Below are 555,103 nucleotides of genomic sequence, written 5' to 3'. Positions count from 1 at the left end.
CGGTTTTATGTGTTTTTTGAATAGAAGGGTTTTTATTTCTTTTTTGAAGGTTTTGTAGTTTGTGGTTGAGGTCAATAGGTTGTAGAGTTGGGGGTCAAGTGTTAGGAGGTTGTCGAACAGTTTTTTTTCTTTTGACGATTTTGGTTGGAGAGTGTGTGAATGGTGCGTGAGTTCTCATATGTCTAGTTGAGGTGGATTTAATTATTTAGCTGAAGAAATTAGTAACCCCCCCCCCCATTCCACACACATTAATTCTCTTCCATTTTTGTTCCCATTCTAAAAAACACTGATAAGTTCCCAGAAAAAAAAAATACATTAAAATAAGAAGTGAAAACAAAGGCCCCTACAGATAACATAACATAAGAATAGCCTAACTGGGTCAGACCAATGGTCCATCATGCCCAGAAGCCCATTCTCATGGTAACCAATCCAGGTCACTAGTACCTGGTCAAAACCCAAAGAGTAGCAACATTCCATGCTACCGATCCAGGGCAAGCAGACACTTCCCCATGTCTTAATAACAGACTATGGACTTTTCCTCCAGGAATTTGTCCTAACCTTTCTTAAAATCAGCAACGCTATCTGCTTTTACCATAACTTCTGGCCACTTCATTTTTAAGCTTAGATCTTTCCTTCCAAACAGAGACCTTGTTAGATGTAAAATACAGAAAGAACAAGGTAACTTCACAAGGACTTAGCTGTGCAGGAAATGTGAATCTCCTCATACACCCACCATATAGTGCAAAAATGTGCAAAGGTCTGTTTTTTTCTTTCGATCACTACATAGCCTAATGCCACACAAGCAGCGCTGTTACAAACATATTCTGAAGGTCAATGCTAAGGTTAACAAAGTTTCCTTTCTTGGACTACAAGGAGATACTGACAAACCACTGGAAGAGATCCCAAAACAACTACCCAGGCACAACACCCAAAGACCCACTCAGTGTGTGAACCAGCTGAGTGGAGTGGACTAACTGGGGGGTGGAAATGGGCCCGGAGTTTGCTCAGCAGAATTTCCCAGACCACCTCTTCCTCTCAACACATTGACACTCTGCCACCACCACCACTACCATTAGGAACACCTCACCGGATAGACCAACAATGCTTATAAAGTTTATAAAACACATTATTATATTTTCTTATAAAGCACATATTTTAACTGAACTCTGACATCCTCAGCCTTGCCATTCACAAAAATAGGAAGAAAAGTTCCCATTTCCCCCGGCCTATACAATATTTTTCTTCTGCAGACCTTTCAAAAGTATGACCAAATCCACATTTCACTTGCATTATAAAGTACTGAGGATGCCATCTCTCCCCAATCCCAGGTCCTAAAGTCTAAAGACAGTAGCGCAAACTAGTGCTGCCCGATTCAAGAAAAAAAAAAAATGAATTTCGATTTGATTCAGCCTATTGAATTGGTTTTTCGATTCAACTTTCCTGCCCAATTGGGTGTTTTTTTTTTCTTTTTTCAAACATCCTGGTGGGTTTATTTTATAGCTTTTTCACCCCCCTTTGGCTTCTCCTAACCACACTGGCGCTGTGGTGTAAATAAAATAAAGAAACAAAAAGGACTGTTCCTCTCTCTGTTAAATCCTAGCTCACATTTGCGGTCTAACACCAGCTCTGTCAGGATACACATTTCAAATCTGACATATTGTAATCACAAAACAGAAAATAAAATTAGTTTTTCTACCTTTTGTTGTCTGGTTATTTTTCAAAGTTTTATTTTATTATTCTTTCCAGCTTATGATTTATCTTTAATCTTATCTATTGTTTTGCCTTTTGTCTTTGTTTTGTTCTATTTCTATCATTTAAATTTCTCCAGAATTTTTTTATTTTATTTTTATTTTTCCTCTAACTCTACTTTTCACTTCTCTATTACCCTCCAGGTACTTTAGTTAGATTGTGAGCCTTCGGGACAGTAAGGGAATTTTTCAAGTACCTTTCTTATTTCTAATCTTAATGTATATTTTCTGTAAACCACTTAGAACCTAACGGATGTAGCGGTATATAAGAAATAAATTACATTACATTACATTACATCTTGTTGGTCCAAGGCTCTGGTTGTCTTCTGATAACTTGCTTGCCAGGGTCTCCTTCTTTCTGCATGCTAACCATCCATCTGCCATCTCTGTCCTCCCCGTTTCCCTTCCCTCCCCTCCTCAGGAGGTCTGGCATCTTTCCTTTTTTCGTCTCCCTCCACAGATCCATCTTTTCTTAACTACCCTTTCATCCAGCATCTCTCCCTCCTTCCCCACCACCCCAGGGTCCACCATCTCTCCCTTTCTTTTCCCAACTACCCTCCTATCCAGTATCTCTATCCCCCTCTCCACACCATCCCTTGTGTCTAACTTCTCTCCCTTTCTGTTCCTTCCCTCCCTAAAAACCATGGTCCATCATCTCTCTCCCTCTTCTCTACTTTCAGACCCATTATTTCTTCTCATCCAAAGTCCGGCATATGCGCGTCTCTTTGAACCCCCCATTCCCTCCATGTATTCCTACACCAGGGCCCCCCTCCCTGAAGGCCTGTCCCCCCCTTAAAGGTCTGCATCCCACCCCTGAAGGCCTGCACCCCCCTCTGAAGGCCTGCACCCACCCCCTTGAAGGCCTGAACCCCCATTGAAGGCCTGCCCCCCCTTGAAGGCCTGCCTGCCTGCCTGTCCCCCCCCTTGAAGGCCTGTCCCTTCCTTGAATGCCTGCCTGCCTGTCCCCCACCCTTGAAGGCCTGTCCCTTGAAAGCCTGCCTGCCTGTCCCCCCCTTGAAGGCCTGTCCCCCCTTTGAAGGCCTGCCTGCCTGTCCCCCCTTTGAAGGCCTGTCCCCCCTTGAAGGCCTGCCTGTCCCCCCCCCTTGAAGGCCTGCCTGCCCGCCCCACCCTGAAGGCCTGATGCCCCAACCCACTCCGAAGAACTGCTCGTCCCCCTGGCCTCCCCGCACCACCTACGAAGCAGCCTGCAGCAGGATTGCGATGCCAGCGATCCCTGCGCTGCTTCGTAGCTGCTTCCTCCGCCGCAGTCCCGCCCCTCCTCTGACATCAGAGGAGGGGCAGGACCGCGGCGGAGGAAGCAGCGCAGGGATCGCTGGCATCGCGATCCCGCTGCGGGCTGCTTCGTAGGTGGTGTGGGGAGGCCAGGGGGGCGAGCGGTCCTTCGGGGGGGGACTGAATGCCAAGGCCGGGAGCACCCCCTCAGGGCTTGCACCCGGGGCGGACCTCTCCCCCACCCCCCTCTTGGTACGCTACTGGGATTAGTGGTTGTGCCCATTCATAATCTGATTCTTCCCTATCTCCTTAAAGAATGACATGGGGACGGGAACAATGATGAATTTGTCCAGGGTGTCATTCTCTACTCCGAACTTTCTGGTTTGGAGGGGAGTGGGGGGAGACTGCAGGGATGGAAATAAAAACCGGTTCTTTCAGTTTCTCGGAGCTACACCCTTTGCTAATCATCACACTGGTGTTGTATCCTAGGATTTTCTATATAGACAGCCCTGGGTTAAGAATTGTTCCTGTTGCATTGCATCCCTTTCCATTCATCCCACTGTTCCCTCTCCGTCTCCACATCCAACATTACTCCCTCTCATCTCTCTCTTCTACCTAAGGTGACCATACGTCCCGTTTTCAACGGTACCGTCCCGTTGTCCCGACCCACGGCTTTGGGACGCTGAAATGTCCCGTTTTCAGGGACAGTCCCGAAGCTGTGCGCAGGGACAACAGACCAGCGATCGCTTCCCCTCCCTTTCTTACATTGCCTATACACAGATGCCAGGAGCCTAAGGCCCAAAATGGGAGAGCTGGAAGTCATAGCCAGCAAGAAGGACCTAGACATAATTGGAGTCACAGAAACGTGGTGGACTGATGACAATAAATGGGATGTGGCCATACCAGGGTACAAACTCTACAGGAGGGACAGGACACACAAAAAGGGTGGAGAAATAGCGCTATACATAAAAGACTCCATACCCTCAACCAGGATGGAAACAGCAGCAAGGGAGGAAGGCTTGGAATCACTATGGGTTAAGTTCCCGGGAGGAACTGGAGCAGACATAAAATTGGGACTGTACCATCGCCCACCTGGACAATCGGAAGAAATCGATCAGGAACTGGAGGCTGAACTGAAGAAGGTATGCAAGAGCGGAAGTGTGGTGGTGATGGGGGACTTCAACTACCCTGGGATAGACTGGAGTATCGGGCACTCAAACTGCACGAGGGAGACCAAATTCCTGGAGGCCACAAGGGACTGTTTCCTGGAACAGCTGGTCACGGAAACAACATGGGGAGATGCCACTCTTGACCTAATCTTCAACGGACTAGGGGGACCCGCAAAAGAGGTGGCGGTACTAACCCCACTAGGAAACAGCGATCACAACACGATCCTGTGCAGGCTAGAAATTGGATCATCAAAAGTGAAAAGAACCACAACGACAGCACTCAACTTCAAAAAAGGGAATTATGATGCCATGAGGAAAATGGTGGGAAAGAAACTTAACGGCAACACAAGGAAGATGGAGTCTGTAGAAAAAGCCTGGACCTTACTCAAGGGCACGGTGCACGAAGCACAAAACCTGTGCGTCCCCAAGTTCAGGAAAGGGTGCAAGAAAAATAGAACAAAAAACCCAGTGTGGATAACAAATGTAGTGAAAAAGGCGATAAGTGACAAGAAAGCATCGTTCAAAAAATGGAAAAAAGGACCAAACAAAGGATAACCAAAAGGAGCACAAAGAACACCAGAAGGAGTATCACCGAGTGGTTAGGAAAGCAAAAAAAGAATATGAAGAGAGACTGGTGGGGGAAGCAACAAACTTCAAATCATTCTTCAAGTACGTTAAGGGAAAGCAACCAGCAAGGGAGGAAGTGGGACCCTTGGATGATGGAGACAGAAAGGGAGTGGTAAAAGAGGAAAAAGAGATAGCTGACAAGTTAAATGAGTTCTTCATGTCAGTATTCACGAGGGAAGACACAATCAAAATTCCGGAACCCGAAGAGATTGTAAATGGAGATCAGGATGATAAACTGGTCCAACTAGAAGTGAGCCTAGTGGATGTCATCAGGCAGATAGACAGGCTAAAGAGCGACAAATCGCCAGGTCCGGACGGCATTCACCCAAGGGTACTCAAGGAACTAAGGAACGAAATAGCAGAGCCACTTCAACAAATATGCAACCTATCTTTAAAAACTGGAGAGGTCCCGGAGGACTAGAAAATAGAAAATATCACGCACATCTTCAAGAAGGGTTCAAGGGGTGACCCAGGAAACTAAAGGCCGGTGAGCTTGACCTCAGTCCCGGGTAAGATGATGGAAGCGCTGATTAAGGACAGCATCTTTGAACACATCGAAAATAATGGGCAGCTAAAGTCAAGTCAGCATGGCTTCTGCAAGGGTAGGTCATGCCTCACAAACTTATTGTACTTCTTTGAGGAGGTAAACAGCAAGGTGGATAAAGGGGAATCCATAGACATCATTTACCTTGACTTCCAAAAAGCCTTCGACAAGGTTACCACACGAAAGACTGCTTAAGAAGCTATGGAACCACGGGGTGCAAGGGGAGGTCCACTGATGGATCAAAAACTGACTGGCAGACAGGAAACAGAGGGTTGGAGTAAAGGGTCATTACTCGGACTGGCAATGGGTCACGAGCGGAGTTCCGCAGGGGGTCGGTGCTGGGACCGCTCCTGTTCAATATATTTATTAACGACCTGGAGGCGGGAGCAAAATGTGAGGTCATTAAATTTGCAGATGACACCAAACTATACAGCAGGGTTAAAACCACGGAAGACTGCGAAGATCTCCAAAAGGATCTGACAACACTGGAAGAGTGGGCCAAAAAGTGGCAAATGAGCTTCAACATAGGGAAATGCAAGGTCATGCATGTAGGGAAAAAGAACCCGATGTTCACTTACCAAATGGGGGGGTCACTGCTAGGGGTAAGTAACCTAGAAAGAGACCTGGGAGTGATGGTAGACACAACATTGAAGGCGTCGGCGCAGTGCGCCACAGCCTCAAGGAAAGCAAACAAAATGTTGGGTATCATTAAGAAGGGTATCACGACCAGGACGAAGGAAGTCATCCTGCCACTGTATCGTGCAATGGTGCACCCGCATCTGGAGTACTGTGTCCAGTACTGGTCGCCGTACCTCAAGAAGGACATGGCGGTACTCGAGGGAGTCCAGAGAAGAGCAACTAAGCTAATAAAAGGTATGGAAAACGTCTCATATACTGACAGACTGAAAAAGCTGGGGCTGTTCTCCCTGGAAAAGCGGAGACTTAGAGGAGACATGATAGAAACCTTCAAAATCCTGAAGGGCATAGAAAAAGTAGACAGGGACAGATTTTTCAAATTATGGGGAGCCACAAGTACAAAGGGGCACTCGGAAAAATTGAAAGGGGACAGGTTTAGAACAAATGCTAGGAAGTTCTTTTTCACCCAGAGGGTGGTGGATACATGGAACGCGCTTCCGGAGGCTGTGATAGGCAGGAACACGTTACAGGACTTCAAAGAAGGTTTGGATAGGTTCCTAGAGGACAAAGGGATTGAAGGGTACAGATAGGAAAAGGGGTAGGTTATAGGGATAGGAGTAAGAGGCAAGCTATAGAAATAGTCAGGTACCACTGCTCAGGCAATAGGCCTGATGGGCCGCCGCGGGAGCGGACCGCTGGGCGAGATGGACCTCTGGTCTGCCTCAGCGGAGGCAACTTCTTATGTTCTTATGTGCTAAAGCCTGCCTCCCTCCTTCCCTCCCTACAGCGCCGATCAAACCCCGGTCCACCGCAGCTGCTGCTTCTTGCGGCCCAGAAGTCTTCTTCCTGATGTCAATTCTGATGTCAGAAGAAGCTCCTCCCATGTCAAAGGGAAGGCTTCTGACTCAGCCGCAGGATATGCATAGGAGCCACTGCCAGGAATAACAGTGATGCTGGACACTTTATGAAGGAGGCAGGGAAAGATAGAGAACCTGGACTGTTAAGGGATGAGAGGCCCTTCGCGACGGGCTCAAACTGGAGTTTTACTGACCTTTGTCGGATTTTTTTCTGGATTTGCCTGCAGGGCATCCCAAGAAAGCGCTTTGGGTGTAGTCCACGATTCGCAGACTGCTGGACATTGCAGCTATCGAACCTGTGCCAAAAGACAACTTAGGCTCGGGGAGATACTCGATATACTTCATCGTTCAAAAGAAAGGCTCTGAGGATTGCAGGCCGATTCTGGATCTGAAAGCGGTCAATGTGGCACTGAAAGTTCCACACTTCAAAATGGAAACTGTGAGATCGGCTATTGCAGCAGTGGCGCCAAGGGAGTTTTTAGCCTTCCTGGATCTCACAGAGGCTTATAGTCATATCCTCATCTTTCTGGGTCACAGGAAGTTTCTGTGGGTCCATTTTCTGGATCAACACTTCCAGTTTGTGGCTCTTCCGTTCGGCCTGGCAATGGCGCCCAGGACCTTCATGAAGATCATGGTGGTGATTGCTGACCACCTCCGCTCTTGGGGTATCCTGGTCGATCCATTCCTGGTTGACTGGCTGATCAGGGCTCCCTCCCTGGTGGAGGGGAATCGGGCAGTACAGCAGGTGGTCTATTTGCTACAATGCCTGGGCTGGGTGATCAACCTGAGAAAGAGCCACCTCAAACCAATGCAGGACTTGGAGTATCTGGGGATTCGGTTTCACATGGCCAGGAACCAGGTGTTCTTCCGGAGTCATGGAGAATGACGATCCAGCAGACCATTCAAGTAATGTTAACAGTTCCGGCTCCAACGGCCTGGCAATATCTGCAGGTCCTGGGACTCATAGTCGCGATGATCGATATGGTTCCGTGGGCCAGGGCCTGGCTGCGTCCCCTCCAGGAGTCTCTGCTGTCCCGGTGAAGCCCGCCACTGCCTTAGATGGCGGTGACGCACAGCAGCATGTAGTGGTGATTGAATCCTATGTCCCTGTCTAGAGGTCTGCCAATGAGGGTCTCGGACTGGGTGACTCTTTACACGGACACGAGTCTCTCTGGTTGGGGAGCAGTCTGTATGTCTACTCCGGTCCAGGGCTGGTGGTCTCCCTCCAAGAGCAGGTAGTTGATCAATTGCCTGGAACTGAGGGTGATTCACCTTGCCTTGCTGCGTTTCCAGAGGTGTCTCCATCGTTGAGCTGTCTAAGTGTTCTTGGACAATGCAACGGCAATGGCCTATGTCAACAGGCAGGGAGGCACCAGGAGTCCTCTTCTGGAACTGGCAGCTCGGCTGCTCTTTTCCTGGGCAGAAAAGCACCTAGTAGCTCTGTCCGCGGCACACGTGGCAGGCATAGAAAACGTTCAAGTGAATTTTCTCAGTCAACAGACCCTGGATCCCGGAGAATGGTCTCTCTCCCAGTGAACGTTCGAGCGCATAGTGCATCAGTGGGGTCGTCCAATGTTCGACCTAATGGCAACCGCCAAGAACAGAAAGGCAGACAGATTTTCCATCCATCGGCGGGAGGTCGGCAGCAAGTGGCTGGATGCTTTGGTGCAACCTTGGCCTCGGGGAAGTTTCCTCTATGTGTTCCCAACCTAACCCATGATAGGTCACGTTCTGTGCCACGTTGCAGAACACAGGGGCTTAGTGATCTTGGTGGCACCAGTTTGGCCACAGAGACCCTGGTATGCCAATCTAGTTCAGCTCAAACATGGTCAGGGACTTCCCTGCCACTCTCGTCTTCTCACTCAGGGTCTTATTTCTCTGCAGGATTCGGACCGCTTTGGCCTTACGGCATGGCTTTGGTGCGCACGGTCTTGACAGCCAGGGGCTATTCAACAGCGGTCATTGCTATGTTACTATGCAGAGGCCTGGAGGTGTTTCCAGGCTTGGTGTTCAAGATCACAGGTGGATCCCTCGGGTTCCTTGGTGGAACAGATTTTGGATTTCCTGCAGGCTGGCCTCAAGAAGGGGCCACTGTGTCTTCCCTCAGGGGGCAGATTGCAGGTCTTACTTGCTTGGGCCTTGTTTTGCTCAGGCTCATCCGGATGTTGTCTGTTTTTTGAGGGTTGCAGTTCGGCTTGAGGCCTCCTTTGCGGCTTCCATGCCAGATGTGGAATCTGAATCTGGTTCTCCAATTGCTGGCTCATCCGCCCTATGAACCTCTTCAGCAGGCCTCATTGCAAGCTCTCACCATCAAGACCGTCTTCCTGGTAGTGGTCACATCTGCCCGTAGGGTCTCAGAACTGTAGGCACTCTCATGCTGGGATCCTTTTCTGTGAATCACAGATTCTGCGGTCATCTTGCAGACAGTACCTTCCTTTCTTCCGAAGTTGGTCTCTGTTTTCCATGTAAATCAGGAAGTTTGTCTTCCGGTGTTTGTTCCATTGGGTCAAAGTCCAAGGACAGAGTATTGCGGTGTCTGGACGTCCGTCGTCTTCTTCTGCGTTATATAGAGATCATCAGCAATTTTTGTCTCTCAGACCATCTGTTCATGCTTTTGGGTTCTGCCCGTCAGGGTAGGCCCGCCTCTACGACTACCATTTCCAGATGGATTTGTGCTGCCATTTCTGTTGCCTTTGTGGCAGTGGAGAAGAAGCCCCCCCTTGGGGTGAGGGTTCACTCCACTAGAGGAATGTCTTCTTCTTGGGCTAAATCCACTGCAATTTCGCCTGAAGAGATTTTCAGGGCGGCTATCTGGTCCTCCCTGCACACGTTTACCAAGTTTTACTGGATTGATGTGGTGGCCAAGCAGGATGCTGCTTTTGGGGCTTTGGTTCTGGCAGCAGGCTCATCGGTCCCCCCTGATGTTTTGGGACTGCTCTGTTACATCCCAGCAGTCCAGAATAAAGAGGGATTGTACAAGAACGAAAGATTAGGTTCTTACCTCTGCCAATCTTCTTTCTTAAATCTTCTCTTTATTCTGGACACCTGCCCTATTCTGTTGCAGTTACAATTAGTAGTTGGTTTCAGTTCGGATATTTTTTACATTTGTCATTTTTATGGGAAAGAAGTTTTTTAGTTGTGCAGTTGGATTGTTCCTGATGATTGGGCAAAGAGCGATACTAATTAGCCAAGAAGAGCACCTGCAAATCAGTTCTCTATCTCCATCTGCTGGTAGATGTACACTATCCCACTAGTCTCTGGATTCATTTGCTGCGTCTAAAGCACTGTTCTTCAACCGCCGGTGCCGGTCCGCAAAAAAAAAATCGCCAGTCCGTGAAGGATTCGGGTCCTCGCCGCAACGAAAGGTGCCGGCGTCAGCTGACTTGCAATTTCCTGTTGCCATCACTGTGCCGGGACTCCTGCCTTTTGCCGGGACTCCTGCCGCGTATGCTTCCTGCCTTTGTCTCTGCACCTCCAGACCTGCAGCGGCAGCTGTGTGCTTTTAGCCGCAGTTTCATGAGACAGCCTTGGGGCCTTTGCTAGGCTGGCCCGCTTCGATGATGCCATGTGGGCCGGCCTACCAAAGGCCCCGAGGCTGCCTCATGAAACCGCGGCTAAACTACTGCTTAGGGGCAGCTCTGTGCCGTAGTTAAAAGCACACAGCTGCCACTAGCCTAAAGACTCTTGGGCCCGCTGAAGGACGGCAAAGAGCAGCTGTCCTGGAGGTCTCCCTTCCTCTCACCTTTGCAGGTCCCTTTTTTCCACTTTTTTTTTTTTCTTCTAATGGTGACGGGCCCCGGCATCGACGTCAAGTAAGTTCCACTGTTCCTTGCAAGCGGTTCTGCTCGGCCAAAGCTTCCCCTCTGACATCAGCCACCCTCAGGGGAAAGAAAGTGACCTGCAAAGGTGAGAGGAAGGGGGGAAGGTAGAAGGGGGCAGATGATGGAAGTGAGGGGAGGAGAGAGAGAAGGGGGCAGATGATGGAAGTGAGGAGAGGAGAGAGAGAAGGGGACAGATGATGGAAGTGAGAAGAAGGGAGAGAGAGCAGAAGGCAGATGGATGTCAGTTGAGAGGGGACAGCAGGTACTGAATGGAAGTGGGGAAAGAACACATACTGGATGGAAGGAGGAGATAAATAAAGGGGGAAGAAAATAGAGTTAGTAAGATAATGGAGGGGTGAGGGAAAGGGGTGACAAGCTGTGGGTAGACACAGTGAAAAGAGGGAAACAGGACTAAATAATAAGAAAGAATTTAATTTAGATGGAGGCAGAAAATAGAGAAGGAAGACCAGAGAAGAAAAGGAAAGGGAAGAGAGAGGAGAGAACGATATCAGATCTGAGTGCGGAAATGAGAAGAGAGAGATGCTAAAAACCACAGTGGGGAGGGAAGGAGAGAGATGCCAGACCATGAGGGGAACAGAAGGAAGATGATGGATGCCAGACCAAATTGGAAGGAGGGGGGGGGGGCAGGAGGATAGATGGCAGGGAAAGACAGACAGTGGATGGAAGAGGTAGATGCTGGACTGAAGAGACAGAGGGCAGATGCTGGATGGAAGAGAGTGAAAAGACAATGAAAGCAGAAACCAGAGACGACAAAAGGTAGAAAGAAATAATTTTATTTCTATCTTGTAATTAGAATATATCAGATTTGAAATATGTATCTTGCTAGAGCTGATGTTAGACATAACTGGGGAGTGCAAAGCCCAGGTAGTGCTTCTTTAGCTTCCAGCTGGCTTAGGGCTCTCTCTGACCAGGGGGCAGTTGCCCTAGTTGCACTCCCCTAAAACCATTCCTGCCATGTGTGACTGGTATTCTGTTACATATTTGTGTAGCATTCTGTAATAATTTGGCTTATTCAGTTTTCTTGATAGTAGAGGGGATATATGTGAAGGGGAGGGGAGAAGGGTTTTGTTGATCTTTGCCCTGTATTATTTATAAAATGACAATTGTATAGAATATTGTTTCTTTTTATACTTTAATAAAATATATTCAACTAGCTTTATAGCCCATTACATTAACGGGTGCTAGAATATATGTGTGTTTGTTTTTATTTCTTTCTCTCTCTGTCTCCTTAGCCGCTTTTTCCTGTCCATTCTCCCTTATTTTTACCTCCCCTGTGTCCACCACCATCCCTTCATTGCTCCCCTTATCCAGCAGCAGCCCTTCTCCCTTTGTTTTACCTCCCCCTATCCATCATCACCTCTTCCTGCTCCCTCTGTCCAGCAGTAGGCCTCCCTTCATTTCCCCCCCTTTCCATCAGCACCTCTTCCTGCTCCCCATGTCCAGCAGTAGGCCTCCCTTCATTTCCCCCCCCGTGTCCATCAGTACCTCTTCCTGCTCCCCCTGTCCAACAATAGGCCTCCATTCCTTTTTCCCCCCCGTCCATCATCACCTCTTCCTGCTCCCTTTGTCCAGCAGTAGGCCTCCCTTCATTTCCCCCCTGTCCATCAGCACCTCTTCCTGCTCCCCATGTCCAGCAGTAGGCCTCCATTTCCCCCCCCCCCATGTCCATCAGCACCTCTTCCTGCTCCCCCTGTCCAACAATAGGCCTCCATTCCTTTCCCCCCCGTCCATTAGCACCTCTTCCTGCTCCCCCTGTCCAGCAGTAGGCCTCCCTTCATTTCCTCCTCCTGTCCATCAGCACCTCTTCCTGCTCCCCCTGTCAAGCAATAAGCCTCCCTTCCTTTTGTCCCCCCCTGTCCATCATCACCTCTTCCTGCTCCCTCTGTCCAGCAATAGGCCTCCCTTCATTTCCCCCACCCCTGTCCATCAGCACCCCTTCCTGCTCCCCTTGTCCACGGGAGTTAGTACAGGGCCGGTGTCTGTCATTCTCCCCAGAGTCCTTGCGCCCCCCCTTCCCTTCCCACGGACCTGACTACCTACCCGGCGATTCAAGCAGCATGTGCAACAATCTTCACACGCTGCTTCGGGTCCTTCTACTGCCCTGATTTACTCTGGCATGTCCCTGATGACATGCCAGAGTAAATCTGTTGCACACGCTGCTTGAATCGCCAAGGTAGTCGGGTCCGCGGGAAGGGGGGTGAGCGGAAAAGGACACGGACTCCTGTAGTCTGTCGCGGAGGGTAGCCAGGCTCTATTTCAGCTGCAGGGAAGGCTCACTGCCCCAGCTCCTTACCCGTCCGCAGCCCGGGCCAGGCCTCCCACGCTTTCTCAGTGGCCCGGCTCGCTCGGTTGTTTTTTTTTACTCCGCTTCCTGCATTTGCTGCTCTCAGTGACGTAATAAGCGCGCATGCGCACTTGTCTTGCCACATCCGGACAGAAAAGGGATCAGGGAACATGCGAGGCAAGTGCGCATGCGCGGCTAGCATTTTATTATTTAAGATATAAAATCATAACTATTTGAGGCTTGTGCGGATGGGATCAGATGGTTTGTGGAACCGAGCTCTCGGGGACAGGGCGGTGATGGTTTTTAAAAAAATTTCAGTCTTAGTAGTTTGCCGGTCCACAAAATAATTATTTTATTTCTGCCGGTCCATAGGTGTAAAAAGGTTGAAGAACACTGGTCTAAGGAAATAAAGGAAATAAAATTAACAAGTAAGAACATAATTTTTCATTCCCGCGCAGGAGAGATGAGGCCGCATTTGCCTCAGTCGCTCGTGGCCATCTTGCCTCAACAGGAGCTGCCAACATGGGTCGCAAGATCTCACAAGATCTCAGTTGTTCGGCTCTGGTCAGTATACTGGTTCAGAATTGGACGCTAATACCTGGACGCTAAACAATAAACACGTCCAATTTATATGCGTGCTGGGAAAAGTTGGGACAGATTCTCAGGTGACCTTGTGAACCGGCATCGGGTGGGAATGCTCTTGCACCTGCCAGTTTTGGACATGCTCCAGATTTGGATATGAGTCTCCTTAGGATCATGCCCCATGGCTGACATGCCATCTTGGCAATTACTCTCTGTAGTGGAGTTAGATGTTCCGTCCCCACCCTCCCCGTCTTTTTCCAGTGGAAAAAGGGCTCATTTGTACTTTGGCATTGTTGCTGTCAGTATTGAATTGGGAGAGTTTCTTAGTGCTACATTGGTTGTCCCTGCGATGGTCCAGATAGGCTGTATCACGTAGGGTCTGCATGTGTTCAAAGGGGCTGTGGGCCTGTCATATGTCAGCCCAGGCTAGTGCATAAACTGCGCTCCTCCACGTAACCTCTTTTGGTGTTGCCTCTCTTCCGTTGGCTAGTGATGGGCGACCTTTATGTTTTTTTGGCCTGTGTGGACCTGTGGCTTGCATCAAAGACCTCTCTCTCTCTTGCTTTATACATGAGCTAACAGTAGTGTCTGTCTCCAGTGGCTTTTCTTATGCGGTCTTGATGGGGTTATGCCAGCTTTCTTTCAGCTGTATTGATTCCAAACTGTACAGGCATCAGCGGGCTGTAGGCTAACCTATCAGTTAGTACACTGGCCAAGGCACCATTGGGCCCAGGTTCAGTTTCCATTAGGCCTGGTGTCACTTATTTATTTAGGTTCCTTGGTGTGTGGTCCTATTTTTTTTGTTTTGAATTCCTCCAGGTAATATAATGGCTAAGCCTTTTGGATATAAGGATAATATACTTCAATGGCTTGCTGGCAGGCAGCATCTTTTAACGCTACAGGTGCTAAGGTTCTTTTCTTGTCTCTACTGGTTGTAGGCAGGGAGATCACCTTCTGGCAGTGCTGAGCATGTAACATTATGCTGGCACAGTAATTAGTAGCGTCTTGGTTGGCCGGCTGTGTTTAAGCTGACTCTATTTCCACTACTAGTTGCAACTTCCTTATTGGGTTAATATCTAATCTAATCTTTGGTTTATATACCGGGTCATCTCCCAGTGGAGCTCGACTCAGTTCACATATAATTAAGACTAGAGTACAAGAAGAAAACATAAGAGAAGGAAGAACTAATTAAAAACTAAAGTACATAAGAAAAATAACTATAATATTATCATTTCATTGAGGCTGTAGTTAAACCATTTAAAAATTGTGAGAACAACAAAGTTTTCAGGAATTTACTAAATAATTACAGCTGGCCTAAAAGCCTAATGGAGTCAAGAAGTTCATTCCAGATCTCTACAAAGTTGAAAACAAAAGATCGACTGAGCTTCCCAGCAGATTTAATTCCCTTAAAGGAAGGGAAGGCGAACTTATATCTTTGTGTGTTTCTCAAATGGCAAAGTCTAAGGATATTCCACCTTAAGGGGACAAAAGGATCAAATATTCAATAGAGAAGTTTGAAGATTATGCATGCGCATTTAAACTGGATCCTAAAGCGAACTGGGAGCCAATGAAGCTTTATCAACAAAGGGGAAACATGATCATACTTTCGTTTCCCAAAAATGAACTTAGCTGCAGTATTTTGTATTAACTGAAGTCGTTTTAGACTGCTCTGCTTAATGCCCAGATAAACTGAGTTACAATAATCTAGCTGAGAAAGCACAGTGGAGATGTAGTCTATGTTGATGTGTTGGCTTGGGTTGAGAAGAATCTGTGTTTTTCTTTTCAGCACGTTGTCTTTGGGACCTTGGTGGGTCTCTTAACTCTCAATTGCCCCAAACCCACATGCTATCAGGATATCGAATATGTGCCACTTTGATTCTATTCTCTGCATGGTGGGCTATCATATACTGTCTTTAGTTCCTGGCGCCTTGGTGACTAGTCTCCCTTTTGTGCTACTAGTCGTGATTTGGTATGTGCTTTTTGCATGTGGGTATCTGCTTAATGATTTCCTTATGTTCCGCAGGAGTGGCACTGTGTGATGACTCCATGTTTCTTTGCTTCAGCATAGCAGCCCTCTCTCTCTGGCTACATGGTACCCATATACTTATATGCTATAAGAGGGTGCTGTTCTTTTTTCCTGCACAGTGGTGGCTTTCTTATGCCTCAGGGTCATGGCACCTTTAAGGAGCTCTCCAACTCACATCACATTAATATCTAAACCAACAATAAATTTCAAAATTATCAAGTAAAAATAGGTTTCTACGTGAACGTTCAGACCCATAACCAAACTCTAGTGAACTGGCTAAACTAGTTATTGGGTGTAATTACTTTAGATTTGAAGAAAAATATTTTATTCAAACTAAAGGGGTAGCGATGGGGTGACTGTGGCACCCTCTATCGCGTGCCTATATATGACTGAATAAGAAGAGCAGTGTGTATACAAATCGATATGGTTTAAGAAAGTTGGCTTATGGAGAAGGTTCATCGATGATATTTTGTTCGTTTGGGATGGTGGGAAGGAGGAATTAGACATGTTTCTAATAGAACTCAATCAGATGGATCCCAATATTAAGCTATCTTTTAATATTGATAGTTACAGTGTTTCTTTTTTGGATATATAAATAATGAAACAACCTAGTGGGTCCCCAGAGAAATTCTATACTTCCTTGTATAAAAAGCTATCAGATTGGAACACAATCTTGCATTAGAGCAGCTTCCACCCTAAACCCTTACGAGATAGTATCCCAATAGGTCAATTTCTTAGGCTGAAGAAGGTCTACTCTGATGATGACGACTTCCAAGAGCAGGCCATGCACATGTTCATGGAGCGTGGGTATCCATCCCGAACAGTTAAATGCACCTGGAAGAAAGCCCGTTGTTGTCAACGGGAACGGCTGTTCCAGCCACAACACAGTAGAGATGAAGATCGTGTAGTTTGTGTGTTACCTTTTTCCAACCAGAGTCCAAACATTGGTCAGTGCTTCAAGTTCATGATGGCTTGCAGAAGTTGCCACAGTTTGCGTTCAGGTGGGGCCGTAATTTGGCTGAGTTTCTAAGACACAGAGATAATCGGAAAGATCTTGGTTTGTTAGCTCATTGTAAATGTGACCATTGTGCTTATTGCCATCATGTTCTCAGCACTGACCATTTAGTTATCCCCAGATCTAGGGGGAAAAAGTTTTTTCTATGGACTGGCACTGATTGTTCATCGCAGACCGTGGTATATTGTATTATATGCCCTTGTGGCAAATTTTATATTGGCCACACGAAACGGGCTATTAAGGTGTGAATGGCTGAGCATTTTAGCAACATCAGATGTCAGCGCCTCACAGCTCCTTTAGTTGGCCACTGGTTGGAATTGGGTCACACAATTGATGATCTTAAATATACGTAAAAGCACATAAAGTTACAGGCAATGTTTCTCAATACTTTCTCCAGCAGGAGCACTGGTTTATATTCAATTGGCAAACCTTGAGTCCTGTTGGGCTGAATAATGAAATTGATTGGTTTCAGATTTAGGATGCCGGTCTTCCCTATTCGTGCCTCTCAGCGTCATACGTTATGACCTTGTAGTACGCAGGAGGAGTTATTTAACTGCTTGGCCTATGCGCAATTGGGAGCGTCGTCACGAGCTGTCTGTCTGTCTGGTTTGGGAATTGTTCTTCCCGGTAAGCCTAAATAAGAGTATGTTTGAGTTTACATTGTAATTAGAATTGAGATTGTAGTGTGTTATATTTGGGTTTCTACAACGCTTTGGTCCATTGGATAAGTAGTTATGAGTGTTTTGCTTTTCTCACAGCATCCCCTCCTGAAGAATCCGGGGGCGGAGATATGGAGACAGCATTTGTTACCTTGTAATTTAAGTATGCACCCGGAGCAGTTAGAGAGTACAAGCAATGCCACTCTGCATAAGTATGCTGTGTTATTAGCTAGAGTAGTGTTTTTCAATCTTTTTTATACCCGTGGACCGACAGAAATAAAAGATTTTATTTTGTGGACCGGCAAACTACTAAGACTAAAATTAAAAAACCCCGTTTCCGCCCCATCTCCGCGAGCTCGGTCACCTCAGTAACTATAGAAAAATAGACAAATATAGTGCAAAATATAGACAGCAGATATAAATTCTCAAAACTGACACGTTTTGATCACTGAATTGAAAATAAAATCATTTTTCCTACCTTTGCTGTCTGGTGATTTCAGAAATCTCCGGTTGCGTTTCCTTCTGTCTGTGTATCCTTTTTTTCATTTCTTTCTTTCTTCACTCAGACCCAAGAATTGTTCCTTTCTATTCCCTCCCTCTTTCCTTCCTATGTCCTTAGTGCCCCCGGTACCTCCTTCCCATGTTTTTAGTGCCCCCAGTGCCTCCTTCCCATGTATTTAGTGCCCCCAGTGCCTCCTTCCCAAATCCTTAGTGCCCCTTCCCATGTCTTTAGTGCCCCCAGTGCCTCCTTCCCATGTCCTTAATGCCCCTTCCTGTCTTTAGTGCCCCCAGTGCCTCTTTCCCATGTCCTTAGTGCCTCCTTCCCATGTCTTTAGTGCCCCCAGTGCCTCCATCCCATGTCCTTAGTGCTCCTTCCTGTCTTTAGTGGCCCCAGTGCATCCTTCCCATGTCTTTAGTGCCCCCAGTGCCTCCTTCCTATGTCCCTCTCACTGCCTTCCACACTTTGTTCCACCCCCACCCCCGAAGCCAACCTGCCTCCCTGTCTACCTCTCTCCCTCCCTCCCTGGCCAAAGCCAGCCTGCTTGCCTGCCTACCTCCTTCCCTCCCTGCCGCGCGAAAAAAAAAAAAGCCCCCCTCCTTCCTTTCCACCCTGCTGTTGCTACTGCTACTGCTAAAGCCGACACAAAGTTTTCTTTCCGACGTCAATTTTGACGTCGGACAGAACGTTCTGGGCCAGCCAGGCAGCGATTGGCTGGCCCAGAACGTCCTCTCCAATGCCAGAATTGACATCAAAAAGAAGACTTCCTGTCGGCTTTAGCAGCAGCAGCAGGGCGGTAAGATAGCAGCGGATCAAGGGAAAGGAAGGAGGGAGGCTGTTTTTTTTACATGGCATGTAGGGACAGGAAATGATCGCCTGTTCCGTTGCAAAGGCAACGCGGGTTGATCACGATCGACCAGTAGATCATAAAGGCATCCCGGGCTCCGCGATAGACTCACGTTGCCTTTGCGTTCTGTTCTCTCTGCTTCCCCGACACCAGGCCAGGCGCGTACAAGTGCCGGGCCCACAGCCTTCCCCCCAACGTCAATTCTGATGTCAGAGAGGAAGTGCAAGGCCAACCAATCGCTGCCTGGCTGGCCCGGAACTTCCTCTCTGACATCAGAATTGATGTTGGGGAAAGGCTTGTGGGCCCGGCGCTTGTACGAGCCTGGCCTGGCATCGGGGAAGCAGAGAGAAATTTGCGGCAGTGGCTTGGGGGGGCAGGGAGAGAAAGACAGACAGAAAAAAATAAAGGGGGCAGGGAGAGAGGAAGAAAAAGTTGGACTCATGGAGGGACAGAGAAAGATGTTGGGGAATGGAATGAGATCTGGAGGAGAGGAAACATGCAGGAGGCAGAAAGAAAGGCAGAAAGAAAGAAATATTGGATTTACAGTCAGAAGAAGTGGCCGCTAGTGCTGCTGTGCACTGCTCCACTGGGATAGGCAGTCCCGCAGCCAACTGCCCCAGTCAGCTGAGAGGGTCCTTGCTGGCCTCTTGAAATCTTTGGATGGCCGCGGAGGAGACTTGCCACTAGTGCTGCTGTGCACTGCTCCACCAGGACAGGTAGTCTCGCAGCCAACTGCCCCAGCCAGCTTCGAGGGTCTACGGCCAGCCGCAGTACGCGGCCCGAGGTCACAAGCTGAAGGGGCATGGCTAAAGGGGCATGACCTGCCCCTTTTGAGCCCCTTCAGAGCAAGAGGAGCAACAAGCAGCTATATTGAATCCTACGATGGGCAAGAGGAAGGCCAAAGTAATTCCATCTACTTCGACGGGTCCGATGGATCATCATCTTGTGACTCCTGTTTTGCCACAAGTGGAAGAGCAGGTAACTTTAGATATTCAAGCTGCTTCAATATCCTCTGGGAAACCTTCACCATGGGAAACCATTACTTTCTATTGGGACAATAGACTCTCCCCTTCAGTCTGAGGGAGCTGCCTCGCCCCTACAATCATCTATAGTATCTGGACTGGAGGTTCTAAGTCAATCTTTGGGGGGAACTAAAGGGTTGATCCCTGTACAGATGTATACGGGAATGGATCCTGATGTCCAACCTAAAGATAAAGTGATCACTCTAAACGATGTATGGATAGTTGTCAATAGAATAGAGTCATCCTTACAAAAAAACATGTCAAATCTATATCAATTTTCATCAGATGTTACTGTTAAAATTAATGAGTATGGAGTTAAAACTGAAGAAACAGCAAAAAAATTGGAAAAATTAGATCAAGTGGTTAATACTTTACAAGTTAATGCTGCTTCTAATATCAAAGATGGTATGATAATACATGCTAAATTAGAGAAATTGGAGAACTCTATTAGGGCTAAAAAACTTCATTTTTAAAATTTTCCTATTACACATTATCTTTCACCCATAGAACTCTTGAAAATGTATTTGAGGGAAATATTACATTATACTAATGTGGATACTTTTGAAGTTGATAACCTCTATTACATTCCAAGAGCTTCTAAGGAAATAGTAGAAGAAGGTGGTATAGGCCAATTAGTTTCACCTGACAGTTTGAATGTATCACAGTTTCTCTAATCTTCTAAGGATATAATTAGTAAACACACTACTCTGTTGGTGGCCTTCAAGACGGAACTTGAAAAAATAGGCTATTTTGAAATTATATTTTTTAAAAAAACAAGATCTGTTCTGTGGTCAACGAGTGACAATTTTTCCGGATGTATTAAGACATACTCAGTTTAAAAGAAAGCAATTGCTTCAGCTAAAGCCCAAAGCTTTGGCTGTGGGAGTTACTTTCTTTCTAAAATTCCCGTGCAAATGCCTTATATCGTATGGAAGTGATAAATATGTGTTTTTCGATCCAATCCAGCTAGAAGATTTTATTAAAAGTTTTAAAGTTCTTGATTCTAGAACTTGGACACACAAGGAAATGGTCGGTTAAGAGCTGTGCTCCAGGCTAAACAAGCTACTATTTCAAATTTAAAACTCCAACAATTCAATTTTATTTGGAAAAAAGATTGATAAGAAGAAAATGTCATCAAACAAACAAAATAAAAACGATGCAGGAACCGGAGGATCAGGAACCAGCAGTAACAAAAGATCAAAGCCAGAACCAGGGACACCATCAAGAGTACCACTGCCTGCAGAAGATCAAGATATGATGGCAGAAATAAAACAGATAAAGGATATAGTACTGGAGATCAAAAAACAACTACAAAAAGCAATAGATGATGTTGCTATATTAACAAAAAGAGTTGATCTAATTGACAAAAAAATGACACACTTAGAGGAAAGAGCAGAGGAAGTACATACTGAGGTTATACAAAACAAACAAGCCTGGAAGGAAATGGAAATATTAAAGAAAGATCTGGAAGACTGTGTGAATAGAGAAAAAAGAAATAATTTAAGAATTATTGGGATGCCGGAAGGAGTGGAAAAAAATGATCCTATCAATTTCTTAGAACAATTCCTCCCAAAGATACTGCCTATAAAATCCAAGGTGCCTCTTGAAATAGAGAGGGCACACAGAATACCGGGACAGAAAACAACCACACAAAAAGGTCCAAGAACTTTTATTTTTAAACTACTAAGATATCAACATGTAGTTGAAATATGCCAGCTAGCTAAAGCAAATAAAAACCTAAGATGTCAAGATGCACGGATACATATTGTGCCAGACTTTGCTAGAGAAACTGCTCAAAAAAGAAAACAACTCCTTGATTTAAGACCTCAACTACGAGCACTAGGAGCAAGATATGGATTACTCTACCCAGCGGTGATGAAGGTAACATTAGGAAATAAAACACAAAATTTTAATGATTCTAAAAAACTAGCAGAATACCTTGAAACATTTGAACAACCAATGACATCTTAAAAAGAAACTTTGGGAATATTTTAAAGTATTTAATATAACAAGAAGACATTAATAACTTTTCACTTTGATTTATTATATACCAAATAATCTAAACATTAAAAAACTGTAAAAACAGTTTAGAATGCTAGAAATTTTTAAAAAAAAGCAAATAACAGGAAAATGGAACAACTTGAAAAGAATGCAAACATGTCAGTAACAGAATGTTGTGGAGGGGAAAAAAAAAAAAAAAAAAGAACATTGATCTACCTGGAAAATTCAATATATATGCAGCTGAAGGGACGAGATGGAGGAGATTTTTGAAAGATATCCTCTTGCAGCATGGATTATATGCTCACGGAGAGAAAAATGGAGAAAGGTGGAACACTAGAGATACTATGTTTGCTGAGTTGCTGAGTAGAAGAAGGGATCTGCGTGTCAACAGGAAGTACAAACAGTAGTGCAACCTGCGTGAAAACTTGTGGTCGATTGGGAAGTGTCTCATTAAAAAAAAAAAAATAAAATCCTGAATAGAAGGCTACCAACACATGAGTAAATTACAAACTGAATCTGCCCTGCTCCTATGAATATCCCGGAAGACCCAGACGCTAAGATGTGGAACATAATGACTACAATTATATTAGTAAAAGAAGCAGAAAGTTAATTCCCACCCAGTTGGAGGAGAACAGCTGAGCCCTTCCTTTATGTTTGCTATATGTGCAAACAAGCTTGTAACCATTCCCAGCTGATACACTGAGCTAACTGTTATGCATTCTTGGCATGCTCCCTGACAAAGATAGTGAAGAACATTAAGTTTATTATAGAAGTACTTTAAAAAAAAAAAAATTGTCTTCAAATGTTGTATTTCTTCTATATCTTTTTCTCATCTATTTTATTCTCATCCTTCTCATACTTTACACATATAATTTTGAAAGAAAGATATTGCATTTTATTGGATATTTATTTACCAATGACTTTCACTATATACTTAAACTGAATTTATTTATTTACTTAAAAATGGGTTAATAGATACTTTGACTAACCTGACAATTAATATATTGCAATTTTAGGAATCCAGATTAATAATAATTATTTAATAAACACTTTCTAGGCTTTTAAGTTTTTAGTAACGCCTTTATGTTCTTAGGAACTAAGCTTTTAGTCAGGCTTGATTGAATTATATGAAACTCTGTTAAAATCCTGTAGATTAGAATCATTTATTTGCTCTATTCTGTTTTAGAGTAATTTTTTGTAAAATAAAGAAAGGTAAGAATTATAAGGGGAAAAAAAAATAGATATATATATATATATTTCTGAAAATGAATAAAAGAGAAAATAAATATAACAAATATTAGTATAAGGATATATTATACTATGTTATTAGCATGGAGTAATAAGTATAAAACTATAATTTATTTTTTAGCTTGTAATGGAGTAATGTTAAACCTGATCTATGTTGTGTTTCCAAGTGATCGTATACAAATGGGGTGGGAAGGGAGGGAATGGGAGGGTATTAAATTTTAAGGGTAGGGGTAAAATAGATAATTCCTCAAACTATCTTATTTATGGGAAAATGAAGTTCATAAAAAACATTGCAGATGGGATTGTTATAATACATATTACATTAGAATTAAATGGATCTTAAAATAATCTCTTTAAATGTTAATGGTCTAAATCACCCGATTAAAAGAAAAAAGGCATTATTATTTTTGAAAAGGCAAAACGCTGATATATGCTGCATACAAGAGACCCATTTATCAAATAATGAATCCATAAAGCTAAAAGGTGATTGGGTCAAGCAATGTTACTTTTCTGCAGCAATAGGAAAAAAAGCTGGAGTTGCAATATTAATAAATAAAAAATGTTCCGCTTCATTTAAGTTTAAGGCAGCTGATCCTTTAGGAAGATGGATATATATAGAAATGGACATGGGAAATACCACCATGACGCTTTTCAATATATATGCCCCTAATTCAAATCAAAATGAATTTTTTAAAACTCTGCAACAGTTGATTCTTCCACTGGCTACTTCAAATTTAATAGTGGCAGGAGATTTCAATACTGTGATGGATCCATTGATAGATAAAAGCCCGAGAAGATTTATAAAATCATTAGGTCTTGACAATTTGGTGCAATCTTGTGATTTAAAGGATATTTGGCGTATACTTCATTTTGATGGTCGGGAATTTTCGTTTTGTTCACAAGTCCATAATTCTTTTTCTAGAATAGATTATATTTTTGTTTCTAATCAATTAGTACATCAAGTCACACAGGCTGTCATTGATCCAATTGTATTATCTGATCATGGTGGAGTGTGGATTGAAATTAAAATAATAGATCAAAATATAAACAGACCTATATGGAAATTGAATAATACATTGCTTGCAGATAATGACTTTTGTACAAATCTTATAAAAAAAATAGAAGAATATTTTCAAATTAATGATACAGAAGAAATTTCCATAGAGACTTTATGGGATGCGTTTAAAGCATATACTAGAGGACAAATTATTTCTTATTCAGCAATGAAAATAAAAAAGAAAAACAACAATTTATAGAATTAGAAAAATTAATAAAGTCTCTAGAATCAAAATTAATTGAAAAATGGGATTATTTGACACAACAAGAATTGTTAAAAGCTAAAGGTAAATATAATGAAATTTCTTCAAAAATCATTAGAAAAGATTTATTTGTACAACAAGCTCTGTATTATGGAAATTCGAATAAGGCGGGAAGATTGCTTGCAAATTATCTCAAAGCAAAAAGAAAAAAAACAAAAATAATTGCAATTCAAAATGAAAATAAAGAAATGTTATCTCAAACTAATCCCATAATAAAACAATTTTTAAAATTCTATAAAGATTTGTATTCTTCCGAGCCCTATTCAGAAAAGGAAAAAGATGGTATAGAATTTTTAAAGTTAATAAATGGACCAAAGATTCCTGAACATATAAAACGAAGTTTAGAAGAACCAATATCCTTAAAAGAGTTAGGTACAGCATTGAAGTCCCTCAGAGTTGGATCCGTTCCAGGTGGAGATGGTTATACAGTAGAGTTTTATAAATCATTCCAAAACATCATAATGCCCTATTTATTAAAATTATATCAGAAACAACTAAATAAAGGTTGTATTACAGGTACTATGGCTGAATCAATAACTATAGTTTTACCTAAGCCAAATAAAGATCCTACTTTGGTATCAAACTATAGACCTATTTCTTTAATAAATGTGGATGGAAAAATTTTAACTAAGGCAATAGCATTAAGATTGGCTAAAGCTCTCCCTTTCATTATTGATATGCATCAAACAGGTTTTGTTGCTCAAAGACATTCGTCTCATAATACTAGATTGGCACATCACATGTTATATTTGACAAAATCCATCAATGACCCAGCATTCTCTATTTCATTAGATGCGGAAAAAGCTTTTGATAGAGTGGAATGGTCCTTCATGTTTCAGACAATGGAATGGTTTGGTATAGGATCCGGTTTTATACAAATAATAAAGGCATTGTATAACTCCCCTGTTGCTAGATTATATATGGTAATAATGATTTTTCAGAAAAATTTATTCTACAAAGAGGGGTTAGACAAGGATGCCCACTATCTCCTTTGCTTTTTGATATCGTTTTAGAACCCTTGTTATTAGCTATAGAACAGATAAAGGAGATACAGGGTATTCCACATTCAGATAGAGAATATAAATTATCAGCATATGCGGATGATATATTACTTTATTTGAGAAATCCGGAAACAACCATTCCAAAGCTACTCGAACTGATTGAAAGATTTGGAAAATTTTCAGGATATAAAATAAACTGGAATAAATCAGAAGTACTTCCACTCAACGTACATTGTACAAAAAGTTTATTTGACTCATTTTCTTTTATTTGGAAAGAGGAAGGATTAAAATACTTAGGAATTTGGATTACAAAAACTATAGAAGAAACTATGATAACCAATGAAAAAAATTTATTACAAAAAGTGTCAGAAATGTGTGAGCAATGGAATCCTTTGTGCATATCTTGGTGGGGGAGAGTGCAAACTGTAAAAATGATGATTTTACCAATAGTTTGTTATCAAATGGGTATGATACCAATTTTTTTCCAGGGGTCTTTTTACAAAAAATTGGATAAAATATTAACAAAATTTATTTGGCTTGGAAAAAACCCCAGAATTGCTCTAGTATCTTTACAAAGACCAATTGAGGAGGGAGGGGTAAATTTTCCAAATTTTTATAGGTACCATCAAGCCTATATTATGCGTCATGGTATGTATTGGATCCTCCCAGAACCCATTGAACATATACCAGATTGGTTCTGGTTAGAATGGAGATTAATGTTTCCTTTACGTCTGAGTCATGTGATAAGTATTCAAATGCCAAGGTTATATAAAGATCATAAAATATTAATGGATACTTGGAAAACTATAAGATATATAAGTAATCTAACTCCTATTCCAATAACTAAATCAACGACTCAAACAATATGGCTTAACTCAAAGATCAAAGTTGGCGGTTTTAAAATTATCTGGAAACATTGGATGATGGCTGGAATTCGTATTTTAGAAGATGTAATAAATAAAGGTAAACTGCTTGAGTTTTCACAATTGCAAAATAAATTTGGTTTAAATAAATCACAATATTTCAGATGGTTGCAATTGAAGCAGGCCATTCAGACAGGGTTCTCTGAATGGAAAAATCTTAATAATTATCATAGTATGGAATTCTTATGTTTTCAGATAGATTCCATGGGACACCAGGCCGCAATATGGTATAAATTAATATCTGGATTTATACATAAAAAAAAAAAAAATGGTCTTAGAGATATTTGGAGCATTGAGATTAAGCATCAAATTAATGCATCTCAATGGCCACGACTTTGGTCTTGGAGGATAAGATGTACAATGTCAGCATCTATGAGACAAACTTGGTTTTTTATTTTACATAGAGCTCTATGGACCCCTACACGTTTACATAGAATTGATAGCTCTAAGTCTAATAGATGCTGGCATTGTCATCTAGAAGCAGGGACATTAGATCATCTTTTATTCTATTGTCCATTCATATTAACATTTTGGAAATCAATTTGGCCCCAAATAAATAGGATGTTAGAAAATCCAGTAGCCTTGACATATGATACAATTCTATTTGGTACTACAATGAGAGCCCATAGTCAAATCTCATCAAATAACAACAAACTTTTATTTATAATGACTGGAATAGCAATACAGCAAATTACACGTAATTGGAAAAATTGGGACAGATTGAACTATAATTTCTGGTGGAACTCAGTTTGCCATATATATAAGATGGAACATGCATTTGCAACACAAAAAGGATATATGAATAAGTTCAAGAAGATTTGGGGACCATTAACAGAATATTGCAATATTTGAATTTCATTTTCCCATGATAAGAAAATAGTATAAAGAAGGAGGGGGGGAGGGGTTAAGGGGAGGGAATTATTCTCTTTATCATATATTATAAATAAAATATTATAATAGATGATATTCTTACATGAAAATAACGTAATAAAGGGAGAGGGAAAAGGTTCATATTTAAATAATAATTGATAAAATCATTACAATATATATATTGTATAACTTTATAAGAAAAATAATTACAATTATATGATATATAAAACCATAAGAAAAATAAGACAAGAAATGTTATATATAAAATATATTATAAAAATATCAAGTGTATTGTTAAGATAATTGTATGAAAATTTATGACACTTGTTGTTAAATGGAAAAAAAATTCAATAAAAAAAACTTAAAAAAAAAAAAGTTTTAAAGTTCTGTATTAAAAGTTTAATTTCTGTTATCGCTATTTTTATTTGGGAGGATGATGAATGATATATAAAGTAAGCCAATTCAACCTGTCCTTGATGGTAGAATATATAAGAGTTGATTTCTTAGTTTAAATTCTGGCGACCACTGTAATGTGGACTAGATCAAGTTGATTTATTACCTTATATATGTTTCAATGTATTTTATATACAGAGTTTTTGTGGATATTCATGAATATTTGTTATTATTGTAATGAATAATCATAATAAAGAATTAAAAATACAGTCAGAAGAAGGAAGTGCAACCAGAGACTTATGAAATCACCAAACAGCAAAGGTAGGAAAAATGATTTTATTTTAAATTTAGCAAAATGTGTCTGAATTTATATCTGCTGTCTATATTTTGCACTAGGGCCCCCTTTTACTAAACTGCAATAGTGGTTTTTAGCGTAGGGAGCCTAAGAGCATCAGGAGCAGCGTGGGGCATTCAGGGGAGGGGGTATATTTGTCTATTTTTGTATACCGTATTATCTCATGTATAATCACACTTATTTTCCATCCAAAGAAATGTCAAACTCTGGGTGCGTATTATACATAGGTGTTGAATTAATGTTTGTAATTTATTCATCATACAATTGAAAGAGTTCATCGATGTCTACATCATTATCTGATGTTGCAATGTGATCAGCATAATCATTGTTACCAGCATCATCGTCATCGTCTCCATCATTATTGCCATCAGCTTCGTCTGCATTAGGGGACTCGGCATTCTGAGGTTGAGCATCTCTCCATACCAAATCATTCTTTTTTTTTTTTTTTCAAAGTGTTTTTATTGAAAATGGCAAAAGGTCCAGACAAGCAATCACAAACTGTACAGGAACATACACATTGTCAAAATATCGCCAAAAGGAAGAGGAACAGCAATAACAAGCATGCCCCAGCCTCTCCCGATCAATAATTGTCAACAAGCGCAAAACAAGGCGCATCGAGAGGCCAGGACTTGAAACACGCAAACCCCTTCCCAGAGCCCACAACGGGAAGAAGCCGGGCTAGACCCTCAGCCATAATTTTGTGTGAATAATCCCCACAGACAACAACACCCATACCGTTCATCAATCACACCAGTCCTCACATCAGACACTCACAAGACACCCAATCACCACACAAACTGCTCTACCAGACACACCTACCCCCCCAACCCCAAACCCAACCCCCCCCCCGCCCCGAAGAGAGTGCAAACACTAAAGAAATCATGGTGAAGACAGCAGCAGGTATGAAAAAACCCCATACAAGTATGATGGCCAGAGAGAACCCTCAGATAGAAGAGATCATGGGGAAAGAAGCTCCAGCAAGTGCTCCCACAAAGCGACATAGTGCCTCAGCTCTAACTTACGAGATTTACTGTAGGAGCGGATCTCAAATTGCGCCATCTCTCTCAGCTTGGCCCACCATTGTGCCTGGGGAGGTGTGTCCTCAGATACCCAGTAAGTCATGATCATCTTCTTCCCCACTAAAATGGCATTGTAAAGGAATCGTCTTTGCGGGAGTGAGAGACCCTGTTCCCGCAGTGACCCCTGTAACCCCAGAAGAATGGTACCATAGTCCCACTCAATAGAGCTGTGTGTAACTACGTCAAGAAGGCCCAGCAGCCCCGTCCATATAGTGAGTTTAGCACATTCAAGGAAAGAATGAAGGTACGTGCCAGGCTGTGATTTACATTTGCTGCATGAGTCGCTGGCCCAAAGTCCTATCTGAGCCCCCCTCTGTTTAGTAATATAGACTGTGCAAAATTTTATACTGTAGTTCCTGGTAATCCGCCGATTTGGCGAAGAGATAAAGAGACTGGAAGCATTCCATAAATTGGGGCTCGGAAATACTCAAACCCAGGTCCCCCTCCCATCTCACCCGTAGGACACTCATCCCAGGAACCCGAGCAGAGAGACGGAGAACACTATACCAGTGGGACAGCCGATTGGACGCCGGTGGTGTCGCTTCAAAAATCCGATCTAAAGGCCCCGCGTCCCAGTGCCGCGCATGAGCTTGCCGAGTGACCTCCCAATAGTGGCGGAGCTGAAGGAAGGAAAACAAGTACCAAGGGGGGAAGTCCCATTTTGTCTGGAGCTGTTGGAACGAGGGGAAAGTACCTCCCGAGACAGCCAAAACATCAGAAATGGTACGACATCCACTGCGTGCCCAAGCCCGGAATATCGTCCGTCCCCAACCTGGGAGAAAGCCCGTATTACCCTCAAGGGATAAAAAGGGCGAAACCGCAACCGGCAAATCCTGCCTACGCCGCCACCACTGCCAGGCCCTCCTAAAAGGAGTCAACAGAACTGAGCGACCCCCTGAGCGAGCCACATGATCCGGTTGAGTGTGAAGCAGGTTGAAGAACCGAAAAGGCCGGCTCCAGGACTCAACCCAGCCCTGCGGGAAGTAGCGCGCCACGCCTGTGTGGCCCTCGTGGATCCATCGCAGAAGGGCCGCCACATTGTACAAGCGTAAATCAGGGACATTCAACCCTCCCCTACCTCTAGCCAACATCAGCTTTGACAGAGCAACACGAGGGGCCTTAGAACGCCAGAGAAACCGAGAAATCAGAGAATGAAAGCGAAGGACATCAATGCGGCGAAGCCAGATCGGCACTGTCTGGAGCGGATAAAGCAGTTTGGGGAGCATGACCATCTTCACCAATGCCACTCGACCCAGCAATCCCAGAGGGAGATCCTGCCACTGGAGACACAATTTCCCAATGGCGTCAAGATGACGAAGAACATTCATGGAGTAGAACGTGGCCGGATTGATGCTGAGGTAAATACCCAGATAACGGACCGGGTGAAGCGACGGCGGAATGGGCAGTAAGGCATGCCACGGTTCCACGGGACCGCCAGCCAGCAGCAAGAGTTCGGATTTACTACAATTAACCAACAAGCCCGATAAGGCCCCAAATTCCCGAACAATAGACAAAGCCGCCTCCAGATGTATGGGAGCCCGATCCAGATAAAGTAAAATGTCATCTGCAAACATACTAATTTTGCACTCCTGTCCCCCCACCTGGATCCCTCGAACCTCCGGTGCCTGACGAATTTTAATAGCTAGGGGTTCAATGGCTAACAAAAACAACAAAGGGGATAACGGACACCCCTGCCGTGTTCCCCGCTGTAATGCAAACGCCTCCGTCAAGCTCCCATTGATAAGTATACGGGCCTGGGGGTAGGTATATAAAGCTTTAATCCAACCCACAAAACTCCCCGTAAAGCCGAAATCCTCTAATATCTGAAATAAGTACTCCCAGGAGACACTATCAAACGCTTTCTCCATATCTAATCCTGCCACTGCCGATTGCCCTCCCCTACCCCTGTGCTCGTGAATGGCCCCCAACACTTTCAACAGATTCATAGAGGCATACCGACCCGGTACAAAGCCCACTTGATCCGGGTGAATCAGATGCGGTAAAAAACAATTAAGGCGCCGCGCCAGTGTCATAGCTAACACCTTGATATCCTGGTCCAAAAGAGAGATCGGACGGAAAGAGCTCACCAGATCAGGGTCCTTCCCCGGTTTGGGCAACAATACTATATGAGCCATGTTGTCAGAAAAGGGGTCGTCCCCTCTCGCCACCGCATTACACATCCTACTGAGCGGGGGTGCCACTAGATCCCTCAAAATCCGATAAAATTCCGGACCCAGGCCGTCCGGCCCCGGCGCCTTAGCCAAAGTGAGCGAGCCGATCGTGGTAGAGATCTCCTCCGCTGTGATAGGCCCATTGAGAGACTCTGCTTGGCTCGCCGTCAACCGAGGCAACTTCATATCGGCGAAGAACCGTGACATAGCGTCGGCATCCAGAAGCCGGCGACCATAAAGGGCCTGATAGTATTGAACAAATTGGGAGGCAATGTGACTCTCCCCCTCGTGACGAACCCCCCTAGAGTCTTTAATAGAAGTGATAACCTGTCTCTTTTTGTGCGGGCGGATCAAGTTGGACAGGAGCTTCCCCGTTTTACTTCCCCACCTATAAAGCTGGTATCGTTGATAGTACAAGGAGGTCTCCGTTCGCTTATTGAGGAGTTCCTCAAGCTGACCCCGAACCATCCGCATCTCCTCCCGATCCGAATCCGATAATGTGGAGATGTGAGATCGGCGGAGGGCGTGCAAACGAGTAGATAGTCGCAAGAGCTCCCCCTCCGTCTGTTTACGTTTGCCAGCGATATAAGCGATAATGTGCCCACGGAGCACTGCTTTTGAAGCATACCAGAAGGTAACGGGGCCCACATCATGCGTGTCGTTTGTGAGTTGGTAATCTAACCAACGCGCCCTTAAGAAGGTGCGGAACTCCGGGTCCTGGTACAAAGAAGAAGGCAACCGCCAAGAGGAAGTCCTTCCCGCCGGCGCCACGCATAAACGGAGTCCCACCGGTGCATGGTCTGATAGAGTGCTCTCGTAAATTTCAGAGTGAGTGGCCCTAGAAAAAAGGCGTTTATCAAGGAGGAGGTAATCCAGCCTGGCATACACCTTGTGGGCATGTGAGTAAAAAGTGAAATCAATGTCATAAGGGTGTAATGTGCGCCAAACATCAACCAGCTCCAGGTGCTGGGTGAGAAAGCCTACCCCACGCGTGTCGTGATCCCGGGTCCGTGCCCGAGGCGGCTTACAATCCACCCCAGGGTTTGCAGTGATATTGAGATCCCCGCCCACAACTAAATTGTAATCAGAGTGCTGTGAGATATGGGCCAATACTGTGGAAAAAAACTTATGACAGTAGACATTGGGTGCATACAGGTTGCACAGCAGTAACTTAAGACCCCAAAGCTCACCCAGCACCAAAACGAAGCGACCCTCCGGGTCCTGAATTTGCTTATGAAGATGAAAAGGAAGGTGTTTGTGAAGGAGAATGGCCACCCCCCTCTGACGGCCCGTAAAGGCCGAGGAAAACACATCCCCCACCCATCCCCTGCGTAATTTGGTATGTTCCAGCCGAGAGAGATGCGTCTCCTGTAGGAAGGCTATGTCCGCGCCCAACTTGCGGAGGCTGGACAGCACTCGCAATCGCTTAATAGGAGACTTGATACCATCCACATTGAATGTGAGTATCTTAAGGTCAGCCAGGATCAATTCTAGGTGGACTGGAGCCGAGCAGAAAAAAGATAGAAAAAACCGCTCCTGGGCCTCCCAGCTGGACCCAGCAGCCAGACAACAGATACCAAAGAAGTCTGCACCCCCCCGAGACCCCCCCCCAATCCATCCGAACCACAGTCCTAGCACAATCACACCAACATACAAAACCCCATACACACACCCCCAACATCCTTCCCCAACCCCCCACACCCCCCTCCCGCCCTCCCCCCCCCCTCCCCAATCGTGTACCCCATACACTGTCCCTAACAAACCCACTACCTACCCATAGCAGAACCCTCCCCCTCCCGCAACCTATCCACCCCATAGGAACCATCATAGCAAACATAAAAGAAACAGGTAAGATTGAGTAAGTCCAAATCAAGCCGAAATAGGCTCAAGAGCAGTGCCGTGCCCCAGCAACTAGGGGCCTGTGTCCAGGGGCTGTCCAAAGCAGCGTGAAGGAGAGCAGCCAACAATAGGTCCAAGGACCAGGTGTAGGTCCGGCCGATGCACCATCAGAGACCTGCAGAACACGAACAACAGTCAGAGCGGCAAGCGCCTGTGGCCGGCCAGCATCAGGATCATCCATAGCCCAGCTGAGGCCCGGCGGTCAAGAATCAAGGAAGAGGGTGAGCAGCCAGATTGCCCACATAGGTGCGGGCCTCCTCCACAGTGGTCAGGGTCTCAGAGGCGCCATTCCTCCAGACCCGCAGCTTGGCAGGGAAAACCAGGGCAAACTGGATCCCCCTCTTGTGGAGCTCTGTGCAGAAAGGCGACATCAATTTTCGTTGGGCCGCAACACGCACCGAGTAGTCATTAAAGACCAGTACCTTCACCCCCTCGTACTCCAGGGCTCCAGCCTTGCGATAGGCCCTAAGCAGAGCTTCCTTGCCTCTCCAATTGCAGAAACGTGCAATAGCTGTACGTGCTCGCTTGCCATCCCCCGCTTTAGGGCCAATACGGTGGGCTCTTTCACAGTCAAACTGCAGGCCGGATCCCGACAGACCCATCTTCTCCGGCAGCCACATAGTAAAAATCCGGTACAGGTCAGCATCTCCAACAGATTCTGGTAAACCAACCAGCCGCAGATTGTTTCGGCGGCTGCGATTCTCCAATTCCTCAAGCTGCTCCTGCATTTCAGTGTTGGATTTGCGGAGCGCCGACATCTGAGCCTCCAAGGACGCACACGTGTCTTCCTGACCTGATACACGCTGCTCCACATCAGTGAGGCGCCGCTGCTGCGAGTCAAATTTTTCATGCACCTCATCAACTGCCGATTGCAGTTTATTAAGGCGATCCGCCAGGGCAGCCGAAACCGACCTAGTTATTTCCTGTATCCAGTCTCCCGCAGGGATGGTAAAAGACGCGGGCTCCGCCGCCATTTTAACAGCGGGAGACTGAGGCCGATCCCGAGAGGTCTTCGCCGAGCGGATTGGCATGCCCGATAACAACTTGCCCCCGAACTGCTGTAGTAACAGCGCGAGACTCCCAGCACTGCTCCCGAGTGGTTCGCGGTGCGGAACAGGTGGAAAAACGCCGAAAATTAGCAGATTTCAGCGGGATCAGGACGGAGCTCTCTGCTCCAACAACCGGTCAGGTAGGCTGCATCACGTGACCCCCCATACCAAATCATTCTGACTTCCATCCATTGCATTTGATATGCAACATTTCAGAAACCCATTTACGATAAGTTTAGTATCTAGATTGCGCCACACTTCCGCAATCCATTCTGTTACTTCCAAGATTGTCGGTGATTGCATATGCCCATCCGCTGTAAATGAATGGGTACCATCAACAAGCCATGTATTCCATTTGCGCTTCAAGGCATCTTTCGTTGGCTTGTTAACCGAGACATCAAGTGGTTGCAGAATTTTTGTCATGCCTCCAGGGATGATACATAGGTCCGTCTTGTCTTTTTCCAACCCTTTATTACAGGCATTCGATGCACTCAAAATGCATCCAATACCAGGAGCGAACGCTTGCTTATAAAGTCCACCAGAACATTTTACCCAGATGGTTTTAAGCCAATCCATCATGAGAGTTTCATCCATCCAACCCTCTGGATGGACTCGTACAACAATTCCTCTAGGAAATTGAACTCCTTTTGGAAGCGTCTTCCTTTTAAATATCTCATATGGTGGGAGCTTGGTAACATCGGCCATGCAACATAGCATAACCGTAAACCGAGATTTCTCGTGCCCTGTTTTTGCCAATGAAATTGTTTTGGCTCCCTTTATGTTTAATGTCCACTTGTTTAGATTGTCAAAGGTAAGAAGGGTCTGATCGGCGTTTCCAATGAGGAACAGGTCATAGCCATGCTGTTTTCTCATTTTAATAACAAATTTCTGAAATTCGAGAAGTTTGTCATCTAAATCTTCAGGTAACTTCTGGGCAATGGTTGTCCGACATCTAACGGATAAATTGTGGCACTTCATGAATCTCTTTCCCCATCCATAAGATGCCTTGAAAGTGCCAATATTCATATTTGGCATGGTTTTCCATACTCAAGGCCTTTAGACGTAGCTCTGTTATATCAACAGTGCTACCCTGTAGTCGACGTTCCCTTACCCACTTAATTAACAGCAACTCAAGTTCAGGGTAGGCCGCACTTTCCCCACAATCTGCTTGTTTTGAGCGGGGCATTCCTTGAAGCTTGGTTTTATCTTTGCGCCATAGTCGAATGTTCGACTCAGCTACTCCAAATTCATGACCAGCTTCTCTATTACTGTTCTCTTCAGCGTAACAAACAATTCTCAGTTTTTCTGCTGCCGTATATGAGCAATGTGGTTTACCGGTACTCATTCTAAAGACTTAATCCTAAAGTGTACCGTAATTAAAATTTTGTGGTAAACACTGGTATAGAACACTTTGAAACTTTTAGGAAATGTAGTGGTAGCAGTGCACTATTCAAGGAAAGCACATCCAGCTTTCCCCAATTCTAGTTGTCCCACTTCTAGCAAATTGTTGTTGTATTTCCTTTTTTACTGCTACCGTACTTCTTTTATTATACCATATACAGCATATGACTTGACCAGAAAATATCTACAGTAATACTTACAGGTAGTTCAATGTGTTCCAATTTAAATTCCCTATCCACTTGCCAAAGATTTAACATACCAGTATATAGCTTATGCTGTGCCACATTTACAGGGAGATAGACAATTATGCCAGCGCATTATACATAGGTATACAGGTTTTTGTATTATGTTATTTTTAAAAAGTCAGGGTGCGCATTATACACGACGTAATATGGTAGTTGTTACTGAGGTGACATTGCATATTTTAAAGTCATCTGCCTTGACCTCTTTGAAAAAACCCCCAAATATAAATGATAATTAACATTTTTTCTGCGAACAGTATGTTTTGTGTTTTTTAAAATGTTATTGTTTGTAGATCATTTTGACTTGGTCATTTTAAAAGTAGCTCACAAGCCAAAAAAGTGTGGGCACCCCTGCTGTACAGTATATCTAGATTTCATTCACATTTTTCTTTTGTAGCCACCAGATGGAGCTCAAACATAATGTTTAGAAGATAAGCGGACAATGCCAAAAAAGCTCACTGAAGATACCCTTCTCCACTGAATGAAAGGTAACCACATCTACATTTGTAGTGCAAATTCATTTCTAAAACAATTACATACATGTGTATTAATTATGGTTCTTTGGATTTGATTGTTTTATTATTAGAATTGTCATTGAGATGTTTGCTATGATATTTTATGGAAAAAAAATGTAACTTTTGCTCTTAATCTTTCCTTTTCTATTTTTAATGGAGTTCTTTTCTTGATGAATTTGAACTATGTATTGTAAACCACTTGGATCTTTTTAGGCTGTTATGCGGTATATAAAGTTCTTAATAAACATAAACATACGAGGGGAGTTCAATTATCTACTTCAGTAGGAAAGAAAAGAGTTTTCAAAAAACTTTTGTTTTATTTTTCAATATAGTCTCCTGATAGTTCCATACACTTCATCCACTTTTCCTGCAATTCTTTGAAAAGAATTCTTCTGTTTGACCTTCAAACCAGGTTGTCACAGCTTCCTTGATGTCTTCATCACTGGAAAACTGCTGTCCATAGAGAGATATTTTAAAACTCAGAATAGGAAATAATCCGAGGGAGCCAGGTTAGGATTGTAGGGTGGATGTTTCTTCTGCTGAAACCCACATTCTCGGATGGCAGCTTGTGATTGTCGTGAAATGTGACTGCTGTGAGTTTTCCTTGTCCTATCTCCTTGATTGATTCCTACAAAGTGATCATTGTGTTGGCGTTACTCTCTGGTTATGGTTATCTTGTGTGGCATGAATTCCAGAAGCAAAAGTCCTTCAACATCCCAGAAGACAGTTGCCATGCCTTTGCCTGCAGATTTTTCTGTCTTGATCATTTTGTGGGTGCTTCCAGTGCATTGTCTCCGTTTTGTACTCAGGATCTCTGTGATAGACCCAAGTCTCATCTATAGTCATCAAATGATGAAAAAAATTCACTTGGTCTTCACGGAGCATCTCCAAGTTCTCCTGAGATTACTGGAGCCTCGTGGCTTCTGACATAGTATCAGCATTCTTGGAACCCATCTTGCACTAACCTTGGAGATGCACAACTTTTCATGAATTATTTTCCAAACTCTACCTGACGAGATGTCCATTTCTTCAGCTAAAAAATGAAAAAAGTAGGGAAATTGTTTGAAAAGAAATAACATGTAAGAATATGGAGATCAAAAATCCTGAATCTAAACCAACGAAATGGTCTCAAAATTAAATGTCCATTAACCTGGAGGTTAAATTTAGCTTTAAATTCTCGTACATTCAGAACTGTGTAATTCAGCTTAGGACTGAAGTCCCAACAGCTGAATCCACCACCCAGTCACTATGTTTGGGATATTTTATAAATGATTAATATCGTTTAAGAATATTTCAATGTAAGAATAAATAAACATTTGCAAAAGATTTCCCAAAAGTACTTGTGACTTAACTTGTAAGGTCTCACGAGTCCCGACGTGGACCACGTTTCGTGGAGCTTTTTCAAGGAACCCACAAAGGAGTTAAGGTGTGCTTAACTGTCACACATTAAGGGTGGTACATTAAGGGCTCCTTTTACTAAACTGCGATAGCGGTTGCACGTGCTAGGCGCTAACGCCAGCATCGAGCTGGCATTAGTTTAGTCATGTAGCGCAGTTTTAGCGCGCGCTAATTTTCTGTGTGCACTAAAAACACTAGCACAGCTTAGTAAAAGAGGGGGAAAAATGCACCGTGCCATTCTGCCAACAAAATAGGAAAAAAATGCTTAGAAGATCATATAAAATAGCGAGAACCACTAATGCAGCTTAGTAAAAGGAGCCCTTAATGTACAACCCTAATGTGTAACAGTTAAGCACACCTTAACTCCTTTGTGGGTTCCTTGAAAAAGCTCCACGAAATGTGGTCCACGTCGGGACCTGTGAGACCTTACAAGTTAAGTCACAAGTACTTTTGGGAAATCTTTTGCAAATGTTTATTTATTCTTACATTGAAATATTCTGAAACAATATTAATCATTTATAAAATATCCCAAACACAGTGACTGAGTGGTGGATTTGGCTGTTGGGACTTCGGACCTAGGCTGAATTACACAATTCTGAGTGTATGAGAATTTAAAGATAAATTTAACTTTCAGGTTAATGAACATTTAGTTGGTTTACATTTCTTCAGTTATTCAGGAAATCTTAATTTGTCTTTGTAACAAAATTGAATCCTTGACTTTCTTGCACATTTCTGTGGAAGTTGCTTCCACAGGCCATCCAGTATGAGGGTCATCTTCAATGAACTCTACTCCACTTAAACTGCTTGCTCCTAAATTTTACTTTGTAGGATGATGGAGCAGACTCACCATAAACTGCACTCATGTGTTCATGGATCTCCTTTAGCTTTTTCCCTCCTTTTGTGAGACATTTACCATTGAATGGTGCTCCAAATCTATCAGTTTCTTATGTGATTTGCACGAGGACTTGCCTGACAACCTGTCTCTTGGAATGTTAGACTTGCACTGAGCCACAACTATGCTTGCTACTTTCCTTCATACTCAGGTAGATAAATTATTGAACACCCCTTGTATTATTATAAAACAGTGTCTCTCAAACTGTGTGCCCTGAAGAGATTCTGGGTGTGCCATGAGAGATTCCAGAATTTTACTTTCATAAGTATGCACTAGAATAGATGTCATGTATGTAGCATACACAAGCGTCTGTCAATGTTATGAGCATCTCTGTGCATAAGGATACAACCACCCAGACAAGCATCATTCTTTGACATGATTGGTCCTTGAAAACTAAAGGCAAGTAATTTTATTTGTATGGATCTCAACGATGGCGAAGGCGAATCCAGAAAAAGGGGAAGTCATGAGACAAAGGATGTCGAACACTCAGCGATGAGTTATTCCAAAGTGTACTTTAGAACAGCACTGTATCAAACAAGTGGACTCAACACTGGCAGTGTTTCGGCAATCTTGCCTTTGTCAAGAGTCTAGTATTGCATCAAAGAACATATAAAAATACACATAAATACGCATACAGAAAACAATAAGAAGCATAAGTTAAAACACCAAGGTCTGCATAGATGAGAACATGATATAATTGTTTTAGCATTTTTAGGATTTCATCATTGTTTATATGAAGTTAACCATTAATAAAAGACATTGTGACCACTAGTTGGATTTGACATCTCCAGTGCCTCTTTTTGTTGTTTTCTCTAAGTTAGTGATATTGCCAGAATGAGACTGTGGAGATAATGTGTTTGTAATACGGTTGATGTGGACACTTGTTTTTACATTGATTGAAGAAATAAAGGAAAAGTCAAGAACATTGTGTTTCGTCCAGTTTGTTTTTTGTTGGACGAACTATCCAATTCGCTAGCTCTGTTCTGGTTATTGCATAATTTAACAATTGCCTTTAATATCTGATTCACCCTCATATATTTTTGAATATATTCCATAGGATAATGAATAAAATCTGAACCCCTTTCTCAATTCATGTATTGAGCTGAAGGGAACTTTCAATTGCCTATCTAATACAAAATAAAGTGGGAGAGTAAAATCCCTATCGAGAATTAAGGGAAAGTTGATGTATATTCCTAATTGGCTGGTTAATTCTTTAAAAGATACATGAGAACCTCATATAGATGCATAAACATTGACAAGCCCCAACTGGTCACTACCTATGTTCCCTCTAAGCTGGGCACATGAGCAATCATTCATACATTCGAGGAGTGTCGCTTGCAGATTTTACATGGTTGCTCACAAAAAATACTTGCAAATCTGCAAAATTGTTGGTTTTTAGAACTTGTTATGCAAACTAAAAATTTTTTTTAGAACTTATTGTTCACATGAGAAAAAATTTGCATGCAATCAGCCAATACTTAGAGGGAGCACTGGTCACTACCATAAACTGTGCAGTCCAGTAGCTCTCTCCTTTCCCTCCTCCCCACAGTCTGGTTTCTCCTCTTGCCAACCCGGAAGCTTTATCTCTGCGCGACACTGGACCGTGCAAAAGGGGAAAGGCATGCCAGATCGTGGGGAAGAGGGAAAGGAGAGAAACACTGGATCATAGGAAGTGGGAGAGAGGAAAAAATGCCCACCGGGGGGTGGGGGTGGGGTGGGGGAGGAGGAATATGTTGATCTGAGTCTACCCTTACCCCCATTCCAAATTGGAGGGCTGCCTAAGCCCTTGTAATCCCTCCCTCCCATTGTCTACCATCTCTATCTCTTTCCCATCCCCAATTTCATAATTAGTTATTTTCTACTCCATCCCCCACCTCAGGTCCTCATTTTTCCATCCTTTTCCATTCCTACCCCTGGGTTAATTTACAAAAGCTCCAAGGAGTTCCATGGTCCGGGCATCTCTTCCCCTTTTTGTCCATCTCCCTCGCTTTCCCTAACCTTCCCGGTCTTCTTTCAAAATCCAAAACTCCCTTTATCCCAGGAAAGCAGGCAGCATATTCTCTACATGTGGGTGACGTCATCTACGGAGCCCCGATCGGACACTCTCTCAAGCAAATTTGCTTGAAAATCTTCAAGCTTGTGAGTGTACCGCGCATGCGCGTGTGCCTTCCTGCCCGAGTCAGGGCGCGCGTCTCCTCAGTGTGGCCTCAGTTCTTCATTTTCCGCAGAGCCAGAAGCCCTGTTCCTCTGCTCTATGCGATCGGAGTGCCTCTTGCAACGCAGCTTGCTTCATTTTTTGTTTTCAAATTCGGGTGAGTCGCTGTGCGGTGCGTTTCCCAAAAAAAAAAACAACAAACCTTTTACTCATGTTTGTCGTTACCCAGGGCCCCGGGTCCGACTAGGCCGGCGAGCCTCATGCGGCAGCGGTCTGGCCCTATGTCCTGGCCTATTACTGGATTTAAAAAGTGCACTCAGTACATTCGGGTTATTTCAATTACTGACCCCCATTGTTGGTGCATTGAGTGCCTGGGAGCCGATCACTAGACTGAATCCTGCCCGTGCTGTGCTACCCTTCAGCCGCAGGCGCTTCGTAGGAGACGGGCGAGGATCCTCGAACTGTTTGGAGCCATGGATCCTTCGGCCAGGGCAACCTCAGCCCCGGTGGGGGCCTTGGCCTCAAAGGCCTCGACCTCGAAGTCGCCCTCTTCCACCAAGGCCTCAGTGGCTGGCCCGATGAAACCTGTGGCCTCGGGTAAGTCCCCTCTTCCTCCCTCAGGTTCACTAGCAAAGAAGCCTCCCCTGGGATCTCAGGGAGGTGCTGTGGACCATGCCCTGTCAAAACCTCCTGCTAAGCGTGCCTCCACACAACGGGAATACTCTTCATCGAAGTCATGCTCTTTGGAGCGCACTGCTGCACCTGTATGACCTGATCCAATGGTCTCGGTGCTGATGTTCGAGGACATGCTGAAGGCCATCTTGAAGACACAGATCTCCTCGGTCCTGAGCCAGCTTGCCCCTGCCTCGACCCTGCTCTCGGCAGGCCAGCTTGAGCATCTGCTCAATGCCCCTCGGGGTCGATCTTGACGGTCTCACAGGCTCTCTTCTAGTGGGTCTTCCCCTGCTGCTTCGAGGCTTGGGTCTCCGGCCCATGCGCCTCGTTCAAAGCACCTGACAAAGGTCGCTTCCTCTTCAAGGCATTCACTGTCTGAGGGACTCGTCTCGCCAGGGTAGGTCCCCTACCCGCAGACCTCAAAGCACTTCGAGGCTTCGGTGCGGTCGAGGCACACCTCTCATTCTCGAAGGCGGCCCTCTATATCGGTTTCTCCAGGGCGAGGCGGATCGAGGTCACGGACCCCTCCCTCAAAGCCATTGGGGAAATTTGTCTCTTCTCCCCTTCCTCGTACCCCGGGATCTTCCCCCGGTAGAATGCAGCGTGGGCGCTCTTCTACCTCCCCGGGGCTTTGGAGAAGGACGTCCTCGTCCTTTTCTCAAGTCTTGGATATGCCTGCTCTCTATTCTAGGGAAGTGTCCCCATCCTTTTCGGCAGCTCGACGTTCTGGGTCTTCCTCCCCTCACGAAGTTCTTTCTTCTACTCGGACCTCCTCCTTTCTGAGGTTTGTCTCGGACATGGGTAAGGCTCTTCAGCTGGACCTCCAGTCTGAATCCTGGTACACCCAGGAATACCTGTTTGAGTTGGAGCTCCCTTATCATCCTGGGGAGTCTTTGCGTTTTCCTCTGAATCAGGTTCTGAAACAGACATTCTTCCGGAATCTGGAGACCCCTTATGCCATTTCTACCATCCCTTCCAAGTCGGAATCTCGATACCGCACAATTCCGTGTAAGGTCTTTGAAAAGGCGCAGCTTTCCCATCAGTCCCTGGTTGTGGAATCCTCGCTAAAAAAGTCTAACTCCTCCAGAGTCTACGCTGCCGTCCCCCCCGGGCAGAGAGGGCCAGATGATGGACAAATTCGGTCGCCTGCTCTACCAGAGCTCCATGATGGTGAACCGTGTCCTTAATTATAATTTTACTTTCACCTCATATGTCAAGCACTGCCTGAAGGTCCTGCAATCTTTTCTTTCTGACTTGCCCGCTCACCGTCAACTGGTGTTCCGGAAACTTCTAGAGACGCTCTCCCAAATCCGTCTCTATATGCTCCAGACCGCGTACAACGCCTTTGAGCTGTCATCCTGGGTCATGGCCTTTGCGGTGGCAATGCGTCGCTTGGCCTAGCTGCACATCGTGGACAAATTAGACCCTAATTTGCAGGATCGCCTGGCAAATCTTCCTTGTGTGGGGAATGAGCTCTTTGACGACTCGATCGAGGCGGCTATGAAACGCCTTTCGGAACACGAACAATCCTTTGCCTCCCTGGTGTGCCCTAAGGCTAAAGCCCCCCCTGCTAAGCAGTATAAGCTTCCTCCGTGGCGCTATCTGAAGAAGTCCACCCAGGCTCTCTCCCGTCTGCCTCCTCGGCAGCCTCAGCAGCAGCAGCATCCCTCTAAACCTCAGACGCCTGCGATGGCGAAGCCAGCACCATCTTTTTGACAATTCCAGTTGGAACACGCCAGTGCCCTTCATCCATCAGCCTTCCCCTGCCCATCGGGGGTCGGCTCCATCATTTTTATCATCAGTGGGAGTTGCTAACAACCGACTCCTGGGTTCTCACCATTATTCGGGAGGGGTACTCTCTTCACTTTTGGCAGGTGCCTCCGGTTCAGCCCCTAAGGGAATTTCCTTCCGACGGGTCGCAATGTCCCCTCCTACTTCAGGAGGCCCAGGCTGTCCTCCTCCTCCTGGCTGTCGAAGAGGTCCCGGCGTGCCAGCGGAACTTGGGGATTTACTCCCGTTTTTTTTCTGGTTCCCAGAAAACTGGGGACTTGCATCCCATTCTCGATCTGAGGGCTCTCAACAAATGCCTGGTCAAGGAAAAGTTTTGCATGCTCTCTCTTCCGAGGGGACGAGGGGGACTGGTTATGCTCCCTGGATCTGAAAGAGGCCTACACACACATCCCGATTCATCCGGCCTCTCGCCTGTTCTTGAGATTCCGGGTGGGGAATCTCCATCTACAGTATCGTGTTCTCCACTTCAGCCTCGCGTCTTCCCCGAGGGTGTTCACAAAGTGTCTGGTGGTGGTTGCCGCGTGGTGGATGCGGGGTTTTCAGGTTTTCCCTTATCTGAACGACTGGCTCATCAAAGCGTCGTCTCAGTCGGAGGTTATCTCAGCGACTCAACAGACTATTCTGTTCCTTCAACGTCTGGGTTTTGAGATCAACTTCCCAAAATCCCAGTTATGTCCATCCCAATCTCTCCAGTACATCGGAGCGGTGTTGGATACACTTCATCTCCGCTCATTTCTGCCTTGGCCTCGTCAGGAGACCCTCGCCCGCCTTTGCCAGAAGGTGTCTCTTCTTTCGACCATTTCGGCCAAGAGCATGATGATCCTGCTAGGGCACATGGCCTCCACCGTTCATGCGACACCTTTTGCCAGACTTCACCTTCATGTGCCGCATGGACCCTGGCCTCACAGTGGTGTCAGGACTGCGATACGGTCTCTTGCCGGATTGCAATGACTCCCTCCTTGAAATGATCTCTCCGCTGGTGGATGCGCTTTTCCAATCTTTCCAGAGGTTTTATGTTTCATGCTCCCCCTGCACAGAAGGTCCTGATGACAGACTCGTCGACCAACGCTTGGGGGTTCACCTCGATGGCCTCCGGACGCAAGGGCCTTGGTCCAGCAAGGAGCGGTGCTGTCACATCAATATGTTGGAGCTGCTAGCCATTTTCAACGCTCTCAAGGCCTTTCTTCATCTGCTTCGCAATCAGGTGATCCTCATACGGACAGACAATCAGGTGGCCATGTATTATGTCAACAAGCAGGAAGGTACGGGTTCCCTGTCTCTTTGTTGAGAGGCTCTGAGGATTTGGGATTTGGCAATCCGTCACAACATCTCTCTCTACATTCAGGGACAGCAGAACTGCTTTGCAGACAATCTGAGTCGCCTTCTACAACCTCACGAATGGTCCCTCAGTTCGGTGATTGCATCAGGTGTTTGCTCGGTGGGGGACCCCACAAGTAGATCTGTTTGCATCCCCCCTAAACCACAAGTTGCCTCAATTCTGCTCCAGGATTTATTCTCCTTACCGGCTCAAGGCGGATGCATTCCTCCTGGACTGGACAGATCTGTTTCTCTATGCATTCCCTCCATTTCCTCTGATTCTGAAGACTCTAGTCACACTCAAGTCTGTTCACGCCACCATGATTCTAATAGCTCCTCGGTGGCCCAGACAACCCTGGTTCTCCCTGCTCCTTCGACTCAGTGCCAGGGAGCCTCTTCTTCTCCTGGTTTTTCCTTCTCTGCTTTCTCAGAGTTGAGGCTCTCTTCTTCATCCCAACCTGCAGTCTCTGCATTTGACAGATTGGTATCTCAGCACCTAACTGCCTCGTTCCAGTTCTCTCAGTCTGTTCAGGATGTTCTCGAGGCTTCCAGGAAGCGGTCTACTCACCAGTGTTATTCTCAGAAGTGGACCAGATTTTCCTCTTGGTGTTCGACGGTGTCTAGAGCCGCATTCTGCCTCCTTGTCTTCCGTGCTGGACTATCTGTTGCACTTGTCTCGGTCTGGTCTCAAATTGACTTCTATTCGAGTCCACCTCAGTGCCATTGCTGCTTTTCACCAGCCACTTGAGGGGAAACTGCTCTCTGTTCATCCGGTGGTTTCCCGGTTTATGAAGGGTCTTTTCAATGTTCATCCTCCACTCAAACCCCCTCTGGTAGTTTGGGATCTTAATGTTCTCCTTGCTCAATTGATGAAGTCGCCCTTTGAGCCGATCGGGCTCATTTGAAATATCTCACTTGGAAAGTGGTATTTCTTATTGCTCTCATGTCTGCTTGCGGGGTCAGTGAGCTGCAGGCTTTGGTTGCAGATCCCCCTTTCACTGTTTTCAGCATGATAAGGTGGTTCTCCGTACCCATCTTAAATTCTTGCCGAAGGTGGTTTTGGATTTTCACCTCAACCAATCCATTGCTCTTCCTGTGTTTTTTCCTAAGCCCCATTCTCATCCTGGAGAAGTGGTGCTCCATACTCTTGACTGTAAGAGGGCGTTGGCTTTCTATTTGCAATGCACTCAGGCTCATCGGACTGCTCCCCAACTCTTCATTTCTTTCGAACCAAATCGGTTGGGGCGTCCCTTGTCTAAGCGCACCTTATCCAACTGGTTGGCTGCGTGTATCTCTTTTTGGTCTCCCTCTGCAGGGTGGGGTCACGGGGCACAAAATAAGAGCGATGGCGGCATCTGTTGCTTTCCTCAGGTCCACTCCTATTGAGGAGATCTGCAAGGCCGCCACTTGGTCCTCGGTTAATACCTTCACTTCTCACTACTGTCTGGATACCTTTTCCAGATGAGACGGCCAGTTTGGCCAGTCTGTTTTGCGTAATCTGTTCTCCTAAATTACTAACTCTCCCTCCATCCCTTTTTGGTTAGCTTGGAGGTCACCCACATGTAAAGAATATGCTGCCTGCTTGTCCTGGGATAAAGCACAGTTACTTACCGTAACGGGTGTTATCCAGGGACACCCACCCACTTCCCCGGGTTGGCTTCTTTGCTAGCTATCTGAACTGAAGCCACGCTGAGGAGACACGCACCCTGACTCGGGCGGGAAGGCACACATGCATGCACGGTACACTCGCAAGCTTGAAGATCTTCAAGCAAGTTTGCTTGCGAGAGTGTCCGATCGGAGCTCCATAGATGACGTCACCCACATGTAGAGAATATATGCCTGCTGTCCCTGGATAACACCCGTTACGGTAACTAACTGTGCTTTTCAGAGAGGCTCTGGCATAGCAGCCATTCTCACATAACTGCCGGTGGCTGTCTCGAATATTTCTCTCTGCTGCAATTCACCCAGGTGGAAACAGGGAGTTGCATCCGAGGGGGATAGATCGTGGCAGAGGGAAAGCTTTGGGGAAGTTTCCTGCAGCTTGTGAGAATGGCTGCTGCGCTGGGGCCCTTCTGAAAAGGAAGATTTGGATTTTGAAAGGAAACCGGGAAGATGAGGGAAAACGAGGGAGATGGACAGAAGGGGATGTGATGTCTGGACTGCGGGGCTTTCTGGAGCTGTGGGGCCCAGGACAGCTGCCCTGCAGGGCCGCCATCAGGGCAGTACTACCAGTCCTGCATTCAGGGGCCCGGAGCTGACAGGGGGCCCGGGCTCCCCCAGGGTCCTAGGCAGTGTTCTAAGGCAGGGGCGCCAGTAGCTCGCCAAGGCAAAGTGAGTCGATCACCCAGGACTCACTTTGTCTTGGCGATCTAATCTATCGAGCTGATCAGTCTTCCTCTCCCCGACGTCAATTCTGCAGTCAGAGAGGAAGTTCGGGCCAGCCAATCGCTGCCTGGCTGGGCGGAACTTCCTCTCCGACGGCAGAATTGACGTCGGGGAGAGGAAGACTGATCGGCCCGAAGCAGGGAGAGCATGCATCGGTGTCGGCGTCGGCTTTGGGGCCTGTTATCCATTGGTGGGTCCTGTTTCCCAATGGCAGCGGCAGTGGCAGTGGCTTGGGGAACGGCAGGGAGAAAGAAAGAAAGGGGGCAGGCAGGGAGACAGAAGGAAAGAAGAGAAACAGAAAAAAAGAAAGGGGGCATGAAGAGAGGAAGAAAAAGTTGGGGGAGGGAATGAGGTGTGGAGAAGAGAAAGCATACAGGCTGATAGAAGGGAAGAAAGATTGGATGCACAGTCAGAAGAAGAAAATGCAACCAGAAATCACCAGACAAGGTAGGAAAAATTATTTTATTTTAAATTTAGCAAAGTGGAGGCAGTATTACCACAGTTTTCAAAGGAATTTGCCCAAATAACTTAATAGTTAACTGGGTAAATTCCCAGAGATGAAAACTTCCCTTCACTTACTATGCACAGTTCTGAATTTATATCTGCTGTCTATATTTTACAATATGGTCCCCTTTTACTAAACCGCAATAGTGGTTTTTAGCACAGGGAGCCTATGAGCATCAAAAGCAGCGCTGGGCATTCAGCGCAGCTCCCTGCGCTAAAAACTGCTATTGTGGTTTAATAAAAAGGATGGAGGGTATATTTGTCTATTTTTGTATGGTTGTTACTGAGGTGACAATGCATAGAGTCATCTGCCTTGACCTCTTTGAAAAAAACCCAGAATAGGAATGATAATTAACATTTTCTCAGCGTATAGTGTGCTTTGTGTTTTTTAATTTTATTGTTGGTAGATCATTTTGACTTGGTCATTTTAAAGTAGCTCACAAGCTCAAAAAGTTTGGGCACCTCTGAGCTAGAGCGTTGAAACTGTGTATTTCTATTTTATCCCCCCTTTTACAAAACTGTGGAGCGTGTTTTAGCGCCAGCCGTGGTGGTAGCAGCTCTGATGCTCAGAATTCTATGAGCGTCAGGGCTGTTACCACCGTGGCTAAAATCTACACTACAGTTTTGTAAAAGAGTGAGGGGTTAGTTTGTGATGACATATTCCATACTAGGCGAAGGTGTTTTCTGTGTTCTGTGTGTTCGAAAGATATGGTTTTCTGTTAGGATTGACGGTGTAGGATTGATCTGTGCTGGTCTGGCTTGTTTAGTTTTAAAATGGGTGTATTGATGTACTGCTCACTGCAATATGTAAGATGCTGCCTTTTCCTAGGTACTCATGTGTGATGTGTGGTTTGTTACTAAAAATCATGTTTTTCTTACAGATAGGTGGGGTGCCAAAAAAATGATGGGCCCCGGGTGTTACATATGCTACGTACGCCACTGTATGTAAAGATACCAGAAAGCTGGCGAAGCAAAAACTTTAAGTAAATTGTTATTCTTCTAAGTTTTGAGTATTTAACCCTCCCACAATCTCACGGGCACTCGTTTCAAGTTTATTGAGATTTTGATTTAAAAGCAATATCAAATATTTTCAATGCGTATAACAAAAATAAATTTGGGGAAATAAATAAAACCATTTGAACAATAAACATACAAACATATCCATAGATAATTAAAATTACATAAGGAGTACAAGGATAAAGTACATTTGTTTAAAAATGCGTTCTCCGCGCCTGCTCATAAATTTGTTGACTGGAAGGATCCAGCAATGTGGCCAGATGCCATTCAGGACAAAGACAGAGAAAGAATTGTGCAATTTGGATTAATGATGGAAGATGATTTAAAGCAAATGGCACAGTCTATGAGTACAGATCTTGACGGACGTTCTTTTTATGAATATCTCCTCTATGCCAAATCACCCAATGGACGTGAGAAGATTTTACGGGACTGGCTTAGGTGGAGCATTAGCAGAAAAGTATGTGTGTATTCGGCCCATGGAAGAAGAGGGGGGGTGTTGGGGGGGGGAAGAGGTGCATGGGGGGCCCAAAAGGATTTCTCAGTAAGAGGCCCAGAAATTTCTGATGGCGGCCCTGCTGCCCTGTATGCCCTCCCCTAACACTGGCCCTATTTCCCTTTGTACCCAAGTATCCTCCTGACTTTGAGCATCGCTTTTTCTATCTGTTTTGCCTTCTTGAGATCATCAGACACAATCGCCCCCAAGTTCCACTCTTCTGTCATACACGGAAGTATTTCACTCCCTATACGCTGGTCTCAGAATGGCTGCACTTTTCAAGGCTGTATTGTTTGTTCCCCTGATAAGCCAAAACATTGGTGAAACAAGGTCGCTTGTTGGGAAGATTGGAGAAGACGTGACAGTGTTGGAGCTCAAGTCGTCTTTTGTCAGCTAAGTCCTTGAACGTGCCTCCAGGTGACTTTGCCCTTTTCTAAACCTGTTCTATGAGGGAGTTTTTTTGCCAGTGAAAGTATCAAAAGCAGTTTTGATTTGTACCTTTTGGTTCTATACTGCTACATTAGTCTGAGGCTTTTTCTCCATCTTTTTGGGTGTATGCTGGGTTTGAAGAGGGGGGTACCTCGGTGCCACAATCACACAACATTTTGAATCATTATATGAACATATTATATGTTGTGCATCCTTGTATAATTTGTTAACTCCCTATACTATAGAACCAAAAGAAGGAGGGTCCAACCTCGTCTGCAGTAAAAAACCAGGCAGGAACAAACAAACCAAAACTGCAGATATGTACAACGATGTAGGCGAATTTTATTGTGACAAGCAAACTATATATTAAAACCTTTTTACCAAACGGGGGACCCAACACGGTCCGTGTTTCGGACAACCTTCATCAGGGGTCCATGGTAGATAAAGGAAAAAACATGTCACAACAAATATTGAAAAAAATAATATAAAACCAAACAGATGATGTGTCACGCCGAGAGTCTCTGCAAATAGTAAAAATTGCATATTTTTCCATGGAACAAACTCCATTTATCACAACCCTTTGTCTCCTTCCACTTAACCAGTTTTTAATCCAATCTGTCATTTTAGGTCCTATACCTAGGGCATTCAGTTTGTTTATCAGCCACCTATGCGGATCTGTGTCAAAGGCTTTGCTAAAATCCAAGTACACCATATCTAGTGCCTTTCCTACATCTGTTTAGTCTCCCAGCCAAATAAATCAATCATATTTGTCCGACAAGATCTGCCTGTCATAAAACCATGCTGCCTCGGGTCCTGCAGTCCATTCGACTCTAGAAATCTCACTTTCCTCAGCACCATGAAGATATGGGAACAATTTCTAGGGCTACTCCTTGTGACCATGGGAAAGTCACTTAATTCTGCATTGCTGCAGATATAAAATAAGTACCTGTATATATGTAAACTGCTTTGAATGTGTAATCACAAAGGTGGTATACGAATTCCATTCCTTTTCCCTTTAATAAGTGTTTCTGTCTTGACCTTTCAATCTCAATTCTGAGGATTGTCAAGCAGCTTAAACTCATTGGATCTGTAGTCTCTAATAAGCAGGGGGGACTCTATGATTTCTTAAACAACTTTCTTTAATACAAAACTTAAAACAAAGAAATAAATAAACTTACAGTTCAGTTGTTCTCAAGGATTTCTTCTTCCATAGAATCTACACTCAACTGGCACCTCCTATGAAACTGGGAATGTATTTTCACACACTCTGTGAAGTGGTAATACAATGTTCCAACTTCTCTCACTAAAATTAGCTATCTCCACACAAAAGAGCAGCAACCAGAAGAAAAGGATACTCAGCACTTTAAGTGTACAGAAGTGCACTCTGGGAGCTTCTCTTAAAGAAATACTCTTATTGCTTACATATATCTGCATTCATGAATGTGAAAGCAGAACAGTTTTCATTAGTTTACTCACTAATGAGGTCAGACTAACAGGCTTGTAATTTCCAATCTCCTTACTTTCACTCTTGTGCACATCTGCCCTTTTCCAGTCCTCCAGGACCATGTTAGACTCTAAAGCAGGGGTGGGCAACTTCGGTCCTCGAGGGCCGGAATCCAGTCAGGTTTTCCCCAATGAATATACATGAGATCTATTTGCATGCACTGCTTTCAATGCATATTCATTGTGGAAATCATGAAAACATGACTGGATTCCGGCCCTCAAGAACTGGAGTTGCTCACCCCTGCTCTAAAGAAGCATTGAAAAGCTGAGACAACAGAGCCACCACAACCTCTGAGTTCCTTGAGTATCCTTGGATGTATCCCATCAGGCCCCATTGCTTTGTCTATTTTTAATTTAGCTAGCTCCTCTCAAACACAGTCTACTGTGAATCTATCTTGGTCTACAACACATCCATTCTTATGTGCATTTGTTTTCTGCTGACCTACATCAGCTTTTTCATCTATGAGTACTTCTGTGTACTATCACTGAATATCGACCTGTGCCCAGATAACTTCCAGGTATGGACTTAAGGCTTCTCTGGTCCCACTTCCCTCCTAGAAACAGAAACATAATGGCAGATAAATGCCAAATGACCCATCTAGTCTGCCCATTCGCAACATCCACTATTTCCTTCTCTCCTTAAGAGATCCCTTGTGCCTGTCCCATGCTTTCTTGAATTCAGACACAGTCTTTGTCTCCACCACCTCTATCGGGAGACTATTCCACACATCTACCATCCTTTCTGGAAAAAAGTATTTCCTGAGCCTCTTAACTTCATCCTATGCCCTCTCACCCTGGAGTTTCCTTTCAATTGAAAAGACTCACCTTCCCCAATTTGATTCTCCCTCCCCTCTGAAGAAAACTAGATCCCCCAATAAGACCAATTGTTGGGGGATCCCCCAACAAGAGTGAGGCTGTTGCTAGAGGTCACTGTGACTATTTTGAGGCCAGAGCTACAATAGATAGTATTGAGTGGGTATCACTTCTACCCATTGAACTCCAAAACCAATCAGAAAAGGTAGGTCCATGGGGTGGGGGGCCTCCAGTGACTGGAAGGGCATGGGGGAGGGCCTTGTTGGAGGATGTAGTTTTTTTTGGATACAAGGGGAAGGGAAAATCAGATTTAAGGGCAGGTAGAGTAGAGGGTATTGTAACTGGGGATATCTGCTTCCCTTTATGCAGGTCCCAGATGAATTGTGTCCGAAACCCACATAAGATCTGGCAGCCAGCACATGCCCGCATGGCCCCAGATATTCAAAGCTGGTGCCCAAGACATAATCCGACATTGAATATTGGGGCTTAATTCTGCCAATGGAGGTCAGCATTTAAAAAAAAAAGTTTACTGCTGCCATCTGAATATTACCCAGAATATTTATATTCAGCAGAGCTATCCAGATTGTCTGTATATTCAGCACCACTCGCAATGATGAGAACTGCTGCTATCTAGAGAGTGGAGATATTCAGCCAGCCAGATAGTTATTCAAATAACTTTAGAACAGCAACCTTATAAGCCTTATTTTCCTTTGGAAAATCATCTAATAAAATTAGTACTTTGATACTGATATTATTTGTACCCAAACTGAAATGTATTCTTACTGTGGGAAATTTTACAGTCCCAATGTTGTAACAAAAACAATTATTGTGTGAACCTAATTTTACATAGTTTTCCTTGACTTAACTCAAAAGGAAATGCTTGTAGACCTAAACACTGACCCAGCCATTAACACTGAACAGCTGTCTCAAAGCATCAACCCTGACAAAGTGATATAAAACATACACACTTAAGAAGATGTTTGTGAGCATGAGAGAATAAGGAACTTTCTGTGACTTAGATGCAATATAACTAGGCACTGAGAGAGACAACATGAAGTTTTGAAGAATGCACATCACAAAGGGAGCAATGGTGGAGCACTTTATTCGTCTGATGTTACACTGTGATTCACACACTGTAAAGAAGGGTATTTATCTAACTTAGAAATTACACATGCCTTATATAAGTGGATCCACAACTTGCTCTTTAGGTCAAAATCAGGGCATGAGAATGGAAATGAAAAACAAGCCTGAGATAAAATGTATGGGGTCAATATACAGACTGTTTTAACTGGGCAGGAGAAGTTCTAGTCCAGTTAAATCACTGAGCGGACCACCCCGTAATTTCAAAAGCATTTAACTGCTTCCGCACTTGCTGCATAGTGCTGGCATAGAATGGCGGTGGAGTCAGGGAGGAGCCGGGAGTTATGTGAGCACTGATGATATTCAGGACAGTGCCCACATAGATAACTGGGATCATAGTTCAATCCCTTGTCCTAGGACTAGTGGACTATTGCAACATCCTCTATCTTCCATGCCCCTCCATCTTGCTAAACCAATTGCAGACCATTCAAAACACAGCCCTCAGATTGATCTACTCCCTCGGAAAATTTGACCATATCACCAATGCCTACCTAGCCTCTCACTGGCTACCAATAAGTGCCCGAATCCAATTCAAATTTTATTGTCTACTATACAAAGCAATAAACGGATCTGCACCCACCTACCTTAACAACCGCCTTAATTTCAACTGCTCATCCAGAACAAGAAGAACCAAGAACCTATTCGCCTATCCCCCACTCAAGGGAACTCAGCGAAAGAAGATGTATGACGGCCTCCTAGCAACGCATGCAGCGAAACTGGACCCCTTTATCTCCAATTTGCTGTCAACAACTATCGACTTTAAATCATTCCGAAAGGAAATCAAAACCCTACTTTTCAAAAAAAATATACAACCTCCCAACCGAACCTAACAAGCAACCAAGCCTAAACCCTTCTCCTAAATTGTAATTTCCGGCATCTATTATGTAAGCATCATCTAATTATAACTTCCTAGAAAACCCCAGCTATCCCCCTCTATTCTACGCCTGATCTGTATACTTCCCCTGAATTGTAACTTCCTGGATATGTCCAGCTGTCTTACACTGTAATCTGCTTAGAACTGCAAGGTAAAGGCGGAATATAAGTCACTAATGTAATGTAATGTAATGTAACCTTTCTAGGAGTGAAAATTTGGAATGACCTCGCAGAAACGATCAGAACAGAGCCTAACCACACTGTATTTCGAAAAAACAAACAAACCATGAAAACCCTTCTCTTTGATGCCTGAACCTTCTTGTTTCTCTTAGCCCCCCTCCAGCTAATAATAATAATAATAACAACTTTATTTTTTCTATACCGCCACAATCTTACGACTTCTAGGTGGTTTACACTGAAGAGAGCTGAACAATCAGCGAATTACAGAATACAAATAGTGAAAATGTCACTTAACAGTCAGCGAATTACAGAACACAATTAGTAAAAATACACATATTTCTCAAAGTTATCAGAATGGTGTTAATAGTTTTAAAATAGTATATGATTAGGAGATAAATCTACTGAATAGTGCTGTCTTTATTTCTGAAATGCACTGTAGGTCAACCTGGCTCTATTGATGTAATTGCTTAGCCAGGTATGATGTTTACTAGCTTGAAACTTAAAAGTTCTGTCCAGAAAGGACCTGTATTTGCAATCTCTTTTTCTTTCCTCTCTTTCACTTCGCCTACTATATGGTCTGCCTTTCCTCCTCCTCGCTGTAAGTCGCCTTGAGCCTGCATAGGTATGCGCAACACACAAATAGAAGATTAGATTACACTGCACAAAAGTCGGTCCTGACTTTGAATGGTTAGGTATGTGAGTATGGCACTGAATATCGGCTGATGAAGACCTAGAGACATTCAAATATGTCACGGGCCGTATCGAGGTGGAAGAAAATATCTTTTTTCTTAAAGGACCCACGGCAACAAGAGGGCATCCGTTGAAAATCAGGGGTTGGAAACTTCATGGCGACACCAGGAAGTATTTCTTCACCAAAAGGGTGGTTGATCATTGGAATGATCTTCCACTTCAGGTAATCGAGGCCAGCAGCGTGCCAGATTTTAAGAAAAAATGGGATAAGCATGCGGGATCTCTTCATGGAAGAAATTAGGGGGGTGAGTCATTAGAGTGGGCAGACTTGATGGGCGGTGGCCCTTTTCTGCTGTCATTTTCTATGTTTCTATGTTCTAGATATTCAGCACCAATGCCTGCAGTGGCCACCGCCAACTAAATAGACTAAACTAGATATTCAATGGTGGGCTGTTATATCCAACTTCACCCCACCCCCTATTCTGTTCCAGGCTGCACCTTTACAATTAGTTTGTAGTCCAGGTTAATCACTTTAAAGGCCACAACCTCCAGCCTTAGTAGGGGATACCAATTACCGAGTCAAATGCAATCAAATAATGATCCAGCCAGAAAAAAAGGAATGGTACGGATATTCTGTAAAACATATGGAGCAGATAAGTTTGATAATACCAAGGGCTCCTTTTACTAAGCTGCGGTAGTGTTTTTAGCGCGTGCTGAAGATTAGCATGCGCATATCCCCGTACTACACAGAAAAACTTAACATCAGCTCTATGGAGGCATTAGCATCTAGCGTGTGCGCCAAAACCATTAGCACAGCTTAGTAAAAGAAGCCCCCAAGTGTAAGACATGTCCATTGACATGAGTAGGAGTCAAAATCCTTTGAGAAAAATCCAAATTGGAAAGAATTAAAATGTTATGTATGTGGTGATGAAAAAATTATCACAATGTACATTAAAAATCACTCAAAATAATAATATTGGGATAAAATATGATCAGATCTACAATAGTTAGTTAAATATTATCCCAAATACTAACAGGTAATCCAGGTGGACAATAAAAATAAATCCAAAATAAACAGGGTTTTTCTGTAGTAACACTTCTTTATATTGGAGAGAAATTACTGGCAATTGTATAATAGAAATATTATCTTTCACAAACAAGGCAAACTTCCTCCCTTCTTAGCAGCACAAGAGAATGAAGTATAGGAGAAAACTAAAGGAGATGAATTAATTAAACAGGCCTGTTTATCGGGCCTTAGTGATGTCTCAGTAAGGCACATAACATTAATTGTATATTGTCCAGTAAGATCACAAATTAGTGAAGTTTAAAATTTTAGAGATCTACAATTAAGAAGGGCTAAATTAAGAGTGTTATTCTCAGATCTGTCCTGTCCTGTGGATGACATAGGAATAGAATATAAATTAACTATATTGATTCTTCCAAGAGTTTTGGGTTTTTTTTCCAATTTCAAATCTGTTTTATTATTTAAGGAAACATGCCGGAAATGGAGTAGGCAGATTTACATCCTCTGTCCCAAGATGTCTGTAAGTCCTCCATAGTGCCTGTATGACCAGAAGAAAACAGTTACAGGAAAGCACAGGAATGAAAAGAAGACTCAAACTCAAATTCAAAGTACTGAGTATCGAAATAGTAGATTCTGACATAGCCGTCTTTACCGCCATTGCTGTAACTCTTGCCATCTGGGTGGAATGCCACACTATTGATTGGGCCAAAATGACCTTTAACTCTCCCAAACTCTTCTTCGAATCCCAAATGAAAGAACCTGATGCCAAACTTGCCAATCCTGGTGGAGGCTGTGTTTACATCCATTACTTCCTGTCTACCTCCCAAAACCATGTGGCCAAAAATTGAAGAGAGTGCTGCAGAGTTCACAGGTCCAGTCTGGAACATCCTCTAATGATCTAGTGTCGTGGAATCAAAAAGCTTTGCTGTGTTGTCCTTGGATGCAGTGATGAACATGGTCATATCTCATGATAGCTGGATGTCGTTGATCTGTTTGAAATGTTCTTTCGCTGTCGCAACCACCTCACCTGACTTAGCACTGAATTGGTTCAGCTCACCATTCTCATGTCCTACAATGATAAACTCGCCCAGTGGGCCCTGATTTTTGACTCACTACGTGGGCTCTTCATATAGGGCTAATTATCATCGAACTGGCTGGGATCCCGCAGGTCAAAGAAGCTGACAAAGCACTGTTATCTCATCTGCTTGTCTGTGGAGAACATAACAATGTTTTCCCCAAAAGTCAAAGCTACAAGTTCGAACCACACAATTGGTCTTTAAGAGTGCCAGCTGGTTTCCTGTCTCACAGTCCCAAAGTCTACAGGAGTTGTCAGCAGAACCAGAAAGAACATGGCGGGTATCCCAGTCAGCGTCCACACACCACACAGCTCCTGTGTGTCCACTGTTGGTGCCTAGTCTTTCCCATTCACTGAATACCAAACATTAACAATTGGATCTTTGGCCACAGTGAACATCATATCCCCTTCCCAGTTATACTTGATCTGAATTATGGACCTCTCATGGCCTTGCAGTAAGATGGTTTTCATGGCTACTTGGTCCTGGAAATGGCAAGAGCTCTTCCAAAAGTTTTAAAGGTGGGTGAGAATCTACAGTATAACCCTAAATTGCTGAAGTCCTATGGTTACTGTAATCCATGGTCAAGCCAAAAAATCACCCAAAGAAGCATTTAAAAAGTTTAATTTTAAAAAGTGTACCTTTCAGATTTGCACAGATATTTGTCTTTTGAGCTTGTCCCGGAGCACACCTCAAGCAGCAAAGCCAAAGATCTTGACCTGCTCCTTGGACACTCTCCTTTGGCATGCTGCCATGGTGAGGATACCACTAAAGCACTTGATTTTAAATTCTGTGAGCCCAGCGTGCTTATATTAAGGTGGTCATGTGACCATTCAGAATCAGGCGTTTTCTTCTATACCCAAAGATACAGGGAGATCTAATACAGCATCTCTCTGAAAAACATAAGATAGTAAACACATTCATCAACTGGGATCTGCCAAGTACTTATGTCTTGGATTGACCAATCGGATAGAGAATGCTGGGCTTGCGAGAACTAACGGCAGCCATTCAGGGAGCAGCATGGGGCCAGGCTCCTACCTTGTGCGCCACTGGCTGCGAGATCTGTCCAGCGAGGGAGGGGCTCAGCATGGGGCAGGAGCGTGGAAAGCTCGCTCCTGACGATACACTGCTGGACCACCAGGATTTAAAAAGGCGAAAAAAGGTACCGTATATACTGTAAGTTTCCCTGGCAGACAGCTGGACGCTCACCTAAATTAGTTGGGAGGAGTGCCCGGCTAAAAGACGCTAGGGAGAACACTGCACATCACAGTCTGTGATGCAGTATTCACTCCATAAGATGCACGGACATTTCCACCCACTTTTTGGAGGAAAAAGTGTGTCTTATGGAGCGAAAAATACAGTATATTACAAGGAAAAAGATAGGAACATGAAAGCAAAGCTAGAGGTGGCTGGACCTGTATTTTCAGCTACCGTTAATGATAGTATGTATGGCTCAAAAATCATATTTCTTTTGCACTAATATTTCATGAAAAAATCAACTTCAATCTTTAAGTGTTAATTGTATTCTAGTAGTATCAGAATTAACTACACGCTGCAAAACTAATTAATTATATGAACAACCAGATTATTCATTTTATTTCAAAAAGGGCACTTGAAATTTAAATGACAATCACATAATACCATTAAGAAATGTGAATCCATACACATCTGCTACAGCATGATTGAATGTCAGGAAAAAGTATAGAGATGGAAAAAGTCACGGTCATAGCTCTTTCTAATGCAGATTATTTTCTTTTGGTAATAAAGGATTGTGTCATATATTCTCTCTAATTATTGTTTTGTCTCTCCTTCTGCATTTTATTTTAGTATATAATTATTTCAAATGAGTAGATCATTTGAATGGAAAAAGACGCCATACTTGAAATGTAGAAAATTTGATGATAGATAAAAGAATAAAATCCGCGAGAATCATTTTTGCTGGATTGGCATTCATTTGTCTTTTTAAATTATTATTGTTTTGTTTCTTTTCTATTTATAATGCATGAAAGTAGAGGTAGATCTAAATACGTTTGACAACAATTTGGAACCAATCATTTTGATCATGACATTTTTTCTGCATCAGGTCTAATAGAATATATAACTATACAGGTATTTTTAAACTGTATTTGACTTAGACAAACATCTTGAGGTCTGGAAATTCATATAGGCCAATATTCAAAGGGCCTTATAGGTTTAGTGCAGTGGTCTCAAACTCACGGCCCGGGGGCCACATTCTACCCGCCAGGTACTATTTTGAGGCCCTAGGTATGTTTATCATAATTACAAAAGTAAAATAAAAGTTTCTTGACCATATGTCTCTTCAGCAATAAATTACAATATTATTATTAAGACTTAGCCGAAAGGAAAGATTTATAAACTATAAAGAGTTTTACCTCAAGCAAAATTGTCATTTCTTTAATAAGATATTAACTATTTTTTATGAGGCCCTCCAAGTACCTACAAATCCAAAATGTGGCCGTGCAAAGGGTTTGTGTTTGAGACCACTGCTTTAGTGGGTGTTGTTAGAAGTGTAAGCTCCTTATCTGTGGATTTTAAATGCCACTAGACTGATAGTGCTGCCAAAATTCTCTCCACTCACTGGATTATGTATGCATTATCAATAAGTTAAAATTGTACATGAATATGTGGTGATAAATTTTCAAAAACTCCCATTTCTGTGCATAAAATGCTGTTTCCAGGTACCTAGCTATGTTGAGCAAAAAACCCAAGGCTATTTACTGGTAGATGCCACCAAATCTAAAGCCTAGCAAGTCATCCTTAGCCTTCCCTCCTCTACCACAATCTGGTATCTTTCCTCTACTCCTTTCCTCCCATGTCAGTGACCATGTATCTCACTTTCTCTCAACACTCCTCCCCTCCCCCACCTCCCTTCAAACATCTTACTGCTAGAGGCGGGGCAGGATTAATTCTCTGAGGGCCCCTAGGCACTGGGCCCCCTAGCCCCGCCTCTGCCACACCCCATTTATTTACCTGTTTTCTTATTTACTTTCTTTTTTTCTTTTATTATAAAATTCAAAACAAACAACAAAGATTACCATACCAGTGCCAGTGTACAGTTTTAGTTCTATGCAAGCCCCAAACATCTCTGAAAAAATCCTCCCTTCCTTCCCTTCCCACCTACTTGCCCAGGACTTTAACTCAGAACCCTTTCCATAAAAGTGTTCAAATGCATTGTACAGCAGTAATACTATCTGAAACATAAGTCTATATTAATAACTGACATGCACAGGCGGAAACAGGAAGCTGCGTCAGAGGGGAAGCTTTGGCAAGCAGCACCGCTTGCAAAATTACAGTTGCTGTTGCCTTTCTTATCTTACTTTCCATCGATTGGGGGGTTCTATAGCAGATTGGTCCGTTGATAGGGGGGAGGCCGCGTTGCCCATCAATGTTGGGGGGGTGGGGTCCATCCCCGTTTGAAAAAAAAAAATTTCTGTTGATACTTTCCTTCATCGGACCCCCCCTGACCATTTTGGGCCCTAGGCACGTGCCTACTGGGCCTATCCTTTAATCCGGCCCTGGCTAGAGGTTGCTAGCAGTAGCTGTGATTTACCACCACTGCCTGCTGCTTACCTCAAAGCCTTCCCTCTGACACAACTTCTTCTTTCCACATGAGTGGGATGCATCAGAGGGAAGACTCTGGGTCAAGACACAAGCAGCAGATGTGAAGCCCCACTGCTGCCAGTGACCTTTAGTAGACAAACTTGAAGGTAGACAAGTGTGTGTGTGGAGGGATGGGGGATAAGAAAGGGAGATTCTGGATTGCAAGAAGAAGGAAGGAGAGGAAGAATGTTGAATAATGGAAAGGACAGATAAGAACATAAGAATTGCCGCTGCTGGGTCAGACCAGTGGTCCATCGTGCCCAGCAGTCCACTCATGCGGCGGCCCTTAGGTCAAAGACCAGTGCCCTATTAGAGTCTAGCCTTACTTGGCATATGTTCTGTTCCAGTAGGAACTTATCCAACCTGTCTTGAATCCCTGAAGGTTGTTTTCCCCTATAACAGCCTCCAGAAGAGCATTCCAGGTTTCTACCACTCTCTGGGTGAAGAAAAACTTCCTTACGTTTGTACGGAATCTTTTCCCTTCTAACTTCAGCGAGTGGCCTCTTGTTCTCTTCACCTTGGAGAGGGTGAACAGTCTCTCTTTCTCTACTAAATCAATTCCCTTCAGTATCTTGAATGTTTCGATCATGTCCCCTCTCAGTCTACGCTTCTCAAGGGAGAAGAGGCTCAGTTTCTCTAGCCTCTCGTTGTACGGCAACTCCCCCAGTCCTTTAACCATTTTTGTCACTCTTCTCTGGACTCTTTCCAGTAGTACTATGCCCTTTTTCATGTACGGCGACCAGTGTTAGAAGCAGTATTCCAGGTGAGGGCATACCATGGTCCAGTATAAAGGCATGATAGCATTTTCAGATCTGTTTGTGATTCCCTTCTGAATCATTCCTAGCATTCTGTCAGCCCTTTTTGCTGCCACCGCCACACATTACATGGACTGTTTCATTGACTTATCTACAAGTACTCCCAAATCTCTTTCCTGGGGGCTCTCTCTGAATATAGCTCCGGACATCCTGTATTCGTGCATACGATTTTTGTTACCAACATGCATCACCTTGCATGTATCCACGTTGAACCTCATTTGCCATTTCGTGGCCCATTCCTCGACCATATTTATGTCTCTTTGTAGGTCTTCGCAATCCTTCTGTGTCTTCACTATTCTGAATAACTGTATTGTCCGCGATACAGTTCTAGGTTCTAGGTCGTTTATAAATATGTTGAAGAGCACAGGCCCGAGTACCGAACCCTGCAGCACTCCACTAGTAACACTTTTCTAGTCCATTCACCCCACTTTCTGCTTCCTATCCGCCAACCAGTTTTTAATCCACATGAGTATATCACCTTTGATTCCGTGGCTCACAATTTTCTGAAGAGGGGGAGGAGTGTTGGACCCAGGGTAGAAGGGAGGAATGTAGAGATGCTGAACAACTAGAGAGAAGAAAGAGAGAGAGATGCTGGACCATATGGGAGAGGGGGGAGAAAGGAGAAATATTACACTGAGGGGGAGGAGGAGGAATTGGTACCCTTTATGTCAGAAGTTGCCAATCTATTTCCCAAGTGTTGAAAAGTCTTGGGGGTGGCCAAACAGGTTGAAAAGGTGACGGCGAAAGCTAGAAGGATGCTAGGTTGCATGGGGAGAGGTCATGGCGAAAGCTAGAAGGATGCTAGGTTGCATAGGGAGAGGTATGGCTAGTAGGAAAAAGGAGGTATTGATGCCCCTTTATAAGACTTTGGTGAGAAATCATTTACAATATTGTGTACAATTCTGGAGGCTGCACCTTCAAAAAGATATAAAAAGGATGGAGTCGGTCCACAGACCGGCTACTAAAATGGTATGTGGTCTTCATCATAAGGTGTATGGGGACAGACTTAAAGATCTCAATCTGTATACTATGGAAGAAAAGCGGGAGAGGGGAGATATGATAGAGATGTTTAAATACCTACGTAATGTAAATGCGCATGAGTCAAGTCTCTTTCGTTTGAAAGGAAACTCTGCAATGAGAGGGCATAGGATGAAGTTAAGAGGTGATAGGCTCTGGAGTAATCTAAGGAAATATTTTGTTCCATGCATCTACCACTCTTTCTGTAAAAGTCTTCCAGAAGAGGTGGTGGAGACAGAGACTGTGGCTGAATTCAAAAGGGCCTGGGATAGGCATGTGGGATCTCTCAAAGAGATAATGGTTACTGCGGATGGGCAGACTAGATGGGCCATTTGGCCTTTATCTGCCATCATGTTTCTACGTTTCTATGTGACACAGAGATTGAGAATGGCAGAAAGGATCTGGGGCTAACACATGGCTGGGAATGGCAAAAGAAGATGATGTTTGGCAGTTGGTGGGATGGCAGAAGGGGGATGATGTTGGCAGATGGTGGTTTGATGGTGAGGGTTAATACTAGTTTTTACTGTTTCCTGCACTTTTGTTATTTTGAATATATGACGCTGTTGAAAGACATTTCTAGATAATTCCTAGTGGCTGTTTTACATTGGATATTGTTACAATTGCACTTATCATACCCATTTACACATCTTAATAGAATATTGTTTGACACATGTGTTGGGTCTTTGTAGAGTTGGTAAATTGTTATTAAAATCATGTTTTAATCCCTAGTCTCTGGAATTTCTTTGGCTTGCCCTTACCTTTTTTTGGATCCTTTTTATATGGGGGTTTGTTTTTCCTTATATAGTTTTATTTCATTTCTTAGTAAAAGCATTATCAGGTGTTTTACTTCAAAAACAGTACCTTAATACAAGGAAACTATCATTGGACCTACCGTTTTTTTCACTCCATAATATACACCTGGCCACATGACGCACCCTAGATTTAGAGGAGGAAAATGAGAAAAAAAGCATTCTGAACCAAATTCTCCCTGCCAGGTTCCCAACCGCACATTCCTTGCCAGGCTCTGCACCCTGTCCCCCCCCTCCCTGCCAGGCTCAGTACCCTGTCCCCCCTCTGGTGGTCCAGTGGTAGGCTGGGACAGGGCACAAGGTGGGCAGAGACAGGGCATAGATGTCAAGGCAGATGACTTTTTAAAATCTGCAAGTCACCTCAGTAACAACTATAGAAAAATAGACAAATATAGTGCAAAATATAGACAGCAGATATAAATTCTCAAAACTGACACATTTTGATCACTAAATTGAAAATAAAATCATTTTTCCTACCTTTGCTATCTGGTGATTTCTTTCTTTCTTTCCTTCATTCCTCAGGCCTAATAATTGTCCCTTCCTCCCTCCCTCCTATGTCCCCTTCAATGCCTTTCAGCCTTTGTCCTCCCCCTCCCCCCCCCCCCCCGGTTGTCTGGTGATTTCTTTCTTTCCTTCCTCAGGCCTAACAATTGTCCCTTCCTCCCTCCTTCACTCACTCTCTCCTATGTTCCCCTCACTGCCTTCCAGCCTTTGTCCTCTCCCCCCTTCCTCAGGCCCAACAATTGTCCCTTCCTCCCTCCCTCCTATGTTCTCCTCACTGCCTTCCAGCCTTTGTCCTCTTCCCTCCCTCCTGTGTTCCCCTCACTGCCTTCTAGCCTTTGTCCTCTTTCCCTCTCTCCCCAAGCAACCTGCTGGGCATAGAGGAACTGGGATTCAACAGAGGTGGACCTCTAGTGCTCTATCCGAACTGCATCTAGCTCGCTTTTGAGCCTCCTGTCCAGTGTCTGGTCTATTTTCCCACCTGGCACTAGCACCTACACCTGCGAACCTCTTAATTTTAACTTTCCATTCTAGGGTATGTACACTAACTTGACTATAATGCTATGTTTACTGTTTATAAGCCTATGGCTGACAGCCATCAGGGGCTTTTTAAACTTGTAGCCTGATCTTGATCTCAAGAACACAATTCCTGTTATTATATCTGATTCTAAAAAACTGCAACCAAATTCATTGAACAACATCTCACAGAGATGTTTGCTGATAGTTTTTAGCTCTTTCTAATAGACTATAAATCAAGTAAAAATAAGTTACTTTGCAAATCAACATTAAGCAATAAAACATACAGTAGTTTGCACAGCACAAATATGTGAGTTTGACACAGGAGTTATGTCATTAAGTCTAACTAGTTTTATATGAAGACTTCTCAGTGGCCACAGACAAATGAGTCATAATTTGGAAGATTTTGTCATTTTTGACTATTTGAGTACATTTGAGAAATATAACTTCCATTTATCAAGGAAGTGTAAAGTTAGCAGGATCACAAACATCTTCTTTTTTTTATTTTTTTTTTGTAAATAATTTTTATTGATAAAGCAGCTAACAGCAATACAGGAATCAGAGGCTACAGCACTGTAGCGATCCATAAGCAAGAGACATCTTAATCATACATATTTTTTCCAAATTCCAATCTGGCTAATGGTGGACAGTATTTTTGAATTAGCAAAAAGCCTCTAAAGAATGTTAGAGGAGGTCAAAAATCCAATTAGCCACCAACTAAGACCTGCTCATCAATTTCAATATTGCTGTAAGCACCACTGTGATTACCAAATTTGTATAAACCAAATTCAGGTGAATTATCATTTTCTGAGGAACCTCCTTGTTCAATGACTTACTAGGTGTTCACCCGGGTGTATCCCGCAGAGAATGTGCATCGCAAAGTGCACTGCAGGTACTACCCAGAAACATCATATACATTCACCGTCATTTTTAAAAAAATATTTTAAATTGTAGAAATTCTTATCAAAAAGTGCTATAAAGAAATTTTTTTAATCATTCAATGTGTGTGTCACTTCATTCTCCCGTGAAAGGAGAAAAAAAAAATAAATTTTCAAAAAAGTTGCAACCACAATTTTAAAGGTGCTTGAACTTATCTTGAAGCTGAACACAGCTGACTGTATCTTATGAAAAGAAGGGTGCCTTGACTTATTTTTTATACATACTGACCACCGATGTAGCCCTTCTTAGTCCAGTGAAGATAAGAAATACATAGTCTAATTAGCTGATTAGTGTACCTAGCTGTTAACCTAATTTCCCACAAAATAACAGCAAGAGCAACCATTTTATTTCACTCACTGATTAGGTTTTATACACTTTCACTATAAAATGGAGACTATATTATGCAAACTAGTAGCTATAGCAACCATGTTTACAGAACATGAACACATAATCCAAAGCTTAGGGCATTTTCAGGAACTAAGACGTGACGAGAAAGACTGGTGCTGAGACTTCTTGTTTATACTTTGCTGAAAGTTTTAGTCTGGCTGGTTTCATCTCTGAATTTGAGTTATTTTATTTTATTGTACAATTAAGTTAACACTCTCAGTCCTGTACAGTGGTAAAAGCTGAGTTATCACATGTAGAATTACATTAAATAACCACCAAACGTACCACACCAGGAAAAGAACCTCTACGTATAACAACCAGAAATACAAATAACAGGGATATGACAATGGCCTTTCAAAAAAGTTTGACCAGATACCAGAGACAGGGAATAAGCACCTTGTTTACTGGGAAGCTAATGTTGAATTAAATTAGAGTATAATAATGATTTTCCATTATCTGAACCAAGTGCTATTAAGCAGGTTATAATTGGGAATAGAAAACAAAGACTTGTCTATGTGCGAATGCAAGAAGTTTAATTCTGGAGAGGTCTGACTTGGTAGCTCAGGTGCCAAGTGCTGTTCCCTAATTTTCTCCCTTATCCAGATAGGGTTGAGAATGCTACAGAAGGAGCCTTCGTAGACCTGGTAGGGACTGAGGCATGATCATGGTCGATCAGAAATTTAGCTGGTATCATATGACTTGCTACTGTAATAAATGAGGGGATAATAAGCTTATAGGATTGATATTTCTCAAGAATCTCAGAAGCATAGGAAGGACTTCTTGTTATTTTGTATTTTAGGCGTTACTTTTATTTTGCATCTTCCTGCTAAATGTTGTGTTATGGTAAAATCTATTCATTTTTTTAAGCTAAAACAACTTGCTGAATTTGTAGCAGCAAGAGAAGATGTAGATGTTACAATTTAATCTAAGGAGCCTGTTGTAACTTTACACGTTCCGGCAATTGGAAATTCACTGTATCTTTAAATAGTTGCTTGGGTTTTCTTTTTTGAACTTGGTCCTTATATTGTGGTCTGAATAATTTGGATATATTTCTTCTTTTTGAAACTGGGCCTCTTCTCCCTTGAAAAGAGGAGACTGCGAGGGGACATGATCGAAACATTCAAAATACTGAAGGGAATAGACTTAGTAGAGAAACACAGACTGTTCACCTTCTCCAAGGTAGGGAGAACGAGAGGACACTCTCTAAAGTTGAAATGGGATAGATTCCATACAAATGTAAGGAAATTCTTCACCCAGAGAGTGGTGGAAAACTGGAACGCTCTTCCGGAGTCTGTTATAGGGGAAAACATCCTCCAGGGTTTCAAGACAAAGTTGGACAAGTTCATGCTAAACTGGTGAGAGTGTACTCCGCGTAAGCGGACTGCTGGACAGGATGGACCATTGGTCTGACCTAGCAGTGGCAGTTCTTATGTTCTCTATTTTCCTTATTATTTTAGATCTGTTCAAGTAAATTTGCTTGATGTTATTAAAAAATCTGCATAAATAAGCAACCCCCCCAAAAAAAACAACAAACTTTTGGATTTATCCTATAGCTGTGTTAAACTCATTGGCACAGTTTGAGAAACTTAAAAAGAGGGGGGAGGGGCAAAGAGGAAGAAGTGTCAATGGAAAAACTGATTTACTGACCTTGCATCATAGATTCAGTGTACTAGCCTCCTAGCGATACATATCTGTTGGGTTTTTAAAATATTTTTTTTGCTTAATTTATTAATTTATGGGAGCGGCTTAAGGGATCTCGCCAATTAGAGTCTTAAGCCACACCCAGGTGCCTAAGCCTTAAACGCCTTGTCCAATCAGGGCACTAGGCCCCTCCCCGATGCATCCTACAATGCACCAGGAAGGGACAGGCCCACTATTCAGTGGAGATAGGCCTGCCGGTCGGAGGGAGGAAGCATCCCTCTGACCAGTCAACTTAAAAAAGGTATTGTGGGGTCCAGGTGTGCTTGGGGTGGGGAGTCGAGGAGCATGCCCTTTGGTTGGGGGGTACTGGGCATCCCTCCTGCTGATGATCTTAGGGGGGTTGGGGGTTCCGACAGGAGGGGCTGGGTATCCCTCCTGCCAATAATCTTAGGGGAGTTTGGGGGTTCTGGCAGGAGGGACTGGGCATTCCTCCTGCAGGTGGATGTCTCGGTGAGGTAGCGGCAGGAGGAATTGGGCACTTCTCCTGCTGCGGACATTTGGGGGTGAGGGGTGGCTTTAGGGGTTCTGGCAAGAGAGACTGGGCATCTCTACTGCTGGGGGATGTCCTGAGGGACTGGGTATCCTTCCTGTTGGTAGTCTTCACGTGGGAGAGGGGGGTTCCCTGCCATGGCCATTAAACTGATTGCGGCAGGGAGATTCCCTTGCTGCGATCAGCTCAGTGGCAACTCGATTCTCTAACTTATGACAGATGCTGGTTAGAGAATCGTGGTTTTAAACGATTCTATATAGGACGCCCGTGTGTGAATCTCAAAAGCTATTTAGGTGGCTTCTGAGACCGGGTGTCCTATACAGAATCTGGCCCTTAGATCTGGTTTTACATCGTCTAAGTCACATCGTATAAATTCCGTCCAGGCAGCCTTGTGAAACTTTCAATTATCTCTGCAGTATGACTAAGTGTAGGTCAGTCCACATCCCGCCCACCTCCCATCCTCTCCAGTCCTTCAAAAACACTCCTTTCAGCTCTGGGCCCACAGTGGGATTCAGAGGCCTAAAAAGTCTCTGGATACGTCTAAAACCCGTTTCGATTATCAGCACTTGGATGACCTGTCTTTTTGATCGTCCAAGTGCCGACTTGGCTGGGTTTGTAGACATATTTTTGTTTTGATTATGAGCCCCATGGTGTTTTAACAAATATTTAAACACGCTCAAACTCCCTTGTTGCCCTATGTAGCTCGAGAGTTTATTCCATTCTGCTGGACCTTCACATGAAAAGGCCGCAGCCCTCATGGTTTGCATCCTCACGTCTTTTCTAGATGGTATAACTAAATCTCCGTTGCCAGCAGAACTTAACTTTGGGAGTGAAACCTGATAGGAAATTGCTGCTGACATGTATCGTGATGACAATTTATGTATTGCTAAATGAGTTAACAGCAGCAATTTATACCTCACTCTGTACTTCACTTTGAGCCAGTACATTCCTCAAGTATTACAGATTTGGAAATGTTGCTCTTGATTCTGCACCAAGTTGAGGCAGTAGTGTCATTATGAAGATTCTAGCCATTGTAATTCATATCTCCTAAAAAAACAAACAAACCTGATGATACAAATGGAAGTCTGGGAAAGTAACACCCCCAAAGTCCTTTGCTATCTTCATCCTGTTCCTATCTACTTTCAAAATTTTATTCCATAAAAAATGACTTAGTACCCTCCTACATTTGGATATAAATCTTTAGGATAGAGAAAAGGAGCTATTATCAGTATATAATTTATCTGGGGATTTTGATCAAATCTAACCTGAAAGCTGCTCAGATGTCCGTTGTATTTCAGCTTCAGAAAGTATGCTTAACATTTTCTTCGTGTTTTGTTTCCTCATTACATAAGAACATAAGAATAGCCCAGTAGCCCGTACTCACGGTGGCCAATCCAGGTCACTAGTACCTGGCTAAAACCCAAGGAGTAGCAACATTCCATGCTACCAATACAGGGCAAGCAGTGGCTTCCCCCATGTCTTTCTTAATAACAGACTATGGACTTTTCCTCCAGGAACTTTTCCAAACCTTTCTTAAAACCAGCTACGCTGGCAATGCGTTCCAGAGCTTAACTATTCTCTGAGTGAAAAAAAATTTCCTCCTATTGGTTTTAAAAGTATTTCCCTGTAACTTCATCGGGTGTCCCCTAGTCTTTGTAATTTTTGACGGAGTGAAAAATCGATTCACTTGTACCCATTCTACTCTACTCAGGATTTTGTAGACTTCAATCATAACTTCCTTCAGCCTTCTCTTTTCCAAGCTGAACAGCCCTAACCGTTTTAGTCTTTCCTTGTACGAGAGGAGTTCCATCCCCTTTACCATCTTGGTCACTCTTCTTTGAACCTTTTCTAGCGCCACTATATCTTTCTTGAGATAAGGAGACCAGAATTGAACGCAATACTCCAGATGAGGTCGCTACCTCAAATTGCTTAGAGTGGGTTATAAATGGTTAAAATAAAATAGACTCACTGTCAAGCTACATTCCAGCTAATTTTTTTTTTTTTTAAAATAATTTTCTATATCTGCTTGCCTTCAGCATTGATTCAGTGACATTAAATCTGCTTTATTCCAGTTTATTCTATAACCCAAGAGGTTAGAATATTTACTATACCTGGATGGGGTGACATGACAATTCTGTGGGCTTTAATAAAAATACCAATATGTCATCAATGTTTGCCACCAACTTGCATTTAGATTCATTGATTTCAATCCCAATAATAAGAATTGCCACTGCTGGGTCAGACCAGTGGTCCATTGTGCCCAGCAGTCCGCTCACGTGGCGGCTCCTAGGTCAAAGACCAGTACTCTAAATGAGTCCAGCCTCACCTGCGTACGTTCCGGTTCAGCAGGAACTTGTCTAACTTTGTCTTGAATCTCTGGAGGGTGTTTTCCCCTACAATAGAGCGTTCCAGTTTTCCACCACTCTCTGGGTAAAGAAGAACTTCCTTACGTTTGTACAGAATCTAATCCCTTTTAACTTTAGAGAGTGCCCTCTTGTTCTCCCTACCTTGGAGAGGGTGAACAACCTGACTTTATCTACTAAGTCTATTCCCTTCATTATTTTGAATGTTTCGATCATGTCCCCTCTCAGTCTCCTCTTTTTAAGGAAGAAGAGACCCAATTTCTCTAATTTCTCACTGTATGGCAACTCCTCCAGCCCCTTAACCATTTTAGTTGCTCTTCTCTGGACCCTTTCGAGTAGTACTATATCCTTCTTCATGTACGACGACCAGTGCTGGCGCACCATAATTTCTGCTTTTTGTCTGATAACTATCAATAGAGGGTCAAATATTATATGGAATTATAAAGGAGAAAGCAGGCAGCCTTATTTTATGCCCCTAGATAAATAGTACTGATATGTTAGGCAACTGGGGAGGGGAGAATTCTAAAGTTAGGTGCTACTTCAATGCCCAAATTTTAGAATGGAACTGTGTTTCAACATATGCAAAGTGCCAAAATGGGGCTTAAATGGTATATCAGCGTGAAAATACATTTACACGCCCAGTTATAGGGTTGAGCCTAAGTCTATCTGTGTGTAACTGCAAAGGGGGTAGTCCCATGGCATGGCCATGGATGGGTAGAGGTGTTATGGAAAACTGTGCACCTAACTTGCCAGGATTTACACCTGGCTTCATTCAGTGTAATCGTCACTAGAGCTGCCAGATTTGGAGGCTCAGAGCGTGGAGGGATGGGCATATAGCGCCGAGGATAACCGTACTCTGACAGGTTTATAACGGGAAGTGAAGCAAGAAGTAAATGCGGTGAGTGAGGTCAGGTCTTTCCCTCACCAGATCATCCATGGATTGGGGATGATTGTAGAGGCAGCGTTTGCAGTCCCTGGAAAAAGGAGTACTAGTTATGGTGCAGTAATAACACTTTGGGACGCTGTTACAGGATTCCAGAAGGAGACAAAAATCTTATGCATGCCAAGGCCTTTCACAGTAACAACTAGGTTAGGTACTGCTATGTGGATACTTGGTAGCAATGACTGATGCTGAATCTACATATGCAGATTTTCTTGCTTCAGGAAGATCAGGCAGAAGAAATGCTATCCATGATATTCTTGCATCCTCTGATAGTGGGACTACAAGTGATTTAGCTTTAAAACAGGCAGAAATGAATATAAACAAGGATGAAAGTGAAGGAGACACACAAACACATCCAGCAGAGAAAACTATGGATACCCAGAAAGAGCCAGCAAAACAAGAAAGCTAACTCTACACTTTGACTTACATAAACAGCTGCTTATGGTTTCGGGCTGAAAGGCAATAGTGAAATTAATATGGCACAATTGGTAAAAATCAAAAAAAGAAAATGGCAGTTTTATCTTGTTGGAACCAATTAATTGAGGTGCAAAAAATAAGGACATGAATTATGACAAGAGAGGCTTTTGCACTGCCATTAGGTGAGAGGGAAGTCACGGGTCTCTTCCCTAGTAGAGCATTGCTGGCAAACTAGGGTACCGTATTTTCACGCATATAACGCGCGCGTTATACACGATTTTACAAACCGTGCATAACCTTGCGCGTTATACGCGTGAGCGCGTTTTACAACTTTTTTTTTCAATCCGATCGGCATCCCCCCTGCGAACCGGCATCCTCCCTCCCCGCTCGCGTCACCCCCCCCGCGATCCTACATCCCCCCAGCACCAAACATCTCTTACCCGATTGGGCACCGGCACCAGCACCAATGCACAGGACATGCCAGTGCCAGTGCCCGAAGATCCTCCCTCGTTGGTTTGGGCTGGGCTGGGCTGGGCTGGGCGGTGCAGGAGAGATCCTCCTTCTTCCTGCGCCGGGCTGGACTAGGCTTTGAGCATTTGCGCATGCTCAAAGCCTTCTGGTCTCGCTCTCTATCTCGGAGAGAGCGAGACCAGAAGGCTTTGAGCATGCGCAAATGCTCAAAGCCTAGTCCAGCCCGGCGCAGGAAGAAGGAGGATCTCTCCTGCACCGCACCGCCCAGCCCAAACCAACGAGGGAGGATCTTCGGGCACTGGCACTGGCACGTCCTGTGCATTGGTGCTGGTGCCGGTGCCCAATCGGGTAAGAGATGTTTGGTGCTGGGGGGATGTAGGATCGCGGGGGGGGGGGTGAAGCGAGCGGGGGGGGAGGATGCCAGTTTGGAGTAGGCGGGAGGAGGTTTTAGCATGCGCGGTATACACGTGTGCGCGCTATATTAATTTTTTTACATAAATTTGTGTTTCCCGCGCGCTATACCCGTGTGCGCGTTTTACACGGGTGCGCGTTATCTACGTGAAAATATGGTAATGCTGTAGACCTGGGAGTGGAAGAGGCTGGATCCACACCACCATTTGCAGCACAACCCAGTTTACGTGTGGTAGAATTGCAAGGAAAGCCAAGAGGATTGGCAACCATTTCCAAAGCCTGAACAAAGAACTGTGAGTTTTTGTTACTTTACTGTTTTGATTCTCTGCACATTCTGTTAAGAAGCTGGGAGTGCTTTTGTGGGGAGAAGTTTGCCAACAACTGGGAGGGTTTTTGAAAGCTGGTTTTTGTGCTTTTGTAAGGCAAACTTGAGGCACTCCCCTAGACCCAGCAGTGCTTTATGTTAAGCTGGAGGCTTTCTTTTTTTGCAGAGACTGTTTGTGTGTTTGGTGCATCATAGCAGGGAACTGAACTTTATTGGAACCTGCTAGGAACAGGCTTTTGGAAACCTTTATGGAAAAGGAGCCCTGTGGAGAGTAGAACCACAGAGAAAATTCTGTTTGCATTGGGAGAGGAAATCCTGAACTTACCCAGAGTTTTCATTGGGGAGTTTTGTTTTGCAAACTGTATTGAATTTGGATTCGGCCATTTTGTTTTCTGTTTGAGCATTCTGACATTAAATTTACCTGTGAGAACTACATCCTGGAACTTTGTGGATGGGGTTTTCTTTTCTTTGATTATAATTTACAGTATCTGCAGGGTGACTCCATACTGGGCCACGCGCTGGTGCAGTTTTTAGCTGTAACCACTAGGGGCACTGAGGAGTAGCCATTGCTAGGCTCTAGTGCCGGTTACAGTGTTTTGAAGATAAGTTTCCCTATGGATTGCTATTGAGTTCATAAATGAAATACTAGTTAAAAAATATATTAACTTTTCATACGGAGTTTTTGTAGACCAAGGATGTTTTTTCCAATGTAGTTGTATGGTACAGCTAACATAGAGTTTTTCCAGGTGACAACAATCCCTGGAAAGAACTGAGGTCTTTTCTCCATTAAATAATAGGAAACTGTCTCAGATTAAGAACATAAGAGTATAAGAAATGCCTGCACCGGATCAGACCTGGGGTCCATCTAGTCCGGTGATCCACACACGCAGAGGCTCAGCTAGGCTTACCCCGGCAAATACCTTAGTCACTCGTATCCCTCAATGTATCCTGCAAGAAGATGTGCGTCCAATTTTTCCTTAAATCCTAGAATGGTGGTTTCCTCCACCACCTCTTCTGGGAGAGAGTTCCAGGCGTTCACCATTCGCTGTGTGAAGCAGAACTTTCTGACATTTGTCCTGGCCATGTCCCCTCTCAGCTTCAGTCCATGACCTCTTGTCCGAGTCACATTTGACAATGTGAATAACATTGTTACTTACTCACCATCCTTTCCCCCTGCTGGTAAGTGAGCTTGCTCCATTTTATCGATTCCTTTTAGTATTTTAAAAGTTTCTATCAGATCCCCTATCAGTCTTCTCTTCTCAAGGGTGAATAATCCCAGTTTTCTGAGGCGATCATTATAGCTCAAGTTCTCCATACTTTTTACTAGCTTCGTCGCTCGCCTCTGCACCCTCTCCAGCAGTGTTATATCCTTCTTCAGGTATGGAGACCAGTGTTGGACACAGTATTCCAAGTGTGGTCTGACCAATGCTTTATAAAGCAGCATTATGACCTCCTTCGATCTACTTGTGATTCCCTTCTTTATCATGCCTAGCATCCTGTTTGCTTTCTTTGCCGCCGCTGCGCATTGAGCCGACGGCTTCAGGTTCCTGTCTATCAGCACCCTCAGGTCCTTTTCTTGTTCGCTCTTCCCAGTGTTATACCTAACAGTTTATACTCATGCTCCTTGTTTTTCCTGCCCAGGTGCATTACTTTGCATTTTTCTACATTAAAACTCATCTGCCAATTCTCTGCCCATCTCTCAAGTTGGTTCAAATCTCTCTGGAGTTCTTCGCTGTCTTTTTGTGACCTGATTGCCCGGCATAGCTTTGCGTCATCTGCAAACTTGTTGATAACACTGGTCGTTTCTTATGGTACAGTGGGGTTTTTTTGAATATATCTTGTGTGGTGAAGTGAATTTTATATATTCAGCTTGTATTTATTATTATTTTTTTTCATTCAGTGTAAATCATGGAATTTGGTAACCAATGCTGATTTATAAAGAGCATTCAGCCTGGAACACCGTTTATAGGATAGTGCTGATTTTCATCACCCATATTTGGGTGCCATTTACTAAATCTAGCCGTTTTTGATTAATATAACCTTCTTTTACAAAGCCGCACTACTTGTACAATCAACATTTAATATGGATATAAGACAGTAGTTCAAAAATGATATAGTATCTTGCCCTGGTTCTTTCAAAAAAGATTATTGAAGTTGTTCCTTCTTTCAATCTGCTCATCAGGGAACTGTATGTAAATAGACTGAGCATTATTGGACTCAACCTTTTTGACCTTGTGGAATTCAACTAGAAATCCATCGGGTCCTGAAGCCTTACATATGAGTGGGAAGAGCATTGATCGCTAAACCGATTTTGTCTTTGGTGAAAAGTGCTTCCAAGTGTTCCTTCTCATTTGCTGAAAGAAAACATTATTAAAACAATGCAAAAAAGATAAAAACATATACAAAAAGGTGAGCTACCAAAAAGAATTGTCAACAGCCTGGGTCTATCACTACAAATTTATTCCTGCAAACCTATCTAATTCATATAGCTTGCACATCAAACTTAATTCGGACATATGTCGTCTTCAAGGTTCATAACCTAGTTGGGTTTTCAGGATTTCCCCAAAGAATAAGCATGAATTGAATACCGTTTCTGCCACCGGTAACTCCCCCACATCTTCCTCAGTGAAGACCAAAGAAAAGAATTCATTTAATCTCTCTGCTATGGCCTTGTCTTCCCTTTTATACCCTCGGTCGTCTAGCAGTTCAACTGATTCTCTTTCCAGTTTCTTGCTTTTAATATACCTAAAAAAGTTTTTACTGTGCGCTTTTGCTTCCAGTACGATCTTCTTTTCTAGATCTCTCTTCGTCTTTCTTATTAGCACCTTGCATTTGACTTCATATTCCTTGTGCTGTTTACAATTATTTCCCCAATGAATATGCATATTCTTTGGGGTATGTTTAGCAGGTGGAGAGGCATGGCCAACTACTTTTTGCCTGTATAACATAAAATATAAAGCCTGGTGATCTGCCCAAACTATTGGATTCCAAGTTGATTTCTGAAATTGAGAAGGCTAAAGAACTATCACATTTATATGGAAACAGGTCCAATTGATGACCTTTTAAATGAATTGGAGCAGAGGTCATCCATCTAAAATCTAATGATTGTATAAAGTCATATAACTGCTTGACTTTAGGAGTGGACAGGGTATGTTCCAGTACAGATTCATCTAGACCAGGGGTAGGCAATTCCGGTCCTGAAGAGCCACAGGCAGGTCAGGTTTTCAGGATATCAACAATGAATATGTATGAGTTGGATTTGCATGCACTGCCTCCCATGAGATGCAAATCTACCTCATGCATATTATTGTGGATATCCTGAAAACCTGATCTGAGGGTTCTCGAGGACCGTAATTGCCTCCCCATGATCTAGAAATTCACTGATCTTAACCCAGTATAGCATACTGTGGTCCTGATTCTATAAACGGCGCCACTCTGTGTGGTTGTCAGTCAACCGCTAGGCATCCTTGTGATAAATGCTGTTATATTAGGCCAAGGTTTCCCTGGCCTAATTTAGCTATACAATGCAAGGTTTTTACGCTGTTTGTACTCGTCACGTAGCTTTTCAAACGAGACCTTTATGTTTCCAAACGTTATCCAAAGTTATTTTGTACTTCACAACAAGCCCAGAGCATTTCTTTTAGATGTTGAAAGTGCTGCAGCGTCATCTACTGGATTGACACCTTCACCCCTGAAGCATGCTTTCATTTTGAAGCCAAAACATGCACTAGGTCGGATTCAGGAGCAAAAAAAATAGACTCTGTATTTACACTTGTTATATGTTTGTTTGTTTGTTTTTTTAAGTTCAATATCTTTATTGGTATATAGTCAAAACAGAAGTAACAACAACAGAAAAAATAACAGCAGTAGAGGTACAAGCATTATGCAGTGTCCAGCAGAAATAACACTTGTTATATGTTTTAATGTATGATTGCATTAAATAAATTTCATTGGCTCTAAAGCTGATGTGTTTAGTCCCTTCCCCACTTGGTTCCTTGTTTTGGTCCTTATTAGGAGTCACCATACAAGAAAAGGATCTAAGTGTCATTGTGGATAATATGTTGAAATCCTCTATTTAGTGTGCAGCAGGCCCCAAGTATGCAAATAAAATGCTAGGTATCATTAGGAAAGGAATGAAGAATAAAACAGAAATATGATTAAACCTCTTTATCATTCCATGGGCAGCCACACCTTCAATACTGCATGTTGTTTTTGTCACTGTCCAGTCATTGTTCAGCCAGTAGCAGTCATCAGTTTTTTAAAGTGAGACTACAGCTGGGGATCAGAGAAAACCAAAGGCAGATAAAGACCATATGGCCCAGCTATTCTGCCTAACTATGCCATCTACTATCTCCTCCTCTTCCTTAGAGATCCAACATAATTGTCCCAAGCTTTCTTATAGAGACAAATGCCAAAGCTGCCAACATGCAAGCTTGATCCAAACAAAGAAATAATTTATACCAATAGTTTTCAACTCTGTTCTCAATAATCACCTTTAATACAGGGATGGTCAGCTATGGTTCTCAAGGGCCACAACCCAATTGAATTTTTAAGATTTCCACAATGAATATGTATGAGGTTTATTTGCATACAATGGAAGCAGTACATGCACATCAATCTCATGCATATTCATTGTGGGAATCTCGAAAGCCCGACTGGGTTTGTTGCTCTCAAAGAACTGTGGTTACCCATTTATAGTGCATGTAGATATATCTTATGTATATTTGTATCTTCTGTATATGTCTCTAGTCTAGTTATGAATATTTCCCTCTGCCACCATTGTTATTGACCTGAGTATATGACAAAAGCACTCTATCCAATTACCTCCAATATGATGTGAGCATGTCTCTATTGGCCAAGTATAAGCTGATCTTAATCTAATCGATGGCCTCTCCAAGTCATTGTAAATATTCATCTATATCTTGTGCCAATCCAAACCTAAAGGCCCCAGCCTAGAGTGAATGCACCTTTGTAACCCCACTCCTCCTCCCCAATATTTGGTGACTATACCCAGTTGCTTTGCTCCAACTTACTGTGAATGCCCGCCACCCACTTACCTCCCTTCAGTATATTGGGAATGTACCCTTTTCCTGTATCTCTAAAACACTTCGATTGCATTGCTGTAACCCTACAGTATTTAGGACGTACCCTTATTCTTGTACCTCCAAACACTGTGAATGTACTGCTGTAAACCGTTCTGGGCTCCTTGGTAGGATGGGATATAAAACTGAATAAATAAATAAGATTTGTTGTGATTGTGACAATGAAAAATCAGGTCAATTCATTGGTTCGAAAGGGTTTTTATACTCTATGGAAATTAAGAACTATCAGAGCATATTTTGATATTAACTCCTTTCGTTTGTTGGTTCAATCACTTGTCCTTAGTCAGCTGGACTATTGTAATATTATTCATTTTGTAGGTACTCAGAAAAACCTTCATAGACTACGCATAATTCAGAATGCAGCAGTTAGATTGATTTTCAATTTAAAGAAGTATGACCATGTTACTGATTTTTACCGTCAACTGCATTGGCTTCCAGTTGAGGCACGGGTTAAATTTAAGCTGAGCTGTATTTGTTTTAAGGCACTAACAGGCTCAATTCCTGAGTATCCTATGGAATCTTTTATTATCACAAATTCTAAACATCCTAGGAAAACTCATTCATTGTTTTCTTTCGCTTCTGGGAAAGAAATTTCAGGAACGACAATTATCTTTTCAGGCAGCCTCATGGATTAGGGATTTAACTTATATATTTACACTCCTGATTTCATATCAACAATTTTGACGTGCCTTAAAAATGTGTCTTTTCAGGGAACACTTTGGAAGTTAGAAATCGGATGTCTATTCATTTGTACTACTAGTCTTTGTGAACCGCATAGAACTTAATGGCATTTGCAGTATACAAGTGAGTTTTATATTATGTTATGTTAAGGACTAGACTGAGACCACTGTATATACTGTTATACTTCCCCCCACTCAAAGGTACACAACGCAAGAAAATGTTTGACAACCTTCTGGCAACACAAGCAGCAAAAATCAACCATTCCATCTCCAATCTTATGACAATATCAGACAACTTCAAAACATTCAGAAAAGAAATCAAAACCCTGCTTTTCAAAAAATTCATCCAAATATCTTAACCCCTCCTCTTTTACCTCCAGAAGATTCACCTACCTTCAGATAACCTTCCCCCAAATTACCCACCTTAACACCTTCCAATTAAACAAATACCATAAATAGATTGTAACCTACCCTCTCTAACTGCATTCCATATGTATTTTTCATACAGTTCTTCACTGTCAGTTTAATTTCCATCCTATAAGTTCACATAGAATTTTTCTTTTTTCAACCATCTTTATTTTCTCTTCTTTATTAATTTCCAGGTACTTTAGTTAGATTGTGAGCCTTCGGGACAGTAAGGGAATTTTTAAGTACCTTCTTACTTCTCATTTATAATCTTAATGTATATTTTCTTCAAACCGCTTAGAACCTAACGGATGTAGCAGTATATAAGAAATAAATTACATTACATTACATTACATTACTATAGCCTAGTAAGAAAACAGAACATAAAAAGGGAACTACATTACTGATATTTCCACCTGTGTTGTATGTTTCTCTAGGGGAGGTGCAAAGTCAGGGGAAATAGAGCATATTACCAGGGGCTACTGAAAAGTTCTCAGTCCAACCAAGAAGAGAATGATGTGGAGCCATGAAACTTACAAGTGATGTTACTGTGAATGAAAATATTTAACACTTAATGTAATTTTTAAAAATGAATAAAGAATTAAAAAAAAAAAAAAGAAACTTACAAGTTATTCCACACTTTTCTTGACACTTTTCATTTCAAGAAATAAAATGAAAAAGGTCAAGAAAACTTGCAGGTTTCATGGTTTCACCTCATTCTCTTCTTGGCTGGGCTGAGAACTTTTCTGTGGCCCCTCATAACGACAGTACTCAGTAAATATTAAATAAGACTAAGATTTCGGCTCACATCTAGATTCTCCCCTTGTGCTTCTCATGATAAAAAGTATCGGAAAGAAACATTTTTCTTAAGAGTGTTGAAATCCGATAGGAGGCAGCAGCTGATTTTACAGCCTAAAAATAGGTCACTCCCAAGCAGCTGCCCACTCTTATTAGAGAACAAGCTTGCAGTCGGGATGAACTCTGATCAGTAAATATCACAAGAGTTCAGCTTTCAGTTTTTAAAGGTAAGATACTGGGCTTTTCTTACTCTGTCCTAATACTTTAGAACTGGAAAGGGAATCTGCAGGAAGATTGGAGATTCTTTCCTTGATCTTACAAGCAGGGCAGGATCTGCTTTAGGAGCTGCTTTTGTTCCCCTCCTGGAGTTTTCTTCAGTGAAAGGTTACACAACTTAAAAGAAAACTATTCACAATCATTCTCGTCTGTTTCTCCCGATTCTTAAAACTTTACTTTTTGGCATGCTCATTCTGTAAGCATTATAAAAATGTAAGCCATAAATTAAAAGAGTATTTGATAAAGAGTAAAAAATTTCACTAACAACACTATGATCTTCTTTTTGTAACAGATTGTACAGATTCTATTAAGAGAAGTGGGATGCTAGAGGAAGTGAAAAGTTGCATTAAAAGAGATCATCTAAAATTTATCTTTATTATTTGTCTTTTTTTTGTTCTTCTTGCTAATTTACACAACACTCCTGATGTTAAATTCAGGAACCAAAACATTCAGGGCTCTTTTCACTAAGCTGCGCTAGAGGTCTTAGCGCACACTACAATGCCGCGCACGCTAGACGCTAATGCCTCCATAGAGCTGGCGTTAGTTTTTCTGCGTAGTGCGGGGGTTAGCGCACGCTAATCTTCAGCACGCGCTAAAAACGCTACCGCAGCGTAATAAAAGGAGCCCCCATTGTTTGTATTATATTTAATACTCTTAGGGCTCCTTTTATCAAGGTGCAGTAGGCGGTTAATGCACGGAATACCGCGCGTTCAACCACCTGCCGCGCTAGTCACTAACGCCTCCATTGACGAGGCGTTAGGATTTTAGGCTGCCGCGGGGGTTAGCACGTGATGAAATGTCCGACGCGCTAACCTCCGTAACGCACCTTGATAAAAGGAGCCCTTACTTTCAGCAGGTCAGTCTGCTGAATTATGGACTCTGATCACTAAAATCCTGCATTGGTGTGTCCTACTATTTGCAGAGAATAAAATAATATACTCTAAAACAAATACATATCTGTGAACTTAATGAAACAATAATATTAGTTTGATTATACTTGCATCAAAAATATCTAGCCCAACCATGTGTGAACAATCAGTTTCCAGTAGTCATATTGGCCTGGAGAAAATTTGATTCCTTTTACTTTATATGGATACCTAACAATTTTATACATTTAAATTTGAAATCACATAGAGACTTTCCTTCAATTACATCCTAGTTCTTATACTGATCTAATAAAATGCTTCACGGCTTGTACAGAAGAGTTCACCTATCAAACTTTTCTCTCGTTAATAATTTAACTCATATTGGTTGCATTTTATCAATTAGAAAGACAATTGCAATAAGGATTCAAGACAAAGTTAGACAAGTTTCTGCTGAACAAGAACGTGTGCTGGTAGGGCTAGTCTCAGTTAGGGTGCTGATCTTAGACCAGAGGACCGCCGCGTGAGCGGACTGCTGGGCATGATGGACCACTGATCTAACTCAGCAGTGGCAATTCTTATGTTCTTATTAACGTGTGGTGGACACCTGGAATGCGCTTCCAGAGGACGTAATAGGGCAGAATACGGTACTGGGGTTTAAGAAAGGATTGGACAATTTCCTGCTGGAAAAGGGGATAGAAGGGTATGGATAGAGGATTACTGCACAGGTCCTGGACCTGTTGGGCCGCTGCGTGAGTGGACTGCTGGGCACGATGGACCTCAGGTCTGACCCAGCGGAGGCATTGCTTATGTTCTTAATTATGCCCTCCCAATTTCTTTTAATAGATGGGTGAAACACAAAGGTTTAAATAAAAATAAATGAATAAATAGATGCTTTCATAAGGGAAAAATGGAAACCTGGGGGAGAGGAAGGGGGTGTGCTGCCTTTTCTTTCAAATCTTTAAAGTAACCAAACTTTCTACATCACAGCTGGAGGGCTCTGAATGTTATGGACTTTCTCTTGGACTACGGTGGCCCAGTGAATGTGACAAATTCTTTTGCTAGTCTCTTTTGTTTCTCCAATTTTTTTTAATAGATTTTATTAATATTATGATATAAATTAACAAACTTACCAATTAACTGTACAAATCATGGCAATATATACCGTACATATGATTATGTGATAACATATATGAAGTAATACATACACACATTATCAGTAGGAGAAATATTTGTGGACATGAAGGAGCACACTCAACGAGCATCACGTTGACCCAATATATTCTGAATTACTGTATGTAAATGGTCCAAAATGCAGTAATTTTGGCCAGGGCTCCAGATTTTAAGAAATGCGCCAGTGGAATGATGTTTTCCTGCGATTACACCTTCAAATTTGGTAGTGATGCATACAGTGTTCCACCAGACCGTGAATTCTACATTGGATAAATTCTTCCAGGAATGCAGTATGTTCTTGATAGCCAAAAATAATAATATATTGAGGAGGCGAGAATTTGGTTCTGAGAGAGGTTGCACAAGGCCCTGTTGACCAAGGACAGTAATGGTTCGTGGATCTTCAATATGGATAAGATGGTATGCCAAGCCTTATCCCAGTAAACTGTGATGTGAATGCATTGAAATATCATGTGGGGTAGTGTTCCCATTGATAACCCACAGGACCAACATAAATTAGAGACTTTGTGTGAGAATTTTCTATGCTTATATGGAGTCCAGTGAGCCTGATGTAGGAAGAAGTATATTGAATGAAGAACTGAAGCTGATTTAATTGACTTAAAAGCTCTGGACAACACATCTTGCCAAAGCTCATCACCTGCAGTAATGTCTAAGTCAGAATACCAGGCACTCATCAATTGTGATATGGACACAGGCTGCCCTTGATGCAACAAACCATTTGGAGGCTACTTCTTTGAGAGGAGCAATGACAGTACATTGATGAAGGAGATCAGGTATGGGTTTTAGTTTTTTCATGTCTAGAAGCACTGTATTAACACATTGCTTTAACTCGAGCCATCTGTCTAGTTGGTTAACTGGTAGGCTAAATTTATTACATATTTCTTCAAAAGTCATCCAGCAATTATGCGTAAGAAGATCTTGTAAGGTGTGGATCTCACAATTTTGTCATATCTGGCAATTTAGGTAGAGCTTTGGATTTTGAAAGTATCATTATTCCACAAGGAGATCATTGAGGTGTCATTCCATTTGATTTTCATAACACTGTCAAATTATTGTAATAATGACAATGTTATTCAGTTGTTTTTGTAGTTTTGGAGGGGAAGAGATTGACAGAGAAAGTGCAAGCGTGTTGGCATCAAGTAAACTTTTTTCAGCGCTAGCCACGAGGGGGAGTTAGTTATGGTTTTATTGAGAATCCATATGGAGCCCTGCTGCATTATAAATGCTTGATGATATCTAAAGAAATCGGGGAAATTGATGCCTCCATTTGACTTTCCATTTTTAAGCTTATGCATTGCAATCCATGGTTGCTTGTTCCATAAAAATTTGCTCAGGAGTTGTTCTAATCTATACTGATGTATATTTTCTTATGTAAAAGGTAAGGTAGCATGCTTAACACATAGCAAATTTTGGGCTTGATCATCATTTTTATTGTAGCAAGACGGCCCCACCAGGTGATTTTTAAGTGGTGACCACCTATGTGTTAAGTCCTTTAGCATATCTAATAGATATTCAGAATTTAATCATTCGATATCTCTCAATGATGGGCCTATAAGAATGCCTAAATATTTCAGATTACTTTCATTCCAGGCAGTGTTGTACCTAGCATATATGACACCCGGGGCCCATCATTTTTTGATACCCCCCCATCTGTATGAAAACATGATTTTTAGTAACAATCCACACATCACACATGAGTACCTAGGAAAAGGCAGCATCTTACATACTGCAATGAGCAGTATAACATCAATACACCCATTGTAAAACTAAACAAGCCAGACTAGTACAGATCAATCCTGTAGTAAATCCTAACAAAAAAACATGTCTTTCGAACACATAGAACACAGAAAACACCTTCGCCTAGTATGGAATATGTAATCACAAACTAACCCCTCCCTCTTTTACAAAATTGTAGTGTGGATTTTAGCTACGGAGGTAACAGCTCTGACACTCATAGAATTCTGAGCATCAGAGCTGCTACCATCACGGTTGGTGCTAAAAAACGCTTCACAGTTTTGTAAAAGGGGGGATAAAATAGAAATACATAGACAAAGGTTAAATTGAACTAGCAAGAAGCTGGACTCTGCATACAATGCTCCACAGAAACAGTGACACATGTCTCCTAAAGCAGATCTGCCACTTCTCCATTTTTTTCTCTCTGTCACCACCCCATCCCTTATGCTTTGGCATCTCTCTCTTCTCCTTTCTTTCCTTCGCACCCCACAGTCTGGTATCTTCCCTTCCCTGATTCTCTGGCATCTCTCTCTTTTCCTTTTCTTCCATCTTTCCCTCCCCCTCCATGCTCTGTAAACTCCCCCTTCCTTTTCCATTAGTCTGGCATACCTTCCTCCTTCCCTCCAAGCCCTGGCATCTCCTTTCATTCCCTCCCTCATCTTCCTTCTCCCTCCAGCTGGGTACAGCAACACTCTCCCATGCAGCTCTGGACTTCCCCACACCTGCTCCCCCAAAATTGCCATGCTTCGGTTCCTCTTCTTCCTTCCTCTCTCCCCCCGCGGGACCCTGCGGCACCATCAACTCTTACTTCCTCTTACGCCGGCCCTGCAGCTCCGGACTTCCCCACACCTGCTCCCCACCCCCGGATCGCTATTATTTTAAATGTTATGTCAGCCACGGCGCTGTATCCATCAGAGGAGACTTCTAACCTCGGCCTGCCCCGGAATTCTTACTTCAGCAGCCGCCCGTCTAGGCGGGAACAGGAAGTCACTGTTGTAGTAAGAGTTCCGGGGCAAGCCGAGGTTAGAAGTCTCCTCTGATGGATATAGCTCCGCGGCTGCATAAAATTTAAAATAATAGCAATCCGGGGTGAGGTGGGGTGTGGGAACAGGTGTGGGGAAGTCCGGAGCTGCAGGGCCGGCGTTAGATGCAGTGAGAACAGGACAGCTAAGCGTCCGACGTCGCCTTCAAAACTGGGCGGACCGCCCCCCTCCCCGCTGATTCCAGACAACTCCAAGGGATTCAATGATTTGTTTGTCTTCCAAGCAGTTAAGAGGCATTAGTTCAGACTTAGTAGTATTCAATTTATATCCTGACACGAGTGCATATTGCTTAATAACTTTGATGACTTGTGGAATGGAATTCGGAATTTCGTAGAACATGATGTCATCAGCATAGGCAAGAGCTTAATTTCAATGTCTCTATATGTAAAACCATGAATGTCTGGTTGAGCCCTAATGGCCACCAGTAATGGTTCTAATGCTAAATTAAAAAGCAGTGGAGACAGAAGGTATCCTTGTCGAGTGCCTCTGGATGGTTTAAATCTTTCTGAAAGGTGGCCATTAATGAATATTCTTGTATTTGGATCAGAATATAATACAGTTATCCTGTTAATGAACTGAGCTGTTACGTTAAATTTGCGTAGAGTGGCAAAATGAAGGGCCATTCTACTCTGTCGAACGCTTTCTCAGCATCCAGACTTATTAGTGCAAGTTTATGAGAAACAGACCGACAATTTTCAATTATGTTCAGTAAAGTATGGGAGTTGTTAAATGAATGCCTCTTGTTAATAAAACTAGTTTGATCTGTTGATATCAGCTGTGGGATGACTCGTAGCATTGTCGCAAGTATCTTGGCATAAATTTTGGCGTCCACATTGATCATTGAGAACGGTCTATAGTTCGTAACATGCAGTAGATCTTTCCCCGGTTTAGAAATGACTATAAGCGTTGCTTCTGTGAAAGAACCGGAGGCAGAACTTTGCAATATCAACAGTTCAAAAAACTGCTGATATATATGAGGCTAAGATGTTTTGAAAAGACAAATAAAATTCAACCATAAATCCATCTGGACCAAACGATTTGTTCTTGGCCAATAGGTGAAGAAAGCTGCTCTTGGTCCTTGTTGGATAAGGTCGGAAGCTCAAAGGTATGGAAGCTCATCTAAAAAGATATGCGAAATTGTTTTATCAAACAACTTTGAAGTATATAGTTTTCCATAATATTTTTGGAATTCATTTAAAATCTCATGGGTAGAGGAGACGGTGTTACCAGAGTCAATGATTAAACTATCAATTGGCTTCTTTTCGCTTTTCTTTTGCAAGAATGTCACAAGAAGATGGCCAGGTTTGTTGTTTTTGGAATAATAATTAGCTTCTGTGATGAAAATAGAGTGGGCCGCATCTTTCCGTAACTTAGAATTAAGCTGGAAGCGAAGTTTTTGAAGATCCAAGAGAATATTAAAGTTGTTGGTATCTCGTTGATGCTCAAGCTCTTTATTTCTGCAACTTTTATTTTTTTAAGTTTGGAGTTGATTGAAATGATCTTACCCCGAATGTATACCTTAAAGGCATCCCAAGTTGTTACCCAATTAGTATCCTCAGGTTTATTAAACTGAAAAAATTCTTTAATAGCATTGGGGATGTGATCCTAAAATCTGTCTCAAGAAGGAGACTGGAATTAAATCTCCACTGACTAGAAGGCAGGATTCGTGTGATGTTATCTAGAGATAGGGATATGGCGGCATGATCTGAAATTTCTTCAATTGAGGTGTCCTTTAAAAATTGATGAAGATTGTTACTGATAAGAAACATATCTATTCGCGAATACAAACAGTGAGGTGGCGAGTAATAAGTGAATTCTTTTTGATGGAAAACAAATATTCCTCCTCCTTTAGTAATACGTAGCGCAATTTTTAGCACCCACAGCGGCGGTAACTGCTCCGACACTCATAGAATTCCTATGAGTGTCAGAGCAGTTACCACACTACGCGTTAGTAAAGGAGGGGGATAGTCTTATGAGATTTTAATTCAGATTCAGGTCGGTTTCTTGCTGTTTCTTGCTAATGCTATGAATGCAGCAATGTGAATCTCCACCCACTTTGCTACCCACCAGAGGTGGTGTAATTATAGCAGTTTTTAAAATTGAATGCACCTCCACAGACCATGCCACTTTTATTTACCTATTTGCTGTATTATTTTAGGACCAGGTTGGTATTTTGATTTTGACCTTGCTGTTCCTTGTTAGTGCCATGAAGGCCTACCCCCTATACCAACCTCCAGAGATGATGTCCTTACAGCAATTCTTTATGTTTAATTCACCTCTGTAGTGCATGCCATAGGGGTGTGCCAAAGGAGCACAAATATGAAGCAGGACCTTCTTCATGTTCACACCCTATTATTGACTATGCTTTCCATATTACACTATCGTGGTTGTTGGTTGGCTTTGTTCTTGTGGATATTATATATGAGTAGAAGACTAGACTAGTGAGTGGAGCACCAGGCTGACAGCCAGGAAAGCCCAATTCAAATCTACTGATGCCCCCCTTCATCTTGGGCAAGTCATTTTATCCTCTATTGCTTTAGGTCATTGTCTCTCAAACATTTTTTGCTTCGGCACACTAAACGGAGCAAGTGTTTTTCATGGCACATTATAATGGCAAAACCAAGAAAAAATTAAATTTGAGTTATTTATTTAAAATTCTTTAAGCAATGCATGGGTAATTGTAACAACGGTGAAACTGAAATAGATAGAATAGAATTGCTAACGAATATGATGGATGTGCTTGGTTTTGAGTGCAAATGAACTCAAAATGTCTTTGTCCTGTCCACATATTGTCCTATTTTATTTTTTAACTTAAATTTTAGTATTGTAAACCGACCAGATACTTGTCGATGGCCAGTGTATCAAACTTTAAATAAACTTGGAAACTCGGTAGTTGACAAGAAAGCACGCATTTCATAATCTACCATCTGCAGTCATTCTCATTTTTTTGATTTAATGTCTGTCAGAGCTGGAAATCCAAGTTCGCAGAGATAAGAAGATCCAAATGGTAACAAAGCCTTGATTGCTTTGTTAAGAACATAAGAATTGCCACTGCTGGGTCAGACCAGTGGTCCATCGTGCCCAGCAGTCTGCTCACGCGGCAGCCCCCAGGTCAAAGACCAGTGCTCTAAATGAATCCAGCCTCACCTGCATACATTCCAGTTTAGCAGGAACTTGTCCAACTTTGTCTTGAATCCCTGGAGGGTGTTTTCCCCTATAACAGACTCCGGAAGAGCATTCCAGTTTTCCACCACTCTCTGGGTGAAGAAGAACTTCCTTCTCGTTCTCTCTACCTTGGAGGGGGTGAACAGCTTGTCTTTATCTACTAAGTCTATTCCCTTCATTATCTTGAATGTTTCGATCATATCCTCTCTGTCTCCTCTTTTCAAGGGAGAAGAGGCCCAGTTTCTCCAATCTCTTACTGTATGGCAACTCCTCCAGCCCTTTAATCATTTTAGTTGCTCTTCTCTGGACCCTTTCGAGTAGTACTGTGTCCTTCTTCATGTATGGCGAGCAGTGCTGGATGCAGTACTTCAGGTGAGGGTGCACCAGGGCCCGGTACAGCAGTATGATAACCTTCTCCGATCTGTTTGTGATCCCCCTTCTTTATCATTCCTTGCATTCTGTTCGCCCTTTTTGCTGCCGCACATTGCTCAGGTTAGGATAACTACTGCATAAAAAATAAAAATAAAATTACTTGCTGTTAGTTTTCAAGGACCAATCACGTCAAAGAACGATGCTTGCCTGGGCTGTTGTATTCTTATGCACACAGACGTGTACGTAAGAGTCTGTCAATGTTATGAACATCTATGTGCTTAAGGATGTAACTGCCCAGTTGGGAATTTTTAGAAATAAAGTAAAATTCTGGAATCTCTCATGGCACACCCAGAATCTCTTCAGGGCACACCATTGTGCCGTGGCCCACAATTTGAGAGACACTATTTTAGGTAAGAGAGCCCTCCGAAGACAGGGAAATACCTAGTTTACCTGAATGGAACGCCCCCTTTTGCTATGGCAGAAGAATGTGTGCACTAAATCCAAATAAATAAAAATCCAAATTTTCCTTACCTGTCCTCATTTTCTTCTGACCAGTGGCGTACCTAGGGGGGGGCGGGGGGGGCGGGCCGCCCCGGGTACCAGCCCTGAGGGGGTGTTCCCGGCCTTGCCGCTCAGTCCCCCCCCACGCCCGAAGGACCGCTCGCCCCACTGACCTTCCAGCACACCTATGAAGCAGCCCGCAGCAGGATCGCGACGTCAGCAATCCCTCAGCTGCTTGGGCGCTGCTTCCTGCGCCGCGGTCCCGTCCCTCCTCTGACGTCAGAGGAGGGGGCGGGACCGCGGCGCAGGAAGCAGCGCCCAAGCAGCTGAGGGATTGCTGACGTCGCGATCCTGCTGCGGGCTGCTTCATAGGTGTGCTGGAAGGTCAGTGGGGCGAGCGGTCCTTCGGGCGTGGGGGGGGCAGTAGCTTAAGGTAGCCCGGCGCAGGAAGCAGCTCCTAAGCAGCGCAAAGATAGCTGACGTCGCGATCCTGCTGCGGCTGCTTCATAGGTAGTGCGGGGAGGCCAGGGGGGCGAATGGTCCTTCGGGGTGGGTCGGGGCATCAGGCCTTCAGGGTGGGGCGGGCGGGCGGGCAGGCAGACTTTCAAGGGGGAGGGGGGTGACAGGCAGGCAGGCAGGCCTTCAAGGGGGGGTGCAGGTCTTCGGGGGGGGTGCAGACCTTCAAGGGGGTGCAGGCCTTCAAGGGGGGGACAGGCAGGCAGGCCTTCAAGGGGGGGACAGGCCTACAAGGGGGGGGGACAGGCCTACAAGGGGGGGGGACAGGCCTACAAGGGGGTGCAGGCCTACAAGGGGGGGGGACAGGCCTTCAAGGGGGGACAGGCCTTCAGGGGGGGTGCATGCCTTCAGGGGGGGGTGCCGACCTTCAAGGGGGTGCAGGCCTTCAAGGGGGGGACAGGCAGGCAGGCCTTCAAGTGGGGGGACAGGCCTTCGGAGGGGTGCAGGCCTTCGGGGGGGGGGTGCAGACCTTCAAGGGGGTGCAGGCCTTCAAGGGGGGGACAGGCAGGCAGGCCTTCAAGGGGGGGACAGGCCTACAAGGGGGTGGGACAGGCCTTCAAGGGGGTGCAGGCCTTTGGGGGGGTGCCAACCTTCAAGGGGGGGTGCAGGCCTTCAAGGGGGGGACAGGCCTTCAAGGGGGGACAAGCAGGCAGGCCTTCAAGGGGGGGACAGGCCTACAAGGGGGTGGGACAGGCCTTCAAGGGGGTGCAGGCCTTTGGGGGGGTGCCAACCTTCAAGGGGGGGACAGGCCTTCAAGGGGGGACAAGCAGGCAGGCCTTCAAGGGGGGGTCAGGCCTTCAAGGGGGGGACAGGCCTACAAGGGGGTGGGACAGGCAGACCTTTAAGGGGGGACAGGCCTACAAGGGGGTGGGACAGGCAGACCTTTAAGGGGGGATAGGCCTTCAAGGGGGGACAAGCAGGCAGGCCTTCAAGGGGGGGTCAGGCCTTCAAGGGGGGGGGACAGGCCTTCGGGGGTGCAGGCCTTCGGGGTGGGTGCAGGCATTCGGGGTGGGTGCAGGCCTTCGGGATGGGTGCAGGCCTTCAGGGGGGGACAGACCTTCGGGTGGGGGGTACAATCCTTCGGGGAGGGTGCAGGCCTTCAGGGGTGGGGTTTAGGCGTTCAGAGGGGGACAGACCTTCGGGTGGGAGGTAAAGTCCTTCGGGGGGTGCAGGTCTTCAGGGGTGGGGTGTAGCCCTTCTGAGGGGGGACAGACCTTCGGGGGAGGGGGGTCCTGGTGTAAAAGTACACAGAGGGAGAGAGGGAAGGGGGGGTTCAAAGATACGTGCATATGCCAGACTTTGGGGGTTAGAAATAATGGGTCTAAAAACAGAGGAGTGGGAGAGAGATGGTGCATAATGGGATTTAGGGAGGGAAGGAACAGAAAGGGAGAGAACTTGGAAACAGGGGATGGTGTGGAGGGGGGATAGAGATACTGGATAGGAGGATAGTTGGGAACAGAAAGGGAGAGATGGTGGATCCTGGGGTGGTGGGGAGTTGAGAAAAGGTGAATCTGTGGATGGAGACAAAAAAAAGGAAAGATGCCAGATCTCCGGGAGAGGGAAGGGAAACGGAAGGGGAGAACAGAGATGGCAGACGGATGGTTAGCACGGAGAAAGGAGACCCTGGCAAGCAAGACAACAAGAGCCTGGGACCAACAAGATTTGAATATTGATCAGAGAACAAAAGGTAGAAAAAATAATTTTATTTTCTGTTTTGTGATTACAATATGTTAGATTTGAAAAGTGTACATTAGACAGCTTGAAATGGGAACTTTTCTATTTTTGTGAATGGCAAGGCTGAGTTCAGTTAAAATATATGCTTTATAAGAAAATATAATAATGTGTTTTATAAAGTTTATAAGCATTGCTGGCATACTCGGTGAGGTGTTCCTAGTGTTGGTGGTGGTGGTAGCATGTCAGTGTGTTGAGAGGAAGAGGTAGTCTGGGAAATTCTGCTGAGCAAACTCTGGGCCCATTTCCACCCCCAGTTAGTCCACTCCACTCAACTGGTTCACACACTGAGTGGGTCTTTGGGTGTTATTTCTGGGTAGTTGTTTTAGAATCTCTTCCAGTGGTTTGTCAGTATCTCCTTCTGGTCCAAGGAAGGAAACTTTGTCAACCTTAGCATTGACCTTCAGAATATGTTTGTAACAGCGCTGCTTGTGTGGCATTAGGCTATGTAGTGATCGAAAGAAAAAAACAGACCTTTGCACATTTTTGCACTATATGGTGGGTGTATGAGGAGATTCATTTCCTGCACAGTTAAGTCCATGTGAAGTTACCTTGTGCTGTATTTGACATCTAGCAAGGTCTCTGTTTGGAAGGAAAGATCTAAGCTTAAAAATGAAGTGGCCAGAAGTTATGTTAAAAGTAGATAGCGTAGCTGGTTTTAAGAAAGGTTTGGACAAATTCCTGGAGGAAAAGTCCATTGTCTGTTATTAAGACATGGGGGAAGCGTCTGCTTGCCCTGGATTGGTGCACTCAGCAGCAACAAATACTAGTTTTGGCTGGCTCTTTCCCCGCATTTCTCCTCTCTTCCCCACGATTTAATATCCAGTTCAGGCAGTAAGTAAATGCATCGGCAGGGGGGGTCTGGTAAGTCTTGGGGGCTGGGGATGGAAGGTGAGAATCAGTTCTGTAGGCTATCAGAAATTTGCTTAATTATCTACTCACACAGAAAAGCAGTAAAGTCAATAGGTTCTCTGAGTGGGAACAACCTGTTTGATCTTGCACTCTTGTGATTGACCAATTGTTTATCACTGTTTAATTTATCACATTGATTAATTTGAGCACACCTGAGGTGTCCTATGATGGTGTGCACTGCAGGCAGAGGAGCCTTATTGTGTAAATCCTCTCGCTTACCTCTCACGCTGAGGACACCCTGCTTCAGTATAATCATTTATATGATTTATCTTATAAACATTATTACGTGGTCTTTTCCTCAAGTGCTGAGACATCAGGTTGTTCCCACTTGGAGAACCTATTGACTTTTACTGCTTTTCTGTGTGGCTTTAACATTTTTGCTATTCAGTATACCTAAACTATTATTCAGTAGAAAAAATATGGTTTGTTCAATCAAATCCTGTGTGGACATTGGACTTCTATGAGTGAATGTTCTGCTTGATTGAACAAACTAAATTTTTTCTACTGAATAATAGTCTAGGTACAATGAAAGTAAATAGCAAAAATGTTTGAGTAGATAATTAAGGAAATCTTTTTCATATTGCTTGCTTATGGACTGGGAAAAAAGACTGTTCAAGCAAATGTCTCCAGAACTGCTTTAATGGAAAAATGTGATTTTTTTTTTTTAAGTACTTTGTGAAATTTATTGTTGTTGTGAAATTTATTGTTATACTTTGTTTAAACTTAAAAAGCGGTGTCATTAACAGTGAATCTAATCGAAAAATCGATTCAACAGGGTGAATCGAATCGAATGAAATATTTTTCTCTGAATCGGGCAGCACTATTGGCTACCATGAGAATGGGCTACTGGGCATGATGGACCATTGGTGTGACCCAGTTAGGCTATTCTTATGTTATGTTCTCATCTGTAGGGGCCTTTGTTTTCACTTATTTTAATGTATTTTTTTCCTGGGAACTTATCAGTGTTTTTTTATAATGGGAACAAAAATGGAAGAGAATTAATGTGTGTGGAATGGGGGGGTAACTAATTTCTTCAGCTAAATAATTCAATCCACTTCAAACAGACATAGGAGAACTCACGCACCATTCACACACCCTCCAACCAAAAACGTCAAAAGAAAAAAACTGTTCGACAACCTCCTAGCCATTCGAGCTGCAACACTTGACCCCCAACTCTATAACCTATTGACCTCGACCACAAACTACAAAACCTTAAAAAAAGAAATAAAAACCCTTCTATTCAAAAAACACATAAAACCAAACTAACATAATCAGAACTGTCCCAAGCATCACCTGCAACTACTCCATATGTACTTCTGATGTCATGACAATTCCGACATAATTTATGTTATGTTATGTTTGGAATAATGGTTACATAAATGAGGTTCAATAAAAGAAAATTTTCACTGCCTGTTTCTATTCTGACCATTTATTCCATTTCATGGTTATTGCAAAAAAAAAAAAAAAAATTTTTTCCATGAGGGGGGGGGGGGGGTGTGTCAAAAAATGATGGGCCCCGGGTGCCACATACCCTAGGTACGCCACTGCTTCTGACTTATAAGAATTACCCCCAGTAAGAAATTTGAAAACCACACGATTCTGCTCATGATGCTTTTTCATCTATTACTGCCTGCAAGCTTCAGATCAGTATGTAAAGAGTGGATATTTTAAAAGACCTAACACCACTTAAAGACTTGATGCTTGAATATCAATTAGAAACTCTATGCCTTATTGAAGCCTGGCTTACTGATGCTGATATTTCATACATACGTAGTTCAAGCCCTCCCTCCTGGGTTTAAACATTGTTTCATCAGTCATTCAGGAAAGCGAGGGGAAGATTTGGCTCTTACATTCACAAATGCTTTAGATTTGCAGTGCAAGGACACAAGAACACATTCTACTCTAGAAAGCTTGTCCTTTAATCTGAATTCCCCATCATCTCTTGAATTACTCTTTCTTTGTCAATGGATCCTTTACCATGCAGTATAGGAAACCTACAAGATGCTGTAGTGCAGAGGTGTCCAACCTGCGGCCTGAGGGGCGCATGCGGCCCAGTGAAGTATTTTGTTTGGCCCCGGTCGAGGGCGATGCAGTGTTTTCCTTTGCTGCCCCTGGGCCGGCCCGGCTCCCTCCTATGTCTTACTGCAGCGTTTGCACGTTTATGCAGCCCCAGAAACATTTTTTTCCAGCCAATGCGGCCCAGTGAAGCCAAAAGGTTGGACACCCCTGCTGTAGTGCATTATGTCCTAGAATCAGCACATCCAATATTATTGGGCAACCTTAATGTTCACTTATAAAATGTTATGGCATCATTCATATCAGATTTTCTTAATTGTAGCCAAGATCTCTCTCTTTTTCAACATGTGACCATTTCTACTCATACTGATATCTTTTCCTCTGTTCATTCCTCTAGTTAGTTTCTGTTTAGTGGCTTTACCTTGGACAGACCATTATCTCATAGAATTTACTAGACCCCAATAGACATGTTAAGAACTATAGGGATCTTCATAATTTAACCTGCATTTGAACAATCTCTGGGCCTCTCTCTATAATCTTTCAAATCCTTACCACTAGAAGAACAAATACAGAGCTGGAACTCATCTTTGTTGATAATTTATTGTTCTCCAGCTCCATGTAAAATATCTCCCCCAGAAGGAGGGAGGCATAGTATGACAATAAATTAGTTTTACCGAAATGCCAGCTCCGTCATTGGGCACATTAATGGTTAAAGACCCCAAATCTTCATTATTGGACTATGTTCAAGGCTCATATCCTTTCCTATAGATAGGTAATTATAGAATCCACACTCAGGGAAACTATGGGGCTCATTTTCAAAAAAGAAAGATGCCCAAAAAAATGGCATAAATCAGCACTTGGACGTTTTAATTGCTAAAACGTCTAAGTGCTGATTTTCAAAAACAACTTCCTAGACGTCCTGCTAGGTTTTTTTGTCTGCCGTGTGTTCAGAGTTCAAGGGGGCACATGCTTGAGAATTTGTGCCTGTGCAGATGATTTTCAGATCTTGACTGCACTTGAGCTTCAGAATTCTCTAGAAATTATTAACATCAATTCTAAACTGACTATAACTGTAGATTGACTTCAACTGTGTATTGAAACCGAACCCTGAAAAACCAAAAGGCATGATATTTAATAGGAAGAAGTCCTGTGCTCCGATTTTTCCTATACTTATTGCAGGTTCAGCAGTCTCTTTGGTTTCCTCATTGAAGAGATTTCCATAAGGACATTATACATTGCACATTTATAAGCAACGACACTCATTTTCAAAAGAGAAAAAAATGTCTCAAAAGCAGCACAAAGTGGCAGATGGATGTTGTTCTCACAAGATTGCCTGTCACAATTTTCAAAACTCAGAATTGAGACGTTTTACTCTGTAGTTCATCTAAATTGCAAAGGGGAATGTTGGAAGGCATATTTTAGGCAAGACTTGAGTGGGATTAAAATCTGGATTTTTTCAGAGATAATGGAACAGTAGGGCATGCAATTTTGAAGATGTCATAATTTTAAAAAGCACTGCTGAAAAAATGGTACAATTTCATGTGGATGATCAACAACTTCCTATAAATTTTGTGAAATAGGTTAGCTACCTATTTGGAATTTCTAGGAAATTATACAACAATACCCAAATTACTGAAATATGTTTAAGTGCTCTGATAATAGTTTTATGTGTTTGCATTGCATATTGATGCCTTTTGGAAGAAATTCTATAAGAGGTGCCTAACATTAGACACATAACTTAATTAGTAAATTGGCTTCAATTGTGAGTTTCAACAAGCTCATTATTGAGAAAAATGAATTGGGAGGTAGGCACAATGCTACAACAGGCACCTATTGCATGGCGCCTACTTAGGTGCCCTGTTCTCCCCTACTTGTTGACGTAGTACATGGCTACTTGATTGTTCAGATAAGTACTACTTGATTAAGAAAGCGATCCTGAAATTTATGAAGGGCGTTGTGGATTGCTCACAACTTGAGGAGATTGATGTGGAGAGATTTCTCTTGAAGACTCCAATTGCCTCGAGCATGGAGGCCATCGAGATGAGCTCCCTACCTGAATATGGAAGCATCTGTTGCCAATATTTTTTTGATGAGGCGGAGTGTGGAAGAGAAGGCTTCTTAAGAGATTGGTTGGTTGTAACCACCATTGAAGGGATTGACGGAGTGATGTGGTCGCTTTCAGCTTCTGGGATAATGGCTGTGATGCTTGGGTCGATAGTTCCCATTGAGGTGCCCTGAGATGTAGGCCGGCAAAAGGAGTTATATGAACCATTGATGCCATGTAACCCAGATGTGCCGTGATATTGCGGAGAGCTGACACCTGGTGTCAGATTTGAATCAGTGTCTAGCCTCTGTTGTGGTACAAGGCAGGATGAAAAAGAGAGATATGGCAGTGGAAGAGAAAGTACAAAGATGGATGGTGAGCACAGAGAAAATGGGTAGGAGACCCTGGCGAGCTAGTTAACAGAAAACAAACAGAAACCAGAGCCTGGGACCAATATGAATAATAAAATGACCAGACAACAAAAGGTAAATAGTTTTATTTTCTAATTTGTGATTACAATATGCCAGATTTGAAATGTGTATCCTGCCAGAGCTGGCGTCAGGGAGAGTGAACTATGACCTAACTGAGAGAGGAAAAGTCTTTTATGTTTATTTTGTTTACACCATCGCTGGCATGGGGTTGGAGAGGGTAAAGGGAGGTGGGGTGGGTGAAGAAGCTACAAAATAAACCTGCCAGAACGTTTGAAAAACAAACAAACAAAAAACCTGGGAAATTGTGTCGGTAAAGCGAATCGAATCAAAAAATTGATTCAGTAAGCTAAATCAAAACATTTTTCTCTGAATTGTGCAGCACTAGTGAAAACCCTACATGGAGAGAGGGGACAGGATGCTGCTGAACCTAAGCAGATAGGGTTACCATGTGGCTCCAGAAAAAGAAGGATGGATTGATACATCCATGTTTTTCTTCCATTTACTTTCACTGATAGCAATGTAAGTACTATCTGTCCTTTTTGGGGGGAGCCATATGATAACCCTATAAGCAGGTCCTATGATGAATTTTGTCATTAGTGTTGATGCTCTGCTTGGGGACCTTATTACAGAACAGCAGATTGAGCGGTAAGATGTACCACTTTTCTACATGAATTGCCTTTTTAAATAGCTTTCCTCCTTCCTTTAACTTCCCTGCAATTACTTTATGTACCCATGTATACAATTTGAGCTGTGCCTGTCTCTCTCCCCTAGCTCTCTATTGTACTAAACATTTCTTCAGCTTGCCTTGTTAGGGCTTTCCAACTGAGCCTGTGATGATAGAGAAACTACTTCCTTGTGTAGTCCTCCTAGGTATTGCTTGGTTAAATTCCTTTGTGAGATCTCACTGTAGTTCTTACGACATAGCAAGTCCTTTTACAGAATTCAGAGTACTGTAATGTGCTGAGCCAGAAAAGCCAGGATTCAAATTCCGTTTCTCACATTGGTAATCCTTGTGACTTTAGTCAAGTCATTGCATTCTCTGTTACTCCAGACACAATCTAAGCCATTTGAGAAGAAAAATGCCCACTGATTAGAAATGTAACTTGCTTTGAGCGTGGGTTTATAAAATCCAAATCCATATCCATTTCTGAATCCAAATAGTACACTTTTGCCACTTGATCAAAATCTACCTCATATTTCTTCTCATTTATAAATTTAGACTAGGGCTGTAGCCATGGGCAGGCTTTGCCTGTGCACCCAGCGTACCTGCTGGTTGGCTCTCTCTGTCACATCCCTTTCCTGGCATTTACTCCTTTTATCCCCTCCCCCCGAATCAACATTTCTTTTTGTCCCCCCCAACGTGTGTGCCTTAAATTTGTTGTAAAGATTGCCAATTGGCTTCGCTGTCCTGTCACTGCCCCCAGTGCTTTCTCTTCATTGTGGCCTACTCTCTGACAACTTCCTGTTTCCACTGGAGCAGGCCGCAGTGGAGAGATGGCACCGGGACCAGCAGCAGGACAGTGCAGTGAATTGCTGACACTGCCCAGCAACCTTTACAACAAATTTAAGATAGACGCACCAGGGTGGAGGGGAAATAAGAGGATATGCCAGTCCAGGGGAATAAAAGGAGTAGATGCTGGGAAAGGGACACTGCAGAGAGAACCAATCAGCAGGTATGCTAGCCTGCAGCAAGATGTCACTTCCACCAGATTTCTACCTAGAAATAAGGCCCCTCCCGAGATGTTATATTCGGGGACAAGTAGAAGGAAGAGAGGCGGTGATTTTGGACTTGGGGAGGGAGAAGGGAGCAATGTTGGCTTCAAAAAAGGAAAAGGGGGAGAGATGTGAGACGGGGAAATGGTGTAAGGGAAGGAAAGATGTCAGATTTGTGAGGGAGAGATATACTTGGGGAGGGCAGAGGGGATAAAAGGAGTACAAGGGAGAGGTGGCAGAGGGGGCTAAAAGAGGGACAGGGAAAGAAGGACTTAGAGGAGGACAGTGGGAGAAGAGGAGGGAGAGATGGACATGAGGGAGGGCAGAGGGAAGTGTCCTGCCTCCCCTCCCAGTTGGTACCTGTCCATCAGTGATATTGCGAGGGTCAGAGGCACCCTTCCCCCGCCCTCATCTCCGCCCTGTGCTCCTTCCACAATTCTGCCTGTCATGGACCCCCCGCTCCTTCCATGATCCCACTTGCCACTCTCACTCCCTTCCCTTATCCTGTACCTCTAGTTGAAGTTGTTGCTCGTGGCGGTCAACAACATGCTCCTCACGACCCCATTGGCTCTCCCTCTGACTTTACTTCCTATGCGTGGCACCGGGAAGTGATGTCAGCGGGAGAGTCGATGGGGTCGCGAAGAGCACGTTGACTGCGGCGAACAACAGCTTGTGTGGAGGGGAGGAATGGGAAGAGGTGTGTGTGTGTGGGGGGGGCGCCTCCACTAACATAGTGCCTAGGGTGGACTGCCTCCCTCGCCTCCCCCTCCTTTACTACGCCACCGCTGTCCATCTCCCTGTCCACCTATGGTATGGCAATTCATCTGCACAGGCGTTAGAGGACGGGAAAGAGAGAGATGCCTGCCCACTTTGGGCTCAGACCCACCCAAAATTGGCTGACTGGCTATGCTACTGATTCATACGTCATGCTGGTGCCACTTTCTTGTTTGGCAGACATCAAGGGAGAACTCAATAACTGGCATCCTAAAAAGTCCACAGTAGGAACCTATTTTATAAAGTAATTTAGGAACTGTTATAGAACGCATGCAAAACCAGGCATTGCTGTTCGAAACATCTAGGTGCCGACACTTAAGCCAGCATAAAGCGGGGATGCATCTTTACAGTATTATGTAAATTATGCACATAAGTGGGAGCCATTCCTGTGTTCTTCCCATGCTCCACTGCTGTATACAACCCTGTTGCAAATATGCAGTATGGGGTCCTTTTATTAAGGCACGCTAACTGATTTAGCGCATGCTAAATGCTAAGGTGCCTATAGAATATAATGGATGCCTTAGCATTTAGCGCGCCTATATAAGTTAAGTGGGTATTTGTAGAATAGCATTTAGGCAGAATTTATGCATTTACACCCATGTATGCTCATATATACACACATGCCAGTATTCTCAATATCACATTTCAAAATGAAGGAAGAACATATCTGTTAAAAAAGGCAATATAGCATTTTGGGATTTTCCCCAACACAGTGGCTGGATGGTCACAAAATGCTGGTTGCGTCAGATTAAGGAGCGTTGGATTCTTGCCCAGAAATAGCTAAAAAGAAGAAGAAGAAAAAACAACAACAACAAATTTTTAGATTAAATCAGGTTGGGCAGACTAGATGGACCATTCGGGTCTATATCTGCCATCATCTACTATGAATATTAAGATTGTATATGACAGTGTAGCTTGGCCACCTCCATATAAGTGAGATAAATGTTTTACATATTAGAGAATAATTATCTATCCTTTTTTTCTGTTTTTTTAGAAACACATTTTGAATTAAGAGAACCATATAAAACTGTAAAGATTTGGGAGGTTTTTGAGCTAATGATCGAGAAAGAGTAGCTGACATTGTGGCCATACTGGTTCTAATGCTTTTCCTACTCCATATTTAAGGATGTTAAAAAAATTGTAAAAGATTAAAAAAAAAAAAAAAATTTGAATATCGAGATGGCTACCTTTCAACATCATTTTTGTATATGATTCACACTTACAAGGGTTCCATAGTATCAGCTATTCACTCTCAATGTATGACATTACACACGTAATATAATACATTTAGATCTGTATTTTACACTTCTTAGGATCCCTGAGGAAAGCTATTACAGCCGAAACATAGACTGTGTTGGGTCTGCTTTATTGCTACTTCATGTGGATGAGCTTGTATCCTTTAAATTTCCAACAAATTGTTTTGACATTATTTCTCCATGTGGTTGAGTGTGCATTTTATAAGAACTCAACTTCATATTGCATCAAGACCATTGATTCCACAGTCTTTTTGTTCTCTTAAAACATTAGTGTGCAAGCATGCACACATTGACACCTTCCTCAGAACAGCTCTATATTTTACATAGAGTAGACCAGACACACCAACCAATGTAAAAAGCAGATTATTTTAGTGAAGAATAGGCACTTAAGATCTGCCTGATGAGGCCATAGTTTGCCTAAAATTAGGCTGCAACAGGGGCTAACAACTGTCAAACAACATATACGTCTTAGAAACATCATGAAAAAATTCAATTATAACAATTGAAAACAAATAAAATTAAATAATGTGAATAAAAATATAATAAATATTGTTTTGTGTCAGTGTTTTGGGTAAGTGATGTTTATTATTGACACAAAACATAGTAACATAGTAGATGACGGCAGATAAAGACCTAAATGGTCCATCTAGTCTGCCCAACCTGATTCAATCTAAAAATTGTTGGTTATTTTTCTTCTTATTATTTATTTCTGGGCAAGAATCCAAAGCTTTGCTCGGTACTGTTCTTGGGTTCCAACTACTGAAGTCTCCGTCAAAGCTCACTCCAGTCCATCTACTCCAGTGGTCTCAAACTCAGGGCCCAGGGGCCACATGTGGCCCGTCAGGTACTATTTTGAGGCCCTCGGTATGTTTATCATAATCACAAAAGTAAAATAAAACAGTTTCTTGATCATATGTCTCTTTAGCTCTAAATTACAATATTATTATTAAGACTTAGCCAAAAGGAAAGATTTATAAACTATAAAGAGTTTTACCTCCTGCAAAATTGTTATTTCTTTAATAAGACATTAACTATTTTTTTCTGAGGCCCTCCAAGTACCTACAAATCCAAAATGTGACCCTGCAAAGGGTTTGAGTTTGAGACCACTGATCTACACCCTCCCAGCCATTGAGCCCTCCCCAGCCCATCCTCCACCAAATGGCCATATATAGACACAGACCGTTCAAGTCTGTGCAGTACTGGCCTTAGTTCTTCAATATTTACTATTATTTTCTGATTCTAGATCCTCTGTATTCATCCCACGCTTTTTTGAACTCCGTCACCGTTTTCATCTCCACCACCTCTCTCAGGAGCGTATTCCAGGCATCCATCATCCTCTCTGTAAAGAAGAATTTCCTTACATTGCTCTTGAGTCTACCACCCCTCAACCTTAACTTATGTCCTCTGGTTTTACCATTTTCCTTTCTCTGGAACGTCTGAATCATATCTCCCCCTGTCCCTCCTTTCCTCTAAGGTATACGTATTCAGGGCTTCCAGTTTCTCCTCATATATCTTTTGGCACAAACCTCCTATCATTTTCGTCACCCTCTGGACCGCTTCAAGCCTTTTTGTGTCCTTCGCCAGATACGGTCTCTAAAACTGAACACAATACTCCAAGTGGGGTCTCACCAACGACCTGTTCTTCTACTGGTTATGCCTCTCTTTATACAGCTCAGCATCCTTCTGGCAGCAGCCACCACCTTGTCGCACTGTTTTTCGCCTTTAGATCTTCGGACACTATCACCCCAAGGCCCCTCTCCCTATCTGTGCATATCAGCCTCTCACCTCCCAGCATATACGGCTCCTTCCGATTTAATATATTTTTTATTCACATTATTTAATTTTACTTGCACATCTCCATTCTGATTAAAATTTAGGACCCATGTTAGAAACACCTTTGGTTTCTTGAAAAGAAACATCTTGCCGATTCTTCATTAGAGATGTACAAATTACTTAAATCAGGCAGACTTATTGCTAAATTTAATCTAAAATATCAAGTATGGGATATTATTAAAAAATTTTAAATGGTTTATTGTAAACTTCATTTTTTTCCTGGCTGATGAAAGCTATTTCTCAAAAACTACTTCTCAATGTCTTTTTCCCCACCCATTTCAGCAACCATATCTTAGATCAGGGGTATCAAATGTTGGTCCTCGGGGGTCGCAATCCAGTCAGGTTTTCAGGATTTCCCCAATGAATATGCATGAGATCTATTAGCATACAATGAAAGCAGTGCATGCAAATAGATCTCATGCATATTCATTGGGGAAATCCTGAAAACCAGACTGGATTGCGGTCCTCGATGACCGACATTTAACACCCCTGTCTTATATAGAGAGGGATTTGTACTAAATGGTAAAAGCTCGTACTTTAGATTATTCTAAAAGTTTCTAATTTTGTTTTATTTCTAGGTCATTGGATTAGAATTGACTGAAGAGCATGAACCTCTCATTTTGTGGTAATGACAGAATTTCTTCTTATAATGTTGATAATGGAATTCTGGAAAATATCTGCTTCTTGGATGCTCTTAACTTGGTTCCTCATGTCTTCTTGTTATTTATCACCTTTCCAATACTTTTCATTGGTGAGTAATTTTTTTGTTTGTTGAATCACTCTTAATTTTTATGTTAAGAATTTACTTCAAACACTTGAATCCATGACAAAACTTTTACTGCCCGATATTCAAAACGATTTAGCCAGCCACTATCCAGTTAAATCACTTGGTCGAGGCTAGACGCTAATTTTCAGTGGCACTTAACTGGCAAATTGCCGCTGAATATCGTGGTTAGCGTCAAACATAAAACCAGCTATCTTAAGAGCGTTCTGGGGGCAGAGTCAGTACTGATATTCATCACTTAAGCAGCCAGGGTTAGAACAGAAATAGGACTGCATAAATGTCTGTCCTATCTTTATTTGATAATTTCAAGGCTAGTTAAGTGATGAATTTCGACAAGTGTTAGCTGAAAAACAATCAGATGTTCAATGCTCAAGCCCACATAGGTCCTGGCTTTGAATATCTGGGAATAACACTGTTAACACTGAGCAAAATACTCACTGCTGGCAGCTTAATATTGACCCCTTAGTTGATCGCGTCATAGGGAACTTGCTACCAAGTTGGAGAGCGGCCTGCGAGGTTTGCTACAGCCGGCCGGCGAACCTCTCAGCAGGCTGCTTTGAAGAGGAGCAGCAGCGGCGGCAGCGGTTGGTGAGTGAGGGCGGGAGGGAGGAGTTGCCGGCGTGTTCCCTGCCTCCGTGCTCGAAAATGGAATTTGGCACGGACCCAGACACCACGGTCACAGGGAATACGCCATCCATGCGCGCTTAGGGTTTTATTATAGAGCAGGGGTGTCAAAGTCCCTCCTCGAGGGCCGGAATCCAGTCGGGTTTTCTGGATTTCCCCAATGAATATGCATTGAAAGCAGTGCATGCAAATAGATCTCATGCAGATTCATTGGGGAAATCCTGAAAACCCGACTGGATTCTGGCCCTCGAGGACCGACTTTGACACCTGTGTTATAGAGGATGTTCAACCAAGAAGAGAATAACGTGGATGTGGTTCAATCAATGATCTGAAACAATGTCAAAACAGAATTCTGTTTCTGCAAATTGGCACTAATGAAAAGATAACACTTTTCAGCTGGATGGTTGGGCAGAGAACTTTTCAGCACCCCCCTTGTATACTACAATTGAACAGAGAGGGAAAACATGTAGAGCGTGGCTCACGGAATTGTTTCCAACCACTCTGCGAGTGTTTATATATGTGTATACATTTGTGTTTGTAAGAAGTGTTCACAGGGTGATGTAATGGAAAATTTTTGATCACAGCAACTCAGTCCTTAGTTTCACTATGTACCACTTCCAACTAAGTCGGAATAACTATAAATCTCTCTCAGTAGCTCAGACAAACCACAAAAAGCATATAAATACATTTGAGAAGATAAATATCACTTATTAAAAATAAGACTTGTAAATATATGAAAGGTATTAACATAGGACCAATTATTTTCCAGAGAAAGGAAATTAGTAAAACTAGAGGACATAATTTGAGGTTGAGGGGTGGTAGATTTAGGAGTAATGCTAGGAAATTCTTTTTCATGAAGAGGGTGATGGATGCCTGGAATGCCCGCCTAAGGGAGGTGGTGGAGAGGAAAATGGTGGCAGAATTCAAAAAAGTGTGGGATGAACACAGAGGATCTCTAACTAGAATATGAATGGTCAAACTTTCACGGTTTGAATCCCTTCAAAGGATGGCTACCTGGACCATGGGATAATTTTCCAAGGGCTGCTGAGCATGGATGGTGTCCATCTATCAAAGAAGGGAAGATGTGTCTTCGGCAGCAGGCTGGCTAATCTACTGGAGAGGGTTTTAAAAAAAATATATTTTTTATTTAGAAAATGGTATACAACAAAAAGACACAACACTCGAAAAACAAGTATAACCATAAACCAGAACTCAAGATAATAGTCTACCGCTTGGTTTCTTCGCGGAGACTAAATGAAGCATACTGGAAAACAGCGCAACAGCCACCACCCCCCCACTCCAATCCCTTCCCCCCTCCCCTCCAAGCACTCCAGTGTCAAAAATTCAAAAAAGCACTTCGGGCTCCAGGGGGCAAATTTTCCCAGACTGCCGGAGAGGGCTTTAAACTAGAAGTGATGGGGCAGGGTGATCAAAGCCCCCAGGTGAGTTTAAACCCTAAGGTAAATAAATCACTGAATACCTCTACAAGGATGGGATAAGGGGGCAATGTTTGGAAAGTATGGGAAACAAGATTCTGGATCTAGAAGCTGTGATGGAAGAAGATGAGTTGGCTATTGTGGTGATCATGGAGAACCATGACTGGGATGTAGTTATAATTTGTTCAGGAAAGACAGGATAGGAAGAAAAGGAGAGGGAGTAATGTTATATGTCAAAGATCATATTAAAGCCACACAATTGCAGGATCTGCAGGGCAAGGAAGAGGCACTGTGGAATGAGAGAATGGAATTTGGAAAGAGAGACTGATGAATATATTTACATTAGTGTGATATACAGGTCTTCTTCACAAACGGAAGAAGTGGACAGAGATTTAATAGTAGACATTCAGAATATATCTAAAAAAGGGGAAGTTTTACTAATGGGTGATTTTAACATGTTGAATGGGGTATCTCTATTGTGGCATATTCTAGAAGTAGGGAGATCTTGGATTCTCTACAAGGAGAACTGTTCCAGCAGTTGATAATGGGACCCATGTCCATAGTGGCGTTAAGCATCATAATTCACCTACATAGGCACGATTCCAGGGCCTTTTATTTAGGCACTGATAAGCACTTTATTTTTACTATTTTTTTGCCTTTTCAAATAGTATTTCTCAATTAACAAGCGCCGGTAGGGCGCCTAAATTTCAGCGCCATATATAGAATATACCTTATTTTCAATTGCACAAGTTAATATAAATTACATAGAAAAGGGTTGATGATGTAAAGTCTGGAGCAAAAATGAACAGTCAATAAGATTTGGCAATAGCTCTTGATTTGACAGTCCCTTATTAACATTCAAATTAATTTCCTAGTGGAATTTTTACAATTATTTTTCTTGCATTTAATGGGTTTGTTCTTTATTTGAAGCATTTTATAAAGGTAACACAGGTGCCTAATAGGGGCATTTTGAAACCACAAAAACCACCAAAATTGGCACTTGGCCTTTTTTCTCTGGAAAATGATCAAGTGGCGTTAATTCAAACAAAGAACTTAGATGTTTTGCAAGATGTTCGCCCTCTAAAACATCAAACTCAGAAAGGGGCATTCTAGAGGCGTGTTTTGGGTGGGCTGTGGGCCGATTTAGTGTTGGATGTTTTGCAGCGATAATTGAACGATTTGCAGGATGCCCTAAATGGAACTTAGATGTTCCGAGCTAGACCTGTTATAGAAGTGTCTATCAAAAAAGATACCCAAACTGACAGATGACCACTGGAGGGATTAAGTAATCACCCCCCCCACACACACACTATCCCAGTGGTCACTAACCCCCACCCACCCACCCAAAATATGAATAAAACAGTACATACCTGTTTCTAGAACAGCAGCATTATGGTGGAAAGGATGAAGCCACAGAAACATCCAAGTTGAAAATGTCCAAATCTAGACCATTTGGACATGGGAGAGGCCAGCATTGTAATTAACTGGCCAAGTAGACATCCCAATAGAACAGTGGGGCACCTTAGAGGGTACTGCTGTGAAATTTCACATAAAAGGTGCCAGATATACATCTTACCAAACTCCCTTATAATTTATGGTAATCCCTCCAAAACTCCCCCCAAACCTATTATGCCCACCTGTCTCTCACCCCAATAGCCCTTATGACTGCAGGTGGCACTTATATGTCAATATAGTAGGATTTTGGTTGGTTTTGGTGGACTTACACTTTTTAATCTAATCTTCATTTTATATACCGAATCTACTCCCTAAGGAGCTCGACTCGGTTTACAGTTCGTTAAAAAACTGAAACATAACTGTAAAAACTGTGGGATAAAAACAGAAATTGGTTAGATTAGATGGATGGAAAAAGTTAGAAAAAAGTATGTTGAATTGCTTAAAATAGTATATGACAGCTAAAATCAAATTAACTATTGTGAAAAACAACCAGGTTTTTAAACTTTTTTGAAATTGAAATAATTGATCTACCAGTCTTAGAGAATCTGGAATCCATTCCAAATTCTCACCAATTTAAAAGTAAAAGATTTACTAAGCTTCCCAGTGCATTTAATACCTTTCAGAGAAGGAAATGCTAATTTGTGAATTGTTGTAATTCTTGAATAGCAGGATCTAAAGGAATTCCCATTAAGGGGAATCAAAGAATCAAATATTCCATAAAGGAGTTTGAAAACCACTCATGCACGCTTGAACTATATCCTATGATGGACTGGAAGCCATGTTTCTCAGCAATGGGGAAACATGGTTTTACTTTCTCTTTCCAAAAATAAGTTTGGCCGCTGTATTCTGTATTAACTGGAGACGATCTAAACTGCCCTGTTTAATACCCAAATAAATAGAATTACAGTAGTCCATCTGGGCCAACACAGTGGATTATACCATACCAGTAATAAATAATGTTCTTGATAAAATAGTACCCTGACTTTCCTGAGCATGTGCAAACTAAAGAAATATTTCTTTGCTAAGGAATGTATCTGGTCATTAAAAGTGATCCAGAATAATACCCAAAACTCTAGAAGTGAGGTCAAGTTGTAATATAATATTTGATTTCAATGCAATATTAGTAGGAAGATTAACTAATCTAGGTCCGATCCAAAGCAGCTTAGTTTTTGAAGCATTCAGTTTCATTTGAATGGAATTCACCCAACTCTGGAGCTTATAGATACAGCTATCTATGCCTGTAACAGGTCACTGAAATCATGTTTGACTTCCAATGAAATAAAAAAGTCATCCGCATAGGTAAAAATAGATTCTGCAGGCGAAAGACAGACATTTTTTAAAGACGTCATATAGATATTAAAAAAAATAGGTAACAAAGGAGAACCTTGCGGCACCCCACATTTGGATAACCATGAAGATGAGACCTGGCCCTTTAAGCATACCTCATAAGAACGTCATGAAAGAAATTTACTAAACCAATCTAGAACCACATGGGTTAGTCCTATGTCAGCCAACATATGAATCAAAATATCATGATGAACCACATCAAATGAGGTTGAAAAGTCAAATTGTAATAATACTTTCCATCATAAATATAGTGGTTAGTGTGTCTTATTGGCCTGGGACCTCCTTTCTATTGCTCATTAGCCCATTCAAATGGACAGAAAATGAAGCACTGGAAATGTCAAATCCAACCTGTAGCGCCAAACGCTTTATTGACAGTTTCTACCAAAGTTAATGATTAGTTCATTAAATAATAAAACATACCAAGTCCCAAGGATCCAAGTTTCAGTGACTTCGTCGCCTTTCTCAGGGGACAATCGTGTACTTGTAATATGCTACGAATGGTGCATAAGTGCGTGTCTGCGTCTCTGCTTGTCGCTTCTTTTCCGAAGCAGAGACGCTGACACGCATTCACCTCTGATGAAGTAAAGGAAATGGACCTCACCAGGCTTTGGGAGCAGCCAAAAAACCTCTTCTCTGCAGGAATGCAGAAGCTAGTTGAATGATTCAAAAAAAATGTGTCATTTTGCATGGGGACTATAAGGAAAAGTGATATGTTCAATTGCTTACAATTCATTCTATTAAAGCCATTAAATATATTTTGCTTTTACTTTTCGATTTTCCATAGTATATTTCAGTTGATGGACACTAACACATACGCTTGATTGTAGAAATGTGCGATGATTACAGTGTAAGAGAAAATTTACTCATGATAAACTATGAAAGGATATAAGTCTCAATTAATATGAGTACATTTTACAATAATTTATTCCTAATGGAGTGTGGGTTTATTAGAGTTCATTAGAATAATGGCACAGGGGCAAGAGAAAGGGCAAATACCCAGCTTATGTCTTCTAGTTGGGGGTGGTGCTCTGACCTTGGGCCTTTGTGCATTGTGCTGGGATGGAACGTAGAAGCTGGATGAGGCCTGGGAGATCCTGCAGCTTCTTTGGGGCCTAACTAGGGTTACTCAGACATGTCCTTTTTTGGAGGATTGGTGACCAGATGGATTAAAAAAACATCCCAAACAGCTGTTTGTACAGGTTTTTGAAGAGCGCCGAGCTCAGAGCTGCATCTGGAATGCCTCTGAGCATGCGCAGATGTGATGCGATGATGTAACATGCATGTGCGCATGTGTACAACATCATTAGGTCACATCCGTGCATACTCGGAGGCCCTCCAGACTCGGCCCTGAGCTTGAGGAAAGAGAAGAAAAGAGGTTTGAATGGGGCGGGGCTGGGGTGAACAGGATGTGGCTAAGGTGGAATGGGGCGAGGTTGGAGCAAAACTGGAGGTGGCTCCACAAAATCGGGTAACCTTGAAATGAAAAGATTACCCATAGGTTGTAGGAAGTCAAACTCTGATGCTATTGGTAATAAAACCCATGTGTAAACCAATGTGTACTTAAGGGCATATCTGTCTCAATAGCAGATTATGGACTTTTCATTCAGGAACTTGTCCAAACCTTTTTTTAAACCAATTACGTTAACTGCTCTTATCATATCCTCTGACAATGCATTCCAGAGCTTAACTATTCTCTGAGTGAAAAAATATTTCCTCTTATTGGTTTTAAAAGTATTTCCCTGTAACTTCATTGAAAGTCCCCTAGTCTTAATTTTTGATGGAGTAAAAAAATCGATCCACTTGTACCCCATTCTTACTTAGGATTTTGTAGAGTTCAATCATATCTCCCCTCACTCAGCTGTCTCTTTCCAATCTGAAAAGCCCTAACCTCTTTAGTCTTTCCTCATACGAAACAAGTTCCATCCTGTATATCACCTTGGTTGCTCTTTGGACCTTTTTTGGTTCCACAATATCTTTTTTGAGATAAGCTAGATACCTGTTTATAATATTACCGTATTTTCGCGGATATAACGCGCGCGTTATACGTGATTTTACGTACCGCGCATACCCCTCGCGCGTTATATGCCTGAGCGCGGTATAGAAAAGTTTTTAAACATAGTTCCCACCCCGCCCGACGCCCGATTCACCCCCCCAGCAGGACCGCTCGCACCCCCACCCCGAACGACCGCTCGCACGCGCTCCCACCCGCACCCGCATCCACGATCGGAGCAAGAGGGAGCCCAAGCCCTCTTGCCCGGCCGACTCCCCGACGTCCGATACATCCCCCCCCCCGGCAGGACCACTCGCACCCCCGCCCCGAAGGACCGCCGACTTCCCGACAATATCGGGCCAGGAGGGAGCCCAAACCCTCCTGGCCACGGCGACCCCCTACCCCCACCCCGCACTACATTACGGGCAGGAGGGATCCCAGGCCCTCCTGCCCTCGACGCAAACCCCCTCCCCCCAACGACCGCCCCCCCCCAAGAACCTCCGCCCGTCCCCCAGCCGACCCGCGACCCCCCTGGCCGACCCCCACGACACCCCCACCCGCCTTCCCCGTACCTTTGTGTAGTTGGGCCAGAAGGGAGCCCAAACCCTCCTGGCCACGACGACCCCCTAACCCCACCCCGCACTACATTACGGGCAGGAGGGATCCCAGGCCCTCCTGCCCTCGACGCAAACCCCCCTCCCTCCAACGACCGCCCGCCCCCAAGAACCTCCGACCGCCCCCCCAGCCGACCCGCGACCCCCCTGGCCGACCCCCACGACCCCCCCACCCCCCTTCCCCGTACCTTTGGAAGTTGGCCGGACAGACGGGAGCCAAACCCGCCTGTCCGGCAGGCAGCCAACGAAGAAATGAGGCCGGATTGGCCCATCCGTCCTAAAGCTCCGCCTACTGGTGGGGCCTAAGGCGCGTGGGCCAATCAGAATAGGCCCTGGAGCCTTAGGTCCCACCTGGGGGCGCGGCCTGAGACACATGGTCGGGTTTGGCCCATGTGCCTCAGGCCGCGCCCCCAGGTGGGACCTAAGGCTCCAGGGCCTATTCTGATTGGCCCACGCGCCTTAGGCCCCACCAGTAGGCGGAGCTTTAGGACGGATGGGCCAATCCGGCCTCATTTCTTCGTTGGCTGCCTGCCGGACAGGCGGGTTTGGCTCCCGTCTGTCCGGCCAACTTCCAAAGGTACGGGGAAGGGGGGTGGGGGGGGTCGTGGGGGTCGGCCAGGGGGGTCGCGGGTCGGCTGGGGGACGGGCGGAGGTTCTTGGGGGGGGGCGGTCGTTGGGGGGAGGGGGTTTGCGTCGAGGGCAGGAGGGCCTGGGATCCCTCCTGCCCGTAATGTAGTGCGGGGTGGGGTTAGGGGGTCGCCGTGGCCAGGAGGGTTTGGGCTCCCTCCTGGCCCGATATTGTTGGGGAGTCGGCGGTCCTTCGGGGTGAGGGTGCGAGTGGTCCTGCCGGGGGGGGGGGATGTATCGGACGTCGGGGGGGGGGGGCATCAGGCTTTCAGAATGGGGACAGACCTTCAAGGGGGACAGGACTTCAAGGGGGGACAGTGCACGGAAAGTCAGGGGGGGTGAACGGAGAGTCGGGACAGCGCACGGAAAGTCAGGGCAGTGCACGGAAGTCAGGGGGGTGAACGGAGAGTCGGGACAGCGCACGGAAAGTCAGGGCGGGCGAAAGGAGCGTCGGGCATCATGCGCGTTATATGCCTGAGCGCGGTATAGAAAAGTTTTGGTACATATCATCGTGATTTCTGCGCGCTATACCCCTGTGCGCGTTTTACACAGGTGCGCGTTATATCCGCGAAAATACGGTACTCCTGGTGGAATTCTGTGCAAAGTAGAATTTTTGCAGAATTCCCCATAGATGCAGAGTTTATTATCTTTTGTGCGCAGAATCACTGATCAGAATCACTGGCCAGGCCCCTTCTCTGCTCTGTTGCCCATTAAAAAGAAATTACACAATGGAGGTAGAGCCTTCTAACATGTGGAGTCTAAGAAGTAGACTCTGCAGCATAAACCTGTACAGTTCTGGTTCTTTCCGAGTTGTATGTGGCCAGCAAAGTAAATCAAAGTGGCAGATAGGGAGAGAGGACCTATGCGCAGCACTGAGGTCTTTTTTAAATTTTTGCTGAGGGGAGGGGGATTAAAAAAAAAAAAGAAAAAAGCATTATGGCCTCCTTCTACAAGGTGTTTAGTCCCTGCTCCTGTGCCTGTTTCCCTACCCCTGTGACCAGTACCGTTGTCTCCCACCTTTCTGCAAGTCCGGCAATTTCTCTTACCTCCCCCCACCTGGGTCCTGTAAATGTGTGATCCTTGTCAGTGATTACAATAGGTTCTCAGACATCTCTCGCCTCCATGGAAAGCAATGTCCTGTTGACACGCACGCAGGATGGATAGCTGGCTGATGGCGGTCTGCATTAATTGCCAGCAAATACTGTGCATTTACAGGACTGGGCGAGAGGTAGGAGAAACTGCTGGACCCACAGGAGGGGTATTTCAATAGCTGCCGTGCGATAAACGTTGGCTTTTCAGATTAGCAAAGGTTGGGGGGGAGTAGAAAAGAGATAGTGAAGTGCAGGCTTAGGGGAGTGTTAGTGGAGACTGAGAGATGATGGCTGGGGAGTTAAGGGAGGGAGAGATGCTTGCTCAGGGGGACAGAGTTGAGAGAAATGCTGGCTCTGGGAGGATAGGGGCAAGAGTGTGAGATGCTGGCTTGGGTGGGTGGGGGAGGGGAGAGAGAAAAGAGATAATGGCTTGGAAGGGGATAGATGAGAGAAATTCTGGATTGTATTGAAACTCTAGATAATAATTAGAGAAAATATTGTTTAAATTTTACAAAATAAACTTACAGAATCTTGCAGAATTTGCAAATTTTGTGTCAGAATTTTGCATTTTTTTGTGCAGAATGCTGCCAGGTGTAATCATATGTAAGCTGCTTTGATTGTAACCACAGAAAGGCAGTATAGCAAGTCCTCTCCCCACAAGGTATTTCTTGTTGCTTTACAGTATGTGCAGTAGTTTTAATTTAGTTTAGTGTCCTCTGTCAGGCTTCAACAAGGGATGTTTCTGTGTCTTTGCAGGTTGGGGAAGCCAGAGTTCTAAAGTTCAGATTCATCACAACACATGGCTGCATTTCCCAGGACATAATCTAAGATGGATTCTAACATTTGCTCTCTTGTTTGTCCACGTCTGTGAAATAGCAGAAGGGGCTGTTTCAAATGGGTAAGTCATTGAGGCCCAGATTCTATAAACAGCGCCTATGTTAGGCATTGCTAGGTCCCCTATTGTAGATGCCTAGCGATACATAACTAAAATCTGCATGCAACTTAAATTATGTCAATTAGCTTAAATGGCATAGTTATTGACCCCACCATTGAAGTTAATTCATAAATTTTAAAAAAATAAAATGAACAATTAAGAGTTCCATGTGGAACTCAGAGCAGCGCCTAGCGATGCCTATGTGGAGGTGCCCTCTGATGTCTATTTGAAAAGTATATTCAGACTTGAAGAACACTGTATCATCTTTATAGCAGACTTCGGTACATTATAAATTTACTTTTCTCACAGGGATATTCAAATTGCCATAAGAGTAACATAATTCTATAGTGGCCTCATTCTTCATTGATCCTCTTCACTTGTAGATTCATGTTCATAGAAACGTGATGGCAGATAAAGGCTAAATGGCCCATCTAGTCTGCCCATGCACAGTAACCATTATCTCTTCCTCTCTCTTAGAGATCCCACTTGCCTATCCCACGCCTTCTTAAATTCAGACACAGTCACTGTCTCTACTACTTCTTACAGGAGACTGTTTCTTCTGGGCCACAAACCTTAGAAGTACAAGTGGTACTGTCCTTAGCTTCCAACTACAAGAGTTAACATATAAATATAGAATATAGAAACATGATGGCAGATAAAGGCCAAATGACCCATCCAGTCTGCCCATGCTCAGTAACCATTATCTCTTCCTCTCTCTAAGAGATTCCACGTGCCTATCCCAGCCTGTGTTCCCGCTAAGCTGCGCTGGGGTGCGTTGGCGCACAAAATATTACCTCGCAGCGCACATGTTTCTCGTCACAGCGCACACAGTGTAGAGCACAGTTCTTCAACCGCCGGTCCGCAAACAAAATCTTGCCGGTCCGCGAAGGATTCGGTCCCCGCCGCAACGAAAGGCCGGCGTCAGCTGACTTGCAACTTCCTGTTGCAGTCGCTGTGCCGGGACTCCTGCCTTCGCCGGGACTCCTGCCTTCCACCGCGTTTGCCTCCTGCCTTGTCTCCGCACCTCCAGACCAGCAGCGGCAGCTGTGTATGCTTTTAACTTCGGCACAGAGCTGCCCCTAATCAATAGTTTAGCGCGGTTTCATAAGGCAGCCTCGGGGCCTTTGCTAGGCCGGCCCACATCGCATCATCGAAGCGGGCCGGCTATCAAAGGCCCCGAGGCTGCCTCATGAAACCGCGCTAAACTATTGATTAGGGGCAGCTCTGTGCCGAAGTTAAAAGCATACAGAGCTGCCGCTGCTGGTCTGAACTCTTGGGCCGCTGAAGGAGGGCAAAAAGCAGCTGTCCTGGAGGTTTCCCTTCCTCTCGCCTTTACAGGTTCCTTTTTTCCACCTTTTTTTTTTTCCTTCAAACGGCAACGGGCCCCAGCATCGACATCAATCAAGTAAGTTCCACTGTTAATCAAGCGGTTCTGCTCGGCCAAAGCTTCCCCTGTGACATGAGCCACCCTCAGGGGAAAGAAAGTGACCCACAAAGGTGAGGGGAAGGGGGGCAGATGATGGAAGTTGGGGGGGGGAGAGAGAGAGAGAGAGAGAAGGGGCAGATGATGGAATAGAGGAGATGAGAGAGAGAGAGAAGGGGACAGATGATGGAAGTGAGAAGAAGGGAGAGAGAGCAGAAGGCAGATGGATGTCAGTTGAGAAGGGAGAGCAGATGCTGAATGGAAGTGGGGAAAGAACACATACTGGATGGAAGGAGGAGATAAATAAAGGGGGAAGAAAATAGTAAGATAATGGAGGGGTGAGGGAAAGGGGTGACAAGCTGTGTGTAGACACAGTGAAAAGAGGGAAACGGGACTAAATAGTAAGAAAGAATTTAATTTAGATGGAGGCAGAAAATAGAGAAGGAAGACCAGAGAAGAAAAGGGAAGAGAGAGCAGAGAATGATCAGATCTGAGTGGAGGAAATGAGAAGAGAGATATGCTAAAAACCACAGGGGGGAGGGAAGGATAGAGATGCCAGACCATGAGGGGAACAGAAGGAAGATGATGGATGCTAGACCAAATTGGGGGGTGGGGGGGGGCAGGAGGAGAGATGGCAGGGAAAGACAGACAGTGAATGGAAGGGGCAGATGCTGGACTGAAGAGACAGAGAAGGTTATCATGCTGCTGTACCGGGCCATGGTACGCCCTCACCTGGAGTACTGCGTCCAGCACTGGTACTTTAAGAAGGACATGGTACTACTCGAAAGGATCCAGAGAAGAGCAACTAAAATGGTTAAGGGGCTGGAGGAGTTGCCGTACAGCGAAAGATTAGAGAAACTGGGCCTCTTCTCCCTTGAGCAGAGGAGATTGAGAGGGGACATGATAGAAACATTCAAGGTACTGAAGGGAATAGACTTAGTAGCTAAGGCAGGGAGAACGAGAGGGCACTCTCTAAAGTTGAAAGGGGATAGATTCCATACAAACGTAAGGAAGTTCTGTGGTAGAAAGCAACATATTTATTTGGCTCATAACTTGCTGGCGCCCGATATTTTTAGCTCACAGTGAAAAAAGTTTGCTCACAACACCCGCCCGCTTAGAGGGAACACTGATCCCAGGCTCTTGAATTCAGACACAGTCTCTGTCTCCAGGTAGAGAGAACGAGAGGGCACTCTCTAAAGTTGAAAGGGGATAGATTCTGTACAAATATAAGGAAGTTCTTCTTCACCCAGAGAGTGGTAGAAAACTGGAACACTCTTCCGGAGGCTGTTTTAGAGGAAAACACCCTCCAGGGATTCAAGACAAAGTTGGACAAGTTCCTGCTAAACTAGAACGTAAGCAAGTGAGGCTGGACTCATTTAGAGCACTGGTCTTTGACCTGGGGGCCGCTGCGTGAGCGGACTGCTGGGCACGATGGACCACTGGTCTGACCCAGCAGCGGCAAGTCTTATGCTCTTACCACCTCTTCCGAGAGACTGTTTCACGCATCTACCACTCTTTCTGTAAAAAAGTATTTCGTTAGATTACTCCTTAGCCTATCACCTCTTAACTTTTTCCTTTGCCCTCTCATTCCAGAGCTTCCTTTCAAATGAAAGAGGCTCGACTCATGCGCATTCACATCACGTAGGTATTTAAACATCGCTCAAGAAAAAATAATTAATAACAATATTCAACAAATCCAAGTAGCAAAAACAATGTTATTAGCCAAGTGGTTGAGCTGCCCACTGAAACACATTTAATTAATAGTGGAGAAAAAGCCTCAAGTGCATTCAAAATCAGACAGCAACCCAATTGGATTTCTAGTCTTTCAAATTCTATATTACAGGCAAAAATCTCCACGCTAGAAAAATGCAACTTTCAAAATAGGCTATACACCCACCACTGTGTATAGGAAAAAGAAACAATGCAAAACTTATCTTCACATGCTGGAATAATTTTACACAGACCATTGTGATCCTCATAAATCGCTGTTATTCATCTCACTGTTGCACCTCCTTCTAATCCACAACGTTGCTAGTGAAGAAAGACATTTCTTCCAACAAGGCTCTTGTTTCGCCAACAAGTGGCTGCGTCAGGGAAAATGTCAGCAATCTCATTCTACTCCAACTCCTTGCACTGTTGGCTCCAAACTGATTTAAGCTCCCAGATAGTCATGACGCCACTTACGGGAAATCCACTTAGATAGTTTATGAGATAGTTTATGTTTATTTAAGATTTGATATTCCACCCTGCATTTTACTGACCTAAGCGGTTTACAATGTATCAAACTAAAATGAAATTAGGTACTTGAGAAAAACTACCCTATCTGTCCCGAAGGCTCACAATCTAGCTAGTTCAGTCCCTTTGGCCAGATTGTATCCAAAAAGAAAATAAAACGTTCACTCCGGTAGAGACTTATTTTGATCACCTCTCTGCTGTGTCAAAGGAATGTGATACAATCTGGCCAAAGGGACTGAAACCCCAAATTGAATGGTGCGCGTTTTATTGAACTATGTGGATTTCCCAGAAGTGACGTCATGACTATCTGTGAGCTTAAATCTGGGCGTCAGTTTGGAGCCACTGTTTCCAGATCTACTTTCTCTCCTCTCACTCTGTTGTATGTTTTTCTGGCAAACCCTCTCATAGTTTCCTTCCACAAGCAGTCAGTACCTCTGGAGTCTCCCTCAGTACTAGGGCTCTGGTAGGAGAATTAGGATCTTACTCCTTACTTCCCTTTTATACTGTTTTCAAGTTTTATTCGACTTTGATGAATCGCTTATTTAGGGGCTCCAACTCTTCCCACAATGATCTACTATCCTCAAGCACACACTCGATGACTCACCAAAGAATCCTGTGCCTCCTGTTCTTTTTTTGGGGGGAGGGGAGGTCACACTGTATAACTATCATCATTTCACAAGGCAATAAGTGCAAACCTTTCTTCTTTCTTCAGATTATCCTTATATTTGAAGATTTTGCTGCTTTTTTTTCCCCTGAGATAAAAGACAAAGATCTTGAAAACTGCCAACAACAGGATCCCAAAATCCTGATAGGGGTCCAAGTTGATGTATTGGAATATGTGGATTATTCTCTGTTTTAACTGAGTATTTAGAAAAAAAAAAATAAAGAGTTCAATTGTAATTGCCATATAAAATGGAAAAGGCAAACACACATCTTAAAGAGATTATCAGGTTGATTTTCAAAAGACAAACACATCCAAAAAATGGCATAAAGTGGCACTCAGATGTTTTATTGCTAAAACATCTCTAAATCCATTTTCGAAACCTATGTTCTAGATGCCATTTGTCAGTAGTTCGTCTACATTTCAAGGGGACGGAGGCATATTTTAGATGATACTAGGATTGTCTTATGATGACTTGGATGTTTTGCAGCAATAATCAAATATTTTACAAAATGTCCAGGGCATAATTTGGATGTTTATGGCTAGACTTGTTTTAACAGTGCCAATAAGGTGCCCAAACTGACCAGGTGACCACTGGAGGGATGAAGGCATAACCTCCCCACACTTCCCAAGTGATCATTGACCACCTCCCACCCTGAAAAGTTGTGAATGAAATACACTTCCCCCTCCCCATTTGCGGTTCCTGCACTCGCGGTTTCATATAATCACAATTTTTTCTGGGAAGGGGGAAAATAAAAAAAACAGTCTTCATGTAAAAAAAAAATCCATCTTTTTTTCCTCCCTGCCGCCTTCCCGGCCTTACCTGGTGGTCTAGAGGGCTTTCGGGGCAGGAGCGATCTTCCTACGCTCCTGCCCCGTGCAGATCGCCATGAGGAAATGGCTGCTGGGAGTTCCCGTAGTCTCTCGAGACTATGTCGGGAACTCCCTACAGCCATTTCCTGATGGCGGTCTGCACGGGGCAGGAGCGAAAGAAGATTGCTCCTGCCCCGAAAGCCCTCTAGACCACCAGGTAATGCTGGGAAGGCGGCAGGGAGGTGGGGGTGGGTCAGAGCCGGATAATTGCGGTTTTTCGGCATTTGCGGTCCGGCTCTGCCCGTATCCCCCGCGAATGACGAGGGAGAAGTGTAGTATATACCTGTATCTTTGACAGCAGATGTTATGGCCAGTCTTAGTAGAATATCAAGCAGGAGTCTGAAGTAGCCTGGTGATCAGTGCAGTTGACTGCAGAGAAGGGGACCCAGGCCAATATCTCACCCTAAGTACATTTGTGGTGGAAAGTGTGAGCCCACCAAAACTCTATTGTACTGTAGGTGACACCTGTAGGCATAAGGGCTATTGGGGTGGTATACAGTTGGGTTCGGTAGGTTGTGGGTGAGCTTTGGAGGACTTACCATACAATATAAGAGAGTTATGGTGAGATGTGTACCTGGAACCCTTTATATGAAGTTCACTGCAGTGCCCCCTAAGGTGCCCCTCTGCTCTGCTGGCATGTCTATGCATCCAGTCTACTAAAAATGCTGGCCCCTCCTAAATCCCAATGACTTGTTTTGTGAGTTTTTCATTTGGATGTTTTGTTTTTGAAAATGGTAAAAAAAAAGATAGAAGCACTGCAGATGAACACATCTAGAAAGGTCATTTTCAACAACAAAAACCAAAGACTTTTGCGGTCTCGAAAACGGCTACTTTCTCTACCTGATTGTTGGATGCACTTCACAAAATGTCCAAACTTGGACTTAGATGTCATATTGAAAATGGCCCAAACCAAAAGTTAATACCGTATAAGCTCTTTTCTATAACTTTGTGATAAGCATCTTTTTGTTTTATAAAATTATCCTCCATATGTATTTCTACATTATATACCAACGAGCAAAACAAGATTTTCAAGATCTCTTAATATTATTATTTCACTTGACTTACAATACAGTTCACTGCTGTAACCAATAGCCTATAATTTTTCCTTATTTCTGGGGTAGGGAGACACTTAAAATGGAAAATAGCTAAAAGTATCTCGCTTCCCTTCTTGTTTTGCTGCCATTGACACTTTAAAAACTGACCTTTCCTTACACATATCCTTTGATTTTCTCTGCAGATACATGAATACTTGTCATCTACATCTTTTCATGCCTGCTACAATGGGCTTTGTGGCTGTTATAACTTCAATAGTCTACTATCATAACATAGAAACATCTAATTTTCCAAAATTATTATTAGGTAAGTATATTTTATTTGGTTTTCCTGCTTGTATATAGAAAATGAATTACACTACTGATCTTATCCTGTAATTGTTTTGTTATAATGTATGGCATTATTCAATTGCTCAATGTCATTCACTGTGTATGTTCTTATTGTAAACTACAATAACTTGATTATGGTGAAGTGGGAAAACAAAATAATTCAAATACAAAAAACACCACTTTAAAAGGCTAAGAGTCTCTATCTGACAAAAGAAAAAGCCTCAGGTCTCATGGCTGAGCTGTTTATTTATGTTCTATGTTGGCTGCATTAAGGACACTCATTAAGACAATAGTTCTTTCGGACACAATTTCAGTTAAAGTTAAGAATCTAAGTCGCATGAATACAACTAATGTGGCAATAAGTCATTACTGACAAAAGTATTTTATGCCGATGATATGGGTGGGTAGAGGTGATAGAGCATAAGTAAGCAGCTCAATCAAGAGACCTAAGGCTTTCTCTTTCGTTGGATGGAGACTCATGGAGGGGCATAATAAAAAAAAAAAAAATGTCTAAGTCCCCTTTTGGCCTAAGGCCCTAAATGTTGAAAGTAGAAGCAGGGAAAATGTACATTATAAAAAAAAACGTCCAAAAGGAGGTTTTTTTAAAATAATGGCCTGCCTCTACGTTCAGCTGTTTAAATGCCCAACATATAATCAACTAAAAAAAGGCTAAGTCCCAAACGCCCAACACAAGAGCTTTTAGGCGAAGGAGGAGCCAGTCCTTTGCCTAAAAGCTGGATTCTGTAACCGGTGTCTGTCAAAAACACCAGTTACTGAATCCACCCCCCCCTGACAACTATCCAGATAGGAGGGAGCCCAAGCCCTCCAGCCCCAGCGACCCCCCCCTTACAATGATCTGGGCAGGAGGGAGCCCAACCCCTCCTGCCCAGGCGACCCCCCCCTCAACAAGATCGGGCAGGAGGGAGCCCAAGCCCTCCTGCCCCAGTGACCCCCCCCCCAAAACGATCTGGACAGGAGGGAGTCCAAGCCCTCCAGCCCTAGCGATCCCCCCCGACAATGATCCAGGCAGGAGGGAGCCCAACCCCTCCTGCCCAGGGGACCCCCCTCTCGATAAGATCGGGCAGGAGGGAGCTCAACCCCTCCTGCCCAGGCAACTGTCTACCCCCCACCTCCACTAAGATCTGGGCAGGAGAGATCCCAGGCCCTCCTGCTACAATGCAGCCCCCCCCCACGACCACCCCCGAAACCCTGATCGGCCCACCAAACACCTTCCCCCACCTGCCGACCTGCGAGACCCCTCCTCCCATTAACTACTCGTGGTAGGCTATGAGCCTTCCAAAATTCACCCTATATCCCACTCTACATACATATAGGTGACACCTACAGACATAAGGCTATTGGTGTAGTGTACTTTTAGGTCCAGTAGGTTTTGGAATGCTCATCATACACTATAAGGGGATTATAGTGAGATGTGTACCTGGACCTCTTTATATGAAGTTTACTGCAGTGCCACCTCGGGTACCCTATTGCTCTGCTGCAACATCTCTGTGGCCAGTCTACTAAAAATGCTGGCCCCTCCTATATCCCAATGGCTTGCTCTGGACAGATATTTTCTGACAATGGTTCCAAAAGATAGATGCACTGAGGACAAGCACAACTGAGAAATGGCCATTTTAGAAACAAAAAAATAGATGGTTTTCTGTTTTGAAAATGGTCCTGTTCACTACTGGATTTTTGTGTGTGTTGCGCAAAATATCCTAACTTGGTTTTGGATGTCATATCAAAAATGCCCCTCCACGTATTTGAGTTTATCTGAGGCTTATATTCATTCTTTACATATTGTTCAGAACTTCATAGCGCATATCCTGCTATTTCTTTTACAGTTTGAACATATTTAGTCTCCTAGAATGTTGCATTGGTTACATTTAGAGTTAAATATAAGATTTTGCTGTAGATATGGTCAGGCATTGTATCACTCTCTTCACATTTCTTAAAACTGGTGCTTCAAATATTTGCTTGCTTATAGTTTCTGACTTGTGATCTTTTTTGTTTGAAAAGACCAGGTGAGATCCTTTTTATTTTTGCACCACAGGAGTGGAATTAGCTACTCATCACCTTACAGCTATTGAGATACATCAGCATTTTAAAAAAAGCTTTAAAATGTCATCTGTTTAGGGCAGGGGTGTCCAACCTCGGCCCTCGCCAGGTCAGGTTTTCAGGATTTCCCAAATTAATATGCATGAAATCTGTTTGCATGCAATGGAAGCAATGCATGCACATAGATCTCATGCAAATTCATGGGGGAAATCCTGAAAATCCAACTGAATTGCAGCCCTTGAAAACTGATGTTGGACAACCCTGGTTTAGGACATCTTATGGAACAGCACTTGGATAAAGACCTTTGGATGGTTCTACTTGGACTATGTGTTGTTGGGTGTTCTTGGCTGTATATATATGTATTCTTAGCTTGTATATTGTTTATTTGGGGGGTTTGTTTTTATTATATATGTTTTATTTTACCGCACCTTGGGTAAAGGCGCAGGATATACTGTAAATAATAAACCTAAACCAAAACCAGACCTAATAAGTAATGGAGTCCACGCAGAAATGGTTCTAACCTTCATTTACTGCTTATCTTCCTTAATTACATTCAAGTAAATAATAGAGACTATATTAGGGCGTAATATGTGATGATTCCTATAATCCATTTACCTAGGGTTGCCTGACATCCAGATTTACCTAGACATGACCTCTTTTTAGACATGACGTCTTTTTAGACAACACAGTGACATCATCGTTTCACATCTGCGCAGGTGCCCTCCCGATGTGGCTCTGAGCATGAGGAGGTTGGGGGCTAGGGTGGAACAGGGCATGACTTGGTCAGGGCTGGGTGGAATTGGGCGGGCCTGGGGGCAGGGCCATGAGTCCAGATTTTACGATCGTAAAATCTGGAAACTCTACATTTACCAAGCTTGGCTATGTGTTACTATATATGTTTTTATGCTTCACAAAACATTAGATTGCTGAATATAGAGAGGGCAATAGAGATGGAGAGATAAAGATCCTCAAAGATAATCTTGGTTAGCTACTGATAAGACTTCTCTATTATACGTTGAACAATATTATACGTTGAACAATTTCCAAATTTGTCATCATATCATATAACATGGGCATGGACATTCACTGTTGTAGTCTTACTGGTAGTTGCAATGTTATACATGTAGCTTGAATGATAAAATAATTACAATGTAATATACTTTTTTACAGCACTTTTTCTTTACTGGATACTGGCTTTTATTTCAAAAACCATCAAGCTAGTAAAATACTGTGAGTATGAAGTAGGAGTGTCTCAGCTACGTTTTTGCATTACTGCAACCATGGTCATCCTCTACGGGCTGTTGATGGCAGTGGAGATCAATGTTATTCGAGTTCGGGTATAGTAAATATTATCTCTTTGTTATTTTTTTGTAAAGATTCTGTTTACAGTGAAGAATACTTGTATTGTCATTGCATGTATGTCTAATGCCACTTCTCCAGTTGGATTGTTGTAGGTTTGTAACTTTCATCAAAAATGTTCAATACAGTAAAACCTTGGATTGCAAGTAACTTGGTTTGCAAGTGTTTTACAAGACAAATAAAACATTTTATTAAATTTTAACTTGATATACAAGCAATGTCTTGCAATACAAGTACATACAGTATACACACATCACAACTGAGCCGATGGTTCTCTCTCCGACACTGCAAGAATGCAGTGACTGTTCTAAACAAGCAAAGTCTTGCAATACGAGTACATACAGTATACACGCATCATATCAAACATGGATATTTTTATTACATAGAGTGTTATGGACCCCGACGCGCTTGCAAAAATAGATAATACTAGATCTAATAGATGCTGGCATTGTAAAATAGAAGTAGGGACATTAGATCATTTAATTTTTTTTTGTCCTTGCATAAAAGCCTTTTGGAATTTAATTTGGCCCCAAATTAACATATTACTAGAAAATCATATTGGTCTCTCATATGATACCATATTATTTGGTACTGCAATGAGAACACAAAGTCCAATATCAGCAAACAATAACAAATTGCTTTTAATATTGACAGGAGTTGCCATGCAGCAAATCACACAAAATTGGAAGGATTATACCAAGCTAAATTATACATTCTGGTGGAACTCGGTGTGTCACATTTACAAAATGGAGAAAATATTGGCATTACAACAAGGAAATATAAAAAATTTTAAGAAAATATGGGATCCATTGACAAAATATTCTAAAGATCAGATATCTTAACACATTGATAATAATAATATAGGGTTAGGGAGGGAAATATAGAAATTAATATGAGGAAAAATGAAAAAACAAATAACAGGGGAAAGGGATTCAATATATATGATATGATATTGTACATACAACTATAATTATTATAAACTAAATATTATGCTATTCATTTATTGTAAGAATGAAAATTTTATAAATAAAAAAAAAAAAAAAAAAAACAACTGAGCTGATGGCAGGAGCGTAGTGACTGTTCTAAATGAGCGAGGTCTTGCAATACAAGCACATATAATATTGAGTTTCCATTATTTCTTATGAAGAAATTCGCTTTGATATACGTGTGCTCTGGATTACGAGCATGCTTCTGGAACTAATTATGCTCGCAAACCAAGGTTTTACTGTAATTTTATTTTGCCTATAACAGTGTTTGGCATTATTCCATGTGTCTCTGAATTCAGTTTAACAGTCTAGAGATGAAATACTTAAGAGAAAAAGACAGTAACATGGGTGAAAGAGCCCATTAAACAGGTAGACGTAGCCCTACGCAAGTGTACACCATTATTTGCTGCATTTGTATTGTCTGTTTGGCAGTGTAACATTCAAACATCATCCAAACAATTGTCTTTTCTACAATGGAGAGATAAGACACACCAATATTGGAGCAAACTGATTGAATCCATCATTCTATCTTTCACAGTGGACAGTCTGGTCTCTGGCAAGTATCCAACGGAGGCCAAAGAGCAGATCCATTTCTTATTGCATATTCTCAAAGATAAGTTTTAGCTTCATCAAGATTTATCCAATTTAGCAATTCCCTTCCTTGAGTGGAGAAATGGCTTAGTGGTTAGAGCAATTGCCTCAGTACCCTGAGGTTGTGAATTTGATTCTCACTACAGCACCTCGTGACACTTGGCAAGTCATTTAACACTTCATTGTCCCAGGTACAAAATAAGTACCTGTCTAAAAATACGTAAACTGCTTTGAATGTGTAAAACAACACAGAAAAAGCAGTTTATCAAGTCCCATTCCTATGAGCTTTGGTGCATTTACCACAGGAGAATCACTACTGTGACTTTGTAAAAGAGACCTTAAGAATTTTTTTAGTCTTTATTTATTCATTTTATGACAACAGCAAAATTTAACAGTCAAACTGGAACAGCAACGTAAGCATAAGGATTAGATAAATAAAGCAATGTCAGAGAATTATTACACAAATATACAAAGTTGTATTACTATTTAAAAAGGCTTACCAAATACCTTCAGTCACTATCCGCACTGGACAGAATGCCAGGAAATCAAAATAGTATACATATTAAGTTTTATTACCTATATACAATATTTCTAGCCATTTTATTACATATATACAATATTTCTAGCCATAATCATTGATTAAGTACAGAGTTTGAATTAATACGTTACCGGTTATTACATCATTATTCTGTCACTTTCCATACGATCAGGAGGCTTACTCACAAAATATCATCACACAGCTTGTCAGTAGTGGAAATGTCCTCTCTGCTTTTCTTTCTAGGGGAAACAGTATTTATCCCCCTATCCTTGTGGATTGAGTTAAGTGAATGCCGGGAGGATGTTTACCAATCAATATACTCCTAGCCTGCCTCGTGAACTAATTTCCCATCCCAATGTCGGGAGGATGTTTACTAATTAGTATGTGTTTGCCTCATGAGCTAATTTCCCATCCCTTTCCTTGTGGATTGAGTTAACTGAATGCTTGTGGAATGTTATGTGTTAGCCTGCCTGAGGACCTGCTCAATAGGTGCTGAAAAGTCCTTGCTCGTTCTCATAATACTTGTGTTTTCCCTGTAACAGCTATCATGGATCCTAGGCAGTGTCATTCAATATTAATAATTCTTTCATAACATCCGTTTCACATACGTGTCACATTCGGTCCTTATTGAGTGATACTGCCATAGGATACCATCGTGGTCCGAGTTGGTTTACAGCATAGTCCATAAACCACATAACAATTCCACAAGGACAGAACAAGTACTACTATGGTTAGTAATCTAGTGATGCTTTCGTTCAAATTCCTTATGGACTGATTTATCATAGTATTATAGCTTTTAACTTTCCCAACTTTAAATCCCAATTTGGAACGGAAAAGTTGTTCTCCCAGAATACATTTGTTCTAAATCCTATATCAGGTGTTCAAACATAAGTTTGATTCTGCCAAAGAAGTGTTGACATATTGTGTAAGCATCCTGCAAAGGGTACTATCATTTTTGGTATTATTGGCTCATTAGTCACCACACATATTACGCGTGGTGCTATTTCAATAATATAGTCCATTCACACACATCATATATTATTGATTGTAATTTACAAATTCGCCCTTGCAATGTGGAGTCACAAAATGTTAAAAATTAAATTTAGGTGCCCAGAAAAATTGCTTCTGAGGTTCCCCTAGTATGAGGGGTAACACTACATATTTACACATGAGTATCATTACATTGTATTAAACACGGTCCTCTATATCTGCTCATTTCTAGTGTGTTCATTGCTTTTAATCTGTCTCTTGTTGTCACATTTGCAATGATACATCTGGAGTTAGCGCTGCAAGTGAAGTTATCTTGCTTCCGATTCATTGAAGAATGCTTCCATCTCCATGACGTAACGACCCCTTCTTTAATTGTAATACGTCGCCCGGGGGCAGCGCCTCTTACCCCATACCATATTCCAAGGATTCCAAGGCACACGCATATCTGTAAGTTTCAGAAAACATTATTACTCTCTCAAATAACATTTTTCCTGAGGCATTTTTCCACTCCCGGTTTCATTACAAGGAGTGCCTTATCTTTCCCGATTGCAATCACCTCCGCTGGTTCCGGAGGTCCTTTAGGATTGCTAATCCAGATTTTGGCTATGGACAGTTTCCCAATCGTCAAATTGGGGGTTACATTATCCCTCCACTGCCCATATTTGTCATCTGTAGTTAGTTTTTTAAGGGCCTCTTTCAAAAGTCCATTCATCCATTCAATTAATCCCGCTGCCTGGGGATAATAGGGCATGTGATATACCCATTCAATATTATTTTCCTTAGCATATTCTTTTATCTGCCCTCCCGTAAAATGTATTTGTAAGGGCATACCATAATACTGAATAATCATGTCTAAAGTCCTTAGAGTGCTCCATTGTGACGCAGAAGCACAAGGGAATGCTAATAATAATCTACAGCAGTACACATATATTTACATTTACGACTTTCGGGTAACGGTCCTATGAAACCCATTTGCCAAATCTGGGCTGGCAAATCGCCCCCTGCCCATGTGCCCCATTACCTTATGTGGTACTTCCCGTTCTTGATATGTTGACACACCGGACATTTTCCGATCACATGTTTGATCACATCTATCGTCAAAGGAATCTCTCATTCCTGAGCCCACCTGTAAGTAGCTTTTTCTCCAAGATGTCCACTTTTCTGATGTGTCCAAATGGCTGTACCTTCCAACCATTCTTCCACCTTAGGAATTTCATTAGTAGTTGTTACAGAAATGGTAGCTGCGGCATCTGCTTGGGAATTAAACAATCGTTCCATTGAATCAACAGGCATATGTGCATCTACATGAAATACTGACACTATTGTCTCCTGTACAATTTTTTCTATGTCTTGCCACAATTCTTTACCCCACAGCTAACCAATTATGGGACTTCCACCCCATTAACCATGTAGCAAGACCATTAGCGACCGACCAGGAGTCAGTAAAAAGATATTCCACTCCCCATTTCACTGGGGATTCATGAGCATATACTGGCTTTATGATTTCCAGCTCTTCGTTAGGAATATTAGCTATTTTTTCGTGCAAAGCAGCTACCCCATGCTCACCTATTTTAGCTCTTTGAGAAATGTACCATTTCCATTTAATAATACTTTGTTCCTGAGCATATCCTACTCTATTTGACTTGGGATCAGACATTATCCATTGCATAATTGGAATTTGTGGTCGCAATAGTACTGTATGACCTAAGGTAATCTGTTCGGTCTCAGCCAACGCCCAATAACATGCTAAAAGTTGTTTTTCGAAGGGAATATATACATGTAATTCCACTTCCCCCTCTCTCATGGGCCACAAATCTACAGTGGTCTGTATGGCTTGTTTAGCATTTTCAAAAGCAACCTGCTGTTCTTCTCCCCACATAAACTCATATTTTTTACTAGTTATATTCTTTGGAGTGGGAAAATCTAATATTTTTCGTTTTGCTTTCTCTGTGATTTCCCTAATATCCTCTATTCCACTGAATTCCTAAAAATTTTACCGACGTTGCCGGTCCTTGTATTTTTGTTGGATTTATTTAATTAATAAATCCAACTGCCCTTTCTTAGTTTGTATGTCAATATGTCAAACTCATGTAATTTACTATCTTGCTCTATCTGTACCTCAAGCTGAATTTAGAGTCTGACTTCTTTCCCTTATCCTGCATCTCCAAAATTGAGTCCACAGGTTTTTATTTTGTTTCGGTACGTTCCCCAAACAAACCGGAAACCTTATTTCAGACAATTTGTCTGTGTATCAATCGAACTGCTGAAAAGTCCGCGGCTAGCCTGCTAACAGTGCTGAAGAAAAAAAATTCAGGCTACATCAGGCAAACAGTTCCTTAATTACCTCCATTGTTCTTAACAGCATAGATCTACCCTGCAGAAACTCTTTCAAACTTAAATCAACATACTTAAACTTTCTTTGTTTCCTGAACAGCAAAACAACTTTCAATTAACTTCAAGTACCTTATATTGGCTGATCGGAACTCTAAATAACATAAGGCTGGTAAAGTTTTATCCATAAACCCTTTGGTTCCTTGCTTACATTATTAATTTCATTACAAATTCCTACATTTAAATCCATAATTTGATAATATTTAAGCATATTTTAAATATCGATCCCTGTTTTTGCAACATTCGTAGAATTGCAGACAGATCCCATGCTGTCTCTCTCCTTTTTCTCCCCTTCCCCCTCCCCTCTGCCTAGTGAACAAAGGAGAAACTTAGTATCGAAGGAGGAAAAAGGTGGGGGTGAAAATCCCTCCCTTTGCAGTTCGCTCTTTCAAACAAAGGAACTTTTACTCCAACATCTTATATTTTGTGGCAGTTTTCTAAAGCTTGTACAAGATCATCACCCGATTCATCGGGGCATTTTTCTAAAGCTAGTACAAGATCATCACCCGATTTATCGGGGCATTTTTCTAAAGCTTGTACAAGATCATCACCCGATTCATCGGGGCATTTTTCTAAAGCTTGTACAAGATCATCACCCGATTCATCGGGGCATTTTTCTAAAGCTTGTACAAGATCATCACCCGATTCATCGGGGCATTTTTCTAAAGCTTGTACAAGATCATCACCCGATTCATCGGGGCATTTTTCTAAAGCTTGTACAAGATTAATTGGTTCTGCACTTCCCAGAACCCAGAGCAACTGCATCACCCGATCCATCGGGGCATTTTTATTTCTCTAAACTACATCACCCGATCCATCGGGGCAACTTTTTTTTTTTTTTTTTTCTAAACTTGTACAAGAACAATTGGTTCTGCACTTCCCAGAACCCAGAGCAACCACATCACCTGATTTATCGGGGCAACTACCTCACCCAATTTATCGGGGCATTTTTCTAAACTTGTACAAGATCAATTGGTTCTGCACTTCCCAGAACCTTTTCCCATGACTCTGCTAATCCATGATTATTGGCTAGTTCTTGTGCTATTAAATTATACGATGCCTCGGTCCAGCTGGGCACCTCTATAGGTTCTTTTGAGGATTTCTCTCTCTTCCTGAACATTCCTGTATCACAAGAGCGCTCAGGTTTTCTTTAGAGAAATCCTGCCGACTACGCCAATTAATGTATTACTATTTAAAAAGGCTTACCAAATACCTTCAGTCACTATCCGCACTGGACAGAATGCCAGGAAATCAAAATAGTATACATATTAAGTTTTATTACCTATATACAATATTTCTAGCCATTTTATTACATATATACAATATTTCTAGCCATAATCATTGATTAAGTACAGAGTTTGAATTAATACGTTACCGGTTATTACATCATTATTCTGTCACTTTCCATACGATCAGGAGGCTTACTCACAAAATATCATCACACAGCTTGTCAGTAGTGGAAATGTCCTCTCTGCTTTTCTTTCTAGGGGAAACAGTATTTATCCCCCTATCCTTGTGGATTGAGTTAAGTGAATGCCGGGAGGATGTTTACCAATCAATATACTCCTAGCCTGCCTCGTGAACTAATTTCCCATCCCAATGTCGGGAGGATGTTTACTAATTAGTATGTGTTTGCCTCATGAGCTAATTTCCCATCCCTTTCCTTGTGGATTGAGTTAACTGAATGCTTGTGGAATGTTATGTGTTAGCCTGCCTGAGGACCTGCTCAATAGGTGCTGAAAAGTCCTTGCTCGTTCTCATAATACTTGTGTTTTCCCTGTAACAGCTATCATGGATCCTAGGCAGTGTCATTCAATATTAATAATTCTTTCATAACATCCGTTTCACATACGTGTCACAAAAGTAAAGAGAAATTTTCGGGTGTGTATATTCCAAATTTAGAATATGTAGTAGTTTACCTTTGATTGAACAAGTAAGTTTTTAAAGATTTCCATTTGGAATTAAATTTATGAGATGCTAGCTTTTTTAGCAAGATAAGCCTCAAAGCTGTAAGTTGAACAGACTAAGGGAGAATTCATCAATGAGCACTATGTAAGCTCTAACATGGTTAGTGCATGCTAAATCGCTAAGGGCCAGATTCTGTAAACAGCGCCATTATCAGCGACCAACCCCAAAATGGCTGCCTATCACGTGTCAATCGCGCAACTGCGCTATTTACAGAATTGCAGCTTTCGTCAAAGGTAGTTGCTGGAAATGTAGACCAAGGTTTTAAAAGCCTACATTTCTAGCACCTACATTTGATGAGAATCGCGTCTACGGAGGCACCTTAGAACGTGTGTTGTGAAATATGTTAACAGAACAACCACACTGGAAAGGGAAGATACCTCATTGACCTCACTCCCTCCCCCCCTTTCTAGTTCGGTTGTTCAGTTAGCATACTTCACAACACACGGGGATCTGAGGCACCTTCTCCTTTTGAATAATCAACAATATATTTGAGACACAGTTGTGGGAGAAGAGCTTTTATTGCCATTCCAAAAGAATAAACACATAAAATAAACATAAAAGAGAGGCATTTTTTAATGTGATTAAGTGACTTGACCAGGGTCACAAGAAGCAGTGTGGGTTTGAACCCACAACCTTAGGGTGCTGAGGCTGTAGCTTTAATCATTGCACCATACTCTCCCCACACTACTAATAAACAATTATCAGGAGTTAAGACAGAGGATAAGTATGCAGATTACATTATAAGCACTGTGTAATTTAACTCTAATTTGATATCAAATGTAGAATACATAACAAGACAGAGTTCTGAAAACATTTTGCATGTGAACATTCATATATGAGATGTTTAAAAGAGCCAGTTTCTGAATTACAAGTCCAATAGCTCTTAGAGGATGATGGGTTATCATAATGAGATCTTAGTGGAGTCCAATGTGTTCTATGGGCTAGAAAAAATATAGTTTGTGTAATAGATGCAAATCTGGAAGTTCTCATTTTAGAAGTCCAAATGAGTTCCAGTCAGCATCTGAAAAAGAATGACCTGTATCTTCTTCCTAAACACATTTTAGACCTGATAATTGATTAGGAATATAATTTTTTAAAAGTTTATAAAATTTAGATGCGACACCATAGCAATGTTGGATAAAGTCTAAAGGACGAAAGAGGAATATTGGATTTGTTTAGAGCAGATTTGAGTTGTAATCACTGATAAAACTGAAAATCCTTTCATTGAAATTTGGTTTATAATTTGTTAAAAGTAAACACGAAAGTAGAGCTGCAAAAGATCCCAATCTTAATAATCACATCTATGATGTTAGAATTATCAATAAACTGACTATCTTGGCAGTAGGTTTATATGCAAAAAGATTTATGACCATTGATTAAATGGATGTCCCATTCAATTGACCAACCTTGGCTGTTTGAAATGATTTGAAGGGTGTCTGAGGCCTTTTTCCCTCTTTTTGTATATAAACCTACAGCCAAGATATTCAATTTATTGATATTTCTAACATAGATGTGATTATAAAGATTGGGATCTTTTGCTGCTCTACCTTTGGTGTTTATCTTCTGATTACAGTTTGTAGAGGTTTTTGTCTGTTATTTTTTTTGCATTCATTAAAAGTAAGCCATCTACATTGCTTGTTATATAAGGCACCAATGTCCCAAACATCTTGAATCTGTCAGGTATTCCAAGAAGCTTGTGGTTTTTTAAAAATCAATTAGGATATTGTTGTTATACCATAATGTCAATATAAAGTAGAGGCCCATGGATGTTCTATTTGTTTATCTAATGCTTTAAGAAGTTTATAAGTAGTAAATGTGATGGGATTATGTGAAAACATTTTTAAAGAGCACACACCAGTGAGAGCAAAAGGTGCAGTAAGGTCTGTTTCAAGCTGTACTCATCTTGGTAGAGGAGAATTTTCAGAGATATTAAACCACTCTGAACTTTGTCTTAATATAAATGACATATGATATAAAAGAAGGTCGAGAAAATTAACACCTCCACATTCTTTGGAAGCTTTTAGTTTGATTGAGGTTCTAGAGGTTTTATTAACCCATAAAAACTTAGGGGAAATTCTACAAATGGCGCCTTAAATTAGGCGCTGGTTATTGCCCTTCTAGTACCTAAGGGCCTCTTTTACAAAGCCGCGCTAGCGGCCATGAAGCCCATAGAGATTTAAAGGGCTTCTGGGCTGTTGCCGCGCAGCTTTGTAAAAGAAGCAGTAAGTTAATAGGGAAACACCATTTGAAATGGCAAATAACTCTAAATTTAAAGCGCCTACCGGCGCCTAAAGAAAAGGTACTGGAATCGTGCCTCTGCAGGCACCTACCAGTGCCTAACACCACTATGGGCATGGCTAACGCTGGAAGTGGCGTTAGGCACCATAAAGCATCTATGTAGGTATGATTCAAGTTTCAAGTTTGACCTTTATTTGATGAATCGCTTATAACAATATCTAAGCGATGTACAGTGTTAAAAACCATCAGAATGTGGTAATACATTTAATTTACAAAAGTCACTCAAAAGACAAACAGAATTGAACGAACAGGAGGGGGTGGGAGGGAGGGGGAAAAGTTACAATGTTATTCTTTGTTAGAAATTGACATCAAAGGGAAAGCACATTGGGTAATAATGGGTTAAGATAAGCTAGGAAGAGTATGAGAACCTAAATGACAATGATAGGCCCTGGAAATATAGGCCTGGAAAACCCTGTCATACATTTCTGATGCCTATCTTTCCTGGTGGCACGATTCTCTATATAGCACTGTCATGCGATTGACACACATTCAGTAGCTGCTTTTTAGGTGCTTTTTGGCGCCATATAGAGAATCCAGGCCTTAGTTAAAATTTTCTCCAAAGATTTATAAAAAGAAGGAAAAAAATAATGAAACAATCATCATTTTTAAGGAGTCTAGCCTCCCCCGCCAAGAAAGATGTAAGGGAGACCAGGAAGCTATTACTTCCTTAACTTTGCGGGAAATTCCATTTTAATCTTCAAAGAAATAGACAATTCTGTATCAAAATAGACTCCTAAATATTCAATATTAAAGGTGACCCATTTAAAAGGGTAGTTGGGACTTGAGACATGCTGTGCGAGTGCTGGTTATTTTTGCATACTCAGAGCTTTTCAGATAATTTTTGGTGCATATACAAAAAGGAGGCATAGCCCCTGACGAAACCGAGTGTGAAACGGTTGGGCAGCCGTCGGGCACAAAAGATAAGTGCCTTCCTTTTTTAGCACCTTAAGCACTAAATGCACTTTATATTTATTAAATGTCATTAAATTAAAAAGATTTAAGCACATGTCACTTTACCAAGACCAATGATGAATTACCACCCCAGTAAGGGCATAAAAAATTATTAAGTAGTGCCTCGGGTATTTGAGGTCTGATTAATCAATTTGACTTGATATCAATTTGTTCTTTGGCTCATACAACTATTGTTTGTTTGAACAAATTGTTGTTTTCTTCTACTAAAGTTGGTAGATCATATGATGCTTGTTGCGAATATTTCCCTAGGTTTTATAGGTGAGTTATTTGATCATTTGTCATTACACATGTATTTATGGTGAATGATCAGCACTTGTCACTGTTGGTTTGAACATGGTGGATAATTAATAATCACGGCTCTCTGTCTGGTCATTGTGGACTCACTCAAATCTTTTGTTTCATCATTTAATATGATTTTAATAGCAATGCTTTTTATATACAGTGATGCTTTTGCATGAAATGGAATTGTGACAACAATGTCTTAATGATATACATTGGTTATTTTGGATATGATGTATATGAAATTTGTACCTATTTCTTGATTTTTTGGCTTGTCTTATAAATTAATGTTTTGCATGTGTACTTTTATAGACCCTGGATGCAGGCGGAGATGCCGAAACATGGCCCGTATCAGGTCTTAATTAAAGCACCTCTATTACCTAGTATTTGAAGGCCCTTTGTGCAGATTTCTTAAGGCCATGAAGAAGTTTTACTACAGGGTTTTGAATTAATTGTAGTCTGTGTATTTGATAAGCAGGTAGGCCTATGAGAACAAATTTGCATATCTGAGTTTTGAAAATACCAGAGAATGAAAAATAATGCCTAGGGCCCCTTTTATAAAGCTGCAGTAGTGATGCTGCCGTGGTAAATGTACTGAAGCCCGTTCAATTCCTATGGGCTTTGGTGCATTTACTGCAGTAGTATTACTACTGTGGCTTTATAAAAGGGAACCAAAGGAAGCTAGCCTCTAAGAGGAACAAATTGAATGATTTTAAGTGTGAGGAAGGATGAAGATACTATATTTGAGATATGGGGGTATGAGGATAGAGTTTGGTCCCAAGTGACACCCAGAAATTTTGTTGATGGGGAATATAGAAAAGGGCTATTTTTAATTGTGACATTTGGAACATTTGTACTGAGGGGCTGGGAGTTAAATATTATAGTGACGATTTCACTCGGATTGAGCTTTAGACCATTGTTGGCTAGCCATTCTGCAACTGAGTCCAATTTATCAGAGATTAGGGGGTAACTGGAAGAGCAGCAGGAATGAATTTGGACAAGGAACTAAATGTTGTTGGCCTAGATAAGGGGTTACAGCAACCAAGGATATATTGGAGAATATTGGCCCCAAAATCATATCCTGAGAACTTCTAGAGAGCAGTAGCCAAAGGGAGAGGAAGAGTGGCTTTACATAGTTTGCTATTCCAACTCTTCCTCTCCCTTTGGGTACTGCTGTCTGTGCAGTGCTAGTTACTGTCAAAAAGTAACTAGTTACTATTACTAGTCACATGGGATATAAAGTAACTAGTTACTGATTTTAGTTACTCTTCACTAAGGGCTCCTTTTACTAAGCTGCGCTAGCGGCTTTAACACACGCTTAGCGCACACTGAAATGCCACATGCGCTAGATGCTAATGCCACCATTGAACTGGTGTTAGTTCTTGGCATGTAGTGTGGGGGGCAGCGTGCGCTAATCCGCAGTGCGTGCTAAAAATGCTACCGCAGCTTAGTAAAAGGAGCCCTATATGTAAATAGTTACTAAAAAAAATTAACTAGGTAGTTAATAGTTACTTTGTTTATTAATTATAACTATATGAACATTACAACAATTAGTACATTACAACAATGAGTAATTATAACTATATAAACATTACAACAATGAGTACTTTATTTTCAAATGGGTTTCTTATTGGCTCTGAGCATTAAGAGCTTTTCAAAATGCTCGTCAGCTAAACTGTTCCTGCATGGTGTAAGAATCTGTCCACCGATGCTGAAGAGTCTCTCCACTGTTGTGCTTGATGGAAGGCTCATAGTCTTCAGAAAAAACATTCCTTCACAGTTGGACAGCGCTGGAGACTAGATAAGTCACGTGCAGCATCATTCAAGAAGAGGTCTAGTTCCGACTGCACAGAGTTGTCACCTTTATTTGAGTCATAGAAGCAGAAGAAGCTGGTGTCTTCACTGGAAGATGCTGCCACATTAGTTGTGTTTGCAGCGTCAGCCTGAGCCTGCGTTACTTGCATCAGCAAGTATTTGGTATGAGCTCTGGCAGCATCTGACTGTATCCAGTGCAGCTTGAATTGTGGATCTGAAACACTTGCTACTATCAAATCATCCTTAGCTTCAAGTGGACCAAAGCGCTTAATGATTCCATTCATTAGAGCATCAACAAGTAAAATGGCAAATTTGAGCGATGGAGGTAAAATGTGCACGCAGGGAAGAAATTGTTGGCAGAAGAACTCCCATGAAACACTGATCTTCAGCCTGCAGTGTGTCCAGTACCATAGCAATCGGTTTCATCACCTTAATATAGTCTGCCATGAAAGCAGTTTCATTTGAGTGGAAAGCTGTTAGGGAAAGCGTCTCACAGATATCATTGAGCACAGTTTCAGAATACACTTTGCCAACAGCATTCATCCCCTCAAGGGTTGCCTGGAGAGTCCCAGTTTCCCAGGACTCTGACAAGGTGCTTTTTCAGTCCACAGGTCTTTGTCACTGCCTTCTTTTTATCTCAGGGTGAGAATATCTTATGTCCATTGTTGTCCATCTTGGAGGCTTCCTTTTGGAAGGAGGGTTCTCTCCCCAGTGTTTAAGGCCTCTTAGCCATTTAGTAGTTAAAATTTAATGCTAAGAAATGCAAGGTCATGCATTTGAGCTACAAAAGCCCGAGGGAATGGTACAGATTAGGAAATGAAGACCTTATGTGCACGACAGAAGAGCGGGACTTGGGTGTGATTGTATGTAAGAACATAAGAATTGCCGCCGCTGGGTCAGACCAGTGGTCCATCATGACCAGTGGTCCATCATGCCCAGCAGTCCACTCGCGCGGCAGCCCTCTGGTCAAAGGCCAGCGCCCCAACTGAGACTAGCCCTACCAGCGCACATTCTTGTTCAGCAGGAACTTGTCTAACTTTGTCTTGAATCCCTGGAGGGTGTTTTCCCCTATGACAGATTCCGGAAGAGCGTTCCAGTTTTCTACCACTCTCTGGGTGAAGAAAAACTTCCTTACGTTTGTACAGAATCTATCCCCTTTCAACTTTAGAGAGTGTCCGAAGTCTATCCCCTTCAGTTCCTTGAATGTCGTGATCATGTCCCCTCTCAATTTCATCTGTTCAAGGGAGAAGAGGCCAGTTTCTCTAATCTCTCTCTGAACAGCAACTCCTCCAGTCCCTTAACCTTTTTAGTCACTCTTCTCTGGACCCTTTTGAGTAGTATCGTGTATTTCTTCATGTATGGCGACCAGTGCTGGACGCAGTACTCCAGGTGAGGGTGCACCATGGCCCTGTACAGTGGCATGATAACCTTTTCCGATCTGTTTGTGATCCCCTTCTTTATCATTCCTAGCATTCTGTTCGCCCGTTTCGCCGCCGCTGCACATTGCGGCAATTCTTATGTTCTTATGTAAGTTAAGAGGTGATAGGCTCCGAAGTAATCTAAGGAAATACTTTTTTACAGAAAGGGTGGTAGATGCTTGAAATAGACTCCTGATAGAGGTGGTGGAGACAGACTGTATCTGAATTCAAGAAAGTGTGGAACAGGCACATGGACTCTTAGGGACAGGAGGAGATAGTGGATGCTTCAGAGGGGTAGCCTGGATGGGCCATTTGACCTTTATCTGCAGTTATGTTTCTATGGATATTTAATGCCAGTGCCAGGACATTGTCCAGCATTGAATTTCTGGGACTAATTTAGCTGGTGATTAGCTGTTTAAAAAAAAGCTGCTGAAAAACGCTGGTTGAATATTGAACGGATAGGTGCATATTTTCCCGGATATACTGGTATTCTGTTAAAAAGGGGGAAGCAGTTACATTTCTTAATAGAATAGGGTCTAAGGCAGGTAACTCCGGTCCTCGAGGGCCGGAATCCAATTGGGTTTTCAGGATTTCCCCAATGAATATGCATTGAAAGCAGTGCCTGCAAATAGATCTCATGTATATTCATTGGGGAAATCCTGAAAACCCGATTGGATTCTGGACCTCGAGGACCGGAGTTGCCCATGTCTGGTCTAAGGCCCTGATTCTATAAAGTCTGCCTAAAGTTAAGACACCAATTATCAGCACCGATTCTATAAAACTTAGACGCCCATTATAGAATCACGCTCAGCATTGTCTAAGCATGCCTAGGTGATGTTCAGCATCCTAGTATTTAGGTATCCCCAATTTATGCCAGGATTTTCGGTGCCTAAAGTTGGGCACCAATATTGGAGCCTAAGGGAACCTGTTCACAAAGTGATGCCTAACTCAAAATACACCCATGATCCACCTTCTAACCATATCCACTTTTAGTGTAGGCACCTTGGGCTAGGCACTATTTTTTTTTTTATAGAATTGAGAGTTTTCAGTTAGGCGCCTTTCAATTAAGTCTGATTATGCGATGTTGAGTGCCAGTGTTAGCACTGATTAAGCCTATTGCTCAACTGAAGTACGTAGGTGCCGATATCTTTGCCTAGCTTTAAATAGACTTTATAGAATAGGGCATAAATTGGCATCCTTATACAACTGTTTTGTTGAGGGTGCAATTCTATAAGTGGACTCCTTCCTTTATGCATTCTGATGCTGCATGGTGAAAGTCTATTCTATGAGGCATCTGGACTCCTATACAGTGGAACCTTGGTTTACGAGCGAAATTCGTTCCAGAAGCATACTCATAAACCAAACTACTCGTATATCAAAGCGAGTTTCTCCATAGGAATTAGGGGGGGGCTTGATACATTCCCCCCCCTGAGACCAGCGGCGCTGCTCTATCCCCCAATAACCGGCATCGCTCCCCCCCCGCTCAAAAGGCCCCCCTGTGCGAACCGGCACTCCCCTGCCGGTGCCAGACGAGGGGTAAGTTTGAAGTTGTTTGGGCGGGGGGGGGGGGTGCCGGTTCGCGCGGGGGGTGGGCGGTGCCGTTTCGCGTGGACGGGCCTTTGTGAGGGGGAGAGCGATGCCGGTTATCAGGGGGGAGGTGCTCGCAAATCGAGTCAACACTCGGTTTGCGAGACAAGATTTGCGAGAATGTTTTGCTCGTCTTGCAAAACACTCGCAAACCGGGTTACTCGCAAACCGAGGTTTGACTGTATTCTGTTATATTACTATTGTTCTGTTATAGAATACTAGCCAAGCCTGCATCAGTGCAACTAAAAATCTAGGTACCCGCAGTTTAATCAGCTAAAGTCCTGGAAGCACCTAAATTCAGCAAGAGAGAGAGAGATAACGACCATGTTTTGACATTTGCCAGGGCTCAGGGGCTATTTATAAACTGCAAAATATATATACCTAAAACACAAATTGAGTAGGAATCAACTACACACAAGGCCACACAGATTGTTGAACACAGAGTATAACTACTGGGAGCTTGATTCAACAGACCAACATATCTTGGCTCTCAAAAATACGAATTAAGTTTAGAGTTTTATATTTATTTTGAGTTTATAAATAGCTTCTGACACTGCTCTAGCAAAGGGCAAACCCTGGCCATGTCGAGCCTTTTAAGGACTGTTTTAACTATTTATTTAGAACATAAGAATTGCCGCTGCTGGGCCAGACCAGTGGTCCATCGTGCCCAGCAGTCCGCTCACATGGTGGCCCTTAGGTCAAAGACCAGTGCCCTAAGACTAGCCTTACCTGTGTACGTTCTGGTTCAGCAGGAACTTGTCTAACTGTCTTGAGTCCCTGGAGGGTGTTTCCCCCTATAACAGCCTTCGGAAAGAGCGTTCCAGTTTTCAACCACTCTCTTACGTTTGTACGGAGTCTATCCCCTTTTAACTTGAGAGAGTGCCCTCTCGTTCTCCCTACCTTGGAGAGGGGTACACCCGCTAGTGGTAAATAAACTTTATAGAAGCTTTACGGTACTCCTTTTTGTTAGCTATTCTGGATCTTGCAGATTCTTTGCCTGTTTATTTCTTGGTTCATAAGTGGAAGGCATACCTATTTTCCGCCACTTGAATGTCCTCTTGCATTTACACACCATGGGGTAAATTCTATATATGTTGCCTAAAATATTGGCACCGAAAGGTCAGTGCTTAGTGTAATTCTATAAACTGCCTCCGGAGTTAGGTATAGTTTATACAGTAGAATCACGCGTAGCGTCTGTCCGCATGAATAACATTTAGGCGCTGGGATTTATGGCAATGAAAACCAAACCTAAATTCCTGCACCTTAGCTGTGCGCCGATCAGGCATATTCTATAACAACGTGCCTAACTTTGAGGAATGCCCAGGCTCCTCCATTGGCCACACCCCCTTTTGAGAACAGCGCACAAGAATATGTGCATATCACTTTATAGAATACACTTAGAAAGTTGTGCACTTAAATTCTAATTATTCAATCATTTATTAATCTAATTTTCTATACAGGCAGTTTATGCAGGCGGGTTAAGAACAAATTACCTTTTTAAAGCTGTTCTTAAGAAGGATTTGTATGTAACTCAAAACTTGTAGATTTTAAGAATCTTACTACTGACAAAAGGGCCAACTGTCCCAGTGTTCCCTCTAATGTGGGCTCACAATCTGTCTAATGTACCTGGAATAATGGGGGGATTAAGTGACTTGCCCAGGGTCACAAGGTGCAGCGTGGGTTTGAACCCACAACCTTAGGGTGCTGAGGCTGTAGTTTTAAGCACTGTGCCACACACTGCACCACAATTATTGACCAATTAGTGACAATAATTGCTTGTTAATTGGCAATTATTGCTGCTGATTGGTGTGTGAAAATAGTTACGTTGCCTGAGGAAATCTGCAATGGACTCAGATTTGTGTGCACAACTTTGGCCACAGTATAGGGGGCATATCTCTTACGCATGTCCTTACAGAGTAGTACTTAACTGCATTGCTACCACTTACACCAGGGGTGTCAAAGTCCCTCCTCGAGGGCCGCAATCCAGTCGGGTTTTCAGGATTTCCCCAATGAATATGCATGAGATCTATTAGCATACAGTGAAAGCAGTGCATGCAAATAGATCTCATGCATATTCATTGGGGAAATCCTGAAAACAAGACGGGATTGCGGCCCTCGAGGAGGGACTTTGATACCCCTGACTTACACAAATAAGTATACATTTTCCCACAAAAGTGCTCTATCATGTACATTTAAATATACAAGTGGAACATAAATGCAGACATGCAGTGATAGAATTGCTCTTTTAGTACCCAACTGTGAATATTTTGGGTTTATTACCATTAGGATGTATTACTATTTTTCAATTTACTTAATTTTAAGTTTTAATATTTAGTTTGTTTTGTTGTCTTATGGGCCTTTCATCGGATCATTAGTTCCTGTTTTAAGCTCTAATAAATATTTACAAAAGACTGACTTTCGCATTTATTGCTATTTGTGTTATTATTATTACTTTTTAGAGATACGTGTTTTTGATGAACCCTCAGAAAGTAAAGCCTCCTGAAGATCTGCAAGATCTAGGTGTGAGGTTTCTCCAGCCCTTTGTTAACTTACTCTCCAAGGCAACGTACTGGTGGATGAACACACTTATAATCTCTGCACACAAGAGACCAATTGATTTGAAAACAATTGGAAAATTACCAATAGCTATGAGAGCTCTAACCAACTATATGTCCTTGAAAGATGCATATGAAGAACAAAAGGTAAAGAATGGAATTTGAAAACCTCAAGAATAACAGTATTTTATTTGTAGCTTATTTTCTTAGTTTTTCAGAGCAATAATCATAGACATTTATATGAGTAAAACGGTGTTTTATTGTACCATTATAACTCCTGCCCTTTAAATGGGTAGAGATTGGGCTTCTACTGCACCTTAATTTCCTATAGGAGTGACTAACCTATATCACTCCTGTTATATATGAAAAACGCGGCTTGTGATCAATCTCGCAAGCACCATTATTCACACTGCCCAGGTAGGATTAAGCCTCTCAGTTGTAATATAATGCTTCTGGGCAACTTCTTAAAGGGGCTGTCCAAAGTAAAATTAAGCTATGATATTCCTCCAATCACAAATCCCCTTTCCTCAAAGACCCACTAATTTCAGATCCGCCCCCCCTATCTCATTCCCCTAATGACCCCCCTTTCTACAAAACCTCCTACCCTCCTGAAGTTGCCCCCAATTTAAGATTTGCTTCTTGAAGGCGCCCCATCAGCATAATCCCTGTCATAATCCCTGGGGGGGGGGGGGGTCTAATGAGGTCCGAGCAGGGGCAATCTCCAGTCACTCCAGCGCTTTGCTTGCTGGTGCCAGTTGAAAATAGCACCAGTGACTCCCTAGAGCAGGGGTGTCAAACTCAGGCCCGTGGGCCAAATCTGGCCCGCAGTGTAAATTATATTTGGCCTGTGAGAAAATACCAAATGTCTACTAGAGCTGGCCCACCAGGTATGTCAATGTAGGACAGCTATACTATCTTCACGATATGTGTCAGTTGTTTTTAGACCTTTCACTTTTATTTATTTATTATTGTAAATCGGGTTTCAATTCATGTGACCATCGATTTCTTTTAGCGTTTTTTTCATGCCACTTTTTGCTTATGATTACGGTTGTGACTACAGCACTTGTCAAGTGACCCCCCTCCCCCCCCGTTTTAAATTACTGGCGTTTTTCGAGCCAGTTTTACTTTGTTTGCCCAGCTCAGAGCGCAACAGATTGTCTCTAATAGGTAAGAGCCACCATGGCTTTATTTCATTCTTCCTTTTTATTTTTAGCGTGCACATAGATATTTTATCCTAAATTCCCATAAAATATTAGCTGATGGTTTTTATGTTTTCTATAATCTATTAAACAAAAAATAAAACAGAGAGCTACAACCAATAAACAACGGGATTCAGAAGTAAATCTCAAAGATAAGAAAAAGAAATCCCTGAAGGGTATATACCACAGAAAAATACTATAATATCAGAGCAATGTACTCAAATTACAAAGTTAGAAATATTGTACATATTTATTAATTTAAAATTTGCAAAATGACCACAAAATTTTCATAGAATAGCATACACAAAACACCATGTAAACACTACCAACAAACCAAACAAACCAGACAAGATATAACAACATATAACATATAACAAGCACTATCAAACCAGGCTTGCTTGCTTTATTGCTCGTGGACATTGTTCCAGGAAGACTTCGAACTTTCAAGCTAAGTGATTTATGAACTTTTGAACACAGCTATATTTATATATCATTGTATGATCTTTTGTGTGGCCTTTTCCAGCCTGGTTTGATAGTGCTTGTTATATGTTATATGTTGTTATATCTTGTCTGGTTTGTTTGGTTTGTTGGTAGTGTTTGCATGGTGTTCTGTGTATGCTATTCTATGAAAATTTTGTGATATTTTTGCAAATTTTAAATTAATAAATATGTACAATATTTCTAACTTTGTAATTTGAGTACATTGCTCTGATATTATAGTATTTTTCTGTGGCATATACCCTTCAGGGATTTCTTTTTCTTATATTCTATAATCTATTGCCACACTGCGATGTTTGTTAGTGCAGGACAGATATACTTTTTCCACACTCTGCAGCAGAGACTTTTTATTTATGCATTTTTTAAAACTTTCCACATGCAATTTTTGTTATTATTGATTTTTCACTATTTATATTATTTATTTTTTGTTGGGTTTTAGTTTATTATGTTTCCGTGATGCTTCTTTGGCCACGTTTATGTTTACACTCTTAGTTTCTTTTGCTGAATCTTGTCCTTAAGCATGGTTAAGCACTTGTTTGTGGCCCACGACTTTGTCCATGTTTTTCATTTTGGCCCACTGTGTATTTGAGTTTGACACCCCTGCCCTAGAGATAGTCCTTTTGTATATGGACAACAGACCGTTTTATAGAAGCTGACCCCTAATAGTAATATCATAAAATTGCTGCTAGGGTTACTCGCAAAAGGCAGGAATGACTGGGGATTACTTCTGTCTAGACCTCACTAGACCCCAGGGATTATGACAACTAGATCCTACAGATGGAGGTGGAGCTTGCAAGTGTGTGTGGGGGTGGGGGAGGCATCATTGCAACCCAATACTCTCAGCCTGGATAAATAATGCCAGATTTTTGCTGGCTTTAGTTTTTCAAGGAGAAATGCAGCTTGTTGGATTCACTACAGGCTGCATTATTCTATTTCCACAGTAATAAAGAATCCAGTATTCGAAAGGGTTTAATCAGGTAGGAGAGATTCTGCCCAGTTAAACTTTGCTGAGCTGGCCATCCACCAATATTCAGTGGCAATTGGGCAGGTAATGCTACTGAATATTACCTGTGCCTGCCTTGACATTGTCCAGTTAGAGCTAGAGTAGCATTGGGGGTGGAGCTTGTAGCCAACTGGGCAGCTGAGATTTTCAGCAAAAAGGCTGTCCTAAGTTTACCCAGGTTCTTAACCAGTTAGCAGGCTGAATTTCTGCTTAAATATTTGGTCAGTCCTGTTCCCAAACCTCCTCCCTCCCACCCCGTACCCCTCAGAGCAGTGCCCTATTCCTGATCTCTACAATAAGATCTTACTCTCCTACATGACTCCACCTCATGAGCAGCCTCCATTCTGGATTCCTCTCATGCCCTGTAGGCCTTCTCCTCAGGCTTACTATAGCATCTCTGATAGACCTGTGCTCTTAAGACATTTTACTGTAAGTATAATCTTGATGAATAATTTTTTTCTCTTTTTCAGTATGATTATGCTTTTATAACATCTCATGGAATGGAGTTCCTAGTGTTGCACTTGTCTCCTGGAAATCTGTATGCCACTTAGATCCTTTATTTAGAGGGAGTGGGCAACCAATGAAAACAAATAATAGAATTGAATGGGTAGGAGCAATCCCTACTTGCTCTTGGGATCTCATACCAACCTCTGGTGGCTGCTGCAACCTCTGGCAGCTGCAACCTTTGGCGGCAGTCTTGCAGTTACCACAAAACGATCCCATCTTTCCTATCACCCTGTACAGCAGCTTTCCACCCCTCATATTTATCTCCCTATGCAACAGCTTTCCATTCCTCCCTCCCACCCCTTGTGCAATAGCTTTCTATCCCTCCTTCTCCTTCTCCTTCCCTCCCATCCCTCGATGCAGCAGCCTTCCATCTCTTCCTCCCATTCTCCTATGCAGCAGCCTTCCATCCCATCTCTCCCCCTGTACATCACTTCCCAATCGATCTCTCCCCCCCTCCCCATAAGACCTCAACTTTCGGGTATCCTAAAGCAGCAGCAGCGGCTGTCGGGCAGAGGCAGCGTAGTGAACAGGCTTCTCTTAGCCTGGTTAAAGATTTGGGGTGTGCACTTTTAAATTTGACCCACCGGGAGTTCCTTCTAAATTTTCCTGTATTATTGCAACTATGGTTATGGTGGTGCGTTTAGCATTGGCTGCTGCCTAGCGTCAGGAAATGATACCATCCAAATTACAAGTGGTTAATAAATTGGATTATGTATTTTGTATGTCCAAATACTTTGGTTATGTTCCTGCATCGGTGGAAGCCATGTATTGATTGGAAGGCTCAGAGGGATGGTTGAATTTTTTGTTTGCTTTGTATACCATTATTATTATTTTGTTTCCAGGACCTTGGGGGGAGAGGGTTAGGAGGGTAGTGGGGGGTGGGTGAGCTTCTGGTACTGTTTTAATTATTGCAATATGTTGGCCTTGTTACAAAGAGTCATGTTACAACTGTTTGGTTTGTACTGGAGTTTTTGATATGTTATATATTTTGTATGTTTTCAATAAAATCTTTTGGAAAAAAAAAAGAAAAAATGCATTTAAAAGCAAAAATGTAGGCACCTAAAAAGGCACCTGTTTCGTGCCTACAGAAGTGCTTTACGATGCCTAATATCACTGTGGCATTAGGCATTATGAAGCACTTCCGTAGGCGCAAATTACGTAAAAGGTAGGCGCCAGAAATAAAGGCCTTAAAACCCTGGCCTACATTTTCGGCGCCTACCTTTTCTGAAGCCACAGTTCTATAAATGGCACTGTTGTGTGATTGAAACATGATCAGCGTCTGTTTTTAAGGCCGCCACCATTTATAGAATCCAGGCCTTAAGGTGGTGTACAGCAAGAATAAATCAAGCATGAGCAATAGACAATTATAGCAATAAAATATTCATATAACAATACAAAGTACGGCACAGTATGCTACATTACAATCTCAACAAAATACGCGATAAAACATTTTAAGAAACAGCATAGAGTGTAAGCAAAGATGGAGCATAAAGATAACAAAATGATACTCAAGATGTGATTCAGAATCGATCCACACTGGTAATAACATGCATGAGTGAGATTGCTAAAATGTTAATTATGAAACTTTACTTCAAAAATAGGCTAACAAAGTTTTGTGGCGATTTGGTTAGAATCTTTCCTGATGTCTCTAGAGCCACTCAATTTAGAAGGAAAGAGTTTTTGAGTTTAAAAGTTAGAGTTTTGGCTCTAGAGGCATCTTTTTATTTGAAATTTCCATGTAAATGCTTAGTCAAATTAAAAGAAGTCGAATATGTTTTTTGGAATCCTATCCAACTACAACAATTATTAGTTGCTCGAGAACAGAAATAAGTTTAATTTTTATTTAGTTTCATCACTAAAAAATGTGAGGTGAAATCTATCCCTATTACAGTAAGGAATGATTCAAGGTTCGCACAGGTGATCTGAGAATCAATTTTTTCATCTTTTCCTATACTTTTCTGTTGTAAATGTATCATGTCTCCCTTTTTAGTGGGCTTAAAAAGGAATTATGTATGATTGATTATGTATTTTGTTTAGAGATCCCTTTTTTACCTTTATATTATTGGATAATGTAATATTCAAATTATAATAAAAATTACTGAACTAAAAAAAAAAAAATAACAAAATAAGGGGAGGGGTGGAATTCGTGAAGCAACATTAGGGTTTAATATATTTTAATGCACATTAAGGGAAATAGCAGAAGTTAAACATTAAAATCCCATAGGTATAAAATAGGCGTTTGAATTTAGTGCATGCTAATTCCCTTAATGCGTGTTAAAATTGCATTAAGCTCTAATGCTGTTTGATGAATTTCCCCCTAAGAGGAGTAATTTCAAGAATATACCCTCTCTTTTACGAAACCATACAAAAGGTTTTCAGCGCTGGTCGGCACACTGAATGCGCTGCTGTGATGCTCACAGGAACTCTTATGACCATCGGAGCGGCGCAGATCATTCAGCACACTGGCAGATGCTAAAAACCTCTTGCGCGGTTTTGTAAAAGGGGGGGGGGGCTTAAAAAATTAATTTAAAGATAGGCACACTCAGGGCTCCTTTTACAAAGCCGCGTTAGCGGTTTAACGTGCGTGGATAGATTGTATCCACACTCTATGTGCCCCTTTTACAATACAATTAGGTTTTAAGCAGAATAGAAATGTTTAAATAAAATAAATACCATAGTTGTGAATCCTGGTGTGGCAAATGCGATGCAGCTCGTAGGAACTGAATAGGCTGTGTTGCATTTTCTGCAAGAGAATTGCTACTGTGGCTTTTTAAAAGGGCCCCTATGTTATGCTGAGTTTTGTGAGCGGATGTCTATGAACATAAAGAACAGTTTCTTAGAATATGCTTAGCTGCTAACTTTGCATTGTTAATCTCATATATCTCAAAATTAACTGGTAATGAGGTTACGGTAGTTATTTTATGATTATCTTTTGCAGAAAAAAGTGGCTGACAAGCCAAACCATAATCCTTCCATATGGCTTGCGATATACAGAGCTTTTGGGCGTCCTATTTTGCTCAGCAGCACATTTCGATACTTGGCTGATCTGTTAGGCTTTGCTGGGCCACTCTGTATTTCTGGCATAGTTCAGCGTGTTGATGAGAGAAAAGAAAATATAAATCAGTCTGTAAGTATTCCTGATACTGTATAAATATTTGTGACATTTAACCTCACATTTTCTTTCTTTCTTTTAAACAACAGGAAATCTATTGCTGTTCATTATTAGAGATTCCAACTTGTCTACTGTATTGTGGTTATCAATCAAGCTTTTGTCATTAAGGATACAACCAAGTAGGGTTCAATTTAAAAATCTAGGGGGTCAATATGAAGTTTGGTTTGAGCAGGCAGGAGAGGATCCTGTCCACTTAAACCATGCTGAGAGGGCTGGCCACCAATATTCAGTAGTACTTAACTGGGCAATGCCGCTACATATCAGCTATGAGAGTCCGACAATGTCTACTTAATGCAAGGGAGGTCCTGGGACAGAACATGGGTGGAGCCAGGGCAGGATTAACCAATAGGCCAAGTAGGCACGTGCCTAGGGCCCGAAATGGTCAGGGGGGCCCGATGAAGGAGGGCATCAACATTGTTTTTTCTAAACGGTGATGGGCCCCCTCCAGCATCGATTGGCAACGCAGCCCTCCCCCATCGACGTAAAGTAAGACAAGCAAGCAACGCGAGTAAGAAAGGCAACGGGAACTGTAATTGTGCAAGCGGTGCTGTTTGGCCAAAGCTTCCCTCTGACGCAGCTTCCTGTTTCCGCCTGGGCGCATGGTGGGGTGGGACGGGGCGGGGAAGGGGGCCCAGTGTACTTGTGTGCCTAGGGGCCCTCGACAAATTAATCCTGCACTGGATGCAGCCGGCACTTACTCAGATAGGGCCAGTTAGTGGAGTGAATATCGGCACCATCTTTAACCACTAGGTACCAGCCTGACTCAGATATTCAATGTTACCGCTGTCAGTGACTTCAAAATGTATAATAACTGCGGGCTGAATAGTTGCAGCCTTGTGTGAGTCACATTCAGAAGCTTTCAAAATTTATGGTGGAATGAATTGGCCTACACAGGACACCCCTGAAGAAGCCAAGTTGCCAATGAAACGGGTTCTATTGGGCATTGAATAAACTAGCCCTCTCCTTTAATAACGCATAGCATGGGTTTTAGCGCCGGCAACGGCAGTAACTGCTCTGACGCTCATAGCTAAAGACTTCCTCCTCCTCACGCAGCCAGAGCTCTTCCAAATGGCAGCTGATAGCTCCTGCCTCAAGATGATGCTGTCGGCGCTAAAACCCACGCTGCGTGTTAGTAAAGGAGGGGGTAAGTTCAGGCTTTAAGTTGAAATTAGAGCAATTAGAAAACCAATGTATGGGAGGTTTTTAGGGTAGATGAAAGAACACTGGAACCTGAAATCACACACAAGTTAAATTTAGTGCCTGTGCACGTTTCTGAGATCTTTTTCCTCCTTTAAAATAAGGGTGTTTGGTGGTTATTAGGTTCATTTGTTATTTATAGGGGTCTATTTTTGATTGGTATCACTATAGTTGATTTCTATACATCATATTGTTTTTAGTTACTGATATTCACATCATTATCCGGATAATGCTGTTGGCTATCATGTCTGACTGCCTCGGCACTATCTAAGTGCTTGGGCGGAGCTAAGACAAAGTTGGATGTTATCTGGGTACCACCGATATTCAGCACAGGTACCTGGATCTGGGGCGTGGCTAGATGAGCCAGAGTCCAGTGTGGGTGGCAAAAAATTTGCCCCTGACCCTACTTTGCTCTCCATCCCTTCCCTCCACCCACAAACCCAAATATGAAATATCTGATCTGGACGGGGTCCTGAAAATCCATCAGCTAAAGATTTCCTCCTCCTCAGGAAGCAAGTACTCTTCCAAACGGCAATTGGCAGCATTTGTCTCGAGCTGACACCAGTGCCGGCAGGCTGTGCATGTGTAAAAATTGAGCATGTGTAGAACGGCTGGTGTCGGCATTAGCTTGAGGCAGGAGATGTCAGCTGCCATTTGGAAGAACTCTGGCTGCGTGAGGAGGAGGAGGAGGTCTAGCTGGTGGGGTTTACGGATCCCCACCATCCATAGCAAGAGTGCTAAAATTTGGGGTGGGCTTGAGTCCAAACTGAGTGGGTCCCAGCCCACTCAGGCCCACCCGTTGCAACGCTACTGACCTGGATAGATAATCTGGGCAATTTAGTACTCCAAAATAGCTGTCCTACCTTGTCTGGATAACTATCCGAGTCCTGACACTGAATATCAACAGTACTCGGATAACTTCTGATGCCCTCTGAATGATATGATAAAGATGTTTAAATACCTACGTAATGTAAATGTGCCTGATTCAAGTCTCTTTCATTTGAAAGGAAGCTCTGGAATGAGAGGGCCTAGGATGAAGCTAAGAGGTGATAAGCTCAGGAGTAATCAAAGGAAATACTTTTATTACAGATAGTGTGGTATATGTGTGGAACAGAGGTGGTGGAGACAGCAACTGTTTCTGAATTCAAGAAGGCATGGGATAGGCACACGGGATGTCTGAGAGAGAAAGAGATAATGGTTACTGTGAATAAGCGGAGTGGATGGGCCATTTAGCCTTTATCTGCCATCATGTTTCTATGTTTCTGTGAATACGCAGATATTCGGCGCCTGTAGCTCTAAAATCTAATGTTGAATATCTGGGTATATTAAACTTGTGGCAGCTAGCATTTAAAAAAAAAAAAAAATGATGATTGCTATGAGTTAAATATCACTCCTCTAAGCATAAGCTCTGTTTATACAGTGGTTTTTTTTTTTTCCTGAATTCTGGTTCCTTCTGAATGGATTTCTATGTTTTTATTTATTTATTCAAAAGTATTTATATTCCACAACACCACTAAAAAAACCAATGTTTTATCAATGTGATTTAACAGATATACAAATATCCAGGTATAGGTGTCAATATTTCTTTAAGTGGACATTTAAAAATGTATCTGGGTAAGTTAGTGCTGCTGAAAAAAGCCAGTTAAAGATATCTGAATATCATTATATGGATATGTTAGAACTGCTATATCTGAGGCCAACTTTTCTGGATAATTCTGGCCAAGCTCCTGGAAAAAAAGGTTACAAAAAATATTATTTAAGGCTCAAAACAAAAATAATTACTAAATGTATGAAAAAATATGTTTTGTAAGATTTTAGTTATTAGTAGGGAAACATCCAGACCATATGTACCAAAAACCAAAGCTGACAACACATAAACCAAAAATTGAAGCGGAGAAAAAATAAACCTCAATTGAGGTACATCACGTACACTAACTGTTAGAATTACAGAACATAAGAGCTGTTTGAATACCCGAAAGTTAACAGCTCCTATAGTTGCTCATTGTATGGAATTGGGTCATGAGTTTGAAAATTTAAAATGTTGGGTAATTGAGAAATTGCCCTTAACCCAGAGAAGAGGTGATAGTAGAAGAATATTATGGCAGAAGGAACAAAAGTGGATCAATCGTTTGCAAACTTTGGAGCCGTTGGGCTTGAATACTACTTATGAATGGCAACCTTTTTTTTGAATTCCACTTATGAACAGTAGTTTCTTTTTCCTTTTTTGAAAATAATCTCTCTGGAATTGTGAATTCTTTTTGAAGATCGGATTTCATGTCCCTTTTGGAAGTTTCTGAGTAGTGCTTGTGTTTAGCCTATCACGCATCACGTAGTGGATGCGTCATGACGCCCGGTTCGCTTTTTGTTCGAGCTGGGCGCGTCTCACAGTCCCAGTACCTGTTCGAGAGGAGTCGGCTTCACTACCAACAAATTGTAAGAGGCATGGAGACAACAGAAGATGGCTTTTTTCCCCTGAAGTAGCCTGTGTTGGGCGAAACAGAAAGTCTTTTCTGTCGGGAATAAGAGTTGGAAGCCTTTGGTGAAAAGCCTTTTTCAGATGAGTGTATTTTTTCTATATTATTGGTGACTGTGAGCTCCATATTGTTAAGAACTCTTACACTAATGCAATTAAGCTGTAGCCCTTGCTGATTATTTCAGTTAAGTTTGGGATTCTGGCCGGTATCATTACATACTGACGTTTATACACAACAATAATTTTGGAGGAAAAGAAGAAAAAAAGTGACTTATATAAGATTTTGTATGAATGAAAACGAGTGAAGCAATTATTCTCATATATATGTTTACGGAGTTTTTTTATAAACCCGTGATGATGAGTGAGTGGTTGGGTACTTGTGTAGTCCCAACCTTCCTCAATTGAGGTTTATTTTTTCTCCGCTTCAATTTTTGGTTTATGTGTTGTCAGCTTTGGTTTTTGGTACATATGGTCTGGATGTTTCCCTACTAATAACTAAAATCTTACAAAACATATTTTTACAAAAAATATTAGCCAGATAGGCTCGGGGGAGTCAGCACTTATCCCTGGTAATTAAGTAAAAGAAATACATCTACTGCTCAGGATCTGCTGTGCAAATATATATAACAATTGCCATACTGGGACAGACTGAAGGTCCATTAAGCCCAGTATCCTATTTTCAACAGTGGCCAGTCCAGGTCAGAAGTACCTGGCAAGATCCTAAAAGAGTAAACAAATTTTATGTTGCTTATCCTAGAAATAAACAGTGGATTTTCCCAAGTCTATCTTAATAATGGCTTATGAACTTTTGTTTTAGGGAATCATTCAAACATTTTTTAAACCCTGCTAAGCTAATTGCTTTTACCACATTCTTTGGTAACGAATTCCAGAGTTGAATTTCACATTGAATGAAGAAATATTTTCTCAGATTTGTTTAATACTAATATGATGAACACAGTATCATATAACAATGGTAGAAATTTAATACAATGAGGAAAAAGACCTCAAACACCCCAGTGCCCAATTTTTTGAAGACACTTTTTTGTGTTGCTTTTCCCATTCACCTAAATAAACAAAACAAAGTGAGAAGGTCGAGATGTTCCAGTAGGGGTCTTTATTGTCAGTAACATAAAAACATTCAGTGACTCAACGCTGCATGTGTTTCGGTACTCAGGGTACCTTCCTCAAAATGTACCTTTATAACATAATCTTTTGGTTCTTAAATAACAAATTTCAAGGTATCTTTAAAATTCTTTTACATGTGCATATTTATTACATATTTATGGCCTATTCCTTTGAATTCAATATTTGATGGTTTATTCAATGGTGTTGGGCTTTATAGTGGTCTCTATATGTTTTCAATATATATTTCTCATCTATGATTTTGAATGTTCTTAAGTTTTTAGCTAATTCATTTTATATTTAGTTTATGTGTTTGTTTTCAGACTCCTGAAGGTGGTACCCTGAGTACCAAAACGCATGCAGCATTGAGTCGCTGAATGTCTTTATGTTACTGACAATAAAGACCCCTACTGGAACCCCTACTGGACCTTCCCGCTTTGTTTTGTTTATTTGATTGCTTCTATGGGGGATTTCCTGCCGCTTCTAATGGGGCAGTTTTCCCATTCACCAAAATAATATGTTTCTTGTTAACACCTTTTAACAAAATAATTTTCCAGGTTTCCAAGTTTATCTAAATTTTACTATACCTCACTATGTGTAAGACCCTCTAGGCCAGGGATCTCAAAGTCCCTCCTTGAGGGCCGCAATCCAGTCGGGTTTTCAGGATTTCCCCAATGAATATGCATTGAAAGCAGTGCATGCACATAGATCTCATGCATATTCATTGTGGAAATCCTGAAAACCTGACTGGATTGTGGCCCTCAAAGAGGGGCTTTGAGACCCCTGCTGTAGGCAGTTTACAATGCTATTTGGGGAAAAGGACAGGGGATTATGTGAGAAAAAGAAAATAAAAGACATGAGAATGGAAATGGGGTTGGGGGAGGTAAATTACATAAGGATTGCTCTCTGTCTAGTCAATAGCAGTAGTTAAGAGATCTTAGACCAGACATGGGCAACTCCGGTCCTCGAGGGCCGGAATCCAATTGGGTTTTCAGGATTTCCTCAATGAATATGCATTGAAAGAAGTGCATGCAAATAGATCTCATGCATATTCATTGGGGAAATCCTGAAAACCCAATTGGATTACGGCCTTCGAGGACTGAAGTTGTCCATGTCTGTCTTAGACCATAACAATGATTATGGAAAAGCATTTTTGAAAAGAAAAGTTTTCAGTTCTGCTTTGAAGCAATCAAGTGATGAGATTCATCTAAGGGAAATTGGGAGTGAATTCTCTGCAGCAATGGCCCAGGACCAGTTTTGGATGGTCTCCTGGCAGAGGTGACAAGATCCTGTTCCACCCTGTTTGTTCATGTAGTACATGGCCACTTAGAAACAGAAACAGAATATGACGGCAGAAAAGGGCCTACGGCCCAACAAGTCTGCCCACTCAAATAATCCTCCCCTCTAAGTTCCTCTTTGAAGTGAGCCCACGTGTTGATCCCATTTGATCTTAAAATCAGTCACGTTACTGGCCTCAACTACCTGAAGTGGAAGATTATTCCAACGGTCGACCACTCTTTCGGTGAAGAAGTACTTCCTAGTGTCACCATGGAATCTCCCGCCTCTGATTTTCAGCGGATGCCCCCTTGTCGCCGTAGGGCCTGTAAGGAAGAAGATATCTTCTTCCACCTCAATGCGGCCAGTAATGGATTTGAACGTCTCTATCATGTCACCCCTCTCTCTGCGTTCCTCGAGAGAGTAAAGGTGCAACTTACCTAGTCGTTCTTCATAAGGGACATCCTTGAGCCCTGAGACCATCTTGGTGGCCAATCGTTGAACCGATTCCATTCTTAGCACATCCTTCCGATAGTGTGGCCTCCAAAACTGTACACAGTACTCCAGATATGGTCTCACCATGGACCTGTATAGCGGCATCACCACCTCGGGCCTTCGGCTGACAAAGCTTCTCCGGATGCAACCTAGCATTTGTCTAGCTTTAGATGAGGCTTTCTCCACCTGATTGGCTGCCTTCATATCATCACTAATGATTACTCCCAGGTCTCGTTCTGCCACAGTTCTGGTCAAGATCTCACCATTCAGAGTGTAGGTTCTGCATGGGTTTCTGCCACCAAGGTGCATTATCTTACACTTTTTGGCATTGAAATTCAGCTGCCAAAGAGTAGACCAGTGTTCCAGAACAAGTATGTCCTGTGTCATAGCGTCAGGCATGATATCTCCGCTCACTATGTTGCACAATTTAGCATCATCGGCAAATAATGCAATTTTTCCCCGAAGTCCCTGAGGCAGATCTTGTATGAAGATATTAAATAGGATTGGGCCCAGGACCGAGCCCTGCGGTACACGTACCGCATAGTGAGCGGAGATATCATGCCTGACGCTATGACACAGGACATACTTGTTCTGGAACACTGGTCTACTCTTAGTTGTCTATCTGAACCAGTACAACTTTGAGGAGATGATCCTGGAATGTGATCAGGGCATTGTGAATTGCTTGTAGTTCCAGGAGGTTGATGTGAAGATGTATCTCCGCCTAACTCCAAGATCCCTAGGTGTGGAGATTATCTAAGTGAACTCCCCATCTTAACTTGGAAGCATCTGTTATCAAAATCTTTTGATAAGGTGGTACTTTAAAAAGGAAACTTCTGGAGAGATTGACTGGAGACATCCACCACAGAAGTGAGTCTTTGAGTTGTGGTGTCACTGATAAGCTCTAGAATAGAGGACTGGTTGCTTGAGACCACTGGGAGGATAACGCCCACTGAGAATGTTTGAGATGAAGCTGGGCAAATGGGACCACACTGTATACTGTGGAAGCCATGTGATCCAGAATTTGTAACATGTGATGTCCTATCAGAGTTGAAGTAGTGTAGAGAGTCTCTTCTGAGGGAAGAAAACACTTGTCTGGTTTGTATCTAGAAGAACTCCAGTTCTGAGTAGGCTCCTTGCAGGATGTGGGATAATAGACTGCCAAGTCCAGGAGCTCGAGAAGTTGAATGGCTGTTTACTGAGCCTGTTAGGGTATAGAGGTTTTGATCAGCCAGTTGTCCAAATAAGGAAAAACATGGAAGCTGTATGAGCTGCCACTACTACCAAGCACTTGGTACTGATGCCAGCCCAAATGAGAGAACTTTGTACTGGAAGTGGTACTTTCCCAGATGAAAGTGAAGGTATTTTCTGTGAGCAGGGAGAATAGAAATATGTATGTCCAAGTTTCCAAGTTTATTAAAATTTTGATAAAACGCAAATCAAGATTTCTAAGCCCGCTTGGGCCCGCACCACTATCTGAATGGCTGTCATCACTCGCGAGAACTGACGGCATCCATTCAGATAGCGCCACAGAGCCAGGCGGGAGCGCGGAAAGCTTGCTCCTGACTTCCTTGCTCCTGACTTGTGCACCGCTAGTAAGGGAGAGATACACACTGGACCACCAGGTACTGCGGCCATGGGCGGGAGGGTGTTTTAAAAGGTACGTCGGTGGCGTGTTTTAAAAGGGGGCAGTGGGGAAGTGGGTGTTTTAAAAGTACTGGAGGAGGGGGATTCCTACAGGGCTGGGTGGGTGCCCATATTTTGGGCAGTGGTGTGCCTGCTGGGTTGCCTGGTGGCTCCCCCCTTCTCAGATCTCTCTTTCTTTCTTCTCGTTTCTCTTTCTTCTTTTCTCCTTTTTTTTTTGTAGGTACTAGGAGACTTGTGGTTAGGGCATTTCATTCCTTTCTTCTGGAGCCTATAAAAGTCAAAGGCCCTGGGACGCTGGGTTGGATCTTCTTTGAGGGCAATGCCTGAGTCACTGCAAGGGGGGGTGGGGGGAGGGATATGACAGATTTGGGGGGGAGGTTTCTCTGTATTAATGATGATATCTCTATTTACTAGTTGTTGTTTCAGTTTCTGGTAGTTGTATGCTATATTGTTTATCATGCTGTTTGGTTTTCTTTTTCTTTATCATAAAAGTACTGGAGTGTATAGGGGATGATTTAAAAGTACTGGAGGGGTTACGGGGGGATGATTTAAAAAGGTACTGGGGTGTGTGAAAAATTGTTAGTCAGCTGGGACGTATCCTTCCTGTCCCAGCCTACCACTAGACCACCAGAGGGGGGGGGGGCAGGGTACAGAGCCTGGCAGGGAGGGGGGACAGGGTGTAGAGCTTGGTAAGGAGTGTGGGATTGGGTGCAGAGCCTGGTGGAGAATTTGGTTCAGAATGTTTTTTTTCTTGTTTTCTTCCTCTAAATCTAGGATGCGTCTCATGGTCAGGTGCGTCTTATGGAGCAAAAAATACGGTATTTTCTTATTTTCCATTTTTTGTTTTATTTCTATTTGTTAATTTGTAAAGTGGTGATTGTTATTTGTTAGTTTTTTCAAATTTACATCTGCTGTATTTATATTTTGCACAGTATTAGGGGACATGTTTTGTGGTGTTGCATTTTATGCAGAGTCTGGCTTTTTGACAATTCAGTATAACTTTTGTCTACATATTTCTGTTTTTAGTTTGTGATTACTTATTCCATCCTGGGCGAGGGTGTAACAGTGTTCTCTGTGTATGAAAAAGACATGGTTTTCTGTTAGCATTGACTGTGCTGGATCAATCTGTATTAATCTGGCTTGTTTAGTTTTACAATGGGTGTATTGATGTTGCAGTGCTCACTGCAGTGTTTAAGATGCTGCCTTTTCCTAGATGCACCCTTGCTGTGTGCCTTGAGGATTATTACTAATTTTTTTTTTTTGAGAGGAAGGGTGTGTGTTTGTGTGTTAAAAATGATCAGCCTGAGTGTCAAATATATTAGGTATGCCACTGGAGTTTAGTGACTTGTCCAAGATCTCAAGGAACAGCAGTGGGACTATTTTGAATGCAGATTTCCCTGGTTCTCAACCTACTGTTCTAACCTTTAGATCAAGGGTGCCCACACTTTTTGGGCTTGTGAGCTACTTTTAAAATGACCAAGTCAAAATGATCTACCAACAATAAAATTAAAAAAAACCACAAAGCACACTGTATGCAGAGAAAATGTTAATTATCATTTATATTCCGCGGGTTTTCAAAGAGGTCAAGGCAGATGACTTTATGCAATGTTACCTCGGGAACAACTATACAAAAATAGACAAATATACCCCCTCCCTTTTTACTAAATCGTGCGCAGCGGCTGCTAAGAGAGCGAATAGAATGCTAGGTATAATCAAGAAGGGTATTACAACCAGGACGAAAGAAGTTATCCTGCCACTGTATCGGGCAATGGTGCGCCCACACCTGGAATACTGCGTCCAGTTTTGGTCGCCATACCTTAAGAAGGATATGGCATTACTCGAGAGAGTTCAGAGAAGAGCGACACGTCTGATAAAAGGGATGGAAAACCTTTCATACGCTGAGAGATTGGAGAAACTGGGTCTCTTTTCCCTGGAGAAGAGGAGACTTAGAGGGGATATGATAGAGACTTATAAGATCATGAGGGGCATAGAGAGAGTAGAGAGGGACAGATTCTTCAAACTTTCAAAAAATAAAAGAACAAGAGGGCATTTGGAAAAGTTGAAAGGGGACAGATTCAATACAAATGCCAGGAAGTTCTTCTTTACCCAACGTGTGGTGGACATTTGGAATGCGCTTCCAGAGGACGTTATAGGGCAGAATACAGTACTGGGATTTAAGAGAGGATTGGACATTTTCCTGCTGGAAAAGGGAATAGAAGGGTATAAATAGAGGATTACTGCTCAGGTCCTGGACCTGTTGGGTCGCCGCGTGAGCGGACTGCTGGGCAAGATGGACCTCAGGTCTGACCCAGCAGAGGCATTGCTTATGTTCTTATAGCGCAGGGAACTGTGCTGAATGCCCTGCGCTGCTCTCGATGCTCATAGGCTCCTTGCGCTAAAAACCGCTATTGCGGTTTTGTAAAAGGGGGCCATAGTGCAAAATATAGACAGCAGATATAAATTCTAAAAACGGACACATTTTGATCACTACATTGAAAATAAAATCATTTTTCCTACCTTTGTTGTCTGGTGATTTCATGAGTCTCTGGTTGCACTTTATTCTTCTGACTGTGCATCCAATATTTCTTCTCTTCTTTCAGCCTGCTGTATGCTTCCAGACCTCATTCCCTCCGCCAACTTTTTCTTCCTCTCTCCCTGCCCCCTCCCCTTTCTTTCTTTCTGTCTCCCTGCCCCTTTTTCTTTCTGTCTGTCTTTCTCTCTCCATGCCCCCTTTCTTTCTTTCTGTTTCCCTGCCTGCTCCCAAGCCACTGCCGCTGCCATCGGAGAACAGGCCTCCAAACCACCACCGCCGTCGGGGAACAGGCCTCCAAACCTCCGCCGCCCCAAGCTGTCCCTGCTTCCCCACAAAGAAACGTCGGGTCAACTATATTTCCTCTCTTCGACGTCATTTCTGAAGTCAGAGAGGAAGTTCCGGGCCTGCCAATCAGCAATTGGCTGGCCCGGAACATCCTCTCCGACGTCAGAATTGACGTTGGGTGGGGGAAGTTGGTCGGCTCAGCGCTTCTGAGTCAGGAAGCAAGTAGAATGCAAGTAGATCTACCGGTCGATTGCGATCGACCTTTAGGGCACCCCTTCTTTAGATACAGCTAATGCAGATAAGATCTCCTCCAAACATATTTGGAGTAAACTAAAGACCAGCAAATTTGAAGCCTTGTGACCATTTGGCACCTATTAAAACATTGATAAGCAAATTATTTTATGGTTGCCAGTAACCACAGGATTTCTTTTGCATTGCTGCTGAATACTACTGCTAACATAGGGTCCTTTTACTAAGGCGCACTAATCGTTTTAGCGTGCGTTAAAATGGCTAGCACGCCTTAGTAAAAGAGGAGGATAGTCAACAGCAAGACTGACTGGGAGCCAAGTATTAAAGTATATTCAAAGTCACTTAACATATTAATTCATTCCTTGGTAATTTCAAAAATTGATCATCTGTTCAAGGGAATTGCCCAAAATGAAATCAGATGTTTACAGATTATCCAAAATGCTTCAATTAAACTTTTAATGAAAGCTAAGAAATTCGATCACGTGACACCTCTCCTTAAGAAAGCGCTTTAGCTCCCAGTCGCTCACCATATAATATCTAAATTAAGTCTGCTAACTCTCAAATCTTTGCTATACAAAACTCCTGCTTTTTCATTCATAAATTATTGATTCCCTACACCTCAACAAGATTATTGAGGTCAAACGATCAGAATCTACTAATAATTCCCTCACTTAAAATTATTAATACTTGGCGGCAATTCAGTTTTTCTGTCAAAGTCCCCCAAACATGGAATTCCCTCTCTATTTATTTAAGGGAAGAACGCAATTTAGACAGATTTAAGAGCAAATTAAAAAGCTTTCTTTTTAAGGATGCATTTGATAGTTAGAAAGCCTGATTAGGAGCCTCATTTCAATTCCACTTCATAACTTCTCTGAAGTACATTGATCTCTCCCTTCCTATTGTTTTTCCCCATAAGTGTCTTATTTATTATCAACAATTTGTATTTATCTTCCCATCCTTTCCTTTTGTTTTAACATGTTTGTAAGGTTAGTCTTTAATATGTTTTGCAAGGTTGAGTTTTTACCGTTTGTTTTGTTGCCCCCTAAAAATTTATAATTTTATTGATGTGTACATCGCTTAGAATTTTGAATTAGCGATCAATCAAATTTATAATAAACTTGAGACTTGAATTTGATTCATTTATTTCTAGAATCCTGAAAACACTGGCCTGTTTTATATGTTTTATTACTTTGATGTATATTACTTTGATTTTTTTTTTTAGCATATAATTCTCTGAAATGTATTGAGTGTGCATATTATCACCAGAAACACTGTCTGTGGGTCTCTGCTATGTTTCAAAATGCCCCTTCTATCAATTTACTGCTGATATAGGTGTTACCTCCCCATCCTAAGGATTTTAACTTGTTCCATCATGCTTCATTTCACCCCCATTCAATCCCCGCCTTAACCCTTCCCCATTCTACCCCAACCTAGCCTTCCTCAGCCTTACCTCCCTTAGCCCCACCCACCTTAGCCTCCCCAGATAGTTGAGTCAACAACTGCCAATGGCTACCTAGTTCAAAATAGGAGGAGCTGGAGGTGTGCTAGGCATGGGTTAGCATTTTAACAGGACAGCACAGATTTTTGACTCCATCCAGTTAAGGTAATAGTTAACACTAGCTAGAAAAATTGTTGTTCTACACTTAACTGTATGATTTGAAGCAATTAACTTTAATCAGCAATTTGTATTGATCATTTCACCAATGTTTCTCGTGTGCAAATATGAAAACAATGGTTTGTCTTTAATTGAGTGGCCAACTAATTGTGCCACATGCCAGTGTTTCAGTATTATCTGATTGATCTTGAAGAGAGGGTGGTAAATTTCTGAACAAACATAATGGAGTCATTTTGTGTTTTATCTTGTTTGTATTCTAACAATAACTCCCGCTGAGCATATTTAGCTCTCAAATATGCTTGTTTGATTACTTTCTTGGAATGCCCCCGTTGAGCAAATCTCTGTTTCATTTCCAGGGCTTGGATCCAGAATTCCTTCAATAAATGGCAAATTCTCCTCAGTCATAAAAATTGACTGATTGGCAAGCTTTTTTTCAGGCGATATGGATGGAAACTGTGAAATCTCAAGAGATTGTTTCTATTCATCACTTTCCGAAATAAGGTAGTCCCGAGTTCCCATTTTTGCTTCCTGATTTTCAAGTCCAAAAAGGTGTATAGTTGCTGTGAATTGAATGTTTGGGTCCAGTTGATTCAACCATCTCAAAAATTCATTAAAGTTCTCTAATGATGATGACCAAATACAGAATATGTCATCCAAGAATCTTTTCCAGATGGTTATATATTAGAACCAGTTTGCTTTATAAAGATATTGTTCCTCCAAATTAGCCATATATAGAGTTGCTAGAGCCGAAGCAAAACAGGTACTCATGGCAATGCCATGGGTCTGTTGGTAATATTCCCCGTTAAACCAGAAATAACTCTTCTTTAAAACTAGCATTGCCAATTGCATAAAAATGTTCTTACAATTCTTGTACATATTGTTTGTCTATCAAATATCCCCTGCAGTAATTGCAGGGTTTTATCCACTGGATATCATGATATATAGTGCTGTTATATCTAGAGTCACTAATAACCAATGAGATTCTACCTGCTGGACCGATGATAACATTTGAAGCATATGAGTGGTGTCTTTAACATGAGATTTACCTTTTACAACCTCTGGTTGCAGGAAAATATCAATAAATTTGGTGAGTGTTTCCAGTATAGAGTTCTTCATGGACACTATTGGATGGCCAATTTTTGTATATTTTAGGTTAAAAAAAATTAGATTCTCAGAGTGGCAGGAGACAAAAATCTTAAAAAATTAATCTCTTTTATAGTTAACATTTTTTCTTTATAGGCCTGAGACCAGTCTCATGATCTCCTGTTGGAGTTCCATTATCAGTTCAGTTAATAATCGTTTATAAAGTTTCAAGTTTCTTAAAATTTTGATTAAACGCAAATCAAGATTTCTAAGCGTTTTACACGTTATAAAACCAACCATCATCAAGTTGGCGGTGGGCCTCTATCAGATACTCTTGTCTTGTTTGAACAACAGTGGCTCCCCCTTTATCCGCAGGGATGATTATCATTAATGGATTGAATCACCAGGGCCGGATTTAGATGAAAAGAGGCCCTAGGCTATTCCACTTATGAGGCCCTTTCACCTCCCATTTTTAAGTTTGTAAATTACATGAGAGATAATAAAATACATCATTACTGTGATATATATCAATATGTTAAATGAAACATGTTGTTATTGGTACTAACCTTTATAAAAAATGTGACACGGATAATAAATAAAAAAAAGTCGAAAACACTTATTTGGACATTTATTCTCAGCACCATATATAGTACTTGTAACAATAACTAATCAAACATAACACACAACATTGCCCCTTCCTATGTCCATAGTGCCCCCAGTGCATCCTTCCTCACCTCACCCCCCCTCCGATGCCCGCCTGCCTCCCATCCCCCTTCCATTGAACACCCCCCATGCCATCCTGCCTGCCTGCCTTTCATTAAACCCCCCCACCCCCCTCCGATGCCAGCCTACCTGCCTCCCATCCCCCTTCCACTGAAACTCCCCCCCCCCCCCGATGCCAGTCTGGGCCGCCATGTCCTGACGGATCCACGTTTTGCCTCTCTCCCCACGGGGCTTGGCTTTGCCCAGCTGTTTCCAGACTAACGTCTTTCCCTCCCCGATCCTCCTCCCAGGGCAAGAAAAAGAAAGGGAGAAGCCGAGTCGGCGCCCCGTAGCGGCCGGAGTCGGTTCCGATCCCGAAGCGTAGAATTTCTCCTTATTTTCGGTTCAGTGTTTTAGTGTTCATTGTTTTTAGAATAGTGTAATTTTAATTTTGCTAACAATTTGAATGTAGGCCCCTCTTGATCTTGAGGCCCGAGGCTGAAGCCTAGTTAGCCTATAGGAAAATCCAGCCTTGTGAATCACAATTCCTGCACATCTTCCTACGCTGCATGAGATAAATTATAATAATTATATTGTGAAACTGAGATTCCAATTGATTCACATCTTGTAACACCAAATCTTTAAATGTTGTCAGATTTGGATGTAGAGGGCCAGCAAAAAAGTACTTTAGCTGTAATCTATGTATCAAACAAAATATAGCAAGCCTGGTCTCAAATGCATCATATTTCACTGTAGGGATGAAACCCAATCCTAAGCTCAGGACAGACTCTTGAGTAGGGGTTAAGCTCCGTCCTGAAAGATTTACAATTATTGATGGATGTCTGTATTGTGAATGAGTTTGTGGTCACCCTCCAGTATGGCTTGTGCTTGAAATTTCACTCTGTGTGATCCTCATTGTCGATAACGGCCTCATTGTCCTTGGGCTTAAAAACCCTATTGGGCTGTTTGTCCCTTGTTGTTCCATTGCAGGGCACCTTCATCACCACCTGAAGTCATGCCAGTGGATAGTTGGTCATCATCAAAAGGCTGTTTATACGTACCTATGTTATTCATTTTAGACATCCACCAATATACTCGATTGTTCATGTAATCTCTTTCATCTCTCAAACTTTTTTTAAAATCTTTGTTTGTGTCCAAGTTTTTATTATAATCCCCTTCATGTTTCTTAAATTCGGTTTCTTTAATGGTATCTTTCACTTGTTCTATAGTCTAAGTTCTTATTCCAACGGAGTAATTTGCTCTATAATTAGCAGCATGAGATCTATGCTGCACTTATTCAGAATAGCACACCATTTTTCTTTGAAGTGAGTGTCATAAGCAAATAATGTTGGACCCTTTTGGATCCTCATACCTCTGGGGTTCATTGAGCATTGGCATGTAGCTCCACTCATATTAATCTTTTCCCTTCAAACTCCAATTCAATCCTTGTTGGAGAATTTGTAACGTTCTTATCGTTATAAAAGGTGGGTCTGCTGATTAACACTGTTCTCTGTTCCTCTGAGAAACTAAATGTATTTTTATTAGCTTGATTTTGTGCCATCACTCTGACAAGTCACCCTTCAGTATGGCTGCTTCAACAAATTAGTGATATCTCAAAATATAAATTCTTGAGACAAGTTCTGCTGGGGCTTGGTTGAGCTTCTTTTAGGCAATTGATTTGTCAGCAGGGTATAAGAGGACCCTATAGGCTATTCCAAACTATTTGGGACTTTATTGAGCTTCTTCCAGTTCTGATTAGTGGGTTCTATCCCAGATTTATCTTGAATACAGGGCATGAGAGGTTTATGATTGGTATGGATGGATATCAGGATGGCTCACCTTGCTTGTGTCCCTGTGTTCAAGGGGATCAAAAGCTTTCCCCTCTCAGTAGGCTTGTGACCTTTGGTGGTACATGGGCTGCTGTTGCAGGTTGCCTGAAGTTCTTCATGATCCTTAGCTTCTATACCTCCTTAGCCACCATGAGGGGTGATCCGTGTAAAGTTGCAGGTACTACCTCAGCCTCCAACTTTCAGACTGGTGTCTAGATTTGGATGGTTTCTATCCTGAGGGATTGAATCTTGCCATTCTAGGGTGGGTTGTATTGATTGTGAGGATGTCTTCTTCCTCTGGGGGCTTCTTCTGTGCCTTGGACTACAAGGTGTGAATGATACTTACATTCTGTGGCCTGCAGTATTTGGTGCTTGGAAGCAACTGTGAGATCCTTAGGCATCACTCTGGGTCAGTATGGCTCTTAAGTTGAGCCTGGACTGCTAAGGTTGGCTATAGTTGGCATCTTCTAGCCAGCTGGTTGAGGGATAGAAGAGATATCCATTTTGGAACATTTTGGTCTAGGCCTCTTCTTCAGAGTTTCATTTTTCTCAGGGATCTGTAGTTCCCTGTGTAGCAGACCATTATAGGATTTAATGTCTAGCAGATTTCCTTCCTGAAGGAGATCGTCTCAATGGGGTCCATTTTCTGGTTTTAGTGTACTTAATTGCTACGTTAGGTTGGTTTAGAAGGATCCTTATGGTGTTCCAGTGTCAAGTAGGGGAGTTTTTGCTGTTCTAGTATCCTTCTTACAGTTCTGTTGGATCCTGGTGAGCCTCTTTGGTTGACTGGGTGTGCTGTTTACACTTCATTTTTAGGAATGTGGTTGCTATGTTTCTTGGAGATAAGATTGTGCTCCAGAGAGGGATTGCCTGAGTTTCCCATCTCTGGGTGGCTCTAGTTTTGTCACTTGCATGGTGGGCTTTGGAACTTGGTTCAAGCATTAGCCCAATTAGGATCTTATGACTCTTCTTATGTCATACAAGAGACTCCCTAGTGAGAATGCTGAGATGATTGTATACTCCCTACCTCCTATGACTAAAAGCTTTAGTGCATCTTACTTGTCTGGACTGGTCTAACAGGATGCTAAGGAAGATGAAATATGGTCTTATTAATATCCTTGCCTTGAGTCATGCAAGACCAGTCCAAGACTTGCCCTGGAAGACCAAATTGTAAAATGGAAAAAAATTTAAACAAACAAGCAAAAAAACTAGAGGATTCCTGCCTAATAGTTCACACTCTTGGATGGGCCTTTCAGACAGTTCATGATCAGATTCTTCTATGGCTTCAACTGTGTTATCCCTCAGTTCCACGGGCATATGGAGTGAAGCCATCTATTTGGATCAGATTCTTAAGTTCGTGAGGGCTGCAGACCGTGTGCTCTTGCTGTTGGGGAGTTGGCCTTTCTACTTCAGAGAGCAGTCCATAATTGCACTTTTTGGTGTGTTCTGGTTATGATTGACAGGAGTTAATAATGCAAATTTATTCTTTTGTGTTGTGTCCTTTGGCCTTGTCTCTTTGATTGATCTAAAGGCTTCTTTAATTACTGCTCATAGAGCAGATCTATGGGTTAATTTGTGCAGAGGTGTCATTGCATGAGCCACAGTGTACATCTGTGTACCTAATCTATTGCTGTTTAGTTGTTTCAGGTCTCCTTTGACAATGGAATACTGGAAAGTTCCATGATTGCACCATCTCTTATCTTGATGATGATGCCACTGAAATATCAGTTCTCTGCCTTCATCTGCTGGTCAGGAAAGGATACAATTCACTTGCCTGGACTGGTCTAGTAGGAGTCAAGAAATGAAATTAGCAGGTAAGACCTATAGTTAACACCTCTTCAAAAGTATTCTGTTAGCTTTAAGGCCATGGTCTTTCTTATACCTTCCTGCTGAAATATCCATGTATCAGCTACTTTTCTGAATTTTTTTGTAAGCCCTTCATTGGAGGATTTAAAATAATTAGGTCTTCTTATCTTTCCACTGCTGTTGTAAGTTCCACCAGCCTAGTAGGTCCTGGTTGGTTCTCATATTCACAGTGGCTTTAGGGTGATGGAAATGTGATTTTTGCAATTATACTACACTGCCTGGATTTACCAACAGCTTTACATCTCTATTGTATTACTAGTTTAATTAGAAAAACAAAACAGCACATTCACACAGATTCTGTGCTCCTTTTACCCTCTTTCTCCTGTCCATGGTCACACTAATAGAATTGTATTCATTAACAAAAGATAACTTTTTTAACAGCAGATCAATAGGTGACAGCTTTTATGAATACAAATGTGTCACACAACAATAATTGAATAGCATTCACTGGCCAGGAGACCCTTTTGCTCCTTTACTATATGCCAAGCTTGTCCAGCCTTTTTCTAGCAGGAGCCACATTTTATATTTTGTAACATTTGGAGGGCCAAATAATGGCAAAATATAACAATGTGTTGTCTACTCCTAGCCACTCTCTTTCTCTCTGTGTCTCATCTACCTGGAACCTTCATCCAATCTACTTGCTGTCTCTCATGTACCCTCATCCCTTGCTTTACCCAATCTCTTTCTCCTTACCTGGCTTTAGTTGCAGAATAAACAATGGGCTTCCTGCTTCCCCGAAGTGACTCAGCTCTCTGCACGGCTAAGCTGCATGGTGCTGGAAGTTCAGGTTGGTCTCATGGTTTCAAGTCTCACAAGACTTGAAACCGCGGAGACCAATCCAAACTGACAGCATTTCTCTGCTCAAATTTAAAAGAGATCTGAGTCATGGTAGGAAAGCAGGAATCTTGCCATAGGTGCCAGCTATGTGGGTATTAGAGCACCCCCAATATTCTAGCACTGCCCAGACATCAGAGCTGAAATCTTCCCAAAGTAGAGCTACAGGAGAAAACAGGAAGAAAGGCAGTGTCTCTGTAGCTACTGCTCCTTCTCCCTCTGCAGCCCATTGGTCAGATATTCCTTAGCTAGTCAATAAGCTGCGAAGAAAGCAGGACCAGTAGCTTAAGAGACATAATTGGCCAGACATTCCTTAGCCAGTCATTAGGCCACAGGGAAAAGCAGGATGGAAGGTTTATGTCTCCTAAACTACTGATCTCACCTTTCCTTGCAGTCTATTGGCTGGCTAAGGAATCTGACCAATGGGCTAATAGGGAACAAAGAAAAGCTGCAGTGTAGGTCTGACAGGCTTCCTGCCTTAGGTCTACCATAGAGAGGAGGAGAGGTACTGAGGGAGGCTTTGGGAGAGGAATGAGGAAACAAAGAGTAGCACAGGTACTGTGAGCTAGAAGAGATGGGTTCTGAAGGGAATTGGGGCATGAGGGAAGACACATGGACTATGAAAGGGAGAAAGCTGAAAATGCAAGCTGGGGGGCATGGACATGGATGGGCTGAAAAAAAAACCTGAAGAGGACATGGAGAGGAACTGTGTGGGGTTCAAAGAACAGGGGGCTGAGAAAAGAGTTCTAAGAAGAGAGGATCAGGTTTGAAGGATGGAAATGGCAGAAGAGGTGAATTTAGGAAGCAAAAAAAATCAAGAACAAGCAAAGAAAATATAATTTTCAGATTTTTGGAGGCATGATTCAAACTGATCGAGCCCCAAAATCACTGAACTGAAAGAAATCTCAGTGAATCTGGAAGATGTACTAAGCCAAATCGACAAGTTAAAAAGTGATAAATCACCAGGACCGGTTGGTATACATCCCAGGGTACTAAAAGAACTCAAACATGAAATTGCTGACCTGCTGTTAGTGATCTGTAGCCTGTCACTAAAATTGTCTGTAGTATCTGAAGATTGGAGGGTTGCCAAAGTTACACCGATTTTTGAAAAGGGCTCCAGGGGAGATTCAGGAAATTACAGACCGGTAAGCCTCACTTCAGTGCTGGGCAAAATGGTAGAAACAATTGTAAAAAATAAAATTGTAGAACACGTAGACAAATATGATTTAATGAGACTGAGTCAGCATGGGTTCAGCCAAGGGAGATCTTGCCTCACAAATTTGCTTGATTTCTTTGATGGTGTGAATAAATATGTTGATAAAGGTGAGCTGGTTGATATAGTAATGTAATGTAATGTAATTTATTTCTTATATACCGCTACATCCGTTAGGTTCTAAGCGGTTTGTAGAAAATATACATTAAGATTATAAATGAGAAGTAAGAAGGTACTTAAAAAATTCCCTTACTGTCCCGAAGGCTCACAATCTAACTAAAGTCAATTTTCCAACCCCGCCCAAATAAAAAGGGAGGAGGAATAGCTGTTATCTTCCATACCACGATTCCTCTTCAGACCAATACCACCATTTCTTATTCAGACTTTCCAGTGGAATCCCTCCACTTCACTTTAAAATATTCCCCCTCCTTTAATTTTCTTCTTATTTACCTTCCCCCTCCTATAACTAAAACTTCTTTTTCTTCTCTTATTTCCGCTATTTCTGACTTTAATACCACCTATCCCGACTCTATCATTTTAGGCGACTTTAACATACACTTTAATATTCCCAACCACTCTAACACCGCAGAGCTCTTAACTTTAATCTCTGATCTTTCATTATCTCCTCTCATCTCTACCCCCACCCACTCCGCTGGCAACACCATCGACATGGTCTTCTGCCCTGACTCCCTAGGTCACCTCTTTAAAAACTTTCAATTCTATCCTCTTCCTTGGACTGATCACATTCTAATTAACTGGCAAATAGATTACTCAGACTTTTCACCCTGTCCTAAACAAAAAACAAATAAAAACCACCACTCCCCCAGTAATATTAATAAAATACCTCTTTCCTCTATTCAAAATTCCTTCAATCTAAACCTTAATGACTTTTCTTCACTCTCTGTTGATAAACAGTTTTCCCTTTGGGAAGTCTCTACAAAATCTTTAATTGATTTACTAGCACCTCAGCAAGAAATATGCACCCATCCCAAACTAGATTCAAAAAACAAAAAACAACAACCTTGGTTTGATAATAAACTTACCCTACTTCGTCAACAACTTCGCTCTGTCGAACAAAAATGGCGCAAAACACGCCTCAACAATTTTCTAACTCTCTACAAGGAAAAAGCATCTCAATACAAAATTTCCATACAGCAAACAAAAAAAGAATACTATTCTAAACTCATTTCCACTACCCGTAACTCATCATTGCTCTTCAATCTAGTACAATCTCTCTCCAATTACTCTAAAAAGAAAACCACTCCTACAGCTGCACAACCCTCAGCAAAAGAGTTATCACTCTTCTTCGATACCAAAATTAAAAACATCAGATCTAACCTAGGACCTTCCCCTACTCCTCCCCTTCCATACTCTATAGACGATTCCTCCTGTCTCTCCTTCAGTATCTGCTCAAATTTCAAAATGCCCTCTTTAACTAATCTTCTTCCTATTCTTCAATCGCTTAACACTTCTAATAATCCAATAGAGAGCATACCCCCTCTCCTCCTCAAAAAATACTTTTCCTTCTTTGGTCCATTTATCTGGGAAATGATCTCTAAATCCTTTTCTGACCGTATAGTTCCTATTTCTTGGAAAACTGCACTTATAATTCCAAAATTAAAACAGCACAACTTAGACCCTTCTCAGCCAAAAAATTACCGTCCCATTGCCAACTTACCCCTCATCTCTAAACTCACAGAAAAAATCATCCATACCCAATTGACTGAATTCATTGAAAAAACTAATGCTCTTCACCCTTGTCAAACAGGCTTTCGCTCTTCACACTCGACTGAACTGTCTCTGCTAGGCCTCATCTCCACTATTCACTACTATCATGAGCACCAAAAATCGGTTCTTCTTATTTCTCTCGACCTTTCCGCAGCCTTCGATACTATTGATCACTCACTTCTTCTAAATCGACTCAAAGACTGCGGTATTTCAGGTCCAGCTTATCAATGGTTCATCTCTTACTTTACTGAACGTAATTTTTCAGTACAGGTAAAAAATGAAATTTCTCAACCTATCTCACTGACTTACGGAGTTCCTCAAGGATCTATTCTATCCCCACTACTATTTAATATCTTCCTGTCTCCTCTCCTCACACTAGCTCAATCTATTGGTTTCACCATTTTCGCCTATGCAGATGACATTCAACTTCTTCACCCAGTCAACACTTCCAATACTACAGACGTATCAGATATAAATCATAAACTTGACACTATACACGACTGGTTATATACTAACAAATTATCCCTCAATATCGAAAAATCTTCAGCTCTACTTCTACCAATTAAAAACAGTGAATCTTTGCCAGATAAAATTGCTATTAAATCCACTCCTATACAAATGGAAACAAAAATAAAACTATTGGGATTTATAATTGATAAGGATCTCACTTTTCATGACCAAATCAGTTCAGTTGTAAGAATATGTTTTTTTAAACTCCGTCTTATCCGCTCATTAACCTCGATTCTAGGAACAGAAGCAATTACAATTCTAGTACATTCCCTTGTCATCTCTCATTTAGACTATTGTAACTCACTCTACACTGGTCTCCCACAAAAAGAAACCCGCCGTTTACAATTAATTCAAAATACTGCAATAAAACTCATTTATAAAATAGGCAAATATGATCATGTTACTCCACTACTGAAAGATGCACACTGGCTACCAATCGCGCACCGCATAACCTATAAAGTCATCCTGCTTATTTTTAAAATAAATCTCACAAACCAGCCTCTATTCCTTCATAAACTTCTTATCCCCCATAGCTCTCCACGAATTCTGAGGTCCACCGACCAAAAACTATTACGAATCCCTTCTATCAAAGAATACTATAATACCCGAAAAATAAATTTTACAGTTGTTGCCCCTACACTATGGAATGCATTACCTCAACAACTTAGAGAAGAACAACATTTAGATAAATTTAAGATCAATTTGAAGACATTTCTATTTCAGGATGCATTTTCTCTATCATAGTCTTATTTTTTTTTTTATTTTGTTTTTTCTTCTTCCCTCTTCTCCCCATCCACTTTATTCATAAACTCGTCCAATCCAATTCCTATATTCAACCGCTTTAAAAAAGCGACCCTACCCAAACTGTTTTTTCCCATCCCTACTTCTCCCTTTCTTCTCTAAAATATGTAACTTTCCCCCTCCCTTCCCCTCTTATCCACACGTTCATGTTAGTCAAATTATGTTTTAATGTTCACTCACTATATTTTATATTTAAACTTTTATAAATCTTATTGTAAACCGGCCAGATACTTTGTGATGGTCGGTATATTAAAAAGTCAATAAACTTGAAACTTGAAACTTGGAAATTAATAAAGAAGAGAAAATAAAGATGGTTGAAAAAAGAAAAATTCTATGTGAACTTATAGGATGGAAATTAAACTGACAGTGAAGAACTGTATGAAAAATACATATGGAATTCAGTTAGAGAGGGTAGGTTACAATCTATTTATGGTATTTGTTTAATTGGAAGGTGTTAAGGTGGGTAATTTGGGGGAAGGTTATCTGAAGGTAGGTGAATCTTCTGGAGGTAAAAGAGGAGGGGTTAAGATATTTGGATGAATTTTTTGAAAAGCAGGGTTTTGATTTCTTTTCTGAATGTTTTGAAGTTGTCTGATATTGTCATAAGATTGGAGAGTGAATGGTTGATTTTTGCTGCTTGTGTTGCCAGAAGGTTGTCAAACATTTTCTTGCGTTGTGTGCCTTTGAGTGGGGGGAAGGCGAAAGGGTTCGAGGTTCTTCTGTGTCTTGAGGTGGAGATTTGGTTTAAGCGGTTATTTAGATAGGAGGGGGAAGAGCCGTGTAATGCTTTGAATATCAGGCAGTGGAATTTGAATTGGATTCGTGCTTGTATGGGTAGCCAGTGAGAATCTAAGAAGGCATATAGTGTATCTAGATTTTCTGAAAGTTTTTGATAAAGTTCCTCACGAGAGGCTCCTGAGAAAATTAAAGTGTTATAGGATAGGTGGCAAAGTTTAGTTGTGGATTAGGAATTGGTTATCGGATAGAAAACAGAGGGTAAGGTTAAATGGTCATTTTTCTCAATGGAGGAGAGTAAACAGTGGAGTGCCACAGGGGTCTGTACTGGGACCGGTGCTATTTCACTTATTTATTAATGATCTGGAAATTGGAACGACAAGTGAGGTGATTAAATTTGCAGATGACACTAAACTGTTTAAAGTTGTTAAAACGCATTCACATTATGAAAAATTGCAGGCGGACTTTAGGAAATTGGAAGACTGGACATCCCAATGGCAGATGAAATTTAATGTAGACAAATGCAAAGTGATTCATACTGGGAAGAATAACCTGAATCACAGTTACCGGATGCTGGGGTCCACCTTTGGGTTTAGCACCCAAGAAAAGGATCTGGGTATCATCGTAGACAATACAATGAAACCTTCCGCCCAATGTGTGACGGCAGCCAAAAAAGCAAACAGGATGTTAGGAATTATTAAAAATGGGATGGTTAACAAGACTAAGAATGTTATAATGCCCCTGTATCGCTCCATGGTGCGACCTCATCTGGAGTATTGCATTCAATTCTGGTCTCCTTATCTCAAGAAAGATATAGTGGCGCTAGAAAAGGTTCAAAGAAGAGCGACCAAGATGGTAAAGGGGATGGAACTCCTCTCATATGAGGAAAGACTAAAACGGTTAGGGCTCTTCAGCTTGGAAAAGAGACGGCTGAGGGGAGATATGATTGAAGTCTACAAAATCCTGAGTAGAGTAAAATGGGTATAAGTTGTCACATCTGTGCCCCCAAAGAGCGTGATGGGCAGCCAGGTAGTGACACGCTGCTTAACTCTGGTGTGGTCCCCCTGAAACTAGGAGAGCCTCTCAGGATATTACTCCCTAGGCAACAGCCTAGAATTGCTCTTGCAATTGGTATTGTAATGAATAACACTTAGTCAGAATGGCCGTAAGAAAAAATATAAATGTTATTTGGCCAATGGTCTCAAAATCATAGTCCATATCATGGGCTTGGTAATGTAACACAAACTTAAGCTCCTCACCGGTTTTCATGAAAACAAAAACATAACCAAAAGAAAAGATTCCTCCAAACAAACTTTTACTCAGTCCAAAGCTCTGGACTTTAGTAGGTAGATCATACACAGTCTTCTTCATCAGAGTCTAATGTTAGGAATGCATTGTACAAGAAAAATACAATCATTTCGATTAACTGCTCCACTATTTTACAGCAGCCCAAAATTAGCAGCTCTCTGTTCCTGAACTGCAGGATGGGGCTTACTGCAGTGATTAACAAGCCAGCAATACTGGGCTACAAGCACAGGTAGCCAGGAGAAAGAGACAGCACAATTTACACTTCTGTGAAGGTTTCGTTAGCAATGCACACCGACAGCTTTTATGGCATTTATACTGTAGACAGCAGACACTGGTTCTTAAAGATGGACTCAATCAAAACTGGAATGGCGGTTAACAGAAAAAACATACCAGCTTTAACCTCAGGGATTTTCAATATGTGTCTGAGAAGCATGCAGGCTTAGTGCAATCATAGATGCTGCTGTGGCAACAGCTAACAGCTAGTGTTTCCACATGGAGATCTGCTAACAGTGAATCATAAGAACAAACAGGCTGAGTTTCCTGCCCAGTGTTTGACTTAGTTTACCCACTGTTCTGTACAGTGGAGGATACAGTCCCTAATTTTAAGGTACAGAAGAAAAATACAGAAAACTTTACAGTCAAGTTTCAAGTTTCAAGTTTAATAGTTTTTTTTGATTAATCGCTTAATCATATTTCTAAGCGATGAACAGTTTAAAATTACATTTGGTGGGAAACAGTACAATACAAAATTTTATATAATAACATTAGGGATTGAAGTTTAACTTAACATACTCATAACACTAGGTAAAAGGGGATGTGAAATACAAATCAAAATAGGAAAGTAGAAACAAAAAGGGAAAAGTACAAAAGGTAAACAAATAAAAGATAAAATATTATAGGATAAAAATAGTTTGGCCTATGGATTGTTAAGATTAGTTATCAAAGGCATCTTTGAAAAGAAATGTTTTTAAATTACTTTTGAATTTTCCAAGCTCCTGTTCTTCCCTCTCTTGCAGCACCCACAGTCTGCATACCAGAAAAAAAAGGCAACAAAGAAACATCCAGCAAACTCACGTTTGTTTCAAGCCACTTCTATTTTCTCTGGCCAAGCTTCAGCTGCTACAACACCACTCTTTTCAAAGACCATAGCCTCACTCGGCTCTGAGAGAGGAAAATCTGGAGTCAAATTACCCTGTGTCTTGCTCCTCAGTCATCTCCCAATCAATGCTGTGTACCTCAGCTGGCTGGTCCGTGTGCAGCCCAGTCCCACTCTGAGCTTCTACCTGTCTCTCCTTCCCTTGCTCTCTGCTGAGCCTCGCTTTAAGTTGAGTAAAACCACACACCCTTGGCTTCTGTGGGGGGAAGGGCTTTCCTTCTCTGAGGTAAAATTTCTTTCTGGTTTCTGCCTTACAGGAACTGAATAATAGCAGGGCAGAGATTTCCTGCTTTGCTTTGGCACTACCTCAGGTAGGCAAACCTTTCCTGTTCTTGTCTATCCTGATATTCTGTGCCAGTCTCCTCTACACTTCTCATAGGGTAGTCAGCTATTTTACTGACATGGGCTCTGGCCTGGTTTGCCCTTCTGCACCAGGGTTTGTATGATTTCCTGGATTTTCCTGTGATAAACCTTGGGATTGCAGTAGGTTTGTCACAAAGTGGATCGCTTTTTCACTCTGTAAAAAATTACAAAGACTAGGGGACACTCAATGAAGTTACAGGGAAATACTTTTAAAACCAATAAGAGGAAATGTTTTTCACTCGGAAAATAGTTAAGCTCTGGAATGCGTTGCCAGAGGATGTGGTAAGAGTAGATAGCGTAGCTGGTTTTAAGAAAGGTTTGGACAAGTTCCTGGAAGAAAAGTCCATAGTCTGTTATTGAGAAAGACATGGGGGAAGCCAATGCTTGCCCTGTATTGGTCTCTAAGAGAATGGCTGTATTTATTGTATTAGTTTACCGGGATCAGATCTCAAAACGTACTATAGCAATACACAGAAACCGGTATATAATGTATTTCAATAGCTTCAATAGAGTATGAGTATGCCTCAGCCCCACCACTCCACCGCTGTACTAGCTCTTGACTGCGGAGAGATTTATGTGGCACTTCATCATTGGCCGCTCATAACCATTTTAAACCTTTTTAGTATTTATATACTACTTATAACTTAAATGGTTTACATTCAGGTACTCAAGCACATATGTATTTCCAATCAAAAATATTTATTCAATATCTATCAAAAGCCAATTAATTACAAATTCAGCCTTTCCATAAAGTTCCAAATATATTTGGACAAAGAAGTCTTACAGAGTTCCAAATTATGAAACTCTCTGTCCAGAATTCTCAACTTGCTCTGGCTTTTCATCTTCATATATACTGTTAAATGACTGTATGACTTCATTTATCAAACTTCACACAATTGGTCAAAAACTCTTACATTCAATATAAGGCATTCCTTACAGTTTACTCCATATGAGACAATTAAGGGCCTGTTTTACAAAGCCGCACTAGCAGCTACAGGCGGTAACGGCCCAGAAGCCCAGAGAGATTTAAAGGGCTTTGGGGCTGTTGCCATGCGGCAGCTGCTAGCGCGGCTTTATAAAGCAGGCCCTAAGTTTACTTTATAATTTAAATAACAGCAGTTTCTTGCTTAACTCATTAAAATTTAAATGTTTGATTATACAGCAACAACCCAATAAAATATAAAAGGGTCACAATATAGTATACCCCTGAAATTCAAAATTTAAATTAGTCCTGCATTCTCTAGCACAGCATACAGGGCCCCTTGCTAAAAAAGAGTAGTCATGTCTGTATAGCAAAGATAAAAGAAAGGCCTCTGCTAGGTTGTTCGTACACACCCTTTTACATTCTGAGAAGAGCAAAACATATATTATATATAACCCAACCCTGTTTAAATATTGCTCATAATATTTCTAAACACAGAAGCACTCATGCATACTTCACTTAATATGACTTGATGTAATGATTATAAGAAGAAATATTAAATAAGCAAGGTTTTTAACTCTAAAATCTAACTAAATACATCACTATATAAAAAAAAATGTTATGATAGCAAAGGGAAACAACAGAGAGCAAAGACAGAAAGCTTGGGCTCAGCTAACATTCCCAGGGAATAAAGGGATGGGGCAAGAAGTCTTTTGGTTGAAAGGCAAAGTTTTAAGTTTCTCTGCCTCTGTAGATTTTAGTTATATTTTCAATTCAACTTTTATTACCTGTATTCCATTAATAGTCCAGTAAAGACTCATATAGTTGTTATTTTTTCTTTTTCCACCCTCATTGTTCATTCATAATTCTCCTGGCCATCTGTTTGCTACATATAAAAGTGTTTATATTTGTTTTGTTTGCACATACCAACAAATGCCCCCTTCATGCTCTCCAGGCTTTAGAAAGGTTTGCTATTTCCTGCTATTTCAGCCACAGTTCTACATCTTCAGCATGTGGCAAAGAGTCTCATTCTACGTCTTCAGTATGTAGCAAAGAGCCTCTATAGGCAGACGGTGATCATTTGCCTGGAATTTGTGAATGCCAGGGGAATTGTTGAGTTATAAAATGGGATGAAAAAGCAATCCCAGAAAACAGGAATGTGCCCGGAACCAGGGAAAGCACAGCAGGGAAATGTTCCATGCCTGTGGTCAATATGGAGTCACAAATTGAAGATGAGTTAAACCTACCAAAAAAATGAAGTCTCACCTGTAGAGGAAAGTGAGAAGTGGGGAAGCAGTGAAAGGATGGGTGAGCGAAACCTGCATTGAACAACACTTTTTCCTGGTTAGGGAAAAGTGCATTGCAGCTTGCTGGAGAGGGAGGGAAATGGAAGTCTGGATCAAGGGGAAATGAAAAGCATAACAGGCTAAAAAAAGATTTAGGGAGTGAAGCAGGAAGAGAGCTATTAAACTGCTTGCTCCCAAATATTAAACATCAAATTATGCCTGTGAAAAAGGAGAAAAAATTAAACAGTGCAGAGGGAGTAAGGAGGGAGGGAAAGAGGACAAGGAACAGAGTAGACACCGAAGAAGGAGTAGAAAATATGAAAAAGGATCTGCAAAAGTTAGAGGAATGGTCTAATGCCTGGCAACTAAAATTCAATGCAAAGAAATGCAGAGTAATGCATTTTGGGGTTAATAATCAGAAGGAACCATATATGTTGGGAGGTGAGAAGCTGATATGCACGGACAGGGAGCAGGACGTTGGGGTGATAATGCCCGAAGATCTAAAGGCGAAAAAACTGTGTGACAAGGCGGTGGCTGCTGCCAGAAGGATGCTGGGCTATATAAAGAGAAGCATAGCCAGTAGAAGGAAGAAGATGTTGATGCCCCTATACAGGTCATTGGTGAGGCCCCACTTGGAGTATTGTGTTCAGTTTTGGAGACCGTATCTGGCGAAGGACGTAAGAAAACTTGAAATGGTCCAGAGGAAGGTGACAAAAATGATAGGAGGTTTGCGCCAGAAGACGTATGAGGAGAGACTGGAAGCCCTGAATATGTATACTCTAGAGGAAAGGAGGGACAGGGGAGATATGATTCAGACGTTCAAATACTTGAAGGGTATTAACGTAGAACAAAATCTTTTCCAGAGAAAAGAAAATGGTAAAACCAGAGGACATAATTTGAGGTTGAGAGGTGGTAGATTCAAGAACAATATTAGGAAATTCTAGTTTATGGCGAGGGTGGTGGATGCCTGGAATGCGCTCCCGAGAGAGGTGGTGGAGAGGAAAACAGTGACGAAGTTCAAAGAAGCATGGGATGAACACAGAGGATCTATAATCATAAAATAATATTAAATATTGAACTAAGGCCAGTACTGGGCAGACTTGCATGGTCTGTGTTTATATATGGCCATTTGGGGGAGGATGGGCTAGGGAGGGCTTCAATGACTGGGAGAGTGTAGATGGGCTGGAGTAGGTTTTGACGGAGATTTTGGCAGTTGGAACCCAAGCACAGTACTGGGTAGACCTTTGAATTCTTGCCCAGAAATAGCTAAGAAATTTTTTTTAAAAAAATTTAAATTGAATCAGGTTTGGCAGACTGGATAAACCCTTCGGGTCTTTATCTGCTGTCATCTACTATGTTAAGAAAAAGAATCAGGGGAAAATGAAAAAATTGAAAGAAAAAAAGTGTGGTATAAATGATGGGCTGAGGGACTGATTGGAGAAAAGTGCTGTAGATGGCCTGAATGGAGAGAGAGAGAGAGAGAGAGAGAGAGAGAGAGAGAGTATGATGCTGACATGTTGCAAGGGGAGGGGAGAGTGACAGGACCCTAGCATTTGAGTTATCCACATTACCTGTCATGCTTTTGACATTTAGATAAAGGTTGGTTGTTCATTACCAGATGTAACTTTTTTTTCTTTGCTGAGTGAGGGGAAGTTTGCTCTGAGTTTTGAGTTCAGCACCATCAAACATTTTCAAAAAGTTGGCTCCTACGAATCTTACTACAAATACCACATGAAGAAGCAGCAGTAGTGGGAGGTTAGGGGGAAGGATGGAACTGAGGTGGAAAGAGAGAGAAGAGAGCAAGATATTGCATGGAAATGGGGTGGAGGGAGAGGGAAGTGGAGTGGATGGAGAGAGAGAAAGAAGGGGGTAGGATACTAGATGAAATTAAGGTAGACAGAGAGAGAAAAGAGCAGATGCTGATGGAAGTGGGATGGAGAGAGAGAGAAGGGGCAGATGATGATAGAAGTGGGGTGGAGGGAGAGAGAAGGGGGCAGACATTGGATGTTAGTAGGAGGGATAGAAAGAGAGGGGAGCAGATGCTGGTTGGAAGAGGAGGAGGAGAGAGAGGAGAAGTGGAGAGGAGAGAGGGAAGCAGACACAAAGGAGGTGGGGAATAGGTCAGAGAGAGGGAAGCAGACACTGGATTGAAGTGGAAATGAGAGAGAGGGGAAGATACTGGATGCAAGGGGGTACAGAAAGAGGGCACACACTGGATGGGGAAGAGGATAGAGGTAGGTACTGGAAGAGGTGAGGGAAAGAGATAGCAAGCTGTAGGTAGACATAGTGAAAAGAGGGAAATTGAGGACTAGATAGTAGCAAAGAATTTAATCTAACTAGAGGCAGAAAATAAATTGAGAAGGAAGACCAGAGAAGAAAAGGGGGAGGGGTTGAGAGAAGGAGAGGAGAGAGATGCCAGTGCATTGGGGAAGGGGGAAGGAGAAGGGGAGGGAGAAGGGAGAGATGCTAAAAGCCACAGGGGTGGGGGAAGGAGGGAGAGATGGATGGGAAGGAGACAAAGATGCCAGACCATGGGTGGGGGTGGGGAGAAGGGAATGGAAGAAGATGGATGCCAGACCAATGGAGGGGAAGGAGAAATGGAAGGTGGAGGAAGACAGTTTCTGAAAGGGGCATAAAGGGCAGATGCCATATGGAAGGGGCAGAGAGAGCGCAAACAGTAAATGGAAGGAAGAGAGTGACGAGAAGATTAGGGAAGCAGAAAATAGATGACAAAGATAGAAAAAAATTTCTATTTCTTTTATTTCATTTTTTGCTTTAGGATAGAGTATTGTAGCTGTGTTGATAAACATTTATACAAGCAAATAGAACTAAGGTGATTTTCTTTTTATTGGACTAATTTTAATACATTTTTGACTCGAGACCAAAACCCCCTTCCTCAGGTCAGGATAGGATATCATAACAGCAGTATACATTTCTGACCTGAGGAAGGAGGTTTTGGCCTCTGAACGCTAATTGAAAAATGTATTAGTCCAATAAAATGGCTTTATTTTCCATTTTCCATTTTTTGTTTTATTTTTATTTGTTAATTTGTAGGGCTGTTTGATTAACACGTAAAATGTTTAACTGCTTAGTTACTATCTCTCAACAGGGCCTGACGTCTCTTCCTCAGGGGTTTGGTAAGTTGCAGCCCTTTGGGTTAGAGTAGTAACCAGTGCTGGACTGTTCAGTCAGGGAGTTAGAGATGCATGGACGGGGCAGCGGTTGGAAGACCATTTCTCTGGAGGAAATTAGGGGCCATTAGTTTTATTGCTTTAACATTCCTGTAATTTTAGGGTGTGGTGGATATCCTGGATTTGTTACTTTGGTGAGAAACATGGAAGAGCTGAAAGGGGGAGGCATCCACTGAGGATGCAGGGGAAGAGAGTGATAGATGTTGGAAATGGGGATGGAAGAAAGAAAAACAAGGAAGATGGTGGATAGGAATAGAAGGTAGAAGGGAAGAGAGGAGAAATGTACATAGATGACAGGGAATGGAGGAGATGCCGCCAATGGTTGGAGGGAAAAGGAAGAGCTGGAAACTAGATAGATTTGAGAAGGAAGCAGAAAAATAGAAGAAAGTTGGATGTGAAAGACAGATGTTGGGCAGGGAATTAAGAAGAAAGGAGGAGAGAAAAGAAATATGAGGGCCAATTGAAAAGTTTCTGGCCTGACCAAGAAAGATTAGCATCACAATTCTATAACTGTTTGACAGATGGTGTTGACAAACATCTATGGCTAGATTTTTAAGTCAGTCTGACAACTAGTTTTGTTGTGTCAGCATTATAAAGTGAACAACTGACTTACTTTATAAAAAACTAGCTGATGACCCGGCGTTGCACGGGTATTTAATTATAGCAATAACACAGTAAAAGGATTGAAATAAAGATACTTTATAGTGGTGAATGAAATTATTTTTTTACAGCTTTATAAAAAGTACAATAATCAAATTATAATGTGAAATATTTGACAAAATGAATACAATACAACTAACACAAAACTTGATTATAAACAACAATTTTAGTTTCACATCCAGGAGCAAGAACATATAAATTCTTGGGTGAACCCACCCTTGATCAAGCAACATAGAATTGTCCATGGGAAAAACAGGGGGATCTTAAATCCACTCCACAGTATGTAATAGTCTGTCCCTGTGATTTGTTGATTGTGATAGAGAATGCAAGTCTCACTGGAATTTGCAATCTCTTAAACTGAAAAGGAAGATCTGTTGGAATAAGTGGCATCCAAAAGTTTCAGTATTGATTTAAACAACTCAATATGTGGAAACTCAGGTTGAAAAGAAACTCCATGTAGTTTGTTCCCGGTTCAGAATGGAACCTGTGTTCCTAGTTCAAGATATGTGAATACTCATGTAATGTAATAACATTATGAACTGGGGTGCATGAAGGAAACAGTTACAAACACAGTTAGAACATACAAACTCTATATGTATGGTGTCCGTGGTAGAATAGAAACGATGTCCCTAATGGTTATAGTGTCATAGAAAGTGTTTTATAGTTGGAATTACAGTGAGAATGGCAGCTTTTTACATTTTTTCCATTGACATGAATGGGTGAAATCTGATTTTCTGTTTGTAGCTCCACCCACGTGTGCAGGTGGGCAGCGAGACCCCCAGAACATATCACCCCAGGTAGTGAGGGATCTGCATCCCAAGTTTTGTTCAAATCGGTCAAGCCGGTTTTGAATTACAGTGAGAATGGCAGGTTTTTACATTTTTTCCATTGACATGAATGGGTGAAATGTGAATTTCTGTTTGAAGCTCCGCCCACGTGTGCAGGTGGGCTGTGAGACCCCCAGAACATATCACCCCAGGTAGTGAGGGATCTGCATACCAAGTTACGTTTAAATCGGGCAAGTCGTTTTTGAATTACTGTGAGAATGGCAGCTTTTTACATTTTTTCCATTGACATGAATGGGTGAAATCCGATATTATGTTTGTAGCTCCGCCCACATGTGCAGGTGGGCCGCGAGACCCCCAGAACATATCACCCCAGGTAGTGAGGGATCTGCATACCAAGTTTCGTTCAAATCGGTCAAGCCGTTTTTGAAATACTATGAGAATGGCAGCTTTTTACATTGTTTCCATTGACATGAATGGGTGAAATCTGATTTTCTGTTTGTAGCTCCGCCCACGTGTGCAGGTGGGCCGCGAGACCCCCAGAACATATCATCCCAGGTAGTGAGGGATTAGCATACCAAGTTTCGTTCAAATCGGTCAAGCCGTTTTTGCGTGATCGCGGCACATACACACACACATACATACACACATACATACCTCCGATTTTATATATATAGATAGCCAAAATTGAGTATTGCGCTGTGATAATATTCCTTTATTTGAAGGGAAAAACACCTACTAAAATTAAATCTGAGTTAAATGCACTGTGTGGTGATGAGTCTTCTTCATTTTCAATGGTGAAAGCTTAGGCTGCTGAGTTTATACATGGCCAGACAACCATTGTTGATGAACACTCTGGACGTCCAAAAACAGCAACAACCGACAAAATGTTTGATGAAGTTCACCAAATCATGATGGAAGATCGCCGATTGACCCTAAGTGAGATAGCAGAGGCTGCTGGCATTTCATCAGAATGTGTACACATCATTCTACATGAATATTTAGGCACGAGGAAGTTGAGTGCAAGATGGGAGTTACGTTTGTTAATCGTTGACTAAAAATGAGTTCAAATGGACCTTGCAAAAACATGTCTTGAGTGTTTTAAACACAATCAGAACAACTTTTTGCAGCGTTTTGTGACTCTGGATGAGATTTAGATTCATCTTGTACTTGTGAGACAAAACAACAATCCAAACAGTAGACATGAACAGATGAACCAACTGCAAAGAAATCAAAAACGGCTCTTTCGACTGGGAGGGTGATGGCGACCATCTTTTGTGATTTCTACAGGATAATTTCATATAACTCCACTTTTGATTGCTGCTGATTGGCTGCCTATTAAAGATGCTGGGAACAAATATGTGGAGAGTGATGAGGAGAAAGCAAATGTGCTAAACAAATACTTCTGTTCTGTGTTCACAGAAGAAAATCCTGGAGAAGGACCGAGATTGTCTGGCAAAGTTACACGAGAAAATGGAGTAGATTCTGCGCCGTTCACGGAGGAGGGTGTTTATGAGCAACTTGAAAAACTGAAGGTGGACAAAGCGATGGGACCAGACGGGATCCATCCCAGGATACTAAGGGAACTCAGAGAGGTTCTGGCGAGTCCTATTAAAGATTTGTTCAACAAATCTCTGGAGACGGGAGTGATTCCTGGGGATTGGAGGAGAGCGGATGTGGTCCCTATTCATAAAAGTGGTCACAGGGATGAAGCAGGAAACTACAGGCCGGTGAGCCTCACTTCAGTTGTTGGAAAAATAATGGAAGTGTTGCTGAAAGAAAGGATAGTGTATTTCCTTGAATCTAATGGGTTACAGGATCCGAGGCAACATGGCTTTACAAAAGGTAAATCGTGCCAAACGAACCTGATTTAATTTTTTGATTGGGTGACCAGAGAGCTGGATCGAGGACATATGCTAGATGTAATTTACTTGGATTTCAGCAAAGCCTTTGATACAGTTCCTCATAGGAGGCTGTTGAACAAACTTGAAGGGCTGAAGTTAGGACCCAAAGTGGTGAACTGGGTCAGAAACTGGCTGTCGGACAGACGCCAGAGGGTGGTGGTTAATGGAAGTCGCTCGAAGGAAGGAAAGGTGACTAGTGGAGTCCCTCAGGGTTCGGTGCTGGGGCCAATCCTGTTCAATATGTATGTAAGTGACATTGCTGAAGGGTTAGAAGGAAAAGTGTGCCTTTTTGCAGATGATACCAAGATTTGTAACAGAGTAGACACCGAAGAGGGAGTGGAAAATATGAAAAAGGATCTGCAAAAGTTAGAGGAATGGTCTAATGCCTGGCAACTAAAATTCAATGCAAAGAAATGCAGAGTAATGCATTTGGGGATTAATAATAGGAAGGAACCGTATATGCTGGGAGGAGAGAAGCTGATATGCACAGACCTGGAGAGGGACCTTGGGGTGATAGTGTCCGAAGATCTAAAGGTGAAAAAACAGTGTGACAAGGCAGTGGCTTCTGCCAGAAGGATTCTGGGCTGTATAAAGAGAGGCGTAGTCAGTAGAAGGAAGAAGGTGTTGATGCCCCTGTACAGGTCATTGGTGAGGCCCCACTTGGAGTATTGTGTTCAGTTTTGGAGACCGTATCTGGCGAAAGACATAAGAAGACTTGATGCGGTCCAGAGGAGGGCGACGAAAATGATAGGAGGCTTGCGCCAGAAGACGTATGAGGAGAGACTGGAAGCCCTGAATATGTATACCCTAGAGGAAAGGAGAGACAGGGGAGATATGATTCAGACGTTCAAATACTTAAAGGGTATTAACGTAGAACAAAATCTTTTCCAGAGAAAGGAAAATGGTAAAACCAGAGGACATAATTTGAGGTTGAGGGGTGGTAGATTCAGGGGCAATGTTAGGAAATTCTACTTTACGGAGAGGGTGGTGGATGCTTGGAATGCGCTCCCGAGAGAGGTGGTGGAGAGTAAAACTGTGACTGAGTTCAAAGAAGCGTGGGATGAACACAGAAGATTTAGAATCAGAAAATAATATTAAAGATTGAACTAGGCCAGTTACTGGGCAGACTTGTACGGTCTGTGTCTGTGCATGGCCGTTTGGAGGAGGATGGGCAGGGGAGGGTTTCAATGTCTGGGAGGGTGTAGATGGGCTGGAGTAAGTCTTAACAGAGATTTCGGCAGTTGGAACCCAAGCACAGTACCGGGTAAAGCTTTGGATTCTCGCCCAGAAATAGCTAAGAAGAAAAAAAAAAAAATTTAAATTGAATCAGGTTGGGCAGACTGGATGGACCATTCGGGTCTTTATCTGCCGTCATCTACTATGTTACTATGTTACTATGATTACTCACTGACTGACATACAAAATTTTGCTTCATACGTTTAAAATGAGGCAAGAATATTCTCCAGCATTTATTGAAAAATTACTTCTTTCATATAATCGTTCACAAACACCGCTCTAGCCAACAAAATCTCCTCACTGTTCCCTCAAATCGCCATATTATTTATGATACCACTCGCAAATCTATTTTTTTGGGTTATAGCCCCTACATTATAGAATGCTCTGCCTTCCTATCTTCATCTCGAAACTTCACTAGCTAGGTTTAAATCTAGCCTTAAAGCCTTTTTATTCAAAGATGCATAGGAAATATTAGAATAGGAAACTATCCTTAAGGCGTACTTTTTTTTAACCTAAATAAGGATGGGATTATTTTAAGCTAATAAGCATTGATTTATTTTTATTTTTTTATATTCTTTATTAATTTTGGAAGAAATACAAAGTGCAATGTAATATACAAACAAATAATACAATAAAACAGCACTTTTATCTCTCAAAAATGATATAAGTATATTTTCCCCCCTTCTGGCCCTCCCGGGATGTGTGTGCACTTCCTTTTAGAAATTAAAGGCTTATACTAGTGATCATTTTTTACAAATGTCGCCAATGGCCCCCAAGTCTCATTGAATTTAGCATTGGTTTATTTTAAATTTATAACCCTTTCTCTTTTGTAATTTTCCTTTGTTTTCTTTCCTAATGACATGTTGTATTTCTCCCCCATGTTCCTTATTTATCAGATTATTTGTCTTTTCGTTATCTTTGTATGGTACTTCTATTTCTCTGCTGCCTACTTTTCACTATCTCGGTGTTACCTTAGATTCTCAGTTGACTTTTGCTTCACACATTTCTCAAATTTGTAAGTCTGTTTTTTTCATCCTAAGACAATTATGGTCTGTTAGGGCATTTTTTTACTCATGATGCTTTTCACTCGCTTCTGGTCTCTCTATTTACTAAATAGGCTTCTAGTGATCATGTATTACAACTAGTAAGTAGATCATCCTTATTAGAGGATGAACAATCAGATATTCCCTCAAGTTTCATCACTTCAAGGGAACAATGGACGAAACTACAGAAGACTTTAATTCGAATGGAACTTCACAGTATGCCCCGCCCCCAACAGCCACTTTCGGCTCAAGTCTGACTTTGCAGCCCTCTTAAGGGCTCTGAATAAAAGATCCAGCGTCAAAATCCAGCACAGTGAAGGGGAAGGAAGATCGAGGCATCCCCCTTCACTGCACCGGAGGAGCCCGAGATCGGCGGTTTGCCCCGCCCCCAACAGCCACTTTCGGCTCAAGTCTGACTTTGCAGCCCTCTTAAGGGCTCTGAATTCAAGACCCATCCTTGGAATCCAGCACAGTGAAGGGGAAGGAAGATCGAGGCATCCCCCTTCACTGCACCGGAGGAGCCCGAGATCGGCGGTTTGCCCCGCCCCCAACAGCCACTTTCGGCTCAAGTCTGACTTTGCAGCCCTCTTAAGGGCTCTGAATTCAAGACCCATCCTTGGAATCCAGCACAGTGAAGGGGAAGGAAGATCGAGGCATCCCCCTTCACTGCACCGGAGGAGCCCGAGATCGGCGGTTTGCCCCACCCCCAACAGCCACTTTCGACACAGTCCCTCCTTCCTCCACCCCTCAAGCAAGAGAGATTTATCCTGCACTGCTCATTTAGGAGCCTTGCTCTCCTCAGCTCATTCAAGTGCTACTTTTTTTTTTTTTCTTTTCTTTTCTTTTCTCAGCCCACTGCTGGTTGCCGAGGGGGAAGAAGAAAGGGAAGAAAGAAGGAAGGGGAAGGGAAAAAAAAAAAAAAAAGGGGCGTGGCTTGATTGCCGCGGTGATTACACATATGGTGTAACGGCTCCTTACACCCGCACCTAGTTTTAAATTAAACCGTGCTTTTATATCTTATATTTTTATACAATCGGAGAGAACTTGATGCAAAGAACTTTAATTTGTATCTGAAACCAAATATCTCGGAGTTATTGAACTCATCTGCCTAATAAACAAATCAGATCGCCACAACTGGGGTCCCTGTCGACGGTTGTTGGTAAGTGAGCCCTCTTTTAGTGCGCAACAACCCGTCATGCCAGTAAAATCGGCGAAAACGCCGAAACACAAAATTGACTACTCCATGCTCAAAATGGCGGCGTCACCAATTCCCACTCCAACCTCGATACACTGGAGTGAATGGGCACAGGAAATTTCAAAAATGGTCACTAAATCCTTGGAAGATAAACTTCATAAATTACAATCAGCAGTTGACTGTATTAATGACCGCTTTGAAACACAGGCTGGCCGTATTACAGCAGTAGAACAGAGGATATCTGAAAATGAGGACGCAGTACTACATGAACGGGAGAGTGTGATTAGTTTACAGACCCAGGTGACAGCACTGACAGAACGTTTAGATGCTCAGGAGAACCGTCAGCGTCATAATAATATACGAGTAGTGGGGCTACCTGAGCTCCAAGCAGACCAAGACCTCTATCACTTCTTCCAAGTTTGGCTACCAAAGCAACTTGGCCTGGTGACCCCAACGACTGGTTTTTTATGCGAACGGGCACACCGTTTGGGCCAACGTACAAGTGATAACAACCACCCGCGAACAACAATTGCTAGATACATCAACTGGAAAGAAAAGGAGCTTATCATGCAAGCTTTTCGGAAATCTGGCCGGCTTGAATATAAAGGACAAAAATTGCTACTATTCAATGACTACTCTTTACATGTATCCTCCCTTCGTAAGGCGATGGCACCACTATGCTCCATACTTCATCATCGAGGAGTGCGATTTGCACTTATATATCCTGCATCCCTACGCATTTGGCATGATGGGAAATCACACACCTTCACAGACACAATAACTGCTCAACAATTTATAGATTCTATACCTGTGACAGTAGCTGGCGGCGCCCTGGCGATGGATCCAACGGTTTAACTCCTCTTATTTTTGCATCTTCTAAACCTACCTTAGATTGATCAATATAGATATATGACATCCTGCTTGGATAGCTCCAAATTCACTGTCTATTTTGTCTATTCATCTTCTTATAATTCGTAATGAATTGTATATACTATGTCATATATTCTGCTAAATCAAGCACACTAATCTCAAATTTTCTATTATTGAATAGGTGTGGAATTTACTAGTTGTTCCATATGTGTTATTATTCCGTGGTCACAGGATCACATTTAAATTGTTTTAAAATATGTAGAATAGTGTGGTTCATTCTTTTTCTGACCATATACTATGCTGATATTATTGATTTCTTTTCTTTTACTTTCACACTTTTCTTTATCTCTCTTCTTCTAAGACAGGAGTGTCTGCCCGAGCTTACAATTATATCAGATATTTTTCTGGACAGAGGAGATATAATCTATGATTCAACAATATATATCATATATTATGGCTGATTTACATGTTTTTTCCTTTAATGTGAATGGTCTTAACCATCCCATTAAAAGGAAAAAGATAGCTAATTATGTATCCAATAAACATCCTGATATAATTTATTTGCAGGAAACCCACCTCCTACCCGCTGCTGCCTCGAAATTTCAACTAAAGGGATTTTCAACTCACTTATATTCCCCTGCAACTCATCAAAAGAAAAATGGTGTGTCAATATTTCTCAATGATAAACTATTTCCCGTTATTCACAATTTTAAAATAGACACTGAAGGAAGATGGTGTCTAGTACATGCTGCGATACACTCAACTAATTTTATTTTTCTTAATATATACGGCCCGGTCAAAGACCACCCAGACTTTTTCAAAGAGCTTCAGCTGGCGATAGTTGAATTTGATACTTGTTCTCTGATATTGGGAGGGGACTTTAATCAAATTCAAGATCTATATATTGACAGATCTTCTTCTTGTAAACCCTCCAAATCCAAGTCTTTCACAGCTCTTCATGCTTTAAAGGACGCCTTTTCTCTTGTGGATCCTTGGCGCTTGCTTTACCCGAAAGGTAGAGAATACACACATTTTTCACCTCCACATAATACATACTCGAGAATTGATTATTTTCTCTTATCCCCTTCTCTTATTCAAGATCTCACCAATACCATTATACATCCAATCTCTCTCACGGATCATGCTGCCATCTCTTTATATATATCCATCTCAGCCCCACATAAGGAATCCCCCTCATGGCGGCTAAACAATGCCTTACTGCTAGACGAGGAAATTATTGAAAAAATCAATTCTTTCACTGCGGAGTTTTTTGAAAATAATTCTAAAGATCCTGAAATTTGCCCTTCCATTGTCTGGGAAGCATACAAAGTAACCCTTAGAGGCGAATTGATTAAAATTGCCTCTTGGAAAAAGAAACAGTCCATGAGAAAGGAAAAAGATTTAGAAAACTCCATCAAAACCTTAGAATTACAACATATGTCTAATCACATACATGACCCAAATACTTTCCAACGTATTCAAAATCTTAAATATGAATATAATACTTTAGTTTCATATATAGCTAGGCGTGATATTTTTATCTCTAACTCTGGTCATTACATGGGAGATAATATAATGGGTCGTCCTTTGGCCAGATACCTTAAAAATAAATCTAAAAGACTACATATAACGGCTATTCAGAATCCATCAGGTCAATTAGTCAAAACCAGATCTCTAATTTCCTCTCAATTTGAAAAATTCTATACTTCTTTATACCAATCTGAATCTACCACTCCTGAAGCAGATATAGACTCATTTCTTACCTCCTTAACTCATCCGACCATTCCAGAATCTGTTAAATTGGAACTTGATTCTCCAATAACTATATTAGAAATCGAAACTGCCATATCTTCCTTACCTGCTGGGAAAGCCCCTGGCCCAGACGGCTTCACGAACGAATTCTTTAAGCAATTTCGCACCCTACTAGCTCCTCATCTCCTTAAATATTATGACTTCCTCCACTCCACTCCGGACAAGCAATTCAATTTCACTGAGGCCACCATTGTAGTAATCCCTAAACCTGACAGAGATGACACTTTAGTTAAAAACTTTCGCCCCATCTCTCTCCTCAATTTAGACTACAAGATAATGGCAAAATTACTTGCATTAAGACTTACCAAAATAATCCCACTGCTTATACATAAAGATCAAACAGGGTTCATTAAACAAAGATATATAGGAGACAACCTGCGCCTATTTCACTATATTAACGCTCATGCTAAAACAATGTCAGACCCTGTAATAGGCCTAGCTATTGATGCTGAAAAAGCCTTTGACCGAGTGGAGTGGCCTTTCCTTTTCCGTGTCCTGAAGTGGTATAATTTTGGCCCATTTTTTACAAACTGGATAAAAACGCTATATCATCAACCCACAGCTCGTATTAGGATTAACAACTCTTTATCCAATAAATTTCCCCTCCATAGAGGTACTCGACAAGGCTGTCCTCTCTCACCATTGCTATTTAATTTAGTGTTAGAGCCACTCCTTTCAGCTATACGACAAAGTCCCTCAATTAAAGGTATTCCCTCCTCTGATCGAGATTTCAAATTAGCAGCTTATGCTGATGATGTTTTACTTTTTCTGAGAGACCCTTTACTCTCCCTTCCCAATCTTATTCATATTATCACTCAATACTCCCTCCTTTCAGGATACTCTGTTAATTGGGAGAAATCAGAGATCTTCCCTTTAAATGATAATATACTTCCATCAGATTTGGCTCATTTTCCTTTCTCATGGTCACATGAAGCTGTGAAATACTTGGGGATTTTAATACATAAAGATTCGGTTCATGCTCAAGATCTTAATATATCTAAAGTCAAAAATCTAGTTCTAAACACTACATCTCGATGGACTCCACTCTTTCTATCCTGGTGGGGTAGAATTGCATCCATCAAAATGACTCTGGCCCCTCAAATTAATTATATCCTTTCTATGCTCCCTCTGTTATGCCGGAAATCATTATTTCATTGGCTAAATATGAAAATATCTGAATTCATTTGGAACAAGAAAAAACCTCGAATTGCTCTCGCCAAATTGAAAGCCTCTAAGATCAACGGTGGTCTCAACTTTCCTGATTTCTATCACTATTATATTGCTTCATTAGCCAAATATGGAGCTTACTGGCTCACTAACTCCTCCACTCAAAATCTTCCCACTCAAGATCTTCCTGCCTGGTTTGAAATGGAATGTTTTTTATGTACGCCTTTACACATCTCATGCTTACTAACGGTGTCAATACCAAGGCACTTAAAGAGATACTCTTTATTGGGTGCAACGCAGCATGCTCTTTATCTTATAGATACATTGACTGAAATCTCAGTTAAGGTTAGTCCACTCATGTCCCTTTGGAACAATCCCAAAATTCAAAATCACGACAAATCTCTATCATGGAAAAGGTGGCAGCGGGCAGGTATATGGTTTGTCCATCAATTGTCTACCCTCAACTCGTTAATTCCATTCGATATACTGTGCTCTACATACTCGCTGCCTCCTTCTACTTATTCACAATGGCGTTCTCTCACTGGAGTGTTGCCATCTTTACATATACGATTTGACTATATGACTTCCAAAAATACTATTTACAACTGGTCTTCTCTGTCTCTATTAAAAGGCAAGGCGATATCATCCTTCTACAATATTTTAAGAGATCACTCCTTCACTTTTTCACCTCACTCTATGAAGCACTGGGACGCTATACTTACCACTCCGCTTTCTGACATTGATTGGGAGCTTTTCTGGTCATCAACAAATCGCCCGCTCTTATCTTCTAGAGTATCACAATCAATGTACTTCCTTATGTGGCAGGCAATATGGACCCCACTTCGCATGTGGAAAGCTAACTTAAAGCAAGACTCTGTTTGCTGGAACTGTTTGAAAGAGGAAGGAACTCTTGATCATATGTTATTTCATTGTACTCTAGTCCGCTCTTTTTGGACCTACGTCTGGAACACCATACAATCTATTACTAACTGCTCAGAAGAAATCTCTATAGACATTGTAATCCTTCGCTCTCAACACCCATGTTTCACACAATCAAATTGTCCACCCAAACTCATTGATACCATGTTGGTGACTGCCCTCATGCACATTCTAAAAAATTGGAAATCACCCTCGCTATTAGATTATACCTTTTGGTGGAACTCTCTGAGTATGTATCATAGATTTGAATCCTACGCATATGAAAAGAGAGTTACATTCAGAACCTGCATGAACTTGAAATACAACAAATCTCCATGGTCATTCTTAGATTCCTATGTACGCTCATCTTCTTAGACACTCCTGTTATCCTTTTCTTCTCCTCTCTTCTCTCTTTCATTTTTCTTTCCTTTTTCTTTACTGCTCTCTCTCATCTTTATCTTATATATCCCTTACATACATTTTTATTAATTGGAGCCTTTGCTCCTATACAGTTAAACATAGATTTATATATTTTATATACAGAAAGCTTTATTTTGTTTCTATGTACTTTAAATGATTCTTGTATCCTTTAAAATACTTAATAAAAATTATTGAACTTAAAAAAAAAAAAAGGAACTTCACAGTATGTCCCTAATTTATATTTATATTTTTTGGATGGGTGTGAATTTTCAACAGGTAGCTCAAAGCTTTTTGCCAATTTTTCTTGGTACTCTTTATTTACTACCAGGTTGGATTACTTCAGGGGAGAGTGTGGCGCAGTGGTTAAAGCTACAGCCTCAGCACCCTGGGGTTGTGGGTTCAAACCCATGCTGTTCCTTATGACCCTGGGCAAGTCACTTAATCCCTCTATTGCTCCAGGTACATTAGATAGAGTGTGGCGCAGTGGTTAAAGCTACAGCCTCAGCACCCTGGGGTTTTGGGTTCAAACCCACGCTGTTCCTTATGACTCTGGGCAAGTCACTTAATCCCTCTATTGCTCCAGGTACATTAGATAGAGTGTGGCACAGTGGTTAAAGCTACAGCCTCAGCACCCTGGGGTTGTGGGTTCAAACCCACGCTGTTCCTTATGACCCTGGGCAAGTCACTTAATCCCTCTATTGCTCCAGGTACATTAGATAGAGTGTGGCGCAGTGGTTAAAGCTACAGCCTCAGCACCCTGGGGTTGTGGGTTCAAACCTATGCTGCACCTTGTGACCCTGGGCAAGTCACTTAATCACCCCATTGCCCCAGGTACATTAGATAGTTTGTGAGCCCGCTGGGACAGAGAGGGAAAACTGCTTGAGTACCTGAATAAATTCATGTAAACTGTTCTGAGCTCCCCTGGGATAACGGTATAGAAAATTGAATAAATAAATCTATCTTGAGGCTTCCCACCAGATACTCAGAAGACTATAATTATTACAAAACACTGCAATGCATCTTTTATATAATTTAGAAAAATCAGATCATGTTAGTTATGCACTAAACCAACACCATTGGTTACCGGTTACTTTCTATATCACCTTCAAGTTGCTATTACTAACCTTTAAAACCTACCGGCTAGGTTATCCAGCTTAGCTGTCATCTTTCATAACTCCCATACTCTCCAACTAGGGTTCTCAGATCACTTAATTATCACCGTTTCATTTCATCTAGTCCTCATGTTGCCCAATTAGAAAATACACCCACAATGAATTCTCTAGCTGTGACTATTAGAGGGGAATTCTTTCTTACACATTTCAAAAGTGCAGTAAACTGCAGTGCAGAAAAATACCTGGCTCTTTGGATAACTCACTTTGCACCAGCTAAATCCCCTTCAATAATGCAGGGTCAGACTAACACAAAGGTTCAGAATTCTAACACCCAGCAAACAAACTTAAAGCACACAAAAGGCATAAGTGCAAATCAATCTACCAGCAACAAACAAGAGTATCAGAGACCATCTGCAGTGAACTTTAAGGAGTGCAATATAGTTATGCATTTATAGCCACAGTTGTCGTCATAGGTCTCTCAGAGTTTCTTTTTTTTTTTTTTAAGCATTATTTTGTGTTTGCATTAAAACTGTTCAATCTTTTTCAAACTGTTATCTTCTTTTCTTTAATTTCAATAAATTCCAAAAGTTAATAGTGAACAACACTTAACTTGCAATAAGAACATAAGAAGTTGCCACCATTGGGTTAGACCAGAGGTCCATCGCGCCCAGTGGTCTGCTCCCGCAGCGGCCCATCAGGTCTGTGACCTGTGAAGTGGTTCCTGACCATTTCTGTAACTTACCTCTACATCTATCTGTAACCCTCAATCCCCTCATCCTTTAGGAACCTATCTAAACCTTCCTTGAAACCCTGTAGTGTGCTTTGGCCTATCACAACCTCCAGAAGCGCGTTCCATGTGTCCACCACCCTCTGAGTAAAAAAGAACTTCCTCGCATTTGTTCTAAACCTGTCTCCTCTCAATTTCTCTGAGTGACCCCTTGTACTTGTGGTTCCCCACAGTTTGAAGAATCTGTCCCTGTCCACCTTCTCTATGCCCCTCAGGATTTTGAAGGTTTCTATCATGTCTCCTCTAAGTCTTCGCATTTCCAGGGAGAACAGCCCCAGCATTTTCAACCTGTCAGCGTATGAAAAGTTTTCCATACCATTTACCAGTTTAGTTGCTCTCCTCTGGACCCCCTCAAGTACTGCCATGTCCTTCTTGAGGTATGGCGACCAGTACTGGACACAGTACTCCAGATGTGGGCGCACCATTGCACGATATAGCTGCATGATGACTTCCTTCGTCCTGGTCGTGATACCCTTTTTAATGATACCCAACATTCTGTTTGCTTTCTTTGAGGCTGTCGCATATCGTGTTGATGCTTTCAATGTTGTGTCCACCATCACCCCCAGGTCTCTTTCAAGGTTGCTCACCCCTAGCAGTGATCCTCCCATTTTGTAGCTGAACATCGGGTTCTTTTTCCCTACATGCATGACCTTGCATTTCTCTATGTTAAAACTCATCTGCCACTTTTTTGCCCACTCTTCCAGTCTCGTTAGGTCTCTTTGCAGGTCTTCGCAGTCTTCCGTGTTTCAAACCCTGCTGCAGAGTTTGGTGTCATCAGCAAATTTAATAACCTCACATTTCGTCCCCATCTCCAGGTCATTGATAAATATATTGAACAGGAGCGGTCCCAGCACCGACCCCTGTGGAACTCCGCTCGTGACCCATTGCCAGTCTGAGTAATGGCCCTTTACTCCAACCCTCTGTTTCCTGCCTGCCAGCCAATGTTTGATCCATTGGTGGACATCCCCCTGCACCCCGTGGCTCCACAGCTTCCTAAGCAGTCTTTCGTGAGGTACCTTGTCGAAGGCCTTTTGGAAGTTAAGGTAAATGATGTCTATGGATTCCCCTTTATCCACCTGGCTGTTCATTCCCTCAAAGAAATACAGTAAGTTCGTGAGGCATGACCTTCCCTTGCAGAAGCCGTGTGCTGAAAAGATGAATGCGGATATGCTGGGGCATACTAAGAGATTCAAGTCTTTTATGGATTCATTATAGTTGTCTTTTCCTTTATTTCTGTTGGTATAATACACACACACCCAGGGGGAGGGAGGGTGTGAGGGGGGTATTTCTTTTGTATGGTTCTATTCCCTTATGAAAATGTTGATTGGGTGGGGATTTTTTAAATGTTGTATGGATTCTGATTGATTATAAGTGCATATATGATTACTATTATTTGTATAGATATTGTATTACATTTTTGTTAGCTTTAGAAACTCAATAAAGATTTAAAAAAAACAAAAAAACACCAAACTTGCAATGCGCTGTTCCTCTGGACCCACTGCTCTTCGGATAGGTATTTTCTGGCTGATTGTGTAGGGTGATCGGAGTTGAGCAGCATTACCTGTTTATGTTTCTGTTAATATATTTTTGCATAAATTGAAAGGTTTTAATCTTTCCTTATATGTTTCACCTAATCTTTACCAATAAATTATGTGCTATCATTTCAAAGTATGTACTTTTTACATGGCCACATGTATGTAAAAAGAGTATAAAATTACTACCATTATATGTAATTCTTCATTTACTGTCAGATCTTCTAACTCTCCCATTTAATGTTTTAAACTTCTGGCACTGACATACTGTACAACAATTTAAAGAATGTTTCTATTTGCATTTACAGCCTTATGTAGCAGTTGATGAGGGTAATTTGAAATCATTTATTTCTGTCTGTTCTATATTTAAACACTCCTGGGCTACATCAATTTTTACCATAATATCTCTATCAAGATATTTCAACTTCTGCATTTGAAAAGTATCTAATGAAGATACTGTATATACTCGAATATAAGTTGATCCGAATATAAGTTTAGACCCCCCATTTTTCTCCCCAAAAAAGAAGAAAAAAAATAAAAATTGGTTGACTCGAATATAAGACGGGGGGCTTAATATTCAAGTGCCATGCCCTGCCAGGATCTGCACCCAGTGTCTCCTCCCTCACACCCTCCCCTGCCAGGCTCTGAACCCAGCCCCCCTCACTCCCTGCCAGGCTGTGCACCCTGTCCCACTTTCCTGCCCTATATTCTCTTCTCCCTCTGGTGGTCTAGTAGTAGGCTGGGACAGGAGAGATCCTTCCTGTCTCCTGTCCCGGCTGATTCTAACAATTTTTTAACCCCTTCCCCCGTGTACCTTTTTTCACATCCCTGGTGGTCCAGCGGTGTATGGGCAGGAATGAGCTTTCTGCGCTCCTGTCCCAGGCTGAGCCCCTCCCTCAGATCTCGTAGCCAGCAGCAAGAAGCACAACTGTCACACAGGAGTGAGCTTTTCAAACTCTCACCTGGGTCTGCGCCGCTCGCTGAATGGCTTCTGCCAGTTCTCGCAGGACTCCCTGAATGGTTATTGCCAGTTTTCAGGAGCGGCTCAGTCCGGGGCAGGAGCATGGAAAGCTCACTCCTGCCCATACATTGCTGGGCCACCAGGGATGCGAAAAAAGGTACGCAGTGGGGGGGGGGGGGGAGGAGGTTAAAAAAATAGTTAGAATCAGCTGTGATGGGAGATGGGAGGGATCCCTTCTGTCCCGGCATACCAGGTCATACAGCAGGCCAGCAGAGGCCTGCAGCAAGTCAGGGAGGGGGTCAGGTGGTCACTAGGTGATTACCAGAATATAGGACAAGACCCCCAATTTTGGGCCATTTTTTTGGCCCCAAAATCTCATCCTATATTTGAGTATATACCAGACATAGGCAACTCTAGTCCTCGAGGGCCGGAATCCAAATATGTTTTCAGGATTTCTCCACTGAATATGCATTGAAAGCAGTGCATGCAAATAGATCTCATGCATATTCATTGGGGGAAAACCTGAAAACCCGATTGGATTCCGGCTCTCGAGGACCGGAGTTGCCCATGTCTGCTATATAGGGTATTTTACTCCAAACCATACACCCCTGAGTAACTGTCAGCTTTTCCCCTGGTTGTAGCTTACAAGCTGGTCTGTCTCTTTTAGTGTGAGCAGCCTGGTTCCTCCATGGGTAAAGATGAAGCCATCTCTTTAAAATAGGTGTTCTCAGGACCTAACCAACCTATATCCCTTCTCTCTGCACCATCATCTCATCCATGCATTTAGACTCTTGAGGTATGACTTCCTCTTGCGGCCTGCATGTGAAATAAAGAGCATTTCTAAGAATTATGTCAGAAATTCTGTGGTACAGCTTTCTTCCTAAAAGACTAAATTTGTCTTCCAGAACCTCCCTCCCACACATTCCTAAGCCATTGATACCCTCGTATAACAAAACAACTAGCTTCTTCCCAGGACTGTCTGAAATCTTAAGGTGATATGTGACGTCTGCCACCTTTGCACAAGGCAGGAAAGCAACCTCATGACCTCTATAAATGTCAAATGACTTAATCTTCAACTAAAATGGCCGTCCTAATTGTTCCCTCCTGGGCAGAAGCCCCTAGAGACATATACTCAGTGTGAGAAAATATTGCATCCCCTGAATGGCAGGTCCTGATTACAGAATCACTTCTTTCCACCCTGATAAAGCAGTGTTTACCAGTTCTAATTTTCATTTGGATATTCAAAGTATGATTTTTCCATATTTTGACTATTGTAATTCTTTGCTAATATGTGTTCCAATGAAATATTTGAGATCTTTACAGTCTGCTCAGAACTCTGTGGCATGATTAAAATCTTCTAGATTTGAAAACTTCACTTCACTCAGTTTTGAAAAGAGACGGCTGAGGGGAGATATGATTGAAGTCTACAAAATCCTGAGTAGAGTAGAACAGTAGAACAGGTACAAGTGGATCGATTTTTCACTCCGTCAAAAATTACAAAGACTAGGGGACACTCGATGAAGTTAAAGGGAAATACTTTTAAATTAATTGGAAGAAATTTTTTTTCACTCAGAGGTTAAGCTCTGGAACGCTTTGCCAGAGGATGTGGTAAGAGCGGATAGCGTTGCTAGTTTTAAGAAAGGTTTGGACAAGTTCCTGGAGGAAAAGTCCATAGTCTGTTATTGAGAAAGACACAGGGGAAGCTACTGCTTGTCCTGTATCGGTAGCATAGAATATTGCTACACCTTGGGTTTTGGCAAGGTACTAGTGACCTGGATTGGCCTTCATGAGAATGGGCTACTGAGCTTGATGGACCATTGGTCTGACCCAGTAAGGCTATTCTTATGTTCTTAATGAATTGTACTGGTTGCCAATTGAGAATCATATTTGTTATAAATTGTTGTTAATTGGTTTTAAAACATTGGCTGGCAGGAAATCTCCAGTTTTGTTAGACTCCCTTTGTATTTATTGACCAACACGAACTTGCGTTCCTTGAACAGTAATGCCTTGGTGGTCCTATCTGTTTGTGAAATTCACTGCGAGGAATATAGGAAATCTATATTCTATGTGCATGGAATACAGTTATGGAACAAATTAAATAAGCAAATGCGAGGGCTTGGTGATGTTGGCTGTTTCAAGATTTTGTTGAAAATATTTTTGTTTAGGGAGGTATATCAATGCTGGTTTTCTAGATTTTTTCAAAGCGTTGTGAAGTTTGTTAAGTAATTGCTGTTTAATGTATTTGTTTTAAATTATGCATGTTTGTTGAAATCCACCTAGAAATGTTGATAAGTGGGAATCTAAATTGTTTTAAATAAATAATTAGGGTTAAATGGTCAATATTCTCAATGAAGGGTAAATAGTGGGGATATTCTTTTACTGCCTCATTTCTCTTTAAAAGTTTACAGTTTTTTCATGTTTGTATTGTGAAATTCTAGCTGTGTGGGTGTTTAGATACAGTAAATAGTGGGGTTCCCCAGGGGTCTGTGCCAGGACTGCTGCTTTTTAACATATTTATCAATGATCTAGAGAAGGGAATAAAGTTTGCTGACACAACATTGATTAAAGTTGCTAAATCGCAAGAGGATTGTGAAAAACTGCAAGAGGACCTTGTGAGACTGGGAGACTGGGCATCAAAATGGCAGATGACGTGTAATGTGAGCAAGTGCAAAGTGATGCATGTGGGAAAGGGGAACCCAAACTATAGCTATACGATGCGGGGTTCCACATTAGGAGTCACTGCCCAGGAAAAGGATCTAGGTGTCATGACTGAAGATACGTTGAAACCATCAGCTTAGTGTGCAATGACGGTTAAGAAAGCAAATAGAATGTTAGGAATTATCAGGAAAGGAATGGAAAACAAAGATGAGAATGCTATAATGCCCTTGTATCACTCCATGGTGTAGCCACACCTTGAATACTGTGTGCAATTCTGGTTGCCGCATCTCTAAAAAGATATAGCAGAATTACAAAAGGTTCAGAGAAGGGTGATGAAAGGGATGGAACGACTTCCCTTGAGGAAAGTCTAAAGCGGCTAGGGCCCTTCAGCCTGCAGAAGAGATAGATGGCTCAGGAATTGTAGCGTACTGAAGAATGGAACCTTTTCTAGGAGCTGGGCTTCTTTTTGTGGAGTGCCACAAGACCCTTCTATTTCTCCTGCGCTTTTTAATATCTTTAGGAGTACTTCAGCTGAAGTTTGAATGTTATCCTGTGCTGATGACATTTTTTTAAATTAATTCCATTAAGTTTAAACAAGGAGGACATTTCAGCTAAGATCACAGATTGCATGAGTAGAATTGGAGATTGGGCTTCTACTAATAAGTTGAAATTGTATGCAAGTAATATGAAGGTTCTTTGGTTTCACAATTCACTATCTTCTGTTCCTTCATTTCTTACTCTACAATCAGGTACTACTGTGCAAGTAGATAAAACATCAAAAGTTTTGAGTATTCTTTTAGACTCTTCTCTTACATTTGAAGATCAAATTTCTAATTTATGAAGGAAGATTTTATATATTATGAGGAAATTTAGGCTTGTGAAGTGCTTTTTTGAACATCATTTTGCACCGTTGGTTCAGATGTTGGTGTTACCGCAATTTGATTACTGTAATTCTTTATATTTGAACGTAACATCAAAACTGATTAAAAAAAATTTGCAGTTACTCCAGAATAATGTGGTTAGATTAATTTGTGGTCTAAAAAGATATGAAAGTGTTGTTTTAGCATATAAAAATCTTCATTGGTTATCAGTTGAGAGGCAAATTAAGTTTAAATCAGCTTGCATAGTTCATCGTATGTTACAGATTGACTCTTCGGATAATCTGATTTTGCTTTTTTCTCATTTGCATTATTCTTCCATCATATGGTATTATATGGTACTTTATTACTACATTTTCCACAGATTAGAGGAGTACTGTATTAACGACAGCTCAATTCCTCTTTTGTGTATGCTACCATTACAATTTAGAATAATCTACCAGTTTACATTAGGCCAGATATCAATTACCTAAGGTTTTGTAAAAATTTGAAAACTTTTTTTATGACTTTATGTAATGTTCATGTTATGATGATATTTTAATTAATGATTGTTTTTGTATTTTCCCATAGATTTTACAACCTCTATGAATGTAAATCGCCTTGAACCTTTTTGATATAGCGAGATTAATAAATTGTGGATTAGATTAGATGTGATAGAGGTAGAGTGGAATGGGTAGATGTGAATCACTTGTTTACTCTTCCCAAAACTAATAGGACTAGGGGGCAATGAAGCTACTAAATAGTATATTTTAAACAAACTGGAGAAAATATTTCTTTACTCAATTTGTAATTAAACTCTGGAATTCTTTGCCGGAAAATGTTGCTGTTATCTTATTGATTGTATTTGCCCATCTGGGCCGTTGTGCCATTTTCAATAAAAATAATAATCTGTCACTTAGTTTTTCTTGTTGGGCTTTCTTGGAAGCCTTTTGTTGTCTACTTTCTATTTTATATCTATGAAATCAATAAAAATATTTTGAACAGAAAAAAAAGAAGGAAAATGTGGTGAAAGCAGTTAGTTTAACAGGATTTTAAAAAGGTTTGAATAATTTCCTAAAACAGAAGTCCATAAGCCATTATTAAGATGGACTTGAGGAAATCCATTGCTTATTTCTAGGATAAGCAGCATAAAATCTATTTTACTATTCGGGATCTTGCCAGGTACTTGTGATCTGGGTTAGCCAATGTTGGAAACAGGAAACTGGGCTTGGTGGGCCTTTGGTCTATCCCAGTATAGCGACTCTTATGTTCTTATGACTTTACAAATGCATAACCTGCAGAATACTATAAATTATGACCCGGATTTTCTAAATGGCACTGTTGTTGGCAGCTGCCTTAAAAGTGGCTGCTAATCACGTGTCAGTAACGCAATGGTTAGAGAATCATGCTTCTGGCAAAGGTAGGTGCCAGAAATGGAGGCCAGGGTTTTCAAGGCTTACATTTCCAGTGCCTACATAGGTACTTTACAGCGCCTAACTCCACTTCCAGTGTAGCCACACCTACAGTGGCATTAAAGCGCCTCCAAAAGTGAGATTCCGGTGCCATTTTTTCTAGGTGTCGATAGACACCTTGAAATTTCTTTCAAGCTCTCTTTTAAACAGCATTTACCGGCGCCTGAGTTAAAGCGCCATTTAGAGAATATGGGCCTATGTGTGCATCTTGGATATTTAGGCATGAGTACTTATACCGGTGACGCATCAAAACCGCACGAGACAATCGCGTGCAGACAAAGCTGAGCCGACAATTACGTGCAGGACATCAGCGCGCCGGATTTAAACTCAATTTCAAAGCGCTCTGAGGGTATGTGTGTGGGGGTAACCCCCCCCCCCACTTAACTTAGTAGTGTTGGCGCTGCCATTGGGGAGGAGGGTGGGGGGACCCCCCCACATTACAGAGGAAACTGAACTTTTTCTCCCCCAATGGCAGCGCCAACACTACTAAGTTAAGTGCGGTGGTTCCCCCTTCCATATCCCACCTCGGAGTGCTTTCAAATTGAGTTTAAATCTGGTGCGCTGATGTCCTGCGTGCGCTTGTCGGCCCGGCTTTCTCTGCGCTCGATTGGCTTGCGCGGTTTTAACTATGAACCCTTATACCAGCTCTGTGGCTAGCCTAAGGGCTCCTTATACTAAGCTGTGTGAGGGCATTAACGCACAGAATAGCGCGTACTACATTGCCGCGTGCGTTAGACGCTAATGCCAGCATTGAGCTGGCATTAGTTCTAGCCATGTAGTGTGGGTTTAGTGCACGCTAAAATGCTGCGTGCACTAAAAACGCTAATGCAGCTTAGTAAAAGGAGCCCTAAGTATTTGTGCCTAACTGTATATGTGAGGCAAAATTCTATAAATTAATGTAGGAACCTACAATGGCGCAATAAGGGTAGGAGGCGCCCGAGGCAGTGGTGCCCCCTGCTCTCTGTGCCCCCACTCCTTCCTGCTCCCATGTCACACTTGCGCTCTGCCTACCTCTGTACCTCATAATCTTTGCCAGCGCGAGTGGCTTCTGTAGCATGCTCCTCGCACCAGGGTTGGATGTCCCTCTGACGTCACTTCCTAGCCCCATGACCCAGAAGTGATTCAGAGGTGAACCTGGTGCGAGCAACAGGCAGAAGTTGCTTGCGCTAGCGAAGCTAATATGGAGGTAGAGGATAGGGGGGGAAGGATGGTGTGAGGGTAGTGTGGCAAGGCGGCAGGGCGGGGCGGAGAGGTGCCAGCGCCTCCACCGACTTGGCATCTGGGTTGGTCCTCACACCCCGCACCCCCCTTACTGCGCTTCCAGGACAGTAAAATATTAGACTTGATTGCAAGTATGATTATGTTATTTTAAAGCGACACTGGACAGCACTATCACACAAGCACTTTATATGGATTAATTTAATGCGGTATATGACACATGATAGTTAAACACTGGACAGGAGGGCAACAAGAAAAATAAGATAAGTACAGTTCTAAACATGTTTTTGATAGCATTTTAAAACAACAACAGTGGAACCTTGGTTTACGAGCATAATTCATTCCAGAAGCATGCTCGTAAATCAATTTACTCGTATATCAAAGCGAGTTTCCCCATAGAATGTATGGGAAACTCGCTTGATTCATTCCACCTCCTCCCCCCTTCCCATGGCCACTGGCGCCGCTCTACCTTACCCTGGAGGCCGCCGGCACTGCTCCACCTTAACCCCCCCCCTCGAGGCCACCGGTGCTGCTCCACACACACACCCTGCCCCGCTCGCATGGCCCCCCCCGCCGCGATCTGGCATGCCCCACTTGCTCACCCACTAGCACCAATGCACAGGACATGCCGGTACCGGTGTCCGAAGATCTTCCCTCTTCCTTGTGCTGGGCCTTGAGCATCTGCGCATGCTCAAGGCCTTCTTGTTCTCACTCTCTCCGCAGATGCTCAAGGCCCAGCACAAGGAAGAGGGAAGATCTTCGGGCACCGGCACGTCTTGTGCGTTGGTGTTGGTGCTGGTGCCAGATAGGGATAAGAGAATGTGTTTGGGTGGGTGGGCGAGTGTGGGATGCCGGATCGCGGGGGCGGGGGGGGGGGGGAGGCACTCGTAAATCGAGTCAAGCTCGGTTTCCGAGGTGCAGATTTTGCGAATGTTTTGCTCATCTTGCAAAACACTCGCAAACCGCGGCACTTGTAAACCGAGGTTTGTCTGTATATAGGCAATTGGAACATTAGCGATTTTTTTGAGTAACATTCAAGCCATTGCACACTGTACTTTATGGAAGGCAGGGAACAATAAAGTGCAATGATGGTTCCAAAACTATCGTGGTCTGAAATGCATTAGCAATGACCTGGTGGTGGCACTGAGCACTTTATGATTATTTATTTACATTTATTTATATTTGTAAAGCAGTTATTTGGTCATGAATTGAATATTCAATATAAGAAAATTGTAATTTTGAATGACAGTGGCACTGTTGTTAGTTGAATGAAATTAGAGTGCCTATAAGTATAAATAGTGGTTCCCATAGGTGATTTGTTTAGAGTTACCTATTTTCCTTTACAGAATAAATGCCAATTCTTGACACGAAAGTATAGGTGCACTGTTATAGAATTAACCCATGATTATAGATTAACACATGATTTAAATACATCAACTTTTAACATCTTCATGTAGTGTAATAAGTAATGCCAAACAGTCAAGACACATATTGATTTTCTAGATTCCCTTTTTCTGTTTAGGATTTTTGGCTGGATTTGGTTGAGCTTTGAGTTCCTGGCCCTTAGACTCAAATGCACCTGCTGCAGCTGCCTAGTTCATCCCCTGTGTTCCCTCTATGTTCAACATTTGTTGTAATTGCAAGCTCTAGCACTGAAACATGTGTGCCATGCCTCTCTTTATATTAGTTTTCTTCTTTGATTGCACTTTTCCGCCCCTATTGTTTTCTCCATATATGGTACTTTAAAACACTGAATTGTAGTTCTGTTCTCTCTTACCTTGTGTATTAGTTGGTCTGTAAGTCAATCTGTCTAACCCATTATTTTACATTTTAAATTGTATGTCTAAATATATGTTTATATTTTTATCAATTTTGTACCTCGCTTAGTAAAACTAAATAAGCGATTCATCAAACTAAAATAAAACTTGAAACTTGATCCCATGCTAACCAAAGGCAGTGCTTCCTTATAGCATAACCTTATAGCATGCCTCCTTTCATTTTTTTTTTCACTTCTTTCATTCACAGCATTCTCTTTGATCCCAAATCTGTAGAAGGTATCCTCTACCCAGAGCCATTAGGCAGACTAAGATGGCAGATCCTGAGGCCTGGCAAAGAGCAGCTGCAGTTGATGGAAAAACAGAAGTCCTGACAGTCACAAAATTGAAATGACCATCCACGCATACATTAATGTGTGTTTGTAACCGATCTCCCCCATATATTATTTAAGAAAATTAAATTATATGTGAACTAGCTTGGAAGTGCTCAGAGCCCGCAAGTAAAGACCCCGCAAACGGGGACACGCTCCAAAATGCGGACCCCCTTGGTCTATCACTGCACCTCCTCCTACACTAATAAAACTGTTTAATTTATCTTATTATCTTATTTTATTGTGATTAATTTCATTTATATGAAGTGCTTGGTGCTCAAAATTCATTTCATTCTTGAAATTTCAATCATTAAATGCTAAAAAGTCCATAGCCTGGTGAAGTCAATGAAGCTGACTTTGATAGTTCTATCGGGTTCTGACACATTTCGCCCTCGCGGGCTGCCTCAGAGAACCCACTACTTTGTATGACGACCAAGAGGACATCAGCTTGCCTACAATAAATACATAATATAAAAAGTTTCAGAATTTTGATACTACTTGCTTTTAGTAGTTTAAAAACTTCCATGACACTGCCATTCTTCAAAACTGCATTTCCTGTTCCACTACTTCACTCTCTCCACAGCTTATTAAATCCCTGAATCTAATGTAGAAACACTCACCACACGACCTCACGATTGGTTTTAAAACTAAAAGAAACTCTGTGGAATGACGATGTTCCTTAAATGGACTTTATTTGAAAAATGTCAAAGTTCCAAAGGTACAATAAATCATCCACATAAAATAAAATCATCCACATAAAAGTAAAATAATCCAACATGGTCCGTGTTTCAACAGAGTCTTCTTCAGGGGGTCCTATAAATAATGAGGGGTACGTTAAAATATATGTAAATTAGGAAAGGTAGTGACTATAAAGTCAAAAACTGTGAATGATATCGAGCATGCAGAAGATGTAGAAAATGTGAAATGAAGAGTACTGTGATATGAATGAAACTAATAATAATGAATTGGTGAAAGACTGTTATGAATATCACAAATATTTTACTTTTATGTGGATGATTTTATTTTATGTGGATGATTTATTGTACCTTTGGAACCTTGACATTTTTCAAATAAAGTCCATTTAAGGAACATCGTCATTCCACAGAGTTTCTTTTGGTTTCTTCTGGATTTTCTTCTCTGTGGATACTTTGGGGTCAATCCTCTTTGGTTTTCAGTGGTTTAAAAATTTCCATGACGCTGCCGGAGGATACCTCCCATTCTTCAAAACTGCATTTCCTGTTCCACTATGTTACTTTCTCCACAGCCTATTAAATCCCTGAATCTAATGTAGAAATGCTCACCACTCGACCTCACAATTGAGGCCAAGGGGAGGGGTAACAGTTTGCCAGTATTAAATTCAAAATTGTTCCTTTTTCCAAAGGTAAGCCTATATATTGCCACTATGGTGAAACTTGGGGCATTCCAGCACCACATATTTTAATTCATCCACTGTGTGCTGCTTTTCCTGCCAGTGAGCTGTTAATGGAGCTGCTGGATCCTCCCGCCGAATTTTGCTGAGATGTTCCACTATCCATTTTGGGGTATGTCCCCATTTGCAGGGGTTCTCTATCTGTGGGTTCTGAGCCCTTCCAAGCTAGTTCACATATAATTTAATTTATTTAAATAATATATTGGGGAGATCGGTTACATATACAAGTGAACCAAGTTACCATTGGATCAGATTTAATTCCCTGAGTTAGAGTTTGGGATTCCTACATTAATGTGTGGGCAGACTGACCTATTCTCAAATCATCTATTTATCAGTGACACAAGGAGGCAGAGTTGAAAAATATAACCTGGACTATCCCATTTGCTGTATTGATGATTGTGATTAGATATTTGGGGGGAGAAAGTACTTTGTGACTATTGATACATTCTGAAACCAATGTACTGTCAAATGTAGTATGGATCTTTGTAGTGGATGACACACAGAACTTTGGTAAGATCAGATTTTAAAAAAATATTTTGTACTTAATTTTTATAGTAGGGGTGGGTAGAGAAAAATGATGGTGCCAAAAATAGTTTGAGTTGGCCAAGAGCGCTGTTCTGGTTCTCTACAGTGCTGAGGAAGAGGCAGGAGCCTCTGAACTGTGGTGTCCCTGTAATGTGCAGCAGTTTGCTCTGCTATCATAATAGGCCATTATACTATAATTTTAAACTATTAGCTGCTGTTTCTTGGGTTTTTTTTTTAAAATAAATCTTTATTCATTTTCAAAATTACAATAAGTGTTATATATGTTCAATCACATTAACAATAAATACATCTCTTAAAAACTATCATTGGTATCTTACATAAACTCTTATCCCTCCCCCCTCCCCATCCCTCTCTACCATATATTCCATTATCTTGTATAATATGTAATATTAAAATATCCCCCTCCTTCACAATTAAACTAATAAATTAAGGGAAACAATGCCAACTAATCCGTACAATATTTTGTAAATGGTTCTTGGTTTTGTTACTGCTAAGCCCACGTTCCTGCTTGTTCTCTGCCAGCCCTTCAGATTGATTTTTATTCATTATTATTTTTTTTGCTTTTCTCTTCCTTGGTGGTGGTCTTTGTTAAAGAGACATATTATATATCTTGCTGTGGATAGATTATTTTCATTTATTTATTTTGTTACATGAAGTTGGTACAGTGTGTTTAGTATATATACAGAAAGGTTGTACTAGAAAGAGGAAAAGGAGGGAGAAAAAATGTGAGCAATGAGAAAAGAGAGTATTATATATGCAAAGTTGTAACCCATTCTGAGCTCTTCTGGGAGGACAGGATATAAATCCAAATAAATAAATAGATGATGCCTTCTGCAAAACTCATGGGTGAAGGGAAGAAACCCACTTGTCAAACCTACTGTACCCTTCTATTAGAAAAAAGGTGCTAAGTTTATAGAATAAGGACCTGATGCTGTATAGGACGCCGATATCGGCGGCCACCTTAGAAGCAGCCGCCAATCGCATGTCAATCACACACTATCATCCTATGCAGAATTGTTCCTACACTCCTGGAGAGATGCCTGAAATGTAGGCCAGCATTTTGCAGGCCTACATGTCAGGCATTTGTCTCCCATCTAGGAAGATGTTTACTGACACTTAAGCCTGCTCAGCACCCTGCCTTGGACATGCTTAATTTTGCTATGCATCTCCATAGATACGCTCTGGAAGTCTACAAAGTGGGCATCCTGCCTTGAGGAGTTTTTTTTTAAAGTGCATCCTGATCGGCTGCTCGATGGTGATAGGACTTTTTCCTCCGCCTGTCATCAGGACGTGCATTTTCGAGAATCAGGCTCTAAGGACATAAGTCATATATGCATGTAACTTGTTGATGCTTGTTGATGGCTTGTTAGTGCTTGTTGATGGCAGTTATTGGTTCTTAATGCCAATTTATTGCTAATTAGCTAATTTAGTTATATGTACAATTGACCTATTCATGCCGAATTGCAAACCCAATTTTTAGCACCCTTTATAGCAGTGTTCTTTAACCACTGGTCCATGGACCAGTGCCGGTCCACAGAAATTTCCTGCCGGTCCACAGGGCCAGCACGTGCATCAGGCCCCAAAACAGGGTTCTTCAACCGCCGGTCAATGGTGCGATCGATGCGGCGTTATCTTCGAGCCAGCTCCCTCTTCCTAACTGATTCAGTGTACAAAGCCACGGGCAGTGGCTCCTACGGGCATCCTGCGCCTGAACCGGAAGCCTTCTCTCTGACGTTGCAATATCAGAGGGAAAGCTTCCAGATGAGGCACGGGACGTGCAAGGTACAATTAGTACTATTATGGGGGCAAGGTCTGGGGTGGAGATTGGGTAGAGATGGGCGGGTCTGGCTCATGACTTAGCCCACTGTTCTTCAACCGCCGGTCCATGGACCGATGCCGGTCCACAGAATAATTCTTTTATTTCTGCCAGTCCATAGGTGTAAAAAGGTTGAAAAACACTGCTTTATAGAATTTATGGGTTTATGTGTGAAAGAAATCCAGCATGTTTGCAACCTATCCTTGAAAACTGGTGAGGTACCAGAGGACTGGAAATTGGCGAATGTCACACCTATCTTCAAGAAGGGATCGAGGGGTGACCCCGGGAACTACAGGCCGGTGAGCCTGACTTCAATTATAGGGAAGATGGTGGAAGCTATGATCAAGGACGGCATTTGCGAGCACATCGAGAAGAATGACCTATTGAGAACAAGCCAGCACGGATTCTGTAAGGGAAGGTCGTGCCTAACGAACCTTCTGTACTTCTTTGAGGGAATAAGCAGTTGGGTGGACAATGGGGAACCCATAGACATCATTTACCTCGATTTTCAAAAGGCTTTCGACAAGGTGCCACATGAAAGGCTGCTTAAGAAGCTGTGGAACCACGGGGTGGGAGGGGATGTGCACAGATGGATCAAGCACTGGTTGTCGGGCAGACTGCAGAGGGTCGGAGTAAAGGGTCAATATTCTGACTGGCGGGGAGTCACAAGCGGTGTACCACAGGGGTCGGTGCTGGGGCCGTTACTCTTTAACATATTTATCAATGACCTGGAAAAGGAGGCAAAGTGCGAGGTTATAAAATTTGCAGACGATACCAAACTGTGCGGCAGAGTTACGACCAGGGAGGAGTGTGAGGACCTACAAAGAGACCTGGACAAGCTTGAAGACTGGGCAAACAAATGGCAAATGCGCTTTAACGTGGACAAATGCAAGGTCATGCATATAGGGAAAAAGAACCCGTTGTTCAACTACAAATTGGGGGGGGGTATTGTTGGGAGACAGCAGACTTGAGAGAGACTTGGGTGTGCTGGTGGATGCATCACTGAAGCCATCTGCTCAGTGCGCAGCAGCCTCGAAAAAAGCCAACAGGATGCTTGGCATCATAAAGAAGGGCATAACAACCAGAACACGGGAAGTCATCATGCCATTGTATCGAGCGATGGTGCGTCCACATCTGGAATACTGCGTTCAGTATTGGTCGCCGCACCTCAAGAAGGACATGGCGGTACTTGAGAGAGTCCAAAGGAGAGCAACGAAAATGGTAAAAGGGCTGGAACACTGCCCATACGCCGAGAGGTTGGATAGGCTGGGGCTCTTCTCTCTGGAAAAGAGGAGGCTCAGGGGAGATATGATAGAGACCTTCAAGATCATGAGGGGCATAGAGAGGGTGGATAGGGACAGATTCTTCAGACTGAAGGGGACAACAGGTACGAGGGGGCATTCGGAGAAACTGAAGGGAGATAGGTTCAAAACAAACGCAAGGAAGTTTTTTTTCACCCAAAGGGTCGTGGACACTTGGAATGCGCTACCGGAGGAAGTGATCAGGCAGAGTACGGTACAGGGATTCAAACAGGGATTGGACGGATTCCTGAAGGATAAAGGGATCATGGGATACTGAGGGAGGAACTGGGATGTAACACAAGTATAGAAAGCTAACCAGGTAATGAGTATAGAAACCAAACCAGGTCGTGCATGTGCAAGACCGGAGGGTTAGGACTTCGATAGGAAGACAGGACTTAAATGAGAAACCAAGGTGGCAAGGGAGCCCCCTCTGGTGATACAGACAGGTCGTGACCTGTTTGGGCCGCCGCGGGAGCGGACTGCTGGGCGGGATGGACCTGTGGTCTGACCCAGCAGAGGCACTGCTTATGTTCTTATGTTCTTATAAAATGTTAGTACCCCCAGATGTATATACTGAGGGAACAAAATTAAATATTTAAGATTATGATATCTAATTAAGTATTTTAAAGGTTCATTCTGGAAAGAGTCCTATTATCGTGATTGTCTAGTTTAATTGTCAAAATCTCAGAGGGATGTGGTCTAGGTGCCTGAAATAATTGGAGAAAGGGTGAAAAGCTGAAGATTTTCTTAGAATCTATCTCGGCATAACAAAGACCTGCCATCAAAGACTCCAACTGATACAAAATACCGCTGCGAAATTAATTTTTGGAAAAAGTAAATTTGACCATGTGTCTCCTTTGCTTTTAAACCTTCATTGGTTTCCATTCTATCTCAGGATTCACTTTAAATGTGTATGTATTACTTTTATTTTTTTTATTTTTTTAACCTTTTTCATTTCAACATCAAGAATTACAATCTTGAAAAGAGATCAGAATAACCAACTAAAAGATACAAGAAAATTTTTACATTTATACTAGAAAATTCAATCAACTATTCAGTCCACAAATTTAGAATCAAGAAAGAAAATAAATTCAATTAATTATACAATACTGATATAGAGTAACGGCAATGGGTAACCCCCTCACAGCCGGTAGACAGGTCATTCACCCATAAACTAGGAGACCAACTCTTCTTTTGGCCCTATAAAGTCTAATAGCTGTTTGGGCTCAAAGAAAAGAAAATTTTTATTTTGATAGGAAATAAAGGTATGTATTACTTTTAAAATTTAATATGGTATCTTTATCCCTCTTGCCCCTTTATTATGGAGTGCTTACAGATTCTCCTATGCAAGAGGCACCCAACAATTCAAACTCTCCCTTCCTTCAGTGAAAGGAATCAAAGGAGTCAAGAATTTCAGTCAATCCTTGGTTTTCAAATTTTCTCAACTATGGAACAAACTTCCTCTTATTTTAAGGGGTCCTGGTCCTTTTCAACATTTTCGTAAATCTTTAAAAATTATTTTATTTGCCAAACATTTTGGAAACTTTTTAAAGTATTTTTTTTAGTTACTGTTAACCGAGTCAAGCTCCTTTCTGGCTGAAGACCTGATATATAAAGCTCAGTTTTAGTTTAGTTTAATTTAGTTTAGAATATCTAATCATTCCTGCCTCTGCTTTTTTGTTACTTCTGCATTACCAGATCACTTTTCCATTACCTATGCTACTCTTCGTTTTTATTACTCCTAGGCACCTACCTGTAGTGAAATCAAAAGACACTGTAAAGAAATGCCACTTGTCTGATTATTTGTTTATCAAATAAACACTAGTTAAGTAGTGCGTATTAAGAGTTCCATGCGATTTAACTACAGGATTGTCAATCCCATGTGATCTCTAAAAATTGCCCACCAAACCTTTCTTAGGGAATTAATTACCATAATATTCAGATTATAAATTGTGTTTTTTTTACATGCACGAGAACGAGTGTGACTTATGCAAGGTGCAACTTATATATTGACCAATCTCAAAATCTGAACGTAAGAACAAAATGGCAGATAACGTTAAATGTGAACAAGTGCAAAGAGATGCATGTGGAAAAGAGGAACCCGAACTATAGCTACATGATGCAAGGTTCTATATTAGGAGTCACTGCCCAGGAAAAGGATCATAGTTGAGGAAATGTTGAAACCCTCAGCTCAGTGTGTGGCAGGAGCTAAGATAGCAAATAGAATGTTAGGAATTATTAAGAAAGGAATGGAAAACAAAGAGGAGAATGTTATAATGCCCTTGTATCAATCCACGGTGTGGCCGTACCTTGAATACTGGTCACTGCATCTGAAAAAAGATATAGAAATTTGAAAAGGTACCGAAAAGGGCGACAAAAATGATAAAAGGGATGGGACGACTTCCCTATGAGGAAAGGCTAAAGTGGCTAGGGCTCAGCCTGGAGAAGAGAAAGCTTAGGGACGATATGATAGAGGTCTATAAAATACTTAGTAGAGTATAACAGGTAGATGTGAATCTCTGTTTACACTTTCCAAAAATACTAAGGGCTCCTTTTATGAAGGTGCGCTAAGCGTTTTAGCTCACGCACCAGATTAGCACATGCTAGCCGAAAATCTACCGCCTGCTCAAAAGGAGGCGGTAGCGGTTAGTTCACGGGGCAATTTAGCGTATGCTATTCCGCGTGTTAAGCCCCTAACGCGCTTTCGTAAAAGGAGCCCTAGGACTAGGGGGCATACAATAAAGCTATGAAGTAGTTGATTTAAAACAAACCAAAGAAAATATTTCTTCACTTAACATGTAATTAAACTTTGGAATTTGTTGCCAGAGAATGAGGTTAAAGTAGTTTGTTGACCAAAGTTTAAGAAAAGGTTTGGATAATATTCTAATACAAAAGCCCATAAGTGGTTATTAAGATGGACTTGGGGAAAACCACTGCTTATTCCTAGGATGAGCAGCATAAATTTTTGTTTTATTCCTTGGCAACCCAGGTACTTGTGACCTGGGTTGGCCACTGTTGGGAACAGGATGCTGTTGTTGATGGTCTATCGCAGTATGGCAACTCTGATGTAATGTTCTTACGAATTAAGAGTTGACATACTAAGACAGACCGATTGTTCATCAAGCCTAGTATTCTGTTTCTAGTAGTGTCCAACCCAGGTCCCAAGTACCTGGCAAGATCCCAAGGAATAAGCAGTAGATTTTCCCAAGTCCATTTTAATAATGACTTATGGGCTTTTCTTTTAGGAAATTATCCAAACCTTTTTAAAATCTTGCTAAGCTAACTGTTTTCACCAAAATAACAATTATCCCAGGACAAGCAGGCAGCATATTCGCACACATGGGTGACGTCACCGACAGAGCCCCGGCACGGACACTTGAAAAGTGAATCACAACTTTAAGTTTTAGAAAGTTTGCGATCAGCCTGTACTGCGCATGCGCGAGTGCCTTCCCACCCGACGTACATGCGTGGTCCCTCAGTTTCTTAGTTTCCGTGGAGCTAAGAAGATGTATTTCAACGGCTTTTGAAAATTTTTTGTTGCCTTCCTGCTCTCGCTTCAGTGATTTTTCAGTCATTTTCATGTTCTTTTTATTTTATTTCTGTTAAGTTTACCTTCGGTAAAAAAAATATATATTTTTTTCCCTCTCTCGCGGGTTTGGCCCGGTGGGGCCTGTTGTACCACTTTGACCTCTGTCTTCGATTTGGCTGAGGCGGTCTTTCCGTCGATGTCATGCTCACAGACGGGATTTAAGAAGTGCGGTTGCTGTGCTCAGCCCATATCTGTGACTGACCCACATTGCTGGTGTCTCCAGTGTTTGGGATCAGAGCATCGGCCGGAAACCTGTACCTGGTGTTCTCTTCAGAAGAGGACTTTGAAAAACCACCTTCATCAACAGAAGTTATTGTTCAATGTCGCTATGGAGGGTGAGTTGTCATCAATACCGACACCAGCGGCACCAACCAAGATGACACCGTGTATATTGACACCGGTAGAAACATCTCCGGTGTTGCAACTTCCTGTGGTTAAGCCAACTAAGAAACCTTCCCCTACCTCATCTGGGACTCAGGTCAAAGTGGCATTGTGTCGAGTAATGCCGACCTCAAAAAAGTCCCGTAAGCACCCGGTCTTGATTTCAGTGAGTGCCTCGACATCGGCTTCCTCATCACCGGACCGGAGTGCTGCACTAGGGGTACCAGCAAAAAAACCAGTGGTACTGATGCTCTCCCTTAAGCAGAAAATTGATGATTTGCTTAGGGAGGAATTGGGTGAGCATTTTCAAATGCTGGTACTGACCCAATTTATGGCCACGTCGACACCGACTGTCCAAGCTAGGTCGACACCGGCTCTCCAGGTGATGGTTCAATCTGAGCAGATAGTGGCACTGACTGCACTTTAAGTTGATGCTCCACCAGTGTGGGGACCTTTGACACAGGAGTCGATTTCAGTCCATGGCACCAGGTGTCCTTGACACAAACATCTAGAGAGGCGATGCCAGTGAAGTCCTGGAAGGCCTGTCATAAGATGAAACATATTGAGCGTTTGGCACCGAGTCTTCGACATCGTCCTTATTCCATTCAGGACTCAGACTTATTGGGAGACTCGGAGCAGAAACCACTCTCATCTGATGATGAGGACTCTCTGATAGTTCAGATTCTCCTCAGCGTTCTTCTCAACCTACTGCTTTTTCAGAGAGGTCTTCTTTTGCAAGGTTTCTCCAGAAAATATCTGAGGATCTTTCCATTCCACTGGAGGCAGACTCTGAGTATGGTAAACAGTTCTTTCAGGCTCTAGATTACATCCAACCACCAAAAGAACTGCTGAAGCTTCCTCTTCATGACATTTTGCATGAGACTTTCTACAAAAATCTGGAAACTCCACTTTCTATTCTTGTGGCTCCTAGAAAGCTTGACTCATTATACAGGTTCCTATTCCTGGCTTTGATAAACCTCATCTTCTTCATGAGTCTCTTATGGTGGATGGTAAAGCAATGGATAAATTCGGTAAATGCCTTTACTAAAATGTAATGTTGGCGAACCGAGCTGGAAACTATAATTTCCATTTTTCATTCTACCTGAAACACTTAGTTAAGCAGTTTTCAACTTTTCAAAAATATATTCCCTCATACAAAACTCCAGCTTTTCAAAATCTTATTGCTACAGTTTTACAATTGAGGAAGTATATGGTTCATTCTACCTATGACACGTTCAAACTTACTTCATGAGCAGCAGTCATGTCAGTGGCTATGAGATGCCTTGCCTGGCTTCGTGTCTCCGAACTTGATGTCAACCAAGATCGTTTACCTAATGCTCTGTGTCTTGGGGATGAACTTTTTGGACCATCCATGGATACTACTACTCAAAAATTGTCTGCCCGTGAGATCAGGTGGGATACATTGGTCAAACCAAAGAAAAAGCCTCAACCACCTCGTGCTTTCAGGCCTACTTCTTCTTACCAACACAGGTTTTCTGCTAAGACTGCTTTCTGCTCCTCCTCAATCTAGGAAGCAAAATCAGCAACCATGTCAACAACCTAAACAACAGGCTGCTCAACAAAAGCCTACACAGCCTTTTTGACATGTTCCTCAAGAGCATAGCCACAGTTCTCATTCTCAAATCTCTGCCTCAGCCGATCGGAGGACGGCTTCAATATTACATCAACCAGTGGGAGCTCATCACTACGGATCTATGGGCTATAGATATCATTCGTCAGGGGTATGCTCTCCACTTTCATACCCTGCCTCCGGACCCTGCACAGTCTTCTCTTCTCATTCTGGAGGTTCAATCCATCCTTCTTCTAAATACCATTGAAGAAGTTCCTCTATCTCAGCAGAAACAGGGAGTCTACTCCTGATATTTTTTAATTACGAAGAAGTCAAAGAAAAATTTTAGGTGCTCTCCCTTGCCCTTCTCTATCCACTTCTGGATTAGAATGATTGGCTATGCTCTCTGGATCTCAAAGAAGCCTACACGCATAAACCAATTCATCAGGCTTACTGCAAATACCTTCGTTTTCAAGTGAACGGATGTCATTATCAGTACAAGATTCTTCCTTTCAGCCTGGCATTATCTCCCAGAGTCTTCACTTAGTGCCTGATTATTTTGGCCACATATCTCCAATCCCACGGTCTTCAAGTCTTTCCTTACCTGGTCGACTGGCTGATCAAAGCTGTTTCAACGCAGTAGGTGGTTTTAACGACATTTCAGACCATTTCCTTCCTACAAGCTTTGGGATTCGAAATCAATTTCCCTAAGTCTCACCTAATTCCGACTCAACGTCTGCAATTTATTGGGGCTATCCTCGATACTACTTTCATGAGAGCGTTTCTTTCTCCAGATCGCCTAGACACTCTTCTCATTCTCTGTCAACAGATGTTGAAGGTTTGCAGCATCTCGGCGAGACTCATGATGGTTCTCCTAGGTCACATAGCTTCCACAGTTCATGTAACTCCAGTAGCAAGGCTGCATCTTTGCATTCCTCAGTGGACCCTTGCTTCTTAGTGGTCTCAAGCAACAGATAATCTATTGCAGCATATATCTGTCACATCATCTTTTCTGCAGTCGCTTCAATGGTGGATGACCTCTTCCAATATTTCCAGAGGTCTACTTTTTCACTTACCCCCTCATCAAAAGTTGATAACGACGGATGCATCTCCTTATGCCTGGGGGGCGCACCTGGATGGCCTTCAAACTCAAGGTCATTGGTCTGCCAGGGAGTGCAAATTTCACATAAATTTGCTCGAGCTTCGAGCGATATATTATGCTCTCAAAGCTTTTCAATATCTCTTGAGTCCTCAAGTCCTCCTCCTTTGCACATACAATCAAGTAGCAATGTACTAAATAAACAAACAAGGATGCACAGGCTCTCTCCTGTTATGGAAGGAAGTCCAGAAAATATGGCTTTGGGCGACAGCTCGCAATCTTTTCTTAAAGGCTGTCTACATTCAGGGCGAGAAGAATTCCCTAGCAGACAACCTCAGCAGAATTCTTCAACCTCAGGAATGGACTCTCAACTCTGTAGCTCTTCATCCAATCTTTGCTCAATGGGGCACACCACAAGTGGACTTATTTGCAGCTCCCTACAATCACAAACTGCCTCATTTCTTTTCCAAACTCTCCTCTCCTCACCGTCTGGAAGCAGATGCCTTTCTTCTGGATTGGATGAACATGTTTCTCTATGCATTTCCGCCCATTCCTCTCATACTAAAGACTCTGTTCAAGCTCAAACGAGAGTCAGTCACCATGATTCTCATTGCTCCTCGGTGCCCCAGGCAGCATTGGTTCTCCTTTCTGCTTCAACTGAGCTCCAGGGAGCCAATACCTCAGAACATTTTTCCTACTCTGTTTACTCAAAATCAAGGATCATTTCTACATCCCAACCTGCAGTCATTACACCTGACAGCTTGGTTTGTCTCGGGCTGAATCCATCTGAATTATATCTTTCTCAGCCTGTACGTAATATTATTGATACCTCCAGGAAGCCAGCCACTCAACAATGTTATCAACAAAAGTGAACTCGATTTTCTTCCTGGTGTCTCCATCATCACGATCCAACTTCCTTGTCAGTGGATTTAGTGTTGGGATTTTCTTCTTCATCTGTCTGACTTGTCTCAAGTCTACATCTATCAGAGTCCATCTCAGTGCTATTACAGCTTTTCACATGCCAGTCTAGGGAAAACCTCTTACTGCTCATCCTTTGGTTTCTAGATTCATGAAAGGACTTTTCAATGTGAAACCACCTCTCAAACCTCTTCCTGTAGTCTGGGACCTTAATGTAGTTCTTTCCAGGTTGATGAAGCCATCATTTGAGCCAATGGCATCAGCTCATTTCAATTTTTTTACCTGGAAAGTTGTTTTTCTTATCGCTCTAACTTCTGCCAGAAAGGTCAGTGAGTTACAAGCCTTGGTGGTAGATCCACCCTTCACAGTTTTTCACCATGATAAAGTGGTTCTACGCACCCATCCAAAGTTTCTACCGAAAGTTGTCAAGGAGTTTCATCTCAATCAGCCGATTGTTCTTCCAGTTTTTTCCCCTAAGCCTTATTCTCATGCAGGAGAAACGTCTCTTCACACTTTGGACTGTAAGTGTGCTTTGACCTATTACATTGACAGAACAAAGCCACACCGCACATCCCCTCAACTCTTCATCTCATTTGATCCTAACAAGTTGGGGCACCTTGTTTCCAAGAGAATGTTTTCCAACTGGGTAGCTAGCTGCCTGTATATCATTCTGTTATGCTCAGACTGGACTGTGCCTGGAAAGTTGTGTCACAGCTCACAAAGTCCGAGTTATGGCAGCTTCTGTAGCTTTCCTTAGTTCTACTTCTATTGAGGAAATCTGTAAAGCTGCCATCTGGTCCTCAGTTCATACATTCACCTCGCATTATTGCCTGAAGTCTTTCTCCAGACGGGATGTGGCAGTCAGTATTACAAAATGTATTTTCTTAGAGGCCAACTCTTCCACCATCCCATTCTAGTAAGCTTGCAGATCACCCATAAGTAAGAATATGCTGCCTGCTTGTCCTGGGATAAAGCACAGTTACTTACCATAACAGGTGTTATCCAGGTACAGCAGGCAGATATTCTCACAACCCACCCACCTCCCCTAGTTGGCTTCTTAGCTGGCTTATCTTAACTGAGGGACCGCGCGCCTACGTCGGGCGGGAAGGCACTCGCGGGCTAATCATGAACTTTCTAAAACTTAAAGTTGCAATTCACTTTTCAAGTGTCCGTGCCAGGGCTCCATCAGTGACATCACCCATGTGTGAGAATATCTGCCTGCTGTCCCTGGATAACACCTATTACGGTAAGTAACTGTGCTATATCAGCAAGAGATCCTTGTCATATTAACATGTCTGATGTAAATCATAAACCTGATGTTCATAATAGAATCGCCAAGACATTTTAATGACATTAACCTAACATACAGACCCTGAGTTGGGTATAAAATTAAAGATAAAAGGGATGAGATTTGATATATTGCTTTTTTTGTATGGTTACAGAATCAAAGCGGTTTACATATTTTAGATAGGTACTTAAACAGGGCAATGAAGTGTTAAGTGAATTGCCCAGAGTCATAAGAAGCTGCAGTAGGAAACGAACCTTCTAGGGGCAGGATTGTTGTGTCAAAGTGTGATGTGTCCTGGGGGTTGGTGATCAATGATTGTGGTGTCTGCTGAAGGAGGGTTATTATGTCTCTTTGTGTGCCACCACAGCAGGGCTCTTATGGGTTTATTATTTATGACTGAGTAGCACCACTTTACATGCCATGCCTGAGAGCATGAGAGCTTTTCTGTGTGGTAAATACAGGGTAGATGCTGTCCATGCCCCCTTCATTTACTGCACAGCCTTTGCACTCACTGCTTGCTTATTTTTCCTGTTAACATGGGGTAAGTACAAAATGGTAACCATGCTTTATTAAAAGATCTCCTACTATAAATATCTTTTATGTCACTGTAGAAATTTTGTTCATCATTGAAATTTTATGCCAGTGTAAAATGATCTATTATCAATAACAAACACTTTTTTTTAATTTTCTCTCTTTTAGAATACCACATCTTCTGAAAACTGGATATTTAATATCTACTTCCTGTCATCAAAGGAATTTGTGGAAAATGCTTTTGTTTTAGCAGTCCTCCTCTTCCTTGCCCTTATCCTGCAAAGAACATTTTTACAGGCATCATACTATGTTACTATAGAAACTGGGATCAATCTGCGTGGTGCTTTACTGGTGAATAATCCTAATTTCATTTATATCAAAGTTTTGCAATGTATTTAAATACTATTTTTATGTTATTTTCTCTTATTTGTATGGCAGTTCTAGTTATATCTCATATAGAATTCAGGATTAATCAGGCATCAATTTCAGGTGTATAATCAAAAGTACTTGATAAATTGCCGGCATATTATTTCTTCAGGTAAGCTATTATATATTAAACTTTTAAGGTGACTCCAGAGCAGGGGTTGGCAACCTTTTTACAGCAAAGAGCCAATTTATCCAAAATGTTTGACCCAAGATTTACAAGGAGCCACAAGCTTCTCTCCCCTCCAACTTCTCATAGGTCTCTGCACCTCTGATCTTTCTCTCCCTTGTCCCCAACCCTTAGCCAAGGTTCTCTCCACTCTCCAGGCTCCGACCCTTTAATCTCCCTCTCAATCCCACAATTCCTCCCCCGGACCTACCAAGGTACCTGGTGGTCCAGCGGGAGTCTTTGTGGCAGGAGCACAGCTTTCTCGCTCCTGCCTCTTCACAGCTACCTTGCAAAATGGCTGCTGTGACCTCTCACAGCAGTTCACAGTACTAATGTCACACCCAAGTCTCGCTCCTCTTTTGTTTACAAAAGTTCTTCCCCCCTCCCCCTAACTGTACCGCTCCCTTGGGTTTTTGCAGCCCAAATGCATGACCTTGCATTTCTTAGCTTTAAATCTTAGCTTCCAAATTTCAGACCATTCTTCAAGCTTGACTAGGACCTTCTTCATGTGTGCTCTATTGCAGATTTTGGTATCACTTTGGTATACTTTTGGTATCATGGGAATAACGCAGCCGGATCGCTAGTCGGCATCGTTTATGGTCGGAACTATGACGGTATCTGATCGTCTTCGAACCTCTGGCTTTCGTTCTTAATTAATGAAAACATTCTTGTCAAATGCTTTCGCTTTGGTTTACCCAAGAATTTCACCTCTAGTGGCACAATACGAATGCCCCCTGCCGTCCCTCTTAATCATGGCCCCAGTTCCGAAAACCAACAAAATAGAACTGGAGTCCTATTCCATTATTCCTAGCTGAAGTATTCAGGTGACCGGCCTGCTTTGAACACTCTAATTTTTTCAAAGTAAACGCTTCAGACCCCCGGGACACTCAGTCAAGAGCATCGAGGAGGTGCCGAGAGGCAGGGGCTGGGACAGGTGGTAGCTCGCTTGGTGTCACTTCAACTTGCTTTTATTGTATGGTGAGTCCTCCAAAACCTACTGTACCTACATTGAGATGACACCTACAAGTATAAGGGCTATTGTAGAGTACGGGGTGGGGGGGGTACAGTAAGTTTTGGATGGGTTTTGGAGGGTTCACCATACAATAGAAACAAGCTGAAGTGACATCTGTACCTGGGACTTTTAATATGACATTCTCTGCAGTAATCCTTCTGCTGTGCTGAGGAATGCTCAGCTGCCTGTGAACAGTTTGCTAAGAATGCTAACTGCCTAAATGTAAAAAAAAAAACATGCTTTTATGCGTTTTTAATGTGGACATCTCTATATTTGAGAATGGCCAAAAAAGATAGATGTACTAAGGACCACAACATCTACATAGGTCATATTAAAAAAAAAGGATAGACATCTTGCCGTTTTGAGAATGGCCATTTTCTCTTACTGGATTTCTGGATGTCTTTCCAAAAACGTTCAAACTCAGACATTCTATTGAAAATGCCACTCCACGTTTACCCATGTGCTACTGTAAATTTCTCCCTTCTGCCAGACTGCTTGGTATGAGTCCTAAACTTATCTGGATAATTTATATAGGTCCTCTTTTACTAAGCTGCAGTAGATGTTTCTATCATGGCTTAGGGCGCTAAATGTTCCATTGCTGCTCTGACACTCATAGGAATTCTACGAGCATCAGACCAGCGTTGGAGCATTTAGCACTCCAGGCCGCGGTAGATACCTCTACCAAGGCTTAGTAAAAGTGAAGATAATTATGTGTAGGTTAGCTGTTTATAGAGTTCTTTTATTAAAGAAAAAGTCTTAGCATGCCCTTACGAGGGTCTTTTCCTCACCCTAAGGCAATTTTTACCATAGCTGTAAATTTTTACCATAGCTGTACAATGCCTTTTTTCCAAATCTTTTCACTAATGACTTTTAGTGCATGCCTTACTGCCACCTATTTTGTAGGCAGTATGGGCTAACCAGTTAGCGCACAGTAATGCACCTGAGCTAACTGGTTAGAACAAAACTTTCACTCTCTGCCCCTGACACAACCCCTCAAAAATAATTCTCCCAAAATACATACTACATGGTTAATGTGCGGCAATGCAAAAAGTAACACAATGATGTTTTAGCGCAACCTGCATTAGGCCATTTTTTGCTTGCATTAGGTGTATGTTAGTGCCTAACACAGCTTAATAAAAGGACCTCTATGTACCCATGTGCTATTTTTTGCCTAAGCATTGTGTTATATAATTACCCTTAAGGTGACTTGGTAAGTTCTGACTATTGTGCTGTTTGTTTAACTTTAAGCCCTACCCCAAATACCACTAATCTCTCCCACAGATAACAACATAAATATTTGGAATATTGGCCCCATATTTTCAAAAGGAAATGTGATATTAGTGATCATTTTTCTGTTGCTTGCTTTACTAATCTGTCATTTGTATATTTTAATATATAAACATTTAGGGAATTTGTATTTAGAAATGTTATTTTGTTTTCCTTCAGGCAATGCTATATAATAAGATTCTACGGCTTTCTACATCTAACATGTCGATGGGAGAGATGACCTTGGGCCAGATTAACAATCTTGTTGCCATTGAAACCAATCAACTAATGTGGTTCTTGTTTCTATGCCCCAATCTGTGGGCTATGCCTGTTCAGGTGGAGTATTGAAGCAAAAGTTTAAAAAAAATTTAAGTTTAAATTTAATAACTGAAAATAATAAAGTGGCATGTAAAATATACAATTACAGTTAAGTCATAATTCAAAATGGATGACATAGAAAGAAATAGACTAATTCAGCTAAGATATATATAAGTAACAAGATATCCAAGCCTAGGAAAGGTTTTGGGCCAGTTAGGGGTGGATTACAGTACATATGCTCACAATATTCTGTTTTACTTTCTGTTAGGAAAACACAAACAAGAGATTGAGCAAAAATTGAACTATTGCATGAAAAAGGTAGACATGTGGATGTCCATCACACGGTTTGAAATTGAATGTTAATAAAACTGAAGTTATGTTTGTGGGTCAAGACCTGGAAGAAATTCAGGTGTATTGCTTGAATGTGTTGGGGACACAGGTAGAAGTAAAACAGGAATTGACAATTTTGAGAATCTGCTTAGATTCAACACTCACAGTGGATAAGCAGATCCAGCAAACTATCCAAGGGGGGTACGTGCAATTACATACCTTATATAGACTAAAACCGATGTTAACACCTTTAGACTTTAGGACGGTGGTACAGGGTCTAATTTTGACTAAATTGTACTACTGTAACTCACTTTATCTTGGTTTGACACAAGTAAAGAACAAGGCTTTGCAGATGGTAATGAATTTGGCTGCCAAATTGATCACGGCATGCCCATAATGGCGCATATTTTGCCTGTTCTGAACTAACTTCGTTGGTTACCAATAAAACAGAGGGTACGGTATAAAGTTTTGTCCATGGTCCACCAAGTCTTATATAGATCGGTACCAGCATGCTTTGGCGCTTTGTGGGAGATCTATAGACTTGGAAGGACATTGAGATCTGAAGGAGGTATGAGATTAACAGCAATTAAGGAAACAGGAGTGCACATTGGCTACCAATTACACACAGAATAACTTATAAAATCATATTGCTAACTTTTAAAATTCAACAATCACACACGCCATTATTTTTGGATCGACTCTTGATATCGTACTCTCCATTTAGAGTACTGAGATTGATACAACAAAATCTACTAACTATTCCCTCTCTAAAAATAATAGGGACCAGGAGATCTACAATTTTTTCAGTCATAGCTCCTCAGTTGTGGAACAATTTACCACTGCACCTACGTAATGAATTATCCTTGGAAAAATTTAAGCGTTCATTAAAAATCTTTCTATATAAAGATGCATTCAATATATAGACAGCTTAACTTCCCAAACATAAAATCCCCAGATCTTAATGAATTTGAAGGATGATATCACATAAAATTCATTAAGATCTGGGGATTTTATGTTTGGGAAGTTAAGCTGTCTATATATTGAATGCATCTTTATATAGAAAGATTTTTAATGAACGCTTAAATTTTTCCAAGGATGATTCATTACGTAGGTGCAGTAGTAAATTGTTCCACAACTGAGGAGCTATGACTGAAAAAACTGTAGATCTCCTGGTTCCTATTATTTTTAGAGAGGGAATAGTTAGTAGATTTTGTTGTATCGATCTCAGTACTCTAAATGGAGAGTACGATATCAAGAGTCGATCCAAAAAAATGTTCCTTTTTTTTTTTAAAATTAAAGATTGTAATCCACCCCATTTATCCTTTATGTATCAGTTTGTGCTAGAATAGATTTAATCTGTATATAATGTCATATTTTGTCTATCCTTTTTTATTGTATATATTGGAAAACTGTAATACGCATTGAAATACATGATTTTGCGTAGATAACAAATCTTATTAAACTTGAAACTTGATATGTGATTTCAAAAACAAAAATGTTTTGTATTGCTGGTGTACATTTTGGGGTCCTTTTATCAAGCTGCGGTAGGGGTTTAACGCACGTAATACCGTGTGTTAAACCACCTGCCGCGCTAGCCGCTAACGCCTGCATTGAGCAGGCGTTAGTTTTTTAGCCGGCCGCGGGGGTTAGCATGTGATGAAATGTCCGACGCACTAACCCAACTAGCGCGGCTTGATAAAAGGACCCCTTTGTGGAATAATTTATCACAACACCCGAGAGTATGCATGGACTGTACTAACTTCAAGAAGTTACTAAAGACACAACTGTTTGTCGATGCCTATATGTAATGTGGATGAAAATTTCCCATCCTGCTCTAGGTATATAGTCACCATATATGGATGAGAAGATAGCGGTTGTGGATTTTATGTCTATATGTTTTATGACAAATCTTTTATGAATGTTTGATTTTGGAAACCACTTAGATATTAGGCAGTATAGAAATGTCTTAAATAAATAAATAACTCCTTTTACTAAGCTGCTTTAGGGCATTGATGCGCGGAATAGCACGCGCTACAATGCCACATGCGTTAGATACTAATGCCAGCATTGAGCTGGCGTTATTTCTAGCCACTTAGCGTGGGATTAGCGCGCGCTAATCTGCTGTGTGCACTAAAAACGCTAGCGTATCTTTGTAAAAGGAGCCCTAAATGGCTGAAACAAAACAAGTTTTAAGTGCTTTTTTAAAAATGGTTGGAGTTACTATAGATTATATTTGAATTGACAGGATTAACCTTATTATATTTTTTATATTATAGTAGCTGTGTAGTTTGTCAGCCTACCATGCTCTTATGTAGGCACGCCATTTGTTTCTATAATGTATTTCAAACAGTGTTTTATAGTACTGAGTTTTATTACATTACATTACATTAGTGATTTCTATTCCGCTTACGGTTCAAAGCAGATTACATTGGAAGAGAGCTGGACATTTCCAGGAGGATGCATTACATTTGAAAATTTCTGATACAGGTTACAAATTGAGGATTCAGATTACATTACATTTGAATTATATCAGTTTCCGGTTACTTATTTGGGACGTTGAAGATATGGTACCAGGTAGTGGGCTATACTAGGGAAAATTATAGAGGGGATAGGAGGAGGGGAGATTAAGTAGGTTGAATATACTTTTTGAATAGAAGTGCTTTGATTTCTTTATGGAACGTTTTGAGGTCAGATGTTGTGGTTAGCAATTTGGAGATGGAGGGTTTTATGTATGTATTTAAATCAATAATCAAAATATCTCAACAAAGAAAGTCCAATAACTAAAACACATACCAGGTGATTTTCAGTCAATGATGGGTAGCAGTTTCTGGTGAGCGGCATTGAATATCTAGGTTTTCACTGGCCAGCTAGCATATGCCTGGTTAAGCTGATATTCAGTACCAACTGGGCATCGGCTAGCTCATAAAGATAAAATAGCTATCTATGTGGTGTCCTTGACAAGTCAGCACTGAATATTGGGGCATAACTTTGACCCACCCTTAAATACCCCTGGAATATCCCTGAGATAGCCAGCTTATGGTTATGTGTTAACCTCAGATATTCAGTGGAGATAACTGGTTATCTTCCGATGACTATTTGGGGATAGCTGGCTATCTGATATTTGGATATCCACCAGTTAGCTGGTGAGGTGATAACATTAGCTGAGCTTAACACCTGTAATAGGAGTAGGTTAGAGATGGAGAGGGATGGGAAAGTTTTGAAAATGAGGCTGGTATTCGAATAAAGAAGGCAGTGAATAAGAAACAGAGTTCAAGGGAATAATGTAAGGGAGATCATGATTGGCTGGGGAAAGAAACAGTGGGAGGGGAGAGCTATGGTGAGGGATTGTTTAGTGATTTGCGCTGGAGTGTGGGGATTATTGTGTGGCGAAACAGGGAGTTTAGGGTCAGGTTGTTTTCTATGAAAATGTATCCCATTCTCCTCTCCTCTCTGTGTGTGTCTGTATTTGCTTTGAGAGTCTGTCTGTTCTATTGGGTGTTGTTGTTGGGGTTGGGATTAAAGGATATTTGGGAGAGGGAATTCGGAGCTGATGGAGCAGGGGTGGAAAATAGAGGTATTGGCCCCCAGTTGTGCCTGGGAAGAATTGCAGTTAATAAAGAATGAAATGTAGCACTCACAGATGAAAGCACTACCAAGGGTGGCCCTGGCCTGATGATACCATAGGTCATGCTTGTATGATGATGATAAAGGTTACAAAATTAAAGGGAGCTTGTTTTGTCACCGGATAGCTTCCTGGGGGAGTGTGATGCCACTTTGGGGTTTGTTGCTGTCTTAATTTGGATTGTTTGAGTATGATATGAAGCTTGTGAATAAAGCTGCACCATTTATAGAATACCACTTAATGGTGGGTTCTGCACTCATATTAGGCACTAAGATTGACACCGACTGAAACAGGTGTAAAGCCACCTGTATAAATTAGTCATGGATCTCCCAAATTTTATAATACCGCACACATCTTTAATAAACACCCCTAACCTACTCAAAGCTACACCCCTTTTCAGATGTATGCTTACAAATTTACATGCATATGTAACAACCAATTTGTTGAAAGTACAACACAACATGTACAAAAAAAAATATATATATATAGCAAGTCTAATAGAGAGTTTTTAAAATCCTTTTTGTCCTGGACCCCATATAAATTCACCTGTAGTGTGCACTTCTTTTTGCCTCGGTTTTAAGCAGAGTAATACATCATTGACATAATAGGACCCTACCTTTTATAAAGTAAACTTCTACAGGAGGTACCTTTTGTATTAGAGGTGATAATGGAACATATCTAGACCCCTTTCTTTAATATTCTGGCTCTGTCAGGCCTGTGGGGAAGGATTCCCAGTCATTATTCAGAAACAATAGAGTTGACAGATCTAGGAATTCATTTGAAATGGATTCCAGAGGGAACTTCAGTCTCTTTGGGAACAAGAAACAAAAATGGATGAAAAGCCCAAGAAGTGCAAGAAAAGGAATGAAGTGCCATCATTTCTGTTACAGCTTGAAATGGAGCAGGAATTCTTAAAGAACTAGAGAAAACTACAGAAACTGTCTTAATGCATAAAATTGGTATTTGAAATAAACTAGGAGTTAGGTTGTCACTACAAGTATTGCAGTGCCAAATTAAAAATCGCAACCTATTGTAATTAGTAATGTGCTTGTAGTATTAATATTCTTTAAAATGTATACAAGTCCACTTTAATTTTCCCCAGTAAAGAAGCATATTTTAATTTTTCTGTTTTGTTTCCCCCCAGATCATAATGGGAGTAATTCTGCTTTACAAATTACTGGATATAAGTGCTTTGGTTGGTGCTGCTGTCATAGTCCTGCTTGCTCCAGTTCAATATTTCATAGCTACAAAACTGGCTGAAGCTCAGAAAAGCACCCTTGTGAGTAACATTTCTTTTTCTTTTTTTTTTTTTTTTTGCTTTGACTTAACAATTAACAGTGGGGATAATTTTGAGTGGTCATGAGTTTGCAAGTTTGTGGGGAATAAAATTCACTCCCTCCCCCCAATTATTTTCATAGGTTAGTAACCAATTTTCACATAATTTAGCTAGGAAATGGAAATAAACTCTTGGTTCATTTACAGCAAAAGCTAAATTTCATTTGAAAATTTTCAGATGTTGCTCCCCCCTACCCTAAAGTAAAGGCCCATCATCCCATCCCTCATCCTTTGACAACACTCCAGGACTCCAGACTCACCATAAGGGTTCTAGGAGGCAGAAGCAATTAATACTCAATCCTGCCCCAGTGGCTGTCTTTATCAAAATGGCACCACTGGTCGTTTTGCAGTACTACTACTGTGGGCCAAATTTTTAAACAAGGAACATTCCTGCCCTGGTAATCTGACTGTTAGTGATACTACCCTAGACTACCACTAGAGGTCAAAGCTCCTCCTTCCACCTTTAAAGTATTAAAGACACTTCATGAAAAAAAATCCCCCAATCAAATCCACCACCCAATAAAACTAACATTACAGTTGATAGTAACATTCAATGGAATTTTGTGTGAGATTCTATACAAGTTGGACAGACTCAAAGGGCTCCTTTTACAAAGGTGAGCTCTGCCTTTGACTTGGTGGACCATGGGAAACTATTACAATGCTTAGATGCAACTGGTATCAAGAAAGAGGTCCTAGACTGGTTTCGGGGTTTCCTTATGTCATGCACCTATCAAGTATGTTTCATTTATGATCTCTCTGATACCTGGAGCAATCCATCCGGCGTACCGCAAGGGTCACCACTTTCCCCACTGCTTTTCAATGTTTACATGTCTTCATTAGGAGTGCAATTGACTCAGCTGGGGATAAAATTATTCAGTTACGCAGATGACTTCATGATCATCATCCCATTCGCTAACTCTCTTTCAGAAGCTACTCCCAAGGCAAAAGAAGTACTAAATCTGATGGAGCAGTGGATGACTGAATTTTTTGTAGTGTCCCCACACCCACTTGACACCAAAACATCACTTTGCATCAATAAATTTAGTTACCCTATTCAATCTACTATGAAGATATTGGGTGTAACATTGGATCAGAGCCTAACCATGAAAGACCAGGTTGACTCCTTAATCAGAAAAAGTTTTTTCACTCTATGGACGCTTCGGTCCATTAGAGCAGTGATTCCCAACCCTGTCCTGGAGGAACACCAGGCCAATCGGGTTTTCAGGCTAGCCCTAATGAATATGCATGAGAGAGATTTGCATATGATGGAAGTGATAGGCATGCAAATTTGCTTCATGCATATTCATTAGGGCTAGCCTGAAAACCCAATTGGCTTGGTGTTCCTCCAGGACAGGGTTGGGAACCACTGCATTAGAGCATATTTTGACATGTCAGCTTTTAGAATTCTGGTACAATCCCTCGTACTAAGTCAACTTGACTACTGTAATATCGCCTATTTGGCAGTTGCCCAAAAGAATATGCGACAATTACAACTTGTGCAAAATGCAGTGATTAAACTGATTTTGGGACTGAAGAAGTCCGATCATATAACACCTTACTACCGACTACTGCATTGGCTGCCGATGGAGGCGCGTGTGAAGTTTAAGTTCGGTTGTTTTTGCTTTAAGGCACTATTCGGTCTAGCCCCTAAATATATAACTGACCTTTTCTCTTGTTTCCCTTCCAGTTAGAGGATGTAAACTTAAAAGACATTAACACCTTTTCTCACATCAGGCAGCATTATGGGGTAAAGATCTAGATCAATTGCTCACGCCTACTATGTATGGGGAATTTAGGAAACGCCTAAAAACATATCTGTTCCTGAAGTATTTAGGTAGCTGACTTGTACAATTCTTACTTCAAAATAAGTGTTAATGAATACCTGTTAATCATTAGCTTTTAACTCTGTTTATTCCACTCAAGTTGTACCATCTTTTAATCATTGTAAACCGCATAGAACTTCACGGTCCTGCGGTATATAAACTGTTGTTATTATTATTCCCCTCTGAACTCTCTTCCTTCATCCAAGCACTCTTTACTCCCTCTATTCTTTCCTCATCACAACTTCCATCTGCTTTTCCATCTTTCTCACCCCCTGTTTTTGCCTCTTGAAGATCTCCCTGTGCTTCTCACTTCTTCCTGCTAGACATACTTTACCTCCTTTTTATGTAATATCCCTCCTGGGGATATTCCCTTCCTCTAGATACATGTTCCCTCTTCCTACCCACTCACTCTGGGCACACCATGGGTCTTCATTGGTCTGGGGCTAATGCATACATTTGCATATTCTCCAGCATCTCATCTGGCCCTCTACCCTCTTCTCTGGTGGTCCAAACCCACCTGACTGAGCGAGAGCAGAACTGGCAGTACAGCAGGCCCAGTACTTCTCTAACCTGCTCTTCCTGCCATTGGTGCCTTTTTCCTTCTCAAACAGTTAATGCAGTTAATATGGATGCTTAATTTATAATTTGGTTCAAAGAAATAGGAAAGTGTTTCAAATCCATTTCCTTTTTATCTGGAATGTAATTTAATGCCTGTGCTATATTTTTTTTTTTATCCAAAGGACTACTCTACTGAGAGATTAAAGAAAACCAATGAAATTTTGAAAGGCATCAAATTGCTGAAGTTGTATGCATGGGAGCATATTTTTTGTGCAAATGTGGAGGAAACAAGAATGAAGGAGCTTACAAGCCTCAAAACCTTTGCTCTTTATACATCTCTTTCCAGTAAGGGCATGCAGATTTCTTTGGGTGTCAGTATCAACATACACATATGTTCTATTTACTGTCTGTCATTTATCCATTATTACATTTCTCATTTTTCAGAGATGTAGAAATACAGATGCTCTGTATTGGAAGGGGAGGTAACAGGGGCACGGCAGAGAATACAACTTCTTTACACACACAATATTGGTGGCCTATTTTTCTTTTCATAAATAGTGGCTGACTTACAGAAGGAAAGAGGAAAGGGAATGGGCTTTGACATTCCTCCTTTCTGTGGTTACAATCAAAGTGGTTTACATATTATATGCAGCTACTTATTTTTTTACCTGGGGCAATGGAGGGTTACGTGACTTACCTGGAGTCACAAGGAGCTGCAGTGGGAATTGACTTGGATTTGATTTCTGAATCAGGTCTTCAGTTCCCTAACCAGTTAAGTCTGGGATGCTACAGATATACTCTGTGTTACTTTTGAAAATTGTATTTAGCTAATGTCTAGAAGGAATGAAAAACTCATCACTTCAATACTTTCCTTGCTTTAGTTTTAATTTACTGTAATGAGTGGTGATGTCTATATTCATCCTCCTGCACATGTAGGCCCGGATTCTTTAAACAGCACCATTTAGAGAATTGTGGCTCCGACAAAGGTAGGCGTCAGAAATATAGGCCAGGGTTTTCAAGGCCTACATTTCCGGCACCTACCTTTGATGTGAATCTCGCCTCCAGAAGCGCCTACTGGTGTCTAATGCCACTTCTGGCATTAGCCTTGCCTACAGTGGTACTAGGCACAGGTTGGGACCTCCAGAAGCCTGATTCTGGCACTGATTTTTTTAAGTGACAGTAGGCGCCAGTAAATCGTTTTAAAATGTCATTTAAATGGCATTTCTCACTTAACATAAATGCCAGTAGGGCGCCTAAATTAAGGCGCTGTTTATGGAATATGGGCCATAGAAAGCAATTCTATTACACTGCATCTACTATATATTCAGGTGTTAGAGGGTTTAAATATGGCAAAGAAAAATAGATACCTAGTGTAACTACTAGTGCAGTGTCTCGTAAACTTTGCCAAGCTACGGCACACTAAACGTGGTAGCCGCGGTTCGAGGCATCCAAGAAGTGTGCATACGTCCACGCATGCTCGAAGGCCCTTTAGACGGGGCCCTAAGCTGCCAGTGGGGGATGCTGGAAGGGAAAATGCACGGAGAAAAGTAGAGGCTGTTGCCACGAGAGGCACATTCTGTAGGCAGTCAGCCGGCACCTCTCCTCCTCCCTGGTGTCTCGCGGGACATTTGGAATCTTGGGCAGCACACAGTTTGTGATACACTGTACTAGTGTAACAGATAAAATATGCACCTACAATTTAGGTACAAACACTTATGCCAGCCAAAGAACTGTTGTAAGTGTTCATTCCTAATTTCTTTAAATACACACACAGATTATGCCATTCTATAATTTACACACATAACTGTGTTCCCTATGTATACTAAACAATCACAGTCCAGCTATGTGCGCCAGTCTCACTCATCCACCAAGACAAGATAAGTTTTTGGTTACTATTCTTGCTTTACATTACATTACATTACATTAGAGATTTCTATTCCGCCATTACCTTGCGGTTCAAGGCGGATTACAAAAGAGATAAAAAACGCAGGGTTACAATGGAAGAACATTTGTCCTTTCTAGAGAGGTAAAGAGTAGGTTATGTAGTTTCTGTGGCGGAAAGAGGGAGGGGGGAAGGACGGTAAGTTTGAAGTTAGGGCTGTTTCAGGAATTTCTTGAAGAGTATAGTTTTTATTTCTTTTCTGAACGTCTTATAGTCTGGTGTCATTATCAGTAGATTGGAGATTTGGTTATCTAGTTTAGCTGCTTGAGTGGCCAGGAGGCCATCGTATGGTTTTTTCTGTTTTACTTCTTTGATCGAGGGGTGTGTGAATGGGGTGTGTGTTTTTCTATGTCTGATTGAGGTGGTTTGGATGAGGCGGTTGTTCAGGTAGGTTGGGCTGTTTCCGTTTAAGGCTTTAAATAACATACAGTAGAATTTAAATAGTATTCTTTCTTGGATTGGTAGGCAATGTGAGTTGATGTATGCTTCTGTAATATGGTCATGTTTTCTCAATGAGTAGATGAGTCTCAGAGCTATATTTTGGATTGTTTGTAGTTGTTTAGTCATTGTAGCAGGGCAGGGGAGGGCTGGCTGGCTGGCTATTTTACATTAGTGACTTTTATTCTGCCATTACCTTGCGGTTCAAGGCAGATTACATAAGAGGTTATCTGGACATTTCCAGGAGTGTTACACAGTAGAGCGGGTTACTTTGGGAGAGATCTAGCCATTGTATCGAGGTCATTACAAGCTTGATAATTTGGCTAGAAGGTTGTAGGATCTGGGGAAGATTGAAATGCTTCCTGCGGTGTTAGTTTGTCTTGATGGATTTCTCTTCTGAAAGTTATGTAGTCTGGTGTCGTGATCAGTAGATTGGAGAGTTGGTGGTCTAGTTTCTAATAAACAGGGGAATACTGAATTTTGGGACACTGAAAATTATGTGAATGTTTACATTTTATACATAAAATAAGGCGTGGAATTGTCCTAATCAGACTTATGACCACAACCTATTGTAAAAATGTCCTTTACTCGTCCAATGTTCAAATCACTTTATTCATCCAATAACTCAATGACTCGACATGTACATGTTTCAGCTGAACAGGCCTGCTTCAGGAGTCTTGAGAATCTACAGAGTTGTAACAGATGGTGTTTTGATTAAATGAATAGGCTTTCAAGTCAATACTACGTTGCTGTCGTCTTAATGCAAGGATAACAGTAGCAAAATCCTCCCCTCCTCGTTGCTTTCGCTTACACCGACTCAACCCAGCCATTTTATACACAAATTAAGGGGAGGATTAATGATGAATCTATGAGCTGTTAACATCTTTATTTTTAGCATTCAAAAGTAGGGTCTATTTGAACCTTGGTTTGGTTCTGGTAACTGAGATTCCCCCCCCCTCCCTACACACACACAACATTCACACATTTTATTTATATATTTTTTACATAATTATGTTTTTGCGTTTCATATTGTGTGAATGTCCTATTATTTTTTTACTTGTTTTTTGTTATCATTTTATAGAATAGCATATACTATAAGTGGAATTATGGCATTTATATGCATAGGTGCACCCATATACGTGTATAGGACATGCCAGTATTGTATAAACATGATGGCAGATAAAGGCCAAATGGCCCATCTAGTCTGCCCATCTTTTTAGTAACCATTATCTCTTGCTCTCTCTGAGAGATCCCACGTGCCTATCCCAGGCCCTCTTGAATTTAGACACCGTCTCTGTTTCCACCATCTCTTCCAGGAGACTGTTCCACGCATCTACCACCCTTTCTATAAAAAAGTATTTCCTCAGATTTCTCCGGAGCCTATCACCTGTTAACTTCATCCTATGCCCTCTCATTTCAGAGTTTCCTTTCAAATGAAAGGGACTCGACACATGCACATTTATATCACGTAGGTATTTAAACATCTGTATCACATCTCCCCTCTCCCGCCTTTCCTCCAAAGTATACAAATTGAGGTCTTTAAGTCTGTCCCCATACGCCTTATCACGAAGACCACACACCATTTTAGTAGCCTTTTTGAAGGTGCGTCCTCCAGAATTGTACACAATATTCAAAATGAGGTCTCACCAGAGTCTTATACAGAAGCATCAATACCTCCTTTTTCCTACTGGCAATACCTTTCCCTATGCACCCTAGCATTCTTCTAGCTTTCGACGTCACCTTTTCAACCTGTTTGGCCACCTTAAGATCATCACATACAATCACACCCAAGTACCGCTCTCCCGTCGTGCACATAAGTTTTCCCCCCCCCCCATAAACTATATCGTTCTCTCAGGTTTTTGGAGCCCAAATACATAACCTTGCATTTCTTAGCATTAAATTTTAGCTGCCAAATTTCAGACCATTCTTCAAGCTTCGCACATAAATGTTAGCACCTTCTTTATATTGTATGGGCCCTAGTGAATAATTCTAAAAGTGATCTAAGCAAGTGGAACAGGATTTTACAGTACTGAGTAGGTGCTTATAAAAATGCCCCACTGAATACTAGAATAAAAGTAGGTACATAAGAACATAAGAATTGCTGCTGCTGGGTCAGACCAGTGGTCCATCATGCCCAGCAGTCTGCTCACACAGCGGCCCTTAGGTCAAAGACCAGTGCTCTAAATGAGTCCAGCCTCACCTGCGTACATTCCGCCTCAGCAGGAACTTGTCTAACTTTGTCTTGAATCCCTGGTGGGTGTTTTCCCCTACAACAGACTCCAGAAGATCGTTCCAGTTTTCCACCACTCTCTGGGTGAAGAACTATCCCCCTTCAACCTTAGAGAGTGCCCTCTTGTTCTCCCTACCCTGGAGAGGGTGAACAACCTGTCTTTATCTATTAAGTCTATTCCCTTCATTATCTTGAATGTTTTGATCATGTCCCCTCTGTCTCCTCTTTTCAAGCGAGAAAAGGCCCAGTTTCTCTAATCTCTCATTGTACGGCAACTCCTCAGCCCCTTAACCATTTTAGTCACTCTTCTCTAGTAGGAAAACATAGTGGGTTCATAATTCAGCTGGTGATTCAATGCTGGATCATATCCAGGCTCTGACATTGAATTTCTGGGTAAACAGAGCCAGTGAAAACATATGGTTAAGTGCGATATTTAACACTTAACTGGCTATGGCAAGCCACATAAAGATAGGATTGACTGGCATTTGGTTAAGTAGTGAATATGGGCACTTAACTGACCAAGTGCTGATTCTATCTCTATCTGTCTCCCCCCTCCCCCCCAAGAAAGTCCCCCCTAAATAGCTGATTTTGCATTGTATGCTAACAGGACATTTTCAGTGACACTTTTTGGTTAAGTGCCACTGAATATGACTAGTTAGCTTTGAACAAATGATTTAACCAGGCAGGAACTGGTTTTGGCCAGTTAAATTCCTCTGAATATCGACCCCAGTTATCCCTTAATACATCCAAAACAGAAACCATGCTCTTTCCATGTAGGAAGGGACAGGTACTAGGAACCAACATAATTATGAATACAATTAACCTTAAAACAGTTACTAAGGTGAAGATTCTTGGAGTCATATTAGACCAAAAGCTTAGTTATCATGAGCAAGTTAGTTCACTCGTAAGAACATGTTTCTATAGGCTAAGAATGATCAGATCATTATCTGCTTTCCTTGATGAATCACATTAATACACTCATTAGTAATATCAAAAATCGATTATTGCAATGCCCTATACAAAGGGTCCACTTTAAAAGAAATACGCAGAATACAAATTCTTCAAAACACTGCAATAAAAATAATTATGAAAAAGAAAAAATTTGATCATGTTACACCGCTTCTAAAGGAAAAACACTGGTTACTGTAAACCACAGAATCATCTATAAAATAGCTTTACTCACACATAAAATACTTATAAATAAAGCTCCCACATTTTTAGAAAGATATCAAATACCATACTCCCCCATAAAATTCTTAAGATCTGAAGATAAAGCTCTACTAGTAGTGCCTTCCTTAAAAGTTATATATTCTAGGAGAGATATGATCTTTTCTGCCACTGCTCCTCAAATCTGAAATTCACTTTCAATTAATATAAGAGAAGAAAAATCACTGAGCAAGTTTAAAAGTCTCCTAAAGAACTGGCTATTCAAGGACGCTTTCCAATAGATTTGTTCTAACCTATAATAGTTCTAGGAAGACGATCTAATAGAATTAAGCGGGTGCCTGTTCCCCAACCTTCTGTGTCTTTGGACCTTTCCCTGGTTTTATTTTTACTTTTTTAGAATTGTATTTATGTCAATTGCTGTCAACCGCCTCCCTCCTTACATGTATTACTGTATTACATGTATTACTGTATTAGTAGTGAATGTTCTGTTTGTCAGTTTTTATTATTTTACTTAATTTTTGAACTTATGTAAATCGCATTGGATTTGGATTATGCGAATTAATTAAAGAAATTAAATAAACTTGAAACTTGTTAGTAATAAAGTTTATCATTTGTAAATCAGTCTTCAAAACCTCCTAACCATTTATATCTACATCAAAACTCTTGGAGTAATAACTACCTTTGTGAAGCTAATCACCCGAATAGCGACCACCGAGTTCCTATTATCAAGATGGCCGCAGCGTGTATCTCTTCATTCTAAATACCTCCCGGACAGCTGATGTGATGTCACAGGGGCAGCACTAACAGACCGGCCAGGGGGGAGTGTTCATTGAAAACTTTTAACTCTTTATTGAATATTGTAACACTCCTATTAATGTTTTGGCAGATAATAAGAACCTCATATTAAGGATAACCATTCCAGTTTCAGATTCAGCCCCAAAGGAATTACTGTGTTGAGGCAGTAAATCCACCTCTGTTCTAGGGAGGAAAAACTAAATTTCCTAGAACAAAAGTGGATTTACCGCCTCAACACAGTAATTCCTTTTGGGCTGAATCTGAAACTGGAATGGTTATCCTTAATATGAGGTTCTTATTATCTGCCAAAACATTAATAGGAGTGTCACAATATTCAATAAAGAGTTAAAGGTTTTCAATGAACACTCCCCCCTGGCCGGTCTGTTAATGCTGCCTCTGTGACGTCACAGTCAGCTGTCCGGGAGGTATTTAGAATGAAGAGATACACGCTGCGGCCATCTTAGAAACATAGAAACATAGAAAAAAGCGGCAGAAAAGGGCTACAGCCCACCAAGTCTGCCCATTCCAAGTATCCCCCCCCTGAATTTACTTCCTTAAAGATCCCACAAGAGTATCCCATTTATTCTTAAAATCCGTCACGCTGCTGGCCTTTACCACCTGGAGTGGTAGTCTGTTCCAATGATCCACCACTCTTTCGGTGAAGAAGTACTTCCTGGAGTCGCCGTGAAACTTCCCTCCCCTGATTTTCAGCGGATGTCCTCTGGTGGTCGAGGGACCCATGGGCCAGGAGATATCATCTTCTGGCTCGATGCGTCCCGTGATGTATTTATACGTTTCGATCATATCTCCCCGTTCTCTTCTTTCCTCGAGCGAGTACAGTCGCAACTTCTGTAGTCTTTCTTCATATGGGAGATCCTTGAGCCCCACGACCATCCTGGTGGCCGTTCGCTGAACCGACTCGATCCTTTGTACGTCCTTTCGGAAGTGTGGTCTCCAAAACTGAACACAGTACTCCAAGTGCGGCCTCACCATGGCTCTGTACAACGGCATCATAACTTCAGGTCTCCTGCTGACGAAACCTCTGCGGATACACCCCAATATTTGTCTTGCCTTGGAGGAAGCCTTCTCCACTTGATTGGCAACTTTCATGTCTTCACTAATGATCACTCCTAGATCACGTTCCTCCGTGGTCGTAACCAAGGTCTCGCCATTTAGTACATAAGCTCTACGCGGGTTTCTCTTGCCCAAGTGCATTATCTTGCATTTTTTAGCATTGAAGCCTAGCTGCCAAGTATTTGACCATTGTTCCAGCAGCAGTAGGTCGTGTGACATAGTATCAGGTAATGAGCTTTTGCCTACTATGTTGCAAAGTTTGGCGTCGTCGGCGAATAGTGATATCCTTCCTCTAAGTCCTTGTGTCATATCTCTTATGAATAAGTTGAATAGAATTGGGCCCAGGACCGATCCCTGCGGCACTCCACTGATCACGTCCGACGCTTCAGATGGGGTACCATTCACCACCACCTTCTGACGTCTGCCGTTCAGCCAATCCCCAATCCATGTAGTTAGAATGTCTCCTAATCCTATCGATTTTAGCTTGTTTAGTAATCTTCGATGAGGGACGCTATCAAATGCTTTACTGAAGTCCAAATATACTACGTCTAGTGACTCTCCGGCGTCCAGTTGTCTAGTAACCCAGTCAAAAAAGCTAATCAGGTTAGATTGGCATGATCTACCCCTGGTGAATCCATGTTGGTGTGGATCACGTAGGTTTTCTTCATCTAGGATTGTGTCAATATGCTGTTTGATCAGCGTTTCTATGAGTTTACACACTATAGACGTGAGACTCACTGGTCTGTAGTTTGCTGTCTCTGTCCTGCAACCCTTTTTGTGGAGTGGGATTACATTGGCGGTTTTCCAGTCCAAGGGGACCACTCCTGTGCTTAGGGAAAGATTGAAAAGAACCGATAATGGTTCTGCCAGGACTTCTCTTAACTCCCTGAGCATTCTGGGGTGTAGGTTATCCGGTCCCATTGCTTTGTTTACTTTGAGTCTTGATAGTTCGTTGTAGACGCTACTGGGCGTAAGTTCGAAATCTTGAAACGGGTCTTTCCGGTTATCTCCCGTCTGAAGCTGAGGACCAGCTCCCGGTGCTTCACGAGTGAATACTGAACAGAAGTATTTGTTTAGTATTTCTGCCTTCTCAGAGTCTGATTCTGCAAATTTACCGTCCGATTGCTTCAAGCGTACTATGCCATCTTTGTTTCTTTTCCTGTCACTGATATAGCTGTAGAAAGATTTATCCCCTTTCTTCATTTTTCGTGCTAGCTCTTCCTCCATTCGTAGTTTGGCCTCTCTGACTGCTGTTTTGACAGTTTTGGATCTGTCAAGATAGTCCTCTTTTGCCCCCTCCCTGCCTAAATGTTTATAGGCGATAAATGCGTCTTTTTTCTGTTTAACTAATTCTGAGATTTCCTTACTGAACCATTGGGGTCTTTTGTTTCTTCTACCTTTACTTACTGTCCTTATGTATCGGTCTGTTGCTTCGTGTAGTATGGACTTCAGGGACAACCACATATCCTCCACGTTGTTAGTTAGTCCTTGTTTATGTAGTTCCTGATGGACGAACTCTCCCATTTGATTAAAGTCTGTGCCTCTAAAGTTGAGAATCCTTGTTGCTGTGCTTGTTTTTGGGAATCCTTTTCTGAGGTTGAGCCATATCATATTATGGTCGCTGGAGGCCAGTGTTTCCCCTACCGAGACCTCAGTGACACTATCTCCGTTGGTGAGGACCAGGTCCAGTAACGCCTGGTCCCTGGTGGGTTCCAACACCAATTGCTTGAGGCGTGCACCCTTTATGGAGTTTAATATTTTTTTGCTGCTACCCGTGGTTGCAGAGAGTGTGTTCCAGTCTGCATCTGGCATGTTGAAGTCTCCTAGTATTACTGAGTCCCCGCGCAGCGTAATATTCTCTATGTCCTCAATCAATTCCATGTCTTTGTCCTCCTGTTGCCTGGGAGGTCTATATATCACACCAAGGTATAGGCATTTTTCATTCCCTCTGGCCAGATTCACCCAGAGGGATTCCCCAGTGTATCTAACATCCGTGATTTTGGTGGTTTTGATGTTTTTCTTAGTGTATAATGCTACTCCTCCTCCCAATTTACCCACTCGGTCGCATCGAAGTATGTTGTACCCTGGTATAATCATATCCCATCCATGCGATTCCGTGAACCAGGTTTCAGATATCGCTATCACGTCAAGATCGGCGTTTGCTATTTCAGTCTCTAATTCTAGAATCTTATTGCCCAAGCTGATAATAGGAACTCAGTGGTCGTTATGCGGGTGATTTGCTTCACAAAGGTAGTTATTACTCCAAGAGTTTTGATGTAGATATAAATGTTTAGGAGGTTTTGAAGACTGATTTACAAATGTTAAACTTTATTACTAACTAGGATTTTATTGTTGTAGGGATAGTAGCCTTGAAGAAACCCTCTGGGTGAAACATGTCAGCTTATTAATCCCTCAGAACCTGACCACTTAAGTTATGTATTAATTAAAAATTATTTATAATATTTATGAATTTGAAGGATATAACTACATCTCACTAAAAATACAAAAATTCTTGTAAGAGACCCGGTGATGATTAAATGCATAAAGCCAGATACTATGAAGTACACTGGAGTATCTTGGTGGCATTTCTGAGGGTCCAGGTGACTAACATCATATGAGAGGGGGATTAAGAGGTGGTCGAAGTTGGACCCCTCTCCAAGCAGTATATTCATATAATATTCACACAGGCATTTCTGGGGTTGAAGAGTGGGCAAAGCAGATGCAGGATCAGCTTTTATATATATATCTTATAAGATACACACATAAGGACTGATCCCTCATATCTTACCCCTTTCTTTCCCTCTCTTCCCTCCCTCCTTCTCTTTCTTCACTGGGGAGCTAGACTTACCCCATTATATAATTTTTTAAGACTATTCTTATGTTCTTATATCTCCTGGAATGTTTGTGGAATTCCACCCCCCCACACTACTTCCAACACTCTCCCAGTCACTTTTGTCCATGCTGGCTCTAGCTTTAAAATGGGTGCTGTGAACTCTAGCAGCAGTCGCTTTGAAAATGGAGATAACATGAACAGAAACAACTGGGCTTTAAATTGAATCAGGTTGGGCAGACTGGATGGACCATTCAGGTCTTTATCTGCTGTCATCTACTATGTTACTATGCCTGGTAGACCACTAGACTGTCAGGGAATGCAAAAGTAGGCCTGGGGAGCCTCTATTGGTAGTGTTTAGTGGGCTTCTAGAGTGCCCACTGTGTTTGAGGAGCAACCAAGATGGGGTGCTGTTTGGGGGGGGATGGTGGAAATTGCTCATATTCATATTTTGGTTGGCCCTACAGTAAATATGGGTGGGCATTAAATGACCTCACCACCTCTGCCCCTCCCCCCTCGAGGTGCTCCCACCCAAATTCCACTTTTAATAGAAATGATAAGTACTTATGCTGTCAAGGATCCCCAAGCCCACCAGCTGAAGATCTTCCCAAAGGCACCCAGAAACACCTGTGTTCAGCTTGGCAGTCAGAAGATGCTTCCTAACCTACTTAAACCAGCACCCTTATGCATTGGTGAAAACTGAGAATGCACAAGAGTACTGGTAGGAAGCAGTTTCCAGCTGCTGAGCTGGGCATGGGTGTTTCCGAGTGCTTTTAGGGAGATTTTCAGCTGGTGAGGCTTGGGGAATACCCACCAGCTATCGCAGCAATATGCCACTGTTTGGTGGGCCTGAACCTGTATACACCCAGGTCCACTAGTGGATAAGCCACTGGTCCCGACTAAATTTTGATTGGGATCAGTATAAGTTTCAGCAGCCAGGAGCAGTATGGAAAGATTCAGATATTCAATGCTAGTATCCCGGATGCAGCCCGGCATAGAATATCTGGGTCTAATTTAGCCATCCACAGTAGTGCTGCCCGATTCAGGAAAAAAATTTTGATTCGATTCGATTCAGCCTATTGAATTGGTTTTTCGATTCAATTCGATTTTCCTGCCCAATTGGGTGTTTTTTTTTTTTTTCAAACATCCTGGTGGGTTTATTTTATAGCCTCTTCACTCCCTTTGCCTTCTCCTAACCACACTGGCGCTGTGGTGTAAACAAAATAAACAAACAAAAAAGACATTTCCTCTCTGTTAAATCCTAGCTCACGTTTGCAGTCTAACACCAGCTCTGGCAGGATACACATTTCAAATCTGACATATTGTAATCATAAAACAGAAAATAAAATTAGATTTTGTACCTTTTCTTGCCTGGTCATTATACAAATCTTGTTGGTCGCAGGCTCTGGTTGTCTTCTGATAACTTGCTTGCCAGGGTCTTCTTCTTTCTTTGTGCTAACCATCCATCTGCCATCTCTGTCCTCCCCTTTCATTTCCCTTCCCTCCCCCAGAGGTCTGGCATCTTTCTTTTTTTTTTTTTTTACCTCCATCCACAGATCTACCTTTTCTTAACTACCCTTTCATCCAGCATCTCTCCCTCCTTCCCCACCACCCCAGGGTCCATCATCTCTCACTTTCTTTTCCCAACTACCCTCCTATCCAGCATCTTTTCCCCCCCGCCACACCATCCCTTGTGTCCAACTTCTCTCCCTTTCTGTTCCTTCCCTCCCTAAATCCCATTATCTCCTCTATTTTTAGACCCATTATTTCTTCCCCCCCCAAGTCTGGCATATGCACGACTCTTTGAACCCCCCTTCCCTCCCTCCCTCCGTGTACTTCTACACCAGGGCCCCCCTCCCCTGAAGGCCTGCACCCCACCCCTGAAGGCCTGTCCCCCATCCCTGAAGGCCTACCTGTCCCCCCTGAAGGCCTATGCCACCATCCCTGGCCTGTCCCCCCTTGAAGGTCTGTCCCCCCCTTGAAGGCTTGACCCCCTTGAAGGCTTGTTCCCACCTGAAGGCCTGCCTGTCCCCCCTGAAGGCCTGTGCCACCATCCCTGGCCTGTCCCCCCTTTGAAAGCCTGTGCCCCCCTTAAAAGTCTGCACCCCCCTTGAAGGCCTGTTCCCCCCTTAAAGGCCTGTTCCCCCCTTGAAGGCCTGCCCCCGAAGGACTGCCCCTCCTGAAGGACTGCACAACCCCCTCCTCAGAAGGCCTCCATGTTCCCCCTGGCCTCCCTGCACCGTTTACCTTATAGTTTCAGCCTGCAGCGAAGATCGCGGTTACAGCGTCTTTGCAAAGTGCTTTGAGCTGTTACCTCTGCTGCGGTCCCGTCCCTCCTCTGACGTCAGAGGCAGGATTGCGGCGGAGGAAACAACTCAAAGCATTTTGCAAAGACGCTGTAACCGCGATCTTCGCTGCAGGCTGAAACTATAAGGTAAATGGTGCGGGGAGGCCAGGGGGAACATGGAGGCCTTCCCGGGGGGTGGGGGGATGCGCAGTCCTTTGGGGAGGCCAGGGGGGAAGCCGACAGTAGCACTTCCTGACTGACCCTCCCTCCTCGTCCTCTAAAGCAGATGCGGCAGCGACCGGCCAGCAAGAGCAGCGCTGCCGCTCCTGCTGTAGGGGGGTGGATCAGAATCGGGAAGCCAATTTTTTTTTGTTTTGAATCGATTCAAATCGATTCACCCGAAGTGAATCGGTGAACCGATTTGAATCGTTAATCGGGCAGCACTAATCCACAGTCAGCACATAAATGCTGACTGCTGCCAACTGAATATTGACGGGTACATATATAACACAGATTTGGATATTACCACAATTTCTCTAATTTTGTATTATACGGTAAATGCATTTTCTGACTATTCTTCAATGTACACATTTTACAATATACATTAGGTTCATTTTCTTTGCTTATATAGAAGATTATCTTAGCCAAGTATTAATGTAAGCAAGTTCTTGCTAAGCAGATGGAAGCAGCTCAGGAGTCCTCCACTAGCATTCCTGCCAGTGAGGAATGGTGCTAAAATTTCATACCTGTCCTGCCTGTCTCTTGCAATTGAAAGTAAAATATTTTAGTACCTCCCCTCCCCCCTCACTGACAGGAATCTTGATGGAGGACTGTTGTGCAGCTTCCAGTTGCTTAGTGGGAATATTGAATATAAAAATATTTTGTAGTTGAAATATAATCAGCCCTGTTTCCTTATTTTTCTCTACAGTTTTTATGAATGCGGCTATCCCAATTGCAGCTGTTCTTGCAGTAAGAGAGTTTTCATTATTTTACTATTTTTAATGTTAACGTTTTCAATAAGTAAAATCACAAAATACCTCAGTTATGTTTTTGTATTTTTCCAGCAAAATATATATATAAAAAAATAACCCCTATGGTTATATTGTTGCCTATGTTTGATAAATGAATGCAGTGAGCTACAGAAATTTTGTGCAAATGGTATTACGAGTTCTTCATATGAGGGATCTTCAGAAAGTTTCTGCACTTTTATTTTTTATAAACACTATTTATAACATATCTCAAAAGCAAATTACATCACTTTTCCACATAATCACCCTGTTTTGCAATATATTTTTTCCAGAGTCCTACTATGACATGCCCTCTTACTACTTCTCCCGCCCCAACCATTTCCCACGAAAATATGAAACTGTGGAAACTTTTTGAAGCACCCTTGTAGTTCTGGTAACAACAACAAAAAAAGAATGCTGCATGAAAGAGGAGGAGCTGCTTATTCAGATGAGGGAGATGGCAACCTTTAAAATGAGAACCCATAAATGTTCTGGGGGGAATTCTATATATAGTGCCGAATGTTAGCCACCAAAAAGATCCACACTGAGCCCTTATTCTTTAAAAGGTACCTGATCTTTATAGAGTACTAGCATAGTGTGCAGGCCACACCTAACTTTGTGCAAGTCCAACATCTAAAGTTAGGTTCAGATTGGCGCTTTTCTATAATTTAGTCCCTAACTAATGACACTAGAAAAAGTTCAAAGAAGAGCGACCAAGATGATAAAGGGGATGGAACTCTTCTCATATGAGGAAAGACTAAAGAGGGCTCTTCAGCTTCGAAAAGAGATGGCTGAGAGGAGATGTGATTGAAGTCTACAAAATCCTGAGTGGTGTAGAACGGGTACAAGTGAATCGATTTTTTACTGCATCGAGATTTACATAGACTAGGGGACAGTCACTGAAGTTACAGAGTAATACTTTTAAAACCAACAGGAGGAAATATTTTTTCACTAGGAGAATAGTTAAGCTCTGGAATGCGTTGCCAGAGGATGTGGTAAGAGCGATTAATGTAGCTGGTTTTAAAAAAGGTTTGTACAAGTTCCTGAAGGAAAAGTCCATAGTTTGCTGTTGAAACAGACATGGGAGAAGTGACTGCTTGCCCAGTCAAGAAGAGATTGATGTGGAGCCTTACAATGATGTGGAAACTTACAAGTTATTCCACATTTTTCTTGAAAAGTATAAAGAAAAGTGTGGAATAACTTGTAAGTTTCTTGACTCCACATCATTCTCTTTTTGGTTGGGCTGAAAACTTTTCAGCAGCCCCTCGTAATATTCCTTCAATTGAACAAGGTATATTATTTGCCTATTTCATAAAAAAAATCTGGGTTACCTTCAGGAATTGGAATTCAGACTCAATTGAATGACAATGTGCTACAGGATTTGTTGGCTGCATTGGAGGACTCATTATCTGAGATCGATTATAGATCTATGCTTCTTGTATATTTATGTTTAAAAATGATCTCAATTTGGTTCTCAAACAGTTTTTCATAACTCACAATTACAGTTTTGCGGTCAAAAAATTTAGATTTATCTTGATGTAACAAAATCTTCAAAAGACAGAAAGAAACTATTTTTGGCTTTAAGAGAGAGAGAGACCTTTTTGTGAGGCAAGTAAGCAGAAGTAAGAGGGAAAAAAGGTTGCTTTTATTCTCAAAATTAGCAGCTGAGAAGGTAAGAAATAAGAGGTTAGTTTTCATAAACTACAAAAGATCACAGAAAGAGGAAGTTAGGCAAAAATATCTGAAAAAGTTAAGAGAGGTTGGCCATGTAGTCAGGAAAGTAAAGATGCAAATGGTAAAAAAAATAAGTGACACGGTGAAACGGGGAGACAAGACATTTTTAGATATATTAGTGATAGGAAGAAGTGCAAAAGTGGCATTGTGAGACTCAAAGGTGAAGGGGAGAAATATGTAGAAGCTGATAAAGAAAAGGATGACTTGCTTAACAAATATTTCTATTCTGTATTCATGGCTGAAGCGCTGGGAGCGGGACCACAGAAGGCAAACATGAATAGGGATGGAGGAGTGGTAGACCCTCATCGATTTTCAGAGGGTTGTGTTCATGAGGAGCTAGCTAAACTAAAGGTAGACAAAGCGATGGGGCCGGATGGTGGATATCCAAGGGTGCTGAAGGAACTTAGGGAAGTTCTAGTGGCTCTGCTGACTGAACTTTTCAATGAGTCTCTAGAGTCGGGAGTGATACCAGAGGACTGGAGAAGAGCGGATGTGGTCCTTCTCCACAAAGGTGGAAGTTAGGCAGAAGCAGGAAATTACAGGTCAATAAGTCTGACTTCTGTGGTAAGCAAATTAATGGAAATATTTTTAAAACAGAGAATGGTGAAGTTTCTGGAATCCTGTGGATTTGTAGGACCAGAGGCAACATGAATTCACTAGAGGTAGGTCTTGTCAGACAAATCTGATCAATTTCTTTGACTGGGTGACCAGAGAATTGGATAGAGGATGTGCGCTAGATGTGGTGTATTTAGATTTTAACAAAGCCTTTGACAGTGCCCTCGGGATGAGTCCCAAAGTGTTGGGCTGGGTTAAGAACTGATTGAGTGGAAGGCGATAGAGGGTAGTGATCAATAGAGATCATTCTGAGGAAAGGGATGTTACCAGTGGTGTGCCTGAAGGTTGTGTTCTTGGGCCTGTTTTTTTTAAACATTTTTATAAACGATATTGCTGTAGGGCTGTCAGGTAACATTTGCCTCTTTGTGGATGATACCAAAATCTGCAATAGAGTAGACACCCAGGATGGTGTGAATAACATGAAGAAAAACTTGGCAAAGCTTGAAGAATGGTCTAAAATTTGGCAGCTAAAATTTAATTCTAACAAATACAAGGTGATGCATTTTGTCTGCAAAAACCCGAGGGAATGGTACAGTTTAGGGGGTGAAGAGCTTATGTGCATGACAGAAGAGCGTGACTTGGGTATGATTGTATATGATGATCTTAAGGTGGCCAAACAGGTTGAAAAGGTGAAGCCGAAAGCTAGAAGGATGCTAGGGTGCATAGGGAGAGGTATGGCCAGTAGGAAAAAGGAGGTTATGATGCCCCTGTATAAGACTTTGGTGAGACCTCATTTAGAATATTGTGTACAATTCTGGAAGCCGCACCTTCAAAAAGATATAAAAAGGATGGAGTTGGTCCAGAGGAAGGCTACTAAAATGGTTTGTGGTCTTCGTGATAAGGCGTATGGAGACAGATTTAAATCTGTATACTTTGGAGGAAATGCGGAAGAGGGGAGATTTTTTTTTTTTTTTTAATTTATTCAATTTCTATACCATTCTCCCAGGGGAGCTCAGAACGGTTTACATGCATTTATTAAGGTACTCAAGCATTTGTCTCTGTCTGTCCTCATGGGCTCACAGCCTATCTAATGTACCTGGGGCAATGGGGGGATTAAGTGACTTGCTCAGGGTCACAAGGAGCAGCGTGGGTTTGAACCCACAACCTCAGGGTGCTGAGGCTGTAGCTTTAACCACTGCGCCACACTCTTCCCTTGATAGAAGCATTTAAAAAAGGCCACACAGCTAATTTGAGTGGCCGATAACAGTGGGTGACATCAAGGCCAGCACTTTAATTAAAAAGGGGGTTGGAATAGTGGGGAGGGGAAAGTAGGAGTGAGAGGGGGATAGTTACAAGGGAATGATTGGATGGGAGGAGGTAAGAGGGTGGGATTGGGGGAAATAGGAAAAAGGGGCGGAGTTATAGAGGGGAAAGGAAAATAGAAAATTGGCGGGCAAAAATAAGACAGCACGGATGATAGAGAGAGGGAGGAGAGTAAAGGGATTTGAGTTTCCCTTTCTCCCATTGCTACGGAAAGTATGTAGGTGAGGGGTGGTAAGATGGAGGGTTTAGGGAATTTGGGGGATGATGGTCACAGCTAGTAGGTTTAGGGGCCTAAGGGGCAGAGCCTTTATTAGAGGCAGATTGAATTGGAAGAACTATTAGGGTGAATGGTAAATATGTCCTCGTGGGTGACACCGCCACGAGTTGAGTTGGCTTGACGACACCATAAGTCACCAGGAGTTAAGGGAAAGTTGGGATAAGGGAGCTAGTGTCGATACCGATTAGCTCTTGGAGGTAAATCTTAAATGGTTAAGTGTGAAGTTTGGTTATGTTTATAAAGTTTTGAAAATTAATGTTTGAAAATAATATGAAATAAAGCTGCGGCCAATATTTGCCCAAGTGAACACTGTTATGGTTATTATTAAAATGGGTAATGTATTTTGAATGGCTGATGTATGAGTCCCAGTGTTAATATCTACGTGGCATAAATGCGCAAGAGTTGAGTCATTCATTTGAAAGAGAGGAATGAGAGGGCTTAGGATGAAGTTAAGAGGTGATAGGCTCCGGAGTAATCTAAGGAAATACTTTTTTATAGAAAAGGTGGTAGATGCCCAGCCCAGTAGAGGTGGTGGAGACAGAGACTGTTTCTGATTTCAAGAAAGCCTGGGATAGGCACGTGGGATCTCTTAGAGAGAGGAAGAGATAATGGTTTCTATAGATGGGCAGACGGGATGGGCCATTTGGTCTTTATATGCCATCATGTTTCTATGTTTCCTTCTTATTGGCCTATCCATGTAAATATGTTATAAAATACTTGAGGTTGATATGTTTTCTTTGAACCACAACATCTAAAGATCTTCCTGGACATGAAGAAGATCACTGGAGTCAGTGAAACATCTAAACTGTGACATTTGAATGGTGCGTGATAATTTTAGTCTATAATGCTTTTTCTTGGTAACATATTCTTTAATTCTCCTGTTAATTAATAACCCCCCATCTTTAATTGTGACCCAAAGAGGTGCAAATATTTTTCCTGTTTTTCTTGTTTTTGATAAAATTACTTATTTCCTTGTAATTGTCTTGTCTGTTTAGATTGTAAGCTCTTTTGAGCAGGGACTGTCTTCTTTGTGACTCTGTACAGTGCTGTGTACGTCTCTGGTAGCGCTTTAGAAATAATTAATAGTAGTAGTAATTAATTGATTCATGTTTCTTAACTGAGTTTAAATGATTGTAAATTTTGATTAAACTTATAAAAAATAAATTAACAAAAAAAAAAAAGAATATTCAAGCTCACTGCCTCTGGCGGAATATTTACTCCTTCTCCTCTCCTCCCCCACAACGTTTCTAGGAAACCTTAGAGAACAAACAGCCTGCGTTCAGCTCAACAATTGGTTACTTCTTAATGTGGCACAAATGATCCTACGCTATGGCTAGTTTATGGCTAGCATAAATGCTGGCATCTAAGTGCAACATTTATGTATGTAATTTATATTATTCCATGATTTAAGCTTGTAAATGTTGATCCTGTGAATATCCCTTTAGAACAGGGGTAGGGAACTCCGGTCCTCAAGAGCCGTATTCCAGTTGGGTTTTCAGGATTTCCCCAATGAATATGCATGAGATCTATTTGCATGCACTGCTTTCAATGCATATTTATTGGGGAAATCCTGAAAACCCGACTAGAATACGGCTCTCGAGGACCGGAGTTCCCTATCCCTGCTTTAGAATTATATTCTAAGTTATTTTAGTGTATAATTATAGAATAGTGTTTGGTTGCACTATTGCTATTTACATGCTTAAGTGTACAGTTATAGAATTCTATCCCCCCGCTCCCCCCCCCCCGATATTCAGCACTATTTAACCAGCCAGGAATAACTTCTGGCCGATTAAATAGCATTTGACTAGCTATCTACCGATATTTAGCCTGGCGATACAGGCAGCGAAGCTGGACCCCTCCATCCTCAACCTGCTGACAACTACAAGTGACTTTAAATCATTCCAAAAAGAAATCAAAACTCTGCTTTTCAAAAAAACTATACTACCTCCTTATTCCTCCCCCTCGCCTCTTCCGCCTTCCACACAAACTACCAACTAACCTCCCCCTCTACTTGTATCCCCCCTCTGACCCTATCACGAAACCAACCCGTAACCTCTTCTTCCCTCCTAGTGATCCTAAATGTCCCCCTCCCCTTTTATTCAACACTCTTATTCTGTAATTCCCTTGCATCCACTATATAAGCGTCCCCTGCATCTACTGTGTAATCATCCCCTAAATGGCATCTTCTTGGCATTGTCCAGCTTTCTTATACTGTAAATTGTAATTTCCTGGAAATGTCCAGCTACCTTATACTGTTATTTGTAACTTCCTGGAAATATCCAGCTATCTTACACTGTAATCCGCTTAGAACTGCAAGGTACAGGCGGAATAGAAGTCACTAATGTAATGTAATGTAATGTAATGTTAGTGGCTAGTGGCTATACTGCGAATATTCAAGTGCTGACTGGCTAAGTTTTTAGTGACCAAATGGAGCCATGTAAATAGCAGGCCTATCTTTGGCAGCTATTAACTTAACTGACTAGCACTGAATATTGACTTAGCCAATTAAGTTGGCACGAGCCAAAAAATACCCCGGATATTGAATGCAAGTTACTGAAAATGAACCAGCATTGAAAATCCAGGCTCACTGCCAGCCGTGGGATTTAACTGGGCTGCCTAAAGTGGTCTGAATATTGACCCCTATTATAGAATTATTGACCAAGAAAAACAGATTTTTTAGTATCATTAGATTTGTCATTAACCTTTGATTTAGTAGTTTATGGATTATTACTTCATAGGCTTCATGCCATCAGTCTTTTTGGTATCTAACAGTAGAAAGTATACAGTGTTAGGGAAATAAATACACTCTTACATACTTTTAATTGTGCGATGCCTAAGGGCTGTGTTTTGGCCACTATAATACTATTGCTTGCACTCATTCAAGCACTTCTGAACTTGTACAATCCCACTTTATTCCGGGACTGATGGGTTATTTTCCTGTACCCGCCAGGACTTGTAGGAAGTCTCATATTTCAGAGACGTAAGCTCCACCCCTCTTACCTCAGCACTATCCCCTCAAGAAACAGTTTCTTTTCTACAAACCAGACTGTAGGACCTTGTCTATTCTGCTTGTGTTTATTTTCATTTAAATTCAGTATTTTTGTTTACGGTTTTCGCCTTCGTGCTGCAGAGGTTCCCTGTGGGGACAGCTCTAAATGTGGAAGATCGCAGATCTTTGGAAAAAGTCTGCTTTCAGGGGGTTGGCTACTTGGCAGTGCTCCCTCTGGACAGCCTACACTTTAGATCGTGGCTCCATAGATTTTTCCCTTTGGTAGCTGGCTCATAACAGGTTCGTCCGCTAGTGGGTCAAGTGCAGACTGCACAGCTCTGTGGTGGTGTTCCTGGGATCAGAGCCAAACTGCGTTTCTCTGCCAGGCGTCTGCACGGTGTGTCTGTGGGTGGTGGGATGCATCGGGAAGGGGAAGGCATACCATTGTATAAAGGCGGGCTTGCCAGCCAGAGAGAGTAGACATCCCTCTGGCTGGCCTGGGATGGGGGTGCCAGGGTTGTGGGCTGGGGGGTCATAGATTCGGGGCATCCCTCCTGCCTATCATGGTTAGGGGGTGCTGTTTTGGGGGTTTCGGTAGGAGGGAGTGGGCATCCTTCATTGATCACCTTGACGGACACGGGCTGATGAGGACCAGTCAGCACAGTTTTAGCAAAGGCAGATAGTGTTTGACGAACTTGCTGCACTTCTTTGAGGGAGTAAACAGATGGACAAGGGCGATCTGGTCGACATTGTATATTTAGATTTTCAGAAGGCGTTCGACAAGGTTCCGCATGAACGACTACTTCGGAAAATTGCGAGCCATGGAATCGAGGGTGAAACACTCACATGGATTAAAAACTGGCTGGAGCATAGGAAACAGAGAGTGGGGGTAAATGGACAATACTCGGACTGGAAGAGTGTCACCAATGGGGTGCCGCAGGGCTCGGTGCATGGACCCATGCTCTTTAATATCTTTATAAACGATCTGGACATAGGTACGACGAGCGAGGTGATTAAATTTGCGGATGATACGAAGTTATTCAGAGTAGTGAAGACGCAGGGGGATTGTGAAAATCTGCAATGTGACATAATCAGGCTCGAGGAATGGGCATCAACATGGCAGATGAGGTTCAACGTGGATAAGTGTAAAGTGATGCATGTCAGTAACAAAAATCTCATGCACGAATACAGGATGTCTGGTGCGGTACTTGGAGAGACCTTCCAGGAAAGGGACTTGGGAGTTCTGATCAACAAGTCGATGAATCCATCCATCCAATGTGCGGCGGCGACAAAAAGGGCAAACAGAATGCTAGGAATGATAAAGAAGGGAATCACAAACAGATCAGAGAAGGTTATCATGCCGCTGTACCGGGCCATGGTGCACCCTCACCTGGAATACTGCATCCAGCACTGGTTGCCGTACATGAAGAAGGACATGGTACTACTCGAAAGGGTCCAGAGAAGAGCGACTAAGATGGTTAAGGGGCTGGAGGAGCTGCCGTACAGCGTAAGATTAAAGAAACTGGGCCTCTTCTCCCTCGAACAGAGGAGATTGAGAGGGGACATGATCGAAACATTCAAGGTAATGAAGGGAATAGACTTAGTAGATAAGGACAGGTTGTTCACCCTCTCCAGGGTAGGGAGAACAAGAGAGCACTCTCTAAAGTTGAAAGGGGATAGATTCCGTACAAATGTAAGGAAGTTCTTCTTCACCCAGAGAGTGGTAGAAATCTAGAACGCTCTTCCGTAGGCTGTTATAGGGGAAAACACCCTCCAGGGATTCAAGACAAAGTTAGACAAGTTCCTGCTGAACCAGATCATACGCAGGTAGGGCTGGTCTCGGTTAGGGCACTGGTCTTTGACCTAGGGGCCGCTGCGGGAGCAGACTGCTGGGCATAATGGACCATTGGTCTGACCCAGCAGCAGCAATTCTTATGTTTTTATGTTCCTGACGAGGGACTTTGAGTGGGGGGGTTGAGAATGGCAGCAGGAGGGTTTGGGCATCCCTCCTGCTGCGGACAGTCAATGGGTTGTTTCAGGGGTGGCATCAGGAAAGATTGGCCATCCATCCTGCCTCAGATGGTCTCGGGGGGTGCGTCCTTGCCGCTCAGCTGATCGTGGAGTGAGATTTTCTTGCCGTAATCAGCTCAATAGCCGCGTCCACATTTCAGTTGTCTATCGTGGCCCTAGGGAGACCCCTAGGGCCACTTCAATGCGAAATCACTCCCACACCCAGCCTTGAGCGAGCTTAAGTGTTCCAACGTGTCTCCCTGCACCTGCGACAGATGCCTACAGTGTAGGCAGCCTGCCTCTTTTTTGGGTTTAAAAAAAACAACAAAAAAAACGTGCATCCTGATTGGCTGGTTAGACAGCAGTAGGACGCCTACTGCTGCCTACAATCGGGTTGCCATTTATGGAATCTGTCCCACATTGCCCATTTTACCACAGGAAGCCAGTGCACATACCTCAGTAATCCTTTTTAATGTATAATAAACGCATGCTGGTGCATACCACAGTTTAGTAAAAGGACCCCAAAATGAGCACCTTAAACATAAATACATGATCAAGCAGTTAAAATTTCTTGGCTTATATCCATAAGAGCATATGGCTTAAACATTTTACTAATCTACAGTAGATATCACTGTTCTGTTAATCTAGAGGTTTTCTGAAATTGCAGTATAAATGAAGTATTCAAACTGGTTTAGCTGCAATATAATGTAGTATATTCTGGGCCAGATTCTATAAGAGGCGTCTAAAGTTAGGTGCCTATCTTAATTACCCAAAGCACATTTAATATATTCAATTATAAGCTTTAATAAGCTCATAAATGAAAAAATATATTGACCAATAGGTGCCTACCCGATTCTATAAAAGATCGGCGCCTATTGCATGGTGCATAGCAGCGCCCAACGCCTAAGTGGGCATTTTGGGGGGCAGAGACAGACAAAGCCGCTGTTAGGTGCGATTGTCTTAAAGAACTTAAGGCGGCTGCAATGTACCAGCGCCTAAGTTTTTTGATAGGCACCATCAGGTGTGATTCTCTAAAACGGCGTCTAAGTGTAATTGACATGTGGCTGGTGCCTTTTTTCTAGGCCCCTGATGACTTAGGTGCCCTTTACAAAATCCGGCCCTCTGTGTTCATTTATAAACTACTAGTGACCAATATATGCAGTATTATAAATGCAAATGTTCTATTTGATTTTTGCAGGCTTGTTCTCTTTATGTGCTTGGGCATTATTCAGATGCATATAATATGAGTTCTTACAGAGCTGAATATGAAAATATGCCGAACTGCATCTGAAGTGCCTAATATTTATATTTTTGTTTGTGATAGACCTTTGTGACCCATGCTTATGTGAGCACAACATCATTAACACCAGCCAAGGCCTTTGCATCCTTGTCGTTGTTTCATATCTTGGTTACTCCACTTTTCCTGCTCTCCACCGTGGTTAGATTTGCAGTCAAGGCAATTGTAAGGTATGCAATAGTAATCATTTTCTTAGCAGAATTAACAATTGATGTAAATGCAATAGTCCAAACTCTGACTTTGCTGAATCAATAAAGAATATTATGTGAAAAATCTGTCTTCATTTGTCCTGCAATTAAGAGATAAATAGCCATATCTAAATTAACATCACCACCATAATTTTATTTCCTGATGTCTATAGTAAATTGTTTCTGAATGTTACCTTTTATGTTCTATGATTATTAAGGCTCTTTTGTGCCCCTAAACCTATAGCAGAGTGATATATATATATATATATATATATATATATATATATATATACAGTACTCCCCTGAAATTCGTGGAGGTTCCGTTCCAGGAGCACCCACAAATTTTGAAAAACCGCGAATATTGGATGTGGTCCTAAAATGCCTAAATATGGTACTCCTGATCGCTGCCTCATTCTTTTTTATGTAGCGTACAGTGCTTTCATTAATGCAATAATGGCGCGCTACTGCAGTGTAACTTTTTTGTTCTCGGAGCATATCCAGCAGCTCAACTTTCTTCTGGAGTGTCTTACACTTCTGATGCTTGGGTTCATTGCCATAGGCCTTTGAAGGTTCAGGGAATTTTGGTGGCATCTTAGGGCTTTCACCAGTTCGTGAAACACTCGAGATAGCTACACTCTGACTGGCTACTTTCAAACCTTTTCAATCATCCTGATTGGCCACTGTGCTTCCAAACATTTTATATATGTAAATTTAGCTCTCAAGGAATGATTGAAGCATGGGATCCCTATACAGTATGGTATGGGCTCTCTAAGTTAATACAAATGGCATCAATGGCAATTGCAACCTTCTTTGCCACCATGAAGAAACAAGGCAGCGATTGGGAGTACAGTATCAGTAAGTTTCTGTAACAACAGTAAGAAATAATAGATAAGAAATAAGAATTACTGTACATTATATTGTTCTAAATAAATTATTGTTGAGAAAATACAGGAAAAAACCACGATTAATTGGGGGAAATTTGCAGAGGAAAAAACCATGAATGACTTGGGGCTTGAACTCTGAAACGCAATTAAGCGGGGGTTTACTGTATATATATTTGTATGCCTATTAATAGTGCCTTTTAAAACTTTTCAAGAATACTAGAGTACAAGGTTCTTTTGATGCCTTTTATGGTAAATTTTCCTCACTTCTCTGTTCCTCATCAGATCTCATGATGATTTCTTCCTTCTTTTTGAAAAAGTTTTTTTAAAAAAATTCTCATTGTGGTATAAGTAGGTGCTCTTACATCAATTGGATAATATGGAACTGGCAAACTTTAGACCAATCTCTGTTCTACCTTTTTTAGGAAAGATCATAGAAAAGGCTGTTCTAGATCAACTAGAGGAATTTGTTGAGAAAGAAAATATTTTTTATTGTCACCAATTTGGATTCCGTACAAGACATATGGTCTATTTTACAAAGCCGCGCAGCAACAGCCCCAAAGCCCTTTAAATCTCCATGGGTTTCGGGGCTGTTGCTGCGCAGGCAGCCGCTTGCGCGGCTTTGTAAAAGAGGCCCATAATGTCGAGACACTACTTGTGACTACTGTAGACCAATTTAAAAGATGGATGGATGAAAACAATACTGTTTGTTTTGTTTCATTGGATGTGCCATCTGCCTTTGACACAGTGGACAGCCATATCTTGTTGCAGATTCTGAAGGATATGGGGGTAGGGGAATTGTACTACAATGGCTTTCTTCGTACTTTCAAGACTGTATGTTTAAGGTACAAAGAAACGGTAAACTATCTAATAGTATGCCAATGAATAGAGGTGTACCCCAAGGCTCGGCCCTTAACGTATTGCTCTTTAATCTGTATATGTCATCATTAGGTGAGAGACTCCAGAATATAGGAGTAGCATATCGAATTTATGCTGACGATATCCAGTTTTTCTTTCCAATGCAAGACTGGAAAAGTGAGTTGAGTGAAAGAGTGTCTGGATGTATGAAAAGTGTAAACAAGTGGATGATGAAACATAAATTGGCTTTGAATCTTGCAAAATCAGAACTTATGTTGGTTGAGAGAAAAGATGATCCACAAATGGCCCAAAGAGATTAAGGTTCTGTCAAGATCCTACCGATACAACAAAAATTGAAAATCTTAAGAATCTGGTTGGAATCTACCCTCAGCATGAAAGATCAAATTTTACCTGTAGTTAAGGCTACTTTTTTCCGTTTGCGATTATTAAGACGTTTAAAATCAATGATGTCGATATATGACTTCCATATAGTGATAGGGATTACATCAGTATAGTGTAAAGCCCTGCAAATGATACAAAATGCTGCTGCAAGGCTAATTTGTAGTGTTAGAAAGTTTGAGCACATAATACCTTGGTTGAGGAAACTCCACTGGCTACCTGTGCATTCACGGATTATTTTTAAAGTACTTGTGTGCAAAGTTATCTATCATGGGATCAAAGTTATCTATCATGGGATTCCATGGTATCTGTCGCAAGTTATGGCAATCTACCGGCCACTTAGAACGTTGAGGTAAGGATTTCTCAAAGATACACTTTGAGAATACGAGAGCTTCTGCTTTCTCCATCAAAGGAGTAACTCTGAGGAACAAGTTAACTGGACCACAAAGAGCTCTCACTGATATTCAGAAGTTTAAGAAAATGCTTAAGACTACACTCTTTATAAAAGCATTGTAATGAATGATGATTCTTGTTTTCTCTGGGTCTGGATTGCTATACAGCATGATACTGTGGATAAATTGTTCTTTTTGAAGGATTTGAAATGTATATCGACTGGATCAATTCTGTTTTTTGTATGTTTTTACTTATTTTATTAATGTTGCTATTTGTAAACCGCCTAGTAAAAGGCAGTTGAGAAATTTGTTAAATAAATTTAACTCCACTTGGGGCAGTTATAAGCTTTTTGTTAGACAAGGCAATACAAGAAACATAGAGAAACATAGAGTATGACGGCAGAAAAGGGCCGTCGGCCCAACACATCTGCCCACTCAAAAGAACCCTCCCCTTAAAAGAACCCTCCCCTTAAATAAAAAACTCCCTCTAAGCAATTCCCCGAAGTGAACCCATATGTTTATCCCATTGTTTCTTGAAGTTGAGCACGTTGCTGTCTTCAACTACCTGACGTGGATGGCCATTCCAATGGTCAACCACGCTTTTGGTTAAGAAGTACTTCCTGATGTCACCATGAAATCTCCCACCCTTGAGCTTGAGCGGATGCCCTCTTGTTGTCGTAGGACCCGTAAGAAAAAGGATATCTTCCTCCACCTCGGTACGGCCTGTAAGAAATTTGAACGTCTCTATCATGTCTCCCCTCTCTCTGCGCTGTTCAAGAGAATATAACTGCATCCTGCTTAGTTGTTCTTCATATGGGAGATCCTTGAGTCCTGAGACCATCTTAGTGGCCATTCACTGAACCAATTTCATTCTCTTCACATCCTTTTGATAATTTGGCCTCCAAAACTGAACACAGTACTCCAGATGATGTCTCACCATGGACCTGTACAACGGCATTATGACTTCAGGCTTTCGGCTGACAAAACTTCTTCGGATGCAACCCAGCATTTGTCTAGCCTTGGCCGAAGCTTTCTCCACTTGAGTGGCAGTCTTCATATCTTCGCTAATGATTACACCCAGGTCTCGTTCTATTATCTGTGTCTTTCATAGGAGCCAACTTTTTTAAATTATTGGGTGTGAGGGGGGGGGGGTGCTAAACACAATGAAAATTACTTCTCCCTGGACACGGTCGATACATTTGTTCAATACTGGGGGTGCTCAAGCACCCACAGCACTCACAGAGCTGGCTCTTGTGGTGCCTTTATAGAATAGCCAACCCAGAACCAGCCCCAATTGCACACAGATGCCCACCCAAAAATGTTAATTTGCTCCCAGAAAAGTGCAAATATGTGCCTGTGATCTATATATGTGCCCACATATTTTATCAAACAACAGATGATAGAAGTCCAGGCTATGAGCCAAAATATTTATTAGCAACAGCAGCAGCAAAAGGCATAAAAACTATGACTGACTTGACTAAGTTTTACCCTGCAGGCTGCATCAGGGGACCTATAGTACCACAAAGCAGAATACATATACGAAAATATATAAATTCCACATTCAAAGGTAAAATAGATTATAAAATCATATAAGTAAATATAGCGTACCAACAAATAAATAAATATATAATTTAAATAAATAATATTCAAGGATTCATATATTAAAAAAGGGGGTCCTTTTATTAAGGTGCACTAACTGATTTAGCATGCGCTAAATCAGTTAGTGTACCTTAATAACAGGACCCTAATATAAATAAAATATAGATAAACAATTATATCCTCCCTTTTACAAAGCCGTACTAGCGGCTGCTGCTGTGGTAATCGCTGTGACATCCATAGAGAATTAATGGACATCAGAATGTTTGCTGCGTGGCTTTGTAAAAGAAGCCCAATATGTATAAAACAAATACAGACTAGCTTATGTGCGTGTTTGCCATATCTTTGAGAAGTGGTGCTCCGCACGGGGTGTTAAACCTCTCTGCACTGCTTTGCCTGACATCTTGGAGTTTCTGTAGGATGTCCTGGAGTGTGGCCTCTCCTGGTCCTCTCTTAAGATGCAGATTGCCACACTGTATTTCTTTTGCGGTCTCTTGCATGGTCGGCAATTGGCCTCTTCTCTAGATGTGATGCGAAATTGCTTTGACTGCCTGTTAGGCCGTCAGTTCCTGCCTGAGACCTCAATCTGATTCTCTCTGTTCTCGTTTGTTTGAGCCTCTCAGTTCCTGTACATTGAAGGACTTTACTTTTAAGGTGGTCTTCCTGGTAGCCATTATTTCTGCAAGACATTTGTGTGAACTGCAGGCTTTCTCTTGTAGGCTGCCTTTTCTGGAGTTCTTTCAGGAGTGAATCGTGCTGCAGCCAGTTCCCTCCTTTCTGCCGAAGGTGGTTTTATCTTTTCAATTCCTCCTGGTCTTGGATAATTGGGAGGGCTCTTTGGAGCAGAGACATTTGCACAAATTGAATGTCTGTAGGGTCCTTCATTCTTATGTTCAGCGGATCCAGAAGTTCTGGAAAGTAGATCGTCTTTTTGTCATCTTAGTGGGTCCTTTTAAAGGGGGATGGTTCTTCCAAAGCTACCTTTTCCGGAATTTCTCAAAGCTCATTCCATTCGGGGTCAGGCAGCTTCTTGGACTGAGTCTTCTCTTGTACCTCTGGTGGATATCTGTAAAGCTGCAGTTTGGTCTTCTCTCCATTTTTTTGTGCGGCACTACTGTGTGGATGTTCAGGCACGTTGAGACGTGATGTTCAGTGCGCACATTCTAATGGTGGCCTTTTAGGGTCCCCACCCATGATGGGTACTGCTTTGGTACGTCCCATCCTTTTCTGTGCCAGTCTGGAGGGACGATAAAGAACTGCTAATTTTCTTTCTTTTAGTCCCTCCAGACTGCCACAGAACCCCACCCTGCCGTGTTATTTTGTGTTTTTCGTGAAGAGTACAGTTTCGTTTGCTGGTGTTGATTGTTGATTGTTGGGGGACCTACAAAAACAGCAGCATTTGGTTTGGCTGGTTTAGGTGTCGAACTGTGGGACGTTTGGGGAAGGTTCTTGTTCTAATTAGTATCCAACAGTGTTTTCCTGGTCAGCTTAGGGCTAGGCTTATGGTTTATCTCCATGTGAGTGTGGAGTCATATGTTCTGAATCAGCCTTGTTGATTTCTGCTTGGCTATTCGTAAAAACTGATTGTAAGTGGGACTGCACAATCCACTTGTACTGATGCCAAAAGTCAGTGTCTCAGTCTCCACCTGCTGGCAGAGGAGTTTAAACCATCCATTTCTGTGCCGGACTGGAGGGACTAAAGAAAATTAGCAGATAAGGACCTAATTTCTGCTTTTTATTGCTTTCCTAAAGTTGAGGAGTCCTTCAAGGGATCTAATCTGCGGGGCAGTTGATTCCAGTGGCTTGGTACGAAGTGGGAATAAGAATGTCGTTTGGCAGTTTGCAGTTGAAGGGCAAGGCCAGGGGGTGTTTTGTGTATTCATAGATGTGCATACGGGTCCTTATAAAATAGGATTACCAGTGGTAATATGGCACCTAAATATTGGTGCCCTGTTATAGAATTTCCTCATATATGGATTATTCTTTTTATAATGTGAATTAACTCCTTGTTACATTTTTTTTTTTTTTTTCTTAAAGTGTCCAGAAGCTGAATGAATTCTTCATAAGTGATGAGATTGGTGATGACACCTGGAGAAACGGGGATGCTGCTCAGTCTTTTGAATCTTGCAGAAAACATACAGGAGTGGTATGTTCTACTTTTTAAAATATTTTATGTTAAAAATGTGTAAAATGAAATCTAAAAGTTACCATGTTTTAAACCTTGCGCTTCCCAAAATAATGGATGTAGGGCAGAAAGTGAAGGCGAGAAAAACAGCAAATGGATAAGAAGGTCTTAGAAACAGTTAGGAGCACAGACAGAAGGAAATGGAGCCTGAGCCTGGGAAAAGATGATTAGAAAAATAAAATCACTAGACAGCAAAGTTAGGAAAGAATGATTTTATTTTCAGATCAGTGATTGAAATATGTCAGTTTTGAGCATTTACATCTTCTGTCTCTATTTTGCACTGTTCAGGAAGAAATATATTTCTCTCTCTTTCACTGGTGGTGTACTGTATTCAGAGTCTGGCATCATGGTTTTCAATTGTGTATATTAGGACTTTTAGTTTGTGGTCTTGTATTTGTATTGTGTGACCAAGGTCAGGTGTTCTGGTAGGAATGAATGTTGAGAAGTGTTATTGGCATTATGGCCCCAAGTAGGAAGGTATTTGTCAACTATCTTTAAGCCCTTTTGGACTCCAAACGTCCTTTGCTTCAAAATTAGCGAAGATCGCTGCTCTATAGAATCCAATCCTGTCTTGGCTCTGATAGACCACAATTATGACATCAATCTTTGGTCACAGAGTTTGCCTTGAGGAAGTCATTCAGTACCAGGACATATGTCAGTAATCCCCCTGGAAGAAAAGGTAGCACTCTGGATAAATTTGGATGTAAAATGTTCCAAGGAACCATGCTGGTAAACAGAATTTTAAACTGAAATTTTTACATGACATTTTATCTGAAATCTCTCGTCCAAAAGATATCTTTTTATGATCAATATATTCCATCAGAACAACTTCACATGTATCATTATTCAATGATTTCCTCGAAACAAAGAAATACATGGCTCATTCTACATTTCCAATCTATAATTGGCTAACACTCTAAATCCCTCAGGGAGGATGTTTGAACTAGGAAAAAATGCACAAAAATTACAAAAATTATTTAAATAATGGACATCAGTATGAGCCCTTAGCATACAAATGAGGGATTATGGGCTCGGGCAGTAACACATAGGTGACCAGCACCAGATATAAGTCTAAATGAGAACTGCCCCATACATCATTTAGTCCTTTTTGATGTTATCAGTCTAATCAAAATCCCATTTAAATCATAATCAAACATTCACACCATGGAGAAAGGGTAAGAAAAATACAAAATCAATAAACTCCCAAGAACCATCACAATATCTAATAAATGATTAAGTGCAAAGTGCAAAAGTGCTCACAAAAAATTCATGCTAGAATTGTTGTACTCCATTGCTTCTTGTTGAAATTTGATAATATCACTTGACAGCAACAAAAAAGTATGTAAAAATATTTTAAAAAGTCGTGAAATAGTCAAAAGATTAATGCTAAGGCCCTCAAATTGAAAAAAAATTTCATACAGAGTTCATAAAAAAGTGAATAAATAAGCACAGCCACAGTTCATGAATTGAATTGAGAATTAAGGAAAAAAATCCATAAGAATAGATCCCTTGTCTCCTTTGAACGCATCTGAAAGCCCTTGCTGGACATCTCCCTGCTACCTCACTAATTGAGTTAGTCTTTCGACTATTTGGGTTGTTTCATTCTATGATATGCTATGTTTTCTTTTCTGTACCCATATTATTGCATTTATTGACATGTTACTCCATTTGTTACTGTACAAATATTTTTGTTTTACCTGCACTTCCACGCTCTTTTTCTCTTGGATATTGTACTATGATGTTGTACTTTGTTTTTGTACTTTCTATTAGAACAATAAAACTTATTGAACTTAAAAAAAAGAAATAGTAGTCTAACTTTAGGCACCTATCTTTTTTAGGTACCAATTATAGAATCTGTCCCAGTATGTGCAGAATGCAGAGCATTGGGTTTTTATTTTGTTTTTTTTACATTGACAGTGACTGTTATATTGTTTATTTGTACTTGGGGATGGAGGGGAGGTTAATTGGTATGTTTTATGAAGGGAATTGGTGGGGAGGGTGGGTAAGGTGTCAAGAATTGTCTGCTCCCATTTGTGGAAAATCTATGGATTTGGAGGAAATGGTAAGTAGGAATTTTTTGTTTTAGGTAGTGGGGGATTTGGGGTGAGGTTGAGATTGGGTATTTTAGGGGATGGGGCATTGTGATTTGGGGATAGTAGATTGGTATTTTTCTCTTTGGATGGTCACTTTGATATGAATGTTTTTTTTATAGCTGATAATGGGAGAGGTTGGTAGCTGGGACAACCCTCCTTAAGTTTACGTTGGGTCTTACAGTTTTCCTTCATAAGTGGGGTAACATAGGGTTCCTTTTACGAAGGCGTGTTAGGGCCTTAACGTGCAGAATAGCGTGCGCTAAAATGCCGCATGCGCTAGCCGCTACCGCCTCCTCTTGAGCAGGCAGTAATTTTTTGGCTAGCATGCGCTAAACCAATGCGTGCGCTAAAAACGCTAGCGCACCTTCATAAAAGGAGCCCATTGCATCAGCATTAGTGTGCTGAAAACCACAACTATGTGTGAAGTGTATAATATCTGAATATTATAATGACTATTTATCATTGAATTATGCAACTTTCAGAAGCATGAAGTTTCAACAGAAACTTAGCAATTGATCCTGCTTGGATCAGCTTCACATTCTTCATTAAGTCTCAGCACTATAGTCATTTCTTAATCAATTTCCATAAAGTGGAAAACGTCACAGCACTTAGTTTAAAAAGATGTGTTGAGAAACATGAGACATCAACTCGCCAACATGAAATCATGTTTCACATCTTGCTGAATCATGGGAGTCTCCTACAACAGAGCAAAATTTGTTGTCATCTTATTTAAAGAAGTCAAGTGAAATTTCAAAACTCTTAACCCCCTCAAAAAAATGCTGTTTACAAAAGCCACATACCAACTTTTCCTGAGCTACACTTTATGCTCCTCAGCTTGTAAAAGATGGCCGCAGTGTTCTTTTGAAAGAGAAACTTAATACCACTTACATTGAGGCAACCAATCCCACAGTCCAGCAAGACTAACATCATCCACTCTTTCCCTATTCAAACCAAATGGGGATACCATGTTTAAAAAGAAAATCCAGCGCTGTTCTTTCCGATTTAAAAATTGATCAGAATGACCATCCTCCTTTTACGATGTCTATAATCCTCCACCAAATATCAGATTTAGAATGATTATACATCTGCCAGTGTTATACTAAAGGGGCTTGCTCATTAACACTCAGGATTTTAGACTTACGTTTGTTCAGACAAATTTTTATTTGGATAAATGCTTCTCCCAACATACATTAGCTTGTATGGGCAAGTTATCACATATTGAAGTTATCACATGCCGAAGAACAGGAAGTGTTGCGTCGAGAATAAATTGTATGTCCAATCGAGGATCTTTCTAGTCTGGGCCACATAAACTCAATAAGCACCACTAGCAATTTTCACTAGTTTTGTGACTGCCTGTGCTCTGTTGCATTTCTCTATCCAGTCATTTATAAGATAGAATTTCTCCTATAGTTTTCCCTCTTGCATATGCAAAAATGGGGGAGATCTTTGCTCTTGTTAAAGCGGTGGTATTGGGACCTATTGAAATCCAGGTCTTTAACTGCTTTCAAAAATTAATGTAATGATTAGAATTCTTTAAAACCTCTGACAATTATTCCAGAGCTCCTGTATGAATAACTCATAACGGAGTTATATCCATCCATAGCATCACAACAGGGAGACAATAGCCTTGAATGATTTGCATAAAATTAATTTGAATGTGAACAACTCTTTTGGATTCAGGAATACTAGACAACTAAGAAGAGCTTGCAATGTACCTGACCTGAGATGCAGATGATTTCAGAATTATATTGTTGGATCACAGATGGTTTCTGTGTTTAAGACAGCAAATCAGATTATTTTAATCATACATAATTGTTCATTGCACTGTAGTATAGGGCAGGGGTATCACCTGCAGTTGTTAAAAGCTGCAAATCAGTCAGGGTTTCAGGCTATAGCCATGAGGGATATTTGTCTTCACTGCCTCCACTGTATGCAAGTATATCTCATGCCTATTAAATAATATCATAAATGAAGTTACCGTACTAATGTTTTATTTTAAATATATTGTGTTCAATAATATAACAAAAGTTATAGTGGTTGTCACAGTTATTTTGCATATAGACTCGCCATATAAATATTTATCCAAATGTATGGACCTTCAGACCACCATAAGGGTACATACCCCTGGCCTTAATACTCTTCGTCGGTCCACCTTTTATTAACACATTTATTGATATTTTCATTAATTTTTTCTTGTGTTTTTTATTTTTTGTTCATTATCAATCTTATTTTTGAATACTTTAAAATTAATGTAACATCACTTAGCTCTGGCTTATAGTGACGCTATCCATTCTTCACCTCTCCCGACATGCATGTTTCACAAGAGGAAACTTTCTTCAGGGTCAAGGGGAACTGTAACACAATAACATACTGTCTTATTATCACAATATTCCACTGGCAACCTAAATCAACTGAGGCATTATTTTTTGGAAGCAATAATATAACAGACAATTACATTTAAATAGCTTTTACAATAAAAATATTACATGCTTCATGAACACCCTTATATCGTGCTTTCTCCTTCTTAGTTCTTATAATAACTGCGTTCCCTTTTATCCCATTAAAAAGTCAATAAAGGCTATCAACAGTGCATTTTAAGTAGAGATATCCTAAAGCCAGACTGGTTTGTGGAACCTCTAGGATTGCAATACAATACCCTTGGTAAAAGGATTAACTATTTTGAATTGCAAAAGTTAGAATTGTGAGATGGACTATTTAGCCATTAAATTAGACTATAGTTTTCATATGCTACCATCCATGATCTTCTGCATGAACAATCTCATCATTTTCTGTTTTGTCAGGCAGGTTTCTTTTTGTAAAATAAACTTTGTTTGAAAATCAGAAGCTATTGAATTGCATAGTTTAGTGGGCATTTATTTTATAGGTGGGGGGAGGGAAGTAGGGCTTAATGAGTGTGAGTGAGCTGAACCATCACAAAAAGGGTATATTCTAGACATTTTAGTCTTTTTTCCCCCAAGAAGTTACATGAGAGCCTCTTATGAGAACTCTTTCATGCCTTATTTCTCATTCTTATTTTATATATAGCATACCAAAGCAATAAACAGGAAGCAGCCCCTGAGATATCAGCTGGACAGCTATGAGCAGTCATCAAGGAGGCAACCATATTCCTCAGAGACTGAAGATGTCGCAGTCAAGGTCATTGGCATGAATGTTTTCTCAGCTTAGTTCTCATGCTCAAAAATCATTCCTGTATTTCCAAGGCTCGAAGACTAAAATGTGCTTGGAACTATTCTTTGTTGAGAAAGAAAAAAAATATTACATAGCAAATGTGTATTAATATAAAAGTGATCAAATGAAGTTAAAGGGCATAGTTATTGATGTGAGCTACTGTTAAAATGTATTATTCTTTAGCATCTGGTAGACTGGTATAGTCCTTAAGAATGGCATCCTGGTCGATCAGCGTTCTGGAGACCGTGGCCATCCGTCTGGCGCTGTTAGTAGAGAATGATACGGTGACAAAATTCATCACCGTTTCCATCCCCGCAGATAACCGCGGGAAATCATCTTCATGTCATTCTTTAAGGAGAGAAGGAAGAATCAGAGTATGAATGGCCACAACCACTGACCCACAAGCTTTGCTTTGAAGAATGCTGGTGTAGAAGGACTGAGGTTGAAACAGACACTACAGAATGACAGTCTCTGGTATCCAGAGCAGATAATGTGATGTCATAATGCCTCATTCCACCAGTGCCTAAGAGCCAATCACATCAGTGATGTCACAATGGCTTCATTATCCTTGGCTCACATAAGAATCAGAGTATGAATGGCCACAACCACTGACCCACAAGCTTTGCTTTGAAGAATGCTGGTATAGAAGGACTGAGGTTGAAATGACATGGGATTATTTCCCATGGTTATCCGCAGGGACGGGAGCGGTGATGAATTTTGTCACGTGTCATTCTCTAGCTGTTAGCCTTCCACTCCTTCTTGACGGGCAAGTCAGTCAGGGTTCTGTCAGACAATGCCACGGCGGTGGCCTATGTCAATCATCAGGGGGGGGCACCAAAAGCACTCAGGTAGCGCGGGAACCGTCCCTGCTCATGGTCTGGGCAGAGTCTCACTTTCAGGACATCTCGGCTTCCCACATGTGTTATTTTACTACTAACTTGTACTATTTAACACAGGTCCCTGGGGTCTACAGTAAAATAACAGATCCTAACAGTAACTCATGTTGTTAACTTTTTCCTTAACCTCCCCCCTCCCCCCCTTTTTACAAAACCACGCAAGAGGGTTTTTGCGCCGTCTGGTGCGTTGAATACTCTGCGCTGCTCTCACAGTCATAGAGTTCCTAGGAGCATCAGAGCAGCGCAGAGTATTCAGCGCATTGGCCGGCACTACAAACCTCTTGCTTGGTTTTGTAAAAGGGGGGTATATTGATAAAAATGTATGTATGTGAACATACAACTAAAGCCAAATAGGACTAAATGCCAGATACCTTCTAAAAGCAATAGATAACCTTTACAGTGTTATCTTCTCATAATTTACTTAATAACATTCTGACCAGTTTATTTACGTCTAGGCGTAAGAAAACAGCATAGCCATTTACAGCTTCTCATAGTACATTGAACAGAGCGATGACAAAAAAATCTGTTATGCTGAGCTTCCAAATATTTATGCTCTTAAGCTAGACTCTTAAATTTGGGCCTGCTATTCGTGTGCTTAGAATTATGAGCCCAATACTGAAAATTAGAGCTTGGCTCATAACCATTTACCCCTACCCTAAATCTGCTTCTGTTGCCACTCAGTTCAATTAAATTTTCGGCCTGATATTCAGCGGGCTGTAATCAGTGTTTTCCTGACCGCTGCCAGAGTTAGACCCAGAAGTTCGGTGCCAGGCCATGTCTGGGCACTGGCATTGAATTTCTGGGTTTCTGGAGCCGGCTAATCTATAGGATTGTGGGATATTCAGCACTTAATTGGCTATGGGTTACCACCTAAAGATAAGACTACTTTTACGCAGTTCTATTTATGTGGTTAACTTGGCCATTTACATGCTGAATGTTGGCACTTAACTGGCCAAGTGCTGACTGCACCCTCAAAATGCCCTCCAAATAGCCAGTTTTCAGTTCGGTGCTGTGTCTAATTGTTTAGTAAATCAGTCCCTTAAGGTACCACTGCACATCAATTTCAGAAACATGTTGTTGGTTGTATGACATCACCTGCCTGTTAGGTGAAACATCACTGAGGCAGAAGTGTACATTGCTCTTGCCTCCACTAGACACCAGGAAACCTTAGTCAGTCCTGGCTGTGGATTGGAGATGGGGGTGCTATGTGAGGGGAGCCTCTTCGGTCTTTGGAGAGGGGGGGGTTGACCTGAAGGGTATGGGTACCACATCGTGGGTACTTTGAGGCATTTGTATCAGGGGGGTGCCTCAGGGGATCTTCAGTTGGGGGGAGGCTCCTATCAGGCAGGGTTTGCTGTTCAGGGGGAGTAGATGCTGTGGGTGGGGTCGGGAGGATGCAGTAGGGAAGTCTCCTCTCAGGAAGGGGAAGGTCCATGCACAGAGTGGATGTCGGAGGTAGGGGGTCCAAACATCAATATTTACATGTGGCTTTTACAACAGGCATTTATATTTGGGGTAGGTATAAATGCTGACATCTATATTTTTCAATACAGATGTAGATTCTCTGTGAGATGGGGCATGGACATCTGTAATGTAGACCTGCCCAGGACACTCCCTTTCTCGCCCTACCCACATCTTCCTTGACATCTAGACAATCCCATGTTGGTGTGACCACTGATCTGATATGGCATTTAAATACCTTCTAGATGTTTTAAAAACTGCCATTTACATGTGGGGATGCTTCTAAACTAAGGACCTTTATATACGAAGGAGCTTTTCATTTATAATTTTATATATACTACTTGAATAGCACTGTCTACTGTCCTAAAACTTCTGTTTATCATTTTATTTTTTAGGTATCTAATGGATATTTTTCTTGGGGAAGTGGTTTATCTACATTATCTAATATAGATATTAGAATTCCAACAGGTATGGTAAATCCAGTTCAGATATTCACCATTATTATTCACACTGAAAATGGATGAAAAATAACAGTTCTAGCCACAGCTACCTTTCATTTACAGCAGGGCAGCTCTTACAATTACCAATATGTGGAACAGTAAAAGACTACTCAAAAAAGTCATTATCATTGACCTTTTATTATAGAAGGAATTGTTTCGTCATGTCTGAAAGCTGTTTCAAGAGTATCCTGAATTTTTAATTCAGTACTTTAAGTGAGTTATTTTGATACTAGAGTGGAAGTTGAGGGGTGACTGATAAATATAAACAGTTATAATTTAGGGCCAGAAAGTAGCATGTTTCATGCATAAATAGCAGTTAATTGTATGTAAATATGCAAATAAGAAAGGAAACCATTTCTGCCTCACTTGGAGTTTTGATATAGACCTCATTAATAGTTCAAAGAATACAGAGGAGTGAAGCTGTATATTTCCATAAAGAAAAATAACTTCACCAAAAATCTACACTGTGGTGTGCAAAACAGGAGGTTTATTTATGTAAACCTCATTAATTCTTATCAGGCCCACAAAGTCACTGGCATAATATTGATTCCCCAGAGCAGTGTCCTGCAAACATTTTGGTGCACTAAACACGGTGCCATGGCCGGAAGGCATCCAGAAGTGCGCGGAAGTTGATGCAATGACATCACAAGAATGAGCGGAAGCCCTCCGGCCGCGACCCTGAACCTGTTACTTCACCGGTAGGGGGTCCTGAAGGAGGGGAGGTGCGGGGAGAGGAGGAGAGATGCCAGTGAGGAGGAGAGTCGTCGGTACCGGCTGACTGCCTACAGGAGACTCACCCAGAATTGTGTGCCATGACAAACAGTTTGTGATACACTGCCCTAGAGAGACAAAAAAAGAAAGAAACATGGTGGAGCATTTACGCCTTGTTTTGTCAATGCTGTCTAAGGTCATAAAGAAAAAACACCTGCCTAAACTTCAGTCTACACAGAGTATTAAGGCCCAGATTCTATAAATGACACATAAATAGTTAGGCAGCTAGATTGACATACCTAGTGTGGCACAGTGGTTAAAGTTACAGTCTCAGCACCCTGGGGTTGTGGGTTCAAACCCATGCTGCTCCTTGTGACCCTGGGCAAGTCACTTAATTGCCCCAGGTACGTTACATAGATTGTGAGCCCGCCGGGACAGAGAGGGAAAAAACTGCTTGACTACCTGAATAAATGCATGTAAACCATTCTGAGCTCCCCTGAGAGAATAGTATAGAAAATTAAATAAAATAAAAATTGGCTTAATTAGTGCTTATTAATTGAAAGCACCATTATTTATTTATTTTAAAAATGTATATACCATCTACAATCAGGCGGTTGACATAAATACAAACACATAAAAACTAGAGAATAACCCTCACAAAGCAAAATCTTAAAATATTTTCCTTAAAATGCACCCACTGTGCCACTGAAGAACCAGAAACCTCACAAAAACGATCAGAACATAACCGTAGCTATCCCCCCAGTGAATTCTATAGCTTAATACGTGCAATACACAAAGGTTTCAGCACATCTCCCTCACATTATCGGGACTAATAGCTTTTGATTTTCTGATCTCAAGGCTCTTATATATCGGTTTAAACAAATGGGAACACATTACCCCTTACTTTCAGAAACTCCACTGGTTGCCTGTGGAATCTAAAGTTCTCTTCAAGTTTGCTTGCATTAGCTATAAAGCCGTTTTCGGGATGCTACCAGCTTATCTTGCCTCTCAGTTCACTCTAAACTGTTCTAACAAGAGCACCCACAGAATAAATCTATTCAATTATCCCTCCCTGAAATCATGCCAATACAAGAAGTTCTTTGATAGAATGTTATCATTCCAGGCAGCTAAATTGAACACATGGCTTGGAAAACCCATACTAGAGGCCACTTCCTACGTTGACTTTAGAAAACTACTGAAGACACGTCTATTTAACAAGTTCTCAATCTCAAAGCATGTTCTACTTATCTCATCATCAAAGCATGTTCTACTTATCTTATCGTCAATTCCCATCAACTGTCCACATCTTAATTACGCCACTGTCATAACTTTCAGTCTTCAGATTTAACTGATGTACTCTTCCAGCTGTTATTGTATTTCAGATTAAATGTTTTTACCTTGTACCTTATTCTCAGTCTGTATGTATCTCTGTTGTAAACCGCTTTGAACTTCTGGTATAGCGGTTTATAAGAAATAAAATTATTATTATTATTTGGCTGATAAGGTACTACCATTAAAAAAAACATTAAAAAATGAATTTTCTGGTAGGCACTTAACTTGGTAGGAACCTACCATTTTGAGGTAGGCATCTATACTGAGGTGTTTATCACTTGTGGGCATGGCTGGGGCAGATTTTGGGCACGGTATGACTTAGGGCTCCTTTTACAAAGGCGCGTAAGGGCCTTTACATGCGGAAGAGCGTGCGCTAAAATGGCACGCGTGCTATCCGCAACCGCCTCCTCTTGAGCAGGCGGTAGTTTTTCGGCTAGCGCACGCTATAGTGTGCGCTAATCTGGTGCGTGCGTTAAAAACGCTAGCGCACCTTCGTAGAAGAAGCCCTTAGGCACCGGTAGGCACCTAACTTAGGTGCATTCATTTAGGCCAAGAAACCCCTGGGCTAAATAGCAGAGTGCCTAAGAATTCAACACCTATTGGTGCCTAAGACTGGTTAAGCACCATTCTCCTGTATAAATGGGGCTCAGCAGATGGTGGACAGTTACGCTCCACGTAGAATCCAGGCCTAATTACCTGTTTTCTCTGACACATACAGGGCTCCTTTTACTAAGGTGCGCCAGAATTTATTAATAATTTGCTTATCCCTCATACTCAAGTTAGGTCTCTACGATCCACTGCGCAAAATCTTCTTATTGTTCCCTCTTTGAAATAGATCAGTACTATGAGGAATACAATTTTTTCCTGTTAATGCACCTTTTCTCTGGAACAGCATACCCAACTACTTGTGGGAAAATACAACATTAATCAAATTCAAGGTCATGTTAAAACATTCCTTTTCCGAGATGCCTTTGTAACCTAAACTGTCCTTTTCAAGACAACTTATTCTATTTCCCTAACCTTTTGTTCTTTAAGTGTTTTCTCTTTTTCTATCAATTGTAATTTCCAATCCCTTCTTTCCTTTTGTTTCTGTTCGTCCATGTCTGTAAATCATTTTTTTATTTTTTATTTTTTTCCCCCCTGGTCTGTTTTAGCCTAAATTATTTTTTAATTGGTATAATATTAAGGTATTTTAAACACTGCCCAGAAGGTTCGAGTGGGCAGTATAGAAAATTTGAAATAAACTTGAAACTAGCATTTTTAGCGCACACACAAGATTAGCGCGCGCTTGCCGAAAAATTACCACCTGCTTAAAAGGAGGCGGTAGGGGCTAGCGCGTGCGCTATTCCGTGCGTTAAGGCCCTAACGCACCTTTGTAAAAGGAGCCCACAGTCTCATGAAATTCTTTGGGGGAAAATAACACTGAAAAACATCTTTAAACCCCCTGTTCCAGTCCTTAAACCAACTGCTAGTGCAGTTGCAAGCTGTGGGGTAGGAAGAATATGATCATACATGGTCATCATGTATGCGAAAGTTTCAATTCTTCATATTCGATCAATTTTTTATTCTGCATTATTTCATCACTGTATCACATGTACTGTATTCCTAACACTCATAATTGCCTTCATTCATCCATTCCACTCCCACATCTACCAGCTCACCTTCTTCAACAGAAGATATAAAGAAAAATCAATTTCTGTCTAACCCAGGATGCTCTCAACTGGAATGCATACCAGTACTCTAAATTAGGGGTAGGGAACTCCGGTCCTCGAGAGCCATATTCCAGTCGGGTTTTCAGGATTTCCCCAATGAATATGCATTGAAAGCAGTGCATGCAAATAGATCTCATGCATATTCATTGGGGAAATCCTGAAAACCCGACTGGAATACGGCTCTCGAGGACTGGAGTTCCCTACCCCTGCTCTAAATAAAGGGTGGAGAGTCTGAATCTCTCCTTTCTCATGGAAATGGTGCAATTCTCCAAGGGTACAGCATACCAAGGAAGCATAAGCTGTCATGGACCCTTTAAGGACAGGGAAGGTGTTTAGTTCCAAAGTTGGATACAGTTTAAAATAAAAGCAGGTATCTTGCAATCATTCTTATTGCATTACTGATAATGACCATTTTGATGCTGTTGATATCCTGATTCCCCTTGTTCTCTGGCCACCATGGCTCCTGCTGCTGATCTTACCAGTATCCTTGACAGATCATCACAATTATACCAGTAAATCATATTTGTCCTGTTTCCTTTCTTACTGCCTCTGAATATCGTCCGGGCCCGATAAACTCTTAAGTGGCAAGGATACCCAGATTCATGCCCCAATATTTAGTGCCAGTGCCCGGATATGGCCCGGCACTGAATATCGGAGCATAATTTATCCAGCAATGATCAGCCTTTGAAAAATGCTGCCAGCTGAATATTGGGGGGATTGGGAACAGAAAAATAAGTGTGCATTAAATCTAAAATATGGATATCAGCTTATGCTTTAACAAAGAAGACCATAGAGAAAATATTGGACTAATGGGAAGAATTATAGAACAAATGATTATATCTGATGGAAATAGTTTTTAATTCTTGCTACTGTAATGTCCTCAGAATTGTTCAGTGCTTGTAATTATATACATTTTTTTTTTAACTTTATTGCAGGTCAGTTGACAATGATTGTAGGTCAGGTGGGCTGTGGCAAGTCTTCTCTTCTCCTTGGAATCCTCGGTGAGATGCAGAACATCCATGGAAATGTTTATTGGAGCAAGTATGTTTTGTATTTACTTTAGGTTTATGGTATTAAGAATTTTTGGCATTAAAAATGTTATAAATAGACCATTTTATTTAGATTTCACCTCCAAAATATTTCTTCCACAATAACATAATCCAGTGCTTCAGCTAAGTTCCTAAAGACAAAGTTGTAGGTGCCAGTAAAATTTCAGGGGGTCAGTATTTAAAGCTAATTATCTGAGTAGTAGCACTTGCTACCCTGAAAATTAGTTCTCAATGAACCTAGCCACTGACATGTAATAGTATTATTTGGATAATGCTGCTGAATATCACATCTGACCACCTCTGCAGGTAGTACTAGAGTGGTCTGGGTGTTAGGCTAAGGCAGAGCCAGAAGTTATTGGGGTACTGTCAATATTCAGGTTGGTACTTTAGATACTTGGCAACTGTATAATAAAGGATTACTTCAGTTACCTCAGTATTAACTGGATAAATATCACATAAGGGAAATGCTATGGAGGTAAAATTCCTAGAAAAAATAAATGACTGCTTATTGGAGCAACTGATACAGGAACTGATGAGAGAACAATTTTAGATCTGGCTTTTAGTGGAATGCAGAACTCGGTGCAAGAGGTAACAGCATTGGGTCCACTTGAAAACCATGATCATAATATGATCAAATTCAAATTAATAACTGCAGCGAAGACTCTAAGGGAACCTACTGTGGCAGCATTTATGTGTAAATATCTTTATTGTCACTGAAAATAAACAGCTCAATCTGCTTCAATAACAGCATTGCAAGTAAAGTACAGATAAGCAATCATGCAAACAATGACCAGTTTTGTTTAAACACCTTCCCCCCTATCGTCAACACTGCCTCTTTTCCCAATATATAATTAAAAGCTTTCCAGCCCCAAAGTACCTATCCAAAGATAGCTATTAAGAATTGACTATCCAACCTGACATACAGTGACAGCATTTAACTTTTGAAAGGGCAGCTATGATAAAATGAGGAAAATGGTTACAAAACACCTTAAAAAGAGCAGCCACAAAGATTAGAAGTTTAAATCAGTCATGGATGTTGTTTAAAAATACCATCTTGGAAGTCCAGACCAGATGTATTCCACATATTAAAAATGGTGGAGAGAAGAGCAAAGGACTGCCAAAATAGATAAAAGGTAAAGTAAAAGAGGCTATTACAACCAAAACAAAACCTTTCAAAATGAGAAAAAAAAAGAATCCAAATGAAGAAAACAGGAAGCAGCAAATACTGGCAAGTTAGATTTAAAGCATTGATAAAAAAGGCTAAAAGAGACTCGCTATATAGTAAAGGCAAAAACTCATAGTAATAGCTTTTCCAGATATACTGTATAAGAAACAGAAAACCTGGGACAGATAGGGAAAATACTTGAATACCTGACTAGATTGTAAATTGATTGTGACCCACTCAGATGGCTTCACCAATGGGTAGTTTATTAAAAATAAATGAAACTGGAAACTGTGAGGGAATCAGTGGGACTGTTAAATCATCAAGGAATAAAAAAGGAGCACTCCGGGAGGACAAGGCTATAGCAGAGAGACTAAATTAATTCTCTACTTCAGTCTTTACCGAAGAGAATGTGCCAGAAATGATTTTCAAGGTTGACAATATGGAGGATCTGAAACAAATCTCAGTGAACCTGAAAGAGATATTGAGCCAAATCCACAAGCTAAAGAGCAATAAATCACCTGGACCCAGATGATATACTTCTCAGGGGTACTGAAACAACTCAAAAATGAAATTGCTGATCTTCTATTAGTGAGCTGTAATCCATCTTTAAAATTGCTGAGGTAGTTGAAAATTGGAAGGTGGCTACTTTAGTGCCAATTTTTTTAAAGGGTTCTAAGAATGATTTGGGAAATAGAGGCATTGAAGGTATGAATAAACGTGTATAGAGGTAAGCTGGTTGATGTTCTGAATTTAGATTTTCAGAAAGCTTTTGACAGAGTTCCTTATGGAAAACTCCTGAGAAAATTACTAAGCCATGGGACAGGAGGCAATGTTCTGTTGCGACCTGAGAACTGGTTAGAAAATAAAAACAGAGAATAGGGTTAAATAGCCAATTTTTTCAATAGGGGAAGCTCCACTCAGCTGGTAAGGCCCTCCTATCTGCTCTTCTCTTCCTCCACAAACTCCAGACTCTGTCCCTTCTACCTTGCTGCGCTGTATGCTTGGAACAAGTTGTCCAAATCCCTACGGTGGGCTCCATCTCTGGCAGTGTTCAAAGCCCAGTTAAAAGCCCACCTCTTCCAGAATGTTTTCAACTCCTAACTCCTCTTATCTTGGGTTCTGCATCCTTAACCTTATACAGTATGTCATGTCTGTCTGTCTATCTCTCTGTCCAAGTTAGATAGTAAGCTCTTCTGAGCATTGACTGTTTATTAAATGTCAAAATGTATAGCGCTGCGTACACCTTTCAACACTATATGTGATAAATAGTAGTAGTAGTAAGTTGAATAATAGCATACCCCAGGGATTTGTACTGGGACTGGTGCTTTTAAATGCCATCTTGCTAAAATGGATCTTAATGGTTCCTGCCTGAATGACATCATCTTGAAAACAAGGATCATCCAGTTTGTATAGCATCTTGCAGTAACACCTGTTAATTATAGTAACAATTTTTTAAAAATAATAGTACTTTTGTGTGGATTATTTGAAAAAATGGGGGGAAGGGAAGGGGTTGTCACATTTTTTCCAGGCATGGAAATGGGAACGATTTTTGCAGATAACAGAAATCTATTCAAAATTGTTAAATTGCATGTGGACTCTGAGAAATTGCAAGAGGACCTTTTTTTTTAGGATATTTGGAAGACTGGGCATTCAAGTTGCAGATGAAATTTCATGTCACAATTGCAAAGTGATACACATTTGGGAAAATAATCCAAATCATACGTATTTGATGCCTGGTTTCATATTAGTGAGTCACCGCCCAAGACAAAGATCTAGGTATCATTATAGACAAAATGTCAATCTTCTGCTCAGTGTATAGTAGCAGCCAGAAAGACAAGCAAAATGTTAGGAATTAGAAAAAGAATAGAAAAAAAAGAATATTATAATGCATCTGTATTGCTCCATAATGTGACCTCACCTGAGTATTGTGTGCAATTCTGGTTGCCATATCTCAAAAGAGGTACATTGGATATAGATGAGGTTCAAAAAAAGATGACTAAAATGATTAAGGGGATGGAAAGACTCTTCAGCTTGGCTAATAGACAGCTGAAGGGGGTGGGAGAATATGATAAATGTGTACAGAATCCTGAGTGGAGTAAGTGTGAATCAATTTACTCTTTCAAAAAGGACAAAGATGAGGGGACACTCCGTAATGTTACATGGTTATACTGTACTTTTAAAACAAATAAGAGAAAATGTTTTTTACTCAATGAATATGTACAACTTATAGCTGGAGGATGCGTTAAAGCAGTTAGCATACCTGTATTTAAAAAAGGTTTGGATAAATTCCTGGAGGAAAAGACCATAAACTGCTATTAGGACAGACATAGGTAAAGCATTACTATATCTGGGGTTGATATCATGGAATCTTGTTGCTCTTTGGGATTCTGTCAGGTACTTGTGGTCTGAATTGGCCACTGTTGAAAGCAGGATACTGGGCTAAATGAACCATTGGTCTGACCCAGAATAGCAAATTCCTATGTTCTTATCTATCCAGGCAAGTTAGGTCAGAGAAATATTTGTCCTAACTTGCCCAGCTACCTATATAATCTCACATAAACATTAGACTCACTGACAAATTCTAAACCCTTCAACCTATATTTAAGGCACTTCCTTGTCCAACAAAAATCTCTCGAGTGAAAAACATATTTCACTCCTAGGTAATTGACCAAACACCTGTATGGGAACTTCAAGAAAAAAGAGGCTCCTAATACAAAGGTCCGGTCCTTCAACTGAAGAAAACTATTGTTAACAATTGTGTGGCCCCAGCTCCTTCTGGAAAAACTGTCTAAGGTTAGTAATTGCAAAAAGTAATTCTTATGATGTCTCAAAAAAAAGTTGTTGTCTGTCTGTTGAATTTGTTTCTGCCACCTCCATAACATGAGATTTAGTAATAATTACAATTTAGAATCTTATTATCTTCACAATATTTTTTTTTTTTAGTTCAATATCTTTATTGCTTTGTAATAAAAGAACAATATAATTAACAACAATCATGTTAAGTATAAAGTGAGAGTGATCAGGTGCATATACTACAGTAACAGTAAATATAATGCTAAATAGTAATGAACTAACAAGAAAGAGCAGTCTACATCTGATGGAATTGGTCGAAACATTTGAAAATAGCAGAGAAGATAATATAGACCACTAATGCAAATGTATTAAGAAACACAGAGCCACAGTCAAGGATGTAATTTACAATAATCATGTAGAGGTTTCCAAATTTTACAGTATGACTTGATGGAATTAAGTTTCTGCATAAACAAATTCATATTTAGCAGTCAAACCATATTCCACCAAGTATTGTACGCAATACTGCAAAACGCTGATTATCCGAATGCTGATTATCTGGATGTCCAATTATCTGGATTGCTTTGGGGTTCTCAGTTTATATTTGCGTTCCCCTGAAGTGCCATTCCTATCGCCTTCCCTCCCACTAGTATTCCTTTTTTGCTTCTGCTGCTGCTGCCACCATCAGCCCAACCCAGCCCCCCCCCCAAAAAAAAAACAGGAGACTTTTCCCCCACTGTCAGCATGCCCCTACAAAAGAAGAGTGTTCCCCCTCCCTCCCTGATCAGACACCATCAACCCCCCTCACCCCAGAGGAAGGACACCAGGCCTACCTTGTTTCTCTGGTGCTTTAGTGGCGCACTGGGGCAGAAGTGATTCCCACTAGCTCCTGCCCAAGCTCTTTCAGTGATAAAAATAGCTGCCGAGGCTGGGAAGCACCGAGGAGGGGCCTAGAAGGGGCTTTAGGCAGCTGGGCCAACCAGAGTCTTAGGCCTCCTTCCCAGTGCATTCTGGGATGCACTCGAAGTGGCCTAAGAGTCTGATTGGCCAGATTCCGAAGGATATTCCCATGGGAGGGGCCTTAGGCACCTAGGCCAAGCAGGGCCTTATGCACCGGGTAGGGGAAAGCCTGACATTCTAAAAAAACGGGCCTGCTGGCCAGAGAGAGTAGGCATCCCTCCAGCCAGCCTTGCAGATAAAGGGGTTCTGTGTGGGTTTTGGGGGCATCCCTCCTGCTGGGATGTTACGGTGGCAGCAGGAGGGATTGGACAACCCTCCTGCTGGGGGTTGCTTTGGGAGTTCCGTCAGGAGGGAATGGGCATCTCTCCTACCGCGGACAGTGTGTGTGTGTGTGTGTGTGTGTGTGTGAGGGGGGGGGGAAGGCGGGGTTCGGGGATGGTGCTAGGAGAGAATGGGCATCCCTCCCACCAGCTGACTTCCGGTGGGGTTCAGGGGTTCCCTGCCGCTAACACTCATCTGATTGCAGCAGGGAGTTTCCTTTGCCATGATCAGCTCAGCGACAACGTGATTCTCTAAATGGCATCTGTGACATGGACACCGATTAGAGAATCGGGGTGGTTAATATTCTGTATATTATGCCTGTGTGCGATTCTCAAAAGCCTCTTAGGTAGCTGCTGAGACTGGGCGTCCTATACAGAATCAGGCCCAATGGTTTAATAGTATGATTCGTTTTCCAGTGAAGTAAGAAGGAAATCAAACTCAACACATAATTTATTTTGGGTTGTATCATCATTTTGATAGTGTCCAATTGCCCCACTAAGATAATGTTAAGAGGAACCATTTTTGAGTTAGCTCTTTAGATATATCAATTAAATATTCAGCGTTGGCTCTATGTGCCTAAGGCCCCATCCACAGGAGGGGCCTAAAGCAACTGGGCCAATTCCGGTTGGCCCAGGCGCCTAAAGCCAGCCTAACTCATGTGTATTCAGCAGATGGCAGGCCTGCCGGGTGGACGGGCTTGGGACCTATCCGTCCGTCCAACTGATTTTAGGTAAGGGGGGATGTCGGGGGGGGGTGTCGCAGGGTCACCGGTTGGAAGGGGCGATCAGGGGTTCAGGGGGGTCGATCGGCGGCTTGAGGGGGATGGTTGTGGGGTGGTAAGTCGTGGGCAGGAGGGCCTGGGATCTCTCAGCCCGTATTGGATCAGGGGGATGGGGGTGGGGTGCTGGAGCAGGAGGGGTTGGGCTCCTTCCTGCCCGTATCGGATAAGGGAGGGTGGGATCGCAGGGGCAGGAGGGGTAAAGGGGTCGCAGAGGCAGGAGGGGTTGGGCTTCCTCCTGTCCATATCGGTTCGGTGTGTGTGGGGGGGGGATCGTGACAGGAGAGATTGGACATCTCTCCTGCAGCGATCGTGATCACCCCTCTACCCGAACTGCCACGAACAGGGTCAGGAGAGATTGGGCATCTCTCCTGCCACAGGTCACGGCAGTTTGGAGGTGGGCCATTCGCCATTGTGATCGTGGCAGGGGAGATGAACCATCTCTCCTGCTGCGATCTTTACGAGGGGGGGTGGATTCTATAACCGTTGTTGTTTTTGACAGGCACCGGTTATAAAATCTTGCTTTTAGGTGAAGGACTGGCTCGTCCTTTGCCTAAAAGGTCTGGTTTGGGGTGTTTGAGGCTTAGGCTGTTTTTGGATTGATAATGTATTGTAAGTGTAGACATAGTGGTGGTATGGCCATTTAAACTGCTGAACATAGAGGTAGGGCGTCTTTTTTCAACATCAAGTGTGTAGACCAAAGGACTCAGGCACTGCACACTGCAAATAAAATTAATATAAAAAGCTCATCCTTCTGGCTTCCTGATGTAGCGTAGCGAAACACAGACTGTGTTGGAGCCGTGAACTGACCTTTTCAGATAAGTGGTCTACTGTTAAACAACTTTTGTAGAGCCATAACATTTGCCACTCCAGTAGAAGCAAGTATCCTTGCTCCATCCAATGTGTTATGATTAAAATTCAATGTAACCATTGGCACTAATTAAATAAATTTGAATGAAGGACACAATTGTCGGTGTGAGTGGTGTAAAGAGGGAGTGGGAACATTGAGAATGCCCTTAGAATGACATGGGCGAAACATGTTGGTGATATGGTGATTTAGCGTTCAATAGTGTCTTTTGCACAGCTAAGTACTTTTTAGTACATATTTATTTAAGTGTGTTAAATTATAACCATTCAAAACAACTAAAATATTTACTGCACTGGATCCGATGACGAGTAGGAGCATAAAGCCCAGCACAATGAGAGTAGTTTGAGTGCTTGGTGGCCCGCTGAGGACCAATAAGACTAGTTAAAATTTAGAGAATGAAGTATGGCATGAATGTGAGATAAAGCCTTACATTTGATTATTATGATTAAAATTCAAGCAATTTTCCAGCGACATTGTACCGCTGCTGTGGCGCCTTGCTGAAGAGCTTATGAGCACATTTAAATATTTAAAAGCCTTTAAATGTTATATGAAGATACTATTTGAGAAACTTGCCCAGTATTGATGAGAGGGTTTTTTGTGTGTTTTGTTCTATTTTGAAAGTATTGCCCCCTCAAGTGGACTGTAATTTAAAATCCCCGGGCTGTTTGGAACATAGAGGTAGGCCATTCTCAAAAAAACCCTCATTTTGCATGGTTTTGTTTTTTTGAGAATGGACATTTTCCCTGCGTCTACTTTCAGCGTTTATGGCCTAGGCCAAAAGGGAACTTAGACTTTTTTTTTTATTATGCCCCTCCATGAGTTTAGGTAATTTAGTTTGTAATCGAGATGCTATAATTTTTGTGTATATTTTGGCATCTACATTAATCAGAGAAATTGGTCTGTAATTTGGTGTGAATTTGGGATCCTTGCCAGGTTTAGGAATTACATTAATGTGTTGAAAAATTTATGCATAATTGGAGAAACTTGACTTTGAAATAATTTGTAAAATTTGGCAGTAAATCCCTCCGAATCAATTGCGTCATTTATATACATTAATGACATGGGGAAATCTGTCAATTTGTGGTCCTGTAAATCTAGTGTAGGGTGATTCAGATTGTCAAGAAAGTCACTAGGAATCTCCAGAACACTATTTTCCGTAGTGTAAAATTGTTTGTAGTAGTTTTTAAACTCCTGAGATATATCATGGTCATTAGTTCGTGAAATTCCATCCTTGGTTATTATTTGTACAATCCTATTCTTCTTCATTCTTTGTTTAAAAAAATGCTATTAATGGCCACTTTTGACGTTATCAGAGTGGTAATTAGCACTTGTAGATAAGCTGAATGGGCTGCAGTCTTGCGCAATGTAGAATTATATTGATATCTTAATTTTTGAAGTTCAGATAATATTAAAATGTTGGATGTGTCCTTTTGATGTTCTTTTTCATATTTTTTAATGACTTCTTCAGTCTTAGAGATTTTTATTTGTGTTTTCTTCCTAATATTAGCAGCAAATGATATAATGTTGCCTTTTATTACAGCTTTTAAGGCATCCCATGAGGTATACCAATTTGTATGTTCTGATTTATTTAAGGAAATATAATCTGAAATAACATTAGCTATATGATCTTTAAATCCATCCTCAAGCAATAAATTGGAATTAGATCTCCACTGTTTAGTAGGGCCGCACGGCTTTGTAAAACAGGCCCATAATGTCTAGCATAAGATCTATTGCAGCATAGTTGGATACTGAAATTTCCTTAATTATGGAATCTTTCAGATATTGCGCTAGTGATTTACTAATAAGAAAAAAGACAGTTCTTGAGTAAGATTGGTGAGGAGGCAAAAAGAACGAAAATTGTTGTTTATTTGGATTCAGAGTACACCAAGGGGCTCATAATCGAAACTTAAATACGTCTAAAACCTACACAAGTTGCACATGGACGATCTAAAAGACAAGTTGTCCAAGTGCTGACAATCAAAACGGCTTTTTGGACGTATCCAGGGACATTTTATGCTTCTGAATCTCACTGTGTGCCCAGAGCTGAAAGGGGCGTTTTTGGAGGAGTGGTTAGGGTGGGATGTGGATGTTCTTTGTCAGCAAACAAGGGGCAAAGGTTTCTCTGCCTTTGCAAAGAACTGCAGAAAATCTGGGACTATGCCATATCCCACAACATATAGTCCAGGACCATCTACCTTCCAAGTACTCAGAATAATCTAGCCAATAAACTCAGCAGGTATCTCATCCCTATGAATTGGTACCTCAACAGCAAAAGATTTCTTCCACTGAATCCACGTTTCCAAGTTTATTAAGTATTTGATTAATCGCTTATTCCGTATTCTAAGCGATGTACAAAACATTAAAATATTAAATTACAATAATCAAAGGGAAACAGACAATGTAAATATGACTAACAAGACAAATCAAATGATACAAGAGGAAGGGAATAGGAAAAGAAATACAAGTTTAAAAATAGTAAAGAAGACATATAAGGTAAAAAACAGTAGGGAGGGGGAGAATAATAAGCAACAGAGAATTTAAAGACCAGGGCTCAGTAGAGACACCTGATCTAATCCTATTTTCAGGATTACAAACCAAATCTAGTTTTATTAGCTGTCAAATGCATCTTTAAAAAGAAAGCATTTTAGCTTGCTCTTAAATCTATCCAAACTGAATTCTTTTCGTACATGAATTGGGAGTAAATTCCACATTTGGGGGGCTGTAACGGAAAAAATAGAATGCCACCGTGTATTTATAGTTTTAAGAGAAGGAACTGTCAAGAGATGTTGGTCAATAAATCTAAGTGATCTAGAGGGAGTATAGGGAATCAGTACTCTATAAATGAAAGAAGGTGTTTTATAGAGAAGAGATTTGAAAGTTAGTAGGCTTAGTTTGTAAGTTATTCGGTGAGCAACTGGAAGCCAATGCGCTTCCTTGAGTAACGGAGTTACATGATCAAATTTTTTTGTGTTCTTTATGAGTTTAATTGAGGCATTTTGAACAATCTGCAGACGACAAATTTTTTTAAGGCAATTCCTTTGAACAAAGCGTTACAATAATCAATTTTTGAGATCACCAGCGAATGAATTAGTATGTTTAGAGATTTAGGCCTAAATTCTCTATTACTGCGTTTAACTTAGGCGTGCTTTGGACGTCCGCTGCAAGTGAATAATTACGGAGTTAAGGGTCTTAATTGATGTTAATTGGGTAATTAACGACACATAGACGTCCCTAGGTAGTACATAACGAACTAACGTCTATTGAAAGCATAGTCCCGTCTGCAGCTCTGGACGTGGGCGTTCCGTGGGCGTTCCGTTGGGCGTGCCAAGTGGGGACGCTAGATAGGCGCTACTTGGGCGAACGCGTGCGTCTAAATCTCGTGAATTATGTAGACGTAAGAAACCCTGGTCTAGCTTGGATTTCAATGCCGTTTCAACTATCGTAATTGCGGCTCTTTGTTACACGCGAGGCAGACGTCCGCTGTGTTTTTCATCAATAATTCCAATAGTGAATTTCAATAGGTATATTTCATCTTTTCTCTGTCCGAATAAATATAATGACACCATAACAATGGAACACATTATATTGCATGGATAACAAACCACATTTCATCCCAAACCATAATATAATTTTCACATGGCTTTTACAACCCCCTTTTTTGTCTCAACAAACAGCACTGCAATCGGCTCTCTTTTGAAAGCAAAGAAAAACCAGCACACATTATCAGCACTTAAAAAGAGAATAAACAGATACACACCTTAACAATCCAGCTTCCCTCATTGCAAAATGGAGGTGTTCAGTTGCACAAAACTGACCTCATTGTGACCTCATCAATCTGCATCTTCCAGTAATATGCCACAATTAAAAGACGTGGTGGGTGTTGAACCCACAACTTCTGGATGTTAGCAGCACAGGCTGGGCTCCTAACCGATAGAGCTACAGCTGCTTGACTGAACTGTCCGTGCTTCATTAGGTATCATATCAGGATGAACTCAAATAAGTTTAAGCAAAGGAATGCCTAAAGATTTGGAACGTTTTCAAGTAGAAAACAAATATGAAATATGTATTAAAGAATTGCAGCACAAATAACGCCTAAACGGAACAGATTATTTACAGTCCTATATGCATTAGTACAGTGCTTAGAATGAAGATTAGCGTGTGAGAAAAACGGAGCTCCACCTCACATGCATTCAAGCACACTTGGGAATATGGGTTTGGGGCTCAGTGAAAGCAGCCTACTATGACATTATAGCTAAACTCCTTTTCCCTTAGCACTTCACTAAGATATGATATGACAAGGGAACCAGAGGAATTGGAGCTGTGGGTCAGTGAGGAAAGGCACTCTCTACCAATTGTCCGGCCTTTGAGGGTTCAAATCCCAGCCTGTATTTTACTTGTGGCGTATCTGCCTTCCAGGTGCACTTTGATGATGCTTTCCACTTCTTATAGGAGTTGAATATAACATTTCTCCATTTAAACATGGCATACGTTGTTAGTTTTTATCGTGGTAAAGTATACATTTCTGAAATGGTGAAGAAATGGCAGAAAGCGGTATAAGCAAATCCAAACTGCTATAAGCACAAGAAAGCATTTGTAGCTCAACACGCTAATGCTCCTTTTCTGAGCTTTGCCATCTAAAACTCCCCAGTTCGACTCCCACCTTTGCTAATTTTAATAAGGTCCTAGTTTTTTGCTATTAGCTCTTATAACATTTCCCTTTGCAGGCAAACCTATTTTCAACTTACCATGGCTCGGACATCCTAAGCAGTGATGAGAGCACATTAACCAGGCGATCCACAAATGTCATCTTGCTGTCAGAGGAAAGGTGTCTCTCATCACTGCTTAGGATGTCCGAGCCATGGTAAGTTGAAAATAGGTTTGCCTGCAAAGGGAAATGTTATAAGAGCTAATAGCAAAAAACTAGGACCTTATTAAAATTAGCAAAGGTGGGAGTCGAACTGGGGAGTTTTAGATGGCAAAGCTCAGAAAAGGAGCATTAGCGTGTTGAGCTACAAATGCTTTCTTGTGCTTATAGCAGTTTGGATTTGCTTATACCGCTTTCTGCCATTTCTTCACCATTTCAGAAATGTATACTTTACCACGATAAAAACTAACAACGTATGCCATGTTTAAATGGAGAAATGTTATATTCAACTCCTATAAGAAGTGGAAAGCATCATCAAAGTGCACCTGGAAGGCAGATACGCCACAAGTAAAATACAGGCTGGGATTTGAACCCTCAAAGGCCGGACAATTGGTAGAGAGTGCCTTTCCTCACTGACCCACAGCTCCAATTCCTCTGGTTCTCTTGTCATATCATATCTTAGTGAAGTGCTAAGGGAAAAGGAGTTTAGCTATAATGTCATAGTAGGCTGCTTTCACTGAGCCCCAAACCCATATTCCCAAGTGTGCTTGAATGCATGTGAGGTGGAGCTCCGTTTTTCTCACACGCTAATCTTCATTCTAAGCACTGTACTAATGCATATAGGACTGTAAATAATCTGTTCCGTTTAGGCGTTATTTGTGCTGCAATTCTTTAATACATATTTCATATTTGTTTTCTACTTGAAAACGTTCCAAATCTTTAGGCATTCCTTTGCTTAAACTTATTTGAGTTCATCCTGATATGATACCTAATGAAGCACGGACAGTTCAGTCAAGCAGCTGTAGCTCTATCGGTTAGGAGCCCAGCCTGTGCTGCTAACATCCAGAAGTTGTGGGTTCAACACCCACCACGTCTTTTAATTGTGGCATATTACTGGAAGATGCAGATTGATGAGGTCACAATGAGGTCAGTTTTGTGCAACTGAACACCTCCATTTTGCAATGAGGGAAGCTGGATTGTTAAGGTGTGTATCTGTTTATTCTCTTTTTAAGTGCTGATAATGTGTGCTGGTTTTTCTTTGCTTTCAAAAGAGAGCCGATTGCAGTGCTGTTTGTTGTTCACTTTTGTTTCCTTGCATCTTAACAGTTCTCAGAAGTGGTGGAATTTGCTGTTTCTCCTCAGCATTCTGCAGCCACAGGTGCATGAGATATTTTCATTTGCTCCTAACTGCAAGCCATTCTAGTAGGAATGTGTTTCTTTTAATGCAATATAGGCATTGTGCAACAGCTATGAGTTAAATCAAACTTCAGAGGGCTTGGACAGGTGTTGAAGAATGATCCAGTTAGGGGGGGGGATGTTTTTGGTGGGGGGAGGGTGTTCAGCATGAGAGAGAACAGGTTGCATTACCTATTAGACAATGGGCTGCACATAATAAAAGCTGAAGCAAAATATTGATATGTAAAGGCAAGGCTAAAGAGTTACCAGGTGTCCTGGCTGAGAAATGAATATAACCTATTTGCTAACCTTACTCAAGACTTGAACCCCCTGATGTATGGAAGATGAAAAAAAAGCAATGCCTTAAGGCATAGAGCTATAGAGGTAACTTTGTTTAGAACATAGAGCTTAGAGATGTGAAGGAATTGACTACAACGTCACTACAGCTGTATATTGCTAAACCACATCCAATGCACATCCAATTAGATTTGAATCCTAACGGTTCCTATGACGTCCGCCGCTAATTAGGCGTGCTTAGTATATAGAAAGCTTTGGCACAGCCATTTTCCCTATGTAAGACCCCCTCATGTGAGTTGGTGTTTGTGGTGTTCCGTTTCCTCAATGATGAAACTTTGTGCTATGAAACTTGCCTGTTCTCCTTTATACTCCCTTCTGCCTTTGACACTCCTCCCCACCCCCATTATCTGTATTTCTTTCGTTTATGGATTTTTCTGGGTGTTGGTGTGAGGGATTGTTGAGGACTTAAATTTTGTGTTAAGTGTGGAGGGGAATCAATTGTTAGGGAAAAGAAGGGGCCAGGCCAGGTTACACACAGATGCCTACACCCACCACTCTCCCTGCTTTCAAAATGTCATGGTCTGCCCCACTTCCATTTTCCATATCTGCAACTCTCCATGCAAGAAATTCGATTTCCGTTTTGGAGCCATGTTGTAAGGTGAAGATATCTTTTCAGGCTACTTGTAGAACACGTTCAAACACACCCCCATAGAATAGCCAATGAGGTGTGATAGGCGTGGTTAGGAAGCGGGCCAAGGAACCGCACCCGAACGGTGCCCAATAGGCATTGAGAAACCTTTCCCGTCCTACTGACGTCAGACGTTAATTAGGCGTGCATGGGTATAAGAAGGTCCAGGTGAGCAGTGTTTCTTTTCTATTCTGTTCTATTCCTTATGCAGATGTTTGAGACTTTACTCTGTCTTAGTCTTTTACTTTTTTTTTTTCCTATCTCTGCCTCCCATTTCTCTCTATTCCACAGAGCCATTAACAAGCTACATGTCATTCTAATATGTTGTTTTATCTTTTCTAGAAGTAGCTCAGATAGTAAGTCCAGGTGAGAATGATATTTTGTAAGCTACTTAGGTGTCCTTATGATAGAACTAAAGAAACCAACCAGCAAAAACTGACTTCTCTTTATGGGCTTTCATTGTGTGCTATTGTTTATAATAGTTATTTTATTTCTGATATCTCTTACTCTTCATTCCACAGGGCTGACAAAAATGACTGAGAAGACTGATAAAGACCATGCTGGTAGAAATTTTGCTGGTAGAAATATGGATATATAAGTAAAATGGATGTGTTCATACATCTGAGAGGGTTTACTCATAGAGCTAAAGTTAATTCTTTGTAGAATCAAATTACAGGCAAGTTAAAATCAGGTGAGGAATGGTTCTGTGTACTAACTCATTGATAAGAACAGGTTGGGTGTGTTGGGGGGGGGAAACACTGCCATTCAGTGGACATCCAATCACTGTACATGGTTCAGGTGGAAAACTCCTAATGAGTGGCTAATGGCTGCCATTTTTAATAAGGAGTCTAAAGGTATGTTAGCACTTCTGTTACTTCTAGGTGTGTGTTCTGCCACAACTTCAGTGTTTCATTTTGGAGACATAGATCTTTGTTAACAGTTTCTCTATTCTTCATTTCAGGTTAACTCTGCTCATCAGCTCAGCACACCAGCTTGCACCTAGCCAAACAGTTGTAGGTGAGAATGATACTCTACTATTCTTCACTTGAGTCACTCTTCTGATGAGTGAAATAAATGTTTCACACTTCTATTGTTCTCTTCACACAGGTATCCTTGATGACTTTCAGGAACAATAGTAAATTGATAATGTTGGCCTCATAGAACACCATGGCACGCATTCCTGCTGTTATATGCACACAAACAGCAGCTCAACATAAATGAGGTTAACACATTGCTTCAGGGAAGGGAGGATAGATATGGACCTTGGGGGTTGAACCCCCTGTTTGTGAACCTTGTGTAAACCAGCTTCTCCTCTTTTCTGTTTTCAGGTGTCTTAAACAGGCAACTGCAGTATTGTCAGATGGAGTTTTGTATTACTGAGAGCAGTGCAGCTGTGAGCATCTTTGTGGTTTCCACACCTGCTTAACCAAAATAGTGCAGCTCAAGAACCAGGAGGATAGATTGAGGTATGTGGCCTTTACTTCCATCACCTTCCGTGAAAGGAAGAAAAACCCACATGTCTCATTTGGATTCTCCTGGTGTGGAGCCAACTCTTAGTAGCAGTAACCCTATTCCTTAACAACAAATCTACCACAGTGACTTATATTTTCTTCCTTATGTAGCCATTTACTTTGGAACAGGGACTGCCTTATTTTGCACATCATAGCTGAGATGTCGTTATCTACCTATAGTTGCATATACCCTTGCATTCACTTACTTTTTTCCTAGATTCTGCAATGATTTGACATCAGAGTGGCTAGCAGGTAATAGAATGAATGACAGACCCCAATAAAGATTGTCAAACTTTCTATATGTCACCTTCTTGTATATTGAAAAGGGCCCATTCAGCAGTCCCTCCTGAACCCCTATCTACCTTGGACTCTGTCCACTAAACTGCTGATGCTACATGGTTAAAACCACACAGGAAAGTTTAAACTATAACCAACTTTTTTATTAAAATATAAACTTTTTAAAACTTTTAAAAACTTAAAACTTTTTTTTAAATAACTATTTACATACACATAACACAGGGAAAGAGGGTAGGTGCCCCCCAAGAGCAGCTTGAGCTACCTCAGGCGAGGGGGGCGGAAGAGGTGCAGTCAATGAGAGGGTGTATGGCTGCTGGCACCATGCCCTCTTTCGGCTACCAGCCGCAAGAGGGCATGTTCCATCCTCTCCACACACCCTCTCATTACCTGCACCTCCTCCAAGATGGCAGAGTAGGCCGCCATCTCCCTGGCTGCCCCCTCCTGAGGCTGGTCGGGCTGCTCCTGGGGGGGAACAGCAAGGAAAGGGGGTGGGATGGGAACAGGAAGGGCAGGAGAGTGAGGGGAAGGGCTGTGGGTGGGGGAAGGGGAAGGTCCAACAGGGGATGGTGGTGGTGGTCCAGGAGGTAGTGGTGGGGCAGGCGGTGGGGGTCCAGGGGGCAGTGGTGGGGCAGGCAGTCCAGGGGGCAGTGGTGGGGGCAGTGGTGGAGGTCCAGGTGGCAGTGGTGGAGGTCCAGGGGGCAGTGGTGGTGTGGGCGGTCCTGAGGGCTGCCAGGCCTCCTCCTCCTCTTCCTCCTCCTCCATCTCCTCTTCCTCTGCTGAGGACCAGGGTGGGGCTCCCTCCATCACCTGCGGGGCCTCCTGAGGGGGTGTCTGCGGTGCTGCTTGACAAGAGAGAAATAGGATACAGTCAGATATGTCCACAACACTTTTGAACATGACATTATTTACTACGTTATTTTCTTCAAATGCTAATAACAGGATGCAAAGCACCTACTCCACTGTAAACATCAAAATGTAGCGTAAGTAAGTGAGGCAAGTAGAACACCATAAAGCCATTGTGACATGATATCACAATAGCAGCTTTACTGCAGATTTTATGATTAAGAATGGTTGACAGCTACTCAAGCATTTTCATCTATTTATTCTGGTAGGCTGATCACAAAGAAACACACGCTGGACTCATTACTCACCGGCTTCAGCGCGCAATTCCTCCCTCACCCCCTCAAGGAAGGCCCGCTCCTGGCGCCTCAGCAGCCGCCCCCTTTTCCTGAGATCCTCAACCTAGATAATAGAGAGAGAGAGAAAGAACAGAGAGGGAGGGATATGATGAGTGCCATCTAGCACTGTGGCATAACATGTTTACTTAAGTATTGACCTCTATAAGCACATAAAAATGGAGTACGCTGCCCTCCAAGAGCCGCTATCCGCTTTGCTGCCTGCCTCTACCCCCTTCTGCCACATGTTTTACATGAATGTATTCACGTACTCCAGCTCTTTCCCCTTTCTGTGCTGGAGGCATCGCTATCTCTCTACTGTACCTGGGACAGTGGGGGGGGGGGGGGGGGGTTTGAGGTGACATGGCCAGCATCACAAGGAGGAGTGTGGGATTGAACTCACAACCCCAGGGTGCTGAGGCTGTAGCCTATCAGCACTGCCCCACATTACAGCATGTCCTGGTGAGCTTACAATCATACAGCAGGGGCAATAACATAGTTTGGTCAGAAGGAGCAGCGTGGCTTGAAACCCCTGACGTCAGGGTACTGACGCTGTCACTTTAAACGTCATGCCACTATCTCCCTAGACCAGCAGATTGATCCAGGAAAGGTGAAGGTATTTGAAATGACATAGCAGCAATTTGGCAAAGTTGATTTCAAGATGTTTCTATTACAAATGCGAAGCTTGTGACCCAAAAATTAGTTGTGTGCATGTTGTGAATGGAATAGATGCCTTCTAGGAGCTGAATTTGACATTTGAAATCCTACTACTGCTCCTTTGGGATGTGCTTTAATTTCAGTATTCAATGTAAAAGATTTATTATGCACAATTGTAGTTTTTAAAAGGAATCAAAATTTACCCACAAAAACATGAACAATTTGATTGAGACAGGTTTCCATCATTACATTTTACATGATTATTTGTGAGGGCCTGACTTGGAATACTTACTTCCCTGGGACAGGAGGCTCTACGATTGAACCGCCGGGTCAGGCGGGTCCAGGAGTCCCTGAACTGCAGGTATGACCTGCGATGGCCTGCCACTCTAAAATAGTGGTGCTCATGCCCTAAAAAGAGCCTGGCCAGCAGCCTGGAGTCCTCTGTGGAGAAATTTGGCTGTCTCCTAGCTGCCATTTTAGAGGAAATAACTGCGTATGAAGAACGGCCGATTCTATGATGTCACAACGCAAAAAAACGCGATGACGTGTTTGTGCCGCTTGGGCGTGCTTGCGGTGGCAGTTCCGCACTACATCAACACTGTTAATTACATCCTAAACCACGCCGATATCGCTGTTATACAAAAAAGTACAGCAGAATGAACCACCTCCACCAAACACAATGACAAATTAAATAAGTGAAGATTGGGAAGTGAGGTTCACATGCTTAGCTATGCATGTTTGGGTGGGTGGAAAAAAAAAATATTATGTCTTTGGTAACCTTAGTCAGGACTTGAACTCCTGACCTTTGGAAGATACAGGCAGTGCTTTTAAGCACTGAGCTATGGTGGGGACTTGGGAATGGGAGTCTCCAGAAATGGCTTTAGGTACAAGATTTGACAAGGGGTAATCATTGCATCACTAAGGTATGCTTTGACAGGGGAACCAGAGACACAAGTGTAGGTTAGTGAGTAAAAGCACTATATTGATCATCTGTAGGTTGTGAGTTCAAGTCCTGGCTTGTCTTTTACTTGTGGCATATCTACCTTCCAGGTGCACCTTGATGATGTCACAATGAGATCAGCATTGTGCTGCTTGCTATTTCCTCTTCCTGTGAACTGGAAGCCACATTCAGGTTTAATCTGTGTTTTGATTCTGTTTCTTGTTGTGAAGAATGAGCTGATTGTTGCAATGTTTTAAGACCAGGAGAGTGTTCTTTCGAGCAAGATATCACTTCTAAACTATCCTCTCTGAAATAATGTCTCTGTGAAATCGAGAGAAAGCTTATTGGATGATTTAGGGTGCCTTTCCTGCCAGTCTTTGTGGAAGTTAAACGAAGTTTATAAAAAAAGTCTATATGGTGTTCAAAGTCCTATCCTTTCCACTTCTAATAGGAGGTGAGTATGACATTCCTGTACAGCTTTCTGTGTAGCACACATCTACCGGTTCCCACCTTTCATACTGATAATGTAAGTTCAACACCCACTAGGTACATTTCATCTTCTAGTTCTCCTTTGAAACATAACATATTTTTTTTCCTTGTATTAATGGTAAACTGTACAATTCTGATATCCTAGAGGAAAAAGATACAACACAGAAGTGTTCTCTGCTAGATTAACTAATATATAGTTTAGAAAATGGTATACTGTGTTTTAGTTATCTTTTTCATCATCCTATACTTACAATGCTGAATGTGTGATAATAAAGAGTATAAATAAAGTATAATTTAAAAAAAAAAAAAACAAAAAAAAAAAACGTACCTACGTCTATCATGGGTCCATTGGAGACGTCCAAAAAACCTTACCCACGTCTATCATGGGTCCATTGGAAACGTCTTAATGACGTTTCAGAAACCTGCGTTTATTTTACGCGGCTAGATTGTCGGGACGTCTACCGTACGCCTAAGTACCGGTTAATTGGCCCTGCCGTTTCTGGACGTCTAAAGCACGCCTAACTTAGACGTACTAATAGAGAATTTACTCCTTAGGGTATAGAAATTTGGAAACAGAACAAATTTGCCGTAATCTAAAGAAGGTAGATCTAACAATATTACTAATATGTTCGTGGAAGGTAAGTCTGCTGTCAAAAATAACCCCAAGGATCTTAATGCTACTGGTCGATTGCAGGATAGAACCTTTAATAGTGATGGGAAACAGAAGTTTGTGACCTTCTTTCCAAGGGAAAAACATAACATTGGATTTGTTGACATTCAAGGCTAATCTATTAATCTCAAGCCATTGGTGAATCAGTTCTAGTTTCTTGTTAATAGCTATTGTTTCTGAAGAATTATTAGAGTCTAGCTGATGTATAAGCTGAATCAAAAGACTTACATCTTTGTGACAGCAGACAACACCAAATACCCCAAATTTTGCCCAAAGAGGCCAGCCAGTGCAAAATTATCCTTGGTGATTCTGTGGGGGATGAGACTATGCTACGCGTTTCCCCTATACCTCTACTCATGTGCACCATCCAGAAACTTCACAAGGTCAATACCACAATACTGTTGCTTCCATTCCTAAGAATGCCTTCTATTCTCCCACCACTGATTAATATCGTTTATTTGCTAATAACAACTTTACGATTCTACCTCTCCTCGCCATTGAGATACACAACACCTGCAATCAAAGCATATGCTTTGAACGTGATGTGATATATGCATATTTAATCTCTCTCGCTCCTTGCCAATTTTGGGGCACAGACCATAGAAAACTGCTCAGCATTGGGTTTACTTCCCAAACACTGGAGTTGCTGTTGAAGCCCACTCCAGCCTTGATCCTGATCTGACCTTCCCATTTACTGGACCGTAGGTCTGCCTGGTGTTGGTCTGTTTTGCCAACCTCTGGACCTGCTGTCAAAGCTTACTCCAGTTTGGGTTAATTTGCTTACATAAAATGGGGGTTCTTTGTGGACAGCAAGATAAACCAACCACACATTCCTTCACTCTTCGCCTGTGACTGAAGTCTTTTGATGCCTCAGTTTTTCAATTAACTGATAAGCAGGCTGGCAAGGGTAACACTAGCCACTGGGGAGAGGAGGTGAAGGATGGAGACAATTGCACTTACCCAGAAAGTCTTCTGTGTTTTTCTGGGCTTCTGACAGATTCCATCAGTAGTGATGAAACCTATGTGTGGCTGGCTTATCCTGCTGTCCATGGAGAACACCCATTATACTTTTTGCATAATGCATCAAATTCATTGTTTATGTGAATGCTTGGTTTATATTTCCCGATTTCTCTTTTTTTCCCCAGTAAAAACAGAAACTCTGTAGCTTATGCAGCTCAGAAGCCCTGGCTACTAAATGCTACAGTAGAGGAAAACATAACATTTGGGAGCACTTTTAACAAGCAGAGGTAATTTTGCTAATTATCAAATCCAATAGCATGCTTTCCACATTGCTAAATGTAAAATGTTATTACTCAACATATCAGTGTGGGGAGAGGGAGTGGAGGGAAGAGAGAAGGGAAAAGAGAGTACCCATGTAAGGGGAGGGAGATGAAGGTGCCCATTAATGGTAGGGAAGAGGAGAGATAGAAATGAAACAGATTTGAATAGGAAAATTAAAAAATGAAAGACAAATTGATCATGAAAGATGGATATAGGGCAGAAAGTAAAGAAGAAAAAAAAAAAAGAAAATTAAAGAGTGAATAGACAGAGCACAGGAAAGTAAAACCAGAGATGTGGAACGAGATGACTAGAAAGATAAAATCTCCAGACAACAAAGCTAATATAAATGATTTTATTTTTAGTTTAATAACGGGGTTAATGGAATTCGATCTACCTCTTTTCTATGGGACAATGAACTGAAATGTGCCAGTTTTGAGAATTTTTGTCTGCTGTTATATAGTGCACTATACCGAAGGCAACGTGAGGGGTACTTTATGCAATTAATCGTGCAATTAAAAATTTTAATTGATGCATAGCCCTAATAAATAGTGTTCCCCCGCAAATTCACGAATCGTGGACTCGCTCATTTGCGGTCTGCTCTGACCGCCTCTTCCTGTAGTAAAGTCTGGCTACACCAATCAGGAGCTGCTTGTCAAAGCAGCTCCTGGTTGGTGTAGCCCGACTTTACTCCAGGAAGAGGCGGTCAGAGCAGACCGCGAGTGATTTTCTTCACCCACCAGCGCTCCAGCTGCCCATTCCTGCCTCCCTTGCCTTTTGACAAGCGAAAAACCACATTTCCAGTTTTTCAAAATTTGCGGGGGTTCCTGTATATACTTCTGTCATTTGAGAATCATCAGCACAGAAAAGGTACAAAACCTGAGCGAAGGATACAAAATCATAATCTACTGTACTAGTTTGGGAAAATTCTATTCTAAAAATTTACATAAATGGGATTACATTCTTTTTTTTGTTTGTTTTTTTAAATTCTTTATTCATTTTCATACTTACAATAAGTGTGATAAAATGTCCAAACAAATTAACAATATCTATATCAGTTAATAATCATCAATGGTAACAGTGATAAATACTTAACTCCCACCCTACATTCTGAGCCCTTATTATAAATCAGTGTCAAGTTCAAATCATTCATAAACTTCCAATATTTACCTAACAAATGACAAAAAACCAGAATGGTGTTACACCTTCATACTGAATTACATAACCATTTATGGAGAGTTTGATATGTTGCTTTAGACCACAGTTCTCTTGTTATGTGGTGCCCTGTTCTTGTGCAAGAACAAGGAGGGGAATTTAAAGATATGCTTTAATAAATTCTGATGCTGATTTATTTTTTAATGTGAATATTTCAGAAATTTCTAACAGTCAACAGGAGGTTCAGTGATCTTAGTTTACTGCACTGGGAGCCAGAGACACTCTATTGTAGCATTCTTCAATGCAAGGCCCGAGGGTCAATGGCAGTCCCTGAAGGCCTCTGTGGTGGCTTTCATCATCATTCTGGCTTTTTTTTCTGCTAATCTCTGCTTCTCTAACTTAGTTCATGGGAAAAAAAGCTGCCTGGTTGAAAGACAAAGCGTCTCTCAATAGATGAAGAAAATGCATTTTAAAATGCCTACCTCCCTGAGGACACCCTCAATAAAAACTTTGAAGGCAGGCTAGTGGGGAAGACACCACTGAAACACAATGGTCAATATATTATCTTTTAATGTGAAGCAGCAAATAAAGCCAATGGACTCCATATTTTGTTAAATAAAACCCTAAACCCTAAACATTCTGCGTTCACTCTCTCATATCTATATGTATTACATACATTTGTCCACCAAAATGTATAATTTAATCTGTCATGGCTTTTCCAATTTTTTGTGATCATTTGAACTGCAATTCCAGTTAAAATCAAGAAAAGACGGCTTTTAAATATCCGATTCTACGACTATATTTATTTGTCCCCAAATTGACTCCCAAAAACGAAATATCAGCGGACAAAAAAATATCAGATGATCTAGAGTCCCTATAGCTGCATGAGTTTTTTCATTACACATCTGGGATGGGATAGGGGGGTAGGGTATGGAAAGGTATTGGGAAAATGGATATTAAATTTTCATATTAAAGTTGTTTAGTATTGCTAATATTAATAATTGATGGAAGGAGATTGGGTATAGTTATGATTTTATATATTATTTGTTTGAAATAGTGTATTCTTTATAATATTTTGCTTTTTTCAATTAAATGTATTAACTATTGTAATTTAATAAAATAATAAAAATGTTAAAAAAAAAAGAAACACAATGGTCAGCAGTGTCACAGCAATGCATGGGAAGATATTTGGTGACTCTCCTTCAGCTCATTTGGGTCCAAAGTGGCCCTGACTTAAAAATTAATGAAGACCACTGCTCTGTTTTCTACTTCCTATTGAGAGCATTTGTTTAATGGTTCAAAATGTGCTGTATCCTTACAGGTATAAATCTGTCACAGATGCTTGCTCTCTGCAGCCTGACATTGACCTACTACCTTTTGGAGATCAGACAGAAATTGGAGAACGGGTAAAGGAAATTAAATTTCTAATTTATTGATAGTAAATTGAAACAGAGACTACATTACAGACTTTCAAAACTTAAACACGTCTAAAAACCCGCCCAAGTCGGCACTTGGACGACCTAAAAGACTTTCAGGACATATTCAGGGATTTTTTAGGCTTCTGAAGGCTGCTGTGCGCCCAGAACTAAAAGGGGTGTATCTAGAGGAATGGTTAGGGCGGTATTTGGGCGAGATGTTGGCTGCCCTAGACTTAGTCATCCTGCAATGAAATGTTTCAGGAGACATTCTGGACGAAACTTATATGTAGTGAGTTATACCAGTGGTTCCCAACCCTGTCCTGGAGGACCACCAGGCCAATCGGATTTTCAGACTAGCCCTAATGAATATGCATGAGAGAGATTTGCATATAATGGAAGTGACAGGCATGCAAATCTGCTCCATGCATATTCATTAAAGTTATCCTGAAAACCCGATTGGCCTGATGGTCCTCCAGGACAGGGTTGAGAACCACTGAGTTAGACGATGTAAAAGCAGGCATAAGTGCCAAAAAGGTATCCAAAGTGACCAGATAACCACTGCAGAGACAAAGTAAAGACCCCCCCACACACTCCCCCAGTGATCACTGACCCCCTCACACTGCCACAAATATCAGAATAAATCGTACATACCTGCCTCCGGAAAGCCTAGTAGAGATGCATACAGGTGTTTTAAATAGCCTGGGGGGGGGGGGGCTAGTGAACTATAGAGAGGAGGACCCAGGCCCATAAGCCACTCTAACCACTACATTCATGGTGGAAAATGTGAGCCCACCCAAAAAATCCAAAACCCTATTGTACTGCTATATAGGTGGCAATTGCAGCCATAAGGGCTATTGGGGTTGTAGACAGGTGGGTATAGGGTGTTTTGGGGTGCTCTCCATAGGGGTACTCTCATATTCTGTTAAGGAGTTCTGATGAGATGTTTATGTGGCACCCTTTATATGAAGTTCACAGCAGTGCCCTGTTGCAATGTCTGTGTGGCCAGTCCATCACAATGGCCCAAAAGGTCTGATTCTGGGTGTTTGGGATTTGGGTTTTGGCCGAATTTTTGGTCGAGAATGTGATATAAAGATAGATGTAGTGGCAGTCTGGACGATCAAATGTCTGGACATACAGATATACAATTTTCAAAAAAAAATATTCTAGACATATTTTTTGAGAATGGACATTTTACCACTGCTGACTTTTGGCGTCTAGCACCATACGTCCAAATCGAACTTAGACAATTCTTTTGATTATGCCCCTCTAAGTACAAATATCCACAAATATTAAAGAATTTATTCATGTGGAAATGGAAAAAAGTCAGAGAATACAGTTCCATTGTTAGCAGTTCCATGTTTTGAGACAAGTTGTTTCTTCTTTCTTCTCGCTGTAATCTCTACTTGCATAACACTCACATTGTTCTATGCCATTTAGTCAGCACCATTTAACAATCAGAAATGGGATTTATGAAATCATATCCATTGGGCTAGATAATGTAGCCTACCGCCTACATTTATGCATTCTTTGCAGGCGTAAATGTTTAGAGTACCAGCACTTATGCAAATAAGAGTATTGTTACAAAAGTATCAGCAGGGCATCTAAGAGTTGTTCTTTGAATAGATGCTTAACTTACATAGTGTTCCACAATAAATTGCAGATATTGGGAGGGGCCTTAAACAACCTGGGCCAATCAGAGTCCCAGGTCCCACCCCCGTGCATCCCAGGATGCACTGGGGAAAGGAAGGCCCATTTTAGAAGAGGTGAACCAGCTGGTTGGAGGGAATAGGCATCCCTCCAGTCATCCATCTAATGAAAGGTACGGGGAGAGGGGTCGGAGGCGGGGGGTGTTGTGATGCAGCAGGAGAGAATGGGCATATCTCCCGCTGCTGTGGAGGGCTCACAATTACAAAAAAAGAGAGAGCTTTGTTTTTTTCTTAAGAATGCTTATAATACCGGAAGCCGTCATACAGCCTGGTATTCCCTCTCGGTTTCATTTTCAGGGGAGAGGGAGGACAGCAGCCACTGGGGGATTAAGGTGGTGTCATGCCTTAATCTCTTTAGTGGACAGCTGCTCAGTCAAGGCACTTTTTTTGCATCCTGGACTTGCCTTAAACAGGCCTATATAAGGACATCCTTCTTCTTAGACTTAGACACTTCTTCCCCTTTGATAATCACTCTTGGATGTCCAGATTTCAAGCCCTTTCTAATCCTACACCAAACACTCCCACAACATGCCCCCTTGCTATTTGGACATAAAACTAGTGTTGGAGGTCCCTTTTCTGCCTTTTCAAAATCCATACTTCGATGTTTCAGGCACATGGGCATCTAGTTTTGGGGCTCCTTTTACTAAGCTGCGGTAGCGTTTTTAGCACGCGCTAACCCCTGCGTTATGCAGAAAAACTCTATGGAGGCGTTAGCGTCTAGCGCACGCGGCATTGTAGTGCATGCTAAAACCACTAACACAGCTTAGTAAAAGGAGCCCTTGGTCTTTTGAGATGTCCACATGCTATGAAAATATGCACCACTGTCATGACATAAAGCTAGAGAGCAGGAGGGATGCTCAAATGAAATATGAGGAAATATCTTTTTTCTTAGAGGGTGGTTGATATCTAGAGTAATCTATGGGCAGAGGTGAGATAATGCAAAATTGTAACAAAATTCAAACAGATATGAAGAAGTGAAGGGTTAAAAAACAGATGATGGACCCGAGTGCTCTTTAATGTGTGGAAACTTGTCTATTTATTTTATATGTGCTGACTGGAATTTTGAAGGAAATTTTTAAAATAAATTTGTAGTTTTAGAATTCCTTGTTTCGTATATTATATTCCAAAAATGAGATGCTTTGTAGTCGGGATAAATAATGTGTTTAAAAAAAAACATAGGGCTCCTTTTACTAAGCCACACTAGCAGGGTTAAAGCGCATGACTTTTCATCACGCGCTAACCCCCCCGCTGGCCAAAAACTACTGCCTGCTCAAGAGGAGGCGGTAGCGGCTAACGCGTCCGGTGGTTTAGCGCGCGCTATCATAAGCGTTAAACCGCTAGCGCGGCTTAGTAAAAGGAGCCCATAAAGTCATAAATATTCTGGTACCTCCAAATATAAATATATCATCTTTCACAAATCACAGTATGTGCTTTTTTGTCCATGATATTTGAGTTGTGTTTCATTTTTTAATAGGGAATTAACTTAAGTGGAGGCCAACGGCAAAGAATCAGCGTTGCTCGAGCACTCTATCAAAATACTAGCATTGTTTTTCTGGTAAGAACATTTATGTTGTTTGTGTTTTTATCTATTGCAACATTTAGCAATGCCATAAAGTATGAGTTTGATTCAAATGGGTTTACATTCAAATGCAGAACATATAGCAATCTAGGCTCTGATAGGTTAGATTGGGGGCTGGTAAACCAAGAACATTTTTTTTATTCATATCTAATATTATTTGTCTGAACATGCTATTCCTTTAAATTTTTTACCTTGCACCACAGCCAAGTTCTCATTGCTAAGTCCTCATGGCTTTAAAGATACAGCAGTGAGGTTATTGTTTGATATGCACTACTTGGATCTGCCTATTTAAAATCATACTTTACTGCAGTGCTTCTCAATTCGGTCCTGGAGTACCCCCTTGCCAGTCAGGTTTTCAGGATATCCACATTGAATTTGCATAAACTTGATTTGCAAGCACTGCCTCCATTATATGCAAATTTCTTTCATGCATATTCATTGTGCATATCTTGAAAACCTGACTGGCAAGGAGGTACTACAGGACTGAGATGAGAAACACCGCTCTACTGGCTATCTTTGGAAATTCAGCAGCAGTTAACCGGGTAATGAAACTATATCGAGTTGTTTGTACCATGCTGCCAATGTAAGCGCACGGAGGCAAGTTCATGAACTTAATTGTCAGTCCTCGTACATCTGTATTTCCATCATTAAAGGGCATATTACATATCATAGGGTGGAAGAGCCCTTAGTGTCTCATTGCCTGCAACATCAACATGATTTTGTGTCTTTAAGATGTTTGATAGAGCAGAGCAAGTAATTGCCTCAGGATTGGAATTGGTGCCGTTATCTAGGACAACAGAAACAATGCTGGATTTATACATTAGATACTGTTTACTGTAGAGCGTTAAATGTGCAAATAGAATGGTCAGTGTTGTGTTGCTCATGAGGAAAGAGAGTGTTGACTGGTAGTTAGTTTAGCTGAGGGTGAAGTTTGAACTCTGCAGGAAGTGATTTACTCTGAGCATCTGTGAGCCTCATCGCCATGTTTGAGAAACGAAATATTAAATTCCAAATTTCCAAATTTATTAAAAAGTTTGTTATACCGCTTATATAAATTTCTAGGCGGTGTACAATAATAGTAATAATAGATGGTAAACGAGCAAGTTGGGTAAATGAGGTAAAACGGGGAGTCCCTCTTGGGTTTGGACCTGTGGTTTCCAGTACTGGTATCTTGGTTGTCACGGATAGAGGTTTTTCCAGTGAAGTTGTGGAGATTTATGGATGGCATAGAGCACAGCTAAGTCCTTGTTTTTCACTGTATTTGCTTTTTTGATGAGAGTAGCACTTTTTCTCCTTGTTCCAGTTTCTTTTCATAATCAGCTACTTGAACCTATCAGCTCTATGGACTGTCACAGTATATGTTTGATGTAGATGTGTGAACTGGACAATATAATTGGAAATAGAAAGTAGAGGTTTTTTTCTGACTCATGAAGCATAACTGAGGTCTTTTATTCCACTTATATTTTTGTCCCCCTTTTTTCCATTTAGATACTGGACAATGAAGTAGTTGTTTTATGGTTTAAATTGGAGCACTTATATGTTTTTTGCATGAGTCATTTGAATGTGTTATGTCTGCATATATAAAGAGATAATTTAAATCACCCAGTATTATACTGTTGCCCAATTTGCCAGCTTTCCTAATCTCTGAAAACATTTCTTCATCTGCTGCTCATTCTGTCATGGGGATGGTAGTGTAACCCTACCTGTATATTCCTTTCCTTCACACATGGAATTTCTGTCCATATGGATTCCACCCTGCTATCTGTGTCATGCAGAATGTTTATTTTGTTTGATTCAATTCTCTCTTTAACATATAGCATAAACATAACAAACCCCTTCCAATTTGATCTACTCTATCATTGTGATATAATTTGTACCCATTGATTGTCCTCCTTCCACCAGGTATCTGAGATGCCTATTATATTTCCCTCTTCATTCAGTGCTATATACTCTAACTCTCCTATCTTATTTTTTAAGCTTCTAGCAATTGTGCTTTTTCCTTGTATCTACAGACTGCTGAAAAAATGACAGGGATAATTTGAGTCCTTTACTCTGCTTTCTTTTTAAACACTTTTGGCTTTCTTCACCATTATTGAAACCTCTCTATTAGGACTCTCTAAATATCCTATTTCAATAATATCCTGAAGAATATTCCACACCGAACCATCCACTCCTGGGTGGCTGTCTGCTTCCCCCCCCCCCATCTTAGTTTAATAGCTTCTCTATCTCCTTTTTAAACGTTAGCACCAGCAACCCAGTTCCATCCTGGTTAAAATAGAGTCTTCCCCATTCCCAGAAGGTTGCCCAGTTCCTAACAAATCTAAATCCCTCATTCCTGCACCATTGTCTCAACCACACATTGAGACTTCGGAGCTCTGTCTGCCTCTTGGGTCCTGCACATGAAACAGGGAACATATCGGAAAGTGTTACCCTGGATTTCAGCTTTCTACCTAAGAGCCTAAATTTGGCTTCCAGAACCGCCCTCCCACATTTTCCTATGTCATTGGTACCTACATATACCAAGACAGCTGGCTCCTCCCCAGCACTATCTAAAATTCTATCTAAGTCACCCGTGATGTTCACCAACTTTGTACCTGTCAGGCAAGTGACTAAGTGATCCTTATGCCACCCAGCTATCTTCATGCCTAATGATTGAATCACCAACTACAACAGCTGTCCTGTCCCTTCCCTCCTGGGCAAAAGCCCCAGGGGACACATCCTCAGTGCAAGAGGATATTACATCCTCTGGTGGACAGGTCCTGGCTATTTCCTACTTCACCAAGGTGATGCTCTTCTTTTAGGAGATCTCCTTCCTCCAAGGATTCACAAGGGCTCCTAGATTGGAGGTGGGACTTCTCTACAATGTTCCTGTAGGTCTCCTCTAGGTACCTCTCTGTCTCCCTCAGGTCCTCCAAGCCTGCTACTCTAGCCTCAAGGGAAAGGACTCATTCCCTGAGAGCTAGGAGCTCTTTGTAGTGAGCACAAACATATAACTTCCTGCCAACTGAAAAATAATCATACATGTGACAGTGCAAAAGACTGGATAGCACCCCTCTTGCTGCTGGACTACTGTCTACATATTAGTATTATTGAGCTGATTAATTAAACCTTATTAAGGTACTATGAATATTAGACTAGTATAGAGAGCCTTAGGATTATATTGTATGCTTTATTTAGTGTTTTATTCTTAGCAAACAATGAAATTAATAAGAATATGTAATAAAACAGTTCTCCTGTTATCCTAATTAGAATAATTGACTATAAATTAAGACTATAAGTAAAAAATGAGTTGGGTAGGTGGGCGGGAATGAAGACTAAGCCAGATCGTGTTCTGCCTGCCAGAGACTATCTACTAGACAGTTCAAGTTTAAGAGTTATAAAAGGCATTTATACTGTGGAAACTAGCTAAGTAAGGTTTGCTCTTTTAAGATCTAAACTGTCTTTATAAAGGAACCTACAATTTAGCTTTTATCCCCCAAATTATCAAAGCACAGAACAAAATAATGTATACTTACCCAGAGAAATGTCCTCCTCTCTTCTTTAGCAAGGAATCTATATATTGTGACAACATTCTTCTTCAGGACATGCATATTCATTGATTTAGGGGATCACATAATTTTGTGGTGCTCCTGTTCTTGAAGTTCATGTGCTTTCAAATTCATACCAAAACTGCAGGAATAAAAGAACAAAATGCATTAAGATGTAGTATATATTTTTAGAAAGTTGAATTAGGTTTTCTTGAATAACTTGAATATAGGATATTTTTCTTAAAGAGTTTGCATATGTCTGTGGGAGATGGCTCTACTTTCTTTACAATGTCTTTATTCTAATTTTCTTTTACTATTTTTGCAGGATGACCCGTTCTCTGCTCTAGACATTCATTTAAGTGATCATTTAATGCAGGAAGGAATCCTAAAGTTTCTCCAGGAAGACAAGAGAACAGTTGTTCTGGTGACACACAAATTACAATATCTGCCACATGCTGATTGGGTATGAGTTTAAAAATCATAATTTCCATTAAGGGAATTGTTCTTTTATTAATTTTCTTGCTATTCCTTTGATAATCCACAATATTTAATTGTCAGAACTTAGAAACTGACTGTAGTAGCAGGAAAATGACATATATTATTACTCAAGCTAGATACATATTTGGTAAATCATAGCCTGAGAGGCATTTTAAGCTCAAATATTCTGAAATGAAGTACATGAAAAATATCCTTGAGGTGATTTTAGAAGAGGTACTTATTACCTGCCTGTGCAAAAAGATAATTTACACAGGTACATTGGTGGATACATATAAGCAACAATTTTAAAGAATGTTCTACTTATGTGTATAAAGCCTATGGCACATGGAGGTTTGAAGGAAACATATTCTATAATGAGCCAGCTAGGTGTAGGTGGAAATATATATGTATAAATTCCAGTATTTTAGTCATGTGCATATCAGCTATAGGCATGTATGTTATAAAATACCTATGAAATAACTATAATATTACGTACCAGCTTCAATGAAATAATTCACACACTAAACCAAAATACAACTGGCTTAAAAACACTGGAGTAATAAAATATTACTGGTTGACTAAGTAAGTTAGTTACCCGCCCCCTTTTTTATAAAACCACGATAGCGGTTTTTAGTGCAGGCCAGTACGCTGAATGCTCTGCACTGCTCCCGATGCTCAAACTCTATGAATGTCGGCAGCAGCACAGAGCATTCAATGCGCTGGCCTGCACTAAAAAACTGCTATTGCCCCGAAAAAAGTCCAGATGTGAGCCAGGGAGCAGCACAAGTGCCTCCCTGGTGAAGCACAGCTGTGGTGCTGCCGCAAAACCCCAGAAAGGTGCTCGTGAGTGTTTGCAGTGGCTCTCTGGATGTCCTGGGCAGGGGTTTCCCTTGAATTCATCAATATGATGTTTGGAGCTTACATGATTAACAAGGGCCACATGAAACCCTCAGGGATTGTGGTCCTGCTGGTGTTGGGGGGGGGTTCCCCCCCCAGGAGCGCAATTCCTTAGCAACAGTACCATGTGCAAGATGGGGAAGTTCAGTCTGAGGAAGATCAGGACAAAATTGGCTCTGCCTTTACTCTCCCAGTCAGGGTTCTCTGAAGCATGAGATACTGTTTCATCTCTAGGGGGTTCGATCCAGATCTGGTGGAGGCACCTGATATTGGGGGACCCGACTGTGGACAGGCTATTTAAGCCTTCAGCATTTTTGGAAGTGATCATAGAATCCCTCTAGGAATTAAACATAGAGACTCCAAAGTCCTCTGCTACACAGCGCTCGTTTATGAACAGAACAAAAGCACAGACCTCCTGTTTTCCTTCTCATCAAGACATTACCATTAGGTGGTTCCGGAGGGGCCCCTTCAGGTGGCCAAAGCCATGGCAAAGCTCTGCAGAATTTAACCAGCTTTGTTTTTCCAAAAGTGGATTCACTGGTGGTACAGGTGACAAAGCATACCTCCCTTCCCAGTGAAGGTGGTATGGTATTAAAGATGCCCTGGACTACAGGCTGAATTTTGTTCATAAGAAGCCAATCCTGCTGACTCAGAATGAGGGGTCCCTTCGTCAACCCAACCCCCGCTCTCTGGCTCTGACAGCGTGTTTTCTCTCTCTCTCTGACCACATAGACTCTTATCAGCTTTCATCTGCTGTTTCAAACATTATACAAGCTTCTAGAAAGCCATCTACTCAGTGTTACCACTTTAAGTGAACATAGTTTTCTTCCTGATGTACTTTACATTCTCTGGAACCTATCGCCTGTCCCTTTCCATCCAATTTCGGACTCTGATCTAAAACCCAATTTGTTTATCTGAGTGCTATAAGTGCTTTCCGTGCGCCCTTGGATGGAAAACCCGTATCCATTCATCCTTTAATGGTACATTTTATGAAGGGTTTGTTTCATACGAAACCTCCTATAAAGCCACCTCCAGTTTTTGGGGAATTCTCAATGTGGTTCTTTTAATACTCGTGAAAGTTCCTTTGAAACCATTGCAATCTTGCTCCTTCAAACTCCGTACTTGGAAGGTGATTTTTCTGGTAATCACATTTCCACTCAAAATTAACGAGACTCAAGACCTTGTCTCAGATCCACCTTATACAAGATTTTATCATGACAGGGTAGTCCTTTGAACAAATCCAAAATTCCTGCATATGTTAGTCTCAATCCATTGTTCTACCAGTTTTCTTTCCAAAACCACACACTCATCCTGAAGAAGCAGTGAGCCATACCTTGGATTGCAAGCATGCTTTAGAGTACCACCTGGAACGTACCAAACCTCATACGAGGTTCTCCCAACTCTTTATTGCTTTTGATCTCAACAGACTTGAAACTGGTGTTACAAAGTGAACAATTTCAACTTAGTTGGCAGATTGTAGCTCCTTCATGTATACTCAGACTGATCTGACACTTCAAGGCCATGTGGCTTCAGTAGCTCACTTTCACTCTGCTTCTGTTGAAAAAATCTGCAAAGCAGCTACATGGTCCTCAATACATAAATTCATTTCCCATTACTGTCTCAAACAGAACTCCAGAAGAGACAGTTGGTTTGGACAAGCAGTTCTGTAAAATCTTTTCACTTCCTGAGAGCCATCATTCCCTCCAGCTCTCTACAATTACGTCAGGCTAATGTTTAAACAATACTTTAATTTTTCTAATCATGGCCCTGGCAGCTATGGAGTCCCACATATGAGACTAGAATGCTCACTTTTCCTCAGAGAAAACAAATATACTTAGCAGGTGTTCTGTGAGGACAGCAGGCATATATTCTCACAACTCTGCCACCTCTCCTCATTGGCTTCTTTGCTTTTTTACTATACTGATGATCCCCTGCATTGATATCAGGGGGGAAAGCACCTGCAAGCATGTGGTGTGGGCATTGACTCAGAGATTTAAAGTGACAGTACACTTAGCAGTGTCTACACTGGGTTTCATGTGAAGATCTGCAATGTGACATAACCACGCTCGAGAAATGGGCAGCGACATGGCAAATGAGGTTCAACATGGATAAGTGTAAGGTAATGCATGTCGGTATCAAAAATCCCACACACGAATACAAGATATCCGGGGCGGTACTTGGAGAGACCCCCCAGGAAAGAGACCTGGGAGTACTGGTTGACAAGTCAATGAAGCCGAATGCGCAAAGGGTGGCGGCGAAAAGGGCAAATAGAATACTAGGAATGATTAAGAAGGGGATCATGAACAGATCGGAGAAGGTTATGATGCCACTGTACTGGGTCATGGTACGCCCTCACCTGGAATACTGCGTCCAACACTGGTCGCCGTACATGAAGAAGGACACAGTACTACTCGAAAGGGTCCAGAGAAAAGCAACTAAAATGGTTAAGGGGTTGGAGGAGTTGCCGTACAGTGAGAGATTAGGGAAGCTGGGCCTGTTCTCCCTTGAAAAGAAGAGACTGAGAGGATACATGATCGAAACATTCAAGATAATGAAGGGAATAGACTTAGTAGATAAAGACAGGTTGTTCACCCTCTCCAAAGAAGAGAGAACGAAGTTAAAAGGGGATAGATTCTGTACGAATGTAAGGAAGTTCTTCTCCACACAGAGAGTGGTAGAGAACTGGAATGTTCTTCTGGAGTCTGTTATAAGGGAAAACATCCTCTAGGGATTCAAGACAAGGTTGGACAAGTTCCTGCTGAACCGAAACGAATGCAGGTAAGGCTGGTCTTGGTTAGGGCACAAGTCTTTGACCTGGGGGCCGCTGCGTGAGCAGACTGCTGGGCACGATGGACCACTGGTCTGACTCATCAGCAGAAATTCTTATGTTCTTATTCAAGGGGCCATTGAAAAGTTCTCAGCCCAGCCAAGAAGAGAATGATGTGAAGCCATGAAACTTACAAGTTATGGCCGCCAGTGCTGAGAAGCACTTTCCAACATCGGGACAGGCAGTCCCGCAGCTTACCTCCCAGCCAGCTGAGAGGGTCCTTCCAGGATCTTTAAATTACCACCTAGCCACGGAGAGAACTTGCCGCCAGTGCTGAGAAGCACTTTTCAACATTGGGACAAGCAGTCCCGCAGCTTACCGCCCAGCCAGCTGAGAGGGTCCTTCCAGGATCTTTAAATTACCACCTAGCCACGGAGAGAACTTGCCGCCAGTGCTGAGAAGCACTTTTCAACATTGGGACAAGCAGTCCCGCAGCTTACCGCCCAGCCAGCTGAGAGGGTCCTTCCAGGATCTTTAAATTACCACCTAGCCGCGGATAGAACTTGCCTCCAGTGCTGAGAAGCACTTTTTAACATCGGGACAGGCAGTCCCTCAGCTTACCGTCCAGCCAGATGAGAGGGTCCTTCCGGGATCTTTAAATTACCACCTAGCCGTGGAGAGAACTTGTCGCCAGTGCTGAGAAGCACTTTTTAACATCGGGACAGGCAGTCTCGCAGCTTACCGCCCAGCCAGCTGAGAGGGTCCTTCCAGGATCTTTAAATTACCACCTAGCCATGGAGAGAACTTGCCGCCAGTACTGAGAAGCACTTTTTAACATCGGGACAGGCAGTCCCACAGCTTACCGCCCAGCCAGCTGAGAGGGTCCTTCCAGGATCTTTAAATTACCACCTAGCTGCGGAATGCGGCCCACGGGTCGCGAGCCAAAGGGGCTCGCCCCTTTTGAGCCCCTTCAGAGCCCAAGAGGAGCAGGGAGCAGGGAGTATCGAACTTTACCAATATGGGCAAGAGAAAGGCCAAAGTAGTACTACTAATTTTGATGACGGGTCCGATGGATCGCCACCTTATGGCTCTTGTGTTGCCGCAAGAGAAAGAGAAGGTAAATTTGGATACTTTAACAGCTTCACTGTCCTCTGGAGAACCTGCACTACCTCCTCAACCACTATATTTTCCAGGGTTAGAAGAGTCCCACCCAGTGCAGGAGGTAATATCTTCTTCCCCACAAATATCATTACCTTCTGGACTAGAGGATTTTGGTCAATCCTTGGAGGGACATAAAGAGCTGATCCCTGTGCAGATGGTCATAGGGCAAGGCTCTGAAGTCCTCCCTAAGGACACAGAGATCATTTTAAACGAAGTTTGGCTAAGTATTAACAGAATAGAGTCATCATTACAAAAAAACGTTTTGACACTATGCCAATTTTCTTCTGATGTTACAGTTAAAATTAGAGATTACGATGTTAAACAGGGGGAAACAGCACAAAAGTTAGAAAAATTAGATCAAGCTGTTAATACTTTACAAGTAAATGCTGTTTCCAATATGGTATGTTGATTCACACTAAGTTAGAAAAATTAGAGAATTCCATAAGGGCTAAAAACCGGTCTATTGAATTTTCCGTTAACGCACTATTTATCTTCTTTGGAACTCTTGAAAATGTATTTGAGGGATATATTGCATTATACTAAAGTGGATAATCTTGAATTAGATAACCTCTATTACATTCCAAGAGCATCTAAAGAAATACTTAAAGAAGGTGAAATGGATAAACTCATTTCACCTGACAGTTTGAATGTATCACAATTTCTTGAATCCTCTAAGGATATAATTGATAAACGAGCAACTTTAATAGTGGTCTTCAAAACAGAGCTGGATAAACAGGCTATTTTGAAATTATATTTCTTGAAAAAACAAGACCTGTTTTGTGGCTGTGTGACAATTTTTCCGGATGTCTCTAGATATACTCAGTTTAAAAGGAAACAATTTCTCCAGCTAAAACCTAAGGTGGTGGCAGCTCGAGCTACATTCTTTCTCAACTTTCGTGTAAGTGCTTAGTCTCGTATGGAAGTGACAAGTATACTTTTTTTGAACCAGTCCAGTTAGAAGACTTTATTAAAGGAAAACTCCTGTTGAAAGTTTAATTTCTATTATTAATAACTTTATATATATATATATATTTTTTTTTAAATTTATACAAAATTTAATAATTTACAATATCAGATGATACCAAGGAAAAAAAGGATTCTTAGATATAATTAACAGTAAATATACATACAAAACAATATTCCTTTCAAAGCCCACAACAATGGGGAGACATGGCACCATATCTAATTACAAAAAGATAAGAAGAAAACAAAGAAATGGTTCTTGATCCATACTTTTATGAATCTTAAACCCTTCAATACTACTTGGGACTTTTACCACCTCCAAATTCTCAGTTGTGAGACAACAAAAGGAAAAGGAAAAAATCATTTCTGTTCTCTAGCTAATAAAAACTGTTGCAATTGAATGGGATCCCAAAATACATATTCAATATCTTGTAATTTTACAAGAAATTTACATGGAAATTTTAAATAATATGATGCATCAAGAGCTAAAACCCTTGTTTTTAACTTTAGAAATTCTTTTCTTCTCAATTGCGTAGCTCTTGATATATATTGGAGGGAGGTGTATTTTATTTATATAGATTAGCCAATTACTGCCTGCGATGTTAAATGATAGATAGATTTCATTTCCTATTTAATACCGGTGACCATTATAATGTGGACTAAATCATGGTTGACTTATTTCCTTTATATGTTAAGTTGTATTTTATATACAGAATTTGGTGGATGTTCGTGAATATTTGTTATTGTAATGAATAATCAAATAAAGAATTAAATATATAAAAAAAGAAACTTACAAGTTATTCCCTGCTTTTCTTGACACTTTTCATTTCATATCACTGAAATAAAAAATATCAAGAAAAGTGTAGAATAGCTTGTAAATTTCATGGCTCCACATCATTCTCTTCTTGATCGGGCTGAGAACTTTTTAGAGGCCCCTTGTCCTCTGAGTTAAATATCTTTGTTATAAGTACATAAGTACATAAGTACATAAGTACATAAGTAGTCGCCTCCGCCGGGGCAGACCAGAGGTCCATCTAGCCCGGCGGTCCGCTCACGCGGTGGCCCATCAGGCATATTGCCTGATCTGCGGTCCTTGACTAATTTTATGTCTACCTCAACACTTATCTCTAAACTTTCCACTGCTCTTATCTGTACCCCTCAATCCCTTTGTCCTCCAGGAACCTATCCAGGTCATCCTTGAAACCCTGTACTGTGCTATTTCTTATCACGGCCTCCGGAAGGGTGTTCCATGTGTCCACCACCCTCTGTGTGAAGAAGAATTTCCTTGCGTTTGTTTTAAACCTGTCCCCCTTCAATTTCATCGAGTGACCCCTTGTTCTTGTGGTTTCTTTCAAATTGAAAAATCTATCCTTGTCAACCTTTTCGATGCCCCTCAGGATCTTGAAGGTCTCTATCATATCTCCTCTGAGTCTCCGCTTTTCCAGGGAGAACAACCCCAGCTTCTTCAGTCTGTCAGTGTATGTAAGGTTTTCCATACCCTTAATCAGTTTAGTTGCTCTTCTCTGGACTCTCTCAAGCATTGCTATGTCCTTTTTGAGGTACGGTGACCAGTACTGTACACAGTATTCCAGGTGCGGGCGCACCATAGCCCGGTACAGTGGCAGGATGACTTCCTTCGTTCTGGTCGAGATACCCTTCTTAATGATACCTAACATTTGATTTGCTTTCCTCGAGGCTGTGGCGCATTGTGCCGACGCCTTCAGTGTTGTGTCTACCATCACTCCCAGGTCTCTTTCAAGGTTACTGACCCCTAGCATTGATCCCCCCATTTTGTAAGTGAACATCGGGTTCCTTCTCCCTATATGCATGACCTTGCATTTCCCTACATTGAAGCTCATTTGCCACTTTTTCGCCCATTCTTCCAATGTCGTAAGATCCCTTTGGAGATTCTCGCAGTCTACCGTGGTTTCAACCTTGCTGAATAGTTTGGTGTCATCTGCGAATTTGATGACCTCGCATTTTGTTCCCGCCTCCAGGTCGTCAATGAATATGTTAAACAGGAGCGGTCCCAGCACTGACCCTTGAGGAACCCCGCTCGTGACCCCTTGCCAGTCCGAGTAGTGGCCCTTTACACCAACCCTCTGCTTCCTGTCTGCCAGCCAGTTTTTGATCCATCGGTGGACCTCCCCTCGCACCCCGTGATTCCATAGCTTCTTGAGCAACCGCTCATGTGGTACCTTATCGAAGGCTTTTTGGAAGTCTAGGTAGATTATGTCTATGGGTTCACCTTTGTCCACCTGGTTATTTACCCCCTCAAAGAAGTACAATAAGTTTGTGAGGCACGACCTACCCTTGCAGAACCCATGCTGGCTTGACCTTAGCTGTCCATTTTTTTCGATATGGTCACAGATGCTGTCCTTGATCAGCGCCTCCATCATCTTTCCCGGGACCGATGTGAGGCTTACCGGCCTATAGTTTCCCGGGTCGCCCCTTGAACCCTTCTTGAAGATGGGCGTGACATTTGCTATTTTCCAGTCCTCCGGGATCTCTCCAGTTTTTAGGGATAGGTTGCATATTTGCTGAAGTGTCTCTGCTATTTCATTCCTTAATTCCTTGAGCACCCTTGGGTGAATGCCGTCCGGGCCTGGCGACTTGTCGCTCTTTAGCTTGTCTATCTGCCTGAGGACCTCCTCCTGGCTCACCTCTAATTGGACCAGCTTGCTATCTTGATCTCCATTTTCTATTTCCTCTGGTTCCGGAATGTTGGATGTGTCCTCCCTCGTGAAGACCGATGTAAAGAAGTCGTTTAACTTGTCCGCTATTTCTTTTTCCTCCCTCAATACTCCCTTTCTATCCCCATCATCCAAGGGCCCCACTTCCTCCCTCGCTGGTTGCTTTCCCTTTACGTACCTGAAGAATGATTTGAAATTTTTTGCCTCTCCCGCTAGTCTCTCTTCATATTCCCTCTTTGCTCTCCTAACCACTCGGTGGCACTCCTTTTGGCTTTCCTTGTGTTCCTTTTGGTTGGCCTGCGTTTGGTCCTGTTTCCATTTTTTGTACGATGCTTTCTTGTCACTGATCGCTTTTTTTACCGCAGCCGTTATCCATGCTGGGTTCTTAATTCGATTTTTCTTGCACTCTTTTCTGAACCTGGGGACGTACAGGTTCTGTGCTTCGTGCACCGTACATTTGAGCAGGGACCAGGCTCTTTCTACGGACTCTATCTCCCTTGTGCTGCCGTTGAGTTTCTTCCCCACCATTTTCCTCATTGCATCATAATTCCCTTTTCTGAAGTTGAGCGCTGTCGTTGTGGTTCTTTTCACCCTGGTTGATCCCAGTTCTAGTCTGCACTGGATCATATTGTGATCGCTGTTCCCCAGTGGGTCTAATACTGCTACTTCCTTTGCAGGTCCCCCCAGTCCACCGAAGATTAGATCAAGAGTGGCTACTCCTCGTGTAGGTTCCGTGACCAGCTGTTCTAGGAAGCAGTCCCTCGTGGCTTCCAGGAATTTGGTCTCTCTCTCGCAACTTGAGTGCCCGATACTCCAGTCTATCCCAGGGTAGTTGAAGTCCCCCATCACCACCACACTTCCAGTTTTGCATACCTGCCGCAGTTCCGACTCCAGATCCCGGTCGATTTCTTCCGATTGGCCAGGCGGACGATAGTATAGGCCCAATTTGATGTCTGCTCCAGATCCTCCTGGTAGTTTAACCCATATTGATTCCAAGCCTTCCGACCTTACTGTTGTTTCCATTTTGGTTGAGGGTATGGAGTCCTTTATGTATAGCGCTATTCCTCCACCCTTCTTGTGTGTTCTGTCTCTCCTGTAAAGTTTGTACCCTGGTATGACCACATCCCATTTATTGTCATCAGCCCACCATGTTTCTGTGATTCCAATTATATCCAGGGCTTTTTGACTGGCTATAATTTCCAGCTCTCCCATTTTGGCCCTGAGGCTCCTCGCATTTGTGTAGAGGCAATATAGGTCCTGATTTGTCGCCCGCCCTGCTGTTTTCTTTCCTTGGCTCGGCGCTCCCACCTGGCTTGCCTTTACTCGGTCCTCCACCTCCCGTGGCGTGTCTGTTCTACCCCCAGCCAGTATCCCCTTTTTTGGATGGTCCCCTGGCTCTCCTGTTGCATCTGTGGGCCCTTTTTCTGAAGATTTCCACTTAGCCCTTTTGTCCAAAAGTTCCCTCCCAGTCCCTTTGTCCAAAAAGTCCCTCTCAGCCCCTTTGTCCCAGAGTTCCCAATCGGTCCTTTTACCAAAAATACATGTGATATTTTAATACTAGATCTGTGCTTTCTTTTAGATTATAGCCATGAAAGATGGAACTGTGCTGAGAGAAGGAACATTGAAGGACATTCAGAACAATGATAATGAACTCTATGAACACTGGAAAACTCTCATGAATCGACAGGATCAAGAATTAGAAAAGGTTGTTACAGAGAAACGAGATTTGTAATAGTTACTAAGGCATGCATTTTAACATAGTGATGAACCTTTGGTTCATCTGACTTTTCTCCCAATTTTTTAATGTTTTCAGTTCTTTTCATCCATTCATTTTAATACAAAACCTTTTAATGTATGCTAGATGATTTAACTTGTATTATTTCATAGGTTAATGAGTGTTAAATTAATGTCAAACACATTAAAGACCTTTTTACTAAAGGTCCCAAGATGCACTGAGAAGGGTCAGACCCGCCATTCCAGTGAAGGCGGGCCTGCCATCCGGACGCAGGAAGGACCCATCTGTCTAGCCATCTAAAAAAGTTTGGAGGGTCTGTGAGAGATGGGCTTGGGGGAGGGTCCGAGTGGGCTACCTTTGGGGTAGATGGGAGGTGTCTAGCAGGAGGGACTGGGCATTCCTCCTGCCGGCAAACTTTTGGGTGGGTGGGAGTGAGGAGTATCCGGCAGGAGAGACTGGGCATCTCTCCTGCCAGCAATTATTCGGGGTTGTTGCGGGCTGCTTTGGGGCTGTCTGGCAGGAGAGATTGCGAGAGGGGGTGGGAGGCAGTCCGGCAGGAGAAATTGAGCATCTCTCCTGCCGGCGATTGTTGCGGGCAGCTTCGGGGGTGTCCGTCAGGAGGGATTAGGCATTCCTCCTGCTGTTGTCTTCGCCGAGGGGGGGGGAAGAGGGAAACAGGTTCCCTCATTCTCTAACTGGCACTTATGACAGACACCAGTTCAAGTTTCAAGTTTATTTAAAATTTCTTATACCGCCCAATCAGTCTTCTAGGCGGTATACAAATTTGTAAAAACAAAGGACAAACTTTAAATAAAATAAAAGTTTGACGTGACACTACGTCACCAAACTCTAACTATAAAAACTTTTTAAAACTATTAAAAACACAAACAAGAATATAGGGTAAAAGGCAAGAACTACATGAGGCAAAGTAAAAGAAAACAAATTAAGGAAAAAACAAGAGGGAGGGCTGCTGTAAGCTCAGTAGTATTTTCACTCAATTGCCCTTAAAAGGACAGTTAGAGAATCGTGCTGTGAGGCGAAGGACTGGCCCCTCTTATGCCTAAAAGGTCTTGGTTTGGGTTTTGGTCAGGAATATGTTTTAAAGATAGATGAAGTGGCAGTCTGGGCGATTAAATGCCTGAACATACAGGTAGGCCATTCTTGGGAAAACCCACATTTTGAATGTTTTTTTCAAGAATGGACATTTCCCTGCTGCCGACTTTGGGCGCCTAGCGCCTTAGGCCAAAAAGGGACTTCGATGGTTTTTTTTATTATACCCCTCTGTGCTTTCATGGAGCACAGAAACCTATCATTGGCTTTTTTTTTTTTTTTAACCAGTTAAAAGGAGCAGAAATGCCATAAAATCTTCACAGACTTAGAGAAAAAAGCAGTTTCTCCAAAAACTGGTAATACCTTAATAATTCAACCCTAAAATTATATTCAATTAGCTTAGTAAGTCACTCCCACTACAGGGAAAAATAAGTCTGTCAAAATTCTTAAAGAGCTCTCAGAAATCAAAAACATCACAAACACTTTGCTGCAACCATTGAAGAAGAAACATGAGGAAACTCCTCAGTATGCTAGCACAGAATCATGAAGTTTGTTGACTGCAAAAAAACACCCCAAAACGGGTTTAAACTCCATGGCCTTCTCATCCATCCAGCAGCCACATTCATTCAAATAGTCAGGAAACCAGTCAAAATGTATTTAGCTTGACTTCAATAATCATGTGATATCAGTTATCAAGTGTCACACGTGATCCTCTCACTCACTAATCATCTTGGGTGTGATTGTATGTGATGATCTTAAGGTTGAAAAGGTTACGACAAAAGCTAGAAGGATGCTAGGGTGCATAGGGAGAGGTATGGCCAGTAGTACAAAGGAGGTATTGATGCCCCTTTATAAGACCTCATTTAGAATATTGTGTATAATTCTGGAGACCGCACCTTCAAAAAGATATAAAAAGGATGGAGTCGATCCAGAAGAAGGCTACTAAAATTGTGTGTATGGGGACAGAATTAAAGATCTCAATATGTACTGTATACTTTGGAGGAAAGGGGAGATATGATAGATGTTTAAATAACTATGTGGCGTAAATGCTCATGAGTCAAGTCTCTTTCATTTGAAAGGAAGCTCTGAAATGAGAGGGCATAGGATGAAGTTAAGAGGTGATAGGCTTAGGAGTCATCTAAAGAAATACTTTTTTACAGAAAGGGTGGTAGATGCGTGGAACAGTCTCCCGTAAGAGGAGACTCTTCCAGTAAGAGTGATTGAATGACTTTTACTGCCACAGAAAGCTTTTGAGCACTGGGGCCTCAGAATCTCAGGGACAGCTCTATTGTTTTAAATGCTTTAAAGGAGTTTTTTGTTGTTTTATATGAATATGCTTGGGGGAAATGTATGACCGACTAACAGGGACATCAGGTCGGCCCAGGGGGATCTACCTAGACAGCAGGGGGGTTGGGGCAGGAGAGCATTCCAAGGGTGAGCCTTAATTATGGCAGTTGGGAGGGAGAGGGAAGGAGTAGGCTTTCTCGGGGGGGGGGGGTGCAGGGGGGGATGGCGATCAGGTTTTTTAAAGCAGCAGTTATATGGGTGTTGGCACCCACCTAATTATAAGAACTACCCCTGACCTGCCTCTTTTTTTGGTCATAGAGGCAATATTCAAGCAGCAATGCCCACTTTTATGCCACTGAATATCAGGGAGTTGGCAGCAAAATGAGATCTCAGCGGGCTGGAACCTATCCTGCTCACTTAAATCATTTTGAATATCAGCTGAAGTATATTCTGAAATGTACCATTGATCGGCACTGGTCATTTAATTGTAATATTTATTTAAAAGTAATCTTTTTAAATGACAGCAGATGTTTCCCTTTTAATATTTCTTGAAGCATTCTTAAGCAATTTGACTGAAAAAACAAAATGCTATAATTTCCACTGTAGTTTTATAACCTAATTAATCACTTCTTTGGACAATGAAGTCATGAAGTTAAAATAAATCATTTTTGATCTAATAAGTTAACAACAAAGTATTATTATAGGATACAGAAGCAGACCAAACAATTTTGGAAAGAAAAACTCTCAGGAGAGCCATGTATTCAAGAGAAGCCAAGGCCCAAATGGAGAATGAAGATGAAGGTACACAGTCTTTTCTTAAATTTGCAGTATGATAGTGTAAACAATAGAATCAAGCGGCAGCAAGATATTTATTTTCATTCACGTCAAATGCAACCAGTAAATCTATAATTAGATTTTGTTGAAACTATAACTAAGTACTTCACTTGTGAGGATTTAGTCATTATAAACAGTTACAGTTTGAGAATAGCTGCAACTGATTCTATTTACAAATGTGTGTAGATATCCATGACAAATTTGTAGTCTTGAATTAAATGATCGTAGCTATATTGTTGCCAAGGAACACAAAATATATTAGATGCTGCAATATTTTTCATTGCCCCAACCGATGAAATTAGTATATGGTATATATATGGTTGGTGTAGTAAAAGCTATCATAATTTAACTTGCTTTTAACTGAATATCCCCACAGACTGCTCAACCAAAAAGTGGATAGCACTGGGGAGAAGTTCTATAGGACTATCCGCACCCTTCCTGCATAACACTTCTGTTTTCATTCCCCACTCCCAAGGCATGTCGATACAAAAAAATTCTTGATAGGACACTATCCTTTCAGGCAGGCATCTGGAACACCCTAAGTGCCTTCCTCCTGAATTCTCCATCATACCAATCCTTCAGAAAATCTCTGAAAACCCACTTATTCAACAAGTTTGTCTGATCCTTCAAAACCCACCCATCCTATCTACAATCCCAACACACACCTCCTCCTACCTGCGCAACCCACCCTCTTCTCTCCCTCCCCACTAACCCAATGCTGTAATCTCCCTGTTCTCTTCAATTGTATCAATACCTGCTTTTTTTTTTTTTTTAATCTTTATTCCTTTTTATTTCTCTCAACAAGTGTACAATATTATTACAATTAATTCGCATAACTCACTTGACATTCTTACACAATATTATTATACATGTTTTAATTCCCCCCCACCCACCTCCCATCCCTTCCCATATCAATAAAATAATCTATCCAAACATATACATACTTAGACATCCCTCTTCCTTAATACAATTAATCATACTTTAACCTATCCCTCCCCCCACCCTTTCTTCCTCAAACTCTTTTTTCATTTTATTATATACATTAATGCACAACAAATATATCTCATCATAGTACATATATCCCCTAATATTTCATATCAACATATTTCCAATAATTTTACCCCCTTTCCTTTTCTATTCATACATATATACCATGTTTCTTATATCCATTAATCAGTTGAAATATACCGCTATTTAATTGGATTATCCTATCCCCCCCACCCACCCCCATTTCTACAAATTATCCCCTAAGGAAAAAGAATAAACCTTAATCATTATAATATTCAATTAATGGCCTCCACACCTCCTGAAACCTTTTAAAATGCCCCCTCTGTACTGCAAGAAATCTTTCCATCTTATACATATGGCATACTGAGTTCCACCAAAAACTACAATTCAGTCTAGAACAGTCTTTCCAATTAGTCGTTATTTGCTGAATTCCCACACCAGTAAGAATCATCAGTAATTTATTGTTTGCTGCAGATATTTGGCATTTAGCCCTCATGCACATTCCAAAAACCACTGTGTCATAGGACAATGCCACATGACTCTCCATCATTAGGTTAACTTGATCCCAGATTGATATCCAAAATGCCTGAATACATGGACAATAAAATAAAAGATGGTCTAAAGTTCCAACTTCAATTTTACAATGCCAGCATCTATTAGATTTAGAGCAATCTAATTTTTGTAATCTAGTAGGGGTCCAGAATGCTCTATGCAACAAAAAGAACCATGTTTGCCTAATAGATGCCGACATCGTACCTTTAATTCTCCAAGACCAAATACGTGGCCATTGAGATGCATTAATCTGATGCTTAATCTCAATGCTCCAAATATCTCTTAATCCATTTTTTGGTTTCTTATTCAAATAATTAGATATAATTTTATACCACTTTGCAGCCTGGTGTCCCAGAAAATCTGCCTGGAAACATAAGAACTCTAAGCTGTAATGATCATTTAAAGATTTCCATTCAGGGAACCCCACCTGAATAGCCTGCTTCAATTGCAACCACTTATAACTTTGTTTTTTATTCAGACCATATTTATGTTGCAATTGTGAAAAATCAAGCAGCTTACCATTATCAATTACTTCCGTTAAGGATCTTATACCTGCTTTAATCCAATCCTTCCAGACAACCTTAAACCCGCCTATTTGTATCTTGGAGTTTACCCAAATAGTCTGTTGTTTCGATTTTAAAATAGAATCAGTAGTTATCAATACCTGCTTTATCCACACTGTATTTCTACTTTACTGTATACCGTCTTGAACTGAAAAGGTATGACGGGATATAAATAAAGCTATTATACTTGTGCTGGCACTATTTAGTGCCAGCACCCAAATAGCTAAGTGTCCAGTTTTAGCTATGGAGACAGAGAGATGCAATTCCATGGAAGAAGAATGCTAAGACATGAACAATTTTTGTGAATCAGTATCTAGATGGCATCAACAATAGGATAATGTGCTTTTCACCGAGTGAGAAAATCTATTATAAATGAAGTATTTCTTTTAACATACTAAAAGACCTCTCTCACCTTCTCCTCCCCCTGCATCCGGGTTGGACTTCCCCATCCCAACAGGGTCCTGTCTCTCTGTTTTGCCTCTCCCCAGATCCAGTTGCGCTGTCTCTCCTTCCTCAGCAGATCTGGCTTCTTTTTCTTCCCCCTTTCCTCAAAAGGTCCTTAAATCTTGCCATTTGTCACTAGCAGCTGAAGCAGTGAAGAAAGGCAACCTCTGGTCGGGTATGGGACCTCAGTTATACAGCCTTCAGCAGAGTAGGGGGCCTCAGTGGTGAAGATAGGCAGCTTCCAGCGAGGGAAGAAGCCACAGCAGTTAACTAACACAACCTCCAACAGGCGACGAGGCCACAGCAGTGAAGACAGATAACCTCTGACGGGCTACAGAGACTTCTCTATGTCTTGGCCTGCTTCTACTGATGTAGCATCCTGTTTTCGCATGGGTGGGATGTGGCAGAGACCTCATAGCCCATTGGATATTGTGTTACTGACTGTGCGAGCTAGCTAAGGAAGGCAAGTTTTAAGGACTGCATGAGGGAAGGAAGAAGATTAATGCTAGAGACTGAAGACAAATTTTGAGAACCCCCAAATGAAGAAAGGGGGGGGGGGAATGTCTGAGCAGCGAGCCATGTGAAGAGTAGGAGAAAGTAGGAAAATTGAGTTCTTCAGCCATTTTACTTGTGACAAAACTGCGGCAAGGTAAAGTACTTAAAACTTGTTCATATTATACTTCATTACAGTATAATCTCGTTATAACGGACTTCAAAGGACCAGGAAAAACAGTCATTTGTATCCAGAGTCCGTTATATCCAGAGTTGCATTTTTAAAAAACTTTATTTAGGTCAACTTGAAACAACATACAGTCAATGAACAATAGTCACTGCACAACCATATCAGCAATATCAATAACAAAACTCAGCAAAACATTGGTATGGCACAAAATGATTGTAAAACCAGAACAATAAAAGATGTTCTAAACCATTATGTCGTACTGTACTGGAAAGAAAAATACTCCGCCATTTTCTTCTGGGCTGCATTTTGAAACTATATCACCAGCACACCATGCGCCTTGTATGCAGAGTAGAGAATGACATGGTGGCGGTTACCAGCGGCTAGCCGCGTTTAGCCGTGGGTAACCCGCCGAAATGGGGTAAGAAAAATAGCAGTCGCTGCTGGGACAGGGACAAGGCCATTCACCACCCCGTGGAGCAGTGTGTTCCCGGCTCACACTGAAAGGAGGGAGTAAAAGGGAAAAGGATTCTGGGCCAAGGGGATGAAGACGGAAAGAAAAACCCACAGCAGGAAAGAAAGGGGGGGACAGGCAGATGAGCCAGATGCTGGAAGCAGGGGGGGGGGATAAGAAAGAGGTAAAGAAGCTAGATGGGGTTGAAAACAAGAGACACACCGGTATGGAAGAGGAAGATAGGGGAAATCTGGACACAGGAAGGTAACAGAAAAAGGGGAAATTATGTGCATGGGGCATAGGGACAGAGACATAAAGGGGACATGCCATGGGGATGGTATATGGACACAGGGGAGGGGGGGCAATGGCAGATACATAGGGGAGATATTAGAAATGGGAAAAATAGGAGCACAGAAGCGAGATGGTTTGTGGGGATGGGACAGGGACCGAGCTCGCAGGCTCCAGTGGCTTGCACAAATTACATTGTAACGTGCCATGAAAATAAGAGGGAGGAAGGTAGATAGATAGGCCACGCGAGAGGAGCTGAAGGGTGGTAGTAAAGAACAGATGGTAAAGGAGGGAGGGAAGGGTGGTGGTGGAAAAGAATAGAACAGACTTTGAAGGAGGGTGGAGAGGAACAGACCCTGAAGGGAAATGTGGAAGACAGAGTGGGGAGAAGATGCTGGAAGGGAAGAAGACAGATGCCAGACTATGAGGGAGCGGAGGGAAGAAGATGGGTGCTAGACCAATTTGGGGGGGGGGTGAAGGGAGAGGCACAGTAACAGCAAATGGAAGACGCAGAGAGGAGACACACAGTGGATGGAAGGAATTGAATGAGAAGATGTGGAAAGCAGAAACCAGACAACAAAGGTAGAAAAAAAAATTATATTTATTTATTTATTTTTTGCTTTAGGATAAAGTAGTATATTAGTTGTGTTGATAAAAATTTATAAACAAAGCCCTGCCAGCTGAACATCTCTTTCTCTAGTTCAGCAGCAGGAACTTTGATTTATAAGAAAGGAATAAGCTAAATATTACAGTACTAAGGCTTATATGGATGCTGCGGGGATGGTGACGGGGCGGTGAATGGGATGGCAGTGGCGGTGACGGGGCGGTGAAAGGGATGGCGGTGACGGTGATGGGGCGGTGAAGGGAAACGGCGGTGATGGGGCGGTGCAGAGGATGGTGGACCCAGGACGGGGCGGTGACGCGGTCAGATTTTTTTCCCGTGCCATTCTCTAATGCGGAGCCTGCATGTCCGTTATAACCGAACAAAACTACAGCTAAAAGCGGCTCTGGGGACCAAACTGTTTGTTCATTATATGCAGTGATTTTCTACATGTTCATAAAGGTGCACAGCTGGAACCAGCGGACCTCATCCACTATAAACGATAAGCGAGTCCGTTATAACGAGATTATACTGTATAAGTAAAAGTGCACAGTGTTTAGCGCACGCTAATCAGTTAGCACACCTTAGTAAAACAGGGGGATAGTGTAAAGAAAAAAAAGTTGTTTATAAGGCCTGATTTTCAGACCACGGAAGGCAGCTGGCTACCTCCTGCGGTCGGCAGTGAACCCGAAAATTCAATACCAGAACTATATACAACAACTGGCATTGAATTTCTGGTCTATGTGCAGCCAAGTTTAACATAGCCGGCCAAATCAATATTCATCAGCTAACCAGCTAAGTCATAGCAGCCAAAGATAAATTTACTATTTAGCTGGGTGTATCTGACTGCTATACCTAGTTATTCAGCCCATGAATCTTGTTGACCGGCTAAGTTGCATGAGATAGCCAGAGACTGGGCTAGCCGATGACTGGGATATTTAGCGGTAGTTAGCCAGCTTAACACTGAGTATGTAATTGGCCAGGAGCTATTCCCAGGTGGCTAAATAGCACTGGATATCAGGCGGATAGCTATTAGTCATTGTCATTCATAGTATTATTTTTCAATAAAATTTACTGCTGCTAAGAGATAGCAACAAAGACAAATCAAGAATGTTTTCAAAACAGACTGTCTCTATACACACTTTGCAGAAAGATGACATGATTAGGTAAATACTTCATTATAAGTAATGTTTTCTATGCAGCTGATATCACATCAGTTAAATTAATAAAGTCTGTGGTCCACAGAGGAGGAAGAGGAGGAAGACGAAGAAGATAACATGTCATCAGCAATGCGACTCAGAACAAAAATGCCTTGGAGGACCTGTTGGAGATACCTTACTTCTGGAGGATTTTTCTTGCTTTTTCTCCTGATTTTCTCACAGCTCATGAAGCACACTATCATTGTAGCCATAGACTACTGGTTGGCTCTTTGGACAGATGACACTAATAAAACTCCACCAGAGTCCTCAGATCTCACAAATAGCAGCACAAACAATGCTTTGAACAATACATGGAGAAGTGAGGTAAGCAGTAGTTGGGAGGGGATAATTGAAAAAGGCAGTTTGGCCCGGATTCTCTAACTGGCGCAGATTTTTTAGACACCAGTAGGTGCCCAACCTCAGTTAAAAGCGCCATTCAAATGATGTTTTTAACTGAGTTTAAGGCGCCTACTGATGCCTAAAAAAATCAGCTCCAGGATCGCACCTATGTAGGCGTTTTATGCTGCCTAATGCCACTATGAGCGTGGCTAACACCGGAAGTGATATTAGACAGCTTAAAGCACCTACGTAGGTGCGATTCATGGCAAAGATAGATGCCGGAAATGTAGGCCCAGAAAACCCTGGCCTACATTTCCGGTGTCTATCTTTTGCGGAGGTGTGATTTTTCTATACGGCACCATCACGTGATTCACACGATCAGCTGCTTTTTAGGCGGTCGCTGATGTGGTCACCTTATAGAGAATCTGGGCCTTTCTGTCTAATTCTTCCTTACGTAATCTATAGCTGTAGATAAGAAAATTTCATATCTACCAATATTTGTAAGATTTTGTGAAATTCAGTTTTTGATAAATGTTGGATGAAATCCAAGCGAGCTGAAAACTGAATTTTAGTATCTAATTAAGAGGCCTGTTTCCTAAACCATGGAAATTTATACTATTTGCCAGTGCATTAACATGTGATAATGCATGTTAACACCAAACTGATGGTTCTCTATGTACTTGGAACATTTCCTTTTAATATGTATAGCTATAACGATAGTTTTGCAGTTAATGGGAGAACTAGGGTTACCAGACATCTGGGAAAACCTTGACATGTCCTCTTCTTACAAAACTGTCTGGATGCCTGGATGGACTTTCCAAAACCCAGTAGTTTGTCTGGGTTTTGGAAAGCCCCGACTTCTGGCCGCGTCTGGAGGGCCTCTGAGCATGTGCAGATAATGACACACGCATCCACACATGCTCGGAGGCCCTCCAGATGCAACCCATAGAAGAAAGACAAGGCTATGTGAGGGCGGAGACATAATGGGGAAGGGCGGGAGGTGGAACAAGGTGTGGCTGGGGGCAAAAATCTGGTAACCCTAGGTAGATCATTACCATGTTTTAGGACAGTGCTTCTCAACCCAGTTCTCGAGGCGCAGCTAGTCCCAAAAGGTTTTCAGGATATCATCAATAAATATGCATGAGATAGATTTGCCTGCACAGCCTCCTTGGTATATAAATCTATCTTATGCATATCAGAGTAGGCCTATTTAAACAGATAATCTTTTAAACATCTAAAAAAGACAAAATTGTTGGAAATATGTTTTGGCTCCACTGGAAGTGAATTCCATAGACTAGGCCCTGAAATTGAAAATGTTTTTGCTCAAGAATCTTCAAAAATATGTATACTTTGGAAGAAAGATGAGAAAGAGGAGATATGATCAAGACATTTAAATATCTCCATAACTTAAATGCATAGGAGGTGATCCTCTTGCAACTGAAAAAAAGCTCTGGAATAAGGGCATAAGATGAAGTTGAAATGAGATAGACTCAAAAGTAATCTAAAGGGGTAAAGGGTCATCACCTTTCTGAATGTATCAAAGCAGTTTACATATAGTATATGCAAGCACATTTTTCTGGCCCTAGTGGGCTCTCAATCTAAGTTCTATACTTGGCGCAATAGAGGTTTTGTTGACTTGCCCAGGGTTACAAGGAGCTGCAGTGGGAATTGAACCCAGGTTCTCAGCCAACTGTACTAACCATTAGGATCCTTCTCCACTCTGTGGATGCATGAAATGTTGTCCTGTTGGAGGTGGTGGAGACAAAGAATATATATGAATTGAAGAAAGCATGGGACAGGAATCTGGGATCTCTTAGGTGGAGGAAGAGAAAGCAGATGATATCGATGGGCAGACTGAATGGGCCATATGGCCTTTGTCTGCCATCTTTTTCTCTGTTTCTATGTAAAATGAACTTGGCAAAATGATGGAACATCTAAAAAAATTTATTTATCAATCTTAGTTGCTGTACTGGTTGATATAATTCTAAAGAGAGGAGGCAATCCTTAAAGGCATTACTTCATTCAGAGCTTTATGAATAAGTTAATAAAAATTAACTGAATCCACCATATAATAGGCAGCCAATGCAGGTTTATCAAGATTGATGTAAATATGTTTGAATTATTGTATGATTTTGGGTTTTTACTACTCAAATATTAAATATATATTATTTTAATAGTTTCTTACAGCTATATTTTATTTCCATTACAGAATGTGAATCCCAGCCGTACTTTTTATGTAGCTGGTTTCAGCATCCTCTCTGGAGCTGGAATCTTCTTTTGTCTTATTTCATCTCTCACTGTGGAATGGATGGGGCTAACAGCAGCAAAAAATCTTCACAACAATCTCCTGAAGAAGATCATCTTAGCTCCAATAAGGTAGCTTGAGTTTCCTTTATTCTAAATTAAAATAATTCAAAGAAACTAAGGGGTCAATATTCCAAAGGGCTTAACTGGGCAAGAGAGGCTCCTGCTCAGTTGAACCTAACTGAGTAAGTCAGCTGCCTATATTCAGTGGCACTTAACTGGTTAGTATCACTCAATATCACAGGGGCAGAGATAGGTTGGAGCAGCAACAGAGATATTCAGTCAACTAACTGGCTAAGTAAGCCCATAAAGATATGAGAGTGCTCAGTTAACCGGGGACTGGTCTGAATATTGGCCAGTGCCTAGTTAACTTTCAGGTAGCAGAAATACCTGGATATTCAGGGCTTGATTCTCAAATAGTGTCCGAATCGTAGGCAGCAGTAGGTATTCTACCGCCATCTTAACGGACCAATTGGGCCGCACATTTAAAAAAAAAAAATCAGTGCAGGGAACGACGCCTACAATGTCTTTCACACGTGTACGGAGGTGTCTAGGCATGCCTAAGAATGCCTAAGACAAGTGTTGGTGTGGCTTATGCTGGAAGTGGCCTTACGCATCTATAGGCGTGACTAGGTGCTTACATAGGCACGAGTCAGATGCTTTAAATGTAGGCCTGTAAAACGCTGACCTACATTTAAGGCATCTGTACAAAAAATAGACGCGATTCTGGACATGGCACCTACCAGTTATTGACACGCCGTAGGCACCCATTTTGTAGGTGCCTACCACAGCAGGCGCTGTTTCCAGAATCAGGCCCTCAGTGCCTTACAATCAGAAGGACCCCTGTATGGGTATTATACCAAATAAAGAGAGGGTTTGTTTTGGGTTTTTTAAAAAAGATATTAACAGTGTGAAAACAGCCAAAGTTTATTTCCTCTATTCTTTCAGTGCTGGCATCCAGATAGCTAACCAGACAAACCTCCCACTTTAATGAAGTAACATTAGACTTTTTTTATCGATGGCCACAGCAGTAAAAACTCTGATGCTCATAGAATTCCTATGAGCGATGGAGCTAATACCACTGCGGCCAGCGATAAAAAAAACCTAATGTGGTTTCATAGAAGGGAGCCAAAGATAGGGCTGCTTATTGCCTTGCTGGAGAGAGTGCTCAGTCATCCCATAGTAATTTTGAGATCAACACCCACTATCTACGCACTAAAAAAATAAACTTTATTATTTAGAGCTGGGGTGGGTCTGGGGCCAGAGAGTAAATAAGAACATAAGAAGTTGCCTCCGCTGGGTCAGACCAGGGGTCCATCGCGCCCAGCAGTCCGCTCACGCGGAGGCCCATCAGGTCCATGACCTGTAAGTGATCCTTTGTCTAAAACCTTTCAATACTGTTTCATCATCCTATCTCTGTCTCTATCTATATCCCTCAATCCCCGTTTCCTTCAGGAACTTGTCCAATACCTCTTTGAATCCTCTTAATGTATTCTGCCCTATTACATCCTCCGGAAGCGTATTCCAGGTGTCCACCACCCTCTGAGTGAAGAAGAACTTCCTAGCATTGGTTCTAAACCTTTCCCCTTTCAATTTTTCCGAGTGCTCCCTGGTTCTTGTAGTTCCCAATAAGCTGAAGAATCTGTCCCTTTCCACCTTCTCTATGCCCTTCATGATCTTGTAAGTCTCTATCATGTCTCCTCTGAGTCTCCACTTCTCTAGGGTGAAGAGCCCCAGCCTTTCCAGTCTGTCTGCGTAAGGTTTTCCATACCTTTTATCATTTTTGTCGCTCTTCTCTGAACCCTCTCAAGCATTTCCATGTCCTTCTTTAGGTACGGCGACCAATATTGGACACAGTATTCCAGATGCGGGTGCACCATTGCGCGATACAGTGGCATGATGACTTCCTTCGTTCTGGTTGTAATACCCTTCTTAATTATACCCAACATTCTGTTTGCTCTCTTTGAGGCTGCCGCGCATTGTGCCATTGACTTCATTGTTGTGTCCACCAGCACACCAAAGTCTTTTTCAAGGTTACTTCCCTCTAGTATTAATCCACCCATTTGGTAGCTGAACATCGGATTCTTCTTTCCTATATGCATGACCTTGCATTTCCCCACATTGAAGTTCATCTGCCATTTATTCGCCCACTCTTCCAGTTTGTTCAGGTCCCTTTGTAGGTCCTCACATTCTTCCACGGTTCTAACCCTGCTACAGAGTTTAGTGTCATCCTCAAATTTTATAACTTCACACTTCATCCCCGTTTCCAGGTCATTTATAAATATGTTGAACAGCAGCGATCCGAGTACTCTGTGCTCTGTGCTATTCAGCGTAGATACATTGCTGCACACTAACCAATTAGTGCAGGGTTAGAGTGTGGCACAGTGGTGAAAAGCTACAGCCTCAGCACCCTGAGGTTGTGTGTTTAAATCCACGCTGCTCCTTGTGACCCTGGGCAAGTCACTTAATCCCTCCGTTGCCCCAGGTACATTAGATAGATTGTGAGCCCACTGGGACAGACAGGGAAAGAATACCTGAATAAACTCATGTAAACCGTTCTGAGCTCTCCTAGAAGAATGGTATAGAAAATTGAATGAATAGATAACACCTACAAAATAGGTAGTAGGGGCTTTTGCACTAATAGGAAAATTAGCACATAGCTATTAATAAGGAAAATAGAAAAACTAGTCATTTTATCCCAGTGGTAAAAATGACCTTAGCATGTGGTAATGACCTGCATAAGGATGTGCTAAGGCCACTTTTTACCACAGTTTGGTAAAATCTATTTCTCTCCCTTCTGTTAGTTCACTTTTGAAAATTTGTGAAAGCTTACAAAGGGAAGAAAAGATACATGTATTTTATATGCATGCACAATGCCATAATATTATACTGTTAAGAGGTATATAATCTTTACTGTTTCCTAACTTTTGTTTCATAGGTTTTTTGATACAACACCTGTGGGATTGATTTTAAATCGTTTTTCTGCTGACACCAATATTATTGATCAGGTAAGAAAGCATTCATTAATGGATGAGTTGCTAATCTGATAATTCTGTATTGTCCTTTGTAAGTACAAGAGGAGTTTGTTTTTGCCTTCTTCTATCTAGTGAATGGCTCTACTGTGGGCTCCTTTTACTAATCTGCGTTAGGGCATTAACGCATGGAATAGCGTGCGCTAGAAGCTAATGCCAGCATTGAGCTGGCATTAGTTCTAGCTGCGTAGCGTGAGTTTATTGCATGCTAAAATCCTGCGTGCGCTAAAAACGCTAGTGCACCTTAGTAAAAGGAGCCCTATCTCACTGCTGCCCAACATAGGGCCTTTCAGCCTACAGCACCTGGTATTCCCAGGTGGTCTCCCATCCAGGTATTAGCCAAGCCTGACCCTGCTTAGCTTCCAATAGTAAGAGCAGGCCTACCCAGGGCAGCCAGGCCATAGGCCAGAGTTACACTATATACACTTATTGATACAGTACATATGGGCACACGTTACATGCTAAAATTTATGCCTGCTCCTGAGAAGATATAAATTTCCACAGCTTCATCTTAGCTGCTATTTCTGCAGGAATTGAGGTAATATTTTATAAAGGCCCATAGGCACCTATGTGTTTTAAAAAAATAGGTTAAAATTGCTGCTTATGTGCCGTTGACATTTATGTGATCTGTTATAAAATTGTTCCCTTAAAATACCAATGAAAAGAGATTGTGTGCCACACTTCCACACTTTGTCAGACATTCCATGTTATACCACACCTAGCATATATTATTATTCACAGGTATGTATTGTACTGCCATGCCATGCACTGTCATATTCCTGCCATGCTCCTGTATGTATTGTCTTCCATACTGTTATGCATCCTAATGCTTGGCTATGTACTGCCTTACCCCACTTTGTACTGTCAGGCACTATAAAGTATTGTTAAGCTCTATTAGTTACCGCAATGTCATACCAAACTTATAACATCACCACCCCATGCTGTATGAGATCTTGTCCTGTCTTATCCTATTAAGTTTTGCCATGCTTTTTGACTACTATCATGCTCCCCTATGTATTGCCTTTGACCTATTTGATCATGTCATTTTTTTAAAAATTCTTTATTAAGTTTTTCAACTACTATTGTGCAACAAATGATTCACAAATATGGATACTTAAAAACAAGCACAATGAAACTTACAGACTTCTACGTACAATTATATTATCCCCACCCTCTCACCTGATATACAGGTAAAATAAAACCTTAATAAATCTATTCATAAAATCCCTAAATCAAGTTCCCATTCCATTTCCTCCCCCCACCCTCCCTGGATGTGTATGTTTACATGTCTATAAAATAAAACTCATTTATTCCTCCTTACAAAATGTAGCCAATGGCTCCCAAACATCCATAAAACTCTTCTAACGTTCCCGTTGTACGGCCATGCAACGCTCCATTTTAAAGGTATAACATAGAGATTCCCACCAGAATGTGTAACTTAACCTATCCCAGTTTTTCCAGTTTCTTAACATGGCAACCCTGTCATTACAGAAAATAGCTTATTATTTCTCGCAGATAATTGACTTTTAGCTCTCATAAGTGAACCAAATAAAATAGTATCATACGATAAAGCCACTGGATTCTCTAATAAAGTATTTACTTGATCCCAAATAGCCCTCCAAAACTGAGGTATCAAGGGACAATAGTATAATAAATGATCCAACGTCCCAGCTTCGAGATGACAGTGCCAGCATCTATTAGACTTGGAACTATCTAATTTATGTAATCGAACAGGGGTCCAAAAAGCTCTAAGTAATAAGAAAAACCAAGATTGTCTCATAGATGCAGACACCGTACATCTCATCCTCTAAGCCCAAATATTATTAAGAATATTAGACGATCTTGGCTTATCTGGAAATAATTGGTTCAGTAACTTTTAAAAAGATCGTATAAAGTAAAAATGTCCAAAATGAATGGTCTCCACATGGGCATATCAAGCAGCAAAACTGTGGAAAGCATTACCAACTAATATTAACCAGCAATCTAATTTTAAATGTTTTGAAAAAGACCTATCTATTTCAAGAATTTGTTACTAATAATTCCTAAATTTTGTAATACTTGTTTTTAATTTGTATCACCATAATTACTTATGTAAACCGCTGTGAACTTCACGGAAGTATTGGCGGTATACAAATAAAGATTGCATTGTATTGTCCTATCATGTTATGACCTAAAATGGCGCAGTGGTTGGATCTACAGCCTCAGCACCCTGTGGGAGAGGTGGGTTCAAACCCTGTGCTGCTCCTTGTGACCCTGGGCAAGTCACTCTGTCCTCTGTGGCCCCAGGTTCGCTAGATAGATTGTGAGCCCACTGGGACACATAGGGAACATACTTGAGTATCTGATTGTAAAAACCGCTTAGATAAACCTTGATAAGCGGAATATAAAATACTAATAAACTTGAAACATTACTAGACCTTGTTCTATTTTATTATGTAAACCTGTTATCCCTTATTACGTATACCCTGTTTATTATGTATACCCAATTAGGTCTCATTATGTATGTAATCTTGTAACCCGTTCTAAGCTTTTCTGGGAGGATGGGATATAAATCCAAATAGATAAATAAATAAAAGGGTCAATGAGTAGAGGTAGGAAGAGGACACCGAGCAAGAGATTTGTCAAGGGGACACCAAGGTGCATAAAGAGAGCAAGAGTATTAAGACAGAAATAATAATAATAATAATTTTATTTCTGTATACCGCCATACCCAGGGAGTTCTAGGCAGTTCACAGCAGTTAGATGAAATACAAGCAATGCAGTTGAAATAGAAGAACATAACAAAGCAATCATAGATTCAAACAAGTTATACGTCTACAATTTAAGTGAAGGAAAGAAAATACATACAAGCCAATAGGAGGGAGCAACAATCTTAAAAGAATGGGAAAGGATAGTGATGGAGTACGTTAAGGATTTGGTCTGTTGAAAAGTTGAGTTTTAATCTGTTTTCTAAAATTGAGATAAGAAGAGGCATCAAGCACAATTTGGGCAAGCCATGAGTTTAGTTTGGCTGCTTGAAAAGAGAAGGTTCTTTCGAAGAATCTTTTAAGATGACACGATTTCAGTGAGGTAAAAGCGAACAGATTTATTCTGCGGGAGCTCTTATTGTTGTAATTCAGGTTGAAGTGTGGGTAAAGATAATACGATGACAGACCAAATATTGTTTTGTAACAGATGATTGAGAACTTAAATAGAACTCTGGTTTCGAATGGCAGCCAGTGCAACTTGTGGTAGAAAGGGGTTATATGTTCCCATTTCTTCAAGCCAAAGATGAAACGGACGGCAGTGTTTTGGACTGGATGGGTTAGGGAGAGAGGGAAAGTACATAAGAACTGAATTAGGGAGGGGAGAACAAGTATCTGAGAATGGTGGAACAGAGTGAGGAGTGAGGGGGAGAGCAATGTTGGGAACAGAAGGAAGAGTTATAATAGAAATAGATATAAGGAAGGTCAGGCAATAAGTATTAGAAGGGAAGAGAGAACAAAGTTGAGATATGGGAAAGGGGGGTGGGGACAGACCAGAGAAAAGAGAGTTAGAACAAGGGCAAATGATGTCAGGAAATGGAGAAACCTGGATTGGTTGCGGGGAAAGGGGGAGGTAGAAGGATAAAGAGATAAAAGAATGGCAAAAGGAGAGAAGATAGAAAAAAATGACAGAAAGGGCAAAGGGGGGGGAGAACATTTTAAACTATTCATTGCTGAAGAAAAAAGATAATTGAGGAAAACCTAAAACTGAAAGAAAAAGTTAAAAGATAATTGGGAAAAACCTGAAATTGAAAGAAAAAGTAAAGAGGATGCCACAGACAAATCAAAAATAAAAACTGGAACAGCACATTTGCAGAACATGAGGAAAGAGATACTGAGCCAGAAAATCAAGGAAAGACACCAAAAGTTGGAAACCATTTTATCATCTGATAGAGAATATTAAATAGAATGTAACTTCTTGGGGGGTGGGAGGGTTACCAGACATCCAGATTAGAGAATGACACGGTGAAAAAATTAATCACCTTTCCTGTCCCCGCGGATAACCGCGGGAAATAATCCAATGTCATTTTCTAGTGTCTATTTCAACCTTAGTCCTTCTATACCAGCATTCTTCAAAACAAAGCTTGCGGGTCAGTGGTTGTGGCCATTCATACTCTGATTCTTATGTGAGCCAAGGATAATGAAGCCATTGTGACATAATTGATGTGATTGGCTCTTAGGCACTGGTGGAATGAGGCATTATGACATCACAATATCTGCTCTGAATACCAGAGACTGTCATTCTGTAGTGTCTATCTCAACTTCAATCCTTCTACACCAGCATTCTTCAAAGCAAAGCTCGTGGGTCAGTGGTTGTGGCCATTCATACTCTGATTCTTCCCTCTCTCCTTAAAGAATTACATGAAGATGGTTTCCCGCGGTTATCCACGGGGACGGGAACGGTGATGAATTTTGTCACCGTGTCATTCTCTAATTCAGATTTCCCCGAACATGTCCTCCTTTTCGAGGACATGTCTGGGGGTCCGGATGGCTTTTCAAAACCCGGCACTTTGTCCATGTTTTGAAAGCTTCCAGCTAGCAGCAATGTCGAGATGGCATCTGCGCAGGTGCAACGCATGCATGCGCGTGACATCATTGCGTCACACCAGTGCAGATGCCCTCCCAACAAGTGACCAGGTTGCGGGGGCAGGGCTTGGGGCGGGCCTGGGGCAGGGCCATGAGTCCAGATTTTCATTTCCAAAAATCTGGTAACCCTGGGGGGGGGGGGGGGGGCGGAAGCTAAAGAAAAAGAGAAATTCTGCTGTATAACCCAATCCCCTCTCTACCACTCCTATGCTTCAGCCTCTCCAAAACAAATGAGTCACCTGCTGCCTAACCCTTCTCAGTTTTAATAGCTCTTCTTATGTGTTGGCAGATGCTTGTTCTTTTGAGCTTTTTAAAATTTGTATAAATACATTTTATTTGAGCTTCTAAGATGATATTTTTAACAGTCTCCATATTTCATGCATACTTCTAACCCTTGTAACTGCTTATGTTTCATTTCTAACTACTTTCTTTCTTTTATGATAATCTCCCTTTTACAAGTTACCTGCTTTAGAAATGTATTTATATTTCTCCCTCCTGTTAGTAACTTAGTTTTATTGTATTATGATAACTTTTGCTGAGCAGCTGCACCAGCATTACACATTGCTTTGGGGGCTGCATTCTGTTGAGAATTAAATCTAAAGCAGTCCTATGCTTACTGGTTCTAGGATCAGTTGTTCTATATATCAGTCATTTCGTGTACGATCCCTCTGGAAGCTGAACTTGTGGATTCTTATATGTCTGGTAGCTTCTGCTGCAGGACTACTAAAACTTGATCCCTCCCCTTTGGGCTACCTGCCCATGAGTTTTCTGTCATGCTCAGTTTTGTACCTGCAGCTTCTCTGTATGGCTGATATCAGTCTATTCTGCTCATGATTTGTTTTCAATTCCTAGTCTTTTTTTTTAAATTTATTTCACGGGTTTGCCCACATGCTGTGAATCAACTCTGTGCGAGTGATCCTTTGGCGGGAGATCGCAGACATTTCAAATTTTGTCTGCTTCTGGAGGGTGCTCTGTAAGCTTAACCTGCAGTAAGCCCTCTGGACAGTCTGCAGATTGGATCGGGTCTCCGGGATTGGGAGCCATCTCTCCCCTGGTTCGTCCACAAAGGGGTAGAGCGCAGGCTGTTACGGTTCTGTGGAGGTATGCTGGGATCGGAACCGCACCGCGTGTATTCCCTAATTTCCCTGAGGGGTACAGAAGCTCAATCATTGACGACATCTGATAAGATATTCACTTTGGGGGAGATTCTATAAGCAACGCCTTAACTTAGGCACCAGTAGGCACCCTATTGGCGCCTAAGTTAAGAGAGAAATGCCATTTGAAGCGCTACTTAAATAAAATGTCATGGCTCCAGAATCATGCCTATCGGCGCCTAATGCTACTGTAAGTGTGGCTAATGCCTACATGTCATGTCTGCCTGTCCAAATTAGATTGTAAGCTCTTCTGAGCAGGAACTGCCTATTAAATGTCAAAATGTACAACGCTGTGCATGCCTTTCAGCGCTATATAAGTGATAAATAGTAGTAGTACCCCCAAGTGCATCATTCTGCACTACTTCGCATTAACCCCACCTTTTACAAAAGTGCGCTAGCATTTTTAGTGCTGGTCGTGGCAGTAACAGCTCCAACGCTCATAGAATTCCTATGAGCGTTGGATTTATTACTGCCACGACCTGCACTAAAAACGCTAGCGTGGTTTTGTTAGGGGGGTGTTAATGCGAAGTAGTGCAGAATAATGCACTTGGAGTATCTACTCTTGGCTTTCTTTGTGTCATCTGCAGATGCAAACCTTTCCTTCTAACTTTTCAGCAATGTCACTCTCAAATATATTAATCAGAATCAGCTCCAGTAGCAAACAATGAATCTAACAACAAGCATGTCCATAAACAAATTAACTTATCTGCACAATGACAAAGAAACAAAGGCTGATCTTTGATGTATAGGTTCCTCAGCCAATAAGGACATTGTAGACTGACAGTCTTTCTTTTTCCTTTGGTTTATTAGCTGCTTCTTTTTTTTATTTTGAAAATTACAACAGAACATGCTTAAAAGAAAAAAAAAACCAACATTCAATTTTCTTTGTTACAAATACACATTATAATTCTTTCGAGTCCTCTTCGGAGAAATCCTCAAAAAACCTAGGGAGAGAATCAAGATTTCAATCTTTAAACAAGTAATATACAGGAATGAAGAAACCTATCCAATGCTCCTTTTATCTCTGCCTTGAGTAAAAAAAGAAAAAAGGGAAGAGAAACCATAAAGCTATTATAAGTCTAGTTTTATACAAAAGAAAATTTTCTAGTTGCAGAGGTTCAAGAAAAACATAAATTTTCTCAACGTGTCACTAGTCATTTACAAGGAACTATAAGAAAATAGGATGCCACTAACCCCAAAAACTTCAGCGGTAAGAAATCCTTCCTTTTAACTGCATAGCTCTAGAGTTATCAGAGAATATTATTGTAATAGCTTGATCACAAAACAAGATATTTTTTATTAGAAAAATAAGGCTTTAAAACTAGCATCTTTTAGGCTTCTGTAGAAAAAGTCACTAGCAAAGTTGCTCATTTTATTATTAAGGGCTCCTTTTACTAAGGTGCGCTTGCGTTTTTAGCGCACGCAGGAAAACACCCCGCGCTACGCTTCTAGAACTAACGCCGGCTCAATGCTGGCGTTAAGGTCTAGCGTGCGGGGCAATGTCGCACGTGTTATTCTGCGCGTTAAAGCCCTAACACAGCTTAGTAAAAGGAGCCCTAAGTCTTCTGAGAATTTCAAGCTATCTAGAAAACTAATAGAGTCAAGACCCCCCCTCGTGATTAATAGTTCTTACGCCATGAGGGAGGTAGCATAAATTTGCAACAAAAACCAGAGACTGCATCACCAGACAGTTATAAAACTTCTGTCAGGTATATCTGGAATAGCTCAAGAGGAGCCAAATAATGAGTCACAGGAAAATTGAATAAACCCAAATTCCTCTGTTGAGACAATATCCAGTTTCTCCAATTGTAAATGAATAGCCAAACTATTCTTGGTAGCAGCCGCTATTGCTGCTTGTCATGAGGTAGCCTGTGTCTCAACCCTCCTCTTTTCTTGATCTGCCAGCTTAGCTACTGCTGCTTCTGTGAGTTTACTCTGAGAAAACAAATGATCAAGAAGCATTTTTTCCATATGAAGAATCCCAGACATCACATCTTTAATAGTAGCTTCTGAGGTGCTAAAAGGAGCAGACTCATTCATTGATTATAAATTTAAGGACCAAATATGGTAGTTTAATATGTCCAGAAACAATTTCCCCATGGCTAGAGCTTGAAGATAGGGAAGAAGTACTCCTAGCAGCACTGCCTGTTGAGGGTGCTAAACAGCTCTGATTAAAGACACTTACACCTCTCATATTACGGCGGGTTGTGGGGGAGGAGTCCTAGCCCCTGAAGAAATGGAGACTTTCAGTACTCATGTCTCTTCACAGATTGTGATGTTGTGGCCTTATTCTTGCTTCCTTAATGTTTCCTCATATGAGGAAGAGAGTGGCATGGTCCTCGCTCCTCTGTGGCTCTGAAGGGGTTCCAAAGGAGCAGGATCTGCCTCTTTGGTCATGCTCCTTTGGGCACATGCCAGCAGGCACACATCATGGGCCATGTGCCATGACAAGAATGCCTGTAAATAGCTAGTCAGCAAGCCCTGCAGATGACATCAGCGGCAGGTGACTTCCTCACTGCCTGCAAGATTATCACCCTCTAGGAATTATGACGATGTCCACTCACTCACAGCAGGAATGCTTGAAAATAGCTAGCCAGCAGACCCTGCAGATGACATCCTCGCTACCTGCAATGTTCGCTCCCTCCGGGTATCTTTAAGCTTCAGAACTGCTGAGAGAAAGTTATGGGCTTTGGTAGAGCTTCTTCTGTTTTCTCTTTTCTTTCATCAGGTTCAAGTACTTCTGCAACTATAGTATGGCTTAGAAATATCAAGTCTCTAAAGCTGTTTCCCCAATTACTGTTTCTGCCTCTATGCAGACAGAAAATGTCATCATACAAGGAGAGAGACTGGTTCCTTGTGCCAGATGTCTTCAGCATGAATCCCTCATGAAAGAAGTGAAAGATCTGGGAGACGAGGAGGCAAGATTGAAAAGCATCCACAAAATGAGAACTACATTGATAAAATACTTCATGAGGCTTAAAAGATATCCTGCAATGGGTGAGAAGAGACTATGCTGAAAGAGGACAACTGAACTCAGATTTCAGGACTCTGTAGGAGCGATGCTGTGACTCTATCCACCCTAACAAACTGAAGAATCAGTATGCAGCCCTGGAAGTGGAGGAGGTGAGAACATCCCAGGGAAAGAACCAAAGCTCAAAATCCTCAGAGTTGCTGGATCCATGACCACTAGAAGGTGAAAGGTAGTAGTTGATGGTGATTCCCTTCTAAGGGGTACAGGGGTGTCTATCTGCAAAACAGACATGATGCCCCGGGAGGTGTACTGTCTGCCTTGTGCCAGAATTTGAGATATTATGAAGAGCTTGCCAAGACTCACCAAGCCTAATGACTATTATCTGATGCTGCTCATCTATATTGGCACAAATGATACTGCTAGGTACCCCTCTGAATGTATCAAAAGTAAGTTCATGGCTATGGGAGAGAAGATAAAGCAAATCGGTAAGCAGGTGGTGTTCGCATCAATCCTTGTCGAGGGTAAAGGCCATGGCAGAGAAGTTCACATCCTGGAGATGAATATGTGGCTGTGCAGATGGTGGTGTCAAGAGAGTTTTGTCTTCTTGGACCATTGGATGATTTTCCAAGGACTGCTGACCAGAGGTGGTGTGCATCTATCAAAGAAGGGGAGAAGTACCTTCAGCAGCAAACTGATCAACCAGCCCCAATGACTCTAGTTTAAAGCCCTCTTCAGTAGGTTAGCCAAAGTCCACATGTAAATAAGTATTAAATGCCTCTACACAAATGGGAAAAAGAGGCAATGTTTGGAAAGCAGTATATACTAATACCCATAGAATGGGAAATAAGGGTCTGGATCTAGAGGCTGTGATGGAAGAGGCTGATTTGGATGTAGTAGCGATAATGGAGACATGGTTCAGAGAACTGTGACTGGGATATAGTTATACCAAACTGTAAGACAAGGCAAGAAGAAAATGAGGGGGAGTGGCATCAGATGTTAAACATCATATTAAAGCCACACAATTGCAGGATCTACAGGGAGGGTAGGAATGAGACACTACGGCCCAGATTCTCTAAATGGCACCATTTCAGTGGCCACCTTAAAAACAGGTACCAATCACATGTCAATCACATGATGTCACCGTTTAGAGCAGGGGTGTCAAAGTCCCTCTTCGAGGGCCGCAATCCAGTCGGGTTTTCAGGATTTCCCCAGTGAATATGCATGAGATTTATTTGCATGTATTGCTATCATTGTATGCTAATAGATCTCATGCATATTCATTGGGGAAATCCTGAAAATCTGACTGGATTGTGGCCCTCAAGGAGGGACTTTGACACCCGTGGTTTAGAGAACTGCGCCTTCGGGAAAGGTATGTGCCATAAATGTAGGCCAGGATTTCCAAGGCCTACATTTCCGGTGCCTACCTTTGTCGTGAATTGCACCTACGTGGGTGCTTTATGGCACCTATTGCCACTTCCACCTAGTGCTACATTGGCATTAGGTGCCATAAATCACCTAGGTAGGCATGATTCTGGCAGGATTTTTTTAGGTGCCGGTAGGTATCTTGAAATTTCTTTTGAGTCTGCTTTTAAATGGTGGTTTGGTCTTGGCACCTAATTTAAGGCGCCGTTTATAGAATGTGGGCTTATGGGTCAATCTGGAAAGAGGGAATGGAAAATATATTTATATTTGTGTGACTCCTTCACAGACAGAAGTGGACAGAGATTTAATTGAAGACAATCTAAATATATAGTAGTTGTAAAAGGGGAAGTACTATTAATAGGTAATTTTGACTTGCCAGACATTGATTGTGGTTATTATCCCTATTGCGGGGTCTCAAAAGTAGGGATATCCTGGATTCTCTACTGGGAGAACTGGTCCATCAGTTGGTAATAGAACCCATGTAGGATGGGACCATACTGCACATTTGGCATCCAGTGACATGTATAGAGAGGGTTCATTCAAAAATGAAGGTTCTAGAATTACAAAAACTAACTTTGTTCATGGGGGATTACATCATGGAGTTGTTGGATGTGAACATCTGGAAGAAGTAGAGAAGCAGTGGGCAAAATTTAAAGGAGCTATTATAAGGACAATAAACCATTTTTAAGGAAAGTAAATAAAAGTAAGAGGGAAAGAAGGCTGCTTTAGTTTTTAAAAGTAATAGCTTGAAAGGCAAGGAACAAGAGGCTAACCTTCATAAACTACAAAAGATTGCAGAAAGAGGAAGACAGGCAAAAAAATCTGGAAAAGTTAAGAGAAACTGGAAGAGTAGTAAGGAAAGCAAAATGCAAATGGAAAAACAAATAGCCAACATTGTAAAAGGGGGGAACAAGACATTTTTTAGGTAGGAGGAAGTGCAAAAGTGGCATTGTGAGACTCAGAGGTGAAGAGGAGGAATATGTAGATGTTGTTAAAGATAAAACTGAATTGCTTAATAAATATTTCTGTTCTGTGCTCACAGCTGAAGGGCTGTTGAGCAGGACCACAAAAGACAAACACAAATAGGAATGGAGGTGTGGTGGAACCTGAACAATCTTCAAAGGACTATGTTCATGAGGAGTTAGCTAAACTAAAGGTAGATAAAGTGATGGGGCCAGATTGCATAAATGCAAGGTACTGCATTTGCATAAAGATTGCATAAATGCAAGGTACTTAGGGAAGTTTTGGTGGCTCCACTGGCTGATTTTTTCTAATTCTTCTCTAGAGTCAGGTGTTGTACCAGAGGAATAGAGAAGGGTGGATATGGTTCCTCTCCACAAAAGCAGAAGTAAATGGCCTATGGACTTCTTTTTTAGGAAATTATCCAAACCTATTTTAAACTCAGCTAAGCTACTGATTTCACTACATTCTCCAGCAACGAATTCCAGAGTTTAATTACACATTGAGTAAGGAAATATTTTTTTCTGGTTTGTTTTAAGTCTACGAGGTAGCTTCATTGTATGCCCCCTAGTCCTAGTATTTTTGGAAACAGTAAACAAGCGATTCACATCTACCCTTTTCACTGCACTCAGTATTTTATAGACCTCTATCATATCTCCCCTGAGCTGTCTCTTCTCCAAGCTGAAGGGTCCTAGCCACTTTAGCCTTTCATCATAGGTAAGTCGTGCACTTCTGCCCATGACATCCCCTGTGTATTTTCCTCCCATGAATTATCAGATAGTTTACTAAGGGCTAGATTTATTACAAGGTGCTACTGTATCACCATATGCTGTCACACATTACTGCAAACAAAGAATTGACCCTTTGGTGCTCCACAGAAAAGGAATCTAACAAAGACAAAAAACTCTGTGGAGAAGGTGATGTTCCAAATTTAGGCTTTATTAAAAATATGAATTAATAATCCACATAAAAGTATCTAGGACCCAAACACTAGGAGCTATGAACCCAACACAGTCCGTGTTTCGACAATAGTCTTCTTCAGGGGTCCCTAGAGGTCCTAAGATGGAAGCTCGTGGATTAAAAGCAAATTCAGAAAAATCTCTGCACCGATGAGAAGTTCTCAGGAGCGGGAGAAAACCCATTACTGCACATTATTAACCATAGGCCCCATTTTATGCACTGGAACTTGTTTACAAATATTTATTTATTTTTATTTATTTACTAGCAGATTGTCTGGGTATTTATTATCCCGGTTATTTATCCCCTGTCACAAGTCTTGTATTCCTGTCCTCAGGAGTTTATTGTCTATGCTTTTGTTTCATTTTTTAGCCTTTGATTGCACTTGGTCAATTACCTTACGTTTCCTTGGAGACATTGTTACAGCATTGGCCCTTGGAGGCATTTTCCCAGATAAGAACATAAGAATTGCCACTGCTGGGTCGGACCAGTGGTCCATCGTGCCAGCAGTCCACTCCCGCGGCAGCCCTTAGGTCAAAGACCAGTGCCATAACTGAGTCTAGTCTTACCTGTGTACGTTCTGGTGTAGCAGGAACTTGTCTAACTTTGTCTTGAATCCCTGGAGGGTGTTTTCCCCTATAACAGCCTCAGGAAGAATGTTCCAGTTTTCCACTACTTTCTGGGTAAAGAAAAACTTCCTTAGGTTTGTATGGAATCTATCCCCTTTTAACTTTAGAGAGTGCCCTCTCGTTCTCCCTATCTTGGAAAGGGTGAACAACCTGTCTTTATCTACTAAGTCTATTCCCTTAATTATCTTGAATGTTTCTATCATGTCCCTTCTCAGTTTCCTCTTTTCAAGGGAGAAGAGGCCCAGTTTCTGTAATCTCTCACTGTACGGCAACTCTTCCAGCCCCTTAACCATTTTAGTCGTTCTTCTCTGGACCCTTTCGAGTAGTACTGTGTCCTTCTTCATGTATGGCGACCAGTGCTAGATGCAGTATTCCAGGTGGGGGTGGCAGGATAACATTCTCCGAACTGTTCTTGATCCCCTTCTTAATCATTCCTAGTATTCTGTTCGTCCTTTTTGCCACCGCCGTGCATTGTGCGGACGGCTTCATCGACTTGTCAACCAGTACTCCAAAGTCTCTTTCCTGGGGGGTCTCTCTGAGTACTGCACCGGACATCCTGTATTCGTGAATAAGATTTTTGTTACTGACATGCATCACCTTACACTTATCCATGTTAAAACTCATTTGCCATGTCGCAGCCCATTTCTCGAGCGTGTTTATGTCATATTGCAGATCTTCGCAATCCTTCTGTGTCTTCACTACTCTGAATAACTTTGTATCGTATGCAAATTTAATCACCTCGCTCGTCGTACCAATTTCTAGGTCGTTTATAAATATGTTAAAGAGCACCGGTCCAAGCACCAAACCCTGTGGCACTCTACTCGTGATGCTTTTCCAGTCTGAGTATTGTCCATTTACCCTCCATTCACTGTTTCCTATCCGCCAACCAGTTTTTAATCCACATGTGTATTTCACCCTCGATTCCATGGCTCGCAATTTATCAAAGTAGTCATTCATGTGTTACCTTGTCGAATGCCTTTTGAAAATTCAGATATACAATGTCGACCGGGTCACCCTTGTCTATCTGCCTGTTAACTCCATCGAAGAAGTGCAGCTAGTTCGTCAAGCAAGATCTTCCTTTGCTGAAGCCGTGCTGGCTGGTCCTTATCAGACTGTGTCCGTCAAGGTGATCAATGATGCAGTCCATTATCAGCACCTCTACCATCTTTCTCGGTACTGAGGTCAGACTCACCAGTCTGTAGTTTCCCAGATCTCCCCTCGAAACTTTGTTGAAGATCGGTGTAACATTTGCCACTTTCCAGTCTTCCGGAATCCTTCCCGATTTGATCGACAGATTGGCTATTAGTTGAAGCAGTTCAGCTATAACCCCTTTCAGTTCCTTGATTACCCTCAGATGGATGCCGTCTGGTCCAGGGGATTTATCGTTTTTAAGCCTATCAATCTGCCTGCATACCTCTTCTAGACTGACAGTCAACCCAGTCAGTTTCCCGTCTTTGTTTCCTGCATATAGCCTGTCGGCTTCTGGTATGTTGTTCATATCTTCTTAGGTAAATACAGATGCAAAAAATGTGTTCAATTTTTTGGCAATGGCTTTGTCCTCCTTTAGCACTCCCTTTATTCCATGGTCATCCAATGGCCCCACTGCTTCCTTCGCGGATCATTTCCCTTTAATATATCGAAAGAACTGCTTGACGTGTTTTGCCTCCTTGGCTATTTTTTTCTTGTAGTCTCTTTTGGCCCCTCTTACCGCCTTATGGCATCTGCTTTGATGTTGTTTGTGCTTTTTCCAGTTTTCATCCGTTTTTGACCTTTTCCATTCTTTAAACAAAGTCTTTTTATCTCTGATCGCTTCTTTCACTGCTACAGTGAGCCAGTTCCTTGTTCTTTTTCCTCTTGAATCTCTTGATGATACGCGGTATATATAGACTTTGCGCCTCGGTGACTGTGTCCTTAAAAAGGGACCATGCTTGGTCTAGCATTTTTACAATGTCAATGAGGTGTGCGATAAAACATTTCAGTAGACAGCATAGGGTAGGGGTAGGCAATTCCGGTCCTCAAGAGCCACAGGCAGGTCAGGTTTTCAGGATATCCACCATAAATATGCATGAGATAGATTTGCATCTCAAGGAGGCAGTGCATGGAAATCCATCTCATATATGTTCATTGTGGATATCCTGAAAACCTGACCTGCCTGTGGCTCTCGTGGACCGGAATTGCCTACCCCTTGCATAGGGTATAAGCAAAGGAGTACATAAAAGAGATAGAGTAACAGAGGTTAGAAAATAATGGACTAATTTAAAGAAAGTTGCACATGATGTCAGACTGGTGCTTGAAAATTATCTCATCTTGGGTAGGTGTGGATAAGCAGCCAAGTGTCACTCCTTGTATATGTGACTAGCGAGTTAGTTACGCCTTCCTTTAAAGGCTTGGGTGTAGAGACAAGCTTTCACCTGTTTCCTGAAGTAGAGATAGTCTTATGTTAAAGCTTTGCAGGGAGTGCATTTCAGAGTGTGGGGGCTACTCCAGAGAAGGCTTGCTGGTGAGTATCACATTATGTGATATCCATCAGAGAGGGTGTGGTTAGCGATACTCCTGGAGAAAACCTTAGCGACCTTGAAGGTGTGTAGAAGGGAGATCCTGTTCTTCAGGTTCTCTGGGTCATGTCTTGCATAAACTGAATTATCCCATGTTAACAAAGAAACTTATTTTAGTAAAAAGACAGTGATCCTAAGAGTGCAAAACTATATGTAATAAAAGTGGCAATTGTGTTAATGCATGTTCAGTTTTTGATAAAGCAGGAAAAGTTATTCATATTTTTTTTAACTTTAAGATGCATCTACAAAATCTTTTCTGCAAAAATACTATTGATGTTATTTTACTTGGATGTGGAAAGCAATTCTAGGGCCTATTCCAGACATGGGCTCAACACCAGTCCTCGAGGGCCGGAATCCAATCGGGTTTTCAGGATTTCCTCAATGAATATGCATGCAATCTATTTGCCTGCACTGCTTTCAATGCATATTCATTGGGGAAATCCTGAAAACCCGATTAGATTCCGGCCCTCGAGGACCGGAGGTGCCCATGTCTGGACTCTATTCTATAAATGAAAGTTGGTGACTACTTTCCTTCATAGTATATCTGCGCCGGCACCCATCCTCCTCTCTGCCCTCGCTCCTTCCCCCACTATTGCATGCACGCTCCTTCCCTTGTAGCTCTTTAACATTTGTGGCGCGAGCAGCAACTCCAATCTGCTTCTCGCGCCAGCGTCGACTCTTCCTCTGACTTCACTTCCCGGACTCGCACCTAGAAAGTGACATCATAGGAAGAGCCGATGCTGACGTGAGCAGAAATTTGGGGTTGCTGTTCACGCCGCGAATATTAAAGAGGTACGGGGAAAGGGCTGTGTGGCAGTAGGGTGCAGGGAAAGAGTGGATGGGGATGGGGGTGGGGGCGGAGAAGGGGGCGGGGCGCCTCTCACCCTCTCTAAGCCACTGAGTATATAGGCAGGTATGTGTGTAGGCACAAGTACTTAACACCACCCATAAAGCTGGTGTCAATGATTATGCCTAGATTGGAGAGGTGCATATATATTTTAGAATATTATAAGTTATGCGCATACGTGTGTGCTCCGCACATGCTCTCCCAAGTGAATACCCACCTGCAAAGGACATTCTATGGAAAATATGCGCATAGCTACAGAATTGCGCAGAGCTAGATTATTGTTGTGTATGTGCATATGTGTTCACATACACATAACGACTATGTACTTGCAGTCTAAAATCTCCATATGCTTTCTTGATAACTGAGAGACACATTACGCCAGATTCTATGGGTAAAAACGGCACCCAAATTTAAGAACATAAGAATTGCCGCTGCTGGGTCAGACCAGTGGTCCATCATGCCCAGCAGTCCGCTCACACAGCGGCCCTCTGGTCAAAGACCAGCGCTCTAACACTGAGACTAGCCCCACCAGCGTACGCTCTTGTTCACCAGGAACTTGTCTAACTTTGTCTTGAATCTCTTGAGGGTGTTTTCCCCTATGACAGACTCCGGAAGAGCGTTCCAGTTTTCTACCACTCTCCGTTTGTACAGAATCTATCCCCTTTTAACTTTAGAGTGCGCCTTCTCGTTCTCCCTACCTTGGAGAGGATGAACAACCTGTCCTTATCTACTAAGTCTATCCCCTTCAGTACCTTGAATGTTTCGATCATGTCCCCTCTCAATCTCCTCTGTTCGAGGGAGAAGAGGCCCAGTTTCTCTAATCTTTCGCTGTATGGCAGCTCCTCCAACCCCTTAACCATCTTAGTCGCTCTTCTCTGGACTCTTTCGAGTAGTACCGTATCCTTCCTCATGTACGGCAACCTGAGATCTGAGCCATTAACAATCAAATTGGCACAATTTGAATTTGTACATGGATCTTTAAAGGTCTGCACCCAAATCCTCTCGCATGCAACCCAAAAGGCACATGGCCATGGGAGGAGGGGCAATGGGTGGATCGGGCGTTCACAAAATATGTGCACAGTGTTACAGAATTTGGGGGATCTTTGCCCAACTTGTGTGCCAGGATTCACACCAGGTTTTAATTGGGTGCGTGAATTCTCACTAGGCACTATTCTATAAAGGATACTGTCAGTCAGCCCTGAGTGCCCTTTCTAGAATAGCACTGGGCACTGATTTTTCTCAGTGCCTATTTTTTTGGCACCATTTACTGAATCATAGGGTTTGCCAGATTTCCTCTAAAAAAAGAGGACATCTGGCCCTGCCCTCTTCCGCCTCCTGCTGCCCCCCATTCCACCTCCTGTCTCTTTCCCTGAGGTCTGGAGATCCTCTGCGCATGTGCGAACGTTGACGCAATGGCATTGCGCGCATGCGTATGACATCATCACATCGACATCCACGCATTCACAGAGGGCCTCCAGACATGACCCCGAGTTCAGGGACTTCCAAAACCCAGACAAATTGCCGGGTTTTGGAAATCCCTCCGGGCACCCAAACAGTCATCTAAAAAGAAGATGTGTCTGGGTTTTCCCAGACATCTGGTAACCCTACTGAATCTAGCCCGTTTTACATAGTGGATCTTTTTAGCAACAGAAATTAAATTTAATTATTAAGTACTACGTAAAAAAGTCCTTTGATATATTTAATATCATAAATTCCAAATTTGTTTTTTATACAGCACATACCACCTACTCTGGAGTCTCTCACGCGATCCACTTTACTTTGTATATCTGCCATTGGAGTCATCTCATATGCAACTCAAGTGTTCCTTATAACTCTCCTGCCTCTTGGAATAGCATTTTATTTCATCCAGAAATACTTCAGAGTTGCTTCAAAGTAAGTATTGAAAATTCAAATCACAGCTTACCATACTAGAAAATGAGTATGCCACAATGTCAATATTGAAAAGATTTATGTAGTTAACCTCCAAGTTAACCACATAAATTCCTTTTATCAAAACTCAGGACTGGTTAATGCAGGGGTGCCCACACCTTTTTGGGCTTGCGAGCTACTTTTAAAGTGACCAAGTCAAAATGAACTACCAACAATAAAATTTTAAAAACATAAAGCACACTGTACGCAGAGAAAATGTTAATTATCATTTATATTCTGGGGAGTTTTCAAAGAGGTCAAGGTAGATGACTTTATGCAATGTCACCTCAGTAACAACTATACAAAAATAGACAAATATACTCCCTCCCTTTTTACTAAACCGCAATAGTGGTTTTTAGCGCAGGGAGATGCGCTGAATGCCCCGTGTTGCTCTCGATGCTCATAGGCTCCCTGCGCTAAAAAAACGCTATTGCCATAGTGCAAAGTATGGACAGCAGATATAAATTTTCAAAACAGACACATTTTGATCACTAAATTGAAAATGAAATCATTTTTCCTACCTTTGTTGTCTGGTGATTTCATGAGTCTCTGGTTGCACTTTCTTCTTCTGACTGTGAATCCAATATTTCTTCCCTTCTTTCAGCCTCCTGTATGCTTCCTCTTCTCCAGACCTCATTCCCTCCCCCAACTTTTTCTTCCTCTCTCCCTTCCCTTTCTTTCTTTCTTTCTCCCTGCCCCCTTCTTTCTTTCTGTCTTCCTGCCCCCTTTCTTTCTTTCTGTCTGTCTTTCTTTCTCCATGCCCCCTTTCTTTCTTTCTGTCTCCCCTTTCTTTACATTTCCCTTCTTTCTTTCTGTCTCCCTGTCCCCCCTTTCTTTCTGTTTCCCTTCTTTCTGTCTCCCTGCCTGCCCCCTTTCTTTCTTTGTCTTTCTTTCTCCCTGCCTTCCCCAAGCCACCGCCACCGCAGTCGGGGAACAGGCCCCTAAGCTGCCTGCAGCCGAGTTGTAAGCTCTCCCTGCTTCCCAATGCGGTAAATAGAAGCGCCAGGCCAACCATCTTCCCCCCCCCCCGACGTCAATTCTGATGTCGGAGAGGAATTTCCGGGGCCAGCCAGCTGATTGGCCCGGTGGCTTCTGTTTACCAATGTCGGGAAGCAGGTAGAATGCGAAGGCCCGGGATGGGCTCTGCAATCTACTGGTCGATCGCGATAGACCTTTTGGGCATCCCTGGGTTAATGCATAACTTTGGCCAAGTATCTTGATGTTTTGTCCAAATGTTATGAATTTAGGAAGAGGTGTTCTGTGAGGGAAGACCAAAAGTTATGTGGCTAACACTGATATTTAGCACTCTCCAGATAAATGTCTGTCGTAACCTAAATGGATAACTTATCCATTTAAGTTTAGGGCAGTATATGCAATAGTCCTATGTAAATGAATAAGATGACTAAAAATTTGGCATAATCTGTTTAGCTTTGTGGAATGGTTATCCTGCTAATTATGGACCACTTTCTTTTCTGACTTGATTAGGGTACAATTTGTTTCGCTAATATTGCCAAATAGTACTGTATAATGGTAAGGTAACCATCCGGTTTTTAGATCCCCTGTCCTGTTGTCCCCATGCACAGCTTCGGGACGCCAAAATGTCCCATTTTCAGAGACAGTGTCCTGAAGCTGTGCGTGGGGACAACGGGACAAGCGATCGTTTCCCCTCCCTCCCTCCAGCGCCGAAGCCGAAGCCTGCCCCCCCCGGACCGGCTCCCGCTGCTGCTACCTACCTGCCTAGCCTACCGCTACTTGAAACACCCCCCTGGTCCGCCGCCGCCCACCACAACTAAAGCAAAAGAAGGTCCAGGCGCCGGCCCACAAACCTTCTTCCCGATGTCAAGTCTGACGTCGGAGAGGAAGTTCCAGACCAGCCAATCGCTGTCTGGCTGGCCTGTAACTTCCTCTCTGATGTCAGAATTGACATCGGGAAGAAGATTTGTGGGCTGGTGCATGGACCTTATTTTGCTTTAGTTGCAGCGGGTGGCAGCGGCAGTAGACCGGGCCGGGGGGTGGGGGTGGTGTTTGAAGCGGCGGTAGGCCAGGCGGGTAGGTAGCAGCAGCGGGGGCTGGTCCATGGGCAGGCTTCGGCTCTGGAGAGAGGGAGGCAGGATAGCTTGCTTTAGTGCGGCAGGGAGGGAGGTAGGCTGGCTAGCTTCGGCGGAGGGGGTTGGAGGGGTGGGCCAAAGGCTGGAAGGCAGTGAGGAGGACATATGAGGGCACTGGGGGCACTAAAGACATAGGAAGGGGCACTAAGGACATAGGAAGGAGCACTGGGGGCACTAAGGACACAGGAAGGGGCACTAAGACATAGGAAGGAGGCACTGGGGATACTAAGGACATAGGAAGGAAGGAGGGAGGGAGGGAATAGAAAGGGACAATTGCTGGGCCTGAGTGCAGAAAGAAAGAAAGAAATGAAAGAAAGGATGCACAGTCAGAAGGAAATGCAACCAGAGGCTCATGAAATCACCAGACAGCAAAGGTAGGAAAAATGATTTTATTTTCAATTTAGTGATCAAAATGTGTCAGTTTTGAGAATTTATATCTGCTGTCTATATTTTGCACAATATTTGTCTATTTTTCTATAGTTTATGAGGTGACATTGCATATTTTAAAGTTATCTGCCTTGACATCTTTGAAACCCCCCAAATATAAATGATAATTAACATTTTCTCTGCATATAGTGTGCTTTGTGGGTTTTTAAAAATTTTATGGTTACCATTATGAATTAATAAGATATTATGGGGCTCATAATCGAAAGAGAAAAACGTCCAAAAACCGGCACTTGGACGAACATTTCTCAAAAACGTCCAAGTGCCGATAATAAAAACGGGTTTTGGACATATTTCTAAATGACCTAGGCCTTCAAAGTGCCGCTCAATGTCCAAAGCTAAACGGGGCATTTCAGGAGGCGTGTCGAGGGTGGGTGTTGGGCGGGATGTGGGCTGGCTTAGACTTATTCGTACAGCATGAATAACCGAAAGTTTAACAATAGAGCCTAGATGGAGCTTGGATGTTGTGACTTAGACCATGTAACACATGATAAGCACCAGATAAGCACTGAAAACACATAACACAGACTCCCACACACTACCCCAGTGATCACCAACCCCCCCACCCCCATAAAATTCTTATTCACAACTTTAAATTTCAGCCTCCAGACCATCATCACCTGACTGCCTGGCATAGGAAAGCCTAGTCGTCCAGCCCAGAGGCAGCTTAAGTCATCTTGGGGGTGGGTTAGGGACCCATACAGAGGAGGACCCATGCTCATAAGCCCCTGTAATCACTGCATTGATACTTAAACATGTGCACTTCCCTTTACATCCCCAAAACCCTTTTTTACTGGCATATAAGTGGCTCCTGCAGCCATAAGGACTATTGGGGTTGTAGATAAGTGGGTCTAAGGGATTCTGGAGGTGGTTTGGGAGGCTCACCGTCACCTATAAGGGAGCTGTAGTGAGGAGAAGCCAAGGCACCCTTTTTGTGAAGTTCACAGCAGTGCCCTGTAAGGTACCCCACTATTTAGGTGGTCTGGGTGTGCAGTCCATCACTTTGCAGACCCCTCCCACGTCCAACAGGGCTTATTCTAGGCATTTTGGACTTGGACGGAAAGTTGGATGGAAATGTGGTATTAAGATGGACGATTTAGCGGCTTGGACGATCAGATTGGCAGGACGTATAATTAGATGATTTTCGAAAGTAAAAAAAAAAAGTTGGACGTATCTTTCGAACATGCGTCTTAGGCTCTTTTTAACTTTGGACGACTTGCGAGATGGACGTAAACGGACTTAGACGTCCCTTTCGATTATGCCCCTCCATGGGTACATGAAAAATGAATGGAAGAAATTGGGGGGTGGGATTGGGGGTGGGGCTAGGGCAGAATTGGGGGGCGGGATTGACAATTAATAGATGTTCCATTTTGATGAAAAAATAAATGGTCACGTTTTATAATGGCATTGTATGTGTATATTATGATTGTTGCAATTGTCTGGCTCTTGCCACGTCTGAATAAGTTTGCAGTTTATCTTTAGATATAGTGGACAGAGTTCTGTGGAGTCTACAGCTAACATGTTTACCCCTGGACTTGCCTAAGAAAGCGACCTCCTGGCACTCCTAGTCATGCAAAGTAAGGAGTGCCTCTTCAAACAGGCTAGGTGCAGGGTCCCACATGAAGGGTCTGAGCTAAAATCTAGAAGACCCTAGTAAAGTAAGGATCTGCACTGCCAGCAAGTCCCCATACCCACCCCACTTGTGTGGTATACTCTGCCAAGTCATATAGCTAGCAAGAAAATACATGTACATAGCTGCAGGCATTTGAGGCAAGATGTCCAAAACACATTCATAGTACACACATGCAGAGCTGTGCAGTTGCCATGTTCATAGTAACATCCATGAGCACAAAAGTGCCACAGATACCTCATGATGGCACCAATCTGGACCATGTATGGTTGGTTCACCCATAATGTAAAGGCTACCTCGCCATTCTCCAATTATCCCTACAACCCAAATTATGACATTGTTGTGAAAGGAAATGATGGCTTGTTCAGAGGTATGTCTGTCATACATAAGCTGACCATACGTCCCGTTTTGAACGGAACTATCCAGTTTTTAGATCCCCTGTCCCATTGTCCCCCCATACACAGCTTCGGGACGCCGAAATGTCCCGTTTTCAGAGACAGCATCCCGAAGCTGTGCATGGGGACAAAGAGACAGGGCGATCGCTTCCCCTCCCTGCCACTCCAAAGTTAGCCTCCCTCCTTCCCTCCCTCTAGCGCCCGATTCAACCCCTCCTAGTCCGTTGCTGCTTACCAGCCTCCCTCCAGTGCTGATTTAAACCCCCCCATCCCGGTCCACTGCCGTTGCTGCTCGCAATTTTGACATCGGAGAAGAAATTCTGGTCCAGCCAGGCAGCGATTGGCTGGCCCAGAATTGACGTCCGGGGGGGAGGGAGGGGGGAGAGAAGACTTGTAGGCCTGGCGCTTGTGCAATGCAGTCACTGCATGTGCCTTGATGTTGCTGGGTCAGGGAAGCAGGTGCGTCGGGAAAGCAGGGTGGCTTAGCTTGTCGGGGGCAGGGGAAACAGCGTGCATTGGGGAAGCAGAGTGGCTTGGCTTGTCAGGGGGCAGAGGAAGGAGGGTGGCTTGGCTTGTGGGGGTCAGGGGAAGCAGGGTGAGTCGGGGAAGCAGGATGGCTTGGCTTGTCGGGGAGCAGGGGAAGCATGGTGGCTTGGCTAGGGTGCGTCGGGGAAGCAGGGTGGCTTGGCTTGTCGGGGGGAGGCAGGGGAAGCAGGTTGCGTCGGGGAAGCAGGATGGTTTGGGGGGGGGAAGGGAGAGAGAAAGAAATGAAATAGAAGATGCACAATCAGAAGGAAGTGCAACCAGAGACTCATGAAATCACCAATAATAAAGGTAGGAAAAATTATTTTATTTTGAATTTTATATCTGCTGTCTGTATTTTGCACTATATTTAATGGGATCCGGGGAGGATCCGGCATTGGGGAGGGGGAGGGGAGGGGTGATGGATCCAGGGGTCCTGTGTCAGTCATGAATTGCATGCCTGTGTGGCAGGGAACATCATCCCATAAGGCCCACAGGGCTTGCCCAACTAGCACCTACCAACCATGCTAGATTGGCCTCCATGAAGACGGGAAACTGGGCTAGATGGTTCTAACCTTACATCTGTATTGGGAAATCCCAGCAGCTGTTCTGGCAGGAGTCATTGTAGACAATATGCTGAAATCTTTGCTCAGTGTGCAGCGGCAGCCCAAAAAGCAAACAGGGTGCTAGAAAATATTAGGAAAGGGATGGAAAATAAGAGCACAAATATTATAATGCTTCTGTATCGCTCAATGGTGCGACCTCACCTTGACTATTACGTTCAATTCAGGTTGCTGTATGTCAAAAAAAGATATAGCAGAATTATAAAAGTTTCAAAAGAATAGCAACCAGAATGATAAAGAGGATGTAACTCTTCTCAAATGAAGAAAGGCTAAAGTGGTTAGGGTTCTTCAACTTGGAAAAGAGATGACCGAGGCGGGATATGATTGAGGTCTACAAAATCCTGTGTGGTATAGAATGGGTAACAGTGAATTGATTTTTTACTCTATCAAAAATTACATGGAAAATCTCCCAGATTGGTTGTGGTTGGAATGGCAACTCATGTCTCCATTATGCCTTTGCCATGTGCTCAGTATCAAATTGCCTAGTTACAGTAAAGATAATAGAATATTAGCTGATACATGGAAAACATTGCGATATGTAAGTAATTTAACAACTATTCCAATTTACAAATCTACGAATCAATCTATTTGAGTGAACTCCAAGATTCAAATTAGCGGAGAAAGGCTTGTCTGGAAGCATTGGATGATAGCAGGAATACGTATATTAGACGACGTTATTTCAAATGGTAAAATGCTTAAATTTTCACAGTTGCAACATAAATATAATCTTAATAAATCAGAAAGATTTAGATGGTTGCAACTGAAGCATGCCATTCAGGCGGGGTTTCCTGACTGGAAAAATCTTAATAATCAACATAGTATGGAGTTCCTGTGTTTTCAGGCAGACTTCTTGGGTCACCAGGCCGCCCAGTGGTATAAATTATTAAATGGGTTTATTAAAAAGAAATTAAACACTGGTTTAAGAGACATTTGGAGCATTGAGATTAAGCATCAAATTACTGTATCTCAATGGCCACGAATTTGGTCTTGGAGGATGAGATGTACAGTGTCAGCATCTATGAGACAAACTTGTTTTTTTCTGTTACATAGAGCGTTATGGACCCCTGTTCGGTTAGAAAAATTGGATAGCTCTAAGTCTAATAAATGTTGGCACTGTCATCTCGAAGCAGGGACTTTAGATCATTTATTATTCTATTGTCCATTTATTATGAATTTCAGGAAATCAATTTGGGACCAAATTACCGTATTTTCTCGCATATAATGCGCGCGTTATACGTGGTTTTTACGTACCACGCATACCCTTGCACGTTATACGCGTGAGCACGTTGTACAAAATTTTTTTTACATAGTTCCCTCCCCCGACGTCCGATTCACCCCCCCTGCAGGACCGCTCGCACCCCCACCCTGAAGGACCGCTCGCATGCACCCGCACCCCCACCCCGAAGGACCGCTCGCACGCACTCCCACCCACACCCGCACCCCCACCCTGAAGGACCGCTCGCACCCCCACAGCCTCCCGACCCCCCCCATCATGTAGAAGCTCCTACCGGGTGTCCTGCTGCTTCCTCTTGGCAGTCCCGATACCCGACACGATTTGGGGCAAGAGGGAGCTCAAGCCCTCTTGCCCCAGCCAACTGCGGCACCCCCAGACCACAGATCGAGGGCAAGAGGGAGCTCAAGCCCTCTTGCCCCAGCCAACCGCGGCACACCCCGACATGATCGGGGCAAGAGGGAGCTCAAGCCCTCTTGCCCCCCGACTCCCCGACACGATCGGGGCAAAAGGGAGCCCAAGCCCTCTTGCCCCGCCGACTCCCCAACTCCCCGACAATATCGGGCCAGGAGGGAGCCCCAAGGTCTTCCTGGCCCTGGCGACCCTCCCCCCGCTAGTTGTTCGGGGCCAGGAGGGAGCCCAAACCCTCCTGGCCACGGCGACCCCCTACCCCCACCACCGCACTATATTACGGGCAGGAGGGATCCCAGGCCCTCCTGCCCTCGACGCAAACCCCCCCTCCCCCCAAACGACCACCCCCCCAAGAACCTCCGACCGCCCCCCCAGCCGACCCGCGACCCCCCTGGCTGACCCCCACGACACCCCCACCACCCCCTTCCCCGTACCTTTGTTGTAGTTGGCCGACAGATGGGAGTCAAACTCGCCCTGTCCGGCAGGCAGCCAACGACGGAATGAGGCCGGATTGGCCCATCCGTCCCAAAGCTCCGCCTACTCTGGTGGGGGACTAAGGCGCCTGGGCCAATCAGAATAGGCCCGGGAGCCTTAGGTCCCACCTGGGGGTGGGGCCTGAGGCACATGGGCCCAACCCGACCATGTGCGAGCGGTCACTTCAGGGTGCGGGTGCGGGTGGGAGTGTGTGCGAACGGTCCTTTGGGGTGCCGGTGCGTGCGAGCGGGTCCTTCGGGGTGGGGTGCAAGCGGTCCTGCAGGGGGGGTGAATCGGACGTGGGGGAGGCATCAGGCTTTCAGGGTGGGGGACAGGACTTCAAGGGGGAGAGGAGAGTCGGGGGCGGGCGATAAGGAGAGTCGGGGTGGCCAGAGGAGAGTCAGGGCGGGCGAAAGGAGAGTCGGGGCAGCATGCGCGGTATACGGGTGTGCGCGGTATATAAAAATTTCTGTACATAAATTTGTGTTTTTCGCGTGCTATACTCGTGTGCGCGTTTTACACGGGTGCGCGTTATCTACATGAAAATACGGTAATTGTTTATTAGATAACCCAATGGCATTATCATATGACACTGTGCTATTTGGTATGGCAATGAGAGCAAAAAGTCAGATTTCTACAAAGAATAAATTATTACTCATAATGACTGGGGTTGCCATTCAACAAATTACGTATAATTGGAAAGATTGGAGTAGATTAAATTATAATTTTTGGTGGAATTCTTTATGCCATGTTTATAAAATGGAGAGATTTATTGCAATACAGCGGGGTTGTTTTAGGAAATTTCAGGATGTGTGGGAGCCATTAACATTGTACTGATTAGATGAGTTTGTTTCCCTTAAATTTACAAGTTTAGTAGTGAGGGGGAAGGGAGGGGTTATTTTTATTATTACATATTCTATAAGATATTTGATCATATGTTAGGAAAGGATGGGAAGGGGGGGTGAAAATGAATAAAGAATTAAAAAAAAAAAAAGTTACATGGAAATACCTTACAACAAATAGGAGGAAATACTTTTCATTCAATTAATAGTTAAGCTCTGGAATTTATTGCCAGATGATGTTGTAACAGTGATTAGTGTATCAAGGTATAAAAATGGTTTGGGCAAATTCCTGAATGAAAAGACCATAGTCTACTAGTGAGATAGACGTGGGGAAAGCCACCGCCTGCCTTGGGATTGGTAGCATGGAATGTTGATACTACAGTGATATCTTGGATTACGAGCATAATCCGTTCCAGGAGCATGCTCGTAATCCAAAATGCTCGTTTATCAAGCGAGTTTCCCCATAGGAAATAATGGAAACTCGCTTTGATACGTTCCCACCCCCCCCCCCCCCCCGCTCGCAAAAGTACCCCCCGCGTGACCCGGCACCCCCCCGTGAGAACAGGCACCCCCCGCCCGACCAACTTTAATTCACCCCCCCCCCATCTGGCACCGGCACGAGAACCGCTCCCCCCCCCGCTCGCAAAAGGCCCCCCCCCCCCGCTCGAATCGGCACCCCCCCCACGAGGAACAGGAACCCCCCGCCCGACCAACTTTATCTCACCCCCCCTTTGGCACCGGCACGGCAGCCCACAAGTGCCCGGTGCCGCTTGAAGATCTTCTTCCTTGTCCCTGCTGGCTTTGAGCATGCATCTGCGCATGCTCATACCCTTCTAATTCTCCCTCTTGCCGAGAGGGAGAATTGTATTATCTTCTGTGATATGTATTATCTTCTGTGAAATTGAAATATCATAATTCTTTACTGTTCCTGTAACTTAATCTTATCCTGTAATGTAAATTCTACTGGAATTGCCCGAGATATCTTCTATATTGTAATCCGCCTAGAACCAGCAAGGCACAGGCGGAATAAGAAATCCCTAATGTAATGTAATGTAATGTAATTCGTGACCTTTTCCTAACAGGTCCCCTCTGAAAATTCTTAACAAACTGTATATTGTAACTTTCGCTGTATGTTTGTAATTTGTGACCTTTCCAAACAGGTCCGCTCAGAAATTTCATAGCAAACTATATATTTTATCTTTTCGCTTTCTTAAAATTTCTGTACTCTGTATTTCCTCTGACTATTGCATATTGTAAACTCGCCTGAATGTCCAGCTCTCTTGAATGTAAACTGCCTAGAAGTCGCAAGATTGTGGCGGTATAAAGAAGAATAAAGTTATTATTATTATTATTATTAAGTGAGTGCTGGCATAGAAAATAAAGTTTTATTTTAAAAAAATGACAACATTGCTGGTTCCACTTAATATTCTATGTTTGGTAGTAGTAGTAAAGATGCAGCCATATACAGTAATAATTCCACTCAGTTTCTGTAGTGGGCTTTGTCACTATATGTTCTAATGAAGGACGGGACAGTCCCCTTTCTCTGAACATGCCCAAGTGAGTTGCAGCTGGTCCTTGTTAATAACTAGCAGATGCAGCTAAAATTAGATTTTAGGTCATTCTGAAACATTTTGTAGATATATTTAGCTAAATTTGGAGGAGTAATGGAGAAATAATACAACACATTCAGCTCTTAAAACAGAATATCGCAAGTACTTAAAAGTATTTACTTAGTGAAATACCATGCATATCTGCTGATGGAAAAACAGAAAAAAAAAATGATCTGCCTGCACTGTAACTTGCTACATGCTATATAGATACAAGAACTAACTCTTCCTTCTTTGGGTTTGCATTTGTGATATTTTTAGATTACCGGTACCTTTTTCACCTTGTGTGCCTCTCACTAAACATGGGCTTAAAATAAAAGAATCATAAAGGAGTGCTATAGAAAATTCTTGACCGCAAAGAGTAGATAACATAATGTGAAGTAGAATGACAAAAATGAAATCAGGTTTGCTAGTCATGTTTTTGCATTATGGCCTTATCTTCCCTAACGCAAACAGAGTCTTATAGATACAAACTTATAAGTAGAAATTCATAGATAGAATCTTATAGAACTCAGCGGTACCTTCTGTATGAATCCAAACTTTAAGACATACAGAGTAGCGGCGCCCATATCATCATCGGTCCCAAATAAATATTATAAATATCTTATAACATTAGTTAGATTTTCTAAATTAATGAAATACTCATCTTTGGGTGGGGGCAGGCACTCTGACATAGAACTATGTTTCCGCCCGTAAGGGCTTTTTCAAGGAATTTCCCCTTAGAGCAATAGACTCGTGCTTCCTCCCGCGTTCATACCGTTTAGCTGTTCTAAGGGGGAGAATTCCTTGAAAGAGCCCTTACGGGCGAAACATAGTTCTATGTTGGAGTGCATGCCTCACCCGCGTAGATGAAGATGAGTATTTCATTAATTTAAAAAATCTAACTAATGTTATAAGATATTTATAATATTTATTTGGGACCGATGACGATTTGGGCGCCGCTACTCTGTATGTCTTAAAAGTTTGGATTCATGCAGAAGGTACCGCTGTGATCTATAAGATTCTATCTATGAATTTCTACTTATACGTTTGTATCTATAAGACTGTTTTGCGTTGAGTTTGAATAGTGAGTCTTTAGATTTTTTATAAATACCGAGCTGGTTTAAATTTGTTTCTTATTTTCCCTAAGCATCTCTTTTACACCTTTGTCATCCAATGGTCTAATCGAATCCCTCCCAAGCTTCCTTCTTTGCCGCTGTGGCCATCTTCATTGCAGATTTTCTTTTTGCTGCCTTAGGCACTGTTTTACTAAGCTGCGGTAGAGGTTTCTACCATGGTCCGGAGCTATAAATACTCCGACGCTGCTCTGACACTCATGGGAATTCTGTGTGCGTCGGAGCATTTAGCGCTCCGGGACACAGAAGAAAACTTTACCATGGCTTAGCAAAAGTTTAAACCTAACTAACCAAAACCTATGCTATCCTCTTCTTGCATCACTGGGGTCCAATTTCCATTTTTAAAAATAAGCCTCCTAATAAGATTTATTGGGCTCTTTCACATCACCTTTAGTTATGCCATCATGTACTTGGTACTTTATTTGAAATTTTCTAATGCATTGGATATATTTAGCCTGTGCATTCAAAAATTAATATTTTAAACAGTGCCTGTGACACTCATTTTTGAAGCATATGGATGTCTCACAATGACCCAAAATAGATCCATCTGCCAAAAACATCTGTATCGCAATTTTCAAAAGGCAGAATTTGGACATTTTACACTGCAGTTCATCCTAATAGCAAGGGGGCATCACAAAGTGGGGTTAAGTGCAGCTGTGCTATCGGCAGTCTGATAGCACAGCTGCTGTAGGAAGAACTGCCATGGCGGTGTACACATTCCCCTGACATCTGCCCCTTTCCCGATACCCCCAACTCTGACATACTCTCGCCTTTTGCAATCTTCCTCCCAATCCACAAATCCCACCTTCTTTTTAAGGAAGGATGCCCCGATGCCCCTTAGATGTAGCACCGTGAGACTACTGCTAGGAGCCTTTGGTAATATTTTAAAATCCCAGTGCAGTTCCAGGCAGGAGCTAAGGGGGACTGCTCCTGCCATAGGCCACTGGAGACCCCCAGGTAGGTTCTGGGAGGGTGGTTAGTATTTGGGGGGTGGGGTTTGTGAATAGTGAGAGGGATCAGACAGGGGCAGGATATGTAAACTGTCAAAAGGGAGATTAGAATTGGAGGAGATGTTGGGGGTATATGGCTGTCGGACGGTTTGGAAGATGTTGGGGATTATGAGGCTGTTGGGGGATCAGAAGACATATGCAGATGTCATTCAGATACTGTATGCAATTGATATATATGATATATTGCTACAATAAATAATAATAGTTTGATTCACATCACTACATGGCTAACCCAACATAAATTAAAGCTAAACCCAGACAAATCCAAATATATTCTCTTCTTCAATCAAAGCCAGGTTAGCCTGCCAACACCAATTCTCCAACAGAACATTGCCATTGCATCATCCGCTAGTGTTCGTATTGGGGCATTTATACGTGATCAGCAGTTTAACTTCAGTGTGCAATTATCCTTGATGTAATTAAATGTTCCTCCTTCAAATTACGACTGATACGATCAATTTGTTCCTTGCTTTCCCCCTCAGCATTAGATATACTAATACACTCACTAATTATTCAACAGCTTGATTATTATAATTCCCTTTATGTAGGACCTTAGACAAAAGGACCAGCTATTCAATTAATTAAAAATGCCAAAACAATTGACCACATTACCCTTTTACTGAAAGAAGCACATTGGTTACCTATCAGTCATCAGATCATCTCTGTCAATTACAATTACTTCAGAACACAGCTATCCGATTAATTAAAAATGCAAAAAATTGTGACCACATTACCCCTATACATTGGTTATCTATCAGTCACTGGATTACTTACAATATAGTTTTACTGGCATACGTGGAATTCTGGTGAACCTGCCTATCTCATGCACTTACTCACACCGTTCATACCTTCTCGATCCCTTTGGTCTAGTAACCAGAGTCAGCTTGTCATCCCTTCCTACCGAGAACTGATACATGACCACATCCGCGGCATTATTTTTTTCTGTCCAAGGACCTCACCTCTGTAACGCATTGCCTAGCCCACTTAAGAATCGGACATCCTTTGAAAAATTCCAGTCGGAACTAAAATCCTTCTTATTCAGAGATGCATACCCATAAATTATTACCTACCTAAACTTCAAGCAAGGACCGACCTCCAGGACATAGTATGCTCCTTTTATTTATGTTCTGCCCTCCTTTCCTATTCTATCAGAAATTGTAGTTCACCCTTCACCCCTCACTTTCATGTTTGTGTAACGTGCACGCAACACACTTTCCCTATTAGAGTGCAAGTTGCTAAGAAGGCATCAACCATTGTGCAGAGTAGCAAGCCCATATTAAACTTGAAACAAGAAGAGGGAGGTGCCATGGTGTGACTGTTGGTGGGGGATTTTGAAAGGAAGAAAACTGGGTGGGGGCGGGTTTTTATTAAAAAAAAATTTTGGATTGTTTTCCAAATTTTACATTTAGTCTTTTCACTTATCCTGCGCTAGTTTTTGCACTTAGTAGTATGAAAAGTGCAAAAACTTAACTGTACATCAATAAAAAGGCCAAAGAATCTGTAAATAGATTGTTCCACTGTATATTTTTTTTTCTTAAATTATCTGCATTATATTTCTTCCATGTGCCTCACCTTTTTCATTTTCCCAGTGATATATTTGGTTTCTTTGTGATGATAGGGATCTTCAAGAACTTGATGACAGTACGCAATTGCCTTTGCTTTGCCATTTTTCAGAAACAGCAGAAGGACTTTACCACCATCAGAGCATTTAGGTAGGTAAAATCTGCCTCTCCAGACAAAATATATTTGAACAATAGACAATTTTCAAACTGCCCATATATCTGTACAATCTGTTGTGGTGTTTGGACTGATTTTTTCAAAGTGTTGTGTACCGCTATTCATAACGAGTTATATATTTACAGGTGGCTGGCAAACGCACAACATCTCCAGCAACTGGTTTTAAAGTTACTAGTTGGATGATTTTATGAAGGATTTTTTTATGCATTGAGGTCTTTATAAACAGGATCTTTAAAAATTACCTCATGGGATTACACACATAAAAGTACCCATGAAGCCAATAAGGCACATACTTTTATATGACCATTTGTAGTCAGGTTCAGGGGCAGAGTTATGATTTACACATATGCTTATAAAATATGGTGAGTGAGTCTAATACTTTGTGTGTGGCATATATACCTGCTTCCAAGGCAGGTGTAAATATCCATGGCTTCAATCTAACCATGATTTGCTGGCTCACAGATTGTCTGTGAGTTTTCTTTCCATTTGTAGAAACAGAAACATGATGGCAGATAAAAGCCAAATGGCCTATTCCAGTCTTCCTAACCACAGCATTCACTGTCTTGTATCTAAGAGATCCCCATGTCTGTCCCACGCTTTTATTTGAATTCAGACTCGTTTTTGCCTCCACCACCTCTACAGGGAGACTATTCCAAGTAATCTACCACCCTTTCTGTAAAAAAGTATTTCCATGGATTACTTCTAAAATCTATCACCTCTTAACTTCATTCTATGCCCTCTCATGCTGGAGTTTTCCTTCATTTGAAAAAAGGCTCACCTTCTGTACATTTATGCCATGGAAATATTTAAACGTCTCTATCATATCCCCTTTCTTTCAGAGTGTACATATTGAGGTCTCTAAGTCTGTCCCTATATACCAGTGGTTCCCAAACCTGTCCTGGGGGACCCCCAGCCAGTCAGGTTTTCTAAAATCAATAAAAATTTTCATGGAAAAAAAAAAAACCACAAAAAAGATATCCCTAATGAATATGCATGAGAGAGATTTGCATATAATGGAAGTGACAGGTATGCAAATCTCTCTCATGCATATTCATTAGGGATATCTTGAAAACCTGACTGGCTGGGGGGTTCCCCCAGGACAGGTTTGGGAACCACTGCTATATACTTTATGACAAAGACCACTAACCAATTTTGTAGCAGCCCTCTGAACTGATTCCATAAGAACATAAGAATTGCCGCTGCTGGGTCAGACCAGTGGTCCATCCTGCCCAGTAGTCCGCTCACGCGACGGTTCCCAGGTCAAAGACCAGTGCTCTAAATGAGTTCAGCCTCACCTGCGTATGTCCCAGCTTAGTCTTGAAACCCTGGAAGGTGTTTTCCCCTACAACAGACTCCTATTTGTTGTCAGATGGGAATGCACAAAAAGAACTTTCGCCCTATACAATATTTCTCAACTATTATTTTACTTAAAATATTTCTATTCTACAAAATCTGAAATTCTTGTTGGATCAGAAAAAATATATACATAATCATATACTCCCCCTTTTATCAAAATGCGCTAGAGGTTTTTAGCATGGGCCGACGGGATAAGTGCTCTGATGCATTTACTGCACTGGTTTGCACTAAAAACCTCTAGCAATCTGGGATTCAGCCTTAAACATAGGCTGTTGAGTGTTCATAATGTCAGAGGGAAGGCTTCTGGCTCAGCCGCGGGATGCGTGTAGGAGCCTCCGCCCACAGCTTTGTGCAAAGAAATGACTGCGGCAGGAAGGAGGTGGGAGCCTGCTAGAAGGTAAACACCCACTAGAGGGCACGTACTTGAGGCACAGAATGGAGGGAGGGAGTGTGACACGTATGTGAAACGTATGGTATGAAAGAATTATTAATATTGAGTGACACTGCCTAGGATCCATGATAGCTGTTACAGGGAAACACAAGTATTATGAGAACGAGCAAGGACTTTTCAGCACCTATTGAGCAGGTCATTGTCAGCTCAGGCAGGCTAACACATAACATTCCACAAGCATTCAGTTAACTCAATCCACAAGCATTCAGTTAGCACATCCTCCACTAGGAAGGGGATGGGAAATTAGCTCATGAGGCAAACACATACTGATTGGTAAACATCCTCCACTAGGAAGGGGATGGGAAATTAGCTCATGAGGCAAACACATACTGATTGGTAAACATCCTCCCGACATTGGATGGGAAATTAGCTCACGAGGCAGGCTAGGAGTATATTGATTGGTAAACATCCTCCCGGCATTCAGGCATTCAGTTACAAGGAGGGGATATGTATAAATATTGCCTTCCCAGAAAGAAAAGTTACCTGTAAGAGAGAGGACATTTCCACTACTGACAAGCTGTGTGATGATATTTTGTGAGTAAGCCTCCTGATCGTATGGAAAGTGACAGAATAATGATGTAATAACCGGTAATGTATTAATTCAAACTCTGTACTTAATCAATGATTATGGCTAGAAATATTGTATATATGTAATAAAACTTAATATGTATACTATTTTGATTTCCTGGCATTCTGTCCAGTGCGGAACGTGACTGAAGGTCTTTGGTAAGCCTTTTTTAAATAGTAATACATTAATTGGCGTAGTCGGCAGGATTTCTCTAAAGAAAACCTGAGCGCTCTTGTGATACAGGAATGTTCAGGAAGAGAGAGAAATCCTCAAAAGAACCTATAGAGGTGCCCAGCTGGACCGAGGCACCGTATAATTTAATAGCACAAGAACTAGCCAATAATCATGGATTAGCAGAGTCATGGGAAAAGGTTCTGGGAAGTGCAGAACCAATTGATCTTGTACAAGCTTTAGAAAAATGCCCCTATAAATTGGGTGATGTAGTTGCCCCGATAAATCAGGTGATGTAGTTGTTCTGGGTTCTGGGAAGGGCAGAACCACTTGATCTTGTACAAGCTTTAGAAAAATGCCCCGATAAATCGGGTGATGTAGTTTAGAGAAATAAAAATGCCCCGATAAATCGGGTGATGTAGTTGCTCTGGGTTCTGGGAAGGGCAGAACCACTTGATCTTGTACAAGCTTTAGAAAAATGCCCCGATAAATCAGGTGATGTAGTTTAGAAAAAATGCCTTGCTGCCACAAAATATAAGATGTTGGAGTAAAAGTTCCTTTGTTTGAAAGAGCGAACTGCAAAGGGAGGGATTTTCACCCCCACCTTTTTCCTCCTTCGATGCTATCATGTGAGCTTGACGGCGGGCTTTTTTGAGTTTCTACTTTGTTTCCCCAGGCAGAGGGGAGGGGGAAGTGGGAGGAAAGAAAAAAAAAAAAAAGGAGAGAGACAGCATGGGGTCTGTCTGCAATTCTACGAATGTTGCAAAAACAGGGATCGATATTTAAAATATGCTTAAATATTAACAAATTATGGATTTAAATGTAGGAATTTGTAATGAAATTAATAATGTAAGCAAGGAACCAAAGGGTTTATGGATAAAACTTACCAAGCCTTATGCTATTGGAGTTCCGATTAGCCGATATAAGCTACTTGAAGTTAATTGAAAGTTGTTTTGCTGTTCAGGAAACAAAGAAAGTTTATTTAAGTTTGAAAGAGTTTCTGTAGGGTAGATCTATGCTGTTAAGAACAATGGAGGTAATTTAGAAGCTGTTTGCCTGATGTAGCCTGAATTTTTTTTTTTCTTTTCCTTGTTTCTTTAAGAGATGGTTAAAAGCAGGGAGATAGTCTGTAGAACGAACGTACAAGAATGTGGAAGAAAGCTTTGTGAGACGTGTTAAGGAAGGATGTGCCTTTGGTTGTAGTAACAAGCAGGCTGACTAGTCACTGTCTGAAGGCTGGCCGCGGACTTTTCAGCAGTCCGAAATAAGTTTTTAAGAACGATAAAAGAATATTGGAAATGTTATAAAATGTTAATGTATATTCCTGTAAGTAGGTTTCAGGTTTGTTTGAACGTGCCCAATCTACTTTTACTAGGCTACCACAGGGATGGTTACATAGTCCTACCATTTGTCCTCAAATAGTAGCGGAACATTTAGATGAATTTCAGAAATTCACCTCTATACAAATTTCTCATTATGTTGACGACATATTGATACAGGGAACAACGAAGTTGGATTTATTAATTGACCATATGAAAAAGAAGGGAAGGGAAATAAATCCAACAAAAATACAAGGACCGGCAACGTCGGTAAAATTTTTAGGAATTCAGTGGAATAGAGGATATTAGGGAAATCACAGAGAAAGCAAAACGAAAAATATTAGATTTTCCCACTCCAAAGAATATAACTAGTAAAAAATATGAGTTTATGTGGGGAGAAGAACAGCAGGTTGCTTTTGGAAATGCTAAACAAGCCATACAGACAGCTGTAGATTTGTGGCCCATGAGAGAGGGGGAAGTGGAATTATATGTATGGCAAAAACAAAGTGGGAAACGGGTACCCTTAGGATTCTGGAACAGGAAATTCCCGGAAGCAGGTGAAAAATATATTCCCTTCGAAAAACAACTTTTAGCATGTTATTGGGCGTTGGCTGAGACCGAAACAGATTACCTTAGGTCATACAGTACTATTGCGACCACAAATTCCAATTATGCAATGGATAATGTCTGATCCCAAGTCAAATAGAGTAGGATATGCTCAGGAATAAAATATTATTAAATGGAAATGGTACATTTCTCAAAGAGCTAAAATAGGTGAGCATGGGGTAGCTACTTTGCACGAAAAAAAATAGCTAATATTCCTAACGGAGAGCTGGAAATCATAAAGCCAGTATATGCTCATGAATCCCCAGTGAAATGGGGAGTGGAATATCTTTTTACTGACTCCTGGTCGGTCGCTAATGGTCTTGCTACATGGTTAATGGGGTGGAAGTCCCATAATTGGTTAACTGTGGGGTAAAGAATTGTGGCAAGACATAGAAAAAATTGTACAGGAGACAATAGTGTCAGTATTTCATGTAGATGCACATATGCCTGTTGATTCAATGGAACGATTGTTTAATTCCCAAGCAGATGCCGCAGCTACCATTTCTGTAACAACTACTAATTAAATTCCTAAGGTGGAAGAATGGTTGGAAGGTACAGCCATTTGGACACATCAGAAAAGTGGACATCTTGGAGAAAAAGCTACTTACAGGTGGGCTCAGGAATGAGAGATTCCTTTGACGATAGATGTGATCAAACATGTGATCGGAAAATGTCCGGTGTGTCAACATATCAAGAACGGGAAGTACCACATAAGGTAATGGGGCACGGGGGCGATTTGCCAGCCCAGATTTGGCAAATGGGTTTCATAGGACCGTTACCCGAAAGTCATAAATGTAAATATATGTGTACTGCTGTAGATTATTATTAGCATTCCCTTGTGCTTCTGCGTCACAATGGAGCACTCTAAGGACTTTAGACATGATTATTCAGTATTATGGTATGCCCTTACAAATACAAACTGATAATGGATCACATTTTATGGGAGGGCAGATAAAAGAATATGCTAAGGAAAATAATATTGAATGGGTATATCACATGCCCTATTATCCCCAGGCAGCGGGATTAATTGAAGATGAATGGACTTTTGAAAGAGGCCCTTAAAAAACTAACTACAGATGACAAATATGGGCAGTGGAGGGATAATGTAATCCCCAATTTGACGATTGGGAAACTGTCCATAGCCAAAATCTGGATTAGCAATCCTAAAGGACCTCCGGAACCAGCGGAGGTGATTGCAATCGGGAAAGATAAGGCTCTCCTTGTAATGAAACCGGGAGTGGAAAAATGGGAATATGTCCCTCAGGAGAAATGTTATTTGAGAGAGTAATAATGTTTTCTGAAACTTGCAGAGTGCCTTGGAATCCTTGGAATATGGTATGGGGTAAGAGGCGCTGCCCCCGGGCGATGTATTACAATTAAAGAAGGGGTCGTTACGTCATGGAGATGGAAGCATTCTTCAATGAATCGGAAGCAAGATAACTTCACTTGCAGCGCTAACTCCAGATGTATCATTGCAAATGTGACAACAAGAGACCATACATGGATTACAGAGATTAAAAGCAATGAACACACTAGAAATGAGTAGATATGGAGGACCGTGTTTAATAAACAATTTCAAGCACCAGAAGTACAATGTAATGATATGTGTAAATATGTAGTGTTACTCCTCATACTGGGGGAACCTCAGAAACAATTTTTCTGAGCACCTAAATTTAACGGACAAATGATTGATATGAATACATTTTGTGACTCCACATTGCAAGGGCGAATTTGTAAATTACAATCAATAATATATGATGTGTGTGAATGGACTATATTATTGAAATAACACCACGCGTAATATGTGTGGTGACTAATGAGCCAATAATACCAAAAATGATAGTACCCTTTGCAGGATGCTTACACAATATGTCAACATTTTTTTGGCAGAATCAAACTTATGTTTGAACACCTGATATAGGATTTAGAACAAATGTATTCTGGGAGAACAACTTTTCCGTTCCAAATTGGGATTTAAAGTTGGGAAAGTTAATATTAGGATCCCGTAGGATAAATCAGTCCATAAGGAATTTGAACAAAAGCATAATAGAGCACCAGATTAGTAATTATACTAACCATAATAGTACTTGTTCTGTCCTTGTGGAATTGTTATGTGGTTTATGGACTATGCTGTAAACCAACTCGGACCACGATGGTATCCTATGGCAGTATCACTCAATAAGGACCGAATGTGACACGTATGTGAAACGTATGGTATGAAAGAATTATTAATATTGAGTGACACTGCCTAGGATCCATGATAGCTGTTACAGGGAAACACAAGTATTATGAGAACGAGCAAGGACTTTTCAGCACCTATTGAGCAGGTCATTGTCAGCTCAGGCAGGCTAACACATAACATTCCACAAGCATTCAGTTAATTCAATCCACAAGCATTCAGTTAGCACATCCTCCACTAGGAAGGGGATGGGAAATTAGCTCATGAGGCAAACACATACTGATTGGTAAACATCCTCCACTAGGAAGGGGATGGGAAATTAGCTCATGAGGCAAACACATACTGATTGGTAAACATCCTCCCGACATTGGGATGGGAAATTAGCTCACGAGGCAGGCTAGGAGTATATTGATTGGTAAACATCCTCCCGGCATTCAGGCATTCAGTTACAAGGAGGGGATATGTATAAATATTGCCTTCCCAGAAAGAAAAGTTACCTGTAAGAGAGAGGACATTTCCACTACTGACAAGCTGTGTGATGATATTTTGTGAGTAAGCCTCCTGATCGTATGGAAAGTGACAGAATAATGATGTAATAACCGGTAATGTATTAATTCAAACTCTGTACTTAATCAATGATTATGGCTAGAAATATTGTATATATGTAATAAAACTTAATATGTATACTATTTTGATTTCCTGGCATTCTGTCCAGTGCGGAACGTGACTGAAGGTCTTTGGTAAGCCTTTTTTAAATAGTAATACAGGGAGAGAGAGGGGCGCATTGGGACTCAGATGGAGGGAGAGAGGTGCAATGAGACACTGAAGGTAGAACAGGACCCCCGTTCGTAAGTACGAGCCTGACGTAAATCGGATGTTCATAAAACGGGGACTGCCTGTATTTTAATACTTAAATAAAAATACAGTGAAGAACTCATTAAAAAGTTTAAGTAAAAGTAAAAAAGTTATTTCCTAATATAATACTTTTTGAGTAAAAAGTAAAAGTAATTCAACTACAATGTCTGTTCACCGAGAATTGATACCAGTTTCAGCTTTAGCTCTTGCTTTAAAGTGAACCAACTCATCACTGTTCTGTTTGGCTGAACATCAGTAACTAGTTCAAACACAGATAACGCCACTTTTCTTATAGGCTATATTCTCTGAACAGCAAAATTTAAAACGAGATGATTATTTCTTTGCATGAGGAGGTTTGCAATAGCAAACTCCTGTTCTCAGTTTTGCTGTTTCATTTTGTTTACTGAGGAACTGTCATTTACTTCTCTCTTCCGCTTATATGTTTTACTTTTAATTGCAAGCATCAGATGTAACTAGGTACAAGTAGTAAAAATTGGTGAAATTATTACATCAATAAAAGTAACAAATGTTATCCTATACTTCTTTAAAAGTAAAAGTTAAAAAAAACCTTTTTTACTTAAATTCAGTAATTAATTACATTTACTTACCCCTCCTTTTACAAAACCATAGCACTGTTTTTAGCGCCAGCCCTGGCGGTAACAGAGCCAACGCTCATAGAATTCCTATGAACATCAGAGCTGATGCCGTCTCGGCTGGGGGGTGGGGATTATTTACTTAACAACACTGCATGTAGCAAGTGCTAATGTCCTGTGGCCACACCCTTTCTGCTCCCATCATCTATCTGGATCCCACCTCTACCTAATCTAAGCAGCTAGTGCAGGATTTTTACTATTCTGACTGGTTGGGTCAAGGGTCCAAAGCTTTTCAGCGGACTGCGTCCTAGAGGTTTTTATGTGATTTGCCAAGTTTTAATATTAATAAAGTCCAAAAGGGCCGCCGCGTAAGCGGACTGCTGGGCATGATGGACCACTGGTCTGACCCAGCAGTGGCATCTCTTATGTTCTCAGGAACATAATTTCTCCACATTGTTTTTTGTTTCTTTTAGTGTGTGGTAGCCATTAGTTTAAGTCCATGCTAGGGGGGTACTACACACTAACATCAATGCTAGCTTCTTAGTGAGCTTTATTAAATGGGACCATGTGCATCCTGAATTCTCTTATCTTAAATGGCTTGGTAATTGATCACACCATTGAAGTAAATTGAAAAAAAAAAAAAAAATTTAATTAAGAGTTCCTCACGGAACTCAGAATGGAGCCTAGCAATGCCTGTCCAGGTGCCCTCGAAGCCTAATGATGCCTATCTGAAAAGTAGGCATGGTAAAGGGCAGAGAATAGAAATGGTTAACTCAGGCGTTGCTGGGCACGATTCTATGAGCTGCGCCTAGCAGTTGATTGACAACTGCACAGAGTGGTACCTGCAATGTAGATGTATTTAGGGCTAGATTCTCTAAAGGGTGCCTACAGTTAGGCACCTAACTCCCCCCCCCCTCATTTAAAAAAACCGCAAAAGCGGGTTTTAGCACAGGCCGGTGCGCTGAATGTTCTGCGCTTCTTCCAATGCTCTTATAGAGTTCATATGAGCTTCGGGAGCAGCACAGAACATTCAGCGTGCCGGCCTGTGCTAAAAAATGCTTTTGTGGTTTTGTAGAAGGGAGGGTTAAAAGATAAAATCCCCTTAATAGCTTCAATAATTGAAAAAAAAAAATAAAAAAAAAATGAATTGGGCGATAGGCGTCTACCCAATTCTAAATAAGGTAGGCACCTATCGCATGGTACTTAGTGGTGCCCAACACCTAAGTGGGCATTTTTATGGGCGGAATGTGACTTAGGCGCTGCTAAGCGCAATTCTTCAAAAACTTAGGGCCTTGAAAAGTAGGCCATTAAAACCCTGACCTGCATTTCTGGTGCTTATGTTTTTATGTAGACACCACTAGACGCGATTTTGTAAATGGCACGTAAGTGTGATTGACACATGGTTGGCACCATTTTTCTAGGTGCCGGATGATTTAGGCGCCATTTGCAGAATCCGGGCCTAAGTGAATAGGCCCTGAAGAGAATATTAGAAACATTTTACAGCTGGTACCTTTTTTAAAAAAAATATTATTAAATTGACTACTTTTGAGAGTTATGCTGTCCACAGCAGGATACTTAAAAAAACTGTCACTTATAAGCTTTGATTAATTTTATTTCTTGTATCTAATCTTTAAACTTTAAAATACCTAAATCAAATATAACATCGTGAATTTGTCATTCCTGTTTTCCTAATCTGTGAATTATAACATTTGTTATTTGTCTTCAGGCATGAAGCCAGGTTTCAGCAACGCATGTTGGAACTGACAGACACTAACAATATTGCCTACTTGTTTTTGTCTGCTGCAAACAGATGGCTTGAAGTCAGAACGGTATGTCCAGTTTAGGCACTCCCATAATTTTGAAACTGAAAACATACAGGCTGCTTCTAAATGTATAAGAATTGCTGAAATATGATTCAGTGCTTTTTAATGTATTCCTGCTTATAATAACTAATATTTATTTCCATTAAATGTGACTAAAGCATATCTTGTAATGAAAATATAAACTTTGACACAGAAGGCATGAGTTCTGTCTTACTTGTGTAACACCTCCTCCAGAATGTTCTCTAGATACAGGGGGGAGGGGCTTGCCTGACATATCCCCTGTGCCAACTTTATTATTCCCCACTTTATATATATATAATAAATAAATATATATATATATATATATATATATATATATATAAATTCATAAGAATAGGAATAACAAAATAAATACACTTGTGAGTTTTTATGGGACGATATTTAAATACTGTGGTGAATATCTGTTTAAAATACCAGTAGTGGAATTTAAATATTCCATATATATTCAAAGCTATGATTTGCATAAGCAATGGTACTGAACATAAATGCTGATCATAGCCGATGTTTGCTTTTTGCAAGTCAAACAAAAACCATTTTTCTATGTGGATAGCAGCTAAATATCACTGCTATCTATCTGTATCACTGGCTAAATTGTCCTGGCTCTACCCTTGATTCATCCTGGGGCTATTCCACTGAAAATGTATAGATAGAGGAGGACTCATCTGTATAGAGGCTCCCACTGTATGGTTAAGTCCTTTAAAATATTAATTCCTTAGATAATCAAAGTGAAGATTTAATTCCCAATGCTGAGGTTCCTATTTAAAAAGGTGTGCTAAGATTTTGCAATTACCTTGTGACAATAGCTACTAAGTTTCCCCCAAAATAAGACATACCCCAAAAATAAGCCCTAGTTGCCAGCAGCAGCGCTTCCTGCCGTGCCCCCCCCCGCCGCCGCGCAGCCAAATCCCTGCTGACACTTCCATCTCTCTCTCCCATTAGAATGCCGCCAACTGCGACACTGATATACCTTGCAAATGGCAGCGTCGGCAAAAATCTAATTAGGCTGCTTCGCGGCCTTCTCTTCTCCTACCCGGGCATTCCTCTGCCACATCACTGATGATGTCATCAGCAACGCAGCACATGGAACGCCCGGAGGGAGAAGAAAAGGCCGTGAAGCTGCCTAATTAGATTTTTGCCGACGCTGCCATATGCAAGGTATATCGGTCTTGCGGTCGGCGGAGTTCTAATGGGAGGGTCAGCGGGGATTTGGCTGTGATTGGGGGGATAGAAAGTTGCTGCATAGGGGGATGCGAGGAAAGGAGGGATTGTAGTCGTGCAAGGGTTCTGCTGCACAAGGGATGGGATGGGAGGATGAGAGGGAGGGAAGGCACAAGGGGATGGGTGAGAGGGGAGGAAAGATGCTGCACATGGGGGGGAGGAGGGGAGAAAGGAAAGAGGAAGAATTGGGGTGGAGGAAAGGAGAGATGATAATTGTACATGAAAAAAAGAAGACCTACCCTGAAAATAAGACCTAGTGTGTTTTTTCGGCCCCAAATTAATATAAGACAGTGTCTTATTTTCAGGGAAACTTGTCAATTAATGTGTGGAAACTCCAAAAATTTTGTGTTAATGGTTAAGGCAGTTTTCAGTATTTTGGGGAAGGCCTGCCATACTATTAGGCTCTGATTCTATAAATAACACCTAAATTGTTAGGCGCCTAGGAAAATGGTGCCTACCGCATGTCAATCAAATTTAAGCGCCATTTGTAGAATTGCACCTATCGACGCCTAAATTGAGTTAACATTGGTATATTAGGCCAGGGTTATCCTGGCTTAAAATACCAGCACCTAATGTTTTCCATGCCCAAACTCCGCCCCTAATCATGCCTACTTTTCGTGGTAGGTACCTTGCAGATTTCAGCGCAGAACTTAAATTAATCATTTTTTAATTGGATTTTAATGGTGTTTTTAATTATCACACCAATTTAAAACATTTTAAGTTCCGTGCTGAAATCGGCTAAGCGCCGCTGATCTAGGTGTCAAGTCTTATAAATTGTAATCCGCTTAGAACCGCAAGGCACAAGCGGAATATAAATCACTAATGTAATGTAATGTAATGTAATGTAATTTATAGAATCAGGCCCTTAGTGCTGAACAGAATTTGTTTTTGAAAATGTTTTCACAAACTTTAGTATAGTAAGACTGAATAATTGTACTTCAGTTTCAGGAAAAAAATAATGAACCTTTCAATATGCAATGATAAATTCTGAATTACCATGTTTTCCGTCCCAGACTCATGCCCTCATTCTATAACAGGACCATTTAAGTTAGATGCCAATTGTGTAAGTTGTAGAATATTTTATTTATTGGGATTTATTAACTACCTTTATGAAGAGAGTTACCCAAGGTGGTGAATACAAGTACTATTACAGTAAAGTTAAGTATGCAAGTGCTAGCTACATAACTCAGTGATATTCTGCAATTTATTCACACAACAGCCTTAGGGCTAGAAGCACTAAAGCCTCCGATTGTCTAATGATCGTCGCTAAACCGTTTTGACTGGTTTAGCGACCAATCGTTATTTGCTGCCCCGATGCTCTAAACAGGCTCACCGCATGGTTTTCCGTGAGGTCCTACATTGTCTGATTCTGGCATGCAAATGAGGTCTTTAATATTAAAACCAGGCATCTGATCAATGCCCTAAACTTCCATGCAAGAATCGGGTCAGTAGGACCGATCTAGAAAAGCCGATAGGTCTAGCAGTAACCTGTGAGATTTTTTTCATTTCTTTTTGTATGGACACAGATGTTGTGCCCATAAAAAAATGCCATACTGTACCCCCCCTACGATAACATCCCCACTTTACAACGACCCCGGTACAAAAAAATCGGCAGGAGAGATACCCACTCCCTCCTGCTGCTACCGCGAACCCCTCTCCCCCGTACCAGCCCAATCCCTCCTGCCGTCAAACAGACAACTCCCTACTGAATTAGCAACCCCTCTCCCCCACCAGGACCCCCCCAAACCTTCCCCTCCCTTCCATTTCCCCACTGCACTTCCTAAAAAAAAAATGGCAGGAAAAATGCCCACTTCCTCCTGCCAGCGATTTCTCCCCCCACATCTCCCAAATCTCCCTCGTACCTATTGATGCAGGAGACAGAAGGAAAGATGCCCAGTTCCTCCTATTCACAGGCCTGCTACTCCAAAATGGAAGGGCCTTTCCCTTCCGGGTGCATCCTGGAGAAGGGCTTAATGCTCTGATTGGCTCAGAAGCCTAAGGCCCCTCCCAAACAAGGCCTTAGGCTCTTCCCTCTGTATCCTGGGGAGGAGGGGGAGGTCTTGGCAGGGGGGATGTCATCTGTGCCCATTAAAGAAAAAAAAAAAGGCTTCCTGCCCCAAACAGCTGAGCGGCAGGAGGCTGCTTCGGGACTTCTCCTGCAGCTCAGCTGTTCTGGATTCTCTGCACATGTGTTGAGTCAGTTTTCCAACGACTGGTGGGGCGAGATTAGGGCAGACATCCGACTCAACTCATTTGCATGGGAATCCTTTTGAGCATGGATCGCTGTTTGGAAATCAGCCTGAAAAATGGGTCAACAGCGTCCCGCATGGTCTTACCAACTGTGCTATGTTGATCTAGCTCTTAGTGTTTAAATGCCAGGGGGCATCCACAGGGGAGGAGCAAGGGCATAGCATGGGAGTGTCCATTTACTTGTGCGAATTACAGAATATTATAAATTATGCACTAAACTGGTACATTCAATCAGACACATTTATGCCTGCTATTGACATGACGCAAGTGGTCACACCTAAATGTAGGTGCAAAGATGCGGACTTCCACTAGTATTCTAAAAGAATACTTAAGTACATAACTGGTCTTACAGAATAAACTCACAGCCCACAAAACCTGGACATCTAACTTGTATGACCCTATTATAGAATTGTCCCCAGGGGCCTTCTTTTAGACACCCCAGTGATTTATGGTGAGAGCCTATTCTGTAAGAGTAGCCAGATGCCTGGATTCCATTTTAGAATATTAATACAGCCCAGTGATGGGGCACCTAAAATCTAAAAGTGTCTACACTTATACCATCCAAATACCTGGTGTAACTAAGGGCACATATATATGTAGCAAAGGCACAGGTATCTGACAGTATACTGTAAGGGAGCAATGCCCTTCCAGAACCTATCTAGGAGTTGTCTTTGGTAGATCAATAGTCCCAAGTAGGAGCAGTTCTCTCCTGCTCCCTAGCAGTAGTTCCATTAGACTACTGCTAGATATCACAACAGCAATTTAGGATCTGGCTGAGGCGTAGTTAGGAGCTAAGGAAGAATGCTCCTGCCTGGAGCCACTGTCTACCGAAGATGGTCTCCATGCCTGCCCCAAGTAGGTCTTAGGGCAATGGGGGATGGTATCAGGGTGTGACTAAGGGATCAGGGTTTTGACTGGTGTGCCCCTGCATTTGCAAGTCAGGTTTTACTCTTAGCATATTAATTTTTACTGTTAACATGCAGTAAGTCCAAAACCTTACTGCTAGGGGCCAGCCTTCCATATAAAGGCAATTTTCTCTTATATGGAAGGCTGACTTCTCTTGTAGTGGTACTGCCACAAGACTATTGTTTGGGGTTTGCACTACTATTTTGAAGCCAGAGCTAGAGAGGGCAGGAGCAGAGGGGGACCATTTCTGTCCTGTTCCACTAGACTATGAAGAATCACTTGTGTGTGTGTGGGGGGGGGGGGGGAGGGGAATTGGTAAGTTTTTTCTCAGCTTTCACAACTTGGTGCCCTGTACAGTTGCTTATAAAGAGTATATCTAAATCTGAGCCTGAGTCCTCTAGAAACTGTCTCTTGTTGAAAAACATAATATAAACTGTTGGCATTATTTCTGAAAATAAAAAAACAGACTCCATGAAATCCAAACAAATCAAAACTGAATGGCCTGACTTGGTCACTGCTGGAAAGAGAATTCTGGGCTTGAAGGATCTTTTGTGACTTAGTATAGCAATTCTTCTGTTCTTATAATCTCAGTGGTTGTAAATCAGTGGTCTCAAACTCAAACCCTTTGCAGGGCCACATTTTGAATTTGTAGGTACATGGAGGGCCGCAAAAAAAATAGTTAATGTCTTATTAAAGAATTTAATGTGGACTAGGATACGGTTGAATTAGTTTTCTTATATTATGTTAATTCCTATTTTGGAATTTACATCTTGTATTTTGTATTTTTTTTGTGTTCATTCATGTATGTTTGTTACAGAGATATTGTAATGAATAATCCAATAAATAAAAAAAAAATAAAAAAAAAAAAGAATTAACAAATTTGCATGAGGTAAAACTCTTTATAGTTTATAAATCTTTCCTTTTGACTAAGTATTAATAATAATATTGTCATTTATAGTTAAAGAGACATATGAGCAAGAAACTTTTATTTTACTTTTGTGATTATGATAAACATACGAAGGGCCTCAAAATAGTACCTGGGGGGGCCGCATGTGGACCCCAGGCCGCGAGTTTGAGACCATTGTTGTAAATGAATTTCAGGCTGGTACATCTTAGTTTCATATCTTATCCTTTTTTTAAATGTAGGATTATTTAGGAGCTTGCATTGTCCTCTCTGCAGCAGTCACATCCATTACCAAAGGACTCTCTTCTAGTCTTATGGGCCTGGGACTTACATATGCTTTAACGGTATGTACTTGAATGCAATTACAGTACAGTGCCTTTCTTTACTCGGTTTTCCTGTTTCCGCCAAGGTTTTCAGGATATCCTAATTTAATATACATTAGTTAGATCTAGCAAAGGAGGCAGTGCATGAAAATCTGTCACATGCATTATCATTGTGGGTATCCTGAAAACCTGACTGGCTTGGTGTGCCCCAAGGATGGGTTGAAAACACTGCTCTAACTTTGAAGTAGCCATCAAGAATGGTGTTACTGGTGGGCACATATATGTGGCAAAGGCACGTGTATCTGGCAATATTCTGTAAGAGAGCAGTGCCCTTCCAGGACCTACCCGGGAATTGTCTTTGGTAGATCAGTGGTCCCAAGTAGGAGCAATTCTCTACTGCTCCCTTCTGGGCCTTGGTTGGGATCCAAAATGGCTACCATGATCCATATGTTCAGCATAATTTTATATTAAAATGCATACTTTCTAGACCAGGGGTGCCCACACTTTTTGGGCTTGCGAGCTACTTTTTAAATGACCAAGTCAAAATGATCTACCAACAATAAAATTAAAAAAAAACACAAAGCACACTGTATGCATAGAAAATGTTAATCATCATTCCTATTCCAGGGTTTTTCAAAGAGGTCAAAGCAGATGACTCTAAGCACTATCACCTCAGTAACAACCATACAAAAATAGACAAATATACCCCCTCCCTTTTTACTAAACCACGATAGCAGTTTTTAGCGCAGGGAGCTGCGCTGAATGCCCAGCGCTGCTCTCGACACTCATAGGCTCCCTGCGCTAAAAACCTCTATTGCGGTTTAGTAAAAGGGGACCTTAGTGTAAAATATAGACAGCAGATATAAATTCAGACACATTTTGATCACTAAATTTAAAATAAAATCATTTTCCCTACCTTGTCTGGTGTCATGAGTCTCTGGTTGCACTTTCTTCTTCTGACTGTGCATACAATCTTTCTTCCCTTCTTTTAGCCTGTATGCTTCTTCTCCTCCAGACCTCATTCCTTCCCCCCAACTTTTCCTTCCTCTTCCCTGCCCTTTCTTTCTCTCTGCCTCCCTTTCATTTTTTCTGTTTCTCTTCTTTCCTTCTGTCTCCCTGCCTGCCCTTTTTCTTTCTTTCTCCCTGCCCTCCCCCAAGCCACTGCCACTGCCATTACTATCGGGGACCAGGACCCAAACGCCACCAATAACAGGCCTCAAGCTCTCCCTGCTTCGGCCAACCAGCATTCCTCTCCCCGACGTCAATTCTGCCGTCGGGAAGAGGAAGGCTGATCAGCCCAAGATCGTGATCAACCTATTGGGGGAAATGCTGCCGGGTCCTGCCTTCGCGGAAACAGAAAGTAGGCAGGACCCGGCAGGAACAAGAACAAATGCTTCACTAACCTGTCTCCCGTATTAGCCCGTAGCAAACGCTTGCTTCAGGGCTCTCAACATGTGCGTGCAGGCTTCCCTTCTCCCCCCCCCCTCCCCGGACATAACTTCCGGTTTCGGAGGGAAGAGAAGAGAAGCCTGTACGCACACGTTAGAGCCCGGAGCATAAGTTCGCTAGGGGCTGAAATCTCCAAGCCGTTTTTTTTTTGGGGGGGGTTTAATGTTCAGCAGCGGCAGATGACAGCTGGGCGGACCGCCCAGCTAAAAGGCCCTAGGGAGAACACTGGAGAGGAAGGCTGATCGGCCCGTAGATCAGGACGGCAACACGAGTGCGATCGACTCGAGTTGCCTTCCTGAGCTACTGGTCGATCGCGATCGACGCGTTGGGCACCCCTGTTCTAGACAATTTTGTGCAGAATTTTACCTTAATAGAATAATGTTGACATATGTGAAATTTACAAGTTTCATTCTGTCTCACCCTTCTCAAAGTAATTGCACTTTGTCTTTGAAGAGATTAAACGAACTACCAATCTTTAAAGCTATTATTGAGTCCCTAATTTGGCCCGAAGAGGTGGTATCATGAATCTATAACTAGAGATCAGAGGTTTGCCCAAAGGTGTAAACTAACTATTTATACAAAAAATAAAGCAAATTGGAATCCTTGGGGGAGCTTTCTTGACTGAAGGCCACAATGTCTAAATATGAGGCCAAGCTAGGTGATCTTAAATATGGATCACAGCAAAAATACTTAAGTTTGTTGAGCAGCTGTAATTGTTGCCTGAACAGGAGCTTCTGCACTTTATTGGAGCAGTAGCTGAGTACTGAACTATTGCCAGATACATCTATTGGTCCATTACATATTGAGAGAGCACACAGTTTGGTGCAACCCAACAACAATTTATTGTTTCTATAACGCTACCAGGCGCATGCAGTGCTGCACATTCTACATGTTAGAGACAGTCCCTTCTCAGAAGAGCTTACAATCTAATTATGACAGACAAAAACAGTACAAAAGGGGAGTCGGAGCAAGTGCTCATGTAAGGAATTAGAGGGGGGGGGGATGATGAGGTGGAATCACATAGGACAAAGGGGAGTCTGAACTTGGTGCTCAAGAAGGGAATTGGAGGGGGCTGAAGAGTTGGTAGGGGACCATTGAGGGGATGAGGACAGATATGTTGGTAGGGTTAGGATTTAAACACAGCTTCAAATAGGCGGACTTTCAGTCTGGAGCTTGACTTAACCAACCAGGTAGGTTTTTCAGGCATGCAGGGCAGCGGCAGCAAGATAGAAGGGACTGAGATGGAAGTTGGCAGTAGAGGAGAAAGGAACCTACAGGAGGGACTTGTCCACTGAACAGAGTTTCCGGGGGGGGGGGGGGGAGGGAGGGGGAAGTATAAGGAGCTACATAGCGTCAATAAGAGGAGTTTGAACCCAGTGAACATACTGCCAAACTGAGGGTTGTGAGTGCAGTACAGTCTCGATTATTTGACATAAATAAATGGGACTGACCTGTTGTTGGATAAGTGAAAAATTGCACAATACAGAAAACAATGGTAACTCTTTAAAATGCATGGAAAACATACTTTATTCATAAAGAACAGGCATGGGGTACCTGCATTTAAAATATTGTTTATTAATACTAATCAGTAACAAAAAATAAAAATTGTATAGGACATGATTGAGCTTCTTGTACAGTAAGCAATTTGAGCACAAATACAGAACAGAATACAGTATTCCACAATTCAGTACAGTACAAAACAGCAATTGTACTGAGGCAGTATGAAAAAAAAAATACAGAACCAAGCAAGGGAACCGTACTTACAGTATCTACTGCATATTCAGCCTCACTTGAGTTGTCTTCTACAGCAGGCAATGTGAACAACAGTTGTTCAGACCAAGACTGGAGCCCCATTTCTCCAGGTCCCTATTTTGTCTTCTCCAGTCAATAACAGACATCAAGGCAGCAGAACTGAAACTGGAAACTCTCTGCACTTCAAGTTCACAGGCAAAAACAGGTCTAAGATGAGAATAAGGATAAAGGAAAATGCTGTAAATATAAATGAACAAGCAGGAATAAGTGTACGTATAGTACTGCATAAAACTCATTGTGCACAAGAATCTTTGCAAAAGCACGGTCTCAGATCAAAAATAGTCCCCTGGCAGGAAAAGCAGGCTCTTGGGTCACATAGTGCTACCTTTGCATAACACAGCGTGTCAGGGCCAAACTTTGCTTCCATGCTGAAAAAGCAAGGTCTCACTCAAAACATTTGTAATGTTCACTGTCTTTATCACGTCCTTTACCTTCATCCAATTCTTAAATAAGCATTGTTAGAACACAAGAATAGCCTTACTGGGTCAGACCAAAAGTCCATGAAGCCCAGTAGCCCGTTCTCAGATAACAAATGGTTCCCTCTCTGTAAATATGGGATCTCAGGTCCAACAAGTATTTCACATAGTACTGGAAACAGGAAAAGAAGATGCACACTTTTTAAAAGCAATGAGGAATACATGAAGCAGTATCAGCTGCAAATCATGGTTCCCTTGCAGAGAAGCATGGTCAAACATGGTTTCCTTGCAGTGTGTGAAGCTGGAAACAAGAAGAAAACTATCCAGATATGCCAGAAGGTTGAATTAGTGATGGTTAGATAATTGAGACTGTACTGTATGCTCGGTTTTGCTTATAAGATGACAATTTTGCAACTAAACCATGGAGAGACGTTGCAAGGACTTCAGGGACCAGACGGACTCCATCTGACCAGCAGGGGTAAGCACGTCTTTGGACACCCGACTAGCTCGCCTGCTTCGTAGGGCTTTAAACTAGGTAAGTCGGGGGAGGGTGCCCACTCAGATACAAGTGCAGTAAGGAACGATCCTGACGAGGTGAGTCGAAACTCCGATTCTAAGTCCAAAGTAAGTGCCCCCATTGCAAACAATTCTCTAGGAGTCACACTACCCCAGGTGGGAAACTCCCCACAGGGACTTAGCAATCACGGGGTATGGAGGGCTATGTATGTTAATGCTCACAGTTTAGACAATAAGATTCTAGAATTAGAGAGCGAAATAATGAATGCCGACCTTGACGTGGTGGCAATATCCGAAACTTGGTTCACAGACTCTCATGGGTGGGATATGGCTATACCGGGATACAACTTATTTCGTCAGGACAGAGAGGGAAAGTCAGGGGGAGGGGTGGCACTATACATTAAAGAAGACATCAAAACTACCAGAATCACAGATGTCAAGTACACCGGGGAATCCCTCTGGGTGAACCTGGCCAGAGGCAGGGAAAAATGCCTGTATCTTGGTGTAGTATATAGACCTCCAAGACAACTGGAAGACAAAGACTCCAAATTAATTGAAGACATAGAGAATATCACTCTACGGGGAGATGCTGTTCTGCTAGGGGACTTCAACATGCCTGACGCAGATTGGAACTCACACTCAGCAACAACCAGCGGTAGCAGGCGACTGTTAACATCCATAAAGGGAGCACGACTCAAACAAATGGTATTAGAACCCACTAGGGCCCAGGCAATCCTGGACCTGGTACTCACCAACGGGGATAGCGTCTGGAAGGTTTCGGTAGGAGATACGCTAGCTTCCAGCGATCACAACATGGTGTGGTTCTACCTCAGGAAAGGTTTCCCTAGATCAAACACGAAAACAAAAGTACTCAACTTCTGAGGCACTGATTTCAAACTCATGGGAGATTTCGTCCACCGGACACTGCAGAACCAATCTACGACCGATGATGTGGAAGCTATGTGGTCATCCCTGAAATCTACCATACATGAAGCGACAAGCCTCTACATTAAATCAGTACACAAACGGCGGAGAAACAACAAACCCCAATGGTACTCCGCAGAAATCTCGCACCTCGTCAAGGAGAAGAAAAAAGCATTTATTTCCTACAAATGAACGGAGAGTAGGGAAGCTAAACTAGAACATAGGGCGAGGTCTGCAGCAATCAAAACGGCAGTCAGGGAGGCCAAACTTCGAGTGGAAGAGACTCTGGCAAAGAACATGAAGAAAGGGGACAAATCCTTCTTCAGGTATATTAGTGATAGGAAAAAGAACACAGACGGGATAGTACGCCTTAGAAAACCAGATGGGAACTGCGCAGAATCAGATTCCGATAAAGCAGAACTACTGAATGAATACTTCTGCTCGGTCTTCACCTGCGAGGCACCCGGTCATGGTCCGCAGTTGCAGGCAAGGCCCAGCGTGGAAGACCCGTTTCAGAATTTCGAGTTCACATCTGGCAACGTCTACTACGAACTGGCAAGACTCAAGGTGAACAAAGCCATGGGACCGGACAATCTACACCCCAGGGTGCTCAGTGAGCTGCGTGATGTCCTGGCAGAACCGTTATCAGGACTCTTCAATCTCTCCCTAAGTTCGGGGAGAGTCCCCATAGACTGTAAAACAGCTAACGTCGTTCCACTGCATAAAAAGGGTTGCAGGGTAGAGGCTGCAAACTACAGACCGATGAATCTCACATCAATAGTATGCAAACTCATGGAAACACTAATCAAATGTAAATTAGACGCAATCTTGGATGAGGAGAATCTACAGGATCCCAGTCAACACGGATTCACCAAGGGTAGGTCCTGCCAATCTAATCTCATCAGCTTCTTTGACTGGGTAACAAAACAGCTAGACTTGGGAGAATCCATGGATATCATATACCTAGACTTCAGCAAAGCTTTCGATAGTGTCCCGCATCGCAGGCTGTTGAGCAAGATGAAATCAATGGGGCTGTGAGAAACACTAACTACATGGGTCAATGACTGGCTGAGTGGCAGACTTCAGAGGGTGGTAGTTAATGGTACCCTCTCTAAAACATCGGAGGTGACCAGTGGAGTACCGCAGGGCTCAGTCTTGGGCCCGCTCCTTTTCAACATATTCATAGGGGACCTAACTCAGGGGCTTCAAGGTAAGATAACGTTATTCGCTGACGACGCCAAACTATGCAATATAGTGAGAGACGGCAATTCACCCAATAGTATGACACAGGACCTACATTTGTTGGAGCTTTGGTCCTCGACCTGGCAGCTGGGCTTCAACACTAAGAAATGCAAGATCATGCACCTCGGCAGCAGAAATCCGTACAGAACTTACACCTTGAATGGTGAGACCTTAGCTAGAACTTCAACAGAACGAGACTTGGGAGTGATCATCAGCGCAGACATGAAAACTGCTGATCATGTGGAGAAGGCTTCATCTAAGGCAGGACAGTTGTTAGGTTGCATCCGCAGGAGTTTCATCAGCCGGAAGCCTGAAGTCATAATGCCATTATACAGAACCATGGTGAGGCCTCATTTGGAATACTGTGTGCAATTCTGGAGGCCACACTACCGAAAAGATGTGCTGAGAGTAGAATCGGTGCAACGGATGGCCAACAGGATGGTCTCAGGGCTCAAGGATCTATTGTATGAGGAAAGGATGAAAAATTTGCGGCTATACTCACTCGAGGAACGTAGGGAGAGAGGAGACATGATCGAGATGTTTAAGTATATTACCGGACGTATCGAGATGGAAGAAGAGATTCTCTTTCTCAAATGACCCTCAGCCACAAGAGGGCATCTGCTCAAACTCAGGGGCGGGAAATTTCATGGCGACACCAGGAAATATTTCTTCACCAAGAGAGTGGTTGATCCTTGGAACGAGCTCCCAGTGCAGGCAAACAGCGTGCAAGAATTTAAGAGCAAATGGGATGCCCAAGTGGGATCCCTTAGAGGGTTAAGCCAAGGGAACCTGTCACCAGGGGTAGGATCCCTAGGATAGTAGACTTGGGGGTGGGTCAGTATAGTGGGCAGACCTGATGGGCTATGGCCCTTATCTGCTGTCATCTTTTATGTTTCTATGTTTCTAAGTGAATTGAAGAAAAGAGTTGAAATATCAGAATCATTCAGTGCTCATCTTTCAGGATTACTTGGTCCTGATATGCAAGGAATTATCAGCCCATAAAACTGAGTTTCTGTTGCAGTATAAAGATGTTTTGAGGATCATGCATGGAGGCCACACTCATGTGTTTAAATTGTCACATGAGGCCAGACAACAGCTTCTGAACCTGATTCAGTGATCAGGAACAGAGTATTTTGTGGAAAAAGTACAGAAGTGATCTTTTGAAATTGCTGTGGTTAAGCATTCTGATGAGCAGTATGGAGCAATTATTTAGATTTTGCTTGTGAGACCTACATGCGACCTTACTATTAGTTAGTGTGGCCTCTAGATTGGAGGTTGATGACTGGAAGATCTAAGTGAAGTTGCACACATCTGCTCAGGGCCTGCATTAGGGGGGGAAGGCAAATAGGATAGCTGTCCTGGGCCCCAAAGCTTCAGGGGACTCCTGTGGTACAGCATTCTTCCTCTTCTTCCCACCATGGTCTGACATCTCTGGCACCTTCCCAATCTACTTTATAATGCAATAGGTCTGTCATTCTGGATGGAAAGATGGGTAATATCCCCATGCTCACGAGTCATGCAGAAGGAAACCACTCCAGCTTTTCAATCCCTCCTCTTTCACTAGAGGGCTCTGTTGCCTCCTTCAGTTTTTCCTTGTGCACGCGAGCCAGAAGGAATCTTTCCGCTCAGCTCTGTATATTTCTTTATTTTTTGGTCTTTTTCACATTTTTTATGGCTTTTGGTGCTCAGAGCTCCCCTCATCAAGGGTGCAGTTCTGCCTGTGTGGAGGAGAAGCAGATTGAGGTCTGCAGCTGACAAGCCAATCCTTCTATGGTACCTGTTAGCTAGCCTGCTGAAACTTTTCTGGATCTCGGGGTCTGTTCCCTTTGTAGCATTGCTCACAGGCTGGGTTGTAGAGGCTTGAGCGCAGGCGGTCAGGCATCCGTAGAGGGCTTAGTGGGGCTCTGCAGAGTGCTGGTTGCATTTCACCTTCCTCCTTTTCTGTGCGTGGATCTGCGGGGATTAGATGCTTAGTCAGATTTCGGTCCAACTGGCAGCCTGAAGATTCAGCGTTGGAAGAGTGGTCCATATGAGGCAGTGATTTCTTCTCTCAGATCGAGCTACTTTAGGAGCTAAGACAGGCTGCAACATATATCTAGCATAGATCACAATGAGTAGGGCTATTACAGCCTATGAGGAAAATTGGGAGGGGAGGGTGTTTTTAAAAATCTATTTTTTTCAGGTTTCTGCCCCTTCTCTTAGGTTTTACCATCTCCAAAATTCCTTTTTGCTGCTTTCTAAATTTTAGTTAAGGCATTTTAGAGCCTTTTTTGGTACCAAAATGCTACTGTGGTGGCCATCTTGGATTTCCTGACTTTTTAAAATTTTTTAAAATGTTCTCCAGAACCTTCAAATCACCTTGTTTTGTCTCAAAATTGGCAGGGATGAGTCCTCAGGCTCCTTTACCCTTAATCATGCAAGGTTTGTGCTGGATGGATGCCCAAAGAGTGCAGCACATGAAGGGGGGGGGGGGCAGGAGCTACCGGATTAGGTACAGCGGTGGGGGGGGGAATGCATTTAAAAGACCCCCACTGTCGGGAGTTGGGGGATGCTGGGCACCTCCACCCTGGGTGCCAGCTTCCCCCACAATGCCAGCTTCTCTCACTGGTTCTTGCTCTTCTGTCTTGCTGGTTCAGTGTCCTTGATTGTTCTGACAAGAATATTGGTGCATTTTAAGAGGCCTAAGCATGTATTTTATAATGTACTTAAAACAAATGACAATTGATAAATTCATACATATAAATTCATACTGTTATATTTTGATACAGGTAACAAACTACTTAAATTGGGTTATAAGGAATTTAGCAGATTTGGAGGTGCAGATGGCAGCAGTAAAGAAGGTGAACAGCTTCTTGAATATTGAATCTGAGAGCTATGAAGGCACTGTAGGTACAAAATTTTTTCTAGGGTTTCAAACTGAGTTTTGGTTTGATTTGCATATGTATAATAGCAGAGGTGAAATCAATGGCTCTGTGGTTTAAAAAAAAATCCATAACTGGGTAATTGAGACTAAAGAATGACACGGGGAAAAAATCTGTCCCCGTCACTGCCCCGTCCCCAGCCCACCGTCCCCTTCACCGCCCCGTCACCGCCATTCCCTTCACCACCCCGTCATCGTCACTGCCTTCCCATTCACCGCCCCATCACCGTCCCCGCAGCATCCATATAAGCCTCAGTACTGCAATATTTAGCTTATTCCTTCCTTATAAATCAAAGTTCTGGCTGCTGAACTAGAGAAAGAGATGTTCAGCTGGCAGGGCTTTGTTTATAAATTTTTATCAATACAACTAATATACTACTTTATCCTAAAGCAAAAAAGAAAAAGAAAATAAATATAATTTTTTTTTTCTACCTTTGTTGTCTGGTTTCTGCTTTCCTCATCTTCTCATTCAATTCCTTCCATCCACTGTGTGTCTTCTCTCTGCGTCTTCCATTTGCTCTGTTACTGTGCCTCTCCCTTCACCCCCCCCCCCCAATTGGTCTGGCACCCATCTTCTTCCCTCCGCTCCTCCATAGTCTGGCATCTGTCTTCTTCCCTTCCAGCATCTTCTCCACACTCTGTCTTCCACATTTCCCTTCAGGGTCTGTTCCTCTCCACCCTCCTTCAAAGTCTGTTCTATTCCTTTTCACCACCACCCTTCCCTCCCTCCTTTACTATCTGTTCTTTTCTACCACCATTCAGCTCCTCTCACGTTGCCTATCTATCTACCTTCCTCCCTCTTATTTTCGTGGCACGTTACAATGTAATTTGTGCAAGCCACTGGAGCCTGCGAGCTCGATCCCTGTCCCATCCCCACAAACCATCTCGCTTCTGTGCTCCTATTTTCCCCATTTCTAATATCTCCCCTATGTATCTGCCATTGCCCCCCCTCCCCTGTGTCCATATACCATCCCCATGGCATATCCCCTTTATGTCTCTGTCCCTATGCCCCATGCACATAATTTCCCCTCTTTCTGTTACCTTCCTGTGTCCAGATTTCCCCTATCTTCCTCTTCCATACCAGTGTGTCTCTTCTTTTCAACCCCATCTAGCTTCTTTCCCTCTTTCTTACCCCCCCCCCCTGCTTCCAACATCTGGCTCATCTGCCTGTCCTCACCTTTCTTTCCTGCTGTGGGTTTTTCTTTCCGTCTTCATCCCCTTGGCCCAGAATCCTTTTACCTTTTACTCCCTCCTTTCAGTGTGAGCCGGGAACACACACGATCGCGCGGTCCCTGCAGCCCCTACCCACCTGCCCGATCGATCGTAGCGTTTAGCCAGCTCCCTCCCAGGCTTTCTTTTTCTGCAGAGCAGAAGATTGAACACTGAGCAGCCGAGCGTGTGCGGCTCTTTGATAGCGTGTGGGTTGCCGAAAAAGAAAGCCTGCAAACTAAGGTGAGGTGAAGGGAGGGAGCTGGCTAAGATCGATCGGGCAGGCAGGGGCTGCGGGGACCGCGCGATCCTTGATGCCTCACTGCGGAGAGAAGACCATTCACCGCTCCACGGGGCGGTGAATGGCCTTGTCCCCGTCCCTGCAGCGACTGCTATTTTTCTTTCTCCATTTCGGCAGGTTACTCACGGCTAAATGCAGCTAGCCGCTGGTAACCGCCACTAATGCTGCTTTGCGAGGCCCACAGGTGTGTTGGATCTCATGGGGGGGATCAGTTGGTTGATCAGAGAGAGGCCAGACCCACACAGGGGAGGGGGCGGTTGTCGGGTCAGGGACAGAATGGAAGTTCTGCGTAGAATTCTGCACAGTGTGTGCAGAATCTGTGTGGATGGGGAACTCTGTGCTATGCGGAATTCTGCCAGGAGTAGCTGTGGGGGGATAGGTTGCTAGCAAAAGGAGACTGGAAGAGAAGAAGAACAGGCAGAGAGGACACAAGATACAATCAGAAAGAGGTAGAAACATAGAAAGATGACGGCAGAAAAGGGCTAAAGCCCATCAAGTCTGCCCACTCCATTTACCCACCCTATTAAGTCTGAGTGCTAATGACCTAGTTCCTTAACTCGACCGTCGTAGGGATCCCACTGGATGTCCCATTTATTCTTAAAGTCGAGCACACTGGTGGCCTTGATCACCTGCACCGGAAGTTTGTTCCAGTGATCTACCACCCTTTCTGTGAAGAAATACTTCCTGATGACACCACTAAATTTCCCTCCTCTGAGTTTGAGCGGGTGCCCCCTTGTGACCGAGGGTCCCTTGGGAAAGAATATATCTTTTTTCACCTCTACACAACCTGTGATGTACTTAAATGTCTCAATCATGTCACCCCTTTCCCTGCGCTCCTCTAGGGTATAGAGCTGCAGTTTGCCCAGTCTTTCTTCGTATGAGAGACCCTTGAGTCCGGCGACCATCCTAGTGGCCATCCGCTGGACCGACTCAGCTCAAAGCACATCTTTCCGGTAATGTGGCCTCCAGAATTTCACACAGTATTCCAGATGAGGTCTCACCATGGTTCTGTAGAGTGGCATTATGACTTCAGGTTTGCGGCTGATGAAGCTTCTATTGATACATCCCAGGTCCTTTTGCCTTGGATGAGGCCTTCTCTACTTGTTTGGCAGCTTTCATGTCTGCGCTGATGATCACTCCCAAGTCCCGTTCTTCTGAAGTCCTAGCTAGTGTTTCTCCATTCAAGGTGTATGTTCTGCATGGATTTCTGCTACCGAGATGCATGACCTTACACTTCTTAGCGTTGAAGCCCAGCTGCCATGTCGAGGACCAGTTTTCCAATGTGATCAGATCCTGCGTCATACTATCCTTGAGATTGCTTTCACCTACTATATTACACAGTTTGGCGTCATCGGCAAACAGTGCTACTTTACCCTGAAGCCCTCGGGTCAAGTCCCTTATGAATATGTTGAAAAGGGATGGTCCCAGGACTGAGCCCTGCGGCACTCCGCTAGTCACTTCCGATGTCGCAGAGAGGGTGCCATTGACCACCACCCTCTGAAGTCTTCCACTCAGCCACTCCTTGACCCATGCAGTTAGTTTCTCACCTAACCCCATTGATTTCATCTTGTTTAATAGTCTACGGTGTGGGACACTGTCAAAAGCTTTACTGAAATCCAAGTACACTATGTCCAGAGACTTTCCCAAGTCCAGCTTTCCTGTCACCCAGTCAAAGAAGCTGATAAGATTGGACTGGCATGACCTGCCCCTAGTGAATCCATGTTGGCAGGGATCCCTCAGATTCCCCTCATCCAGTATTGTGTCTAGTTTGTCTTTAAGTAGAGTTTCCATGAATTTACACACTATTGATGTGAGACTCACTGGTCTGTAATTCGCAGCCTCCGCTCTGCAACCCTTCTTGTGCAGAGGAACAACGTTGGCAGTTTTCCAGTCCAGGGGGACTCTCCCCATTCTCAGGGAGAGATTGAAGAGCACGGCTAACGGTTCCGCCAAAACATCGCATAGCTCTCTGAGCACTCTTGGGTGCAAATTGTCCGGTCCCATGGCTTTGTTCACCTTGAGTCTTGACAGTTCTCTGTAAACATCAGCTGGTGTGAACTCAAAATTCTGAAATGGGTCTTCCATGCTTTGCTTTGCTTCCAGCCGTGGCCCATGCCCTGGTGCCTCGCAGGTAAAGACTGATCAGAAGTAATCATTCAGTATTTTGGCTTTATCGGAATCTGTTTCCACATAATTCCCGTCTGGCGTTCTAAGGCGTACTATCCCGTTTGCGTTCTTTTTCCTGTCGCTAATGTATCTGAAGAAGGATTTGTCCCCTTTCTTAATGTTCTTCGCTAGAGTTTCTTCCGTTCGAAGTTTGGCCTCCCTGACTGCTATTTTGACCACTGCAGACTTTGTCCTGTATTCAATGTTAGCTTCTTTTTCCCCGGTGCTACAAAGTGGGCCAGCTCTTTTTCTGACATACTAGGTACATAGTGAAATACAAAAACTGTAAACAATTTTTCTCTTCTAGGTTGCAGTACAAGTCCAAAAGTCTGGACTGCTTGGGGATTGGGTCGGACCATATTTTCAAGATTCTCAGGCAGTACCTTTAAAATTCAGCATCTCTCTCCCCCCATTCTCCCACCCCATCTTCCCCATCCAGCATATCTCTCTCTCTCTGTCTCTTCCCCATCCAGCTGTCTCTGCAGCTTAAGAAATTGCCATAGCTCAAAGGAGGGGCCCAGGGGCCTGAGACCAAAGGAAGGGGCCCAAGGCCCACCTCATGGCAAAGCCCCTCCCCACACAGAGTCCTGTATCTCCTCTTCTTGGCCTTGCCCATGGCTCTCTCTCACTTCCCAGCCTTTTCAGTAAGCAAGTCTTGCTGCCATGCTGCCATGCTGCAGCATCAGTGGCAGACTTACAGGCTGCCTCCGGCCTGCAGGCCCCTTCTGATGGAACTTTCCTCCTACCTGTCACAACATTCACCCCTGCTGCCTACAGAGAAGAATGGGAATATTCTGGATAGGGGTGAATGTTGCGACAGGTAGGAGGAAATAATGAGCTCTGCTATGCTAAACAGCCCATGTACTTCAGGCCAATTAGCATGGAGGATTCCAAGAGACACAGGCAAACATAATAATGCTTTGTGGGGGAATTTGCCATACATGCTGCAGTTATGGCCCCACTTGTGTAATTAAAATGCTGGCATAAAAACTCTATTTATAGTACAGTTAATAGAGATTTTGCATACAGCGTAATTTTTTTACTTTTCTTTGTGAACTCACTTGAAAAAGTTTTAGGGCTCCTTTTACGAAACTGCGTTAGGGCATTAGCATGCTTTATAGTGCGCGCTACATTGCCACGTGTGCTAGACGCTAATGCCAGCATTGAGCTGGCGTTAGTTCTAGCCACGTAGCATGCGGTAATATCCTGCTTGCGCTAAAAACGGTAGCGCATCTTAGTAAAAGGAGCCCTTAGTGTAAATTTTATTACATAGGTCCCTACTTCTTTCTATGAGTTAAATAGCTGGATAAGATTTTAAAAAATCTGCTATGTAAAGTGACTTTTAAATTATATACCATATTTCCTCATGTATAGGCCGCCCCATTGTATAGGCCACAGAAAATGACGATTTACGTTTCAAAGCTCATAGATAAGCCGCCCCATTAGATAAGCCGTAGCGTTACTAAAGTCCCCCCGTACCTTTCAAAATCCCTCTTAAATACCTCCCTCGCCAGTAAATAGTTCCCTCGCTGGACAGCTGCCGGCTGCCTCCTCCAATGTCATGGCCAGCAGGGCAGGAGCGATCTTTTCAGCATCCAGCTTGGACTCGCGAGAACTGATGGCAGCCATTCAGGAAGCGGCATGAGAGCGACATTGGAGGAGGCAGCCGGCAGCCGTCCAGCGAGGGAAGTATTTAAGGGAGATGATTTACAGGGGGGATGTCTTTAGATAGGCCACCCCATTTAAGGAAGCCACACCCTGTACTCATCTTAGTAAAATCAATGTATAATCCGCGGCCTATACATGGGGAAATACGGTAATTACACCTTAATATTTTTTATTCATTTGCTTTTGTATTTTTATTTGGTTTTAGATCTATTACAAGTTCCTGATGATTGGCCAAAGGATGGGGAAATCAAAATTCATGATTTGTGTGTTCGATATGAAAGTAACTTTAAACCAGTGCTTAAGCATGTCAAGGCTTATATTAAACCAGGACAGAAGGTACAGTGTATTATGCTTTTCTCAGTAGAGCTTGTTATCTTTAATGACATCATCTGTCATACATTTCAAACTCATTGTGTTAAAGAGAGATTCATGGACAGGAGAGTAATTTTATAAAAGAGGTCTATAAAATACTGAGTGGAGTGGAAAGGGTATATGTGAATTGCTTGTTTACTGTTTCCAAAAATACTACGGTAGGACTAGGGTAATGCAATGAAGCTACTAAGTAGTAGATTTAAAACAAGCCAGAGAAAATATTTCTTCACATAAAGTGTAATTAAATTCTGGAAATCATTGCAAGAAAATGTGGTGAAATTAGTTAGCTTAGCGGGGTTTAATAAAAGTTTGGATAAATTACTAAAAGGGAAGTACATAGGCCATTATTGAGATGGCTTGGGGAAATCCATTGCTTATTCCTAGGATAAGCAGCATAAAATCTGTTTTACTACTTGGGATCTAGCTAGGTATTTGGGATCTGGGTTGGCCATTGTTGGAAACACCCCTTTGAGCTCTGGACGTACAGAAGCTTAGAAGTGCTGTTGAATGTCCAGAAAATTTGTTTTGATTATCGGCACTTGGACATCCAAGTGCCAACTTTGGCCTAGGTTCTCTAAAAATCGCATTAATAACCGATGGTTCGCTATCGCAGCCGTTATAGTAGTGATTTTAAAAAAGCAAGTCACTCTCCAAAAAACGATCATGCAAATGAGATTCACGGAGAGTAGCGAAGATTAGCTAAATTTGCATGTGCCCATCGCTGGTGATAGTGATGGGCACATGCACAGAATAAAGGTAAAAACGAAAAACCCAATGGCAAAATATTGAGCCTCAAGTAATCCTCCACCCAATAGCAGGAGAGATGCCCAATCTCTCCCGCCGCCAACCAACAAAATGCCCAACACCCCCCAGCAGTGGGAGAGATGCCAAATCTGCCGCCAACCAACACCCTCCAACCCCCCTCAGTAGCAGGAGAGATGCCCATGCTCTTCCGCCACCACACAACACTTCCTCCCCCTTGTGCCTCTGACGACCCCCGCTCTCTCCCCCTTACCTTACTTTCAGATGGCTGGCTGGAAGGATGTCTACTCCCTCTGGCCAGCTGGCCCACCTCTTCAAAATGGTGGGCCTTCCCCTCACGATGCACCAGGGAAAGGCCTCTGATTGGAAACAACCTGGGCCAATCAGAGTCTCAGGCCCCCTCCCCGGTACATCCCACCATTTTGAAGAGGCACAGGGGAGAGGCCTTAGGTACCTGAGCCATTCAGGACCTTAGACTCCTCCCAGAGGCAGCACTTCAAGACAGGAGTGAGTGGAATCCCTCTTGCCTGATTTTTGACAAAAGGTACCGGGGGTGGGGGGTGGAGGGTCCTGGGAGGAGCATCTGACCCAACCCAGCCCACTAGACCACCAGGATTTTGGTTTGGCGTGGTGGGATGGGCAGGGTGATCACAGAGTGGGGGGAGGGGGAGTGACAGGGGGGCCCAGTTTTGGGCTCATGTAACTTTGTTATTTTTTTAATGGGAGCAGCTGTGTGAGCTGCACCCATTAAAAAAGGAAAAATGCAATTTCTACCTGCCTGCTGGTTGAGCTGATCGGGGAAGGGGAATCCCCAATCAGCTAAGCCGGCAGGACTTCCCCAAAAGCTGCTGCCGCTTTGGGGAGTCCTACCGGCTCAGATGATGGAGGATTCCCCTGCCCCAGTCATTTTTACTCTCAGGCAGGGAGAGTAGGGGCTGCTTTTATTTGACAGGGCAGGCAGGAGAAGGAGCGAGCCCCAGGCACAGTTCCTCCCCTCTTTTACCTATGATTCTCCACACAAATAAAATGCATATAATTTGCATGCTATCGTGCTGAGTATCTCTGGTAAAAGAAAAATTGCTCCCACCACGGTATTTTTTACTGTGGTATGGGAGCTTTGTGTATCTGGCCCTAAGTAGGTACAAGGGAGGGAAGGCACTCGCGTGGAAGTGGGTCAGATCAGTTTTTAGTAATTTCCTGAAGGACATATATGAATGAGCTTGAGAATTAATGGTTCTTAGCCATTGATCCATTTTACCTGCCTGAAAACTGAGCAATTTATCAAAAAAATCTCTTGTATCGACAGGGCTTAATAGTTGGAAAAGTAAACAAACGTTGCCCTCGAGTTTTCCTATTAGGTTTGTGTCGCTCAAAGCATAAAGACAAGTAATTAGGAGCCATACCAAACAATACTTTAAAACAGGTGCAACCAAACTTAAACAATATTCTGGCTTCAATAGGCAACCAGTGTAACTGTCTGTAAAATGAGGAAACATGGTCATATTTTTTCAACCCAAAAATTAGATGAATCGCCGTATTCTGTATAAATCTTAATCTCTTTTGAAGTTTTTTGTTAGATCCCAGATATATTATATTACAATAATCCAGTATAAACAAAATGGATGATTGTACCAGTAATCTAAATGATGCCCTATCAAAAAAATTTTAATCGTCCGAAGTTTCCACAAAGTTGTGTAACATTTTTTTTACTAGTAGATCTGTATGATCCTCCAAAGTTAGTTGTCGGTCCAATATGATGCCCAGAATTTTAATAGAAGCAGAAATTGAAAAAGTTTGACCATTCAAATGTAGTTCTTTTTCCTTTATGGTATCTGAAGGGCTAGCCAGAAAAATTTTTGATTTTTCTGGATTCAGTTTTAGTTTTGCCCTCTTTGTCCATTGCTCAATATGAATTAATAATAGAGATGTTTGGTTTATTACCTCCTCTGTAAAGGCCATAAGTGGAATTGCTATGGTAATCAGATACATGATCGCCAGGATTGAATTCCCACACCAGAGATGGCAAGCAATGCACTCACTTAGTCAAGCACCTGCAACCTTTAGACCCAAATGCTGAAATTCTGTTTTTCTTGGGAAGAGATGTGTTGATGTTGGTAAGAGCAAAACTCATGTGCTGGTTCATTTGATGCTCCACACACCCTATCAACTTGCCCTGGGGTGAGTAACAATAGGTAATGTCTGCCTCAATAGAATGAGAAGATCAAGTGTGGAAGTATATACCTCTGGTGTCCTAGAAAATGGGTGAACAACCTTACTCAAAAGATTTTGGTCAATTTGCAGTGATTAATCTAATCTAATCTAATCTTTGGTTTATATATTGGGTCATCTCCCAGTGGAGCTCGACTCAGTTCACATATATTTAAGACTAGAGTACATAGCAGAAAACATAGGAGAAGGAAGAACTAATTAAAAACTAAAGTACATAAGAAAAGCATAAGAAAAATAACTATAATATTATCATTTCGTTGAGACTGTAGTTAAACTATTTAAAAATTGCAAGAACAACAAAGTTTTCAGGAATTTACGAAATAATTGCAGCAGGCCTAAAAGCCTAATGGAGTGAGGAAGTTCATTCCAGATCTCTACAAACTTGAAAACAAAAGAGCGACTGAGCTTCCCAGCAGATTTAATTACCTTAAAGGAAGGGAAGGCTAACATATATTTGTGTGTTTCTCAAATAGCAAAGTCTAAGGATATTCCAACATAAGGGGACATATGGATCAAATATTCCATAGAGAAGCTTGAAGATTATGCATGCGCATTTAAACTGGATCCTAAAGCGAACTGGGAACCAGTGAAGCTTTATCAACAAAGGGAAAACATGATCATACTTTTGTTTCCCAAAAATAAGCTTAGCTGCAGTATTCTGTATTAACTGAAGTCGTTTTAGACTGCTCTGCTTAATGCCCAGATAAAATGAGTTACAATAATCTAGCTGAGAAAGCACAGTGGATTGTACCAATACTGAGAAATTTTCTTGATGAAATAGTGATCTGACCTTCCTCAACATGCGCAGACTAAAAAATCAATTTTGGGCAAGGAATTTATCTGTTCATGAAATGTAAGTGATGAGTCCAAGATGACACCCAGGACTCTAGATGAAAAATCTATATGTAATGTGATACCTGTTTTTAATGTAACAGAGGTTTTCTAATTCTGGCCCAATGCAAAGCAATTTGGTTTTGGCAGCGTTCAGTTTCCTTTGAATAGACAAAGCCCACAGTTGAAGTTTAGAAATGCAGCAGTCTATACTAGGGACCAGGTTGTTAAGATCTAATAAAATGAAAATATCATCTGCATAGGTATATATAGTCTCTGCTGATGAAAGGCAAAAATTTTTCAGAGAAGTCATAGCTACATTAAACAAGATTGGTGACAGCAGAGAGCCCTGTGGCACTCCACAGCTAGATTTCCAAGTGGAGGAAGTCTCACCCTCCAAATATACCTCATAAGATCGCAATGAGAGGAATTTACTAAACCAATTCAATACAACTTAGTTTAAACTAATATCTGATAACATACGTATCAGGATGTAGTGATGAACGACATCAAACGCAGCCAACAAATCAAACTGCAACAATACCGCACATTTATTTTGTATCTGTAAATTTTGAATCTATGAGATTAACGATAATAGGAGAGTCTCCGTACTAAAGTTTGGTCTATACCAGGGATCTCAAAGTCCCTTCTTGAGGGCCGCAATCCATTCGGGTTTTCAGGATTTCCCCAATAAATATGCATTGAAAGCAGTGCATGCACATAGATCTCATGCATATTCATTGGGGAAATCCTGAAAACCCGACTGGATTGCGGCCCTCAAGGAGGGACTTTGAGAACCCTGGTCTAAACCCATGTTGAAATGGTAACAAAATAGAAAATTTCTCCAAGTAGTTGCAAAGTTGACTAGAAATAGTTGACTCCATCATTTTTGTCAAAAGGGGTATACTTACGATCGGACAATAATGAGAGGGAACTATAGGGTCCAGATCGGCGCTTTTCAATAACGGTGTCAAAGTTATGTTCCCTATACTTAATAAGACCATTTATTTTTTCATCAAAACGGGACATCTATTAATATTCAGCCCCACCCCCAGTCCCACCTTAGCCACGCCCCAAGTTATTCTATTTATTTTCATGTACACACAATATCTTATTAATTCATAATGGTAAAACATAAAATATAAAAAAAACAAACCACAAAGCACACTGTACGCGGAGAAAATGTTAATTATCATTTAAGAGTTTCAGGGTTTTTTCAAAGATGTCAAGGCAGATTACTTTAAAATATGCAATGTCACCTCAGTAACTATAGAAAAATAGACAAATACTGTATAGTGCAAAACAGAGACAGCAGATATAAATTTCTCAAAACAGACACATTTTGATCACTAAATTGATAATAAAATTATTTTTCCTACCTTTCTTGTCTGGTGATTTCATGAGTCTCTGGTTGCACTTCCTTCTGACTGTGCATCCAATCTTTCTTTCTTTTACATCCAACATTTCTTTCACAATCCAGCCCTATCCCCTTTGGGTCCAGATCTCTCTCTCTCTTCTCTCTGTTATCCTCCCCAGATCCAGTGTCAGTTCTCCTTTCTATCTTTGTTCCAGGTCTCCCTCTCTCTCCCCCTCTGTCTGAACCTCCCATAGTCCTGCATCTGCTTCCTGTCTTTTCCCTTTCGTCCAAGCCTTTTTCTCTGTAGTCTTTCTAATGTGCTTACAAACCCCTCCCCTTTCTCTGCCTCTTTCTCTCCTTCTTTACTTTCGCCCTCCTAGCAGATTTTAGCATATCTCTCTCCTCCTTTTTTCCCCTCAGATCTAGTATCTGTCTTCTTCCTCTTTTCCTCCTCCCAGGTCTGGTATCTGTCTCCTCTCCTTCCCCCTGCTCTGGCATCTATCTCTCCGCTAACTTCCTCCTGTTCTTCCCTGGTCTTCCTTCTCAATTTATTTTCTGCCTTGTCTAAATTCTTTTTTACTATTCAGTCCTCAATTTCCCTCTTTCACTGTGTCTACCTATAGCTTGCCACCTCTTTCCCTCACCCTTTCTTGTAACTAACTCTATCCTGTTCATTCAATGCTGCATGTGCCCTTTTTTCTTTCTCCTCCCCACTTCCTTCCAGCGTCTGCTCCCCCTATCCGTCACACTTCCATTCAGCAGCTGTCCCTCCTCTCCCCCACACTTCCATTCAGTGTCTGTCTCACTCTCTCTACCCCTTCCATCTACTGTTCACCCTCTTTCTCGCCCCTTCCATTCACTGCCCTCTCTGCTCTTTCCATCCAGTGTTCGCCCTCTCTCTCTCTTCCATTTGGCATCTTCCCTCTTTCTATGCTCCTTCCATAAACTATCTATCCTGTGCCCCTATTCTCCTTTGTATACGATTGATTTCAGCTCTGTCACCTCTCCATTTTTCTCTCTCTGTCACCACCCCCTCCCCTATACTCTGGCATCTCTCTCTTCTTTCTTTCCTTCCCACCCCATGGTCTGGCATCATCCCTTCCCTGATTCCCTGACATCTTTCTGCTTTCAATTTTTTTCCATCTCTCCCTTCCCCTCCATGCTCTGACATCTCCTCCTTCCTTTCCCCCTTCTTTTTCCCTTGATCTGGCATACCTTCCTCCTTCCCTCCAAGCCCTGGCATCTCCTTTCATTCCCTCCCTCATCTTCCTTCAACACTCTCCCCAATTCTCTCCCCCTCTGCTCCCTTTCCTCTTGTCACCCATGGCCTGGTGTCCTGAACTTCATCAGGCAGCAGCAGCATTTACAATTCACTGCTGTTGCCGGCTTCAGGCCTTCCTCTCTGTCGGGTCCTGTCTTCATGAAAATAAGAAGTAGGCAGGACCCGGCAGAGAGGAAGGCCTGAAGCCGGCAACAGCAGCGAATTGTAAACACTGCTGCTGCCCGAAGGTCATGGCACCAGGCCTTGGAGCACCCGAGGCAGACCACTTTTCTCCACGGCTTTCTCCTGCCAGTGAGTCCCTCTGCCGCGTCACCGATGACATCATCAGTGATGCTTCACCGGCAGGAGAAAGCCGCGATGCAGCCTATTTAGCATGCTGCGGCTGCCAACCCTATTGGAGGGAGATTTGCTGCTCGGTCATCTCGCTGGGAGGGTTGGCAGGGTTCGCAAGAGAGGGAGAGATAGGAGGGTCAGTGGGGCCCGAATTCAGGCTGCGATCCCCTGTCCCTTTATCCCTACTCACAGCTTCGGGACGCCTTCTCTGAAAACGGGACATTTCGGCGTCCCGAAGCTGTGAGTGGGGACAACGGGACAGGGGATCTGAAAAATGGACTGTCCCGTTCAAAACGGGACGTATGGTAACTTTATCCATACTCAACGTAAAGTAACCATTTTCAAGAAAATGATTTAATAATGAAGTCAGCCATATAATAGCTTGTAAAGGAGTATCCCTGAAAAGATAAGAAGGAAATGGGTCCAATTTACAACTGCATTTTTGCAAAGGGAAAATAACATCTTTATCATAAAAGTACAGGGATAGAATCAGATATTTCTAGATGATAATGTGGGAAGTATTCCCATGCTGGATGGTAATTGGGAAGTATTCACACTGCCCATATGGCTCAGGACTTGTGTAGTACCGTGAGCTGCTGGGCGAGGTCACTTCAGCCATTTTCCAAAGACACCACAATGGCAGAAGTGAGGGTGCTGCGTTCCTGCCCATTGGACCACCAGGTAGTCCAGGAGGAGAGTGGGCCTATCTGGACAGCTAGGGGGGCAGGGGCCCTCGAGGGAGGAATAGCTTTTCCCCCTGGTGGGGGGGGAGGGAAAGAGGGGCTGTGAACAGGGGGAGGGAGATCGGGCCATTGGGGCTCCAGGGCTCTTATTTTTTATAAAAATAATAATTTTAAAAAGCTATGTGATTCGTCCGATATTCAGTCAGGGCCATATAACTCCTATGTGGCCCTGATTATGCACTGATATTCAGTGCAGATGCCTGGACACGGCCCAACACTGAATTTCAGTGCATACTTAGCCAGCAACGATTAGCATTTAAAAACACGCTGACTGCCACTGAATATCAGGGGAACTTATTTTGCAAAAGAAGGTAAAGCTTGAATGTGTTTATAAGACATTGTTATAGCACTTTTTTGTTGCAGATTGGGATCTGTGGACGCACTGGCAGTGGAAAGTCATCATTATCCTTAGCTTTCTTCAGAATGGTAGATATATTTGAAGGTCAGTGTTTTAAAATCATGTCAAACAATAAATATTACTTCACATTGTTTGCTAGTTTCAAATCTATAGGGACTGATACCAGACCATGGGGCAAACCGGCTTAGTCCCGTGGTAAGCAATGAGTCCAGATATTCAATTACAGGATGTTTCTGGTGACTGGCATTGAATATCTGGGGGGTTTTGGCTGCTATTAACTGGCTAAGTCAATATTCAGCCCTGGCCGGTTAATAGTGACCAAAGAGAGTCCTGCTATTTACATCCCAATTTGGCCAATAAAATTAGCTAGGTAATGCTTGAATATTCATGGCATGCTGATTAACCACAGATATTCAGCGGAGATAGCCAGCTATCTCTCAATGAATATTATCAGTTAGCCAGCCAACCGAAGATGCCCCCCCCAATGACCCACCCACCCCTGAACCAGAATAGAGGCAGGAAGGAGGCCCACTCCCTCCTGCCAACACAGAAACCCACCTCCACCAGCCAAAATCAGCAAGAGGAATGCCCTCACACCGACCCTCCACCCCTGCAAGGCCCCCCCGAACTGACCCCTCCCCTCCCCCACTCCCCTTCCTATAAAAAAAATGGCATGAGGGATGCCCACTCCCTTCTGCCACTGGATTCCCACAAACCCCCCCATATCACCCAGACCCCACCGTACCTGGAAATTGGTTGACAGCAGGAGGGATGCCCAGTCTCTCCTGCTCCTCAGGCCTGCCACTGCAAAATGGTTTGCCTTCCCCTTCTTGGTGCATCATGGGATGCATGGGGAGGGGCTTAAGGCCCTGAATGGCTCAGACACCTCTTTGTCCACCAAACTACTTGCTTACAATATTGGCTGGGATGCTGTGAACTTCAGCTGGCGCTGTAATTGGATATTCAGTGCCTGATCACAGTCATGGCCTGGCATTGATTCTAGCTTAATTCAGCCTATGACTGTCAGCAGCTTGAAAACCATAGACTACTGTTAACTAAATATTAGTTTATCAAATTCTGAACAACTTGATTTAGCCAAATTTTCAACTGAGCACCTAGAGAGATAGAGTCAACTGAAAAGTCAGCTAAAGATAACAGGTCAAAATTATTAACCAGTTAATTTTGTCACATGACAGCCATCAGAAAAATAACCTCATGCATGTGTGTGTGTTTTCTCACAGGAAAAATTGTCATTGATGGAATAGACATTTCTAAACTGCCGCTGCACACACTCCGTTCCAGACTTTCTATTATTCTTCAAGATCCAATTTTATTCAGTGGCTCTATTCGGTAGGTAGCTCCCTTTATGGGCAATATGCTATACACCAATACATTTGCTGTCCTTTACTTCCTATAGTCTCCAACCTTTTTCGTGTAAAGGATCACAAAATGGATAGAGAAAGCTCCGGAGGCCAAAGTATTTTAGGCTTATGATGTAATTTTAAATATTAATTTTGATTCTCCAAGGATATATATATATTTTTTTTATCTCTCTATATTTTGGCTTATTAACAGTTGCAAAACTCATAAATGTGAATCCTGAGTAATTTTTTGAATATTGTTTACTAGCCTAGGAAATTGTGTTTCATAATTTGTTTTGCACAATAATAACAGACTGAGGAGACTGTTTGCAGTTAGCCTGTTCCCCATTTTTTACTTCACATTGTTCATTGTTGTAAAAGTCTGTTTGCGCAGGTAAGTAGAGCCAAAAAAATGAAGAAATTTTCCTTTCAATCTTCACACACAGGATAATTAGGAACAATCTTTTTTCACAAATTCTGTTATGCTGCTTGAGCCTGGTTCAGTGATCTCCAGTTCAAAATGACTGTGGGCTGGCAGACTGTCAACTGCCACTTAGAAATTAACTCTGGATCTGCCTCCGATGAATTCAGGACAAAGTCCAGCATTGGTTCAGATTGCAAAAAATCCATAAATCTTTTTTTTTTCTTAATTGTAGCTGTAGCTTTTGAGCATGGCAGAAAATTGCTCAACAGCATTTTTTTTTTTTTTTCATTCTTCCTTCAGATGAGGTGACATTTCACAGACAATTTCTTTAAATTTGTTCTTCACCTAATTTTGACCAAAACTAGTCCAACTTTTTAACAAATTCCTTCAGAGAGCTGTACAGGTCAGTGGTGGTTTTGGTTGAGTTTGAGGACCTCTGCTTTAATGCTTAAATTCATTTTGTGTTGCACTGGTTTTTGCAAAAGACGAGTAATATTATAGTAATCTTAATCAATAGGGTCTTTACAAGTGTTTGCTGCTACGGACAAGAACCATGTAGTTCAGAGGCCCTCATTACAGTCATTGGGACACATCTAAGCCAGTGGAGACAATGCATGCAAAACTCTCTCATGTACTGTATATTCTTTGTGCATAACCTGGCTCAGATGTGTCCCAAAGACTGTGTTTAGAACCTCCTGCTCTAGCTAATACTAGGTCCGCATATATTCCCACAGTTGACTAACAACAATATCAGCTTTCAATTAAAGTCTCTCCAACCAGTTCTGAAATAAACTTTCAGGCCCAGATTCTGCAAAGTGCGTCCCGATTTTAGGCAGCTGTAGTGTCCTACAACTGTCTAATCAGCCAATCGGGATGCATGTTTAAAAAAAAAAAAAAATGCTCCCCAGGCAGGCCGCCTATATTGAAGGCACCACAAGACCGCCTAAGATCTCCTAAGGGTAGGCAGTAGCCTTAGGCGAATCTAGGTGGCCCTACGCGTCTCCCTAGTAGAGCGGGAGACGCTTACAATATAGGCCAGCAAAATGCTGGCCTACATTGTAAGTAGATGTGACCGCTATACTTATCGCAGCAAAGGATCTCCCTGCCGCGATAAGGATCTCCCCCTCTCCCCCCAACGATCGCCTGCAGGAGGGTGTCCAACCTCTCCTGCCGGAGGATGCCCCCAATCGCCGGCAGGAGGGTGCACAACCCTTCCTGCCGGAAGACCACCCACCCACACTATCACTGGCAGGAGGGTGCCCAAGCCCTCCTGCTGGAGGACGCCTCCCCTCTGGATCCCACCTAACCTCTCCCCCCCAACTAACTGTTAATCATTGGCCGGACGGGTTTTGCTACCAGCCGGCAAGTCCGCCTTGTTGAAATGAGGCGGGCCCACCCTTTTCCGGCCCATCTCTGATAAACCTATGCCCTGATTGGCCCATACTCCTAGAGACTGGGCCAATCAAGCCTTAGGCTTATCGGGTCTGCCCATCCCTGCCCATCCCCGATATGCCTAAAGCCTGATTGGCCCAGGCTCTAGGATCCTGGGCCAATCAAGCCTTAGGCTTATCAGGGATGGGCTGGAAAGGGGCGGGCCTGCCGGCTAGACGGTAGCAAAACCTGGCTGGTCGGCCAATGATTAAAGGTTAGTGGGGTATCCGCGGGTGTGTGGGTGTGTGTGTGTGTTAGCGTGGAGGGGATATGGAGGAGGGAAGTCCTTCCAGCAGAAGGGTCTGGGCACTCTCCTGCCGGCAATCGTCAAGGTGGGGGGGGAAAAGACGGCCGCTATACCTATTGTGGAAGGGAGATCCCTTGCGGCAATAAGTGTATCGGCTGCATCTACTCTTACCCAGTTTTGTAAATGGCCTCTGTAACATGGACATCAGTTACAGAATCGGGGTTAGTGTAGGCCTGATTCTGTATAGAACGCCCCTCCAGGCCTCAGTGTCTTTCTGAAAACCAAGCAGGATGTTTCATATTTAAGGTCATACCCCTCTCAAGTTACAGATGGAACTGGTTTAATTGGTTTTTTTTTTATATAAAGGTTTAATTTGGATCCAGAATGCAAGTGTACTGATGACACGCTATGGGAAGCACTGGATATTGCACAGCTGAAGAATTTGGTCAAAGCATTGCCAGGAGGGTTAGGTATGTCTTAACAAGGCCACGGAATCTGAAAATGTTGGCAGCTTGTTTATGGACAATATTAATTTAAATAGCTTAGAGTGAATCGCATGAGATTTAAAATACAACCTACTAGGCATTATATATTAACAGTTGAAGAGCAGTTGGCTCTTCAAGTATTTTACACGCAGTAGGACAATTCCTGGAAGAAATAGTAACAGTAATCTAAAAGCATTGCCCACTGTCATTGATCCCATAGAAAGTGCTACCATTTCCCAGATTCAAGTCACCTAGACACCGATGTGGAGTTTCCTGTGTGTCTTTTTATAAAATACCAGCACAAATTCTGCAAAAATTGTACCTAAAATGTAGGTATTTATGCCCTTACCCCGATCTGGCACCAGCACCAACACACAGAACGTGCTGGTGCCCGAAGATCCTGCCTCTTGCGTGGGATGGGACTTGAGCATCTGCGCATGCTCAAGGCCTTCTGGCTCCTGCTCTCGCCGAGATTCTTGGAGATCTCCGAAAATCTCAGAGAGAACGAGAACCAGAAGGCCTTGAGCATGTGCAGATGCTCAAGGCCCAGCCCAGGCAAGAGGCAGGATCTTTGGGCACCGGCACCGGCATGTCCTGTGCATTGGTGCCAGTGCTTGTGCCAGATCGGAGTAAGGGATTGTGTTTGGGTGGGTGGGGGATGCCATAGAGGGAGGGGGAGAGCAGTGCCGGTGGGGGGAGGAAGGTGGAGCAGGTTGCGGAAGCCAAAATTGACTCCACCCTAGCCCCCAATTGTAAATGGCCACCACTCCCTCCCCCTAAGAGCCCCCTCTCAGATACACCCATAGAGTGCCCCCCCCCCCCCCACAATAGAAGAAACCTTCCTTCCACAAAGAGAAGGAACTCCCCTCCTGGATCTACCCTTAGGCTCGCCAAGGCCCATGTATCATTGGTGGTGTAGTGGCTAACTAGGGCAGGAGTGATCCTCAGTCACTCTTGTCCACGCTATGTCCTTGGTCAAAATGTTTGCTGGAACCTCCATGGGCAGTCTCAAAGAGACTGCCGCTTGAAAATCACAGCAACCATTTTGAGATTGTAACTGGGAGGGTGGGGGTGGGGTGGGGGTGGGGGGACTGCACAGCACAGTTTCAGATGAAAATGCACTGGCTGAAGCTGAAACAAGGCTGAACACCAATTTGGGGTTTCAACACCAAAACTGAAATCCTGTCAGGCTCTATTTCATTTTTTTTGTATTCTGTTTGATTGTCTTGCCTAAAAATGTGAAGCAGTTTACACCATAAATAAACCAAATGATAACAGCAGATAGATGATATAACCCAACTTTTACAGATGCTATAGTAACAGAAGGTGGAGAAAATTTCAGCGTGGGACAAAGGCAGCTCTTCTGCTTGGCCAGAGCTTTTGTTCGTAAGAGCAGCATCCTTATAATGGATGAAGCCACAGCTTCAATTGATATGGCTACAGTGAGTAAAAAAAATATACTATTGCTTAAATGTAAAGCATCAGTAAGAATGAAACATTCTGACATAGTTAAAACCATCATTTATGTTTAGCATTTTTATGCCGTAAACAATAACAATGCAAGTAATATATGACTTCTATCTCGTCTAGCAGTCAGTTTGACCGTATAAAGATAAAGAAATGTTCATCATCATCTTTAGCAGATGATTTGTTTTTGATTTTATTCAAGAGCTCAGTTTGTCTTTTGGTGTCATTGATATTAAGATGCCTAATACGAGTAGAAAGGAGTAGAGTAGCCGCCTCTGGATGTGAACTCGAAGGTTTGCATTCTGCCATGGCCAGTACAGCCTATAGATGAGCCCTGAGGTACATCAGCAGTTGTTCTGTCAGTGAACAAGGAGGAACATGTAGTTCAATAGCAACAAATTGGTTTTGGAAGTGTTGTGTCAGTGTTGGGTTTGTAAACCTGCTGCTTCAGGAGATAAGGGTTTTCAGCCAACTTTGATAAACTACGCTGTAATGAAGTTTAGAGAAACAGGTCACTGCTTTATGCAGCGAAGTTTATTGAAGTTTGCAGAAAACCCTTATCTCTTGGAGCAGCTGATTGATTGCAAAACAAGGCTCTTGTTGAGTGAGAGTGGACTGCTGTCGCTCTTCCAGAAGTGGCTCGTGCCAATGGTGGACCTTTAAGGCAAGCTAGCCCGTTCACAGCATGGTGTTTTCCCAGCGTGGAGAGTCTACTGCAAACTAAGAAGCCAGCTATTAAAGCTAAATGGAAGGGTTGACTACATATACACTTTTCAGTCTTTTTTTTCACTATGTCCTTGTGTTTGCCTAAAAAAGTTGGGTACATTTATGCTCTGCCATTGGATGGGGAAGCACAGGTTTTTCTCATTCGGAGTTTGCTGCTGAGATTTTTTTACTGCGCTTTCCCCAATGGCAAGACGAGCCTATGATTGAGGAGTCAATAAGCTTTGCTATAGCTTTTGAAATATAGCAAGGACTTGTGTGCCTATTGACTGTCTGAGGCTCATTTATTTAATTTGATGGTACGCCCCTTTTCTGGTTTAACACAGTTAACCGATAATCTGTCAGTGAGTAAATGGTTTCAATTAAGACATTATTAAACCATAATCAAAACATTATTAAACCTTAATCAATACTTGTGCTAAAAGTGTTACAATACAGAGTTAGCATTTTCTGAGTTGGTTCTCAGTACATCCCTCTTAAACCATAAATTCCATTTCTTATTTACACCTATAATATATAATCCATTTGCTATATATGCATACATATAGGGCTCCTTTTACAAAGGTGCACTAGTGTTTTTAACGCACGCACTGGATTAGCACGCACTATAGCGTGCGCTAACCAAAAATCTGCTGCCTGCTCAAAAGGAGGCGGTAGCGGCTAGCGCGCGTGGCAATTTAGCACATGCTGTTCCACGCGTTAAGGCCCTAGCACGGCTTTGTAAAAGGAGCCCATACTGTGTATATTTATATATATATAATCCACTTGATATATATGTATATAAAAATTGACCATACAGTCAAGACATTTTAAAGATATATCTATCTATCTATCTTTAAAATGTCTTGACTGTATGGTCAATTTTTAAAGAGTTGCCATCTTCATTAGGTCATCAAAAAAGGTTTTTTTCATGTTTTTCGGAGACATTTAGAAACATTTCATTTTTAATTTCATAGATTCTAAAGTAAATGTATCTAATTCGTGAAGATCCAAAACTTTGATTCTCCTGGGGACTGTGTTTATTCGACATGAATCCATGTTTTGCCCATTGGCTGAATCATGAGAGTCTCCGTTTCATAGAGCTTACACTCACTCTTCTGTGAAATAGTTGGGTTGTTCTTTTGTCGCTCATTAAATAATCATCAGTTGGTCCTCCATAGCCGTTCATTGGCATAACTGGAGACGCTCAGCTTTTTATTTTATGGCTGTAGCTTTATGGAACACTCTTCCAATTTTTATTTAGGAAAACCCTATTATAAAAAAATGTAAAATTGTGTGGAAACGAGCATTTAGGAGAGTCAGTCCAGTAAAGGCTCTTGTTTGTTTGTTTATTTATTTAATCTTTTTTTTCAGGGGGGGGGGTGAACATGTATGTTAGTATCTTTTCTTTATACCATTGTAGTTCTTTTTTGTATCTTTATTATTTTCTAACATTCTTATAAATATTTACCGAAGCAGTATAGCAAATCTCAAGAACATAAACATTATTCTGCTTTCTGAACTTGTTTCATAAAGTTGGTACTTTTACTGTTTAAGATGTTGCCTGGTGTGCCGTACGGTCAGGGCCGCCATCAGGGCAGTACCACCAGTCTAGGGAGAGGGGCGGTCCGCCCCACGTGGACAGAGAGAGCTGGACGGGGGACCCGCGGAGTTCAATACATCTCGAGCCGCGAGGCTCGTCTTCTGTTCCTGCCTGCCCTGCAGCTAACATATAGCCGATCGCAAGCGTTCCCCGATGTCAGCGCTGACGTCGGAGGGAGGGCTTAAGCAAAGCCTGCCCTCCGACGTCAGCGCTGACGTCGGAGAATACTTCCGTTCGGCTATTTGTGTGCGGCAGGGCAGACAGGAAGCAGAAGACAAGCCTCGCGGCTTGAGCTTCGTTTTGCTGAGAAAGTTGCAAAGATGGGCTGGTAGGCAAACACGGAACACAAAAGGGGGGAGGGAGTGCGTTTTGGACACAAGGCATGAACTTGGAAGAGAGGAAGGGAGGGAAAGAGATGCTGAGGTGGGGGAGGGAATGCGTTTTTGGACACAGAAGAAATGGACTTGGGAGAGAGGAAGGGAGGGAAAGAGATGCTGAGGTGGGGGAGGGAATGAGTGTTTGGACACAGAAGGCATGGACTTTGGAGAGAGGAAAGGAGGGAAAGAGATGGTTGTGTACACGGGGAATAGAAGAAAGGATAATTTTTGGTCATAGGGAGGGAGTGAGGTACAGATAGTGGCATACCAGGGTGGGGGGGGGGGGCGGTCTGCCCCACCCCGGGTTTACGTCCCAAGGGGATGCACAGCTGGCCACCCTCCAGTGTTGTCCCTAGGCCGGCAAACTGCGGCTCTTTAGCCACTTGAGTGCCACCGCCGCCAACGGTGTTGTTGGCGGTGGCAGCATTATAAAATACTTTCTTTGTGTTTATTTGATTCCTATTCAAGAGAATTACTTTATATATAGTCAATATAGGCACAGAGTTAAATTTTTTAACATTTTCTAATGGTGGTGTGCCTCGTGATTTTTTTCATGAAACAAGTGTGCCTTTGCCCAAAAAAGGTTGAAAAACACTGCACTATCGTACAGTAAAAGTTGAAACATTTGAATAAACTGTTCAACACTTGAGCTGTGGTGTAGAAGTGTTTGGATTTTTCTTGATGGGGGGAAGAAGGAAGGAAGGAGGGATATTCCTTCAGCTAACACCCTTCCCATTAGATCTGGCATTCAGTGTGCAGCATCATCATACCTAACTCAGTTATACGAGAACCGCTCCCTTAGTTTTAAAAAATCTGCTGCTGACACACGTAAATGTCAGCATTTAAACAAACTGGTTGCAAAATTGCTGTTTTGGCAATTACACATACAGAGCACCTAGCGATTACATTCTATATTTCAATGGCTTTTTCTGAAAGTGGTTATTCCCACTGCAGATTGTGGAATGTCTCAGTTCAGGCTCCCTTTTTCTAGATGACCTGTATACAAAATTGGATTTAAATGGGATTGCCATGTTATTGGGTTTTTTTTAAAAAAAAGAATATGAGGGGCATCTAAGTCCAACGTTGGATGTTTCCCCGAAGACCTCCAAAAGTTGGGGGTGGGGAAACATCCATTTTTTGAAACCACTAGACGTCCAAATTTTAGGGGGAAAATAACCTATTTGGACTTCTTGATCCTTAGGACGTCTAACTTTTTGGCTATTTTTGAATACAAAAATGTTCATGTTCAAAACATCCAAATCAAGGCATTTTGGACATGGGAGGGGCAAGCATCATAATAGACTGACCACGCAGACATCCCAACAGAGCAGTGAGGTACGCTTAAGTGAACTTCACATAAAGGGTGCCAGAAAAACATTTCACCAGAGCCCCTTATAGGTTATAGTGAACCCCTCCAAACATCCCCAAGACCCACTATACCCACCTGTCTATCACCCCAGTAGCCCTTATGGCTGCAGGTGGCACCTATATGGCAGTAGAGTAGGGTTCTGGGTTTTTTTGGGTGAGCTCACACTTTTCTACCATAAATGTAGTGGTTAGAATGGTTTATGGGACTTTCTGTTTCTCTCTATGGCTCACTAGCCCACCCACTAGGCTACTTAAGGCATCCGTGTGTAGGTCTACTAGGCTTTTCTGTACCAGGAGCTGCTGTTCTATAGATATACTTTTGTATTCTGATCTTTGTGGGGTGTGAGGGGGTCAGTGAGTACTGGGAAAGTGTGTGTGGGTCTTTACATGATCTCTGCAGTGGTTATCTGATCACTTTGGGTACCTTTTTAATACGTACTCCCATTTAAAATAGGTCTAAATCAAAAAGTATAAGTTCTGTCCAGGATATTTGTCAAAACATTCAATTATTCCTGTAGGACAGGGGTGTCCAACCTGCGGCCCCGTGAAGTATTTTGTGCGGCCCCGGTCGAGGGCGATGCAGTGTTTTCCTCTGCTGCCCCCGGGTGTTTACCGTCATGCCGACTCCCTCCTCTGTCTTGCTGCAGCGTTTGTGCGGCCCCAGAAACATTTTTTTCAGCCAATGCGGCCCAGGGAAGCCTAAAGGTTGGACACCCCTGCTGTAGGATGTCTTAAGTCCAAGTCGGTCTAGAGCCCACCCAAACGCCACCTATAACACTACTCCTAACATGCCCCTTTGAGTTCTGGATGTACAACGTTTTAGAAGTCCTGCTGGATGTCCAGAAAGTTGGTTTTGAAAATTGGCACGTGTATTGGCAATTAGGATGTCCAAGTGCCAACTTAGGTGGGTTTGGGGACTTTTGAATGTTTTGATTATGAGCCTCTATGCCTTTATTTTATTATGTAAACAGGATGCTGCTTTTTATTAATCATTATTTCTTTATTTTAGGAAAACATTTTGCAAAAAGTGGTAATGACTGCCTTTTCAGACCGCACTGTTGTAACAATAGCTGTAAGTATTCTAACCTTGGAAAATGTCATGTACAATTTAAATGAAAAAAATAACAAATAATAAAGAAAAAAAAAACTACAGCAGAATTTGCTGAAAAATGACAGGAATCAAAAGAAAAAGGCAACTAAGATAGATGGGAAAGTACCTTAGAGAATGACGCAGGGACATATTTTCCCCATCCCCACAGGATCTCTCTATCCCCGTCCCCACGAGCTCTGTCCCTGTCCCATTCCTGCAAGCTCTGTCCTCATCTGCACAAGCCTCAAGCACTTTAAAATCATAAGTGTTCAAGGCTTCTGCAGTTAAGGCAGAACTTTCGGGGAAGGGACAAGACAAATTTGACATCATGTCATTCTCGAGTGTGGAGATCGTTTTAGAATGCAGTATAGTCTCGATTGTTCGGCCTTCACTAATACAACTATTAGCATATCCAAGAGACCTTCAAATGAAACATAGAAACATAGAAGATGACGGCAGATAAGGGCCATAGCCCATCAGGTCTGCCCACTCTACTGACCCACCTCCAAGTCTACTATCCTAGGGATCCCACTCCTGGTGACAGGTTCCCTTGGCTTAACCCTCTAAGGCGGGGGTCGGCAACCCGCGGCTCCAGAGCCGCATGCGGCTCTTTTCCACCTTTGCCGCGGCTCCGGTAGTGTGTCACGCAGGCATGCAGCTTACAAGTCTGGCATCGCGGCGGGAAATAGCCATGCTGAGCAGTGAGCTCAGCACGTACACAGATGAAAGCCTTGCTTGCTGATTGGTCCGGCAGCCCCGCCCCGCCGTGCCGCCGGACCAATCAGCAAGCAAGGCTTTCATCTGTGTACGTGCTGAGCTCACTGCTCAGCATGGCTATTTCCCACCACGACGCCAGACTTTTAAGCTGCATGCCTGCATCACCAGAATTTAGGTAGGCTGTTTTCATCCCTGTGGGAGTCTCTCTCATGCGCTATGGCTCTAAGTCAGGGGTGCCCAACTCAGTAGCAGCGATCGACACAAGCTTCTGACGTCGGGGCCTACCCTCTGCGAGTCCCGCTTGTTTCAACTTCTTTTTCCACAAAGGCAAGACTCGTAGAGGGAAGGCCTCGATGTCGGCAGCTTGTCTTGATCACCGCTGCTGACGAGTTGCTGAAGAGAGCCGCGGAGCAGGGGGGTGTTGCCAGGTGCAGGTAGAAGAGAGAGGGCCAGATGCAGGACTCGTGGGTGAGGGAGGAGAAGAGAGAGAGAAACAGAGAGGGGAGGGAAACAAAAGGAAATATTTCATACTGGGCTGGGCCGGAGTGGAGGGAGGGTGGAAAGATTCTAGCTACAGGGTGCAGTAACAAAGGAAAAGGGGGGGAAAGCTGAAAATGGAGATAGTGACACAAAGAAGAGAAAGGGTAAGCAGGACCTACTGAATAAGGATAGAGATACAGAGGGGACATGAAGAGGAGGTGAAATAGAGACATAGAAGTAATGCTGAAAAAAGTGGGGGGGGGGGATAAAGACATTGAAAGGGCAAATGGTGAACATGGGGTAAAGACAAGGACAGAGACAAATGAAGATTCTGAAAAAGTGGTGAGATAGTGATAAAGTGAGATGGACACAAAGAAGGGTGATGCTGGAAAATAGGTGGAATGGTAATTCTGACAAACACAGAAGGGAAATGCTGGATCATGGAGAGATGGGGCTCAGGCTGGATGGAATGAGGAGAAATGCCTTGTTGGCCCGGAACTTCCTCTCCTACGTCAGAATTGACGTCAGGGAGCGGAATGCTGGTCAGCGTGACGCTTCTGCAGGGAAAGCTTGGGACGGCGGTGGCTTGGGGGCTATTCCCCGATGGCAGTGGCAGCAAACCGAGTGGCTTGGGGGAGGGCACGGAGAAAGAAAGAAAGGGGGCAGACAGAGACAGAAAGAAGGGGGAACAGGGAGACAGAAAGAAAAAGTTGGGGGAGAGAATGAGGTCTGGAGGAGAGGAAACATACAGGAGGCTGAAAGAAAGGAAGAAAGATTGGATGCACAGTCAGAAGAAGAAAGTGCAACCAGAGACTCATGAAATCACCAAACAACAAAGGTAGGAAAAATGATTTTATTTTCAATTTAGTGATCCTGTATATAGCATTAAGATAAGAAACAATATATGCAGTGTTAGATTTGTTTTATAATGGTTTTGCGGCTCCAAGTTTTTTTTTCTTTTCGAAAATGGGTCCAAGTGGCTCTTTATGTCTTAAAGGTTGCAGACCCCTGCTCTAAGGACATCCCATTTGCTCTTAAATTCTTGCACGCTGTTTGCCTCGATCACCTGCACCGGGAGCTCGTTCCAAGGATCAACCACTCTCTCGGTGAAGAAATATTTCCTGGTGTCGCCATGATGTCAATGCATCGCCGTTAAGAAGCATGGTTCTCTTTCTGTTTTCCAGTGTAGCACATAGTGAAATGTGTCACATCCAAGATCCAGCTTTTATTGCAAAACAGCACTTTTGTGACTCAGGACCCTGCTTTTACTGCCTTTGTTTATGCATTGCTTCAGGGGTTACTATTTTTTCCCATATTATCAGACTTTTCACTTATCCAACAACGAATCAGTCCCCTTTGCATCAGATAATCGAGACTGTGCTATACTGTAGTTACGTAACATCTATACATGAGAATATTGCTATATGTAGAATTGGGGTGAATATGCTTCTGATACCAGTGCTGAATAACTAGGTATAAAAAAAAAAAGCCCACGGCACCCAGCATTTTCTGTAGTGCTGACCACATGCTGAATATTGCCCTCGCAATTTATAAACACCTAAACATAGAAGCCATAATTATAAAACAACACAAGATTCATGTTGTCTCAGTTTGGACAATGTTATATAGAAGTTAGAACTCCTAAAATGTGTGGGTGGCAATATTCAGTGATGAGAAATTTGCTGAACGTTAACCATATTTTTTATCTGGTTGAACTGACTGGAAATATGAACATGCCCACTAACAATATGGTCCTAAAGTTAGCCCAATAAGTTGCTTGATTAAGAGGTGTTGTTACTAAGTGGACGTAAATAGCACATTTTACCACAGCTTAATTTAGCAAGGGACTCGCTAATTGTGACAACTTTAGCCCCTACAATACAGAATTCATTACCATCATATTTAAGGGCGGAGCAAAATCTAGATAAATTTAAGGGCAACCTTAAAAGCTTCTTATTTAAAGATGCTTATGATTGCTAATCAATCTCTGGCTTCTTTCTTGCCACATTCTGTTTTTACTTATATTCAACATCAATATGATTTTTCCTATTTTCCTTTTATTTTTAATCTTAATTGTACTCTCTCCTTTTAAAATTGTATTTCTCCCCACTTTCCTGTTGTTTTCATGTAAGCAAAGTTGTGTTTTAAGTCCGTTGATCATTCCCCATTTTAGTTTTTATTGTCAAATTCTTAGGGCTCCTTTTACTAAGAAAGGCTAGCGGTTTTAGCGCACACGCTGGACGCTAACGCCTCCATTGAGCTGGTGTTAGTTTTCGGCCTGTAGCGCGGGGTTAGCACGTGCAGCAATGTAGCACGCGCTAAAAACATGAATGTATAGAAATTCCATTTGTTTTATTTGTATGTTACTGCAAAACTTAATAAAAATATTTGAACACACAAAAACACTAGCGCACCTTAGTAAAAGGAGCCCTTAGTATTTATGATTAGCGTTTTATCAAATTTTAATAACACTTGAATAAAATAAAACTAATATCAGAACTTCTCCCTAATTCCATATGGTGTACCATAAGCTAGGTGCCTAATTTTAGGCACCCAGATGGAAGGTTAAGTGCCAAAATGGGGGTAAAAAGTAAGAGCCTAACTATACTTAGGGCCAAATTCTAGTAACGACGCTGTGGCGTTAGGTGCCCTACCACCACCTAACCTAATTACTTTAATTGGTGTTAATGAGCATGATATTTGACCGTATCATTTAAAACCAATTATCAATAAAGATTTAAGTTATAATAAAACCAATTAAAAAGTAATTATTAAAAAAATAAATAAAAATAGGTACCTCCAAAAAAGGATGATGCAATCAATCTGCAGAGTCGCCTAATGGTGCCTAAGGTCAAAGTAGGCATGGTTTATGGTGGAAATGACCTTAGGCGCTGCTAGGTGCCTCTATAGATGTGATTCTTGTCAAACACAGGCGCTGGTAATATAGACCTGCAAAACCCTGGCTACATTACCGGTGCCTATGTTAAACATTTAAGCTATAATTTTCTTAATGGCGCCTACACGTAACTGGCATGTGGCCAGTGCCATTTTTTGGAGACATCAACTAATGTAGTAAAATTAGCCCCTTTGAGCTGGATTCTACAAATGGCACTGGTATCAGTGGCCACTGATAAAATGGCTGCCGATTGTGTGTCAGTCATGCAACGGCGCCATTTGCAGAATTGTGGCTACTTCATATACAGGCGCCGGAAACATAGACCAGGGGTTTCAGGGCCTGCATTTTCGGCACCTGTGATTGGCGTGAATCGCATCTATGGAAGCACCTAAGGACACCTAAAGTTGTTTCTAGCATTAGCCATACCTACTTTGACTTTAGGCATCCTAAGGTGCAATCTAGGTGCCTACATTTTTGTTTTTAAATGATTTTAAATCGTTTTAAATGGCTTTGCCACTTAAGTTAGGTGTAGTTTGACACGCAGCTCCCGATTGGTGAGGCCCGACTTTAGTACAGGAAGAGGCGGTCGGAGCATACAGCGAGTGATTTCCTTTAGTCGCCGGCACTCCGGCTGCCCTCTCCTGCCTCCCCTTCACGGTCAAAAAATACCGCGAATGACCGGGACTGTGAACCGCGGACCACGAATTTGCGGGGAAGCACTGTATATCTAGAGAAGTGCAAAAAGAAAAACATGAGAATCAATCATATTTCTAATTCCACTGTGCAAAACTGTTATGGCAGCAACGACAAACTTAAACTGCAAGTTCAGGAAAAACGATGTGCAGCAAAAGCTATGTTTTTGCCTGTACACGTGAGGGCTGAACTAACTCTGGATTTTCAGTGCCACAGCTCTCGGCATTGACTATCCGGGTATGTCCACCAACCTGGAAGTAAACCAGCTATTGGATAATATTCAGAGTGGTGCTCGGTTAACTCACCACCTAAACCCCCTCCTTTACAAAGCTGCGCTAGCGTTTTTAGTGCTGGCCGCTGCAGTAACAGCTCCGATGCTTATAGAATTCCCATGAGCATCCGAGCTGTTACCGCCTTGGCCAGCACTAAAATCACTAGCGCAGATTTGTAAAGGAGGGGGAAAAATTAACATAAGAACATAAGAATTGCCACTGTTGGGTTAGGTCAGGGGTGTCCAATGTCGGTCCTCGAGGGCCGCAGTCCAGTCGAATTTTCAGGATTTCCCCAATGAATATACATGAGGTCTATTTGCATGCACTGACTTTCAATTGTATGCTAATAGATCTCATGCATATTCATTGGGGAAATCCTGAAAACCCGACTGGATTGCGGCCCTCGAGGACCGACATTGGACACCCCTGGGTTAGGTATTGCTGTCCTAATTTTATGCAGTTACTTAGCCATTGAAAATCCCCTGACAAGCCCCTGCACAAGCGATTTAAATGGCCAGAAGCCTCTCATGGCCATTTATATTGCTTTGAAATATTCACCTCTTTCAGCTGCAGTGAGTAACTCCAGCCCACAAGATAATTAAGCTCATAATTCTAATATACATTATAATAGACTTTGTTGCTGCAAATTTCTCTTACTTGCTAAATTAAATTTGGCTCGATAGTCAAAGCGATTTAACCAGCCAGAAATGTCTCCTGGCCAGTTAAAATAGGTTTTTGGGGGTTATCCACTGATATTTGTTGGTACTTAATCAGTTAGGCCTGGATTCTCAAAGCGGCAACAGAATTGGCCGGCGCCTGAAAAAAACGGTGCCATTCGCACGTCACTCAGTGTTGGCCAATTAAGTTAATAGCAGTCAAAGATAGGCCTGCTATTTACGTGGCCCAATATGGCCGCTAAACTTAGCCAGCACTTGAATATTCACAGCTAAATCACATGACAAAGGTGGCTCGTGTTAGCTGTTAATTATGAATATTCAGTGAAGACAGCTATTAATGGTTAGCCAGCCAAACACTATTTAACTGTCCAGGAACCATTCCTGGCCAATTGAATAGCGCTGAATATCGGGCAGACACATATTTGTACTTCCTCTGAAAAAGGTGTAAATTTGTGCATGTACCCTAGGCATGTACCTGAAACTCTGCCTCTGCTCCAGGGAATGCATAAATGCAGGTGCACTCTTGTTATGTTTGTTTGCAGTTGCCCAGTTTTATAAAAAACCCTTCTCTCTCTCAATCTCTCTACAGCCTCAGCACCCTGCAGTTATGGGTTCAAATCCTACACTGCTCCTTGTGTCCCTGGCCAAGTCACTTAATCTCCCATTGCTCCAGGTTCATTAGACAGAGTGTGAGCCCACCAGGACAGATAGGGGAAAAATACTGAAGTACCTGAATGTAAACCACTTAGGCTATATATATATATGAATAGGTTTGACATATGAAATCCCTTTACAAAATGACCCTCATAATGTTTACTTTTATGCGATATATGTGTCTATTTTTAAAAAAAATGTATGTATATGCCTATTTTTGGGGAAATTACATAAGCACCTACCTTGGAGCAGACTTTCCCTGGTAAAATTGTCAGAGGCTGATGGCACTACTGGTAATCAATTGATTGAAACATAACGTTTTCTCTGGCTTAGATTTATAAAGGCACTTAGGCTTATATGTGTTTTTGTGCCTTATTAGTATATACACCCTGTGATCAAATTATCCTGTATCTGGCTAAAAATATGTACATATTTTTCAAATTCAAGTATCTGCATAGTTGTATACTCCAAAAATACCTCCTCATTCAATGGGTAAAAATTCACACACAGTTGTATTGTATATGTACCTGTACCTATACATTGGGGAGGCAACGGATAAAGCACTATTTTGGCCAAAGATATGGCTTTAAAAATGACCCCCTTTTTGCCTATGAGAAAACGTACTTCATAATTTTAGTTTATCATTAATTTTCTTTGAATTCTTGTTAAATTTTGGTTTTCATTTCCTCATTCTAAAAAAATGCTCCCTCCTCTAATCTCATGGTTCATCGTAGCTCCATTTCAGAACACTGGCTTTATTTTGGTTCTTTCCCTGTAAGTTATCTCACACTTTCTCTCTCTTTCTTTTCCTTGTATTTGTACTATTTTTCTTTTCTTCTTTCCAGCATCGAGTGTCTTCCATCTTGGATGCAGACCATGTCTTAGTCTTTGCTGGGGGTATTTTAGTGGAAAGTGATTCTCCTGACCAGTTACTCTCCCATGAAGATGGCCTTTTCACCATTTTGGTGAAGAGTCACAAGTAGCCTGCTACAGTGCACTCACAAGGCTTCCACTGTCCGGTTGGTAGATCAGCTGCATAGTTCTCATTAAAATTTAGTTTTTTCCCAGACTTAGGCTTCTTTTTGCATAGGGTTACCATATGACTCCACCAAAAGGAAGATAGATTGAAACATCCGGGTTTTACTTCTATTGAAAGCAATGGAAGTAAGGAGGAGAAATTGAAACATCTGGATTTTAGTTCCATTGAAAGCAGTGGAAGTAAAACCTGGATGTCTCAATCCGTCCTCCATTTTCTGAGCCATATGGTAGCCCTATTTTTACAAAGATGCACTGAATGTGAAGAAGCCCATTCTGTTCCCATAGGCTTCGCATTAAGTCACTAATCAGTAGCATAGCTTTGTAAAAGGAGCCCTTAGAGCTTATTGTGCAGTTTGGTCATTTTGTATTTTCTAAAAAGTGTTTTTGTTGTGCTTACAATGTTATCACATGCTCTCTGAAACTTCTTAATTTTTATCTCACACCAAAAAATTTTAAATGGTAAACCTTATACTTTGTATTGTATTAAAACTAACAGGATGCTTATTCTGACGTGGTTGATGTCACCAACATGCTATCACAGAGACGTTCCCCAGCTTTCTATTTTTTAAAAGCTTTTGGACGTGGAGTGCTGCACTTCTAATTCAAATAAGAAGTGTCCCCTATACCCCTGATCCCAATTAAAAGCCCACCATCACAAAAAACCAGCCCCCTGACACACAAATTTGCCTCCTTGTGATGGACCCTACCCTCTGCCATCAAAATCTTGCCCCCCATGATCTATCTTCTCCCTACTACCCATCTCCTACCCAAGACCCCTCAGGCCAATCTCAGGGACTCATTATCTGCCTGTGCTGTTCAAGTCTCCTGAAGCCTCACCCCAATTCCACTCAGTCAGGGTATCCTGTCCTTTCCCTTTTCTCCTGCTTCTGAATTCTCCACTGCAGCCCCTAAGTTAAGAGGGCAGCGTAATTTTTCTAAATGCCATTGTCCTTCCTGCAAGCTGCCTGTGGCTGACCCAGAAGCCTTCTCTCTGATGCCAGAGAAAAAGCTTCTGGGTCAACCGCGGCCGAGGCTTTATGAAGACACGTGTGGCTGAGAGGAGGGAGCCAGCCACCCGTGGGAGGAAGGGAGGCATCAATTTGGGACACAGCACAGAGGGAGGATTTGTTTTAGGATTAGGCCTATATATTAGGCCTATATATATATATATATATATATATATATATACACATACATATATATATATATATATATATATATAGGCCTAATCCTAAAATTGTTCTCAACAATTTCAACACTTTCACACTAAACCAATACTTGTTCATTTAACAGTGTTTGTATACTATTCAGATATTCAAGCTCTTTGCTTATAGTCTCTTGAACCTTTAACTCTCAGTTCAAATTCGGCATTCCCCCCCCCAAAAAAAAACACATTTTGTACCTCTGTCAGTTTTGATTGCCAACAGTGTACTGGTAGGCTTCTCCCAAATTTCTTAGCTTAGTCACTAGGTAGGCGCTGTGGAAACTCTTATGGGTAGGTGGGTGCTCTTCCTGGATGGTAGTCCTGCCCTTGTGAAAACTGCCTAGTGGTTATCCCTCTGCTCTGAGGGCCCTGGCCAAACCAAGATCACTCCACCTCAGGGAGCCTTCTCCCTTGTTGGACCGCTAATGTTGATTGGACCCCAGCAGCTTGGAGCCTCTGTCGGGCTACTAGTGCCGATCCACACTATGGTAGCCTTCTCTTTCTTTGAGAGAAGCCTCTGGGATCCCAATTACAAGCCCTCAACAGGGCTTGGCAACCACCAGTAACAGCCCTCTAGAGGGCTGCCTCTGCTCTTCTCAGCCCTCAGGCATCGATAGTGCCTCCACAGGCCCTTTCCTTCTGCCCCGAGCTGCTCCCAAGGTCTGCTAGTCTTTGCCCTGAGCTCCCTACTCCCTAGAGCTGCTGATCCATTTCTTCAAGAGTATTCCTAGTGGTATACCTCTGCTGGATATAGCATATCAACTCTAAAAAGTGCTCTGTGTCAGCCTGTGACAGAGTTTCCCATCTAGGGAACTACATCCTAATTGAGCATAATGTAAGCTCATGGATCCTAGACTCTTCAGAACCAATTTCCAACTCCCTTGGTTTGCCTCCCCACTATTTTCTCATGGGGGAGTGGATTTTCCACTTCCCCTCTTATGATTCAGCTCTGTTCAGTTCATATCTCTATATTCATTTGAGCCCACAAGCTTTATTCCCACTCACGAAATAATCTCTTAAAATGCATACCATTTCACCCCATCCCCCATGGCCAACTTCACTTAGAATCGATTCTGACACAGAGATAGCAAAAAAGTGTCTGAGATAGAGAGGTCAAAAAGAATTAGAGTACTAGAAGGCTGGGACCTCTTATTGTCTATCAAGGAATCATTTCTTCATGATGGTTGATTGTGTCTCAAAATCCTCTTGATTAGAACAAAGCCTGCATAACCTCAAGATCTAACATTGTCAAACTTTCTTTTAGTGGTTTAGTATGAGACAAAAATGTCTATATGTACCTGTTGGTTCCTAAAAATATCATTCTACAAAACCAGAATGTCCAGAAAAGGGATCTGTTTATGATCGAGGCTTATTTTGAACTTCAAGTTTTTATCTCTTCCATCGAGCCATAGATTAAGGGCTCCTTTTACAAAGGTGCGCTAGCGGTTTTAGCGCACGTGCTAGCCGAAAATCTACCACCTGCTATAAAGGAGGTGGTAGCGGCTAGCCCGTGCGGCAATTTAGCGCACGCTATTCCGCGCATTAAGGCCCTAGCGCGGCTTTGTAAAAGGAGCCCTAAATGAGTCCAATGCATCAATCCCATAGAATCAAATCCTTTATTGTAACATATGTTAGAGTAAGTTTGCCCGAAGACCTATTGGGAATGTTTGATAGTTTGGCCACAGCATGTGACCCTTGGTGCAGTCTGGTTTGGGCAAAACATGGCCACGTTGGGTGTTTGCTTTGGACCTTTGGACTCCTGGCGCTATTGTTTGTTACCCGTGCTGGATTTATAGCATCAGTCTCTTTTTTTATTGTGAAAATCCAAAAATGAGCCCAAAATTTCTTAACCGATTAGCAACTCTCCAAAAATATAGATAGGAGGGTATTCAATAAACGATGCCAAACTTAGGTGCTGGAAAAAAATTCATTGCTTAGTACTATTCTATAAAGGGCACATGCTTTAATATACTGTAGAATAGCATTTAGCGCGAATCCCATGAATAGCCTTTGGGGCACCGGACTTACGCTTGCTGAAATCTGGTGTAAATGCCAACACCCAAGTTAGATATGGTTAGTCAGTATTTTTATTTTTTATTTATCAAATTTTTGAAATACAATTCACAAATATCCACTTGTTACAGAAATGTGGAAGAAAAAAAACATATAAATTGAAACTACAAATTTACTAGTAAGAAAAAATATATATAATATCCATTATTAGACCACCAAAAATAAGTGGGAGTGACCATTTAAGATAAGGAGATCCAAAAGGGGAAATTTATCACAACAAATAAGGTCTTAGCACTATCTCCAGCAGCAGACCAACCCCCCTCCCCAGCTGTTTGTAGCGCAGGCTGGCGTGCTGAATGCTCCGCGCTGCTTCTGACGCACATAGGAACTCTACGAGCGTCGGGAGCAGTGCAGAGCATTCAATGCGCTGGCCTGCAATATAAACCGCTATCGCGGTTTTGTAAAAGGAGAGGATAAATATCCAATAAGATACATTAGTTAGGCAGTATTCTGTAATTCCGCATGTAACATTTTGAAGCGCCTGCAACATTCCCATGGTCTTGCCCTTTTTGACATATGCACCATGGGAATTGGGTACACAAATTGTACACAAATTGTAATGAGTGGCAATTGACATCGACAATTGGTTGTTAGTACCCAATTATTGATGGTTCAGAGCTCATTATCCAATTAATTTGCACACACATCTCAGAAGTGCACCCAAAGTTGAGGGCATAACTTTGGGCACCATATATACAGTAGAATCTAGAGGTTAATCTGTAAACTCTGAGGCCCCAATGCTCAAAAGCTTTCTGGCATGGAAAGCTGCCCTGCCGATGCACAAAAGGATTCTCCATGGCTGTTATCGATCATTGTAGCAGTCACTGTGAATCCTATGCTAATGTATTACAGGGAGCTCATTAGTATTCTAATGAGCACTCCATGTAATGCACAGCAGAGAAACACATTGTTTCCTGCGTAGGGTCTGAGCTGTCGTAACCTTACATTCCTGTCAGTGCTTGAGCACTGATTGGCTCAGGCACTGACAGGAAAGCAAGGCTGTGATAGGAGACCCTGCCATTAAAGGCCCCAATGCTAACAAAAAAAGAACCTTTCATCCCTCCCTCCCTCTCCCCCCGATTCCCTTCCCCCCGTTCATGCCTCCGCCATTCCCCTCTGATAATGACTGAGCCAGCAGGGAGAGCCCCAAACAGCAGGTGTCTTTGGAGAGTCTTGCGGCTGACAGAAGGGAGGAGCTGTGTCTAGCAATTGCTCTTCTGAGCAAGTGACAGGCACAGTTCCCCCCACCCCTTTTACCGATGATTCTCCACACAAATAGCATGCATATAATTTGCATGCTATTGTGCTGAGAATCGCCAGTAAAAAAAAAAAAAAATCGCTCCCACCATACTGTGGTATTGGAGCTTTTTGCATCTAAGTCTGAGGCACTTGTTAGTCACAATCATCGATTGTCAAAGGACAAAATTTTTCTTTGAAAATTGAGCCTGGATAAATATGCACATCTTCACCCATTATTTGTGCAAGTAGTTTTCCCATGAAAATTATATGCCTACTTTTGGAAATACAAAAGTATGCATCCAGATGTACTTTCCTCCAATCCTGATCCAAGGAATTTTTTCTTTATATGGAAGTACAATTTGGCTCTCATATAAGAGTTGGATATTTCTCAGACAAATGTATTCTCCACATTTATTTTAATATACGAGAATTTCTTATTAAATTGTTCAATACAACCTGAAAGTAGAGGCAACAATTTTCAAAGAATGTTTATTGATTTTTTTTTGTTTCTATTCTCAGCATCGGGTTCACACCATTGTTACTGCAGACGTGGTCATTGTAATGAGACGAGGGAACATTTTAGAATACGACACCCCAGAGAATCTACTGATGCAAGAAGATGGCATCTTTGCTTCTTTTGTTCGGGCTGATATGTGAAGAATTATTAAATGATGCAATATATTTGTACTATTTTCCCAAGCAAGTTTTACACACACACACATATATTATTCTTTAAAACCTATGAAGCCATTCAATCAGCTTCATATTTTCTCATTGCACCTATTATTTAGTTAAACAATGCTTGTAATACTAAATCAATGAAAAAAATTCACTAAATGAACTAGAGGTCCATACATCTGTACATGTATACTTTGCCAAAACAACATATACCATCTGTTTCTCACATTGTAAGAAACTTCTTTTGACATTTGTATGTTTATAAAGGGAGATGAGAATCGTTTAGTTGTTTATCACTTCAGAAAAGGACTTCCTGGCAAAGAAAGGACACAAGGATCTTTGTAGAGAAAAAGTGGGCCATGATTTTTCTGTTCCTACATACAAGATGCAGATTAATAAACTTACAAAGCTATTAATGACTAGAGTTTTGTCTTTTTATCATTTATAAGTGGATGATTACATTACATTACATTACATTACATTAATGGCTTCTATTCCGCCCGTACCTTGCAGTTCTGGGCGGATTACAAAAGAAACAGCTGGACATTTCCAGGAGAATTACAAGAAGATTGGAGAATTACAATTTAGTGAATAGGATACAGAAAAGATGACTGGGCTATTCCAGTAGATTTACAATTTGGGGAGCTGTACAATTAGGAGTGCAATTCCCGTAAATGTACAATTTGGGAGGCAGTTGACATGCTTGAGGTTTTGACGAAAAAGGATAGCTGGAGAAGAGGAGAGGTTAGGGGGGAATTATACGGAGGGGAAGACCATGGTTAGATTAACCAGCTTGTATATCTTTATGTGCTAAAATATTACCCCCTCTTTTACTAAAGCTGGCAATGTGAGCCGGCACGGTAAATACAGTAGGTATTGAATGGCCATTGGAGCATTTGCCATGTGGCACTCGGCTCACGGCTTTGTAAAGGGGAGCCTTAGTTTATTCTAAACTGGCTCTGGTTTTTATAAACTACTAACAAGCAGTCACATTTTTGCCTCTTTCTGATCTTTTTATATTCCCCTTTTAGTTCAGGTAAATAACTCATACAAGGTAATGGCAAAACAGGCCTCAACTTTATTCACTAATTTGTAACATTAATACAACTTCAGAACTTCATCACACCTATTTTGGCCACATATTTTGGAAAACTCCCCAAATTTTGAAAACATAACCCCAGTAGCTCCACAGCAGTTTTGACGGTGCTGCTAGAGCGACACAGGGACAAAGATTCATCCCCATTCCCTCCCTGCAATCAAATATTTTTTTCCCGCTCCCACCCCATCCCTGCAGTGAAGCACATTTCGCATCCCCATCCCTTCACTGTCTCCACAGTCTTAATTTTCTTCCCCACTCCAAGCAGAAAGATGATTTTATGCAATTTTATGGGCCTTAGGCATTGCAAACAAGCATTTAAGCCAATGGGGGAGTAGGGTATCTAACTTTTATTTTGTTTGAAAGAACATCAATAAAAGTACAACTTGTGAGGCATGCTGGGTTCTGCATTGTGCACCGAAAACCAAACATCAGCTCAGTACCAGTGATATTTTAGTTCAGACAATTTTAGCTGTAATTATTCATGCACAAAACATATCAAGAACAGCCCTGTTGCTTGAGGAGAAAAGAAATACCACCAAAAAGTCTTGTGAATATTGCCACACTAAAGATTGTTTAAACGGCAACATGTTGAATTAAAAACGAACCTATTTTTATAATGCTAGCCACCACTTAAAACTGGAGATGTCACTCCACTGAAGGAAAAAGAAACCATAGAATGGTAGAAGAAACATAAAATGATACATTTCAAGCATGTCATTCAGGAGGTAACTTGGAAAAGTTCAGCACTTGACCTTACACGCCTTCATATCCTTTTGTAAACGTTCTTTCTAGTGCAATAGGAATAGTAAACTGAACCCTAAGTTGTAAGCATACTGCAGAAAGATGTCAAATTCAGCCTTTGCAACCTCCTCCTTCTCACAGAAGTCTGCTGCCCCCTTCAGTTTCTCTTTGTGCAGGTGAGCATGAAAGATGTCTTCCAGTGCAGTAGGTGAGTCATTCTGGACATTTGAGTTATCTCCCAATGGTCGCGAGCCATCTGCACAGGGAATCCATTCTGGATTTTTTCTCTACTTCACTGGGAGCTCGTCTGCCACCTGTAGTTTTTCCCTTCTACATGCAAGCCTGAAGGAGTGTTTCTGTTCTGATCTCTCCTCTTTCTTATTTTCTAAGAGGCGGTCACCGATTGTGTGTCAATCACGCATCGGCGTACCTAAACAGAATTGCGTCTACATCACTGAACAGACACCTTAAATTTAGGCCAACATTTTGCAGGCCTACATTTAAGGTGTCTGTCTCATACCTACAGAGATGCGTAGGGACGTTTAAGCATGCTCAAGGCTACTTCTGGGCAAAACCATAACCATGCCTATGCCCTGCCTTGGGCATGCTTAAGCGTCCCTATGCATCTATGTAGATGTGCTATGGATGCTTATAATGTAGGTATCCTTCCTCAAACAATTTTTTTAAAAGACGTGCATTCCAATTGGCTGCCATATGGTGGTAGGACACCTACCACCACCTGCAGTTGGGATGCACATTTTGATAATCAGGCCCAAGGACTTTATGTCCTTCCCCACTTAACACTCTAGTCAGGTTTCAGGCCCAGTTAAAGCAGTAAAACTATCATTTCTTCTCAGCTGATTGGCATTCATTCCGCTCTTGATAGGATGGGGGGGGGGGGGGCAGTCTTCATGGTTTCTCTCAACCTGATTGTGGCCTTTGATTAAATCAATCACTCCCTTTTTCTTTTCAGACTATCGTCCATTGGGATAGCTGGCACAGTCCTTCAATGGTTTTCTTCAATGGTCCCTCGGTGTTGAATTATCCTCTTCAGTTACTCCCCCCACCTCCTTCATATTAACTTGTGATGTCTCTCAAGGTTCGGTCCTTTCTCCTTTGTTATTCAACATCTTTCTGGCTTCTGTCATCCAAAATTCATCCATCATCAATTACCTGTATGCCAATAGCACACTAATGGTATCAGTGGTTGTAATGAACTCTATAATGAGTCTCTTTTCACTATATATTCATTTTACTGGCATGCTAAAAGTGGCCTCAGCACATAAGAAAGACCTGTGCTTGAGATAGTGCTGGCCACTTTTTAGCACATCTTAGTAAAAGGGCTCCTCACTTTCTTGCTCACCCTTTGGACTCTTTCAGCTTGCTACCTGTGGGTGACGAGCAGAAAGAAGAACACTGCCTCCAGGCTGTAAGGTGTTTATAATTCTGCTATTTGGGATAGATAAGGAGTGTTTTATTTTCTTATATGTGTGAGCCAATCCAATTTGGGCCTGATTCTCTAAAGCAGTGGTTCCCAACTCTGTCCTGGAGGACCACCAGGCCCATTGGGTTTTCAGGCTAGCCCTAATGAATATGCATGAGAGAGATTTGCGTATAATGGAAGTGACAGGCATGCAAATCTGCTTCATGCATATTCATTAGGGCTATCCTGAAAACCTGATTGGCCTGGTGGTCCTCCAGGACAGGGTTGGGAACCACTACTCTAAAGGACACCTACATTTGAGGCATCTGTCTCGTGCCTACAGAGACGGGTAGGGATGCTTATGGATGCCCAAGGCCACTTATGGTGGAGCCCACGTCAGACCTTGGGCATCTGTAAGTAGCTCTACATGTCTCCGTAGGCACATGACATATGCCTACAATATAGGTGGCCTCTGCCTGCATTTCCCCCCCCCCAAAAAAATTGCATCTTGATTGACTGTGAGACAGTGGTAGGATGCCCACCGCTACCTACAATCTGGACGGCATTTGTAGAATCAGGCCTTTTGTGGCCTGTCTAGCCTTGTTAGAGGATATTTGTTATTCTGTGGTTTTTTGTGTGTTTGCTTACTATTAGGAACTGACTGTAAGAACTATATTAGTATTTGCTAGCTAAGATAAATAAACGACCATACCCGATGTTAGTCTCTTTTGCCAGCATATCAGGGAGGGCTAGTGAAGTGGCAGTTACTAGGAAACTGTTTTCTCAAACAGGAATGAGAGATATTATTTACTATAAAATCCATACCAGAGCAGGGACTTTTGCAACTGTGGCAAACTCAAAGATTAAACAAGAGTGTACATTTATTTACAGTAGATTCTCAGTTAACTGGCACCCATGGGGATTGATAGATGATGGATAAATGTAGTTTCTGGTTGCTTGAGAGTTATTATTAAAAATAGGCCTAACTAATACTATACCCCATACTATGCCATACCATAAACTGTTCCAGACAAACTACCGGACATGTGGTAGGCAAGCGTGAGTGTACTCAGGTGTGGCGTGACAGTTTACTCTTAAATTTCTGCCAGAAATTGATTTTATTTAAAGATTTTTTTTCTGGTTGTTTGAGAGTTCTGGAAGACAGAGAGTCTACTGTCTTTGGCCAAAGTCTTTCTGCCTTACCAGTAGTCAAAAGCAGACAGCGCTGAGCATAGAGTGGGACCCCCTTGATATACCTCACCTGACAATTAGGATCAAAGAGACTACCAAAGTAACAGTACCAGACATCCTTTAAGTCTCTGTTGTAAACAACTAATCCAATATTCAAAAAGAATTCACTTAAGAATGAGCAGTATTTTATGAGGATAAGATGTTTGAAAAAGACATTGTTCAGCTTTGTTAATGCAGTCTGTCATCGCAAAATTGTCTTCCTCAACAATTCTGATTTATGGTTCCTCTATTTCTTGGTTCCTTTACTTAAACTAAAGTGCGTTTATCCTTTGATTGACTCCTATGTGGGCATTTTGCTTCCTCTTTTGTTCCTGCTAATATCTCCAAGGGTCCATGATGACAGACGAGCCACCGTACCTAGTAGCACTAGAGAATGACACGGGACAAATTTCCCCCATCCCTTGGGAACTCATTTTCCAGTCCCATCCCCGCAAGTTCTTTTCCTGTCCCTGCCCCATTCCTGCAAGCTCTGTCCTCATTTGCACAAGCCTGAAACACTTTAAAATCATGCATTCAAGTCTTGTGCGGTTAAGGCAGAGCTTACAGGAATGGGGCAGGGACAGGAAAAGAACTTGCGGGGATGGGACTGGAAAATGAGTTCTTGTGGGGACAGGGATAAATTTGTCTCTGTGTCATTCTCTACCTAGCACGCTTGCTGAGCCTATACACATCTGTAAGAAACCTAAGACCCATGAATACGCAACTGCTTATAATTCCATCACACAAAGAAATAGTCCATAAACATGTCAAAGAAGCTATTTTTTCTGTCAATGGCCCAAAGTATTGGAATTCCATACCTTTAACACTTAAATCAACAACTTCCATAGATAAGTTTAAGGAAAATTGGAAAACATATCTTTTCTCTGATGCATATTTTCAGGTTTAATGGGTAGCACTGCTGATATAATGAAAAACAGAAGAAAGTTCCTAATGTTATTTTTCTCCCTTACTTTTCTATTAAATTTTTGTAGTTCTTTCCCCTGAACCTTAATTTTATGTTGGTTTTATTATTATTTACAATGTATTGTTACTGCAATCTGTTTTAGACTGTAAGTCGCCCTGAAGGTTCCCCCTAGGATGGGATATAAATTTTTAAATAAACTTGGAAACTCCACGTACAATAGGTTGTTTGACAACAGATGTTGTTTCCCTGGAACCTTTGGCTTATAAACCCTGTACATCACACAAGAGCTACAGACGCTTTCTCTCCTGACAGTGACAATGAAGTTGACCAGCTTTCCTGAACTGAGGCTGTTTCCTTAGCTGTGTCTCTTGCTAGTATTCCAGCTATGACTGTTCAGAGCCATAAGCAATTAACAAAGCTCACGTACCCTGGCTTTGACTGTTTCCAGGGCTATAGCCAGGTATAGCTGATTCGGCCGGTGCAGGAGGCAGCAGGCACCGACGAAGAGGAGAGGAGGAAGCCGGGAGAGAAGGCAGTGAGGGAGAAGGCAGGCAACACGGGGTAGCGGCGAGAGGAAGCTCCGCCCACCCCCCAGCGTCACCAGCGAGCGTCACCAGCAAGCCCGGACTCCCCCTTAAAAGAGGGGGAGCCAACGGCGCCCAGCCGTTCGGCGTGCAGCAAAGGCGCTCGCCTTAGCGGGAGCGCCTTTGCGAAGGAGCCTTGAGAAGGAGCCAGGAGTCCAGGCTGCGCAGCAGCAAATTCAATCTTCTTAAATAACCTAAAAAAAAAAAAATAAAAATATTATATATATCTACTTCCTTTTCTTTATTCTCATTCTTTTCTTCTCTCTACTTTTCCAGCTAGCTACACGCCGGGCACACCCCAGCGCACCAAAAAGCTTAGGCACGAAGAAAGAGAAATGGAGGCAGCAGAATCCCAGCGAAGCTTTCCAGTATACTGCATCGAGTGTCACATGTATGACTACCTCCCCTCCGGGAGGCAGGCTTACATATGCGGTCGATGTCAGGAACTGGATAGCCTAAAGAAGGAGGTCGGGAGACTGCAGATCAAAGTCCAGGAGCTGGAGGGACTCTGTGCCGCAGGGGAACCATGAGAAATCAAGGCAACTGACGATACCACCAGAGAGAGCCACATCAATGAGCAGGTCAGAGAGCTCGAGAGATTCATCGAGGAGGTCTGCAAGATGGTAGAGACACGGGATCACCAGCAGTTCGAAAGGGAACCATCAGATGGAGGACAGGACCCACCACCAGAAGCCGGGGGAGAAGGACCTTGCGGAGGAACCAATCAGGAAGAGGAAGGACTGGAGGGTCAAATCACCGATACAGACCTGAGACCCAAGAGGAAGCGGAGAAAAGGGAAATCTGCAATCGTGGTGGGAGACTCAATCCTGAGAGAGGTGGACAGTCACATAGCAGGAGGCAGACCAGACCGCCTAGTGACATATCTCCCAGGGGCGAGGACAAAGGACATATCTGACAGAATCGAGAGGATCCTGGAGGGAGCTGAGACGGAGGAGACAGCAATGATAATCCACGTCGGAACAAATGATGTCAGCAGACGGAACTTCAACAGAACTACACTGACCGAGCAGTTTAAGATCCTGGGGAGAAAACTGAAGCTGAGGACAAGGAAGATAGCCTTTTCAGAGATCCTGCCAGTACCGAGGGCAGATGCAAGGAGACAGATCGAGCTGCAAGCAATAAACGGATGGCTGAGGAGATGGTGCGATGAGGAGGGTTTCCACTTTGTACGGAACTGGACAACCTTCCTGGGGAAAAACAAGCTCTACAGGAGAGACGGACTGCACCTGAGTGCGGCTGGGACGAGGATGCTGGCACGCAACATCCAGACCAGCATAGACATGGCTTTAAACTGATAACAAGGGGAAAGCCGATAGTCGATCTGACCTCGACACATCGGACCACAGTATCAAGCAAGGATACTGAATCAGGAAATGGCAATAGAGGGCTCGAGACTGTGTGGACATTTTCTGGACTAAAACCCAAAGACGCCTTGCAGGGATCAAAGGAACTTAAGGAACTAAAGAGCGACAAAATGAAGAAACAGCCGGAAACAGAGGGCTATCCAAAGTCGAAGAAGCGGACGGAGGACGGGATAGACACACCACAGGAGGAAGGTGAACAGAACGAGGCTCGGGGACTGGCAGACCGTGAGGGAATCGACAGGAGCACCAAACCACGAGGAGAACCAAATGAGAAGATAACCAACCGGGACTTAATTTGCCTATATACAAATGCCAGGAGCCTAAGGACAAAAATGGGAGAGCTAGAAGTTATAGCCAGTAAAGAGGACTTGGACATAATAGGAGTCACAGAGACATGGTGGTCCGAGGACAACAAATGGGATGTGGCCCTGCCAGGGTACAAACTCTATAGGAGGGACAGGACACACAAGAAGGGTGGAGGAGTAGCACTGTATATAAAGGACTCCATTCCTTCAACCAGGATGGAAACGACAGTAAAGGCGGACAGCTTGGAATCAATATGGGTTAAACTGACAGGAGGAAATGGAGCAGACATCAAATTGGGACTGTACTATCGCCCACCAGGACAGCCAGAAACAAACGACCAGGACCTGGAGGACGAATTGAGGCAGGTATGCAAACTTGGAAGTGTGGTGGTTATGGGGGATTTCAACTACCCTGGAATAGACTGGAACACTGGACACTCCAATTGCACGAGAGAAACTAAATTCCTAGAGGCAACGAGGGACTGTTACATGGAACAGCTGGTCACGAAACCAACGCGAGGGGATGCCACTCTGGACCTAATCCTCAATGGGCTAGGGGGACCCGCAAAGGAGGTGGTAGTACTAGCACCATTAGGAAACAGCGATCACAACATGATACAGTACAAACTAAACATAGGAACACAAAAGGTGAAAAGAACCACAACGACAGCACTCAACTACAGAAAAGGAAATTACGAGGCCATGAGGAAAATGGTGGGAAAAAAGTTCAGCAACAGCTCAATGAAGATGGAGACCGTAGAGGAAGCCTGGGCCCTACTCAAGGGCACGGTGCACGAGGCACAAGACCTGTACATCCCAAGATTTAGGAAAGGGTGCAAAAAGAATCGAGCTCAAAACCCGGCGTGGATAAACAATGCAGTAAAAAAGGCGATAAGTGACAAGAAATCATCTTTCAGAAAATGGAAAAAGGACCCAACAAGGGACAACCAGAAGGAGCACAAAAGGCACCAGAAAGAATGTCACCGAGAGGTTAGGAAAGCAAAAAGAGAGTATGAGGAAAGACTGGCGGGGAAAGCAAGAAACTTCAAACCATTTTTCAGGTATGTGAAGGGGAAGCAACCAGCCAGGGAGGAAGTGGGACCATTGGACGACGGAGACAGGAAAGGAGTGGTAACAGAGGAAAAAGAGATAGCTGACAGATTAAACAAGTTCTTCTCGTCAGTCTTCACGAGAGAGGACATATCCAATATCCCAGAACCTGAGGAGATCATAAATGGAGACCACGATGAAAAGCTGGTCAAATTAGAGGCGAGCCGAGAGGATGTCCTCCGACAGATAGACAGACTGAAGAGCGACAAATCACCGGGCCCGGACGGCATCCACCCAAGGGTAATAAAGGAACTGAGAAACGAAATAGCGGAAACACTTTGCCAAATATGTAATCTATCCTTGAAAACTGGGGAGATCCCAGAGGACTGGAAAATAGCAAATGTCACGCCCATCTTTAAGAAGGGATCAAGAGGAGATCCGGGAAACTACAGGCCGGTGAGCTTGACCTCGGTCCCGGGAAAGATGATGGAAGCACTGGTCAAGGACACAATCTGCGAGCACATAGAAAAAAATGGACAACTGAAGGCGAGCCAGCACGGCTTCTGCAAGGGTAGGTCGTGCCTCACGAACTGACTGTACTTCTTTGAGGGAATAAACAGCCAGATGGACAAGGGGGAAGCCATAGACATCATCTACCTCGACTTCCAAAAAGCCTTCGACAAGGTACCTCACGAAAGGCTGCTTAAGAAGCTGTGGAATCACGGGGTGCAAGGGGATGTACACAGATGGATCAGACACTGGCTGGCGGGCAGAAAACAGAGGGTTGGAGTAAAAGGGCATTACTCAGACTGGCAATGGGTCACGAGCGGAGTCCCTCAGGGATCGGTGTTGGGACCACTCCTGTTCAATATATTTATCAATGACCTGGAGACGGGGACGAAATGTGAGGTCATTAAATTTGCTGATGACACCAAACTCTGTAGCAGGGTCAAAACCAAGGAGGATTGTGAAGACCTGCAGAGGGACCTGACGAGACTAGAGGAGTGGGCAAAAAAATGGCAAATGAGTTTCAATGTGGACAAATGCAAGGTCATGCATGTAGGGAAAAAGAACCCGATGTTCAGCTATAAAATGGGGGGAATATTGCTAGGGGTGAGCGACCTTGAAAAAGACCTGGGGGTGATGGTGGACGCAACATTGAAGCCATCGGCGCAGTGTGCGACAGCCTCAAAGAAAGCAAACAGAATGCTGGGCATCATCAAAAAGGGTATCACAACCAGGACGAAAGAAGTCATCATGCCACTGTATCGTGCAATGGTGCGCCCGCACCTGGAATACTGTGTCCAGTACTGGTCGCCGTACCTCAAGAAAGACATGGCAGTACTCGAGGGAGTCCAGAGAAGAGCGACAAAACTGATAAGAGGTATGGAAAATTTTTCATACGCTGACAGGTTAAAAATGCTGGGGCTGTTCTCCCTGGAGAAGAGGAGACTTAGAGGGGACATGATAGAAACCTTCAAAATCCTGAAGGGCATAGAGAAAGTGGACAAGGACAGATTCTTCAAACTGTGGGGAACCACAAGCACTAGGGGTCACTCGGAGAAATTGAAAAGGGACAGGTTCAGAACAAATGCTAGGAAGTTCTTTTTTACCCAGAGGGTGGTAGACGCATGGAACGCTCTTCCAGAGGTTGTGATATGCCAGACCACAGTACAGGGGTTCAAGGAAGGTTTGGATAGGTTCCAAAAGGATAAAGGGATTGAGGGGTACAGATAGAAGCAGAGGTAGGATATAAAAATGGTCAAATCACTTCACAGGTCAAAGGACCTGGTGGGCCACCGCGGGAGCGGACCACTGGGCGGGATGGACCTCTGGTCTGACCCAGTGGAGGCAACTTCTTATGTTCTTATGTTCTTATATGAAGCCGGTGCAACTGTATAGGGCACAAAGGAGGCAGGATGCCAAAATTATATCCTCTCCATTACTTCCCCTGTTTACTCTGGCACTAAATGCTCCTTCTTGAGCTGCCTAACAAACAGCAAAACTCTTATATGTGTTCCATGCTGAGCCTCTCTCTAAGCTTGAGCTGTGCATGGGAGCAGGAAGTTCAGGAAGTCTCATCTTTAAACAGTGAGACTAACCTACTCTCCTACATCGTACGGCTCAAGATTAGAAAGAGACAAATTACGGTGTGCACATGAGATACCTGTTGCTTGCTAGGCAGCCATTGGTGTAGTAAGGGGGGGATCCATCCCATGTGCAGTCTTTATAAAGGGTGCAGGCACCTGTCCTCTCTGCCACCTCCTTCCCCCCACCCCCCTCGCTACATGCCCTTTCCCTTCCCTTCCCTCACATCTCTTTAATTTTTCCTGCTTGAGCAGCATTATGAACTTGCTGCCCACATCAGTGTCGCCTCTCTTTGACATCACTTCCAGGCCCTGCACCTAGGAAGTGATGTCAGAGGGATAGCCGACACAACACGGGCAGCAAAGTTGTGCTGTAGCTCTCGCCTGGAAAATTAAAAAGGTATGGAGGTTGGGAAGGGGGTTGCATACGTGGCAGGGGGGGATGGGAAGAAGAAGGGTGGCGGTGAAGAGGATGTGAGAAGGGCACTATTTACCTTCACTACGCCACTATAGGCAGCCAGGGTAAGAAGATGCCTAATTCTCAAGCTGGTATGAAAAGAAAACAAAAAGACTGGGTAAAAATGGATGGTATATAAGAGAGAGAGAGAGAGACTGAGGGCCAGATTCTCAAAACTTAAGGCTGCTTTTAACCCGTTTGCTAAACTGGTTCTGACCGGTTTAGTGTGGTGTATTTTAGCGGCGGTTTATCAAAACAGCTTACCATGGTCTTTTCAGAGCTTCCTAGCAGTCTCCGATTCTGCCATGCCAATGACCTTATCAATCCGGTGGATTCTTCAACATCGCTGAGTGATTCTCCAAATGCGGCGTCATCTTATGGCGACCAAAACTCAGCGACTGATCCGGAGGTGCCAGTACTGTGAAAAACGCATCCCTGGCATGTGTTTTGACTGTGGCTCATGAAAAAAATAAAAACTGCGATTTACATAAATTATAGTAATTTTTTATGGGGGGCAGTAGACAAAAGCACATTTCTTGAGTGCGTGTATTATATAGCCTTGTCTTATGTATTTCTAACTGTGGTTCATGATAAAATTTGACATTAAAATCAAATTACAAGATGCACATGAAATATAGTAGTTTTGAGGGGAGAAAAAGCAGGTCTTATGTGCAGTTTTTGAAAGCCGATGCTGCATCACCCCTCCCTTCCCTTTATCCAGTAGCTCTAGCACGCCTATGATTGAGACACCGCTTACCGTATTGCTTTTCCCGACACGTGCGCACATTTACACCTCTTTCATGGTATATTGTGCACATGTGCCGATCACTATCACCAGCGACTCATCTCATGTAAATTTAGCGAACCTTCTCTACTCTCCACTAACCTCATTTGTATGTGTGTGATTTGTTTGTTTTAAAGAATGACTCGCTACAATGGGCTGTGAGGGCGACCCATCAGTTTTTACCGCAAAGTTTTGAGAATCTGGCCCTGTGTGAAGGTTGGGAAGAATATAAAAGGGGGAGAGACTGGGGGAACACTGGGGGAATATAAAAGAAAGCGAGAGACTGGGTGAAGACTGGGGGATATAAAAGGGGCTAGGTGAGGGCTGGGAGATATACTATAAAAGAAAGGGAGAGGGTGAAGGCTGAGGTGATATAAAAGAGAGAGACTGGCTGAAAGCTGGGAAGGGGTATAAAAGAAAGAGATACTGGGTGAGGCTAGGGGGTATAAAAGGGATAGAAACTGGATGCAGGCTGGAAGGGATCTTAAAAAAGAGACTGGATGAAGGCTGAGGGGGTATAAGAGAGAGAGAGAGAGAGAGAAAAAAAAACTGTGTGAAGGCCGAGGAGGGTATAAAAATGAGAAAGACTGAGTGAAGGTAGGAGGGGGCATAAGAGAGACAAACAGGTAGGATATGCAGGACAGAAAGTTTTAACAAATATGTATGTAGGGTTTGTTTGGTTTTTAAAGCTGGAATCCAAGCATTATATTAAGGGAGGAATGCTTCTGCACTCAAGTCTTTGAGGGAAAGACTGGTGGAGACAGACATAGTGAAAGAGAGACAGATATGAATGAGGGAAAGAATTTCCCTTTTAAAAATCAGAGTTCAGTAACCCAGTGGCAGAAAGAGCACTCAATATGACTTCAGGCCCTGAGCGCGGCATTCTGCCTCTATCTGTGTGTGTGAGTGTCATTAAGTGTTCCTCAGAGTGCTTGAAATATTTTTGGCAATGCCAGCCATGTCGGTCTGTGGACACACACAATACCTACCTAGGGACAGAGATATATTACAAGCAGGCACTCTAGAGCAGTGGTTCCCAACCCTGTCCTGGAGGCCAATCGGGTTTTCAGGATAGCCCTAATGAATATACATGGAGCAGATTTGCATGCCTGTCACTTCCATTATATGCAAATCTCTCTCATGCATATTCATTAGGGCTAGCCTGAAAACCCGATTGGGCTGGTGGTCCTCCAGGACAGGGTTGGGAACCAGTGCTCTAGAGCAAAAGGAGAGACAGATAAATGCTTAAACGGCCACATCCCTGGCTTTGTTACAGTGAAGGAGACAGAGTTGTAGATTTGTTTTTCTTTTCCAGACTAAATTTCTGTGACCGTATCTGACTGTTGTGACAGGCCTCAGCAGTCACCATATCACGGCCACACATTTCGTTTACAGAAAATTGCACTGCACATATCCATTATTAGCCTGTTCTACTTCTTAGCCTTGTCTTGAACAGCAACACATCGTATCAATCGTGTCCTTTTCAAGAGGAAGGACACATGCAGATGAGACAGGGTGAGAGAAAGGGCGAAGGGAAATGACAGCTGTTCTAGGTGGTTCTAGGTTCTAGGTGGCACTAGTAGTACTAGCTGTCCCCCAATCTAGGGTTACCATATGGCTCCAGAAAAAGGAGGATGGATTGAGACAAAGGGGTTTTACTTCCATTGAAAGCAGACTGGAAAGGAGCACCCCATCAGTCCAAAATGGTTTATAACAGACAAATTGAATGACTGTACAACAGTCAACATGCATACATACATAGCAATATTCAAGAAATTAAAATCAAGCTAAAATTCTCTGGAATAATACCGTTTTTAGACTTTTTTCAAATTTTTACATATGAAAGATTCAATCTGACTGATATAGGAAGATTGTTCCATATAACTACAACTTAATAGACAAAAGCAGACTCAAGCAAGCTCTTATATTTCATTTCTCTAATGGAAGGGACTGTCTTCTTATTCTTTGTGACTCTGTGCAGCGCTGTGTGAGTCTGGTAGCGCTATAGAAATAATTCCTAGTAGTAGTGTGAAGAGTTTCAGTCTTTGGTAAGCAGAGCTGAGATTGTGATGTCATAATGCCTCGTTCCACCAATAAGAACCAACCTCATCAGTGATGGCACAATGGCTTGATTGTCCTGTACTCCCCTCTGCCCTCCAACCCAGCCAGCAGCTTAACCGTGCCCCTTAACTGTATCCATGACATCCTATTTGTCTGTCTTGCCTGTTTAGATTGTAAGTTCTTTTGAGCAGGGACTGTTTTCTTACTCTTTGTTACTCTGTGCAGCGCTGTGTGCGTCTGGTAGTGCTATAGAAATAATTAATAGTAGTAGTATCAGAGTCAAAAAAAATGTTGTGTCCTCATTATCCCTCTACCAGAAGAAACTTTACTGCATTTTAAAACAGAGTTTACATTGAGAGGACCAGAACTACTACTACTACTATTTATTATTTCTATAGCGCTGAAAGGTGTACACAGCGCTGTACATTGTAACATACAATAGACATTCCCTGCTCAGAAGAGCTTACAATCTAATTTAGACGGGCCATTTCAGGGTTGGGGAGATAATGGTAGAGGAAATGATACAGTGGGTCTAGGTATCTGACAGTAGTGAGTGGGAGTTAAGAGTTGATAATAATAATAATGATAATAATAATTTTATTCTTATATATCGCCAAAGCCACAATAGTTCGAGACGGTTTACAACAAGAAATGCTGGACAATCAGGGAATAAAAACACAATATAAAATCATCAGTACATTCATACACTGTAAAAGTAAAAAACAGTAAACCTTAACTTACAAATCGATTAAATAATTTTGTTTTTACTAATTTTCTAAAACTGAAGTAGGATGAGGAATGCGTAATGATATTACCCAATCATTCATTCAATTTACCCGCCTGGAAAGCAAGAGTTCTATCTAAGAATCTTTTATATCGACAGGCCTTTATTGTAGGATGAATAGAACATAAGAACATAAGAACTGCCATCTTCGGATCAGACCTTCGGTCCATCAAGTCCGGCAATCCACACATGCGGAGGCCCAGCCAGGTGTACACCTGGCGTAATTTTAGTCACCCATATCCCTCTATGCCTCTCGTAAGGAGATGTGCATCTAGTTTGCTTTTAAATCCTATAATGGTGGATTCCACAATAACCTCCTCTGGGAGAGCATTCCAGGTGTCCACCACTCGTTGCGTGAAGCAGAACTTCCTGATATTTGTCCTGGACTTGTCCCTCCTTAGCTTCAGTCCATGTCCTCTTGTCCATGTCACATTGGACATTGTAAATAATTTTTTTTCCTGCTCTATTTTGTCGATTCCTCTCAGTATTTTGAAAGTCTCAATCATATCCCCTCTTAGTCTCCTTTTCTCAAGGGAGAACAATCCCAGTCTCTTAAGTCGTTCCTCGTATTCCAAGTTCTCCATACCTTTTATTAGCTTCGTTGCTCGTCTCTGCACCCTCTCCAGCAGTTTTATATCCTTCTTTAGGTTGGGAGACCAATGTTGGACACAGTATTCCAAGTGTGGTCTGATCATTGCTCTATAAAGCGGCATTATAAACTTTCTCCGATCTACTCGTAATTCCTTTCTTTATCATGCCTAAAATTCTATTTGTTTTCTTTGCCTCTTCTGCACATTGTGCTGACGGTTTCAGGGTCCTATCTATCAGTACACCCAGGTCCTTTTCTTATTCGCTTTTACCCAGAGTTGCACCTGACATTCTATATTCGTGTTCCTTGTTCTTTCTGCCTAAATGCATTACTTTGCACTTTTCCACATTAAACTTCATCTGCCATTTCTCCGCCCATTTCTCTAACTGACACAAGTCATTCTGGAGTTCCTCGCTATCCTTCTGCGATCTGATTGCCCGGCATAGCTTTGTGTCGTTCACTTTCTCCCAGTCTGAGAACTTCCATTTATGCCCACTCTCTGCTTTCTGTTCTCCAGCCATTTTCCTATCCATCTTAGTATATCTCCCTCTATTCCATGGCTTTGTAGTTTCCTGAGAAGTCTTTCATGTGGAACCTTGTCGAACGCTTTCTGGAAGTCCAAGTATATTATGTCCACCGGTTCTCCACTATCAATTTGTTTGTTCATGGTCTCAAAAAATTGAAGTAAATCCGTCAAACATGATTTCCCTTTCCTGAAGCCCTGTTGACTGGCTCTCATCAGGTCGTGTGTATCCAAGTGCTGGACTATGCACTTTAATCAGTGCTTCAACCATCTTTCCAGGGACAGACATAAGACTCACAGGTCTATAGTTGCCCGGTTCTCCTCTTGATCCTTTTTTGAAAATTGGCGTGACGTTCTCTATCTTCTAATCGTCCGGTATCTGTCCAGTTCTAATTGACAGGTTGGCAAGTTTTTATAAAAGCTCTCCGATTTCAACCTTCAGTTCTTTTAAGACTCTCAGGTGAATTCCATCAGGTCCAGGGGATTTGTCGCTTTTAAGATTGTCAATCTGGTAATATATCTGGTCCAAGTCCACTTCTACTGTGGTGAGGCTGTCCTCTATTACTCCTTTGAACACTTTCACTGCTTCTGGTATTGTTGTGGTGTCCTCCTTCTTAAAGACAGATGCAAAGAAGGAATTTAGTCTGTCTGCAATTTGTTTGTCTTCCTTGATGTACCCTTTTCTTCCCTGGTCATCCAGTGGTCCCACCGCCTCTTTTGCAGGTTTTTTTCCTTTTACGTATCTAAAGAAGGGCTTGAAATTTTTGGCCTCTTGCGCTATTTTCTCCTCACCGCCTTGTGACATTTCTTCTGATCATCTTTGTGTTTGTTCCAAGCTTCGGTTGTTTTTGTGCGTTTCCATTTTTTAAAGGAGTCCTTCTTTTCTTTTATGGCTTCCTTCACCTCTCTAGTAAGCCATGCCGGTTCTCCTTTGCCTTTAGTTTTCCTTTCTTTGGAAATCTGCGGAATGTAGAGATTTTGTGCTTCCATGATAGTATTTTTCAGTAGGGACCATGCCAGATCTACTGTTTTAACTTTGTCCATCTTTTTCTTGAAATGTTGTTTCACCATATGAATTCTATGAGGCCTGTTAGAACAGTTCAGTCTAAAATGAGAGACCAGATACGTAGGGGCCAACCCAAATATTGATTTAAAACAAAGACAAGAGAATTTGAACAGAACTCTTGCTTCCAGGGGCAACCAGTGCAATTTTTGATAATAGGGACTTATATGTTCCGATTTTTTCAAACCAAAGATCAATCTAACAGCCGAGATTTGAATAACAAAGTTGTTGAAGAGTTTTCTTAAAATTTTCCAAGTAAATGATATTGCAGTAGTCAAGCATAGGCACCAGCAAGGAGTATCTGTCACAGACATGGTCCTACCACACCTGGAACACTTCTTCAACTTGCTGAAAGGTTTTTGGGACATTTTTGGATAAACAGCCAAAGTGAAATCAAATGACTCAAATGTCAAAAGTGTTCTGTTCTCTTTCTCTCAGGCCTAAGAAGGACATGAGTCATGGAAAACAAAGGGTTTGAGTTTGAGACCTCTGCCTTAGACCAAAGGCAGAGGTCTCAAACTCAAACATTTCTCCTCTTCAACAACTTTCCCCCATATCGTGTTCCCATATATGTTGCAAGGCTATACATCTATCATCAGTCTTGAACTTTCTGTACACTGAAAATACCTTTTTTTCATGTCTATATAATCCTATACAAAAATCACGTAGTCCTGTGTCTCTTTACTGCATCAAACCAAACACTTTTGAATGCCATATACAATGTCAAAGCTGAAGCCATCGGTAATAACATATCAAATCTAACTTTAAATTCAGTATTCAGGTCTACAAAAGATTTGAACTTGACAACATGCATAAGCTGATTAACATACCGTATACCTTTGTTTTGCCAGTCATTACAATTTACTGTATTCCCCTGAATTTTTATATCAGGATTATGAAAAACATAAAGTATCAGCCAGAAATTGTAATACCTGTGGCACTGCCTCTAAGATCTGAGAAGAGATCAGCCCTGAGATTTGCATACTACACATACTTTTTGAGGGGAATGGGGATACTAGAACCTTTTCTAGCTGTAGCCATCTGGGCCCTTGTACAATCTCTTCCGGAATGTACCAAATCACATTAGCAGCTGTCATGTAAACATAATGGTATAACTTAAAATCAGGAAAATTGACACCCCCTTTATCCTTGAGCTGCTTTAATTTATACAAAGCAATACCAGAAGACTTATTGCACCAGAAAAAATGAATAATTTTACTTTCCAGACTTTTATAGAAGGAATCCTGGAAGGTTATTGGTATTATATTGAAAATATAATTTAATTTAGGAGGCAACACCATTTTAATTGCTTCTATTCTGCCCCACCACAACAGATATAAGGGAGACCACTTAGGGCTAGATTCACTTACCTGCTTTGCATGCCCGATCCGTGACCGATCCGTGCAGGCCCAACAAATCCACACTACAAAAAAATTGAATGAGGGTGATCGGAGGAACGCCCCCCTCCGACCACACGGATCACTAGTGTGTGATCCCGACGCATGTGTGTCTAAAGCCTAGACTTTAAAAAAATAAACAACTTTTACTAGCCCAGCGAGCCCGTGGTTTTAACCCTTGAGTTAAAACCACATGCTCGCAGTGCGGGAAAAGGCAGGAGACTCGGGGCAGCAGAAGAGATTCGGGGGCAGGCAGGAGAAAGCAGGAGATTGGGGCAGGCAGGAAACTGGGGCTGAGACGGGGCAGAGAGCAGATCGGGGCAGAGAGCAGGGCGGCAGAAGGCAGAGCAGTTGGAAAGGACCTCAACGACTGGTCCTCAGCAGTCGCTTATTTTGGATTGGCCAGCCCAGTCGGTATTGCTTTTTTTATTTTAGTGAATCGCTTCCTGTCTGCTTTTGAATGCCGTTCCCCCTCATTTACATGTGCGGATCGGAGGATGATCAAGACACAGGTTAGTGAATCGGGTTGGAGGGAAATCGGGTCGCAAAGGGCTCACAAACCAATTGATTTGCTTAGTGAATCTAGCCCTTAGTAACTGATCCATTAACAATTGAAAACAAAGCACTTCTGTTTAGTTCTATTGTACTTTCTAACGAAGTGCCATACCAAACTCCCAGGCTTTTCAACATGGCTGCTGCCCATATAAGAGGTAGATCTCCCAGGTGCCCTCTGTGAGGATGAATATTGAGAGGCATGGCCTCTGATTTCCCCAGTGGTCTTTAAGGACAGCAGGGCATATATTCTCATATTCCTTCTCACCTCCCCTAGAAGATGAATTCTTTTTGCTTTTGTATCCAACTGCAGGCCCTGCATGAGTCAGGTGGGCAGGAAGGCATATGCACATGTGCAGTCAGGCCTGCCAAAGACTTCTAGAAAATTAAAGAATGCTGAGCAGCAGCTGTACCAGGCTCTGTGGATGACATCACCCACATGTTAGGACATGTGTTTTGCTGTTTTGGGAGAACAATTGCTACAGGTGAGTAACTTCGCTTTATAGTGTCACAGGCCTGAGGATTTAATGAATCCCTTGAAGGCCCTGACTAGAGAATGACACAGGGACAAATTTGGGCCCGTCCCTATGAGTTCTGTTCCTGTCCTATCCCTGCAAGCTCTGTCCTCATCTGCATAAGCCTCAAACAGGGACAGAACTCACGAGGATGGGAACAAATTTGTCCCCATGACCTGTGTTATTCTCTAGTCCTGACCACATGCCACTGTCTGTGTAGAACTCTTCAGGACACCCACACTGTGATCTCTGCCTTTGCCTTCAGGCTGCAAAAAAAAAAAAAAACCCCAACACTTTGGAGGATTGTTTGGAGGTGCATGGCCTAAGAAATGGGAGGGCTTCAGAAAAACAATATGTCATGAATGGAGCATTTTCAGGTTACTTTATAAGTGGTAGGCTAATATTTGCTATAGTCAACATTTTGCATCTACCAAATGAGTTGCTTTGTGATTTTGTAGTCTGTGGGAACATTTTGTCTTTTACGCTCTCTGAGACAGCTATCATCACCTTCTATAGACAGAAAACTACTCGTAGATTGGGAAAAAAAAATCCTCCCCCTTTACGTCAGGATTTTGGAATCAACAGAAAATGTCAGAGGAACGTTTCCTCCCCCAATCTGGCTATGTGCCTTAAAGTAAAGCAGTTCCCTGTAGTCTGAAACTGACCAGTCTTCTTCCCCTGTGACTCAGGCAGCAGCTGCAGTAGCTGATTAACATGAAAATTTTGTCAGTCCACTTCCTTTGAGCCAGTTCTACATAGTCTGAACATCTACTTGAAAATGCTTTGCTCCTTATTTTTTTTTTATTCTGGACCATGTTCATTTTTGTGGTTTCAAGTTTATCTCTTTTTTCCTCCCAGCACATGAGCATGAAATCTTTTTCTGTCTTCTGACTTGTAACTGATCAGAAAAGACCTAGCAGGATCAGTAACTCATATATGGACTTCTTCGTGTAAGTTTTTCCTTTTCCCATGGACAATCATGTAATTGTTTGTTGTAAAATCAGCATTTTTTTGTTCAGCTGGAGTGCTCTTTAAAAAAAATTTAATATCTTTTAAAAACCTGTAGGGATGGGAAATAGTTGTTTTGTTGATACCATATACAACAGCAGTCTCAAACTCAAACCCTTTGCAGGGTCACATTTTGGATCTTTAGGTACTTGGAGGGCCTCAGAAAAAATAGTTTATGTCTTATTACAGAAATGACAATTTAGCATGAGGTAAAACTCTTTGTAGTTTATAAATCTTTCCTTTTGGCTAAGTCTTAATAATAATATTGTCATTTATAGCTAAAGAGACATATGATCAAGAAACTGTTTTATTTTACTTTTGTGAATATGATAAACATATTGAGGCCTCAAAATAGTATCTGGCAGGCTGCATGTGACCCCCGGGCCGCACGTTTGAGACCACAGGTATACAAGGCTGCAGAAAAATATTAGGATTTGATTCTGCATTGAATAGAAATGATTTTCCATAAAACAGGTGATTTAGTAACCTACTATGGCTCTAACTGTGTAAAATGTCTTCAATTATGACTATACTGTATGTTAAGCTTTCAACAGTTTTGTATGAAACACGTGGGTATTAACAATAGCAATTTTACCCATCCAGCCTGCTCTTGAATTTTGTTTTACTGTGGGCTCCTTTTACTAAGCTGCGTTAGCGTTTTTAGCGCATGTTAAATCCACGCTACGCGGCTAGAACTAACGCCAGCTCAATGCTGGCATTACGGTCTAGCGCGCGCTATTCTGCGCATTAAAGCCCTAACGCAGCTTAGTAAAAGGAGCTCTGTGTTTTATATCAAGTTAGCACATTTTTTGAAGGTCTATTTTAAGAGGATTGTAGTTTTGTTAAACACCACTTTAAAGAATTCATGAAGTTATTTGCTGAAACAATTTGCTTTTCTGAGAAATGAACTACAATATATGCACAATTTACACGGTGGTTTTAAAAACATTTTTTTTGTTTTATTTACTTATTTATTTTTTTACCAAAATATAAACTTCCAAAAAGTAAAATTTCTAAATACCTAATGCTTAACTGAATTTTAAATCCATGAGAACTTGCTCTAATTTTCAAATAGCCAGAGAAGTAAACCGAATCACAATGTAATAAACATGAACCTAAAATAGATTTCAAGTATTTATGCATGGATATAAGTCATGGGTTGCCTTAGTAGCCTTTAGACAAGGTTTTGGTATGCAAAATAAAGAGAAGAGAATCAAAGTTCAGATTTTCATTACTGACTTTAGAAAGGTTTTTGAGTTGGGTAGGCAATTCCGGTCCTCGAGAGCCAGAGCCAGAGCCAGGTCAGGTTTTCAGGATATCCACCATGAATATGTATGAGATGGATTTGCTTCCTTGAGATGCAAATCTATCTCATGCATGTTTATCTCATGCATGATATCCTGAAAACCTGACCTGGCTCCGGCTCTCGAGGACCGGAATTGCCTACCCCTGTGATAAGGGAATAGCAGTGAACATCAACCAGGGTTTCGATTCCGCCTTTACCTATTCAGTTCAAGGTCGGATTACATTACAAGTGGTTGGGTCAGTTACCCAGGAAGTTACAATGGACAGTTCAATAGAGTTGCCACTACAGGTAAAACAGTACAGTTAGGGTCACAATTAGGTCATCGTCACAAATATGTAGTAACAAGTTCAAGTAGGTCATCATTGGCTCATCATTATACCCCAAAAGTTGCTTTAGACAGTTTAGAAATGGGTTTTTACAAATAACATTTCAGTTACTTCAGGGTTGTACTGTCTTGGTATAGAAATGCTTTTAAAAATGTTCCGAATCTGAGAAAGTGGTCACAAGATTGTAGTGTAAATGGTAGTTGGTTCCAGTATTTTGTTTATTTTTAGTACTTCTATATCATTTATAGCTTAAGTGGTTTACATTCATGTACTCAAGTATTTTTCCTTATCTGTCCAGGCGGGTTCACACTCTATCTAATGAACCTGGGGCAGTGGGGGATTAAGTGACTTTCCCAAGATCACAAGAAACAGCGTGAGATTTGAACCCACAACCTCAGGGTGCTGAGGCCATAGTTCCAATCACTGTGTCACACACTAATTGATAGTGGATGAATAAGGTAATTTGCCTGGTAGACTTTATAGTGTTGCATGCTGGGATTTTTAAGTGGAAAAGATTTCTGGTGGCTTATCTTTTGGAGGTGTCCTGGAGTAGGATGGCCAACTCTGTTAGGTAGTTGGGGCATTGCTTGTGAGGATCTTAAAGGCCATGATGCCTGATTTAAACCTCATCCTTGCAGTTCTTGGCAGACAGTGTAGTTTCATATAATAAGGCTGTAGGTGTTCCGATTTCCATAGTCCATACATGAGTCTTACTGCTGCATTTTGGACTAGTTGCAGACATGATAGCAACATTTTAGAGCAAAGAACTAGTGTTACATTACAGTAGTCTAGTAGTCGATATAGGATTAGGGATTGCACTAAGATTCAAAAAGCCTCTGTTTTGAAATATCTATTGGTGGAGATTAAATTTATAGCAGGTTCTCTAGGTTGGAAGTCCAAGCAGGTGCCTATTTTGTGATTTTTTTTTAAGACACAAAGTTACCTATGAGGAGCTGCTGAAATGTTCTCAGCCCAACCAAGAAAAAAATGATGTGGAGCCATGAAACTCACAAGTTATTCTACACTTTTCTTAACACTTTTCATTCCATTTCATATCATTGAAGCGAAAAGTGTCAAGAAAAGTGTGGAATAACTTGTGAGTTTCATGGCTCCACATCATTCTCTTCTTGGTTGAGCTGAGAACTTTTCAGCAGCCCTTCATATAAGTCCCATTTTGCATAGGATGTTGAAGCAGGAATTGGGATTTCCAGGTTGGAATGTTCACAATTCTTCCAGTATTTTACAAAAAGCTTCTGCTAAATGTGAAGCCTTTTATGTAAGGAGACCTAGAGTCAGGACAACAAAAGAGTAGCATTAGGTTTTACGTATATAAAAGTTCTAGCACCTACACGTTTAGGCACCAATTTCACAATTATATAAAGCAACTAGGTGTATTTTATTCTTTTTATTTCCTGCTGAGGGTGTGACATTTTTATAACAATATAGAAAAACAGCCTCAAAGGCTCAACAAGCATAGAGAGTAGGACAACTGCCCAAATGAACTGGCTGGTGATAGTTTTCTGTGCTCCAGAAAAGCATAGTTCATTTGGGCAGTTGTCCTGCTCTGTAAGCTTGTTGAGCCTTTGAGGCTGTTTTTCTATATTGTTATAAATACAGTAGACCATCAATATTCGCAGGGGTTAGGGGCAGAGCCGGCCTGCGAATAGGGAAAAATCGTGAATAATTTTGAGGGCCGGCTCTGACCCACCCTGCCTCCCTCCTGCGACCCCGGACCTTACCTGGTGATCTAGCAGTGACACGGGGCAGGAGCGATCTTCCTTCAACGCATGGCAGCCATTTTGATGTCGGCTCTGCACGGGGCAGGAGCGTAGAAAGATCGCTCCTGCCCCGCTTCACTGCTAGACCACCAGGTAAAGTCCGGGGAGGCTCGGGCAGCCTGCAAAAAGAAGAAGAAAAAAAATTGTGAATAATCAAATTCGCGAGTAGGGAAACCGCGAATCCGGAGGGGAATCTGTATATGTCACACCCTCAGCAGGAAAGGAAAAGAATAAAATGCACACTAGTTGCTTTATATACCGTCAAACCTCGGTTTGCGAGTAACGCAGTTTGCGAGTGTTTTGCAAGACAAGCAAAACACTCCAGCACATTTTGACTCGCAAAACGAGCGGTGCCTCGGTAAACGCGTGTGTCACGTGTAAGCAAGCACAATGTCGAGGAGTGCTTATGTTGTGTATGCCTGTGCCGCGCTTAGCGTCATTGTGCATGCCTTTATGTAACGCACACATATGCGATCATTTGGCGGGATGGCCCTCATAGCAAATATAGCGCCCTGCAGCCCGCACTTCAAACGAGCACAGTTTATGGGAACGGAAACCCAGAAAGGGAACAAAGAGAGCCAAATTGCTGGAGAGGAGGGAGCCAAAGGTTAGACCGGGCCTCTTAAGCTGTGACTTGGCATGTCTGCTATTCACATCCTGCCTCTTTCCTTTTTTCCCTCTTGCTATTTCTCAGCCTGCCTCTCCTTGCTTGAGCTGTCTCCCCTTGTGCTCCTCCAACTTTGTTTGTGGCAGTAGTGCTGCAGCAAAAATGCTTCAAACCGATATGGTTGCGTCAGAGGAGAAGCTTCCGTCTACACACACGCGACTGCAGGTACAGGCAGGCAGGCAGTCTCCACAGGCTTCACTAAGTTTCTTTACAAAAGCTAAGGGGGAGGGAGATTCTCGGGCCGCTGAAGGGCGGTGAGGTGGCAAGGGGGAAGGGTGGATGCGACAGGGACGAGGCGGTGAAGGTGACGGTGAAGACACAAAGAAGGTGGTCCAGTGACGGGGACAGATTTTTTCCCCGTATCATTCTCTATATCATAGTAACGTAGTAGATGACGGCAGATGATGACCCGAATGGTCCATCTAGACTGCCCAACTTGATTCAATCAAAAAATTTGTTGGTTTTTTTCATCCTCTTTTTCTTCTTAGCTATTTCTGGTCAAGAATTCAAAGCTCTGCCTGGTACTGTTCTTAGGTTCCAACTACTGAAGTCTCTGTCAAAGCTTCCTCCAGTCCATCTATACCCTCCCCGCCATTGAAGCCCTCCCCAGCCCATCCTCCACCAAACAGCCATATACAGACACAGATCGTGCAAGTCTGCCCAGTGCTGGCCTCACACACACACAAAACATTCACAATAATATCAGCTCAGTAAACAGGTAGAAAAAGTGACTTTATCAAATCTACATTGTATAAATGCCACTATTTCCACATGTGGATGTTTCTAAAATGATCTCCTTTATATCTTTAAACAAATAGGTGCATGAAACCTGCATAATCACAACTTAAAATGTACCTGTGTACACGTACACTTGTACTCTTTCATTTTGTACTAGTGCTCCTGATCTTAATAAATTATGTATGAATTTAACGTATTTAGAGTTTCTTTCCATTTTTAATTTCTTGTTTATTTCAGGACACTGGATTTAAAAAGGAAAGTCAGAAAGAGAAAAAAAAGAAAGACAAAAGAGCAGAGCAAACTTTATTGAATACGATCTACAGTTTCACACGTGTATTTGGACTATGCTGGCAGCTGGAAAATGCTGGCCCGGAAGAGCATTATCCCTGAGGAGTTTGTACTGGCACGGATAGCCGCAGAGAATGTACGCAAACCGCGTGTTTGTGACAAGCCGCGCAAAGCTCGTTTCATTGCCAAGAGTGGTGCTTGCAATGTGGCCCACAAGAACATTCGCGAGCAGGGCCGCTTCCTACAAGACGTCTTCACCACCCTAGTGGATCTGAAATGGCGTCACACGTTGGTGATCTTCACCATGTCCTTCCTCTGCAGCTGGCTTCTCTTTGCCATGATATGGTGGTTGGTGGCCTTTGGCAATGGCGACTTGGATGTTATCAGTGTGAATCCTTGTGTCACTAGTGTCAGGTAGGATTCAAGGAACTTCTGTGGAGATTAAGGGGTCCTTTTACTAAGGTGCGGTAGGAGTTTTAGCGCACCCTAAACGCTAATGCGCGAGAATGCATCCATAGGATATATTGAACGCGCTAGCATGTGCTAGCGTTTAGTGCACGCTAATATTTAGCGTGTGCTAAATCGGCTAACGCACCTTTGTAAAAAGGGGGGGGGGCGGTAAATTATACCCCTGGATTCAGATTTCAGTTAGAATTTCCATATTGAAAACATAAATTTTAATAAATGTTATTTAGAAATTTAAACAATGTATATTTTGGAAAAGCAAAGTAAGAAAACTTTAAAAGAAGGAAAGCAATTTTATAGTTCATTTATTATCTTTTACGCTTTGGAATGTCTTTTCACTTGTCGTTGCTGGTTGTTAAATGAAAATGAGCAGAAAAAAATACACAATTTGTAGTTTGCTGATAATAGTGTGTTCGCTTAGCAAAGAGGGTGACATCAGGAAATACTTCTTCACCGAAAGGGTGGTCGATTGTTGGAATGGCCTTCCACGTCAGGTACTTGAAGCCAGCAACGTGCTCGACTTCAAGAAATGATGGGATAAACATATGGGCTCACTTTGGGGAATTGCTTAGGGGGAGTGTTCTTTTAAGGGGAGGGTTCTTTTGAGTGGGCAGACCCTTTTCTGCCGTCATACTCTATGTTTCTATGATTCTATTTCAGAAAGATTACACACTTTCACGATAATGCACCCTGTTTGGAAAAGAATGCGCTCTCTTACTAAAAGTGTGTGTCCTCTGTACAAACCTTTGCTCCTATGACCAAAAAATAATCAAACAAGAAGGAAAAAAATGTACACTCCTGAAATGACACAAAACAAACATTTCTTAAGGTTTAGGGAGTGGTTAATAAAAGCCTGTTACCTTGGCTGCAGACCTCCAACTTGAATAACAAATTGAAGGGACTTGGAGACCCCAGTCCCCCTGGCTACCAACTTAACAGCTTTATTCATAGGCGTCAGAACAGGGGTGGCCACAGGAGCCTTGCCCCCCCCCAAAAAAAAAAATTGGCGGTCAGAAGAGTTATGGCCCCTTCCCGGGAAAGATCGGCAGCGCTGCCCCCCCCCCCCCCCCCCCCGGGAAAGATCAGAAGCACTAGACCCCCCTCCTGGAAAAGATCGTCAGCGCTAGCCCTCCCCCCCGGGAGATCGACAACACCACCCTCCTCCCAGCATCAATAGCAACAAACTGGAATGCGACGTTGGAGGGAGTGGACCGACAGACGCAAGGAGTAGCTGCAAGGTCCCACGATGACTGCGTCTGCCGGCTCTGCTAAGGGAAGAAGTGATGTTGAAGGGGTTGGGCCGGCAGACGCAGCAACCTTACAGCAACTCCTTGCGTCTGTTGGTCCATTCCCTCTGATGTCACTTATTCAGGTTAGTTCATGTCCATGCCAGGAGGAGTGCGGGGTTGTCGATCTCCAAGAGGGGGAGGAGGCCCAGCGCTGCTGATCTTTCCTGGGGGGCCCACGTTGCCAAGGGAAAAAAACACCCGAGTCCTCTGTTTCATCGGGCCCCCCTGACAACTTCGGGCCCTTGGCACATGCCTACTGGGCCTATTTATTAATCCGGCCCTGATGGTCTGGTATCTCCTTTTCTTCCCCTCCCTCCCATGGTCTTGGCATCTCTCTTTCTTCTCCTCTCTCTTCCCTGGTCTTCCTTCTCCCTCCTTCCCTCTCTCTCCCCAATTGGGTGAAGCAGTATTCCCCTCCCCCCACAGCTGCCTGGTGAGGTGAGATCAGCTTCCCTCACTGCCTTCTTGCCCACCATCCGTAAGTGAACTGAACCCAGGCAACAGGGCTGTAACACTGCATGTGCCAGCTTCCCTTCTCCTCCGAAACAGGAAGTTACATCATGAGGGGAAGGGAAGCTAGCGCGCGCAGTGTTAGAGCGAACTGAAACAGACAAAAAATGAAAGCAGATACCAGACTCTGCATGTCATGCAACATCAGAAAATTAGAAACAAAGCCAACAGCCATAAATTCTCAACACTGACATAATTCAATCACTAAACTGAAAATAAAATAAATTTTCCTACCTTTGCTGTCTGGTGATATTAATCATCTTGTTCTGCTTTCCTCTGTCTGTGCTCTTTAACTCTTTCCAGGTCTCCTTTCCATCTGCTATTTCTTTTCTCACCTCCTTTCTTCTTCAGTGCCAGACAGACAAAAGGTGGGAATGGATCTTTCACATTCAGCTTTCTTCAAACACTAGACTCCATAGGAATCTCAGGCAAGGTACTATCATGGTTTAAAAGCTTCCTACAATCCAGAACTTACAGGGTTAAAACAAACACAGAAAAATCAGAACCATGGTCCAACCCCTGTGGAGTACCCCAAGGATCACCTCTGTCTCCCACACTCTTCAACTCGCTCAAAGCTGCGGGTTGGAAGCCTTCTCTCTGATGTCGTTAATCTGGCCCTGCATAGCTCTACAACACATTGCATTAAAGCAAATTGAAAGGAGTCATTCTTGGAGATGTGTTTAAATCAGAAGAGAGAAATAACTTGCATAGATGACATTTTCAGCTCTATGCACATGGGGGCATATTCTATAAACGGCGTCCTGGTTGTAGGCAGCAGTAGGCGTCCTACTGCTGTCTAACCAGCCAATCAGGACACACGTTTTAAAAAACACACACCCTAAAGCAGGCTGCTTACACCCTAGGCGTCTGTCGCAGTTCATGGAGATGCGTAGTGGTTTTGCCTGGAAGTAGCCTTGGGCAAGCTTAGGCGGTCCTACGCATCTCCCTAGGGCCGCAATAGGTGCCTGAAATATAGGTCAATAAAAAAATGGTCTACATTTCAAATAGACGTGGCCTCTATGCTGATCGTGGCAAAGAAATCTCACAGCTGAGTGGCCACGACAGGGAACTCCCCCTCTCACAAAGTTAGACGGCAGAAGGAATAACCACTCCATCCTGCCCTCCCCCTGAAGTGCCCATTTCCGCGGGTTGCTTGGGTGTTTCCGGCAGGAGGAATTGGGCACTCCTCCTTTCGGTGGATGCTTCTGAGGGGGGATGCTTTGGGGGGACAGGAGGGATTGGGCATCCCTCCTGCTGCCCAATTTTGAGGGGATTTCAGGAGTTCCCTACCGCTGCGGTTGCCACTAAGCTGATCGCGGCAGGGAGATTCCTTTGCTGCGATCAGTTCAGCGGCAATGCGATTCTCTAACCGGCGCCTGTGACATAGACGCCGGTTAGAGAATCTGGTTTTTTAGGCGGCGTTAGGTGGGATTAGATGGGGTTAGGTGTCTGTCTGTGCAATTTTCAAAAGCCGCTTAGGCAGCTGCTGAGACTAGACGTCCTATACAGAATCTGGCCCATTGTGTCTTTGTTAAAAACTTGGTCCCAATGTGGACAGTTGAAAATTTTTCCCTAGATTTGAATTATTTACTTATTTTCACTTAATATGTATAAATAACATTGTTTCCCCCCCCTTTCTACAGGTCTTTCATCTCAGCCTTTCTGTTTTCTATTGAAGTTCAAGTAACCATAGGTTTTGGGGGAAGAATGATGACTGAACAGTGTCCTTTAGCAATCATCGTTTTGATTGTGCAGAATATTGTAGGTCTAATCATAAATGCAGTAATGCTGGGCTGCATATTCATGAAAACAGCCCAGTCTCACAGGAGGGCAGAGACCTTGATTTTTAGCAGGCATGCAGTGATCACCATACGAAATGGCAAACTTTGCTTTATGTTTCGGGTAGGGGACTTGAGGAAAAGCATGATCATCAGCGCCTCCGTGCGAATTCAAGCGGTAAGGAAAAGTACCACTATTGAGGGAGAGATAATCCCTATTCATCAAATAGATATTCCAGTGGAAAGTCCAATTGAAAGCAACAACATTTTTCTTGTGGCTCCCTTAATCATTTGTCATGTAATAGACAAACGAAGTCCTCTGTATGAAATATCTGCCTCTGACCTCATTAACCAAGACCTGGAGCTTATAGTGATACTTGAAGGCGTGGTTGAAACAACCGGTATCACAACTCAAGCAAGAACCTCCTACATAGCAGAAGAAATCCTATGGGGTCATCGTTTTGTCTCTATTGTTACAGAAGAAGAAGGGGTATACTCAGTTGATTATTCAAAGTTTGGGAACACAATCAAAGTTGCAACTCCACGCTGCAGTGCAAAAGAAATGGACGAAAAGCCATCTATCCTTATCCAAACTCTACAAAAGAGTGAGTTATCTCATCAGAACTCTCTGAGGAAACGGAATTCTATGAGGAGGAATAATTCGATGAGACGGAACAACTCGATGAGAAGGAACAACTCGTCTCTCATAGTGCCTAAAGTACAGTTCATCACACCAGATACATCAGAAACACATTGAGTGTAAAAGAAGATTCTTTGTTTTCAAATCTGAGATATTAAGCAGTATGAACTGCTACTACTACGTGCAATGGAACTGTTTATGGTTTTAATTAAGGATAACACTATGGTTCCTATTTACTAAGCTAGGCTAGTTGTTTAACATGATTTTTAATGTGCATCAACAGTTAATGTGGTTCTAGATGAATTGTTAGTAAGTGTTAACTTAGGCATTAAGGCCCTGATTCTGCAAAGTGTGTCCCGATTTTAGGCAGCTGTAGGCGTCCTACAGCTGTCTAATCAGCCAATCGGGATGCATGTTTTTTTAAAAAATGCTCCCCAGGCAGGCAGGCTGCCTATATTAAAGGCGCCTCCGGGAGCCTAGGGAGGCCCGAAAGACCGCCTAAGCTCGCCTAAGGGCCTTAGGCGAACCTAGGCGGCCCCATGCGTCTCCCTAGTAGAGGAAGAGATGCTTACAATGTAGGCCAGCAAAATGCTGGCCTACATTGTAAGTAGACGCGGCCGCTATACTTATAGCGGCAAGGAATCTCTCTGCCACTATAAGTATAGCGACCGCAACCGCCTGTCTGATCGCCGGCAGGAGGGTGCCCAACCCCTCCTGCCGGAACGCTGCCACTCCCCCCGAAACTCTGAATCGCTGGCAGGAGAGTGCCCAACCCTTCCTGCCAGAGTGCCGCCCCCCCCCCCCCCGAAACTCACAATCGCTAGCAGGAGGTACCCAACCCCTCCTGCCAGAATTTCACCCTCCCCCGAAACTCCCGATTACCGGCAGGAGAGTCCCCAACCCCTTCTATCGGAATTCTGTCCTCACGAAACTCCCACTCTCCGACAGGAGGGTGCCCAACCCCTCCTGCCGGAAAGCTGCACTCCCTCCGGACCCCCCACGCTAACACCCCCACCCGTGCTACCACCCCCCCGATGACCTCCCCCCAACTAACCTCACCCCCAACTAACCTCTAAATTGTTGGCCGGCTGGACAGGTCTTGCTGCTGTCCAGCTGGCAGACCCGCCTCGTTGAAATGAGGCAGGTCCGCCCCTTCCAGGCCCTCCAGGCCCATCCCCACTAAGCCTAATGCCTGATTGACCCAGGCTCTAGAAGCCTGGACCAATCAGGCCTTAGGCATAGCGGGTCCGCCCATCCCCACTAACCCTAAGGCCTGATTGGCCCAGGCGCCAAGAGCCTGGGCCAATCAAGCCAGGCTTAGTGGGGATGGGCGGACCCGCTATGCCTAAGGCTTGATTTGTCCAGGCTTCTAGAGCCTGGGCCAAACAGGCCTTAGGCTTAGCAGGGATGGGCCCGGAAGGGGCAGGCCGGCCTCATTTCGAAGACCTGTCCGGCTGGCCAACAATTTAGAGGTTAGTTAGGGGGAGGTTAGTTGGGGGGGAGGTTAGGGGGTCATCGGGGGTGGTAGCACGGGGGGGGCATTAGCGTGGGGGTCCGGAGGGGGTGAGGCTTTCCGGCAGGAGGGGTTGGGCACCCTCCTGTCGGTGATTGGACAGGTGGCCACTATATTTATCGCGGCAGGGAGATCCTTTGCTGCGATAAGTGTAGCGGCCGCGTCTACTCTAACTCGATTCTCTAACCGGCATCTGTAGCATGGACGCCGGTTACAGAATCGGGGTTAGTGTAGGCCTGTTTTTGTATAGGATGCCCCTCCCGGGTGTCCTATACAGAATCAGGGCCTAAGGGGCTGATTCTATAAACGGTGCATAAATCGGCTGTTGCCTAGAAAAATGGCAGCGACCATGTGTCAATCACACTTAGGCACAGGGATTTAGGGGCACAGGGTTATAGAATAGCATACAGAAGGTGCACACACGAAATCTAATTAAAGCCAATTAGCTGCAATAATTGATATTTGACATCAGTTTATTGCTAGTTAATGACTTGTTAACTAATTCATTTGGACACCATATTTAGAGCCTGAGGCTTAAAGGGCAGTAGACCATCTTTCTGTGTTAACCACATGGCTGTCTGAATGTCCCCAGCAGTTAATAGAGGTTTGGCATTTAGCACATTTTAACTTTGGGTTCTAACAGAAACTGAGGGTTAGGTACAGTTAATAAATAGGTACATGTTAATAAATAGGCCGCTATATATATTATTAGTAGGAATTATGAATCACGTAAGATATTAATAAGTAACAATAGCACTTTAAGTAAAAGAAGCATAGTTCAATCATTTCATATATTGTAGTCTGGCTGTCGATATGTATATGTATATAATGTATATAGACTAGTGTCCCGCAAACCTTTTTACTCGACAGCGTGGTAAACTCCAGGCTGGGGCTGGAGGGCACCCAGAAATGTGCGGACATCAACCTGATGACGTCGCGCAGATGCGTGATGTCATCATGGTGACGTCTGTACAAGCGTGAAGGCCCTCCGGTGGGAGGCCCTCGAGCAGGAGAGGCGCCGGCGAGGAGAAAAGACGTGGGTGCCGGCTAACTGACTTTAGGATGTGCATCTCACCGGGACAGGCACATCCTGTAGACAGTCACCGGTGCCAGTGACTCTCCTCCTCACCAGTGTCTTGCAGCACACCCGGAATCTCGCTGTGGCACCCAGTTTGCGATATGCTGACATAGACGATGAAAGTAAATATCTTACAGTCAATGAAATTCATTGGATTTTTAAAAGTATGAATTATTACACAGCCTAGCTACTGATCATAAACAGAAATCTATAGTTAGTTATTTTTCTATTTGGTTTTGTTATATTGTTGTTGGGTTATTTTATTGCCATACTCTTAAAAAGATTATCTGGCTTATGAAAGATCAGATATTAACCATATTCTGCGTGAGGCAAGACACTTAAGAAATTAGGGGCTTGCATTCAGAATGTGTTTGTTCTTAGTTTCATTTCACTTCATTTTATAAATGTTCATGTTATTTTTTTGTTTGTTTTTGCTTCTTTATGTGCTATACTGGGTGACAGGACAAAAGCGCGCCGACAAATTGGAGTAGACAATTGAGCGCAAGACATCAGCACGCTGCACAAAAACCTTATTTTAAAGGGCTCCGACAGGGGTGTGTGGGGCGGAACCCCCCACTTTACTGAATACTGTTCGTGCTGCTGTGTTGAGGTGGGGGTGGGGGGTGTAATGCCCCACATTATATATAAAACTTAACTTTTCCTCTAAAAAATAGGGAAAAAATTAAGTTTCCTCTATAATAGGGGGGGTTACAAACCCCTAAAACCACCCCCAATGGCAGCGTGAACAGTATTTAGTAAACTGGGGGGTTCCTCCCCACACACACCCATCGTAGCCCTTTCAAATAAGGCTTTTGTGTGGCGCGCTGATGTCTTGCGCTCAATTGTCCACTCCAATTTGTCGGCGCTCGTTTGGCGCGCTTATGACTGTGAACCCTATACTGTAGACTCACAAAAAAAAACAGGGAGGAATGGAGGGAAGTATAATCCAAAAAAATCCAAAAATATCACTCCAAGACAAAAGCACCACACAAGCCAAGAAAGCTAGCTTATTACTTAAGCAAAAGAAAAGCCTCAGACAAACGGAGAGGTGTGCCCACACTCTTCCGCCCAAGCATCACAGGCAAGTTTAAAGTTAGCAGGTGGGAGCAAAAAAAAAATAGCCAAGAATGATTAATGGTAAAAACCGCTGAACACAAACAGGCCAGGCCGACGATTGTTTCAAGGCTGGTAACCACTGCTTCAGGGCCTTAGTGCCATATCCAGGCTATCAGTACACAGATGCTAACTGCTGCTTTCACCTCTCCGTTTGTCTGAGGCTTTTCTTTCTCTTAAGTAATAAGCTAGCTTTCTTGGCTTATGTGGTGCTTTGTCTTGGAGTGATATTTTTGAATTTTTGTACTATACAGTACCCACGCTGCTCCTTGTGACCCTGGGCAAGTCACTTAATCCCCCCATTGCCCCAGGTACATTAGGTAGATTGTGAGCCCACCGGGACAGACAGGGAAAAATGCTTGAGTACCTGAATAAATTAATGTAAACCATTCTGAGCTCCCTTGGGAGAACGGTATAGAAAATTTAACAAATAAAAAATACACCAACACAAAATAGAGCACATTGTGTGTTATTGTGTTCTGTTTCATTTTAATGTTTGTTAAAACAAAGTGATACACACTAGGAATCATTGGTATAACGAGGGTGAGAGGTGCCAGGGGCAGTAGCACCCCTCCCCGGCCTCTTCTCCGCCCCCCCCCCCCATGCTCCTTCCCCGCCCCTCCTACCCTGCTCGCACCACTTCCCTTCCCCCGTAACATAGTAGATGACGGCAGATAAAGATCTGAATGATCCATCCAGTCTGCCCAACCTGATTCAATTTTTTAAAAAAAATTCTTCTTAGCTATTTTTGGGCAAGAATTCAAAGCTCTACCCTTTCTGTGCTTGGGTTCCAACTGCTGAAGTCTCTGTCAAAGCTCACTCCAACCCATCTACACCCTCTCAGCCATTGAAGTCCTCCCCAGCCCATCCTCAACTAAAAGGCCATATACAGGCACAGACCGTTCAAATCTGCCCAATACTTGCCTTAGTTCTTCAATATTTACTATTATTTTCTGATTCTAGATCCTCTATGTTCATTCCCACGCCTTTTTGAACTCTTTCACCGTTTTCCTCTCCACCACCTCTCTCGGGAGCGCATTCCAGGCATCCACCACCCTCTCCGTAAAGTAGAATTTCCTTACATTGCTCTTGAGTCTACCACCCCTCAACCTCAAATTATGTCCTCTGGTTTTACCATTTTCCTTTCTCTGGAAAATATTTTGTTCTATGTTAATACCTTTCAAGTATTTGAATGTCAGAATCATATCTCCCCTGTCCCTCCTTTCCTTTAGGGCTCCCAGTCTCTCCTCATACATCTTCTGGCGCAAACCTCCTATCATTCTTGTTGCCCTCCTCTGGACCGCTTCAAGTCTTTTTATGTCCATTACCAGATACGGTCTCCAAAACTGAACACAATACTCCAAGTGGGACCTCATCAACAAGTAACATTCCTGGCGCAAGCAGCAACCTCCAAGCTGCTGTTGCACCAGCATGAGCGCTTCCCCTGACATCACTTCATGGGCACGGGCCTAGGAAATGACATTAGCGGAAGAGCCAACACTGGGGTGATGGCAGTTGGGGGTTGTTGCTCGCACCAGGAACATTACAGAGGTATGGGAAAAGGAAAGCAGAGCGCACATGTGGCAGTGGGGGTGGAGAAGGGGCAGGGGTGGGGTGGAGAGAAGGATGGGTGCCTACATCCTCAGCAAGACGGCACCCGGTGTGGACCACACCCTCCCCCCTTACTACACCACTGCTAGGAAAATAATTTTCAAAGATATGACACTGGGTAATAAAGTGCTTTCTTCTGAATTCCATTCGAATTGCATGCCCAAATTTTGGCGCATGCAACTTAATTAAATAATGAGACAATTGGCACTGATAATTAGCATCTTAATAAGCAATTATTTAGCATTAATTGGATTTAATTAAAAGTTTGATCAACTTGTACATCTTGTTACTGAAATGCTTATTATGTACCATATTTTGTTAATTCACGTATGAGGCTGTATCATGTGTTTGCTATCATCTGTTCACTTTGTTTCTTGTTGAAAACATAATAAAGTTTTTTGAACTTAAAAAAAAAGAGTTACACATGTAAATTTAGGCATGGGATCCATGTCTAAATTTTATGTGCGAATGCAAAAAGGAGATGCAAAAATGGGAGGAGTCATAGGTGGATCTAGAGTGTACGCATTTAATTATAGAAGAAGAAAGGAGATGTTGATGCCCCTGTACAGGTCATTGGTGAGGCTCCACCTGGAATACTGTGTTCAGTTTTGGAGGCTGTTTCTGGCTAAGGATGTATAAAGACTTGAAGCAGTCCAGAGAAGAGAGACGAAAATGGTTTGGGGCTTGCGCCAAAAGACGCACATAAAGAGACTGGAAGACCTGAATATGTCTACTCTAGAGGAGAGGAGGGAGAGGGGAGATATAATTCAGACATTTAAATACTTGAAAGGTATTAATATAGAAACAAATCTTTTCCAGAGATAGGAAAATGGTAAAACTAGAGGGCATTAATGGAGGTTGTGGGATTGGCAGACTTAGGAGTAATGTTAGGAAATTCTTTTTCACGGAGAGGGTGGTGGATGCCTGGAATGCCTTCCTGAGAGAGGTGGTCAAGATGAAAATGGTGTCGGAATTTTTAAAAGTGTGGGATGAACGCAGAGGATCTCCAATTAGAAAATAAATGGTATAAAACAAACTAAGGCAGGTACTGGGTATCCCGTATAGGTGACAGGACTAAAGTGTGCCGAACAATTGCGCATGGACAAAAACGCTAAGACAAATGTGCGCAGGACGTCAACGCGTCGGATTAAAAGGTAACTTTAAAAGTGCTCTGAGGGGGGAAACCCCCCCACCTTACTTAGAAGTGTTGCCGCTGCCGTAAAACATGTACAGTAAAACCTTGGATTGCAAGTAACTTGGTTTGCAAGTGTTTTACAAGACAAGCAAAACATTTTATTAAATTTTAACTTGATAAACGCAATGTTTTGCAATACGAGTACATTCAGTATACACACATCACAACTGAGCCGATGGCTCTTCTCTCTCTGACGCTGCAGGAGTGTAGTGACTGTTCTAAATGAGCGAGGTCTTGCAATACAAGTATAAATAGCATTTTGTATTAAAGTTTTTGGGTTTTGGAACGAATCGTCTGAGTTTCTATTATTTCCTATGGGGAAATTCGCTTTGATATACGAGTGCTTTGGATTACAAGCATGCTTCTGGAACGAATTATGCTCGCAAACCAAGGTTTCACTGTATTTAATTCCTGAGTATTTCGTTGAACATTTTGAAGGAAAAACGTAACAGATTTCAATAGCTGAATGAAGAAAATATTGCCATATTGCAGAAACTGCCGATGCTTACTCAGCATCTACTTGTAGAAATAGAAAAATGAAGGCCATATGGCCTATCTAGTCTGTTTAACCATGCCATCTCCTATCCCCAGACCAAGAAGCAAGCTTGAGCCTTCTCAGTTTCCCCATCCCGTCCCTGTGAGTTTTGTCTCTGTCCCTGCCCCATTCTGTAAGCTCTGCCTTTACCGCACAAGCCTCGAACACTAATGATTTTAAAGCATTTGAGGCTTGTGCAGATGAGGATGGAGCTTGCAGGAATGGGACAAGGACAGGAAAACAACTCGCTGGGATGGGAAAACGAGTTGCCGCTGGGACGGGGAAAAATTTGTCCCCGTGTCATTCTCTACTACTACCTCTGCACTGTTGCCTTAGTGCTGCTGGGGCTGTCTGAGGGCGGAGACAGTTCTTAACCAATTAGTGGTAATATTCAGACAGGTGGCTCAAGTTCGGACAACACATGCAGTCAGAGCAAAACAATAGATCCTAACAGACAAAAAAACTCAATAAACAAGCACGTAAAATGAATAGAACATAAGAAATGCCTTCACCGGATCAGACCTTAGGTCCATCTAGTCCAGTGACCCGCGCACGTGGAGGCTAAGCTAGGTGTTCCCTGATGAATACCTTGTTTACCCGTATCCCTCAATGTGATTTGCAAGAAGGTGTGCATCCAACTTGCCTTTGAATCCCAGAATGGTGGTCTCCGTCACAACCTCTTCCGGGAGAGCATTCCAAGCGTCCACCACTCGCTGTGTGAAACAGAACTTCCTGACATTTGTCCTGGGCCTGTTGCCCCTCAGTTTCAGTCCATGACCTCTGTGTCATATTTGACAATGTGAATAACGATGTTTCTTGCTCTATTTTGTCAAATCCTTTTAGTATTTTAAAAGTCTCTGTCATATCCCCTGGCAGTCTTCTCTTTTCAAGGGTGAACAATCCCAGTTTTCCGAGCCGTTCCTTGTAGTTCAGATTCTCCATACCTTTTACTAGCTTCGTGGCTCTCCTCTGCATCCTCTCCAGCAGGGTTATATCCTTCTTTAGATAGGGAGACCAATGTTGGATACAGTTTTCCAAGTGTGGTCTGACCATTGCTCTGTAAAGCGGCATTATGATGCCTGCCGATCTACTTGTGATTCCCTTCTTTATCATGCCCAACATGTCCAATTATGCATTTTATCAGATAATAAAGAAGCAACGAGGCTTCCAAGATCCTCAAATAGTAAAGTTTATAGTAGATATGCTTTTTAAAGGAATGCGATGATCTTGCATAAAACTGGCCACGTTTCTACAGGTCGCCTGGCACTAGATGCTTCTCGATGTGTGATAAGCATTTGTTTGCCTGTTTTGTATATTAGTGCTGTTTTTGAAGAAAGAAATTTATGTGCAAACTCATCTACTACTTCTGCTACTATTTATCACCACTATAGCGCTGAAAGGAGTTCGCAGCACTGTACATATTGACATTTAATAGACAGTCCCTGCTCAGAAGTGCTTACAGGCCAACACGGACAGACAGACCGACAGGCAGACAGACAGACAGACAGGGTTGGTGATGCAGAACCCAAGGTGAGAGGAGCTAGGAGTTCAAAGCAGTCTCGAAGAGGGGGACTTTTAACTTGGACTTGAACATTGCCAGAGACACTGTAGGGATTCGGGCAGTTTGTTCCAGTCATACGGCACAGAAAGAAAGAAGGGGCGGAGTCTGGAGTTGTTGGTGGAGGAGATGGGCACAGATAGGAGGGACCTACTGGCTGAGCGGAGCTCACAGGAGGGAACGTGGGGGAGATAAGTGAAGAGAGATAATGAGGGGCTGCTGAGTGAATGCATTTGTAGGTCAGTAAGAGTTTGAATTGTATTTGGAACCGGATGGGGAATCAATGAAGTGACTTTAGGAGAGGGGGAATGTGAGTATAGCGGCTCTCGCAGAATATGAGTCAAGCAGCTGAATTTTGAATGGATTGAAGGGGAAGAAAGATGGATGAGCAGAAAACCTGAGAGCAGCGAGTTGCAGTAAACTAAGTGTGAGGTGACGAGGGCGTGGATAAGGGTTTTGGTAGTGTGCTTGGAGAAGTGGGGGTCAGATATTGGTAATATTATAGAGGAAGAAGCGGCAGGTTTTAGCAGTATGTTGTATCTGGGTGGAGAAGGAAAGAGAGGAGTCAAAGATGACCCCGAGATTGAGATCAGATAAGACAGGGAGGATAAGAGCGTTGTCCATAGAGACAGAGAACGGGGGAAGTGGGGAGGTTGGTTTAGGCGGGAAGATGAGCAGCTCCGTTTTAGGGTTCATAGACATAATCACGGAAGACAAAGGCGCGCGCCAACTGAGCGCAAGACGAAGGCGCGCGCCGAAGAAAATTACTGTTTTTAGGGTCTCCGACGGGGGGTTTTGTTGGGGAGCCCCTCCCACTTTACTTAATACAGATCGCGGCGGCATTGTGGGGGGTTTGGGGGGTTGTAACCCCCCACATTTTACTGGAAACTTAACTTTTTCCTGAAAAACAGGGAAAAAATGAAGTTTTCAGTAAAATGTGGGGGGGGTTACAACCCCCCAAGCCCCCCACAACGTCCCCACAATGCGGCGTGATCTATATTAAGTAAAGTGGGGGGGTTCCCCCCACGCCCCCCATCGGAGCCCCTATAAACAGTAATTTTCTTTGGCGCGCGCCTCCGTGCTGCGCTCAATTGTCTGCGCGCGCCTTTGTCCCGGCGCGCTTTTGACCTGACACCCCATTTTAGTCATATTCAGTTTTAGATGGTAGTGAAACATCCAGGTGGCAATGTCAGACAGGCAGGCTGAGACTCGGGTCTGGGTTTCGGTAGAGATAGTGCGGATAGGTCGATCTGGGAGTTGTCAGCTTAGAGGTGATACTCTGGCTAGTCATCCCTGACACATCTCATTTATTTGCCAAAACACGCCATGTCGGGTCATTTTTATGTGAGATCTTCAATTCCTTTGAAAAGTGTATTATTTAAAAATCTACTACATGTGTTTTCTGCTATCTTCTCTGGACAATTATGTATTATTCATGATCATGATTGTTGAACCTGGTTATCAAAGTCTTTGTTGGCAAGTGCAAACTATGGGTATCCCAAGCACAAAAAAAAGTCCATTCCAGACAGACTTTTTAGCCTGCCTTTTGATAAGTTTTCAGTTTGTGAATCGGATGCAGGGTTTTTTTTGCAATATATTGGCATATTTTGACTTTTTTTTTTTTTTTTTTACTTCAATCGGTGCATTGTAACAGCGCAGTTGACTTTTTAAAATATTTCTAAATGAGACCAGAACAAAAAGCTGTCATTTTTGTATCAAGAGTACCCAGCTCATTATCATCCTGAAACTGTTCTGGATATCATGAAAATTCCAATTGATTTTCAGAATTAAGATTAAGAATAGCAGTGTGCTTGTTTGATTTCTTTTGTAGTTCTGTCATTATGATCTTAAATCATGAATATGTGCCACTGCAGCATGTCCCTGTCACTGTTTATGTGGGTGCTGACTGAGAGAGAGACTGTGAGGTACACAATTGAATCAAAAATACGTCTAAAATCCTACCTAAATCGGCGCTAGGATGACCTAAAAGACAGGTTGTCCAAGTGCCAATAATCAAAATGGTTTTTTAGACATATTTTGAGGCATCTTAGGTCTCTTGACTACCGCTGTGCATCCAGAGCGAAAAGGGGCATTTCTCGAGGAGTGGTTAGGGTGTGAGGTGGGCGGGATGAGGGCCAACCAAACCTAGTCGTCCTGCAGCGATAATCAAAAGTTTGACGAGACTAGCTAGACGGAACTTATACGTTGTGACTTAGGCGATATAAAAACAGGTCTAAGTGCCTAGAAGGTATCCAAAGTGACCAGATAACCACTGCAGTGACAAAGTATAAACCTACACACACTCCCTCTGTGATCACTGACCCTTCCCCCCAACACCGCCATAACAATCGGAATAAAAGCATACATACCTGCCTCCAGAACATCAGCACGCTTAAGTAGTCTGGGGGGAGTGGGCTAGTGAACCATAGAGAGGAGGACCCAGGCCCATAAGCCACTCTAACCACTGCATTCATGGTGAAAAATGTGAGCCCATCAAAAAAACAACAACAACAAACCCTACTGTACTGCCATATAGGTGGCACCTGCATCCATAAGGGCTATTGGGGTGGTAGACAAGTGGGTATAGAAGGTTTGGGGGGTGTTTTGCGGGGCTTACCATGACCTTCAAGGGAATTGTGGTGAGATGTTTATGTGGCACCCTTTTTGTAAAGTTCATAGCAGTGCCCTGTGAGATACCCACTACTCTGTTGCCATGTCTAGGTGGCTAGTCCATCAGTTTGCTGACCCCTCCCACGTCCAAAAGGTCTTGTTCTAGGCATTTTGGACTTGGATGATTTTTTAGAAGAAAATGCGGTATAAAGGTAGACGACTTGGCGGTCTGGATGATCACACAGCTGGAGGGATAATTTTAAAAAAATATATTTTGGATGTATTTTTCGAGAATGGACTTTAGACCATTCTTGGGCTTTGGGTGACTAGCGCCCTAGGCCCAAAATGGACTTAAACTTTTTTTTTATTGTGCCACTCCACGAGTCTAATTGCTGTTTCTGTCCACCTAGGCCTGTCATCTGAAATAGGGTTACCAGATGTCCGGCAAAACCCGGACATGTTCTCTTTTTAGAGGACTGTCCTAGTGCCTGACAGATTTCCAAAACCCGACAGTTTGTCCAGTTTTTGGGAAGCCCCGAACTTGGGCCTGCATCTGGAGGGCCTCAAAGCATACATGGATGTGATGGGTGACATCACTGCATCGCACCCACGCATGCTTGGAGGCCCTTCAGACGTGGTCTGGACTTGGGGAAGAAGAGGCAGGTACATGTGGAGGTGGGGCTGGGAGGGAACAGGATGGGGCTGTGGCGGAACAGGGCGGGTCTTGGAGAAGAACGGGGCAGGGCCACATGCCCTCTTTTTTAATGTAGAAATCCGATAACTCTAATAGGAAATATCTCCGTCTCTACATCTGCTGCCTCTTCCACCTTCCAATACCATGCCAAATACCTCTTACCCTCACTTGTCTCCCTCGCCTCCCCCTCCCCTTCTCCCTCGGGGGTGCAGCAGGTCCCTTCTGTGATCCTTTCTGTTTCTTAGCATGTTCATCATTCTCCTCCCATTGTACAATCTGAGATGATGTTTCCCTTGCGGAACAAGAACTTCTGCTTTAGAGCCAGTACAAACTTTCCCATGGATCCTCTGCCAGAGATCGTAAATTGACAAGCATGACATTTATGTATGCCTTAAAGAGCTGTCTAGTAGAGAATGACATGGTGACAAAATTCATCACCGCTCCCGTCCCCGAGGATAACCGCGGGAAATAAACCCATGTCATTTTCTAGTGTCTATTTCATTCTCTGTCCTTCTACACCAGCATTATTCAAAGCAAAGCTTGCGGGTCAGTGGTTGTGGCCATTCATACTCTGATTCTTCCCTCTTTCCTTAAAGAATGACATGAAGATGGTTTCCCGCGGTTATCCGCGGGGACGGGAACGGTGATGAATTTTGTCACCGTGTCATTCTCTACTGTCTAGGTAGAAGGGCTATAAATGTTACTTTTTGGTACTGAAATTGCTAGCAACTTTAAAGAGGGGTGAAGAGCTTATGTGCATGACAGAAAAGCGGGACTTGGGTGTGATTGTATGTGATGATCTTAAGGTGGCTAAACAGATTGAAAAGGTGATGGCGAAAGCTAGAAGGATGCTAGGTTGCACAAGGAGAGATATGGCTAGTAGGAAAAAGGAGGTATTGATGACTCTGGTGAGACCTCATTTAGAATATTGTGTACAATTCTGGAGGCCACACCTTCAAAAAAATATAAAAAGGATGGAGTCGGTCCAGAGGAAGGCTACTAAAATGGTGTGTGGTCTTTGTGATAAGATCTCAATCTGTATACTTTGGAGGAAAGGCGGGAGAGGGGAGATATGATAGAGACGTTTAAATACCTACGTGATGTAAATACGCATGATCCGAGTCTCTCATTTGAAAGGAAGCTCTGGAATGAGAGGGCATAGGATGAAGTCAAGAAGAGATAGGCTCAGGAGTACCATATACCATATACCATGTATAGGCCACAGGAAATGCCGATTTAGGTTTTAAAACTCTTAGATAAGCTGCCCCATGTTACTAGCCACGGCTTATCTGAGAGTTTTAAAACCTACATCGGTCTATACAATGAGGTGGCCTATACATCCCCTCCCTCCAAGTAAATACCTCTGGTCGGCTGCCTCCTGCAATGTCACGGCTATGGTGCAGGGCAAGAGCGATCTTTTCAGCATCTAGCCGGCCCTGCGTTGCTTCCTCAATGCCTGCGTCAGTTCTCGTGGGACTCGCGAGAACTGACGCAGGCATTGAGGAAGCAGCGCAGGGCCGGCTGGATGCTGAAAAGTTCGCTCCAGCCTTGCACTGCAGGCCACGACATTGCAGGAGGCAGCTGTCAGCCGTCCAGAAGGGAAGTACAGGTATGGGGGACACTGTGGCTGATCTACTAATGGGCTTTAGATAGGAAGCTGCACCCCATTGCAGGAGATTGTAAAACCCATGTATAACAACCAGAGACTACAAGTTATTCAGAAAAGAAATAAAAACCATACTCTTCTAAGAAATTTCCTGAATAAGTCTTAACATCACAAATACCTCCTTCCTCCTGTCTTCTTCCTGACTCTGAAACTACCTGCCCTATTCTTTACCTTCACTAGTCATGACCACTGATCTCCTTTTGTAACAGACCAACCATAAATCTTTTGTAATCTGCCTTGAGCCGCAATGTAATGGCGGAATAGAAATCTCTAATGTAATGTAATAGGCCGCAGCCTATACATGAGAAAATACGGTAATCTAAGGACATACTTTTTTTTACAGAAAGAGTGATAGATGCATGGAACAGTCTTCCGGAAGAGGTAGCGGAGACAGAGACTGTCAGACACAAAGGGCTCCTTTTACGAAGGTGCGTGTTTTTAGCGCACACACAAGATTAGCACGTGCTATAGCGTGCGCTAGCCGAAAAATTACTGCCTGCTTAAAAGGCGCACGCGCTAAAACCACTAGCGCCCCTTTGTAAAAGGAGCCCAAAGTGTGGGATAGGCACGTGGGATCTCTTAGAGAGGAAGAGATAATGGTTACTGCGGATGGGCAGACTGGATGGGCCATGTGGCCTTTATCTGTTTATCATGTTTCTATGTTTATGCTTCTAAATATTCAGGGCTACAAAACATCTATACCTGCCATTTTACAAAGCGCTTGAAATATAAACTCTCTGAAATATATCTAACATTTTATATATTTTACAAAGCCAGCAGCTTCTCGAGCTCAGTATTGAAAGGTGAGCCAGAGTTGTTTAGGTTGCATAACAATCTTTTTATGCCAATTTCTTTTTCTGATTTGATATCCTTTATCATGCCATACAGTGAGAGACTAGAGAAACTGGGTCTCTTCTCCCTTGAAAAGAGGAGACAGAGAGGAGACATGATCGAAACATTCAAAATACTGAAGGGAATAGACTTAGTAGATAATAACAGACTGTTCACACTCTCCAAGATAGAAAGAACGAGAGGGCACTCTACTAAAGTTAAAAGGGGATAGATTCTGTACAAACGTAGGGAAGTTCCTTCTTCACACAGAGAGTGGTGGAGCCCTGGAACGCTCTTCCAGAGTCTGTTGTAGGGGAAAACCCTCCAGGGTTTCAAGACTAAGCTGGACTAAGTTCCTGCTAAAACTAGGACGTACACAGGTGAGGCTGGAACTCCTTTTAGAGCAACTGGTCTTTGACCCGGAGGCCGGGTCGTTGAGCGGACTGCTGGCACGATGGACCACTGGTCTGACCCAGCTGCAGCAATACTTATGTATCTTATGCCTTTGATTATGGCATATTGTCACAACCCTAGCCCTAAAGCTCGGCTTGTGCCAGGGAAGTCATCTGCTAACCCCAAGATTACACTAAAGAGGGCCAATCAATGTGACCAGGTAAACTCTAATACTCAGCCAGGATCAGAGTTTCATTTGAGACACCAGGTTACTGAGCCCTGGGGAGGGGAGGAGGAATATGAGAATAGCCCAGAGCAGCAGGAGGTGTACCACATAAAGGAACAGCCTAGGAAACGAGCTCCTAGGGCAGGTAGTGCACAGCTACAAGCACTGATTAAAGCCCCAAGGAAAACCCAGTGTAGGCAGCAAGCTGCCCTTCCCCCTTTCAGGTTAGGGTGTGGTCAGCTGCACGCTTTAGAGGCTGCACTAAGGAAGACTAAGTCAGTCTACCCTGGGTCAGCCCAGGAAGGAGGATCTCAGGACCGGTCTCCTGAAGCTGCCCAAAGCCAGGACATTGAGATGTCGGAGGCAGCCTCTGTCCCTGAAGCCAGCCAATCAGCCAACCCTGAACCCATGGAGTTTCTGGATACTGCCATGGAATTAGAAGACACATTAATGGATGAAAGTTAAGTGCAATAACTTTACTTTTGCTTTTTGGTGTCTAAACTTTTGGATGCTTTGTGGTTTGCCTGGGGAATACCTGCAAACACAAAGGTGCAGCTAAGTGAACTGTGCTATACTCACAGCTGCGTGGTTGCCTGATTTTGGACTTTAAAGCAAGGTGTATGTGGTGGGGCAAGTTTTTAAGTCTTACCTTTTTGCGGGTGGTTGGAGACTTATTTTTGCTGATCGTATAAAGGACTAGTAGTTGGGAGAATCCACCATTCATCCTAGGGTTGGGATTGTGGGGCCAAGTTTGGCAAGCTGATTTGAGGTGGATTCGGCTACTTCCTTTCCCCACCAGCGTGCCTAACTGGTGGGGCCGGCCGGTTGCAAACCAGGCCACTGCAGCATTGCTCGCAGGGATTGAGACAATCTTGAGAAAGACTCTTACAAACCTGGACAATTATTGGGACTTTGTGGTTTTTTTTTGGTAGCCCAGACATTGGTCTTGATAGGACTGAACTTCTGTGGATTGTTTGTGGACTTACTGTTTTGTACTGACCAGAAGGTGAGGGCTGTATTTTAAAGCCCAGGTTTTATTTTTTGCCTTTTTCATTCATGTTTCTTTAAAGGGGAAAGTCCCACCAGGGATAAAGTGTTTCCTAGTCAATAAAGGGAGACACCACTGACTGAAATACCTTTATTGAACCTGACTAAGTTTTTTTTTTGCTTATTAACCAGCAGGACCTCCAACATCTCTTGGAGGCACGTGGGAATCGGTCGTGGCTGAGTGGTGAATAGGGGCCTAAGCTTGAGCCCGTCACCGGCAACGCCACAATATGGACTTTGTTTCATTTCTGTGCGAGTAAAGGTTAAAAAAAAAAAAAAAAAAATCCAGGAAAAGTTGTCTGCTCAATATTTTGCCTGGCTGCAAGGGTGATTAGAGCAAGGAACCCCGGCAATGGCGTGGTGAAGGTGAGAGGTGCCCTTCCCCCTCCCTCTTCTCCACCACCACCCACCCCATCTGCTCCTACCCCCTCCCGCCGCACGCATGGGCACCCTTTACCTTCCCCCGTACCTTTTTCACAGTCGTGGCACGAGCAGCAATTCCAACCTGCTGTTTGATGCCGGCGTTGGCTCTTCCTCTGATGTCATTTCCTAGGCGCTGGTCCAGGAAGGGACGTCAGAAGCATAGCCAGTGCTGGCGCGAGCAGCAGGGTTGGGATTGCTGCTTATGCTGAAAATGTTAAAAATGTATAGGGGAAGGGAGCGACGTGTGCGCACGGTAGTGGGGGGTGGGGAAAGATGGGGCAGAGAGGAGGGCGATGCATAGTTAAAACTGCATGAGACACTCGCGCGCAGACAAATCCGGGCCGACAATTGCGCGCAGGACATCAGCGTGACGGATTTAAACTCAATTTGAAAGTGCTCCGAGGGGGGTTGTGTGTGTGGGGAACTACCGCACTTAACTTAATAGTGTTGGAGCTGCCGTTGGGGGAGGTATTGTGGGGGGAACCCCCATTACAGATAAAACAGGCTTTTCCCCTATTTTTTAGGGGAAAAGTTCAGTTTCTTCTGTAATGTGTGTGTGGGGGTTTCCCCCCAACAGCAGTGCCAACACTTCTAAGTTAAATGCAGTGGTTCCCCCCCACACACACACCCTCGGAGCACTTTCAAATTGAGTTTAAATCTGGCACTCTGATGTCCTGCGCGTGATTGTCGACCCGGCTTTGTCTGCGCACGATTGTCTCGCACGGTTTTGACATGTCACCGAGGAGGGCAGGTTTTGGCGGACCGCCCCCGTCCCCTCCTTTCTACACCACTTACCCCAGGGTATCATGTCCAGGGCCTTAACCACTAACCTACTCCTCTATTCAACTGCAAGGTTCAAAACATTTTATTCTGTTTGGTGCAATACAGTATTTTTCTCATTGATAAGCTTTACACTTTACCTGTAGACTATTTTTGAATTTGCTGATTATGTACTATACTGTATTTTCATAAGTAATTTTAAAAAAATCAAGTACCTGTTGTGGTTTTCATTGGATTTCAGGAACAACAGACCTTCAGAGCAATGGATACTTCCACCCTCCATAGGGTCCTTCTAAGGTACAGCACACACAACCACACACTGTTCTTAATGTGGCCATACATCATTCCTGAATCTGCTGCAGGAGAAGTGTAGGAGTCTATGCCACTGGAAATACTGCCACAACAACATTCTTAAGTACGAGTCGTACTTATGTTGGGCGTCTGTAACTCAGGGACTGTCTGTACTTATAAACCACCTATCAAAGTTATCTAAGTGGTTTACAATCAGGTTCTCAAGCATTTTCCCTATCTGATCCAGTGGGCTCACAATCTATCTAACGTACCTAGGGCAATTGAGGACTGAGTGACATGCCCAGGGTCACAAGGAGCAGTGTGGGATTTAAACCCACAACCTTAGGGTGCAGAGGCTGTTGATCTAATCTCTACGCCACTTTTTCTTGTTTCATTCATTTGATTTTATGATATTTTGTTTGCCTTAATGGACACCACATCAAGCAAGCTTATTCAAAATCCTAAGAAAAACTGTTCCATCACAAGAAAAATATCTTCAACAGATTAAGACAAAATCTTAGTACTACGCAAGATGGGGATTTTATCCCTTTATTTCATTCTTATTTCTCATTAAAAAAAGAATCCAACATATACAGCCACAACACTGAAGAGAAATATCAACATGATATACATATAAATTCAAACTTCTTGCCAGCAAAACCCAACTAGCTTTCCCATCTTAATGGAACTGTACAATACAGAGGGCAGTTTTTCTTTACTTTCTACTAGAACATCGAACAGTACATCATTTTGGAATACATGACATATAAGGGAATAAAACACATTGTTTTATATATCTAGCCACTTTTTCTAGATTTTTCTACATAGTGGAACATTTCATTTTTGCTTAAACATTGTCAGATATTGCAAAATCATGCTGCTCATAGAGGCTAGATTTCTCTTGCTCACCAGTTTGCTACGATCCCGTTTCCCAAAGCGAAGTCCAAAGGGATTAAAGTTAAACTTATTCCTCGTAAACCGAAGCCCGCATGAGATCTGACTTTCAATCTTACTTTCTTGGACAAAATAACAGAGGCTGGAATTTTCTTTAGAATTTATGTTTTTTTCTCCATTGCTTATTACTTGAGAAAAATTGTTCGTGGCTTGTGTCTTGCTGGTTGGCTGAACTATACATGAAGTAGAGAATTAAAACATTTATTATTGTCACCTGAATGTTGATAAGGTACACAGATGATATACAAGTTAAATACAGAAAAGACTAAACACATGGTTAATTCCTATTATAAATCTTTAATGTACTAAGAATGTTCTATTAATATCATATTTATTTCTGTATTATAAATGATGTATAATATGCAGTAGTAGTAAACTGAAAATGGAAAGTCTGTTCTAAAATCACTTGCTAATAACAATGGAGAAGTGAAATATTCTGGTTCAGGGACAGACATTGAACAAAGTTGCTAAAGAACATTTTGTAACTAAATATATATATTTTTTTTGGGGGGGTTAGATCTAATAATTATAGAAGGCTTATTCTATATAAAACATTGACATTGGAAGTCAGACGTTCAGGCTTCAACATGCAAATTCCAGTGATATTTTACAAAAGGCTCCACTGAACTTGAGCCTTTTGTAAAATACCTTTAATGACATGCTGGTGTGCATGTGCATTTTATCAAGATGCACAACAGCAGCCATTTTATACAGTACATACTTGTAGAAAAAAATAAGTGACTCAAATCCAACAGCTTCATGTGGAAATAGACAATTTCATAACTTTCATATATGTGATGCTGCTTCAACATGTAGCTTTTATATGCAAAAATTATTCCTACTTCTGGGAGATTCCTGCTAGTGGTCACCGGTACCATTTTGGATTATGATGTCAGCAAGGGCAGGCATGACTGGGAATTGTTCCGACCCACTCTAGGCAGTAGGGATATTTGCAGCAAGGTAGCCTTGAGGGACATTTGAGAGGGCCTGGAGAAGGGCTACAACAAGGGGGGGGGTCACTTTAGCAGTTTTGCCCACTAGAGGAGGCCATAGTGGTTGGAAGGGGTCATCATTGGGAGAAGTGGCAAAGTGGGAAGAATAAGAGCAATGGATCTGGGGAGAGCTCATAAGGGAACACCTGTCCAGCAGGTTAATTTTGGGCTAATGGCCACTTTACATCAGGGCCCAAGTCATGGCTTTGTGACCCACTGCTCCAAGGCTAATAGATTAATGCTGCTTGGGAGTTGCATCAACCCATGTAAACAACCCCTTGCTTTTATGCACCAGGAAAATTATGCGAACCCTAAAAGAATTTATTCTACCAGAACTTTATCTCACAAAAAATAGAGCAAACTGAGAACTACAACAGATGCCTTAATCTCAGAGTCCTAAATTGTCCTAAAATTCAATCAATGACTCCTGTTGAAGTCTTTAAAAAATACTTGGTTGAAAATTTGAATTTTTCCTTGGACCTAATTCCACCTTTAAATAAAATGTATTATCTACCTTCTAAAAGTATGGAAACAGGTGTTCTTATAAATCAAGTTGCTCCCCCTGAAGGTGATTTACATAACCTTACAGCAATTCTTGAAGACTCGATGTCAGATATTAAGGAGAGAGCTACTCTACTGGTTAATTTTGTGTTTGTAATGAGATTCTATTTTTAAAAATGTGGTTCTCTTTTTTTTGTGGTCAGCAGGTATGGATTTACCCGGAAGTAACAAAATCCACTCAAACAAGACGTAAAGAATTTATTTTAATGAGGGAGGAAACAAAGAAATTAGGTGCCTCATTTTTGTTGGCATACCCTTGTAAGTTTGTCATTAAATATTTGGGTTTAACGTACTTTTTTTTCCAGCCTGAACACCTATGATCATTTTTGGACATTAAGAACCTATCCAGTGCAGTGGTTAGAAGCACAGAATAAAATGCTGAGGGATTAAAAGCCGTTTAAGCCTTTTTTTATGTTAAAATATACTTCATGTTATTCTCTCTTTAATTTCTAGACACCACCACTCTATATTTTGGGGGTCTAAGGAAGAATCTAAGATATTACTGTTTTCTTCTTTTCTTTTTTCTCTTTTTCAATATGTTTCATGATTCTACATTGCTTTAACAAATAGTTGTACTTGTAACATATGTATAATTGAATTAAAAAAAAAGGGATATATTCTGTCAACACCTCTCCACTGTACAGAAAACACTATCACTAAACGCTGGAGACTAGAGAATGACACAGTGGCGGTTTACCCACGGCTACTGCGTTTAGCCGTGGGTAACCCGCCAAAAACGGGGAATGAAAATTAGCAGCCTCTGCGGGGACGGGGACAAGGCCATCACCGCCCCGTGGAGCGGTGAATGGTCTTGTCACCGCAGTGAGGCATAAAGGATCGTGCGGTCCCCGCAGCACCCACTCGCCCACCCGCACGCCGGCTCGATTGTTTAACCAGCTTCCTCTCTCCACCTCACCTTAGTTTGCCGGCTTTCTTTTTCGGCGACCGGAACGCTTTCAAAAGAGCCGCGCACGCGCGGCTGCTCAGTATTCAATCTTCTGCTCTGACCCAACCGGAAACAGGAAGTTGCAGCAGAGCAGAAGATTGAACTTTGAGCAGCCGTGCATGCGCGGCTCTTTGAAAGCGTGCCGGTCACCGAAAAAGAAAACCGGCAAACTAAGGAGAGCTGGAGAGCAGTAGCGTACCAAGGGGGGGGAGGGGCGAAAAAGGTAATGGTGCCAGGCCTTGGAGCACCGAGGCAGACCGCTTCTCCCCCCCCCAAGTGAACCTTTCCGACCCTCCCAGCGAAAGCAGCAAACCTCCCTCCAGTAGCGTCGGCTTTCTCCTCCCTCTGCCGCATCACTAATGACGTCATCAGTGACGCGGCATATGGAGGAGAAAGCCGCGAAGGAGGTTTGCTGCTCTCGCTGGGAGGGTCGGAAAGGTTCATGGAGGGGGGGAGATAGGAGGGCCAGCGGGGGTTCGGCTGGGAGGGGGGAGAAGCGGTCTGCCTCGTGCTCCATTACCTTCTTCGGGCAGCAGCAGCGTTTACAATTCGCTGCTGTTACCGGCTTCAGGCCTTGTTCTCTGTCGGGTCCTGCCTACTTCCTGTTTTCATGAAGACAGAACCCGATAGAGAGGAAGGCCTGAAGCGGGCAACAGCAGTGAATTGTGAATGCTGCTGCTGCCCGATGAAGTTCAGGATATCAGGACATCGGGGAAGGAGCAGGGAGAAATCGGCTGCTGGCTTGGGGGTGAGGGTAGGAAAGAATAGTGGAAGTGGAGAAATTGGCACGATGGCATGTGGGGGGCTAGGGGGAGAGAGAAAGAAAGGAAAATATAAAGAGGGGGGGGCCAGGGGGAGAGAGAAAGAAAGGCAGAAATAAAGAGGGAAGCCAGGGGGAGAGAGAAAGAAAGAGGGGGGGGGGGGCAGGAGAAGAAAGAAGGACCAGAGACTCATGAAATCACCAGACAAAAAGATAGGAAAAATGATTTTATTTTCAACTTAGTGATCAAAATGTGTCCGTTTTGAGAATTTATATCTGCTGTCTATATTTTGCACTATGGCCCACTAAAACGCAATAGCAGTTTTTAGCGCAGGGAGCCTATGAGCGTCGAGAACAGCATGGGGCATTCAGCGCAGCTCCCTGCACTAAAAACCACTATCACAGTTTAGTAAAAAGGGAGGGGGAATATTTGTCTATTTTTGTATAGTTGTTACTGAGGTGACATTGCATAAAGTCATCTGCCTTGACCTCTTTGAAAACCCGCGGAATATAAATGATAATTAACATTTTCTCTGCGTACATCGTGCTTTGTGTTTTTAAAATTTTATTGTTGGTTGATCATTTTGACTTGGCCACAAAGGTAAGGGGGAGGGAGGGAGGGGAGCTGCTGAAAGACATCTAGTAATCCTTGCAGGCTTGACTGTGCAGGGAATTATTTTTGTAAAATCATGTTTTGTTATGTGACTGGCATTATCTAGACTTTAATTTCTATGAATGAATAGAATGAAAATGATATAAAATTACTTGCTTGCGGAGACCGCGTGTTCCGGCTCACACAAGGAAGGAGGGGGTGAAAGGGAAAAAGTTTCTCTTCCTTGGAAATAGATTCTGAAGTGATCTCATCAAAGAAGACCAGCACCAAATGTACAAGAAATCCCTTAAACAATGTCAAAAGAGCCCAAAATAGAAAACTGCTACTGCCTTGAGACTCCATTATTGAAGGAATCAACTTGAAATCACAGAAGAGACAGGAAAAGGTTAAATGCCTCATGGAATCCTCAGGTACAAAATAGTAAGAATTATAAAATTGATGTCATTATCCATCTGGAAAAAAAGGCGTACTAGAAATAATGCCTCAGCAATACAATTTTCAGAAGTTCTATTTGCTCATGGTAAGGGAGAAGAGAGACTGCTAGTAATGGTGGGGGGACTGATAGAAGATATGAAAGAAGGGTGGTAGAAAGGAACAGATGGTAAAGGAGGGAGGGAAGGGTGGTGGTGGAAAGAAATAGAACAGACATTGAAAGAGGGTAGAGAGGAACAGACCCTGAAAGGAAATGTGGAAGGCAGAGTGGGGAGAAGACGCTGGAAGGGAAGAACACAGATGCCAGACTATGGGGGAGCGGAGGGAAGAAGATGGGTGCTAGATGGGGACGGTGACGGGGCGGTGAATGGGATGGCAGTGGCGGTGACGAGGCGGTGAAAGGGGTGACGGTGATGGGGCGGTGAAGGGAACGGCGGTGACGGGGCGGTGCAGAGGATGGTGGGCCGGGAACGGTGCAGTGACGGGGACAGATTTTTTCCCGTGTCATTCTCTACTGGAGACATAAGAAAAAGCCTCAGTTCCAATGAGCCTACTCCAATCTGGCTCTACTTAAAGTACATTACCGGCATAAAGAACATTCGGGTCTCTGTAGCGCAGGGGAGAACGCTCAACTTCAGTTCTAAACAAAAAGGAATCAAAGGTTAATTGTAACTAGGACTGACCGTTTCATGGTATTATCCCCACTTCTTCAGGGCCATGATAACCAGTGAACACAACCTGCAATAAATAACGTTCAGTGTAAATGAGCAGCTATAGGTAATTATCACACAAACTTTTAAGCTAGAAAAACTTGTTTTATTAAAAATTTGATAAAACGCTTAACATAACATTTCAAAGCGTTGTACAGTTAAAATCAGAAACAAAAGAAAAAAAAACCAGTACGAAAACAGACTTACTGGGGGGGGGGGGGAGAAAGGGAAAAATTACAATTCTTAAAAAAAAAATAAAAACAGAGGAAAGAAACGAAGGGAAAGGACTGGGAAAAATTTTAAAATTGAGAAAAGATGAAGATAAATTAAGAAGGCGTGGGATACATCAATAGTATGCATCTTTAAAAAACAAAAACTAAGTAAATCAAGAGGCGGGGGGAGTGCTGCTTTATGCTTATCAGCAGATCTGCCACTGCCATCATAATATTGTTTTTTTTAATATCTTTTTAGTGAAATCAGAAGTCCAAACCCTACTCCAAGGAGGAGAGTGTGGCATAGTGGTTAGAGCTTACTCATAACACTGATTCTTTTTTGTATAGAACTGAAGTTGAGCGTTCTCCACCGCGCTACATAGACCCGAACGTTTTTTATGCCAAAGATGTACTTTGAGTTGAACCAGATTCGAATAGGCTCACTGGAACTGAGGCTTTTTCTTTTGTTGTCTCCAGAGTTTAGTGACAGTGCTTTTTTGTACAGTGGAGAGGTGTTGACAGAGTGTTTTTTCCTCTCCTCCTCCTTTAGCTTTTTGTGCTTGTCATCCTTAAAGAATAGCACTTAAGCCCAAATTCTGTAACCGGCGCCTAATGTTAGGCACCTATTTTGGAGGCACCCGACTAGATAGAGGCCCATCTAAATTGAATAACGTTCAATTAAGCTTTTTAATCAGCACTGACTAAAACATAGGCGCCTATCAAGAAAGCGCGATTTTGTAACAAGGCGCCTCTAAAAATTTAGGCGGCCTTCAAAAAAATAGGTGCCATGCATGTTAGGTGCCTTGTTACAGTATCGCTGCTCTCAAGCGTGCTTAAGCGCTTGCAAGGGCACCTATGTTTTAGTTGTGCCTAGAGCTGGCCTATTTCTTGGGCGCCTCCACAATAAGTGCCGCTCATGTGATTCATTACACAGCACCCAATTTTACTTGAATCGCGCTGAACGGTGCCTAATTTGCTGCCTAACTTTTGGGCGCTTCGTATAGAATTTGCCCTTTAGTCACTTTGCTGCCATTTACAAAAATTCTAGTATTCTGTACACACAGTGACCCTGATTCTATAAAGTCCTCCTAAAGTTCGGTACCTATATAGGCACTGAATCTATAAAACATAGGCACCCATTATAGAATTATGCTTAGTGTTACCTAAGCATGCTTAGGCGGTGCTCAGTGTCCTAACATTTAGGCATCCCTAACTTGAAAACATGCCCATAATCCGCTCCTAACCACACCCACTTTTAGTAAAGGCGCTTTGGTCTAGGTGCCTACTTTTTATAGCGTCAGGTTTTTCAACTTAGGCACCTAACTTGAGTAATAGGCTTAATCAGTGCTGATATTGGCACTCAACACCTCACAACTGGCTTTGATTGAATTGAAAGGCATCTATGTCAAACTCGATTCTGTAAAAAGTAGGCGCCTATCCCAAAGTGCCTACACTAAAAGTGGGCATGGTTAGGGGCAGATCCTGGGCGTGTTTTTGAGCTAGGTGCCTCTTAGGCGCCATTGGTCTCTAATTTCAGCACCTAACTTTAGACAAAGAAAACGCTGGAATAAACTGGAGACACCTAAATGTTAAGATGTTGAGTACCACTTAAGCATGCTAAGGTGACGCTAAGCATTATTCTATAATGGGCACCCAGGTTTTATAGAATCAGTGTTGATATCAACGCCTAACTGTAGGTGGACTTTGCAGAATCAGAGCCAATTAGCCTGTAAAACTAGGTCTTGAACCAATTTTATAAGGTCAATTTGAATGTAAGTGTCTTTACAGAATACTCCAACATAACAGATCTTAATCTACCTAGAATGGAGGAAAAAAGCCTCAGAGGTCCAGAGGTGAACAGCTATAACAGCACCTCATGTGTGAACTCAATATCTTTCATAGACACAAAAGAGCCTCCATATAACTAATCTAACTCAGCAAGTGATGCAACAAATGAATATAAATAATAAATCAGCACTTGTCTCGTGGCCCTAGCATAACCCTGCATTAGCAAACATAAGTCCCTGGTGCCTGTAAATGTTTGCACCTAACTATGACATTTACATGTAGACCTAAGTATTCCATAAGGTACCCAAATAAATGATGGCCCTACCTAAGGCCTGCCCATATTCCACCCAAATGAACACCCCTATGACAATTACATATTCTGCAGTCTGAGTGTGTAATTACAGAATACCAATTAAATTTGATCCTGACATTTATGCAGGTAAGCATACAAGGAGGAGAGTTTGGTGCAGTGGTTAAAGATACAGTCTCAGCACCCTGAGTTGTGGGTTCAAACTCACACTACCCCTTGGATCCCCCCATTGCCCCAGGTACATTAGATAGATTGTGAGCCCACCGAGACAGACAGGGAAAAATGCTTGAGTACCTGAATAAATTCATGTACACCATTCTGAGATCCCCTGGGAGAACAATATAGAAAATTGAATGAATGAATATACACTTATCCACATGGAAGGTTTTCATTTAATTTATACATCTAATCAATGTGTAAATTGAGATGACCTGTTATGGACCGAAGCTGTAAATGTATTAAGTCCATCTGAATATTGAAGTAAATAGTCCCTATTATATCATTATGTATCGGGTGAGAGCATTTTTTGCGCATATGGATCTTGTGCCTTGAAGCAGCCAGCAAACAGCCGCGAAACGATGGCCACCGTCGGGGGATCCTAAACTTTCTCAAGATAAACAGTTTATTGTCACTTCATTTAACATAAACAGTCTAATGACAGAGTTTCTGATGTCTACTGTTTTAAATTATAGTTTGAACAAATGTTGGATAAGTTAAGCTTGTCAGTTAAATGTGTGGTGAAGGGGGTTTTTTTTGCCAATGATTGATGGTATGAAGCAGAGCTAGAGAGTAGAGAATAACACGGTGGTTGTTACCCGCGGGTAGCCGCGGGTAACCCGCTGAAATGGGGAGAGAAAAATTAGTGGTCGCTGCGGGGACAGGAACAAGGCCATTCACCGCCCCGTGGAGCAGTGAATGGTCTTGTCTCCGCAGTGAAGCCAGCACGGATCACGTGGTCCAGCATCCCCATCCGATCGCCGCATCCTACGTCCTGCCATCTCCCTCCCTCCACCTCAACTTAGGTGCCGAATCCAATTTTAATTCTTCTTCTCCTAGCCGCACACTTTCAATAAGCCGCACGTGCATGGCTGCTTGAATTGTTGAATCTTCTCTGATGCAACCGGAAACAGGAAATTGGGTCAGAGGAGAAGATTCAACAGCTCAAGCAGCCACACATGTGGCTTATCGAAAGCGTGCGGCTGGGAGAAGAAGAATTAAAGTCGGACCGGTACCTAAGGTGAGGTGGAGGGAAGGAAGATGGCAGGACGCGGCGATCGGTCGGGAAGGGGCTTCTGGACCACGTGATCCATGATCGTGCATGTTCCCTCACATTAGGAAGGAGGGAGTGGACAGTAGTCGTGGGGATGGGGCAGGGATAGTGCTCACGAGAATGGGGATGGGGCAGGGACAGTGGTCACAGGGACGGGGCGGTGACAGGGATGGTGGTTGCAGGGATGGGGCGGTGACGGGGACAAATTTTTTCCCCGTGTCATTCTCTACTAGAGAGTTCAGCTCACATCATTTGGTACATTGGAAGTTGTTCTTTGTGTCATCTGAGGCTTTTTTTTTTTCCTTTGCTTAAGCTTTTCCTTAATTTTTTCAAGACAAAATTTCTTTGCAGGTATGCTAGATATGCTGGAGAGTTGTTCATTATAATAAAGACATACCTAAATCATTTTAGTGTTTGCAGTACACAAATTGCATTTTATGGAGCTACTTTCAAATAGTCTGCCTAGGAGTATAGTCCAAGGACACTTTGTACTCATTAACCTTCTACTTAATTGTCAAAGGGAAAGTACATTCATACTTTCTCTTTGGAAACTGTTCATGGGCACAGAACACCAGTGGACTTTGTTCTTGTTTCCGTGGATACATTTTGGATGGAACAATGTGTACAAACCCTAAAATAAAAATATACCCTTCCCAAAACAAGGAACCAGGAAAGAAGCCTCCACAAAATGCAGTTGAGTGTTTACACAGAAAACCAATGCAGGTAATCTTACCTACAGACCTATATAGGTGTGATAATCTTTATGGTTTTACATTTCTTTATTGGTAATTAGTATAAAATAATGAATTTCTTCAATTGCCAAAGTGTTCACATATACATAATAAACCAGCGAATGGTATTAAGAAACTATCCCCCTCCTGTACTAACATGTAGTGCGGGTTTTAGCGCTGACGGTGGTGGTAATTGCTCCAACACTCATAGAATTCCTATATGTGTTGGAGCAGTTACCGCCGCTGCTGGCGCTAAAACCCGTGCCACATGTTAGTAAAGGAGGGGGTATTAAAAACAAGAAATAAAAGGGAGGATACCGTAATTATTTCCACTCAAACCACACATACAGTCCAAAAAATGGAATAAAAATAAGCATGTTGAATAATGTCCTAACTCAATTTGGAATTTATATTAGATTACAATCTCCATATAGGGTCTTTTACTAAGGCGCGCTGGCTGATTTAGCGCATGCTAAATGCTAACGCGCCCATTATATTCTATGGACGCGTTAGCATTGAATGCACGCTATATCGGCTAGCCTTAGGCCCTCTTTTACAAGGCGCGCTAAGCGTTTTAGTACAGATTTAATGTGCGCTAACTCGGCCATAGGATAACATGCACGCGATAGCGTTTAGCGCGTGTTTAGTGCGCGCTAATATTTAGCGTGCGCTAAAAAGCTTAGTGCACCTTTGTAAAACAGGGGGTTAGTAAAAGGCACCTTAGTAAAAGACCTCCATAGTGTTTCTGGGACTCACTATGGAGATTGTATTCCTACAAGGGAGAGTGTGGTACAGTGGTTAAAGCTACAGCCTCAGCTTCCTGAGGTTGTGAGTTTAAATCTACACTGCTCCTTGTGACCCTGGGCAAGTCACGTAATCTCCCCATTGCCCCAGATATATTAGATAGATTGTGAGCCCACCAGGACAGATAGGGAAAAAGGTTTGAGCACCTAAATACTATACATTCATATAAACTGTTCTGAGCTCCCCTGGGAGAGTGGTATAGAAAACTGAATAAATAAATAATGTGCCTAGATTGCATACAAAATAGTCTTCCCCAAGCATACCTGAAATTGGGGAAAATAGTCACAATATACGCTCAAAACAGATCCTGCTTATGATACTAGGGGGAGGGGGTTTCAGTTAGATAAATTCTCTGAATATTTTAATTGAATGATATTTTATTATTTATCTATTATTCAAATGGAAATATTCCCAAAAATAACTAGAGCACTGTACAGGATAAATCAATCAATATAAAAATATTTTAAAAATCTCCACACAGAAGACTGGCCTCCTCTTTTACCAACACCTATCATGGGTTTCGGCACTGGCAGTGGCGGTTACCACCGCTGCCAGCGCTAAAACTCACGCTATGCATTTATAAAAGGGTGGGGGGTTGAATAAATTTAATTGAATCAATATAGCTTGTTTACTCTTTCCAAAATAGTAGACTAGGGGGAATGCAATGAAGCTACTAAGTATGTTTACGTTTATAAAAATTTGATATTCTGCCAAATCTTGCAAAAGTTCCCCGTGGATTACATTACAATTGCATAAATAAAAACAGAAAAGAACTCCATAATATAAAGGAAAGACCTATTCTCATCATTCATGTCTAAGATACATTCAAGCCCATCCACACAATAAAATAAAATTAAATAGTAGGTCAGTACCGAGGGGCGCTAGTGAGCATTACAAGGAATGGCTGCATAGTGGCTGAGCTCTGCTGGGTAATATTTGAAAAGTCTCCAATTTGACTGTTCTCTGCATTTGGAAATACAAATACATACTTCCAACACCTATGCAAACATGGCTACAAGCAAAACGAACAAACGGAAGAGCGTAGATCCGGTCTCCCCACAGAAATCGGCAGCGAGCAAAATTGACTGTGAAACTGAGGCCTTGCACGTGGTCTTGGCGGAGCTACGCTCACTATGCAAACTGTTGCAGATAACTAAAGAAAACATGGATGAAATTATGTTTGATTTTACCTCGTTAAAGACGGAGATGGCAGTTTTCTGGTTGAGAGTAGATATTGCGGAACAAAGGGTGGAGACCAATACCAAGAACGTTAAGACACTTCAACGCCAAATAAAAAAAATTACACTCATTGAGCAGGAGCTAGAAAATGCACAGAGCCACTCCCGGAGCAACAACTTTTGCATCCTTGGAGTTCCAGAGGGTCATGAGGGGCACAATGTGATGGCTTTTGTGCAGGGCATGTTGCCTAAACTGCTTGATGTGGTCTTCAAGAATGAATTCGAAATTGACAGGGCCCATCATGCTCCAACACACAAGCAGGACTTAAACGCAAAATACCTTCGACCCATTGTGGTGCGCCTGTTACGCTATGCGCAGGTTATGGAGGTTATGCGCCAAGCAAAACTGAAATTCCCTTTAAAGTATGAAGGAAGTTCCCTGCTGATAGTTCTGGATCTCTCCAAAGCGACCGCTAAACGGCGAAAATTGTTGCTGGAATATCGCCCAAATTGAAATCCATTGGAGCAAAATATGGGATGTTCTACCCTGCTTTCCTAAGGGTAACCCATAATAACATAACAAAGAATTTTACTGACCTCATGAAACTGGCTGACTTTCTGGAGAAGCATGCCCCGAGTACTCTACTTGGGTGAGACTGCTATTTTTTTCCATGCTCTGCCAACGCTACACTGTTTTCCTTCTGTTCTGACCCTATTGAGGTTGTGGATTATGTGCACGCTTGTGATATTTAATTCTGATCAGTTATGATTATATTGTTAGCTGTACTGGCTTATTGTTATTTGGTATGCCATTGCATACTTATTGTGTTTCTTCTATTTCAGCTGTATTTTCACCTGCTATAATTGTCAACTTAACAAGGCCATTAGGCCTCCTATACATCCTGCGCTAGTTATTGTGCAATGTTTCCATAGTTGATGTCTTTCTATGGCTTATGTTTACCGAACTAAAGATTATATCTTTTTTTGTTTGCTTAGTTAGCTTGATAACTATTGCTTTCAATGCATTTGGTTCTCTGCTATATACTAAGATTTCTTCTGCTGCATTTCCCTATTCATGGAACAGCTTCCTTGGTGTCTTAATTTAATAGCAGGGCCAGCTCTGTCCCGGCTGCTGGTTGCTCTCTATCCCATCTTTACTCCTCATCTCGCTCTTTACCTTTATCTGAGCATTTTCTACTTTTTTGACCCTCTCTGTCTGCAACCCCTAATGCCTCACTGTCTCACTGTTAGGCTCAAATGTCTGCAGACTTATTCACTTTTACCTGATTGCTTATTAACTTTGCCTATGATTACTGCTGTAAATGACTGCCGATATCTACCGCTATGTTATGTATGTAATGTATACTTGAGCACTATTGCTTTATGTTCCTTTTTCTGTTGCTATGCAACATATATGATTGCTATCATCCTATTACAATATGTCATTGAAACTATGTTCATTAAATGTTAAAGGACTGAATGATCCCACTAAACAACTGAAAATCAAAGAATACATTAACAGACTGCAACCTGACAGTCTACCTTCAGGAATCTCATCTGTCAGCTACAGATGCTTCCAAATTTACTTTCCCATGGGCACTGCCAACTTTATACTCTCCTGTGATTGACAAACGGAATGGTGTTCTCACCATTATACGAAAGAGACCTGATGTTCATTTAGTCTCTCATAGTGCAGATACAGATGGTAGATGGGTAAGGGCTTTAGTCCAGGTCAGTGAGAAAAATTTTGCTTGTCTCAATCTATATAGTCCTAACCTTGATGACCCAGGTTTTTTTGATGCTATCTCTGATCACTTATCGACTACTGAAGATTATTGTTTCATCTTGGGAGGCGATTTCAACATGATCCAAGATCCTGGTATAGATAGGAAATCATGTACCCTATATAAAAAATCTAGGACATGGTATAAACTTCAGGACCTGATTACTAATTTTGATCTGATTGAACCATGGTAGATACAGCACCCTCGAGATCAATCCTTTTCCTTCTACTCCCCGACTCATGCTACATATTTACGCATTGATTTTTTCTTGATTAGCACATCGTTATGCACTTTCGTGGAATCCTCCAAAATTGAAGGAATTATAATATCGGACCATGCGGCAACAACACTATGTCTACATAAATTGTCTAGCTCCAGATATCAGAAACAATGGAAGTTCAATGGATCACTCTTACAAGAACTGGACTTTGTAGACCATATCAATATTGCAATTGATGATTTCTTCACTAATAATAAGGCCAGTGATACAAATGTTAAAAATACCTGGGACGCTTTTAAGGCATTTATTAGAGGCCGAATCATATTGTTCTCGACTTTTTGTTGAAAACAGAAATGGAAGAAAGTAGAGGACTTAGAAGATCATATCAAACAACTGGAAAGAGATCATATTCAATCTTCGTGCTCTCAGGGTACAACATAATCTGCTCACTAGTCAAGTAGTTTCTCATCAGCTGTTGTTGAAGAACGCCACTTACTATTTAGAGAACAATCGTTGCAGACACTCTTTAGCCCAAAATTATAAGGAAAATCTACCAAGACTTAAGAAGCTGCCCTAAATACACCTGATGGTTCTTCTACTACTGATGCTTCTACTATTGTATGTTTATTTCAAAAATTCTACTGTGACTTATATTCATCAGAGCTTGATGACACCGAATCAGCTAAGTCATTTCTGGAGACTTTACCACATAACACACTAACTGAGGAACATATTAAAACCCTTGCCCAGCCATTAACTGTCTCTGACGTCTCTACTTCAATTCATTCCCTGGCCAAAAAAAAGGCACCAGGTCCCGATGGGCTAAATGCTGAATTCTACCAAGTGTTTATGCCATGTCTTGTTCCTCATCTCCTTGACCTTAATTTAAATCTCATTCACAATGGCTGAGGTGAAGGGTCTTTTACGGAAGCAACCATCATAGTCCTTCCCAAACTTGGAAAAAATACCATGGATGTTAAGAACTACAGATTCCTATCGCTGATCAACACTGATGCAAAGATCTAAGCGAAAATCATAGCTTTCAGACTACAACTAATCTTGAATGACCTCATCGCCTCTGACCAGACTGGTTTTATGACTGGTCGCCTAGCCAGTGACAATACAAGATTCTTTGCAAATATTATTCATCAATCTGGTAAACATCTAACCCCAATGATAGCGATGGGTTTAGATGCAGAGAAGGCGTTTGACTGCCTTGAGTGGTCTTATATATTTCAAGTTTTAAACTGGTACCTTTTCCCGCCTTACTTCATATCGCTGGTTAAGGTACTTTATTCTAACCCGTCGACAAAACTCTATATTAACAATCTCTACTCATCACCATTGCAACTGGCTAGAGGCACCCGTCAGGGGTGCCCACTATCCCCATTAGTGTTTAATATCACCATGGAACCCCTATTGATTGCATTGAGAACCAATAAGAATATTACTGGATTTCGCACAGCTGATGTTGAAGTGAAACTGTCCGCTTATGCAGATGATGTACTCATCTATACTTCTCCATCGTCTATACCTCAGATTCTGGAAGTCATACAAGATTTTTCTAATGTCTCAGGTTATAAACTGAATCTGATGAAATCTGAGATCATGCCTATAAATTGTCCTGAAGTGGGCGAAGACATCAAAAAGTTAGGCTTTCTTTGGTCGCCTAACAAGATCAAATATCTTGGCATGTACTTTGGCCCCTCCTTGGAAGATACTATCAATTTTAATGTTGAATATCTTTTGGAAAAAATCAAATGCCTTACAGCCCAATGGACCCCACTCAAACTGTCCTGGTGGGGCCGCCTGGACACTATCAAAATGGTGATGACTTCTTAGTATAATTCCCTGTCTGTTCCCCCAACATACATTTAAAAAAATGGAAAACCTCTTGGTAAATTTTCTCTGGCTCAATAAAACTCCTTGGATTAGTTTCCACAAGCTTAAAGGTACCAAAAGTAATGGGAGAGTCTCTTTTCCGAGTCTACTCGACTATCATATGGCTTTTATATTACGACACGGGGCTAAATGGTATTTTTCTGAAAATGAGAGCTCACTACCACCAGGCACTTAGTTTAAATTAACTCCTGTCCGATGCAGTTGAGATATCTTCCTTCAATATGTAACCTGTCTACAAGGTCTGAACATCATATTATTATGTCTACTGTACTAGCTCTAAGAGAAGTGGATGGTTTTTCAGATGTCAAATAGGAAAATTCCTTATTAGCCCCCTTATGGAACAATCCTAAAATCCGAATACAAACAACCTGGTTTCATGGAAGTCATGGCAAAGCTGTGGTCTTTGGTACATTGGATGGTCAGCAATGGTACACTATGATAAAATCTGCAGAACCTATAACCTTCCACCATCCCAATTTTTTTGCTGGCTCCAGCTTGCCCATTCTATTAAAAAGGATGTACTACCTAGGTATTGCTATGAGTCACGCCCCTCTTTTAAATCTCTCTGTGACAGAATTATCTTCAAGCGACATGAAGCCTCGCAATGGTACAAGGTTCTTCAACTTCACAAATGCGTATCTGACTCCCCGCTGCATGAAGTATGGCACAAGGAGTTATACATGACATTTACAGATGACATATGGATCAATTTTTGGATCTCCGCTACTAAATCTTCTCCACTCTTCTTCATAGGCTTGCTAAACTGGGGTCTCAGTATCCTGATGTATGCTGGTCTTGCAATATGAATGGGGTCTTGCTTAAACATATGTTCTTTGACTGCTCTATGCTGCAGTCCTTCTGGAATCAAGCTTGGAGGATGATAACATCAGTATTACATATACATTATCCGTTATCCTTTGCTATTATTGTGTTTGGAGCCGGTGCTCTTTCCGCCCCCCTCACTGTTACCGCAGGCTCTTTTATTAAGAGGATTAATTACGATTGCACTCAAAGTAATCCTATCAAATTGGAAATCTCTAAATTCAGGGCTCCTTTTACAAAGCCGCGCTAGGGCCTTAACGCGCGGAATAGTGTGCGCTAAATTGCCGCACACGCTAGCCACTACCGCCTCCTTTGGGGCAGGCGGTAGATTTCTATCTAGCATGCACTATAGTGCATGCTAATCCAGTACGTGTGTTAAAACCGCTAGTGCGGCTTTGTAAATGGAGCCCTCAGTCTCCTACACTGCATGGTGGACTAATGTTTCTCTCAAGGTCAAATACGAATGTATTCATGCTGAAAAATTTGGCTCTATGGCCAAGTATCATGAGATTTGGAACCCACTACTAGAGTTCTGTAATGCTTGCAATAAGTGATCTGTGCGCTATTTTGTTTGATACATTGTTGTATACTGCCACCATTGGCTCGTTCTTTATTCTACCTTTCCATTATCTATTTTACAGTTGCTCACAATACCAAATTTAATGAAGTATATTACTTGCTATATTCCCTGCTGACATTATCTTCATTTCTTTTGTACGCTGTTTCCTAACCTTGCCTATTATATACCATTGATGTTTGGATTTACTCTTTATTGCTCAGACATTGGACATTTGTCTTATCTCTACTGTTGATGCTATTTGTGTTTTTATTTTTTCTTTTGTGTTTTGTTACTATATACCAATAAAACTTTTGAACACGCACACAAAAAAATAGTAGGTCAGTTGCCTGTGAACCTCGCGAAATAATAAATATGATCATTCGGAAAGGAATCAATCCCAAAACCCTGTTGAAAAAGTAGTAGATTTAAAACAAACCGGAGAAAATATTTCTTCTCACAACACGTAATTAAACTCTGGAATTCATTTCCAGAGAATGTGGTGAAATCAGTTAGCTGCAGGATTTAAAAAGGATTGGATAATCTCCTATAAGAGAAGTCCATAGGCCATTATTGAGATAGCTTGGGGAAATCCACTGCTTATTCCTAAGATAAGCAGCTTAAAATCTGTTTGATTACTTGGGATCTAGCTAATTACTTGGGATATGGGTTGGCCACTATTGGAAACAGGATACTGGGCTTGATGGGTCTTCAGTCTGTCCCAATATGGCAATTTTTATGTTATTATGTACAATGAACTTTCTTAGGGGCCCCAAGAGAGTTAAGCCTTTATCACAGCATGCACAAACAAGCTACTGCAGAAACACATTAAAGTCCCCTTTTACAAAACCATGGTAGTGATGCTGCTGTGGTACATGCACCGATGCTCATTCAATTTCTGTGGGCTTCGGTGTGTTTACAATGGCAGCATCGCTACCGCAGCTTTATAAAGGGGGCCCCAAAGCATTTTGTGATTTTGCCTGTTTATGCATGATAACCCAGAAATCTGCTAGACATAAAGCTTTTTTAAAAAAAATTTAGCACCCAGTTCCTGGATTAAACTTCCGAATAACATAGGTCTTAAATTGAATTTTAAAGCATTTAAGACTCTTTTAAAGACTTTCTTTGTTTAAATTAGATTTAGGTTTGGATATTCCTAAAAATGATCACATTTATTAATAAGATATACAGGAATCTTTATATGGAGTGGTTTTGTGAAGGTATGCAGGTAAAACCTTTTTTTCCCCTCTTTACTTTGTATGATTGTGTAGGGTTTTCCTATATATAAAGGAGTTCCTTTCTTTTATTACTTATGTGTTTTTTTAAAATATGAGCTGCTGAGAACTGTTGTAAGCTTCAGCAGGATATCAAATTTTAATAAACATAAACATTACCAATTAAAAAAAAATATTTTTCAAAGGAGACATGTCGGCCTCAATTCTATAAATGGTATCTAAAAGATAGGCGCTGAGGAGTGAACATAAAAACATAAGAATTGCCGCTGCTGGGTCAGACCAGTGGTCCATCACGCCCAGCAGTCCGCTCACGTGACGGCCCTTAGGTCATAGACCAGTGCCTTATTTGAGTCTAGCCTTACCTGCGTACATTCTGGTTGAACAGGAACTTGTCTAATTTTGTCTTGAATCCCTGGAGGGTGTTTTCCCCTATGACAGCCTGGAGAGCGTTCCAGTTTTCCACCACTCTCTGGGTGAAGAAGAACTTGCTTACATTTGTACGGAATCTATCCCCTTTCAATTTTAGAGAGTGCCCTCTCGTTTTCTCCACCTTGGAGAGGGTGAACAACCTGTCTTTATTTACTAAGTCTATTCCCTTCAGTATCTTGAATGTTTCGATCTTGTCCCCTCTCAGCCTCCTCTTTTCAAGGGAGAAGAGGCCCAGTTTCTCTAATCTCTCACATAGCACTAGTCAGTTTTTAGTTAGATGTCATTTATATTACTGTGCACGGCATAAATAGGGAGCACCTAAGACGTTGACGCCTACTGGCACCTAAGTCCAATTTAAGCGCTGTTAGGCACAATTCTAGGTAGGGGTTTTCTTGGCCTAAATACTGGTGCCTAAGTCCAGTTTAGGCATCTACAAGGAAAACACGCCCAAGATCTGCCCTTAACCATGCCCACTTTCTGATGGGTACCTCCTGTTAGGCGCCTACCTAGTTAGGTGTCTAACAATTCATTTTAATTTAAGCTAAATACTGAGCCAATTAAGCTTGTTATCAGCGCTGATTAAGCTAATTGAATAATGAAGTTAGATGCTCTAATTTAGGCACCTAACATTAGGTATCTTTTATAGACTCTGGGTCTTCATGGGCAGAAAGTGGGTATCCCTGCATTACCGAGCTAGTGCATTGAGAATGACGTGTGCTAACCGGAAAGCGCAGAGTTAACGAGGGAGCAATTAGCGCCTCTTAAATGGAAGCAGTATGTGCTCCTACGTTAACTCTATGCAGGTACCGTACATTAATGACATTAGCATATGACCTCCAATAGAATGTTTTAAAATCCCTGAAAAGCGATGCATTAAATCTGGGACTGTCTTAGGTAATATCACATGTTGCCACGAATTAAACACAGAATCTAGTGCATTATTTATTTTATTTATTGGGTTTATTAATCACCTTTATGAACAGATTTACCCAAGGTGGTGTACAGCAAGTACAATTCAATCTAAAACTTTCAGTTTGATTACAGCATTATAGTAGTAAAAAGGCTAAATATATCCTATACAATGAATGAGGTAAACCTGAAATCGGTACAAGGGGGTGCTAAAAAGTTCTCAATCCAACCAACCAATTTCCTAAATTCTGAGTGTTATGAGGGCTGTTCAAAAAGTATCAGGCCTTAAGTTTTCTTGCGCAAACAAATAAAGCTAGGGAGGTGTGGTTTGAACAGCCCTCGTATTTTGCCACTGTAGCTGAAAAGAGTATTATCTTGTTTCAAGATAAGTGCCAATTTAAAGAAACAAAATTCTATATTTTGATATTGTTTCAGATCATTGATTGTCGTTCTCTTCTTGGTTGGGCTGGGAACTTTTCAGCACCCCTTCTTAAATTGAAATGTAATAATAGGACTGCCATGAATCAGTTTAAAAAATATACTTATAAACAGCACTGAAATTCAAATAAGAGAGAATATAATACAATGTCAGCATAATACTTATGAAACACCTAATAAGCACACAAGACAGCATTCAAATAACATAGATATGACGCTAATGCTTTTCTATAATATAGATTACCATATAGCCCAGGGGCCAAATGCAGACACAGTCAAACCTCGGTTTGCGAGTAATGCGGTTTGCGAGTGTTTTGCAAGACGAGCAAAACATTCTCGCAAATCTTGTCTCGCAAACCGAGCGTTGACTCAATTTTCGAGCACCCCCCCTGAGAACCGGCATTGATCTTCCCCCGCATGAACCAGCGTCCCCCGCCCAAACAGCATTCATTCTTACCCCCCATTTGGCACTGGTACGCAGCCCAAGCCTTGAGCATGTACATAGTAACATAGTAGATAACGGCAGATAAAGACCCGAATGGTCAATCCAGTCTGCCCAACCTGATTCAATTTAAATTTTTTTTTTTCTTTTTCTTCTTAGCTATTTCTGGTCGAGAATCCAAAGCTTTACCCGGTACTGTGCTTGGGTTCCAACTGCCGAAATCTCTGTTAAGACTTACTCCAGCCCATCTACACCCTCCCAGCCATTGAAGCCCTCCCCTGCCCATCCTCCTCCAAACGGCCATACACAGACGCAGACCGTACAAGTCTGCCCAGTAACTGGCCTAGTTCAATCTTTAATATTATTTTCTGATTCTAAATCTTCTGTGTTCATCCCACGCTTCTTTGAACTCAGTCACAGTTTTACTCTCCACCACCTCTCTCGGGAGCGCATTCCAGGCATCCACCACCCTCTCCATAAAGTAGAATTTCCTAACATTGCCCCTGAATCTACCACCCCTCAACCTCAAATTATGTCCTCTGGTTTTACCATTTTCCTTTCTCTGGAAAAGATTTTGTTCTACGTTAATACCCTTCAAGTATTTGAACGTCTGAATCATATCTCCCCTGTCTCCCCTTTCCTCTAGGGCAGGGGTCTGCAACCTTTAAGACATAAAGAGCCACTTGGACCCGTTTTCGAAAAGAAATAAAAACTTGGAGCCGCAAAACCATTATAAAACAAATCTAACACTGCATATATTGTTTCTTATCTTAATGCTATATACAGGATCACTAAATTGAAAATAAAATCATTTTTCCTACCTTTGCTATTTGGTGATTTCATGAGTCTCTGGTTGCACTTTCTTCTTCTGACTGTGCATCCAATCTTTCTTCCTTTCTTTCAGCCTCCTGTATGTTTCCTCTCCTCCAGACCTCATTCTCTCCCCCAACTTTTTCTTTCTGTCTCCCTGTTCCCCCTTCTTTCTGTCTCCGTGCCGTCCCCCAAGCCACTCGGTTTGCTGCCACCGCAATCGGGGAACAGCCCCCAAGCCACCGCCGTCCCAAGCTTTCCCTGCAGAAGTGTTGCGCTGACCAGCATTCCGCTCCCTGACGTCAATTCTGACGTAGGAGAGGAAGTTCCGGGCCAACAAGGCATTTCTCCTCATTCCATCCAGCCTGAGCCCCATCTCTCCTTGATCCAGCATTTCCCTTCTGTGTCTGTCAGAATTACCATTCCACCTATTTTCCAGCATCACCCTTCTTTGTGTCCATCTCACCTATATCCCTATCTCACCACTTTTTCAGAATCTTCATTTATCTCTGTCCTTATCTTTACGCCATGTTCACCATTTGCCCTTTCAATGTCTTTATCTCCCCCCACACACTTTTTCAGCATTACTTCTATGTCTCTATTTCACCTCCTCTTCATGTCCCCTCTGTATCTCTATCCTTATTCAGTAGGTCCTGCTTACCCTTTCTCTTCTTTGTGTCACTATGTCCATTTTCAGCTTTCCCCCCTTTTCCTTTGTTACTGCACCCTGTAGCTAGAATCTTTCCACCCTCCCTCCACTCCGGCCCAGCCCAGTATGAAATATTTCCTTTAGTATTCCTCCCCTCTCTCTTTCTCTCTCTCTTCTGCTCCCTCACCCACGAGTCCTGCATCTGGCCCTCTCCCTTCTACCTGCACCTGGCAACACCCCCCTGCTCCGCGGCTCTCTTCAGCAACTCGTCAGCAGCAGTGATCAAGACAAGCTGCCGACATCGAGGCCTTCCCTCTACGAGTCCCGCCTTTGTGGAAAAAGGAAGTTGAAACAAGCGGGACTCGCAGAGGGTAGGCCCCAACGTCAGAAGCTTGTGTCGATCGCTGCTGCTGAGTTGCCGAAGAGAGCCGCGGAGCAGGGGATGTGGCCGGAAGCAGGTAGAAGGGAGAGGGAGATAGGAAGGCTGTAGATCTCCGGAGCATGACACCGACCCCGGCCAGGATGATTTCTTTTTCAGGCGTGCACCTTACAAGTCCAGCGTCGCGGGGGAAATAGCCATGCTGAGCAGTGAGCTCAGCACTACACAGATGAAAGCCTTGCTTGCTGATTGGTCCGGCGGGGCGGGGCCACCGGACCAATCAGCAAGCAAGGCTTTCATCTGTGTATGTGCTGAGCTCACTGCTCAGCATGGCTATTTCCCACCGCGACGCCGGACTTAAGCTGCATGCCTGCGTGACACACTACCGGAGCCGCAGCAAAGGTGGAAAAGAGCCGCATGCGGCTCTGGAGCCGCAGGTTGCCGACCCCCGCTCTAGGGTATACATATTCAGGGCTTCCAGTCTCTCCTCATACGTCTTCTGGCGCAAGCCTCCTATCATTTTCGTCGCCCTCCTCTGGACCGCCTCAAGTCTTCTTACGTCTTTCGCCAGATACGGTCTCCAAATCTGAACACAATACTCCAAGTGGGGCCTCACCAATGACCTGTACAGGGGCATCAACACCTTCTTCCTTCTACTGACTACGCCTCTCTTTATACAGCCCAGAATCCTTCTGGCAGCAGCCACTGCCTTGTCACACTGTTTTTTCGCCTTTAGATCTTCGGACACTATCACCCCAAGGTCCCTCTCCCCGTCCGTGCATATCAGCTTCTCTCCTCCCAGCATATACGGTTCCTTCCTATTATTAATCCCCAAATGCATTACTCTGCATTTCTTTGCATTGAATTTTAGTTGCCAGGCATTAGACCATTCCTCTAACTTTTGCAGATCCTTTTTCATATTTTCCACTCCCTCTTCGGTGTCTACTCTGTTACAAATCTTGGTATCATCTGCAAAAAGGCACACTTTTCCTTCTAACCCTTCAGCAATGTCACTTACATACATATTGAACAGGATTGGCCCCAGCACCGAACCCTGAGGGACTCCACTAGTCACCTTTCCTTCCTTCGAGCGACTTCCATTAACCACCACCCTCTGGCGTCTGTCCGACAGCCAGTTTCTGACCCAGTTCACCACTTTGGGTCCTAACTTCAGCCCTTCAAGTTTGTTCAACAGCCTCCTATGAGGAACTGTATCAAAGGCTTTGCTGAAATCCAAGTAAATTACATCTAGCATATGTCCTCGATCCAGCTCTCTGGTCACCCAATCAAAAAATTAAATCAGGTTCGTTTGGCACGATTTACCTTTTGTAAAGCCATGTTGCCTCGGATCCTGTAACCCATTAGATTCAAGGAAATACACTATCCTTTCTTTCAGCAACACTTCCATTATTTTTCCAACAACTGAAGTGAGGCTCACCGGCCTGTAGTTTCCTGCTTCATCCCTGTGACCACTTTTATGAATAGGGACCACATCCGCTCTCCTCCAATCCCCAGGAATCACTCCCGTCTCCAGAGATTTGTTGAACAAGTCTTTAATAGGACTCGCCAGAACCTCTCTGAGCTCCCTTAGTATCCTGGGATGGATCCCGTCTGGTCCCATCACTTTGTCCACCTTCAGTTTTTCAAGTTGCTCATAAACACCCTCCTCCGTGAACGGCGCAGAATCTACTCCATTTTCTCGTGTAACTTTGCCAGACAATCTCGGTCCTTCTCCAGGATTTTCTTCTGTGAACACAGAACAGAAGTATTTGTTTAGCACATTTGCTTTCTCCTCATCACTCTCCACATATTTGTTCCCAGCATCTTTTAGCCTAGCAATTCCATTTTTTATCTTCCTCCTTTCACTAATATATCTGAAAATATTTTTATCTCCCTTTTTTACATTTTTAGTCATTTGTTCTTCCGCCTGTGCCTTCGCCAAACGTATCTCTCTCTTGGCTTCTTTCAGTTTCACCCTGTAGTCCTTTCTGCTCTCCTCTTCTTGGGGTTTTTTATATTTCATGAATGCCAACTCTTTCGCTTTTATTTTCTCAGCCACTAGGTTGGAGAACCATATCGGCTTCCTTTTTCTCTTGTTTTTATTGATTTTCTTCACATAAAGGTCCGTAGCCATTTTTATCGCTCCTTTCAGCTTAGACCACTGTCTTTCCACTTCTCTTATGTCCTCCCATCCTAACAGCTCTTTCTTCAGGTACTTTCCCATTGCATTAAAGTCCGTACGTTTGAAATCTAGGACTTTAAGTATCGTGCGGCCGCTCTCCACTTTAGCCGTTATATCAAACCAAACCGTTTGATGATCGCTACTACCCAGGTGAGCACCCACTCGAACATTAGAGATATTCTCTCCATTTGTGAGGACCAGATCCAATATCGCTTTTTCCCTTGTGGGTTCTTCTTTCACCGGCATGTCCTGTGGGCTGCGTGCCAGTGCCAGATGGGGGGTAAGGCTCAATGCTGTTTGGGCAGGGGTGCCAGTTTGTGGGGGGGGGGGGGCGTTCACGAGTGGGGGGAGCGATGCCGGTTCTCAGGGGGGTGGAGCATCGCTGCTGGCCTCAGGGGGTGGGGGTAGGTGGGAACGTATCAAGTGATTTTCCCTTACTTCCTATGGGGAAACTTGCTTTGATATACGAGTAATTTGGTTTACGAGCATGCTTCTGGAACGAATTATGCTCGTTAAACTGTATATGGATAAGGGCAAGATGGGTAGTACAGAATCTATTGGATAAATAAATGGGTGATTAAACTCAAGGCAAGTTGTTTGTACAGTTAAACAAGATATAATGAACTGTTCTAAGTTACAGTATGTGTAGCAAGCTAGTCCAGGTGCACAATGAATATATAGTCAGTCATCCTATGAATGTCACCTACATTGTAGGTGCCGCTCAGTGCAGTTGTCAGTCAACCGCTAATTGCTGCTTATAGAATCCCACCTAGTGGTACGTAGGCATGCTTAGGTGTTGCTAGGCATCCTGGAGTTAGATGTTACTTGGCCTAATTTACTGGCACCTAAATCGGATGCCTAGCGATGCCTAAGTCAACCATGTCTACACTCCTAACCACGCCAACTTTTCAGGTAGGCATTGTTAGGCGTCAGAGGATGTCTCGACTTAAGTATCGCTAGGTGGTCTAAGAGTTCGGCGCCAACCTCTTGTCAATTTAAAATAGCTTTTGATTGGCTGAAAACTGGCACTGTCTATTACCACACCAATTAAGCCAATTTAAAGATTTTATATTTTCAGTGTAGCCATTGTTATGAAGGGGTGCTGAAAAGTTCTCAGCCCAACCAAGACGAGAATGATGTGGATATGGTTCAATCAATGATCTGAAACATTGTCAAAACACAAAATTTCGTTTCTGCAAATTGGCACTTAATGAAATAAGTTAACACTCTTCAGCCGCGGTGGCAAAATAACGCTCAGAATGTAGGAAGTTGGTTGGTTGGGCTGAGAACTTTCCAGCACCCCCTCGTATAGTGTTCTACCTGTGGCAACACTCTACTATACCATGGACAGACAGCAAAACAAGAAGATTGTGAACCAGAAGATCAGATGTAGCAGTTTGTAGTTTAATAAGTGTTCAAATAATTTAAAAACAATAATCTTAAAAACAGTTCATGGAGGGTGTATACAGTCACAAGTGACCCAACAAGATAAAATCCAAATCATTTATTGTTCTATTGTCCCTTGATAATCAACTTCTGGAAATCGATATGGACACAAGTTAATTTGATACTGGGAACTAGGATTCCGTTGTCCTATGAGGTGTTTATTTGTGGAACATTATTGTATGCTAAACCTCCGTTGTACAGATATAAATACAGACTTTTGATTATTATGACAAGGATTGCCATACAGATGATTACTAAAAATTGGGACCGCCTTAATTTTTCCTTTTGGTGGGAGTCCTTGTGTCTATGCTATAAATTCAAAATATGTATTCAGAAAGAGTGGGACACAACAAAATTTTTAAATTAATATGGAGCCCATTAACTGAGTTTATGAGATCTGATTAAGTGGAAGAACCCTTAATTCTTACAAGATTCAAATACACATCCAGGGAGGGGGGGATATATACTTTATATTATCTCCTGTTTGTTTGTAAGTGCTGTTTATTGTGTTATTTGTTTAAAAATTTTCTGCACTTTGTATGTATGTTGGAAATTAATAAAGTTTATATTAAAAAAAAGCAAACAGTCCATAGAGGATATATATAGTCACAAGTGACCCACAAGATAAAAACTAAATAGGCCATAATTATTTGGTTTTTATCTTGTGAGTCACTTATGACTGTATACATCCTTTGTGGATTATTTTAAAATTATTGTTTTTAAGTTTGGACGCTTATTGAACTACAAACTGGTGCATCCGATCTTCTGGTACACAATCTTTTGGAGCTTTTGCTGCCTCATTTCCTTTGTGGAACCTTTTGGTGCTGTTTGGATTTTGTTGTTTTGTACCATGGAGAGAAACAGAGAAAGAAAAAGACAAAGCAATATTACCTGTGACTTCATAAAACTGAGAAGAAGCTAGGTTATCATATAGAGGTTTTCCAAAACTTCCATTTTGGAGAATAGCTAGTGTGACAAGTGAAATATGCAAAAATTTAATCATGTCACAATTCTATGGAAAAGAATAAAGAAAGACAGAGTTACAAAATTATATCAACTTCCATTACAAGAAAGAGAAAATGATTCAGATACCAAATGGATAGTATAAAATATTGAACTAGGGGTATTTAATAAAATGAGTTCTGTGTGTCCAAGACACATTCTATTGTGGAAACGCTCAACACAGTTTTTCTATCATTTTAATAAACACAAGCAGCTAGATATCCCCCACTGTTGAGTTTACCAAGTTTTGCAATAATTACCTACAAGTCATATTGAATTAATCATTGGCCAGGATATATATATGACAAAAATTGTCCTTCAGTTAAAATGTAACCTTCTCTCAAACACACTTTTTTTTTACTATAAACCTTTCAGTCACACAAAGTATCCATGTTTGCATTGAGCTCAATGAATTACTTTTCCCTAAAAAATTTCTTTAAGAATATCAAAGATATTGTTAACAGAACAATAAGTTTTTCATTAATTCTACCCATAAATCAAACCACATTACAATATAAAAGTCTTACCTTTAATGCAGGATATTTCCTCGGATTTTTCTGGTGCCTTTCTCTCCCCTCAGATATATGTTAGTACTACTCCCTGTTTTGTAAGGATGACAGTTTTGTTAACTCTGTTATGCCATTAAGCCTTTCAGGTTCACAAAATTATGGTTTACATGAGTCATGTTGTTATAATAATAATAGAGTGGCCTTTAAAGCTAAACAAAAAAATAGAAATGCAAATTTCACTAGGGCCGCCTACTGCTAATTTTAATTAGTGTATTCCTATCACTGGATATACAGTATGTAAATCCTTCAAAGTCTCCTAGAACAGCAAAGGATAAACAAAAAGATACATACATAATATAGTAAATGACAGCAGATAAAGACCTAAATGGTCCACCCAGTTTGCCCTGTAATTACATGCATTACAATTTCATGATTAAATTAAAAAGTCTTTTTTCTTTATTTCTGGGTCATATACCTTAGGGGTTGCATTCTGTATAGGATGCCCAGTTTCAGCAGCCGCCTAAGCGGCTTTCGAGAATCACATACAGGCGTCCTGTATAGAATCACATCTGTCCTGATGGACAGACGCCTAACCATCCCTATTCTCTAACCGGCGTCCATATCACAGGCGCTGATTAGAGAATTGTGTTGCCGCTGAGCTGATCCCAGCAATGGAATCTCCCTACTGCGATCAGTTTAGCGGCTGCAGCAGAGAACCCGTCCATCCCGCCCCAAAAGATGATCGGCAGGAGGGATGCCCACTCCCTTCTGCTGGAACCCCCGAAGCTCCACCACCACTGAATGTCCGTGGCAAGAGGAGTGCTGAATCCTTCCTTCCACTATCCCGAGACATCCACTAGCAGGAGGGATGCTAACTCCCTCCTGCCAGAAACCCCCCACCCCCCGAAGATCACCAGCAGAAGGGATGCACAGACCCTTCTGCTGGAACCCCCCTATCCCACCCCTAAGATCATTGGCAGGAGGGATGCCCAGTTACTCCTGCCGAAATCCCCCTGAAGGCATGTCCCCTGACCCTTTTGACCCACCACCCCCAAGCCCATCCGGACCCTACTAGCCTCTATTTTTCGGTGGCAGGCCAGAGGGATGTATGTCAGTAACAAAAATCTCATGCATGAATACAGGATGTCCTGGGCAGTACTTGGAGAGACCTCCCAGGAAAGAGACTTTAGAGTTCTGATCAACAAGTCGATGAAGCCGTTAGCACAATGCGCTGCGGCAGCAAAAAAGGTGAATAGAATGCTAGGAATGATCAAGAAGGGGATCATGAACAGATCAGAGAAGGTTATCATGCCGTGTACTGGGCCATGGTGAACCCTCACCTGGAGTACTGCGTCCATCACTGGTCGCCGTACATGAAGAAGGACTACTCGAAAGGGTCCTGAAAGAGCGACTAAAATGGTTAAGGGGCTGGAGGAGTTGCCGTACAGTGAGAAATTGAAGAAACTGGGCCTCTTCTTCCTTGAAAAGAGGAGACTGAGAGGAGACATGATCAAAACATTCAAAATACTAAAGGGAATAGACTTAGTAGATAAAGACAGACTGTTCACACTCTCCAAGGTAGGGAAAACGAGAGGGCACTCTCTAAAGTTGAAAGGAGATAGATTCTGTACAAATGTAAGGAAGTTCTTCTTCACTCAGAGAGAGGTAGAAAACTGGAACGCTCTTCCAGATGTTGTTATAAGGGAAAACACCCTCCAGGGTTTCAAAACTAAGCTGGACAAGTTCCTGCTAAACTGGGACGTACGCAGGTGAGGATGGACTCATTTAGAGCACTGGTCTTTGACCCTGGGGGCCGCCGCGTGAGCGGACTGCTGGGCAGGATAGACCACTGGTCTGACCCAACAGTGGCAATTCTTATATTCTTATTCCTTCTGGCCGGCAGGCCCACCTCCACAGAATGGTGAGCCTTACCAATCCTGGTGCATCATGGGTTCTGCTGGTGAGGGGCTTAAGGACCTGACTGGCCCAGGTGCCTAAGGCCCCTCCCGGCCCAGGTGCCTAAGGCCCCTCCCATAGGAGGGGCCTTTGGTGCCTGGGCCAACCAGAATCTTAAGTCTCTCTCCCAGTGCATTCTGGGATGCACTGGGAGTTGCCTAAGACTCAGATTGGGCAGATCCCTTAAGCCACTCCCATGAGGATCTTCCGGGGGATGTCTTGGGGGTGATGGCAGGAGGGATTGGTTATCCCTCCTTCTAGGGCATGCATTGGGGTGGTAGTGGCATTTGGAATTCGGCATTCCTCCTGCCACGGACATTCAGGGGTGGGGGGCTTTGGGGGTTCTGGCAGGAGGGAGTGGACATTCTTCCTGCCGGTTGTCCTCAATGCGCTACCTCAGGGGAAATCTCATAATTTTTTATATATCTACTTCATGCTACTTAACAGTTGGCAGGGTTATCAAAATAGGCCACCAGTCAGTATGGTTATCAAAACATGGCGGCCATGTTTTGATAACCTTGCTGACTCTTTGGCGGCATGAAGTGGATATATATAAAAAATTATGAGATTTCCCCTGAGGTAGCTCATTGAGGCAGCGAAACAGACCCTGTCTGGAGAAGATCTAGATGAGTGGTTGTTTGAAGCCAGTTCCAGTGTAGGAGTTTTGTGAGATATGTCAATGTATTTTTTTATTTTCTCTGGAACGGTGCTATAAGAACTGATTTAGTATCACCACATTTTTTTGATTTTCACAAATTGCCTTCTGCACTTGTGTAGCCATCTGTTTTTCAAGTCTATTGTTGTGGACCCTTGTTGATAACTAATATATACTGAAGAAAAAAAGGACGAAAAGAACTAGTGTGAATGATTACTATTTTTGTTATATGGAGTTTTTTTTACAGACCCATGATGATACAGGTTCCAACAGGCACCCTGTGGGTTCGAGAACCAGAGTATTGAGGTCTGTTTTTCTCCACCTTGTCTTTTATAATTTACATATCTCAGTTGTGTTTGTTTGAATGGTGTTCCCAACAATACTTACTAACACCAAGTTTGAATTTTTTATATAGTTGATATTTTTATGGCTGTGTCCATATACAAGTGATTTTGTTATTCTAAGGTGGCCAAACAGGTTGAAAAGGTGATGGCGAAAGCTAGAAGGATGCTAGGGTGCATAGGGAGAGGTGTGGCCAATAGGAAAAAGGAGATAGTGATGCCCCTGTATAAGATTCTGCTGAGACCTCATTTAGAATATTGTGTACAATTCTGGAAGTCGCACCTTCAAAAAGATATAAAAAGGATGAAGTCGGTCCAGAGGAAGTCTACTAAAATGGTACGTGGTCTCAATCTGTATATTTTGGAGGAAAGGCAGGAGAGGGGAGATATGATAGAGATGTTTAAATACCTACTAGGTGTAAATGCACATGAGTCGAGTCTCTTTTGTTTGAAAGGTAGCTCTGGAATGAGAGGGAATCGGATGAAGTTAAGAGGTGATAGGCTCTAGAGTAATCTAAGGAAATACTTTTTTACAGAAAGGGTAATAGATGTGTGGAATAGTCTCCCAGAGGAAGCAGTGCAGAATGAGACTGTGTCTGAATTCAATAAGGTGTGGAATAGGCACATGGGATCTCTTAAAGAGAGGAAGAGATAATGGTTACTGCGAATGGGCAGATTAGATGGGCCATTTGGCCTTTATCTGCCATCATGTTTCTATGTCTTAGAAAAAGAAGATGGAACATCCAACCATATGTGTGTTGTCTAAAAACCTCTGATATTAGACATAGATTTGGTCATAGATACCCAAATGTTGGGAATGAAGGGGTGGTACTGTTGCTGGGGGCTTTCAACCTGCAGGATGTAGAATCGGAAAGAAGTCAAAAGATTGTAATGTTTTTTAAAGTGCACTGTTGAGACAAATGTTGATGGAACTCACCAATGGAGAGGCAATGCTAGATCTTGTGCTCACAAATGGGTACAGCGTATCCAACATCAGGATAGGTGCATACTTTGCCAATAGTAATCATCATACTGTATGGTTTGAGGTAAGGGATAAAGCAGAATATGGCCACACAAAGCTCAAAATCCTGGATTTAAGCATGCTGACTGTTAAAACCTCAAGAAGGACATGGCAGTACTTGAGGGGGTCCAGAGAAGAGCGACTAAACTGATAAAAGGTATGGAAAACTTTTCATACACTGACAGATTGAAAATGCTGGGGCTGTTCTCCCTGGAAAAGCAGAGACTTAGAGGAGACATGATAGAAACCTTCAAGATCCTGAAGGGCATAGAGAAAGTAGACAGGGACAGATTCTTCAGACTCTGGGGAACCACAGGTACTAGGGGTCACTCAGAGAAACTGAAAGGGGACAAGTTTAAAACAAATGCTAGGAAGTTCTTTTTTACCCAGAGGGTGGTGGACACATGGAACGCGCTTCTGGAGGTTGTGATAGGCCAGAACACAGTACAGGGGTTCAAGGAAGGTTTAGATAGGTTCCTAAAGGTTAAGGGGATTGAGGGGTACAGATAGGAGTAGAGGTAGGTTATAAAAATGGTCAGGAACTCCTTCACAGGTCATAGACCTGATGGGCCGCCGCAGGAGCGGACCGCTGGGCGCAATGGACCTCTGGTCTGACCCAGTGGAGGCAACTTCTTATGTTCTTATGTCTGATGAAAGAGCTGATGGGTTGGAAGGATATAGGAATGGTGGATGATTTGTGGTTCAAACTGAAAGGAGTTATAAAATCAGCAACGGATCTTTATATGAGGAAGGTAAATAAGAACAAGAGAAAAAGGAGACAATGGAATACTATTTCTGTATTTTCAACATACATAGTACTGCTACAACTCAAACGCTTTCCCATGCATACCACAGCTCTTAACTCACATTGCATGATTTTTTATGAACCTACAAAGCTTCCATTGCTGCTAGAAAAGTGACCCCACCCCTTTTGTGACTGGAGGACCTGTATTACCTTGGGTGAAGTGATTAGACTACATCACAAGGTTTTTTTTTTCAGTTTGGCGAGGCTTGAGATTTCATACCAGCTGGTTTTACTAAACCCCTGATGCAGCCTTTGTGTGAGTGAAACACAGCCTATGTCAGGCTTTTGTATGTGTTCTGTGTCCTCGCAACAATAAACTAACTATGGTTACTTCACTTTGGCTGATCTGCTGTTTTGACCATTGGTTTTGATTTTGCGGACCCTGTTGTTTTTTGTGAACCGGATTGGGAAATGGTTGACTAACAAACAGCAGGGGATGGTGGTTAATGGAGGGTTTTTTTTTTTTGAGGATAGAAATATAAGTAGTGGAGTGCCCTCAGGGATCAGTATTGGGGCCAATTCTGTTCAACATATTTGTGAACAACCTTGCTGGAGGGTTAGAAGGAAAAGTTTTCCTTTTTGTGAATGGCACAAAGAATTGCAACAGAGTAGACTCCCCAGAAGGAGTAAATAATATGAAAAGGGATCTACAAAAATTAGAAGAATGGTCGAATATTTGGCACTTACAATTGAATGCGAAGAAGTGCAAAGTGATGCACTTGGGAAGTAGAAATCCAAAAGAACAATATGTGCTAGAGGGTGAGAGACTGATAAGTGCAGATCAGGAGAGAGACCTTAAGGTGACAGTGTCTGAGGATCTCAAGGTGGTGAAACAAAGTGATAAGGCGGTGGCTGTTTCTCAAAGAATGCTAGACTACATAGAGAGACACATAATCAGCAGAAGAAAGGAGGTGTTGATTCCCCTTTACAAGTGGGGAATCCCTACAAGGATTCCCTACAAGGATATAAAAAACTTGAGGTAGTTCAGAGGAAGGCAACAAAAATAGAGACATATAAGAAGAGACTGAAGCACTTGAATATGTATACACTGGAGATAAGGAAAGAGGTGAAATGATACAGACATTTAAGTACTTCAAAGGTATTAATATTCAAACATACCTCTTCCAGAGATATAGGGTGATAAGACTAGAGGATATGAATGGTGGTTGCAGGGAGGTAGATTTAGAAGTAATGTCAGGGAACACTTTTTCACAGAGAAGGTGATGGATGCCTGGAATGGTAGAGTCAAAAACAGTGAACGAATAAAAAAATGCTTGGGATAGATACAGGGGATAGAAAGAGGAAGGAAACACAACATGACTGTTAAAGTGTTATCTTGGGCAGGAGTAACGGGCACTGAGGCCATTGTCATAGAAACCATAGTCTGTCCCAAGGTGTCTTGAATTCAGATATACTCTTCGCTTCCACCATCTCCCCCAAGAGGCTGTTTCAAGCATTCACCACCTTTTCAGTATATTTTCTGAAGTAGTAGTAGGAAGTAGGTATCTCTACCTCCTGCCTTTGGGCCTGCCTCTTCAAAATGGCAGCACCTTGCCCCTGCATGGTGCATCCTGGGATGTATTGGGAGAGGCCTAAACACCATATAAGGTATATATTTTTATGGTTGGGGGAACTGGGTTGGCTAGAGGGGTGGTCCACTGGACCACTGTTTGTTTTTTTTGTTTGTTGTTATATAAGTAGAGATTGGATATACATTCAAGAGTTGTACCTATCAGGAATTTCCGACTCCTTAAGCAGCAAATACTCAGCACTAACAGCGTGCATATAATTTGTTGAGTATCAGTCACTAAAAACAGGCAGGTATTTCTTCAATGCTGTAGCTCTACAGTACCAAAGTTTTGTACATCTGCCCCCTAAAAAGAAGGATGTCCAGGGTACAAAAAGGATCTCAGATCAAGCAGTTAACCACTGGAGGGATTAAAGCATAACCACTGGAGGGATTAAAGCATGATAATTCCTCCAAGTAGTTACTGTCCTTCTCCCTCTTTCCTGAAAATGAAACTGAAACTAGGCTCTATGCTAGTTTCAGGTATGATAGGCTTTCTTAAAAAAAGACATGATAAAAATTTAAGGAGTAGCCTAATGGCTAATGCAGTATGCTTAAAGTAAAAGACTCAGGTTCAAGTCCAATTTTATCTCTGTTTTATTATATTGTAAACCATCCAGAAACATAAACATAGGTACTATACCTAAATATAGGGTTATCATATTTAATACTCTGTGAACTGTCACTGTTTACAACTTAATCAAAACGAGCCTAAGACACATTGACTGAATATATAATTACAAGTCAGGTACTTATAGCCAATAAGGCAACATGTCCTTAATCATCGGCTCCTCTGACATGTTAGGTGGGAAATTCAGTAAAAACTCAGACATAGTCTGAGAAAAACCTAAACCCCACTCAACTGTAGAGTAAGGTACAGTCACACAGTAGTGTGCCACAAAGTTAAACAAAAAAGTGCACAAAACAAAACACAAAAACATAAAAAAACAAAAAAGCCAAGTACTTAGCTGGGAAAAAAAGTAGTAGTGGGTCCTCCAGGTTGGTTCAGGAACTGTCCCAGCTCCAGTTGCACACACTCCGGTCTCTCAACGGCTAGCAGCCCACAGCAAGTCCAGAAAAAGATAGCTGTGCTTCTATAGAGTTCTTACAGGAGCTAACTTCAGTTATAGCACACATTTGATCCCACAAGCAAACAGTTCTTCAGCCACACCCAAAGGAAACCCAGCACAATGTTTGTAGATTTCCCAGAGAGTACTCACAGCCAATGGAAAATAAAGAAACCAAAACAAACCCTTCTTCAACAAGAGTCTTGTTTCACATTCAAATTGTTTCCTCAGCACACTCTTTTCCTTAATCACATTTTGATTAAGTTGTTGTGTATAGTAACAGTTCACAGAGTAGTGACTTTTTTGTCTATTTATTATATACCATAAAAGTAAAAAATTTGACAAAAATTCCTTTACAATTGGTTGTTACCATATTTAAAACAGTATGCATGGCACCACCCTGTTCTAACTCCAGCCCCATCCCATTCTACCTCAAACCCCTCCCCATTCTACCTCAAACTCTACTTCATTCGGTCCCAGTCCCGCCCCCACACTGCTTCACCTCTTCTTTCCTGATGGGTTTGGAGGGCCTCTGAACATATGCATAAGAACATAAGAATAGCCTTATTGGGTCAGACCAATTGTCCATCATGCCCAGTAGCCTGTTCTCATGGTGGCCGATCCATGTCACTACTACCTGGCTAAAACTCAAACTACCTGGCTAAAACTCAAACAGTAGCTACATTCCATGCTACCAATCCAGGGCAAGCAGTGGCTTCCCCCATGCCTTTCTCAATAACAGACTATGGACTTTTCCGCCAAGAAATTGTCCAAATCTTTCTTAAAACCAGCTACGCTATCCGCTCTTACCACAGCTTCTGGCAATGCATTCCAAAGCTTAACTATTCTCAGTGAAAAAATATTTCCTCCTATTGGTTTTAAAAGTATTTCCCTATAACTTCATCAAGTGTCCCCTAGTCTTTGTAATTTTTGACAGAGTGAAAAATCGATCCACTTGTACCCGTTCCACTCAAGATTTTGTGGACTTCAATCATATCTCCCCTCAGCTACCTCAGATGTCATCCACTCATGCTCAGAAGCCCTCTAAATGTGGCAGGGCTTTCTAAAACTCAGACAAACAGCTGGGTTTGGAAAGTCTGTCCAGGTACCCAAACATGTCCTCTAAAAAGAGGACATATCCAGGTTTTCCCAGACATCTGGTTACCCTACCTAAATATACAGTATAAGCCCCAGTCAAGTTCAAATCTGGAAGTTTTTGAAAGTAGCTGCTGTACTGTACTGTAAGTCAGTCACTGGATGAATTGTATTCATTAACTAAAAGCCATTCACACATTTGCTATGAAGCTACTATTTTTTTAGCAAAGATAACAAGCATTTTTATGTGTGTGTGTGCCCTCTTTTTTTGTTTTAGCAAATATGGTAACCCTAGCTAGGACCTAACAATTGAAGTTCCTGGTGGTGGTGAATGACACACATTTCTTTGATGGCCATTATGTTAATTGGAGCCCAACTATTGAATATTTTTGTTATATGAGTATTATGAAAATAAATAGATTATGACATTTCTTGAATGTGAAAAAAATCTGGTTGAATAGTCCTAGTAGAACAAATGTGTTACTTTTCTCCTTGTGTAGCCTGCCATCTCATGGGGAAATTGGGTATGACAGAGAAATTCCATAATACAACATAAAGATATACGAGACATCTCAAACAAATTCAGATTTGACATAAATAACCAAGAATAACATACCCTAATCCAAGTTTCCAAGTTTAATATGGGCTTACAGGGAGTAGCCTTGGGGTAGAGAAGCTGTCTTAGCACCCTGACATTGTGAGTTTGATTCTCATTGCAGCTCCTTGTGACTCTGGGCAAGTCACTGTCACTTAACACTTCTTTGCCCCAAGTAACCACATTGATTGTGTAAATCACACAAAAAAGCAGTATATCAAGTCCCATCCCCATTTAACTATTCCACGGTATGATCCTGGCCTTCTAGGCAGCTTACATTCTAATTTAGGGGAAAGGATAGAGGCATTGTGTGTATAGGATATTGACATGAGAGTTAGGGTAGCGGGTAGAACTACAGAATTCTGATAGGGGGAAGTCCAGCTTGAAAATTAGAGGAAAAAAAACAATCAAGTATAGGCATTGTTAAAGAGGAAGGTTTTCAATTCAGATTTAAATTGGTCTGTGGGTGCTCAAGCACCCCTAATATTTTCAGGACTTCACGTGACTGCAGATGCACGCATTATCTCTGATTTTACAGACTTGAAGTGCTACAATACTGCTTGAGCAAGCCTGGATCATAAACGCAGGGGGGGGCATGGGGGGACAGTCTGCCCTTAGTGCAACTCATCAGGAGTGCTCCGGTTCAGAGTCTGGTCTCTCCATGCTGTAGCCTGCAAGCTTTGGGCCACCGACAGCATTAATGAGCTGAACACACTGCCTTTGGTGGCCCCGGAAGCTTTTCCTCTGCTGCAACATCCTATCTCTTTAGAGACAGGAAGTTGAAGCAGAGGGAAAGTTTCCAGAGCTGCCAGAAACATTGTGTTCAGGTTATTAATGCTGCTGGTGGCTTACAAGTGGCAGAGAGAGAGGTATAAGAAATGTCGTACTGAGTTGGAGGGAGAGAGAGAGGGATAAAGAAGAAAGCCATCAAATTGGAAGGGAGAAAGGAAGGAATAAAGAAGGACCACCAGGGAAGGGAGAGTAGAGAAAGATGCCAGACTATGGGGTGAGGACTGAGACATAAAAGGGACAGGAAGGGTGAGGAGAAGGAGATTCCAGATCACAGGGGAGGGAGGAAAGGGAAGGAGAGGATAGAGATGCCAGAGCATGGAGAGGGGAGGAAGAAGGGAGGGAGAGATGTAAGGAGACAGGGATACTAGACCATAAGATAGGGGCAGGGAAGAAAAGAAAAGGGAAGAGAAGAGAAGGATGAGGAGAAAGAGAAGCCAGACCATGGAGAGTAGGGAGGAATGGAAAAGAGAGGAGTGCATGGGGTGTGGGAGGAGATATAGAAGGAAAGGAGACAGAGATGCAACCATGGGGGGAAGAGGAGGAAAAGAGACAGAGATGTCAGACCATAAGGTGGGGTGGGAGAGAAAGATAGAAGGGAAGATTGAGATACCAGGCCTGGGGTAAGAAAGGAGAGATGCCAAACCATTTTGTGAGGGGAGGAAAAAGGGAGGAAGAGATATAAGGGAAGGGGACAGAGATGCCAGACAGAGATGCCAGGTGGGGGTTGGGTGAAGAAGAAAGGAAGGAAAGGAGATGACAGAAATGCCAGAGTATGGAGAATCCGCTATATATCCTTAAATGCACAGGATTGTACCAAGTTATCTAACTTTAATGATTTTATTATTTTACTTGGTTTCTTGTCCAATAATGGATCCATAACAATATTAAAGTCCCCCGCCACTACTACATTAGAAGCAGCCAGTGGTAGTATCAAATGCTGAAGAGCCTTAAATAATTCAGCCTGATTTGAGTTAGGGGCATAGATGTTAAAGAGCACCAGCGTATCTTTCCCCAAGCTCATGTCCACATGGATCCATCTACCTGAGGGATCATCAGAATTCAAATTAAAAGTAGCCAAGCATTTCTTATTAACTAAAATAGCAACTCCAGCCTTCTTACCAACAGCAAGAGCAAACAAACATTGTTTAACCCACCCCCTTCCAACTTTTTTGATTCCATAGCATTTAAATATGTTTCCCGGATATAATATATATCCACATCCTGATTTTTTAGAAAGTTTAGTGTTCTTTTCCTCTTAATTGGATGGTTAAGCCCATTCACGTTTAAAGAAAATAATTTTAAACTCATTGTATAATTTTATCACAAAGGAACCTTAAAAAATAATCTCTCGATTTCCCTATAATTCCATTATTCAATACATTCATTTTCCACATCCAGGACCCCAATTTAAACCCATCCATTTCCCACCCCAAACCCCTCCCCATTCCCATCCTTATCTGAATATATGACCAAAATCCCATAATACAACCCTCCTGTACTCCCCCAAATCCCTATCCCCTTTATCATGCGACTGCTTGAAGGCACAGTTATGGACTAGCAACCAGAACCCTCCCCCAGACATAAACATTTTCCCCCAACATATAATATTTTAAATAAATAACTGAATATTTAAATGATTAAATAGAACAAATAAATAAAAATCTATTAAGATTGAATAAATACTGAGCAGCTAATTAAATTAATTAATTATAATATTGAATTTTAAGACACATTTTCCCCTTATTCTTATCCCACTCTTAAGGGAACTACACTGGCTGCCCATAAGGAAAATAATTCAATTCAATACAAATTTCATGCATAGTTCACAAAGCCATTATTGGGGAGAATTCCAAAGGACTAACCACAGACATCATTGTTACAAACTCCTTTCTCAATTCAAGATTGGCACAATGCTTTAAGCTGGCCTTCCCCTCACCTTTGCGAATATTCTAAAAGAAATTACATGAATCTACCTTCACATTCCAAGGGCACAAAATATGGAATGGCTTCCCTCAGCACCTGTATCAACTGGGCACATATTGCAACTTTAGGAAAATGCTTCTCTTGAACCTGTATCTTCAAATGCAAAGATATTCTACCTCTTCAATCTAACTGATCAGAAATCTTACTGTAAAACTTTATTGAATCCTTGCTAAAATTTGTGGCATAAAAGAAAATGTATGGTATGGAAGAGAGTGAAGAGAAAATGAGGAAAGCAGAAACCAGAGACAACAAAGGTAGAAAAAATACATTTCTCTTTTTTTTTGTTGCTTTAGGAGAAAGTAGCATTTTAACTGTGTTGATAAACATTTATAAATAGAAAATGGAAATAAGGTGATCTTTTTATTAGACTAATTTTAATTTATTTTGACTGACATTCAGAGACCAAAACCCTCTTGCTCAGGTCAGGATAGGAAGCCATAACTGCAGTGTACTGTACTGACGAAGAAGGTGGTTTTGGCATCTGAAAACTAATTGAAAAACGTATTAGTCCAATAAAATGGTATTATCTCATTTTCAAATTTTTTGTTTTATTTCTATTTGTTAATTTGTAAAGTGGTGATTGTTATTTGTCTTTTTTTTTTCAAATTTACATCTGCTCTCTTTATGGGGTCCTTTTATTAAGGTGCGCTAACCGATTTAGCGTACGCTAAATGCTAAGATGCCTATAGAATATAATGGATGCCTTAGCATTTAGCATGCTTACCGCACCTTAATAAAAGGACCCCTATATTTGCACAGTATTAGGGGGATGCATCACTGTTTCTGTTTCTGTGGTGTTGTACTCTATGCAGAGTCTAGCTTCTTGTTGATTCAGTTTAACTTTTGTCAACATATTTTTAATTTTAGTTTGTGATTACTTATTCCATTCTGGATGAGGGTGTTTCTGTGTTCTGCGTGAATTTAAAAGACATGCTTTTCTTTTAGCATTGACGGTGCTGGATCGATCTGTACTAATCTGGCTTGTTTAGTTTTACAATTGGGTATTGATGTTCTAGTGCTCACTGCAGTGTTTAAGATGCTGCCTTTTCTTAGATACACCATTGTTGTGTGACTTGTGGATTATTCATAAAAACAATTTTTTCCATATAAACGAGGGGGGCTGTTAAAAAATGATGGATCCCGGGTATCAAATATTCTAGGTACATAATAATAATAATAACAACAGTTTATATACCGAAGTTCTATGCGGTTTACAATGATTAAAGAGGTTACACCAGAGCCCAGTTAGCAGGGCAGGCAGAAGCAAGTCGGGAGGCAGGCGAAGAGGAGCTGAGAGAGGAGAAAAGAAGGTAGAAGGAAGGAATCGGAGAAGCAGGGCAGGCGAGAGTGAGGGGCAGAGGCGAGAGCTAGCTCCGCCCACCCCTCTGACGTCAGCCAGGCACCGATCCGAAGCTCCCCCTTAAAAGGGGAGGAGCCAACGGCGCGATAACACCAGAGCCCAGTTAGCAGGGCAGGCAGAAGCAAGTCGGGAGGCAGGCGAAGAGGAGCTGAGAGAGGAGAAAAGAAGGTAGAAGGAAGGAATCGGAGAAGCAGGGCAGGCGAGAGTGAGGGGCAGAGGCGAGAGCTAGCTCCGCCCACCCCTCTGACGTCAGCCAGGCACCGATCCGAAGCTTAAAAGGGGAGGAGCCTTAGCGAGAGCGCCTTTGCGAAGGGCCTTGCAAGGGACGAGTATCTACTATCAAGAACACCGAGGAGGACTGAACGGTAAGGAAGCGACAAACACAGAAGGTAAGGAAGAGACAGACGCCAAGGGAATAAACTCACACATACAATCAAGGTGAGGTAGAGCGGAGACAGCACACACAAAAGTGAGAGCAAGGCAAGCAACATAAGGAAGCAGCAGGCAAGGGACACAAGCACACACGAGGGAAGCAAGAAATGGAAGCCCAAGGAAGTCAGAAGGTGAGCTTTCCGGTCTTCTGTATCGGCTGCAATATGTATGACTACCTCCCTTTGGGGATCCAGGCATACATTTGCAATCGATGCATGGAGATGGATAGCTTGAAATGTCAGGTAAGACTATTGGAAGGAACAGTGATGGAACTCGAAGACAGAATCCGAGCACAGGAGAAGATTCTAGTGGAGTACAGCCCAAACGATGAGGTCAAGGAACTAGAAATGTTCATAGAGGAAGCTCATCAGCACCATGTAGAGATCCCAGGGCTGGAAAACTGTACTCAGGAAACCCATGTGAGGAGAGAAGACACCCATGCAAACACAGAAGAAACCGAAGACGAGGTAGGAGACAACCGCACACCAGGAGGAATAGTGAGAGCACAGGAAGACATCCCCCCACCCAAAGAACAGGAAACAATTTCAAGAGTATCATTGGAGGAAGAAGACTGGCCCTACTCCAAGGACGTGGACCTACGCCCCCCAAGGAACTCCCGAATAAAGAAGATGGGGATCATCGTAGGCGACTCCATTATACGACATGTGGACAGCCACACCGCAGGAGGAAGAGAGGACAGAGTTGTCACCTGTCTGCCTGGAGCAAGAGTGAAGGATGTGACCAACAGGATCTCCAGGATCATAGATGGCGCAGGGGGAGACCTAAGGCTCCAGGGCCTATTCTGATTGGCCCACGCGCCTTAGGCCCCACCAGTAGGCGGAGCTTTAGGATGGATGGGCCAATCCGGCCTCATTCCTTCGTTGGCTGCCTGCCGGACAGGCGGGTTTGGCTCCCGTCTGTCCGGCCAACTACCAAAGGTACGGGGAAGGGGGGTGGAGGGGTCGTGGGGGTCGCCAGGGGGATCGCGGGTCGGCTGGGGGGGCGGTCGGAGGTTCTTGGGGGGGGGGCGGTCGTTGGGGGGAGGGGGGTTTGCGTCGAGGGCAGGAGGGCCTGGGATCCCTCCTGCCCGTAATGTAGTGCGGGGTGGGGTTAGGGGGTCGCCATGGCCAGGAGGGTTTGGGCTCCCTTCTGGCCCGATATTGTCGGGAAGTCGGCGGTCCTTCGGGGTGGGGGTGCGAGTGGTCCTGCCGGGGGGGGGATGTATCGGACGTCGGGGAGTCGGCCGGGCAAGAGGGCTTGGGCTCCCTCTTGCTCCGATCGCGGGTGCGGGTGGGAGCGCGTGCGAGCGGTCGTTCGGGGTGGGGGTGCGAGCGGTCCTGCTGGGGGGGTGAATCGGGCGTCGGGCGGGGTGGGAACTATGTTTTAAAACTTTTGTATACCATGCGTGAAAATACGGTAAATAGCGGTTCCTAGAAGGGGGTACATTGGCCCGCGGGGACAAACCTGTTCACCGTTTCCGCGGTCGGTGAATGGCCTTGTCCCCATCACCGCAGCGACTGCTAGTTTTCTTCCCCGTTTTCGGCGGTGACCCGCGGCTTAAATGCGGTGGCCGCGGGTAAACCGTCACCGTGTCATTCTCTAATCCTAACCACTGCATTTTGTACCAGTTGCAATCGCCATATGTTCTTCTGGGAGAGTGCCAAGTAGGCGATGTTACAATAATCAAGTTGACTAAGTATGAGGGATTGTACCAGAAGTCTAAATAATGAGACATTGAAGTAAGCTCTGATGGACCGAAGCTTCCAGAGGGTGAGAAATATCTTTCTAATCAGGGAGTCTACCTGGTCTGTCATGGTCAGGCTCTGGTCCAGTGTTACTCCCAATATCTTCATAGTGGGTTGAATGGGATAACTAAGGTTATTGATGCACAATGATGCTTTAGTGTCAAGTGGGCGTGGTGATGCTATAAAAAATTTTGTTTTCTCTGAGTTTAGCTTTAGTCTGAATTCAGTCATCCATTGCTTTATCTGGTTTAGTACTTCTGTTGCTTTGGGGGTGACTTCTGAGACAAAGTAGTGAATGTGATAATTATTGTGAAGTCATCAGCGTAGCTAAATAGTTTTATCCCTAGCTGGGACAATTGCGCACCCAAAGAGGACATGTAAATATTGAAGAGCAAAGGGGATAATGGTGATCCCTGTGGCACACCAGATGGATTGCTCATTGTATCAGAGAGATCGTAATTAAAACAGACTTGGTAGGTGCGTGATATAAGAAAACCTCAGAACCAGTTTAATACCTCTCCTCTGATTCCAATTGCATATAGGTATTGTAATAGTTTCCCATGGTCCACCAAGTCAAAGGCAGAGCTCATGTAAAATTGCATGATCAGGGTGTTGAGGCCCTTACTAAACAAGTAATGCAAATTGTCCAGGATAGCCACAATTACTGTCTCAGTGCTAAACAGAGGCCTAAAACCAGATTGAGTTTCATGCAAAAGAGAGAACTGGTCGAGATATTCCATCAGTTGGGTGTGAACCAATCTTTCCATGATTTTTACAATAAATGGAATGGATGCTACTGGTCTATAGTTGGTTACTGATGTTGATGATTCTTTATGATTTTTTGGAATTGGGGTTATTATAATATGACCATTATTAGTGAGGAATTTTCCATTGTTTAGGTTATTGGTTGGGTAATTCAATAGAGATCGTTCAAAGTCTAATGGATCTGCTTTCATAATTTCTGGGGGACATGAGTCCAGGACACAGTATGATTTAGACTATTTGTTATATAACTTGATGTAGTTATTCCATTCTAAATTGTGGAAGGAACTCCAAATCATGTCCACTGGTATTTCATTTCTTTGTATATCAGTTGATTGATGTTCGTATGCGGCACTTATCGAGTAGTTATTTCTTAGGTTTTTAATTTTTGAATCAAAATATTGTGCTAGATCATTTGCTGAGGGTAACTTGATGTTATGCATGGGTTGAGTGTAGCGTGTGGTGTCAAATAAATTCATAACTATGTTGAACAGTTCTTTTGTATTAGTTCCTTTTGAGCTAGTGTTAGATGAGTTAATTTTGGATGAGTAAAATGTTTTACTTTTTCTTTTATCTGTTGTTTGTAGAGTTTTATGTTGGATCTCCAGTTGTCCTGGTCTGACAGTTTTCCTGTTTTTTTCCAGATTCTTTCTAATCATCTTACTGATTGTTTCATTATTAGGAGTTCAATGTCGAACCATTTGTTGTATTTTTTGAGCAGCTTTTATTATTTCGTTTACGGGCAATTTTATCTAAAATGGATGTGCTAGTGATCATAGAAATCAATTCCTTCTTCTATCTTCGCTTGTAGATCATATTGTGACCAATATTCCTCTGGGTTGATATGGCCTCTTGTGAGGTGTTCTCTTTTTGTCCATGGGTGTGTCTTATATTTTAGTTGAGTCCAGATTAGATTGAAATAATAAGTGAAATGGTCGGACCAGATAATGTGACGCCAAGTACCAACCGAAAGAGATGGAAGGGTCTAAGATCTCCTTTGTGGACATCGCTACCACATCTAAATGATGGCCTTTTTCTTGTGTTTGAGTGGATAAAGGGAGATTGTAGTTGAGTAATGATAGAAAGTTTTTAAAGTCTTTTGCTTCTGGATTGTCCACTTCATCTAGATGTAAGTTTATGTCTCCTGCAATTAAATTATGTGATGAAGTGATTGAGTTATGTAGGACAAATTCGCAGAAGTCCTCTTTAGCTTTTGGTCACCTTTTCGGCGGAACACAGAATAATGTACAAGAAAAGGAATCTTCTAGTTCCTTATTGCTAATTTTACAGGCTAATATTTTTAATTGATTGGTCATTTTGGAATCCAATAGTTCAACTACAAATCCTTCCTTAGCAACAATTGCTAAGCCTCCCCCTCTTCTTTCATCAAGATTTAGCATGTGAATTTTAAAATTATCTGGTAGAAGATCATTTATTATTGGGTCATCTTCAGACATTAGCCACGTTTCTGTTAGGAATAGACAGGCTATTTTCTTGCTGATGATCCAATCTTTAAGAATGCTTTATTCCTGACAGATTTGGTGTTAAGATATGCACAGGGAACGGATGTGGATGTGATAGGTTTGGTAGATGCAATGGTTCTGATAGGTTTTACTTCACTTATTCTTTTGTTTTTTAGGATACGTTAATGTCTTCCGTTGCTCGAGATTACCTTGATTTGGTTTGTTCTGCCTTCCTGTTGGTTAATTACAAGACTGATGGGTAGATCAGGATAATGGGTTGAGTGTAGCTGTGGATAGAACATCCTTAATGTTGTTGCATATTAAATAGATTAGTAAAATCAGTAAGAAATTCATGCTTGCAGATTAGAATGACTCCTTCTTGACCTAATGGCTATTTGGTGTTTCTGTTACTCCCAGTTTCTAGGTTGAATAATTAGCAGTGAGTCAGATAGCACTAGATCGGATTCAGTATCAATAGTTAAATTAACAGTTAAATTAATAGTTAAATTAGCAGTAGATCAGGTGGCACTAAATCTGATTCAGTGGCAACAGTTTAAAAGTTAAATTAGCAGTAGATCAGTAAATCAGAAAATCAGATATCACCAAATCAGATTCAGTAGCCACAGTTAAAATAATAGTTAAATTAGCAGTAAATCAAGTGGCATTAAATCTGATTCAGTGGCAACAGTTTAAAAGTTATGTGCACCATAGGTAGTCTCGTATTGCGAGTGCAAATTAGAATAGGACAGTCGGGGGAGAGTGCAGCTGCCAAGAAATAAGCCAGATATATCCACTGGCAAGCTGAGGAGGGCGAGCTCGGCTCTGAGATGTTCAGCCGTGCGCTCGGGCAGTGGTGGCAACAGTAGCTGCAAGGCCCTATCAATTGGTCCATTGGCTTGTTGAAAAGTTCCTTCCAGGCACGCGGTTCCGCTCTTTTCTCCTGCCCGGATCCTTGGGACATGATTCCAGGGACCTCCTCGGTGAATGTGTCCTTAAAAAGGGACCAAGCTTGCTCTAGCCTACAGTGCTTATCCTCTTCTTAATCTTCTTCCCTACCATGAGTCTCATCCCTTCGTAATTCCCTTTTTGGAAGTTCAGTGCCGTGGTTGTCGTTCTGGACCGATTTTTCGCCCCTGCGTCCAGGTCAAAGCGGATCATATTGTGATCACTGTTTCCCAGTGTCCCTTCTAGTTCTACACCTTGTACCGGTCCTCTCAGTCCATTTAAAATTAAGTCCAGAATTGCATTTCTTCTCGTATTTTCCTTGACAAGTTGCTCCAGGAAACAATCGCCTACAGCGTCCAAGAACTTGGTCTCTCTAACGCAGCCAGAGGAGCCTAGGTTCCAGTCTTTTCCCGGATAGTTGAAGTCACCCATGATAACTGCGTTGCCTCCCTTGCAGTTGCATTTAATCTGGTCCATCATTTCTCCGTCAATTTCTTCGGACTGCCCAGGGGGTCAGTAGTAGATGCCGATCTTTGTTTCCAGGCCATTTGTTCCTGGAATTTTGACCCATAGACACTCTAACTTATCCGTCAGTTGTGGCGTGTTCTCTCCAGTAGATTGAATTCCCTCTTTGACGTATATGGCAATGCCCCCAACCTTTTTGAGCCACTCTGTCTCTGCGGTATAGTTTGTATCCCGGTAGCATAGTGTCCCAGATGTTTTCCTCGGTCCACCATGTTTCCGTGATGCCTATGATGTCAATGTTATCTTTTTGTGCCATAGCTTCTAATTCAGACAAAACGAATAGTTGCAAAGTCTTTTTTATTTTGATTTTTCTGGATTGTAATTGTAATTTGTAACCTGTGGGAATGTGCATCTCTTCTCATATTTTACCCAGTACAGAGGAAATGCATTTCTGTTTTCTATTTTTCCAGTGTTCTACTGCATAGGTTTGTCTTCCTGGGTTTCAGGTTTTATCTGCATATTTGTATTTCTAATTTTTAGGAACTCTTTTACAAAGGCGAGCTAAGCGTTTTAGCATGGATTTAGCACACACTAAATCAATGTGTACGCTAACCACTAACGCATCCATAGGATAACATGCATGCGTTAGCGTTTAGTGCATGGTTAGCACGTGCTAATATTTAGTGCTTGCTAAAAAGCTTAGCGCACCTTTGTAAAAGAGGGGGATAGTTACTTATTCTATATTTGTTGAGAATCTGTTTTGATAGTGCATCTTAGGCTGTTTTCCCCTTAGGAGGTGATGATGTATTAGTATTCTAGATCTCAGTGTTTCTCAACTTGGTCCTGGCGTAACCCCTTGCCAGTCAGGTTTTCAGGATATCCACATTGAATCTGCATAAACTTGATTTGCATACACTGCCTCCATTATATGCACATTTCTTTCATGCATATTCATTGTAGATATCTTGAAAACCTGACTGGCAGGACCGAGTTGAGAAACACTGTTCTAGATCTCATTGTGATAATTATTGAAGTACTGCCTCTTCATTGAGAGGGTTGCTGTTTGAGCTCTTTCAATTCTATAATAGCATGGCAAGGTTCTAAGTGTGGTTTTGGAGGATATTGTGGCCGTTAGTGTAAGAGTTTGCTGCTTCTCGGTGCATTAAATCTGTGTGTTGTCACCCAGTTTGAAGTGAGTTCTTCACACCTTCAAGTTCAACAAAATGTAAGACTATTTCTTTTTTTGTGTGGTGGCCAGGGGAGGAAGGATATTGGGCACTCCCCAATAACTTTGAAAAGTTAGCCTCTATGTTCCCAGTAGGTATATTGATGTTCTAGACCAGTGCTTCTAAACCCAGTCCTTGAGGAAATTGAGCAAGTCTGATTTCCATAATGAAAATACATGAGATATATTTGTATGCCCTGCCTTCTTGGCATGAAATTCTATCTCATGTAAAGTCATTGGGGACATCCTGAATACCTGATTATTCCCCTAGGACAGTGGTCGGCAAACTCAGTCAAAAGAGCCAAAGATCAGCAGTACAACAATTAAGATTTCTTTTTGAGAGCCAAATTTCTTTTCATGAACCATGTTTTTAGGAGGCGGTTTAAACTAGCTAATAACCTTAAATAAAACCAGATATGGCAAATGTCATTTAAAAGCAGACAATCAGTATGATGGGCGGGAAATATTGTCCAATATAAAAGTAGGGGTTCGCAGTTTTCTCTGCATGTTTGGCAGCGGGACCGATGTTGCTTCTCCTTTCCTCTTTTCATTCCCTCCCTCACCCCACAAGCATACCGGGGCCACAGGGTTTCCTGAACACTAAGTAGAAATACAATAGATTTATGAGACTAGGAGGGACAGTTGGGTGCTATAGAAAAGTGGTGAAATCTGCAATCAAGCTTGAAAGGATTACTAGATGTCTTTCAGCAGCTCCCCTCCCTCCCCCTTACTTTCGTGGTGATTTTCTTTTGTCTTCCAGCTGCCCGAGCCGGCTTTCATCAAGTTGCGTGTGGCTGCCAAAATTTCTCCTCTGATGCAACTTCCTGTTTCCGGTTGCATCAGAGGAGAAGTTTCGGCAGCCACACATCACTTGATGAAAGCTGGCTCGGGCAGCTGGAAGACAAAAAAAAAAAAAAGAAAATCACTATGTTAAGGTAAGGGGGAGGGAGGGAGATGCACGATCGGTGACCGCGCGCGTTCCCTCCCTTAATTGCGGGAGACAAGGTCAGTAACTGTGTCATTCTCCAGCAGAGCCACACTCAAGTGGCTAAAGAGCCACATGTGGCTCGCGGACCGTAGTTTGCCGACCACTGCCCTAGGATTAGGGTGACCAACTGTTGGGCCATAAATTTAAGGGAGATTTAGTCGCAACAAATTATTAGCTGTGTGGCGTCACTTCAGCAAATGTTCATGGAACAGATAATTTTAAACAAAACAATTAATTTACATTGTTTATAATACACAGGTCACAATATGGAATAAAAATTGTACAAATTTGCATGTTTCTTAGTCCTAGCCTATATTATTTGTCTGCTGATGTGGCAGAACTAAGCTGAGAGGATCTCTAATAAGGGAGTTTCTGGGAAACAAGGGAGAGTTGGTCACCCTACCTAGGGCTGGATTGAAAATCATTGTTCTAGAGCAGTGTATCTCAAACTTTCCGGCCAGCGGCACATTAAACCCAGTGCCCTGGCTGGAAGGCACCTGGAAGTGCGCGGTCTTTGACACAATGACGACATATGCATGCATGGAGGCCCATCTGGCCGTGACCCGATTCGGTGGAGGGATTCAGGAGGAGGGGAGGTGCAGGGAGAGGAGGAGAGATGCCAGTGAGGAGGAGAGCCATCCATGCCGGCTGACTGCCTACAGGACGTGCCTCTCGCTGCAAGAGGCACATCCTGTAGGCAGTCAGCCGACGCGGATGACTCTCCTCCTCGCCACTGTGTCACAGCACATTTGAAATCTCAGGAGGCTCACTGGTGTGCCGCAACATACAGTTTGAGAAACACTGTTCTAGAACCTTCTAGCAAGTGGTTCCTAGCAGAATTCTCATAGTACTACTGCTGGAGGCAGGGGCACCAAGAGGGGAGGTGGGGGGGGGGAGATTCTCTCAGGCCTGGCCTCCAAAGGGAGGGCCTAGACCCAGTGGCAGCCCAGATGAGATCCAGTATCTTTACCTCTCTTCCAACCCCTCCTTCCATCATCCTCTACTAGCCTGATATCTTTGAATGGCAGGCAGCAGCGATCAAGGCTGCTCTGCAAGCCACTGATCATTCTTTGTGCTGCATCCTGCCTCCTGTGAAGTAACTTCCTGTTTCTGCATAGGCAGGACGTGACAGGAAGAAGGATCTGAAACCCAGCAGAGCAGTCTCTCTTGATCGCTACTGCCTGAGATTCAATGCTCCAGGCAAGTAGAGGGGTGGGGGAGCGGTAGGCCTCTTAACAATATTTGCCTTGGGCCTTGCTTTGTCTCTTGGTAGTCCTAGCCAGAGGGTTCAAGCTACCATAGAAGTTTTTTGCTTTCTTATATGACAGCTTGAACCCCCCCCCCCCCCTAGAAACACCATTTTGAAGGAGGCAGCCACCAGGGCAGAAATGAGTGGGGATTGATCCTGTCCCTATCACCCCCCCCAGGATCCCTAGGATGAGTCAGGGTTATGTAGAAATGTTGGCTGGCTAGAAGAAAGCTAACATATATGTGGAGGTGAAAGTATGAGGCAGAGGTATGTGTGCTGATGTAGAGGGGAGGGGGGTCACAGAAACAAAAGTTGGCTCAGGGTGCCACAATCTCATGAAGCAGCCCTGAGTTCCTTGTTTTTGAATTCTTTGAAGCACGATTGCTCATAACGAAGTATAGTTCACAAATCTTATAACCAATACAGATTCTTCTTGGACTTGATTTCCAACACTGGTTATAACTGTATTACTGTAATTGACATTTGCAGATCACTGACTTCCGTATTCAGTCTAGGTGACAGCTTGTATGTGACATGTCGGTCTAGGTTATTGCAACCTTAGACCTAAGTTTTCTGGTATTCTGTACTGTTAGCATGGGAGCTCTCTTTTAAACCCATTTCTGCCTGTGACTCAGTCTGATGTTATGAAAAAGAAAAGCTATCAGTATAGAATAATGCCTCCTCCTTACACCTACAACCTTAAAATGTTTCAAAAAAAACAAAAAACCCTGTGGTAGAAAAAGAAATACATTAGTAGAACTGACAGCTCAAGTAGTTATATCTTTTGAAAGTGCCCAGACTGAGAATCCTTTCTTGACACTATTGGAGAATTAGACTGTAAATGAGTAAGTAAAGGTCAGGAAGAATTAACAACATCAGTATTAAGAATGAAAGAAATCATGAAAGGATGCAGCAGATGTGAAAAAAAATCTGATCTAAAAAGTTGAAATTAAGGGCTCCTTTTACTGAGGTGCGCTAGTGTTTTTAGCGCACGCAGGAAATTACCATTCGCTACACTTCTAGAACTAACGCCAGCTCAATGCTGTCCTCCCAACCAGCCTCTCCAGCTGCGACCGCCCCCTCCCACATCCAACCCCACAAACAACTCCCCCAATCATTGTATCCCATCATCCCCTTCCCAACCCTACCCCAACTAGGTAGGGTTGGGAAGGGTAGCTCAATGCTGGCGTTAATGTCTAGCGCGCGGGGCAATGTAGTGCGCGCTATTCCGCTCGTTAAAACCCTAACGTGGCTTAGTAAAAGAAGCCCTAAATCTTCATTCTCAGTTTCACTTTTTACCCCAAAATAAATAACATGTCATTGGACATCCGGTTCAGTACCATAGCCTTTCTGCTCAATATTTTCCAATGTGTCAGGTTTTAAGTTAGGGTCACTTTAAAAGTGTTCTTTGTTTCTGATTTCTATGCTACATGAATGGTAATGTATCACTCAAAAATCGCCCACAAGTGTTATCAACTAATGACACAATTTTTGGCAAATATTTAAATGATTGGAAAGTAGTGCTCATATATAGAGGAGACCATCAGGGGTCCTCCTATGATCCCATAAAAATGTACCTCTTCACCATTATAATCACAGCACATATCAATTTGATAACTTTCAGTCTTATAAATAATTTGTGACGAAGATAAAATAACTGTACTAATATCAACCCTTATCTGCAACTTATCATCTTAATCTTTATGGCTGATAACATTGGGCAAAATCGAAGCCAAGGTAAGAAAAGAAAAGGGGGGAGGATGGGGAGAGGGAGAAGGATTAGGCTAGTGATAGAAGGGACAGATCCTGATTGCTGGGAGAGGTGAATTTGGGATTGATGGATAGGATGAGGGGAGTGTAAGCTATAGGCAGTGATGAGAATTGGCGGGCAAAGGATCAAGATTTGTGAGGGGACGACGAGGAAAGTTTGAGAGGGATTTGTATTCCCCTCTCTCCCGCCCCTAGTTGGGGTAGGGTTGGGAAGGGGATGATGGGATACAGTGGTTGGGGGAGTTGTTTGTGGGGTTGGATGTGGGAGGGGGCGGTTGCAGCTGGAGAGGCTGGTTGGGGCGACAGCATTATCAGAGGCAGATTGTAATTTAAGATATATGATAGGGGAGCTTGAAATATGTCCTCATGGGCGGCACCACCACGAGTTCTGGTAGCTCGACAACACCGTAAGTCTCCGGAGGTCATAAGAAAAAGTGTGAGATGGCTATTGGAGCTGGTTTTGATACCGAATAGCTTTGGGAAGTCAACTACCAAAATTTTTGAAAATTTGGAAAATTTGAAATTTGTGATATTTGTGGTACAGTACTCCCCCGATATTTGCGGGGGTTCCATTCCAGGAACCACAACGAATGTTGAAAACCCGCAAATATGGCTTTTAGCAGGGGAGGCAGGAGCGGGAAGTCGGACCGCTGGCGAATGAAGGAAATCACTCGCGGTATTCTGCGACCGCCTCTTCCTGTACTAATGCCAGGCCTCACCAATCAGGAGCTGCTTTGACACGCAGCTCCTGATTGGTGAGGCCTGACTTTAGCACAGAAAGAGGCGGTCGGAGCATACCGCGAGTGATTTCCTTCACTCCCTGGTGCTCCGGCTGCTCTCTCCTGCTTCTACGGCTGCCCTCTCCTGCCTGGTCATTCGCGGTCAGAAAATACTGCGTATGACCCGGTCCTCGAATTGTGGCCAGTGAATTCACGGGGGAGCACTGTATTCATGAGTTGTTTTGAACTGAAATTTATTATTAAAGAAGATGTTTAATAAAGCTGCGGCCAACTTTTTGCCAACTTTTACCAATTGTATAGTTTGGTGTTGTATTTGATAAGGGGAATGGAATGTATGTAAAGAATGGCTGAAGTACGAGTCCCAATGTTATGTCACAGCATAATGTATCTTAAATTACAGATTCTTCAAGAAATTAAAGCGTTCTGATTTTAAAGAATTTACCAGATTTCAACACAGTCATGTTTCGCTGGAGGCTGCTTCAGGAAACCTGGAACACTTGTGGGAGACAGTGTTTTTTGTATATATGTGCTGTATTGCAACTCAATCTCTAAAAAGTAAACAATTATAAAACTGAGTGATTTCATGGATTAAAAACTGGCTGGAGCATAGGAAACAGAGAGTGGAGGTAAATGGACAATACTCGGACTGGAAGAGCGTCACCAGTGGGGTGCCGCAGGGCTCGGTGCTTGGACCCGTGCTCTTCAACATCTTTATAAACGATCTAGACATAGGTACGATGAGTGAGGTGATTAAATTTGCGGATGATACGAAGTTATTCAGAGTAGTGAAGATGCAGAGGAATTGCGAAGATCTGCAATGTGACATAATTAGGCTCGAGGAATGGGCATCGACATGGCAGATGAGGTTCAATGTGGATAAGAGCAAAGTGATGCATGTCGGTAACAAAAATCTCATGCACGAATACAGGATGTCCGGGGCGGTCCTTGGAGAGACCTCCCAGGAAAGAGACTTGGGAGTTCTGATCAACAAGTTGATGAAGCCGTCCACGCAATATGCGGCAGCGGCGAAAAGGGCGAACAGAATGCTAGGAATGATAAAGAAAGGGATCACAAACAGATCGTAGAAGGTTATCATGCCGCTGTACCAGGCCATGGTGCGCCCTCACCTGGAGTACTGCGTTCAGCACTGGTCGCTGTACATGAAGAAGGACACGGTACTACTCGAAAGGGTTCAGAGAAGAGCGACTAAGATGGTTAAGGGGTTGGAGGAGCTGCTGTACAACGAAAGATTAGAGGAACTTGGCCTCTTCTCCCTCGAACAGAGGAGATTGAGAGGGGACATGATCAAAACATTCAAGGTACTGAAGGGAATAGACATAGGGCTCCTTTTATGAAGCCGCATTAGCAGCTTTATCGCACGCAACTTTTTTAGTGCGCGCTAACCCCTGCGCTAGCCAAAAAACTACCGCCTGCTCAAGAGGAGGCGGTAGTGACTAGCGCGGCCAGAAAATTAGCGTGCACTATTACACATGTTAAACCGCTAACGCGGCTTCATAAAAGGAGCCCTTAGTTGATAAGGGCAGGTTGGGTAGGGAGGTAGGGAGAACGAGAGGGCACTCTCTAAAGATGAAAGGGGACATTATCCCTTGATATTTACATTTTGGAGATGTATCTGGGATCAAGTGAACAATATATTGGAAAATCCAGTGGCATTGACGTACGATACCATCCTATTTGGTACGTTAATGAGAGCTAAAAGTCAAATATCTGTTAGGAATAACAAGCTTCTCTTTGAAGAATTGGAAGAACTGGGAAAGGTTAAATTACACTTTCTGGTGGGAATCCCTTTGTTATACTTTTAAAATGGAACGTCTGATGGTTATACAGCAGAGAAGGTACAGGAAATTTATGGATGTTTAGGAACCGTTGACCAAATTTTGTAAGGAATGATAACTGAGGGAGGGGGGAGGGGTTTGTACTGGAATTGTTTTGGGGAATTTTTAGATAGTTTCTTGTAGGCATTTATTTTCTTGATTAATAGGTGGGAGGGTGGGGGAAAATAATTGCTTATTACTATATGTAAGTTTATTGTGCTTTTCTTGTAATATTATATGTATATGAATTATTTGTATGCACAATTGTAGTTGGAAAATTTAATAAAGATTATTTTTTAAAAATAGATAATACTATTAGGAATGACTTTTGTTTAAGAAATTTTCTCTCAGTGATACTGGTGTTTTCATTGTACAGCTCAGGCTGTCAATTATTATTTATTTAAAAACGTATATACTGCTTTAATCCAAAACAGTGTACAAGCAACATACAAAGTAGAAATATCTAACACATCACTTATCTATAAATAAAAAAATCTCATGATTCACATAAATGTTGACACAAACAAATATGTTTCAATAATTTCTTTAAAACATCTCTAAGCTTACATAGATGTAATTGCCCATTCAAGGCATTCCAGAATTTCACACTAGCAACAGCGAACATCGATATCCCCAATCTTCCATGATGGTACATTCCCTATCTAGGGCTAGTCTCATAGCATGTTACGATCGCAACTCTTGTTGGAGAGTATAACTTCAGCATGTCCAAAAAACAATCAGGGACCTTATGATATAAGACCTGGTGCACAATGCTCAAGACCTTGAATTCAACACACTGCTGTATTGGAAGCCAATGCAGCTGCTTCAAAATTGGCATAATGTGGACCTGCCGCAAAACTCCGTCAATTAATCTAGCCGCAGAATTCATCAACATCTGCAATGCCTTTTACTTTATTTTTACCACTCCAAGGTAGTGTTCCGATCATAGAAACATAGAAACATAGAAGATGACGGCAGAAAAGGGCTACAGCCCATCAAGTCTGCCCACTCTGCTTACCCACCCCCTGTCTATGCCCTAATGACCCAATTTCCTTATCTTGACCCTCGTAGGGATCCCACATGGGTATCCCATTTATTCTTAAAGTCTGGCACGCTGTCTGCCTCGATCACCTGCACTGGAAGCTTGTTCCAATGATCAACCACTCTCTCTGTGAAGAAATACTTTCTGGTGTCGCCATGAAATTTTCCGCCCCTGAGTTTGAGCGGGTGCCCTCTTGTGGCCGAGGGTCCCTTGAGAAAGAAAATATCATCTTCCACATCGATACATCCCGTGAGGTACTTAAATGTTTCGATCATGTCTCACCTCTCCCTACGTTCCTCGAGAGTGTAGAGCTGCAATTTGTTCAGTCTCTCTTCGTACGAGAGACCCTTGAGCCCCGAGATCATCCTGGTGGCCGTCCGCTGAACCGATTCAATTCTGTGCACATCTTTACTGTAATGTGGCCTCCAGAATTGCACACAGTACTCCAGATGAGGTCTCACCATGGCCCTGTACAACGGCATTATGACTTCAGGCTTTCAGATGACAAAACTTCTATTGATAACAACCCAATATCTGCCTTGCCTTATATGAAGCCTTCTCCACTTGATTGGCAGTTTTCATGTCTGCACTGATGATTACTCCTAAATCTCGTTTTGCTGAAGTCCTAGTTAAAGTTTCTCCGTTCAAGAAGTACGTCCTGCATGGATTTCTGCTTCCGAGGTGCATAACCTTACATTTCTTAGCATTGAAGCCTAGCTGCCAGGTTGAGGACCAACTTTCCAATGTAAGCAGGTCCTGCGCCATATAATTCTGTAAACTGCATTCACTTACTATATTACATAGTTTGGCGTCATCGGCGAATAGTGTTATTTTACCTTGAAGCCCTTGAGTCAGATCCCCTATGAATATGTTGAAAAGGAGTGGACCCAGGACCGAGCCCTGCGGCACTCCACTGGTCACCTCCGATTTTTTAGAGAGGGTACCATTAACCACCACCCTCTGAAGTCTGCCCTCTGAAGTCTGCATTGACCCATGCAGTTAGTGTCTCTCCTAACCCCATCGATTCCATCTTGCTTAGCAGCCTGCAGTGTGGGACACTGTCAAAAGCTTTACTGAAGTCCAGGTATACGACATCCAAAGACTCTCCCAAGCAGTGGCGTACCTAGGGTATGTGGCACCCGGGGCCCATCATTTTTTGACACCCCCCCCCCCCCCCCATGTAAAAAAATTTTTTTTTTTTTTTTTGCAATAACCATGAAATGGAATATATGGTCAGAATAGAAACAGGCAGTGAAAATTTTCTTTTATTGAACCTCATATATGTAACCATTATTCCAAACATAACATAACATAAATTATGTCTAAATTGTCATGACATTAGAAGTACATATGGAGTAGTTGCAGGTGATGCTTGGGACAGTTCTGATTGTGTTAGTTCGGTTTTATGTGTTTTTTGAATAGAAGGGTTTTTATTTCTTTTTGAAGGTTTTGCAGTCTGTGGTTGATATCAATTGGTTGTAGAGTTGGGGGTCGAGTGTTGCAGCTCGAATGGCTAGGAGGTTGTCGAACAGTTTTTTTCTTTTGACGTTTTTGGTTGGAGGGTGTGTGAATGGTGCACAAGTTCTCCTATGTCTGTTTGAAGTGGATTGAATTATTTAGCTGAAGAAATTAGTTACCCCCCATTCCACACACATTAATTCTCTTCCATTTTTGTTCCCATTATAAAAAACACTGATAAGTTCCCAGAAAAAAAATACATTAAAATAAGAAGTGAAAACAAAGGCCCCTACAGATGAGAACATAACATAAGAATAGCCTAACTGGGTCAGACCAATGGTCCATCATGCCCAGTAGCCCATTCTCATGGTAGCCAATCCAGGACACTAATACCTGGTCAAAACCCAAAGAGTAGCAACATTCCATGCTACCGATCCAGGGCAAGCAGACACTTCCCCCATGTCTTAATAACAGATTATGGACTTTTCCTCCAGGAATTTGTCCAAATCTTTCTTAAAACCAGCTACACTATCTGCTTTTACCATAACTTCTGGCCACTTCATTTTTAAGTTTAGATCTTTCCTTTCAAACAGAGACCTTGCTAGATGTCAAATACAGCACAAGGTAACTTCACATGGACTTAGCTGTGCAGGAAATGTGAATCTCCTCATACACCCACCATATAGTGCAAAAATGTGCAAAGGTCTGTTTTTTTCTTTCGATCACTACATAGCCTAATGCCACACAAGCAGCGCTGTTACAAACATATTCTGTAGGTCAATGCTAAGGATAACAAAGTTTCCTTCCTTGGACCAGAAGGAGATAAACCACTGGAAGAGATCCCAAAACAACACCCAAAGACCCACTCAGTGTGTGAATCAGTTGAGTGGAGTGGACTAACTGGGGGGTGGAAATGGGCCCGGAGTTTGCTCAGCAGAATTTCCCAGACCACCTCTTCCTCTCAACACATTGACACGCTGCCACCATCACCACTAGGAACACCTCACCTGGTAGGCCAGCTATGCTATAAACTTTATAAAACACATTATTATATTTTCTTATAAAGCACATATTTTAACTGACCTCTCTGACATCCTCAGCCTTTCCATTCACAAAAATAGAAGGAAGAAAAGTTCCCATTTCCTGCTGTCTCATGTCCCCGGCCTATACAATATTTTTTTTCTGCAGACCCTTCAAAAGTCTGACCAAATCCTCGTTTCACTTGCATTATAAAGTACTGAGGATGCCATCTCTCCCCAATCCCAGGTCCTAAAGTCTAAGACAGTAGCGCAAACTAATGCTGCCAGATACAGGAAAAAAAAAATTTGATTCGATTCAGCCCTATTGAATTGGTTTTTCAATTCGATTTTCCTGCCCAGTTGGGTGATTTTTTTCAAAACTCCTGGTGGGTTTTATAGCTTTTTCACCCCCTTTGGCTTCTCCTAACCACACTGGCACTGTGGTGTAAATAAAATAAAGAAACAAAAAGGACTTTTCCTCTTTCTGTTAAATCCTAGCTCACGTTTGCAGTCCAACACCAGCTCTGGCAGGATACACATTTCAAATCTGACATGTTATAATCACAAAACAGAAAATAAAATTAATTTTTCTACCTTTTGTTGTCTGGTTATATTTCAAATCCTGTTGGTCCAAGGCTCTGGTTTTCTTCTGATAACTTGCTTGCCAGGGTCTCCTTCTTTCTGCATGCTAACCATCCATCTGCCAACTCTGTCCTCCCTTTCCATTTCCCTTCCCTTCCCAGGAAGTCTGGTATCTTTCCTTTTTTTCATCTCCCTCCACAGATCCACCTTTTCTTAAATACCCTTTCATCCGGCATCTCTCCCTCCTTCCCCACCATCCCAGAGTCCACCATCTCTCCGTTTCTTTTCCTAATTACCCTCCTATCCAGTATCTCTATCCCTCCTCCACACCATCCCTTGTGTCCAATTTCTCTCCCTTTCTGTTCCTTCCCTCCCTAAATCCCATGGTCCATCATCTCTCTCCCTCTCCTCTATTTTCAGACCCATTATTTCTTCCCCCCCCCAAAGTTTGGCATATGCATGTCTCTTTGAACACCCCCTTCCCTCCGTGTACTTCTAAATCATGGTCCCCCCCCCAAAGGCCTGTCCCCCCTTAAAGGTCTGCCTGTCCCACCTTGCAGGCCTGCACCCCCCTTGAAGGCCTGTCCCTTCCCCTTGTAGGCCTGTCCCCCCCTTGAAGGCCTGCCTGCCTGTCCCCCCCTTGAAGGTCTGCACCCCCGAAGGCCTGCACCCCCCCGAAGGCCTGTCCCCCACTTGAAGGCCTGTCCCACCCCCTTGTAGCTTCTCCCCCCCCCCTTGTAGGCCTGTCCCCCCTTGAAGGCCTGCCTGCCTGCCTGTCCCCCCTTGAAGGCCTGCACCCCCTTGAAGGCCTGCACCACCCCCCTCGAAGGCCTGCACTCCCTTGAAGGTCTGCACCCCCCCCCGAAGGCCTGTCCCCCACTTGAAGGCTTGTACCACCCCCTTGTAGCTTCTCCCCCCCCTTGTAGGCCTGTCCCCCCCTTGAAGGCCTGCCTGCCTGCCTTTCCCCCCCTTGAAGGCCTGCACCCCCTTGAAGGACTGCACCCCCCCCGAAGGCCTGCACTCCCTTGAAGGTCTGCACCCCCCCGAAGGCCTGTCCCCCCCTTGAAGGCCTGTCCCCCCCCTTGTAGGCCTGTCCCCCCCTTGTAGGCCTGTCCCCCCTTTAAGGCCTGCCTGCCTGCCTTTCCCCCCCTTGAAGGCCTGTCTCCCCCTTGAAGGCCTGCACCCCCCTTGAAGGCCTGCACCCCCCCTTGAAGGCCTGTCCCCCCCCCTTGTAGGCCTGTCCCCCCCCCTTGTAGGCCTGTCCCCCCCCCTTGTAGGCCTGTCCCCCCCTTGAAGGCCTGCCTGCCTTTCCCCCCTTGAAGGCCTGTTCCCCCCCTTGAAGGCCTGCACCCCCTTGAAGGTCTGCACCCCCCCAAAGGCCTACACCCCCCCCGAAGGCCTGCACCCCCCTGAAGGCCTGCCTGCCCCCCTTGAAGGTCTGCACCCCCCCCCCAAGGCCTGTCCCCCCTTGAAGGCCTGCCTGCCTGCCTGTCACCCCCTCCCCCTTGAAAGCCTGCTTGCCTGCCCGCCCGCCCCACCCTGAAGGCCTGATGCCCCGACCCACCCCGAAGGACCGCTCGCCCCCCTGGCCTCCCCACACCACCTATGAACAGCCGCAGCAGGATCGCGAAGTCAGCGTCAGCGATCCCTGCGCTGCTTCCTGCGCCACGGTCCCGCCCCTCCTCTGACGTCAGAGGAGGGACGGGATCGCGGCGTAGGAAGCAGCGCAGGGATGCTGACGCTGACTTCGCGATCCTGCTGCGGGCTGCTTCACAGGTGGTGCAGGAAGGTCAGTGGGGCGAGCGGTCCTTCGGGGGTGGCGGGGGACTGAACGGCAAGGCCGGGAACACCCCCTTAGGGCTGGTACCCGGGGCGGCCCGCCCCCCCCCGCCCCCCCCTAGGTACGCCACTGCTCCCAAGTCCAACTTTCTTGTTACCCAGTCAAAGAAGCTGATGAGATTGGATTGGCAGGACCTACCCTTGGTGAATCAATCATATTTTACAGAAGCCAACCCCCATGTGGCTACGTCATTTCCATGGAGTTTACGAGAGACAGTGTTAGTATTATGTCTTGTTTGAAGTCTTTGAAATCAGAACTTGGTTAATATCTTGATTTCTTGAAGACATCTATAATTCAAGATACATTATGCTGTGACAGACATCTATGTAGATAAATGTTGATATTAGTACAGTTATTATGGTTTTCTGAATTTTTCACAAATTATTTATAAGATTGAAAGTTATATAAAAGTGATATATACTGTGATTATAATGGTGAATAGGCACGTTTTGATAGAATCATAGGAGGATCTGTGACAGTCTCCTCTATAGATGAACCTTACTTTCCAATCTTTGAAATATTTGCCAAAAATTGTAGCATTAGTTGATGTACCTGTTGGTTATTTTTGAGTGATACTGACATTGTAATTTTTTCACCCCCATGGTTTTCATCTTGATATTTAGCCTATTTTTGGATGTTGGGTTACATGAATGGTAATGACCAGATTAAATGAACTGAGCTTTCACATTATAAGCAGGGGAAGGGTCAGTATTTTTGGTTTTGTGCCCACATCTTGGGGCCAGTCTTGAGCTATGAGCTATGCAGATGTTATGGTTCATATGAAAAGAATGACTCCGTACCTTGTTGCAGTTCAGATGAAGGCGCCAAGAATGGTACAGTGTTTGTGCCATAAGATGCATCAGAAGAGACAGAAAAACCTGTATTTTTATACTCGAGAGCAGGGATCTCAAAGTCCCTCCTTGAGGGCCGCAATCCAGTCGGGTTTTCAGGATTTCCCCAATGAATATGCATTGAAAGCAATGCATTCACATAGATCTCATGCATATTCATTGGGGAAATCCTGAAAACCTGACTGTATTGTGGCCCTCAAGGAGGGACTTTGAGACCCCTGCTCTAGAGCAATGGTTCTTAAACCTGTCCTTTGGGACTCCCTGCCAGTCGGGTTTTCAAGATATCCCTAATAAATATGCATAAGGCAGATTTGCATACCTGTTATCTCCATTATATGCAAATCTGCCTTCTAAATGTATGTTATGTGGTTAAACAAAAAATAGGGGAAGATTTGTATTTGAATAAGTCCATTAGCAGTATTGATGGAGGTTGCGGGTCAGTAGATTAAAGGGTAATGTCAGGAAATGCATTTTCACATAAAAGGTAGAGGATGCCTGGAACAACCTTCCAGTAGAGGTGATTGAATAGAAAACAGTAAAGAAATTAAAAAATGGATGGGATAAATACATGTGTTATCTAAACAGGACATGGTCTAGGGCAGTGTTCTTCAACCTTTTGACACCTATGGACCGGCGGAAATAAAATAATTATTTTGTGGACCGGCAGTTGAAGAACACTGGGCTAAGTCATGCCCATCTCCACTCAATCTCCGCCCCAGACCCTGCCCCCATAATAGTACTAATTGTAACACCATTTTTCCATCCATTTTTCATTTATACACACAATATAATTGTATTAACAACACATAATGGTTAACCGCAAAATTAAAATACACAAAGCACACTGTATGCTTTTTAACATTCATTCCTACCAGAAAATAGATAACCCCATGCAAATGCAGGACCAAAAACTAAAAGTACTAATATTCACAAACAAACCCTAAGATGCAAGCAGTACAACCCCAGAGGAAAAGAAACAAATCAATCACTAAATCAACCCTACCGTTGTTGTCTCTCTCCCTCCATACTGTGCCTTGCCTTTTGGCCTGCCCCCCCGGTGTTATCTTTGGGCCAGTCCACGGTGCGATCAACACGGCGTCTTTGGGCTGGCTTCCTGAGTAATGCATTGCACAAAGCTGTGGGCAGCGGCTCCTCGCGCGCGTCCCGCACCTCATCTGGAAGCCTTCCCTTGGACATTGTGACATCAGAGAGAAGGCTTCCAGTTCAGGCGCAGGACGCGCATAGGAGCCTTTTCCCACGGCTGTGTGCAATGCATTACTCAGGAAGCCAGCCCAAAGACGCCGTGTTGATCGCACCGTGGACTGGCCCAAAGATAACACCGGGGGGGCAGGCCAAAAGGCAAGGCACAGTATGGAGGGAGAGAGACAACAACGGTAGGGTTGATTTAGTGATTGATTTGTTTCTTTTCCTCTGGGGTTGTACTGCTTGCATCTTAGGGTTTGTTTGTGAATATTAGTACTTTTAGCACTCAGGGAGCCGACCCGAAGATGCCGCATTGATCGCACCATGGACCGGGGGTTGAAGAACGTTGTCTTGGGCCCGATGGATGTGCCGGCCCTGGGGACCGGCAGAAAATTTATGCGGACCGGCACCGGTCCATGGACCAGTGGTTGAAGAACACTGGTCTAGGGGTCCAGATTATACTGACGTAAAATCTGGTAACCCTAATCAAGCCATTCAAAAATTTCTGGAAAACTATTTATTTATATACTGCCTATCAATTGGGGCTTGTCTAAGTGGTTTACATTCAGGTGCTCAAACATTTTCTCTATCTGTCCTGGTGGGCTCATAATCTAATTTACCTGGGGCAATGGAGGATTAAGTGACTTGCCCTGGATCAGAAGGAGAAGTGTGGGGTTTTAACCTACAACCTGAGGGTGCTGAGACTATAGTTCTAACCACTGGGCCACTCCTTTCTCTCGGAGCATAAAATTCACAATCTAGGCAGTATAGTTCCTGATCTGGAAGCCCTAGTAGTGGAAATGGACATTGTGGATATTACAGAGACACGGTTCAATGAGTCTCTGGGATACCATAATGGCTATAATCTATTTAGGAGGGATAAAGAAGATATAAAAGAGGGACTAATGTGTTTATATGTAAAAAATAATATTAAAGCAGCTGAAATATAGGACATATAAGGAAAAAGTAAGCATTGTGGATCATCCTCAAAAGAGGAGATGGCACCTCCATCCACACAACTGCAGTCTATAGATCTCCAACTCCAATAGAAGAACTGATTATTAATATAATGGTAAATGGAATTCACGCAGAAGAAAGAAAGGTGAGTAGTGACTTGACTCAGAGATCAGTGTTGAATTGATTCTATTCAATGACGGTCAACAACATTGCCAAAAGGTTAGAAGGAAAAGTCTTTCAATGATTTACAATGGAGTAGAAACTTCATAGGGAATAGAAAACAAAAATGATGTAACATGTCACTACAAGTAGCAAGGTTACTTTCTACTATGGTCAAGTGTCATAGTTACTGGGTAGAAAGGGTATAGGGTTTGTATACTGTCTTCTGGTTTTGCATTCAAAGTGGTTACCCAGGGTCACAAGAAGCAGTGCTAGGATTTAGAAAGAATGACATGGTGACAAAATTTCATCACCATTCTCATCTCTGCAGATTACCATGGGAAACCATCCCATGTCGTTCTTTAGTGTCTATCTCAACCTCAGTCCTTCATACTCCGATTCTTATTTGAGCCAAGTAAAGGATAATGAAGTCATTGTGACATCACTAATGAGGCTGGCTCATATGCATTGGTGGAATGAGGGATTATGACATCACAATCTCAGCTCTGGAATGCTGCTACTCTTTGGGTTTCTGCCAGGTACTTGGGACCTGGGTTGGCTTCTGTTCGAAATAGGATACTGGGCTTGATGGAGCTGTGGTCTGTCCCAGTATGGCAACGCTTATGGTCTTATGTTCTAACCATCTGGTGTCATTCTTTAGCGTCTATCTAAACCTCAGTCCTTCTACACCAGCATTCTTCATTGCAAGGCTTGAGGGTCAGTGGTTGTGCCCATTCATACTCTGATTCTACCCTCTCTCCTTAAATAATGACATGGAAATGGTTTCCCACAGTTATCTGTGGGGACGGGAATGGTGCTGAATTTTGTAACTGTCATTTTCTACTAGGATTAATCCCACAGCCTCAGGGTGCTAAGGCGACAGCTCTACCACTAGGCCATTGCTCTCCTCCAATTACCTTTGAAGTGCCTTTTACTAAGCTGTGTTAAACATTAGGGCTTATATGCGCTCAAGAGTCCGCTAACTTTTCCACAGGGTTCCCCACTATCTCTTGCAGCTCTGGCTCACACCCTCATTAAATCTTCACAAGTGTGTGCCAGCCTGACTCCCCCCAGGGCCAGGAAGTGACATCATAGGGAAAGTCAACGCCAGCGGGAGTAGCAGGCCTCCCAATCACCTGTGATAGTTCAGTATTGTGGGTTAATCAATTCTGTGATAAAAGAAAAACACCGTTTATGATCAACTGATGCATGCTGGGATGCCAGGGGAGGGATTAGGGATGTGTGTTGCCATATCGGGGTGCTAGGAGGAAGATCAGGAATGTATATTGTCATGTCAGGGTACCTTGAGGTGGGGAAGATTGGATTATAGGGGTGCAGTGCTCTGATTGTACACATTCTTTGATATTGCACTGCGTTACTGTCTACCATATGGTAAATTATGCAGCTTAAAGGGCCCCGATATTACATATGCAGGTACTTTTCTTAGTAAAGGGGTAACAAAGAAAAGTAATTTCATTTAAAAACAGACAATATTGCAAAGGGTAGTTCACCACATCTACAACTTATTTATTACAGAGGTATTTTTCTGAAAATTGAATTATTTAATATTTCAGGCCAATATGATATAAGGTAGTTGAAAAACATTTTCTGGCCTTTAATAAATGTGTGTGTCTTCTGCTAGTTCGTTTTGACTTTCTCGTATACAAAATGCTTGGAAATACGGATGATATAATATATCATTATACTACTGGATTCTCTGACAGTTCTATTTTGTTCTTGTCATTATCAGGCCACACTGGTGTCACTAGATGTTAATCATGACCATCGGGGTTTCTGTATCACACAAATGAATTCTATTGATGCTGTAACTTACATTTTAAAAGTCTCAACATTTTTCTGGTGCTATTCTGTGATTCCTATTTGTCATCCATTCACTACGTGAGTGGGAGTGATGCTGGGTTGAGGCAAGTCAACCTTATCGAGTTAGGGGTGAATTGCATGAATTGGTGTACCTATAATTCAGCCTTAGACCTAATTTGCTGTCAGAATAAGAATTTGGTTTTTTCCCCCCTTTTTGTTAGTTTTGCTGCTCTGCTTTTTCTGTAAATGGGATCCTTTTTGTTGCTTGCCACTGAATTTTCCAATCAGCTTTTGAGAAAAAGAAAAGTATCATACATTCGGAAAACACCTGCACAAAACAAACCATCTTATAACAGTTCTAGCAGCTGAAATTGTTGTTTCATACTTTAATAATAAATCATTCAGCCAATTGGGGAAGGAGGGAGGAAACATGCATACTTATCTCTGATTGGAGCCATAGGAAGCACAGAAGGGGCACATTTGTCACACCTAGTTGGGTAAACATCAAGGACAGGATATCATAGGGCTATACTCCATACCTAGGTGATGGACCAGAGCCATATCTCAGGCCATATCTTGGAAGCAATTCAGAGGATGATTGAGGGCTAATTTGAGAACAGAAAAATGGCAATCGATGTTTGTTTTTCATTACAGACAGTGGCAGCAATATAATCAAAGCTGCGAGTGATGAAGGCACCAAGGGCAACCGGTGTATTGCTCACTTTTTGCATCTGGCAGTGAAGGATGCTCTTTGGAATGGGGTCCAAGGAAGGAGAGAGCAGGGTCTTGTCCAAGCTGATAGAAATGGTCTTATTATATCATCTTTAGTTTTCAATATGTATGATGTTTTAATGTGTATTATGGCTTTTATAAATTGCATTATGCTTTTTATAATTATATTTTTAGTCCTCAATATGTATTATCATTTCTGTTTGCATTATGGGGTCGTTTCACTAAGGCGCGCTAATCGATTTAGCACGCCTCAGCAAAAGAACCCCTATGTTTTTTATTTGATTATATGGTCATTTATTTATTTAAGAGCCCCCCCCCCCACCACCCTGAAGAAGGCATCCCACAATGCCGAAACTGGGATCCTAGTCGGGACGTTTCGTTCTGTGGATTAATCTGACCTCACCGATTCAGGGCTTGTTGCTGTATGATTCTATTGAAGGACTATTTGGTTTGGGAGGTCTTTTCAATAGACTAATCTGAGCTCACCTGTCCAGAATTGTTGCTGCATGTATTGTGATCCATTTGTAGGACTATTTGTTTTTATGATTTTTTTTTTTGCATAATAAATTTGATCACAAGGTAGTATACACCATCTCACTTGCCTTTAATTTGTAGCATTTTCATGGTTTAAGGTAAGAAAATAAGCTGGTCACATCAACCGAAGTGTAAAAGCAGGACCGCAGCTAAGGGACATGCAGGCATTAGTTGGTGTATCTCAACATAAATTGTTGCAAAACATCAGTGGAAGGTGGAACTCTATATACCAAGGCCCAAATTCTGTAACTGGCCCCTAATGTTAGGCACTTATTTAAGCTTTTTAATCAGCAATAATTAAAACTTAGGTGCCTATCAAGAGAGAGATTCTGCAACAAGGCGCCTCTAAAAATTTAGGCGGCCTTCAAAAAAATAGGCGCTATGCACATTAGGCGTGGGCGTGGCTACATGTTAGGCGCCTTTTTGCAGACTCAATGCTCTTAAGCGTGCTTAAGTGCTCAGCTAGGTGCCTAACTTTTAGTTGTGCCTAGAGCTGGCCTATTTCTAGGGCAGCTCCAAAATAGGTTCCGCTCAGCGTGATTCATTAAACGGCACCCAATTTTACTTGAACCACGCTGATCAGTGCCTAATTTGGCGCCTAATTTTTGGGTGCTTCTTATAGAATTTGCCCTCAAGTGCTAGAGAGACTAGTTGAGCAGCAGATTGTTTTGTGTGAGTTGTCTCTGCAGGTTATCCTTGGGCTAAGATCATCTCCTTAAGCATTAGGTTTGAATACAGAATGTTCAAACAGAGTATGTTCTGAAGCCCTTTAAGGAGGCAACAGAGGTCCTCCTGAGGTCAGTGAGAGCCACTTTAGATGAGGTTGTCACTGTAGTGTGCTTTCTAGAATAGGCACAGGAAGAATTTCTACACAAGCAGGGCATCTGAGGAGGGGCTGATGTTAGTAGAGTGCTTAGAGGCAAGTTGAAAAGTTGTCTGAAACCTGTCATTCAGCTGAAACGCTACATGTTGGCCTCCGTGTGTGACCCACTGCTCTCCAAATAAATAAGAGTGACCCCCCCCCCCCCCGAAAATGCCTCTGCTGTGAAAGCATTGGTGGAGGAGAACAGAGGGAGAGGAGCAGAGGTTTTAGGAGGAATGAGGAGCAGCTCAGTCTTGGACATGTTTAATTTCAGATAATGGCAGGACATCCAGGCAGCAATATCAGCCAATATAACAACTGGGTAAAAGTACAAAAATAATGTCCCAAAACGAACGAATCAAACAAATACAGAAAAACGGGACAAAAAACTATTTTAATGCCTTTGAACCCAGTAGGTGCTCAGATTCCATGAATGGAACAGAAATTCTCAAAGCAGGGGACAAGCCCCTATAGAGTCTTTCTCAGAGTCTATCACTGCACCAACCTCTAAGGTAGAAAGGTAGTTAAAATAATGTCCATTGTGACAATTCTGTTGATTTAAATATAATTTATAGCTGTGTTTTTTTCTTTTTTATAAATCTCAGTGTAATAAAATGAACTTAATTTAAATGTCCGTGCAGCATAATCCGGCCAGGTTCTGACGCGTTTCTCCGGTATGGCTTCTTAAGAGAACCTGCTTGTGCTGGAAGTAGCTCCAATTTAAATAATTGGAGCTACTTCCAGCACAAGCAGGTTCTCTGAAGAAGCCATACTGGCGAAACGCGTCAGAACCTGGCCTGGCTTAAATGTCCTGGCTGCAAGGGCATTTAAGTTAAGTTCACTTTATTACACTGAGATTTATAAAAAAGAAAAAAAGAAAAAAAACAGCTATAAATTATATTTAAATCAACAGAATTGTCACAATGGACATTATTTTAACTATCTTTCTACCTTAGAGGTTGGTGCAGTGATAGACTCTGAGAAAGACTCTATAGGGGCTTGTCCCCTGCTTTGAGAATTTCTGTTCCATTCATGGAATCTGAGCACCTACTGGGTTCAAAAGAGTTTTTTGTCCCGTTTTTCTGTAGCAATATCAACCAAACATGCAGAGACTTTTTTCTTGGACTTTAGGTGAAATTTTGGGTGTAGAGAGGGAGATTTGGGAGCTATCCAGTTAAGTACCACTGAAAATGCCTCTAAAGGTGATTTAAATGGCCAAAAGCTCTCATTCTGAATACTGGGCTCTTAGATTTTAAGCCCTCTGAGAACAGAAACATACCTACTCTACATGAAAATAACTCACCTTGAGTACAACTGAAAAAAGTGCAAGGTAAGTCCAAAATCCCGACTAACTTTCTGTACGCAGAAATTGGTAAATGACCTCTATTGACAGAAACTGTGGTGGTGAGAAAGTTAACTTTTTCCTTGTAGTAGTCGATTTTGAATCTCGTTTGAAGGGCAGGAGGCATAAAAGATTTGTGAAATTGTTTTAAGATCCTCTTTTCCCTCAGTCCAACTCATAAAAATGTAATCAGTATACTGATAATATTTGAAAGGTTTATTCTGACATTTATTCAAAAATACCTCTTTTAGTTCTGCTATAAAAAGGTTGGCATTCTGTAAACTAACATAACAACTATAGTACTTTATCATCAGATTATCTTGTCATTGGTTTCTGTCACCCATCACAGTTGTTATTTTAACTATACTGCTGTTACTGTCCCTTTCCATACCAGCTCTGTACTTCTCAGTGATTTTATACTTTGCGTTCCTCTGTCCCCATCCCCTGTATTTTCCGGAATATCTACCCTCTTGATGAACTGCCTTGCATCCAATTAAAGTGAATTTAAGTCCTTGTAAGATTACTAAATGGATGCTTGTCATTCTTACCACTACATCAGCAGACCCTGTTCTAAAGTATAAGCATTGTCTTAATGTGTATTTGGCTTTTAATATTCCACCCATCAGTGACATACAACCTGGACATCCTTTCTACAATGCTATTTTAAGTTCAAACAATTTTTTAAATGATGATAAAGGATTACAAGATGAACATATAAAATTATAGGCCATAAACGGTAGCAGAACCATAATAGACAATAACAAATTGTAATATCATCAAATTTCACAGCACAGCAACTATGATACCTCCCCTACCAGGAAATAAAAAGAAAGAAGAAAGAAAAACTGCCCTCAAATGCCCTCCCCACCCCCTCCATGTCAGCAATACATCCAAGCTATAACTAAAGCTAGCCAAGGCCCTAGATCCTTAGAGACCCCAGCCCTCCAGGAAAAGAAGGGGAGAGACACAGAAACCACAGAATGCAACCAAACATATTGGATTTTTTTTTTTTTAATTTTTTTTGCAACAGACCGACACCCCCGAACCCCCAAGCCCGGAAAGAACCTGGCAAAAATTATATGGAGTTTAAAATCTCACTATGGGGACGAGGTGGCAAAACCAGAATATAGGATGTCCAAATTTGAAGGAAGCGTTTCTTGCCATTGAAACTAGCCGGAGCCGACCTATGCTCCAGTAACAGCAAAGAGTGTAAATGATTCCTCCAGCTCCAAAAGGAAGGGGCAGCCCCAGTCGTCCAAACTGAGAGCATCTCCTTTCCAGCACACCTAGCAACTTTCGCATAAATTGCCGGGAACCCCATGTGGGAAGGCAAAACACCTCAAATTTATCTAACAGCAATCCCGCTGCTGAAAGAGGCAATGAGCAATGAAACAGATATCCCATAGTGCAATGTTGCAGAACAAGACCAAAAGGCATGAAAAAAGAATGGGCCTGCCGTGACCTTTTTTGACAAAGAGGAGAGGTTACCCGACCCGCATGAAAGAGCTGCTCCTGTGTAAAATACGCTCGATGTATAGTATGGAATTGGCACTCCCACAAATCAGCACTTACAGAGATCCCGGGGATCCATTTAATTACAGCAATGCTATTTTAAGTGTTACATTGTTTGAAAGTGAGTTACATTGAGAGTATTCACATATTCTTGCAAGGTGGAATATCTAATGAAAGGAGTCTAAGGACTTTGTAAGTAGTTTTGCCTAGTGCTCTGCCAAAGTGACTGCTGTATTGCATCCCATTTTGCCTACAGATTTCAGTAAACAAGTTGTTTTATTTATTTATTTAAAAAAGTTTCTATTCTGCTTTACTATACTGGTCCAACTTACCGAATGAGACAAGAGAGCACTGTGTGTGGTACTGCAATTGCTTCCGGTCATCTGATGAATGTTGGTCCTGGGACTTGATCTGAAACTGACAAAATACAGTTTATGTACGGGATTGCTGCTATCACAGGTACATACCTGGCAGCCGCCTAGGCAAACTAATAAAACTTAAGCAACATTAAATCAAAAGGAGTCTGCCTCTCCTATTAATTCTCTTCAGTTCTTACTTAGATAGATTAAGGCAGACTTTCATATTACAAGAGAATGCATCAAAATGAAATGGTAAACTAAAGCTTAATCTGCGCTAGGGAGACCAAGTTCCTGGATACTGTAGGCGATTGCTTCTTGGAACAACTCATCAAGGAAAATACAAGAGGAAATGCAATTCTGGACTTAATTTTAAATGGACTGCGAGGACCGGCACAAGGCATAGAAGTAGAAGAGATGCTGGGAAACAGCGATCACAATATGATCCGCTTCAACCTGGATGCAGGTGAGAAACATCGGTCCAAAATGACAGTCACGGCACTGAACTTACGAAAAGGGAATTAGGAAGGGATGACACTCATGGTGGGGAAGAATATTAAGAAAAGGAAAAGCACTGTAAAAACACTAGAGCAACCTTGGTCCCTTTTTAAGGACACAGTCACCGAGGCGCAAAATCTATATATACTGCGTATCAACAAAGGATCCAAGAGGAAAAAGAACAAAGAACCGGCGTGGCTCACTGTAGAGGTGAAGGATGCAATCAGAGACAAGAAAACTTCATTTAAGGAATAGAAAAGGTCAAAAACTGAAAGGATATACTATGAAAACTGGAATAAGTACAAACAACACCAATGCAGGTGCTATAAGGCGGTAAAAAGAGCCAAAAGAGACTATGAGGAAAAAATAGCCAAGGAGGCAAAAAACTTCAAGCTTTTCTTTCAATATATTAAGGGGAAACGACCCACGAAGGAAGCAGTGGGGCCATTGGATAACAGTGGAATAAAGGGAGTGCTAAAGAAGGACAAAGAAATCACTGACAAACTGAACACATTTTTTGCGTCTGTATTTACCGAAGAGGATATACACAACATACCAGAACCCATCAGGTTATATGCTGGAAACGAAAACGGGAAACTGACAGGGTTCATGGTCAGTCTAGAAGAGGTATGCAAGTAGATTGATAGGCTTAAGAGCGATAAATCCCCAGAACCAGATGGCATCCAACCGAGGGACATCAAGGAACTGAAAGGGACCATAGCTGAACTGCTTCAGCTAATAGCCAATCTGTCGATCAAATCAGGAAGGATTCCGGAAGACTGGGAGGTGGTGAACGTTACGCTGATCTTCAAAAAAGGTTCAAGGGGATATTTGGGAAACTACAGACCGGTGAGTCTGACCTCAGTACCGGGAAAGATGGTAGAGGCGCTGATAAATGACTGCATCATTGATCACCTTGATGAACACGATCTGATGAGGACCAGCCAGCATGGTTTCAGTAAAGGCAGATCTTGCCTGACGAACTTGCTGCACTTCTTCGAGGGAGTAAACAGGTGGATAGACAAGGGTGACCCGGTCGACATTGTATATCTGGATTTTCAAAAGGCATTTGACAAAGTTCCACATGAACTACTACTTTGGAAAATTGCATACCATGGAATCGAGGGTGAAATATTCACGTGGATTAAAAACTGGCTGGAGCATAGGAAACAGAAATGGAAATTCTCAGACTGGAAACGCGTAACCAGTGTGGTGCCACAGGGCTCGGTGCTTGGACCCGTGCTTGTCAACATCTTTATAAATGATCTGGACATTGGTATGACGAGTAAGGTGATTAAATTTACAGACGATACAAAGTTATTCAGAGTAGTAAAGACGCAGGGGGATTACGAAGTCTGCAACGTGACATAATCAGGCTCAAGGAATGGGCATCGACAGATGAGGTTCAACGTGGATAAGTGTAAAGTGATGCATGTCGGTAACAAAAATCTCATGCACGAATACAAGATGTCCGGGGCGGTACTTGGAGAGACCTCCCAGGAAAGAGACTTGGGAGTTATGATCGACAAGTCGATGAAGCCATTCGCGCAATGCACTGCCTGCGGCAAAAAGGGCAAGCAAAATGCTAGGAATGATAAAGAAGATTATCACGAACAGATCAGAGAAGGTTATCATGCCGCTGTACCAGGCCATGGTGCGCCCTCACCTGGAGTACTGCATCCAGCACTGGTCGCCGTACATGAAGAAGGACACGGTACTACTCGAAAGGGTCCAGAGAAGAGCGACTAAGATGGTTAAGATTAGAGAAACTGGGCCTCTTCTCCCTCTAACAGAGGAGATTGAGAGGGAACATCATCAAAAGCCCTCTCCAAGGTAGGGTGAACGAGAGGGCACTCTCTAAAATTGAAAGGAGATAGATTCCGTACGAACGTAAGGAAGTTCTTTTTCATCCAGAGAGTGGTAGAAAACTGAAGCGCTCTTCTGGAGTCTGTCATAGGGGAACACATCCTCCAGGGATTCAAGACAAAGTTAGACAAGTTCCTGCTGAACCGGAATGTACACAGGTAGGGCTAGTCTCAGTTAGGGTGCTGGTCTTTGACTAGAGGGCCGCCTCGTGAGCGGACTGCTGGGCACGATGAACCACTGGTCTGACCCAGCAGCGGCAATTCTTACGTTCTTATGTTCTTAGAATGCTAGGAATGATCAAAAAGGGGATCACAAACAGATCAGAGAAGGTTATCATGCTGCTGTACCGGGCCATGGTGCGCCCTCACCTGGAGTACTGCGTCTAACACTGGTCGCCATACATGAAGAAGGATACGATGCTACTCGAAAGGGTCCAGAGAAGAGCTACTAAAATGGTTAAAGGGATGGATTAGTTGCCGTACAGTGAAAGATTGGAGAAGCTGGGCCTCTTCTCCCTTGAAAAAAGGAGACTGCGAGGGGACATGATCGAAACATTCAAAATATTGAAGGGAATAGACTTAGTAGAGAAAGACAGACTGTTCACCCTCTTCAAGGTAGGGGCCGCCGTGTGAGCGGACTGCTGGGCAGGATGGACCACTGGTCTAACCCAGCAGCAGCAATTCTTATGTTCATTTGCATTATATTAAATGTTTTTACACTTTTAGGAAGGATGGGTGGGGAGGGGGGTTATGTATTTATTGTATCATTAGAAGTAATTGAGTACTGCTTATTGAGCTAATTGATTGATAATATGTTGTACTTTATGCTGGTTTTAAAATGAATAAAGAAACAATTTTCCTGTTTGTAAGTCCTAAATCTAGTATGGCCCCCATCCCAATGGTTTCCATTACCAACTGCTGTGTATTTTATTCCCTTTTTTATATTGAATAGTTCTTAAGATTTTATTTACTATCTTGAGATTTTGGCATCTGACTGTATCCATTACTATTTGCAAGGAGTGTGCACTGTTTATGACAAGAATTCATTATTTTTTCAATAGTGTGCATGTACACGTGGAGGGGCATAAATAAAAATGTGTCTAACATTTTTTGCAACATGTTCAAACCCCAGTAGGAAAAATGTCCATTTTCAAAGCTGCCAAATGTCTATCTTTCATTTTTGAAAATGAGCTAGGTATAAGTTTTGGTCCATAGGACATCTACCTTTTTTGACCATTTTCAAAAATAAAAACATCATGAAAAACGTACAAAAGCAGGTTTTGTAGATGTATCCACCTTGTCTGATCAGGGCAGAGGAATCCCCATCAACTGAGCCGGGCCATTCCTAGGCCATTTTGAACCAATCAGGGCCTTGAGCCCCTCCACTGCATCCCATGCATTGAGAGAGGGAAGCTCGTCATTTGCAGCAGGTGGCCCTGCATGCAGGAAGCTTCCTTCCTGCCGTTTTCTCATCCAAAGGTACAGGAGATCTAGGGATGTGGGAGGGGGCCCAGGAATGTGGGGGAGGGGCAGATATGGGGGATGTTGGGGATTTCAGGGGGATGTTGAGGATGTGAGGGGGATGTGGGGGAGATCCAGGGATGTCAGGGGGAGGGGTGTAGGGCTCTGTGGTTCAGTTGATCCTAGTAGGGGGAATCCCCATCAGCTGAGCCACCAGGAATCCCCGAAACCAGCTCAGCTGATGGTGATTCCTCTGCTGCGATCAGCTGATGGGAAGCTTACGAGTTTGGGGGATTTTTTTGCTCTAAGGTTGGTGGGAGGGGGTTGTGACCACTGGGGGAGTAAGGAGGGGGGTATGCCTTTAATCCTCCAGTGGTCTTCTTGTCAGTTTTGGCACCTTTGTGGAACTTAGACGCAACTCAAACAGGTCTAACTGCCAGCGTCTGTTCCCTCTAGGAAAGCTTTGATTATGGCTGGGGTACGTCCAGGTTGAATCCCACCCATAATACATCTCCCAAAACCTCCCAACACACCCCTTTGATCTCTGGATGCACAGCAGCTTAGAAGTGCTGCTGCACGTCCAGAAAGTTGGTTTTGATTATCGGCACTTGGATGTCCCTGTTATTAGGACATCCAAGTGCCGACATAGGCTTGTTTTTGGACGTTTTAAAATTTTGTTTATGAGCCCCATAATGTTTTTCAATAGTATACACTCTGCAAATAATGCATACTATTTGTGACAGATGAAATGTGATGGTGGGTTTTTTCTCTGTCAGTTTAAAAATTACCTGGAACAACATATGAAATGCTGTTGACATTTTGAATCTCATTTCAAATGACTACACTTCTGTATCAACTTTGTTTAAGGGTCTTTAATAGCAGAGACAAGAGTTTAAATTGTGGGTATGTAAAGTACTTGTAGCCACTGCAGTTTTCAGGAGGTTGTGATGCAACACTCTGCATTAGTAGGAGATGGTGCAAACTCTTTTTAGTCTGACTGATATGTGGAGGAGTGGCCTAATGGTTCGAGCTGCTGGCTCAGCACCCTGAGGTCGTGGGTTTGATCCCAGTGCTGCTCCCTGTGACCCTGGGCACGTCACCTAGCCCTCTATTGCCCCAGGCACTGTAGCTAGATTGTAAGCCTACTAGGACAGAAAGTGAAAAGACTTACGAGTACTTGTTTTTAAAACTTACTAATATATTGCCTTGGGTGAATCTCTTCATAAAGGCGGTTAGTAAATCCCAACAAGTAATTCATGGCATTACAGTAGTTTATCAATTACACTCCCCCTCCCTATTCGCGGTTTTGACATTCGTGGTTTTGATTATTCATGTTTTTTTCCCAAGGCCCCCCATGCAAATTGCTCATTGGCAGCCCACATTAAAAAAAAACGGCCCCGGAACTTGGATCAGGCAGAGGAGGGAGGCAATCAGAGGAGGAAGAGGCAATTGGAAGTAGAGGGGGCGATCGGAGGCGGAGGAGGCGAGCAGCTGCCCCAGGAGAATGGACCTTACCTGGTAGTCTAGCGGTGACGCGGGGCAGGAGCGATATTCCTACACTCCTGCCCTGTGCAGAGCCGTGCTGCGAGTTCATGTGGTTTCACGAGACTACCACGAGAACTCGCAGCATGACTCTGCACGGGGCAGGAGTGTAGGCAGATCGCTCCTGCCCTGCCAGACCACTAGGTAAGGTCCGGAAGTGGGTCAGAGCTGGCTCAAAAGTTATTCGTAAATTTTCCCTATTCGCTGGCCGGCTCTGCCCCTAACTCCTGTGAAAAGGGATCACTATGATTAGATCATCTTCTCAATATATGGAGAGAAATTTTGCAGTTGCTACAGAAGATGATAGAAGCAGTTTTTAAAGGTTGCCTGAATTTATGGGGACAAAGTAAGTGAGAAGTCTAGCAGCAGCCCAAGATTCCTAATCGGTCTTTTTAGGGGGAGTTCATACTTCCCAAATGGGATTTTTGAATTTCATATCTGTCTGCTTGAATTAGGAACCCAAAGAATATCTGTTTTACTTGGGTTCAGACAGAACTTGTTATATTTATTTATTTTAAACATTTCTAACTCACTTTTTGTACATATCTGAGTTGCTCTTAAGCACTCTATTTACTCAAAGCTGTGAGCAGATCCGATTCAATGCAAATGAGTAGCTGTACACATTAGCATAAATATAGAATTTTGTATCCATCAACCAAAGCAGTTCAACTAGAGGAAGATGTTAAATAAAAATAGGTGACTCTAAGAATCCCTGTGGTACCCCGCAGTTAGGAGGATCTGGACTGCTTTTCAAAACCCGGCAGTTTGATGCTCGTGTAGGTCAAGAGGGGTGGGGATGGTGCGGAATGGGGTGTGGCCAGCCAGAATAGGGCGGGGCCATGGGTCCGGATTTTCCATTTGGATGATGTGATGTTGCTGAACAGAATTAATTATTATCTGTCCATCTAATACATACTGTAGATTTTGAACCATGCAAGCACGAAAGACCTATTCCTAGTTCTCTAATTTGCACACAGAACCCTGCGTACCAAATTACACTTTTTTTCAGTGGTTTCAGTGATTTATCAGTCTATGGCAGGGGTAGGCAATTCCGGTCCTCGAGAGCCAGAGCCAGGTCAGGTTTTCAGGACATCCACAATGAATATGTATGTGATGGAATTGCATGCACTACCTCCTTGAGATGCAAATCTATCTCATGCATATTTATTGTGGATATTCTGAAAATCTGACCTGGCTCTGGCTCTCGAGGACCGGAATTGCCTACCCCTGGTCTATGGGAACCTCCTACCCATATTTAAGGAGCTCACCTGGGTATATCCACAGTTATTGTGCACCCTAAAGTGCACTGCAGGGTTTACCCACAAACATCACACATCATCACCCTTTGTTTTAATAAATTTTTCAAATTCAAAAGTGCTATGTGCAAAGATCATGTAGAGCAGTGGTTCCCAAACCTGTCCTGGGGGACCCCCCAGCCTGTCAGGTTTTCAAGATATCCCTAAAGAATATGTATGAGAGAGATTTGCATACCTGTCACTTCCATTATATGCAAATCTCTCTCATGCATATTCATTAGGGATATCTTGAAAACCTGACTGGCTGGGGGTCCCCCAGGACAGGTTTGGGAACCACTGATATAGAGAAATCAAAAGTGTTAAAATTCAAAGTCGCTTAAACCCGTAAATCCTTATAAGAGAAAGTTTCTACCATGATTCAAAGAATAATAAATGTAGACGAAAACTTATGTTTGTGATGTCCGCAAGTATCCCAAAGTTTCCTTAGATGGGGGTGCCTCAGCTTCTTGCCCTACAGAGTACCCCGTTTCGTGTCCTTTCGTGGAAAAAAAAAGTGTAATTTGGTACGCAGGGTTCTGTGTGCAAATTAGAGAACCAGGACTAGCGGCCTCTTTTGCAAAGTCACGCGTCAACAGCCCTGAAGCCCTTTAAATCTCTATGGGCTTCGGGGCCGTTAGCGCAGCGCAGCCACTAGCGCGCCTTTGTAAAAGAGGCCCTAGGTCTTTTGTGATAGTATATTCTGTTTTGACCACTCCAAATTTTTCATAGGCTCTCTATATATTTGGGGTTTTGAACCACGAACATGCTGTGCCACTGATACTTGTTTCCACCAGCCATGCACGCATGTTCTTGTGGTCCATTGTATTGAAGGCTGATGAAAAATCCAGCAGCACTAGTGTTGCGGCACATCTCCTATCATAGTTTCCGTGGAGATCATCAGGCAGGTTACAAGAACTGTCTCTATTCCAAAATCCATGTGAAGCCAATTGAGATGGATCTAGCCAGTTTCCTTTATACAACCTTCTGTGTTGTATAAACATTTATGTTAGAACCTGGGCAGTAATTTTCAAGCTTAAGAGAGCGGTTAAGGAGTTCTTTTCCAGTTACACCATAGCCATTTTTAGTGCTTTTGGCAGTTTCCTCCTATAAGAGAACAGATAACAATTTTAGTGGCATCTTCAGTTAGGCCTCTGCTTACCATCTATACCAGCGGTCTCAAACTCAAACCCTTTGCAGGGCCACATTTTGGATTTGTAGGTACTTGGAGGGCCGCAGAAAAATTAGTTAATGTCTTATTAAAGAAATGGCAACTTTGCATGAGGTAAAACTCGTTATAGTTTATAAATCTTTCCTTAATTGCTTCTGATAATTTCAGCTATAGACAGCTGAAAAGCAGTGCAACATGCAGAAAGTGAAGTTGCAAGTTGCACTGTTTTCAGCTGTGTATAGCTGAAATTATCAGAAGCAATTAAGGAAAGATTTATAAACTATAATGAGTTTTTACCTCATGCAAAATAGTGATTTAGATTCTAAAGTATCAACTGCAACAGACAAGATTTTGGTGTAGTCCTCTAGGCTTTTTTTATAGAGGGGAGAATCAATATCCGACTTGTGCCTTAAGTGTCCGGTGGTCACGTCCACAACCGCCCTCAGCTCTCGCCTCCTCCAGCACCGGACACAACCGCCATCTCACATCAAGCAGTCACCGCCAGGAGAGGTGCCGAATTTCACGAGAGTTCACGAGATTACATACACACGCACAAGCTGCACTACCTCCAATGGTTACCTTACGTTCTGGAACGTTGCTCACCTCACTGCTGTAACCTCACGCAAGCGCTTTCCTGCTTGTGTATATGATTGTCCTCTTCACTCCACCTCACATCCACGTACAGACGCAGGAAAGCGCTTGCGTGAGGTTATAGCAGTGAGGCGGGCAACGCTCCAGAACAATGGTAACATACCGAGGGCCTCAAAATAGTACTTGACGGGCTGCGAGTTTGAGACCACTGATCTGTACTATCTTTGCTGGGCAAGGGGTCAAGGGGAAGATTTTGTCTTTCATTGTCCCAGAAGGGGTACTAAACAGGGACGCGCTTTCCTGCTTGTGTACATGATTGTCCTCTTCACTCCACCTCACATCCACGTACAGACGCAGGAAAGCGCTTGCGTGAGGTTATAGCAGTGAGGCGGGCAACGCTCCAGAACAATGGTAACATACCGAGGGCCTCAAAATAGTACTTGACGGGCTGCGAGTTTGAGACCACTGATCTGTACTATCTTTGCTGGGCAAGGGGTCAAGGGGAAGATTTTGTCTTTCATTGTCCCAGAAGGGGTACTAAACAGGGAAGAGGCTACTTGAATTATGCAGGGAAGGCAGAGGCTGCTTTTCAACAAACAAGTGTGTGATGAAATTGCTGGTTCCCCTTAAACTCTCAAAAGTAGAGCTGTAAGGATCTCCACATTTAAATAATTACATCTAATGCAAGAAATATTAATTGACTATTTGTTATTCACTGTACATCCTAGCTGAGGATTTAAACATGAAAAAAGGGATTTTTCCTCCTTAAACTTTCAACATCACAGGGCCACTTAAGAGTCCTAACTCAGCAGAGAGTTCAGTCAGGGTGGTTCGATCAGAGTTAATAAAACCTGAAACAGAGAACTGCCAGGGAGGCCTAAGGAAGACAAGAATAGTCCTCCAGTGTACACTTTTATAACCTATGTACAAAGTATCAGAAGATTGGCTAAGGTAAGAAAACATTTTACTTGGAATACTGGGAGAGTCCTGATTCTTTATGGCCAGGCTGGAACCAGGCCTGGATTTGTTTAATACTGAGACCTGGGGAGTGCAGTTTGCGTGTTTTCAAGTTGAACACTATGTGAGATCCCTTGACAGAGCACAATTAAGTATGCATTTAGGGGCTAGACTGCGAGAGTTGTTTACTAGGGAAGAGGGGGGTGTCTCTTTCGGTGTCTAGCATTCATGCTAGTTTACAACAATTACAACCAGACAAGGACTACCAGTATATTCGGGATAAATGGGAGAGAGAATTACAGCTTAATTTGGAACATTGGGATGTAGCCTGTACTTTAAGGGTGACACAGTTTGCATGGTTAAGAGAAACGTATTATAGAGTAACTTTACGTGCCTATTTCACTCGTACATAGTTGTTTTATAGTGGAGGTCTTTCTACTCCACTGTGTCACAAATGTGGGACGGGGCAGGGGGGATCATACTTTGGGACATGCATTTTGGTTTTGTCCCATTATTCAGCACTTTTGGAAGCGAATAATATCATATATGTCAGAGATAATTGGAAGATCTTTGCGCTGTTCTCCGACCCATTTTTATTTTGGATTTACCAGAGGCTTTTGGTCACTTACCTAAGGGGCATAGGGCGCTGTGTAGGAAGATGAGTCTATTGGCCAAAAAAATGTATTCTTCAATATTGGACGATCCCTGACCCTCCGAAGTTTTGGCATTGGCGGAACCAGTTACATCAGTTGGCCATCTGGGAAGCTAGAGATGCTGGAAGGGCTAGGAAGCGAAAGATGTTGTTTATGCAAATCTGGGATCCATATTTGCAAGCCTTACATCCTAAAGGCCGAAGTGCGATTTTAAGATGGATATCCTAATTGGGCTTTCATTCAGTAAGATTGAGATAGAAATGGTGTGTTTTGATGAGGTGGGGTAGAGAGTACCATTGGGTGGGTAGGGGAAGGGGGGAGCTTGGGGAGGCATTATTTATATGAGCTTATTATATTATTGTATTTGATGCATCATTATTGTATTAAGCGTCTTATGTTGTATTTAATGTTGTTTGCATCAATAAAAATTGTTTGAACCTAAACTAGTATACACTGTGATTGTGGGACCTGGCAGAAATCAGTTCCCTTGTGAAGATAATATTTGAGTTGCAAGCGGCTTTATTTTCACCATTAAGTTAATATGCTGGTGAAGTAAAACATTTTCAGCATATGTTTGAGTTCTCATGCATTAATAGTGGTGTCGTCGGCTCCATGCCCAGCCCCTACTCATTCTATCACAAAGTAAAATAAAAGGATAAGAAAGACATGCAAAATAAAACAGGATTAAAATCCCAACACAAACCGGGCAGAAAAATGTAAAACTGGAAGTGCAAATTTTCAAAAACTTATAGGGCCCAATATTCCGCAAGACTTAATTCTCAAGTAGGAGCAGCTCTTGCCGAAATAAGTTCTGTTCACTGGTAAAACCTGGTTTTTCAGAGGCACTGACCAACCCCCCTCCCCCTTTTATTAAGCTGCGCTAGAGGTTTTTATGAGTGTCAGAGCATTTACCGTGCCAGCTCACGCTAAAACCTCTAGCGCAGCTTGATAAAAAGGGCCCCAGGTTAAGTAGACCACCTTGGCAGAGTCTGAGTAGTGCTGGAGTGGTCTTTGAGTGGAGTTAGAGTGAGCTATGAGTTGTTCAGTTGCAGCAATAGTCAAACTAGGAGGCTCTTTTACTAAGCTGCATTAAGCAATAATGTGTGCTTGCTGCAGGTTAAAAGCTACTACAGGAGCACACGCTCAGGCATCCTCTGGAAGCTTTTGGATCTGCACATGCTTCCCACATGCAAACAAATACTTTTTGTTTTTCAGCGCTGGGGTGTTTTTCAGGTAGAGAGTAGGTGTGCCTAGTACTAATCGGCGCAATTACATTGCCACACGCTGATTAACGTATGGTTGGCATGGGAGCCCTTTCTATCTACAGGGGTGTCCAACCTGTGGCCCGAGGGCCGCATGCAGCCCTGTGAAGTATTTTGTGCGGTCCCGGTTGAGGGCGATGCAATGTTTTCCTCTGCTGCCCCCAGGTGTTTACCGTCTTGCCGGCTCCCTCCTCTGTCATGCTGCAGCGTTTGCGTGTTTGTGCGGCCCCAGAAACATTTTTTCAGCCAATGCGGCCCAGTGAAGTCAAAAGGTTAGACACCCCTGATCTAGAATATAGGGATCAGTAAGGGCTCCTGTGCTAATAGCCACACACCAATCGAGAAATGAGCAGACGGCCATTAACTGAGGAAATGGAAAATGCATCCATTTTACAGATAAAAGTGGCCTCAGCGCATGGAAACCCCAAGTGCTAGTCATATCACAGGCCACGTTTTAACGCAGTTTAATAAAATGGCCCATAGGCAATTATTCAGATGAAAGTAGGCAAACAAGAAGGATGGCCTAATTGTATCCTCGTATTTTTTCAGATACTGATCTGAATAGTATCAATACCTGATTAAGGGCCGGTGGCCATATTACACCCAGATATTCAGCACTGTTAGTCAGGTATGGCCCGACCTTAGATGTCCACAGGAACTGTTGCTTTAAAAAAAAAAAAAATTCTGAACAGTCAGGGCTCCTTTTACGAAGGTGCACTAGTGGTTTTAGTGCATCCACCGGATTAGCGTGCACTAGCCGAAAATCTACCGCCTGCTCAAAAGGAGGCGGTAGCGGTTAGCGCGCGTGGCAATTTAGCGCGCGCTATTCCGCGCGTTAAGGCCCTAGCACACCTTCATAAAAGGAGCCCTCAGTGTAAGCTGACTATTGATCCAATATTTTTTACCTAAGGGCCAGGAGCTTACTGATCACTGCTCTCCCTTCCTTGGGAAAGAAGTTTTGTAGATCCCAAAATACACCCTTGTGGTAATGTTAGAAAAGCAGAAATGGTCTAAAATCTTCCTCCTGGCACTGGTTAACTTTGGTTCTTTCCATTCACCTGGTGGTGGTCAGTGTTTTATTAAGCACTAACCATCGCTGGTTAAATTAGGCTTGGATATGCAATGCTGGGCCATGTCCAGGATCCAACTCCTCCTATTCTGATTTCCTCTTTAGTCCCTTCCCTTTATTCAGATCTCCTCCCCATTCCTTCCTTTCAGTTCCAATTTCCTCTACAATTTATCTATTTTTTAACAATTTATATACTGCATATCCTACAATTCTATGCAGATTACAAATTATTCAGGTACTCAAGTATTTTTCCCTAACTGTCCCAGCGGGCTTCCACTTTATCTAATGTACCTGGGACAATGGGGATTAAGTGACTTGCCCAGGGTCACAAGGAGCAGTGTGGGATTCGCACCCACAACCTCAGGGTGCCAAGGCTGTAGCTCTAACCACTGCACCACACACTCCCGCAGGATTGGATCTCACTCTCATACCCTTCCCCTGGTTCTGATTGCCTCTCCGTTTCACCGCCAGGATTGACCTAGCGGTGACCCTGGTGTCTAGAAAATCAGTCATTTCATTGCTGAGGTAAAAATGGCCTTAGTGCCAGTGGTGCAGACAGGCCCCGGGACACCCACTTTGAAGTCAGGCTCACCCAAAATCAGTGCTCCATTGGTATGGCTGGCAGGGATCTATGAGACCTTCCAGCTGAAAACCTCCTTTCGGCAGAAATACTTATGCCATGTGCAGCCAGTAACAGTGTTCCTGAGCTTCTGCCACCCCGCCTTTCACACAGGCTCAGTTTGTGTGCATGCATGAAGCTGGCTGTATCAGCAGCTTGGGAACACTGCCACCTGCTGTAAAGGGCGTAAATACATCTGCCAGGAAGAGGTGTTTGGCAGGGTTTATGGATCCCCACAAGCTCAGGTATTTATTTTAGTTTGATGGAGAGGGGAGAGGGGGATGAGCATCAGAGGGAGCAAAGAGGGTGAGGAAAAGATTAATGTTCAGACCCACCCTTTTGGGCTTAGGCCCACCCGTATTTGGATGTCTGGCTATGCTTCTGCTGTCTTTCCCAAAATCATCAGCAATAGCAGTGGGATCTGAACCTCATTTCCCTGGTTCTCAACGTTTGGCTCGAACCATTAAGGAACTCTTCCAGTCTTTATAAGAACTCACTTGGCTGTGTTTTATACTATATTAGACCCTGCTTTGTCTGGATTTTGTATCATTTAGGGCTCCTTTTACTAAGCTGCTTTAGCGTTTTTAGCGCACGCAGCATTTTAGTGTGAATGGCTAGAACTAATG

General features: G+C 42.4%; 2 protein-coding genes, 1 long non-coding RNA gene and 1 pseudogene across 3 annotated transcripts; 2 read left to right on the top strand and 2 right to left on the bottom strand.

Moving 5' to 3' along the window:
• Window positions 1-55,895: 55,895 nt before the first annotated feature.
• On the bottom strand, window positions 55,896-56,881 carry LOC117364223 (annotated as a pseudogene).
• Window positions 56,882-79,270: 22,389 nt separating this feature from the next.
• Window positions 79,271-422,891, top strand: ABCC9 (ATP binding cassette subfamily C member 9). Its single transcript, XM_033952235.1, is given in 39 exon segments — window positions 79,271-79,346; window positions 102,069-102,241; window positions 112,215-112,356; window positions 118,822-118,943; window positions 122,195-122,361; window positions 140,676-140,918; window positions 146,917-147,105; window positions 218,955-219,137; window positions 221,837-221,992; window positions 227,071-227,205; window positions 229,825-229,987; window positions 243,334-243,374; window positions 253,625-253,767; window positions 259,949-260,057; window positions 265,235-265,345; window positions 268,131-268,203; window positions 272,926-273,031; window positions 293,831-293,932; window positions 296,440-296,524; window positions 299,717-299,797; window positions 303,674-303,811; window positions 313,886-314,011; window positions 317,083-317,179; window positions 323,047-323,324; window positions 325,549-325,715; window positions 328,582-328,651; window positions 346,516-346,673; window positions 360,740-360,812; window positions 360,814-360,833; window positions 370,683-370,785; window positions 376,339-376,440; window positions 385,547-385,667; window positions 391,248-391,378; window positions 399,315-399,393; window positions 400,551-400,659; window positions 403,139-403,242; window positions 404,566-404,699; window positions 409,784-409,846; window positions 422,327-422,891. Coding segments are annotated over 38 exon segments (4,707 nt in total). The 5' UTR covers window positions 79,271-79,346; window positions 102,069-102,096; the 3' UTR covers window positions 422,465-422,891.
• A 19,836-nt stretch (window positions 422,892-442,727) lies between these two features.
• Window positions 442,728-453,279, top strand: KCNJ8 (potassium inwardly rectifying channel subfamily J member 8). The gene is made up of 3 exons (XM_033952791.1): window positions 442,728-442,989; window positions 448,100-448,564; window positions 452,058-453,279. Exons 2-3 carry the CDS (start codon window positions 448,224-448,226, stop codon window positions 452,947-452,949), a joined length of 1,233 nt encoding a protein of 410 aa, XP_033808682.1. The 5' UTR covers window positions 442,728-442,989; window positions 448,100-448,223; the 3' UTR covers window positions 452,950-453,279.
• Window positions 453,280-470,928: 17,649 nt separating this feature from the next.
• Window positions 470,929-498,985, bottom strand: LOC117364039. Its single transcript, XR_004540172.1, has 4 exons — window positions 498,390-498,985; window positions 497,752-497,872; window positions 476,338-476,392; window positions 470,929-471,523 (listed from the first exon to the last, which is right to left on the bottom strand). It is a non-coding gene; the product is annotated as an uncharacterized LOC117364039 (long non-coding RNA).
• Window positions 498,986-555,103: the final 56,118 nt, after the last annotated feature.

The sequence above is a fragment of the Geotrypetes seraphini genome, chromosome 7 (genome assembly GCF_902459505.1).
Source record: "Geotrypetes seraphini chromosome 7, aGeoSer1.1, whole genome shotgun sequence".
NCBI lineage: Eukaryota > Metazoa > Chordata > Amphibia > Gymnophiona > Dermophiidae > Geotrypetes > Geotrypetes seraphini.
Note: the sequence above shows the minus strand (reverse complement) of the source record. Positions and strands in the feature narration are given on the sequence as shown.

Bases quoted from the DNA above. Each gene is read 5' to 3' on its own strand.
- KCNJ8 (XM_033952791.1), top strand. From the start codon at position 448,224: ATGCTGGCCCGGAAGAGCATTATCCCTGAGGAGTTTGTACTGGCACGG. The intron at 448,565-452,057 runs GTAGGATTCAAG...CCCTTTCTACAG, and splicing joins CCTTGTGTCACTAGTGTCAG to GTCTTTCATCTCAGCCTTTC.